The 576,716-nt window shown below is 40.1% G+C and overlaps 4 protein-coding genes, 2 long non-coding RNA genes and 1 other non-coding gene across 12 annotated transcripts in view; 3 read left to right on the plus strand and 4 right to left on the minus strand.

The window, feature by feature from the left end:
• ANKRD11 (ankyrin repeat domain containing 11) overlaps positions 1–85,989 on the plus strand; it is a 347,116-nt gene extending 261,127 nt beyond the window's left edge. For 4 of the 5 annotated variants that reach the window (XM_074200999.1, XM_074201025.1, XM_074201017.1 and 1 more), the window contains 9 exons: positions 52,621–52,791; positions 53,330–53,533; positions 55,064–55,206; positions 55,768–55,915; positions 56,584–63,263; positions 78,836–78,934; positions 79,016–79,159; positions 80,157–80,249; positions 81,236–85,989. In XM_074200999.1, coding sequence (XP_074057100.1) covers positions 52,621–52,791; positions 53,330–53,533; positions 55,064–55,206; positions 55,768–55,915; positions 56,584–63,263; positions 78,836–78,934; positions 79,016–79,159; positions 80,157–80,249; positions 81,236–81,421 — 7,868 coding nt within the window. In that variant the 3' untranslated portion in view covers positions 81,422–85,989. Of the gene's footprint in view, positions 1–51,975; positions 52,073–52,620; positions 52,792–53,329; positions 53,534–55,063; positions 55,207–55,767; positions 55,916–56,583; positions 63,264–78,835; positions 78,935–79,015; positions 79,160–80,156; positions 80,250–81,235 lie in introns of all 5 variants that reach the window. The other variant, XM_074201032.1, reaches the window with a different exon arrangement.
• On the minus strand, positions 1,896–19,112 carry LOC141498089 (uncharacterized). Its single transcript, XR_012471553.1, has 4 exons — positions 19,001–19,112; positions 3,241–3,324; positions 2,743–3,127; positions 1,896–2,356 (listed from the first exon to the last, which is right to left on the minus strand). It is a non-coding gene; the product is annotated as an uncharacterized LOC141498089 (long non-coding RNA).
• A 32,981-nt stretch (positions 85,990–118,970) lies between the features above and the next one.
• On the plus strand, positions 118,971–132,948 carry SLC22A31 (solute carrier family 22 member 31). The gene is made up of 10 exons (XM_074213563.1): positions 118,971–119,259; positions 119,434–119,522; positions 120,996–121,099; positions 121,368–121,522; positions 123,215–123,383; positions 125,584–125,720; positions 129,162–129,270; positions 130,498–130,712; positions 131,854–131,965; positions 132,536–132,948. Exons 1-10 carry the CDS (start codon positions 118,971–118,973, stop codon positions 132,939–132,941), a joined length of 1,785 nt encoding a protein of 594 aa, XP_074069664.1. The 3' UTR covers positions 132,942–132,948.
• Positions 132,949–133,545: 597 nt separating this feature from the next.
• CDH15 (cadherin 15) lies at positions 133,546–164,392 on the minus strand. The gene is made up of 14 exons (XM_074223046.1): positions 164,352–164,392; positions 145,195–145,347; positions 144,111–144,266; positions 143,563–143,707; positions 142,439–142,599; positions 140,950–141,078; positions 139,684–139,869; positions 138,837–139,090; positions 138,432–138,574; positions 137,600–137,836; positions 136,694–136,933; positions 136,312–136,448; positions 135,336–135,503; positions 133,546–134,504 (listed from the first exon to the last, which is right to left on the minus strand). Exons 2-14 carry the CDS (start codon positions 145,330–145,332, stop codon positions 134,304–134,306), a joined length of 2,295 nt encoding a protein of 764 aa, XP_074079147.1. The 5' UTR covers positions 145,333–145,347; positions 164,352–164,392; the 3' UTR covers positions 133,546–134,303.
• Positions 164,393–216,708: 52,316 nt separating this feature from the next.
• LOC141498106 (uncharacterized) lies at positions 216,709–235,078 on the plus strand. Its single transcript, XR_012471560.1, has 3 exons — positions 216,709–216,731; positions 225,368–225,625; positions 234,761–235,078. It is a non-coding gene; the product is annotated as an uncharacterized LOC141498106 (long non-coding RNA).
• Positions 223,702–457,314, minus strand: ACSF3 (acyl-CoA synthetase family member 3). Of its 2 annotated transcripts, none has more exons than XM_074201051.1 (10): positions 457,279–457,314; positions 417,155–417,889; positions 415,365–415,520; positions 392,637–392,791; positions 381,390–381,535; positions 362,921–363,033; positions 330,211–330,337; positions 248,329–248,463; positions 243,993–244,104; positions 223,702–225,077 (listed from the first exon to the last, which is right to left on the minus strand). In XM_074201051.1, exons 2-10 carry the CDS (start codon positions 417,860–417,862, stop codon positions 224,960–224,962), a joined length of 1,770 nt encoding a protein of 589 aa, XP_074057152.1. In that variant the 5' UTR covers positions 417,863–417,889; positions 457,279–457,314; the 3' UTR covers positions 223,702–224,959. The 2 variants fall into 2 exon arrangements, with proteins under 2 accessions (XP_074057152.1, XP_074057146.1); XM_074201045.1 differs by lacking the exon at positions 457,279–457,314 and adding an exon at positions 430,970–431,035.
• LOC141510364 (U6 spliceosomal RNA) lies at positions 296,759–296,865 on the minus strand. The gene has a single exon (XR_012474860.1). It is a non-coding gene; the product is annotated as a U6 spliceosomal RNA (small nuclear RNA).
• Positions 457,315–576,716: the final 119,402 nt, after the last annotated feature.

Here is a 576,716-nt window from a genome sequence, read left to right on the forward strand (position 1 = left end):
TTAACATATGTGGGACTACCCACCTCCCCAAAATGAAATCTCTCACCTCTGTTCATTTGAGGTTCACTTTATAATTTTATTACAATTATTTTTGATTTTGGAATGTGTCATTCTTTCTGTTTACATTGTTAACTGGGTACTGCTCCTAGATTTATTTATTTATTTATTTTGATGTGAGGGTTTAGAAGGGCTTAGGTATGCTGAAGAATATGAAAAACTGCAAATAACTCTAGGCCCCACACAGATCTTTATTTTTAATAATTCTAATTATATTTAACATCCTCAAAAGTCAACCAACACGGGGATTCTATACGAGAGAGATTAGTGTCTTGTATGCTATGCTGTCTTCCAGATATAGTTGCTTCATGAATTTCCTTCTACAAAAGCTGCAAAATTATCCTGTGAGAAAGTCATGTGACTGAATCTGGATGATGGAGAGAACATGCAGAGCCTATAGTTCTTTAGAGTACTCAAACTCTTTTTCTTTTTTCTTTTTTCGGTTATTTTTTTTTTAACAAGACAGTGGGGTTAAGTGGCTTGCCCAAGATCACACAGCTAGATAATTATTAAGTGTCTGAGACCGAATTTGAACCCAGGTACTCCTGACTCCAGGGCACCACCTAGCCACCCCTCTGAGAACTTACTCTTAACAAAATTTTACTGTTCATAACAAATTTGTGTTTTATATACTTAGGGTAGTAATTGATAAAATAAATTATATGCTGTATTTATTAATTTACAAGTTAGTAAATTTTTTTAGTTTTTTTAACATACTATGCAGAGTATAGTTGTCAGAAATTTTCCACAGTACATCAAAAACTCCCATTTACTTATTGATGACTAACCGACAAATAAGCAAAACCAGAAATGTAAAATCTATGATTGTTGAGGGGTGACTGGTTGTTTTCTTGTCTCTGCTGACTTCACCCAGCAACAGTTCATTTAGATGCTTCCAGGTTTCTCTGTATTCATTTCTTTCACCAGAGTGTTATTCCATTGCATTCATATACTAAATTTGTTTAGGCATTCCCCAGTTGAAAAGTATCTATTTTATTTCCATTTCTTAGCTATCACAAAAGGTTGCTGCAATAACTGAAACCTTCTATTTCTATTTATCTTTTCTCTGTATGCATGAACAAGTTTACCCTAATTGAGTATTATTATTATTATTTTTATGTTTGTTAAGTTATGATTGTATATCTCTACTTCTCAACAGATAGTACTAGTTTTTATTACTTGTTTGAGTGATTTCACCCTCTCTCCCAAAATTACTATAGGAATAAATATCATCATTATTGTCCATCAGTGCTCTAATGTTGGTTATTTCTTTTCTGTGGTGTGGTTCTGTCATTTAATTGTGCCAGTGGATGGATAGACAAGTGCATGGGGAGCTTCCAGCTCTGGCATGTTACTGTAAGTGCTCTAAAGAACTATAGACTCACAGTGGGGAGGAGTTGCCAGTGGCACTTTCACTGATTTCATTTGCTTTTAGAAGTTTGCAGTATGTTTTACTACAGAGTGTTAAACCAGCATTTTCCAAAGGAATAAAAAATGTTCCAACATATTTCTCTAACTAAAAATGGTATTATTGAATAAAATAAAAGCAAAAAGTTTTTAAATATTAACAAATTATTTTCAATGGTTTGCTTCTTTATTTCTTATCCATTTAATTTGTTTTATAATAGCCATACTTCATTATCCAGTAGAATGTGTATATGATTTTAAAGTAATTATATATGGGAGGAATATGCTTAATCATTTCGTAGATAGGAATATACAATCAAAAAAATTTAGCAGCATCTCACCAACTATGCCAGCCCTTCCATCACCTTATAGATAGATAAAATATTGTCAATATTTTTATTGTTATAAAATAAATTTATTGTTTATGCCCTTTGAAAGGATCAGGGTGCCTGGAACTAGTAGCACAGGGAAATGTTCATGTTTGTCAAGATCATGAAAATAAAAAGGAAATTCCATTGTAGAGAATTAGGCCTTTTGCAGAAACCATGCCGGATTGCTGATTTTGGATATGCTTTGGGGTTTTGTCTTGTTCTCTTTCTCCCTCTTTCTCCACCAATTTCCAGGCATTTGCTTTTCCCTAGACAATGCTTTCTATGACTCTTGTAGCTCTATAATAACTGTGGATGCATTTGATGGTTGCTAAGATTTCAAGGTCCTTTTTTTTTTTTAATAGTGGAGACTTTTACTAGAACATTTCTCTTGAGCCACCTTTTCTATTCTTCTTGATGTTCTGAGATGTCTCCCTAGAGAATGTTCTTTTATAGGTGTATCTTCATGTAGTAGCATCACGGAACATGACCTGAGTTCATCTTTACCTGTGGGTCCTGGATGACTGACAGAGACCACAAAAACTGTTCTAAAGACTGTATAATCTGCATTCCCAGTCCTTCAGCATTTTCCAGTAAATGCCCCTCAGGTTTCACTTAGGGTTCCCTTGAATTCTCATGGATTTAAGTACCCTCTCTATGCTAATGAATCTCAAACCTTTCCTGTCCCAATCTCTCTGCTGACCTTCAGCCTTACATCTGCCCTCTAGACAACATAAACTTCATGTGTTTAGAGCAGAATTCATTCTCATTCCCTACCCATCTTCCTTCTTACTATAGAGGATAATCCCATCCTCCCAGTCCTCCAGGCTCACAACCTAAAAGTCATCCTGAACTTTATTCTTTCTCTTCCTCCCCGTTGCCCCCACCCCCATCTCTTGAATAGGTTTACCTCTTGTCCTCCAACTCCATCATCTTTATAGTGTTGTCCCATAGGCTGCTGATGGGTAGCCCACCTCAGATTTCTCCCCACTCTAATCAGTTCTCCATTCAACCTCCAAATGCTTTTCCTAAAGTGAAGGTCCCATCATGTCATCCTGCCAACTCAGTAAAATTCTGGCATATCATATACAAAAAGATCTGTTTTTTAAACCATTCATAAGCTAATCTCCTCCTATCTTTCCAACCTTTCACACTTGTTGCCCATCATCTCCTCTTCCAGCTGGTCACAGAGGCCTCTGTGTCTCTTTTCCCCAGCAGGTCTAGAGCCAGTCTCAGGCCTTCCTCCTGCTGTCCTGCTCCATCTCTCACTCTGATCCTGTCAGTGTTGCCCAGCCCTGATAGGGGAGAGAATGGGAACAAGTTATGTGCAGGCTACTTGTTGCCACTTTTAGGGTCAGGTAGAAGAATTCCTTACATGGATGGGAGCATTTGAGATGTCTTCCCATACCTCACTAGTAGTTTTCCATGTGCCCTTTGGAGTTCACTGTGCACTAGAAGTTGTCCTTCCAGGGCTGAACCTTGGTAATAGAGTCTGGAAAATAAAAACACTCATTTCTGGCAACTTCTCTATTGATATAAGTAACTCAGAGGCTATCGCAAGAATTAGGAAGCTTTGGACATCTTTACAGAGATTTTGTGTTCATCAGGACTATCAGTCACATCAATAGAATACATATACATACATATATATATATATATACATATATATATATATATGTATGTATATGTATATTAGGTTTTTGCAAGGTAAATGGGGGTTAAGTGGCTTGCCCAAGGCCACACAGCTAGGTAATTATTAAGTGTCTGAGACCGGATTTGAACCCAGGTACTCCTAACTCCAAGGCCGGTGCTTTATCCACTACACCACCTAGGTGCCCCTAGAAAATATTTCTCAAGTCAAATTTACTTCATTTGTATACCTTGATTTCTTGAAATCTCTTAGTTTTTCTTTCCGTTCTTCCCTTCAAGTTTGCAATGCAAAAAAAAAAATCACAGTGGTGAGCAAGAAGGGATATTGCAGAAAGGAGCAATTAAATATAAATTTAAAGGCAAAAGAATTACATTACATAATGTGAATGGGAAAGAGTATAATCTAATTACACAAGTATCAGGTGTAGCTATGTAAATGATCACGTAAATATTTTTTTTATTTTTTTCTGCCTTTAATTTTGGTAACTGATTTAAAATTTCAACCTCCCTGTACATCTGCCTTTAATGTTTTTTAAGATTGCAGTTTTGGTGGTAGAAAATGCAGAACATTTGGGAGCTTTGGGATTTATTTTTTTCCCTAAAACTTGACCTATATTTGGAAAATCTTATTTTTCATCCACCTGAGTGACTCTCTATTTCAGGCTGTCAGGATGATCTGGCCTTGTAGTCAGAGCACCTGACTTTGTTCTTTACTTACTCTCTGGGTTAATTTTGTCAAGTTGTTTTTCTTCTCCGAGTCTCAATTTCTTCATCTACAAAATAATGATGAATGAACATTTTCTAAATCCTATATCTACTTGTTTTGCTTTGTTAATTGTTTTCTACCTCATTATTTACCTACATTCTCTTGAAATCAGGTTAACTGTTATGCTGGGAGCTAGCTAACAATTTCCACCTGCAAGCTTTTGCAGCAGATAAGCTTGAGTGTCTCTTCTGAACTTTTGACTCTGCCAGACAAAAGAGAAAAGAGACTCAAATTTTTGTACCTAATCCCTTTCATAAGTGATTTTAGTCTATATATGCTCGCAAGTCATATCTGCCTCATGTTCTGTCCCATTTACCCCTCTATAGTGAGTATCAAAAGAAAATACATTAAAGATAAAGATACCTATTCCTAGGGACTCTCTATATACTAATCTCATCTCTTGGGTGAAGAGGCAAGAGCTTCCCATGATCTTTAGGAAAATATTTCCTAAACTTTAGTGCTCCTTTGACTTTAAAAGAAAATAGTTGCTGGCCTTATCATAGGAACTCCACAAATTATACAATTCATATCTAATTTGCACTCAAATAATGCAATTCTGATTTAATTGCTTTTTCATTGTGAATGCTACAGTTCTCTCAGTCCTTTTGCTTTCTTGGTGCTTGTAAGACTTTTCTTAATGGTTTTCCTGTTCCTGCTCTTTCCTAATGAAGAGAAGACTGAATTACAGTTAGTGTCTGTCAGCTGCTTCCCTAGAAAGACTGAAACTTTAGATATTGAGCAGTGTTCCATTTGTCCAAAGTCATGTTGCTTTGGTTTAGATCTTGTTTTAGTTGTGTTCTCTGTGACTGCTGACAGCAGAATGTCTGTTTTGTGACAGAATATTTTTGACTTTGTGACTATCATTTCTCGTTTGCTTATGGATAGAAGGTCTAGTACTACCTTTTGTGTAGTTTTACACATTGATAAATGTACATTTTGTAATTGATAATGTAATTGGTAGTTTCATAATAAATTGTAATTGATACTATTTTAGTATGAAGTTTCTCAAGCTGTAGGCTCCCCTTACAGCCTTTGACCAGGCTTATGAAAACCTTTTTATTTTTTACTCTAAACCCTATAAATCTAAATTATGCTAAATACTCTAAACTCTATAAATCTAAATTATGCTAAATTAATATCTCTTCTAAGGCATTTCTTTGGGTATTTTTACAGTTATATTGTAGACATTTATCTGTTCTTTAACCTCCTTCCCATGCAGTTTATTGCTTCATGATAATTCCACATTTTGAGTTGTTATCTAAATATAAGGCAAATGCCTTTTTAGTGTCTGCCCTGGACTACTATCCCTCAGTCCACCATCAAACTTTATTTCTTCATTGGAGAATCCCAAATTCATTGTCATCTTCACACTATCTTTTTCCTATCAAAAACAAAAATAAAAACATATTTAAAACTTACTCTCTTTTCATTTTGACAATCTTGTCTTTTCACTTTAACAATCTTGTAGCTTGGAAACCCAGGATGTTTTTTCTTTCCCTATTTTTAATTCTCACATCCCCCCCTTTTCCCCTTCCCTTTTATGCTCTTTGCTCCTTTCTGTTGCCCACAGTCAAGGTTCGTACAGCTATTTTCCTAATTAGTCTCTGTGATTCTAGCCCTGTTCTCCTAAATGGTTATTATATCTAATACCAAAGTGACTTTTCTAGTTTGCCTCTTTAAATGTATAGGTATCCTTAATCCACAAGCATTTAATAATTAGCCACTGTGCACACTGGAATTGTACTAGATACTGGGCATACAGGTACAAAGAATGAAGCCATTTGTTCTCAAAAGGAGTCCACCGAGGTACATATAAAAACTACCTCTTTGGGGGTGGCTAGGTGGCACAGTGGATAAAGCACGGGCCCTGGAATCAAGAGTACCTGGGTTCAAATCCAGTCTCAGACACTGTGTGGCCTTGGGCAAGCCACTTAACCCCATTTGCCTTGCAAAAAAAAACAACCTAAAAAACTGCCTCTTTAAAGTAGTCTGACAAGGAGAATAACAGAGAGCAGAGAGTACTGAGCAATAGGAACTTGGAAGGGCTTAGGAAAGACAGTGCTGGGGCAGGGAGAGATAAGGAGCCATTGTATTCAAACATGGGTTATGACCAATGTAGATACATCAAGTGATGGCAGACAGAGGGTCTGAGAAACACAGGCAAAGCCAATTTGTTAGGATTGCGGAGTGAGCAGAGGGACATAGTGTCCACTGAGACTAGAGATCAGCCAACATTTACCAAGTTCATCTGTGGTGGGCACTGCTCCACTTGTTGGAGATAGGAAGAAATCACAAGGAGGCTCCCTTCTCCCATATTCTAGTGGGACATGGAGAGAAAGCATCCATAGAAGAGTCTACAGTTGTAGATGTAAGGAAATTCTCTCTGAGGAAAAGAAAATTCAGAAGTTTTATTCAGAAGAATTAAGGAACTTCGAGAATTGATCAATTAGAGTAGGAGTATGAAGTGATCAGACATGTGCTTTAGGAAGATCATTTCTGACTGTGAGAGAGACTGAAGACAGGGAAACCACCCAGTAACCTCTGACAGTAGTCCAGGTATGAGGTGACTTGGATCATCATGGTGACAATGTTGGCAGAGAGAAGGGAACATCCATGGAAGATTTTATAAAGGTCAGAATGATAAGATTTAATTAAGTATTGGCAGAGGAGGATGGCACTGAAGTTGTGAGCCTGGGTCTCTGGAAAACATGGGATAACCTCAGTAGTAATTGGGCAGTTAAAAGGGAAAGATTTAAGAGAATAACAGTGGTTCAGTTTTGAACATATCAAGTTTTAAGGACTTGTCTATGAAACAGTTTAAGATGTCACTAGGTGGTTGGTGAGGAGAGAAGTTAGAAGTAGACCAACAGTTCAGAGAACCATCTGCATTAAGAATTGAATGCATATTTGCTCATTTCATCAGTGCAACTGTCAGGGACAATTTTAGAGTATCTGCGATGAAGAATAGCATCTGTACCCAATGAAAGAATTGTGAAGTTTAAACAAAGACCAGAAACTATTACCTTTAATTTTTTTAAAGGTGTCTTATTATGTAATTTTGCTATCTTATATTTTATTTTTTTTATTAAGGATATGATTTCACATTCAATTTTGATCAATGTATAGCATCGTAACAATGTAAAGACTAATAGACTGCCTTCTGTGGGGGGAGGGAAGAGAGATTGGGAGGAAAATTGTAAAACTCAAAAAAACACTAAAAAATGCATTTAATAAAAAAAAATTGAATCCATGTACCTGATATTATCAGGTGAAATAGAATAGAGAGGAAAAAAAGAGGGGCCAGGCCAAAATCCTTGCAGTAACTGTATGAAGATCCAGGAAAGTTGATAGAGGAAAAAAACAGCCAAACATATAGAAGGAGATAGAAGTTTAGAGCAAAGAGAGAAAAGCTGGATGATACACAGTGCCAGTTATAGAGAAATCAAGCAGATTGATGATTGGAAAAAGGCAGCTTGAGTTGGCAGCTATAAGATCAGTGGTAGATAACTTTAGAAACAGTGGTTTCAGTGAAATGATGAGGTGAGTTCAAAACCACAAATGAAAGTTAAAGGGAGATATGGCTATGTTTTCAGCAGTAGAGAAGAAACCTAAAGAGAGATTAAAGAAAAGTGACACAGTGGGAATGATGGAGAGAACAATGCACCAGAGATGAGATTGAATTGGGTATGTAAATGGCTTTGCCTAGGCAATGTGTATAGATGAAGGAAGGGATATTGGCAGAATGTATTGAGTGACATGAGGTAAGGAAAAGCATAAGAGGGAATTCTTAGCAAAATGGCCTTGATAATTTTAATGAAATATAAGGCAAGGTTCTCAGGTAAGGGTGAAAAGATTTTAAAAAGCAACTATGCTGAGTATGATAGTGAGTTAATTCACAATTTGTAAAATGGGTTGCCTTGCCTTACTCTATATAAAATGGGATCATATAACTTTAATTTATGGTGAATTCAGTAATCATGATTTTGTGACTTTGACCAGCTTCATCTAGCATGATGAGAACAGGCCAGGGGCAGAGTATTTGCAAGGATAAACTATAGCATGGTAAGATTGATGATAACATAAAGAGAGAAAAGAAAAATATAGAGTTGAACTGCTCCATTAACAGATTAAGATGGGAAAGAAAGAGAGTGTAACTGCTTCTTTGGTGAGGACCTGGAAAAGAATTGGGAGCATGGGTGATCATGATGAGGATGAAGAATAGATTTCTGGTTAGCAGGCAAGAAGAGAGGTAGAATGATCAAATAAAGGAATTTCAGAATTCATAAACATGGAACTACACTTGCAAGTGTTGATGGTAATAGCAGGCGTATGACCTTCATGTGAAGCAGAGGTGGAATTGGGGAGTAGATGATGGGAAATGAGTAAGTTAAAAGAATTAGGTTAGGTTTGAGGTTAGGATGTTCAGTGTGTATTTTGAAGTATTTTGAATATGAGGGCAAGAAAATGATAAAAAGGTAAATGATCAACAAAGCACTGAAGTCATTAAAAATAGTAGTGAGTCTATTAGATAACTATTGAATATAGCCACCAGCATCTTAAATAGCTTTTAAATATAGATTAGATGAATCTCAAAGAAACAATTACTGAATTATAATCAAAATGGTAGAGCTTTGAAGTGGCAATAGGGATCAAGGAATATTCTAATCTTTGCTACCATAACCAGTGAATGAATTAGCTCACCAGTGTTCAAAAGGTTATGATCAATAGGGATCCTGCCCTCAGAGTATGCATAAAGGCAGAAGGATCAAGAAAGAAAAGTTTTTTAGTTATAGAGTATGTATTCCAATAGGCACAACAAAAGTAGTAGGTAGCTCTTGTGTGGGATGACAGGTTTTAAGTATTATCAAATGGAAGTTTAGGAGTGATTTAAGGTAGATTACTGATCGATACATTTATATGTGTTACCATTGTCTATCAGGGTTCTGCCTAGGAGTATCAAGCAGCTGTGGGTATCTAGAAAATAGGTCCTGGGACCAGACAACTGCTGTAGAGATGAAGTAGAATGGACCAGCAAAGCCAGGGAACAAGCCTAGGGCAAGACCTCTAGTGTGGGTGTATGTAAATGTTTACAAAATTAAATGCCAAGTGGTTAAAAGCAAGGTAGCAAGATAAAGCTTTTATTAAAGACCTAGTCACTGGGCTACATCCCTGGGATACAAATATAAGAAACCAAGATAGCCCCAATTCTGAAAATGCCCTTCTAATAGAGGATGAAAGACAAAAGAAAACTAGGGGTGTGGCAAGGCTGCAGCTCCGGGACAGATTTGGTGTGGAAGGTAGTGCTTGAGTGACCTTGGTAGGTGAGGGATGGCAATGACAGAGGCCCTGTGTGAGCTCATATGTGGACCTACCCCCTCCCCATGAGTCTTCCATTCCATAGCCAACCCACTTGGATCTATAGGTTGTGATCGATTTAGCTTTTAAAAACGAGAATATTTGTAAAATATTTTGCTTTGTGACTAGCACATGATAGATGCTTATTTAATTCTTTTTTCCTTTCATTTCTTTCTTTCCCCCTTCACTTTAAAGGTCTCATGTACTCTTCCTATGGTGAGAGTATATATATTTTTTTTATTCCACAAGTACTTGAATTTTTTTAGAGCCCCAAGCAATTCACAAGCCTAACCTCAAATGCCACATAATTGATGTTTCAGTGTTCAGTTGCAAAGATTTGGAGCTGAGAAAAATGAAACCAGCTCTCAATAATTATTCAATATTGATTAGGTTTGTTAATTGACTTAGGGGTGTCTAAAGTAATATTTTCTAATCTTTTTGGGGGAGGTACAGAGCAGTCAGTGGCATAAACCCTTCGTTTGCCTCAAACCAGCTTTTGACTTTTCAAATGGGTTTGAGTTGCTTTAAAAATCACAACCATTATATTTTTTATAACCATTATATTTTGATGCTTTTCACACAGTGCTTGAAACTATAACATTTCTCCTTAATGTATTGATGATCACTATCTTTTGACTTGAGGTTTTATTTTCTACCTACTTTATTTGAAGAAAAATTCTTCTGTAATTTCTTTCTAAATTAATCAGTGGATTATGATCCAGTTTGTAGCTTCAGTACATTGTGTGGATTACTCATTAACAAAATTTGTTGAGTCTAAAACCTGAAAATTATGTAAGGCTTCATTTAAATACTCTGACTGGATAGTGTTTAAATAGTCTTGAAGACTTGTTTCCACATGGGTTTAAAGATGACTAAAATAAATAAGAGTATTCAATCATAACCACATTAAAAGTGATAATGAGGTAAAACTGCTTGAGATTCTGGGAATCAGTTTTGTTTTTGTTACTCGATGACCTGCCTACTTTTTTGACATTCATTTTTTAAAAATTAGATTTCCAAATTCTCTCTCATCTTTCCCCCAACTATTGAGAAGGCAAACAGTGTGATATCAATTATACTTGCAAAGTCATCCAAAACATTTCCATATTAGCTGTGATAGAAGGGAAAAAAGTTAAAAGCAAGAAATATAAAAAGGTCAAAAAGAAGTATGTTTCATTCTGTCCCCAGACTTCCTCAGTTGTCTCTTTGTAAATGGATGGTATCTTTCATCATGAATCCTTTGGAATTGTCTTGCTTTATTGTGTTGGTCAATGCTAAGTCTTTCATAGTTGTAATTATCCTTACCAATATTGCTGTTACTGTGTACAATAACACAGCATTGTGAACTTGGTTCTACTCACTTTGCATCAATTCATCATTCATTTTGCATCATTCACATGTCTTAGGTTTTTCTGAAACTTTCCTGTTTTTAATTTCTTATAGCATATTACATCATCATATACAACTTGTTCCCCAATTGATATGCATCCCTTCCATTTCCAGTTCGTTACCATCACAAAAAGAGCTGTTGTAAATATTTTTGTACTTGTTTTTATAAATTTTGCTGTTATCTATATATTTGAGAAATGAGAGTTTATCAGAGAAATTTGTAGTAAATTTTATTCCCATTTCCTTCCTTTCTTTCTAATGGACTACATTCATCTTGTATTTATTCATCTTTGTTTAGTTTTACCTTTAATGTCCAAATTATGCTATCAATTTGATCATATCTTAATAGACATGAGATGTTAGTCTTTGCTCAGTTTCTGCCAAATTGGTCTCTTAAGTTTTCCCAGATATTTTGTCGAATAGTGAGTCTTGTCCCAGAATCTTGGATCTTTGAGTTTTTTAAGCACTTGATTGCTTTGGTTATTTACTACTTTGTATTATGAAATAAATACCTAATGTTTTCTACTGATCCATAGCTCTATATCTTAACCAGTAACAGATTGTTTTGATGATTACTACTTGGTATTATAGTTTGAGTTATGGTACTGCTAGACCACCTTTCCTTCACAATTTTTTTTTAGTTTTTTTTTTTTTTTTTGCAAGGCAATGGGGTTAAATGGTTTGCCCAAGGCCACACAGCTAGGTAATTATTAAGTGTCTGAGTCTGGATTTGAACTCAGGTCCTCCTGACTCCAGGGCTTGGTGCTCTATCCATTGTGCCACCTAGTCACCCCTCCTTCACAATTTTTAATAATGATTTCCTTGATATTCTTGACCTTTTGTTTTTTCAGATGAATTTTGTTATTTTTTAATAGCTCTAAAAAAGAATTCTTTGGTCTTTGAATTATGGCACTGAATAAGTAAATTGACTTAGGTGCATGTGTTATTTTTGTTATGGTAACTCTGTCTACCTATGAGCAATTAATATTTACATCTGTCTTTATTCTTATGAAAAATTTTGTAATTGTATTTGTCCCTGGATTTATCTTGGCAGGTCCCAAATATTTTAAATGACTGCAGTTACTTTCATTGAAATTTTTCTTTCTTCTCTCCTGCTGAATTTTATTTATTGGCAATATGCAGAATTGCTAATGGTTTATATGAACGTTCTTATTGCTACATTTGTTAATTGTTCTAACTAGTTTTCTAGCTAGTCCTCTAGGGTTCTATAAGTATCCCATTATATAATCTGCAGAGTGATATTTTTGTTTCCTCATTGCCTGTTTTTATTTATTCAATTTCTTTTTCCTGTCTATAGCTATAGCTGGCATTTCTAATATTTTACTTAATAATAAAGATGATAATGGGCCTACTTGTTTTATTCCTAATCTAATTGGGAAGGCTTCTGGTTTATCCTCATTACAGATGATGCTTACTCTTAACATTTTAAGAAAGGCTCCATTTTTTCCCCCTTATACTTTCTAGTTTTTATTTGTTTAATAGAAGTGGTTATTGTATTATTTTTGTTTTTCAATGAAAACTTTTTCTTTCAATTTATTTTGTAATAAATTCTTTTTTAAAGAACTGCTAAGCAGTTATTTATAGATCATATGTTCAGAAAAGTATGATGAGGAAATCTTACATTTCAATGACAGGTGTTACACAGCAGCTAGAATCCTGGGCCTGGAATCTGGAAGAACTGAGTTCAAACCTTGTCTCAGACACTCTTTCATTCTGTTCATCTTCGTCTATCTATTTTTTCAGTACAGAAACAGCACCTCCTTTCCAAAGGTGATTGTAAAGACCAAATGGGAGAACAGTGGTCAATCTCTTAGCCAATGAACATGTTAGGTTGTGTGGTCATGGGGTTTGGGTGGTGGCAGCAGTAGCAGCAGTTCATCCATCTATAAAGTATATTGGGGAAGGCCCTCCTTAGGGTGCAAGCTTTGTGCTCTAGGAAATTTTCTTTAAAAACGGGCAAATAGTGTTTTCTTCAAGTAAAAGCTGGTCTTACCTTCTCATCTCAACCCTTCACAGTCACTTCTGCCTAAGCCTCCTGGTACCTACTGAGTAAATGGAAATCCTTCTATCTGACATTTAAGTCCTCTTCTTGGCAAATGCTCCTCTCCCCTTCTAGCCTTCTCTTTGTGTCCTGCAAATACTCTACAGAGCTCTCTTTGCCTCTCTTATTCACATGCCATGTGTTTCTGCTTTGTACAGACTGTGCCATATGCCTAGAATTCTTTACCCTCATTTCTTTCCCCAATGAATTCCTACTCATCCTTGAGAGCTAAACTTAAATGTCATTTGCTAATATGAAATGTTCCCTAATTCCCCTAGTCTGTAATGACCTTTTTCTCCTTTTAAGGGTATTTTTTATCTTTTATGCACATAAAATCTATTTTTTTTATTATCACCACTTGTCTCCATTATCTCAATGATGACTATAAAATTGTTGAAGTAATGACTGTTTCAAATTCTAACTTTTGTCTCTTCCAATCCCCTAGCAGTCCTGTACATACAGATGGCACTTAATAAATAGTTTTGTTGTTGAATTGAATTCCATTTTTATTTTATTTCGAAGATTCATATTGGAAGCTAAACTGAATAAATGTTTTCCTACTTGCTTTACTTACTCATCCTCATACCAACTTCTGTTTTCTTGAGAAAGTAATGAATTTGACATCCTATTGACTAAGTAATGAATACATTTGTTCTTTTGATTTCAGTATATTTGAATGTCTTTCACTCAGATCTGAAGTTTGCTTTTCTTATATTCACAATAAAAACATACTTTTCTTTATTTCTTTTTAATGTCCCCTTTATTTCATTGCCTTAGGTCAGACAAACCTCAGTAGAAAGGGTTTGTAATTAAGGCTTATCATGGCCTTTCAGTCAAAGTGTTGCAATTGAAATGAAGGTAAACTCCAAGAACCTTTAATTTATTGGTAAAGCTAGCAGATACTAATAAAAAGGAGTCTTTAGTTCCTCAGCAAGACTTTTTTTTTTGCAAGGCAAATGGGGTTAAGTGTCTTGCCCAAGGCCACACAGCTAGGTAATTATTTAGTGTCTGAGACTGGATTTGAACCCAGGTTACTCCCGACTCCAGGGCTTGTGCTTTATCCACTGTCACCTAGCCGCCCCTTCAGCAAGACTTTTGACTTTTCACCACCCCTTCCCCCCACCCCCCAAAAAGCAGAGTGATCATTTTTGCAGACAAAAGGAAGACCATCCGAAACAGAAGGCAGCATCATGAAGAGGGACCACAATGTGATTGGTTTACAAAATCTGAAGCATCAAAGGAATGGGGGAAATATGATTGCAGAAATTGGAAATATGGGCCTGTAGTAAACCCTTCTTCCAGCTAGGAAATTCTGATTAATTTATTCCACCTGTAAAAATAACCAAGTATATACATTTCTTCTAATTATATAAGGGCAGCTAGTGATATAGTGATAATGGACTTTCTTTTTAAATTAAAATGATTTATAGGGAATCTGAACTTTTTAACTTAACAGAAGAAAATTGAACTTCTGAACTTCAGAGACAAAGAAACTTGATTGAGGCAACTATAGGAAATGTTGGCAATTATTCAGAATAGACTCAATAGCATTATTTAAATGTATGATATTATTCAGTCATCCCATCACTTTGGCCTTTCCCACTTCTCTCTTGACTCCTTACTGATAGGTTTCCTGAGTCTCTGGTCTTGTGAATGTGCGTGTCTTCAAAAAACAAGTATCATCCCTAAGTTCTGCTTTTCAGCAGTTAAACTCTTAAGTTCCTGTGACTAGGAGAATTTCAATTTCCTCTGTTCTGCACTATCTGTGCTCTACAGAGTCATTGAATGCTAGTTGGTAACTCCTGAATAAAATTTAACAGTCTACAGTGCTGGCTGGGCTTCTTTAATTCACTCCTATTGAGCTTGGTCTTTGTTGCCTATACAGGGACTATACTGAGAGAACCTAGTACTTAGAAGTGTGTTAAATAGGGAACACTTTCCCAGCCAGTGCTGAGAAATTAAGGATATTTATTCTATTTTGAGTAATGGCATTTTTCCTCAGGGTCCCATCATATATGCTTGTAGCATCATGTTGTGACTGTTAAAACACTTGAGTGCATACAAGGAGGTGATAAGTTTGCAGAAAATGCTATTTAATGTAGGAGTGTGTCTCTGATTATAAAATTTGGGATTAGTGTTTTCTCAAGCATGACTTTATTTGAATAATCTAATAAAATGTTACTCTTTTCTATATCTTACTGTTTTACTTTTCACACCTTTTATATAGCCTTGTCAGTCAAACAAACATTTACTTAGGACATAGGGTTTGATAGGCATTGCCAATTTGGGGGATATATAGAAAAAGAAACAATCTTGCACACAAAGAGTTTGCCCTTCATCAAGGAAAGAGGGTAACAGTTGAACTGAAGCTCATAAAAGAGATTAGAGCTAGATAAGAAGACCTAGGAATCACCTTACACAGACATGTTCAGGCCCTTGAGAGCTGATAGGATCATCCAGAGAAATAGTGGTGGGGGGGGGAGCAGCGGTCTAGGAGACCTAGAACAGGACCTTACAGTCTACCTCCGAAGTTTGATATGGATCTTACCACAGAGGATACTAAAAAGCAACAGTCAGACATGTTTGGGGAGAACCTAGAAAGAACTGTGACTCAGAAATCGAGATAGAAAGGTCAGGAAGAGGTGGTCAGTATCATATCATACAAAGAGGAAAGAAGGAGGAAGATTGATAAAAGGCCAGGAAGTTTGGCAAATGACAAATCTGAGGTCAGAAGTCAGGTTGCAAAGGGTTGGGAAGAGAGTGAGAAGAAGGAGATAATGAGGTAGAATATTTTTCCAGTAAGATTGTTCTGAGAAGGAGAGAAGAGATAAAGGACAATACAGTTTATGGGCATACAAAGGGTTTTTTAAGGATAAGCAAGATATGTATGGGTTTGAGGGCAGCAGAGAAGAAACCATTCTTTAGGGAGAGATTGAAAATTAGAGAAAGAGTGAGTGATTGTGGGGGAGTAATCTGAAGACTCTTTGAGGAAATGCTATCAAGGGTACATACACATAGCAATTCCTCATCAAAGGTTGTAGAAAAGGAGATGTGGTGGGGAATGATGTCAGGGATTGGAAATGTGAAAGGGTGACAAAGGAGTGCCACAAGCAAAGCACCTCAGTTTTTTTCCATTTCAAACCTTTCTTGTTTGAAAACTTACCTTTTTTTAAAAAAAATTAATTTAAGGCAGTGGGGTTAAGAGTGACCTGCCCAAGGACCCACAGCTAGGGAAATATGTCTGAGGTCAGATTTGAACCCAGGTCCTCCTGACTCCAGGGTCAGTGCTCTATCCACTGAGCCACCTAGCTTCCCTCAAAACTACCTTTTAATATGCTTTCAGGGTACATTTAAGTGTTTATGTCCAGAGACCTGGTGTACGTATTCTTGGAGTTTAAACTCTAGTGGGAGAGATGAAATGTATATAGCATTTAATTGAAAGGATGGATATGAATTTCACGTTTATCTAGACAGATCCAGTTGAGATTTTGCAAAAGGGCTTTGGAATCACCCTCCATTAGATGGAAGTGGAAACTTAGGTGGGTGAGTGTACAAAGGAAGATATCTTAAGTAGCAAAAATGTCCTGAGAAATCTATAGAGGTGGGGAAAGGAACAAAACTGGTTCCTGTCCTAGAATTCATCTTACCTCTGCTACCTTGTAGAGTTCTTTGTTTCCTTTTAAAGATGTTCAGGTTAATATTCCTTTAGCAAATCAAGCCTTTCCTGATTCCTACTCCTTTCCTTCCCCCTCCCCTGCCATGATGTTATCTAAAACTTTACCTTCTGTGTATTTTATATGTCTGTAGTCTGCTCTGATAGAACATAATTGTTTGAGGATAAGAGGCAGTCCCATAGTTTAGTCCCTTAATGTATGATTGTCAGTTAAGTAGGACAGAATACTGGGAGGATATTATCTGATAAAGTTAGTTGAAGGCAGTTTGGAGGGAATTTTAAATATTGGGTTAAGCTGTTTTGAAGACTGTGGGGACCATTGGAGAAGATAATATGATAGAGAACTGTGTAGGATGAACCAGAGGAGAAACAGACTTAGACCTGGCAGCCATTAAGAGAGTAGTGCACCCTTCTAGATCAGAAATTATAGAGGGTGTGTGTTTGAATTTATGAGGGAGCATGGAGAATGAAAAGAAGATGATAGAAGTGCAAAGTATGGCCTTCCCAAAAAGGGAGATTGTTGATCTTGATGCAGAGTCTATGCCAAGGATGGAAATTCCTCTTTTTTGTATGATGAGAAAGTGGTATGATGGAAATGCCAGGTCAGTTGAGGAGGTTTCCAGAGATAAATGTTTGTACTACACATTACTGCAACTTCTGTTCTGTTATTCAGATACTAAGGTCTTCTCCAGGATAAATACTTGTCTTTCCTAAAATTCTACTTATGTGCTTTCCAATCCAAATACTACAATGCATCTAATTGATAATACACATTTATATGCATATGCAACCAATATATATAAAACATGGAATGAAAATATATCTATTTTTAAAGGAATCAACTGCTAGCAAAAAATTGCTCTTGGGGCGGCTAGGGGGCGCAGTGGATAGAGCACCGGCCCTGGAGTCAGGAGTACCTGGGTTCAAATCCTGTCTCAGACATTTAATAATGACCTAGCTGTGTGGCCTTGGGCAAGCCACTTAACCCCATTTGCCTTGCAAAAACCTAAAAAAAAAAATTGCTCTCATGCTTCTCAATGCCAAACTAATATAGTGAGCAGTTCTACAGGGCCATAAATGAAAGACATTCACAAGATGAATGAAAAGTGTGTGCTAGCTAACAAGAATTAATGAAATCTTTTCATTGACTGAAGGAGAATTCAATGTTGTATTAGAACTAGAAGAGGGGAAAATGGGTTTAGTGGAAAGAGCATCATGCTGGGTGATAATATTTAAGATAATCTAATCTGCCACTGCTTTACAACTCTGGGCAAAGCCTTTAAGTTAAAATCTCTGTAATTTATTTTCACCATCTAAAAAAACAGGACAATAAGAATGTGTCTACCCACATCTAGAGATGTTATAGACAAATGAGATCACTATATGTAAAAAATGCTTTGTAGAAATATGCCAGAACTATCATTGGTCATACAATTTGCCAATCCCTTTAGGTGGTGTGTGTGTGTGTGTGTGTGTGTGTGTGTGTGTGTGTGTGTGTGTGTGTTTGCAAGGCTAAGTGGCTTGCCCAGTACCACACAGCTAGGTCATTATTAAGTGTCTGAGGACGGATTTGAACCCAGGTACTCCTGACTCCAGGGCCGGTGCTCTATCCACTGCGCACCTAGCCACCAGCCAATCCCTTTAAAAGACAAAAGTGAAGTATAATTAAAGCAGATTTAAAAGATTCTGAATTTTTTGCTTTGAAAGCACTAAAACTTAGAGGGAGAGAGAAGTGTCAGTGCTGTAAATTGGTTGGGACAATGAGGTCATTGAAAAATTTCTTGGAAGGTGTACCATTTTCTCCCTGAGGGTTTTGCTTTCTCTTATAAATGCTTTCTTCCTCCCTTCAGCACTTCTTTTCTTTCTGATCTTTCCTTAACAATTATCATCCAAGAAAAGTTTGGATGAAAGTAGGGTCTTCTGAGGGACCCCATCAAATGAAGAACTTAGCAGCTAGGTTTACTTCCTAAAAAAGGAACCAGGGGCGGCTAGGTGGCGTAGTGGGGCGGCTAGGTGGCACAGTGGATAGAGCACGGGCCCTGGAGTCAGGAGTACCTGGGTTCAAATCCGGTCTCAGACATTTAATAATTACCTAGCTGTGTGGCCTTGGGCAAGCCACTTAACCCCATTTGCCTCGCAAAAAAAAAAAAAAGGAACCAGTGTCCAAACAATCCAGAACCAGAAAAAATAATTGTTAAAAGAATTGAGGAAGTTTGAGTGAGAGCAGGAAACAAGAACCGAGCCAAAAGGTGAACCAAAGGAGGATCACTTACTTAAAAGTGTGTTTTAGGGAAGCAGTTGTCTGGTGTGGTCATCTATGGCCATTTTCAGAATTTAGTTGTCTGTTGGATGTTCTTAGGGTGCTCAGAAACTTCCTCCTCGACAGTCTAGTTACCCTTAGCAACAAGAGAATCTGGATAGTATTAGACCTATGTTGCCAGGAAAAAAATATTGATTCTCTGGAATCTAGAATTTGAACATAAAGTTTATTTTTTCCTTCCTACTTTGGATTTTAGAGATAAAATTTCAATGCAGTGTATATTCTTTTTCTTCTTATTTGTCTGGGTGAACTTCCCCTTTCTCTTATTATTATAGAATGACCTGAGAAACTATATTATAATTTGGCAAATTAGTAATTTGAATAAATTCTAGTTTATTTCTCTTTGGGGTAAAGGAATCAATATTTACTAAAATTTCTGAAGACTGTGCCATATTTCCCGAGTTGCTCTTTCCTTCTTTCATTTCTCTCTTCTTGGACTTCTTTCTCATCTTCTCTCCCTCAGATTCATAGATGGTATGTCCTCAACCACATATTCACATGTAATCTGCTTTAGAAACCTAATTTGCCTTTTCTTCATAATGAAATGCTCCTCAGACAGGAGATAGAACCCTAGGTTGGATTATTTTGAAATCTGCTATGAATATGTATTTCATTTTTCTCATAGCCTTCATGGGAAGATAGGCACTGTCTGAGACTGCTAGCTCAGTCTGAAAAACTATAAAAAGAGTTGAGATGTTACCTCAAGAGCTTTACTGAAAGGAAAATTTGGAGTTTCCATCTCAAACTTCAACTTACCCCTTTTATTTTATATTTTTTATTTTTTGCAAGGCAATGGGGTTAAGCTAAGGCTTGCCCAAGGCCACACAGCTGGGTAATTATTAAGTGACTGAGGCAGGATTTGAAATCAGGTACTCCTGACTCCAGGGCTGGTGCTCTATCTACTGCGCTACCTAGCCACCCCTACTTACCCCTTTTAGATGCAATTCCATTACTGTGGGAGGGGATCATCATTAATTTTCTTAAATTTTTTGTGTAATATTTTCCAAATTTTCTTCTCCCCTGCCTTTTTTTAATTTTATTTTTTAATTCTCATTTTGTACAAATGCTTTTTTTTCATTAATAAAATATTCTTGTTTAAGAGTGAACAAAATACCCCTCCCCCCATGAATATAGACTTGCTTGGGCGATAAAGTAAAAGGGAGAGAAAAAAATTAAAATTAAAAAAAGAATAATAGTAATAATTGTAGGTATGGCCAGGTGGCACAATGGACAAAGCACCAGCCCTGGAGCCACGAGCATCCAAGCCCACATCCAGCCCCGTAGACCCAACAATCACCCAGCCATGTGACATGCAAGCCACCCAATCCCCACTGTCCTGCAAAAACCTAAAAGAAGAAAAAAAAAGACCCAAAAATAAAATAAAATAGTAATAATAGTAGGGGTGGCTGGGTGGCAGACAGAGCATTGGCCCTTGAGTCAGGAGCAGCCGGGTCTAAATCCAGCCCCAGACACCCAAAGATCACCCTGCTATGTGTCCCCAGGCAGGCCACCCAGCCCCATTTGCCCTGCACCCTCCCCCAAATAATAATAATAAAAAATGTGCTTCAGTCTTTGTTCCAACACCAACAACTCTGTCATGGGTGGATCACATTCTTTATGATAAGTCCATCACAAAAGTTACTTCCATATTTTTCCACCATTGCCATTGCTGATCACAACTCCCTCCTTTCTTATTTCTCCACTGCCATGTACTGTATTTTCTCTCTCCTTTCACTCTGACTCTGCTGTAGGGTCACTGAGTGGCGCAGCAGACAGATCCCTGGTCCTGGGGCCAAGAAGCCCTGAGCCCCCATACCACCCCTTAGGCCCAGAATCCACCTGGCCCTGTGGTCCTGGGCAGGCCTTCCAATCCCAGCCCCTTGCAAGAAGTAAAAAAGAAAATGTGTTATATCTGACCACTGTCCCCCCGTGGTCCATCCTCTCCTCCTTTATTCACATCCCCACCCCTTCCCCCTGCTTCCCCCTCCTTCTTACTCCAGATGCCTATACCCCATTGAGTATATATGCTGTTTCCTCTCCTAGCCACCTCTGATGAGAGCAAAGGTTCCCTCATTCCCCTTGCCTCCCCCTTCCATATCATTGCAATAGCTCATTGTAATAATAAAAAAATCTTGTTATATGAAATATCTTGGCCTATTCCCTCTCTCCTTTTTCTTTCTCCCATTACATTTCCCTTTTTTTCCATTAACTCCATTTTCACACCATATTTTATCTTCAAATTCAGCATTCTCCTGTGCTTCATCTATAAAAGCTCCTTCTACCTGCTCTATTAACTGAGGAGGTTCATATGAGTATTATCAGTGTCATTTTTCTATGCAGGAATACATGCAGTTCATCCTCATTAAGTCCCTCATATTTCCCCCCTCTCCTCCAATCTCCATGCTTCACCTGAGTCCTGTATCTGAAGATCAGACCTTCTGTTCAGCTCTGGCCATTCCAAAAGGAACATTTGAAATTCCCCTGGTTCATTGAAAGCCCATCTTTTTCCCTGGAAGAGGACATTCAGCCTTGCTGGGTAGTTCATTCTTGGCTGCATTCTAAGCTCTTTTGCCTTCCGGTATATTATATTGCAAGCCCTACGAGCTTCCAATGAAGTTGCTGCTAAGTCCTGTGTGATCCTGACTGCAGCTCCACAGTATTTGAACTGTGTCCTTCTGGCTGCTTGTAATATTTTCTCTTTGACTTGGGAGTTCTGGAACTTGGCTATAATATTCCTAGGGGTTGGTTTTTTGGGATTTCTTTCTCGGAGGGATCGGTGGATTCTCTCCATTTCTATTTTGCCTTCTGCTTCTAGATTATCAGGGCAATTTTCCTGTAGTAATTCTTTGAAATTGATGTCAAGGCTCTTTTCCTTATCATGACTTTCAGGTATTCCAATAATTTTTAAATTATCTTCCCTAAGTCTGTTTTCCATATCATATGTTTTTGCAATGAGATATTTCACATTTTCTTGTAATTTTTCATTTTTTTTTTGGTTTTGAAGTATTGATTCCTGATTTCTGGTAAATTCATCAATCTCCCTGAATTCTATTCTTTGTCTGAAGGATTTGTTCTCCTCAGAGAGTTTTCTTATCTCTTTTTCCATCTGGCCAATTTTGCTTTTTAAAGCATTCTTCTCCTCAATAACTTTTTGAACTGTTTTATCCATTTGACCTAAGCTGGTTTTTAGCATGCTATTTTCTTCAGCATTTTTTTGTATTTCCTTGACTAAGCTGCTGGCTTCATTTTCATGTTTTTCCTGCATCTCTCTCCTTTCTTTTCACAGTTTTTCTTCCAATTCCCTCATTTGATTTTCAAAGTCTTTTTTGAGCTCTGTCATAGCCTGAACCCAATTTCTGTTTTTTTTTTTTTTTTTTGGAGTTTTTAGATGTAGGAGCTTGTGCTTCCTCATCTTCAGACTGAGTGTTTTGATCTTTATTGGGCTCATGAGTAAAATATTTCTCAGTGGTTTTCCTCTTATTTTTCTGCTTTCTCATTTTCCCAGCCTGGGCCTGGTTTGGGGTGCTTCCTGAGCTTTTGGGACACTCCCACAAGGGTCTCAGTTTGTGAGGCTCTGTCCTTTCTCCTGGTCTGTGAATGACCATATGTGCCCCCCTCTGCCATGGGGCTGAAGTGGGGGGGCCCTGCTGTTCTATGGGGGGGCCTACACTTCGATCAGGATCTGAATGTGGTCAGAGCCCCAGAGTCCTGTTCCAGGGGCAGAGGACAGAGCTCGGCAGTCTCTCTTCACTCCCCTCCCTTGGCTCAATGGGCTCATGCCCTGGGGGCTCCTGCTTACCAGCTCCCCATGCTTCTGGTTCCTGGATCTTGGATCTGGGCTGCAAAAGACCAGGCTGCTCTCTGTGTGCCCTGAGGGCTTGGCTCTATGTGCTCGCTCTGGCAGAGGTCCCCCTGATGTTCCCCCACTTTGTACCCAGTGCTCCCCGGGGTGCAGCTCAGGAGACTCCCCCACTGCTGTGAGCCGGGGCTCCCAGCGCCCTGGGGCGTTCTTTCCCTCTGGTGGGCCGCCCCTCCGACCCCGGGAGCAGAGCCTTTCTGCTCTTTTCCAGGTTACCTTGAGTAGGAGAACTGCCTTACCGGGTCCCTCTGTGGGTTCTGTCTCTTGAAAATTTAGTTAGAGTCCTTAGCTTATGAGTTTTATCAGAGAGCACCTAAGACTGGATCCCTTCTTGTGGCCATCTTGGCTCCGCCCCGCTCCCCTGCCTTTTAAGAAGGTAAGCAATTACATTGATTTTTACACATGAAACATTTCCATATTAGCTATGTCAATGTTAATTTCTTACTGGTATTGTTGTAAATAAACATTTGTACAGTATTGTTTATACAAATGAGCATTTTTCTTAAAAGTTGTGTCATCTTCCCCTCTTCTATGTGTGGGTGTGCATGAGTCTGTTTTTCTCATACACACACACACACGGTGTGCTCACTCATGTCTTAGAATGCATGAAACCTGTTTATAGGTCTGATTTCTTTTTGTCTACTTGTACTTTCTTCAACAAGTGCACTCCAAGAATTTTAAAAAATAAGTATGGTGTTGTATATCTCCACTAACATTGCATCCTTTCTTCCTTCCTTCCTTCCTTCCTTCCTTCCTTCCTTCCTTCCTTCCTTCCTTCCTTCCTTCCTTCCTATTCTTTCTTTCATTTTAAGGTTTTTTTTTTTTTTTTTGCAAGGCAAATGGGGTTAAGTGGCTTCCTAAGACCACACAGCTAGGTAATTATTAAGTGTCTGAGACCGGATTTGAACCCAGGTACTCCTGACTCCAGGGCCGGTGCTTTATCCACTGGGCCACTTTAGCCACTCCTTCCTTATTTATTAATACATATGCTGACCCAACCAAGGCAGATAAAACTAGATCAGCTGCTTAGCTGTATTTGTCTCCCCCAGAGCATCTGTGACGTATTTCCAGGCAAACAGGTAAGTAGGTTTATTGGAAATAGTCACCGGAGAAGATGAAACTTTGACCTGAGTGGACTTATTAGCCAAACCTCCCATTCCTTTTTGTGCTTAAAGTAAGGGTGGCTTTGATATTCAAATTTATGGGTTAAACCACCATATTTCTGTTGTCTTCAGCAAGTATCTATCTTGCATTCAAATTGTCCAAGTGACTTTACTTGGCCTTATGACTCTTTCTGATGGACCATGGGAAATATGAAGGCAGAGTCATCAAACCACATGCAGTGGCATATTTTTTTAATTGACATGCTGTTGTAAACTATTGTTTTGTGTGGACTATGGCTTTTTTGGATGGTTCCCTGTCCTTTCCATGAAAAGTTGTAAATTCTGCATTGATATAATGGGAAATACCATCTTGTTTATGATTGTGTCTAAGTCTCCCCTGCACTGTATCTTTATGTTTTGGATTGGGGGGGAGGTATTTTAATTTCAGTCTATATTTAGCTATAGGAAAATGCAGTGCCTTCTAAATTTTAATTTTCTTTTAGATCTTTTATCTATTTTAAGATAAAATATTTCTATATTTTAGTTAAAAATCTTTTTATATATTGTACAGGTGCTACTGACTTAATTTAGAGGATTTAGGGTTAGAATTTAAGGCTACTCATATTTTTCTTTGAAACTTATTTAGGAATTTTCCAGAATTTCTTGGCCTATGGAGAGAAAGAAAGATCAGTCATATCTTCATTTAAAATTCAGTGGAACTCAAGTAGAAAGTAGGATGTAGTTGTCAGTTAAATTTCATAGAAAGGGGCAGCTAGGTGGCGCAGTGGATAGAGCACCGGCCTTGGAGTCAGGAGTACCTGGGTTCAAATCCGGCCTCAGACACTTAATAATTACCTAACTTTGTGGCCTTGGGCAAGCCACTTAACTCCATTGCTTTGAAAAATCTTAAAAAAAATTTTCATAGAAAGAGTACTGAGGGTGCTGTTATTTTAAGAACATATATGTTGTGTACTTGGAATCTCTCTGACCTTTTCTCATAGGACTTCAGTCCTCTTATGGTGGGAGGGGGAAAGATTGAGCACCAAAGCCTTTAGCCTCTTATTCCCCCATCTGAGGAAGTAAGTCTCTGGGAAATCTTGTCTGGATCTACTTCATACTCTTACAAGTCTTGAAAGGGATCATTCGGGGAGAAGAAAGACTTTTGAAAGTTCCCACTACTTTATAGGCATAATGAATGTGATTTTGTGATGACTTTGGAGGGTGTATCAGGATCTTTATCTCCCTCTTCCCACTTAGGGTATCTGTTTTAGGCATTATTAGGAATTTCTTTTTTTTCCCTCTGCATATGGCATTATCCTTAGATTGAAGAGTGGAGTGTATTGCATTGTCCATAATCTAGTCTCTTTTAGAGAGTACACATAGGACAGCCAGTTTTGACTTATGTAAATTTGAATAAAGTGAAGGAAATTTACATTTTAACTAATGGCACCTCACCTTTATAACTGATAGAACATGATAAAAAATATATTTCAGCTTAGCTAAAGGTGAAACACATGGTTAGAGAAAAAATTTTCAAATTTCATAGTTTGTACAAATTGCTGATGAAATGAAATCCCTTATAAAAATGGAGCATTTGAAATACCATGATTACTTAACTCAGAGCAGGTGTACCTAAGGATCATGGGACCTAGAGTTCCCTAGGGACTTTAAGTTCATTTATTGTAATTTTTTATTTTGGAAAAATTATAGCTATAATTTTAATTTCTAGCTTGGAGGAATAATCTCCAAGGTGGAAAAAGAGAAGTTTCTTGATAGAAAAAAAGCAGTTTTGGGGAGATCTTTGAAAAGAATGTCAATTTGAAGAAGTACCTTTTAGAACAATACAATAATAATGTAAATTACAGTATGGGGCAGCTCGGTGGTCAGTAGATAGAAGGTCTGATCTGGACTCAGGAAGACTCACCTTCCTAAGTTCAAATATGGCTTCAGACACACGCACGCACGCACTAGTTTGTGGGGTCTTGATCAGCCATTTCACCCTGTTTATCTCAATTTCCTTATCTGTAAAATGAGCTGGGGAAGAAAATAGCAAACCAGCAGTAGTTTTGCCCAGAAAACCGCAAATGCCAGTACAGAGAGTCAAATACAACTGAAATGACTGAACAATAGCATTTTTCTATAGACTAGAATTTTTTGTAAGATGAAAATTTCTAGCATTTGAATGTATTCATGTTTTACATCAGAACCTGATTGGTGACTGGGAAAAGATTTCTCCATGACACAATTTTGTGGTCAGTTACTTTTATAACTAATTCTGAAATTTTCAACATTGCTAACTTCCAAAGGTCATATTATGATAAAGAAAGATTTTTCTCTATGACAAAAAAGATTTCCAGTCCCATCCACTGACCCACTTATTCCAATAGTTTTCATGTCCCGGAAATTCAGATAAAGCTTGGGAATTCAGGCATCTTTTTCATTGTGAAAAGGATCTGACCTTTACTGAAGGTATAGTAACTCACCCTGGCATATTTTTCTTTATGAAAGACATTGAGAATTTTTCAGTAAAACTATGTAATTACTTTTTTTTACCAGAATATTCCCCATTTAAATTTTTTTTTAATTTTTCTTCAAGGCTGTGGGGTTGTGACTTGCTCAAAGTCACACAGCTAAGTAATTATTAAGTATTTGAGGGTCTGGATTTGAACTCCTGACTCAAGGCTCAGTGCTCTCTCCTCGTTTTAAAGCAGATAGACTTGGCGTACATTTTATTTATGAATAATGTGTATTTTGGAAAAGTAAACTTTTATTAAAAGTAGACTGTGAAAATCCTTTCAGATATAGTAGATTCTTTAAGATCTATAATAATACGTTCCTTAGTCAAGGCTTTGCTGTATTTCTAGGGCAGCTAGAAATCTCTCAGTATATAGAACATCAGGTCTGAAGTCACTTAACCTGCTATGCCTCAGGTTCTTTATCTGTGAGATGAATTAAAGAAGGTAATGGCAAGCTACTTCTAGTGTCTTTGCCAGAAAAACCCCTAATGAGATCACAAAGAAGAGTTGGATGTAATTGAAAATTGACTGAATGCTGTATTTCTATATCAGTAAGACATCTTCTCCATTCTGTTCTCAAAAACTATATTGCAGATAGGGAAATACAAAACTACTCATGCTATAAATGCTTTGGAACTTTGGAATAGTTTTCTGGAAAGGTTTTACAGAGGTTTGTATTATTAATTTCCTCCTTCCCTCTTTCCTCTCCCAGCAAAACTCAAGTTTCTTGAAGACTAGGATTACCTCCTTTTTGTCTTGTATCTCAGTCTGATCCATAAGGTCCTTGCATTTGTAGACACATCTTAATTGTTTGTCAGAATGAAAGAGGGTAGGCCTTCTTGAAGAGACTTCCATAGAGAAGAATGAATGTGTCTTTTTAGACAGGGTAACAAGTAGGGCACCTTATTTTTTATGACAAATAATGAGACTTCAATTTTCAAGAAATTCAAAGTTTATATTAAGGCACTTTTGGATAGATTATATATATAGGTTCTCATGTAGAACAGGGGTTAGGTTCCAGAGTCAACTATCCTAACTTTAGGAATGATGTTAGCTGGGAAAAAATAGAATCTTCTTTTTGCTAGTCTTTGACTTAATCTTTTTCTCTCTTCCCCCCCCCCCCCCCCCCAGCATTTTTATCACTCCCTCTTACATTCACTCACTTAACATGACATGTGTTCTCTCAATTCTCAGGACATCATTCTATTGTAGTCTCCAGGATTTTGCTGTTTTTAAATACCTGTTCTTTAGGGTTGAAAATCCTTTGTAGGGTTCTTAAAGTTGTCCCATTTCCATATGAGCCTTATTGAGGTTCTAGGTATGTTTGTCTCTAGACCCTTACAGAGCAGCTTCAGACATATTGTTCCTTGATTTGCCTGTAGATATAGCTTGAAACAGAAACTTAAGAAGCCATTGGGTCCAATATTTTCATTTTGTAGAGAAGCAAACTTAGTTCTGTTTAAGTTAAGTGACTTTCTCAAGGCCATTCAGGTTGTAAGTGCCAAAGGTGGAAGCTGAACCCACTACTTCTGAGTCTCAAACCATTTCCCCTCTACTATGTTGACTTTCTGTACAGGGGTGGTTGGGGAGGTGGGGTGATATACCATGTAAATATAGCCTAGGTTATATATCCAAGAATCATAACTTCAAGTTCTTGTCTAAAAGATCATTGGAAAAGGAGCAAGGAAGAATCTCTGAAGTGTCTCTTGGGAGAGAAACCACCTAGATGGGGCTTTTCAGAAGTCTTAGTTCACTTCTGAGGGTTAATAAGGTGAAGGTTATCAAGTTCATATCATAGAAAGTGGGGCAGAACTAGGAATCATGGATGGTAGATTCATAGGCATCTTTAATCTCTGTAAGGAAAAAGCTTCTGGCAAAAAATAGCTGTAAAAATGGAATGAACCTCCTGTGGGTATGGTATATTCTCCTTTACCAAGTGTCTTGATAAAAAGGCTGAATCATGTGTCAGTTGTGATTGGAGAGCAGCTAGCCACTCTGGGTTCAAATCTTGTCTGAACTGCAGGTTTGGATCTCAGTGGTTTGGTGATCAGAAGAAAGGGGTGGGGGTAGTAATCATCAATTTTCATATCACCTACTGAGGCTACATCTGGAGGATTGTCTTCAGTTCTGGCACCACATGCTGATATAGCAGTTGGAAAGCAGGAGTCTTAGGCTTCGTTTTTGGAGAACTGGAATTTGCAATTAGGGAGATAGATGGTAGTCAGTCTCTGTTTCCCCTCTTCCCTCCATCTCCCTCACCCTCCTCCCACACTCCCAAACTCCTCTCTAATTTATCAGAGTAAGACTATCTCTAGAGTATTAGTTTTGGTTCTGGCAAGTTCTGCATCTTGGGAAACTTATTGAACATCTGGGGGATATCTATAGGAGAGTCAAATCAGAATTGTGCAGTACCTCAGAATTGAGTCATGTGAAGGAATGGGGGACATTTACCTGGAAAAAGATGGAGAACATGATAGCAGCCATTAAGTTGTGAAGAACCATCATGTGAAATAAAATCTAGGGGCAACTAGGTGGCACAGTGGATAGAGCACTGGATGGGCAAATCACTCTTAACCCTATTGCCTTAAAGAAATTAAAAAAAAAAGAAATAGAATCTAGACTTACTCTCCTAGGAGCAGAACAGTGGTAACAAGCAACAGAGGCAGATTCAGTTATACACTAAAACTTCCTGGTAATGTTTTCCAAAAATGGAATGACTGTCCTTAGGAGTTTTTATTTAGATAAAAGTGATCTAGATCCAGTACAATTCAAACATGGTGACTTAGAAAGTCACAAATTAGAATATCTATGTTGTATTGTCTTCCAAGTTGATCTAGTTTGTGCAAGTGACTTCTGAGGTCCCTTCTAATTCTGAGATTCTATTAATAAACTGGAGAAAACCCAGAGGATGGCACAAGATTCATAGTATGATAAAGGACTTCAAGATCATGCTAATTGAGGACCAACTCAAGGAAATGCATTTTTGAGCCTGCCAATCCTTTTAAGCTTTCCCTTAGAATGCTTCATTTCTTTCTGGATGGGACTCAGGTCCCTTTCCTTTCCCATTCTACTGCTTACAGTATATTATTCTCTTTATTTCTGTGCCCTTTTCCTCAGGTAGATTCTAAACTTGACATCTAGGCTAGGGATTGCTTCTGTTTGTCCTAAACAGAGCCTCATACAAAATAAAGGTTTGATCAATATTTGTTGATCAATCTGCTAGCATTTATCAATCTGCTAGCATTTATCAATCTGCTAGCATTTATCAGGCAATTGCTATGTTTCAATTACTTGGGAATACAATTGAAGGCTGAAAAAAATTGAGTTGATTGATTATCCTCTGAGAAAGACATTAGATTTGTCCATCTTGTTTCCAGAGGGCAGAACCAGGAAACACTTAATAGAAGTTAAAAAAAGATTTAGACTTCAAGTTGGGGAAAAATCCTTAGGGATTCACTAGAAACTAAAATTATTTTATTGTTGTTCTTGTACTGAAACTGAAGCTATTGTCAGTATCTCATTCTCCTCTTTTTCAGTAAAGTTCAGATAGGAATAGTACTGTGATGCTTTTAAAATAATTTCTTTTTTCTTTTTCTTTCCTTTTTTTTTTTTTTTTTTTTGCAAGGCAATGGGGTTAAGCGACTTGCCCAAGGCCACACAGCTAGGTAATTATCAAGTGTCTGAGATGGTATTTGAACTCAGGTACTCCTGACTCCAGGGCTGGTGCTCTATCCACTGGGCCACATAGCTGCCCCAACTTTTAATTTATATATCTAATATCTCTGTTATTATGAGGACTATTTACACCTGTGAATAGAATGTTTGATAATATTAGCAATAAGCTCATCTTCTCTAAGTTCATTAAATGCATCTTCTGAAGAGCTCTGGTAGCCAACTTTATTTCCATGATAATTTATATAGAAGGAACTACATTTTGAAAGCCTCATTCAATATAGCTTATAACTTCTGATTGTTTAGCAGGGACAATATCTATTTAAAATGTCCTAGAATTTTTATTCTTCAGCATTGTCTGGATGATTGTTATACATCAGTTTTATCTCTGATAATCCAATTTATTAAATATTTATTCAGCATCTGCTATGTTCCAGGCACTGTACTGAGTGCTAAGAATACTTTTAATGAAAAGCCAGTCCCTTCCTCAAGGAACTTACAGTCTAATGGAAGGATTATAATACACAGAAGGAGGCAAGAAGGGCGAGCGCATGCGACCAGCTAAGTCCCCTGGAGTCTTGGTAGAGGAGCAACGGCAAAAAAGAAGTGAGCTAAGAGCTCTGTTTTTACCCTTTGTAAAAGAAGACATTGAGAAGAGTTTGGTACTCCTCCTTTCAGCCCTCCATTTGGAGGGGAGAGGAGACTGAGGGAAGTGACATCAATCAAGGTTTGGTGGGAAGGTCAGAAGTGATAAACTTAATTTAGGACTATCTTATTCCATGGAGTTAACTAGTATGGAGGGAGAATGCTTTGGTTCCAGTACAATTTACTTGTATTCTAGAAGCAATTTTAAAGTTTGTTTGTAATATGGGAATTTGTCAAGTGATACAGTCCATGGAAGAGAGAAAGCTTTGGATTTGCCACCTGTGTTAAACTGCATAGTCTGCTTTTGTGTTCTTCATTGATCAATAACTCTAGGCTACATAACCAAAATTTTTGTTATTAATGTAGGGCAATGACCTGGTTTGGAATCTCTTATCATAAACTCCTTGTTTCTATAAATGCCACTTGTTCACCATGATTGGTCAGTATATTGTTAGTGAGTTCATTGACTTTTTAAAATGATGTTTACTGTTTGTTAAATATATTTAATATTTTATTTTTCCTCAATTTAAAAACAATTTTTACCATTTAACAAAATTTAACATTAAAAACAATATAACATTAACAAAAATTTGAGTGTTCCAAATTCTTTCCTTCTTTCCCTCCCCTCCTTTGTAATTGAGAAGGCAAGCAATTTTATATAGGTTGTATATGTACAGTCATGCAAAGCATTTCCATGTTAGTCATGTTGTAAAAGAAAAACATACCCCCCTCCCCCACCAAAACAAAATAAGAAAAACAAAGTTAAATTTTACATTCAGACACCATCAGTTTTTTCAGGTAGGTAGTTAGCGTATTTCAGCAGAAGTCCTTTAGAATTGTCTTGGATCATTGTATTGATCAAAGTAATGAAGTCTTTTACAGTTGATGTCCCTTACAACATTTCTGTTACTGTGTACAATGTTCTGCTCATTTTCCTTTGCATTAGTTAACATAAGTCTTCCCAGGTTTTTTTTTTTTTGAGAGCATCTTGTTAGTCATTTCATATAATGCAATGATATTCTGTCACAATCATATACCACATCTTGTTTAGCCATTCCACAGTCCTTAATTTCTAGTTCTTTGACCCTACTAAAAGAGCTGCTATAAATAATTTTGTTTATGAGAGGTTCTTTTCCTTTTTTGTTTCTCTTTTTGGGATATAAATCTAGTAGATGATATTGCTGATCAAAGGTTATGCATGCATGTTTTTCTAGTCCTTTGGGCATAGTTGCAGATTGCTCTCTAGAACGGTTGAATCACTTTTATAACTTCACAATAGTGCATTAGTGTATGGCTATCAGCAGCTTTGATTTCTTTGCCTGAAAACTGTCCATATCCTTTGACTTTTATCAATTGGAGAATGGCTCTTATTCTTATAAATTTGACTCTAATATATATATATATATATATATATATATATATATATATATATATATATATATATATATATATTTGAAAAATGAGCCCTTGATCAGAGAAACTTGCTGTAAATTTTTTTTCACAGTCTTGATTACTAATGGTGCATTTCCCTCCATTCTATTTCTCTACCCATTTATCTTATCCATACTCAAAAGTATTTTTCTTGTCACTAAGCCTCCCTAATCTCCCTTCTAACAACCTTCTACCAGCTTCAACCTTGTTTTATCCTTTCCCCCTCCTACTTTAATAGATTTCTATACCTGAGTGTGTATGTTTCTTTGAGTCAAATTCATTAAGAGTAAGAGTCAAGGGGGTGGCCCTGGAGTCAGGAGTACCTGAGTTCAAATCCGGCCTTAGACACTTAATAATTGCTTAGCTGTGTGGCCTTGGGCAAGCCACTCAACCCCATTGCCTTGAAAAAAAAAAAGAGTAAGAGTCAAGCATTCATATACATATTCTACTTCCTCCATCTTCTCTTCCTCTTTGTAAAAGCTCTTTCATACCTCTTTTATTTGAGATAATTTCCCCTATTCTACCTCTCCCAGTGTATTCCTTTTCCTTAATACTTAATTTTATTTTTAATATCATCCCAATATATTCAATTTATACCCATGCCTTATGTCTATGTATGTACCTTCCTACTGCCCAAATAATGATAAAGTTCTTAGGAGTTATCAAGTATCATCTCACCCTATAGAAATGTAAACTGTAGGGGCGGCTAGGTGGCGTAGTGGATAAAGCACTGGCCTTGGAGTCAGGAGTACCTGGGTTCAAATCCAGTCTCAGACACTTAATAATTACCTAGCTGAGTGGCCTTGGGCAAGCCACTTAACCCCATTTGCCTTGCAAAAACCTAAAAAATTAAAAAAAAAGAAATGTAAACTGTGTTTAACCTTATTGAATCCCTTATAATTTCTTTCTTGTTTACTTTTTAAATTCTTTTTAGTTTTGTATTAGAAAGTCAGATTTTCTTTTCATCAGGAGCGCTTAAAAGACCTAAATTAAATTAAATATCCATTTTTTCCACTTAAGAAATGTATTCAGTTTTTCTGGGCAGGTGATTCTTGGTTGTAATCCTAACTGTTTTGCTCTCTGGAATATAATAATTAAAGCTCTCTGATCCTTTAATGTAACAGTTGCTAAAATTTTGTGTTGTCTTGACTATGGTTCCATGATATTTGAATGGTTGTTTTCAAGTTGTTTGAAGTATTTCCTTTTTGACCTAGGACCTCTGAAATTTGGCCATAATATTCCTTGGGAGTTTTCATTTTGGTATTTCAGTAGGGGATGGGGAGATTCTTTCAATTTCTATTTTACCCTCTGGTTCTAGAATATCAGAACACTTTTTTTCTTGATTATTTCTTGATGTAGGATATCTAGGCTTTTTTTTAAAATCATAACTTTCAGGTAGTTCAAAAATTCTTAAATTATTCCTCCTCCATTTTCCAGGTTAGTTGGGTTTTTTTTTCCAGTGAGATATTTTACATTTCCTTCTATTTTTTCCATTTTTTTGAATTTTGTTATTGTTCTTTGATGTCTCATGAAGTCATTAGCTTGCATTTGCTGAAATATAATTTTTAAGGAATTGTTTTCTTGATGGCCTTTTGTATCTCCTTTTTCCTTTGGCCAGTTACACTTTTAAGGCATTCTTCTTTTCATTGAATTTTTATACAAGATTTTTCATGTAGCCAATTCTGCTTTTTAAGAGGTTCTTCTCTTCACTGGATTTTTTTTTTTACTTCTTTTTAACATTTAATCTATTGGTTTTTTTAAGGTGTTTTCTTCATTATCTTTTTGTGCCTGCATTACCAGACTGTTTACTTGTTTTTCACACTTTTCCTGTAGCACTCTCATTTCTTTTCCCAATTATCCCTCTTCCTTTCTTACTTGATTTTTAAAACCCTTTTTGATTTCTTCTAGGGATTCTTTTTGGACCTGAAACCAATTCACATTTGTCTTTAAGGCTTTAGATTATAGCAGTTATGACCTTGTTGACTTCTTCTAAGTTTGTGTTTTGATCTTTCCTATCACTATAGTAATTATCTTTGGTCAGATTCTCTGCTTTTCTTTGTTCTCTCTCTCTCTCTCTCTCTCTCTCTCTCTCTCTCTCTCTCTCTCTCTCAATCTATTTCATGGCTTTTATCTTTAGATTAAAATTTGACTTGGCTTCTGGGGGGGGGGGCATTGTCCCAATTTTTTTTTTCCCTTTTTTGAACTGCTTATTTCAGAGCTAGTTCAGAGTATCTGTAAATTTTCAGTTCTTCCAGGATACCAAAATCCAAGAAGAGGTGTGGTCAGTATTCTTTTGCCCTATGCTCTGGTCTGTAAACCAGACCACAAATACTCTCTTCCTCTCTTCCTCCCTGGAAATGTGACCAGGGTTACCCTGTGGCTTCAACGACTAGTGTGCTAGTTCACCTCCTCACCCTGGAACTGCAACCCACATTTGTGTATGAGCAGTGCAATTGTCTTCTACCTAGTGCCAACAAAGGTTCCCCTATAATCTCCTGATTGACTCTTTGACCCCTTTAATGTCTGTCAGCTGTTGCTGATTGTCAGACTGAGCTAGCTTGCAATCCACTGTCACCCAGGTGACCTTTTGTGTTGTCTTGGGTTAGAAAATTATTTCCCTGCATCCTTTTTTGGGTTCTTCCATTCCTAAATTTGTTTTGAGGTTTTATTGAAGTTATTAGGAGGGAAATTTGGGAGAGCTCAGGTAAGTCTTTGCTTTTTCTCTTCCCATCTTGTTTGATACGTTATTTGTTTGAATAATATAGTATTCAAGGTCCCTTCAAATTCTTGGGTTATAATATTACCTTTTAATCCTACGCCCAGTTCGACCATATAGGGTGTGGGATGTTGGTTATTGCCTAGTTTCTGCCATACCATCTTCCAGGTTTCCCAGCAGTTTTAAATTCTTAAGTTTGTATGTAGTGATTCTGATAGGACACTAGTTCAGTCCCTATTAAACCTTGCCTGGAAAATACAAATGTGTATGTTGCAAGCTATATTTGAAATTGGGTCTATATAAAATCCAGGAGGCCTTTCAGATAGCTTGTCTTTCACTGGAGTTGGCATGATGACAGGGCAACTCTAAAAGTAGAGAATAATGAAGTTCTAATTTTTTTAAAAAAATTTTATCTTCTTGAGAGAGAACAGATTAATCAAAACTTGTCAAATTTTTTGTTGTGTTGATAAGTTTTTATATATATTTACAAGCTTTGTGCATAGTATGAAAACTGGAATGAGTATATGAAACAAAAAACTAACAAACACTGGCACTTAAAGATAAATTGAGTCAAATGCCTTTAGCAAAGCAAATAGCATTAGTAAACAAGAAAATGAAAGATACATCTTTGTTCTGTTCTACTGTAGTCAACTATTTTGTTGTAGTGTTTATTTGAAAAGAAACCAACTTGGGTAAAAATTTAAAAATATGGCAGTCAAGTCCAATTTGTTTGTGATATAATTAATAGGACCAAGAAAGAAAGAGTTATTTATCCATTATGCAACAGGAAATATCAGGATAACAAAAAGCACAAGGGTGACCACAAAATTTTCCAAAAAATAGGCATAAAAAATGAAGGAAATACTTCATCACAGCAAGGGTATAGCATAGAGTCTTTCAGAAATTATTTGCCATTTCACTCCTCATCAGAAATCCATAGAATGTTATATCTCTCCATAGAACTGAGACCATTTAAAAATACACACACACACACACACACACACACACACACACACACACACACACACCCCTGTGGTGGCTAGGTGGCACAGTGGATAAAGCACGGGCCCTGGACTCAGGAGTACCTGGGTTCAAATGTGGTCTCAGACACTTAATAATTACCTAGCCGTGTGGCCTTGGGCAAGCCACTTAACCCCATTTGCCTTGCAAAAACCTGAATACATACACACACACACACACACACACACACGCACACACACAGACACACAAAATTCCTCTGAATCACATTAACTGAAAATAATGCATAATACATTAAGTGAAAAAAATTTGGAAAAAGCCATTTTGAGATTGTAATGTAATAACCTTCCTGGATTGTGGACTAAATGTGCAAAAATGGTTTGATCTCAAATAGACATTAATACTTTGCCTGTACTTTCTTTTATGAATTAATCAGTAGATTAACATTTTAAATGTTTAATGACATGTCCATTAATTTAGTCAATAAACATTTTAGAGATCCTGCTTTGTAGCAGACACCTTACTAAGCAATCAAAATACAGAGGATAAAAAAGATAGTGCCTTCTCTCAGGGAGCTCGCAGTCTATCATGTACACGATTATGTACAAGCAGACTACAGACAGAAATTGGAGATCGTCTTCAAAGTACATTTTATACATACATACTATGTGTGGCTTTCTCTGTATTAGCAATGTGAGTTTATAGATGTCTTGTGGGTCTATGGAGGCTGCATACTACTCATTATTCATGAAAAGTGATGTAAACTATATCTCAGAAAATGGATGATCAGAAAATCCAGGTGGCCAGAGTATGAGATGAAAGATGAATTAGTGGATTGCCACACTGAGTAGCCACACTGTTACTCATGAAATATTCAAAGATCTGGAAGGAAACCTCTCTCTTGGTGGGCTGAATAAACTCTCATTGTACAGAATTAGCCATGGATGGATGACAGGTGACAGTTTTGCTGTTGAAAGGCAGTCCCTCCACCAGTTGGAAATAGTTTCATTGTATCAAGATTTAAAAAATGCATCTTCATCCCATGTTTGCACAAAGTGGGGGCACTATGGAGATGGAACACCACCATATACTTTCAGGCTTAACTAATATGTAAATCAGTTTGAATTCTCCCCTACCCCACCCCCCTTTTTCTTTAGTAAAAGCACAACTGTCTAATGTGGAAGCAGGGTTGGAAAGGCAAATATCTATAAAAAGGGAAAGATTATCCCCCCCCAAAGGAATTACATTCTAATGTCCTGTGAGATTTAAGCATCTAAATGGGTAAACAGAATGATAATTTCTGTACTCTTAATGGTCTCTTCATGGTTAAGGTTAAAGCTCTTATGATTGAATAATTTTAGCTCTGCAAAAATTTCTTGGAGAAAAAATACATTTCACTGATTTTTCATGCTTTTTGGTATGGAAAATAAAGTTGGAATGCATACTCAGGTACGGTAGTGATGCCCATAAAGCACTTGGGGGGAAGGAATGATTTTTTTGGCCACTGAGAAACAGAGAAATGCTTTTTTCCACTTAAGGTTATATAAGACATAGGCAGTACTTTTCTGCCAGCTTGAATGAATCTATATTGGAATGCTTAAGTCTAAACTGTGGTAGAGCCAAAAACGTTTTCTCTGAGCATAGCTAAGACAGTAGCTCAACACTGCTCTCTGATGGATATATTCTGTTTTGTTTTCTCTTCACTCTTGCACAAGGCCTTCTTTACAACTGTCATTCAGCTGGACTATTTTAAGCCACAAACATCTTGGAAATGAATCCTAGGGTGAATGTTAAGGCATTCTCTTGGGGTCTGAGTGGAAAAGATGCCCTCTTTGGGTCCCTGGGGATTGTCAATGGCTTATCTGCTGCCTCAGCAGCCAGCTGCCACTGGGAGCAGGTGGAGATTGTGGATGGACCCTGAGAGAGAAGGAGGTGAGAAAATTGCGTAGGATAAAAAAAAGAATGAGAATGTTAGCCCCCACAGAGAAATGAGAGTCCTTTGATTAAGCTCAAATATTAGTGGTACTAGAATTAGAAAACATATATGAAGTATGAATCTATTTGTTGTCTCAAGAGGCTTTTTTTCCCTTTTACAGATATGAGAAATATTTTTCAAGCTTTAAATGAGGGGTGTACCAGAGGAAGCACTATTACATTTGTAACTAGCCAAGCTCTCCCAATTGAGCAGCCAACTTTTTATACTTTTTTATTCCCTCTTTTAGGAAAGTTCTGAAAGAGAACCAAACTTTCCTTGATTTCTCTGAGACAATCTATCTTAGAGTTGCTAAACTGACATATTAGGTCTAGTTATCTCTATTAAGAGTAAAGCAAAATTCATTTATGAATTTTATATATTGGGTTTTTTCCACTGTTGTGTCCTTGTGAGAATGTTTGTTTTGATTTGTTCCCCCCCTCCCCATTAAGCAGGTTTTAGGTTTGTTTGTTTGTTTTGTTTTGTTTTTTGTAAGGCAAATGGGGTTAAGTGGCTTGCCCAAGGCCACACAGCTAGGTAATTATTAAGTGTCTGAGACTGGATTTGAACCCAGGTACTCCTGACTCCAGGGCCAGTGCTTTATCCACTGCGCCACCTAGCTGCCCCTAGCAGTGATAATTTTTAAGGGAAAAGTGGCTTTCCTGAATATAGTGGCAGCAAATGTCTTTATTTTTAAATAGCATTTAGCAATAATTATTGATGCACATATTATTTTATTTGATAGTTACTAGACAAAGCATCTTTTAAAATGATCATCTACAGGGACAGTCCAAGATAACAATATTAGTGATACAGTTTTAACTAAAATGTTTGTGTGCATTGAAGCTAGTGATCTCAACATTTCTGTGACTTGTGATTGACATTTAGGTTTTTCATATTGACTTAATTTCATATCTAAAGTAGGGTTCAGATTTGAGACGGTAAGTGAATGCCTCAGTTTCTTTTTATTAGGGAAGTCAAGTAGGGTTATACAAGAGTGTTAAAAAACAACAGAGAAAAAGTCAGCCAAAGTACCCAGAACAATTCTCATGTTCTCTCATGAAGCAGGAATGACACTGACTTTATTCCTCTTCAGAGCTTGTCTAGGCAAATTATAAGCAAGAAGAGAGAAGGAATGACATTCATGAAGGAATCTTGGAGTTTAAGATTGTGCAAAGTCTTAGATGAACTTTCAAAATATTTAGTAAATTTTTCAGTGGATTTTTCCCTATTTCCCTTCTACTTCCAGAAATCAAAAGACAGCAACAGTCAGAATGAAAATATTAAAGTTGGGATGTTGTGTGTGTTGATTGGTGATCTTCCCCCATTGTAAATACCAACCTTTCATGCTTTAGTAGAGGGTTTCATGAGTTCCTCTAGCTGTAAAATTATTTTTCCCTTGGCTGACCCTTTGGCAGTGAGTCTTTCTGTACTTAACTAGGCTGGACCTTGGGCAACAGTCTTTCACTAAGCCCAAACTTAAAATTTTTCCAAATTTCCAATATTTTCCAATATTTCCAATATTCCAGGGGAATTGCCAGGACTTATATTTTGGCTTTTCCTCTATGAATCCAGTGTTACCTTTATTCCACAGGGTCATTATGGTAGGAATATCCCTCAATCATAGGAAAGGAATAGGAGCTTCTCTATTCTCATCTCTTTTCCTGACTCTAAAGGAAATATATCTCTCAGAAAGTCATGAAGCAGAGCTTACTTTAAACTGCACTGTTTGGTATTGTTCCATCCCCCAAATCACCCATTTGCTTGAGGAATAAGAGTCATGGGACAGCTAGGTTGCTCAATGGATAGAACACCGGCTCTGGAGTCAGGAGTACCTGAGTTCAAATTCGGCCTCAGACACTCAATAATTACCTAGCTGTGTGGCCTTGGGCAAGCCACTTAACCCCATTTGCCTTGCAAAAACCTGTTTAAAAAAAAGGAATAAGAGTCATACGTAGGAATATTTCACCCATACAGTGAAATGATAAGGAAAAGATTAGCTCCAGAGGTCCATGTTTTGAATCATTGACTTCCCTTTCACTTGTTACAATAATAGAAATGTAGATTTGGGAATTTTCCTCATTAAACATTTTGGCAGGAATGAATGAGGCTATCAAGGAGACAAGTTGAGAAAAAGTTAAAATGAGAATGCAGTGCCACCATTGCCAGTGTGTTGGAGAATTGAAGAAAGGGCTTGGTAGTTGTTCTTCGTAATTGTGATGTTTGTTCTTCTTTCTCAAAGAAGACCCTGACATCAGGGAGGTGATGGCATGACAAGCATTGGATTCGAGTGAGGGAGGCTGTGCTAAATCACCAGCCTCACTCCCTTTCTCCTCCAGAGCCATCTGGATTCAGTGGCCAGATATGAATCAGGATGACTGGAGATGGCTCTGGATGCAAGAGACAGTCAGGGTTAAATGATTTGCCCAAGGTCACATAGCTAGTTCCTTTCAAGTATCTGAGGTCAAATTTGAACTCCTGCCCTCCTGATTCCAAGGCTGGTGCTCTCTCCACTGTACTACTTAGCTGACCCTTCTTAATTGTAGAACAGTGTGACATCATGAATAATGGTATGACTTGCACATTATGTTGATCATAGAGAGAGGAGTGTTATTTAAAGATATTCTTCTCACTGCTGCTTCCAGAACCATCTTCACCCTGTGGACTAATCTAATAGAAAACAGAACTTCTCAGGACGGTCTGGATACAGTAGGAGACTGTGGCCTTTTGAATGGACTCTTTCCCATTTTATTGAAGCACCATTAACATTACCATAACCCCTAGAAGAGCAAGTCTTGGTGGTCAGCAGTGTCATGGTAGATCAGAGAAGATAAGAACTGGAAAAGTTTCAATAGAATGGTAGTGGAATAAATAAGCATGAGGAATTTAAGGAGTGAGTGGAAGGAAGAAAAAGAAAAAAGAATAGTGACTTAAGCAGGGTCAAGAAAAACCGTTTTTAACACTGTACAACTTTGTTCATGTCCTATAGAGAAGTAGCTGCCAAGGGATCAAAAGAAAGTAAAGTTGGTTTCAGCTGTATTAAAGATTAAGTAGACTTTTTTTGCAGGCCAGCTGAAAAGCCATCTCCATTTACGCCTCCATCATCATCATCATCTACATTATCATCTACATTAATCTGTAACCATTCTGTAAAGCCCCCATTTTACAGATTAGCAAATTCAGTTGGAGAAGCCATTAAGTGACTTTCTATAAAGATTACCACTGTCAAGGGCAGGATTTGAACCTGGATCTTTCTTGCTCATTATGCATCTTTACTATAGAAAAACATGTTTCCTAACCTAATAGCTTAGGAAAAAAACATAAAAAAATTTAGACAGAACAGAGAGTAAGAAATGTAGTGACACAGACAAGAGAAAATATCTAGATCTGAGAAACCTCTAGGAATTTGAGACAAGCATAGGCCAACATGGAGAAAGATTACGGGCAATCCCAAGACAGAGATGCTAAGAGAAGTGAAGATGCATAAGAAGCCAGGGTAAAAAGCATTTCTAATGCTAAGCTCAGAACACATTATCTAAAGGGAGACTTAACTGTTTTTAATCATTTTTATGCCAAGGACTCCTGGCAATCTGGGGAATGTTTTTAAATATATAAAATATGTGGAATTTCCAAGGAAATCAATCATATTTACATTTATCAAACTTTTTTTTTTTAGTTTTAGTTTTTGCAAGGCAGTGGGGTTAAGTGGCTTGTCCAAGGCCACACAGTTAGGTAATAAGTATCTGAGGCCGGATTTGAACTCAGGTACTCCTGACTCCAAGGCCAGTGCTCTATCTGTTGTGCCACCTAGCCACCCCTATCAAACTATTTTAAAAGCAAGTTCATTATCCCCAGATTAAGAATTATGATCTAATCCAGTTCCTTCATCAGAAAATTGATTCACAGAGAAGTCAATGGTTTTTCTACAGGCACATGACATGTTGATCTTTGAGTGAAGAGAGTAAAGATCAGTTTTCCTGACTTCCCAGCCTACTGCTTTTTATTAAATTTATCTCTGTAGGTATTAGTTGATCCTGAATTTACTGTCTACCAAGGGAAAAAAATAATGCTTTCTCAATTGAGTTAGGTGAAAATGACTATAGCCATGTATGTGAAAACAGCAGGCACAAAATTGAATGTTATTTATTTTGTAATAACCAGCTTTGCTTCCCAGAGAAGAGATGAGAAAAATTTAGATTTCTCCCCTTTGTGGATGTGGGGAACTTTGAGATTAGAATCTCAAGTTAGCTGTTAAAATATTGGTGTTATTTTTTATGTTTTTTAGTTTTTCTGACCTGCTTCTCTCCTCATCTCATTCTTTTCCTTCATGTAAGGGATGATTTGGAATTGGAGCTCAGAGTTTACAAAGCTGATGAAAACAATTTAAAAGATGCAAGAAAAATACTTTTAGCTATGTGGTTAGACAATATTAGATACCATGCATCTTACCTTTAGGGAATTTATAATTGATTTGGAGCAACCCACATACATGAAAAATATCAAATGAGGCAAAATAGGCTATAAATAAATGCTGAACATTGTGGTTCATACTCTTATAGGAATCTATCCTTGACACCTAGAATATTGAGAGAGTAGATATGTGAATAATCTACCCTTGAGAGAAAAGATTAGGTAAGAAAACAACTTAGAGGGATGATTTTCATTTTAGGAAAAGTTTAATTGTATTTATTACCCATTTTGCAGGATAGATGAAAACAAGTAATATTCTTAAATTTATATTGCTTTATTGCTGACCTGGAGAAAAGTAACTTAAAAAATTTGAAACAATAATAATTGCATCAACAGATTGGAATAGGATTAAACTGTGATACTATAATGTTATTGATGCACAAAAACTTTCCTTTTTTAAGACTTTGGGAAAATAGTTTGCTCTTATTTGATTATTAAAATGACTTATGTATAAGTACAGAATCAATCAGCTATGCATATAGCATTTGATCAAGTCAAACATTTATTAAATGCTTGCTAGGTTCAATGCATTTTATAGTTAGGGCTAGAGAAAATAAGAAAAGAAAGAAATAACCCCATCTTTCCAGGAAACAAAGTGCAACAATTATGGATTAAATAAACTAGAGTTTGAATAAACTGGAAATGATCATAGAAGGCAATGGTATTAAGAGGGTCTAGGTAAAAAACCTTCTTGTGGAAGATTAGGATTTTATCTGGAACCTAAAGGAAGTCAAGAGTCAGATAATGAGGGAGAGAGTCATCCTATGTGTTGGGGCAAAACTTTCAAAAAACTGGGAATCAGGAGATGGAGTGTCAGAGTCTTGTGCAAGGAGGCCAGGTTTCACTGTGTAGAAGAGTCAGAATTCTGGAAAGGTAGGAGGAGGGCTGTATAGACCAAACAGATTTGTTATATTTGATTCTGGAGTTGATAGAAAAGTGGAATGACCTGGTCAGTTTGTAAGATGATGTTGAGAGCTGAGTGGAAGATGGACTGCAGTGGGGAGAGACTTGAGACAGGCAGATACCCACCCCCACCTGTTATTGCAGTAGAGCAGGTATGGACCAATCAGGGCACAGGCAGACCTTGGGGGGGTGGGGGGGTTGTGTCAGAGTCAAGAAGGGGCCATGAACAAGGTCTTGGCAGCTGGTCAGACTAAAGAGTTGTGAGATTGAGGCTCTTGAGTTGTGAACCACTGGGAGAGGCTCAGAGACGCTGAGACTGCTAGAATAGGACAGGAGGGGCTTCTAGGCATAGACACAAAACAAGGGAGATGATTAGTGCCAAGAAGAGTCGTGGGACCAGCCTTCTCTTCATTTTTGCTGCCTCTGCTGGACAGGACCTGTGCTATAAATATATCGGTATATGCTTCAGATAAAAAAAATCTGCTCTTACTCTTTGAGTTTTAGGCCATTAGAGGATCATATTTTTTATAGTGAAAAAAGCATGAAAAATTGAATTCTTGAGACTCCTCTGCTGCTCACAGTTTTTGTGTTCTTTGACAAATCATTTAAACTCCCTGGATCTCATTTTCCTCAACCCCTCCACAACTTGGCCAAAAAAATGTATTACCTTGCAGCTATCTTGATGATGAATCTGATCAAAATGAGTTAGGTAGATGCTCTAGCAATAGGCATGTGATTTGCTACCATATCTCTACTGAAATTCTTTCTTAGTAAATTGCATGTTGAATTAAAGATTGTGAATTCTTAAGATCAAAGGCTTTCCCCAACCCCACATTCCCTCTTTCCTTGAATCCCCAGTGCATAGCACCATGTCTGGAACATAGTAGGAGTTTAATAGATACATCTTTCCTCAACTTGCCAGAGCCTCTATTTTACCACTATGATCTTTTAGAAACCAGAATAACACAGCCATGCCATGGTGAAATAATATATTTTTTTTCTGGCAGTATATTTCAATAGATGAATTTGTTATATAATGATTTATGTTCATGATAGAATTTTATTGCTGTTGTATTCAGAGAATTTGGTAATGCGTGTGTGTGTGTGTGTGTGTGTGTACACACACACACACACACACACACACACATACACACGACTACTAAATTTTACCTGGGAGGAAGGAGCATGCTATATAGTAAATGGGAATAATAGGCAAGTTTAATATTGATTATTGTAAGACACCCTAGTGGTCATGGAATTGAGGACTTAGGAACAACTGAAAGCTTTTCTCTAGTTGTGAATGAAAGAGTAAGAGTTTTGGGGAAAAGTTCTGGGGTAGCTTCACTTATGACAAAATATTGTGGTCTTTTTTATTTATCCTGAGTTTTATCATCTTTTGTTACACTAGGGCTTAATTAGCATCTTGTGAAATAAATTTTAACATGTCCATATGCTTAAGATATATAAAATCTAACTTAAAAATTTTGGAAATAATCTAGCAATTGAGTCATTCAGTCATTGAATGTGAGAGGCACAGGAGGAAGTAGAGAGTTTACTTTTTCACATTCTATTCCTGGAGGGCCAGGGATATGAGAAGACTGAGTAAAAGATATGGCAGTTTCTCATAAAGAAACAGAAGGGATGGAGACATATATTAACTACAAGGGTGGTACCTTCAAATGAGTCTTAGAGATCTAGCCTCTGGAAAGAGTATTTATTAGGGTATAGAAGGAAGAAAGGTTGTAGTAGCCTCACCTCAGATTCCCAGTCTGAATGAAACAAAAGAATAAATATGTTGGCTTCTATAGCAGTACTACAGCATCTTTCACTTTGGTTACTTCTGTGCATAAGCAAAATAAAATAAACAAAAGTGAGGACTTAGTTTCTTAAAACAATCACAAAATTTTTTTAAAAAAAACTTCAGTTAAGATTGTTTGAAATTAGGTTTAGTGGGGCAGCTAGGTGGTGCAGTGGATAGAGCACTGACTCTGGAGTCAGGAGGTCCTGAGTTCAAATATAGAAGCAGACACTTAAGAATTGCCTAGCTGTGTGACTTTGGGCAAGTCATTTAATCTCATTGCCTTAAATAAATTTTTTTTTTTAAAAAAGAAATTAGGTTTAAGCCAAAGGAAGGAGCAAAAAGATGAGGTTAATTACAATATGGTTTTAGGGCTACTTTGCTCTTGATCTGGAATAGATTTAGTGGTCAGATTTGACCTCATCATCACCTTCACCTTGAAGGTTGTGAAGAGGTTGATGGAAAAGAAATATGAGATTAGGGGACATTGCTTCCTGTAGAAAAGCCCAGGATCATCCTGCACCTTAGTATTCTTGATAGATTTCCTTGTAGGTACCAACTGCAAATACCTTTAAAAAGTTGAAGTCAGATTACATTGCCTGTCATCTATTTCAATTGTGACAGTAAAATGAATCCTTCAGGATTTGGGGATGATTAGTTGAGAAGAATGGGTTTGTTTTAGAAATTCCTAGTGTGTATGCGCATGTGCCATCTTCTCCCCCCCCCCCCCCCCCATCAAATTAACTCAGTTATTATCTGTAGGGACGGTTTTGAGCTGGCTTTAAGTTCTTACCTTGGATAGAATAGTCCTCAGACGTTCCAAAATCTGAGAGACCTTCTTATTTCCCCCTAGATTTGTGCCAAAGAAATGACAGTTTCAGTTTCTTTTCATTGCTATAGCACTAGTGATTTATGATCCTGTAGCCTGGAAAGGTCTGTATTTTCTATTGGAGTTTTTAATTCATCTAAGGCCAGAGCCCCCTGAAGACAGATCACATAAAGAATTAAGGCTCCATAGTAAACATCTGCAGCCATGGTGGCACTAAACTGTTACTTAGATCTCAAGAGAAGAACTTCTGCTCCAGGTTAAACAAATTCTTCACATAATGAACCAATAGGCATAAAATTAAAGAAAGTGTCAGTTGCTGTGCTCAATGATCCTGTTTTATAGCACTGAGAATCTGTTGCACAGCCAGGATTTCATCTTTTTTCCAAAAACACTCTTAAATTCTCACTTCTGATTCCCACAATCACCCTTTGTGGTAGTGACACCCTGAAAATACAAGCAAATGGACAATAAGGATATAGGAAGCTGACTTCTTTGAGGCCTTGCAGCAGATTAGAAGAGTTTTATCTTGATTCCTTGTTTTGTCACTTCATTTCCCTGTATCATATGATGAGTTTACAGATATTCTGCATTTCCCCATAATAAATTCTGGAGATTAAAATAAAAACTATCTCTGAAAAGTAGAAAAAAAATTTCAATACCAGTGCAACTAAGCTCTTGTTTTGCAATTGGGGGTGAGGGTGATAGGGTATAGTGGATAGAACAAATGCATATTAAATTTCATCAAAGTCCTGAATTCAGATCCATCTTCACATACCTGTTGTGTAAGTGACTTTCCCTGAGCAAATCTCTTAATCTCTTTGTTTGCCTCTCAGCTTCCTTTTTTGTAAAATGGAGAAGAGGACTTGCCTTATAGGGTTGTTGTGTCACCTTATCAGCTAATATTACTGTGGCCCAATAAACAGTCCCTGACCTCAAGGAGCTTATGTTTTAATGGGAGAAGGCATCATGTAAAAGGAAGATGTAAAGAGGGAAGGAAAGAAATAACCATTTATCAAGTGTTTACTGTTTGTCCAGTACTGTGTTAATCCTATTTCATTTGATGCTATTTCATTTGCAATATCTCATTTGATCTTTGAATGGAGACTATGGGTAGAGCTTTCCAATCTATGGAAAGACTGAGAGTACTTTTGATTATGTACCTTCCATGATATCATACTTCTGTTATATTATTTTTAAATGGAATCAACATTTTAGTGATTTTAGCTAGACATTTCAGGTTCCAAGTTAGTCAGTAATCATAATCATGACATATATTCTCAGTGGGTTAAAGTGCTTTTCCATCCAAAGGTTATAATTGCTACAGAAGTTCAAAATATATAGAAATATCCTGGAAATGTACTTCTGCCCATGACACTGAGCTTTGACCCCTGAATTCTCCTCTGCCATCTGTTTATCAAGAGAAAGCTTCTCTATGTGTTTATCCCATCCTCTTGGCTTTCTCTCTGGGTATGGAAGCCAACTTGTCTCTAATGAAGAGTATTTGGGGGCCAGGGGCAAGGATTAAGAAGATTGGAAAGATAGGGGGTAACTAGTTTAAAAAGGACTTTGAAAAGAAAATTTGCAAACTTTGAAGCTCTTTAGAGCCCCTTCAACTATTATTATTTCAGGAAACACCATATATATTCCTTGGTATGGTATCTTCCTAATTTAACTTTTACTGTCAAAGGCACCACCTTCCCCTTAAGTCATCCAGGCTTGCAGTACATTGCTATATTTGACCATTGATTTTCTCTCAATCCCTCCCTTGCCCATCCAATCAACCCAAACCGAGTTCTGCCATTTCTTCCTTTGTAGCATCTCTCTTTATGTCCCTTTCTCTATCAGCATTACTCTGATTTACTTTTGTCACCCACTACCCCCTAACTATTGTAGGAGTCTTTAGGTCATCTTCCTGTCTCTCAGATCTCTTCCACCCTGCAGTTCACCCTCCACTCAGCTGTCAGGTCTGACTGTGTCATACTTTTATCCTTCTATTCAGTTAATTCCATTTGCTCCCTATTCCTTCCAAAATCAAATACAAAATCCTCTAAAGCCCATGTAGTTATGTGGTCTTGTGCTCTCATTCTATTTATTTACTCCCACCAGTCTCTTTTTTTTTGGGGGGGGGGTTGGTTGTTTGTTTTTGCAAGGCCATGGGGTTAAGTGGCTTGCCCAAGGCCACACAGCTAGGTGATTATTAAGTGTCTGAGGCGGGATTTGAACTCAGGTACAGGGCCAGTGCTCTGTCCACTGTGCCACCTAGCTGCCCCCTACTCTACCAGTCTCAATGGCTTTCTACTATGCCTGGTATTTTCATTTTTAAGATTTTATTTTGAGCTTTACAATTTTTCTCCTAATCTTACTCCCTCCCCTCACCCCTAACAGAAGGCAATTTGCCAGTCTTTATATTGTTTCCATGGTATATATACATTGATTGTGAATTGAATGTGATGAGAGAGAAATCATATCCTTAAGAAACATAAAAGTATGAGATAGCAAGATCAGACAATGAGATATCAGTTCGTTTGTTTTTTTCTAAATTAAAGTTAATAGTCCTTGGTCTTTGTTCAAACTCCACAGTTTCTTCTCTGGATACAGATGGCACTCTCCATTGCAGAGAACCCTAGATTGTCCCTGATTGTTGCATTGATGGAATGAGCAAGTCCATCAAGGTTGATCATCGCCCCCATGTTGCTGTTAGGGTGTACATTGTTTTTCTGATTCTGCTCATCTCACTCAGCATCAGTTCATGCAAATCCCTCCGGGCTTCCCTGAATTCCCATCCCTCCTGGTTTCTAATAGAACATGAACATACCTATACCACAGTTTGCTCAGCCATTTCCCAATTGAAGGATATTTACTTGATTTCTAATTCTTTGTCACCACAAAGAGGGCTGCTATGAATATTTTTGTACAAGTGATGTTTTTACCCTTTTTCATCATCTCTTCAGGGTATAGACCCAGTAGTGGTATTGCTGGATCAAAGGGTATGCACATTTTTGTTGCCTTTTGGGCAGAGTTCCAGACTGCTCTCCAGAAAGGTTGGAGGAGTTCACAGCTCCACCAACAATGTATTAGTGTCCCAGATTTCCCACATCCCTTCCAACATTGATCTTTGTTCTCTCTAGTCATATTGGCCAGTCTGAGAGGTATGAGGTGGTACCTCAGATATGCTTTAATTTGCGTTTCTCAAATCACTAATGATTTAGAGCAATTTTTCATATGACTATGGATTGCTTTGATCTCCTCATCTGTAAATTGCCTTTGCATATCATCTGACCATTTATCAATTGGGGTTTGGCTTTTTTCTTTAAAAAAAAACTTGACTCAGTTCTCTGTATATTTTAGAAATGAGTCCTTTGTCAGAATCATTAGTTGTAAAGATTATTTCCCAGTTTACTACATTTCTTTTGATCTTGTTTACTGTGGTTTTGTCTGTTATACCTGGTATTTCCTTCCTTCACATAGCTGTCTTTAGGTTTCCCTGGTTTTCTCCATGTTACACCTCTTTCAGGAAGCTTTTCCTAGTCCCTCTTAATGCTGATGCCTTCTGGTTTTATCTCCAATTTATCTCCTTTGTTCATAGTTATGTGCATTGTCATCTCCTCTGTTAAACTGAAACTCTTGAGGGCCAGGTGTCTTTTTTGTACTTGGTTTCCACAGCATGTTAGCACAGCCCCCTTACACAATGCTTAGCAACTGACTTTTTAAAGTGACTGTAGCATTCCTGCCCCTCAGCCAGTTCTTGACCATAGACAAGAGAGTGGGATCCTATGGTTCAAATCTCGTGGGGAACGTTCTTACTAATTTAGGTTAGTAACTTCGAAAAATTGTCAGCTCCTGTTGTGGTTAGTTTCATCCTGGACTGTTTGCCTGGGCTTGACCATGCTCCCATCCACAATTAGAACTCATGCTCTATTTTGGATCTTTTTTAGGAAGTGATTCAGGGTCAGATTTTTATGTGACATCTGGAAATGTTCTGCCAGATCCTCCTTAAACAAAGTTCAGGTGGTATTTTACAGACGGTTTATATGTATGAAGGTGTGGCAGGGTACAGTGTTGCATTGCTTCGTGTAGGGGGATATCTACAGCAGATTTCTATCCTTCCTTACAGCTTTCCAGAATGGGAATTAGGGAGATAGGGTAAGCATATTTAAGAAATATATACTCTAGTTTGCCAGAATGAAAATGGGTGTCTTAAATTTTTATAGTTCCAAAGAGATAAAATTAAGAATTAAATTTTTTGGAAAAGATTCCCTTAATATCTGAAGCCATCTTGAAATTTGAACTGCTTGGAAATATTTTTTTGCCTTTGGAGGAGAGGAAGAAAGGAGGCATCTGGCAGTGTTGACATTTATTCTGACTCCAGACTGGCAAATTAGATTAAAATGACATTGGGAAATAGTTAACATTATCTGTGTTCTGTTATACTTATTTTGCTAATAATATGTGATTTTCTGTACAATTTAGTAGTATCCATTTCTAATTGAGTTTGAGTCTTAGACAGTTTAGATAAAATATGGAATTAATTTTCCATACCACTTTTTTGTGTCATTGTTACATTCTAAATATTTGTAAGTGAATTACTAGATAGGACCAATTACTGAATGTCGGCTACTCTTAAATATGGATCTCCTTTAGCCTTTGGACCTAAAAAGATAGTTATGATACTCTACTGTAGAGGATATTCTTTTAAGAGTCTTTTTATTATTTATAAGTACACAGATTCCTTATCTAGTCATAGTGAATTCTTTCTAAGCTTTAGAAGGAAGAAAGGTACAAAAGAAAGGTACTACTCTTGCTAGCTTGAACTTTTTGAGTCTATTTTTATCTCCAGAATAATAAAAATTAAACTCTACAATATTAGAGAATGAGAAGTTTTCTCTGATGACCTTCTTTGCTGGAATTTGTTTCCTTTTTTTATCTAATATAGTTGTTTGTAAGAACTTTCCATCTTCTCCTCCACCCTGGCTTTCTTTGCCCTATGTATTTAGGGAGACTTGGCAGATATTTATAAAGCTACTTAACTTTACATATGTGTGTTTAGGTACCCAAGTAACAAACACAATCTTTTTGATAAACATCCCTAGCAAAGTAACATTTAGTTTAACAAACAACATCTCTTAAACTTTTCAAATCAGCCTTTTTGAGATGACTTCTTTGAGAACTAAAATATCACATAGTCATGTAACCAGGAAATATATATATAAATCATGTAGGAAAAGGAAAATTTTATAAATGGGGATGTTTTAAAGGTGTCTCCTCTCTCCAACTTTTTTGTAGCCATTACACAGGTTTGGCTATTTTGGATGAGTAGTTCACATTTAAGTAATAATATAATTCTCTTCAAACTTTTTAATAGCAGCATAAGTCTATATATAACCCTTCTCCTGGCTCATTTTCAAAATAATGAAGAGTTGGTCTCTGGTATTAATTTCAAAACTACCTGTAGAAGGAACCATATATTATGGAGACTAAGACCCTGTTGACTTTTAAGTTGTATTTCAAAAATTAAAGAACTCTTTGACAGAGAGATAGCTTTAGGAGAAGCCTCTTGATTTGTGGTAACTTTCCCTATAAGGAGTCTAAAAAAGGCCTGCCTGCCCCAAGATTGCTTTTGAAAAACCATGATACCAGGTCATCCATGTCCGTGCTCACCTTAGTGGGCCCCACGTACCTCCTGCCCAGCTGGTCCAGGGCTGGTTGGGTCAGACCAAGCTGGAATGAGTCTGGCTTTGCTGTAGCCTTGATCAGGAAGCCAAAGATTAGCGACTTCCCAATTGTCAGCAGGAAGAAAACCTCCATAAAGAAGGTGAAGGTATTCCATCCTCCTCTCCCTCCTTCCTACCCTCCTTCCCCAACTCCTTTTTCAAAAAGGAAGAAAAGCACAATGTGTTTTTGCTACCAATTGACAGGATATTTTGTAACGGTTCAGACACTAAGTCGAGGATTTGCTTTATTATGAAGAGAATGAGATGGAAACATTTCAGAGCTGTTACATTGTATCTTGTTAGTGCTTTGTGTTGATGCTTTTAGATGCCTCCAGTTCAGTCCATGTTGTGGTACTACAAGGCTGGTACACTCCTCGAAGCATCATGGCATGAAATGGAGGTTCCTAGAAGCAAGAAGAAAGGTACAGTACTGATCAGTTGGCCTTGACTTATTTATTTTGAACTATTTTCCCCTTTTACCTCTGCATTATTTTGGGGGGGAGGGGGGAAGAAACGCTATGAGCTACCTCTACTTAATGGCTACTTAATGACCCAGACCAGATAATAATGATTTTAAAACAAGGTTCCCCCTATATGTTATTATTTTTCTGGCCCCACTCAAAAGAGCAACTGAGGTTGTACCTTGTGTATTTTACTGCCAAGGCACAGTGGGGTAAAGGTTTGCTAGCCGAAATCTTAGCTTTGAATTTGTTGGCTGATTTGTAAGGCATTTAAATTGCTCTACATTTCAGAAATAATGCCAGGAGAGTCATTCTTGGGTAGCATCAGTGCTTCTGACTTTTTTTTTTACACTCAATGACCTTTCTTTTTGTTCTTTAAGCTGTCAGATTGAATGAAAGTGCTGCTATTAGTTCTTCCCTTAAAAATTAATTCAGTGTTTCGGTTGTGAAAGTTTCCACCAGATGAATTCTTCCCCTCCCTTTTCTTTTTCCTTTCACATACCTCACAGAAAAGCAGGGTCCTGAGCGGAAGAGGATTAAAAAGGAGCCCGCCACCAGGAAACCTGGTTTACTGTTTGGAATGGGGCTATCTGGAATTAGAGCAGGTTATCCACTCTCAGAGCGCCAGCAGGTCGCCCTTCTCATGCAGATGACAGCAGAAGAGTCTGCAAATAGCCCAGGTGAGCTTGGAAGTGATCATTTGGTGGGCAAGGTTAGACCACTGCATTCTGCGCTGCTTAGGGAGGATGGCCCACAGACCTCTCTGTCTTGGAGCTGCTGTGATGGCCAGAACGGAGCCCTCCTGATCCCCGACTTTGGTCAGTAAATCAGCCTCTTGAGCAAATGTGTCTGGAAACACCTCAGAGGCTCCTGCTGCATTTAAGAGAGTAAATAGATCTCTCCTGCCTGTGGTGTCCCTGATGGAATTTTTTCTTCTCTCCATTAAAAACAAAAAGAAAAAGCCTGTTTGACCTTGGATCTCCACGTACCTTGTTTCCATAGAAGTGCTGTTTAGTTATCTCACACTTAAAACTTTAAGCCTCCTGCAGTAAAGAGCGCACTTTAAGCTTAACCTGCAGAGTCATGCTAGGCTTCATAGTGCCTTAGGGGAGAGGTTGGGGTGTCTGACAGCCATTTGAGTTAGAAATGCTGCAACAGCTCCCTCTGTGGGTTTCCTTTCTGGTAAAACTCTTCCCTTATGATCTCCTTGTTGAGCAGTAGACACAACACCAAAGCATCCCTCTCAGTCTACAGTTTGTCAGAAGGGAACTCCTAACTCTGCCTCCAAAACCAAAGATAAAGTAAATAAGAGAAATGAGCGTGGAGAGACTCGACTGCATCGCGCTGCCATCCGAGGAGATGCCCGGCGCATCAAGGAGCTCATCAACGAGGGAGCCGATGTCAACGTAAAAGACTTTGCAGGTAACCCTTCGGGTGGTGGTGTATTATTCTCTGCAACCATCGGCAGGCTTACCATCTCTAGGAGGAATAGGAGTGACCTTAGCTTTGGAGGCAGCCGCTGGTATGGTGAGCCCAGGCCCCTGGGGTTCCTTCTTGGTAAGTTATTGAACGTTAACTCAGGGCTTTGGTTCCTCCTTTAGTCACTTCAGTTCAGCAGGTTATCTATTGATCACCTCCTACCTTGTAGGCAGTGTGTTTGGTGCTGGGAACACTGGCACTCAGAAGTCTATCTTTTTGTTTTGTTTTGCTTTTTTAGGTTTTTGTAAGGCAATGGGGTTAAGTGGCTTGCCCAAGGCCACACAGCTAGGTAATTATTAAGTGTCTGAGGCTGGATTTGAACTCAAGTACTCCTGACTCCAGGGCTGGTGCTCTATTCACTGCGCCACCTAGCTGCCCCTCAGAAGTGTACCTTAATGTAGTTTATGTTCTGGGGTTAGCTAAGGTGTCTGTCTTAAAGGTCTCTTCCAGCTCCAAAAACCATTCTCAAATGAAAGTGGATTATGTCTACTAACCTGGCAAAGTTGGCCTCAGCATGCTCAACTGAGTTCTGACTCTTGAGGTTTTTATACTTCTGTTTCATTTTTCATGTACATGCCTGGAATGTTTGCTATAACAATATTTGCACTTTTAGGAGAAAAACTTTGAATGCAAGACTCTTGTCTTCAAGTGTACATGTTGAAGAATTTTCATTCTTTTTTTGTCAGTATTAAAATATTCTTATGTAGCAAGAGGAGAAGCAGAGGAAGTAAAAATTGAAAGTAATCTGAAATGAGGTTGTTGGATAATCATACTTTCTTCCAAAGGTCCCTTCCATCACTGACATTTTATGACTTGAATAAACTCGATATATAATTTTTATTTGGAGAAGTGATGTTTTCTTTTCAGGGCTTAGAAAAGGATGTTTCATTTATAAGTGGTATCTTTTCTTGTATGAATAGAATTGTTACTGTCACATATGTTAACATCTATATGTAATTTGACTTTTCTGATAGTTCTTACCAAGAGTGTTTCATGGGAAATGTAAAAACAGTGAATTTATTTCTAAATAAAATTGCATTCCCTTTTTATTATTTCCAAAATATGCCTAAGAATGAAATTTGAAGGTGTTCATCTGTTTATATTATTTGAAGACATGAGTCTGTATTAGGGTAAGTTTGTATATCTGGCCTTCTGAATTTCAGTTATCTGACTCTTTTCCTCTTTAGAGTTATAAGGAATTTCCCCTGTCCCACAGACAAAGGTTATTGAGCCTAACCAGTGTTTGAAGAATTGATCCCTTCAGTTCAGATTTCTGCCTAGATTTTCCTGAGAATCTCCCAAGTAGTTCATGCTTCTAGTCCCGTCTCAGAGATCATCTTGTGTTCTCTTAGAGTTCTTTCATTTGCATGGAGTAGGATGAAGTCTCTGGGACATGGAAATCTAAGGAATATTCCCCCATATGCTTTTCAGCTGTCATTCCCCCAGTATTAAGTGTCATGTGTCCATTTCCAGGCTGGACGGCATTGCATGAGGCTTGTAATCGAGGTTACTATGATGTTGCAAAGCAGTTGCTTGCAGCAGGTGCTGAAGTCAACACAAAGGGGCTGGATGATGACACCCCACTGCATGATGCAGCCAATAACGGACACTACAAGGTGAGTAGCCTTGTTTCCTAGATAGTTCCTTGGCTTAGAGACTTGGCCATGGTTCTTTTTGCCTTTTCTTTTTGACAGTTGTCCTTTAGACTACCTCTGTAAATGAGAACATGAATTGTTAAATAGTCACTGTGGGCTGCTTCTTTGCTTACAAAACAAGGATATTTGTCTTTCTTGTATTCTTGTTACCATTCCCAAGTTACTGTCTCCTCACTCTCTTGTGTCTGGGTGCTTTCTTTTCTTTTCTTTTTTATTTTTTTTTTTGTTTGTTTGTTTGTTTTAGGTTTTTGGAAGGCAAATGGGGTTAAGTGGCTTGCCCAAGGCCACACAGCTAGGTAATTAGTAAGTGTCTGAGACTGGATTTGAACTCAGGTACTCCTGACTCCAGGGCCAGTGCTTTATCCACTACACCACCTAGCCACCCCTGGGTGCTTTCTTAAGGAGAAAAATATAACCAGTTTTTAAGCATATCTCCTGTTTACAGCTCTATACCACTATGACAAAGTGAACTGTACTTCCCAGAAAAGCATTCTCTAATAAAATGTTTGTATGTTATGTTAGGTGGTGAAGTTATTGTTGCGATATGGAGGAAATCCTCATCAGAGTAACCGGAAAGGAGAGACTCCTTTGAAAGTAGCCAATTCTCCAACTATGGTAAATCTCCTACTAGGGAAGGGCACCTATACTTCCAGTGAAGAGAGCTCAACAGGTGAGAAGGTGGTTGTGGGTATTTATGTGGGTATTTATGAATGTGGATATATAAACTATATTATATATACACAAAGATTATGACTACTTCCCCTTAAGTCAATTGGATAATCCTCATTAAAGAATTGGAGTTTGTAGAATTTTGAGATTATTAAATCTTGGTAACTCATTCCTACTATACCTTCAGGGCTCACCCACAGTGGGCTATATAACTGGCTCCAAGGAGCTATTTCTTAGTTTCCTGCTACTACTGCTGTGGTTGAGAATTTAGTGGAAGTAGTTCTGAGCACTACTGAGTCATTGTCATTATTTTCCCTGAGATGTGCATAGGTTACCTGGCAGGAGGGAAGAAGGAAGACCTCTTCTTTTTCTTTATCCTTATATTGTCTTTTGTTCTCAGAGTGGATAAAAAATGACATCACTTTGTTATAGTTATTCTTTCCGACTGTGGCTGGTCAGATCAATGCAAGCTTAGATTGTTCTGCCACAGGTCGGTCACAAAGAGATCATGTGAGAATCTGGGGTGGGTTCTCTAAATTTATGCATCTGGTTATATTGATTAGGAGTATTTCAAAAAAGCAGGCATTCCCTTAATTTTGTTGGGGAATGAAAGTTCTAGCTTTTGATCCTCCATGCCAATGCTTTCTTTTCCCTCATTCTGTCTAACAGAGAGTTCAGAAGAAGAAGATGCCCCATCATTTGCACCTTCTAGTTCAGTTGATGGCAATAACACGGACTCTGAATTTGAAAAAGGCCTGAAGCATAAGGCCAAGAATCAGGAGCCACCAAAAACAGTTACCCCTGTGAAAGATGAATATGAATTTGATGAGGATGACGAACAAGATAGAGTTCCTCCAGTTGATGATAAGCATTTATTGAAAAAGGATTACAGAAAAGAAACTAAATCAAATAGTTTTATATCTATTCCCAAAATGGAAGTTAAAACCTATACTAAAAATAACACAATTGCACCAAAGAAAGCTGCCCATCGCATCCTTTCAGACACCTCAGATGAAGAGGATGCAAGTGTAACTGTGGGTACTGGAGAGAAACTAAGACTTTCAGCTCATTCTGTATTGCCCAGTAACAAGACACGAGAGTCATCTAACATCAAGCAACAGAAAGAGAAAAATAAAGTTAAAAAGAAGCGGAAGAAAGAGACAAAAGGCAAGGAAGTTCGATTTGGCAAAAAAAATGACAAGTTTTGCTCTTCAGAGTCAGAGAGTGAGAATTTGGAGAGTGATGAGGATGATAGAGACTCTGTTGAAAGTTCTAATTGTATCAAGGACTCCACTATCGTGCTAAAGGAACCCTCACTTTTCAGCTCACTTTCTGCCTCATCCACTTCTTCTCATGGAAGTTTAGCATCCCAGAAACATAATTCAAATCTTGCAGAGCAGCACTCCAAGCATTGGAGAACAGATAATTGGAAAACCATTTCTTCTCCAGCTTGGTCAGATGTCAGTTCCTTATCAGACTCTACAAGGACAAGACTGACAAGTGAGTCTGATTATTCTTCTGAAGACTCCAGTTTGGCATCATTAAAACCAGTTAGAAAGAAACAGGAACACAAGAAGAAAAATACTCCACATAATTCCGTATCTGAAAAGAAGAACTCTTTCCATTCTAATGTGGATGGAGCAATTCCAAAACTAGATAAAGAGGGGAAGGTTGTTAAAAAGCATAAAACAAAACATAAACACAAAAACAAAGAGAAAGGACAGTGTTCAAATAATCAAGATATTAAAATGAAAAACTTTCCTTACGATTATGAGGACTCTAAGCAAAAGTCAGATAAGGCCTTAATTGTTGATAGTGAAAATCCAATTGAAAATAAATTAAAAGTACTAAAGCATGATAGAGAACATTTCAAGAAAGAAGAGAAATTAATCAAAACTAAGTCTGAGGATAAGGAATGGTTGTTTAAAGATGAGATAATAAAAGTCTCCAAAGAAGAGAAATCACTAAAACGAATCAAAGAGGGGAACAAAGAACTCAATAAAGCTTTCAGAGAGGAGAAAGATCGATCAAGTAAAACTGAAAAGGAAAAATCAGTTAAGGAGAAGTCTCCAAAAGAGGAGAAACTTAGAATTCACAAGGAGGACAAAAAGAAAAAATCAAAGGACAAGCAATCAAAATCAGAGAAGAAAAATGACATGAAGGAGGAGAAAATTTCCAAATCTGAGAAAGAGAAGACCTTTAAAGAAGATAAAGAAAAATTTAAAAAAGAAAAAGTTTATAGGGAAGAATCTGGTTTTGAGGAATTTTGTAATAAAAGTCAGTTTTTAGAGAGTGAAGATACCAAATTCAGCCTTTCTGATGATCAGCAAGAGAGGTGGTTTTCTGATTTATCTGATTCATCGTTTGATTTCAAAGGAGAAGATAGTTGGGATTCTCCAGTGACAGACTATAGAGAGATAAAAAATGACTCCGTAGCAAAACTAATTTTGGAAACAGTGAAGGAGGAAACAAAGGAAAAGAAGAGGGATAACAAAAGTAAAGAAAAAAGAGAATATAATGAAAAACGTAATGAAAAGGACTCTTTCTTTAAAAAGAAAGACAGAGATTATTTGGACAAAACCTCTGAAAAAAAGAAAGATCCAACTGAGAAACACAGAAGTATTTCCAGTTACTTATCAGAAAAGGAGAAAAGGAGGAAAGATTCTGCAGATGGTATCAGAGATCGGAAAGAAAAAGATGTGGGTGATAACTGTAAAGACAGAAAAGACTCATTTGATAGCTCCAAAGACAGAAAAGATGCCAAGGTTAAACAGGAGGAAACCTACAGAGACGACCTTAAAGAATATGGTTGTGAAAATCTAATTTTTAAGGACAAATTAGATTCAGAATTTGGAAAAAATCTAGAGACTTGGGGGGAAAGACATCATTCAGGGAAAGAAAAAGATAAAAAAGATACTACTGATAAGGACAAAAAAGAGAAACTGAAATCAGATAAATATAAAGAAAAATCTAAAGAAATAGACAAAGAAAAAAATGAAAAATCCATTCTTGAAAAAACTCAAAAAGACAAAGAATTGGATAAGTGTTTTAAAGAGAAAAAAGAAACAAAAGAAAAATATAAGGATTTGCACAACAAAGACAAAGAAAGGAAGTCTTCCCTTGATCAAATTAAAGAAAAGAAAGACAAAAGTTTCTCAGGAACTATCTCAGAGGACTTTGCTGAAAAAAGAGATGAAAAAAAGACTAAAGATAAAAGCTGGTACATTGCAGATATTTTCACAGATGAAAGTGAAGATGAGAAAGAGGAGTATAATTCAGGTGGATTCAAAATTGGGGACACAATTGGCAATGATGTGTCAAGAGTGGAGAGTGTACAAGAAAAAGATGAGGATAAAGAAACTTACACCTCAGAAAAACACCGAAAATATTCTTCAGATAAGCAGCACTCTGGAGAAAAGCAGAAAGATAAAGAATCCAAGGAGAAGAAAAAGGAAAAGGGATTAACAGAAGGAGGGAAAGATAAAAAAGAAAAAAACTTTGAAAAACATAAAGAGAAGAAAGAGAAAGATTCTGTTGAAAAATATAAGGATAGAAAAGATAGAACTTCCATTGACTCTATCCAAGAAAAGAAAAGTAAACAAAAAATTCCTGAAAAGGTTGAAAGGAAACACTCCACTGATGACAAGGTCAAAAACAAACATAAAGAAAAGCCAGATAAAGAACATTCCAAAGAGAGGAAATCTTCCAAGGGGGCAGATATGGAGAAAAGCTTATTGGAGAAGTTGGAAGAAGAAGCCCTTAATGAATATAGAGATGATTCTAATGATAAGATCAGTGAACTCTCATCTGACAGCTTCACAGACCGAGGGCAAGATCCAGGCATGAGCAGTCTCCTTGAATCATCATTCACAGAACCTGCTGAGGACAAATTTAAGGATTCTATTCCCTTTCCTTCCTTACAAGACAAACTGAAAGAAAAGGAGCGACACAGGCATTCTTCATCTTCATCAAAGAAAAGTCACGAAAGGGAAAAGGCCAAGAAAGAGAAGTCTGAGAAAAAAGAAAAAGGTGATGATTTTAAGGACAGTAGAAAAGAATCAGCCCAGTATGAAAAAGACTTCTCCTTGGATAGTGATTCTTTTGGCATGTCATATAACATGAAAACAGAGGTAGAAGATGAATTAGAGAAAACTATTGAGTTTTTCTCAACTGAAAAGAAAGACAAAAATGATACTGAAAGGGAACTTTCTAAGAAATCAGAAAAGGAAAAAGTTTATGCTTCAAATTCCATCAGTACAACTAAGGAAAAGAAGAAAAGAGATAAACACCGAGAAAAATGGAAAGATGAAAAGGAAAAACATAGAGAAAAACACACAGATGGATTTTTTAAGCATCATAAGGATGAACAGAAGTCTGTGATTAAAGAGAAGGACAATCCTCAAGTGAATGCTTTCAAAGATAAATCAAAGGATGAAAGTATCAAGCTTAATGAAAGCAGATTAAAAGAGAAAGAAAAGTCTGACTCATTGAAGATTAGTAATGGAAATGACAAAATTCCACCATCCAAAGATGCAGGAAAGAAGGAAACTAGACCCAGAGAAAAACTTTTAGGAGATGGTGACCTGATGATGACGAGTTTTGAGCGGATGCTGTGCCAGAAAGACCTGGAGATTGAAGAGCGTCATAAGCGGCACAAAGAACGGATGAAACAGATGGAGAAGATGAGGCACAGGTCTGGGGACCCAAAACTGAAAGAGAAAGCGAGATCCTCTGAGGAGGCAAGGAAGAGGAGTCTAGATTTGCCTTCCAAAAAGCCACTTGGACTGGACTCTCAGCTTAAAGAGAAAAAGATGAAGGAGCTGGGCCCAGTGACCCCTGTGGTGTCCACAGAAAGCAAGCCCCACCCTGCTGTGGGCACTGACTCAAAAGATTGGCTGACTGGTCCTCACATGAAAGAAATCTTGCCTGCTTCCCCACGCCCAGACCAGAGCCGTCCCACAGGGGTGCCAGCTCCAGCTTCTGTGGTTTCTTGTCCTAGTTATGAGGAAGTAATGCAGACTCCTAGAACCCCATCATGCAGCAATGAAGATTACACTGACTTGATGTTTGACTGTGCTGATTCTCAGCATACCATGTCCATGAATGCATGCTCACCATCCTTTTTTGACAGATACACAAATACTTCTGGAGGGCTTCCTGAAAATCCAAGTCAAACTCCCACAAGGACTCTCCCCACAAATCTTTATCGTTCAATCTCTGTTGATATCAGGAGGACCCCTGAAGAGGAATTCACTGTTGGGGATAAGTTTTTCAGACAGCAAAGTGTACCTGCTACATCAAATTATGATTCTCCAGGGCAACATTTAATGGAAGAAAAGGTTCCTTTGCCATCTGTTCCTGCAGAAAAGTTCCCATGTTTGTCTCCTGGTTACTATTCTCCAGATTATGGGATTCCTTCACCTAAAGTTGAAACATTACATTGCACATCAGGGGCTATTGGAAATGTTGCTCCATCTCCTGAAAGTGTGTTCTCTGGTTTGCAAGCAAAATCCTCTCCTTCTCATAGAGATGAGCTTTTAGCCCCAACTATAGAAAGTGCTCTTCCCCCTGATTTGGGCATCCCCTTGGATGCTACAGAAGATCAACAAGCAACTGCTGCTATTATTCCACCAGAGCCAAGCTATCTGCAACCAATAGAAGAGGGTCCCTTTAATGCTGTTATTTCAGAAGAGGATAATACAGACTGGGCAAACCCTCCTAGAAACTCAGAGCAACCCATTACTCAGAGTTTAATTGGAACTGCCTCTGAAACTCCTGTAAATTGGTCAGTAGGATCCGAACTTCTGATTAAATCCCCACAGAGATTTCCAGAGTCTCCCAAACCTTTCTGTTCTTCAGATCCCATACATCCAACTCCTGTACCATTTATACCTTCTGATTCTCCTTACCCAGTTTCTCCTATATCATATCCATTGTCTGTGTCTGAACCAGGTCTGAATGATGTAAAGGAAGTTGCTGAGGAAGCAATTTCAGGAGAAATAGCAGCATCAGAGGAACAAACTTCTTACATACCCCCTTCTAGATTAGATTCATTCTTTACTAACTGTAAGCCTCTTCCAGAAGAAACACCCGAGATTGTTCAAGAATCCACATGCATACCAACCGTAACCCAGGTCGAAGCTCTTGGCTCCTTGGAAAATAACTTTTTAGAAAATAATATTTCTGTCATAAATCAAGAAGAACCAGTAGCATGGCCTGATCCTTTCACAAATGCAGAAGATGACTTAGATCTGGGCCCCTTTTCTTTACCAGAACTTCCACTTCAAACTAAAGATGTCCCAGATGCTGAAATGACTGAAGCAGAACCTATTGGAGAAAGCACTGTTGTTGCCTCAGAAGGTACAAATCCTGGAGACCCCGGAGTCTTCAATGGGAACCTTTCTTTATTAGCTGCAGAAGAGCAAGATGAGCTGCCCCCTAACCAGGCAGCAGCCCTCCTGCCTGTGACAGCAGGGCCAGAACCTGAGGAACCAAAGCCAGAAGTCATTGCTGTGGAAGCTGCTGCAGAAGCTGGGAGTGTGCCTGAGGAGAAGACTTCTGAACAAATAGACTCTCACCCTTTTCAGCCAGTGGCCTCCACTGAACTTCCTCCTCAGACAGGTGACCAAGAACGGGAAACAAATCCAGAAGAGTCCTTTGTAGCCAACTGTCCATTGGAGAGTTGTGCTGAGAATCCTTTGACCCAAACCAGCATTGACTGTGCCTCTGCTCAAGAAGATATTGTTGTTGGCACTGTCAGTCAGACTGGTTCTTCCCAGGTGGATCCACCTCCAGGCCATGCCCAGCAGGAAGCTATAGAGTCTGCCCCCAAACCAATCCCTGAAGTTCCCAAACCTCCCAAAGTTGAAGAAATTCCTCAACGAATCACTAGGAACCGTGCTCAAATGCTTGCCAATCAAAACAAACAGAACACCTCTCCCTCAGAAAAAGAGTTTCCACCAGTTTCTGCTCCTTCCACTAGAGCAAAGGGGCGAGTTACAGATGAAGAAGATGCTCAAGCCCAACACCCCCGGAAACGTCGTTTCCAACGCTCCAGCCAGCAGCTGCAGCAGCAGATTAACACATCGACCCAGCAGACTCGGGAGATGATCCAGCAGACACTGGCAGCCATTGTGGATGCTATAAAGCTGGATGACATCGAGCCCTATCATAGCGACAGGTCGAACCCCTATTTTGAATACCTTCAGATCAGGAAAAAGATTGAGGAAAAGAGGAAAATTCTCTGCTACATCACTCCCCAAGCACCCCAGTGTTACGCTGAATATGTCACCTACACAGGCTCTTACCTGCTGGACGGCAAACCCCTCAGCAAGCTCCACATTCCCGTGGTGAGTGGCTCCTGGTGCCAGGGAGTGGGAGTGGCAGCGGTCACCATATTAATAGAAATTGTTTGGTCTTTTGATAGCACTCTGAGGTTTACAAAATACTTCACCTCTGTCATCTCATTTGAGTCTTTAACCCTGGGAGGTGGGTGCTGTTGTTACCCCCATTTTACTGGTGAAAAGCTAGGGGTAAGAAAAGAGGTTAAATAAGAGACTGGGAATCCCACAATTAGTGTCTGAGGCACTTCAGATTCCTCTCTTCCTGATACCAAGTCCTATATTCTATCCTCTTAACCCTTAGCTGTGTCAGTAGTCCAGGGGTGTTGAATCTTTAGGGAATTTGGAGATAAGAAAGCCCTGCAAATGTGGATATAGATGCTGTAGCCACCTGACCTGTATGAAGTTAAAGTTGACTTCCCTGTCATTCTGGATCATTTTAGAGTGAGGTGATATTTCCTCCTGCATGTATTTTTAAAAAATACAAATGTTCCCCCATTGCTTGGTCTCCTTTTCTTGTCTCTCCCTTCTTCTTATGCAAATATGAAAATGAAAACTAAGACCCCACTGATTTTTTGATTGGATGCACCTTTTCTATCTTTGGCATATTGTATACCTTCTTCTTAGGAGAGAATTGTTTGATAGACAGTGTTAGGGAATTTTTTAAAACCACAAAATATTCCAGATTCAGTCAAGGCTCTTATCACCATAAAAATATCATAACCCCTTGTCTCCTATTAAGCCTTCTCTTTTACCATTCTGCTTGTCCCCATAGTGTTTCAAGGTTCAAAGGGGAAAATGTATGTTAAACCCAAAAAACAGATTCCTATTGGCCATATATTGTTTTAAAAAACTAGAAATGAGCATTGTGTTGCATTTTTATTTATTTATTTATTTATTTACTTTTGTTTAACATTCCCAGTTACATTTTCATCTGTTCTGGTCTTTCTCAGGGAGTTTGACACTTGACTTATTCTAAGCTCTTTTTACTACAATGAGAGATCTGGAGCACAAAGATACTAAGTTAACTTGATTAAACTATCTCTGTAGAGAATAAATAAATAATTTACAAAGAGAAGGTACTGGAATTAAGAGGGATTGGCAAAGATTTCTGGTAGAAGGTGGGATTTTAGTTGGGACTTGAAGCAATCTAGAGAAGGTAGGAGCTGGAGATGGGAGGGGAGAGAGAACATTCCAGATATGAAAATGCTTAAGAGATGTAGGATCTTGTTTTAGAATAAACATTGGAAAAGGAATGAGGAGGGATAGGTTATAAAGGACTGTGAACATCAAACAGCATTTGTATATGGATCTGGAGGCAATAGGGAGCTACTGGAATTTATTGAATAAAGGTATGACATGAATAGACTTACACTGAAGGAAAATCACTTTGATAGCAGAGTAAAGAATTTCCTGGAGTGGGGAGAGACCTGAAGCAGGTAGAACCACTGGCAGCTATTGAGGTGATGAGGGCATGCACTAGATAGGGGAGCTGGTGTCAGAGAAAAGAAGGGAGAAGATTTGAGGTGGATAATGGAGCATGAGAAATAATGAGTGAACAGTTAATGTTTGTTCCTCTTACTATAGCATCCAGATTACACTCCTGGCAGACAATAGGAAAGTAAAGGGGTAGTATTAGAGGAAATGGCAAAAGAGTTTAGTTTTTACTGTCGTGTTTAAGATATCTGAAAGGCATTTGGAGATGCAAGACTGGAGATCAGCAAAGAGTGTAAGACTGGATAGGTAGATTTGAAACTCATACACATAGAGTAATTAAATCTATGAGGGTTAATGATATCACCAGGTAAATTAGAGAGTAAGAAATCTGTTAGTACTAATGGTATCACCAGGTAAGGGCTAATGATATCACCAGGTAAAGTACAGAGTAAGAAATTCTAGAAATGAATCCTGAGAAGAGTGATCAGATCGGTCAGAGAGCCAAGAGAGAGGGATGTTCTGAAAACCCAAAAGAGAAGAGAGTATGGGGGGGGGGGGTTGATAAGTTCAGAGACTGTAGATTCTAGTGATGTACAGTAGACATTGCCCAACTGCACTGAGGACCCAGTCAAGGTTTTGTAACTCAATTTACAGTGGATTCAGATAGGATAATTATAAGGCTTTCTTCACCTTCATTCAGCAGTATCTGCATAAAGGTGAAGTCAGCAATGGTGGAAACAAAATCCAAGACTGAGGCTTGGTAGGATGCAGTCAGCCAGAGACTCGAGAAGAGGGTCAAGATGGGGAAAAGAGAATCTACTGCAAGACTGACTTGAGAGAGAACCAAGGACTTGAGATGGTTGGAGGTTATGTCGTGGCTGTGGATGAAGAATAGAGTTTGGTGTGGGAAGTGAGAAAGAGAAGTGGAAAACTAATAGATTATGATCAGAAAAGGAGATTCCAAAGTTCTTGAACATGGAGAGTGATACTTGTCAGTGCCTATTAGTGGTGCAAGATTGAAAGATATGAGCATCTTTGTATGTGGCTTGGAAGAAATAGATCATGAGAACTGAGTGATTAGCTTGAGGAATTGAATAATTAGTGTTTTTGAGGAAGAGAGCATACTTCTTGAAGTCTCCTCATAAGAAGGCAGATATTGAGGAGGAGAAAAAAATTTGGGTGATCCATGTGCTAAACTCATTATGGAAGAAAGGAGAGGTATGAAGACAACAAATACCCAGATTTTGGATGGGTGAACTTTAGAAGGAAAAGTTACTGAGAGATTGAAGTAGGGGGAACCTATTTCATCATGAAGCTTAGGGTTGTCCTAAGTACTTGAAAGTCTGGCATTTCTCAGAGAAAGTAGGGGAGAATTTGACTCCAGAGATGTGGGACATCACATAGAGATTTCTTTTTTTCTAAAGTACTTTCCAAGTCTTCAAGGATTAAGCAGAGGTCATTGCAGAGCCCAGCACTTGCTTGGTGACCCAGGACCAGGAAATTAAATCACGAGCATAAGCATTTTTAAAACTGTTTTCTGACTTTTTAAAAGAGATCAATACTTTTACTAAATAAATAGAATCACGTTTTAGAAAGTCTGCCTACCTTTGAAAATCTTGATTGCAGCATAATTATATATTTTATGGGGATCAGAAGGTAAAATGGTCATGTCAGGTTTCCAAAATCTTAGATAGTTAAGTTTTTGAAGTGTCTAATGCTCTGTCAACCATAGTAAAGCTTTTTTGAAAAAAAGTGGAGAAAAAAATTAATGAACCTATCAGCAGCAGTAGAGCTCCTCAGAGATTTTTCATTAGCAGTCAGGCCCTAGTCTATTCATTTTATCTTGATCTATGATCTTCTATCTAGTGCTTCTAAGCCACCCTGTTGTTATGAAGAAGGAATCCATCAAAAGTCAGTTTATTGTCCTCTTCCTTCCCAAGCAACTTGAGAAGCAGGTTAAGGATCCTCAGGGAATTCTCTCCTCTGGAAAGGAGGGAGGAGAGGGAGCATCATCCTTTTGTCTAGGTGCACAATTCTTCTAAGTGGTAAAGGTCACTGCATCATCATCAGATCTTGGAGTCCTAGAGTTGGGAGGATTTCCAGAATCATCAGTCACCCCCAGAACTCAAGCATGAAACCTTTTGACAAACATCTTTGCTCAAAGATCGCCCCATCCTAGTTCTGGAGAGTGCTCCTTATTTGATGGTTTTGTATTTTTTTGAACTATAATTTACTTCCATGAATGAAACTTTATGTCCTTTGGTCATAGTTTTGTTTGTGATCTAGGACTTTTCCTCTAGACAGGGGTCTGTCCATCAAGTTTTAGGTGATTTACTTTACACAACAGATGGGTGTTCGTTACCTTGCTATATCCATAGAATTCTGGGCTAGGCCCCATAAAGTGGAGTAAAGATGGAATCCTTTCCTTAATGAATGTTCTTTCTCTTGATTCCACATTTCAAGTTCACCTCGCCTGCTTTTGTTCCCCATCCCAGGTATTGGTCACTATTTTTTGTATATGAACCATCTTACCTAAAAACAGCTGCAGATGGGTCATGGCAGTATACTTTCTCACTAAAGCTGTACCAGCTTTCTTAATTGTTCCTTTACTGTCAAGTTGGTGGTTTTTTTTTTTAATTTTTTTCCTCTGAACTATTTTCTAGCCATATCACCCTCAGTCTATGCTTTATGTAGTTGACTTTTAAAAATAGACACACATGACTTGAAATTTGATAGGAATAAATTTAATCTTAACATCACCCTTAGTGATCTTAGAATTTTTTTTGGTCCCAATTCTAGCATCTTAATATACTATACTTCCCAGTTTTTTTGTCACCTATAAATTTAATATATCTCCTACTTCATCCATTTCACTGATTAAAAAACATTCTGTATAATGGTACAAAGGCCAAAAAACTCTGCTAATCTCCACTAGAGATCTTCCCCTCAGGCTGTCATGGATCTATTAAAATGCTCCACTCTTTGGAACCAACTCTTTATCCACTTCCAAATCTACCAGATTTTGCATTGTCCCAGAGATCCGTCTGATACTTTGTCAAATTTCTTGCTGAAATTATTCATTTGAGAATTTAAATCCAGGTCTACAGCATTTCCTGGATGACTTGCCTCAATCTAGTTAGTAACCTTATTCAAAAAGATTAATCTGGGCTTCCTCCTAGTGAACATGTCCTCCCTTCTGCACATTTTCACAATCAGTGAACATAAATTGGCCTACACTTTGAATGGGCTATTTTTTTCTCTTTGAAAATCAGCACATTTGTGAGTCTCCTTGTCCCCCATAGATTACCTGCAACATCCACTCTTCTTTCAGTACCCCAAGGAGTATTTGCCAAGGCCTAGGAATTCATGAAGCATCAATGTTCCCTTTTACTCAGTGCAGGGAAGCAAGCACTTAAATGCTTCTCTTTTGAACATTGGTTCTGAAAAAAAAAATCATTCTCCCTGGCAGAGAAAACAAAATTGGCATCGAGGTGAAGTAGGTTTGCTTGCTTTCTCTTCTCCATTATCAGTGTCCTACTCATCTAATGTAGCATCCCAGTCCCTTACATGTCCTCACTTTAGGATAAAAAGACTCTTTTGTGTCCTCAGCAAACCAATTCATTCTGGGCTTTAACCTTTGAAACGTGATCCTTATGTTGAGCTTTTATTTTTGTCCTCTGTCTCACTGCTCTCAATTTCATCTTTTCAGAATCACAAGATTTTACATATTTCCTTTTAAAAATCCAAGCTGCAATACCACCTGTTGTTTTGTTTTTGTTTTTAATGCTTCCCTCTTATCTTCCTTAATGGCATCACTTGAAATTGTGTCATCAGACTAAATTTTAAATACCTCCATTTCCTCAAGGCACCTTCCCTTTTAGAATTGCCATGAAATATTGTACCTGTTTTAACTTTGTGTTCTTAAGGATATCAGTTTAAGGCCTGATTATCCTAACAGCAAAGTATGTTTATGTAGCTTATCAAAATACCAGTTCTAACAAACCCTGTAACTTGCTAGAGTGACCTAAGCAATGAGCTTAAAACCCTTTAAAAAGTAGTTTAGAATTGATTCAGTTTTTCTTGGAATGTTTGAGTTCTGCTTCGGTGTGAATGAAGTAGGAGATCACTTGTCCATGTTTCTTTAGATAAATGTAAAGATAATTGTGAGGGATATTGTCACCTAGGAGTCTTAACTGGATCCATAAAATCTTAAAGAAATCAGTTTCTTTCACATTTTGTTTTATTTTATTTTGGATATTCAAACAATATAATTTGTCCTTTTTCAGCCCTAACATAGAATGCCAATATTGCATATTCAGCAAGCATTTATTAAACTCTATGTGACAGAAACTGCTGCAGGCTGAGATATAAATCCATTTTTCAGTGGTCTTTACACTCAGGGAGTGGTAATATGAAGATAATTTGGAAAGTGGATAATGTGTGGAGTGGAGAAAGTGCAGTTATGAAGGGGGAAGGCCAAGCAGATTGGGGTCCAGGAAAGGGAGCCAGAAAGACCAAGGAGTGGACCTGAGGGGACTGAAGAGGCCTTCAGAGGCCCTGTGAGGGCTGGGTCAGTGGTCCAAGAAGCAACAGGAGCCAAGCAGGGGTACTGGAGAGGGGCAGGAAAGGAAAGAAGGACCTGTAAAACAGTCAGGTGCTGGGCTACAGATGGGATACAAGAACCTTGAAGGCCAGAGCAGGCTTCTCCAGAGAGAGGCTGGACTTGAACTCAGGTCTTGTAGACTCCTCTCCACCAGCTACAGTGAAGGTTCTGAGCTCAGACCCAGCCCTGAATCTGGGCTCTGTCAATGCTCACTTCCTTCCTGGATGGGGTTGGGCGGGAGGAGAGGTGTAGAGGAAGCAGGCCAGTACAAAAAGACATAACCCAGAAATGGAAGAGAAAAGTCCCAGATGACATGATTTCAGTGACTTTGGGACTGCTCTTGATAGTGACAGGACAGGACCTTGGACATGTTGACTTGGAGAGAGGCCTCTTCAGACTCAGGTCAAGGTGCAGAGCCCAGGACCACATGCAGCAGTGTGGGGATCACTGATCCCTCAGAACTGATGTACCAGAGGAAATAATGTCAAGTTGAGGAGACCCAGGACAGGTTCTTGGATACTGACAGTGCTTAATATATGGGGGAAAATCTGCAAAGAAAACTAGAAAAACTGCTGCTCAGGAGCAGCAGAGCCAATGAGTGGGCTCCTAATACTGTGAGCACTGAGCAAATTGCTTTCCATTTGTCAATTAATAGATTATTGGTAATTTTGGAGATGGAAGTTTCAGTCAAATGAGGTTGTCAGTGAATGCCCCAATGATAAAAGCTTTAGACGACAGAGGAGAAGTGGAGACATGCACTGCATGTGGATGGCTTGCCAAGAAGATTAGCTGTGAAGAGGCAGAGAGAGAGGATTAGGGCATTTGATGCTTAAGGTCCCCTTCAGGCCTTCTTTCTGTATCCTTTTCAGGATTAAGCATGTGCCAGGAAGTCTGCTAGTGCTTGGGATGTAGGTACTAGTCTTAATTCTCATTCATCACAGAATCAAAATTCTTGTGGCTCTTTCCTACTGACGATGGTTATGGGGATCCTCAAAAGCCTTTCTCTTATACGTCCTCTTCCCTCTGTACAGTTCACTTGGTGAACTCATCAGGCCCATTGTTCCAACTAATACTTCTATTTAGATAATCCTCATATCTAACTGGCTGTAACTTAACATCCTGTCTTCCATAGACTTTGGGGGGGGAATTGGGGTTAAATGACTTGTCCAGGGTCACACAATAGGAAGTATCTATGACTAGATTTGAGCTCAGGTCCTCCAGACTGGAGAGCCAGTACTATATCCACTGTACTCCCAGCTGCCCTTCCCCGCGAATAGACATCTTAAACTCAATATATCCAGAATTGAATTCATTATCCTGTCCACCCCCCCACACACACACATACACCCTGACCCTGATTTCTAACTCTCTAGAGTACCACCACATTTCCCAAATCCTGAGGTCTTACCCTCAGCTGCACTCTCCCCTGTACTCAGTTGCCATATTATGTCGTTGTGCTTTCCTCCCATCTCATAGATACCACCACCCTGCCTGGAATCTCCAGACCATTCTTCACTCACCTATAAAATGACTCTTCTTAAAACACAAGCTTGATTTATTCTTTATCATATTTGTTCAATATACTGTGTAAAATCTTATTTTTTTAAAGGCCTTCCTTATCTGGCCCTTTCTTCCTTTTCCCTTCTTAGACTTTAACTCCTTCCACAGACTCTGCAATCTATTCATTTCTTTTCTGATCGTCACACAAGACAACATTCAGTTTCACTGACTATCCCCTATCCCCATGTTTGGACCTTTTTCTTCCTGGCTTCCCTCAAGACTCAGGGAAAGGGAAAGTTTCACAATCTACAGGATGGCATAATTTCCCAATCCTCTTTAATCACAAATACTCTAGAATTATCTTCATTTTACCTTATGTATAGTTATTCCTTCCACTTTGCAACTTTGCATCATGGTTTTAAGATTATCATGGATCAGCATAAGAAATTAAACAGGAATTTTTGGGAGTTTTGCAGAAGCTGCACACAACACAGAAAAGGTTTAGAAACTGAGGAATACATAAAATATGTGTAATATTGTATAATATAAATCCAGATTTTACAGTAAGGTACAGTTAGCACTCCATTAAAAAAAGAAAATTAGACTTCTTTGGTATAAAGGGGGGAGGGCCAAGCAATTTTATGTGCCCCCTCCACCCCCACAATGTGGAAAGGAGAACCATTGTTGGCATGGGGGGGGGGAGGGGGCATAACCATTAAAACTATGAGCTCTTTCAGAGCAGTTTTTGTTTTCATTTCTTCATATCCCTAATACTTATTCCAAGGCTGAGCACTCTCGGAACTTAATATATACTTGTTGCTTCGGTGATAACTCTAAGGGACATTAGGCTGCAGGGCAGAGGAAGATGTAGTAAGGTTTTAGGGAGCAAGCAGTGGTCCAGGAGATAGAGGTTGACTTTGAAGAGTCTTAAGAATGGAAGACTGGGTGGTCTGCTAAAGCAGATGGCAGCAGATGGAATAAAGGATACAAGTGAAAGGATTGACTTTGACCAGGAAAACCATCTTTTTTATGTGAGGCAGGAGTAAAGGAGGAAGTAGTGAGGGGAGGAAGTAGAAGGGGGAAATATCATCCAACATCCTCCTTTTTCTTTTTTCTTTTTTTTTAGTTTTTTTTTCTTTGCAAGGCAAATGGGGTTAAGTGGCTTGCCCAAGGCCACACAGCTAGGTAATTATTAAGTGTCTGAGACCTGTTTTGAACCCAGGTACTCCTGACTCCAGGGCCGGTGCTTTAACCACTGCACCACCCCCGGCCTCCTTTTTCAAAAAATTTTTATTTATTTTTTGCTGAGGTCTTCACTTGTTGAGAGAATAGGGGACCTGAGAGATGAGGTTTGGCACGGCTGCTACAAGGTTGGACTAGTGGGCTCATTTAGGGAGAAATACATTGAATCAGCTGAGATGACAACTGTGTTGTGCCCCCAGTCTGCATTTGTGTAGGGGCAGTGTTCAGAGTAATCCAGGGTTGAAGTTTGACAAGGAACCACTAGGTCAGGGAATCTGAAAGCAGAGGGATCTGAGAGGGAAGGAAGGAGAATGGAGCAATGCAAGGGAGATATAAGAAGAGGAGGAGCAGAATGGAGGTTTTCATGATGAGGACAAAGAACAGGCTCATGGTTCATCAGGAAAGATGGAATAAAAGTGATGATTATGCAGTAAAGGAATTTCAGAGTTCATGAAGTGGAGCACTTTGGGATGATAATGCCATGAGTTGATATGACACTATAACTGAAATGGATGGAGGAATGGAGCATAGGATCTATAGTTTGAGGAAGTAAAGAAGCATCAATGTGTAAATTCAGTTTTTTGGAGAGCCTCAACTATGGCTCAGTATTTAGATCTTCCTAGTTTTTTGGGTTTTTTTTTTTTGTGCAAGACAATCAGATTAAATGACTTGACTAGGATCACAGAGGTAGAAAGTGTCAAATGTCTCATGCAGGATTTGAATTCAGTCCTCCTGACTCTGGGACTGGTGCTCTATCTACTGCCCTTATCTGGTTCTTCCCCCCCCCCCCCCCCCCAATTTTAGAATAGAATTGAAAAACAAGGTGTCCTGTTCCTATTTGGAATTAGGCCATTGTTGAGCTACCATTGTTTGGGCTTTTGTAGTCCAGAGGTCACTCTGTTTAACAGAAGGAATAAAAAGTAAAATAAAGAGTTGAGAATTTCTCAACCTTCTCATACGATCCAGCCCCGGCAGCTATCTAACTTCTTTCTCTTTGATTCTCCTCTTTTATCCAATATTTTAAAATACTTTCATTTCATTAAATATTTCCCAATTATGTTTAAAAAATTTAACTTTAAATTTAAAAAAATTTTGAGTTACAAATTCCCCCCCCTTGAGAAGGCAAGGTACTGTATCAGCTTATACAATATATTTCTCATATTAGTTATGTTGTAAAAGAAAATACAAGAAAAAGAAAGGAACTAAAACAGTATGGTTTAGTCTGGACTAATAAGAGTTTATCAGTTCTCATTCTCTGCAGGTGGATATCATTTTTCATCATAGGTCCTTTGGAACTACCTTGGATTATTGTGTTGATCAGAATAGCTAAATTATTCGTAGTTGATCATTCTTACAATATTGCTGTTGCTATGTACATTGTTTTTCTGGTTCTGGTCTCTTCACTTTGGATCAGTTTATGTCTTCCCAGGTTTTTCTGAAACCCTCTACTTGTGATTTCTTATATACTACAATATTGCTCATCACAATTATATACTGCAACTTATTCAACTGTTTCCCAATTGATGGGCACCCTCTTGATTTCCAATTCTTTGCCACCATGGGAAGAACTTCTATAAATATTTTTGTGTGTGTTTCCTTTTCCCTTTTCTTTGATCTCTTTGGGATACAGATCTAGGGGTCAAATGGCATGCACATTTTTAGAGTCCTGTTGGGCATAGTTCCAAATTATTCTCCAGAATGGTTGGACGAATTCACAACTTCACTAACAGTTCCTTAGTGTATCTATTTTTCTACATCCCCACAATCATATACTTTTCCTTTTCTGTCATGTTAGCCACTCCAATGAGTGGGCTAAAACTCAGAGTTGTTTTACTGCCTGTTCATATTCTTTTGACCAGGGGCGGCTAGGTGGCCCAGTAGATAGAGCACCCCTGGAGTCAGGAGTACCTGAGTTGAAATCTGGCCTCAGAAACTTAATAATTACCTAGCCATGTGGCCTTGGGCAAGTCACTTAAACCCATTGCTTTGCAAAAAAAACCTAAAAAAAAATCCATATTCTTTTGACCATTTATCAATCAGTTTAATAAATTTGACTCCCGTTTCATATAGTTGTGAGAAAGGACTCATCAAAAACTAGCTTGCAGCAGTCATTTACTCTTGTGTACTATGTCTCTCTAGCCAGGATATTTTTAAGTACTCTCTCTTTTTTCTTATCTATCTTTCCTCTCTAGCCTCAGCTCATCCTTAGTTTTAATACTCCTGACACAGTTCTTACAGGACCATGTTATACTCCTGTTTGTGTTGTCCACTGCCCAGTCTTCTTTCTTACAGAAATCTAAGTTGGTTCGTGGCAGCTAGGTGGCGCAGCAGATAAAGCACCGACCCTGGAGTCAGGAGTACCTGGGTTCAAATCTGGTCTCAGACACTTAATAATTACCTAGCTGTGTGGCCTTGGTATATTGTATTCCAAGCCCTAGGAGCTTCCAATGTAGTTGCTGCTAAGTCCTGTGTGATCCTGACTGCAGCTCCACGATATTTGAACTGTGTCCTTCTGGCTGCTTGTAATATTTTCTCTTTGACTTGGGAGTTCTGGAACTTGGCTGTAATATTCCTGGGGGTTGGTTTTTTGGGATCTCTTTCTTGGGGGGAATCGGTGGATTCTCTCCATTTCTATTTTGCCCTCTGCTTCTAGAATATCAGGGCAATTTTCCTGTAGTAATTCTTTGAAAATGATGTCAAGGCTCTTTTCCTGATCATGACTTTCAGGTATTCCAATAATTTTCAAATTATCTTTCTTAAGTCTGTTTTCCATATCAGTTGTTTTTTCAATGAGATATTTCACATTTTCTTCTAATTTTTCAATTTTTTGGTTTTGAAGTATTGATTCCTGATTTCTGGTAAATTCATCAATCTCCCTGAATTCTATTCTTTGTCTGAAGGATTTGTTCTCCTCAGAGAGTTTTCTTATCTCTTTTTCCATCTGGCCAATTTTGCTTTTTAAAGCATTCTTCTCCTCAATAACTTTTTGAACTTCTTTTATCCATTTGACCTAAGCTGTTTTTTAGCATGCTATTTTCTTCAGCATTTTTTGGGATTTCCTTGACTAAGCTGCTGACTTCATTTTCATGTTTTTCCTGCATCTCTCTCTCCTTTCTTTTCCCAGTTTTTCTTCCAACTCCCTCATTTGATTTTCAAAGTCTTTTTTGAGCTCTATCATAGCCTGAGCCCAATTTCTGTTTTTCTTGGAGTCTTTAGATGCAGGAGCTTGTGCTTCCTCATCTTCAGACTGAGTATTTTGATCCTTCTTGGGCTCATTTGCAAAATAATTCTCAATGGTCTTCCTCTTGTTTCTCTGCTTGTTCATTTTCCCAGCCTAAGCCTGTTTTTGGGGTGCTTCCTGAGCTTTTGGGACACTCCTACAAGTGTCTCAGTGTGTGGGGCTCTGTCTGCCCTCCTGGTCTGTGAATAAACATAAGTGCTCCCCTCTGCCACCGGGCCGAGGTGGGGGAGCCCCTGCTGTTCTGTGGGGGGGGCCTAGACTGCTATCAGGATCTGAATGTGGTCAGAGCCCCAGAGTCCTGTTCCAGGGGCAGAGGACTGAGCTCTGCAGTCTCTCTCTTCACTCCCCTCCCTCAGCTCAATGGGCTCATGCCCTAGGGGCTCCTGCTTACCAGCTCCACCTGCTTCTGTTTCTGGGTCTGGGCTGCTGAAAGACCAAGCTGCTGGCTGTGTGCCCTGAGGGCTGGGCTCCACGTGCTGGCTCTGGCAGAGGTCCCCCGCTGTTCCCCCACTTTGTGCTGCTGCACCACCCCCCCCCCCCTTCCCGTGAGCCTTGGCCTCCGGGAGGCTGAAGTTCTTTGGCTCTGGCGGGCTGCCCCCCCCGACCCCGGGGAGCAGAGCCTTTCTGCTCTTTTCCAGGTTAGCTTGAGTAGGAGAACTGCCTCACTGGGTCCCTTCATGGGTTCTGTCTCTTAGTTAGAGTCCTTAGCTTATGAGTTTTATCAGAGCTCCTAAGACTTGATCCCTTCATGTCATCATCTTGGCTCCGCCCCTGCTGTGTGACCTTGGGCAAGCCACTTAACCTCATTTGCCTTGCAAAAACCTTAAAAAAAAAAGAAATCTAAGATGGTTCATCTGTTTCCTTTTTTATACATGTCGGTCTCTTTAGACAACTTTCTTTTCCCATTAGAATTGCTTCTTTTTGTATATCCAGAATTTCAGTTTTTCAAGCATTTCCCCTCTCTCCTGGGATAACTCTCATTATAGGGTTTTAGTCCAAGACAGCCTATCAATTCTTCCTCTGAACTCTTTCAAATCCATTCTTCTGAAATCTAGGTTGAACATCAGCCTGTATCTGGCCTGAAGTGATTGATTCCTCCTGAGGTTGACATCATTTTCACAGTGGATACCAGTTCTTCTTTGGTGGTAAAAATAAAATCCAGAATATGATTTCCCTTTGAAGTTCCTTAGCACTTTGAAGGCCGACATTTTCATTAAGGCAAATCAAAAAAATGTTATCTGATCCATTTTAAGTTGAAGAAAATTCCAGGAAATATATTCAGATAATTGAAATCACTGTTGTGTCCTGTCAATGTTAAGCTTACTCCCTTTTTCCTGTTTCTCCAGGTCTTCATATAAGCTAATGAGAGTTGACACATAGACATCAAAGGTAGATGAGCATCCCTGAAAACAGCTTGCTGAGTTCTCTTCTTGGCTTCTTATCCACCTTTGATGTCCATCTGTTACCCAACTCTCACTTGTAGCTCTAAAAAGCTTTAGAATAGGCAGAGGCCACACCAAACCAGTTGAGGCTAAACAACAGGTCTCAAACCCATTGGTGATTTCAGAGAATATTTACTCTGTGCGTATGAAGACATACCCTAGCAGAATGGGCAAATGACAGCAACTTGTTCCTATGATAGGCTTTGTGGAGCTGCGTAGATTTGGTCAGTCATTGAGGACACCATGGTCATCCATTGCATCCCAAGCCATCACAGCCATCCAGACTTTTGGCCTGCCATTGGAGTTTAAAGACTCTGGAAGAGAGTGAGACTGATGATTTTGTGTATCTCTGCCTCATTCAAATCTAGTCCATCACCCTGTGATATCTTGTCCTCTTTGGAAATGAAGGACAATCACAAACATTAGCAAATGCTCTGATGATAGTATTATTTCTATTTTTCTTTTTTGTTGGTTTACATTGAAGTGCTCCCTGCTCCTCTTCTGAGTCTGTATAGTTTTCTTAAAAGACAATGTCACTTACTATCCTATCATCAATTCTGTTTCCATTAACCATAGAATACTTTTCCAAAGCCACATTCTTGTCATTCTACCAAGTCTTATTAATACTTAAGCCATCAGATTTGCCTTCTCTTGTTACCTAAGCTTTATGTATTTGAGGAAAGGCATAGTGTTAGAGCTTCAGTGCTAGAGGAATCACGAATACTTTAGCCCAAGTCCATCATTTTATTAATGACACATATTATGATACAAACCATATTAAATGGTTTGGCAAAGTTAATCAGTAATAAGTAGGGTTTGACACTGGTTTTTTGTTTCTGGAGTTCATGCCTGGTTGAGGCTTTTACAGTTTTTTAAATTGGTTCCTGATCTAGATTTTCTTCACCCATTATCTTCCAAGTGTTTCTACTGCTATACTAATTCCTATATTCCCTTTTCATTTTAAATCACCTGAATTGAATACATGATTTAAATCACCAGGGGAATGCATAATGTTGTCTAGCCCTTGTTAGGTATGTGCATCTTCAGAGTCTACATCACCTTCCTCTTTTAGAATATCTGCTTTTGGCTCCAGGTTTTCAGTCACCCTTTTTTTTTCCCTTTTCTCTATTATTCTATCTTTAAATCCTTTCTTTTTTTCCCCACATCATTTTCACATTCATCATTTTTTTTTTAAAAAAGAAAAATTGATTCTCCTTGGTGATTGAAAGATGTCCATTTACCCTCTCATGGGGGGAAACCAACATGCATTTTTATGGGTAGCAGGCCACTTAACCATGGCAAAAATGCAAAAATTGTACATGGTGCAAGTAGCTGTAAAATTCACTCTGTCTTCCATGGTTAGAGAGTTCTCTAGAAAACTTCTTATATTCTAATTGAGAGATAGGTTCCTGGGTGGAGAAAATGATCTCCTTGGAGGAAAGAATTGGAAAGGCCTGGAACTAAGGCTTAGGTGGAGGTAATCCCAGTTGGAGTCAAGATTCTCTGGAGATGAAGAGCCAAATCAGGACTGAGGGCCAAGGATACTGCTCTGAGGTCAGGGGCAAAGGGGATGGAGGGAGCTAGCCCAACCTGATGGGTCCTTGGCTCAAAGAGAAGCTGCATGGTATTGGGAAATGGTTTTCATCAGAGCAGCTTTGGGCAATGGAAGGAAAGAAGCATTTATTAATTGTCTACTATATGCTAGACATTATGAGGTGTATTACCGATATCTCATTTGATCTCCTGACCCTGGAAGATACCTTCTGCATTTTACAGTTGAGGAAACTGAGGCAGACAAGTGAACGGATTTGGCCAGTCACACAACTTTACAGTAAATGTCTGAGATGGAATTTGAACTGAAATTTTCCTGGGTCTGGCTCCAGCCTTCTCTCCACTTAATCTTATGCCCATCCAGCTGTCTGTGCAAAGTCCAGGACACTGGGGCCATGGGTGTGATGGGACTTTGGGAATAAGTAAGAACCTTGACTATGGAAGAGGCTAGTCTAGTTTGGGAGAAGAGGTCAAGCAGTGTCCCCTTAGCACCATTTATCATCAGTGGAAGCCAAAGCCTCTGTCAGCAGAGTCCTCTGACCCCCACGTGCTTCTCTTTATGCAGATTGCCCCACCTCCATCTCTGGCAGAGCCGCTGAAGGAGTTATTTAAGCAGCAGGAGACCGTCAGGGGCAAGCTCCGCCTCCAGCACAGCATAGAGCGGGTAAGAAGGCCCCTGGCCTGCACCCTGCATCCTTCACTTAAGGGATGGCCCCATTCTCAATACCTTCTCTCTTGTTGCCAGGAAAAGCTGATTGTTTCATGTGAACAGGAGATTCTGCGGGTTCATTGTCGAGCAGCGCGGACTATTGCTAACCAGGCCGTACCCTTCAGTGCCTGCACCATGCTTCTGGACTCGGAGGTCTACAACATGCCCCTGGAGAGTCAGGTCAGTGGGCAACTGGTACCCGTCTCCTTGAGATGGCAGGGGCTGGAGGAGAGCCCGACCTGTCCTTGGATTCAGGGCATGGTCACCTCCTCCTAGCACAGTGCAACCCCCATCCCTTGGCGTCCTGCTTATAGAAACCCACCTTATAGAAACATTCTCTCCCCCCTTCTACCTCAGGTCACAATAAGGAGGTATCCGTGTCTGTGTTTTTTGGTTTGTTTATTTCTTTTTTTTGCAAGGTAATGGAGAAAATTGACTTGCCCAGAGTCACACAGTAAGCAAGTATGATGTGTCTAAGGCCGTATATGAACTCAGTTCCTCCTGACTCCAGGGCCGGTGCTCTGTTCACTGCAACACTCAGCTGCTCCTCACATCTGTTTTAAGACGTGTAGCTCTGCCACAACCTGTTCCTAAAATAGAACCTGCACCAGGCAAGAACAAGTGCCTATGATGTGCTTTCCTGCCTTAACCAGGTTCTTGGAGTGCTCAGGAGAAGTGAGTCATTGGTTAGGGACTTGGCACCATGAGCTGCTGGTGGCCTGAGGGGAGGCCCAAAAGCCTGGCCCTGCTGGCACGGTAGCACATAGAGCAAGACCAGTGGGCCCACTCCGACTCTGGCCCTAGGAGTCACACCTGATGACCGTTGTCATCACCCTCTTCCTGCTCTGCTCTGAACATGGTTCTGTTCCTTTCTGCCCTCATTGCCACCCCTACTCTGTGCTCAGCAACACCTTCTCACCAGGAGAGATGGGCAGACTACCGTCTACGGCTAAAAATCTTTGACCTCTGTGGGAAGACTTGAAAAGGTCTGAGATAAAAGTGGAACTTTGTTTGACTTGATGCATTATCATACTCTTCATTTGATATGAGAAAGTGTGGAATCTCTAGGGCCAGTTTTCTTTATCTGTTTTTACTTTTTTTTCCCAGGAGATGTGATAGGACATGTCTGTATGTCTGTCTCCCCTTTTTCACCTTCTTTCCTTGGTTGACTCCACAGGGGGATGAAAATAAGTCGGTGAGAGATCGTTTCAATGCTCGGCAGTTCATTTCCTGGTTACAGGATGTAGATGACAAATATGACCGGATGAAGGTTAGAACCCTTTACTTCTTTGCAATTTTTTGGGCCCAGAGAACCTACCTGTGGAAATCTGTCCCTTTTGAACATTTTTAAAGGAGACATCCTTCTCTGAAAACTCGACTGGGCTTTCCCTTTCCTTGGGAAAGCAGTGACATCTATGCAGTTTGACCCTGGGGAAGTGCACAACACAAGGTCATCTTGAGTCTGTCACATGGGAGGGCTCTGGAGAGGGCGTCCTCCTGGTTTGGATGCGAGGTGGTCCTGGTGCTCATTGAATCCTTAACCAGTACTGCCTGGTCTTTTTCTCTCTCTCTCTCTCCTATGAGGGTCAGAAACATTTTCTTGTTTTGAGGGGTAGAAGGAATGGCAATTTTTTCTTTGTTTTGAAATCAGAAAAGTAAAGCTTTGGTCAAGTACAGGTTGGGTCGCTTTAACTCTCATGGTCAGTGCTTTTCTGTGGGCCAAACCATATATATATATATATATATATATATATATATATATTTAGATTTTTCAAGGCAATGGGGTTGAGTGACTTGCCTAAGGCCACACGGCTAGGTAATAATTAAGTGTCTGAGGCCAGATTTGAACTCAGGTACTCCTGACTCCAGGGCCGGTGCTCTATCCACTGCGCCACCTAGCCACCCCTGCCAAACCATATTTCATCCAACAGATTGGTGTGGTCAGTAGTTTAGCAGCTCTGCTGTAAAATTCAGCGCAAGGGTCCCTGTGTCAAATGGGAAGCCCTTAAGCTGAAGAAAGGAGCCCCCGGGCCTGGGTCTTTCCAAATCTATAATTGGTGATCATAGGAGCAGCTTGTGGAAGGGAAGAAGCTCGGGGCACTCAGTGTCCTGGTAGCCAGACCAGTTCTGTCCAAAAGTCTCCTAGACTGCTGCCAGCTGCCATCTCCCCTGTTGGGCAGTCAGGTATCATGCTAGGGGTGGGGGTCCCTTGGTGCTTTGTGCCCCTCCTCACCCTTGGTTTTGCCTCCTGCACAGACATGTCTGTTGATGCGACAGCAACACGAAGCAGCGGCTCTCAATGCCGTGCAAAGAATGGAGTGGCAGCTGAAGGTTCAGGAGCTGGACCCCGCAGGGCACAAATCCCTCTGTGTGAATGAGGTGCCGTCCTTCTATGTGCCAATGGTCGATGTCAACGATGACTTTGTGCTCTTGCCAGCATGACAAGACCAGATCCCAAGACAGTCTCACAGGAAGCTGGCCATGGCAGGAGCCCTCCCGGACAAATGGCTGTGCTCATGTTCATCCCGACTGCTTGTTGACGATTCCTGGGTGGACAGGAAGAGGCCTCTCTCGGGGGTGGGGGAGAGGGAGCGAGAGAACAGTTGCACTTTGTTCACAATGTATCCGTCACTTCTGGACCGATGGCAGGCACCCCGCCGCAGAAGTGGGAAATGCATCTCTTGTATAAACCAGGGGCTTCAGCGGAGGGTGAAACGCTTGCACACTATGCGAGTCTGATGGCCGCCACGCCACCGAGGACCCGCGTGGACTCCGGGCTGGCCTGCCCCCATTGGGCAGCTGGAGCTGCTGTGCAGGGGCCAGGAGTCAGGGTGGTTCCCTTCTTTGTGGAAATGGCAGTTTTCTGATCCGTGTTTTCCATTCAGCTGCAGATTCACGTCAGAGAAGTTGCAGAAGAGAATTCATTTTTTTAAGTTTCTCTTTCCATTCGGATCTAATAGAAAAATCAAGTAACCGGCGCCCAACCCACCTTGCATGGATGGACAAAGGCATGATGGGTGGAGCCAACAGACTACCGAATCTAAGGATGCTTCCCAGCTAGAATCACTGGGCTGGGGACGCTTGTGCTGAGCGAAGACTCTGCCAATCGTGTTTTTAATGGAGTCAAATCCATGTGGTTTATATATTTTTTCCTTTAATCTTGGGCATTTTGTTTCTCTTTCTGAGAACATAACTTGAAAACACTACAGAGCCAATACTCATATAAAAATGTATCCCATAAATGCTGTACAGTTTTTATATACATTAACAATGTACTTTTGCTGCCTTCTAGATAATTTATTTTGCAACACATTACTGCACAGTTGTAAATAACTTATGTACTGTAACATCACTTTCAGTTATGTGTAAAGAAATAAATAAATTAATTAAAATTATCTTTGTATATGTATAGTTCACATTAGGCAGCACTTTCCCTTTCAAGGAACAGAAGGGCCAAAATGGCGTGCAACATTCAGTATTCTGAAGCTTGTCTTCTAACCAAAAGGAAGACAAGGTAACTCCACTCGGAATTTGCATTCTTCACTTTTCTCAAAATGTTAATTCTTTTTTTTCCCCCTCCTTTCTTCCCTGTCCTTTAAGTTAGGACAAGTAGAAAAACTACCTACCTATGTGGTCCAGCTGTTGATCTGTTTCCCTGGGTTGTGCTGGGGTCCTTCTCCTCTCTGTATGAAGTGGGGGGTGGGAGGGAAGCAATGAAAGAGCTGGTCCGGCCTGGAGAGGTTCAAAAGAAGTCTGTCATCACTCTTGCTTCCAGATGAGCCTTCCTACCCTAGGTGAAGGAGGATTCATTCAATCTCTCCTGTGTAAAGGGGGAGCCTTTAGGAAACAGGCCTGTTTTTCTGATTGGAAGGGTGTTGTTCTGTTAGAAAGCATGGAAGGTCATTTATCACAGGAGGAAATCTTAGTTTGTGTAAGAGATGACCCCAAGTCCATAACAGGGGAGAAATGTGGAGCCCTCTGGCAGCTGAGGACAATCCATTCACCATATCGTGCCACTTTGGGGGCATCTCCCATCTTTTAGTACCTCCCACATTCCACAAAGACAAACAAGGCCTTATTTGGAAAAAGCTCCTCTATTTTAACTAACTGGGCTTAATTCACGACTAGTGTGCAGGAAGAAGTGGCATTGACATTTTTATCTTTTTTGTCACATTTCTACTCTGGGGCCAGGGGAGTGTTGAGGGAAGCCTGGAAAATGGGAAGGAAAGCCCCTCAGGAAGCTTGTCCTCCACACCGACAGGAGCAGTGGCATCTGGGAGATGTCAGTCAGGTGTTGAGTGTCACCTCCCCTGAGGGAGACATAGGGAAGGAAGATTTCTGTCCAGAAGTTGATTTGGGGCAAAGGGGAAGGGTAGGGAAATCCATGAGAACAGTGTCTTCTTGCCTTTGTGTCTCTCTGAAGGGATATGTAGCATGTTACCAACTACAGCTTACTTTAAATGAGGACCACTGGGGACAAGCTAAGTGGTGGCCTTCAGATGAGAAGCCAGGGAAGGATTTTGCAGAAAAGGGTCAAAATGAAAAAAAGCTTCTTCTGGAGCTCCTGCTTTGTTTGGAGGTCAGAGCATGTGCCTTGAGCTTCTTTCTTAGAAAGTCTTACTACAGAGAAAATTCAAAGGACCTCCAAGAAAGAGTGGTGGAAGGGAACCTGATCCAGTCACCAGCTAGGCCCAGCCAGTAGGCAGGGATGGGTAGGGCAGAGTTTGGCTCGTTAGGATGCTTTGGTTCTAATGGAGGTACCCATCCTTGTGGGGTGGGGGGGATGAAGCCAAACTCAAAGCAAAGATAAATAGTGGAAACATTAAGTTTTTTTTTATTTTAATGAATCTTAACCACAATGTGCCCTCCCTATTGATTATTCATAAGTCAGGTTCAGTTTAGGAAACTCCCAAGATGAACTATCAGATCAACTCTCTCCTTCCATCCCCTGACCCCCCTCCTCTAATCAAAACAAGCTAGTTGCATGACAGTTGAGACATTGGGCCATCCCGAGTGTGCCCAGAAATGTGTGCAAAGACATTTGGTGCTGTACAAATGGTGACTTGAAATTATTGTTATGCTATATGCTCTTGACTTGTTGAAAAGAAGTCCAACTTTATCAGCATTTTAAAGTGTTTTAAATTGTTTTATTTGTCTGGTGTCTTTTATTCCTGTGCTGATGACCCTGAATGCTAAAGAGGAGGAGGAAGTCTGGCTTTGTCCTTTCTCTTCCTTGTTGCCTCTCCCTTCCACCCACATCCCGGATTTCAAACATCAGGGTCTTCTGGGGTTCTAGGAATTACACATTTGGGAAAGCAGAGAGGGAAGAGATGGAGGAAGGTCTTGTATGCAGTGAACAGGAGGCAGATCGAGACCATCACTTCCCAAAGGATAAGTCAAAACTGACTTATTCTTTTGGAAGAGTTAGCATCAACTGCCAGCCACTGTAGTATCCCTACAGTGTGGAATTTGGGGTAGATTATTTGATGGGAGAGGATTTTAAAAAAAATCTTCAGGATAATTTTTATATTATTATTATTATTATATTATTAGAGACTGGGGGTGGTTCGGGGAGGGAAGTTGAGAAGAATCTGGCAAGTAAAAAGGCCTCTCAGTTACTCTGTTCATTTACCAGTGCTACCACATGAACTTCATCAACCAACTGCCCACTTTCTCTGTTCCCCTCACCCCCACCCCTCCAAGCCATATTTAGAGATCACCCAATTTGTGGCTTTGGACCAGACTGCTTTGAGATCTCCAGGCTCTAGGGGGGTGGGGGTCAGGGGAGGACCAGGGGATTGCTTTTAAAGAAAACAGCCAGCCTCCGGAGGAACAAACCTCTGCTTTTAGGTATGCTAGGAATCTCCAACTTTCCCTTATCTCCCTGTTTGGGGGGGGTGCTGCTCATGCCCCCTTTCCACTATGCCCCCAGCCTGGTTCAAGTGGACAGTGCACAGTGAGGATGCGATTCTATTTGCTCTGTAGCGTCACTTTGCTCCTAGTGGAATGTAACAATGCCCCCCCCCCCCCACTCCAGTATTTTTGAGCTTCATGGATGTATTACAAGTTGTCCTTCCCATCCTGACTCTTCAGACTCTTATTCCTACCATCACTTCCCTCCCCCCTCCTCCTCCTCCCTTTTGTTCTTTTATTCTAAATTTACCAATTGGAGGCTGGTTTTCCTCACTGTTAAAGGGCCAGCATAGTTTAATTTCCAGGGGTGGAGGAAGAAGTGGGGATATATATATATATATATCTCCCCATATATATGTATGTGGAGGAAATTTTATATATATGCATATGTCTTCCCATATATGTATGTGTATGGAGGAAATATATATATACACACACACACACACATATTCAGGAGGAAACTAGGTTATGTTTTTCTCCCCCTTCTCCCTCCCTCCCCCTTTTGTAAGGGACATACCAAATTACGGTCAGATAACTTTCAAACCCTGACTTTTTTTTTTTGTTTTTTTGTTTTTTCCATTTTGGTTACGTAAACCATAATCTGTATAAGCATGGAGAGTCCTTTTAATCAACAATTCCAAGCAACAATAGCAGACGTAACGTATTACCTTTGACCCCTGTGCTTTGTGGACCCCCCCCCCCCCACCCTGGACAGTGTACATTTTCCTCCTTGTCATGCTTCTGAGACAGTGTAGATAGATGTAAATAGTCACAGGTCAACTCACACCCTTCTCTTTGTACTAGGTCCAGTCGTGTAGAATGTGGGGTTCAAACAGCGGCGAGAGTGCATTGTCTGTAATGTAACAATGTAATTTTTTTTTACAATGTAGTTGTGTACATATTGTTTGGCAGTGCTGGTGCTGCCTGGCCCGCAGCTCTGCCGCTCCAGTGCTGTCCTTAGCTGTACAACTTCCTGCAGAAAGAGACAAAGTGAATACAAATGTTATTTTCTACAGTTGCATGTACAGAGATGAGCGCCAGAGACATGCTGTTGTCCCTCAGAGATAATGTTCGTAAATAAATTTTGAAAAAAACCACCACTACTACCTTGTCTGTACTTTTTAAGTCTCCCAGGATTACTGGCGGGGAAGAGATCTTGGGGGGGCATAGGGTGGCATGAGTTTATCAATTGTCAGACCAGAGAAAGCTAATGTAGATGGCCACCTTGGAGGTATGTCTTCAGTCCACCTGATTCTTATCTGGCTATTGGACCAGATGGCTTTGGAGGAGAAAGTGAGGCTGGTGATTTAGCGAGCCCCCTCCCCCACTCAAATTCATTCCATTTGCTTGTTATGGCATGACTTCTCCAATGTCATGGTCTTCCAGAGTGAAGGACAATATTTCTAACTCCGCAGGGAGCTCCAACATCAGCCTAAGGTCCAATCCAGCTTCTGCCACATACTACCTGTCTGTGTGACTTTGGACAGGTATTGCAATGGTTATAGCATTGGCCTTGTTCAAATTGTACCTTAGACACTAACTGTGTGACCTTGGGCATGTCACTTAATCCTGATTGCCTCATAACCAGGGCCATCTTCAGTCCTGATTCATATCTGGCCCCCAAATGTCTCTGGAGGAGAAAGTGAGGCTGGTGACTTAGTACAGCCCCCCCCCTTCATTCAAATCCAGTTCATGTACTTGTCATGGCATCACTTCCCTGAAGTCATGATCTTCTTCGAAAATGATGGCCAAACAACATCCTCATAAAATGAGCATTCTTCAAGCCTCTCTGAAGGAAGGAATTGGCTCCTGTTTAGTAAAGCAAAAAGAATAGAAAAGTTTCAAGGGACTAGGCAGATAGGCATTACTTAATGACCCTGCTTCTTGACCCCCTTATTTATTTTTCTTTTTTTTAAATATTCTTTTATGTTTTATTTTTTCTTCATTTTTTTCCCCATGATATAAATATTTTGTTTTCCAATTACATACAATGGTAGTTTCTACCAATCATTCAAGGTTTTGAGTTTTACAGTTTTTCCCCTCCCCCCAACAGAAAGCAATTTGGTATAGTCTTTATATTTGCATCATAATATGCATAGTTCAAAACTGAATGCATTGAGAGAAGAAACAGATCCAAAAGGAAGAAAGAAAACATTGGAAATAGCAAAATTATGTAATACTTAAGACAACTTCAAAAATTGAAGATAAGCTTGAGTCTTCATTTAAAACTCCACAGTTCTCTGGACTTGGATGGTATTCTCCTTCACAGATCCCCTAAAATTGTCCTTGTTTATTGCACTGATGGACTGAGGTAGTCCATCAAGGTTGATCATCAGCCCATGTTGTATTAGTGTGTATTATCTGGTTCTGCTCACTTCATGCAGCATCAATTCATGCAAGTCTTTCCAAGCTTTTCTGAAATCCCACTTTTGGTTTCTAATAGAATTTGTTCATCAAATTCATATGCCAAAATTTGTTCAACCATTCCCCATTGATGGACATCTCAAATTTCCAATTCTTTGCCACCATAACCAGAGCTACTAATGAATATTTTTGTAACTGGGATTTTTTACCCATTTTCATGATCCAGGGTATAGACCTAGTAGTAGTATTGCTGGATCAAAGGGTATGGACAGTTTTATTGCCCTTTCAACATACTTCCAAATTGCTCTCCAGAAAGGCTGGATCAGCTTATAGCTCCACCAGCAATGCATTAGTGGCCCAGATTTCCCAAATCCCCTCCAACATCTGATCCCTTATTTATTCCACACTCAACACATTCTAACCTCCTCACTCCTTAGATCCAATAGTTGTCAATTCTGGGTATAACTTCCTTTGTTATGATTAACTGCCTTTCCTAGAAACTGTGAACCCTAAAATTGTAAGATCCTCAAAAACATAGGGTTAAAATGACAGAAAAATATAGAGTAGACAAGAAGTTGTATTCTCTGGGATTTACCAATATAACCAATAGATAATGGAGAGTATCTCCGAGATGGTCACCCAGAAATGGGAAAGAAATTAGACTTTATACCATTTGAAAATAGGGGGGGAAATAGGCTTCCTCAGTGGCCTAAGTATAGAAGTCACACAATATCACTACCCAAATCAACTCTACAAAGATTATTGTCTTTGTAAAAATTCTTCTCTTGTCTCTTCCTAGGAGATGGTTTCCTTACATCCTAAGCTTTGTTCTCCTAAATTTGTGATTAACACAAGGGGAGATACCTTTGGAATCTTAATTTTTAAATAGGGAGCGAGGTGATCCATTTGAAGCCTAGTATTCTTTAAAGGGAATTTGTCTTCTGTCACAGCATAGTGAGAAATAATTATTTTTTCATACAGCATAGTACTCATAAACCAGCTTGAAACCTTTCTCTACCAGTCTGTATTTGCTTTCTCTCCTCCCATTAGAAGTGAGGGTATTGTTTTCACTTTTGAATTTATTGCCAATATCTCCTCCCTCTCCTACTAAGAGCCTTCCCTTGTATCAGAGATTAAAAACAAAAAAAAAAAGGTACAAAACCAAGTTTGCCATCATATAAAATCATTCCCATACCTCTCTCCTCCCCCTTCAATAAAAAGAGCAGTTTCTTTTCTCTGGGGCCAAGTTTGACCAATAAAGTATTTAGTTTTTACTTTCTTGTTTTCATTTACATAGTAGTAGTCTGTCTGTTATTTTCCTGATTCTGCTTAACTAGCCTTTTTTATTTCATTTAAGCCTTCCCATGTCTCCTTGAAATCTTCATTATAGGTTAGCAATAAGTCCTTTATATTTGTGCATCATAATTTGTTTAACCTAGCCCAGCACATTGTGCTTAGCACATTGTCCGATTCCCTTCCTGTTCTTTATGACCCCATGGACCATTGTAACATCAGTAACTGTCCACGGGGTTTTCTTGACAAAGATATTGGAGGAGTTTGCCATTTCCTTCTCCAGTGGATTAAGGCAGAGGTTAACATAGCTAGAGAGTTTCTGAGATTGTATCTGAACTTGGGTCTTCCTGGCTCCAGGTCCAGTGCTTTCTCCTCTGAGTCACCTAGCTATCATCATACAGTAGGTGTTTAATAAATGCTTTGACTACTAGTACTAATAGCCAAGGTAAGGGATGCCCAGAGATTCCTCCTAAAGAGTTTTTGAGCAATGGTATAGAGAGCTGTGTGGGAATAAACAAGTTTCTTGCTTAGTTGGCAAAACTTCATTGTTATCTTCATACTTTCTAGAATTGAATCTTCATACTTCTTTTTTGTTTTTTCAAGGCAATGGGGTTAAGTAACTTGCCCAAGGTCACACAGCTAGGTCACATTTGAACTCAGCTCCTCCTGACTCCAGGGCTGGTGCTCTATCCATTGCACCACCTAACAGCTCCATACTTCTTTAAAAAATCCATCTCTTAATGTAAAGTAAAAAGGTGGAAATGAGGTTTCAATCAAAAGTCAAAAGAAAGGGCTAAAGAAAGCAGATGTCGCTAGCAATAGGAAGCTCAAAGGATGGAGTTGGGACCATAATTATTAATAGATGCAGGAAACTAGCTTTCATTTTAATTTTCTTTTAATTTTTATTTTTTTCCACCAAAAACAAACTTTGCAATGAGAACAAAAATACTTAATGGGAAATTAAAACTATAGTGAGGAGTCAGGAGAGCATCTAGGTGTTCTGAATGAGTTTCAAGTTTCCAAACTAGATCAAGAATATAGAGACTGCTCCTGAGACACTGTTGGTGATTTTGGGGAGGGAATTGTGGACAATAAAGACCTTTGGTTTGGTTTTTTTATATTTTCTTTGTATCTACAGTGATACGAGAACTGACTAACTGAAATGTTCTTAGCAAGAAAAGTTGTAGTGAGTGATGACTTCCTAATGAAGGGTATCTAGGTAACCAAATATCAACCAGCCACAAGTAAAGTGATACGCTGGATTTCTGGGACATGTATCCAGGATGGCAACAGTCTCTGTTAGATCCAACAACCAATATTTCCTCCTCATGATTTATACGGGAGTAAACTCTAATTCTGGAAGTCACCTAGAAAATATTACTGGGATTTATAAAGCCATGATCAAAAAGCTAACCTTAGGGAAATAGGTGATCCTTTCCTTGCTACTGTTGCCAGAAGGTAGAGGTTTCAGAAAGAGAAAGACAACTTTGTGAACAGCTAATGAAAAGATCAACAGGTATGCAGTAAACTATGCTAAGTTAGGGGCAGCTAGGTGGTGCAGTGGATAAAGCACCGGCCCTGGAGTCAGGAGTCCCTGGGTTCAAATCCGGTCTCAGACACTTAATAATTACCTAGCTGTGTGGCCTTGGGAAAGCCACTTAACCCCATTTGCCTTTTAAAAACCTAAAAAAAAAAATAAACTATGCTAAGTTGTACAGATGTGAATCCATCCCTGACCTCAAGTATGTTCTAACGGTAGAGAAAATGTGTCTGTATATTTGTGTATGTGTATATGTGTGTTCATACATTTATATATACATACCTGTAGAGGAACATACCCATGTGCCTACATGTATTTACATGCATATAGACAGGTGTGTAGGAGTATAAATTCACAAGACCTTGAAGAGGAGGAGAAGAGGGCCCTAGCTGCTGGAAGACCAGGAAAAACCCTTCATGGAACATGATTCTTCATTCAAGTTCTAAAGAAATTCTCCAACATTCATTCAAGAAGGTAGAGGGAGATTTGACTTGGGTCTTTTAGACCAGGTTGGATTTAGGGCAGGGTTGCCACATTCCAAGCAAGGATCTAAAGGAACAGCCCAAGAGGCAAAGGGTGAGTATTCTAGATGCAGGGTAGGAGAGAGGTGGCAGATCTAGCATGTGTGAGAATCCAGAATGGATGGACCTTCGAGTAGGTGGAAGGGAGCAATATTGAAAAAGAGTGGAAAGGCAGGAGGCGACCAGATTTAAATGTCAGAATAGTTTATAGTGGATCCTATTGCTTAGAAGCCATAGGAATTGAATGGAGTGCGGAGGTCAGGGGACATGAGCACACCTGTTCCTTGGGAAAATCACTTTGGTGGCTTGCAGAGGGCTCTTAGCCAGAGATGGAGTACATCTAATAGGGGTAGGTAAAAATAGAATCACTTGAAGATCTGATCAGGAGGGCATTGATCTGAAGATAGAAAAGGGGGGGGGGAACTAAAGCCAGACACAGCATATGAGAGCTTCAGCACATGTGGATTATGGGTTATAAATAATTTGAATGAGTTATCTTTTCTGTTTATTTTATACTATTACAGTAATCTTGCTGTTATAGTAATGATAATCCCTCCCCCCCAAAAAAAGATGAGAAACCTCAAGAATAGTGAGAGAGAGAAAAAAAAGTGTGCTTCAGTCTCTCCTCCGATTCCAATGGCTCTGTCTCTGGGATGAGTTGCCTTCCCCATCATAGCCATTAGAGAAGTTGCTTCAATATTTTCCCCACAGTTGCTATTACTAGCTGTATTTCTCTCCACTCTATTCCTCCTCACTCTCATATATTCCATTCTCTCTCTCCTTTTATCCTGTCCCTGTCCAGAAGTGTGTTGTATCCAAGTACCCTCTCCCACAATCTTCTCTCTCCTCTATCTACTCCCACTTCCCTCCCCCCATTCCCCCTTATCTCATACCTTTCCTCTCATTTTTTTCTCTAAGGCAAGTTAGATTTCTATACCCTATTAAGTGTGTATGTTATTTCCCCTCTGAGCCATTTCTGATGAGAATGAAGTCTCACTCATTCCCCCCCTCACCTCCCCCTATTCCACTCCATTGTAAAAGCTTTTTCTTGACTTTTATATGAAATATCTTAGCCCCTTCTGCCTTTCCTTTCTCTTCTTCCCCTTTCTCTTCCTCCCAGTACTTTCCTTTATCACCCATTGACTCCATGTTTTTATTAGATTATACCATTATATTCCACTCCTTCCTGTGCCCTGTCTATATATGCTCCTTCTCACTGATCTTATAAATGAGAAAGTTCATGTAAGTTATCAGTATTTTCTTCCCATGCAGGAATACAAACAGTTCAACATCTTTAAGTTCTTCATAATTATTCCTTCATGTCCACCCCCTCTATGGTTCACCAGAGTCCTGTACTTGGAGATCAACTCTAAGCTCAGAGCGCTGTTCAGCTTTGGTTGTTTCAATAGGAAAGTTTGAAAGTCCCCCATTTCATTGAAAGTCTATCTTTTCCCCTGAAAGAGGATGTTCAGTTTTGCTGGGTAGTTGATTCTTGGTTGTAAACCAAGATCTTTTGCCTTCAGGAACATCATATTCCAAGTCCTGCGAGCCCTTAATGTAAGTGCTGCCAGATCCTGTGTAATCCTGACAATAGAGACATGGTAGTTGAATTGCTTCTTTAGTTGAATTGCTTGTTTCTGGCAGCTTTTAGTATTTTTTCTTTGACTTGGGAGTTTTGGAGTTTGGCTATAATATTCCTGGAAGTTTTTCTTTTGGGATCTCTTTCAGTAGTTGACTGGTGAATTCCCTCAATTTCTATTTTACCCTCTACTTCTAGGATCTCAGGGCAATTTTGCTGTATTATTTCTTCAGAAATGAAGTCTGGGCTCTTTTCCTGGTCATGACTTTCAGGGATCCCAATAATTTTTAAATTATCTCTTCTGGATCTGTTTTCAAGGTCAGTTGTTTTTCCAATGAAATATTTCCCATTTTCTTCTAATTTTTATTATTTTGGGTACAGTTTTATTTTTTCCTGAGTCCTCGCAAATTCATCAGCTTCCTTTAGTTCCATTCTGCATTTGAAGGAGTTATTTTCTTCAAAGAGCTTTTTTATTTCCTTTTGCAGTTGGCCAATTCTACTTTTTAAGGCATTCTTCTCATTTGCCTTTTGTTTTGCTTTTTCCATTAGGCCTAAACTGATTTTAACATATTATTTTCCTCAGTATTTTTTATATTTCCTTCATCAAGCTGTTGATTTGGTTTTCATGATTTATCACTCCTCCCAATTTTTCCGCTACCTCCCTTAATTGCTTTTCAAAATCTTTTTTGAGCTAATGCATAGCCTGAGTGCATTTTCTATTTCTCTTAGGTGTTTTAGATACAGAAGCTTCGATTTTGTCATCATCTGAGTATTTATTTTGATCCTCTACGAGACCAAAATAATTTTCTATGGTCAATTCTTCTTTTTCTGTTTGCTCATTTCCTCAGCCTATGACTGATTTACTGCACTCCAAGGCTTTGGAGGGTTTTGGGGACAACCCACAGTAGTCTCAATTCCTCCACAGTCTTACGAGAGGCTCTGACTGCTCTCTTGCCTGTGTTCAGGCCCTCCCCTCTGCCTTGGAGTTGTGAGGATGCTCTCTGATCAGCAATGGTGGTGTTGTGGGAGCCCAGACTGCAACCTGGATCTGAATGTATTCATACATCTTAATCCTTCTCCAGGGAGAGCAGAAAGACCTCTACTGACCCTTACTGACCCCTTTACCATCTATGGACTGAGAGCTCTGGACTTGCTGGGTGGCTCTGCCTACTTCGCTGCAGGTTCTCATTGCGGGGTTGCTCATCTGAGACTGGAGCTCCACTCCACTTTCACTCTGGTGCAGCAGAGTTCTCTCACCACCCCTTTAGGCTGTTCCCAATGATTAAACTGCCCCCCTCTGCCACAGACCCAGGATCCAGGTCCAGCTGCTCTGTGCTGCAGCTGTGGTTGCACTGCAACTTTTTCCAACTCCTGGTCCTGGTGGGAACAAATCTTTCTTGGAGAACATCTAACTTGTCTTGGACTGGGAAATTGTTTCACTCAGTCTTTCTGTGGGTTCTTCCCCTCTAGATTTTGACTAGAGTCATAATCTGATGGCTTTTGGAGTTTTTTGGGGAACAAGTTTCTGGGATTTCCTGCCTTCATGCCTCCAGCTTGGTTCCACCCTGATGCCATCTTTGGCTCCATCATGAGTTTTTGTTTTTTAAAAATTGTTTTTCCATCTTTTTTTTTTAGGGTTTAGCAAATCCCAACTAAAATGAAAATTTCTGATGTTACAGAACAGAAAGAAGGTCCATGAAATTGTGGATCTCTCTATATATAGTTTGCTTTTCTTTTAAAATATATAATAAATGCAACATGTAGCTTTCTTTTTTAATGTTATTCTTATTTTATTTTTTCAATTCCATGCACAGATAATTTTCAACATTCATATTTTTGTGAGCTTTTGAATTTCACATTTTTCTACTTCCTTCTTTTCCTTCCCACTCTCTATAACAGCAAGTAATCTGATATAGGCTATACATCTTCAATCATCAACCTATAACTTTCAAAGCTGTCCTACTCATCTTTGATTCCTTTTGTTCTCTTCTCATTTGGAGGATTGGAGTGGGAAAAGGAAAATGCATCCTAACTACTATCTCCCCCCCTTTTTCCTACTTACTTCCAAAATGAAAAAAAAATAAAGTTATAACAAATAGTATACAAACAAAAGAAATTCTTGAATTGACCATGATGAAAGATAAATTTTTCATTCTAAATCTTGAGTCCATCACCTCTCTATCAGGAGGGGCCAACTTGGTGGCTCAGTGGATGGAGCACCAGAACTGGAGCCAGGAGGACTTGAGTTCAAATCTAGCCTCAGATACTAGACACTTACTGTGTGACCTTGGGCAAGTCACTTAACCATGACTGCCTTATATCCAGGGCCCTCTCCAGTCATCCTGACTCATATCTGGTCACTGGACCCAAATGACTCTGAAGGAGAAAGTGAGACTGGTGCCTTAGCACAGCTCCCCTCACTCAAATCCAATTCACTTGCTTTTCAAGGCATCATCTTCCTGATGTCTTGGTTTTCTTTGAACAACACCATGATTCATCATTGATCCTTTGGAATCATGATTGGTCACTGGACTGATCAGAGTTTTTAAGTCTTTCAAAGTTTCTTGTCTTTACAGTGTTGTCTTTTACACTGTATAAATCATTCTCCTGATTTAGCTCACTTTGCATCAGTTTATATAAGTCTTTCCAGGTTTTTCTAATTGCTAGTATACATGAAAACATCTATAATGTTCCACATCTAGGGACTGTCTCCACCCCTTTTCCTCCCTCTCCTCAGCTGAAGAACAGAAGGTGGTGTCTTCTTTTTCTGCTTTAGGGTCATGCTTGTTTCTTAGTAATTCTCCAACATTCTTGCAAGGAAGGAGAGGGAAATTTGACCTGCGCCTTTTAGATCAGGTTGGATTTAGTGAGGGGATGTCACATTCCAAGCAAGGATCTAAAGGAAAAAGCCAAACTATGGTAAGGGAAAATTATTATGACCATACTCTGCATCTTGGGTACAAATCTCCCAGAAACAATTTTTAAGTTAATTTTTCATTATTTCAAATTAAGGAATTGATCTACTTGAGAGGTGTCTAAACTGACAGTCTTCTCACCCTTTGGAACATAAGAAATTTAGAATAAACATGTATAGGAATCTTGAACAGGAAAAAATTTACAATATAATACAGTTTAGTGTTAACATTTTAATCGATGAAATAGAAATATAGTCCCTTAATCTTTTGGATAGGCTCCCTGGAGAATCATTCTCCTAAAATGATTCAGTTCCTTTTTTATTACTACTCTTAAAGTCAGTCACTCAAGAAGTGTTTATTCTGAGCCTAAAATATACTAGGCATTGTGTTAAGCACAAATCAAAGACAGTCCCTGCCCTCAATGGGATCACAATCTAAAGGAATAATCAAACAGCAATGGAACTCAAAAACTTGCCAAAGGATGAATGTTGAAATCTATCTTTGCATGTAATTGTTTCACTCAGTCTTTCTGTGGGTTCTGCCCCTCTAGATTTTTACTAGACTCGTAATCTGATGGCTTTTGGAGTTTTTTGGGGAACAAATTTCTGGGAATTCCTGCCTTCATGCCTCCAGCTTGGCTCTGCCCTGCTGCCATCTTAACTCCATCATGAGTTAAATCGTTAAAAAAAGATTAAAAAACCAAAAGAAATCTATCATTTATATAATACTTTCAAGTTTAAAAATTGCTTTACAAGTATTCTCTCATCATATCCTCACAACCACTTTGGGGAAGGTTATTTTTACCTCCAGCTTACAAATGAAGAAAAATGAGGCTGATGGATGTTGTCTAAGGCACAATTCAAACACAAGCTTTCCTGATTCCAAGCCCACTATTCTGCCTATTGGGTTTCCTAGCTGGAAATTCTAAACTTGATTGCCATCATTCATCCACCTATCAGGGCCTTAGCTCTTGTTCCTTTCAAGCATTGTATACTTTTCTAAGAAAGAGAGGTTAGGTTCTAGGAGAAAGAATTCTTATGGAGAACACTGTTTTCCAAGAAGGTTGATTTAATACTGATCAAATTTTCTTCCTTTAAGTAAATTTAGAGAGAACCTTGGACTGGAGAAATTTTCATTTTTTTTATGTTTTCAGTTGAAGTAAATTGAAAATGATATTGGTAAATACAGATTATGAAGTCAAATACCAATCCTTTGTTTTTGCAAAGCAATGAGGTTAAGTGGCTTGCCCAAGGTCACACAACTAGGTAATTAAATGTCTGAGACTGGATTTGAACTCAGGTACTTCTGACTCCAGGACCATTGCTCTATTCAGTGTGCTACCAAGCTGCCCTGTACCAATCCTTTTTAACAACTTTCAGATCTTGGGCAACATACTTCCAATCTCTAAGACTTTATTTTCTCATCTGTAAAATGACTGGGTAGGACTAGATGTCCTCAAAGTTTCTCTCAATGCCTATAATTCTATGGAAGAAGGCTGACCTTGGTAATAGATGAGATTTGAGAGCTATTCATCCCCTTTACAACCACTTCTACCCCTAGTGGAAGAAAAACAAAATCTCCTCTCATGTTGTCTCACCAGTGAGCATCTTTCATTTGGGTCAGAGAATTACAGAGATTAAAAGGATTCCAGAGATTTTGTCCAACATCCTTGAGGGTTTTCAAGAGTCTTTAAGAGCTCTCTAATAAGATAGGAATATTCTTAAAAGGGGGAGAATATCCTTTAAATTGATTTTTAAAATATCACTTTCATTTATGAATTAACCCTCCTCCACCCCAGCAAATCATCCCTTGTAACAAAAAATTTTTAAAAGACAAAAGGGGAAAACTCTGGAGAAAGAATCAAAAAAAGAGAGATATGGATTTCAAGAAGGCAGATATTCTCCATCTTTAGATGGGGGTATGTGAGAGACAGAAACACAAAGAGGTGCAAGAGACAGAGACCTACACATATGGGGAGGCATCAGCACCATTAACTTGTTTTCTTCTCAGTGTCTGCATCCAGAATGATTATGAGAGCCAATGATTATAGAGCTGTTATCTCTGGAAGGGTTGCCACTGGGGTGTGGACCTAATCCAGTGTGGATGAGACAGTCTCTCAGAGACACTCTTCCTTTCCCTTCTCTCTGAGTCAAGGCAGATGGTATTAATTTTCCCTTTCCTAATATCTAAGCAGGAAGCCCCCTCTTTCATCCTGCATTGAGAAAATCATAGAATACCTTATTTCCACTCTCTGTGCTGATCAGTTCCTCTGTCCACTAAGAGAGTTGGTCTCTTTTCCCTTTCTGCTCCATCGTCTTTCCTGATACATAAAGCTAATTTAGCACACTAGCCTGGTTTATGTGATTATTTGGGGAGTACTGGAGGTGGGGTATGGAATAGGTCTGGAATAAATGCGGAATCTGAGACTAGAAGATGGGGATGCAGTAGTGCAATGGGACCTGGGCAATCCCCATGAATATCAGTATATTAGCCTTTAGTCAGCTGAGATAAATTATTATTAATAACCAAAGATTTGGGGAGATCCAGAGTTCCCCATTTTTCCTAAAATCCTCATTTCAAAGCTCAGTCTCAAAAGGTAGAATTAACTTTCTCCTTAATCTTGGTCAGACCTTGCCCAGCTTGCGAGGAATTGAATCTAAAACGTGGAAGTCCATTGCTGTCTATGAGAGAAGATGAGTTCTTTGATTAGATTGCTGGGCAACTTAGAAGCGAATGAATTCCTCGTTAGAACAGGTCCAATGGGCAGCTAATCCCTACATTATATACATTATTTCAAATTATAGTAAAAGAAGGAATGCTGCTCTTCCTAATGCATTTTTCAGACAAATAAAATCTCGTTTCAAAGACAACACTAAAGAAAATTATAGATTTATCTAGCTAAGAATGACTGACACTTAGATCATATATATGCATATACATACATATATACAAATACATATATAATAACATAAACACATATATCATGCACATGCCCATGTACAAACACACACACATAAATACCCATCTAATATATACATGGACAAATACACATGCACATTTCCCCATATGCACAATATGCAATAGACACATGTGCACACATAATATAAATGTACATTTACAACTATATATCCACATATACCCAATATATTCATTACTTCCTTACAAGAACTGGATGAATACAGAGAATATGTGATTTCATCAGGATAGAGAATGCCCTCCATACACATAGTAAATAATTCCTAGCAAATTGCCTGAGACACATAGATTTGGAGTCATTGTCCCAGCATCACAGAATCAAGATGAGAAGTCAGATGGTCCTGACCCCAAGCCCATCACTCTAAGCTACCCCTCATCACATCAGACAAGTTACACATTTGTTAGTTATCAGTGTAGAGATAATTGAGCCCTGGGCTGCTGATTAGATCAAGGGTGATAAGATAAAGAGAATGCCAAGGATCCAAAATGGAACCTAGTGGGATATTCACTCTTAGGAAGCCTGAGGGAGATGCTGAATAAGCAAGGGAGATGGAAAAGATATATGTGAACTTGTCTGCTAGCAAACTAGCAAGGGCAGATATTCTCCATCTGCCAAAACTAAGGTGAAAATTAATACAGATATGTATATGCAAAGTTTGATATTTGAGGTTAAAAAAAGTCAGTTTCCCAAGGACAAAGCATGGGCTGGATAGCAATCTCTGTGAAAAAGGTTTGGTGTTGGGGTTGACTGCAAAATGAGTCAGCTGTATAAGTGGGCAACGAAAAAAATAAATGTGAGAGTAGGAAAATGATTATCCACCATCTCGTGCTTGGGTCAGACCTCATCTGAAATACTGTGTTCACTTGTAGGGGAAAATTTAGAATGAGCATTGAAAAGTTAGTCGGTGTCCAGAAGAAAGCAATCAGATTAGAGAAGGGCCTCAAGACTGTGCCATAAAAAGATCTTTTGAAGGCTGGGAATATTTGCCAAACACATAATTTGAGTGAGACATGACCTCAATCCATGAATGGCTATCACATAGAAAGATTAGATTTATTATTCTGCTTGTCTCTAAAGGGCAGAACATGAAGAAATATTTTAAGTGAATGAATAAAAGGCATTGATCTAAAACCTTACTGTGTGCCAAAGACTATGCTAAGTCCTGGAGGTACAAAAACAAAAGTAGTTAGTACTTGACCTCAAGACAATACATCACACTGTAATGGACATAAGAGAGTGGGAGCCAGAAGGAAGCACTTTGGTCTAAAAGATACAGAAATGGTGAGTGGGACCATAGGGAAAATGACAGAATTGATTGGATTGTGTTTCATAGCTTTAGAACCACTGTGTGTGTGTGTGTGTGTGTGTGTGTGTGTGTGTGTGTGTGTGTGTGTTTGAGAAATAGTGGTCTAAAAGAGTCAGCTACCAAGCAGGAGAGTATGATTTACAGAGCAGAGTTGGGTTCTAAGTAATTCGTTCCCCAGCCTTTCCCCATCCTTCTCCAAGGGAGACTTTGATTCCTACCAGAAGGGACTAGAGACCAGGCACTCTGCTTTCCTCAAGGAGAAGTGATACAAGGTTAGAATTACATCTATATACCCTCCTAAAAAGTGTTAATCTAGGGGAAATAATTTTTAGCTTTAAGTTGAATTTGTGATTATTACCTTTTTTTTGTTTTAGTTTTTTTGCAAGGCAATGGGGTTAAGTGGCTTGCCCAAGGCCACACAGGTAATTATTAAGTGTCTGAGACTGGATTTGAACCCAGGTACTCCTGACTCTAGGGCTGGTGCTTTATCCACTGCGCCACCTAGCCGCCCCAATTATTAACTCTTAATGGAGAAAGTGTATCCCAGTTATATATCAAAGACTTGACCCCTTTCCCACCAAATACCAAATCTATAATGAAAATATATAGCAAATAGAAAACCAATGCATTTATCTGAGCTGATTCAAAAGGAAATCAGAGGGGCGGCTAGGTGGCGCAGTGGATAAAGCACCAGCCCTGGAGTCAGGAGTACCTGGGTTCAAATCCAGTCTCAGACACTTAATAATTACCTAGCTGCGTGGCCTTGGGCAAGCCACTTAACCCCATTGCCTTGCAAAAAACCTAACCCCCCCCAAAACCCTCAAAAGAAATCAGAGAAACTATACAAATGAGAATTTAACAATACAACAGAGAGTAAATGAGCTCTCCCATTGGGAGCAAGAAATCTTAGCTCAACCAAACAAGAAGGTCCTAGATTTCACCCAGCAGAAATTCCCTGTAGTCTCAAGTGTAGTAAGCTGGGGATAAGATGATCAAGATGCCTGGTCCCAACATGGTGACTTCTTCCCCAGAGTCTCTATCCTTTGAAAGTCCCAAAGGAAGTCTGAAACTGCCTATATTATCTCTTGTAGCTAGCTGGGAGCCTGAAAAGCAGGATATCTCATTTCTCCCAAACTCCCAATAACCATGGTCCTCAAAAAGACAAGGAGCATTGAGTAATCAATTTTCACTATTGAGGAAAGTCATGTAAATGAGAAAAATGTCAAAGCAATAAGAACTACATAAAAGTGGAGTAGGTTGCCAAGAGAAATTGTAGATTCTCCTCACAAGAAGTCATCAAACAAAAGTTGAATGATCACTTTTGGGGTGTGCTTTAGAAGAACATTTACAATGTTCTTTTTTTACAATGGCTCTTTTGTGGTAGCACAGAACTGGAAACTAGGGTGGGAGGAATCCATCAATTGGGGAATGACTGAACAAATCATTGCAAACGAATGTAATGAAATGTCACTATGACATAAGAAATGACAAAAGGGAAGTTTCTGGAGGAAACCTGGGGACACTTGGATGAACTGTTGTACTGAAGTAGATGGAACTAGAAGAACAGTTTATACAATAACAACAGCAGTGCAAAGACAATAACTGTGAAATACTTAAGAACTCTGATAAAAGCAATAATGACTCACGATTGACAAATTGTGTTAATACAGAAGGAAACATTTTTAGACATGGCTCATGATGGATTTTGTTTTGCTTGACCATGATATTTATTATAAAGGTTTAATTTTTTTTAATTTTCATTTGGAGAAATTGGGAAGGATGGAAGTGCTCAGTGTTGGAAAGAAAGGAGGGAAAGCAGGTCAAGGAAAGGAAAGGATAAGAAAAAATAAAGAAAGAAAAAGAAAGAAAGAAAGGGAAGGAAGAGTTAAAGGAATGAAGGAAGGAACAAAGGAAGAAAAAGGAAGGGCAAAGATAGTGAAAGGCAGGGACTTGGCTGAGTTCTCTCAAATACCCTTCCAAACAACATTAAAATAACCCTTCAAAATGAATTCTGGTTTGGCAAACCAACAAAAGGATGGGGTGAACTTAGAAGTTTGGCACAAAAAAGTTTGTTTCATTGGGATGAGAGTGGAGTGCAGTAGAGGCCACATCCAGCAAGCCAGCAACAGAACTTGGGGGGTCACTAACTTGGTAGCAGCAGTTAGGGGTCAGATAACTGGTCAGGAGGAGCTTACATGGAACCCTTTGCTGCACTGAGAGCAGGACTCCATTGCATAGACTATAGAGGGATCCAGGTGGCAGCTGCAGGGCAAGGAGGAACATGAGCAGGACTGTGACCCTGGTTGTAGTTCTAGGGTTAAAAAAAAAAGAGCCCTTGAGATCACTCACAAACCAGATCACAGGTCAGGAGAGCACTGACCACACCTTTCCTTAGAAAGTGCCAGCTTAGAAGAATGGAAAACTTATAGACCTCCAGAACTAGCTTTGAAAACAGGAGCACAAAAAAACCCTGACAACAGTGCCCCTTCCACCACAAGAGCAGAGCCCAACATCACCAGAGTTGAAAGTCAGTAAAGAAGTAAGAAAATGAACAAAAAACAACAAAAAGAACCTGATCATAGAAAGTTATTATAGTGAAAAAAGGAAGATCAAAATATAAACTCAGAAGAGGAAAACAAAGTCAAAGTACTTACATGAAAAACCTCAAAGAAAAATCTGATTTGGCCTTAGACCCTGGAAAAGCCCAAAAAGAATTTAAAAAATCAAATAAGAGAATAGAGGGAAAAGGGCAAAAGAAATGAGATTGATGCAAAAAATCATGAAAAAAGAGTCAATAACTTCGTAAAGAAGGCACAAAAATACTAAAGAAGATAACATCTTAAAAAAATAGGACAAATCATAAAAGAGGAACAAAAATCCACTGAAGAGAAGAACTTAAAAAGTAGAATTGGTGAGATGGAAAAGGAGCTACAAGACCTCAATGAAGAAAATAATTTCTTAAAAGTTAGAACTGAGTGAATGGAAGCTAATGTCTCTGTGAGACATCAAGAAATAATAAAACAAACACAAAGGAATGAAAAAAAGAAGAAACTGAAATATTTCATTAGAAAAACAACTGACCTTGAAAATAAATTGAGATAACTTAATAATTATTGAACTACCTAAAAGTCATGTTAACAAAAGAGCAAAGAAATTTCAAGAAATTATCAAAGAAAACTGCCCTTATATCCTAGAACCAGAGAGTAAAATAGACATTGAAAGATTCCACTGATAAACTTCTGAAAGAGATCTCAAAATGAAAATATTATAACCAAATTCCAGATCTCCCAGGTCAAAGAGAAAATACTTCAAACAATCAGAGAGCGATCTTTTTTTTAGGTTTTTTACTAGGCAATGGGGTTAGGTGGCTTGCCTAAGGCCACACAGCTAGGTAATTATTAAGTGTCTGATTCCGGATTTGAACTCAGGTCCTCCTGACTCCAGGGCTGGTGTTCCATCCACTATGCCACCAAGCTTCCCAAGAGCAACCTTTCACCTATCATGGAACCATGGTCAAGAAAACACAAGATTTAGCAGTTTCTATGTTAAAGGATCAAAGGGTCTGGAATATCATATTCCAGAGGGCAAAGAAGCTAGGATTACAACCAAAAATCATCTGCCCAGCAAAACTGAGTGTAATACTTCAGTGGGAAAAAATGGATATATGATGAAATTCAGGTCTTTCAAGCATTCCTGATGCAAAGACCAGAGCTGAATAGAAAATTTGACTTTCATATACAAGATTCAAGAGAAACATAAAAAAATTAACAGAAAAGAGAAATCAATAAGAGATTCAATAAAGTTATTATTCCTAAGTAGCAAGATGAGACCTATAATTCCTGAGAATGTTACCTTTATTAGAGCAGTTAGAAGGAATAAAAAAAAATTGTCCTTCATTTTCGAAGAAGACTGACATCAGGGAAGTGATGGCATGATAAGCACATGAACTGGATTGGAGTGAGGAGGGCTGTGCTAACTCACCAGCCTCACTTTTTCCTCAGGAGTCATCTGGGTCCAATGGTCAGATATGAATCAGGATGACTAGAGATGGCCCTGGATGCCAGGCAAGGTCACAGAGAGGCTGTGTCTGAGGCTGGAATCAAACCCCCATCTTCCTGAATCCAAGGTCAGTGCTCTATCTGCTGTGCCAGATAGAGGGCATAAGTGTAAGTCAATTATGTTGGGATGATCTCAAAAAAATAAAAGTGTGAAAAAGAGGGATACATTGGAAGAAGAGGGAAGGGAGAGGTAGAGTTGGATAAATTATTTCATGTAAAAGAGGTGCAAAAGAACTTTAACAATGCAGGGGAAGATGAATGGTGATGGTGACAGGCAACATTTGAACTTTATTCTCATTGGAACTGGTTCAAAGAAGAAATAAGATGCATCCTCAGTTGGATAAAAAAATCTGTCTTATCCTACAAGGAAGTAGGAGGAAAAGGGGATAGAGGAAAAGGAGGGGAGATTGGGGAAAGCAGTGATTAAAAGCAAAATATTTTTTGAGGAAGGGCAAGGTAAAAAGGAGAGAGAAAAGAATAGCCAGAGCAAAAAAATCCAGATAGAGGAAAATATACAGTTAGTCATCATAAGTCTAAATCCAAATGGGATGAACTCACCCATAAATAGAAATGGATAGCAGAGTGAATTAAAAGTCAGGATCTGACAATATGTTGTTTACAAGGAAAACACTTGAAGCAAAGACACCTATATAGAGTATAAGGTAAAAGATAAAACAGAATCTATAATGCTTCAATTGAAGTAAAAAAAATTCAGGGGTAACATTCTTGATCTCAGATAAAGCAAAAATAGATCTAATTAAAAGAGATAAGTGGGGAAATTATATTTTGCTAAATGATATCATAGACAATGAAGTAATGTTGATATTAAACATATGCACCAAATGGCATAGTACCCAAATTCTGAGAGGAAAAGTTAAAAAAAAGTTACAGGGAGAAATAGACAGTAAAACTACATTAGTGGGAGTCCTTCACTTTCCCCTTTCAGAATTAGATAAATCTAACCCCAAAGTAAACATAATAGAAACTCAATTGATGAATAGAATTTTAGAAAAGTTAGATATGATAGACCTCCAGAGAAAACTGAATGGAATAGAAAGGAATATACTTTTTACTCAGTGATACATGGCCCCTACACAAAAATTGACCACTTACAAAAACCTCACTACCAAGTACAGAAAAGCAGAAATGCATCCTTTTCAAGTCATGCAAAAAATCCAAAACAAAAACCCAAATCTTCCATAAAGGGCTATGGAAATATATGTTAAAAATTTGGTCATTTGGGGCAGTTAGGTGGATAGAGCCCTGGCCCTGGAATCAGGAGGATCTGAGTTCAAATCCAATCTCAGACACATAATAATGACCTAGCTGTGTGAGCTTCGGCAAGTCACTTAATTCCACTGTCTTGTTAAAAAAAATTAATCAAAAATTAAATAATCTAATCCTGATGAATGAGTGGATCAAATAAAAATTATAGAAACAATAATATCATTTTTAAAAAAGTCAACAATGAGACAGCATACCAGAATTTATAGGAAGCAGTCAAAGAGTACTTAGAGAAAAATTTATATCTCTAAATTTGGACATCAATAAAATAAAGAACAGATCAATAAATTGAACATGTAACTAAAAGCAAACTAGAAAAAGAACAAATTAAAAATCTCCAATTAAACACCAAATTGAAAATCCTGAAAATCAAAAAAGCAATGACTAAAATTGAAAGTAAGAAAAACCTTTAAACTAATAAATAAAACTAGGAGCTGGTTTAATGAAAAATCCCAATAAAACAGACAAACCATTTGTTAATTTGACTTTAAAAAAAGAAAGGAGAAAAATCAAAATACTAATATCAAAAATGAAAAGGTTGAATTTGCCACCAATGAAGAAGAAATTAAAGCAATCATTAGGAGGTATTTTGCCCAATTATATTGCAATAAATCTAATAATTTAAGTGAAATGCATGAATATTTACAAAAATATAAATGATGAGTCAAGATCATCATTGTGAATGGCAATTATTATTATTGTCATTATTATTCGGCTGGGGGGGGAAGGAAGTATCAGATCTGTGATTTCATTGGTGTGAAGAATTCTTTCTACCATGCTGGTTAGCACCAACTTAGAGTTGATTCTGTTCAACATTAAATGGGAGGGGAGAGAAAATATAGAGCACCAACTACATGCTAGATACCATGCTAAGCCTATATAAATAAACAGTGCAATATTTAATACCAAAACAAAAGTAAAGTAAAGAAAGAAAGACAAAGGAAAGGAAGGAAGAAAAAGCAAAAAAGAGAAAAAGAGGAGAAGAAAAATGTCATTAAAACAGATTTTTAAATGCACAGAATAAGAAGGAAACCTTCATTTCTGTCTGTGAACCAGCAAAGCTTCACACTTGACTGACAGTGGTGGAGTACATACAGTAGCAGTCTACTCTTGCTCAGACTGAAACTTAAGTTCCAAATTGTAGAACTCAGACTAGGTGGGTGGCAGAAGGAGTCAGGGAGCAGATTAGCCATGGATCAGACCACTTTGGGAACACTAAAAACTTGCAGGTCTTCAGCCTTAGCTGGAGACCTCCAAGAAAGCTCCAAGAAAAGCAGAAAAAGGATGAGTTTAGACTTTTCCTTCAGAAGTACACTGAACCTAGCCCTAACATTAAGTCTGAAATAAAAACAGTAGGCTGAAAGAATAAACAAAAAATCTTAGCATAATGAACTATTATAGTGACAGGAATATGCAAGTCACAAACCCCACAAAATGTCAACAAGCAAAGCCTCAAAGAATAACATGACATGGGTACAAATTCAATTGCAATTCCTGGAAGAGATGAAGCAAGCAGGTTTTAAGAGTTAAAAATGCTTTTGTCAATGAAATGAGAATGCTCAAGAAATTCAAGATATAGAAGAACTGGAAAATGAATCAATGGTTTGGTGAAATAGACACAAAACCTTGCCAGAAGAGGACAAATAGAAACCATCGATTTCACAAGACAATAAGAAATATTAAAATAAAATCAAAAGTCTAAAAAAAGTAGAATGAAATGTAAATTGTTGCATTGCAAAAACAACTGACCTGGGAAACAGATGAGGGGGAAAAGTTTAAGAATCATTGGAATACCTGAATCCCATGACCAAGAAATGTTAAAACTTCCCAGATATTTTAGAATCAGAGAGTAATGTGGACAAAAAAGAATCCATCCAATTCAATCTTTTGAAAGAATCCCCTAAGAGAAATTTCTAGGAACTTTAAAGCTAAAATTCAGGACCTTCAGGTCAAAGAAAAAATGCAGCAAGCAGCCAGAAAGAAATAATTCAAATACTGAGGAGTCACAATCAGGGTCATACTATATTTTGTCACTACCATCATAAAATAGAGAAATTAGAATATTATCTTTAGAAAGCAAAGAAAACTGCAGCCAAGAAAAATTTACCCAGGAAAACTGAATTTAATCCTAAAGAGGAAAAAAAGGATTTTTAATAAAATAATGAACTTTCAAATATTCCTAAAGAAAAGACCAATGCTATGTAGAAACAAAAAAGGTAAACACGAATAAATTATAACAAAGAATTAAAAAAGGATAAATTGTTTATATTCTCATATGGGGAAATGATACATGTGACACTCTACTATCATCATCAAGGATCATACAAGGAATCTAAATAGACAAAAAATCTGGGATTGGTTCTGTCATTTTGATAATCTTAAGAGAAGAATGGAAAGGAAGGGAAAGAAGAATGCACTAGAGGACGGAAGGAAAAGGAAGATTAGGAAAAATTATCTCACAAAACCAAGAAATGCAAATAAGACAGCTATACAAATAAGGAGGAGGGGGTAAGGAAGCACTTGAACCTCACTGATATGAACTATGACATATGAATATGACATATGACATATGAATGAACTAGACAAAAGAACTTTGTAGATACACAAAGAGAATTGAGTACAAAAATGCATCACATTCCATGGGGAAATAGAAGGGAAAGGAGAGAAGGGAGAAGGGAGGATTAGAGGGAAGGTAGGTGTGGGTTTGTTTTTTTTTTTAGTTTCTGCAAGGCAACCAGGGGTTAAGTGGCTTGCCCAGGGCCACACAGCTAGGTAATTATTAAGTGTCTGAAGCTGGATTTTAACTCAGGTACTCCTGACTCCAGGGCTGGTGCTCTATCTACTGTGCCACCTAGCTGCACGGAAGGTAGTTTAAGAGAGAAATTAGTTCTATACAAAAATTCTAATGATGTACAAAAATATTTCTAGCTCTTTTTTTGAGGTGTCAAAGACTGGGAATCTGAGGGAGTAAATAAATTGGGAAATAGCTGTACAAGTTATGGTATATAAATGTAATAGGATATTATTATGCTATAAGAAAAAAAGGAGATGATTTCAGAAAAACCTGACTTGATCTGATATAGAGCGAAGTGAACAGAATCAGAAGAACAATGACAACAATATAGTAAAAACAAATCATTTTGAAATAATTAGGACCTCTGGTATAATCAACAACCACAAATCTAGAGAATTAATGATGAAACATGATGTTTGGTTAGTTGGTTCTTGTCCTTCATTATCCAAGAAGACCAAAATGACATAGACTATGTTTGAGACGAATTCCATTGTGTCCAATTGTAGCTGATCAGACCAATACGAGCTCAGAATTCTCTGTCACAGGTTGGGCACAGATAGCCCATGTGAAGACCCTGGGTGGGTACTCTAAACTTAAGGATGTCATGTTTCCTTTGAGCTGCTTCAATTCTGCCTTCCTCATACACTGCAGCCCCCTCTTGGATGAGGGCATGCCATGCTGGGAGGTCCTGTGCCAGGGTCTCCTAAGCTGTACAGTCAATTTTAAAGTTCTTCAATGAGACCTTCAGGGTGTCTTGGTATCACTTTTGACCCCAGTGCTTGCCCAGTTTTTTTTTTTGCAAACGTACATCAGAAACTCTAACAACGTGTCCAGCTCATCATAGTTGTGTTCTCTGTATTAATGTAGGAATGCTAGGCAATTCAGCTCAAGAAAGGAATTCATTGTCTGGTATCTTCTCCTGCCAGGTGTTCTTCAGAATCTTCCTGAGATGATTTAAATGGAAGTGATTCAGTTTCCTGACATAGTGCTGTTAGACTGTCTGGGTTCACAGGCATATAGCAATGAGGTCAGTACAACGGTGCTGTAGACCTTCAATTTGGTAGTCAGTCTAATACATCTCTCCCACACTTTCTTTCAGAGTCTCCCAAATACTGAGCTAGTTCTGACAATGTATCTTCATTGTCAATGCATACCTCCCTGGAAAGAACATTGTCAAGGAAAGTGAACTTGTCCACAGTACTCAAAACTGTGGTAATCAGTGGTTCCATATATGGATAGTGTGGTACTAGCTAATGGAGCACCTGTGCTTTCTGTTAATTGTTAGACCAAAATTAGCACAAGCAGCAGATCCACACTTTGTTGCATCTCAGTTTCAGAGGCTGCATTGGGGCACCATCATCTGCAAACGGAAGATCTATGAACCCAACACTCCCTCCACTTTGGTATTGGCCTGTAGCCTTTTCAAGTTGAAGATTTACCATCAGTGTGGTAGCTGACCTTGAGGCCATGTTCATCCTCAGTGAAGGCATTCGATAATAAGGCTGAAAACATCATACTAGAAAGTATGGGAGCAAGGACACAGCCTTGTTTCACTCCACTGGTGACTGAGAAATCTTGAGAGCATCATCCACTATCCAGAACCCAGGCAAGGGTTCTGTCATGCTGTCATGGAACTGACATACAATACTGATGAAATTCTCTGGGAAACCAAATTTTGACAGGATTTTCCATAAACCCTCATGACTGATAGTTTCAAAGGTCTTGGTCAGATCTACAAATGTTGTATATAAACCTCTGTTCTGTTCCTGGCATTTTTTTCCTGGAGTTGTCGGGTAGTAAACACCATATCGACTGTTCCTCTACCCTTTCTGAAGCCACACTGACTCTCAGGGATTTGACTAACTTCCTGGTTAGTTAGCATATTAGCCTATTAGATCAGCCTATTGAGAAGGACTCTGGTAAGAATCTTACCAGCAATGACAAAAAGAGAAATACCTTGTGATTGTCACAGGACAATCTATTCCCTTTGCCTTTATAAAGATGAGACAAGAGTACTGCATCTCTCTAAGTTCACTGGTACTTTACTTTTGATGGAATTAAATGCTTCCTTCTTAGTTACCAATGGAGTGAAACAAGGATGTGTCCTTGCTCCCATACTTTTTAGATTGACTACCAAACTGAAGGTTTACAAAACTGTTGTGCTTCTATATGCCTGTGAAATCTGAACAGTCTACCAGCACCATGTCAGAAAATTGAATTGCTTCTATTTAAATTGTCTTAGGAAGATTCTGAAGATCATCACCTGGCAGGAGAAGACAGCAGACACTGAGGTCCTTTCTCGAGCTAAACTGCCCAGAATTCCAGCATTAATATAAAGAGTGCAAGAACAATGGACTGGAAGCATTGTTAGAATGCTAGATATATGCTTGCCAGAAAAACTATTTTATGGAGAACTCACACAGAGCAAGTACTCACAAGGGGGTCAGAAGAAGCAGTAATAGGACACCCTGTTGAAGAAGAACTTTAAAATTGATTGTACAGCATGGGAGACACTGGCACAAGACCACCCTGTTAATTATTAGCATGGTGTGCCCTCATCAGTGAGGGGGCTGTACTCTATGTGGAAGGCAGAACGGAAGCAGCTCAAAGGAAACATGAGATCTGTAAGTTTAGAGTACCCACCCCAGGTGTTAACATGAACTATTTGTGTCCAACCTGTGGTAGAGCATTCTGAACTCATTGATCTGATGAGCCAAAGCAAGACATACTGTAATTTGTCTCAAACATAGTGGTGTCATTTTTGTCTTCTTTGATAATGAAGGACAAGAACCGTAGAGATGGACAATGGAGGCATCTTTGAATTCTTGGAGGATAACCTCTATATGCCATATAACCTGGAAAATTTCAATCAGTTTTTGGATGAGCAATGAACCTCCCTCCTTATAGATCTCAGCTGGAATAGAATCAGCACCAGGTGCTTTGCCACTTGAAAAGAGCCTTTCAAAAAGACATTCAAAACCTCTTCTTCAGTTGGAACTTCAACTAGAGATAGATTGACTTCAATGTGAGGTAAATGGTCAATAGCTTCTGCATTGATTGATGATGGTTTATCTAGAACATGATGGAACTGTTCAACCTATCTCTGTAGGATCATGCCCCTATTATTAGTCAATGTGGATCCATCAGCACTGAGTAGTTGAGATGCACCATATGTCTTTGACCCATAGATAGCCTTCAGGGTATCATAAAAGCATTTTGGTTTGTTACTGTCTACATAAAATTGAATTTCATTTGTCTTCCCATGGAACCAAGAGTACTGCATCTCTCTAAGCTTCACTTGTACTTTGCTTTTGGAATTAAATGTTTCCTTCTTAGAAATGGATGGGAGTGGCTAGGTGGCGCAGTGAATAAAACACCAGCCCTGGAGTCAGGAGTACCTGGGTTCAATTCCGGTCTCAGACACTTAATAATTACCTAGCTGTGTGGCCTTGGGCAAGCCATTTAACCTTGTTTGCCTTGCAAAAAAAAAAAAACAACTAAAAAAACCCAGAAATGAATGAACTATCCTGCTGGCAAATCCTGTGGAGTCCTCGTTTTTCATTTAGCAGCTTCTATATTTTCCCTCATTTTCATCAAACCAGACTTTGTGTTTGAGAGATGAGCAAATGCAGTATTATACACCAGATCTCTGAAAGCTGCCCACTCCTTCTCTGCCTCACTGTGGCCAACTGTGTGCCTTCAAGTTAGCAACAAACTGTTCCAGCTCAGAGAGGCTCTAATTTCTTGACATTAATTCTTCTGGCATTCATTTTACCTTGGGGCTGCTGTTTTGGTTGAATGTGTTTATTTAGCTTAGAGAGGATGAGTCTATCAGGCACTCTTCACCACACATTGCCTTTGCCATTCTCACATCCTGTCTGTGTCTTCTCACAATCACATAATTCAATAGATACCAGTGTTTGCTACGAGGGTGTATCCAGTGCATCTAGGTAAATGGAAGACAGTGTTTGTGATGAGAAAGTCATGAGGTGTACAAGTCCTTAGTAGTTGGTGATCATGGCTGTTGCTGTTTCCAACTGCATTCCTCCCAAGGATTCCCTGCCATTTCTGGTAATATGAGTCTATTCTAGCATAAAGTCACCCAGAATTATAAGCTTGTCCTCTTTTGGTACATTGATGATAAGGGTCTCCAGGTCTTCATAAAATTTTTCTTTAATGGGGTGGCTAGGTGGCACAGTGGATAGAGCACCAGCCTTGGAGTCAGAAGTACCTGGGTTCAAATCTGGTCTCAGACACTTAATAATTACCTTGTGTGGCCTTGGGCAAGCCACTTAACCTCATTTGTCTTGCAAAAACATAAAAAAAATTTGTTTAATTTCATCATGGTGGGAGTACTGATGATGGTGGCATGGTGTTTTCCTGGAAGTGGCAATCTCAGTGTCATGAACTGCCATTTGCTCCTTTTGATAGGTGTTTAAGAATGCTGACTAGATTAGTTTTGATTGCAAAACCCACCCCAGTTTCACTGTGTTCCCTTTCATTGTGGCCACTCCATGAAAACATGTATCAGCTCCAACTTCAGTAAGCTGACCTTCGCCTTGTTTCACTCAGGGCTGTTATTTAGATACCATACCTGCTGGGTTCTCTTGCAAACACGAGTTATTCATTTTTCAGGTCTATTGGATCTCGTGTTGTCTATGAGTGTGTGTATGTTCCATGCAACAATAGTGAGTGGAATCTTCTTTTTTTGTAGATTTTTTTTTTGTGTCTCAACCACATTGTAGGATCCCCACCTGCCATGGTAATCAGGCCAGGGTTGGGCAAGCTGACAATTTTTAGAGCACCTTTTCTAGCCCCTTCCTCCTATCAGGAGGTGAGTAGTGCAATCCCTAAAAGGGCTGCTCAGTCACCCAGAGTGCTGCCAAATCCTACTGCTGCCTTCAGTGAGGAAATGATCCTATGACCTGGGCTGCCTGCATGCAGGGTTGTGACTTCAGCTCCCAGTGTATCCACACCTGCTGCTTCATCACTTGCCTGTTGCCACAGGACTTTGAGGAATGGTTATGAGTGACGTCTTTTCTTGCTGGGTAAATTGGATTAATGAGGTAGAGCTGCACGAAATCAACTGCCTCACTTTTTTCCTGGATCATCATGACCCAGTGGCAAGACAGAGTCAAGACAACTGGTGATGGCTCTAGATGCAGTAGGTGACCTTGGCATCTTCCATGTCTAACCAAGCTCTAAGCACTCCACAGCACCTGCTTCAACTGTCTTCATAGCCATCGGAATGAAGTGTTCTCATTCACCCATTCCACCAGTGGAAGACTTCACATGCTTGGAGTAGACCTCTCCCCCCCAACTACTCACCGATGAATTTGAGACTCCCTTGGTTACCTTCAATCTGGTTCAGCCCACCTGCCAAAAAAGTTTACTGGGGTGTGCTTCTGTGCCTATTACAGCTTCTTGGAGCCACAGGTGAGAGTTAAGTGGCTCAGGTTATATGTTCTGATAGAGACACTCAAGATGCAGAATGAGACATAAAAATTTTTGGCATGGCCAAAGTGCAGAAGTTTGTTTATTTTGATTATACAGGTTTATAATGGGGAGTTTTATTTTTCTTTCATTCTCAGTTGGAAGTTGAAGTTGAAATGGAAGGGAGAGAAAGATTTTTGCTAATTAAAAAAAACTTTAAATGCAGGAGGGACAGGAACAAATAATTTACTAAAACAGGAGGCACATATAATGATATAACAACAACACACATTTTCCCATGTGCTGTGGTGGAAATACAAATCAGAATATCAGAGCTGAGTAGAAATTTAGTTACCATTTTGTTTAGACTACCTCTAAGAACCCCTCCTACCATAATAATTAGTAAAAGATCCTACCCTCAAGGGGATGCCGATCTAATGGAGATGCTAACTAGCAAAAAACGAAGAAAAACCCCCAAGCAAATAGTACGCTAACAAATTATTTACAGGATAAAATTGAAATAATCAACAGAGGCAACTAGAATTATAGGGAATGTTGAAAGGCCTCCTGTAGAAAGTGAGATTTTAACTGGGACTTGAAGGAATACATAGGAGGTGGAGATAAGGAAGGAGAGCATTCCATACATGGAGGACAGCCCACAAAAAGAAATGGAGTCTGTAGATAGAAGGTTTTGTGCAAGAAATGGTCAGGAGGCAGGTGTCATTAGGTAGCAGAATTCATAAAGGGCAGACATAAGAGGATGGGAAAACTGGTAGCTTTACTGGTTTACTAGGGATGGGGAGGGCGGGTTATAGAATCTATCTTTGAACACACAAGTTGTTATATTTGATTCTGGAGGGAGAAATTAGAGTTTATTGAATGAAGGAAGGGTGACATAGCCAGACATGTGCTTTGGGGAGATCACTTTTGAATTATATAAATATTTTATTTGTTTTCCAATTTCATACAATGATAGTTTCTACCAATCATTCTTTTTGCAAGGTTTTGAGTTTTACAGTATTTTTCTCCCTATCCCTTCCTCCCCCCCCCACCCAACAGGAGACAATCTGATATAGGTTTTACATTTGCATCCATGATATGCACAGATCAAAATTGAATGTACTGTGAGAGAAGAAACAGATTCAAAAGGAAGAAAGCATTAGAGATAGCAAAATTATATAATATATGACAACTTTTAAAAACTGAAGGTAACTTTGGTCTTTGTTTCAACTCCACAGATCCTTCTCTGGTTACAGATGGTATTCTCCATCACAGATCCCCTAAAATGGTTAGGGAGATCACTTTTGACAGCTGAGTGAAAGATAGACTGAAGTAGGGAGAGACTTGTGGCAGGAAGATCAACCATTCAATAGTGCTCAGGTGTGAGGGGATGAATCTGTACCATGTAGTAGTAGTGTCAGAGTAAAAAAGGGGGCATGTGTGAAAGATGTTGTGAAAGTAAAATGGACCCAGGCCTTGCCAATACATTGGATATGGAGTATGGAGGGGGGAGTGAGAGAGCATGAGGAGTTGAGGTTAATGAAGGTTAATGAACTTAGGCTATGAATATGAGGGGACTGGGAGGATGTTGGTATGTTGGACAGTAATGGGAAAAGTTTGTTGGGGTGGGGGTGAATAATGAATTTAGTTTTGGACTCAATGAGTTTAAGATATCTATGAGATACCTAGTTCCTAATGTCCAATAAGTGGTCAGAAATAAAAGACTGGAAGTCAGAGAGAAGTTAGGATTTCTTTCAATATATAGATTTAAGAATCATTAAAAAGCTATGACAATTAAATCCTTGGGAAATAATGAAAACACCAAATGAAAAAGTACAAAAGGAAAAAAAAAGAGTTCAAGATAGAGCCCTATATGACATACATGGTCATCAGGGGTGACCTGGATGAAGAGCTAGGAGACTAAGAAGGAGCAGTCAAATAGGTAGGAGAACCAGGAGAGAGGTTTCATGAAAATATATACTAGGGAGTCTATCAAAGAGAAATAGGGGATTTGTGTCAAAGGCAGAAGAATGAAGATTGAAAAAAGTCATGAAATTTGACAACAAAGAGACCCTTAGTAACTGAAGGGAGCAGTTTTATTTATTTTTTTGGAGGCAGAGTTAAGTGATTTGCTTAGGGTCACACAACTAGTAAGTGTCTGTGGTCAAATTTGAACTCGGGTTCTCCTAATTAATACTCTATCCACTGCATCACCTGATTAGATTAATTGCACACCCATTTGTGTCTAATGGTAGCCATCTTAAGGCAAGGCAGAGGGGAATGAAAGGAAAAAGAGATTTACTTGATAAATTTGTTGTATATTTGAAAGGAATAGCAAGTTGTACGTAGTAGATTTGCAGTTTCATGTACAATCATCTTTTTATTGTTATTATGAAAATTGTGAAAATGCTTTTGAAGTCAGCAGGACCTGAGTTAAGTTTGACTTCAGACTCCAATTAGATTTGTGATCATGGACATGTAAAACAGGGATAAAAATCATATTTTCCTCCCAGAGATATTGTGAGGATGTATGAGATAATTGTAAAGTGCTCTGCAAATTATTTTGATATAAATATTTTATTTTCTTTTCCAATTATATACAATAGTAGTTTTTCCAAGGTTTTGAATTGTACAATTTTTGCCCCCTCCCACCCTTCTCTCCCCCTCCCCCCAACAGAAGGCAATCTGATATGCAAACCTTAAAGTGGATAAATATATGCTGGCTATTATTATGAAAAATATGGTAATACTTGGAGTAACTACATCAGATGGTAAAATTCAATTCAATAATTGTGTCTTCTGTGCTATGTGCTGCGGATGTGAAAAGAGGCAGAACACAGTCTCTGCCCTCAAAGAGTTTACAGTCTAATGGGGAGAAGCCATATGTGTAGGAAATTAACAGAGGGCAGATACTAGAACGAGAGGGGTTGGGGAAGCCTTCCTCTAGAAGGTGGGATTCTATTGGTACTTAAAAGCCAACAGGGAGGTCAGGAGTCAGAAGAGAGGAAGAAGAACATTTCAGGAATGGGGGACAGCTAGAAAGAATACCCATGGAGTCATCTTGTTTCTGGAATAGCCAGCAGGCCAATGTCAGTGGCAATTATTTGGGATTAAAGTGTAAGAAGACTGGAAAGATAAGGAGGGGGTTAGGTTATGAAAGGACTTGGGATGCCAAATAGCATACTGAATTTGTATCTGGAGACAACAGTCACCAGTTTATTGAGTAGGGTGTGGGGATGATAATGATCAGATCTGCATTGTAAGAAAATCACTTTGGTGGCTGAAAGGAGGATGGATTGGAAGGGGGCAGGCAGACCCACAAAAAGCTATTGCAATAGTCCAGGTGTAAGGTGAGGAGGGTCTGCACAACAGCGGTAAAGTGTTCCATCAGTTTTTTGTTCCATTGCTTTCATTCCTGTCAACTCTTTGCAACCCCATAGGGGTTTTTATGGCGAAGATACTGGAGTGACTGGATCATTTCACAATTCCACCAACAATAAATTGATGTTCCAATTTTTCTGCATCCTCTCCCACATGTACCCAGGGCACGTGAATCCACTTCCCCAATTAAAGCTGTAATGACTCACAAATACTCTTTTTGCCTTCTCTTTGCTGACTATCCTTGCAGTTGGGTGATGGAATAGAACCTGGGAGGGAGGCGCCTTCATGTCCTAATTGACCACTAGGTGGCAGCAGCACACCACAGATCACAATAGGCATCCCCAGAATTACAGAACTACCATCAGATGGGATAAGACTCATGGATCACCACGAAACGAGCCTCCAACTGCTGAGAAACAAACACAGCTTGTCTTGGCTGCCGACTTAGAGTTTCAGAAATAATCCCTGTTGTGTAAGTGAAATTTTCTTACATTATTGATAGCATCATATCATTAACAGGTTTAGGGTGGGAGAAGGCCCTTAGTGGTCACCAGGTTGAACCACTTCCCTTTAAACAAATCAACAAATGTTTATTATTACATATTTATCATGTGCTACACATAGAGTTATGCTATGTAACTAGTAAGACTTGGAGGTGCGTTTGGAACCAAGGTTTTTCCTGCCTCTAAATTCTTTCTTTTTTTTTTAGGTTTTTGCAAGGCAAATGGGGTTTAAGTGGCTTGCCCGAGGCCACACAGCTAGGTCATTGTTAAGTGTGTGAGACCGGATTTGAACCCAGGTCCTCCTGACTCCAGGGCCCGTGCTTTATCCACTGCGCCACCTAGCCGCCCCCCTGCCTCTAAATTCAACGACTCACTTGATTGATGGCTACACTCTGCCCCAAGAGGCTAGGTGGACTTGTCTACAATAAGACAACAGAAATCTGGCAGAGTCGGGACTAGAGTTCAGGTTGTTCTCCCAAGGGACCTGCTCAAGGTCCCACAAAGATCGTGGCAGAACCAGGACTCGAGGGTCCTGATCCCCAACTCTCTTCCTAAACCATGGCTGGATCCAGATCCTCAGCCCCCCCCCCCAGAGTTTGAGGTAACCTCCCTGTCTCCCAGAAAGGGTGTCTTGAGGAAGGAGGGAGGGTGGGTAGAGGACGTGTCTCGGCCTCTTTCTGCAGACTTGGGCCCCATAAGACTCCTTTTGTCTTGCCCCCCTCACTTCATGGAAGACGAAACTGCAGGTGATAGCTTAACTAACTTCCCCAAGTTCACAAACGGGCAATAAGGGGGAGATTGCATCTTTGAAGTCCCGCTCTGATGTCCAATCTGGTGCTCTTTTGGCTGCTTGTGAGATGCCTTTTGTGCTTGAAGAGGACCAGGCTAGGCCGTCCAGTGTCCGCCTGTGGCTGATCAGACGGACATGAGCTCAGAATGCTAGCACAAGTGGAGCACAGACAGGCCATGTCAACGCCTGGGCCATTACTCTGAATCTCACGTTTCCTCGGAGTTGCTTCCATTTACCTTGCCCATAGAGCACAGTGCCCTCTGTGATGAGGGTACGCAGGGCTGGCCAGTCCCCAAGTGCCTAAGAAAGTCCTTGAGCGTGTCCTTGTAGCGCCTTTTCTGGCCCTTGTGAACGCTTGCCATATGTAAATTCTCCATAAGACAGTCTTTGGCAAGACTGTATTTCGCAGCCCATGCTAGCGCCGAGCTCCAGAGAAACGAGGGCCCTTGGGGGTGGCCTGCCAGGTGACTCGCAGGCTTTTCTGGCATTCCTAATTCTCCTGAGGCCTTACCGGCTTGCCTCCAGTCCACACCACCTGCCCCTAAGTGGGGTTTGGCTCTGGGTGCCCTGGAGGCAGCCAGGTGGCCCAGCCAGGGAGCCAGTGGGCCCCGGGGTCCAGAAGGTCTGTGCCCAAGTCCGCCCAGGTCCTGAGCATGTGGAGCAGCCCCAAGGTTTGCTTCCGTTTTCTCAGATGAAAAATGGGGGCAGTGAGCGCCGCCCGCTAGGGTCCCCGGGGTCCCCCGAGAATATCCTGGAGAGAGAGAGCTGGCTCCTTCCTGGGCCGGGCCGCTTCTGTGCCCTGGCGCCCGAGCTTCTCCCTCAACAGAGGGAGGGGCACGAGTCCAGAGGTCAAAGAATGTGGGTGGGGACCCTAGGTTAGTGCGAGCCCCCCGCCTGGTTAGGGCACCCCCAGGCCGGCTCCTCCTCACCCTCCCTTGGGGACGTTTCCGGGGCGCACAGCCCGCGTTCACCTCAGGAGGCTCCCGGCCGGCTGCTGGGCAGCTCGCGCTCCTCGGGGGCCGCACCTCCCCCTTTCCGACTTCCAGTTCAAGCCCCCCGGACTCACGCTCAGCTCCCGGGGCGAGTCCCGGGCTCCCGCCCGCAGGAGCCCCGGGGGCCGCCCTGGGGGCTGCTTTGGGGGCCTCCAGCCTTGGGGCTTAGATGGGCGCTTTTGGATGGGCACGCCGCCACCCGCTGAGCCAGAACTGGGGCTAGGCCTTGGAGTAGGGGGTCGGCTCGGTGCCCGCCCCGGCCCGCCCCGGCCCGGCCCGCCCCGCCCCGGCCCCGCCCCGCCCGCGCCCCTGGGCCCCGCAGCCACTCGGCCGCCGCCGCCCGGGGCCATGGACGTGCGGGCTCGGGGGCCGCGGGCCGCCCGCTCCCTGGCCGGGGCGCCCTGGCCCGTGGCCGCCGCCTCCTGGCTGCCGCACGCGGCGCTGGCGCTGGCGCTGGGCTCCGAGCTGCTGCTGTTCGCGCCGCCGCCCGCGCACCACTGCCGGCCGGACCCCGCGCTGCTGCCCCCGCGGCTGCGGGCCCTCCGCGGCCCCGCGCTGCTCCGCGCCAGCCTCCCGCGCCTGCCGCCGCCCGCCCGCGGCTGGAGCCCCTGCCTGCTGCTCCGCTACCCGGGCGCCGCGCCCCGCGGCTCCGGGTCCGACAGCTCCGGGCCGGACTGCACCGCGCCCGACGGCCCCGGGCCCGACCGCTCCGGGCCGGACTGCACCGCGCCCGACGGCTCCGGGCCCGACTGCTCCGGGCCGGACTGCACCGCGCCCCACCGCCCCGCGCCCCGCGGCCCCGCGCCCGACCGCCCCGCGCCCAACCGCACCGGGCCCTGCACCCGCGGCTGGCACTTCGCGCCGCCCGCCGCCGGCCTGCTGCACACGCCCGTCACGCAGGTGCGCCCCCCGCCCGCTCCCCCTCGGGCCGGGACTAGCCAGGCTGCGCCGCCCGCCGAGCTCTCCTTCTGGGGCCCTAGAGCCCTCAGGGAGGGGCGCGGGGGGACCAGACGAGCCTTTATTTTCCAGCTGGAATCCGGTTTCTTTCTACTGTTTTCCAAGAGCCGGACGGGCCTCCCCAAGCCTCTGTGGCCCAGAACAGAGCAGGAACCCCTACTTTTCAGATGTGCCAGGGATGGGGAGCAGCCGGCGGATGCTGGAAGAGGGAGCTTCCTCCTCTTCCTCAGTCGCTGATCCTAACCTCAGCACGCACTTCTCTTCTGGGGTTCAGAAAATTCTAGCTACCCCCCCCCCCACGTAGGAGGAACCTCACACCCTCACACCTCCTTTGGACCTTTGGTCTCTAACTTAAGAGAAATTATGGGGGCCTCCTGACCCCGAAGGCGGTGTTGGGCTGTGCACATCCTATCATCAGACACACAAGAGGACTGGGGTCTGGGTACAGGTCCCCAGACTTGGGGAACAATGAGGTGCTACGAGGAACTTTATTTTTTATTTTATTTTATTTTTCCCCAATTACATGCAAAATCTTCAGATGCTTTGGAGTGCCACATTCTTCCAGCACCTTCTCCCCATGACAACAAACGATCTAATAGGGGCCGTGTAAATTGGCTGAACATATTGTGTTCAACGTATTCCCATATTAGTCATGTTGTGAAAGAAGAATTAGAACTAAGGGGGGGAAATCATGAGAAAGAAAGAAAAAATGTAAAATAGGTTTTAAAAAAGAAATATAGTTTGCTTTGCTCTACATTGAAACTTCAAAGTTTTTTCCCCGATCAGCATGGCAGGATCATTGAACTGCTGAGAGGAGCTGCATTCAGCACAGTTGGTCATCTCGATGCTGCTGTTAATGTGTACAATGTTCTCTTGGTTCTGCACATTTCACTCAGCCTCCGTTCATGCAAATAGCTTTTCTGAACTTAGGCTCCTCATGACTTCTCTAATAGCTATAAGAAACTTTAGAAGAAGGTTTAGTCCGTTGCTTTATTTTATAGGCGAGGAGCTTGCAGTCCAGAGAGATGAAATGAGTTAAATATCCATGGTCATACAATTATAATCAGCACAATCAGGATTCACGTTCAGGTCTTTTAACTCCCTGGTTATAGCCTTCTCTTGACTTTAGTGTTCTAGATGGGGCATTTGGGTGGGTTGGGGAACTATTTCTGCATGAGTTAGGAGATCTGAATTCTAATCTCAGCCCTGCCATCTGACTGAAAGCATGTAACTTCAGCTCTGTAAAAAGATGAAGATGAAGGTTTTTTAAAGTGCTAGTCAATTCCGAGGCCTTGTGATTATTCTCCCACTGGGGAAAATGTGGATGAGATAATATCTACTCTAGTATTGTCTCTGGGGTATAGGGGTGGATGGGAAATAAACCATTACAGGTGGGTCTTCTCTGTTTTCCTCCAGTGGAATCTCGTATGTGGGGACCAATGGAAGGTGCCCGTGGAGCAGATGAGTTACCTTCTGGGCTGGTTGTTAGGCTTTGTGACCCTCGGCTCAGCCTGTGACCGGTAAGGGTCCTTGTCCTTCCTCCCCTCCTCTCTTCAGGTCACACAGTCCCTCAGCCTGGAAGGAGATGGTTCCCTTTTAGGAAATCACATCCTCTGTATGGTGATTCTCACTCTGTGAGCACCCGATGCTACTATAGGCCAGGCATGAAGAGTTCTACCAGGGAACTTATGCCTTCTACCAGTTTAGCAGGCACCCACATGGTTGACCTAAATGTTGGACCTTCCTCTCTTTCTCTGGTCTTCTCTCACCAACCTTTTGTGCTTGTAGGTTTGGCCGGCGGGCCATCCTCGTGGTCTCTCTGGTTCTGGCCACAGTGCTGGGCATTGGGGTGACCCTGGCGATCAACTATCCCATGCTGTTGTCCCTGAGGCTGCTCTATGGGGCTGCTCTGGCTGGTGCCTTCCTCTCCCTCTATGTGGCCCGTGAGTATCACTCCATGATCTGTAAGACAGAATAGTATGGTGCCAAGGCCTTTGGGTCTGCACTCAGGACACCAATCTTCAAGTCTCATCCTTGAGCCTAACCACCTCTGAGACCTGAGACAAACAGCTCAGTTTGGATTCTAGTTCCCTCACCTAGAAAATAAAACCTCTCCTTCTTACCCTACTCAGTAAAGTCATAGATGAAAAGCTAGAAGGGACCTTGGATAATCAAAACCAATCCTCACCTTTTATAGATGAGGAAACAGAGGCAGAGAGAGCTTATGTGACTCGCACTACTGTGTACACAGCCGGTGTGTCTGAGGCAGGATTTGAATCCAAATCTCCCAACTCCTATCCACTATACTGTATGTCCTTCACTAAGCATCTGCTGGGTTAGGCTCTGGGGAAACAGACCTATCAAAGAAACAGTCCCTGCCACCAAGGTTTATATGTTCAACTAGGGGAGAGGGAAGATGCATGCCTCACAGCTGTGTTGTAAGGAAAGCACTTTATAAACCTATGTGCTCTAGAAGGATATATGGGTTATCTAGAACCTTTGGGCATTTCTTCCCCCCCCAACCCTGAGTCTTTAATCCTTGGGCCAAGATCAAGGAATCAGGGAAACTTGTGCCCATATTCCCTCTATTTTGCTGTAAGGAAGTCTCTTTGTAAACCTTTGTGCTCCAGAAAGATATATGGGTTATCTAGAACTTTCAGGTATTTTCCCCCACCTCCAGCCCCAAGTACTTCATCCTTAGGCTAATACCAGGGAATTAGGGAAACCTGTGCCCATATCCCCTCTATTTTGCTGTAATCTTATGTGTTCTAGCAAGATATATGGGTTATCTGGAACCTTCAGGCATTTCCCCTAGCCCCAAAGATTTAATCCCTGAATTTAGACGGGGAAATCAGGGACAGCTATGTACTATGTACACAGCCAATGTGTCTGAGGAAGGATTTGAATCCAAATCTCCCAACTCCTATCCACTGTTCTGTATGTCCTTCACTAAGCATCTGCTGGGCTAGGCTCTGGGGAAACAGACCCACCACCAGTTCCCTCTACCTTTTCCTTTATGGAACTTTAGTGCCCCCCCCCCCCCAAAAAAAACAAACTTTGAGGACACATTAGGACTTTTTTTGTTAGGGGCCTGGAAGTTGAGGTAGATCCAGAGAAGGAAGGTGAGCAGTTGGGGAGGAGCAGGATTGGTACCAGGGCCATGCTGGAGGAGATGCCAGAGTGAGAAGGAGGGGAGGGAGTGTCACTGTCTAGGAAAGATGCCAGAAGGCAAGCAACTTCCTCTATAGCATGGAAGGGTGTGTGTGTGTGTGTTTGTGTGTGTGTAGGGGAGACTGGGCCTCTTGAGGCTTGCACAGAGGGTAGGAATGCCTCTCTTGTTTGCCCAGTGAACTTGAGTGTTTACCTGCAGAAGGAGTGAGTGTTCCCGGCTCTGATGTTGCAAGGCTCCTCTGGGAAGGGAGATGACAACATGTCTGTTGAACGTGCCCCTTCTGTCCTGAGAGAGTAAGAACATTGGGGGTTAAGTGGGGCCCGACTTGGGAAAGGTGCTCAGGAGAAAGTTCAGAAGGGAAAGAGTGCATTCCTCAAAGAGGCCAACCTCCCTGAATTCCCTCTCAAACCTGGATGCCATTCTTGGGGTTGTCTCCCATTCACCCACTCATCCATCCTGGCAGGGCTGGAGATCTTTGACCCTGATCACCGCCTCCCCTTCTCTATGGTGGCCAACCTCTTCTCCAGCACTGGGACAATCCTGCTACCAGGCCTGGCGGCTATATGCAAGGACTGGAGGTTCCTGCAGGGGCTGGTGACCCTCTCCCTGGGTTTGTTGCTCTTCTTCTCAGGGTGAGTTCCCTTCCAGGATACTGTACTTGCTCCACCCTGGACTGGGCTCTGGGAGCAGGGGCAGGGGTCCTCAGGCTTCTGGGATGGAACCAGGAGAGGGTGCTGACCTTGCCCAGACCTTAGTATCCTCATCTACAATCAAAAGAGCTCACATTTCTAAATTGTATTTAGTCTTACAAAGCACTTTCCTCCGAATAGGTCTGTGAGGTAGGGGGAATGAGTGGTGGTATGCCCATTTTACAGATGAGGAACCTGAGGATCAGAAGGACTAACCCTGAGATGCCTTCTTTCCAGTCTGGTGCAATGCTATTGTGTTCATCCTATCTGGAAGGTTTCATCCTCCCTCTCTGCCTTATTTTCAATCTCTCCCTACTTGTGAGGCCTTTCTTTGCTATCTTCAAACATTTCCAAATGTCATCATCCTTAAGAAGCCTTTACTAGACTCTACCATCCTTTCAAGGTATCGTCCTATATTCCTCTTTGCTTCAACCAAACTCCTAGGGAAAAAAAACTGAATATACTCACTCTCCTCACATTTCCTCTTTTCTCACCTCTTGGTCTTTTGTAATCTGATTCCTAATTTCATTATATGATTGACTATACTCAATCGAATGTTCTAGTGATCTCTTGGTTCCTAAATCTGATGGGTTTTTTGGGCCTTCATGCTTTCTTCCACTATCTGTTTCATTGGACACTGCTGAGCTCCCCCTCTTACTAGATACCCTTTCTTCTGTGGGTTTTAATGACATTATTTTTCCCTGATTTTCCTTCTGCTTGTCTGTACTCTCCCTTACAGGTTCATCATCCACATCAGATTCCCTTAATGTGGATGTTTCCCAAATCTGTACCAGATTTCTTCTTCTCTTCTTGTCTTTCTTTTTCTCTCATCTCTCATCAACTCTGAGTTTTAATGATCACCTTTATGCTGATGACTCCCAGATCTCCCCTGAGTTTTAGTGCTGCCTCATCAACCTCCAAAGGGGGAATCCTGAAGGCATCTCCAAGATAAAATGTTTGAAACACAACTCATTCTCTTCTCCCCAAGCCCAGTCCTCTTCCAAATTAACCCCCTTCTGGGGTAGTTAGGTGGTGCAGTGAATAGAGCACCAGCCCTGGAGTCAGGAGTTCAAAGCTGACCTCAAATATTTAATAATTACTTAGCTATGTGACCTTGGGCAAGTCACTTAACTCTCTTGCCTTGCCAAAAAAAAAAAAAGATAAACAAATTAACCCACTTCTGTCAAAGGTACCACTATCTTTCATTCTCTCAGATTTGTAACTTCAGCTGCTTGTTCTCCCTCATCTCCCATATCTGAGCAGTTGCTAAATCTTTATCTCCACACATCTCTCACATGTGATCACTTCTCTCCCTTCCACAGCTCTCCCCTTAACTTCTCCCCTAGATTAGTGTGGCAGATATGCTTCTCCCAAGCTTCCAAACTCCCATAGATTTCACTTCCTTGAATTTATTTTTTATTTTCATCTATTCTGCCCATGTCTGGTCCCATCCTTGTATTCTCCCTTGTCTGCAAGTACTCCTGTGAGTAGAGGTTATTTCATTCTAGTTATATTTCCAGAATCTGTCACAGTGCCTGGCTTAATAAGTGAATGCTTGTTGATTGAAGAAGTGATACACCATCCTGATTCACAACCCATGTCATGGAGTCATGGATTCAGACCCAGAAGGGACCTCATTTTCCAGAGGAGGAATCTGAGGTTCAGAAAAACTTAAGCAGGATTTGCCTTCCACATCGGGTGGGCCTTGATGAGTGGATAAAATCATAGAATTATGGATTTAGTACTAAACGGGACATCAGATTCAACCTCCTCATCTTAGGTTGAGTGACTTGGCCAAGGTCCCTAAGCTAATAACAGGTCTAAGACAGAATCCGAACCCAGCTCTTACTGACCTTGAATCCAGCATCTTCTAGTTCCAAAAGTCCAGGAGGCCAACTCTTAGTTGTTAAGGGACAAGATATGAGAGCATCCAAGGCTCTGACCTTGTTTCATAATGAAAGTTCCTGCAGAAAATCTGTTTTGGTCTGAGCCAGGATTGGGAGCTGGAGATCACCCACCATCCTGGGTCCTCATGGTTTTACCAAGTGTGACAGGATCCCAGAATGGGAGTCGGAGTGCTGAGGAGCACAGAGGTTGGAAGACACTTGAACAAAACCCTCTCCTCTGTGTTGTGTGCTTGCAGATTTCCTTCCCTGTTCCCAGAGTCCCCCCCATGGCTGGTGGCCACTCAGCAGCCAGGCAGAGCTAGAGAGATCCTGGAGAGCTTGGGAAGGGCCAGCCCTGAGGACTCCACCTCAGAGGACACCGCATTGGTTGCAGGTGAGACCTCTGCCCTTCATCTCTCGCCTTTGACTTGGCAGAACTCGGCACCAGGGACATGCTTCTTCCTCATGCCTAAGAATCCTAGCTTCTTTCCAAATTCAATTCAGTTTTTACCTCCTACCAAATGTCTCTTTGGATCTTCGTCTATCCCTCCAGAAGAATGATTTTTGTCCTTCTTTTGCACACACACACACACATACACACACACACATATATATATAAAACATACACATGCAGCACACATCCCACACGTGTGCACATTATACACGAACATATGCATAGAACTGCACCTTTCACATATACATACAAGCACATGTTCAACATCCACCCACATGCCTATACTACATATACACACACAGATATGTAGTATCATATTTGAATGTATTCCCTGTTTCCACGTTGTGAGAAGATAATAGTTATGGGTTATTTTAAATTTTTCTCTCTAACTCCCACACAATGTGGAACCTGGTACATTATAACAATAATTAATAATAACCAACATTTATCTATTGCTTTGCAAGCATTATCTTGTGAGTTTCACAATAATCTCCACACTGGAATTAATTTTTTTGGATGGATGGATAGATGGGTAGGTAGAGAGATGGATGGGAAGATCCATGGAGGATGAATGGGGGGATCAATGGGTGGGTGGATGAGTGGATGGATATATAGATGTATGAGGGGATGGATGGATGGGTAGATGAATGGGGGATGGATGGATGGATAAATGGATTGGTGGATGGGTGTATAGATATATGGTTGTATGAGGGGATGGAGGGATGGATGAATGGATGGATGGGTAGATGAATGTATGGAGGGATGGATATGTGAATGGATGATAGCGGGGATGTATATATGGATGGACGGGTGAATGGATGGTTTCCAGGGAGTAAAACATTTACATTTAGGCATTCAGTCAGGATTGCTGGGAAGAAAGGATCCAGGCCAAGCAAGTGCAGGGGTTACACGGGGGGATCCTTACCTATACAATGTCTCCTGAGTACCAGGCATTGACAGAAATGCCCAGTCCTTAAAGGATCAGGTTCAGAGCTGGACTAGGGAGTCCAGAAGACCTAGACGCTTCACTGCTTGCACCACCCTCAAACAATTTCTTATTGTCTTGTGGCCCCAGTGCCCTATTTTACAAATGGGGATGATGTTGCCCATAATATTTATTAGCAAACTCTCGCAAAACTGCGTATTACTATTGCTGCCATTTACAAAGCCCATTCATGCATATTATCCCTTTTGATTTGCATGGAAGCTGGGGGAGGTCTGCAGAGCAAGAATCATGAATCCCATTTGGTAGTTAAGAAAATGGTCAGAGGCACAAAGTGGCTAGTCTGAGGGGGCTCAGTAGAATAGCAAAGCTCGATCTAAAACCTGGCTGCTCCCACCACTAGTCAATTGATCTCAGGCCCGCACTACCTGGACTTAGTCTAGAAGGACCATATGAAGAAAGAGCTCATGGTATCTACATGGATAGATGGTTGAATGGATGGGTGGGTGGATAAGTGGAAGTATGAGTATGAATGGCTGAATGGACATATAGATGAATGGATGATGTATAGATGAATGGGAGCATCCATGGGTGGGTGAGATTAAAAAAAACCCACTAAAATGAAGGCCAACAGGACCAAAAAACCCAATCATGATCCTGGAGAAGATAATGAAAGTGTCTCTTTCCTTTCCTTTGAGAGATGGTGGACCTAGGGGACAGAATAGTGCATGCACCACTAGGGTCAAGTAGTTTTGCTTTGCTGATTGCCTTTGTTTCAAGGAAAACCTCTGTTGGTGGGGGGCAGTACAAAGGGGAGAATCTGTTATCTGCAAAGGACTTGGATGTAGAAACAAAAGCCTCAAGAAAACATGGATTTTTTTTTTATGTTTTTGCAAAGCAAATGGGGTTAAGTGGCTTGCCCAAGGCCACGCAGCTGGTAATTATTAAGTGTCTGAGACTGGATTTGAACCCAGGTCCTCCTGACTCCAGGGCCGGTGCTCTATCCACTGCACCACCTAGCCGCCCCCAAAACATGGATTTTTTTAAAGCTCTAAGTTAGCCACAACCTCAGGAGAGCCACATTTTGAGTTTCCCCTTTGCCACTTCCCAGTAGGATGATCCTGGCCCAGTCACTCTTTAGCTTCTCTGAGCTTTCTGCACAATGCGGACATTGATGCTTGCACTGCTGTCTCCCAGAACCAGTGTGAGGAAGCCAAGCCAGATCATTTATGTCGAGTGTTTTGAAGACTTTAGGGCAGAATAGAGATATTGTTGTTCAGTCACTTTTCAGTCATGTTTAACTCTCTGTGACTCCATTTGGGATTTTCTTGACAAAGATACTGGAGTAGTTTGCTATTTCCTTCTGCAGCTCATTTGATAAATGAGGAAACTGAGGCAAAGAGGGTGATGTGACTTGCCCAGGGTCACACAGCTATTAAGTGTCTGAGGCTGAATTTGAACTCAGGTCCAGAATGCTACCCACTGTGACACTGCCCCCAGAATGAAGATGTTAGCTATGAATAATGACTAGCATGTCTACAAAACTCTTTATTAATATCTCATTTGAGTTTTATAGCCTCCCTGGGAGTTTAGTTCTATTAGGACCCCTCATTTTCTGGTTTGGTAAACTGAGACAAACAAAATTCAATGTCTTATCTGGTAAGTGTCTGAGGCTGGATTTGAACACTCCATCCTGGTGTTCTAACCCCTGTGCAGCCTAGCTTGTTGCCTTTATTATTATTAAAGCTTCAAGCACTGTAGAAATTACAATCTGTTGATACTACCAGAGAGGGGACTTGAAGGATAATTGGATAAGTAAAGGCACAGGAAGAAGGTTTCAATGTGCAATTTCCTAATAAATATTAAGCATCTATTATGTTGGAGAAACCATGACCAAGCTTCTTGGTCTCTGGAAGCAGGAAGGTGCAGGGGATGTATGTACAGTAAAGAAGGCTGACAAAGGCAGTAAGTGTCTGTGGAAGGTTACTATTGATTTCGGGGCATTGAATGCCAGACCAAGGAATGAGGTCATCAATTGTGAGAAGCCATGTTAAAGACTGTGTGTGTATGAGTGTGTGTGTGTGTATGTATGTAATTTAGTGTGTATGTATGAGTGTGTGTATAGTGCGTGTGTGCATATGTGTGAATATGAGAGTGTGAGTGTATGTGTGTGAGCTAGGGACATACCCCATGCTCTCGCCCTGTATGTTTTGGGGGGGTGGGGAGACAATATGTACCGAATCCCTCCAGTGGACTATTCTTCAGTGTTCCATTGAGACAGGAGAGCATTTGTTCCTCGGTGGTCCACGATGACTGGCCCCTCCCTGGGGGATCTGGTGGGGAGGCTGGGGTTGTTCTCTCTCTCTCTCAGCCTTTTCATCGTCTTCTCCCAAGCAGGGTCAGGCTCAGTTAACTCTTTCCTTTCCTTCTCCCCAAAGAGTTGGATGGCCTGTCCGAGAGGAAGGCCTTGCCGCGGTACCACTCCATCTTTGAGGTCTTCAACACTCAACTCATCTGGAGAAACCTCCTCATTCTGGCCTTCACCACGTAAGAAACTACTATGTCAAAGCAGGGAGTTGAGGAGGCAGAAGGGCCTGGGGCCCATGGGGGTGCTGGGTGGTAGTGGCATGGGCAGGAGGATGTGGGGTGCCATGTGGTACCGAGCCAGGTGTGATTGGGGAGCAGTCAGAAGAGCCATCTTTGTGGGTCACCTCCTCTTTAGGCCTTGGCTATCTCTTCTCTAAAATGGGAATGATAATCCTCTGACTCTCTAAGAGTAGTGATGAGGATAGCACCTACTAAACTGTAAATCACTATTAATTGGGAGTTATCACTACTCTCTCTGGGAGCTTCTACCTTTTATGGCTTTGGGGGGACCCTCTGAGGAAAAGATGCAGAGAGAGCAATTGAAGTTCAACCTAAAGAAAAAACTTTCTGGCAATTCAGACCATCCTGAAGTGGAATGGGGCTGCCTGGGGAGATAGCGGCCCCCCACCCTGGGAAGTCTTCAAGAATGACTGTCTCTTGAGAATGTCACCTATTGAAATACAGGGAATATCAAATATCAAACTTGTGTGGGTCCCACGTATATCAACTCTAAGTGGTCCCTGAATTCAGACGAGGAAGAGGTCAGTGATGACTGGAACCATTGAGGAGGCTGGAGGCAGGAGCAGTTATGAAGGGCTGTGAGTGGGGAGTCAGATCATGATGGCGGAGGGCCAAGTCAACGTACCAGTCTGGTGGTGCTTGGATGCCCTTTCTAGGAATAATACTTTTATTTTTGATAGGCTTTTTTTAATCTTAAAGTTTAAAGCATTGCAGAAATTACAATAAGTCGATGCTACTGGAGATGGGACTTGAAGGATAATTGAATTTGTAAAGGCAGAGGAAGCGACTTGTCCAGGGCCATACAATATGTCAACAGGTTGGATTTGAATTCCGGTCTTCCCAACTCCAGGGTCTGTCCTCTGTCCACTTTGCCACCTAACTGCCCTCAGAATAAGGATTTATATACACAAAATAAAACACACAGGATCACAAAGGAAATTTTAAAAAATGAGTGAAAAAAAAATATGGTGTTTTCCCCAACCATCAGGGCCCCCTGTAATCTTCCCATGAGCTCTGCGTTAAGGACCCTTGGACCAAGGTGGTTCCTGTGGTGCCTTCCAGCTCTGAGACCCTCTTTCTCTCCCCTGAAGCTGCATCTGCTACATCCTCCTAGGCTTAGGTCACTCTTCCCCTGCCGGCCCTCAGCCTGCCTCCTTCCCTTCCCAGGTTGCTCGGGAACGGCATCCTCTACAACTTCACTCAGAACCTGGACCCCTACCTGCCCCGCTTCTACCTGCCCTGCCTCCTGTTGCCAGGGCTGGAGGCAGCTGCCAGTCTCTTGCTGATCCTGATGGCCCAGCGCTGCGGCCGCCGGGCCAGTCTGCTCCTGTGGACCATCCTCACCAGCTTGGCTGCCCTGCTCCTTCTCTCCCTTGGCCAGTGTAAGAGGAAAGCAGGGCCTTGGGAGCAGAAGCAGGGATGGGGGGGGAGGTAGGGGTGGCGATCAGGTAACACAGTCTCCAGGCTAGAAGAAATCCATCCCTAGCCCCAGTCCCTATTTTACAGATGGAAAATCTGACCCCCAGCGAGGGGAGTCTGTCTAAGGTTACCCAGCCAGCCAGGGCCCTCCCAGTCAGCATTCTTTCCACTGGCTCCCTTCCCTGATGGGTTTTCAGTCTCCTTGAGGAATTCAGAGGATGCAGACGAAATCGCAGAGCAGCTTGATGTCCTACAGGGAGTGCTGGCCTGGGGAGCAGCCTCCCGGGGTTCACATTCCAAGTCTGCCACTGTTATTCTCTGGGGTAACTGAACCAGGGGGCAGCGGATAGTGCTGAACCTGGAGTCAGGAAGACCTGAGTCTGAAGCCATCTACTGACACTAGCTTTGTGGCCCTGGGTATGTCATCAGCCTCTCTCTGCCTCAGTTTCCTCATCTGCAAAATGGGACTCATCATAGCACCTCTATCCCAGAGTTGTCATGAGAATCAAATCAGTAAAGTCCTCTGTAAGCCTCAAAGCACAACTTAAATACTAGTTGGTATTATTGCTATTAGATCAATGACTTTAATTTTTCTAGAATTTCTTCTCATAAAGTGATGAGGACAAGATTCCCTCTAAGGTCCCTCTCAGAGCAGCTAGGTGGTGTGGTGGACAGAACATGGTTCTGGAGTCAAGAAGACCCGAGTTCAAATGTGACCTCAGATATGTAATAATTGCCTTAGGCAAGTCACTTAACCCCATTGCCAAAAAAAAATAGTCTAAAGTCCCTCTCGGCTCCAAATCTGCGCTCCTTTGCCTCTAAACGAATGGACAAAGGGACTCGGATAAAGGAGGAGACATGCCAGTTGAAATAATTGGGGAGGGCTTCCCAGAGGATCTGGGACTTTGGCTGTTCCCAAGGGCACTGTTCAGGGACCAGATCATGACAAGAGAGAGCTAAGTCCAGGTGCCAGTCACCCCAGAGAAGGGGCAGGGGATGGGGAAGGGACCCCATCTTCTGGGGGTACAGCCAAGGCTGGCGCAGGCCAAGAGAAGGGGCTGGGGGTGGGGACAACAGCTCCAGGACCTCCCTCATTCCTACCAGACTTGCCGACCTGGACAGTACTGTTTCTCTCTGGCCTGGGGCTCCTGGCCTCCCAGGCTATGGCTGTGCTTAGCATCTTCTTTGCCAGTGAGATCCTGCCCACCACGATCAGGTAAGCCCTTCCCCAAGCCCGGGGAGGGCCATTCTTTCCTCTTCCTCCTTTCTGTTTAGCCACATCACCCCCCAAATATCTCCCCAGACTCCTGGCGCTGCCTAACACGGTAGCTTTGCTGGCTCCCTGAGGGTCTTGTTCTGAAGCCCCAGGGATGAGCAAAGATTAAGATTCTCAACTTGTGGCTGGGTTTACCCCAGGGGGTTTTAGAGGATGGGAGTGGATCTGGTCTCAATATCTTAATATTAATAATTAATCTTAATATCTGGGGCTGGCACTGCCAGGTAAGAGTAGGGGAGGGGGAGGAGAGATCATTGAGAGGGAAAAGAGATTCCCCCCTTTTTTGCCAAGGGGGGGCAGGGAGGAGGAGAAAGGGAGAAATGTAAGTTATTTTCCCAAAGATATTTTCAGATTCTTTTCCCCAGGCCTTCACATCTCTAGATGAAAAGCAGGAAAGACATATTTGGGTCTAGGGCCACCCTAGTCCCAGTCTTGGGTTCAGTGACTTTGAGGTTTCCCCACTCACTCCTCTGTATGTCTGACCTCTGCCCTGACCCACATTTCCTTCAGAGGAGCTGGCCTGGGCCTCACCATGGCAGCTGGGTTCCTGGGCCAAGTGGCCACTCCCATCATGAGCATCTCCAACAACCATGGCTTCTTCCTCCACCACATGGTCTTTGCCTCTTTTGCTGTCCTCTCCATGCTCTGCATCCTCTTACTACCTGAGAGCCGAGGCCGGAACCTCCCAGAGTCCCTGGAGGATGCTGAGGGCCCAGGGTCCTCCCCGCTCTCCCTGCGTCACCCCCAGGACCACCACCTCCCACTGCTCCTGTCCTCCCAAAAGCGGACCTCCTATGGATGTCGGCAATACTCCTGCCCAGTGGTCCCCTCCCAAAGGACAGGTGGCCAAAGACATCCACCCACCTGGGATCACCCTATGGAGTCCCATGCCACCCAGGACCCAACGCGTGCCTGAACGACGACAGGAGCCCACCCTTGGTAACTGCCTTTATCGATGCCAGTCCTAAGGGAGGGCATGGCAAACAGGATGGTGCTCTGTTCCTACGGCCTCTGTGATCATGGAGAGCGATGAGTCTGGGGTCCTGACTGGTCTCATCACCCATTCGGTGTGCCATCTCTAGGATGGGCCGGAGATTCCCAACTTACCTGGAACTCAAATTCTGGACACAATAAGCTTTCTCTATACAAGAGGCAGACCAATACTGCTCTGGCCATCCTCCCATCACCCTGGGAGTTGCCTCTGAAGTCCCCAGCCTCAAGTAATAGGTTGTCTTTGTGGGGCAGAATATCCAGACTTCTGAGATGTCGGATGGAGGCGACCCTGACTTCTTGCTCCCCTCCTTTCTTAAAAGCCCTGTGAGAACTGCTGTTTTGTCCATTCTTTCCATTGGGAAAGGACCCTCGTTCTTTTCTGGGTCCAGGACCCCATTCCTTCCTCCTCTTACTTTGGTGATATTTCAGGGGATGGTACATGAGCATGAACTTGGCTTTTGGTGCCTAGAAAGACCCCCATACTCTTGTTCCTGAAGATTCAGGACCTTATATAGAAATGTCTTTAAGATTGTTTTTATTTCAAACTGCATCATGCAGCTAATTTCTCTTATACAAAACATTGCAACAGAGCTGGGCAAACACTTGTGGGGGGTGGGGAGTGGGGGAATTTCACAGAAAGGTCTGAGCCATGCCGGGGGGTGAGGGAGGAGTTGGTGGAGGGAGGGTATGACCAGGCAGCCAGGAAGGAGGCCTGGCCTGGTTCAGTTAGCTGGCACTTCCCCAATCAAGGGACAGAGCTTAGTCACTAGATTTTCATCATTTTTCTTGACTTTGGGATAACTCTCCTGTTGCTCCTAGAAGTTTAACCCAATAGCACCATGGAGCTTTTCCTTCTTCAGGAACATATGGGGTACCACATAGCACCCCTGATCTTTTAAGAATAAGGCAGGTCCAACCCGATGCATGGATATGGAATAGATCAGGACTTTCTCTTAAGGGAAGTTGACTGGTCCCCTGGTCTCTCCCTGTTCCCCTGCAGAGTGAGGCAAAGGGCTCTCCCCCGATAGCTGGCCCTCTGGCTTGGTCCAAGGAGGCCATGGTGACCGACAGGTTGCTTTTCCTCCCTGTTCTGGGACTTCTCTAGGACACCCCAACTAGGTCTAAGCAGGGAGGATGAAGGAGAAGGCTCCCCCGGCTCTCAGGAACCCCCCCCCCGGGATGGATAGTGGAGAGGAACGTCTGAGCCCCATTTGTGGCTCTGCTCTTTCTCCTCTCCATTCTCGCCTTTCTGCCCCTCGCTCCACCCCCAAGACCTCCCTGGCCCTCAGTGCTGCCCGTACATGTCTGCCAGCCGAGTGAATCTGGGACCCCAGTCTCTGAGGTAATCATAGTCCTGGTCCTCATCTCCCAAGCTGGAGAGGATGGAGCTGAGTGTTCCTGCCAGAGAACCTTCTCCCTCATAGTCATAGATGAGTGCTGTGTCGTAGGGTGGGACACTGGGGTCGTTGTCAGCGGCTTCAAGACCCTGGTGGCACAGATGAGACAGGAAAATTAGGGTTAAGCCTCAGGGATCTGGTGGATGGATGCCCCAGAGCCAAGGACCAAGGGATTAAAAATCCATCCAAAAATTGGCTTAAGGAAAATAATTTGCAAGTCAAAGATAGACACAAGAGGAACCATGAAGGGTGTGATATTTCCCCTACTTTCTGGTCTCAGGATCCCTTTGTGCTCTTAAAAGTTATTGGGGTTTTGTTTATGTGGGTTGATCTAGTGATATTCATTGTATTAGAGATGAAAATAGCTTTGACCTTGCAGGCCCTCTGGGAGGGTCCTGGAGACCCCGGAAATCAATCCCTGGACAACACAAAGAACAACTAAGATAGTGTATCTGAAAACCAAAATGAAGTAATTTTTGCATTCTGTGTTGTTCAGTGTTATCATTGTTGCTGCGTGCCCTTTCTTCAAGATCACAAAAATCCAACAGCAGCATTGGGATAGAGAGGAGGTCTTGGGGAAACTGAGGCAGTGGCCACAGGATCTATGAGGATTATCCATCAGAGAAGGTATAAAATATGACACTGATGGTTCTGTGAAAAGGAGGAGGACACTAAGGGACAGTCTCTTGATTTGGGGAAAAGGTAGGTAATGGGAAACTCTGCCTAGGAGTTTTACAAGATTGTGTCCAGCCATTGCCTAAGAAGAAAGGGAATTTTTTCCACTCATCCCCTTTCTTTTGGGTGTGGCTGAGAATTGGAGTCAGAATGATAGGGAGATTAAGAGGAGGTGAGAGTCCCAGAGAGACCGGGAGGGTCCTCAAGGCCAGGTCCGGCTTAATAGTCACCAGGAGAACACTTACATCACTGATGAAGTCAGCAATATCCGAGGGGCTGGTGGGTAGGACCCGGGAGGGCTGTGGAGGTACCCAGTGATAGGGTGTGTCCTTGCGCAGAGGCTGTCTCCCCCGAAAAGAAGTCTGAGGCACCAGCTCTGCAGGGTGGCGAAGCTGGTTTATGTCATAGGCATCCTGGAGCATAGGACAAATGGCCACAATTTAAGCAACTTCCTCCCCTTTTCCTAGTCCCATCAGAGCTGCTCACTGAAAGCCAGAGATCAACCTACTGTGGTTTCCTTTTCTTACCAGTCTTCTGGGCAAGGGGGAGTCAGATCCTAGTAACCCACAAATGGGATCACCAAACCTTGAAAAATTAAGTGGTAGCTATATGGGACTCTTCGTTTTGGTTTCCCGTAATCCATTTCCTCAGGTAGGTAAAGTCTGTGTAAAGCTCCTTCCAGTTCTATATCCCAGTAATGGGTGTTTCCCATCAAAGGGTGGATATGGGTACCAATATGGCAGCAGGACCCATTCCTTCTGCAACCTTCCCGACATGCACCCTGCTTTGTAGTAACATCCAAAGTCTTAGTACACCTGGGTGCAGCCCTAGCTAGGGTAACAGAGGTCCATGTCTTGGGGGTCTCTAGCCCCATGGGCCAGATTTTCTAGATTTTTGACCTTGTTAGAGTGGTATTTCCCAGAGGAAATAATTTATACGGCTATTTCTTATTATTATTATCATCATTATTATTATCAGGGTATTTGGAATCTTGTTATCATACCTCTCCCCAGGTTGAGTTCTTGGGAGATAGCCTAACACCATCTAGTCTTCCATCTTTGTCCTTGAATCTCTGTCCCTTCCCAAACCTAAAGTGATGTCCCTTCCCTCGTTTTAATTGTCTCCAGGCCTCCCCCTCCCCCCGTGTTCACCCGGGCCTCATTCCTCCTTCCCTGACCCACTTCCTCTCCTTCCAGTGCGTCTCCTTCCACCTTTTCTCACCTGGTCCTCCTCTCCACCTCCCTGCTCATCATAGTTGAGGATATTGTCCCGAACATCATCCTGTAGCCCGTCCAGTAGCCCCTTCTCCCGGACTCGCTGGCGAAAGCGCTCAAAGATGGCCACCAGCAAGATGAGCACTATCCCCAGGGGAAGAAACTCCAATAGGTATGGGGGGGAGAACAAAGGGGGTCCTGAATGGGGAGTACAGGGGGTCTTTGAGTGTCCTAGGAATCTGCAAGGTGTGTGGGAGAAATAAACGGGGAGCCCTCACTGGGGCATCTGGGGGTGGGGTCTGGGTGACACAGGATTCCCTAGGAGGAGCTGGGGGCGAGGATTCAAGGGAGACCTTAAATGAGGAGCATGGTAGGGGAAGAGAACTTACAGAGTAGAAGGATGACGCTAACCAGGACGATGACTAGTGCCAACAGGCTGATGCCCGCCCCGCCAGCCAGAAGGGCAGCTGCCCCAGGAGTGCAGACCCCGGCCTCCCCACAGCGACACACGGTCACATTGAGTAGCTGCTCCAGCTGCTGGGGGGGCTGCCCTGAGTCTTGGAGCAAGAGGGCCAGACTGTACAGACCCTCCTGAGCCTCTGTCTGCAAGCGTAGCCAGGCGTGAGTCACTGTGAGGAGAGGAGGCTATTGGAGGAGGGGAGAGAGAGAGAAAGAACCCCCCTGCACCCTAACCCTGCACCTGCCTCTTCTCCACTCTTCATCTCTTCTTTCTTTTCTGTTGCCCAGTCCCTACCCCCCACCCCTCTTAGAGCTTTCTGGTTTGTCCCAATTCCCTATCTCACCCTCCTTTAGAGTTGGGTTCCAATCCTAGCTCCCCAAGATTATTTACCTTGAGGGAATAGTTTTCCTTTTTTCAGACTCTCAAGAATGGTTTGATCATCATCACCATCAATACAAGCTCTTATAGAGCCCCTACCAGAGGTTGTCCATTATAACAGCTGATACATGGCGTTTGGGGTTTTGCAAAGTGATGCCTACCCACTGCTTCATTTGCTCCTCAGCAACTCTGAGTCAGGTGCCATTTTTAGTTCCATTTTGCAGGTGAGATCACTGAGACTCAGGGAGGTCAAGTGATCTAACTAGGACACACAGCAAATAAATGTCTGAGGCGGGATTAAAACTAAGTCTTACTGACCCCAAAGCCTTAGATATAGCCACTTTAATTTCTCCTTTTTTTTTTTTTTTTTTTTTTTTACCACTTAATCCCTATGATTTATAGTATCCTGACTCCTGAACTCTTTGGTTTAACTTTAGGAAGAAGGTTGGGTTCTCACCATTGAGCTGACTGATGCTCCAATTTCTTGCCAGTTCTGGGGAGTTGGGGCTCAGTTGGAAGTGGAAGGGGGCCCCATGTGGGGGCAAGTCTTCATCAGTAGCAGTGAGGATGAGGCCAGACCCCTGACCAGGGTCACTGCACAGAGTACCGGTTGGTGAGGCCAGAACTGGTGCATGGTCATTGACCTCCAGAATCTCTATGGAGAGGGTGCCTGTGGCTGTGCGAGCTGGGGAGGCTGGTGGTATAGGAAGGGAGAGACTACATGTCATTTTTGGACCTACTGACCTGATCTAGACCTCTGTCTATAGTCCCAGGACACTATTGTGAGCTACAGAGAACTTGGTGCTTGGGAAGGGGTTGGGGCAAATCTGCTTTTCCTATGGGCAATGGTTATCAAACACCTACTACTCATCCTGGCTGGTGGAGAGGGCATTTTTGTTTAGGAAGGGTTCAGAATAGATGGCCTCAAGAGATGCTGTGGTCTCACAGTGTACCATGTCATGGAGAATCTCAACTAGATGATCCTATAGAGTTCCTTCTAGCCCTGTCATTCCATGACACTCCCAATGGGCATCAATGAATTCAGATTAGAGCATCAAGTCTTGGCAGCTGAAAGGTCCCATCTTCCTTGGGACCTGGGACCCTTAGACCTGAGACTTTCTATATCTCCACCCCACATCTAGACGTCCACTTAGGAATATGCATATTACATTTGAAATTCATGGTTATGACCATCAAGAGTGATCTCTGTCCATTGCCCCTCAAGTCTATAGTTTTCCACAGGGTAGGGGAACATCATGGCTTCACCTCCCCACCCACCATCCCCTCACCATCATCACTGGCCAGGATGATGGCCCTGTACCAGCCATCTTTGAGGAAGGGTGAGGCTGGGTTGATGGCACGTTTTGTCTGGATCCGACCAGTGGAACGTTCTACTTGAAGCCAGTCCTCAGGGTCATAGTCTTTGAAGTAACTGAGGTAAGAGAGGGAGGGATCAGATGTTGGTGTACCTGGGCTCACACGTAGCCCACTCAATCACATACATCAACAAAAACTTAGATTCCTTTCCATGCAGATACATCCACACACCTGCTTTGTGGGATGGTACCATAGATCCTACCATTCAGGACACGGGACAGAAGCCCTTTGCCTCTTTTCCAGACCACAGAAGAACTTTACAATCTTGGAACCCCGAGGAGGTTTGGGGGAGTGACTGAAACCTCCCTTGCTCTCACCTGATAATCTGATGTTGTTGAGTGTCTGGGTCTCGGGCAAAGAAGGTGGTGACGATAGTCCCTGGAGTGGCCCCCTCAGCCACGCTAGCCCGAAGAGGATTGGTGTGGAAGACGGGAGGCTCATTCACATCCTGCACCTCTACAGTCACTGTGGCTAAGCCTCGAGCAGCCTTTGGGGCAGTCCCTAGCAGGGGGGCCTCATTCTGCACTGCCACTCGAAGCCGGTACTGCTCCCTGTTCTCATGGTCCAAGGGCTATGGAAACCAAAGGGGTTGGACTGGTGACATCAAAAGCCTCCATCTCCTTCCCCCTTCCCTCCCTTTCCCCAAATTCTGGGAACATTTGTGAGCCTTGGGGTCTAGTTTTATTTAGGGCCATGACAGATTTTTTTCCCCCTCATAAAACACTAATAGCCCCAAATTAGAAAAAAAATCAGCAAAAACCTTACTTTCTGGCTAATAGAACAGAAGGTACAGATTCTGTGATGGAGACAGAGAGGTTTTCCCCTCTCCCACTTCCTCAGGCCATCTTCCCCTAGTATAAACTCCTTGAGAGTAGACTTCCCATACCCAGTGTCATAGTGGAGGGTTTTATTTTATTATTTTATTAAGATAAATACACATTGATTAATTAGAAGGCATGATAGTTTGCTGGGATGAAAGATAGGTTTCCTAGGGAAAGTGGTGATGAGACAGTTCCTAGCAAGGAGCCTGGAGTTCAGGTTCTAAAAGTGGTTCTGTAATGAGGCAAAGCCCATTGCCCATCCACCCCCAGGGAGATTAGTGAAAATTGGAAGATCTTCCCATCTCCCCGGACATAACACAGTCTACGTCCTGGCCGTGCTCACCTTCACCACAGACAGGATACCATCATTGGTCTTGGGGTCTGTACGAATGGCGAACTGCCCACTGGGATCTCCCTCCAGGATGGTGAACTTGGCCACCCAGTTGGGAGAGCCAGGAAGGTCCTTGTCTTGAACTTCCAGCCTTCCCACATCTATGCCACTTACAGCCTCATCGGCTCTCATGGAGACCTAGGAGAGATGCCACAATGCCCAGTGACTACCCAGGAAGTATAGGACTTTGGTGTGGAAAGGTAGTCTGATGGATGTGATCCTTCCAGGGACTGAATTTTGTCTTATAGCTTGATGACTCTGGGAAAGTCATCCTTTCCAGGCTTTAATTTCTTCATCTTAAAAAAATGAAGATTGTAAAAACAGCACTTGAACCCTGATGGAGTTGTTATAAGGGAAGTGCTTTGTGAACTCTGTGTGAATATGAGTGACTCTTGTCACTCCTGGTTCCATAGGAGGCCGGTCATCTTTAGATGTCATTCATCTCTGTAGCTGGCTCTAATGAACCTCTCTCCAGAACTACAGTCCTGTGTCACCTGCTGCCTATTAGACATTTCAAAACGGAGGTCCCTGAGGCATCTCAAACACAACCTTTCCAATTAAAGTCCATGACTTTAATACTCAAATCCATTCCCATACCATCCAGGGAGCTGCCATTTTGCAGGTCACCCCAGATCATAACTCATACCTTCCTCTTACTACACTCTTACTAACCTAGCTAATCATTTGCTAAAGCTTCTATCCCTATCACTTCTCACCAATGAGACCCTTCCTTTCCATTCACACAGCTCCCATCCTCGTTTAGGCCCTTCTTACTTCCCAAAGGAACTATCCCAATGGCTTCCTATTTGTTCCTCCTGCCTCTAGCCTCTCCCCTTTCCAATCTAGTCCTGGTTTTAGCACCAAAGAGATTCTGCATATAGACATTATTCATATCGTCTTAGAAATACTTGCAGACACCCTATTAGACTGAAAATTCCTTGAGGGCAGGGGCTGTATTTGCCTTTGTCTCTCCAACTCTGAGCATATAGTTTACTTAATCAATGCTTATTGATTGACTGACCCACCTGGCCACTCTCAACCATGAAACATGTCCCACCCATGACCAACAGCTAAATGGTTTAAAGACTTATGGAAGAGAAGTCTTTGGTGCTAAGACCAGGACTGGCTATAAGAGTGGAGCAGAACCTGAAATTCCCATGGTGGAGCAGCTGGGGTAAGTGTGGAGTTTGGGGAGGGAGTGAAGAAAAGGGGCAATACCTCCTCCCTGATGAATTCTGGGGCATTGTCATTGACATCGTCCACGTAGATGATAGCAGTGGCAGTGTTGGTGAGTCCATCCCCAGACATATCAGCCACCTGCAGTGTTAGGTTATAAATTCCAACCACCTGGGGCAGAGGGAAAGACATAGAGATGAAGGTACAACTTAGCTGAAGAAAGTCATCAGTCATCTGGGGAGTAGTTCTCTCATCTACCTGACTGGTAGGGCCAGGGTAATGGCTGGCTTGCAGAATGAGGAAGGGGATAAAGAATTCTGGAGAGAGTTCTCAGAACTTCAGGATCAGGGGCTGAAAACCTGGTGTACCCTAGACTGGGGACCTTCATGGAGGACTAATTCCAAGGGCTGAGATTCTGGATGGAGCAGGTAGAAGGAAACTTCAGAGTTCAAAGTTGATCATCATTTGCTACTCCAAACTCCCTCCCCTTCCTACCTGGTACATATGTACTTGGTGGTAGCATCTCAGAAGGAGGGCTGATTCCTGACTGGATCGCTGCTAGGGAGGAGAAGTAACAAACCTCCACAGTTTAGCCTGCTCCCCAATGTTTTTGTAAGGCAAAGAGGTTAAGTGACTTACCCAAGGCCACACAGCTAGGTAATTATTAAGTGTCTGAGGTCGGATTTGAACTCAGGTCCTCCTGACTCCAGGGCTGGTGCTCTATCCACTGCACCACCTAGCTGACCCCAAACCTTTTTTTATTTTTTAAACAATAGCAAATGAAAAAGTCCCCTCTTCTCCCCTCTGCCCCAAACTAGAAGAGGCCACAGCTCCCATCTCCTCTACCAGTGTACGCCTTCTCAAACTGGCAGTGGGATAGAGTAATGGACTTTGTTTCAGGAACACCTGAGTTAAGTCAACCTCACTTATTAGCTGTATAATCCTGGGCAAGTCACTTAATCTCTCTTCCCCTCTATTTCCTTATCTGTAAAATGGGAATAATAATGATACCTAGCCCAGAGTTGTCATAAGAATTAGATGACATATGTAAAACTATTTATAAAACTCACGACTCAGTTTAAGTGCCATTATTACTATTATTATCATTATTTGGAAGAGCTCCCAGGATCATTTCAACAATCCTTGGAATAGCGAAGTTGTTCAGTCATGCCCAACACTTTGTGACTCTATTTGGAGTTATCTTGGCAGAGAGACTTGAGTGGTTTAGTGGTTTCCTTCCCCAATTCATTTTACAGATGAGGAAACTGAGGCAAACAGGGTGAAGTGATTTGCCCAGGGTCACACCAAATTTGAATGGATAAAGGCCTGGTGCTCTATCCACTGACCCACCTGGCTACCAAAGGGTTAGGCTACTGCCATTTTTCTTCTTACAGAGCAGGGATACCTCTCTCCTTATCTCTTCTGTGTAGGATTACAGTGATACACAGGCAAATGCTCAGGTGCCTGGTAGTGAGAATAGCATCCCTGTGCCCACTCCTAGCTGATCCATCATGGTCCAAGGGACCCTCACCTCTCTATCCAGACCCACTTGCACCGTTCGGATCTCCCCTGTAAGTTCATTGATGCTGAAATGCTCCGTCTCGCCCTGGTCCAGAATCGAATATCTCAAGGCTGCATTGTCTGTCTCTGGGTCATCAGCATCGGTGGCTTCAGCCTTTGTGACATAGGTACCTGGGAAGGACAGACAGACAGACCAAGTTCCAGTGGCCTTGCTCTATAGGTGGAACAATGACCTCAAATATTCGCAGTTGAAAGCTCATTTACTCAGCATCCCCAGTAACTGAGGCACAAATAGATTTACTGGAGCAGACCAAAAAAGTCTGGGTAGCTAATTTGGAGGAGCCCAAAATGAAGAGGGAAGGTTGTTGGGGATGTCCCAATGTCAACCAGGGGATATCCAGGATGCAACAGCCAAGGTTGATGATTTGAACAAATAGGGATTAGTTCAATGTTTTCCAACCGTCAAAAGCCTATTAGAACCAATGTCACAGATAGGCGAGGAAGGGAAATTCCATTTCAATAAAGAAATCATCCAATATCCAACATAAACAGTAGCTAGTGATGAGATTAGTTCTAGTGTGGGAATCAAACAACAGATCTTGTTATATTTGCATAAGTCATCACTGCCCAGTGCATTGTGATAAGCTTGGAGGTAGAAAGATCATCATCTTTATTGCTAAGAGTTTAGCCCCTTTGCTATAATCACACTGCAGGTAGTTTATTTTCCAAAGCTTGAATAAAGTTGTAGTTTTTTAAAATGCATTCTGCTTTTGTGTCTTTGCTTTTTTAAAATTTTTATTTATTTAAGGCAATGGAGTTAAGTGGCTTGCCCAAGGCCACACAGCTAGATAATTATTAAGTGTCTGAGGTCAAATTTGAACTCAGGTCCTCCTGACTCCAGGGTCGGTGCTCTTTTGTGTCTTTGTAAACATTTATAAGTTTTGGAAACTTCAAATAAAATATGGTTATTTATCTAGGAGGTCTCTGGTCTAATTTTAATGACCCCCATTTACTTAAAGTCCTTCAAAGAAACTTCTAAGATTTGGGGGAACCAGGGGGATCACAGTCTACCCAGGATCTTTTTCTAGTATCACAAGGAACATTCTTAGGTAGAGGAGGAATGATCAGCCTCACCTGGGATAGCTCCCTCTAGTACGTGCCCGGTGAATACTTCCTGTTGGAAAACTGGCCTGTTGTCATTCTGATCCACCACCACAATCTCCAGGTCAGTCGGCTCCTCCAGGGTGGACCCTCCCAGATCCAGGGCAAAGGCTTTTAGCTAAGGGAGAAGAGAGCTAGGGCTGGCATCATGGGTACTCCCTCTGAGTAGCCACATGGATAGTGCAATGAGTTTGGGACATAAATTCAGAGACCTGGCTTCTGAGGTTAGCTGCTCTGTCCCTTACTGGGTGGTTTTGGGAAGGTCACTTGAACCACACAGTCATGGGAGTCTCATCTGTATAAAGGAGGAAAATATACTTCTCTCTATATATGGATGGGCTCTAGGTAGGGCTGACTTTGGGCTGTCACTCTGGCCAAGTGTCTCAGGTGTGACTTTTCTGTTGAGTCCACCAACAGGTTGAGTGCTGGGAAGGACCCTGACAGGGATGGGAGCTTGTAGTGGATTGAGCAATGGGGGTTGGGTTAGGCTAGAACAAGCTCCTCTTGCCAGTAGCCCCTACCCTAAAGTGGTCAGTCTTCTCTCGGTCCAATGTAGCATTGAGGAACACCTTCCCGGTGTATTTATCGATGGAGAAGATTCCAAAAGGCTCTTCATCTACCCCGGGACCCTTGATGCTGTAGATGACGCCACCCAGCTGTTGTTTATCTGACTTGATCTGCTCCAGGAGAGAAGACGGACAGGTAAGAGAAGCATTATAATATAGCGGAATGTCTGGAGTCAGGGCAAATTCAAATCTTCCTTTTACTCCCTACAAGACCTTGGACAAGTCACTTAAACCTTGCTGAACCTCATTCTCTTCATCTGTAAAGTATTAGCATTGGATGACATTTTAAGGTCCCTTCTAACTCCAAATCTGAGCTCAGGGATGTGGGGACTAACCTGTGGGGGTTCCATCTTTCCTCGTGGTTTCCTCTTGGTAAAGAAGTATTTGTATGAATTTGTATATATTCTCTGATCTCTGCCCGAGGATCCTAGTGAGTAGGGACTATTATCACCTGGTGAATATGTGACTCATCTTCACCTGGTGAAATCCTTTCCATACTTCAGGGTTGCCTCTTCCATTAAGCCTTCCCTGTCTAAAGTATTCTGCCCCTCCTAAACCTTGAACATTTTGGATTCTCCTGTGCCCCTATCACATTCTCCTTTGTAATATACCTATTTATTAGTGAGTCTCTTCTCTCCTTTTCCCATTAGACCTTAAGGTCCTTGAGAGGAAGGTATATATTATTTATTTCATCTTTGTCTCCCTAGGACCTAGCGTGCTGTCTTACATGAAGTAGGTTCTTAAATGTTTCCTGATGAGAAATAGGGTGACTGGCCCCCCTTATCAGCCCTCTCCTCCTCCTCCCCCACTTTGCCCCCCATTTGTTTAGGGATTCTGGGTAGAAGTTTCTAGCTTCTATTGGGAAAGTCACAGATGGAGGCCTTGGGAGGAGGCAGGGATGCAGGTGGGAATTGCCCTTGAGATTTGGCGGGCATTCGAACTTCTGTGTAGGGCTGTTTCATTTTCCTCTCCTGTACACATGGAGGGTCCTGACATCCCTTCTGTCCCCTGCCCCAAACCCCTGAGTGCCCCTACCAACCTGCACTAGAGTGTAGGGAATCCGCTTGTGGTTCTCAGACACACTGATGGGTGGGATGACCCAGGCTCTCCGAACTCGATTCAGCCCCGTTGGACGTCGCCAGAGATAAAGGGGGTTAGAAGGCATAGTCATCCCCATGGAGAGGCCGAGACCCTGGAGTCAGGAAATGGAAAGCATGGGTGCCACGATCCGATACCCACTCCCCAGCATAGCCACTGGTTTCACCCTTACCCCGTGTTTTCCCTTAAAGGGAAATTAGCTAGGGATAGTCTCCTAGGCTTAGAGAAGACCCCAGAGTTGAAAACTGGGTAGTGAGTGAAGCCTTAGCCAGTGGCACAGGAGTGAGCTTGATGGGAGATTAAGATCTAAATGGGATGACAAGTTCTGAGTCAGGTGGAAGCATCTCCAAAAAAGTGTGATGGACCATGGCTAGGGCATAATGGAAAGAACACTGGATTTCGCTTTCGAAAACCTTAGTCCAAGCGAAGTGACTGCCAGCTACTAGGGAGGCAAGATGCAGGGTTGGGTCAGAAACAGAAATTGGAGGGAAGGCAAGGAATTTGATACAGATTATACACACACAGTTATACAAAACATTTCCATACTAGTCATGTTGCAAAAGAAAACAGACCAACTTTCTCTCATCTCCCAATAGTAAAGTTTTTAAAAAGTATGCTTCAATCTGCTTTCAAAATCTGTCGATTCTTTTTCTAGATATGGCAGCATTTTTCATCGCTTTGGAACTATTCTGTATCATTGTCTTAAGTGAGAAGAGCTAAGTCTTTCACAATGGATCATCATACAATGTTTCTGTTACCCTGTGCACTACTCTCCTGGCTCTGCTTAATTAATTCACTTTTCTTCAGTTCATGTAAATCTTTCCAGGTTTTTCTGAAATCCTCCTGCTTATCATTTCTTATAGAATAGTAGTAACCCATCACAGTTATGTCCCACAACTTGTTCAGTCATCCTCCAATGGATGAGCATCCCCTCAACTTCCAATTCTTTGCCATCACAAAAGAAGCTTCTAAAACATTTTTGTACATTTGGGTCCTTTTTTTCTGTTTTGTGATCTCTTTGGGATACAGATCTAGCAGTGATAATGGCTGGACCAAAGGGTATGCAAATTTTTATTCCTTTTGGGCATAATTCCAAATTACTCTCCAGAATGGTTGTATCAGTTCACAATTTCACCAACGGTGCATTTGTGCATGACTAACTTTGAAAAAACTTCTAAATGGATGTTTTCACTTCTCTTTTCATTCTCTTCTTCTAAATTCTGTGCAATCTGGATTTTGACCTTATTTAACCAAAACAGTATTCTTTTAATTGCCAAATCCAATGGCTTTTTCTCTGTGTCCTTGACTTCTCTGCAGCTTTTAACATTATCAGTGTTAAAAGATTTTGAGGGGCAGCTAGGTGGCACAGTGGATAGAGCACCAGCCCTGGAGTCAGGAGTACCTGAGTTCAAATCTGACCTCAGACACTTGGTAATTACCTAGCTGTGTGGCCTTGGGCAAGCCACTTAACTCCACTGCCTTGCAAAAAAAAAAAGGCTAAAAGATTTTGAACATTGTTTATCAAAATTAAAAGATAAATTTTCCTCTTTTCAATTTTTGTGAGCTATTCCCTCCTAGTTCTCCTGTGTGTCTGCTTCTTCTCAGGCTTTCTTGCCAGATCTTTGTCCAGTTCACTGCCACTAACTATAGCTGTCCCCTGATCCCATGGGTTTGTCCTTGGTCCTCCCCTCCCCTCCCCTCCTCCCCTCCCCTCCCCTCCTCCCCTCTCCTCTCCTCCTCTCCTCTCTCCTCTCCTCTCCTCTCTGCTTGGTGATGTCAATAGCTCCCAGAGATCCAATAACCATCATCATCATGTTGATGATTCCCTATTTATCCATCCCTAACTTCTGTCCTGACCTCCAGGCTCACATTTCCAATTACCTATTACACATCTCACACTGGCAATCTCGTGGATATCTTATACTCAAAACTGAGCTTGTTACGGTGGGGCAATGGAGCACGAACCCAAAGTCTGGGACTAAGTTTAGCATCTTATTACTGCTCCCTTAAGGGGTGTCTAGGAAAGAAAAAATTAAAATGATAATAGCAACAATAATACTAACTCACTCCTATCACCCCTTCCTAATTCCTCTGTTACGACTGAGGGCGTGACCATCTCCCCAGGCACCTAATTCACGACCAGAGGGTCATTCTGGGCTCCTTTCTCTTTCTCACCCCGCCATATCCAATCTAACCCCAGGTCCTGTTGATGTTATCTCTGAAGTATCTCCCAGGAGCACCCCCCTCTCTCCCGATACCACCTCCTCCTGTGCAAGTCCTCACCAGCTCACGCTTAGACTACTGCCAGAACTTTCTGGATGATCCTTTCTGCCTCAAGTCTCTCCCCACTCTATTTCAGCTGAAAGCCAGCTGTCGAATGGATCTTCCTAAAGCACAGACCTGAGAAGATCAGCCCCAACCCCCATTCACTCAAGTGGCTCCTCATCATCTGGAATCTAAACATCTCTAGTTGACTTTTCAGATCTTTTACAGCCCGGCTCCCTCCTACTTTTCCAATGCATTCTAGACCTTGCTCTTCTTGTGCTTGGTGATGCAATGACTCCAGTCTCCTTGCTGCTCCTCAAACACGACCCATCTCCTGAGATTGTCTTTCCACTGGCTCCCATGCCTAGAATTCACTCCCTCTTCATCTCTGCTTCCTGACTTCCTTGAAGACTCAGCTCCAATCTCACGTTTTTCTTTTTTTGGTTTTGCAAGGAAATGGGGTTAAGGGACTTGCCCAGGATCATACAGCTAGGTCATTATTAAGTGTTTGAGGCCAGTTTTGAACTCAGGTCCTCCTGACTCCAGAGCTGGTGCTTTATCCACTGCGCCACCTAGCTGCCCCCAGTCTCACTTTTTTCAAGAGACCTTTTCCAGTCTCTTTCACCATTTGTGTCTTTCTACATATCACCACCATCAACACTGTATAATATATGCAGAGTTGTTTGCATATTGTGACTCCAATGAGATGTCCAATAGGTAACTGGAAATGTGAGCCGGAGGTGAGGAGAGAAGTTTGGGATGGATAAATAGAGAATCATCAACATGATGGTGCTGATCCTTGAATCTTTGGGAGCTACTGACATCACCAAGCAAGCTAGGATAGATAGTATGGATTGAGTACCTACTGTGTGCTGGCTGCTGTGAACTGCTCAGGTCATGCTTGGTTGATAGTAAACTTTGTAAATCATAAAATGCTATAAACTATTGTAATAGAAACACTTACTTTATATAATTTATATAAGCTATTATATAGTTTAAATGTTAAAACAAATTTAAAAAGTTTTCATTTAAGTTTTAATCCATTTAAAATTTTTAAATATTTAAAACATATATTTTAAAAATATATAATTTTATATATGTTTATAATTATTATCTCATTAATTGTCACAAGAACTCCCAATACTAATGATACCATAATAATTGGTATTATTTTTATGAATAATGATACCAATGAGAGCTAGTATTTATATAATTTGTGCTAAACACTTCTAAAATAGCTCATTTGATCCTCCTGAGAAACTTGAGAAGCAGATGATATTATTCTCAATTTACAGATAAGGAAAGTGAGGTGAACAAAGTCAGACAACTAGTGTTTGAGGCTCCATTTGAATCCAGGTCTCCCTAACTGGAGTCCCAGCGCTCTATCCAAAGCTACCAAATGTGAGTTATTATTATGGTAGGTACTATTATTTTAATTTTTTTCCTTCCTAGACACCCTTTAAAGGAACAGTAATAAGATGATAAACTCCTTCCTATGCTTTGAGTTCATGCTCCATTGGCTCCTGGGAAGCCCCACCATGAATGAGGCTCTCCCTGAAATGCTACGTCTATAACATCCATTTCTTGCTGCACTCAAATGTTCACTATACAGAAACTACAACCCCCCCCCCCCCAGGGGGTTGGGGTTGTACTTGGGGCTCTACCTGTGTGAGGAGCCTCAAATTCCCCTAAGGAACAAACTTGGGACAGTGGAAAGAGGGTTGACCTTGGAACCACAGAAGTCAAGTGTGAACCATCCACCATTTCTTAGGTGGGTGACTTTGGGTAAGACCTCGTCTGTACAATGATGAGGTTAGACTAAATGGCCTTGAAGTCTCTTCCAGATTTAGATGTTAGGTCCTCTGATTCTAGGTAGCTATATGAGCAGGAGTGTGGGAGAGAGGGTGGGGAGAAGAGCAGACCTCTACAGACTTGCTCATGTTCCCTATTTCCCAGCAGACAGCCCCTTCTCTTCCCTCCTCCCTTCCCATGGGAGTGAGGGAGCAACTTCTTTTGTTTCAAAATAGCCCTGCCAACTTGGCTCTCCCTTCCCTCAGCTTAGGAGTGAGATTGTCTTTGGGGGGAGAGGGGGATTGTCACCTGATGAGCCAGCACAGCTGCAGAGAAAAACAGCTGGACACAAGAACATGGGGATTAACTCTTGGGGCGCCTTCCCCTGTGAAGCCAATATTCCAGGAACTAGGAGTGGAAAAGGGGTGGGGTAGGATGGTGGATAGTGGGCTGGTAGGAAAATTGGGTGGGAGGGATGTGTGATGGGATGGTTTTGTGGCTGACCATGGCTATGGACACAATGGTGAGATGGAGGGCTCCTTAGTTTAAGCCAGGGGTGGCTGAAGGAATGGGGTGGGGGTAGGGATGGGAATAGAGGACCTCCTTTTCTCCTGGACTCCTATGGTTAGCCTTCTGGGGATATTTTTACTGTTCTCTTCAGCATTAGTTGGTACCCCACCCCCAGACACTTTGTGAAAGAGGACTTCCATGCATGGGGGGTCAGTTTGGTTGGAGACGGAGAAGGCTGAGTCTTGCCAATCTCCCAGACTGTCCGTGATTCTCTTGGAATCTCCAACAGATTCTTGGCTCCCAGAATGAATTGCTTTCCCCCAGTGAACATATGTCCATTTTGGTTGAGAAAGACCCATCCCGGAGTTCAAGCATAGTAGGAACTCCCAAGAGAATGACCACTGTTTAAAGGCCACCTAATCCCCTCCATCTTCACCCATTCATCAAATAAACAAGATTGTGGAAATCTGGTAGATTTTGGACCCTGAAGACAGTAAAAGTGTTGATTGTACCATAGATTTAAAGCTAGATGAGACTTTAGTGGCATCTCCAAGGTCTTATTTTTATAGACAAGGAAATTGAGTCTCAGAGAGCTTACAAGTGACTTGGCCAAGTGAGACAGTCAATGAATATTAACTGTGCCAGGGACTGTGCTGGAGACACAGATATGGAAAGGAGACACTTCCTGCCCCAAAGAGTTTACAATGCAATGGGGTGGAGCTGTGTGGAAGACAATGTACAAAAGGAAGCTGAAAAGTGGTGTTGGGTCCCAGAAGTTCTAAGAAGAACTGAGTTTCCAGCTCTGTTCTTGTGGCTCCAAACCTAATGCTCTTTCCACTGTTCTGTCCTGCCTCCTTTTAGGTGAATATGCTCATTTTCTAGTTAAGGAAACTGAGGACCAGGAAGCTGCAGTGAATTTCCCAGAGACGCTGAACAGCTGTCTGACGATTCAAATCCACATCCCATGGTTCCAAAGCCAGGGATCCTGAAATTCTCCCTGCCCAGGGGAAGGGGAAGGACAGCTGTAAGCTCTAGTCTTCATTTTGTATGACCTGTTGGGATCACCATAGGTTCATCTCTGCTTATGTTCTAGCTTCTTCCAGAAAGGCTCACAGGGTCCTGAGAAGGGAGTCCTTGGCTCTCCCTATGCCAGCCTCTGATGTTCTCTTGTGACTCCTGAGGTCTCTATCTGGTTCCCTTCTAAGGCTAAGGCTGATCTTAGTCACAGCGGGGGCATTAATTCTGGGGCACCAGAAAAACCCCTTTGGAAATAAGAAATTAGTCCCCATCTAGTGTTTGGAACTCTGGGTTCTACCTTTAGGGGGCATTGCTCTGAGGTCCACTGCTAAAGCTCAGTCTCCAGGGGAGAGGTCACCCACCTAACACTGGGTACCTCAGTGTGAGTGATTTTGACAGAGGGAAGAGGCTGGAGTGGGGTGGGGGAGGACATGGAGCTCTTAAAAGGCAAAAGGATGGAGAAAGAGAAGGGATGAGGAAGCCAGAAAAGAGTCCCCTGGTTTGCAAGCCGTCATGGTCCTGGAAACATTACCACCTGATTGTTCCTGTGAAGGGGACTTCCCTCGGCCATTCTATTTTGGGAGGCTGGGATATTCTAGGCTCCACTCCATGCTGGGAGGGCCCTGAGAAGGCTGGACCTGTCCCTGTGGACTTTGGAACACCAGTGCTGGGTGGGGCCAGGTGTAGTGGGTCTCGCTCCCTTAGGAGGAAATGGGCTTTGGGGGTCTCAGCTCTCAGGCAGAGTCAACAGAAGGCGGGGGAGGGCCCCAGCTTTGCTCTCATCTCTACCCTCTTTGGGTGGGAAGGAGGCTTATTCTCCAGGCCCAGAGCAGATGGCAGAATGGCATGCTCAGCCAAGCTGGCCTGGGAGGAGACCAGGCACAGTCTGGACTGGGGAAAGGGCATAACAGTGAACATGGGGGCTCCAGGCAGAGATGCCAATCTCGCTTGGCTTCAGGGGACTCAACTGAGCCCATCTATCTTCCTCCCAAGGCTGAGGGGCTCATGTTAGTGACTTAACGTGACCCTCTTCCATAGGGATTCCTATTAAAATGATGTGAGGAGAAGACAGTACTTCATCCAAATGAATGGTACTCTAATGGTGGAATTTCAGGCACTGTGAAAGGCCAACTCTGGACCATCATTTCTTCTATGTGGGAGAGTAATATGAACTCAGAGAGACCCAGCCTCCCCTCCCCCTCTGCACAGCTGGCAGTCATTTCTCACTGACCAGGCCCTCAGTTCCAACCTCCCCACCCCAAGGGGGAGGACAGAGTTAAAGAAGTTTGGGGGAGGAGGAGGAGAACTGGAATGGCGCCCCCACCCCTGACCACCCTCCTAACATAGAGGGGATGGTGGAAGGACTGGGAAAGTTGGATTAGGTTTGCAAAGGATCGGATAGTTCACATCACCAGCATTACAAGCATACTTAAGTCATCCATTTTCCAACAGGTGACTGAGCATCCCTTCCCCTTCCCCCTTCCTCGTATCCCTTTCTTTAAAAAAATCTCCCCATCCCAAGTTTGAATACCAGTATTCAGGGCAGGCCGGCCCCCAATCTCTCTTTGACCCCAGGAAAAGACCACACCAGGCTTGGCCTTAGCCGGGGGTCCTGAATGAGCCCATGGAGAGGATGGCAGTCCCGCACCTCCACAACCGTCCAGTCCTGAGTGGACAGCTCAGAGCAAAACCCAAAGACTCTCACTGCCCCAGGCACCATTCCAAGCCAAAAACTTAGAGGCCATGTTGTTGCTGATCTGTATCCACCGAGAGAATTCCTAATTCTGAGGAAACTACAGTTCTAAATCATAACTTTTTCTTTCTTTCCTTCCTCCCTCCCTCCCCCTCCCTCCCTTTTCCCTCCCCTTCCTTCCTTCCTTCCTTCCTTCCTTCCTTCCTTCCTTCCTTCCTTCCTTCCTTCCTTCCTTCCTTCTTTGCTTCTTAAACCATAAATTTTCCTTCTTTGTTTCTTTCTCAAAAACCAAAATTATAAGCTCATAGCTGAAAGGGACTTTTATTTTACATATGAGGAAACTGAGGCCAAGGGAGAGAGTAAGAGATTTGCCCAAGGAGAAAAGTCAAATGATGAGGGGTCTGCCTGGCATGAGACCCACAGTGGTCTATGCATTTTCTAAAACAACTGCGCCTGTTTCTGGAGCAGAGCACCCAATGTCATGGAAACCAAGCCAGGTTTTCTTTCCTTCAGACCCTGGTGCTGGGGCTTTTTTCTCACTGGCATCAGGAAGCCGCTGGCAGGCCAGTAATAGCTTCCCTTCCAGGAGCACCGACCAAGCGACTGGCACAGTGCCCCCCATTTCCCACCTCCAAGCCAGGCAGTTGCTGCTTCCACAGCCCACGTGAGGGGGGTGACTCCCGCTTGCTGGCTGTTTGGTTCTCCTCCCAGATCCCCAGACTGCCTTCCCCTCACCTCAACTCCTCTGCCTCCTGTCCTCTTCATCCAAGGCCTCTTAGGGCCTGGGGGGTAGGGGTGGTGGTGACAGAAAGCACCGATCAGCTGCTGAGAGGGTGGGGACAGTGAAGAGGGCCAAGTTGATCCCGACTCATTGCAGAGACCCCTGTGGGCCTGGAAGCCCTTCAGAGTCCATTGTATCCTTTCACAAATTATTCTCTATTTGTTCTCTTAATTTCTCAGGCTGCCAGCAGACATTATTCTGGAGCAGAACATGCTACTGAGAAGTTGAAAAGCAACAGAACACAGGCAGGTTGACAGTCTCCCAGGGCTGAAAAACAAGGGGTGGGGTCATCTCCCTCAGCCTCCTGGGGTGGATGAATCAATGGGGTGGGAGTGAGAAGCCTGGAGGTCAGAGTCTGCCTCTTCTGTGCAGAAGCTTAAGTCACTTAATTCGTGTTTGCCTTAGTTTTCTCATGTGTAAAATGGAGAACCTACCTAATAGAATCTACCTTCCAGGCTTGTTGGAAGTGTCAAATGGGATATTTTTAATATTTAATAGTGTCTGGCAAGCAGTTGGTTCTTAATAAACATTTCCTACCTTCCTCCCCCCCCTTCCTACCTTTTTTCTCTCCCTCTCTCTTTCCTGCCTTACTATTTCTTCCTATTCTGTTCTGACAGAGAAGAATAGTTCTTTCTGGCCCTTACCTTCTGCTTCCCTCCAGCTGTGTTGACCCATTAATAAAGAGTGCTTGCCATATGTTGGCCCTGCCAGTGCACAGAGAGAAGGGGAAGCAGATGTGGGTCCAAGCAGTGGGCACTGCTTGGATGGTTTGCAAAGGGTGGCCAGGCCATAGACCAGGCTGCTTCACTTTTTGGGTAACAAGGATCCTTTGGTCAGCATGAAGAATCCTTTGGATCCTTCCTCGAATCCTATTTTCAAATAAACAAAGTTACAGAGAAAACTAAAGTGAAGAGAAAGTAAAGATGTAATTTTCTCCCCAGTCTAAGGTCAAACTCCCTGAAAGCTCTCTATAGACATGTTGGGGAAAGTATGAACCCAGGTTTAAAATCTCTGTCTCAGATGGAGCTTGGCCATGAGGATGAGGATGATAATAAAGATCATTTCTTTGTATTTTAAAGGTCATAAAGCATTGCGATGGTCCCATGAGGAAGGTAATGCTAGTACGATTATGCCCGTTTTCCAGATGAGAAAGTTGAGACTCAAGAGACATCACATGAGCTTGGGGATGTAAAGCTAGAAGACCTCAGAGCCAATATTTAAATAGAGGTGGCCTCACTTCATCTCCAGTAAACATTTGATTACGCCATGCTGCTTCTTGTAACGAAAGAGATCTGGGCTGTCAGTCAAGAAAGATGAATTCTAGTCTAGCTTTGTCTTTAGATTGGTGAAAGGTTATGGTCAAGATGCTTAACCTTTCTGACCTCAGTCTCTTCATCTGTGAAGTGGGATTGATTCTACAATCATTCTCGGTGCGTTACAGGGGAGTAAGAATAACATGAGCATCCTGATAAAGGGAATCTTCATCTCCTCGCCACAGGGTCATCCTTAATAGCATCCTGCTATCGAACAAATGAATATACTCCCAATCACAAGGGGGAAGGGGAAGCCACAGCGTGGTGGGTTCAAGGTAACTTCCTTCTGGAAAAGTCATGCCAAATAGCTATCATTTATATAGTGTATTAAGGCTCACAAAATGCTTTATAAATGTTATCTCAGTAAATCCTTACAACAACCCTGGGAGGTAGGCGTTATTATTATATTTTTGCAGATGAAGAAACTGAGGCTGGGATTGGTTAAGTGATTTTTTCAGAAACACAGTTAGTATTTTTATCTAAGGTAGGCTGTGAACTCAGATGTTCCTGACTCTAAATACAACATTGAGGATGCCTCCATCATTGAATTGCGAGTTCTCAAGATTAGATTATGGGTTTTTGCCTTTCTTTCGTCTCTAGTGCTTAGCATAGTGTCTGATAACTCATGTGCTTAATATGCATTTCTTTTCTGGTTTTTCTTTTTCTAATGACAATCAGGATTAAATGACTTGCCCAAGTACTTGGCCAGTAAGTGTATGAGATCAGATCTGAAATCAGGTCCAGGCCAGGGCTCTTTCCACTATACTACCTAGCTGCCCCCTTAGTACTTATTTGTTGACTTGGCTCCAAGTAAAAGAATGTATCCTGTTGATGGTGGTCCATGATGCCATCTCTGTTTATATATTTTAGCCTACATATGGAAACCTGACTGCTTACAGATCACTAAGTCAGCCTTGTTTAAGGTAAATAACCATCCAGGACTGTTAAAGAGGACCTAAAACAAAGCAAATCAAATGTTCTTGTCCTTGGCCAAAGAATAAATAGATTAAAAAAATGGACAGAACTTTTGAGTCTTCTAGAAGGTATTTGTTACTCATTGAGGGTCTAAGAATCTGCCTCTGCTGGTTTAGAGCAGAAACATTCTCATTAGCAAAGGAGATCTACTGTCCATACTCAGGCCACTCTCTTTGTCTGTGTCTCCTCCTTTGACCATCATAGACCGAACAGTTGCCAACCTGGCCTCCCAGCCATTCCCACCCGGTCTGCCTCTCTCCCTTCCATTCCCCTCCCTGGCAGCTGCAGGAGGCTGGGATTCCAGGAAGTCCACTAAGCTGGCAAGGAGCCAGGCTCCCCTATTCTGCCCAGCCTGGGAACTGTAGAGCCCCCGCCTGTCCAAAAACTTTAGTTCAAGAGGTCAAAGAGAAGCCACAGTCCTTTGGCCCCGGGCCTTTGCTCCCAGATCAGAGGCTGCGGTGGGTAGGGAAGGGATGGGCTCCTTCTGAAATGCCCAGTGTTCAATGGGCATTTGTTACACTCATTCTTGATCCTCCCACCACCCCTTTCCAAGAAGACGTGGTCAGTCCTAGAAAAAGAAAAAAGCCTGGGAATAAGATCGTGAAACTAGGGACAGTCGACTCCCCAGACAAGGCCACATCGACATGTGTGTGTGTGAATATACCACACAAAGGCATCCCATGGTTTAGCAGACAGACATTCAGGAAGACACATAAGGACCCACAGGCACCCAGGCACCCCTGCCTTTCCTCCCCACCAGACTCCTCACGCTCTGAGGGGCCTTATTAGAAGGCATTTCAAAGGCATCCTTAGTGTTTCCCATGGACAGAGTCAAGGATTAGAAATTAGAAGATATAAATTGTGGAACCTATCTTTGCCTTAGTTTCTTCATATGTAAAATGGGCAATACTACTTAGACCTTCATAGGGTTGTTATTTCAATCACTCAAGAATCTGTGATTTTTCTGGGTGTGATCAATCCTTCCTCATGTAGCCTCTGATTTGAGGAATACCACCAGCCCAAGGTCCTGCCTAGGCAGACAGCCAAGACATACCTGTGCAATGAAGAGCCCTTGAGAGGGGCTCCTTTCTCTCTCCATAACCTTCAGGACTCTCCAAGATGACTAAGAGCCCTGAATGTGGTAAATGATTTTTTTTTTTTTTTGGTTTTTGCAAGGCAATGGGGTTAAGTAACTCGACCAAGGTCATACAGCTAGGCAATAATTAAGTGTCTGAGGTCACATTTGAATTCAGTTCCTCCTGACTCCAGGGCCTCCACCCCATCCACTGTGCCACCTAGCTGCCCCTGAATGTGGTAAATGATTAAGGATAATTTGGCACATACCTTAAATATGTCGTCTCATTTGATATGTCAAACCACCCTGGGTGGTCGTCCAGTTGTTTCACTCACTTCTGTCTTTTCATGAGCCCATTTTTTTTTTAGGTTTTTGCAAGGCAAATGGGGTTAAGTGGCTTGGCCAAGGCCACACAGCTAGGGAATTATTAAGTGTCTGAGACCAGATTTTTGACCCCAGGTACTCCTGACTCCAGGGCCGGTGCTTTATCTACTGCACCACCTAGCCGCCCCTCATTTTGGTTTTTTTTTTTTAACAGAGATCTTGGAGTGGTTTGTCCTTTCCTTCTCCAGTTCATTTTATAGATGAGGAAACTGAGGCAAAGCTGTTCACATAGCTTGTGAATATCTGAGGTGAGATTCAAATTCAAGCCTCCTGCCTCAGAGAATAGCTCTCTCCCTACTTGGCCTCACTGCTTCTACAATATGAGTGTAGTTGGCTTTCTAAAGTCTTAGAAGCACTGCTCTGAGGCCAAGGAATAGCTATTTCAGTCTCTGTTATATTCCTCTCCCCCTCTGTCTTTCTTCCCCCTCCCCACCTCCCATCTCAGTCACTCAGCAAATGTACCTGAGCTCTGATCCTATTCTAAATACTGGAATACAAAAATTAGAAACCATTTTGATTGTTACCTTCATTGAGTTTTATAATATCATTAGAAATAAGAGATTGAGGATGGAAAATGATACTATTTAATGAGGAAATCCCAACCCAGGAAAGGTAACTTGACTTGACCAACCAATAAAAAACAGGGGCAAGATTTGAAGCCTGGTTTTCTGATCCTAGGTCCTGGACATGTGTGACGCTAATGTGAAACAGTCCTTCACAGCATCTAGTTGAGTTAGGAGACCATGTGGGGCAAAGGAAAGAGCCAGGAAATCTCAATTCTGGTCCCCTAGTCAGGACTTTTTCTTTGACCCCATTTCTTTGACCCTCAATTTCCTCATCTGTAGAATGCAGAGAGAGATTTTCAAGATTTCTTCCAGACATAACCATTTCTGGTTAGAAGTATTATGTTTCAAGGGGAAGCTGAGAGGAATGTCAGAGAGGCTGATTCACGTGAATTGGAGTGGTTAGGGAAAGCATCATAAAGAACATGGGATTTCATCAGGCATAAGGGTGGGGAGGAGTGGGAAGAGGAGAAGAAGCCTCTGGGGCAAAACATTCTAGGTCACTCAACCAATGTTCCAGAAAAGTTCTTCAGTGGAGAGAGGGTCTGTCCCACATACGGGCTTCAGGAGGGGTTTTGCCACCTGGGCCTCTGTCCCTTGTTGGTCCTTAAGACCCCAGCCTATCCTTTCCTGTATGGAGTGGCAGGCAGAAAGAATGTCTGCAATGGATTCAGCTGTCAGGTCTAACCTTGTGAGGAAGGGGCCCCAAAGCTGATGAGTTTGGGAGGATGGCCCACTCCTTCCAGCCTCCCATTCCTCAGATGGTGGCTAGATCCCAGAGAGGAGGGAGAGATGTTTTCTCTTTCTCTTCAGGGCTGCATTAGTCTTTTGCATCTCCCCAGACCACCTCAACACTCACCTCCCCACCTCCCCTGTGGCTGGGGATTTTGTGTCATTCTTCCTAGACAAAGTCTATGGGATATGGCATCAGAAGACTTGTATTCAAATCCTCCTTCTGACACTGCCAATGTGACTTTGGGTAAATCATATAACTTTCTCTAGACTTATCTTTCCTCATCTGGAAAATGGGTTCTGAGATTCTTTACAATTCAAATTCTTTGACCCCACCATCAATGGATATTTATTAAGTGCCTACTGTGTACCTGGGATACAGGTGCTGGGGAGGCAAGAAACAAGAGCCTCTGCCTTTGAGAAGCTCCCCTTATATAGGGGAGGGGTGGGGATTAACAATATATAGACCATAAATAAACATAAGGTGACAAAATAATGACTATATATAAATAAAAACTACATATATCATAATTTGGGGGCCCCCTTGTTATGAAGGGGTTGAGCTCCTGAGCTGAGCTTGGGTTTTTTTTTTTGCAAGGCAAACGAGTTAAGTGGCTTGCCCAAGGCCACACAGCTAGGTAATTATTAAGTGTCTGAGACCGGATTTGAACCCAGGTATTCCTGACTCCAAGGCCGGTGCTCTATTTACTGCACCCCCTGAGCTGAGCTTGGAAGGAAGCCAGAGGACAAACACAAGGTGATTGGAGATGAAATTTTCCCCAATCATGGTGGGGATTGATTTGAACGGAGTAATGTCTTGTGCGGTGAAGGACACACAAATGGTAAATCTAAGAATGGGAGCTGGTCATTTAACATATTTGGAGCTCATGTTTCCTTGTCAAAATGACCTTTTGAGTGCTCTTTCAGCCAGAAATCTCTGATCCCACGGATCACCTTGGGATATCTCTTGCACCATGACTTTCACTATTAGCTATTCATTTACCTTCCCAACTAGACTACAGCAGCTAGCAATATCTAATATCTATTATCTAATAGATACAAATATATCATTATAGATTATGTTATAATCATAAAATTAGATTTTAATTATACCATCAATTATTATATTAATATTTGCTATTTTAGTATTGATTATTATCTTAAGAATATTATTGAATATGTTATTATTGGATTAATTACTTTACATTATGAAATATATTAATCATTAATTTAGACAAATGATTGATTGGATGAATGACAGATGTACTTGATTTGAGCCTACCAACATTTAGGCAGCCAAGATAGGGATTATAATATCTCTTTCAAAGAGGGAGGAAGTGAGGCCCAGAGCAGTTAAATAATGTAAGCAAGTGAGGTGATACAGCAAGTCATTGGTGGAAAGAGGCTAGAACCCAGGTCCCTGGGGCCCTAGCAGAATGAGGAGCAGGCCCCACATGGGGCTAGAGAGGAAAGGTCAGGGGCCCAGGGCAGCTGGTTGTGTTCACAGATGGGAGGGGGCTGGGGAGGAGGACAAAGAGCTGAAAGCTGAGCTGGGTTGGAGGGGGGGAGGCTCCCTAGGTCGTGACACTGGCATCCTTCTGCCTTTTAGGAAGAGATGCACTCCTCCTCCTCCTCCCTCTGGAGCTAATTTGAGCTTCAGTGGCTCCTGGGAAGCACGCTCCTCTTGGCTGAGGTCCGGAGCCATCAGCCCCAGGGCTGGAGGTGTTCACATGGCCCTGCTCCCCTGTTGTCTTCCTGGGGTGCTTCGGCGCTCTTCCTGAGGATGGGCATGGATGGATTCCCTGCCTTGTACCTAGGACAAGGGCAGAAGTCACCCTACCACCCCTAGGCGGTTTTTGACCAGGGAAGGGGAGCCGAAATCCAAAAGAGGGGAAACAAAGGAAAAGAAGGGAAATTGGGAATTTTGTTATTTTTCACTTGTGTTTTTCTGAAAAGAGATTCCTTATGGGGTTCTAGAAGCAGTCCAGAGGGGGATCCTCTCTAGACTGTCCAACCTTTGTCCCAGTTGGCAGGGTCTTCTGACTTAAAGGACATGTAGATGGGGCAAGAGGGCCAGCCCCCCTTATAAGATGCACACCCCTCAGTGTTTAGGGATGTGAGGTTAACCCTGGGAGAGCTGAGGCAGCAGGATGTGGTCAGCTTAGAGGTGGCGGCTCTCATGACCGCAAAAAGGTTATGGTGGGTGGAGGCTGGACATCAGCCAGACCTGGGTCTCCTAGGAATGGACTTCTAGTGGTTGTGAACCCTCCAGAGACCCAGCTGTAAAAAGGACTGGCTGGAGCCTGGGGGGTGGTGGCTGGAACCAAGGGAATAGGGGCTGGCAAGACACCAAGATGTCCTTGGGCTGCCCTGCTTCTCCTAACACGCAGCTCTATAGCTCCATTGTGTGATCATACAGAGAGAAGTAGCAGAATTAGAACTCAGACCCAGTCCCTTGGCCCATTCAGGATCCAGCAACGTCACCAGACCCAGATTTACACATCACTAGGCTACAGAAATCCCCAAGACCCCAGGTTACTGAGGACCAACTTTTGGAGGGTAGTGATTCAATTCATTCATCAGACATTTATCAGATTCTTCTTATGAGTGTTTGAGGCAGTGTGACATCCTGAATGGAGTACAGTTCAAAACCTACCTCTTACCTGTTGACTGCATGCTTCTAAATAAGTCGCTTTAATTTCTCAATCGATCTAAGATCACGATTTTCAGAGAGGGTGGCAATCTGCATGGGTGGACTGAGCGTCTACATTTTAGAATTTCCCACATTGATGAAGTCACAGGTTCGGTTCCTAAACCTAGCCTTACTCAGGGATGTGAATGTGATAACACATTAACTTGAACTTTTGAGGGTGGAGGTAGCAGGGTCCCTGCCTCATGGCTTGGGCTTGTGGAGACCTTGCCTCTGCCTTGCCTGGGGTGTTCCCTACACTGTCTTGTGTCCAGGAGGAAGGATGAAGAGGGTGAGGAACCCTCTGGCTTGGCAGTGTAGTATTGGGAGGGCATGGCTGGGCTCCTCCATATCCTACCTCAATCTTGAGGGCCTTGGCCTTTTCCCTGAGGTTTTAAGAGGCTTGGGCCCATATCAGGGCATCTGTGATCCTATAGAGAACCTCAGCATTTTAGGTGAAATCAATACTCCTGAAAAATGATTCGTCTACATGGTGGACCATCCCTGGGCATAACTGAACTATGGTCTTCCGGTCAAGCCGGAGACATGTTGGGAACGAGTTCCCAGCTTTCCATGATGTTGCTCATAGACTGAAAGTCCATGGAGAAAGTCAACTGTGAGTGATGGATTCTCACAGACTGGCACTGTGGTCAAGTCTAGGGCAGTGATGCAGTGGGGGGTTGGGCAGCTGGAGCATCCACAGACAATGTGTACCCTTTGTTCCCCGGCCCAGGGAGGAAGCAAAGTGGCAGGGGTAATGGTGGGCAGGCTCTGTGGCTGGGGACCATTCCGGGATGGAGGAGATGGGGGCACACTGTAGCTGGGCAGCAACAGGGCTAGCAAGAGGGACTGCCAAGGAGCCAAGAGGCCAATCTCCCTGAGCTTTCAGCCTGGACTGGCCCCAGCTGCTGTGATGCTCTAAGGCAGATGCATCGCAAAGAGCCAGCTGTCCCCCTTCACTCCAGAGCCAGCTGCTTTGGGCTGGGTGGGGGCAAGAAAGACATTCTTTCATCATTTTGTGTTTGTGTGTGTGTGTGTGTGTGTGTGTGTGTGTGTGTGTGTGTGTGTTTGTGTGTGTGTGTGTGTGACACACACACACAGAGGATATTAGCACAAGAAATATTAAGGACCTCTTCTGGCAGAGTCTACAAAGGTAGCAGAATGCATTAAATATTTGTGTGACCTTGGACTTCTCTGGACTCAGTTTATCCAGCTGTAAAATGAAGCTGTCAAACTAGATGGTCCTGAAGGCATCCCAGTTTTGACCCCCTATGTTCTAGTCTCTTCTAGTTCTAACATTCCACTCTTTGGTCTAAAGTTCCATGTTATAAGGTCTCCAAAGGAACCTTCCAGGTCTCCGATTTCTAATGTGTATTATGGGGAGAATATACCCTGCATGTGAGAAGATGTTTTCTAGAACATGACTTCTTAGAAGAAGATGAGAGACTGGGTGGGTCACAATGGAAGGGGGTACTTCAATGCTATCTGAGAATGGCAGGAGCTGGCATCCTGGGACACTGGGTATCAGGAAGTGGAGCTCCTACCATGTGTCATTCTGGGTCCCTGGGGGTCGGGGAGAGAAGATCTGGTAAACAGAGGAAGCAAGCTCCTACTATGTGTCAGGAGCTGACGTTCCCTGGGTGTCAGGAACTAGAACTCAAGTAGACAGAAAGCAGACTCCTACTGTGTAGCAGATACTCAACTGTGTTTTACAAATGTTATCTTGTTTGAGGTGCACTTGAACCCTGGAAGGTGTGTCCTAGGTGGCACTGCCATGGATAGAGCAGTGGACTGAGAATCTGGAAGACTTATTTTGGGGAGTTCAAATCTGGTCTCAAACACTTACTAGCTGTATTACCCTGGGCAAATCCCCTAATCCTGTTTGCCTCAGTTTCCTCACCTGTCAAAGGAGCTGGAGAAGGAAATGGCAAATGACCCTTTGTCTTTGCTAAGGAAACCCCAGATGGAGTCAGGGAGAGTCAAACATGACCCCAATTCACAGTTGAGAAAACCAAAGCAGAGGATAGGAGGCTTGTTCTGGATTTCACCACGAGGATATGCTCGGGCTGGTGTTCCTAACCCCAAACCCAGCACTATCCACTGAGCTACCCAAGCTACCTACCTCTGGGCAACTTGGCTTTACAGTTCCTTTGAAATCCCAACAACGTGTAGAACTGGGCAAATCTAGCTTGATTAGGCTGGATAAGACTGGGTCTTGCCCCCTGGGAGTGTGGGTATAGTTGGGAGACCCTAGAAAAGTTCTAACCTGGGGTCCACTGACTCCTCGATTTCAGAGGGAGAGTGAAATGGTTTAGGGAAGAAAGGACACCTTTATTTTCACTAAGCTTTACTTTCTTTTGCTTTCATCTGCCTTTTCTGAGAAGGGGTCCACAGTCTTCCCCTGGACTGTGAAAGGGGCCCGGGACACACACAGAAAGGTTGAGAATCCCCGAAATTACAAGGTCCCTCTTGTAATTTCAGAGGATCAGAGATTTAGGGATTAAAGGGGTCTTGGAGATAAAATCTTTGTGTAATATGTATATCTCCTGAGAGAGAGGGGGAGAGCGGGGGAGAAGTGGGGGGGGGGGAAGAGAAGGGAGGGGAGCAGAGGGAGAGAGAGGGAACTGGAAGGAAGCCAATTAATCCAAACCCACCCCTTTCCAGATGAGGAAACTGAGTCCAGAGAGGTAAGCTAACTTTTCTGTGATGACAGAGGTCTCAGCATTGGGACCGCCTGACTCTAAATCTGGCCCTCTTTTCACTCTCTCTTTGTCGGGGTGTGTTGGAGGTCTGTCTCCCCACATGCTTGCATCAAAGCTGGTTCCCCCCTTCCCCCAGATCATTCTCTTCTATCTCCCCAGACCTGAGCGGGAAGGTTTAGGCTTGCATGCATGTTCCCACAATATACATGTCAGAAACACGCACACACAGGGGCCTCCTGGTAGTCTAGCCTGAAGTTAGGAGCCTCAGAACATGGAATATTACTCATGAGAGGCAGGCGAACGCGGCCCCTCTGTCTCCAGAGTTCCCACAGAGATCGGGGCAGCCCCACTCTGCCCCCACTTCCCCACGATGCCCCCGTTCCTCTTCTCTCCCCATGGATCTCTGCCAACTTTGGCGGGGGGAGTCCTCCTGCCTCCCCCCGCCATCAGGGACTGGCTCGCAATTTCCTAAAAGAGGAGAAGGGGAGGCGGCCCCCCGGCAGCCTTGCCCAGCCCCCCGGCCCCCCGGCTCCTCGTCCTGCCCAGTCTCTCCCTGCCACCCCCCCCCCCCAGCCCGGGGAAGTTGCAGCCGGGCGAGCATCTCTTACCTGCGCCAGGAGGCAGAGGCAGAAGAGGAGGGCAGGGGCCATGCCCCCGGGGGCCGGCGGCGGGCCGCGGAGGGCCAGGGTGGGAGCTGGCCAGCTCGGGCCCCGGCGCCCCGCTCGCTCTGGGGGAGCCGCTGAGCTCCGAGCTAAAATAAGCCGGTGGCCTGGCTGAGTGACAGCACATGTGCTGTGAGGGCGGCCGGGGGGCTGGGCAGGGGGGCCGGGGCAGACGCCGGGAGCGGGGAGCGCAGCTGTCCCCGTTGCACAGCTCCGGCCCGGGCTGCCCAGGGTCAGCTGGCACCCCCTTCCCATGGGGGAGGGGACATTAACCCCTTCCCGGCGCAGGCCAGGGGCTGGGCTTGGGGCTTGGGGGGCTGCCTCCTGCCAATGGGGGCACATTTGGAGGAAACTCAACATTCAGGGAAATAGAGGCAGAAGGGAGAATGGGGAGAGAAAGAAGGATTGGGGGAACTAAAGGGGAGCCTTGGAAGTGTTGGAAGGGGAGGGGCCAGCGAAGTTCTGGGGCCCCTTGAGGATTACCCAAGAAATCCCATTTAACCAATGAGAGGAACAGCAAAAACAGGGACCGGTGGCCCTAGGAACCAGGGGATCCCTCCTCACCACCTGTCCTGGGGTGGATTCAAGCTCAGGGTGGGGTTGGGATGAGAAAGTCTGAGACCTCTTCCATCTCTGAAATGCTTTGATTAGGCTTATTCAAAGAGGGGAGTAAAGGTGCTTTCTCAAAGTGGGAGGGGGGAGAGTCAGGGGAAGGGAATTTTTAAAAAAAATTTTAATGTTTTATTTTTTCCCCAATTATATCTAAAAGCAATTTTCAACATCCATTCTGCAAAATTTTGAGTTCCAGATTCTTTCCCTCTCCCCCAAGCCCTCCCACTGCGAAGGCTAGCAATTGGACACAGGTTATCCTTGTGCAGCCATGCAGTGTATAATTGGCTGATAGTGATGATTCTGTGTTTTTAAGGGATTTGATACGTTTAAGTGTGGTGCCAGGCACTGGACTAAGGGTTGGAGATTCAAATTCAAGGGAATAAGATAGCCCTTATCTTCAAAGACCTTACATTTTAAAAGAGGAAGACAATACATGTTGACAAGGGAGCTAACTCTATGAGAACGAACCAAAGTTAAAAATTGCTTTTACACATAGCCAGGAAAAAGTAAAATACTGAATACATTTTAAAAAATTAATGTCAAAAAACTATCTTTACACATAATTGGAAACAATTTTTAAAAAAACAAAGAGGAAGCAACAGGTGGAAGCTGTAGAGAAGCAATTTGAGGTTTGGTGTGGAGAAAAACTTGCTAATAATTCAAGCTATGATGGGCTGCTCCATGAGACGGGACATTCCCTGTGACTGGAAGTCTGCAAGCAGAGCCTGGAGAAATAGGAAGGAAGGTTGGGCTTGACCTGGCCGACCTCAGAGATATCTCCCAACATGGAGGTCTGTGAGTTCTTAGCTATAAAAGGAGAAAGTTGGAGAAAGAAAATTCCAACTCAAATGCTGTGTGATTTGAAGACTGGTTTGGGACTGGAAAAATGAAGGATTCTCTCTGAATAGCTTGGTAGTCTCCACCTGGGCCAGAAGTCTAGGGTCTGGATTCAAATCCCATACCTATCCCTGTTCCCATAACCATAGCCTATCTGAAATTAGGGTATTTCTGGGATAAGACTCCTCTCTTGGGTAATTCTCAAAGGGTCACAGAATTTCCAATGGAAGCTCACCATTCTACCATCCTTTATCTTTAGTTCAGTCTTTCCTCTCCATTTCCTTTGGAATCACTGCCTTTATTCCTTTTGCCTCTATTTCCCTGGGTTTCCTAAGACAACTCATCCCCTTTTTTCCTGTGTTTCTCTCATTGGTTAAAGAGGATTCTTTTTGTTAGCAGCTAATCTTTTTTTGTTTTTAGGATAGATTGGCAGGTCAGGAAGACTTGAGTTCAAATGTGACCTCAGAAACATATTAACTGTGAGCCTGGGCAAGTCACTTAACTTTATTTGCCTCAGTCTCTTCATCTGTAAAATGAATTTTGCTAGTGTCTTTGCCAAGAAAACCCCAATGAGATCACAAAGAGTTGGACACAACTGAACAACACTACAGACTAGAATAGATGGTAGTATCTACAGTAGGTTAAGTTGAAGCTGCTCAGTATTCTCACTCAGACAGTTAATGGTTCCATGTCAATGTGGTGGGAGGTCAGCAGTGAAATATCCTAGGAATGTGCAGTTGGCCCCAGGCGTTCTACATTTGAGTAGAGGCATAGATGGCATGTTTATCTGATTTTATATGACCCAGGGTTGGGAGGGAGAGCCGACACTCTGAGGAATGGGAGTTAATATTCAGAAATATCTTAATGGGATAGAATATTGGGCTGAATCTATAAGAAGGAACTTAATAAGGATAAATGTAAAGCATCACAAAGGTACAAAAAATCAACTTCACAATAAATTAGAATAGACATGATGGAACAGCAATTTTTCTGAAAAAGATCCAATGTTTTTGTGGACCACAAGCTCATTCTGAGTCATCAATGAGAGGCAGTAGTCAAGAGAACAGAAAAAAATCTTAATTTAAATAAGAAAATTTACCTAAGTTCTCCAAAGGTGGGAGAGGCTGCTTTGGAAAGTAGTGGGACCTCTTCTTCTCTTCCCCCTTCTCTTTCCCCTTCTTTCTGCCACCCTCCACCCCTAGATCTTTAAATTGAGTTTAGATGACCACTTTTTGGATATATTATTCAAAGGACTCCTGTTCAAATCTCCATATCTTTGCTCTGGTTGCATCCTATACTGGGAATGTTGTACCTTATCTTCTCTTCATCTCAGCTTTCCTGTTTTCAAGTCCCAGCTAAAATCCTACTTTTTATAGAAAACCTTTCTCAATTCCTCTTAATTCTAGTGCCTTCCCTCTGATGAGGATCTCCAATTTAAACTGCTTTCTGTTTGCAGGTTATCTCTCCCTTTAGACAGTGAGATTGGAAAGAAAAGATTTTTTTTTGTATCTCCACACACCCAGCAAAGTACATTGCATATAGTAGTTGCAATAAATGCAATTTAAATAAACAGAAGTCAGATGGTGCAGTGGATAAAGTGATAAGTCTGGAGTCAGGAAGATCTGAGTTTATATCAAACTTCAGACACTTACTAGCTGTGCGATCCTGGGGCAAATCACTTCACCTTGTTTGCCTCGGTTTCCTCAACTGCTAAATGAACTAGAGAAAGAAATGACAAACCCAAAGGAGATCATGAAGAGTTGGAAACAACTGAAAAATGACTAAACAAAAATAAATGCTGAAGTTGATGACTCAACTTCAATCACAGATTAGATTTGAGGAACGTAGGGGTCTAGTCCTGTGTTTCTCTAAAATTTGCTTTTGCAAATTCTGTTCATCACTCCCAATTCTACTCTTGGGGTCAACCAGAGCAAATCTATGACTTCTTCCTTGGCATAGTCCTTCAAATGACTGAAGACAACTAACATATCTCTTTTCCCATCTTTCTCTCCCAAATGGGGCTAGAGGTTATCAGAATGTGTGCAATTATCAGAATTCTACCATCCTGGTTATCCTCCTCTGCATGCTTGTCAGCTCACCTGCCTTCTTCTTAAACTTTGGTTATAGGTTACTAGAACTGAATACCATATTAGCCTTGGTCTGACTAGAGTAGATTATGGTAGTGCCAGCCTCCTGCCTAGTCCTGGATCATGGGCATTTCTTAGTGAAACCTAGAGTGACCCTCACAGTTTGGGCTGCTGCATCAGACTAGTGACTCTGATTTAACTAGGGGTTAACTAACCTCCCTCTGAACCCTTTAACTAGCCAGGTTTCTTCCATCTTGTATTCATGAAATTGATTTTTTGATCCCTAGTGTAAGACTTTACATTTATACCTATTAAGTTCATTATTTTTCTACACAACATTCCTCCAGTTTCTTAAAGACTGTTATTTTGTCTTAGAAAAATGAGGGATCATTCAGTTAACCAGGATTTATTAAGCACCTATAGGTGAGAGTTCTAGGTGCCAGAGATATAAAAAAAAGGTAAAAGATAGGGCAGTGAGCTGCTAAAGGGGCATCAAGCTTGTTATACCCATTTTTTCCTCTCTGTCTTCCTCCCACTTGGGATATCTATTCCTTTCCACTTCTCTAAATCCTACCTATATACTTCATATTTAATCTCTAACCCCACTTCTCCCACAGAATCTTAGCCAACCCCTATTTGCCTCTAATCATCTCTAGCCTTCCAATCAATCAATAAATATTTATTGGGAGAGTATGATTGTTCAGGGAAGACTAGCACCTCTGGTGTGACGGTTGCCAAACTCTTTTCAAGGCTGCTCATCTACCTTTTGTGTCCACCTGATTCACTCAATGCTCACCTGTGGTTCCAAGAAGCTGTATCATGGGCAGCAGCCATGCTCCAGTAAACTAACTCAACAGATACACTTACCCTGGTTAAGGGTAATCAATAGGTCTCAAACCTGTCAGTGAATTAGTTAAGGAGATGTCTAACCCAAGCTTGTGAAGACTTTCCCTGGATAAACAAATGGATGAGAAAAATTTGTTTCAGTGGCCATGAAGGCAGCTGAAGCAGGCTATGTGCTTAGAGCTTGGTTAGACATAGAAGGTGGCAAGGTCATCCACTACATCCCAGGCCATCATCAATTACCTTGACTTTTGTCCTGCCACTGGACTTCAATGACTCTGGAAGAGGGAATGAGGTTGATAACTTTGTGCAACATTGCCTCACTTAAATTTAATTTATGTGGAAATCAAAAACATGACCCATAACCATTTAAAATTATTTATTATTCCAACTACATGCAAAGATAGTTTTCAATATTCATTTTTTGTAAGACTTGGAGTTCCACATTTTTCTCCTTTTCTCTATTCCCTCCTACCTTCCCTTGACAGAAAGTAATCTGATATAGGTTATATATATGTATATATATATATATATTTCCATATTAATCATGTTGTGAAAGAAGAATCAGAACAAAAGGGAACAAAAAATCATGAGAGGGCAAAAAAACCCTTAAATCATAAAACAAATTTAAAAATTAAAAATAGTAAGCTTTGGTCTGCATTCAGATTTCATCATTTCTGGATATGGATTGCATTTTCTATCAAAAATTCTTTATAATTGACTTTGATTATAGTACTACTGAGAATAACTAGGTCCATCATAGTTGATCATCACATAATGTTACTGTTATTTGTGCACTCAAGATCAGTTTACATAAGTCTTTCCAGGCTTTTCTTAAGTCTGCCCATTAATGATTTCTTTTTTTTTTTCTTTAGGTTTTTGCAAGGCAGATGGGGTTAAGTGGCTTGCCCAAGGCCACACAGCTAGGTAATGATTAAGTGTCTGAGGCAGGATTTAACCTGGGTACTCCTGACTCCAAGGCGGGTGCTTTATCCACTGCGCCACCTAGCTGCCCTCCCATTAATGATTTCTTACAGAACAATAGTACTCCATCACATTCAAATACCACCATTTATTCAACTGTCCTCCAAATGATGGGCATCCTCTTAATTTCCAATTCTTTGCCTACAAAGAGAACTGTTAGAGCTATAACCATTTAAATATTTTTATCTACCTGAAAGACCTGTAGTGATGGACAAGTGATAAAATAACAGGTGTGACTACACTGGGAATTGTAGTCACAACCCTACGCACAAGAGGCCCAGTATTTAGGATTGTCTTCTCATTGAACAGAAGCAGCAGTGGGATTCAGCAGCCCCCTGATGTGAGGAATGGGTTAGAAAAGGTGCTCTAAAAGTTATCTGCTTCACTCAACCTGATCCTGGCCTGCTTACTGTGGCAGGCAGGAATTCTACCCTCTGGTCAAAACATGCAAAAAAATTTACAAAAACTTTTGCTAAGATAACTTCCCTCACCATTGGCAGATGATTATGGACAACACACAATCCAATAGACCTGAAAGATGAACAGTTCTTGCTGTGAGAAGCAGCCATATAGCAGCCCTGAAGGACAAGACTGGGCAATGAAGGCAGCTTACCAAAACTGGAGCTGGATACATATGTTTCTGGAGTGGTGGGAGTGATGGGGAGTCCTGTGAAGATGGCACATATTTCTCAATCATAATTATTCAAGTCAACAAGCTTGTATGTCTGCCAGAAAAGAAGTGAATGGCAGGGTCATGACAAGGCATTTGTTCCTTGCTATGACATTATCATCAGTGCACATCCTGCTGCCATGACAAATCCTGACGAGGGGTTAAATGTCAGCAAATGTTGGCATTTACTAGACAAAATTGTTGTAAGGAGAAAAGACAGGCTGGATGTAAGAGTGGCAAGGGTGATGTGTGGTGCAGAATGCTGGACTGATCACAGACGCATCCTTTTCTAGTCAACCATTCACATTTAGCAAAAGCACTGGTCTAAATGCAAGACAACTATCAGAAGCATTCATGTCAACCAATTAGAGAGGTTCTTCAGGGGCGTGAGAACAATTTATTGTAACTTGGAGGGAAAGCCAAGCTAACATACAGTTGGAAACAGCAGAACAGAAAAAGAGTGGACAGCTTTCAGAGCTTTGATGTACAACACTTCATTTACTTTTCTGGGTCAGAACACTCACAAACATTAAGATTGGTTTGACAAAAATGATGGGGAAATTTAGAAGCTGCTAAATCGAAAATGAGAATACAGGATTTGCCAGCAGGATAGTTCCTCCATCTCTAAGAAGGCAACATTTTATTCCATCAAAAGTAAAATCCAAGTGTCAGTTTTCTCATCTGTAAAGTGGGGATGGTACCTGCTTCCTCAAAGTTGTCGTAAGGATCAAGTGAGAGAATAATTATAAAGTACTTAGCATAGTGCCTGGCTCATAGTAAACGGTATACAAATGCTGGCTGTTTGATATCATTATTAATGGCACATGATTTTAAAATATTTTCTTCTCACAGGTTTTGATGGTCAAACAAAACTGAAGGGCCCTCATCTTTCAGGAGTCACTTAAGATAATAAATTATACATCTCTATATTTAATTTAAAAAAAAGTAAAATACAAGTGAAGCTAAGAGAGATGCAGGATTCTTGGTTCAGTAAGAAGGCAGACAAAATTCAGTTTTATGCTGATGGTAACAAACCAAAGCACTTTTATGATGCCTTAAAGGCTATTTATGGGTCAAAGACCGATGGTACATCTCAAGAACTCAGTGCAGATAGAGTCACATTGATTAGTGACATGAACATGATCATGGAGAGATTAACTGAATACTTTTATAACATTCTCAACAGACCATCATCTTCCAGTGCTGAAGCCACTGACTGTTTATCTCAGGCTGAAGTTAATCCCTCTCTAACTGAACTTTGGACTGAAGAAGAGGTTTTGAATGCCAATAGGCTTCTCTCACATGGCAAAGAGGTTGGTGCTAATTTTATTCCAGCATAGATTTGGGAGGGGGGGCACTTCTCATACAGCAAGATTCTTTCCAGAGTCCTCCTTAATAGAGTGATCCTTCATCTGGAGGATGGTCATCTATCCAACAACCAGAATGGTTTAAGAAAGTCCCAAAGAATGGTCTTTACACTGTTGGCTTGTTGGACAACTCCAGGAGTAGAACAGAGGTCTGTACAATGTTTATCAATCTGATCAAGGCCTTTGATGCTGTTGGTCAAAAAGGCTTGTGGAAAATTATGGCAAAATTTGGTTGTTCAGAGAAATTCTTCAGGTCAAGCTTGCCTGGGTTCTGAGATGTTCCCTTACATTCCTAGTCACCAATGGAGTGAGGCAGGGCTGTGTTCTTGCTCCCAGGCTTTTTAGTGTGGTATTTTCAGCGATGTTGTTAGATTCCTTCAATGAGGATGAAAATGGTATCAAGGTCAGTTATCAAAATGATGACAAACTATTTAATTTGAAAAGGCTACCAGCCAAGACTAAGTGGAGGAAGAGTTGGTGTGTGACTTTTTGTTTTAGATAATTGTTAGCTCAGTGCAGCCTCTGAGTCTGAGATGCCACAAGGTATGGATTGATGCTCTACTACTAGTGCTAATTTTGACCAAACAAAATCAAGAAAATAGAGGTTCTTCACCACATATTTAGGCAATTAAGTGACACAGATAGAGCGCCCAACGTGGAGTCAAGAAGACTTATCTTCCTGAGTTCAAATCTGGCCTCAGACCGCTTAGTGCTGTGACCCCTAGACAAGTCAACCTCAGACACTTGACTCTTACTAGCTGTATGACCTTGGGCAAGTCATCTAACTCTGATTGTCTCACATCCAGGGCCATCTCCAGTCATCCTGATCTATACCTGGTCATTGGACCTAGATGGCACTAGAGGAGAAAGTGAAGCTGGTGACTAATCACAGGCTCTCCCCCCCCCCCCATTCACATGCTTGTCATGACATTACCTTCCTGATGTCATGGTCCTTTTTGAGAACGAAGGACAAACATAATCATCACACACATACATACATAACTGTATGTATTCCTGCAAAACTATATATTATTTGTTTATATACATGTTGCTTCCCTCCAATAGAATCTAAGCCTCTCGAGGGCAGGAGCTATTTTGTTTTTGTCTCTTTGTACCCCAGCCCATAGTAGGTATTTAACTGTCAAACTCTATGTTAGTCTGGTTTCCTCAGCACTACAAGCTCACCAGAGGCTGTCATAGACTTCTCTTGTAACTATAGGACTTCAAACAGAACTGGAGCCATTAGAGATATTCAGAAAATACAAAGAACCATGTGAAAACAACTGTCAGGGGGCTTAGAGATCATGAAATTATAAAATTTATAAAATAACTTATATTCCTTATCAGCAATTAGATGGCCATGATAGACTGAGCCTTGGACTTTGAGTCAGGAAGATATGAGTTTAAATTCTGGCTTAGATATTTATTAGTTGTGTGACTCTGAGCAAGTCATAAATGGTTGATTGCCTCAGTTTCCATATCTATAAAATGGGAATAAAAATGGCATATACCTTCCATGGTTGTTTTAAGGATAAAATGAGATAAATGTAAAGTGCTATACAAACCTTCAAGCCCTGTCAGCTATTATTTTCACCATCATCATCATCATATTTTTAAATATAAAAAGTATTTTCTTCATAACATCTGTGAGCTATGTAGTGAATTATTGTGTTCATTTTATAGATTTGGAAACTGAGGCTCAGAGTTTCAGTGATTTGCCCAGGCTCACACAGCTTCTAAGTATCAGAGTTGGTATTTGAACAGAGACCTCTCCTGATCTCCAGGTCCAGGATTCTTTCCACTATACCACACTGCCTACCTAATTGAGTTAACTATCTTCTTCAGACAAATTGTCTTCTACCTTTACCCCTTGCCTTGACTCCCAGATTTCATATGCTGAGGGGTCCAAGACTCACTCTTGTCTGACATTGGATAGTTCCAAGTCCCCTGGGTCATCACTGTGACCAATTGGGTCCAGCACTTACTACTATTGAAACTATGGATTGGTCTTTGCATTTTTTTGATATTTATGCAGGAAAAATCACAAAACATCATAACTTTTCACTTAGTGATTGATTCCTCTATTGACTTAGCAACCCAGAGAGGCTGACTACACCATAAAAGATCTATTTGAATGAAAAATCATAGCAGCACTATTTGTGATATCAAAAAATTGGAAACAGTGCATTCATCGATTGTAGAATGATCGAACTAATTGTGGTGTGTGACTGTAACAGAATATTGCCACCCTTTAAGGAAAATGGATATGAAGAATTCCAAGGATTATGGAAAGATTTCTATAAAGTGATACAAACTGAACAAAGCAGAGCCAAAGTACACAGGTTTTGTCTTTTTTTTTTTGTCATTTTCCTTTCCTGTCATATTAGCCAGTCAGAGAGGTGTGTGATGGTACCTCAGAGTTGTTTTAATTTGCATCAGTAGTGATTTAGAGCATTTTTCATGTGACTATAGTTTTGATTTCTTTGTCTAAAACAGCTTGATCATATCCTTTAACCACATATTTTGCTTTTATTTCCATTTCCAAATTGCTTTTTCTCCCCCACCCATTCCTTGGAACAAAAAAATAAAGAGAGAGAGAGAGAGAGAGAGAGAGAGAGAGAGAGAGAGAGAAATAATTCAGCAAAATCAGCCAACATCAATTGTGTTTGAGAGTATGTGCAATACTTCATACTCATAGTATCCCCCATGTCTGTTCAGAAGAGAGAAATGTACATTTTCTCAATTTTTACTCCAGGGCTAAACTTGATCGTTATACTGAACAGTGTTCAGTTGAGATTATTTTGCTGTTTTTGCTGTTTCGTTTTACATTGTTGTATACAATTTTCCTATTTCTGTGTATTTTATGCTGCATATTTCATATATCTTTCTATGTTGGTATGGGGCTGGTCAATGCTCTTATTAGTCTGAACAGAGTGCATCAGCATGTTGAACTGATACAATTTCCCAAGGAGAAGAAATTGAGGAACCCACTTGTAATGATGGGCAATGGAAATGTCTTGGGAAATCTCTGTAGCATATGTAGACATTAGTACCTGGTTCTTTTAATCCACAACCAGGGGTAGCCTCTTTGATTGGTTGCAGTTGCAGAGCTAGAACTAGGGATAGAGCTGAGGGAGTGCTACCTTCAAAAGGCAGTAGTTGACCTCAACTTGGTCTTCTCTTTCTTTTTTTTAATTTTTTTTTAAATTTAAGGCTTGGTTCTTTGTCTGCAATGAATTTTGTTCTTTCATATTAGGTAAAGGGATGTTTTCTTTCTTTCTTTTTTTGGCTAGGCAATGGGGTTAAGTGACTTGCCCAAGGTCACACAGCTAGGTAAATTATTAAGTGTTTGAGGTCAGATTGGAACTCACATCCTCCAGTGTCCAGGGCTGGAGCTCTATCCACTGTACCACCTAGCCACCCCTAGGTAAAGGGATTGGAACTTGAAACTTTCTTAGTTTCGAAAGGTAAAGAGAGTGAGGTTTCTGAAAGTCTGGTCATCTGAGAGTTATGTCCATGGGTTTTGCTACAAACTCAGCAGGACTGAGGAATACGCTTTGGGACCTGGCTCTGTAGCAGATGGGAAAAGCATTCATCTGGCAGTGAAGCCAAATTTACATGCGAGTTTGATGGAACCAATACTATATAAAAATGATTTAAAATCTGAGTCCACACTCTCCAGAAACCAAGGGAGCATAAGGGAAAAATTTGGAAGAGAAATGGATTTTAGAGGCAATTTAAAGAGTTCTATTTTGGCCATGTTGAGTTTGTGATGTTCCTGAGACATCGATGTTTCTATTTCTTAGTGCTGGCTGCTGCCCATGTCTACCATGCATTTCCTCCTTTCATCTGCCTCTTAGAATCCATAAAGCTCAGGCCAGGTGATACCTCCTATACATATGAAGCCTTTCATAATCTCCCAGGTTGCTACAATCTCCCCACCAAAATTAATTTCTGTTTACTTAATATATATTTATATATGCGCTTCTCTTCCCTGTTAGAATGTGAGCTCCTTTTGAATCAGGCTAGTTACATTTTTTTTTTTACATTTTTATTCCTAGGACATAGCACAGTATCTGCCATATAATAAATGTTTGATACATGCTTGTTAATTGAAGGAGGTAGAAGATGGTTGTCACCTGTATGGAACAGCTTCAGAAGGCAGGAAGGTGATGCTGTGTTAAAAACCTAGAATAATAGGTTGTGATAGATGAGTTATCTGTAGAGATGATGATTGAAACTGTGGGAGTTGAAGTGGTCACCAAGTGAGAGAATTTAGTAAGAAAGGAGGGCTCCAGGCAGAGTCTTCAATATTCTGACACACAGGAAAAAAGATATGGATATTGGTCCAGGAAAGGAGATTAAGAAGGAGCCATAAGTCAGGGATATAAATAGGGGAGTATAATATCAGGAAAACTTAGAAAGGAAGGAGTATCCAAGAATGAGATACTGGTCAAAAGTGTCAAATGCCATAAAGAGGACCTAAAAGATGAAGAATGGTGAAAGGATATAATATTTGACAAGAAATCATTGGTAACTTTGGAGAGGGCAGTTTTAATTGAGTGGAGAAGTTAGAGTGTGAGTGAATGAGAAGAGAGAAAGTGGAGAAACTTTTCTAGAAGTTTGACTGAAGGAGAGAGGAAATAGGACAAAAACTTGAAGGGATAATAGTGCATAGTGAGAACTTTTTTAATAATGAGAAAGACATGGGCATGATTATAGGCAGTGGGGAGGGACTAGTAGATGGGGAGAGATTTGAGGATTTGGGGAGGAGAAAGCAGGGATCTGATTATATCATCTCCCTGTCCAATAAACTCCACCCCTAGGATTAAATATAATGTATTGAAGCTTATTAAAAGCCCTCAATGATGTAGGAGACTTGAGGAAAAAAGGAATCATTTGGAAAAAACATTGAGGCAAGTAAAAGGTAGGAGTGAAAGGATTTCCTTTCAGCAGTGAGTTCCCAGTTGACATTAGATAGCATACATTTATGGTAGATTGGCATGGTTGTTTATTGGGTATATAGATAATGGAGATCTCTGTAGTTCTTTTTTTTTAGGTTTTTGCAAGGCAAATGGGGTTAAGTGCCTTGCCCAAGGCCACACAGCTAGGTTCCATAGTTCTAACAGCTATCTGTCAGTTGTCAATTGAAGCCTGGGCTTGTAAAGAGAGGAAGAGATATCTGACCTCTTGAATATTATGCCTAGCTCTTATATTCTTTTTGTAAAAAGGTTTTTTGATTCTCTTGATTTTAGATCATTTACATTTCCTTATTTAGTCCTCTTCTTCCCTCCTTATAATAAATATTTTAAAAAAAAGTTAAAAAGGGGGCTGCTAGGTGGTTCAGCGAATAGAGCACTGGCCCTGGAGTCAGGAGGACCTGAGTTTTTAATAATTGCCTAGCTGTGTGATCTTGGGCAAGCCAGTTAACCCCATTGTCTTAAATAAATAAAATTTTAAAAAGTGAGAGCAATTTAATTAATAATTTTTTGTTTTCCATTCTAATGTTTCTCAGCAATCTAAAATCAATGTGGTGTTCTTGTCTATTTGAGAGTCAGGTGTGGTGTTGTAGGATCATGAGATTTAATTCAATTTAATAATATTTATTACTTGCTACTAGGCACTGTGCTAGACCATGGGGAAACAAAAACAGATTCTGTGCCCTTAAGGAACTTCTGCTTATTAGGAGAAATAATGGCTAAGTATATGCATAAGTAAATACAGAATAAATGCAAAGCACTTTTTTTCTTGGTGGAGAGAGGAATGTCTCTTCTAAGAGGTGGCACTTGAGTTCAGTTTTAAAAGGAACTAAGGATTCTGATAAAGGTGAGAAGGAAGGTATTACAGGCATAGGGAACAGCCTTACCCATTAAAAAGCCAAGTAATATGATATCCATTATACATGTGAAATCACACGCCGTAATAGTCATGTTGCAAAAGAGCAAGAAAAAATAAAGTGAAAAAAGTATGGTTTGATCAATTCCCTCTTTGGAGATGGAGAGCCTTTTTCATCATGAGCCCTTTGAAATAGTCTTGCTTCATTGTCTTGGTAGAGTAGCCGTGTCCTCCACAGTTGCTCATCGTTACAATATTGCTGTTAATGTGTATGATGTTCTCCTGGTTCTGCTATCTTCATTTTTTATCAGTTCATAAAGGTCTTCCCAAGTTTTTCCTGAAACCATCTTGTCTGTCATTTCTTTCTTTTTTTTTTAAGGTTTTTGCAAGGCAAATGGGGTTCAGTGGCTTGCCCAAGGCCACACAGCTAGGTCATTATTAAGTGTCTGAGACCAGATTTGAACCCAGGGACTCCTGACTCCAGGGCTGGTGCTCGATTCACTGCACCACCTAGTCGCCCCAGTCTGTCATTTCTTATAGCACAATAGTATTCCATCACAACCATATACCACAACTTGTTAAGCCATTCCCATGCCTTGATAGGCATCTCCTCAATTTCCAGAAGAAGAATTGCTATAAATATTTTTGTACATATAAGGTGTTTTTTTACATTTTTCTTTCCCCTTTGGGATATATATTTAAGTAATAGTATTGGCAAATATTTTAATAGATATCAATTCCAATCCCTTTATTTTGTTAATGAATAAACTGAGGCCCAGAGAAGTTAAGTAAGTTGCCCCAAAACACACAATAAGTAGAAGAACTAGGAAGAAAGGCAAATGACGGGCAGGGTTGCTGTTGCCACCTGCATTCAATTCACCTGATTGGTGCCAGGAGGGTGATCCAACTGTCTAAAAACCTTTCCCTAGACTAGGATGCCTCCTCTGAGCAAGCCAGACAGTCCTCAGGAGGCAGGGCTTCTTTCACCACTCCAATTTCCACTAGAACGAGAGAGGATTTGGAGCCCCCAGGATGGAGACTAGAGAAGAAGCTGAGATTCCTAGGGGCCCTGCTCCATAGCCTTTGTAAACTCATAGGGTGTGAGCGCTCTCTGCTGGGGAGAAGACAGACTCTCAGTCAAGATTGTAATAGAATGGAAAGGGGCCAAGAGTTGGAATCAAATGACCTGAATTGAAATCCTTCCTCTTCCCCTTGAAGTCCATGTGACCTCGGGTCAGTCATTTAAACTTTCTAGGCGTCAGCTTCCTCTTCAGTAAAATGAGGGTGTCAAATTAGTTGGTCTCTGAAACCTCTGCCAGTTCTCAATCTAGGACTCTACGTTCAAGTGATTCTATGAAAACATCAGTGTCAGCACTGGGCAACCTGGAGCAAACAAGATGCAAGAAAGGAACCCAAATTCTCCTGGGGCCATGTTTCCAACCACCTCCTACTGTTGAGTCATAGAATGGCAATCCAATCCAATATTTATAGGGTACATAATAATAATAATAATGATGATGATGATGATGGCATCATCACCTACTTAATAAAGGCATTGGGGATTAAAGATATTCCCTCAAAGAAAGATCTTAGTGATTGGGGGAACCCCCCCTTTCAGTATATCTTATATGTAAAAAGTTATCTGTAAGTTGTTTCTCCCTTTAGAATGGAAACTCCTGGAGGGCAGGGACTATTTTTTCTTTTATTTGTATCCCCAAGTGCTTTCATAAATGCTTGTAGAATAATTCATCTTTCTATACCTCAGTTTCCACATCTGTAGAATAGAGATAATACTTGTATGATTTACCTTGCAGGCTTATTGGAAGGATAAAATGAAATGGTATACTTTGTAAACCACAGAAACATCCATTCTTTTTTTTTTTTTTTTTTTAGATTTTTCAAGGCAATGGGGTTAAGTGGCTTGCCCAAGGCCACACGGCTAGGTCATTATTAAGTGTCTGAGGTCGGATTTGAACCCAGGTACTCCTGACTCCAGGGCTGGTGCTCTATCTACTGCGCCACCTAGCCACCCAGAAACATCCATTCTTAATACCACTGATTCCCCCAATGCCTCCTGAGGACCTAGGGCATTTCAGAGACTGGATTGGGGTGGGGAAGGGTATGAACTCTGGCATATTGAAGAAGGTCTCCGGTGTGACTCCAATTGGACAGGCTTCATGTCCAGACCCTGATGTGATCTCATCTCTTGGACGAGATCAAGTCTTCCGGAGTTTGCATTGGCTCCTCACCAGCTTGGCCAGAGGGCCAGTGATCCTCTGACAAAATCAGAATTCTGCAAAGGATTATTTTGCAGAAGACAGAAAAGACCCCCAAAGATGGGTTTACTTATGCAAAGCTCCCCGATCTCTAGGTACTGAGCTAGTGTTAGACCCTAAGTCTATTGACTTCCCTTTGAGTGTTCTTTCTAGTCAGTCAATAATCATTGATTAAGCCCCTAATATGAGTCAGGACTTTGCTAATCACTGCAGATACAAGGAAGTCGTGGTAATACTCATGTAGGGCCACACAATTGGCCAGTAATACACACCATTTTCTGGTCAATGATGAACATGCTGGAAGTGTAGAACGGGTGGACGACCCTGATAGACTTGCTATATTCAAAAGAAAAAAAAACCCATGCTGATCTGAGGCAAGACTATGGGGACCAGCTTAGCTCCCATCCCACCCATTCCTCACCCCTTGTTTCCTGTCTCCCTCCCAGGGAAGGGGCTGAGTTTGGGAGCAGAGCTCTCTTTGGATATGGGAGAATGTACAGCGGCCCTGGGCTCCCTCTCTCTCCAGATTGCTGAGATGCTGTGCAGGTGCTGAGACCATCTGTCCCCTCAGTGGAGCTTGGAAGGAGGCCAGCCTGCCTAAAGGAGGCCTCAGGCTGTGATGCCATCAGCACTAGATTCCCGGAGGCCTTGAGGAGGGAGAAGGCAGGACCCAGAGAAGAGATGCTTCATGTTCCAGCCCCTTGGGCCCTCTCTACCCTTCCTATGCAGTCACCAGTCCCTGGAATTAGGTCTCCTTGAATCTATCTCCCTGAAATCTCTCCAGGGCAGGGAGGCATCTGCTCTTTGACCTGGCTGGAAGAGGGAAGGGGGACATGAGCAAGAAGGGAGAAGGCCGTGGCCTAAGCCCCGAGATCTTAGGAGTCATGCCAAGTGTCTCAGCATCTTGGGCATCTTACCCCACCAGCCTGTTTAAACCCAGGTGTCCCCGAGGCCGGGGTGGCCAATTTCCTTCATCTTTTCACTGGCACCTGCCCCATTTCCATCACTATAGGCAGTATAATATAATAAGGAAAATATGAGCTCACATCCCAGTCCTGCTATTTGCTATCCATGGAACCTTGGATAAGTGACCTTTATCCCTCTGGGCCTCAGTTTACACTGGTGAAGTGAGGGCACTGGAGTTGATGGACTTTAAAGTTCCTTTTCTCTATAAACATGAAGAAGGAGAATGGGAAGAAAAAATGGCAAAACGCTGTAGTATCTTTGCCAAAAAACCCCCAATGGGGTCACGGAGAGTCGGACACAACTGAAATGATCCAACACCAATAAATGAGCCTAGAGACAGCCAGGTGACTCAGTGGGGTAGAGTATTGGACCTGTCGTGATGAGGTTCTGAGTTCAAATACTGCCTCAGACACTTATTAATTGTGTGACCCAGAACTTTTGTATGCCTCAGTTGCCTCATCTGTGAAATGGGGCTAGTAATGACATTACCAGGGTTGTTGTTGCTGTTGAGATTCATAGGGGAAAATATGTGGAAAATACTATATTAGTGCTACCGCTACTATGATTTTTCCCCCCTTTTCTGACCCAGAAATGAATGATGACCCCAAAAGAAAGAAGAGAAGCCAAGGTTTGGAAAGTTGATTTTACTTTTCAGAGGGTCAGAGGATTCTGAGAGCAGGGGAAGGGGCCAGAGGATGTTTGGTGAGGCTTGGCTGGCTAGAGTTGAGGTTGCTGCTAAGACGGGACTTGGGGTGATTCCCTCAGCCCCCTTACAAGCAAGATGGTGTAGGAAGATATAGGAGCAAGCCACCTCTGTTACTGCTTGGCCGGCCGCCCATTCTTTCCCATCCCACAGAGATGTCTACAAGACTGTTGTTTCAGTTGTGTCTGACTTTTTGTGACCTCCGTATAGGGGTTTTTCTTGGCAAAGGTACTGGCGTAGTTTGCCATTTCTTTCTCCAGTTTTTTACAGATGAAGCAACCAAGGCAAACAGGGTCACATGCCCAGGGTTACACAACCAGTAATTGTTTGAGATTACACTTGAACTCGGGTCCTCCTGACTGCAGGCCCAGTGCTCTGTCCATTGTACCATCTACCTGTCCCAGCCAGCAACTTCTGAAACAATGAACCCGTATAAAACAAATTCCCTAGCCCATTCTCCTTCTCCCTCCTGTCCCACAAGCTTTCATAAGGTGCCTCAGCCTGGAATTAGGAAGACCTGACTTCAAATCAAGTCTCATTTACTTTCTAGCAGGGCAGGTCACTTAACCTCTGTTTGCCTCAGTTTCTTTATCTGAAAACTAGAAACAATAAAATTGGAATCTCATAGGGTTGTTGTTGTGAAGATCAGATGTTTTAGATAATCATGTAAAGCACTGCGTAAATCTTATAGCAGTATACAAATTTAATATTTCCCACCAATTACATGTAAAAACAATTTTAACATTTTTTTTTCAAATTTTGAGTTCCAAATTCTCTCCTTCCCTCCCTCCTCTCTCCCCCTCATTGAGAAGGTAAGCAATTTATTATAGGTTATACATGTGCAGTCAGGCAAAACCTATTTCCACTTACAGCATTACAGAAATGCTAGTCATTATAGGCGCCTCACATAGACACAAACAGCTCTCAGACTTGGAGATCTCTCTGCTTTCCTGCTGTTTTCAGCCATCTAAGCACACCGGGGTCCACAGGTCCTTGAATGTCATACCAGGTCGTGTCTGGTTCAATCAGAGGAGTTGGGGGAGGTGAGTGGGAATATCTTCAGTAAAAGGTGAGGGTGAGGATGGAGAGAACCTCGTTCTTGGAGGCGCTACCTGATGAGATGGTCATGTGGGGGTGCTGTTCCCCCTTGTGTGTGAGTGCTTCAGTGAATCTGGCCCAGCACTGTCCTATGGTAATGCTCACATTCACATTCTACACAAAGGGTTTCATATGGTTTATCTCACCTGAGCCCCAAATCATCTTCTGAGCTAATGTCTCTATTTTATAGATGAAGCAGGCTAAACATACTATATGGCACCCCTGTTTTACAGATGGGAAATCTGAGGCTAGCCAGACTACCTTTTAAAAAAAAAATTTATTTAAGGCAATAGGGTTAAGTGACTTGCCCAAGGTCACACAGCTAGGCAATAATTAAGTGTCTGAGACTGGATTTGAACTCAGGTACTTCTGACTCCAGGACCGGTGCTCTATCCACTGTGCCACTTAGCTGCTCCACCCTTTATTAACAGATGGGGAAACAGGTGGTTGAATAGCACCCCCATTTTATAGTTGGGGAAATTGAGGTTCTCAGAGGTTAGAAATCTTGTCTTCAGTTGCACAGTGAGTAAGCATCAGAGGCAGAATTTGAACCCCAGTCTTTCCTTCCCTAAATCCAACACTTAGCTGTCATATCACTCTTCTTAAGACTCTCTTAGGAGCCCTTTCCAGGCTCAGTGCTGAGAATGGGGTGGACTCTGGTAGCTGTGAGGCACAACAGAAGGCAGGGTGCTTAAAGGGGCCAAAAGTGGTGGTTAGGCTTAGGCTTAGGGTTAGGGTTAAGGTCCAATGTTTGTTCTGGTGGTGTGAGCCTGTGGGTTAGACCCGTCCCTTGCTCCCATCCCTATGTAACCCCTGAAGTTGATGGGGTTCTGCTCCTGTTTCCAGGAGTTTTGAGCGGTTCCCAGCCCCCTTAGCACCCACAAACTCAAATCTAAAATAATTCTTTCAGTGAGGTTGAGGAGGCAGTGGAAAAATGGAGTTAGAAGAGCTGGATTCAAATCTTTTTTTAAAATTTAAGGCAATGAAGTTAAATGACTTGCCCAAGGTCACACATCTAGGCAATTATTAAGTGTCTGAGGTGGGATTTGAACTCAGGTCCTCCTGACTCCAGGGCCCATGCTCTATCCACTGAACCTAGCTGCCCCTGGATCCAAATCTTGATCTTGCCACTGATATTTGTGACTTGTATGGCAGTGCTCTACTTAACTCTGCCGTAAGGGGAGCCTTGGGTCATGAGGCAGAGGCTCTGTTAAGAGTCCCAAGCACCCAGAAAACCAAATCCCCAAACTGACTTAAGGGACTTCCTCAAGCTAGGATTTGAACCCAGTTTTCTTACAAGTATAGCCCTCCTTCACGACAGCACAAAATCAGTTCGTTTCCCCTCTCTTTTGTTTTGTTATTGTGGGGCAAAGGGGTTAAGTGACTTGCCTAAGGTCACGCAGCTAATAAGTACTAAGTGTCTGAGGCAGGATTTGAGCTCAGGTCCTCCTGACTCCAGAACCTATGCCCTTTGCACTGTACCAGCTAGCTGCCCTTCCTTCTGAGTTATATGCCCCTTTGAGGCTAGATCATAACAGTAGCTGGAATTTCACTAACCCTTTCAAGCCTTCCTCCCAACACTTCTCGGAGGCATGCATGCCCATTTTACAGATGAAGAAACTAGACAAGTGAAACGACTTGTTCAGAGTCGCTGGGTCGGTCGGTGTCCCAACCCGGACCTATCCTGAGTCCGGATCCAATGTACTTGTCCACCCTCGCATGCGGCCTGTTAGGTGGACGTGGCTTCCACTGGGAAGTGAGGAAGGAGCCCCTCCCCACGCTAGACAGCCTCGCTGGGGGTGGTGGGAGCCAGAGGGCTCCTGGATGTTATGTTGGGGCGCCAGGCTACAGAGGTGAAAACTGCATTCCCTAAGGTCACCCCCAGCTAGCTCCTGTTGTTTAGGGGGCTCGGAGAGCAGAGGCCTGCTAGCCCAGCCCCCTCCTCAACCTCATCTTAAAGCAATGACACCCCAGTGCTCCAGGTGCTGTAGAAAAGGCCACACATTCCGGGTTCTCTGCCCTGGCGAGTCCCCCATTTCCCAGCCACTTGGGCACTAAAATAAAGCTTTTTCCTATGTAGCCAGCCAAATCTGTTGGTGATGGATGCCCCTGAATGGCCCTCTTGGGCTCCCCTTACAGCTGCTATGGCCATAAATAGCCCACTGAAGCCGCTGACCCTAACGCCATGTGTGACTGGTTATCCAGGTCAGGAGAATGTGGTGGGGCCGGTCATTCAGGAGTCGGTCCTCTCCTGTGCCAGCAGGTGGCAGTGGGACTCCAAGGAAAGTTCTAGGGCCCGGCTAGGCGAGGGGAAGGAGGGAGGTGAGGATGCACACACCAATTCCCTGGTGGAATTGCCCCTAACTGAGCTTATCCACAGTCCTGCTTATAGCAGCAAAGCGTGTGTCCCCATGACCCATCCCCAGCATCCACTGAAAAACGCTTCATCTTTTTGGCTCGCTGAGAATTCAAACACACCCTTTTCTTAGGTCCTGCCTCAATATCCCCCCTGCGCAGGATTCAGGATTGCCAACAGAGAGACATCCGAGAACCCCAGATCTGACCCCTCGTGCCCAGTTCCCAGGGGGCGATGGATAGGGCATCCTCCTAACTTGGCTGCAGGGAGTCTGCCCAGACAAGTCAGAGTCTAGATGACTTGCTAAATTGAGCTCCTGGCCTCATTTCTTTTTCCTTATGTCCTTTCTTCTCTCCTCAGACTCTGGTCTCCAGTTCTGCTACCTGGACTGTTTTATATTCCCAGAACCTAGCCTATAGTGTTTGGAACATAGTAGGGGCTTAATAAATGCTGTTGATGGATCCTTCTCTGATACCTCACTGAGACCAAGAAGCAACTCTAGTTTCTCCAAAGCTATTCTGTGAATTGGTTACCAAAAAAGATTTTCTTACCAACCTTAAAAAGTCACTGAGTATGGATCCGATGAGGAATAGATATCCAACCTAGCTAAGTTCTTTGAGATTTAAAGCAAGGTTGGCTAAAGCGTTATCTCATTTTTTTTTTCTCAGCTGCAGCAATGCTCAATTTCTAACCATCCAGTAGCCGAAAGGTTACTGCAATGTCATTGGAGGGAGTCGCCACCCTAAAGAAGTGTCCCATCTTTGGGACAGAGTGGTTTTTTTTGCCATCATCCCCAAATGAGACTCTCTCTACAAGGGCTGCCATCTCTGAGTTTCCCATTGGCTTAGCCTTAACTCCCCAGCCTCCTTATGTCTTTCTCCTGAGGATTAGGGAGCCCTGACCACATTTGCTCAGTTCAACTCAACAAACATTTGTGGAGCTGAGTAAGACACTGCTTTTAAGTCCTTGCAAATAACTTAGCAGTTCAGCAAATACCATTCCTCAGCCTTCAAATACACTGCCTTTGGACCATTTACTTACTATCTAATAGGGAATATAAAACCTCTGTATGACTAGAATCAAAGGAAGAAGGGGGCCCAGATGGAGAGAGTGGTAATCAGAGGCAGGAGAGATCATCTGGGCTCATAGGGATAGAAGAAGCCTCAGAGATCACATACTTGAAGGGTCTTATTTTATAGAAATGATGTAATACTAATAAAAACTAACATTTATATAGTGCCAAAGATTTTACACAAGTATCTCATTTGATCCTTGTAACAATCCAGGAAGGTGGGTGGAGCCCAGGATAAGACTTGGTATACAGCAGTCACTTAATAAATGTTTTTGAGTGGAGTTGTATTGAATAGTGAAATTTTTCATTTAGAATTAGAAGACCTGGCTTTGAAGCTCAATTCTAACATTACGACGGGGGACCAAATGACCTAAACTCTCTGACTGTTGGAGAAGTAATCTGTATCTTTATCTGTAAAGTGGGGATGACGATACTGGCATCCACCTACTTCCCAGGGCTTTTATGGGGCTCCCAAATGGGGGCTCAACTGATGATGAAACTGAGCCAGAAAAGAAGAAACCGATGGGTGCATGGGGGTCATCGAGGAAATGAGAGGAAGCTTACAAAATGAGTGGGATTTTGATAGACTGTGTGTGTGACATCTGAGCATCAGGACCCCTCAGAAAGAAACTTTTGTCTCTCCCTTTCCCCTAGAAAGGAACGAGTAGGGGGGGAAAGTTGTGTGCATTTTACCAGGCTGCTTCCCCCCTTTTTCTCCCCATTGACAAAGGATAGAGACTGGAGAGAAGATGGTGCTAATACAGCCAACTGGGAGGAGACTGATACCCACATAGCCTGGCAGAGGGACAGGGTGCAGAGGCCTCAGAGAACTGGAGCAGAGCCCACAGGGTGGGTTCTGCTCGAGTAATTCAGAGGTTGGGGAATGCTCGGTTGGTTGGCCAATGCCCAGCCCCAGGAGTAGAGCCTCTGGGCAACCTCAGGGTAACATCTCTTCTCTTCCAGGATTAGCCATATCTCTGCCTACTCTCCCTCTTCTTCCTTCTCCCCCCACCCCATCCATGCCCTTGACAAGCATCAAGCGGGTGGCAGATCATCTTGGCAGGAGATGGAATTGTTTCCGCTTCCCTGCCTGCCTCCCTCCCTTGCTGCCCGCCTATAGTCAGCTTAAGCTTCTTCCCCATGGGCCACTTCCTGGGCAAGCCCCTGGCCGTGCCAGCCCAGCCCTGACCCTAATGTGCTATGGCAGCAGGGGACAGCCAGACAGATGTTTCCTGCCACTGGCATGGAAGAACCCAGGCAGAGTTGGGGCTTCTCGGGGGGGAAATCAAATCAAATCATCTCTGGCCGAGTGACAGTGGCATCCACAGTGCTAAGGCTCTGTTGGAGAGACTGGCTCCTGACAACACTGTGCCCCTTCTGGACCCCCAATCTTGACTTATCACCACAGTCTGCCATGGGTGGGGTGTGTATACTAATGAGGGCCCTCTGGGGGTTTAATTGGAATCAAAGAATATTAGAAATGGAAGGCTTACAGCATCATCTGGTCCAGTGACCTCAATGGACCATTGCAAAAAGCAGTATGATATATATTAAGAAGAACCTGGTTTTCGAGTCCAGAGATCTGGGTTTGAATTCTTGCTCTGACACTTACCAGCCACGTGAGGTAAGTTATGGGTTCGGAGAATTTAGAGTTGAAAACTCTCCTCCTCATCTGTAAAATAGGGAAGATCAGAACTTTGGGTTGGGATCAAGAGGACCTACACTTGAATAGCATCTCTGCCGTGTGGTCTTATGGAAGATAACTCAGCTCTCTTCCATGGAAGACAACTCAGCTCTCTTCCCTGGTTTCTTCATCTGTAAAATAAGGAGGTTGGACTAGATGAAATGATCATAAATCAGCACGGATTTATTAAGCACTTACTATGCTCATAACCTGCCCTTTTCCTAACTTCCCAGACTTCTAATACTTTATGGATCCTTTCCATTCCCTCTACCATTCAGCAGTCCTACCACTGGACTCTCCATTTCTAAACATCCTGCCTTGACTTGGCTGTCCACCATGACTGGAATGTTCTCTTTCCCTCCCCTCCTCTACCTCCCTGGCTTTCTTCAAAACTGAGCTCAAATTTCACTTCTAGCAAGATTTTTTCCTTAGTCTTCCCGCTGCTAAAGCTTTCCATTTGAAATTACTATATATATATATGTATATATATATATACATATATATATATATATATATATATATCTTGGATGTAGGCTGTTGTCTCTTTGCTATCCCCTCCATTAGACAGTAAACTTCCTGAAGGCAGGGACTATGGTCTTTGTATCTTCAGCACTTGGCATAGTGCCCGCAAGTTTGTTGACTGACTAACTGACCACTATGTCTATATGGCAGCAACCCTAGCAAAGCAGATAGAGCACTGGACCTGGAGTCAGGAAGAGCTAAGGCACTAGGGATTGTGTGATCTGCTAATTGAGACCTTTTGGGGTTTAAAGAGAATAAAAAAAATTAGAAAAGGAAGGAGCCATAGAGATCATCTCGGGCAAATCACTTTAACCTCTGCATGCCTCAGTGTCCTCATCTGTAAAATGGGACTATTTCCCAGGGTGTTCAACCATCCTTTAATGTGAGATATTAATCCTGGCCATTCTATAGTGGCTCTCAAAGGAACTGGGTTAGCTGTTACGGATACAAAGACCAAAGAGACGTCTTCCTGCAAGGAGTTTATATTCATTTCAGAGAGCCCACTTGGACATCAATGAATATATACAAAGTAGTTTTTTAAAAGGTTTGGATTGTTAGCACCTGGGGAAGGGGTTTAGGGATCAAAAGGTTCATGTAGAAGATGATATGCCAGGGTTTTTTCTCACCAAATTCGATAATTCTCTCTGTATTACCCACCCCATACTACTCACCTTATTTTGAGAAAAGTATTTTGCAAAAATCTTAAAACCTTCTAGAAACCTAAGTTTCTATGATTATTAAATAGGCATAGACCCTGATTGAAGGGGCATTCTCTGTAGGACTGAGAGAACAGATAAAGGTGCAGGGAACATGGAAAAGCTCATTGAGTTGGCCTGAGGGATGCAAGAAGCCAAGCTCTTTAGGGTGAGGCTTGTGTTATGGAAACTGGTCAAAACTGCCCTGTTCTCCATCCAATGCCCCCAGTTCTGGGACCCTGATGGTAAAGCGATAACTGCTAGCTGCAATGGATAGAGCCAGTTGTCATTCTTATCAGAAGAATACTTCAAAGCAATTGCACTGAGGATACTAGATCAGGAGCCTAATGCTTGCATGCATGAATGAAAAAGCATTTATTAAATGCTCACTGTATGCACTGGAAATGTGGGGCTACTCAAGCAAAGCCAGTATCTGCCCTTTAAGAGCTTACATTCAGATTGGGAAATGGTGACCAATGAAGGGTAATAGGGATAGAGAATGGAACTGTAAGAGTAGAAAGACACCCTCTTTCCTGGATGAATGCACATTTTTGCAGAGCTAGGAAGTGTATTTTGTGTATGTGTGGTTGTATAGTCTATGTAAGAGTGTCTATGTGTTCATGTGTGTATGCCTATGTTCAAACATGTATATGTGTGTCCCTTGCGTGTATGTGGGAGTCCATGTGTATGTGGGTGTGTTGGGGACAACAAAGTGAAGGTTCATACATACCAGAGGTGTCTGGTGAGAAAAAGGTCTGGGGTGAAATGAAGCATGGCTGGAGCCCACCGCCTTGTCTGTCACACACCTCCAGAGATCACCCTTGGGGTTCTGCCTGAGGACTCACATGCTGTCTTTCTTCATATACATGACCTCTCCCCCATAGAATTCAAGACTGAAGCACCTACTGCTATTGTTGTCTTTGCTTCTTAAGGAGCTCATATTGGGGAGGCACAATCATGACTATAGCCAAGTTAAAAAAATAACAAAATAATTTTAAGTGGGAGAGAGGTTACCAACTGGTGTGTGTGTGTGTGTGTGTGTGTGTGCGTAAGAAGACAGGTCTCATGTAGGAGAGGATTGTCAAACTGTTGCTTGAAAGTGGCTTGGGATTCCAAGGTGACAAGGGGAGTGAATTTAGACACGAGCAAATACAAAAGGTATGCAAGTTGGAGATGACACCATTGATGGAAAAGGACTAGTAGGCCGGTTTGATTGGAATATAAATTGAGTGAAAGGGAATGATATGAATAAAGCAGGAAAGATAGGGGGCGGCTAGGTGGCACAGTGGATAGAGCACCAGCCCTGGAGTCAGGAGGACCTGAGTTCAAATCCAGCCTCAGACACTTAATAATGACCTAGCTGTGTGGCCTTGGACAAGTCACTTAACCCCATTTGCCTTGCAAAAACCTAAAAAAAAAAACCAGGAAAGATAGGAAGCAAATATAGGAGTCCTTTTTTTAAAAGGCCTTCAATGACAAGCTGATGAGTTTTTAAAAATTTTTTCCTATAGGCAATAGGGAGCTACTGCAGATATTTAAAGTAGTTTCAAGTGAGGACTCATACAAGGAAATAATGGGAGGTCAAACTGGAAAACAGTTCAGGATTGGCCAATATTGGCTTGAATGCCAATGAATTTTTTTCCTGTGGGCAGTGGGGACCTAAGGTTTTAGAATAGGGGAATTACATGAGTGAAGTGGTGATTTAAGACACACTTTGATGTCAGAGTATAAGAGTAATTGAAATGGGGTGGCTAGGTGGCACAGTGGATAGAGTACCGGCCTTGGAGTCAGGAGTACCTGGGTTCAAATCCGACCTCAGACACTTAATAATTACCTAGCTGTGTGGCCTTGGGCAAGCCACTTAATCCCTTGCCTTGAAAAAAATCTTTAAAAAAAAAGAGTAATTGAAATGGCAGTGCTTGGAGGCAGGGAGAAGATAGAAAACTCTGCATGTGAAGAAAAGAACCTGAATCCTGAATCAGGATAGTGGTAGCAGAGATGTCTAGGAGAGATGTGGAGGTAAGCCTTGGAAAATATCCATGCTTAGAGAAGGAGGACAGAGAGTGAAGAAAACACAGTGGTTAATGAAGAAAGAAGAATCTTAGGAGCATTATTACATGTACTTCTACCAACATAATCCCCCCACACTAGGTTCCTTTTAAACAAGTCTCATGTGATATGCCTTCCACCCTCCCTTCACTACTGAATTACCAGTTATCCAAAGATTTTTTTTCCATTCATTTCCATATTAAAGATCTTCTAAAAATTAATAATGAAACATATCTTTTTGGGAAACATTTCAAGCTGATAATGGAATATTATTTTGCCCTTAGAAATGGTGAAAGGAAGGGGTGCAGAGAAGCCTAGGAAAAATTATGTGAAGTGATTCGGAGTGAAGTGAGCAGAACCAGGAGAATGATATATGTAATGAGAATAACACTGTAAAGAAAACTTCGATCAATGCAGTAACTAAGCACTACTCCTCAATGACAAAGGGGCATGCTAACCATCTCTTGCCAGAGGGGTGATTGACTCAAGTGGCAGAATGAAACATGCATTTTCAGAGATGGCCAGTGTGAAATTTGGTTTTCTATGGATATTTGTTACAAAGGGTAGGTTTTTATTTATTTATTTTTCTATTGGAGGATTTCTATGATAGGAAGGAAAGGGGTTCTAAAGATATGGTTACAAAAACCCAACCAATTTGGGAATTTGTTTTGCTTGATAATTGCATATTAATTACAGGATTTTCTTTTCCAATGAGAAGAGAAGAGGGATAAAACAAATGCTTCCTAGTTGAAAAGATTTTTTAAAAATATTTTAAACTGAGTGTCCATAGATGGACATCCTAGGTAGTTGGGGCCCAATATTTGAAAATAATTGTGATTTCCTTAATAAGAGTACTGACAAATACTGACAAATAAAGGAGCTAGGCACATCTTAAAGTAGAAATAAGGAGGAAACAATTCTAGGCATAGGGGAAAGCTTGGGCAAAGTCAAAGAGGTGAACAATGAAATACTGACATACTAATTCATTTGTTTTTTTTTAAAGAAAGATTTTATTTATTTTGAGTTTCCTCTCCCCACCCCCCACAGAAGGCATTCTGTTAGTATTTACACTGGTTCCATGTTATACATTGATCTCAGTTGACAGAGAAATCATATCCTTAAGGAAGAAAAATAAAGTATGATAGTAAAATTACATTAGAATATAATGCTTTTTTTTCTTACAGTAATAGTCTTTGATCTTTGTTCAAAGTCCATAATTCTTTCTCTGGATACAGATGGTATTCTCCATTGAAGACAGCCCAAAATTGTCTCTGGTTGTTGCACTGAAGGGATGAGCAAGTCCATCAGGGTTGATCATTGCCCCTGTGTTGCTGTTAGGGTGTACAGTGTTTTTCTGGTTCTCATGCTAATTCATTTGTAGAGGGCATATTTGGAAAACCAAATAGGTCAGTTTGGCCTGAATCAGTCCCTGGACCCAGGAGGTGATTCAGTACATCCCATATTAAATGCATTTTTCATTCCAGTTCCTCTATATTGAGTAACCTAGCCCCACAAGGTGGGAAGCCTTTCTACCATGAGGGGACCTGGTAGAGTTTGAACTTCATTGACGTGGTCATCAAGAATCCAGGTTCCTTGCCTCACTGAAGTATCATTCTCTGTGTCAGTTCAGTTGAGAGGTAAGAATTAAGGGGGGTCCTTTGAAGCCTTTAAGGCTATTTGATGGCTTGTTAGTAGTCTTTCATCTTTCAGATATTGTCTTTGCCTATCATGTACCATCCTGACTGTTTCCATGTGTTCCTCCATTAGAATGTAAGCTCTATGAGGACAGGGACGATGATAACAATGGTGACAACAATGATGCTTTTTGTCTCTGACTTCATGCTCCTGTAGTCTAGTGTCATTTTCCTGGCATGTTGTTTGTCACTTTTTCTCAAAGAAGATCATGATATCAGGGTGATTAGGAAGTAATTATTGAAGCAATGAATTAGTCAATTCATCAATCAATTAATAAGAATGAAGGCACTCTGTGAAGTCATTGAATTCAACTTTATCTCTTGAATTAGTGGCAAAGGAGAGCACTGGAAGGATGGAGAAATATTTCTAGGGTCCTTGGAGCTGGGCAGAAGACAAGACTCTTCCCCTGTTGAAGTCACAGATTTAGGGCTAAAAGTACTTTTTTAATAGGGCTTTGCAAGTCAATGGGGCTAAGTAGCTTGCCCAAGTGTCTGAGACTGAATTTGAACTCAGGTCCTCCTGACTCCAGGGCTTTATCCACTTTATCCACTGTGCCACCTAGCTTCCCCTAAAAGTACTTTAAAAGCCATCCAGTCCAATACCTTCATTTTATAGATAAAAAACTGAGACGGAGGGAAGGGAAATGTCTTGCCCAAGAAGACCTAGGTAATACCTGGCAGAAGTCGGATGGGGCCCGGGTCTTCTGACTCCAAATCCAGTGCTCCTTTTCCCTTGTCCCCCAGTAGTTGGAGAGAAGATATAAGTGGTTGTTGTTCAACTCACCATGACCCTATTTGGAGTTTTCTTGGCAAAGATACAGGAGTGATTTGCCATTGATTTCTCCTTTTCATTTTACAAATGAAGAAACTGAAGCAAATGGGATTAAATGATCTGTTCAGGGTCACTCAAGTATCTGAGGCCATATTTGAACTGAGGCTTTTCTGACTCAAGACAATGGGGTCACCTGAAATAGGTAGTATAGAGCGAAGGGGTGTGTAACCCGTAGATACTGCCGAGAAAGAGAAGCTTAACCATCTCTTCTGGAAGATTTGGGTTTCATTCCAATTTGGGGGTGAACTGTGGGGATCCCCTAATATTAGATTTCAGATGTCATAAGGCACCATTGCCAAAATGGCTCCTGAACTTGGGGTCAGGAAGACCTGTATTCAGATCCCACATCTGAAAATCACTGTCTGCATGTGCTTGGGGATATTAGCCAACCTGGCTGGACTATAAAAAGTGGACAATGAACTCTAAGATCTCTTCCTCATTTCCCAGACCAGTTGGGGGTTCCTCCAGGTGGGTGGGACTTTTGGGAAATGGAGGTCCCTTCCTTATCCCTTTCTAAATCAGGCAAACACTTCCTTCATAGAGAAGTGCCTGTATTTCCCTTCCTCTCACCCGGCTCAATTATAGTCTCATTCAGACAGGCAAGTTTGAGTTCCTGGCAAGAAGGCAGGTGGGCACAGGAAAGGAAGATGGCCAGGACAGCAGCAATAAAGCCACCAGAGCCTGGCATTTTATTTGCCCATAAAACCTAATGTCAGCCATAAAGCAGGTGAGGAGGGTCCCAGTACCCCTTTGGGATTCAGGATGCTTTGCAACACCCTCAGGAGAAGCCACCTCTGTACCTTATGAGCCACCTCTACTTTCTGAGCTCATGAGTCAATCTCTGAGCTCTCCAGGGCTCATATTCTGCCCCTTCCAACTACCCATGTGTGGGGAAGCTTGCCTCCCTATTCAGGGCCCAATCTCATGCTGCTTCGATTTCTCCTAAGGTGCTGCCCCCACTGCAGATAGGGATGGAGTTGTACCCAGATATATTCATCAAGATTTGCTTGATCCCAGCCAAGTCTTGTTCTGGTCCTCAGTGTTTTGCCCCCCAAAAGATGAGGGGATTAGACTAGATAATTTTGTTTTCTAGAGCTTGCTGCCATCTATACCCCCCCCAAACTATGCTACTATGATTCCTTGGCATCACAGTCACTGTTGGGGTTTCTTAATCTTGGGTCTTAATTTTTAAAAATGTATTTTTGATAACTGAATTTTCCTGTGTAATATTTTATGTATTTAAAACATGATTCTGAGGAGTCCCTAGACTGCCAGAGGAGTGAAAGAAGGCCTGGTCCAGACCAAGAGGAGCCACCGTGTCCCCTGGGGTGTCTTGGACCAGTCACCTAATCTATTTCCTCCTCTGGGAAGGTGCCTGCTGGGATGGGGGAAGGCAGGAGAGAGAAGCGGAGCTCAGCTTTGAGAGAGACGAGAGAGAAGAAAAGGAGCCCAGGTGACGGATTCCCTTTCCTGGCAGGGTGATTGGGCTATAGAGACTCGAGGGCCCCCCAACAGGCCACTTGAATCTCACCCTCATTTGGCTCCCTATTCTTCCAGCATCGCCTGCCTCTGAAAAGACTCCAACTGCAGCTGCGAGCCCTGGTAGGGGGGAGGAGGAGAGAGGGAGGAGGAGGAGGAAGGGAGGGAGACAGGGAGGATGGCTGGAGGAGAAAACAAGTGGTTCAGGAAGGAGGGAAGGGTGGGATGGGGGGAAAATCAACAACCCACAGGTTTGGAGGTGGGAGATGAAGGATGGCCAGAGAGGGTCCAGATCAAGGTTCATGGTGGACTCGGGACCCCCTGTCCCTGTCACTGGACAGGCTTGATGGAGAGAGGCTCTAACAGACATCCCTGGATTTTACAGACATGGTTAGACTTGGGATCTTGCAGAAGGGCAGCCCTCCCACCACTGGGCAACCTGCCCCTGGCCCCACCACTTTTACACCATTGAGTGCTGTCAGTGCTTCAAGGACCCTTGCCCCTCAGATCAGGGCTCAGAGTCACAGAATCTGTTATCTGTCTTGACCTTCCTTTCCCCTCCCATTTTACAGAAGGCACTGTAAGATTTACTGAGGCACAGGTTAAGCCACTCGCCCAGAGGCATGTAGCTAATGTGTCTGACTTGGGATATGAATTTGCACCTTCCTGCCTCCAAACCCAGGGCTATATATATCCTCTGCACCATCTGCTCTCCATCTTCTCGAGGGGGTTCTTAACTTGGGGTCTCTGATCTTGAGTTTTAAAAATATTTTGTTCACTGTCCTTTTTACTTGCAAACCTGTGTATTTTATTTTATGAATTCAAAAAACATTATTCTGAGAAGAGGTTCACAGGTTTAGCCATAATGACTGTCAGATGGGTCCAGGGCACAATAACAGGTAATCTCCGTATTTATCTTGCTCTATTGATTTATGTAGATGTTGTCTTCCTCAATAGAATATTAGTTCCCTGCAGGCAGGGACTAATTTTTGGCTTTCTCTTTGTATCTCCGGCAGATACAGAGTATGGCACATAACAGACCTTGAAAAATGCTTTGTTAACCTACTGAAACACTGAGCGAGATATTGGCCGTTCCTAAAAGTGCTCAGGTTTATGGAGGTAGGTAGAGGTGTATTGGTAAATATTTAACAATTGGCTCTTTGGGAAGAAAATATACACATTTTTTATTGAAATTTTATTTTATTTTTTCCAAATACAAGAAATAGTAGCTTTCAATATTCATCCATTTGCAAATTTTTGAGTTCCATATTTTTCTCTCTCTTCCTTCCCTCTTCTCCATGGTAGTGAACTGTCTGGTAAAAATTGCACATGTACATTTGTCTTGAACATATTAACATATTCGTCATGTTGTGAAAGAGGAATTGGAATGAAGGGAAAAGAAAAAATCAGGAGAAAAAGGAAAAACTTAAAAAAAGTTTTAAAAAAGTGCACATAGTATGCATTCAGATGCTGTGGGGTTTTTTTTCTGGATGTGGATGGCATTATTCATAGCAGGTTTCTCAGGGTTGTCCTTGATCTCTGAACTGCTGAGAGGAGTTGCAATAGAATACACTGAATTTTAATCTACTTCATTTCAGTGTTTTCCATAATTTTTTAAGTCTAGGCCATCAGTAAAACAATAAATCAAATTCTGATTTGTAATATTTATCAATTTCTGCTCATGTTGAAAATTTAGCCAGATTAATTGTTTTAAATCACTTCTTTGATCTTATCCAGAAAGAAGAGGGTCAGATTGAGTTAGCTGAATTCTAGGGTATGGTCAACCTAAAAGTCCTATGACCTTTAATAGCAATAATAGTAATTAATATTTCTATCATACCGACTCTCTACACGGCACTTTAGAAATATCTCCTTTGATTCTCACAACAAACCTGAGAGGTAGGTGCTATTTTATGCCTATTGATCAGCGAGGAGGCTGAGGGTAAGAGGCTTGCCTAGGTCACACAACTAGTAAGTTTCTGAGGCTGGATTTGAATTCGGATTCTCTGACTCCAGTCCCAGAACTCTATTTACTGTGTCAATACATTCCAGGATCTCTTATCTCTGCCAAGAAAACCCCAAATGGAGTCACAAAAAGTTAGATAGGATTAAAAATGAGTAGAGAGGCGTGTCTCCAAGGAAGAAGTGAGAAGGGGCAGACTTGAGAGATCCCTGATTCCCAAGTCTGCCCCTTCTCCATTATCCTGAGCACTGGCCTTGGAGTCTGGAGGATGGGAGTGTAAATGCAACCTCAGCTTATATACCAGATGACTGAGTCGGGGTCCTGTAAAAACTCAACAACTTAGACAAAATGGAGTAAGGGAAAATGGTAGAATCAATTGCAAGAATGGAGGGTGGGGGCATTGATAGTCAAATGAAACATTCTCAAGAGTTTGTAGTGGATTATCAGCTCTGCATGGTGGCCCAAGTTGGGATGTGAAAATTAAAAAAAAAAAACACCCCAAACTAGTGAGATTTTAAGCTGTGTATGGAGGGGTCTCAAACTGAGGACCAGGAAGGTGATAATTCTATGAGGCACCATCTTGATGGGATTGAATGAGGAGAGCTGTCTTCAGTTTAGGGAACCATGTGTTATTGGAAGGACTTTGAGAAACTGGGAAACATCCGGAGTAGGGTGACCAGGATAGTGAGTGGATCAGAGACCATGGAGAGGTAAAGGCAGAGACCTTCCGTGTCCTGGTAGTGCCTCTTTTGTGTAAATAACATACTGTAGAGTTTTTTCTTTCTGCTCCAGTTTGCCACTCTCTACTCTTTTATGGACAAGTTCTTCCCATTCACATTCCTGATTACGATTGTTAGGTTTGTTTTTCTTTCCATCATATCCTATGATCATGATTCCTTTATTTGCACCCACTCCATTCTGGTTTTTTTTTTTTTTTTAGGTTTTTGCAAGGCAAACGGGGTTAAGTGGCTTGCCCAAGGCCACACAGCTAGGTCATTATTAAGTGTCTAAGATCACATTTGAACCCAGGTCCTCCTGACTCCAGGGCCGGTGCTCTATCCACTGCACCACCTAGCCGCCCCCCACTCCATTCTTTACAAGGAAAAATAAGGTGAGAAAAGAGAGGCGATGAAATCACCTCTAGTGACCAATAGTTGGAATTAACCATTCTCTTTCCCTCTCCTCATTCAACCCAGACTCAGATTATTCCATACAACTTGTCCCTTCCCTCCTTTGATTCCCCTCTTCATAGGCATGCTTCAGGTGAATGATGTCCAACTTTCTTGTAGTTGCTCCTTTCTCAACTTTCTTTAAATTTCCTTTCTTCTTCTTGACTTTCTTCTTGACTTTATTGTATTTCTTTCTGCATTAATTTCCTTTACTCCCTGATGTTCAGCTCCCTAACCTTCCCTTGCTTAACTGAATTGAGAATTATGGCGTGTCCCTTCTTCTCAGACCTGCCTTATGGCTTGTGTTATATTCTCTTGCTCTGTCCAGTTATAAGAAACAGAAAGGTTTTTACCCAAGGTACCTCCTTTGACCTCCTCTTCCTCTTTTCTTCTTTCTTCTTTGTTTCTTCTTCTTTTTCCTTCTTTTTCTATTCTAAATGTATTTATTGTAGAATAATTTTCTTCTAATTTCCTCCTGGGTTGATATCATCATTACATTATGAATTATATTGTTTGCTTATGTCTTCAATCTTTCCATTAGGGATAGCTGGCAAAAGTTTCCCTCCATACTGCTTCTTTAAAAGTTTTCTTGGCTCTGCAATTGTTTGAATTATTTTCACTCCCATCCTTCACTGGATGATTATGAGAACACAGAGGCATTGGGTTTTCAGTTCTTAGCTTAGGATCTAGTCTGAAGCACCGAGGGCCAAACTGTAGCCTTGGATGAGATGACTGAGCATCAGATTTGATGTCATTGGGTCCTGCCCTCCTCTGCTGTCCTAGCTAGGTTGCTTGCTGAGATTGTGGTTGTCTCAAAGCTCTGCCCCCTCGTCAGTCCTGGCTAAGTACTCTGAGCCTGGTCCAGGTTCTGCTGCATCTGGCACCTTTGGATGCTGCAGTTTATCTTGTCCTAGGCCATGCCCTCCTTCCTCCCTTGGACCTGGAGGGATAGAGCAGACAATGGATCCATTGAGGTCTCCCGGGTGGGAACCATGAGGCAGGATCCCATTATCTCCTTCATGCCCCCCCCCCCCCAGTTTTGGGTGTGACTGTGGAGGAGAGGATGGAGCAATTGTTCTAATTATAAGTTGATATCTTGGCACTATGTGGTTGTATTTTTTGGAAGGGTGTGAGGGAATTACCTCATCAGATTTTCTTTTAGCTCATTTATTCTGTCTGTTGATCCTTTGCTTCTCTGCTATTGTGTCTGAGGTCACCACAGAAGGAACTGGGCTTGGTTGGAAACTTTCATTGTTGCCATCTTTCCTGGATGTGGCCCAACGCTGTCCTCAGACACACTTCCCCTGACTCCCCCAAGCCCTTCTGGGTCTAGAAGGAAAAACACGGCCAGACCAGGCAGAGGAAGAAATGCCATTCCAGGAGACATCCCACCCAAAAGACAAGGCTCCACTAGTTATAGGAACTGTTTGTGGCTTCTTTCCTCAGCAAGGCTAATGGGTTTCAATCAATATAAAGTAAACTGGTGACAAATTTAGGAGCAAAGCTTCCCAAACAGTATAAATCAAATTAATGACCATTCCGATTAAATCAATTGCTATAATAGAATCAATTTAGTCTGATAGTACCCCTTCTTACTGTGTTTAATCTCACCCTTCAGTCTCAAGTCAGGAGGAAAGGAAAGCTCTACCCCTGGTCAATTCACCCCCCTAAGATGCACTTATTTCTTGGATGATTTCTCTAAGTCTATAAAATGAAACACAAGACAGACTAGCTGTTCATAGGAAGAAGACTGGGAGAGTGTAGGTGCTTCCTTGAAGGGTTTCCCCAGATCAGTGGAGATGCTTCCAGTCTTCTTTTCTCTCAAGGACACAAGTTCTTTCTTTGACCTGATAAGGTATAAAAGGAAACCAGGCTATTAGGTGTAGGACTTTGGCAAGGAGGAGTGTCTTCTCTTTTTTATATTTTAGTATTTTGAACTTAACCTTTTTTTAAAAAAAAAAAAAGCATTTCCAGTACATATGGATGAATGTTGGAAAACTTTTATAAAATGTATTTGGAAAAATAAAACATCAATTAAAAATCAATGAAATAAAATTAATGTCAGACCAAAAAAAAAACCCATTTCCAAACATGCAGAAAAGAGGAATTTTGGAGGGAATCTTAAATTTCCATTTCACACTTGCTTTAAAAAAAGTATGTAATAAATTTACTTGTTATTTTCAAAACTCTCATTTGTCTGTTTTTTTGTTTTTTTTAGTGTTTGCAAGGCAATGAGGTTAAAGTGGCTTGCCCAAGGCCACACAGCTAGGTAATGATTTAAGTGTCTGAGGCTGGATTTGAACTCAGGTACTCCTGACTCCAGGGTTGGTGCTCTATCCACTGCACCATCTAGCTGCCCCACTTGTCTGTTTTCTTCTAAGCATTTAAAAAAATGCTATAATGATCTCAGACATCCCACCCCATCCCCAGAAGAAAGGAAAAATACCATTATAAGAAATAAGTATAATCAAGCAAAATGAACCCACACCTTGTGACCATGTCCAAAAAAAAAAAGTGTCCATCCCTCCTTTTTTTTTAGGAGTAAGGAAAATGCTTCAATATGGGTCCTCAGAACATGCTTGGTTATTGTACGGGCCTGAGTTTTTAAGACTTCCAAGTTAATTCTTTTTCTTAAAAAGCTTTATTGATGTCCTTTTTATGCCTTAATATTTTCCCACTGTTACTATCCTTGAATCCTTCCTTGTAACAAAGAAAAACTGTTAGGCCAAAACCAACATCTGACAGGGTTGATAGCATATGCAACATTCTTCATCCGTATTCTTCCACTTTTCTGCCTAGAGGATGGAAGCATAAAGCATCATCTTTTTGAGGGGAACAAAGATTAATCTTTCATTTCATATGTGCCCTTTAGTGGGATTTTCATCTACATTAGTGTAGCCATTGTGTATATATTTCTTTGCTTCCTTTTCTTTGCTTCAGTTCATACAAATCTTCCCATGCTTCCCTAAATTCAACTTTTTATGGGTTGATAGTAATTTATCTTATTTGATTTGGCCTTGTATTTTAGGTCTTGGGATCTTCTGCATTCTAATTCTCTTCTCCAACTTTTTCTGTCATCCTAACTTTGTGTTGCCTGCAAATTTAGTATCTGTGGGAGGGAGCAAGATGGCGCAGTGAGCAGTGCTCTGGATGTGATATCTGAGTTCAAATCTAGGGTTGTGATCCTGGGCAAATCACTTAAGCTCTCTCAAACTTAAGTTTCTTCATCTGTAAAATGGGGATAGAAGCACTCTACCTCATAGGATAGTTGTGAGTATCTAAGGAGATAATATCTGTTAAATACTTGTAGCTTTCTTCTCAATTTTCTTTACAAATTCTGAGATGGAATAATTATTTTCCCTCAAGTTTCTCATTTACATTCTGGCAACCAGGTCCCCTCTTCTATTTTTTAAAAATAATTTTTCTCAATTATGTATGTATTTTTTTCTTCTACCTCCCCCTACTCAGTGAAGAGAGAGAGAGAGACAGAAGAAGAAAAAAAGAAGGAAGGAAGGAAGAAGGGATGATGGAAGGAAGGGAGATAGAGAGGAAGGAAAGAAAGAAAGAAGAAAGACCAAACTTTGGTATCATAAGAATAATCAAGAAAAATAAATTTCAATGTTGACCACATTCAAAAATATATTTCTTATTTTGTGTCTAAATCTACCATCTTTTTGTCATGAGATGAGCAATATTTTCTTCAACAGTCTTCTAGGATAATGATCAATTATTTAGCTGATAAGAAATCACAAGTCTTTCAGAATTGTTCATATTTACAATACTGAAGTTATAAATAAATCATAAATCATTCTCCCGTTTCTGCTCACTTCATTTGATATCAGACCCTATATGTCTTCCTAGGGTTCTCTGAAATGATCTCTTTTTTTATTTCTTATAGCACACTAGTATTTCAATAGGTTTATATACCATAATATGTCCAGTCATTCCCCAATTGTCGGCATTTCTTCAGTTTCAGATTCTTCATCACCAAAGAGTTGCTATAAACATTCTTGTATATATAAGATCTTTTCCTCTCTTTTTGATCTCTTTGGGGGTATAGGCCTAATTATAATATCAATGGCTCAAAGGGCACATATTTATTCTGTTCTGCTTCAGAGGAAAGAGTTAGGCTTAATTTGTAAGATTTGCTAGAGAAAGAATATAATACTGGACTCTACTGAGTGGCCTGGTCTGGTTGGGTTGGTTTTTTCTACCAGTCTTTCCAGACTGTAGACTTCAAACCTTCTTCTGTCTCAGATCCTAAGAACACAGTCTACATTGAAGTAATAATATCATTCCCATTCAGTCACACACATCCTGTAGATCCTGACTGTGTTCTCACTCATCCCCACCTCAACAAACATGGAAACCAAGGATGACCTGATGACTAGACCAGGCCAAAGACTGTTATTTGTCCTTCCTTCTTGAAGAGAACCAACAAAATCAGGAAAGTGATGTCTTGACTTGCAAGTGAATCGAACTTAGACGAGGCTGGGCTGCGTAAAATCACTGGCCTCATTGTTTCCTACAGAGTTGTCTGCATCCAATGGCCAGAAATAGATCCGGGAACACTGGAGGTGGCTCTGGATGCAGTGGGCGCCTTGATGTTTTTAAGCTAAAGTCTTTCGCAAGTCTCAGCTTGTCTAAAGCAACATTCATCCAGAGAGTAAAGACACAAAGCTGATGAATCCCTCTTCCTCCTTGCCCTTAGCTTTGGGGAAAGAACGGTGGAAATGGTTTCTTCTCAAAGTCTTTCTCTGCTTCATCTTTACTGTCATTGTGTCAGTGGCCCCTAGATAATGACTGGCACTCCCTGGGTGGCTTCCAACTCAAGCTATATGCCATCGACTGTCACTTCTATGCACAAATGGGTTGGGAGAGAGGGGGGAGGAGGGAGGGTGTTTTTGAAGCAAAGCAGCTAATTGGGTGGCTCCAGGGTGGTGGGTTTTTTTTTAACCAAGAAATGGCTTTTCCCTATTAAGGTAGGTACTAAAGGGAATGTCACTGATGCATTAAAGATGTGGCTTGTTGTTGTTGCTGTTGTTTTAATGGTTTTTATTGCGTGGTGGTCGGGAAAGGGCTGGCAGGCTGTAATGAAGTAGATTGATGACTTAATAGCCTGTAGCCATTACAGAGTAATTGAATGGTTGTGTATATATGATCAGACTGTCAATGGTGAACGTGAATCGCAAGTTAATCAAAGGGAGAGGCACCCACTGGGGTGGCAGAGACAGGCAAATTTGCTCACGTCTGGGAGAGGAATTGATGGGGTGGGGCGATGGGTTGGGGAACATGAAAACATACACTGGTACACACACCCAGCCCACGCAAGAACACATAAATACACACCCCTACAGTGCACATATGTCAATATTTATCTACTCACAAATGCACAGAGCTAAGATGGCATAACTGTGTGATCTGGACAAGTCAGTTAATATCCCTGAACCCCAATTTCCTCCTTTGCAAAATGAAGAGGTTGGGCTGGAGGATTCTAAGGTCCCTTCCATTTTTGATCCTATCGTCCTACAGTAGATGGAGGATTGACTGATGTTGGAAAGAGCTCACCTCTAAAATGTACTGACTGTGTGACCTTGGCCAAGTCTTTTCACCTCATAGTGCCCCAAGGAACTATCCAAGACTAGAAAATTGCAGAGAAGGTTCTAATCTTCATCATAAGAGGGTTTCCTTACCTGAGAATTTCTTTTACCAATGAAATCTCAGGTCTAGTAACTATCCTTTACCTACTCATGCATATTCATATGGAGGAGTCATATACACCTATATGAATATGTATTGTAATGGGTGCTTTAGAGTCCTCTAACATTATACTTCTAAATCATGCTAAGGTTCCCAGGGTGGGGTACATCATGTATTATAAATGTATTATTATTCACTGATTCAGCAAATTTTGAGTATCTTCTTCCTTTTTTCCATACACCAAGGATTTGAGAGTAATAAAAATTCAAAGACAAAAGGGAAGCTCAAAGGGCTTATATTCCATGCATTATTTCATGGGGGAAGGAGGAGAAAAGAGACACCAATTGGTAACATTTCATCAGAGGGAAATGGAGATGTGTGGAGTTTTGGAGACCCTAAGGTTTAGGGGTGGTATAAGCCCCAGATAAAGAAACAGAGTTCTCTTGGCATGAAAAGGTGACAATCAAGCAAATATACAATGAATTACTGCTTAGACCTTAAGGAATGGGTAAGGAGATGGAAAGGCGAAAGGAGAGTGGTCCAAGTGTCTACTACATGTATTGGGGGATGGGGTGGTGGTGGAAGGCAACAACCATTTATTATGTGTTAGACACAGTGCTAAGCACTTTATAAGTATTATCTCATTTGATCCTTACAACAACAACCCTGGGAAGTAGATGATATAGCTATTCCTATTTTACATCTGAGGAAATGAGGCAGACAGAGGTTAAATGACTTGCCCAGGGTCACACAGCTAGTATGTGTCTGAGTCAGCATTTGAACTCAGGTCTTCCTGCTCCAAACCCAGGGCTCTATCTACTGCACTACTGTAGAGTGGTGCCTGACTATAGATTATTTATAGAATATAGATAATAGAAAAATGTCGAATCTGAAGTAGACATGATCTTTTAAAATGATCTCTTTACAAATACTCCTTAAACTAATTTTCTTGGTCCTTTCTGGAAATATGATCTCTGGGGCTCCTAGTCCCTTCTTCCAGAGCTCTCTGGCCCTGAGTTCTATTCCATCAGTTCAGAATGCCAAGACCATTTTCCAACCTCAACCCCTTTTCCCCCAATTCTTTTCCCACCTCCTTCCCATCTCTGTTCTGGGCCATTTCTTGACCAAAGAGCTTCAACTCTTAAACAGGTGGGTGAGAGCTTGGGACTCAGCAGCTCGGCTCTCACATTCACCTTTGGAGAGAAAACTGGTTTGAGAGTCCCCAATAGTAAACCTCCCACCTGAGATTTAGACTTTCAACACCCCCTTTCCCATATTCCCCCCCGCCCCCCAGCATGCTACGGGAGCCCATGCTACTCATTTCTGTGTGTGACAACCAGGTGTTTTACAGTATTTGCTACCTGTGATCATCCATCAAAACAATCAATAGAGCTCCTACCGAGTTTTATTAATGATCTTGTCAGTGGCCTGGCGCTGGATGCCTGGGGTTGTCTGGAATGATAGATCATTAAGAGGTTTTGCTGTTATTTATTCTCCAGTGACCTTGTCTCCCCCCATTGTTGCTTGCTTAAGAGTTATGAATGTGAGACATGATAATTTGATATTGATCTATTTGGTAAGTTAAAAAATTTACTGCATCGTTGATGTTTTAACAAAGGATACGCTTTATTCCTCCTGCAACCAGGATAAAGGGTGGTTCTATATATCCCTATCCTCTGTCTGAATTAGAAGAGTGGAAATAGACCCCAAAGAGTCTAAAAGGGCAGTGAAACTTGCCTTTGGGGAATCAAAGAGGGCTTAGGAAAGACTTCGGCTAGATTCCAACCTTGGGTAGCTCCAGAGACACACTCAGAAGATGATGATAATGACCTTGATGAAGGGACATGATGGCAGAGCATTTCCCCAGATCTAAAGGCAATAACTCTCATGATCCTGATGATGGTATTAGTGGCAAAGACTGTAGCATCAAGAGTTAATGGTTTGCTATTGATTTCTAGAGATCTTTCTTCTTGGTGCTCAATGAAAGAAGGAAGAATAGGTGGGACTGGGGAGAGACAGGAGTCAATGGAAAGGCACAACCTGGCTTCCAGAGAAATGGTAGGTAGTTAATGAGATTGGAGACAAATTCTAAGGGCAATTACTTACCAATCCAACCCAGAACCTTCAATTTAGTCTATTAATAAACATTTATTAAGCACTTACTAATAGAGAGAAAAAGAGAAGCAGAAACAATTGCTGCCTTCCAAGAGCTCACAGACTAACACGGAGACAACATATAAGCAACTATGTCCAAACATGATGGATACAGAATAAACTGGTGACAATTTCAGAGGTAAGACACTGGCATGGAGGGCTGAGAAGTTGTGGGGGAGGCTAGGTGGCACAATGGATACAGCAGCGGCCCTGGAGTCAGGAGGACCTGAGTTCAAATCCAGCCTCAGACACTTGATAATTACCTAGCTGTGTGGCCTTGGGCAAGCCACTTGCCATTTGCCTTGAAAAAAAAAGAAACTAAGCACTATGTATGTAAGTACAATTTGATTATCATGAAAATATGATTCTTCTCTTCTCTGGAATCAGAGAAATAGATTTGAACAGGAATGACAACCAAGGTAGCAGAGCTAGAAAATGAAAACGGGAGGAGCAGTAGTGGGGCTTCTTCCTGTCCATTGGAGGAGCAAATCTTCTAACAAGGGCAAGCATTATCTAGGTCAGCATAAAGATAGACCACCATCTTTAAGGAGCTAGGAAAACCCAGTATCCCTTGGAGATGGGAAGATGGTGAGGAAGGGATGGGAAGGGAAAGTGAGGTTACACATAAAACACTTCTTTCCTTCCTTCCCTTCCCACTTTTCTCTGGCTCTAGGTTAAAACCTGCCCCTTTCTCTTAGTCTTTCATTTTTTCTTCTTCTGTGCTTTATTTTTCTCCCAATATGACATATCTTGTGGGCTGGTTTAAACACCTCTCCTATATGTCACGGGTGTTGTGCTGTGCATAAGAGAGCATGAAAAGAAAAGTGTTAATTAATTAATTACATTGCATTTGACACCCTTGGAGTTAGGTCCCAAATGCTATATTCAAATGAGGGCAATGTAAATGAGCAGGAAACATTTGTACCCCCAAACAACTCTAGATCAGAGAGCTGGCCCTGAGACCACCCTGATCTAAGATGGGGAACACTGTCTGGGTCCATCCAACCAGTTCAAGCCAATCCATCTTTAAACATCCATGAGAATGGGAGAGGAACAATGCTAATTCATGAGAATAGCATTCTTCTTTGGACTTGGAGAGACTTATATTAACTGTTTTTCCAAAAAGCCATAGATTTTTGAGTTGGAAGGGATCTCAATGGGCATCTAGTGTCATTTCTATATGAAAACATAGCAGACAAGTGATCAGCTGGCCTTCCCGAAGAAATCTCCAATGAGGGGAAATCCACTACTATTTGACCCCATTCTTGGACAAGACTAATTGTTAGGAGACTTTTTCTGATGTTTGTTCTCAATCTTAGTAACTTCCTCTCACTGATCTTGGTTCTACCCTTTGGGGATAAACAGAATGTTGAATCTTTTTCCCATAAGACAGTCCTTCAAAGACTTGAAGATCACTTTCCCGTGTCCACTGATTCTTTTGTTCTCCAGGTTAAACATTCCCTTTCCCTTCAGAAAAACCTAATATAACATCCTTGTTGACCTCTTGCCTATACTCTCCATCATTCTTACAAACTATGGCATCCCAAATAGAACACAAACCACTTTAAAGGCATCCAGAGATTTATCTTGATCCTTATCTCTCAACATTAGCTGATTAAAAGCAATATGCTCTTGAACTTTCCAGGTCTGATACCTTATTGTGGAATAGATGGGAGACTGGTCCTTGAAGCTGATGTCAAAGAAGACAAGTCATATTTTTGGAGGGGGCTGGTGTGAGGAGTAGATTCAAGTTTTCCTTAAGTTCCTATTAAAATAAATCTGCTTTCCTTGAATGTCCTAAAATATTGGGGAATGGGTTTTTAAAGTGAGAAGAAATTCAGAAGAAGACCAATTGGTAAAGGGAAGTTAGAATGGATAATAATGTTTGCCTTTCACTTTTTTTTTTTGGTTTTTGCAAGGCAAATGGGGCTAAGTGGCTTGCCCAAGGCTACACAGCTAGGTAATTATTAAGTGTCTGAGACCGGATTTGAACCCAGGTACTCCTGACTCCAGGGCTGGTGCTTTATCCACTGCCACCTAGCTGCGCCCATGCCCTTCACTTTCAAAGAAGATCACAGCCTCAAGGAGTTGATGTCATAACCAGAGCATGAATTGGATTTGAGTGAGGAGCTGCTGTACTAAGTCACCAGCTTCACTTTCTCCTCCAGAGCCATCTGAGTCCAGTGGCCAGATAGGAATCAGGAGATGACCCGGTATGTGGAGCAATCAGAGTTAAGTAACTTGCCCAAGGTCTCACAGCTAGTAAGTGTCAGAGACTGGACTCGAACTCTCATCCTCCTGATTCCAAGGCCAGTGTTCTAGACACTGTGCCATCTAGCTGCCCAGGACGGATGAAAAATAATTAAAAAAAAGATATTGTATTAGCTTCAGAACTGGTTTATTCCCATGTTTGATCATGATTTATGGATTAAAGGATTAAAGATTTTGACCTAGAAGGGACCTGTTTTCATAGATAAGAACGCTGAGACACAGAGAGGTCGAATGATTTGTTCTAGGTGTAGTGACTAGGGAATTGGACAAGTCACTAAACTTCTTAGGTTTAGGTTCCTCATCTTATTAAAAAAAAACGGATAATAACACCTACCTCAGAGGACTATTATGAAGACCAAATGAGAGAATGTGAAGTGGCTGATATCCTTTATGCTCAAAAAGGACCAAAATGGCATCACTATGTGGGAGTCAAGGTACAGTGTATCCAACTATGACTGATTAGACCACTACAAACTCTGAATACTCTACCAAAGGTTGGGCATAAATAATCTGTATAAACATTTGGGTTGGATTCTCTAAATTTGTGCATCTCATGTTTCTTTTGAGAAACTGCAATTCTGCTTTGTTCATAGAACACAGAACCTTTGATGTGGGCACATCATGCTGGGAGGTCCTGTGCCAATTTCTCCTGTATCACACAATTGATTCTAAAGTTCTTCAGATTTCTCTTGGACCTTGATGGTGTCCTTGTCTCATCTCTTCTGACCTCCACAAGTACTTGCCTTGTATGATTTCTCCATAAATAGTCTTTTAGGCAAGTGTATGTTTTGCATTCAAACAACACGGTCAATTCATTTAAGCTGAGCTCTTTGCAGTCGAGTTTGAATGCTTGGCAACGCAGCTCAAGAAAAGACCTCATCGTTTGGTACCTTATCTTGCCAGATGATCATCAGAATCGTCCCAAGACAATTCAAATGAAAATGATTCAGTTTCCTGCCATGGAACTGATATACTGTCCAAATTTTACAAGTGTACTATAGTGAATTAGTTCAACAACTCTGTAGACCTTCAGTTTGGTGGGCAGCTTAATACCTCTTCTTGCTCATCTCTTCCTGTGGAGTCTCCCAAACACTGAGCTAGCTGTAGCAATGCATGTGTTAATCTTATCATCTGTGTGTATATCCTTGGAAAGTATACTGCCAATTGAACCTATCCACAGCATTCCAAATTTCTCAGTTTGTTGTGACCAATGGTTCCATGTAGGGATGCTGTGGTACTGGTTGGTGGCGAGCCTCTATTTTCTTGGTGTTGATTGTTGGGCCAAAATTAGCATGTGACAGCTCTATCTCAGCCTCAGAGACTACATGGAGTGCACTATCATTTACAAACAAAAGGTTGTGCACCAGTTCTTTCACTTTAGCCTTGGCTTGTAGCCTTTTTAAATTAAACAATTTACCATCAGTGTGGTAACTCACCTTAATGCCATTTCCATTCTTGTGGGAGGTATCTGGATCCATTGCTGAAAGTTAAATGCTAAAAAGCAAAGGAAGAAGAACATGCCCTTGCTTTATTCCAGTGACAACTGGGAAAGGGCAAGAGCACCATCTGGAACCCAGGCAATCAAGTAATCATGAAACTGTTGGTCAATATTGATGAATTTTCTGAGCAATGAAATTTTACCATGATTTTCCACAAGCCCTCATTGTTAACAGTATCTATGACTTTAGTCAGTTTGATAAATGTTGTGGACAGACCTCTATTCTGCTCCTAATATTTCTCCTGTAGCCGTTGAGCAGCAAACACCATATTGACCATTCCTTGACCCTTCTGGAGCCACATTGGCTCTTGGGTAGCTGATCCTCTTCCAGGTGAAGGCTCTATTAAGGAGGACTCTGGCGAGAACCTTGCTGGCAATGACTAAAAGAGAGACCCACCCCTACTGTGATTAGCCCAGGACTATCTATCTCCCTCTTATTTATAGAGGTAGATAATCGAAGCATCCTTGAACTCCTGGGGAATAACCTCTCCTTACCATATAACTTAGAAAATTCCAGTCAACTTTTGTATGAGCAGTGGACCCCCTGCCTAAGTTTCAGCTGAAAAAGAAACAGTCCTAGGCACTTTACTGCATAAGAACCTAATTACATTTGAAACCTCTTCTTCAGTTGGAAATTTGGCTAGAGAGGTGTTGATTTTAACTTGAGGTATATGGTTAGTGTCTTCAATACTGGTGAGCACTGAAATGTTGAGAACACCGTGGAAATGTTCGCTGATTTCTCCAGAATCATGTTCTTATCACTATTCAATAAGGTTCCATCAGCACTAAATAGCTGAGATATATCTTAGGTGTTTGATCCATAAATAGCCTTCAGGGCATCATAAAAGCTCTTTCGACTGTTACTCTCAGCATAAAACTGAATTTCATCTGCCTTCTTACTGAGCTAAGAATCCTGCATCTCTCTAAGTTTTGCTTACACTTTACCCTTTTTTTTAAAAAAAATAATTTATTTTGAATTTTACAATTTCCCCCCAATCTTGCTTCCCTCCCCCACCCCTCACAAAAGGCAGTCTGTTAGTCTTTACATTGTTTCCATGGTATACATTGATCTAAGTTGAATGTGATGAGAGAGAAATCATATCTTTAAGGAAGAAAAATAAAGTATAAGAGATAGAAAAATTATATAATAAGATAAGTTTTTTTTTTTAAATTAAAGGTAATAGTCTTTGGTCTTTGTTCAAACACCTCAATTCTTTTTTCTGGATATAGATGGATATTCTCCACTGCAGAGAGCCCGAAATTGTACCTGATTGTTGCACTGATGGAATGAGCAAGTCCATCAAGGTTGATCATTGCCCCCATGTTGCTGTTAGGTACACTTTACTTTTTTTTTTTTTTTTAGGTTTTTGCAAGGCAATGGGGTTAAGTGACTTGCCCAAGGCCACACAGCTAGGTAATTACTAAATGCCTGAGGCTGGATTTGAACTCAGGTACTCCTGACTCCAGGGCCGCTGCTGTATCCACTGTGCCACCTAGCTGCCCCAGTACACTTTACTCTTGATGGAGCTAAATGTTGCCCTCTTGGAGACACAAATATTCTGCTGATAAACTCTGTGGAGTTCCTCCAAAGTTTTTTGTTTAGTAGCTCCTGAATGGCCTCATCATTTTCATCCCGTCATTCCTGATATTTATGAGTATTTTGACTCTGATGAATACAAGTTATACCGGACATTAAATCTCTGAAAGGTGCCCACTTCTTTTGTGTTCCATTGTTGGTAACCATGTCTTGACTCAACTTTCCCTTCAAATCAGTTATCAATTGTTCCTGCATCAAGAAGTGCTCTTTAAGTGTCTGAGATCATATTTGTACTCAGGTCCTCCTGACTCCAGGGCCGGTGCTCTATCTGCTGTGCCACCCAGCTGCCCCTAGAGAAGTACTCTTGTTGATGCTAATACTTTTGGGAGTTGTCTTATTTTGGGGCTACTTTGAATGTGAATGTTTGACTGGTCTAATGCTCTTGGATCATATATTGCCTTTGTCAGTCTCACATCCTTTCTGTCGCTTTTCCTTACAATAATGTAGTCTATTAAATGCCAGTGGGTGCTGTGAAGGTACATCCATGAAGTTTTACTATATTGGGAAACAGAAGACACAAGTCATCAATAGTAGTGACTATTGCTATTTCCAACTCTATTCCTCCCAAGGATTCCCTGCCATGTCTGGTGCTCTTGTGCCTGCTCCAACATTAAAATCACCCAGAATCATAAGCCTGTCCTTTTTTGGCACATTGATGATGAGGGTCTCCAGATCTTCATAAAATTGTTTTTTGACCCTATCAGGGTTCATCATGGCAGAAACATTGCCACCAATGATGGTGACATAGCATTTTCCTGCAAGAGGCGATCTCATTGTCAGGAGTCTGTTATTCTCTCCTTTTGGTAGCTTTGTTGACTAAACTAATTTTTATTGCAAAATCTGTGCCAGCTTCATATGTTCCCCTTTCACTCCCTTTGGCCAGCCAGAAAACAGGTATTCAGAAGTTGATCTTCATTTGCCAGTCTTGTTTCACTCAGGGTTGCTATGCGGATGTGATACCTGCTGCGTTCTTTTACGATAAGAACTGTTCACCTTTCCTGTCTACTATTTTTGTCTTGTCCATAAGTGTGTGTACATTCCACATCTTTGCAAAATATTTATTTTGTACATTTTTTGTGTTTTAACCATAGGGTAGGATCTCTGCCTACCATGGTAAGCAGGCCAGGATAGGGTTAGGTTAGCAGACCATTCTTAGGCCACTTTTTCTAGCCCATTCTAGCCACATATCAGTAGGCGAGCAGTATGGTTCTTAAAAAGCTCAAATACCCAGGGGGCTGCTTCAGTCCAGTGAGAAGATAATCCTATGGTCTGGTTCATTTGTGTGTGGGACCTTGACTATATCTCTGCATCTGCTGCTTTGCCATTTGCCTGCCAACACAGGACTTTGAGGTAGGTAAAAATGGTAAAATAGGATGGAAGATGTCTTTTGACTTAGTCATAAATTACATTTAAGCAAGGTAGAGTTGCATGAAATCTTTGACCACTCTCTTCCAGAGTCATGGAAGTCTGGTGGCAAAACAAAAGACAGGATGATTTGTGATGACTTGGGACACAGCAGAGGACTGTGTCTTTGATATCTGACCATGTTCTAAGAACTCAACAGCGCTTGCTTCGGTCTTCATGGACACTGGAAGAAATTGTTCTCATTCATTCATTCTTCTAGAAGTAGACACTACCCTTACTCACTGATGGGTCTGGGGTCTATTGGTTAACCTCCACCTGACTTAGTCCATCCAATGAAATGGCTTACTGATCTATGGCCAATGCACAAGGTATAACTTCTTGGAGGCACAGGTGAGAGTTGGGCGGCAGGTGGACTCCAGGGCTGGATGAACAGCCCTGAAAAGGGTTCAGCAGCCTCACATCAGAGGTGCTAGTCTTCCCTGAACACTATACACTCCAATAACATACAAAAGACTCTTTGTAAACCCTAGAGAGCTATAAAAATGCTATGGTTATGATTATCCAAGGTTATATAGCTTGTTCCAAAAGTCTTAGTGCAGCATTAAACCTTACTTGAAACTAGCTTTACTAGAGCTGTTTTAAAATATATTGAAAATAGCACTGACTTTTGGGACTCTGTAGGCTAATGTCAGAGACAGAATTTGAACCCACATCTTCTGGACTCCAAGTCCAGCACAGTATCAAAGGTGGGGCCATTGAAGTTTAATGAATGGTGTGTGTGTGTGTGTGTGTGTGTGTGACATGAGCAGACCTGAATTTTAGGAAAATCACATTAGTAATTGAATGAAGAATGAATTGGAGTTGGGGGAGATGAGGCAGAGACCAATCTACTACTCTAACTACCTCATTTTGTAGCTAAGGAAATGGAGCTAGGTCAGAGAAATTAAGTTTATTCAAGTCCCCCACATTCTAACTCAGTCTCTTTGACTCCAGATCCAGCATCTTTATTAGAGGACAACCTGGCCTTGCAGCTCTTGGGAATGTTAGCAGCAGCTATTCTCCACCTGCCATGTTAAGGTTTAGAACTCATTTCTTTCATCTCCTTAGGACTGCTTTCCATTTTCCCATCTTCTTCTTGTCTCTCTCTCCCATCCCTGTTGGTCCCTCCTTTCTTCCTACTTCCTTGAGTAATTTCTGTATTCACTCTAGCTGACTCCCTTCCTTCCTTGGGAGTAGCTGGGGTGCTCCATCATTCTCACTGCCAGGTGCCCACTCACTCCTTTACCCCCCCTTCCTGTCTCTAAGCTGGCACCTGGAACTGCCATTGCATTCTACCCCTGCCATCCATCCTTCTGATTCTCTCATGGTTTGTGGGCAAGATGGATAGTCCAAGCTACTGATCAGCTCCTGTGGGGCTAGGAAAACCAAGCCCTGAAGATGTTTCTGTCGTGGTCCCATGTTCCCTCTCCCCACATCCTTGGCAGCCCTCTTCCCTCTGAGACACTGGATTATTCTCTTCCCCCACCCAGAGAGGCTCTCAGTGATCCATCTTTTTCTGTACCTGGGTCTCTAGGTTTCCAAACAGTTTCCAACACACCATTGAAGTCAAATGGGGACAAATGCACATTTGGAAGGAAAGGCTCCATCAATTCAAGGCAATCCATTCCCCAGGAAGTACATGACCTTCAAACATCAGCAGCACTGGGGGATGGAGGGCAATAGCTATTATATTCCATAATTGTATTATTATTGTATGAGCCAGTGGCTTTTGTTGAGAAGGGAACATTTATCTTGAGACAATCAATGGATCATTTGCTATTTCTGATCAGTTTTTTTTAAAATTTAGAATGAAATATTCGGGGAACAGACCTGGGGGTGAGCAGGGAAATGAGAGTTCAGGACACAATTGGAATTATAAAGAAAATATCATTTGCTGTCTAATTCTCTGTGCTCTCAGAACCTGCCCCCAAATCACTGAGGCTCTAGAGGACAGAGATCTGTTTGCCAAGAAGAGAATGAAAAGAGCCTGGATTTAAATACTGACTCTGCCATTTACAAGTAGTGCGACCAGTTCATCACCAGATTGATTCAAAGGACGGGGCTAAAGGAAGGGTAGAGAACTGATATCAAAGAATTCTTGGACCCTCGAACTCTATGTCTATGTATGGTGAAGATGCAGTAGGGGGAAGGGAGGACAGGGAGAAAATAAGCAATTATGACGACTCCACTCTCTCCTGCTTTATGATCTCTGACCCTCCCAGCAACCTTGGGAAGGCTTATCTCATTTTAGTTGAAGAAATTGAGACTAACAGGGTCATCCGGCTCTAAGACTGAATTCGATCCAGGGCCACCTAGCTAGTTGTCCCAACTGTAGGGAGGAGAGAAGGAGGAAGCCTGGTGGCAAAGGGGAAATAGCCTTGGAGACAGAGGCCTGGGTTCAAATCCAGTCTGATTATCTCAGTCAGTTGCAGATCGGCCTTGATAGGGAGTTTCTCCATCTGGACTTGGCTCTCTAGGTGGATGAAGTCGCATTCCCCAAATAATGTGTCCACCATTGTATGTATATACAGAAATATATGTAAATGTATTGGGGGGAATGAACCCTCAGAAACCTTGCTCAGCCCTTATTCCCCTTCCCAAGCCAGAAAGTGCCCCATCTCTTCTATGGGGGAGAATTAGTGGGGTTTTTTAGGTTTTTGCAAGGCAATGGCGTTAAGTGACTTGCCCAAGGCCACACTGCTAGGTCATTATGAAGCATCTGAAGTCGGATTTGAACTCAGGTCCTCCTGACTGCAGGACTGGTGCTCTATCCACCGTGCCACCTAGCAGTCCCCAAATTGGTGTTCTTGATCCGGATTAGACCCAAGGAGAAGCCACGCTGGGAGGAGACCTGCAGAGGAGGCCTTCCTGGGCCGGACTCCCGGGCCGGACCCCAGGCTCTGTCCCCGGGTGCTGACAGCTCCACAGTGTCCGAGCCGCACAAAGGCCAGGGCTCATCTGGGGCCAACAGAAAGGACTGTCACCCCCTGCCGCCCCAGGCACCCAGGGGAGCCGGGGCTTGGGCCAGCAGCCAGCCTCCCCACCTCGGGTCAGCTCCCTGTCCTCGGACCCGAGGGAGCCCTGGCTGGAGATCCCTGGGCTTGCTTCTTCCGTCCTTTCACACCTCCCTCTGCCTCAGTGAGGACAACGGCTCCGGGGAATGAAGCCGGGAGTCTGGGTCCGGCTCCAGAGAGGCCTGGACGCCCCCCAGCTGTGGGATGGGAGGGGCTAGGCACCCCCTTCCTCTGGGCCTCGACCTCCCTTGAGGCCTTCTCCCTCTCCTTGAGAAGAGGAAGCGTTTTCTCATCCTCAGGAGGAGCCTGGCTCCAATCCAGTCTCCTAGCTTATCTGTATGGTCCTGGGGAAGGCCTTTCACTCCCCTGAAACTCATCTGTAAAATGGGCTTGATAACAAGGAGCCCCAGGCTGGTTGTGAGGACCAAGTGAGCTGTTTGTAAAGCCTCTAGCAAACCGCCGGGCATTAAACAGATATTAGCTGGAAGCAGCAGCAGCCGGGTGGTCTCACTGCCTCGACCTGAGATTCTAATGGTTTGGAAATAAGCTTTAATCTTTGCCATAGCAGCAGTCGTCACAGCAGTGGTAGTAGGAGTGGCTCAGGGGCTTGGCTTCAGATTTCATTTCATTTTTTCATAAATACATTTTAGTTTTTAAAGTAGTAGTGGTAGTAGTAGTGGTAGTAGCAGTAGTAGCATCTCAGTGTCTTGGCTTGAGATTCTAATATCTCATTTTTCCGGAAGTTTTAGCCTTTGTAGCAGTAGCGATGGTATCTGTGCTTTGCCTTAAGATTCTACTATGTCATAAAGAGTTTTAGCCCTTCAGTGGTAGGAGTAATAGTAGTAGTAGAAGTTGCTTAATAGATGTTGCTTGACTGACTGACTGACACACTAAGGTAGGTAGATTTCCCTAGAAATCTTTTCCCTGCACCCACATACTCTGTCCCTTAAGCAAAGCTTGAAAGGTCATAGGATCTGGGTTCAAATCCTGTTGCTGTTTACCAGCTTTGGGCTATTGAGTAAGCCTTAACTTTCCTGGGTCTTGGACTCTTCATTTGTAAAAGGAGGGGAAGGGTTGGGCTAGACAGCCTCTCAGGTCCTGACCATATCTAGGCCATCTCAGTGGATAGAGCCCTGAGTTCAAATTGTATCTCAGACACTTAATAACTGTGTGACCCTGATCCGACTTCTGTCTGCCTAGGTTTTTCCGTATGTGAAATGAGGGTGATACTAGCACGTCCTTCTCAGAACTGTGTAAAGATAAAATGAGACGTGTACAATATGTTTGCAAACCTTAAAGCGTTATATACGCTAACTATTGTTATTATCCAAATAGCTAAGTGTTAGTGCAAAAAGCACCCAGGCCTGGAGTTAGGAAGACCTGAATTCAAATCCAGCTTTAGACACTTAACAACTATGTGACCCTGGGCAAGTCACATCACCCTGTTTATCTCAATTTTCTTACTTGTAAATGAGTGGAAGAAAATTCCAGCCCATTTTCAGTGTCAGTGTCTACCAGATAAAATCAAAAAAGTGACTGAATGCTATTCTCATGTTTCTTCCTACCTCTAATATTCTCTGATGTATAATCTAATATGGTTAGGAAAGGCTACTTGGAGGAGGGCTTTGAATAGAGGACAGAACTGAGATAGGAAGAAGGGAATGGGGGTGGAGGCATTTTAGAAAGAGGAAGCCAAACCAAAGGGATTCCAAGGATATAAGGAATGAGAAAGGACCTTGGGGATCACCTCGCTCAGTTGGACATTGAATCATTTAAAAGCTGAACTTGCCCATGGGCCTTAAAGTTAACAAGAAGCAGAAGCTAGAATTGAATCCAGATCATAAGCCCATAGCTAGAGTTGAATTTTAAAGTCATTGAGCTCAACTCCTTTATTAGATATGTGTATTCCATCAATAATTATATGTATGTGTGCATCTATCATCTATCTATCTATCTATCTATCTATCTATCTATCTATCTATCTATCTATTATCTATCTAAAGGCCTAGAAGATGACTTTGCCCAAGGTTGCAGGTAGAACCAAGATTTAAACCAAGATCTTGTAACACTAAGTTCTGTGCTCCTTTGGCCATGCTACCTCAGTTCTCACTTCTAACCCAGTATGTCTGGAGGATTTTTTGTCAAGCAATGGGAAATAAGAATGGATTGAGAATCAGAGGACCTGGAGACCTAGGCACGGAGGTTAGATTAAGTATAGAGTTAGGCATAGAGACTTGGTAGGGCAGCTAGGTGGCACACTGGATAGAGCACTGGCCTTAGAGTCAGGAGGATGGGAGTTCAAATCCAGCCTTAGATGCTTAACTCTTACTGTGAGACCTTGGGCAAGTCACTTAACCCTGATGGCCTTACATCCAGGGCCATCTCCAATTGTCCTGATTCATATCTGGTCACTGGACCCAGATGGCTTTGGAGGAAAAAGTGAGGCTGGTCCCCCCCCCCCCCCCCAATTCAATTCATGTGCTTGTCATGGCATCACCTCCCCGATGCTGTGTTCTTGAAAATGAAGGACAAATGTTATTATTAGACTTGGTAGAGTTAGGAAGGCATAGTGCATGTTTTTTATTTTTTTATTTAAATGAGAACAATGATGTTTATGAAAGGACAGCATTTTAGTTGGTAGCTGCAGGAAACATACAGACTGGGGAGAATAGAAAATGGACTCAAGGAAAGCAAATAAGAGGCTCTTGCAGTAATTTGGGTATAAGATGATGAAGACCTGAGTGAGGGAGGTGAATGTGAAAATGGACATGAGAATTATCAAAGGAAATATCCATGGGTTTTTCTACTGCTTGGAAGTAGATGACATCAAGGTTCTGCCTGGAGTTAGAAATATGCAGATGATACCAAGGTTCTGCCCATAGGTGACTGAGGGAAGTCAGGAGGAGAAACTGGTTTAATGGTCCATTAGAGTTGCTTTCAGATTGGGAATTAGGAGACACCTAGTTCATGGTGAATTTGGGGCTAATCCCAATCCCGCAGTGTCTCAGCCCCCTTGGTAGTTTTTTTTCCCAGCACAAATAAACCAACTTTAATAGATTATTTTGTATTTATACTGAGCTGTTCTCCAAGGGGCTCAAATGTTTTACAGACATTCTATCTAATTTAATCCCCACAACAACCCTGTGAGGTAGGTAAATAGGGGTAGTATCGCTCCCATTTTACAGATAGGGAGAACGAAGTAGAGAGGTTAAATGACTTGCCAAAGATCATACAAATGATTTACTAAAGAGCAGGATAATTCAGAATCTGTTTCCCAGCTCCCAACCCAATAGTCTATTCAAATTGCTTCACGAAGTCTTTCATAAAAAGTGTAATTAAACAAAGAATCAAGAGTAGTATATTATGAAAGTGAGGTCTTTGTACTGCTGTCATCAAAGATATAAAAAACAAATTGATGGCTAGAGGCAATGAGACCCATATGCATACAGCTCCCATGTCCCTTTCTCCCAAGTTCACATCTACTGTCTCTAGTCATCTTCCAAGATTTAAAAGAGAGGCCACGTGATTCAAGAGAAAGACTTTATATAGGATACTCACCCTTTAAAGATACTTCATAGAAATTTTTGCTCCAATGTACAAAATATGGGTCAGTCCCCTTAGTTGTAAGAGGATGGAGGGAAATGTGATTTTGGAGGGTCCTGCCCCTTGTAGAGTTCTAGCTATTCAGTTTTAAACATGTTGAACTTGAAGAAATGGAAACTTCCAAATGGAAAATTGGAGACTTTGAGGAAAAACGAGAACTGGAGACTTGTAAGGAGCTCAAAGTGAAGAATAGGCTGAGAGATCCCCATCTAGGAATCAGCATCCAGGGGCCAGTGGAGAAGACTTAGAGAATACAAACAGAGATGTACAAAAGGTCAAGGACTGAAATTTGGGGGCGTCTTCATAGCTGAGAGCAGGAGGAAGTAGAATCACTGGAGGAAAATAAGAGATAGAATGAGTAATTAGGAAGCATTTACCAACTATCTACTTGATAATGACCGAACGCTATGCCAGGTGTCCACAGGGAGCTTACAGTGAGGTAGGGAGGAGGCGAGTAAAGGATTGGTTGGGTTTTGTGTTTTGTTTTTTTGTGTGTGCCTTTTAAAAATAGTAGAAACCTTTGTATGTTTGAAGTAGAGATGAAAAGAGGATAGAGATAAATTGAAGAAACTGGAGTGGTAAAATGTGGAGGAAGGAACATGGCCAAAGAAGTTAGCTTTAGAGACTGAAATGTGGGGGAGGGAGAGAGGAAAAGGAGAGGAGGGAGGATGGAAGAGTGAGACAGAGAGAGACAGAAGGACAGGAAAGCAGAGAGAGAGAGAAAGGAGAGGAGGGAGGGAGAGAATCAGAGAGAGGAGGAAGGAAGAGGGAGTGAGAAAGGAGAGAGAGAGAAAAGGAAAAAAGTAAGGAGAGAAAGGAGAGGAAAAGTGAGAGAGGAGGGAGAGAAAGAAAGAAAGGGGAGGAAGGGAATGAAGATATTGATAACATTAAAAAATGAAGGTGGGATGAAGGGTTTGAGCAGACAGAATCCAAGCACTGTGGGAAGTCCATTTCTGGAATTGATAAGGGATGAATAAAAGGGCTGCCAAGCAATAGCAAAGATGCAATGAAATTTGGACAGCCTCAATATGCACAGACCAGGTTTGCAGGGATCTCTGGGTCTTCTTCCAGCAGCTTCCGTGGCCTGAGACCAAATGCAGAGAAAGCAGATGGTGGAGGTAATTTGTGATTTGCGATCAGCTTGTCAGGTTGGTAGGTCAAGGTGGTGTGGGAGTTAAAGGCTTCCCATACTCTTCACCTTCTCTTGCCTCTTACCTTTGATATATATAAAGGCCCATTTGACTGTAAACTCTTTGAGGTCAGGAGACTGAATTTCTTTTCTGTATTTGTATTCACAGTGATTGGAACATAGTACTTGCCTAAAAAATGTTTATTGACTATTTTTTTTTGTTTTTTGCAAGGCAATGGTGTTAAATGACTTGCTCAAGGTCACCAGCTATTTATTGACTATTAAATAAAGGCCTGTTATCTTTGTGCAAGTTCTTGGGAAACTTGCCACATTGAAGGAGCTTGCAAACCAAGGTTCCCTGATCTGTATATCTTAGGAGTGTCCCCCACCCTCTTTGCTGTACATCAAAATTCCAGTCTTTTTTTGGAAAGTTATAGTTTACTTGTTCTGGGCAGGTAATAACAATCACAAGCTAGGTGATCAAAAGACCCGAGCTCATATCCTTTCCCACAGAGGAGCTGGTAAATGGTTTGTGCTTGTTTAGAAGGTTGAATTTCTTAAAAAAATAAACAAACAAAATGCCCCTCTTTTGATTTCTCTAATGTCATCTCCATCTTGCACCTTGTTTTCACCGGCAATTTAGAATTTTGTTCATCATTGTAAGTAACAGAATCTTGACTGGTCATAAGACCAAGAATGCCCTTTAAGGAACAGAGCTACTTCTTCGCCACCTTCTTGGATGGGAAGAGGTCAAGAGCATGTCCCACTCATCAGTTTTACTCCCTCTCACCATTTCCCTTTTGGTGGATCAGAACCCAGTGGAGATGCTCCAGGAATGTTTCTCTTCCCAGTCCTCCAAAAGCTGAGATCAAAATGACTGAGTGAGGTGAATGAGAAGAGAGTGGCAAGTGAGTTTTTAATCAAGTGTCAGCAATTGCCTTCCCCCGATACCTGGTTTCTGGTTTTAATTTGAGAGCAGTCTTAGCCTCTCAGTGGGGTCTGGCCGGCTGAGGCTGAAGCATGTGAAGTAAGCAATGTTTGTGCAGGGTTGAAGGGGGTATGGATACAGCTGTCAGCCCTTTGCTGATGCCATGAGAAGAGAAGGTCAGGGTGACTGATATGAAGCTGGGGGCGAGGAGTGGGGGGGGGGGGAGAAATCACATCAGTCTTTCAGAACAATGGAAATTGCTGGAAACCTGGAGGTTGATCAGTCACACAAACTAGCCTTCACTCCCGAGCAAACAACAGCATGTCTCCCCTCTTCATACCTTTTGCACAGGATTTCCTCCAAGCCTGGAATACATCCCCTTTTCTCCTCTGAGTCCACAGCTTCCCTCAAAACTCAGCTCAAATGCTATCGACTTCTTACAGCCTGATTGTCTTGATTGCTAGTGTTTTCCCCCCATCCAATACTTTACATTTATTCCATACATATTTTCTATTAATCTATCAATATTGATCTCTCTCTCTCTCAATTATCCTCTTCTATCTCATTCTGTGACCAATGAATGTAAGCTCCTTTAGGACAGAGACTTTATTTGTATTTCTATCCCCAGCATCCAGAACACGGTAGGTGTTTCCATACATGAATGAATGCTTCAGAAAGTGGAATGCTTCTTCTAGGCTAATACCAGAAAGCAAAGCCAGGGAGATTGTTTTCTTTCTCTGAATCTTAATTTGGTTTCAAGAAGGTACCAGACAAGAGACATGTAAGGATCAAAATTCTAACAGAAGACGCAGACTTTGAGAGTCGTCCCTTCTGAAACTGGCCAATGATAAAGTCTAACCTTCTGCAATATAACAATAACCCAAGAGAGGATGGACATGCAGGGTTGTTAGCTGGGATGGTGAGAGCCATACTTTCACATAGTTGGTTGGGGATACTGCTGATTTCATTCCTCTTTGGTCATAAATTCTAATAACTTTTAGTGGGAGGCAACTGGGTGGCAGAGTGGGCAGAATGTTGGATGTAGGGTCAGGAAGACCTTGAGCCTGCATCCTGCCTCAGGTACTGACTAGTGGCATAACCTCACAAGTCCCTTAAATTAAACCTCAGTTTTCTTATCTGTAAAATGGGAATATCCATTCTAGATTTAATCTGTTTTTCCCCCTACAATCTTTGGTGTTTTTCCATAGGACTCTTGTGAGGATTAAATGAGATAACACATAGAAAGTGCTTTGCAAACTAAAAGCTGTATTGGTATTGTATAATGGTGGACATTTCCATAGCGCTTTAAATATGCTATTTTATTTGATCTTCACAACAGCCTTGTGAGGTAGGTACTGTTATCATCCCCATTTTACAGATGAGTAAACTGATTAAGTTTTCTTAATAGAGATTAAGTGATTTTTGTCCAGGGTCATGCAGTTACTAGGAATCTAAGGCAGGATTTGAATTCAGGGCCCCATGATTTTGGATAGTTCTTCCCCCATATCATAATTCTTTTCACCATATATCATCTTCAAAAGCAAGGACCTGGTCAGGCTTGCTTCTTGGTCAAGTTCATGATCAAGCTTGGACATTTTCTGATTCAGATTTGGGCAATTCCATTTCTCCTTGGTTCTCAAACAGCCTATGGGCCTGGTCTTTGCTGGAAAGGGTAAGGGAGTCCACTCCCAGCCTCTTCCCTGACTCTGCTGTTGAAGTTGCTGCCGGTGGGTTTGGGTGAGAAACTAGGGGATGTCAAAGGTTGAGGAGACAAGGGGGACTGGGGGGCTTTTGACAGGGTCACCTGAAATCCTATTAGGGGAGGGAAAGTGGGAGAACAAACTGCAGAGCCCCCACCTCCCCCACCTCTACCATAGGGATGAGTTGGGGTTATTAGCAGCAGTTTGTATTTATTTGTGCTTCTCTAATTACTGCTTCTTCACATCTGTAGGAAAACAGAAGGAGGCGTGTGGTGGGGCATGCAAACAGACACATATCAATTTACAGCGGGTTATTAGAAATTCTCCCAAAGAGATTAAATCCTTCTAAATGATAGTCCGCTTGACTGCTCCATAACGAAATTTAAAAACCTCACCTCTCAGCCCACTCCCCCCCCTCCAGCTATGCTCCTCCCTCTCCCAAAAAGGGGGGCAAAAAGTCAGTGGAAAATTGTATAAAGGAATGAAAGAAATTAGCAGGCATCACTGAGGATGGCTAAGAAGAGAAGTTTAATTTAAACAGCAATTTCATCTGGGGATGAGTTGCATATGGCCTGAGGCTGAGAGATATAAACAGTATGGAGGATAAGCATCCCAGAGAGAGGAGGCTGGAAGCTGAAAGAGAATGAGAGATCTGCACCCCCCTCCCCAGTTCCTACATAGGCAGTAAGGAAGTTAGCTCCCCAGGAAATGAAGGTGTCAAAGCAGCTTTTTACTCTGTAGTTTAATGATGTAACCCACATTCTTGCTTCTATTGGAGGATGTCAGAGGACTGACTACCATTAAATGGCCTCTGGGGTGGGCCACTCACCTCAAGAATTACATCAGTGGATGTTGAGGTAATGACCACTTAGCCTATATTCTGATTTAGGAGAAATACTCCTAGGCTTAAACTGTAAATATCTTACAACTGTGACTATTCCAATGTAAACAGCTAAGAGTCTGAGCAGACTCTTCATGGCCTCTCCTTAATGAAGTGCTAGGGCCAGGTTTGGTGGGTGGGTCAGTGGAGTTCAAAAGGAAAGCACGGCAAATATAGACTTGCTCTGCCTTTCCTAGGTAGAGGGAGGAAATAGCCTAAAGCAGATCAGCCCTCAGGATTTCTTTGTAATTCAATTCTTCCAATGGATACTGTTTGATGGGCTGGGAAGACCCTCATTCACATGTTTACCCCAATTCAATTCCTGGGATATTGGCCACCACCACCACCATCACCAAGTCAAAAGCCTTAGATGACCAGAGCCAGGGAAGGGGTGCAGAGCTCTTGGAGAGGAAAAGCATCTTATCAGTCCCGTGGCCAACTTTCCCCTGTCTATCTGGAACCTTTATGATAGAGTTCTGCTTTTGACACATTGGAGTTTTATTAAAACAGAAATTTTGGCAAAATATCCTTAGATACTGATTGAGAGGAGAATATGAAAAATAGCTCTCCATTCTGAGAAAGGAAGGAGAAGGCATTTTGATTACTCTGCATTTAAAAATCAATCTGAGACTAGAAAAACCACCAAAGATTGTAGAAAAAAACAACAAAATCCCCAGATTAAACCTAGAACAATCCATCACTTAATTCTGGTTAAACTGGTGATTCAAAGAGGATATATATCTTCGTTTATTCTTGCCTCTTTCCAAGATCCAATCATGGAAAGGTATTCTATTATGAGAGGTACATTGTGGAGAAATGTCACTCAAGTTCTGATGAAGAGGGCCCAGGTCACCCTCGCTTCAGCTCCAGACCTTGGGTATGGCTAAACAGGGTAAAACTGCTTGAGTAGATCTTTTTTGTTGATTTTCCCCATCTGGTTCCGTGGGATTTCCTCGACCAACAAGAGTTCAGAAGGGATGGTGTAGGGCGCCATGTATCCTCTGGAAAAGACAAAAATATTTGATAATGATGTCAGCGGGATCAACTCCTTTTGCTGTTTTTTCTTTTGATTATAGTTTATATCTTAACAAAATATGTTCTCTATAAGTATTTGGATTCCTTTCTCTAAAGAAATGGGACTTATTTATGATGCATGGAGGTGGTAAAGTTTGGAAGGACTGGTTGGCCACTCTATTTTTGCTTCAATTAAAAAAAACCCCACCATCTTTCCAGATTATTTATCTTTTATTTGTTCCTTTTTAACTGGTCTTACTGCTCTCTTTTTTTCCAGCATTTTTGCTTTTCCTTCAGGCTAGACTTTTCCAGAACAGCCATTCCCCAGGACTGTCTAGATCCACTGGATCCAGTATGGAGGTTTCTATGTTTTGAGATGGCACCAGCAGCCCTCATTCTGGGTTGGATGAACCCACAAGCCTGAAGGAGGCACCCACCAGAGGAAGGCTCCATCTTACCTAGGAGATCTAGAACCCTACCAGCAGACCTCACAAGATCTCCTGGTGACCCCAGGGGAACAGATGCCTCGAACAGGGTGAGCAAGGCACATGCTGTCGCAACCTTCCCCCACTCCCCTTTCCCTCCTCTCTTCTGCCCTCCCCTAATAGGAAAGGATCAACTCTTTTCAAGAGTTTAGAACATAAATACTATCTGACTATGGATCTAGAAGAGACAGGAGTAGAAGAAAGGAAGCATATGAATGTTGGCACCCTTGGATTGTCCTTGTGCAGACAACATAGGTTGGGTTTTTAGACCCGTTTTCTCATTATCATCAACAATAAGCATTTATTAAGCTCCTACTATATGCCAGTCACTGTGGTGGACTTTGCTGACATAAAAAAAAGAGAAAATCAATCCTTGCTTTCAAGGAGCTGACATTCTAATGGGATAGACAATATGCCAACTGCCATGCATGGTGATGTGTAGGGTTCTCGTCCTCTTTAGTCTTCTGTTGTTCCCTGACAATGGCTATCTCCCAAGGTTCTGTCCTGGGTCCTCTTCTCTCTCTTCAGGGATCTCATTTATTCCTAATTATCATCTCTAAGGGGCAGCTAGGTGGTGCAGTGGATAGAGTACCGACCCTGGAGTCAGGAGGATCTGAGTTCAAATTCAGCCAGTCACTTAACTCCATTGCCTTGCAGAAACCAAAATAAAAAAAAATGATCATCTCTATATAGACCACTCCTAGCTCTAAATATTCAGCCCGGGGGTCATTCCTGAGCTCCAGTCTCAACATCACTAAATGTCTATTAAGTCATCCAGACTCCATGGGTACCTCAAACTCATTGTCTTCAAAGGTGAACTCATAATCTTCCCCTTCAAACCCACCCCTCTTTTGAATTTAATCCTATTGAAGGTGACTTCATCCATTTATCTACCCATTCAGGTTTGCAACCCCAAAGTCAATCTTGATTCTTTGTTCTATGTTATTCCCCTAACAATCAGTTCCAAAAATCTTACTGATTCTATTTCCTCACCACCTCTTACATCCATCCACTTCTCTCCCAAACATAACCGCCATCTACTCTCATCTGGAGTATTACGCTAGCCTCCTAATTGAGCTCTCTCCTTCAAGTCACTCGCCTCTCCATTCTATTCTCCATGGAGCTTCCCAATTGATACTCAAAAAAAAAATTACTGGCTTGATTATGTCATTCTCCTGTTCACTAATGACTCCCTATATCTCTAGAATCAAGCACCAACTCTTCCTCTTCTGCCTGGTGTTCAAAACTCTCATCCAATCTGGATACAGTCTGCTTTTCTGGATGAATCACTTCCCATCATACACTTCATGTTCTAGTCAAGCTGCCCAATTTCCCATTTTTTCATAAAACATCCCATGCCTTGGCATAGGCTATCTTCCAAACCTGAAAGGCACTTCTTCCTCACCTTTGTCTCTTGGGATGCCTGGATTCCTTTGGGGCTCAGCTAAAGTGTTACCTCCAATACTGGATGAGGTCTATTTTGATCCCCTACTCTCCCTAGATCCCTGAATCTCCTTACCTATGTATACTTTGATTTACCCTTAGTAGGGTGTAGCTTCCTTGAAGACAAGCACTATTTTTGTCTTTGTATTCCCAGACCCTAGTACAGGGTCTGATTTAGCAGGTAATTAATAAAGACTTATTATTTGAATGAATGAATGAATGATCATCACATACTTTACAGATAAAGAAGCTGATACCCAGAGGACAAATGATTTGCTCATAGTCACAAAGCTAGTAATATCAGGAGTTGAACCCAGGTCAGATCCTCTGACTCAATAATACATATTTCACTGAATCAGATATCATGCATATAAAATCCAAAGTCCTCATTTGCATTGGTTCTCATGCTTCATTATAATGATCTTGTCTTTCTTTCCATCAAAAAAGAATCAAGTTTCACATTACTTTGGCTGGACCCCTGTGTATTTAGACAGAGTTTAACCAACTTCACCAACATGAAAAATATACTTATTCAACATGTTGTCTTAGAATGGATGATAAATCCAGATTTAACCAACAAATATTTAATAAACAACTATGATGTACTAAGTATGAACAGGCATACAACCCCCTGGGAGTTAACTATTAGTCAAAGACAGTGAATGACACAAATTCTCCAGTGCATTTTTTGAAGGGTTTTGAAGTCACTACACAGTAACTTTCCTAAGATTGGCCAGGATCAAACCTGAGTGATCTGGACATCTGAACTAGCAGAGTGCTAATGGCTAGTTCTACCTCCCCTCAGGGGATATGAGCAAATTTTAGAATTACCTTTAATATCAGTTGAATATCAAATTTTGGTGCTTCCAAAGGCTCGCCTATTCTATATAGTATGGAGATTTGTTCCCTTGTAAAGACATGCCAGCAAGCAAAGGATGGGTTCCCTCTCCTCTCACTATCAGTCTCTCTTTGCCTCTGTCCTTCCCCCTCCTCTCACTAATAATTATACTTCAGTTACCATCAACTGATGACATCCCATTTTGGGTTGATTTTCCAGTAATTGTGATGGATTTGATTGTTCCATTTCTGGCCAATGGCCCACATTTCACAGAATCAGACTCTTAACCCTGGAAGGGCACTTAGAGGTCATCTAATCCAGTCTCCCATCCGGTGTAGGCATCTTTTCTACAGCATGTCTGACAGATGGTCACCTGACCTCAGTTTGAACATTTCTAGGAAGGAGGAATTTAATTAGCTCAAACGGCAGTCCATCATTCCACCGATGGACTCAGAGTCTTGGAGCTGTAAACAGCCTAAGAGCTCACCCAGCGCAACACCTTCACCTTAAAATTTGCTTTTTTCTTTTCTTTTCTGCCTCCTTGTTTGATTCCATCCGTAAGTTCTTTCCTTTGGAGACACCCAGAACAAGACCATTTTCTCTCATCTAGGTTTAAAGATAGTCATCCTGATTCTCCTCTGGAAGAGCATTGATTGAGGTTTAGGCAACCATAGGAAAGAAGTAAAAAGCACAAAATTACCTGCCCTCTATAGGCTCAAACCCTGGTCTCATGATTACTGTGCTCCAAATCAAAGCAATCAATAATCACAAGGCTTCTATAAACACTGTATTCATCTATAGTGAGCTAATGCATCATGGTAAACAAATGCTCATTATTTACCAGCCTGGATTTATTTTATTGTAGTTGCCTTATCCCAAAGGGGAACAGGAATAGGTAAAGAAAAAGAAATTATCATTCTTTATGATTTGTCCAATGGGAATTGTTACTTATTATGGGCAAGTGGCCATTTGCAAGGCTATATTAAAATAAACACGGCATGGCACAAGTTTTGGGAAGTTGTAGAGGATTAACTCTTTGGTATTTCCAGTTGTGTCGGTTGCATAGCCAGCTATTGGATGTGGCTGAGAAATCCCAAATCGCGGCCTTAACAGATGGTGCTGTTTATGAATAAACATGAGCCTAATAGCCTTATAGGTCTGTGTACATCTGCCCACAACTCGCAAGCATCAGCGGACACGACGAAGTACATTGGTGATATGCTTTAATGGCGCCATTATCACGCAATAACATGGTGCTGTTAATGCATCCTGCTGCAAGCTGACAGGGTTACAGCCATGGCTTCCTGCAGCAACAATGGCTTACCCATCAACACCAGGGGATCTTGGGATGGAAGTCGCAATTTATGGCCCCTCCACCATGCGCTGGCTTGTGATTGGATGCAGCTGTGAAGCCCCAATTGTGGGTGACATTGTTCCTGGAAACCCCTTGGGTGGGTAACCTTACATGGGTAGGGAACATCTGTGTGTCATCAGCAGCTGTTGGTGGGATCAAGAATGGTTTCCGCTACGGACATGGAAATGTACCTATGGGAATGTGATTTTTGTACGTGTTTGCATGCATGTATACATGCAACATAAACCTACATGCTTGGTCATTGTATAAATGCTGACCAATGTAGCCCTAGCTAAGGTCTAAAGTGGATAAAGGATGGCCTAGGAGTTATTTTGTTTAAATGATGAGCAGAAGAACTTATGGTGAGATTTTCTTCCTGTAAAGTCCCACTCTAACTAGTAAATTTCTCATCGGGACAATTATTATTATGGCTAGCAGAATATCATGATTAGAGGGTTTCTATGCTCAACTCAGTTCTCACATATAATTCCCACACTTGACTTTTTGGTAGTTTGCCCTCCATTATAATGAATGGAAAGGAGCACTGCAGAAATAAGAGTTGGAAGGTGGCATCATTGAATCCAACCCTCCCTGTCGCCGGCATCCCTTTTAAAATATTGACAATAAATGGTCATCCAGCCTCTATCTGAACACCTCCAATGACAGAGGATTCACTAGTCCCCAGGGAGAAACATTCTGTTTCGACATCATAATTATACAGATATTTTTATAATATTTAGACAAAATCTGTAGCTCTGTAACTCCTATCTATTAGTTTGAGTTCTATTCTCTGGGATAAGAAAAAAAAAACAAGTCCATATTTGTCCCTCTTTACATACATTTGAAGACATAACCATATCTCCCCTCATTCTCCAATCCCAAGTTTTCTCCAGAGCAAACATCTCAGGTCCTTTAATCTTCCTTGGTTTTTAAGATTTCTTCCTTGAATGAGTGTATTCAGAAAATCTACATCGATTGTGTAAACACACAAACCCTTCTTCCTCATTTCATAGAATCCCTCTCTTCAGACTGCAGCTCAAGCATTACCTTCTGTAGGAAGCATTTCTGGATTTCTCCCAGCTACTTGTGCCCTTCCCCCCAATGAACTTGTATTTAATTTTTTGTTATATATTTTCTTTATATTTCTTATACACTTATATATGTCCCTATTGTCTCAATCTCCTTGTGAATAGGGTTTATTTCATTCATTGTATTTGCATCACCAGCACCTAGGATAGCATCTGATAGGTGCTTAACAATTATCCATTGATTGACTGAATGACTGAATGAATTCAAGATTGCCAATATGGTCCCAACTGCACCAAAACAGAAGTCATTCAGTACTGACTGTTCTGGTCTGAATGACCTATTCATGCTTTAAACTGGCTTCTGGGGAAGTTTCACAACACCATGGTTTGGGGAAGGGAGAAGCAGGGAAGAGGGGGAGTAAGGAAGGTGTTTTCCTATTATAAATGAGTAAAGGTTTATTTCAAGCTGCTCCACGGAATATTTATTCCACCTTTAAAAGTGTCTTTTGCACTATTACCCTATGACTGTCTTCTGGAATCCACAACAATCCACAGACCCAGACCTCCTCAATCTCTGCAAAGGACACTTCTCTTGAACTCTGAAACTAGACTCCAGTGGAGGAGGACTAAGGCACTTCACTCTGATCACTTCAAACAATTGTCCTAACATTAGGTGTTTTCAGCTACGACCTCCTCTGCCTCATCTGATCACACTTAACAAGTGTGGTCCCTTCTCCATCCCTTCTACACAATGATCAGATTCTAATTACCCCTGGAATTCAAAGGAATCAATAACACAAGGCTTTGGCACTCAGGCATAGTTACCACAAACCCCATTAGAATGAACAGGCAATTAAAAATGTATTAGTAGCAAATAAATAATTTGCCACATTCAGCTCTTTTTGTTTTCTGATTAATGATTGAAAATATCAGTGCCACATTGTAGCAAGCACGATGATACAGAACATTTCACTAAAACATCGTGGCGATGTCTGCATTCCTTTTCCACTGTCTCATGACCCTCTTATCAGCTATTTAGGTTTTGGCCCTAGACCCAGGGGGACCCATATCTTCCCTTCTCTTGCATAGGGTGTTGACAGTTCATCTATTGCCTTGTATCCATTTAGCAAGCACCCATTATTCATATGTTGGGCCACCCAGTCTAATGATAGCCTTGTACCTTCTTCAGTATTCAGTATGAACCTCATAACCTGATCATTATAACCATTCTAGATGTCTCAGATACATCTTAACTACACAGATTTCTGAGAAGGCTTCTGCAATAACATGAATCAATATAATATTGTTGTTCAGCTGTTTCAGTCATGTCCAACTTTTCCTGACCCCATTGGGGGAGGTGTTCTTGACAAACTACTGGAGTGGTTTGCCGTTGCCTTCTCTAGAATCAAACCCAGGTCCTGAGTAAATCAAAGTATCGTTATCAGCGGATATAAACTAGGACCCCGTGGGATTTCACAGCAAAAAGCTAAAGGCCGTGCTGGTGAGAGGCTTCCAGGATATAGCACTCGGAAGGCTAGATAAATAAGAAACTGAGTCTGAATCTAGAGGCATATGCTTTCAGACAAACAGGATGGTTATAATTCAGAGTAATGGGAAAGCTTGCCCAGGTAGATAATTTAGAAAGGAAGATGAGTAACTAAAGGCAAATGAGAGAACACACAGAATTACAGAATTATCACTTTAGAGTTGGCAGGGACCCTTTATAGGTCATTTGGTCGCTAACTCCCCCTTTTGAGAGGCAATATGGTACAGAGGCAGAGGCAATGGATGTGGAGTCATCTGAGGTAGTTGGACTACATTTCAACCAGTGACCACCAAGGTTCCTTCCAGTTTGAAATCCATGATCTTTTAGTTCTGATAAGAATTCCATCTGGTATCTGCATGATATGGAGTCTGCACATCTAACTATCCCAGTCTCCCTGGAACATAATTGAACTGGTCAGCTTGCTGAGATGAATTTATAGACAGAAGCTAGATCCAAGAAGGCAGATGAGCTCCCAGAGGGAACAACTGGAAAGAGAAATATTTAGGCAAGTCAGGGCAGAAACTTTCTATTTTGGCCAAAAGTCAGGGAGGGGAAAAGGGAATTATGCTAAAGGAGGAGGGAGGTGGCAGAAGACCAGGATACCCATACTGGAAAGTAAAAGAGACAGAGCGCAAAGATCTATGAGAAACTGGATATTGATGATCATCATGGTGGCAAGTAAAGTTGGGGGCTGGAAATTTTCTGGTAAAGAAGGAACAACTGTAATAGGGAAACCCCAAGAATAAGAACATTGAATTAGGGACATTGGAAGAGGAACTTTGGATGGGAGGGAATGTGAGAAATGTTTATTAGAAAATTTGAGGAGACGAAAAATCCTCTGGGAAGCTTTCACACCCAATATCTTTTCAATACAGCCTTGGCTGGGTTCCTTTCAGCTTAATTCTAGTACAGCACAATATGTGTCCTATGTTTGTGTCATTCTTAAAGAAAAACATCACTCATCAGGCTATTAGAGAAGCTATTAAAATGAGTAAGAACCTCATAATGTTACCAAGGATGTGGGTTTCAATATTACTAATGCTTAGAAATCCTTTAGGAAGCAGACCAGTCACTTCAGTGAAAAGTGGTAATTTCTTCTGCTTTTTTTAGACATAGGTGACCTTTGAATATTGGGTTCCTGATAAATTATGGATTATCTCCTTGAATCCTTTTAAAGCAAGTCCTTTTCCAAAAGTTGTTCTCATGACTAGGTTTTGAAACAAGAAGAATAAAAATGGACTAATAGGGAGACGATCCCTTGGAGATTCTCCTTATAAACCACCTACTAGCTGTGTTATATTGGTTAAGTTATCTAGCTCTCCCCTTTCTCAGACTCAATTACCTCATCTGTAAAATGGAATGGAGAAGGAAATAGCACATCACTTCAATATCTTAGCCAAGAAAACCTTCAATGGGTCACGAAGAGTCAGATATAACTTAAAAAAATGACTCAGGGGTGGCTAGGTGGCACAGTGGATAGAATACTAGCCCTGGAGTCAGGAGTACCTGAGTTCAAATCCGACCTCAGACACTTAATAATCATCTAGCTGTGTGACCTTGGTCAAGCCACTTAACCCTATTGCCTTGCAAAAACTAAAAAAAAAAAAAAGATTCAATAACAACAAAAAAGGGACGTGGTAATTCCTGTACTGGGCAGCCAGCTGGCATAGTGGATAGAGCACCAGGTTTAGAATCAGGGAAGACTTGTATTCAAATCTGATCTCAGACACTTAGTAATTGAGCAACCCTGGGAAAGCCATTTAACCCTGTCTGTCTCAGTTTCCTCATCTATCAAATGAGCTGGAAAAGGAAATGGCAAACCGCTTTAGTATTTTTGCCAAGGTAAAGTGACGATGAAAATAGCATCTACGTCTCAGGGCTGTTGTAAGGATTAAATCAGATATTCTAGTGCCTGTTAACTTTAAAAAAGTTATCTAAATAGATTTTATTATTTCTTTCTTTCCTGGATTTTCTCTACTATTTCTTCAAGGATACTCTCCCTTCATGGCTACTTCCTATGGTATCTAGGCTTTAAGGAGGCTGTCTTTCCCTTTCTCTTTTCCCTTCCAATTTAATTTTGATTAGATTTGCTAAGCTCTAGGCAAATCCATCTTATCAGGCTTTGTTAGGTGTACTCCAGTCCTGGTCTGTAACCTGTCCTTGCTACCTTTTAAGCCACTGTCTAGAAATACAAATTCAAATTTACTGGGAAAGAGGCATAAGATAAAACACAATCAAACTCTTGGACTAGAAACTAAGAAGATTGTATAGCTACTTTACAAATAAAAATTTTTCCTCTGAAAATCCTTGTCTATGATGCAGTCATTTATTTCCAAGTCACTTCTATTATGTCTCACATCCTTTGAAAAGGAAAATGGGGATAAAGAAACAGTCTGATTAAGATATCCTGCCCAATAAAGAACAAATCCAAAATATTAAAGTACATATTATCAGCATATCAGGTGCTAAGAAAAGGTCAAATGGTATAAAGTATATTTTTTCAGATTTTAAAATCTTTCATGCTTTTTTTTGGTGCTTAATTCAATTTAACCCAATAGGCATTTATTAAAGCCTGTCGGATGTAAAGCAGAGATGCATGCAGCCCAGAATACTCCTGTGAGTGCCCTTGAAACCAGGTTAAAATGTAATTGGAAAAAAAACTGGCAAAGTAAAAAAAAAATCCACACAATTATATAATGTTACATAATCAACATGTGTAATGTTAACATGTGGTTTTCTAAGTTGAAATATGGCCTGTCAGAATGCTCATGTATGGGTTAGTGGATCCTATTTCTATTAGGATTTGACACCACTGTTGTAGAGCTCTTTATTAAACCTTGGGAGAGATACAAAGAGTCGGAAAGATTTGGGTCCCTACGCTCATGAAGTTTACTTTCTAATAGATAATAATGACTCACTTTTGTATTTGTTGAAAAGCTTTGCATAACATTATTTCATTTGATCATTTTCTCCCAGGGATGCTATGTGAGTGAGAATCAAAGAACAATTGGTCTTAGAAGAATCAAAATTACAGTTGACCTTTGAGGACAATGGAAACCCTCAGATGAATATAAGCAAGCTGGAGTATTGTCTTTAATAACAATCTGACTTCCTTTGGTTTGGAGAATTGGGGCCATGGATCAATATCCTCAAAGCAGCAAACAAAATCTCAAGAAAACTGGGATTGTCTAATCCTAAATGATGGTCAAAAATGTAAAAAGGAAAGTTTAAAGGAAGTCCATTCTCCACCTAATAAATGAGAATATTTGCAACACACACACACACAAAATCTAATCCAAAAGGGATAGATGCTTCCCTACAAGTGTGTTTGTGTGGGAGTCTGCTTGCATATGGGAAGGAAGAACATAACCCTTTAATTAGCAGAATATATAGATTTTAATAGATACTAATCATCTCCTAAAATTAGATAATGGAGCCAAAACAACAGATAAACAGACAGTTACATTATTAAGAAGTCAAAACCCTAGAGAACACTGCAGTTTTTCTTCTCTACCACAGTATACATAATCTCTTTTTCTCTCTGGTTAATCTGGACATCCATGGGGTGATGTACCAATCAATGAATTAACCAACATGCTTTTATTAACTGTCCACTATATATCAGTACTTCATGACATAACATACTATATATGAAGATACAAATACAGAAGTACAATAGCTCTTGCACTCAAGAAATTCACAATATAGTGACTTAGAGTGATTTTGTGGAGGGAACTCTAGACTCTAGAGATCTGGGTTCAAGTACAAGCTTGGTCAGCTGAAGGATCTTGGGTAGTAACTTCATACCTCTTAAACCTTATTTTCCTCTGCAAAATAAGAATAACGTATTTATAATACTGGTCTCAAGAATTACTGTGTATCAGATATAATGGTGTACATAAAATGCCATATAAATGTCAGCTAAATGGAGGCTTTTTCACGTGCACTTTCAATGGCAGAAGAAAAAAATCATTGCAGAAGACTGGTAGCTTAAATTTGAAAAGTCTGCTTTGCCCTTTGCAAGGGGAGCTTTCCTCTCCTTCTCTGACTTTGAGCTGCCTCTGTGTCACCAACCTGGGGCCATGCCCGGTGCTGACAGGCAGCTCCCTGGCAAGGATTCTGGGGCCACGTGCCAAGTCCACAGAGCATCTCCACCATCGTTCCCCAACCTGCCTCCCAACCCAACCATCAACACATCCTGCCATATGGACGGCTCTAACGCAGGATGGCGCCTGTCACCGTGAAGTTAGATCGAAGGCGAAGGCTGCAAAATGAATCACTCTGAAGAGGGACATGTGTCTCCTGCCAGTGAGCATGAAAAGTGGGGAAAACAAATGGAAGTGACATTTAAAATAAAGGAGGGAGACAGGGTGAGAGGGAAAAGGGGAGATTGAAGAGAAGAGGCAGCTGCTTTGGTGCCTGAGAGACACATTAAGATAGGAGAGTAGAGAGAGAGGTGGAGATGCGTCGAGGAGGTGTTGCCACCTTCCCTAAGCGCTCATCGCATAGGTTTGGGGGCTTATAGTCTCCTCTTTTCCAACTCAGAGACCTCAGTTTGAAGGGCGCCAAGGAAGATCTAATAAATAAGCTTCCAGAGAGATATATGATGGCGATACATAGGCTGTGGAATTGCCATGAATTGTCTTCCTCTGGACTGGAGAATTGGGGAAGTGGCTAAATGTCCTCAAAGCACCATACAAGAACTCTCAAAGGAAACTGTTTAATCCTAAAGGGAAGCCAATCTTGTAAAGGGAATGTTTAGAGGGACAACATTCACTACCTAATAAAGGAGAATATTTATCACACACTGTCTAATCAAAAAGGAGATCTGAATCATCCGGTTAGTACCTTTCAAAGACAATGAACAGAAAATTAAGACTGTATCTCATTGGATGATGGAAGCTTATTTAGGTCAACTCAGTGAATGGTGACTACCTGTTTGGAGTCTCCTTGTCAGGAGGCTAGCTTACCTTGTCCCTGGGGGTAGGGCACTCGTTATCTCCCATTTCAACTTTTTCATTCATTCATTCGTTCATTTATTGTATGTTTTACTTTATTAGAATGTAAGCTCTTAAAGGGCAAGAATCATCTCACTTTGCTGTTTTTCTGTCCTCAACACTTGGTAAACTCTTAATAAATGTTTTGTTTAAAGGGAAACACCACCTCCTGACAGCTTTAGTGTATTTCTTATATTGCAGACTATATTTTTGAGGACTGAACTCACTGAGGGCTAGGTGCATGTCTCCTAATCTATGAAAGAGTGGGTGACCCAGTTCAACTAATATTTGGGGACAGCCAACTAAATGGGGTAGGAATTGAATGACATGAGGATGAAATCAAATAAGATATGGCCCCTGAGCTCAAAGAGTTTATAGATTAGCAAACATGATAAAAGAAGGAAACAACTAGCTATAATAAACAGTAGACATGATAAGTGCCATATAAGAGATGGGTGGTTATGGGACACAGTGGGTAGAGTGCCTGGCCTAGAAATGGGAAGACCTGATTTTAAATCCAGCTTCTGTGTGATCCTTGGCAAGTCATTTCACCCAGAGAAGCAGATGGAGGCTGAAATAAGGGGAACTTAAATGTGCTAAAGCATTTGAGCCTTATATAGTCAGTGGGGAGCCAAAGAAATTTTTTGAATGGAGAGAAGTGTGTATGGGTGTTGATTCTGTTGAGTTGTTTCAGTTGCGTCTCACTCTTCTTGGTTTCATTTGGGATTTTCTTGGCAGAAATACTGGAGTAGCCTCACTATTACCCTCTACAGCTCACTTTACAGATGAGGAAACTGAGGCAAATAGGGTGGATTTATTTGGCCAGAGACACAGCCATTAAGTGTCTGAAACTGGATTTGAACTCAGATCTTCCCAACTCTAGGCCCAGCGCTCTATCTACCATACCATCTTGTTGCCTGCATGTATGTGACACAATCAGAAGGGAGACTAATTTGACAAAAATGTGTAGGATGGATCAAAAGGATGAGAACCCAGTGGTGGCGGACAAGAGCCTCTTCTAATAGTCTAGACAAGAGATTAATGGGAATCTGAGCGGTGCAGTGACACTTTGGAGTTAGAAATGACAGGAGTTTGGGGGTACAGGAGGGGACTGTGGGGACTGGCAGACCAGGAGAGGCCAAGGGTGACTCAAGTTTGGGGCTTAGGTGACATGCTGGTTAATAAGAATGCTGACTTCCCAACTGCCATTTCCTTTCTTGAGAGATTTTCAGGCTGCAGTTTGGACGGCATCGAGGAAAAAATGTGCTCTGTGTGTGTGTGTGTGTGTGTGTGTGTGTGTGTGTGTGTGTGTGTGTATTAGGAGGCTGGAAGCAAATCAATGAGGGGTATGCAGCCCCACAAGTAAACCAAGCTGAATTCAGATCACATACTGGCTTCAAGCAGATCTGGTCCAATAATTCAATTAGAGTAACCTGAATAATGGCATCGATCAACTCACCACCATCCATTAAGCTCCTCTTGCATACTGTTCTAGGATCTTGTAGCACACACACACAAACCAAAAGAGCCCTCACCAAAAAAACCCCTCAATGGAAAAGTTCGTGCAATAGGGCTGCGTGGACAGGGAAATGTGACTGCAAACGTCTTGAAAAAATCAAAACGAATATATAAGGAAAAAATGACTGGAGGGGTTCCAATTGTCATTGATTAATAACTCAGCACAGAGGCAATAAGCAAAGTGCATCAACCATGATTTCAGCTCTTTTCCCTTTAAAATATAAACCCTTCTATCCTATCAGCCTTCCTCAGCAAGAGCTGTGGAGGATCCTTGGGAGGAGATTACTCTTGGTTTTCAATGACATGGCGCTGTCCAGGACTCCTTCAGGATGGCCTAGGATGAGCTGAGCACTTTTCAAACAGGTAGAAAGGAAGGGGTCATGATGACATGTGAAGGGTAGACTGGACCCTGGAGAAGCAGCCATCCTGAGAGCCCCTTCCCCTCCACCTGTCCACTTTCCTTACTAAATCTTCATAGAAACTACAGCCTCATAAAGACCCACTGAGGTCTCTTGATGGAGTGTTGGCAGCTGTCTGTCCATGGTGAGGAGGGTTTGGGGAGTGTCACAGAGCTCAGGTTGACTCCAGCGTAAGGGGTTCTGGGATCTTCCTGGACAAGGCTGCTCAGAAATGGCCTGGCATGAGGCAGTAGGCCACCCTAGACTTAGGTTTAAGGCCAGGTACAAGTCTATGGCTCTGTATCCAAACTTTTTTTTTCTACCACTGCTAGGAGATTAGTTTCAAAACACTAGCCCACTATCATGTACAATTAAGATTTTAATAAATTATTGTTGACAATTGATGATGACATACCCCATCCACATCCCCTTAGGGCAATCCTTTCTAGGGATGGATAAATAAATACAAGTTCACCTGGTACAATGGGAAGAAAGAGGTTTGAGGTGGATCTGCCCCCAACAGCCATCATGGCTTACTCCTCCAGGTCAAATGCATGCTCTCTGTGGGTTCTGAAGCAAAATAAGCCATACCTGGGAACTGATACAGACAATATGATCACCCTCACTCACCACAATGACCACAATGATGGGGAGCGGAGGGTATCACAGCTGCAGCACTGCTCCTGCCCTCAGTCAGTCCCTCCCCTGGACTCACCACATGCTTTTTCTTTCCACACCACCATGTGTAACCCAGTGTACTTTAAATTTTTTTTTAATTTAAGGCAGTGGGGTTAAGTGACTTGCCCAAGCTCACACAGCTAGGTAATTATTAAGTGTCTGAGGTCCCCCTGACCTCAGGGACAGTGCTCCATCCAATGCTACCCAGCTGCCCCCAGTGCACTTTCAAGATACAAATGGACCTTCCTCCCCATCTGGCTTTCTCCTAAACCCCCAACAGTGTGGCTGCAATCATGTGCCACTCATTTTAGCTAATCATAATCACCCCTGCACAGTCCGAGTATCCTAGCGGAATCCCCCCTACACCATCTGAACCCCTTCCACTTCTGCATCCCACAGAGCCTTGTTCTTGCTTTTCTAGCAGATGATAACCCTGGGTGGATTCCACTGAGTGTTATGATCTGGTTATATCTTTCTAAAGGACAAGCTCAGCTGTGAAGCATTAACAACTCCTTGTCTTAGAATGAAAAGGGAAGGGGAAAAAATCTCTTAGCCCAGGTCCTGGATTGGACCTCAAGAGTAAGCAGGTAGGAATAACCCCTGGGAGGAATTCCAAAAGGGAGACTGAAGAATCTTCCTCCAGGACGGGTCTTTCAGCTGAGGGCAGATGACCCTTTTGGAAGGTTTTGCTACAGACCCTCTTGGTATCAAGGGGGAAGGACTAGATGACCTCAGGGTTCTTAGCAGCCCTAGAAGCAAAGCAAGGTGTCACTCAGTCTAAGCCTAGAAATCTAAGCCAGAGAAAGTCTGGAAGGAACAGAAGCCCACAAACTCAGCAGGACCAGGTTTATCTAGACCTGCTGATGGGAGGGACAGATTCTCAGCCATCTCTAGACCTTCTTTTGGGCATCAAGGAGTTAACCTGTTATTTGCCTGTAATGTTCGACAGACAGTAGAACTCTGCACCTGGGGAGCTGGACTCTGTGAAACTGTCTCCTGGAAGGCTCTCAGCCTAGGGTGCTTGAGAAGCAGCCTCCCCCCCATTCCCCTCCAAACCAAAGTAATTGTTTAATCAAAGCAGCAACCGGCCAACCAGAATCTTCCTTGCCTTTGTTAAATTGTAGTCTTCCAACTGTGATTTTGCAAATCCAGGGGAATCTTTAATTGCCCAGCTGTGCCGCCCCTGATGAAACAAGGATTCCTACTGTTTGTGAAATCATGTTGGACGCGCCAAAAATATCTTTAGTGCTAAAGAGAAGGAGGCGACTTGGGGTGGGGAGTGATGGGGGAAGGGGAACCAGGAGAGAGGCTTCTTGGGTACATTGGGAATGGTCTTATGTTCATATCTGACAGAGGTAAAGCTAAAATGTCATCTGCTTGCCCACCTCCAAATTACTTGAAAATTTCCTTCAAGAGTCTCTGCTTATAGACTCCAGCTATGAAGCAAGTGTATGAAACCCCACTGGGTGCAGAGGTTGGGGCCTGGAACCCCTGAGATGTCCAGCTCAGAGGATACAAGAGGAAATAAAGATCACAAGGCTCCTTCTGAGGAATTGGGAGAGTGAAGAAGGGAGGGAGAACCACAGCAAGATTGGGCAAAAAGAGGGAAGAAAGGAGGGAGAGATGAGGAGAAGGAGGGAGGAAGAGCAGGGTCTGGTGGCCAGACTGTTTTTAAGGAGAATAGAAAGGAAGGTCACCCTGAGAAAACTTGGGCTGCAACTGTCTTAAGGACCCAAGGGAGTCTACTAAATATGTAGACTGATGATGAGAGGCACCTCCCCATCTCTTGGTACAGAGGTGGTGGACCAGAGGTACAGAATGAGGCATACAGTTTACAAGAGTGAATTTGATTTTCTTGACTCTGGTTGGGAGAATTATGGGGGAAGACAATGATAGGGATGCCAAAAAAATAAAAAAATAAAAAAGTGTGTCTATGAGCAGAGTGTCAATGAGTGCCAAAGAGCAGAAAAAAGGGGTACCAAGATAATCACAATCATGTAAATTTAATATACATTAGTAGAAATTCATGGTGTCACATACAACCTCTTTTTTCTATTCTTTGGAAATAGATATGTTATCATTTGTTGATATTAACCTTCAGGGTAAAGAAAGAGAAAAATGTTGGGAACAAGTGTGTAAAACCATTTTATATTTTAGGGGACACTTGGAGTCTTGCCTGGAGTGATGAGGGGAGGACAGTGAATGCTCACAAGACCAGTGTGGCACAGGACAGGGCAGTCACCTCATCGGAGGGAAGAGGGCAGGCAGCTTCAAGGGTGAGGCGCCCAGGAGTCAAATTTGCTTTCAAACAAAGACAAGTGAGGTCTTGGCACTTCTGTTTTTGAGGGTGAAATAGAGCATTAACTCCCCTCCTCCCCAAGAGTGTTTGCATTTTAGAGTAGGCCTTTGGAACAGAGCTAATTAACAATCTTGCTCTTGATCTGGGGGCAAGAGAGGAATAAAGAAATAAGGAATCTGTCTGCTTCTTCACAAATATTCCTTCTCTATGTCTCTCATCCTGAATAATTTATTTCCACAGCTGGATTGCTTTGCATCTCAGCTCCATCCACATGGATTTCTTTGATAGAGTCAAACTCACTTTTCCCCCCTCTGGATTTCTTCCCTGGATTGAGAGAGACCTTCATTCCTCGTTAGCCCCTGAAGGTTCTGCTCCCAGCACATTATGGAGTGGGTTGCCCCTATGGTACTATTTGTTGGTCCACACTACTGCACTCCACACTCCAAGTCCAGGATTCCTGAGGTCATATTTTCAAGTTTGGTTTAAAAGACTTCTCAGCCCTCAATGGTGGAAATGAGGGGAAGATTTCTATCTCTGCAAGTGACTTCTATTAGACTTCAAGGAAGAACTGCTTTAGTGGAAGGGGGTGGTAGGCAATGCTTGAACTTCACTCTCTTTGATAACATATACACGCCCAATTGGATATAAAAATCTATCTTACTCAATAGGGAAAGAAGAGGGGAAGGGGATTGGAGAAAAGGGGGATGATTAAAGGGAAGGGGATTAAGGGAAGCAGTGGTCAGGAGCAAAACAGACTTTTGAGGAGGCACAGGATCAGAAGAAGTTATAAGCGGAAAAAAAGGATACAGAGAAATACACAGTCAGTAATCACAATTGAATACAAATAGAAAGCAGTTAGCAGAATGGGTTAGAAACCAGAATCCAACAATATGTTGTTTATAGAGACACACTTGAAACTGAAAGACATATACAGAGATAAAATAAAAGACTGGAGCAGAATCTATTATGCTGAAGCCAAAAAGGCAGGGGGTAGCAAATGATCTCAGAGAAGGCAAAAGCAAAACCAGACTTAATTAAAAAAGGAATAATGAGGTATTATAGTCAAGAAAGTAATATGGAAAAAATTAAGGGTAAATTTCTGTTATAAAGGTCTTATTTCTCAAACATATAGGGAAATGGGCTAAACTTATAAAAATAAGAGCCATTCCCCAATTGATAAAGATCAAAAGATATGAATAGGTAGTTTTTGGATAAAGAAATCCAAGCTATTTATAGTTATATTAAAAATGTTCTAAATTACTTTTGATGAAAGAAAAGTAAATTAAAACAACTGTGAGGTATTATCTCACCAACTATCAGAAATGACAAATGCTTGGAGGAGAAGAGGGGGGAAATAGATACACTAATAAACTGTTTGTAAAGTAGTGAGCTTATCCACTTATTCTGTAACACAATTTGGAACTATGCCTAAAGAGTTATAAAACTGTGCATAGCTTTTGACCCAAACTACTAGCTCTGTATCCCAAAGACAGCAAAGAAAAAGGAAAAGGACCCATATGAACAAAATATTTTTAGCAGTTCTTTTTTGTGGTGATAATGAATAGGAAGCTGAAGGGATACTCAACCACTGAGGAATGGCTGAACAAATTATGATATGTGATTGTGCCCAAGTACTACTGAGCACTAGGAAATGACCAGAGGGGTGGTTTCAGGAAAATCATGGCAAGACCTCTATGAATTGATATAAATCCAAGTGAGAAGAACAGGGAGATCACTGTGCACAGTGACAGCAATATTGCAATGATGATCAACTGTGAAAGACTTGGTTACTCTGATCAATAAACTGATCCAAGACAATTCCAGTGGAGTCATGACGGAAAAAAATTCTCCCAGCTGAAGAGAAAGAACTAAAGGAACTCTGACTGCAAACTGAAAAAATAATTTTCTTGCTTTCTCAATTTCCTTGCTTTTTTGTGATATGGTTAATATTACAATATGTTTTGCATGATTTCCACATGTATAAATGATATCATTTTTCTTGCCTTCTTAGTGAGTGGGGAAGAGGTGGAAAGGAGGGAGAGAATTTTGAAATCAAAATTTAAAAAGAAGAGAATGTTAAAAATAAATAATTTATAATAATAAATAATAAAATTTTAGAAAAGCATAGTATCTATTTACTTGAGCCGGAGGAAATGGTGGGGGGGGATGGGAAGAGAAGGTAAAGGAGGGATGGCATACCCATTGAACAATCCCCAAGTTACACTGTTTGACCCTAGTGCTCTCCTCATGATCTAAAATCGATTTATGATGATGCTAGGAATAATTTGACATTTATAGCCCTCAAATAATTTCTATACCTTGACCATTCTTTCAAGTCCCTGTAAGAAAGCGAATGACCGTCACGAAGTTTGACAATAGCAGCAATCCGCTGGCCCCATGTTACATCTGGAACTCCAATGACCGCCACATCTGTGGACAAAAGAAGTGAGCTGAAGACAATCTGAGAAACTGAGGACCTAAGGAACAAAGTCTCTGGAAAGTTCAGATAATAAATCAAACAATGAAGAACATGGCAGAAGGAACACCAAATTATTGTCCATACTATTAAAAGAATTAACTATATATGGTCTGTGTTGGAGGCCCAAGTTGAAATAATAATAATAATAATAATGATAATAATGATGATGATGATAGCTAACAGCTAGTATGTATATAGTGTCCTAAAGTCTGCAGAGCTCTTTATAAATCTCATTTGATCCTCACAACAATCATAGTAGAAAGGAGAGGTACTATGATTACTATCATTTGGAGATGAGGCAACAAATAGAAGACAAGTGACTTGCTCAAGGTCACATAGTTAAGAAGTGTCTGGAACTGGATTTGAATTCAAATTTTCCTGATTTCATTTTCAGGGATCTATTGACTGCATCATCTAGCCATACTTTGCAAAGGAATCTCTCTCTAGTCCACAGCCTTCAGTGAACATCATAGAAGCAAGGTATTATAGTTTAAATGGAAAGGACCCAAGAGATTGTCTCATCCATCCCCTTCATTTCACAGTGAGTTGTCCAAGATGTCGAGACTGCCATGGCAGTGCTCTTCTCACTATACTATGCTGGGTCTCTTGGACCTCTCAAGGCCTGCAGGCTTGGCTGGTCATCATAACTGTGTTTGGACACAGTTGTGTCCAACACTGACAAGAGTTGGGGGACCCCTAAGATCCTGGAACCCACATTCCTGATAGCATATGTACGCTGGAGTCATGGTGCCATTGGTTGGCCCCCACAGATAAAGATAGTGAGACCAGGTAATCCAGCAGCCCTGATAGATGTGGACACAGGGCTTCAGTGTCATCCTGTCTTGCCATTTTTTTCTTTCTAATATGTTGTCTCCATTCCTTTTTTTAACACCTAGCATTTCTCTCATGTCACTTCTCATACCCAGAGAGTTACCCCATGGGGTAAGGGATATTAATTAAATGAAAAAAAAAAGAAAGAGACTCAACAAAATTGAAAAGCAATGTTCCACAGCCTCGATTGTGTTGCGGTTTTCATTTACATTGCTGCTGTCATGGCAGACCCCATTGTCTTGGCTCTTCTGACTTCATTATGTATCAGTTCTGTCAGTTTTCAGTGCTTCTCTACACTGATAGTGGGAAATCTTCCTTCTGTTGTAGGTCAGTCCTTTTTCAGTCATTTCTGATACTCTATGACCCCATTTGGGGTTTTCTTGGTAAAATACTGGAGTAGTTTGCTATTTCCTTTTCCAGCTTATTTTACAGAGGAGAAGTATCTGAGATCAGATTTGGACTTAGGAAGAGGGACATTAATGACTTCAGGCCCAGCACTTTAGCCACTGTGCCATCAAGTTACCCATCCTTTCCAAGGGAACAATGATTAAGTTATTAAATTCATAATTTTTTTAGCCATTCTCCTACTGATGGGCATCTTCCTGTTTTTTTGCCACCACAGAAAGTGCTAAGGTAAATATTGTATTGCCTGTGGGGACATTCTCTTATCAATGACCTCCTTTGGGATTTTATTAATAGTAAGAGAATCTCTGAGTCAAAAATAGTCATTGTATCATGGATATTGATGTTCCTTTATTTGCATAATTTGAAATTGCTTTGTAAAATGATTGGATTAAATCACAGCTCCATCAACAAGGTCTAGCATACCTCTCTTCCCACAGCCCTTCCAACATTGACTATTTCCATCATTTGTCATATTTACCAAATTGTTGTGTGAAGTGAAATTTCAGAGTTGTTTTGATTTGCATTTCTTTTATTATTGCAATTTAGAGTTTTCTTTCATATGACTGATTATGAGTTTGCAATTCTGTTTGATCATTTCCTTTGGTGAAGCCATTTGTTCCAGCCTGTAGAACATTATATTCTTAACAGTTTCCCTAAGATCTAGTAATGAATGAATATAATCTTAATAAGGAGGCAGAGAGGGGTAGTTAGGTGGTATAGTGGTCATGGAATCAGGAAGACCTGATTTCCTACCTGGCTTCAGATACTTACTAGATGTGGTATCTTTAGCAAGTCACTTAACCCATTGCCTCGCCAAAAAAAAAAAAACAAAACAACAAAAAACAAAAAACATGAGGCAGAGAGAAGTATCATCAAAGTAAAAAAAAATAGTCTTGATGCCTGTTTTTTTTTTTAACCAAAATGGCATCCTGAATTTTTACTTCAGTTCTTCTGCCACTATAACAAATAAAATATGATTTCTGAGTATTTGACTGTGGCTAAACCTGCAATGATCTTGTTTTATTTCCTGGTTTTTCTAGGAGATTTTATGAACTTTCAGGACATCTAGGATATTATCTAGGGATCAGATTATGACATGGTCACTGATAGCACAGCCCAAACTGGCTAGATGCTTAAAGTTTTGGTAATAAGAGGTATTGATCAAAGGAGTATCTAGGGCTCTTTTTCTAATAGTAATTTGTATAACCTTCACTAAATCCCTTTTCCATTGTGATTCTGTCAAGGTCGGTATATTCTCTGGCACTTCATAGATAATCTTTGAGAGTTTGTATGCCCAAAGAATTCTTTGTCCTGAGGTCAGTCTAATGATCAGATTCTCTGTAGACCAGTCCTCAGAAAGCAGACACAGAACCCATCACTCTACTTGTCAGGACATGTGGTCACTGTATCAGGTGTTTTTGCTTTAAAAAAATGTTTTTTTTTTTGGGGGGGGAGTAGCTATAATGGAGCATTCAACAGGAGAACACTGTATATGGCAACTGCAACATGGTGCCATGATCAACTGTGAAAGACTTAGCTCTTCTCAGCAATATAATGATCCAAGACAATTCCAAAAGACTCCTTTGGAAAATGCTATCCACTTCCAAAGAAAGAACTGTGGACTCTGCATGCAGCACAAAGCATATTATTTTCACTTTTTTGGTTTTCTTTCTTGTGGTTTTTCTCTTTTGTTCTGATTCTTCTTTCACAACATGACTAATGTGGAAATATGATTAATGTGATTGTATATGTATCAGATTGTTTATGGTCTTAGGGAGTGGGAAAAGGAGAAAAATTAGGAACACAAAATTTTTTAAAAGTGAATGTTAAAAATGATCTTTACACATAACTGGGAAAAATACTATTATGTGGAAAAAATAAAAGAGGATTACATATGAAGGAAAAAGACCACCCCAAAAATGATTATGGTGTTAAGACAAATGACATAAATAAAATAATTTTTGACCAAATTTAGCCCTGTAAAAATGATGAGAAAATATACTTTCCTCCTTTTTCTGCAGAAGTCGGGTACTCTGGGTGTGGAAGATTGAATACATATTATCATTAGTATGTTTGCCAAGATTGGGGTTAAGTGACTTGTCCAGGGTCTGAGGCCAGGATTGAACTCGGGTCTTCCTGATTCTAGGGCCAATGCTCTATCCACTATGCACCTAGCTGTCCCCTAACTACCCTCTGACTTCTCTTTCATTTTTATTCTTTCTTATAAGGGATGCCTCTGAAGAGGAGACAGAAAAGACAGGAAGTAGTTCCAGGAGATAAGATACTGGATTTGGAGTTAGGAAGCCCTAAATTTAAAGCCTCCTTCAAACATTGACTAATGTGGTGCTCTTGGGCAAGTCACTTAGCCTCTGTCTGCCTCAGTTTTTTCAACCATAAAATGTGGATAACAATAGTAATCAGGGTTATTTTGAGCATCAAATGATATGATATATATGAAACACCCCCCCCCAAATCTTAAAGTGTTTTCTATAACTATTATTATTACATTTGAAAATGGAGATGATATAAAATCTCAAAAAAATTATTAGAAGTTAAAGATCATATATTAATCTTTTTAAACTCTAAAAATGAGCCTGGTATAGTGGTGCTCACCTGTGACTCCTACCAACATAGCAGGTATTTAATAAATGTTAATTAATTAGTTGGTTGCTACTAGGAGAGGCTGAGGCCTGTGGATCACTTGAGTGAGGGTCTAAAGCCAATGAAATATCTAAACTAAGACCAGGACCAACATGATAAGCCCCTGGGAGTGGAGGACCACCAGGCTGCCTAAGAGGAGGGCAAACCAGTTCAGGTCAGAAAAAATGGAGCAGGGTAAAAATTCTGCACTCATCAGCCCTGACAGTGGGCCTCTAGCCAGGTGAGAGAGGGAGACTCTTTACTAATTGAAGAAAGCCCCTGGTAGAGCAGACACTTACCCATGATACTTGGGTGACTCAGTAAGTGGCGCTCCACTTCCAGAGCACTGATTTTATAGCCTCCACTCTTAATAATGTCCACAGATGTCCGGCCCCTGATCCAGTACCTGTTATCCTTAAACATAGCAGTATCTCCTACAAAAAAGAGGCAATCCATTCATGTTTATTCCTTTAACAACACTGTTTGTTAACCTTGTTAAGCTTCAGTTTACTGGATAATTATATTAATCAGCAAATTCCATCCCCAAGCAATACGGATAGCTGAGGTTTTATTGTTTATAAGTAGTAGGATTAAATATGACTTTTATTTAATTCCTAATAAGTCATCACATGAAACAGATGTCTTAGCTGGCTGTCCCATCAGTGCTGAAGATGGGGCAAGTGGTGATGTGTCCTGGATGCCTACAGAGATGACGTAAGAGAGAGGAAACCCCAGACTCTTAATGTTGAGTCAATTAGGCTCCACTAAATTCCTCCTTCATGCTTCACTGTGGCTTGGAGTAGAGAACAGACTGTCAGAAGCTACCCCAGAAAAGCACACTTGCTTCTTCTTTTTTTTTTTTGCAAGGCAAATAGGGTTAAGTGGCTTGCCCAAGGCCACCCAGCTAGGTAATTATTAAGTGTCTCTGACCGGATTTGAACCCAGGTACTCCTGACTTCAGGGCTGGTGCTTTATCCACTACACCACCTAGCTGCCCCATGCACACTTGTTTCTGATGGGTCTTATCAATCCTACTAGTGTCTTTCCTCTTTTGATTACCTCCAATTTATCTTGTCTTTATCGTGTTTATACAAGTGTGGATGTAGTCTCTTCCACTGACCCTGGTATCAAGGCGCCATTTTAGTTCTCTTCAAGCATGAGGGACAACAACCAATTATGGTTTTGCTCTTCTCAGTAGCCCTAGTACATAGTAATCATTTAATAAATGTTTACTGATTTGTCGATCACAAAACCAGAAAATTCCATGTACTATGTATGGGTCAGGGATGGATTGGGTGTTTATCATTTGACAACCCTCCTTGTCAAGTCAAAGAGTCACAGATGGTCTTCATAAGTTGTTGTGGCCCCCAAATTAATCAATTGGTGGCTGAGCAAATTGTGAAGACCATCTAGTAAGCTCCATATCACTGAGTTTTTCAATCACCCGAGACACAACCAAGTGATTTCCAGACTAATTGTCTTACCCCTCACCTCTGAGTGATCCCATCTGTTTCTTTTCTTTTGTATCCCCAAAGTGCTTGGTACACAGTTGGTGATCAATAGATGCCTGATGATTGACTCTCTCCCAAAAGGTCTTTCCACGTAAACACTGAGCAGAATCTGAAATCTATCTATTTTTTCCAGTACTCTTCAACAACAACAACAAAAGAGACTTAGTCACAGGAGAATTTGGAAATGAGCAGCCCAAGCAGAAAAGGCCGTCTCTGGGAGTATTAGTTTCTGCTCTCAGAACCCAGCCCGTCTTGCATGGCATCCCTGACAAAATCACCAAATAGCTCTGGGGTTTGGTGTTTCCAGCTGTGCCAGTGAGGCTTGCTGCCATGCTTGTGAATGGCATTGAGATTCTCAAATTAAGGAGTTTGTAAATGCAACATAAAACCAGGAGATGTGAATCTGATGACTTTGGCATGGGGCTGGGGTGGTAATTTTTCCAGGCGAGGGAACAGGAGGAGCTGTAATTATGAAAGGGCATGGATGTCACTGGGGATGACAGGAGAGGAAAGTCAATGGGATTAGAATTCCTTCTGCAGAATTCAGAAGAAGAGTGGGAGAATGAAAGAAAATGAAGAGGGTGGCAGGTGTGCTTTGGTAATTAGCCACTCTTACTGGTCCTGGGAAGATGGAGGATCAGGGTCATCTCGGCACAACCTGGCTAAATGCTTAACAAACTGTTGCACTTTGATAGCTGCTTAACATGATTAGTCCCATTCTGCTAATACAGCCTCTGCCAACCTTTGGGCGAAGGGTGGAGTGGGGAGGGAAGGGGTCTCCCGGCCTCTGATTTCAATTTCAGCCTCTTGATAGGAGCACCAGGGGGCTCTTAGCTTTAACCTATGTGTCAATCTTTCTTCTCTCTTTAATGATGCAAGGTTCCATTGTGTCCAAGCACTGAGCTTGATTCCCCACTGGGGTTTCACTGACAGCCCTTATTGCAAGTGGTCTGAAAGCTCACACACAAGGAGCCAGAGCCAGCCATGATATCTGGGCAACTCAGCAATCTCAGAAGTGCAGACGGAGAGCAGGATAAACAGAACCCAGGGATTTACAATGCATTTTCTTTTAGTCCTCAGCACGGATAGATAAAGTTAGACCTGGTAAAGGAAACTGAAGAATTAGTTGGTGCTGGAAGGACCTTTTCCCCTTGATGGTTCCATAGAAGGAAAACAGATTGCAGTGCTAGCAATTCCATATAAACCCAGGCTATCCTATAGGACACCGACTTTTCCTGGATAAATAAAAAGAAGGTGGTATTTCATTAAAAATGTCCTAGAGGCAGTGTTTATAAACATAGCAAAGATCATAGAATAGTGTTGGGAGAAATGCATTTGAAGACCTGGTTTTTAGGTTCAGTCCTGACTTTTCTGAGTCCCTTGGTCATTTGACCACATCACCTAAGCTTTTCTAGCCTTGGTTTCCTCAATGGTAAATGGGTGTCATTTAAAAAAGTACATTTTATTGAGATTGGTTTCAGTGACCCTTCCTTACCTCCCTCCCACAGAAAGATTGTCCCTTATAAGAAATATATTTTAAAGAAAGAAAAGGATAAAAATAATCAGCAAAACAGATTAAAAACATACTAGGAAAAAGTCTGAAAATATATGCAACATGCCACATTCATGGACTTTTGACCTCTGAAAAAAAGTGAGTTGGGTTATTTTCTTATATCCCTTCTATGGGGGCTAGGCTTGTTTGTAATTTTGAAAAATTTCCCCTCAGCCCTATTGGCTTTCTAGAATCCCAAACAATGTCTCTACTGCTGTTTCATCCAGGTGGAATATTCAACTGACTCTTTGACCTTATGAATGTCCCTCAGTCAGGTCCTCCCTCACCTTCTTATATTGGTCAGGGCCTCCAGAGGCTGAGGAAGGATTCTGGCTGGCCAGCCTTCATTCCCCTCCACAACCTTCAAACCCACCACTTCCTTACCTTCATCTGCCTCTAGCTTTCTCCTTTTCAGTGTGTGCTGTCTTTCCCCAACAGAAAGATAGCTGTTTGAGGGCAAAGATTATCTTTCTTTTTGTCTGTATTTATATCCCAAGCACTCAACATAGTGTCTTGAATAGAGTAATTGCTTAATAATTTGCTTATTAAGTAAAAAGCTTCCTTTTTTCTTAGAAAAATTCATGTTTAATTATTTTGTGATTGTTCTTTCCATATCATTGAGACTATATTTTTGTTTTGCTGACTTCCCTCTGCATCAGTTCAAGTAAGTCTTTCCATGCTTCTCTGAATTCATCATTCCTTATGATATAGTAATATAAAATAGGAGTATTAATATAGGCTACAAACTGCATTGGTGGAGAAATTCCCTCACCATGTTTTCCCTATATTGATGAAATGATAGTCCTTGATATATTTGGATATTGTTCCAGTCAGGTAAATCAGGAAATTAAGAAAATTTTTTGATAATCTTTAATTACATCCTAATGAAAAATATTCCAGAAAAAGAAAATATAATAAAATATGGACTTTGTTGTTTAGCTATTTTAGCCATGTCTGACTTTGTGACCCCATTTGGGTTTTTTTTTTTTGGCAAAAATATTAGAGTGGTTTGCCATTTCCTTCTCCAGCTCATTTTACAGATGGGAAACTGAGGCAGAGAGAATGAAGTAACTTGGTCAGGGTCACAGAGCAAGTGTCCAAGATCAGGTTTGAACTCAAATCTTGATATCAATCAGTCTGGTACTTGATCTACTGTACCACCTAGCTGCCCCCAAGATGTGAGCTAGGAGATAATATTATATGTATTTCAGAAATAGTTGAATAACCCAATAAATAGGCACTAATGTGTTGATTTCAACTTGAAATGAACTCTACCCTAGGAGGAGCCCAGAAATCAATTGATGGTTATTTAAACTGGTAACATCTTTATCAATGACTTAGATAAAGGTAGATGGCAGGTTTAGTTAGCAAAGTTGGGTGATGAACTAAGGACTGGATGATGGATTCAGGATCTAAGGAGATCCTAGAAGGTTATCATGCTGGGCCCAATTCATTAATTCATTCCACAAGCATTTATGAAGTATTTCTTCAATCCCTCCACTATTAAAGTGCTTTTTTCCTCAAAAATATAGGTCCCAGGTCTAATCATGTCACTCCCCATTTAGTAAACTCTAGTGGCTTTCTATTGTCTCCAAAAATCAAATACAAAATGTTATCTATGTCATTCAAAGCCTTTTTGTAATCCAGTCCCCTCTAAGTTTTCTACTCTTTTTAAATCTTATTCCCCAACACATACGGAATCAGGGATACTGGTGGGGGACATGATACTGTTCCAGGAACCAGACGCTACATCTCTTATACCCAGGTGTTTTCTCTGAAGGTCCTGGGTTACTAGAATGCTCTTCCTCCTTATCTCTACCTATTACCTTTAAGTCCCAACTAAAAATCCTCTTCTTTTACTTTTTCCTATTTTCCTGAATAGAGTTTGTCTGTACAAAACTATTGCTTGTTGTTCCCCCATTAGATTTTGAATTCCTTGAAAATAGGGACCATGCTTTCCTCTTTTGTATTCCTAGTATTTTGCAGTATGGCTGGCACCTAAAATGTCCTTGATATATGTTTATTGAATGACAATTATGGTGTTAAGGATACAAAGGCAAAAACAGTTCCTGCCTTGAGGAGTTTACATTGTATTGTTTGTATAAGATATGCACAGTTAATCCATAGAAAAATATACAAAGTAATATCCAGGGCAACCTAATTTCTAAGGTGTGGGTAATAGCAATTGTGTAGTTAAGGAATCTAATAAGATAGCATTTAATAGTGATAAATGTTGTCATATACTTGGGTTCAAAAAACCAACTTCCCAAATACGAAATTTGTAGAGTATGGTTTATCACAAAGCAATGGCAGGATTACAACAGACTTCAAAATCTATGAGTCAGTACTGTGATAAAGCTCATCTTTCCTCGAGAGGCATCGTATTCAGAAATAAGAGGGGTGACAATATCATTCTATTCTAAATTGTCCACCTCTGGAATATTGATTTCATTTCTAAGTGTCACATTTTAGGAAGGGGACTGATAAATGAGAGTGTCTAAGGGTGGGCAGTCAGGATCACAAAGAACTTAAGACAAATTGTCTATAGATCCCTAAAAGGCCATCGTATGGAAAAGGGAAAAGACTTTGTTTTTTTGGGGTTTTTTAGGTTTTTGCAAGGCAAATGGGGTTAAGTGGCTTGCCCAAGGCCACACAGCTAGGTCATTATTAAGTGTCTGAGACCGGATTTGAACCCAGGTACTCCTGACTCCAGGGCCGGTGTTTTATCCACTGTGCCACCTAGCTGCCCCTGAAAAGACTTTTTTTTTGATTGGTCCATGGAGGTAGGATTAGAGAAGCAATGGGCAGAAACTTCAAAAAAACAAATTCTGGTTTAACGGTAAGGATTGAAGAAATAGAGCGAAGGTTGGTTACAAAATGGAGTTTATTTGCTGTGAGAATCAAGAAAACTAATTCAGTTTCATCTCATGAACACTGACTCCATCCTGTGCTACCAAATATATTATCCTCCATTTTATTATTTTTCTAGAATTCATTCATGGCAAAATGGTATAAATCATCTACTGTTTTGTAAAATGCAGGTGGATGCAATTCATCAGCATCTCCCTATCTGGGGAAAGGAAAGATCCCAAAACTTATCTGTCCCCTTCCAACTCTCCCCTCTTCCACTTGGAAAATCCATCATTTTTCCAGATTACCTAATTTTGTATCCTGGTTCATATTCTGTTAATTGTTTTCTTTTAATGCATAAAAAAGTATTTGGGGTATAATACCAAGTTAAGAAGGCCTGGTCCCTATTTGCTATGTAATTGACATGCCTTGCTTAATAAGTTGATATGCCCAGAAACTTGCATTTTTGTTCCATCACAGAAAATAGAGACACCTCAAAGGCATCCTCTTACTTCAGGAATTTGAACAAAAAATGGATAGCCATTCATCTGAAATGTTACGGGGGGGGACTCTTAGTCTCAGGCAGAGGTTGAATATATAATCTCTGAGGTCCCTTCCAACTATTGAGATTCTACTGCCCTTTTGCACCCAGGCCAGATTCTTAGCCATTTAATTAAAAGTCACTTGAATTCTCTATCATTGCTTTTGAATATTTCTCATGCATTTACTGTAAAGCTTCCCCTCCTTCTAATGAGAGATATGTTAGAATCAGGGAGCAGATTGAGACATGTATTTTGTGGACATAGTCAAGTCAAATCAATGCAACAATCACACCTAATATGGGCCAGGTCCTGTGAATGAAAGAAAAGCAACAATTTGCTTTGTTTGACTATTCATATTTCTTATAAGGTTTTTTTTTTTTAATCTGATGAGGAAGAAGTGGGAGCGAAAGGAAATAAATTTTTGTTCACTGGAAACATTAAACTTAAAAAAAAGAGGGGGTTGGACCAATGATGTTTATGGTCCCTTCAATCTCTAAATTCTAGGATCACGGGATAACAATCAACAGAGAATGAGGTGATACAACTGCCTCCTCCTTTTCTTTAGAACTTCCCTCTCTTCAGCTTTAGGATCTACAAAAAGAGAACCTTTTCTACCCCGAACAGATCTTATTCTTATAATAATTAGCCAGGTGCCTTTTAACACTTTAAACTTCCCCTAATGTATCAAGTCTCTGATGTTGGCCACTGGTGGGATACACATTCCAACTTGGAAAAATCCATCATTCTTCCACATTACCTAATTTTGTATCCTGGTTCATATCCTGATATTTTCTTTTAATGCATAAAAAAATTTTCCCTCTGTATTCCCCTCTGTGGGTACACATTTCTTCCTATTTCATGTGTGTGTGTTATTTGTAATGCACGTCTGTTTATCTATTATTGCCTGTCTTAGTTCATATACTCCCCAAGGGCAAAGGCTTCATCTGTTCGATTTTCTTTTCTAAGGATCCAGCAGGGTATCAAATGCACACAAAGAACATTTGTAGTCATGAGACTTGGCTTCACATTGTGACCCTTCCATTCAATATCTCTGTGACCATGGGTAAGCCATCGTGCCTCAGTTTCCTCTTCTGTAAAGTAAAGAGGTTGGATCCCTAGGGGCCCTTCTAGGATTAAGATCCTGTGATATCAGCACTTAATCAATATTTAATGATAACGATGGGCCATCTCTCTTTTCTTCATCCCATATGGTGCCTTCACTTTGGACCCTTCTGGCTCTGCATGTGGCCACAGGCACCCATCCCTCTGCTTTAGGCAGATGCCCCTGGGAATGGCTGGTAAGGAAATGTAAGTACACTCTTTCCACCACAGATGACAGACAGAAATTACCCTTTGCACTCTACCAGCTGTTACCAGACTAACAACTAGCATGTCCAGAACAATAACACACCAAGCAGCTGCCATGCCAATGAGGTTTGCCAACTCCAATGAGACTTGTTAAAAAATGTGGCTTTTTAAAAAAAAATCTTGCTATTCCTTTTAAAATAATGGCAATGCATCAGACACAGAAACCAGATCCGGCACCAGCTACACATCCAGAGCCTGCTAGGGCATGTTTATTTCTCACTACAGTCTCAGAACATCAACGTTATACCATATAATTTGATCAACTACCATACTAGTAGAATACTAAAAATGTTTCTAACAGATACAGTCAAGTTGGTGACCCCAAATAATCTGCCCTCTGCCTTCTAGAGAGTCTCCTACCATTTTAGATGATGCCTTCTGTTCTCCACATTGATGTCGATGGGCCACCATGTCCAGCTCTACCTAGGAGACAATCCACATGCTCCTATAGTTGAGGATTGTCACAACCCCCTAAAGACTTACAAAACAACATCTTAAATAGCAAAAGGGATGCCTGACAGGCATTAATAGCCTGTTAATCATTTCCAAAGGTTGATAACGGCATGTGCAAACATACGCTTCCATTTCTTCAGTTTGGTTTTCTTACTCAAACAGTGACACTCAACCACCTGGTATTCTATAACACTCTCTTCCAAACTATTCACAGTGCATTCATACATTTTACTGCAGCTTGTCAGTCCTTGCAAGGCAGGTGAAGGCAGTTATTGTTATTTCCTTATCACAGAAAGGGGAAATCGGGGCTCCGAGAGAGAGAGAGAGAGAGAGAGAGAGAGAGAGAGAGAATCTTAAAATAGAAAATGTCAAAGATGACAGGGGCTTTAGCGAGGTCATCTAGTCCAATTCCTTTACTACACTAAGAAGGAAACAGATCTTGAAAAGGGTGCAGACTTTCCTAAGGTCATGCCAAGGTTTTAAGTGGTAGAGAGGGATCTGAACTCAAGTCTCCTGATTGAATCTTGCCTATCAAAATAGTAGAAACTACATCAAATTGTACTTGATTGGAATTATAAAGTGAATTAGGATCAGAGAGATTATACAATTTTTGGCCCCCTAGCCCCCACTGCATATCCCATTGAAAAATATGTCCTTCAAAGACCAGCTCAAAGCCTTCCCTTATTCATACAGCCTTCTCAGCCTATCCTTGCTTGGATGTAGCTCTCCTTCCTAGCATTCATGCCATATTAGCATTAGTTGAAGGATGGCAATGATTCATTGGAGGAAGAGAAAAGTTAGGGAGAAGGTGATAGGATCTTCAAATATCTGAAACTTTGTCATGTGGAAAAAGGGATTAGTCTCATTCTGTTTGGGTCAGGAACATTGAGTCAAAATACTAAGATTCAAATTTAGAACTGATGCCAGGAAAAGCTTCCTATCATCCAGACCTATCCAAAAGTGTATGGACTGTTTGGAGGTAGTGTGTTTGTTCTTCAAGTAGAGATTTGAACAGAGGCTGGATGACCACTTTTTGGGTATGTTATGGAGTGAATTCATGGACAAAATAGTCAATGAAACAATTTTCAACTCTGAGATTCTGTGATGTTCTGATTCTCCACTGTACTTAGAATCACTATCATACAGTTTAGCAATAAACTGTTGAATATGTGTTCATTTTCCCTCTCTAACTAAACTCCATTTACACAGGCTGACTTCATTCTGTTCATTCAATGCTGCCTAAGACCTAAACTTTTCTCTTTTACCTGCTCATTTGGGAGTTTCTATGGATGGTAAATATATTCAGATGGACAAAAGTGACAAGACACTCACAGACAGGCAATCTAATTGAATGAGCACTTATTAGTCATATAATATAAGAGCTCAGGACAGAAACAAAATTAAATCAGTTCTTCCTTTAAGGACTGAAGTCTACTTTGGGGATACAAAATTATATAGAAAAGTATCCAAGGCAAGGAGAGATGAGATTAAAGAAGAGGCCCCAACCAGGTCCCCTATGACTAATAATAATGTTTGTCCTTCATTTCTGAAGAAGACCACAACATTAGGGAGGTGACGCCATGACAAGCACATGAATTGGATTTGAGTGAGGGGTGGTGTGCTGTGCTAAGTCACAAGAATCATTTTCTTTTCCAGAGCCATCTGGGTCCAGGGGCCAGATATGAATCAGGATGACTGGAGATGGCCCTTGATAGGAGGCACTCAGGGTTGTGACTTGCCCAAGGTCACAGAGCTAGTAAGTGGGCTGCATCCTGAACTCCAGTCCCCCTGACTCCAACTCCAAGGTCAGTGTTCTATCCACTGCACCACCTAGGTGCCCCTCCTCTATGACTATCTGAGAAGGGAATGAAGAATTTTACCGACCTTAGATGGGTGGCATCTGGAAGACTAGAAACAATGGTGGAGAGATAAATGAAGATAATAAAGAGAAAACCACCATGAGTATCCATGTCACAGGAATCATGAAGATCAAATGAGATTCTATCAATATTTCATAAACCAAAAAGTACCATATAAATGTTGCTGTTGATGATGATGATGATAATAATAATAACAATCTGAGGAAAAGATATATGTCAGGCATGAGGGACAGCTTGGGTAAAGGTAGTTTGTGTTTGGCTTGAGCGGAGATGATGTGGACAGTGATATGAAATAAAGCTGAAAAGGTTGGCTGGAGACAGACTGTAGAGGCTTGTAATGCTAGGCTAATGAATTTATATTTTATTCAAGATGCAGTAAGGAGCCACTGAAAATTTCTGAATAGGAAGGTGACAGAGATAGACCTGAAGGATGATTATTTTGGTGCCTGTATAAAGGATGGCTTTGGGAAGGCAAAGACTGCAATGGTCTGGGTGAGTAGTTTTTTTGAGGTGAACTAGAATAATTGAGTGTGAATAGAGCAAAGAAGAGAGATATGCTGATTCTATCGAACATATATGCATATATATGTAATAAAATATATTCCAAGTGATTAATTGAAGGGAAGATTCAAAAACAAATCCCAAATTGAGAATCTGGTGCCTGGGAATATAGTGAGGCTGTTAACAGAAACAGATAAGTCTGGACTGGGAAAGATGAATGGTTCAAGTTTTGGTCCTGTAGAGTTTGAGATGCCAACTGGACTTCACTGCTGATATGTAGCATTGGAGCTCAGGAAAGGGACCAAGGTTTTAACTCTATTTTTTTTTGTTTATATTTTTGTTTATTTTTATTTTTTTTAAGTTTTTGCAAGGCAAATGGGGTTAAGTGGCTTGCCCCAGGCCACACAGCTAGGTAATTATTAAGTGTCTGAGACCGGATTTGAACCCAGGTACTCCTGACTCCAAGGCCGGTGCTTTATCCACTATGCCACCTAGCCACCCCAACTCTTATTTTTTTGGAGTCATTTCCATAGTAGTGGTAAATTGGATCTATAGGATTAGTTGAGATCAACATGGAAGATAACATATATATGCATGCATGCACATATATAAATACACACACACATACAGAGAGAGAGAGAGAGAGAGAGAGAGAGAGAGAGAGAGAGAGGAGGCTCAGGTCAGAACTTTGGATGATGATTCAGGATGATAACTACTTTAGGGGACAGAAGAGGGATCATGAACCAGTAAAGAAGACTGATGGGCTGAAGAACTATGAGAAAAAAAAGAATCATGGAAGCTAAAAGACAAGAGAGTATATGGGAGGAGGAGGTCAGCACTATGGGAAATAGCAAAAAAAGTCAAGGATGGCCTTATGTTATAATGATTCACTTTAAGACATAGTTAATTGCAACATGACTTTCTCCTGAATTTCCCACAGTACTTGTCCTTGAGATAGACATATCCGAAATGCCTTTTTTTTTGAGGCAATCAGGATAGCACAGCTACCACATGGTCAAGCATCTGGGGTCCAATTTGAATTCAGGTCCTCCTGACTCCAGGGCCAGTGCTCTATCCACCGTGCCACTTAACTGTTCCTTAGAAATATGTCTTAATAAATGTTTGTTGGTTGAAAGAGAAAAGTCCACTATTTTATCATGATTCAGTCATCTCACAAATTCATGCCACTGGTCATAAGGAGGACTGGCAGAGACCAAGGACAGATTAACCTAAGTTTTTATTGCCAGTGGGTCAGTAATACTGACATCATATCTAAAGAACACGATTATATTAGGTGAGGTCTCCTAAAGAGAAGCAAAGATAAGATGGAAGCTCCTCACATCTTCTTAGTGCCTAAGCAGATATGTTAGTTCAAACTAATTGTTAACAGACACTGGATCTGCAATAAATTGATGTTCTGATAGCCAAGAAGTAAGCATGGTTCTCTGGCACCTGATGATATAGCATTTAACATGTTTATTTGTGCCTTTCAAAGGCACGAATAGAGCCTAGCTCTGAAGTAAAATGTTGACCTCAATTTCTGGTACAAGGCATCTTATTTCAAGAAAATATAACACAACATTTAAATGGGTCTAAGGCAGTGGTTCTTCCTTCTCCCTTCTTCTTTAGTAAATAACAGCTACCCTACAGTTCCTTTCTCTAGGTGGGAAACCTCTCCAATGTTGCTTTCCCTAAGACTACAAGCAGCTGCCATTGTATTTCTGGCTTCATGTGAGGTGAAGACAAACTAGGGGCTAACTGGATGCATGAGGATCCAGCTCATTGAGGCAACATTGGAAACTAATTAGAAAGAACATCCTAGTGGGCTGGATGCTTCTCAGAATCAGGGACAAAGAAAGAAAGAGATTCTGGAGTATGAAACTGAAAATTTGCCATTCTGCCTCATCCACTTGAAAAATCCCAAATTTAGTTCTTGTTTCTAACCAAGCACAGGAGGTTCCTGTGCTGAGAAGTCAGCTTACCAAGGCATTGAATGACATTGTTTTCTGATGGTGGTTCTCCTGCTCAGAATAGCATCTTTTTCTGTCTGTTTAGGGATGCTCAGGAGGTAGAAACTTGAATGACTCCACTGGAGAAAAAGCTGAGCCTTCCTAATGCACACAGCAATGGATAAGGTAGGTGGGTGGATAGAGAGAAATCTATGATGAGAATGTCAGAGGACCAAGAGAGAGGGAGGCAGAAAATCAAAAAGAGTCATTACTTGCAATGTGACAGCTCATTTCAGTAAAGGGAACAAACTATTCATTTTAAAGTAGCAGCCAAATAAGTGCATTAAATTATTCCCTTAAAAGAGGAACCTTAAAATGGTCAGGTGTATTGACTAGGTGAGGGACTTATTGCATCAAAATCTGGTTAGCATCAGCTACCACACTAAATAAATAGGTGCAAAAATAATATCTCCAGGAGTTTGAGTTGGAGGGAAATGTTTTCAACAGATAATTCCCATTCCCTCTGATTGCTGGCTACTTTTGACTTACCAACCACTTTCTATCTCTTCACACTTCTTCCCTCCAGCCTAATTTTCACCTCTGGTTTTCTAATCTTATATTCCAACTAGTCTAGTCCCTCAGCTCTGTCCTTATGAGATCTTCAATTAGAAGAAACTTTTTTGACTTGCTAAACTGAGTATGGGGTAAAATCCTTGTGTGTGGTCAGTCACGCCTTCCAGGATAATTAAAAGAGCAAAACCTGTAAAATAAAATGTGCATCCATCCTGGAAATCCCCAAACCTCCTCCTTGTTCCCTTAACAAAACCAAATCAAAAAATTCCCAGAACTACAAAAAAAGGAATAAGGAGAAGAGACTTTTTGTTATTGTTGGAAGAAAGGGATGGTTATAAGTATGCTAAGATCCTTTGGTATAGAAGCATGATGTAGCAGTGACAGGATGTCAATAATCTGGAGCTCTCTCTGCCAAAATCTGAGAAATTAAGAATTTTTTCACTTGTTTTAATGATAATCCTTCAAAGGGTGGAGGGAAAAATCTACTCTGGAGATGTTTCTCACCTAAAAAGAGGAAATGGTTGTGGTGCTAGGGTGGACAATAACTTTTGAGTCTTTGAATTTGTGATAGAGAAGAAGAGGAAAGCTGGTTATTTCTGATATTACCCAGATTTTAGGAAAGTAGATTTCAAAAGATTCAAAGGAAGGACAGATGGTATTTCATGGGCTAAAAGTCTACAGACGAAGCCAGTCCAGAATGGATGGAAAACTCCCAAGATTAAAACTCTGGAGCCACAAAGAGAAATGGTAATGAAGACGATAAAAAGAGGGCATTGTCCAAAAAGATTATTATGAATGTACAGGGAACTCATTAATAATCAACTGATATTTTAAAAAGACACATAAAGAAGTTGGAAGCAAGAATAAGCACAAGCCTACCTTGCCTTACCGAACTTTGAAAATGCTGGGGTTTTTTTTTTTTTTTTTACTAAATTGAAATTTATAAAATTTGTGGCAACCCTGTGTTTTTGAAAGGCAATGGGGTTATATGGCTTGCTCAAGGCCACACAGGTAGGTAATTATTAAGTTTCTGAGGCCAGATTTGAACTCAGGTACTCCTGACTCCAGGGCTGGTACTCTATCGACTGCATCACCTAGCTGCCCCATATGAGCATCATTATTCCAAAATTGTGTGCTCACATCTTATTTCTGTCACATTTTGGTAATTCTCATGATACTTTAAGCTTTTTCATTGCTATTTTGTTTATTTGGATGATCTGTGATCTTACTATTGTAATTATTTTGGAGTGCCATGAACCCACTCCCTTATAAGATGGTAAGCTTAATAAATATTGTGTGTATTCTGACTGCTCCACTGACTGGTTCTCCCATCTCTCTCCCTCTCCTCAGACCTCCCTATTCCCTGAGATTCAACAATATTGAAATTAAGTCAATTAATAACACTACAAAGGCCTCTAAGTGTTCAAATGAAAGAATGAATCAATCAGTACAGCTTAAGTTCATTGTTGTCTTATTTTAAGAAATTGCCACAGCCACCCCAACCTTCGAACCCCCACTCTGATAACACAGTAGCCATCAACAGCAAGGCAAGACTCTCCATTAGCAAAATTATGACCCACTGAAGAGTCAGATGATAATTAGAATTTTTTAACAACAAAGTTTTTTTGTTTGTTTTTTGCTTTTTAGGTTTTTGCAAGGCAAATGGGGTTAAGTGGCTTGCCCAAGGCCACACAGCTAGGTAATTATTAAGTGTCTGAGACCGGATTTGAACCCAGGTACTCCTGACTCCAAGGCTGGTGCTTTATCCACTATGCCACCTAGCTGCCCCCAACAAAGTGTTTTTTAATTAAGGTATACATATATATATATATATATATGTATTATATATACATATATATGATATATATATATATATAAGACAATACTACTGCACACTTGATGGACTTCAGTATAATGTAAACATAACATTTTTATGAACTTTGAAACAAAAAAAATTGTTTGACTGCTTTATTGCATTGATCTGGAACTGAACTTGTAATATCTCTGAGAATAGATAAAAAAATCTGGTCCAGTGCTCTGAAAAGTTTCAGAAGTGCTGCACCTCAAAATGATTTGGAGCTGCTTGGGAAAATTAAGAGCAAAACCACCCTTTTTCTAAAAAAAAGTTTTGGAGAAAAGAGGAGAATCAAAAGAAATATAGAAGTAGCCATTGGAGTGGAAAGAATGATGACAGTGGATAATGGAGAGAAGAAAAAACTGATATGAATATGGGGTCAGTGTCAGTCATTTCTGAAAGAATTTTAGGAGAGGAGTACTGCAGATTGGATATTCCGTTCCTCCCTCCTTCTCTTCTTCTTTCTTTCCTTCCTTCCTCTCCCCTTATAATAATAGGAAAAAAGTATCACAGTTGAAGGGGGATCACATGGTGAGTATAATGAATGTTTTCCAAACTCTTCCCTTCCTCACAGTTCTACAGAATGAATGTTGTTTAATACCTTGTAGTGAACCATGGGGTCTCACTAAGGGAGAGAGGGACTAAGCATTTCTATAATAGGCCCTAGCAATTTGTGCTCAGCACTTTAGAAATATGTTCTTATTTTATCCTGGTTGGGAGATGCTATGATTATCTCTGTTTTGTAGTTGAGGAAATTGATATGAAGAGAGGTTAATGACTTGCCTAGAGGTCATATAGCTAGTAGGTGCCAGAAGTGACAAATGATCCCAGATCTTCATGGATCTAAGACCTAATTACTCCACACTGCCTTTCCTGCCCTCTGCTTTGTAGATGTTGAGTCAATATTTATTTAATTGAATTTATTTTGATTGATAACAAAGGAGACTTTTCTGTACTAAAGGTCCACATTCCTGAAACTTCTCTCAGGGATGGGTACTAACAGAAATGTGCTAAGGTAGAATTTACATCTAAGGCAGCAGGGCTGCTGTATTGACCTCACTAAGACAAAACTTGACTGAAGTCGTCCACCTGGGCTGTATCCAAAGCCTCTGGTGGGCAGGACATTCTTGGAATGCTGCTAACTGACAGAGGTGGGAGTCACTTCTTGAGGAATAGATGAATATGGATTTCATCCATGTCTCCCTAAAACCTTGAGAAGCTGGGTAAGGGGACTGCTTAGGTTGTAAGGAAGAAGTTGATGAACAGTGGGCATGGTGCAGTCTGTGCTCTTTCCTACCGGAACTGGCCACACAAGTAATGGAAGCAAACAGAGGGGAGAGTATTTGCCTGCACCATCAGGATGTACATACTAACACAGAAATCAGAGGGGGTTTTTTCCTAACCAGGAGGCTACAATTATCACATAGGGATGCCATGAATGCAGACTGGGTTCAATAAATGTTGCAAACTCACTGGTGGAAGGCTACTCTTGTGTTCTCATCTCCCTTCTCATGCAACAATGGTGCTACTACTTTTGAGGCAATGGAAAGTAGAATGTAAGCTTCCTAAGGGCAGGAACTGCCTTGCTTTCTTATCAGTGTCCCCTGTGCCTAAAATAATACCTCTGGATAATAAATACTTATTGGTTGATAGATGATAGTGCAGTTGGACTTGAAGAGTTGATCTCAGCTGAATAGGCAAAACCTGTGTTAATCATTTCTTCTTAATAAAATTGTATAAATGGTGAGAACAGAGATGGCACCCCCTTGTAGTGCCCAGAGATTTGATTTAATGGAAAAAATTCCTGGCTTTCACACTTAAAAGCTAGATGACCTTAAATAAGTCCCTTTACCTAACCCTCAGTTTTCTCATCTTAAAAATGGAGATGACAATATGAGAACTATCTCCTTCCTAAGGCTTCTGTGAGAAGAGAGTATCATAAGTCTTAAAGAGCTGTAGAAATGGGAGTTGCCAGTCCTCAAAAGAAAGCAGGTGCTTCACAAGTCGTTTTTCTGGTTGATGTCACCCCTTTCCTCCCCTGACCTGTTTAGTCCCCTTCTCTTAATCCTCTTTACTTTTTTGCCTTTTTTTAATGTTTTTTTTTTTTTTTTTGCAAGGCAATGGGGTTAAGTGGCTTGCCCACGGCCACACAGCTAGGTAATTATTAAGTGTCTGAGGTTGGATTTGAACTCAGGTACTCCTGACCCCAGGGCTGGTGCTCTATCCACTGCGCCACCTAGCTGCCCTACTTTTTGCTTTCTTAAAAACAAATCTGAGCACAATGATTTTTATCCTAAATAAAAACTGGTCTTTTGTAAACTTTACATCTGTTTTGCTGAATTTCATCTTATTGATTTCTTTCCAATATTCCTGTCTATAAGACCAGGAGATGAAACTTAGGTAGAACCTTCTATTTTTACATTTAAAAAATTAATTGTCCAAAATTCAGGGTGGAGGAGAATGGGTGGGACAGTAATTCATGAAAAGTAATACCCTTCCCCTCCTTACTTTCCTTTAAGAGAGCCAATGGTTCAATGAATTTTGCTAAAAAATCAGGAAACAACACTCCCACAATTATATACAAATAAGCTACAGAGGAGGGAAATTGGAGATAATCTCAAGGAAATAATGTCTAGGCTTAAGAAGGATTGGGAAAGCTTTGTAAAAGGGACTTTAGCTTAGATTTGAACAGTCAGGAGATGAAATAAGGAAGAAGAGAATATCCAGTCCTGAGGAAGAGCTAGTGAAAATGCTAAGAGCCACGAGATGGAGGGTCTTATATCAGGAGTAGCAAGGGTCTCTAAGTTTGTGGGGGTGGGTAAAATGTAAAAAGATTAGAAAGATAGGAGAAGAATATATCATAAAAAGGCCAAACAGAAGATTTATATTTGAACCTGGAGGTGATCAGAAGTCACTGAAGGAGTGGAAAGCGGGGGGTATGGCCAGTCCTGTGCTTTAGGAAGATCAATTTAATAGCTCAGTGAAAGATGGACTGAAGTACAGAGAGATGAGGCAAAAGACAAACCATAGGGACTACTTAGTAATACAGGTCTGAGTATTGGTGCCTGCACCAGGGTGGTGGTAGTGACAGAGGAAAGAAGGGGGGGGTGGTACATGAAAGATGCTTTGAAGTTAAAATCAATAGGACCTTGGCAACTGATTAGATCTATGGAGGGTGAGAGAGAGTGAGAAGTCAAGGATGACATTTAGGTTGACAGGATGGATAAAAAGGAGGAGAGTGCCTTAGATAGTAGCAGGCCAATTCAAAGGAAGGGAGGGTTTGGGGGAAAGAAAATGAGTTCAATTTTGGGCAAGCTGACTTTAAGATGTCTATGGGACAACAAATTCAAGATGGAAAGTTGTAATTTTGCTTACAGAAGGTTTGATTTGGGGTACAACATTTAAGAAAAATACTGGCAAGCCAGGATAAACGGCTGAAACTGATATTATATGAGAAGTAGTTAAAGAAACCTGCTTACCCTGGAAAAGAGAGCACTTAGGGTACACGGGAGCTATTCCCAGCTCAGATTCATTTGAAAAACTTTTATTAAGCACCCACAGGATGTAACAGTCTTTTTGAATGGTTGAAGGAAGTCATGGGGAACAGGGATCAAACTTGTTCTGTAACTCTGGAGGTCAGAACTGGGATTGATATATAGAAATTACCCCATGGTAGATTTTTAACTCAATATAAGGATGAGCTGGTTATGGTACAAAAATAGAACAGGTTGCTACATGATATTCCCCATCAATGATCAAGTAGAGGCTGGTGGATGGATTCTTGCAATGGCTAAGGGCCTAGAGAGAGTCAATTTAATTCACCAATTCATTAATGAGCATCTACTGAAAGGGATGGCCAATATTCCTTTCAATTCTTTAAGATTCTATGAAAAGGAAACAAATTAGGGAGAAAAAAGAAAAAGCAAAGGAGGAAAACCGTTTTTCCCTCCTATTCCTTGTCATTCCCCCCCCCTTCTCTGCCCTTCCCTATTTTAAGCTGTAACATAGGGCTGCTTGGGGAGGGTGGAGGAGACTTGTATGGGCTGGCAGATTTTTGGGTACTTATTCATATGACTAAACCACTGTGATATTCAACTACAGTAAGTGAAGGATTGCTTCAATCTTAAGTAAATTGCTATCATCTGGTTTTTAAGCCCCATATATAAATCGTTAACATCATTTTAAATGGGTGAATTTCTAAGCCTGCCTTTTTTTCCCTCTCTCCTCGTTAGTTCTGAAAAGAAGATAAGCTAAAAAAGATGAATGTATCTCGGATATGGAATACAATTCAAAGTCTTTGAAAAGTATGTATATTTCTTTACTTCCCAAGTGTCTGAACCTAATGGCTTATGTATTTTTTTCCTGCCAACATATTGAAAAATGACACCACCAGTTTTGTCTTAAATAGCACACATAGAAAATAAATGATTATGCTGTCATGAAAATACAAGCCCTTTACTTTGCCTTATCTTCCTGTAGCACCTATCATCACAGTGTGATAGCCCAATTTGAGGAGGAAAGTAGATTATTAAAATATGTCTTCTGGGCGTTCTAATGCCTTTGATTTTGTGTGGCCTTTTAAAATCATATGATAAAACAATTGGGAAAGGGTCTAGTCAGTCCTCTTTGCTTCTAGAAAGAAGGAATAAATTTAAACAGAAACAGGAGAAAAAAATTTCCTATAAAAATAGTAAGAATTCTAAAGAATATAACCTTCTTTAGTCCACCAGGGGAGGTGTTTTGTTTCATATTTTAAATGAAAAGTCCATGCAGGATTCTGCCAAAGTAAAGAGGATAATGGGTTAGTGGAACTCAATCTCATCTCATTCTCCATCCCATCAAAGACAACAGCACTAATGCTTATACTTAATGCAAGGACTTTACAAGCAAAGAGAACTACAAAAAGAGGCCTGTGTTCAGTTTGCAGCTAGGGCACAGTTTTCCCAATGCCAGGATCTGGGGTCTGGTCTCAGAGAATGTGTTCATGAAGATGACAAATGCAGTTACCCTTATGGGCACCTGAAGAGGCCACAGGCAAACCTGAGTTCAAATCTCTCCTCAGACAGCTGTGAATTATAGGTACTAGCTTTGTCCTAATTGGAAAGAATAATAGGTGGAAGGGGCAGATTTGCGACTGATGTAAAAAAAAATACCATCCTTACTGATTGGTGCCCCAAAGTGTAATGCCACCCCCTCAGGATGAGCTCCTTCTCTCTGGACCTTTTCAATTTGAAAAAGTATGGTAGGGGGTAGCTAGGTGGCAAAGTGGCTAGAGCACTGGCCTTGGAATCAGGAATACCTGAGTTCAAATCCGGCCTCAGACACTTAATAATTACCTAGCTGTGTGGCCTTGGGCAAGCCACTTAACCCCACTGCCTTATAAAAAAAAACAACAAACCAAAAACCTAAAAAAAAGAAAGAAAAGTATGGTAAAGGATATTGCTTTTCAGGATAGGGTTAGATCACAAGGCTTCTGAAGCTTAGCTTTCATTCCAATTCCTCTGACATTCTGCTTCTATTTACAGGATGCTATGGACCACTTTCAGATGATGGAAAGTTAATGGTTGATATAAGAGATCACATATGACACCAGAATCTGAGACTGAAGGTGTAGATGTAAGTAAAGGCTAATCAACTTCAGAGCCAAAGGGGAAATTGGAACCGAAGTCAAGTGGAAGGGACAGGTGGGACAGCCAGAGGTGTCACCTAGCAAAATTAGAATCAGGTACTGAGAAAACAGTGGGAAACCTGAAGTCAGAGAACTTGAGTTTGACTCTCTATCATGCTATGACGTTGGGCAAGTCACAACTTCCCTGGACCAGAAGACCTCTAGGGTCCTTTCCAGGTCTAAATTTGATTCCAGTGGACCTGGGGAACTGAGTTGAATTGCTAGCTAAAAGATCCTGATGGGCTTCCTTTAAAAGTGAACTGGCTACACACATACCTTCACTTTTTTTTTTTTTAGATTTTTCAAGGCAATGGGGTTAAGTAACTTGCCCAAGGCCACACAGCTAGGTAATTATTAAGTGTCTGAGGTCGGATTTGAACCCAGGTACTCCTGACTCCAAGGCCGGTGCTCTATTCACTGCACCACCTAGCCGCCCCATACCTTCACTTCTTAAAAAAGGTCTAGTCTGCCATGACTAGGAAATTAAGGACAATAGGCTTGACACTGCCAAGACTCTCAATCAACCACTTACTCCCTGAAGTTAAACTTAAACAAGTCCTCTGATGCCAAGTGATTTAGATCTAAGTATTTGTTTTTTGGACACAGTCATGCCAGGCATCCTCCTCAACCAAAATATTACTAAACCTTTTCCAAGTTCTTCCTCTTACCCTCAGTTAAATATTAATGCTGGATTTGGCATATAGAGAGAGGCCCCACCAAGCTAAATGTTTTATTGTATGAGGTGAAGATAGGGAAGGAAAGGGAAAGGAGGAATAAATGGAGGGGGGAATGGAGGAAGAGAAAAAAAGAAGGGAGGGAAAGAAAGAAAAGGAGGAAGAAATAAGTGTGGGGAAAGGGAGAGAAAGAGATACTCTGAGAGTATGGGGGGACATAAACCTTCCCTTCCCCCATGCACAGAGAGAGCAGCATCAATAGTTCACCCATCTGCTCACATATATCACACACTTCATTCTAGTTTATTAGCTGGAATAAATCATAAATATTTCATTATACATCAACGACGCCCGACTCTGGGAAGGCACAATCCATCACCTCGACACTCCTTGCGACCTGCCGCTACGCAATAAGCTTTCCAGTCTATTAAACAAGATTGATACAGTGTGCTTGGATGGACTGGGAGAATTTATTTATGGTGCAGTGGGAGAGGGGAGGGCATGAACGGACGATAGACATCGAGTATCCAATGCCGGCACTCAAATCGTGCTCCTAAGGGATGAAGCCCTTTTCAGAGGCAAGGGAAAGATGCTTCTGAGTTGAGCTTAATCCTGTATAAAAATGACCATGATTTGGGAACTCCAAACAGTAAAATGTTAATACCCTCTGCTGTTTTCCGCTAGAGGTCTCCCATCCAAAGAATGTATGTCGCCCCAGCAACAATTTGCATCTGATAATGATCCAAATGCAGAATGGCAATTCCTTGAACATGTAAACATGGCGGGCATGATTTAGAAGAGGCTGAAAGTTGGAGAAGTAGGGTGGCTGCAGGAAGAAAAATGGCTTTATTTTGCATGCAATTCCTTATTGAAATTATATATTGAATTCAAAAATAGAGTTTAAAAAAAGGTCTCCTAGACTCATGGAATCTCAGAGTTGTTACCTAGAACAATCTGTACCTAAATAGGAGCTCTTTCTAAAATATTCCCAACAATTAGGCATTCAAATATTAGCCTATCTCTGAGTAGCTCTCATTGTTAGGAAATATTTTTCTTATATTGAACTGAAATAGATTTCACTTCATTTTCTACCCACTACTCCAAGTTAGGTCCTTTTCTCTTATTTGAGTATCCTTCCAAGTAGGATATCACATCTTTCTTTAGTCCTCTCAGCCTCCCTCCCCTCCACTGCCCCCCAATTAAACTGGTTTACAGTTATAGAATGCCGCATATTGAGTCAAATGCAGCCCTTTTGTAGGCTGTTGGTTTTTTGTAACTTTGGTATTATTACAAGGTAAGATTTCAGTGGAGAAATGGAAGAGGAGAGTTTATTTCTGGACAGCCTTTACTACTAAAGATTTCTTCCTCTAAATTGCTATGTTCATGAATCCAAGATTTTTATCACTGTGGGACATTATACTAATAATGCAGCTCACATCTCATCTTAGGTGTCTTATCTTATGTAATTTCATTTTTTATGTCTCCTCATTAATCCTCTGTAGAGTAGCTACCACTGTTCTCTTAGGTTAACATTTCGTAGAATTTGGAGAAGGATCCAGATCAGTCATTAGACTATCTCATTCTTGTCTTTGTTTCTTCTGCAACTAGGAAATTTTCTGGCACATTGTATATCAGAATTGATCTAAATGATACACAAACATGAGTTAAGTCAAGAAGCATCTATTAACACCTGTTGTGTGTGGCACTGTGCTAAGAGCTGGGGATACAAAGAAAGACAAAAGGCAGTCCCTGTTTTCAAGGAGCTTAGGCTAATATGGGAGAAAATAAGTAAACTATGTAGAAGAAAAAAAGACCTTTCCTTCTGAGGCTTCCCATCCCTTCCTTCCTGACATGTCCTCTTCAATCAGGTAAAGCTGGCTTCCCGACTATTGCATGAATGAGACTCCCCATCTCTTGGCTGCATCTCTGACTGTCCCTCATCCCTGGAATGGTTGTCCTCAACTCTGTCTACTGACTTCTCTGATTTCCTTTTAAGACCAATCTCATTTTTACAGGAAGTTGTATTGAACTCCCCTTAATTCTAGTGTCTTCCCTCTGTTAATTACTTGATAAATACCCCACAGATAGCTTGTTTACAGAGCCTTTTTGGCATGTCTCCCCACTAGAATGTATCCCCAACAATCAGCACAGTGTCTACAACATAGTAGGTATTTAATAAATATTTATCGATTAATCATGTACAGATAAATCATAGACAGGATAAATTGAAGATAATCCTGGAATCAAAGAGCTAGTATTGAAAGAAATGAGGAAAGATTCCTTTTAGAAGGTAGGATTTCATATGGGGTCAACCTCAATTTGAGTAGATAGCGTATTCCTGAAGCCAGAAAAAACCAATGTGATCTTTGGCAGTATTAAGAGAAGCATAATGACCAAGACTAAGGATGTGATAGTTCACTGATACAGAGGAGGACTGGGTTGAGTTCTGAGTGACCTATTTTAAGTACAACACTAATAAGATGGGAATGTCCAGTGGAGGGCAGTGAGGATGGCATGGGCATCCAAAACAATATGAGAAATGGGTGAAGAAACTAGGGATGGTTGGGCTGGAGAAGAGATGACTTGGGGGGAACATAATAATTATCTTTTAAGTATCTAGAGCTTATTAGCATATGAAAGATTAGACTGATTTCCTTTTTTTTCTCATTTCTACATGTTTCTATATGTAGAAACATGTAGAAATGAGAAAAAAAAGCAAATTGAGGATTGAAAAAAAAATTCCTAACATTTAGAACTATCCCCAAGAAGGATTGGGCTGTGATAAGTGGCAATGGATTCCTCATCACTGGAGGTCTTTAAGCAAAGGTTACATGACTACTTATCAGTTGTACTGTTGAGGGGATGGATTATTATTCGGGTAATATAAGATGGTGGCCTGGGAGGTCCCTTCCAATTCTCAGATTCTTTGAGTCTGTATACTGCTTGATTTGTCTCTTCAAGAAGAACCCAAGGCCTATCCTTCCAATCAAGCTTTGTCTTATGGGTTTACTTAAAACAAGAATGTCAGGATTTGGTTCCTCCCAGTATATGTGAACTCTTTAGTTGCTGAGCAAATAGCTTACATTGAGAGTGTCAAAGTTTATTGACACTATTGGCTCAGAACAAGGAAGTCAAGTTAATAATTATTATATGCCTATGAGATGCTGGGGATAAGAAGAAAGGCAAAAGACAGTTCCTGCCCTCAGGGAGCTTATAGTCAAGCACAGGAGACAGACATATAAACAACTAGGTATATATAGACATATAGAGGATAAATCAGAGCATTTATGAAAATAAAGCTCACTCTCCTCCACAATTCCTTAAAAACAACTAGTTTTAGCACCCTCTGTCCCCCTTTTTTGCCATTCAATCATCACCATCATGGAAGCCAAAGGAGGTCACATGGGCCTGGTGCCTATTCTTTGTTTCATGTTACAATCATCAAAGAATTCTTTTCCTTAAGGCCAGTTTGCTGGCGATAAGCCTCTTTATACTTCACTAGGCCAAATCTCAGAAAGCAGGTCTGGTCTGCTGGCAGGAGTATATCTGAAGGCATCAGGGAAGAATAAGAAAGTTTTTTGGTGAAGAATAAGAAAGTTTTTTGGTGAGGAAAAATAGAGGGAGCTTTTTTTTATAAGAAACGCTCGAATTTATCCTGTATATATCTTATATGAACATTATTTGCAAGTTATCTCCTGCACTAGACTGTAAATCCTCAAGGGCAGGGACTGTCTTTCTCCTTCTTCATAAGCACAATGTCTAGTCCATAGGAAATACTTTATAAATATAATTGACTTTAATTCCTCTTTTTTTGAGTCAAAATTTGACTCAAATTTGACCCAGTTCTGCCTCTGGAGCTTCAGGACCAGGTTAGCTCTGTCCTCTCCATGACAGTCCTTTTAAGTTCTTTGAAGGTGGCAATCGTGTTCTCTCCCACCCCCCCATAACTCTCTAGGCTTTCCTAGGCTAAACATTACCAGGTCCTTCTCTGGAATACTTTGAATCTATAATAATAATAATGATATTAATGATGATGATGATACAATAACAGCAATAACCATGGTAACAGCAAGGTTTTATATAGTACTTTAAGGTTTTCAGAGTATGTCCTTTGATTCTCACAAGGCTGTAAGGTAGGTGCTATTTCTGTTATTTTTGTTATGAGTTGTAATTGATGTAGTTGTGATAGTAGCAGTAGCAGCAGTGTTGAGGCAGGGTCTCCCTATCTAGGCTTGGCTAAAAGCTACTCACACTCCTGATCCCACTTCTGACTAGGGAGACTCATTTTCCCCTAAGTAGCCTGGTTTTGGTCCCTCCTCATTCCAGCAAGCTCACTTCCTTGGTGTTGGAGTTAGGTCATACTGCAGCTCAGCTCCTTAGTTCAAGTGATCCACTAGCCTCAGTCTCTCTGGTACTAGGGATCACAGGTGATATCTTCCAGTGGTTAGATGCTCTGATTATCCCCATTTTACAGATGAGGAAACTGAGGCAAAAAGTAGTTAAGTGATTTGCCCGGGAGAGTCTAGTGAGTGTCTGAGGCAGGATTTGAACTCATTCCTTCTGAACACCAAGCCTAACAGTCTATTCACTGCCACCTAACTGCCTCTTAGACCATTCCTTATCCTGGTCACTGATCTCCATTTTATCTCAATGGTTCGTAATTATTGTTTGGTTTGAACCTGAGACTTCAGATATGGGGAACTTCTGGTGTGTTTCAGATAGGCATCTCTTCCATAGCTGAGAGTCTTAAAGAATTAGCTGGGACACCAAAAGGTTGAATGATTTGCTTATGATCACCCAGATTTTACAGGACAGGGAGTATAGAGCTGGGTATTTCTGGGGTTAAGGAGAATCAGTGCTCAATCCTCTATGACATTCTGTTATTTATATGAGGCTTTTAAGTTTACATATTCCTCATCACATCTTTGGGAGTGGGCAGTAAAATTCCTTTTTTCCCATCCCTTTCTCCTTTTCTCTCTCTCTCTCTTTTCATTTCTTCCCTCCCTCCCCTTCCATCTCTTTTCTTCCTCTTCTCTTTCTTCCTTTTATGATCTGAATGGTCATTTTTGTCTTCGTATTTCAAATGCCTAGCAGAGGTCCTGGTACACACCAAACATTTCACAAATGCTTATTGATTGACAAAGTCTGGCTTTATTCTATGAATCTTTATCTCCCCAAATCCTGCTCTTACAGAGCAGGTGGAATAAATCCATTTGAGCAGGTTGGTGATTTTCTCTACCAGGCTGATCCAAAGTTTTATATATCACAGTTGATCTGAATTAAAAACTTGGGAAGCACTAATTTAAAATAGTGGAAAACAATATTACTTTATATTTATACAAATCCTTTTTTGTCTTAGGAAACCAAAGTGATTTATGCTAAAACCAAATATCTTTTTCTTATTTTCCTTTTATAGCCAAGTGATTATTCTTCTCGAAGATGCACATGTGAAAAAAAGACAAAACTGGATATAGGGCAATTAGGTGGCATATTGTGACAGACCTGGTGTCAGGGAGACCTGAGTCTGAATACTGTATCTCAGACATTTGCTGTGACCCTGGCAAGTCACTTAATCTCTGCCTCAAGTTCCCCCATTTGTAAAATGGAGAAAATATTATCTACCTTACAGAGTTATGGTGAGGATCAAATGAGAAAACACATGTAAAGTGTACTGTAATTCTTAAAACACCATATAAATGCTAGTCATAGTTATTACTATTAGACTGAAATTTCCTGAATCTCTTACTAACCCAAGGTAAAGAATAACCAGTGGTTTTTTTTTTTTTAATCTAGGAGTCTATTTTCTTAGCAAATACTTGCTTCTTTGTCACATGTAGGACAGTGATGGTGAAGCCTTTGATGGAAAGCAGTATCTGGTTTTTTGTTTTGTTTTGTTTTAGGTTTTTGCAAGGCAAATGGAGTTAAGAGGCTTGCCCAAGGCCACACAGCTAGGTAATTATTAAGTGCCTGAGGTCAAATTTGAACTCAGGTCCTCCTGACTCCAGGGCCAGTGCTCTATCCACTGCGCCACCTAGCCTCCCCAGCAGTATCTGTTTTTGACAGTCTGCTAATCCATTTGAATAGCCAGGTGGTGCAATCAATAATATGGTGGGCTTGGAATCAGGAATATTTGAGTTCCAATTTTGTCTCAGCTATTCACTAGCTATATTTTTGACCCTAGGTAAGCAGGGTCACCTTTCTTAGCCTCTGTTTCCTCATCTGTAATATGTTTAATAGCTAATCAATAATGAGTTCATGAAATAAAATACTTTGTAAATCTTAAGGCATTATATCAACATTAGTTATTAGTATCTATATCACTAAATTTAGAGTCAGTGAGGGTACTGGAGACTGTGTTACTGTGCCTTCTCATTTTATAGCTGAGTCTGAGTGGTCACATACTTGCCCAATACTACACAGTTGAAGAACGGGAATCTCAGCCTATCCCCAGGTTTCAAATTCATTGCTCATTGTACTAAAGCTGGTTGTCTCATCCCTTACAAGAGAAAAAAAGCAAAGAGAGGCAGAACAAAGGGTTCCTGAAAATCCTAAAAAGTCCTAGATCCCTTTCTGATTATTTCAGCAGGTTAAAAATGCACAAATTGAAGGCTCCAAAAGGACTGCACCAGAGCAAGGCTGCATAAAGTATTCTTCAGGGAAGACTTACATACAACTTTTATTGTAAACCTGACATTTTCTGAAGGATTCTTTTCAAAAGGAACAAGAAGTTGTGAAAAAGGACACCCTTTTGTGTTTCACAAAGATCTCTCAAAGAATGCCCAACTGGATTAATAAGGACCCCCTTACTTTCTTCTGAATTATAATTCTAGAATTTTGAAGCTGTCTGAAGGTTTTGGAGATCCACTCCAATCACTTCATCTGTCATTTCTATAATATTTTGGTAGCTCTAGAAAAAGTTTGGTGGGATAAGGAATGGTGAGAGAAGATTGAAACTGAAGGCTGAACTACCAGCAATTCCTAAATTCAATATGCTTTCCCTCACATAATACATTTGCATGGAGTGTTCTTCACATCTGTACTATCTTTCTCCCCATCATCACCTCTCAAAATTCTTCTCTTTTATCGAGAGCTCAGAAAACCTTTCTTGTTACCCTCATTGTTCTCTTGTATCCTCAAATTTTTCTCAAGAAAATGGTCTGCAGATCAGATCTTAGTCTCAAAATTCTACACTGTTTTATTATTTCTGTGCATGTGTCTTTCCCCCCTCCCCCTAGGAGACTGTAAGCTCCTTGAGGGATCATTGTATTCCTGGGACAGCTAGGTGGCACAGTGGATAGAGCACTGGCCTTGGAATCAGGAGGACAGGAGTTCAAATCCAGCCTCAGACATTTACTAGCTGTGTGACCTTGAGCAAGTCACTTAACCCTGACTGCCTCACATTCAGGGCCATCTCTAGTCATCCTGATTCATATCTGGCCATGAATCTTAGATGGCTCTAGAGGACAAAGTGAGGCGGTTGACTCAGTACAGCACCCCCTCACTGAAAATCCAATTCATGTGCTTGTCATGGCATCACCTCCCTGATGTCATGGTCTTCCTTGAGAATAAAGGACAAAAATATCTTTGTATACTGAGCAGGATGTCTTGTGCTTAGTAGGTCTTTGCTTGTCTTTTGTTTTTTGAAGAAAAAGAATGATATCATAGGGTGATGTCTTGACTTGTTCATGAATTGGATTTAAGTGAGGAAGAGTTGCACAAATTCATCAGACAACCACCACCTTTATGGAGTCGTTGTATCCCTAGCAAGATCTCTTGCACTTAGTAGGCCTTTAATGTTTGTTGACTTGGAGTACTAGCCTATGCTCTTTGGGTGATTTGCAAATTTCTATTATCCATGTTACTGCCATGTCCAGATCTTTCAACAATATAGATAAATAGAAGTGAACTAGGGAGAACAAGATGGACCCATCCTGTAAACCTAATAGATTCACCAAAGTAGATTTGAAGAATAAATTTTTCATACTCCAAGGAAAGGCAATGGCCGAAAATAATGAATAAGCTTTTATATTAGGAACAAATCTGTTCAAAGAATACATTTACATTTCTGTCTATCAAGGTTATGCATGCGAGTGGTTTCCACTCCAATCATTAACAGAGCATCAAAGTCTGAAAGGGAAATGCATCTTAAAAAAAAAAAAAGAAGCTGTCTTGGAATTTCTGGTTTCTTAAAGAAACCATGCTTGTTAATCATATGCACAGAGTCTGGAGGTATTATCTAATTTTAAAAGTCATGGATTTTTCTTCTTTTTTGCTAGGATCTATTTTGGAAAAAAAGATTAAGCCTCTTCAACAGATTAAACCTTTATACTAAGTCAATATGCAAGAAGAATGGGACTATAGAATTTAGAGCTGGAAGGACTTTATATAACATTTAGTCTTTTTTTACTCAGAAGAATACTGACCTGGAGAGGTAAAAGTGACTTGCCCAAGATTACATAGATATTATGCAGTAGCACCATGATTTAAAACTGGACTCAAACCCAGTGCTTTTTCTATTATACCGGAGTCATACTCTTAACTCCCAAAATGTAGAGCCCTCATATTGTGTTGAAATAGCTGTCTTTATCCATGGTTTCTTTTATATCACCATAACTATTTTGTCTCAGATTCTCCTGAGGACTAAGAGAATCAAGTCACTGAATTTTAGTAGGACTATTCTACTAGGCAGGAGTAAAGAACCTAGTTTTCCATTCAAAAACTGGCAATTCCAGATGGTCCCTCATTTTCCTTTTTTCATGATTTGAAACAAATGTTAAATACTCGTTGATTTAAATTTTTATAATTCCAAATGAAACTGGTCACTTTGAGGAATGGAAACCAATGGCAATTCTTTACCTTCATCTTCAGTTTTGTCTTTTCCATTGTCATATTTCTATTTTTCTCCTTTCTGAATATATCTCTCCTTTTTAATTCTATGTTGCTCAAGGCTCTTTTTCAAACTAAGTAATGGTTTCCCACTTTAGAAGGGAGAAGGAGCAATTTTCCTGGAATTTGAGAAATTCTCCACAGTTCCTTTACCCAGCAGTCCTACAGACCATCATTTGGCAATAACAATAGTTGTTGCCTTTAAAAGGCCAATAAACAAGTAGGTGATCCCCAGAAATTTCCCATAGTCCTGGCAAGAATGAATAGTAGGTTTTTAATGCTCTGGGGTTCATTCTGATTTACCAGTAATCAGAAACCAGCTGTTCCTAGGTAAACTAAAGGCTGATAGAGATGACTTAAAAAAAGAGGAGGGATCCTTTATCTAGCGGGGCTACAAATTAGTACTTAGATGGAATCTGGAAGTGATATAATGGACTGCAGGAAAAGAAATAAATCTATTAGAACTGAATAGCTGTTTGTTTACATATCTTGCCATGAACATTACCACAAGCAGGAACAGCAGGTGTATGTGCAAGCACCATTTATTTACATAATAATATTGCTGAGTAGATTTGTAGCTCCAGGGCACACTCGCCTCTCCCGGTGTGTGCCTAACTCCCATTAACAGTAATGGTCGTTGTTGTGTGTGCATGGAAGAACAAGTCCTTCTACCCTATTATGCTGGCCTACGGTTAATTTCAACTCAAAAGGAAGAAGGCAGAATGGATGTGTGCAGTACTTCAGCACTCCCACCACAAAAGCCCCCTCAGTCAAACAGAAGGGTATTAAGATGACACTTGGTTGACTGCCTGTCTTTCGTTCTTCATCCTTTGTGGAGACTGTCAGATAATGTTCTCTGAAGGAGGAACAGCATCTCTGGGTGAGAAGGAGTTAAGAAACAGAGCCAAGCTTTCAAAACTTCTCCCAAAGACCCCTGGAGCATACAGCATTAAAATTTAAAAAAAAAAAGGAAAAAAATTTAAAGCTCAAAATGGAATTCTTGTCATGCTCTGAACCAGGGAGTTTGTTTGTATTCTATACACAGCAGCACCGAGCCTTCTGTCGAAGCCACGCTGTGAGAAAGGGCAAAACCCTGCCGAGATGAAAGAATGTGAGGACCTGGTATAGCCTCCCCTGGCATTTACACCTGAAAAAAAAATCACTCAAGGGCATCTTACAGAGAGCTGTGCTAATGAGCAGCTTCTCACCGGAATGGCAATGTAGCTGAGCTGATGAAAGCTGAGATGCAGCAGAATAGAAAATACTTTGGGAGTTTCTTTAAGCATCTGGGGGGGGGGCAAAAAGCCTCAGATAAGACAATGCTGATTGCAAATGGCTCCTGTCACCCCTTTTCCCTCAGACACTATGTTGTGAGCCAGCTGATTTTTAGTCTAGTTCATTAATGGACACTGATGCTTCTTTTAGGCATTCCATTTTATGTATCATGATGTATGATGAATTGTTTTAGATTCTAGGTTAAAATATCCTCTTTGGGTCTCCTTGATCTCTGTGTTCATACTTGATACATCAATGCAAAAAATACCAGTGCAGCCTATGGTGGGGGGGAGCAGTGTCATCCCAAGCCAATGTCTGCAAAGCCTAAGTCGATTTATGGTTTAGTTTTCTCTGTCCCAATCCTGATGCCATTGCCAGTGATGAAATCCATTCAATGTTCCTCAGAGTATAGAGCTATGCTGAACACTTAAAATTGTGCTTCAGGGTATCCATATGACCTTTTCAAATGCTTGTGGGTCACTGGAGACCAGGTGTCAAACATCCATTCTCTCTTAGAGCTGAGAGGGGAAAAGGCTAGTAGATGGGCTGTTTCAAGATTCAGGTTGTTGGAGGACTCACTTCAGGATTATAGGATCATCATTTCAGAGCTGGGAAGAGAACTCCAGTCTGGTTTACCCCAAAATAATCTAGTCCAAACACTCTCATTTTACAGTTCAGAAAGCAGAGGCCCAGAGACATGAAGTGATTTGCTGAGGTCACAAAAAAGTTTCTAGCAGAATAGGGTTATTACTCAGGTGTCTTGACTTCCAGGTCAGTGTTTTTCAACTCATTGTTCATCCTATTTTAACTCTTATGTTTACAATGACACATAGGGAAATGCTTTGGAACCACTCAAGAAATCTGATATGAAGTCTTTAATAGACATAAAAATTGGAAACATAATTCTCCATAGCTATTCCTGGTGGTTGGGAACTTGACAACACATTAATTCTGTCTTCCACCTTCAGTATATGTGTAGCAATGTCCTGAACATTTAAGCTTATTATTCAATGCCACAGAGAAACTCTGGTTTGGCAGAAAGCTAAGCAGCCTGAATTTCTTTAGCTTTGGCAATCTATTGCAAATCATGGTAGTGCTTCCTAAGTTGATTTTCATGTGTGGATGAAGTCTACTTATCATCAATCAACTACTGAGAATTTCACAGGCTTCAGTGCTGCAAAGGCATCTAGTTTAAACTTTTTATTTTACAGTTAAGAAACTGAGACCCATAGTGGGGAGATGGCTTGCTCAAGCTCACAAGCAGTTATGAGGAGCAGAGATGAAATCTGGACTCTGGTCTTCTGATTCCAAATTCTGATTCCATTGGTCTTTCTATTCTATTATGTTGCTTGTCCAAAGTGGCAGTGACATTTTTATTGTTGTCATCCAGTCATTTTTCAGTCATATCTAATTCTCCATGAGTCCATTTGGGATTTTCTTGGCAAAGATAATAGAGTGATTTGCCATTTTCTTCTACAACTCTTTTTACAGATAAGGGAAGTGAGGCAAACAGGAGTGACTTGCCCAGGTAACACAGCTATTAGCCAAAAAACTATGTTTTTTTAAAAAGCAAACTGGCATGGTAAAGGTCAAAAGCGCCAGGTTGCTGAAATCAAAGATTCAGATGAGTGAAAAGTTAAATAAAGAAAAGCAAAATCCAAGACAGAATGTTCTTTCTAGACTGTCACTATCTCAGTTTCTCCAATGGTAACATAGTCATGGTGGTTCAAAGTACCACAGCAGTATAACAGAGGGATTTTCTTCAAGGATCCTTGATCTTGTTGGCTTATGCATTCCCTTCATGAACAAGGAACACAAATTACCTTAAAGAGAGACAGTCCAAGACTTGCTAGGGCTGAATATTTTATCATTCTATGGACAGTCTGGTAATGAGACTCTCTAAGATATCTAAGCTAGGTCATCACTGGGCCCTTTCTTGAAATCTTTCAAATGTAGTGAGATCTTTCAGAATTGCCATTCTGTTGCCATAGTCTTAGAAATAGATAGTAGATACTTAATATATATTTAATGACTGACTGATATAGATGACCATAGTGATAGATATTAAAATATCCAGATAATTAAGAAAGAAATAACTGTTAAAAGTCACCTTCTGCTAGGGTAATAACTATTCTAAATATGTCTATATGATTTTGTTTGATTCAATTTCACATTTGATTGCAGATAAGTGATCTTTTTTTGCCATTGGAAAGCCACCAACCATTCAGAGCCTGCATATTTTCAGTCCCTTTTTTTCACTTGTGGGTTAAAGTTCCAAAAATTCATTCCTCCATATTTCTAAGGAAACTTCAAAACATGGTGACCAAAGAAAATAGGGGGGAAACCTAACTTTTTTTTCCTTTTACTTCCTACCTTTACTAATTCCTTACAGACAGGGTAGCTCCTCAAGGCCTCTGGCCTTGGTTTCATCAGTTCTCGTCCCCATGGTTTTGACTAAAATGACCAAAAATCCTTTTGAAATCAAGGAATCACCTGGCATAGTTGTAAATAGATCTGACAATCAGAAATTTTCTTTGCCTTCTCAGTGTAGCAGTGCCTCTGTAATGTCTGGGGCTATAAGGAGTTTTCTGCATCATTGACTTAACAGCCAGGTAGTTTATTTAGACATTTCCAGACTGTGTGATTTACATGTAGGGTAGCATAAAAGAAATGCACTGAAGTCCTATAGTATTTCCTCACCTGCTAAAAATGACAAGTCCATTATTAAGTTGAATAGAAAGGTGACATGTACACATGGTTTCTGATCATCAGTCAGGGGTGAATTGGGGCTGGTAAAAAATAGATATTATTTGTTAATGGGTAGTTCCCTTTCCTATTCTACTTGAAGGACCACTCTTGAAGGAAACCTATTATTATTAATCAGTGGATTTTTGATCAGGCTCCTGGGTAGAGTTGAAACCATCTTGGACCTCCATAACCAGAGAATGTACAATGTGGCAGAGACATCAGACTTTACAAAGTGCCCCCTAGTGGTCTTCCAATGGCTTTCTCAGACCAGAGAAAGAACAAAAGGTCTAATTGTCAGGAAGTGCCATTTCCCAAAGTTGGTTTTCCTTTCATTTCATGGAAAAGGGAAGAACACTTACTGGACCAATAATACAGATTCTTTTCCCTCAGTTACCAAGACTCCTTGGTTTCTAATTATTATGTCCCCTTTGTGCCTTAGTATTATCAACTTTTTTTCTTTTTTGCCTTCAATAACTGATAAGACTCTCCTGCCACTTATTAGGAAATCAGTCCCATGAGCCATGGAGGAGTCAATAATAAAGAAAAGCATTTCTCTCCTCTGTATGTCTACTTTTGCTAACATCTTGTCTACCCAATCAGTTCGCCAAGGCTGAGCAGTCCCTACCAACTGCTTTAGATAGTACAAAGTCCTTACAAACGTGTCTTGTCCCAGAGGGGTCTTGTAATGCAGCAAACTGGCAGCTAGTATTATTGTACCCCTTTGCCATAGAAACATCATGAAGGAGGTGTGGTGGAACTAGGTATTCAGTTTTCATTTTTATAATTTAGGGGGAAAACATATATTACTTCCAAGTAATATTTTCTGCCATTAGAGAGCAATAGCCTTGCTAGAGCTAGCAGATATTTTGTTCATTATATTATACCTTCCTAAAAGGTTTGAGTTTAAGCATCTGTTCCCATTAGTCTCAGTCTCTCTCTCTCTCTCTCTCTCTCTCTCTCTCTCTCTCTCTCTCTCAATTTATAATATACCCTGAGATGAAATTTGGTATATGCTCAGAGGCAACTTGATTTTTTTTACTCCAAAGAGAAGGTAATGCAGCTCCTGGTATCTATCACCTGGAATCTAGGATTCATACAGTGTCAGTGTTAGATGGGACCACAGAAGCCACTCAAGTGTCAACACTTCATTTTATAGAAGGGCAAACTGAAGCTCAGAGAAGAGAATGGACTTGCTTAAGATAGCATAGTAAACTATTAGGCAGACTCAGGACTAGAACATATCTCCCAGTTCCTGGTCTCACACTCTTTTATGAAGCACTTAAGAAGTTGTATCCCTTTTCCAGGAATTTTTTAAAATTCATTTCTGAAGACTTCTATGCTATGACCCAGTTATTAGGTTCTCTGTAGAATCCATAAAGGCTTCCTAGATTTTAGCCAATGAGGTTATAGGGTGCTTCCTCCTGAAAGTCTTTGATTACACTATCTGTAAAAAGCAGTCTTCATGTGATGGAGAGTCAGGTGGTGCTATGGTGCAGGGGAATTGCTATGCATCCCAAGGAGTCCTTCAGTGTGAGCTTCTATGAGAGAATGCTTAATAGCTCTCCTGGGGCCATTAGTAGCCTCCTTTCCAGTAATTCACATATTAGGAACCCCCAAGTTACTGAGTGGAATTACATCATGGATTTGGTTCAGTGGTGTCTTGATTCAGTGATATGGCTGCATTAAAAGCTGCCCTCATAATTGTAAGGGCTCCCTTTGGCCCCCTGTAGGAAGTAGCCTTTGACCTTGCTGCTACAGGGGACAGAGTGATTCTGGGAACCCCAGTGCTATATTTCTATTTACCTTTCTAGGGAGAAAAAGAACAAAGGAATTTATGTTGATAATACTGATTCTTGCCTCTGCCTAAATGTTAAATGTTCTTTTTTTTTTTTCTCCTCCCAAAGAAAACTGGTCCTTGAGCTAGGAGAGAAGCTTTAAAAACTGCTATTTTCTAATAACAAGACTCATCTCTTTGGGGGACAAATAGGTTATTCCCCTAAACAAATATAAGATTTCTATTGGTTCAGCACTGCAAAGAACTCTAGAAATCCCCCTAGTCCATATTCTTCATTTTATAAGGTGAGATCCTGCAGAATAGTAGCAGTTCCTTGAAGGTAGAGTTAGTATCTCCAGCACCTAGGACAGCGCTGAGTGCCTAGTAGCTGCCAATGCTTGGGTATTGCAGTGACTCTCCCTCCTTTCAAACTAGCTCTTCCTCTACCTCTTCCTGGCTTCCAATACCCAGCCCAAGTATCCCCTTCTGCAGGCGACCTTTCTTGTACCCCCACCTCCACCCACTGTAGGTAATTATTAAGTATTTGAGGCCGGATTTGAACTCAGGTTCTCCCCTTTGACTCAAGGGACACTACTAATCCCTTCCCTAGAATTTATCTTGCCTATATCTTACATATACCTACCTGTTTGGATGTTTTAAGGACAGAAATATCTGTCTATTTTTGTACTTCCTACTGAACACAGTAAGTATCTAATAAATCCTTGCTGACTGATCAAACCTTGCAAGAGTGGTATCTAACAAAGTCAGGATTCAAACCCCAGTATTCTGCTGCCAAATCCAGTGGTTGTTGTCCTCTTCCTCCTCCTCATAATAAATTTGAAGTTGATGATGATGATGGCTAGCATTTATTAGGCACCATTTATATGCTAGGGAACTTTGCTGAGCATATAACAACTATTAATATTTGACCTTCAAAACAATCCTATGAGGTAGGTGTTTATTATTATCCCCATTTTATAAATGAGAAAACTGGAGGCAGACAGAGGATAAGTAAATTGCCCAGGGTTACACAGCTCGTAAGTGTCCAAAACTGGATGCTACACCATAGATGCCTAATTTCATGGGACTTTCACCAATACACCATCAACTTATGTGTGTGTGTGTAGGGGGGAGGTAAATCACCACCTTATAAAGGAACTTGAGGCATAGGACTTTAAAGTCCCATGATTAATTGAGGCATAGTCAGGTTTAGAAGTCAGCCTTGTCTTCTGTCTCTAAGATTTTGACCATACTATCTATTATAGCAAAACACATCAAGGAAGAAGAAGAGAGTGATGAGAATGTGGTGGACTGAGTGCTAGACATGGAAGTGAGAAAGAGCTGAATTTGAAAACTACCTTAGATATTTATTAGCTGTGTGACCCTGGGCAAGTCAACTAATTTCTCTCAATCTCATTTTTTTTCATCTGTAAAATAGATAATAATGCCTACTTCATAGACTTGTTAGGTGGATCAAGACATTACTTATATAAAATATTTTACAAATCTTAAAGAGTATCATCTCTCTTTTCTATATTTTTTTGTCTTTCTCAGGGGGAATAACATTTCTTTGTAGAGGTAAAGGAATCAAATCTATTTTCATCTCAAACTCCCTATTTTTGTAACAGACTGGCACCTGCATCAAATCATGGTGTCTCAATGTCAGTCCTAGCATCAGGTCACTTTGAAAAGAGCTCTCTCCAAGAGAAAGTATGGCTCAAGTCCTTATAGTATAACAGCATATCCTATGCTTCTTTATGATTGGTTTTAAGAATGCCTGAACTCGGGTGGTTAGGTGGCGTAGTGGACAAAGCACCAGCCCTGTAGTCAGGAGTACCTGGGTTCAAATCCGGTCTCAGACACTTAATAATTACCTAGCTGTGTAGCCTTGGGCAAGCCACTTAACCCCATTTGCCTTGCAAAAAAAAACCTAAAAAAAAAAAGAATGCCTGAACTGAAGATGTCTCAGATAGGAAAATCTTGGAAGGCTAGTATTGTATATCTCTGTATAATTTACACCTAGTGACCTTTGCTTGGTCTAGTTAATTTATTGGTTAGAGTGTGGTGTTGATGAGGCCACAGTGACAGGCCCAGGTCCTAGTGAGGATTCACTGCTAAACTGGAGAAGTGCTATGCATATTATAATGATCAGAGAACTGGAATCTGGAATGAGAAGACTCATTGTAGGATCTTGAGCCAAATAATTTTACCTCCCAACTGTCTTAGACTCTTCATCTATAAGGTGAGTGCAATATTGCTACTTACTTCACAGGGTTTTGGGGAGAAAACTGCTTGATTGACTTTTTTTAAAGATTATTTATTTATTTATTTTTGATTGACTTTTAAGGGATGGTCAAGCATGAGTTAGTATTATAGTTCCTTGACCAAAGCAGCCATCTTACAAATGTTCAAGCTGATGATCATGAGGACTAGGAATACCAAACAAGAAAATGTGTGGGGATTGATGTAAGTTTACTCCCATGGGGAAAAATAATGAAGTGCATATGTCTTACCAATGGTAAATATATAGTAATGGAGAATAAGCCAGCACAAATTCAGCAAATGGTAAATGGATATAAATTCTTCATGAACCACAGGACCTTTGGCAAGTTGCTTTAATCAATTTATTAATCACCTACTAAAAACTTTAAGGCACTAGGTTAATGTCAGTTATTATTGTCATCCTGGTAATTTCTGATGGAATTTGGATTTCCTTTGCTCCTATACATGTGCTATTGAATGAAGATGGAGAGAACCATGCAGACCAGTTTCATTACAAATTTATATTACTCAACCACTACTGGAAAAAGGCTCTCATCACCTCAATAGTCTGATGCCATAGTTTGATGGAGGGGAGCTTTTGTCTCTTTGCCTTAAGTCTCCCCCCACTCCATTCTCTCTATTCTCCACTCCTCTATTCAGCAACCAAAGTCATTTTCTTAAAATGGTTTAGTCATGTTACCTCCCTTACTCAATAAACTCCAGTGATTCCCTATTGCTTTCAGGATCAAATACAAAATGCTTTGTTTGGAAAGTCCTTCATAATGTAGCTCCCTCCATCTTTCCAGTCTCCTTATACCTTACTACTCCCCAACTGCACTCTAGTGATATTGGTCTCTTGGTTGTTCCACAATCAAGACCCTCCATCTCTCAGTTCTAGACATTTTCTCTGGCTGTCATCTATGCCTGGAATGTTCTCCCTGTTTTACTCTGATTATTAACATCCTTGACTTCCCTTAAGTCTAAAGGTCACTAACCTAAATAAAACTAAAGCTCCACTTTTTACAGGAAACATTTTCCAACCTTTCTTTTTATTTTTTTTTTATTTATTTAAGGCAATGAGGTTAAGTCACTTGCCCAAGGTCACACAGCTAGGTAATTATTAAGTATTTGAGGCTGGATTTGAACTCAGGTTCTCCTGACTCCAGGGTTGGTGCTATATCCACTGCACCACCTATCTGCCCCTCCAATCTTTCTTAATTCTAGTGCCTTTTAAAATTATTTCCCATTTATTCTATAGCATGCTTTATGTTTATTTCTGCTTGTTGACTCCCCCCCCCATAATAAATTGTAAGCTCTATGGGGGCAGGGACTGTCCTCCTTTTTTTAACCCCAGCACCTGGCATGTTGATTGATGTATTGATTGACAGTCCTGGGTCAATCATTGTTATTATTACTGTTGAGATGTTGGGATATGTTTGTATAATGGATAGTCTCAGGAGGTGATGAGTTCCCTCATTCTAGACACCTTCCACAAAAATTTACTGGTCTGATTGACTACTTTGGGTGACTTCTGAAGTCGTTTTCATTTTAAACATTCTGTGATTCTGTTTGATTGGAAACCAACAAAGAGATGAGCCTGATTCTAAAGAGTATAATACAAATTTTGGATGGTTCAAAGAGGTTTTTAAAAGAGAAAGGGCAGGAAAATGACTTCAATGAGATAAATGGAAAAACTACAATAAAGCAATTAAAAGTGAATACTGTGAAATTATATTGACTAAACTTGGCTCCAAAGTAGAGAGATGAGTCGGAACTTTGCTTCCCCTCCTCCCATTTTTTGTTGCAGAGGTGAGGGGCTATGCATGTCTAATGCTGTATATAATGACATATTTTTTTCCCCAATATATTGGTAGTTTTGCAGAACTGTTCATTTCTTTTCTCCTCTCCCCTCCTTTTCTCTCTTGTTCTACTAAGAAGGATCTTGCAGTTGCCATGAATTCAATGATCCCTTCTAGACAAATGATCTCCACATCTAAATATTCAGACCTGATCATGATTCTGAAGTCCAGACCAATATTACTATCTGATGGAAATCTATGCTCATCTTCTATTAGCATCAAAAACTCAACATGTCTAAAACAGACCTTATCTTTTTGCCCCAAAACCACAGTAGTCCTCTCAACTTCATAATTTCTATGAAGGTCATCAACAACTTTCTAGTCACTGTTGTTTCACAATCTTAGATTCATCCTTGACTCTTCATTTTCACTCATCCTCTATATCCAGTCTGCTGCCAAGACTTGTCGGGTTTACCTTCATGAAATTCCCATGATTTGATTCCTTTTCTCTCCTGATACAGCAACCATCTCAGTTCAGATCTCCTTCACCACCTGCCTGTTCACTGCAACAGCTACTGATTGGTTTTTGTGTTTCCAGCCTTATCTCTCTCCAATTCAATCTCTTCCTAAAGCACTGGTCTGACTATGTCACCCTTCACCTTCACCATGCTTAAGTTGACTCAGCTTTGTATTTAAAACTGCACAATTTTCAGACTACCTTTCTAGACTAATTTCACATTACTTCCTTTCTTAGAATCTGTGTTTAAGGAAAATTGACCTGCTTGCTGTTTCCAGAGTTGAATGTTCCAACTAGGACATTTGTTCAGGATTTTCTCCTTTCCTGGAGTTGACTCCCCTTTCAAATCCACCTCTTCTAATCCTTAACATGTTTCAAGGCCCAACCCAGGTGTCTTCTGCTATGAGAAACTTTTCCTGATCCCTCTGATTGTTGAATTCTCTGCCCCTCCTCAAATTATCTTGTATTGATTTACTTGTGTACTTAGGAGATACTCCTAGTAGAATGTAAGCTTCATGTGAGCAAGGACTACTTTACTTTTTTTTTTTTAATCTCTAGTGTTGATCATGGGGGTGTATTGGATAGAAAGTTGAGTTTTAAGTCAGAAGACTCCTCTTTCTGAGTTCCAATCCAGCCTCAGATACTGATTGGCTATGTGACCCTGGGCAACTCACTTAACTCTGTTAGCCTCAGTTCTTTATCTGTAAAATGAGTTGGAGGGGGTGTAGCCAAGATGGTGGAGTAAAGTCAGGGACTCCCATGACCAATCAAATTCTAGAGTGGCAGAACTCACAAAAAAAGATTGAGTGAAACAACTTTCCAGCCCAAGACAACTTAGAAGATCCATGGGAAAGATCTGTTATACCAGGGTTGAAAAGGGCCTGCAACACAGTCCAGGTCATGCTGGAGCAAGTCAGCCCCATCATTCAGGAACAGACTGCTGAATTCCTGGAACCCTGAGTCCAGCAGCAATGGAAGTTTCCAGACCTCTCAACCCAGGATTGCCAAGGACAATTGGGAAGCTTGGCAGGAAAACTCTGCCACACAAAGGTGAGAGGGAGCCCAGTCTTGTGCAGACCTCAGAGCAGACCTGGCCCCCAGGGACCAGGAGAAGGTCTTGGGACTCACTTGGCAACTCCTTCTGGAGAGTTCAGCCCAGGGACAATAAGGGGGTTGAGGGAGATTTCACTGGTCTCTTTGCTATCTCTGAGGCAGGACTCTGTTGCTTTGCCCATACTTAGGTCCAGGTCACAGTCTGGGATTCCAGTCTCGGGAAAAGGAGCAGAAGTACAAGAGAGCTCACTGCCTGCAGGACAGCAGGAACCCTTTCTAGGGTAGAAAGGAGTGCTTGTGATCATCTACAGACCAGGGTACAGGCCAGGAAAGCTGCCATAGCCTCTCATAAGACCTTGGAATAATTGAAAACTTGCAGGTCCCTGAGTGGGAAGGGAGGGTGGGGAATCCCCTGAAAACAGCCTGAAAAATCCTCAAAAGCTTGGGAATGTCCTTCACTCAGGAAGCAGAGCCCCACCTTAACAAAGAGTTAATATCAAATCATATGAACAAATGAACAATAGAAGAAAAAATCTGACCATAGATAATTACTGTGGTCCTATGGAGGATCAAAATAAACATTCAGAAAATAAAAAAGTCAAAGTTTCTGCATCCAAATGGCTTCTAAGAAAAGTATGAATTGGTTTCAGGTTACAGAAGAGCTTAAAAAGATTTTGAAAATTAAGGAAAGTAGAGGGAAAAATTGAGAAGAAAAATGAGAGTGATGGAGGAAAATCATGAAAACCGAATCTGAAACTTGGTGAAGGAGATGCAGAAAAATGCTGAAGAAAATAACATCTCAAAAACCAGACTGGGACAAATGGAAAAAGTGGTCCAAAAGGCCAAAGAGGAGAACAATCAGCCAAATGGAAAAGGAGATACAAAAGCTCTCTGAGGAAAATAATTCCTTAAAAATGTAGAATGGAGCAAGGGAAGCTAATGACTTTGTGAGAAATCAAGAACAACAAAACAAAATAAAAAGAATTAAAAAACTAGAAGAAAATTTGAAATATCTCATTGGAAAAATAACTAACCAGGAAAATAGATCCAGGAGAGTTAATCTGAAAATTATTGGACTAACTTAAAGTCATGACCAAAAAAAGAACCTAGACTTCATTTTTCAAGTAATAATCCAAGAAAACTGTCTTGATATCCTAGAAGGAAAGGGTAAAATAGAAATGGAAAGAATTCACCAATCACATCCTGAATAAGATTATAATAAAATTTCAGAACTCCCAAGTCAAGGAGAAAATATTGCAAGCAGCCAGAAACAATTCAAATATTGTGGAGTTACAGTTAGGATAAAACAAGATTTAATAGCTTCTACATTAAGGGTTCATGGGGCTTGGGATATGATATTCTAGAAGGCAAAAGATTTCAGATTACAACTAAGAATCATCTATCCAGTCAAACAAAACATAATTTTCAGGGGAAAAGATGGACATGGAATGAAAAAGGGGACTTTCAAACTTTCCTGATGAAATGATCTGGGCTAAACTGAGAGTTTGATCTTCAAGTACAGACTCAGGTGAAGCATATAGAGAGGGTGGATGGGAAAGGAAAATCATGAGGGACTTAATGATGTTGAACTGCTTGTATTCCTGCATGGAAAATGATGCTGATAACTCATATGAGCCATTTCAAGCTAACAAAGTAGTTAGAAGGAGCATATATAGACCAAGTACAGGAGGGAGTTGAATTTGAAGGTACAATATATTAAAAAGATGGAGTTAATGGGGGACAAAGGAATGTACAAGGAGAAAGGGAAAGGAGAGGTAGAATGGGGTATATTGGGGTATGTTATTTCACAAAAAAGAAGCAAGAGTGCCCAACCGCTTTTGGGGTGGCTAGGTGGCGCAGTGGGGGGCGGCTAGGTGGCGCAATGGATAAAGCACTGGCCTTGGAGTCAGGAGTACCTGGGTTCAAATCTGGTCTCAGATACTTAATAATTACCTAGCTGTGTGGCCTTGGGCAAGCCACTTAACCCTGTTTGCCTAACAAAAACCTAAAAAAAAAGAAAAGAAGCAAGAAAAAGCTTTTGCAGTGGAGTAGAAGAGGGGGGAAAGTGAGGGGGAGTGAGTAACTCTTACTCTCATCAGAATTGGCTCAGAGAGGGAATAAGATACACACTCAATTGGGCATAGAAATCTATTTTGCCCTCAAGGAAAATAGGAGAGGAAAGGGATGAGAGAAAGGGGAGGGGAAGGGGAGTGATAGAAGGGAGGGAAGATCATGGGAGAGGGTAGTGAGGTGCAACACATTTTTGAGGAGGGACAGGGTGAAAGGAGAAAGAATAAAATAAATGGGGGTGGGAGGAATAAGATGGAAAGAAATACAGCTAGCAATAGTGACTATGAGGAAAAAATATTGAAACAAGTTTCTCTGATAAAGATCTCATTTCTCAAACATAGCAAATTTATAAAAATTTATGCAAAATGATGAACAGGATGCTCTCAGTAAAAAAAACTTACATGAGCAGATACAATGAAAAATGTATTTTATACAAAATAATAGCAGTATTGGGGCAGCTAGGTGGCGTAGTGAATAAGGCACTGGCCTTGGAGTCAGGAGTACCTGGGTTCAAATCCGGGCTCAGACACTTAATAATTACCTAGCTGTGTGGCCTTGGGCAAGCCACTTAATCTCATTTGCCTTGCAAAAACCTAAAAAAAAATAATAGCAGTATTGCAGGATGATCAGTTGTGAAAGTCTGAAGGACTTATGATAAAGAACCATACCCATCTCAAAGACAGAGCTGATGGTATTTGAATACAAAATGACGCATCTTTTTTTATTTTTCCTTTCATTTAATCTTTCCTGAAGTTTCTCTTTTTTTGAGGGGGAGAGGGGTTAAGTTTATTTTTACAACATGACTGCAGTAGTAATGTTTCTCATGGCTACATATTTTAAACTTATATCAAGTAACTTGCTTTCTCAATGGGGGGATTGAAGGGGGGAAGAAGGGAGAGAGTTTGGAAATCAAGGGTTTGCAAGTAAATGTTGAAACTTGTTTTCTCATGTAGCTGTGAGAAAATTTTTAAATAAAATAAAATAAATAAATACAAACAAAACAAAACAAAACAAAACAAAATAAAAATGAACTGGAGAAAGAAATGGGGAAACTCCATATTTTTGCCAAGAAAATCCCAAATAGGGTGGCAAAGAGTGAGTCACAACTGAACAAGTGTCCATCACAGTGTTTTGCACATGATTATTGTTCATCTTTCATTTGAAGAGGACCACTGATATCATGGGGTGAGGTCTTGACTTGTATGTGAATTGGCTTAAGTGAGGCAGAACTGTATACTCTGTCCTCCAGAATCATTGAATTCCAGTGGCAGGACAAACCTCAAGATGATCACTGATGGCCCAGGATTCAGTGGATGACTTGGGTGTCTTTAATGTCTGAACAAGCTCTAAGCACATTGCAGCACCTGCTTCAGTTACCTTCAAGGCAGCTAGAATAAACAGTTCTGGTTCACCCATTCCACAGGAGGGTAATCTTCATGTATTTGGGGTAGACACTCCCATTTATTAATGGATTTGAGGTCTCTCAGTTATCCTCAATCTGGTGTAGCCCTTTCTACTCAAACTGTCTATTGGGATGTTGTCATTAAACATGCTACAGCTTCATGGAGCCAGAGGAGGCTAGGGTGGCAGGTAGATACTGAATGTGGATCAATGGCCCCAAAATGGGCTTGGCAAGCCCTAGAGGTACCCTGCAAGTACTTAATTAATACTCGTTGAATGTTTCCCCTTCTAAAGCAATGACAATTTCTCTGAGGAAGGTTTTTCTAGGAGTCACCATGGAAGTCAAAGCTGGAGATACAAAGAGTCACCATAAGAGAGAGCCCCTTAATTGTAAGGGAACCCCTTATTTATTCTGGTAACAGAGATTGACTTTTATACTCAAGTAAATATAGTCCTCCCTTGTCTAGAAGGAAATCTACAGGGATTGGTCCTTCTAAAGAGCTTTGGGCTACCATTTTCTTTCACATTATCTACATAAAATTGTAAGGGAAGCAAATCTCCACTTTGGTTCTCAAAAATTAGAAGAGTTTTTCTTTTCATTATCAACATTCATATCCATCTAGTATTATTTTGCCTTCATTAAGAAACACAAGCTTCCACTTTTCTAGTGGAAGAGAAACAAGACTAAGAGAATTTTCTTATGTAACATCTGAAAAATGTTTATTATAGTTTTATGCTCTACTATTAGTTTAATTATATTTGTCAAATTCTGTTGTGTCAAACATCAATGCAATGAAATTCTCTATAACAAAAAAATTTTCAATATCCCAGGCAGTCAAGCTTGTTTCAAGCAACATTTAGTTCAGCGAAATTCATAGGATCATAGATTTATAGCTGGAAGTAATGTCATAGATTATTTAACTTATTTCCCTCATTTTACACTCAAGAAAACTGAGGCACAGAGAGCAGTGACTTGTCTGAGAATGCTCTAGACTACAGGATAGAATCCTGGCTGGGAGATGCCAGATTTTAAGTCATCCTATTTTTTTTTCTTATAGTCCTAGCATTTGTAATGAAGATAAACTGTAAGCCTTTCCAATAAGATCAGAGGAGAAGCAAGCATGTCCATTATCACCATTACTATTTACTTTTATATTAGATATGCAAGCTCTAGCAATAAGACAAGAAAAAGAAATCGACAGAAACGTATAGATGAAGAAAAAATTTTTTTGAAGATGATATGACAGTTTACAAGGAGACCCTAAGAGTCTACTAAAATATAACCTGAAACAACTATCTTTAACAAAGTTGCAGGATATAAAATAAACTTACACAAATTATCGGTATTTTGGTATGTTACCAACAGAATCCAACAGGGAGAAAGAGAAATTCCACTTAAAAAATGCAGACAGAATATAATATTTGGGAGGTTATCTGCCAAGACACCCTTAGGAACTATATGAATATAATTACTAAATGCTCTTTGCACAAATATACATCTAAATTATTAGTGAAATATTAATTGTTCAAGCACAGGCCAAGTCAGAATAATAAAAATGATATATTCCCTAAATTAATTTACCTATTCAATGTAATGTTAATCAAACTTTAAAATAACCACTTTATTAATAAAAATATTAGAATATAAATAACTATTAAAATATATAATAGACTAGAAAAAAATAATAACAGAATTCATCTGGAAGAACAAAAAGATCAAGGTTATCAAAAGACTCATTAAAAAAAATGGGAAGGAAGGGGACCTAGAACTACCAGATTTCACACTGTACCACAAACATATGATTGTCAAAATAATTTGGTCATGGATAAGAAATAGAGGGAAAGATAAGTGGAAAAGACTACGTATGTAAAATACAGACGCAAATGAAGTAACTTAGTGTTCCACAAAATCAAAGCTCCTAGCTAGTAGAGCAAGAACTCATTAGTTAACCCCCCCCCCAAAAAAAAAACCCAAAACACATTTCTGGGAAAACTGAAGAGTAGTCTGTCAGAAAATAGGCACAGTCTAATTTTTTTTGTTTGTTTGTTTTTAGAGTTTTTTTTGGCAAGGCAAATGGGGTTAAGTGGCTTGCCCAAGACCACACAGCTAGGTAATTATTAAGTGTCTGAGGCTGGATTTGAACTCAGGTACTCCTGACTCCAGGGCCAGTGCTCTATCCACTATGCCACCTAGCCACCTCAGTCTAATGTTTTATACCATATTCCAAGATAAACTCAAAATAGGTACTTGATTCAGACCTAAAGGGTGATATAAGCATATTGGTAGAGCATAAAAGAAGTTATATGGCAGATTTATGGATATGGGAAGAATTCATGACAAAACAAGAGATAAGAGCGGTTCACAGGAGGTAAAATAGTTAATTTTGATTACATAAAATTAAAAAAGGTTTTACACAAACAAAACCAATGTAGCTAAAATTAGAAGAAAACCAGAAAACTGGGAAAACATTCTTTTGCAGCAGGTTTCTCTAAAAAAGGAACTAAGACAAATAAAAGGAACTAAGACAAATTTATCTAAGTAATAATCATTTCCTAATTGAGAAATGGCTAAAGAATATGAATAGGTCGGGCAGCTAGGTGGCATAGTGGATAGAGCACTGGCCCTGGAGTCAGGAGGACCTGAGTTCAAATGTGTCCTCAGAGACTTAATAACTGGCTGTGTAGCCTTGGGCAAGCCACTTAACCCCACTGCCCTAAATAAAAAAAAATAATTTTAGAAAAGAATATGAATAGGTAAACTTCCAGAGAAATACTCAAAATTACTAATAATTAGAGAGATTCAAATTAAAGCTGCTCTAAGGTTGGCTAACTCTCACATTACAATGACAAAAAAGAAAAGTGACAAATGCTGGGAGGGGTATTAGAAAAATAAGTACACTAATGCACTACTGATGGAACTAAAACACTACTAGTTGTGAACTAGCCCAACTATTCTGGAAAACAATTTGGAATAATTCCCCAAAAGCTGTTAAACTTGTGCAAACCTTTAATTTACTGATATACAATTAGGTCTGAGAGACCAAAGAAAGAGGGAATAGGACCCTTATGTACAAAAATGTTTATAATAGCTGTTTTTATGGTGGCAAAGAATTGGAAACTGAGGGGATCCTTATCCCCTAGGAATGACTTAACAAGCTATGGTTTATGATTGTGATGGAATACTATTGTGCTACAAGAGATGATGGACAGTTTGGTTTTTAAAAATAAACCATCAGACCCGGAAATGCAAAATGAAGTGAGCAGAATCAGGAGAAAAATCTACACAACAGCAGAAGTATTATAATGATTATCAATAGTGAAAGACTTAGTAACTCTGGTCAACACAATGACCAATCACAGTTTAGATTAGATTTAGATGCATGATGAGGCATACTAACCATATATATATATATATATATACATATATATATGTATATATATATATGGAGAGAGAGAGAGAGAGAGAGAGAGAGAGAGAGAGAGAGAGAGAGAGAGAGAACACTGATGAGCTCAGAGTACAACTGAGGCATATTTTCATCTCTTCCTTGTATTTTTTTTTGGATGTGGCTAATGTATGGAATGCTTCATGAATTTGCGTGTCATCCTTGCGCAGGGGCCATGCTAATCTTCTCTGTATCGTTCCAATTTTAGTATATGTGCTGCTGAAGCGAGCATGATATGGTTAATGTATAAATGTGTTTTGAATAACCAAATGTATTTGTAGTAGTTTTTGATTTTTTTCCTGCCTTTTCAATGGTTAGTAAAGGGGGAAGGGGAATAGAGAATTTGGAGCTGAAACTAAAACAAAAGTGAATTAAGAAAACAAAAACAAAATATGCCCTGGGAGAGTTTCCTGCTTCTTAAAATAATTATCAGCAGAACAGCAACAAATGCTGAAACCCATAAACCTGATTTTGTACATTCCAATAGAATACAACAACAAACAATCTTTTGGCATTCCTTATGGCAGAATCTGACCAATGTCAGTATTTCCTTTAGGTCTTTTCTAATTTTATGCCGGATCTTTTGCGCGATCAATCTTTTTTTGCATTTGTTTTATTTTGTTCCATTTTTTTTTTCTACACATACTAAATCAGCATTTGCCAGAAGGAAAAATCAAACTTTGGAATCTGTTAAATCCTGCATAGAAGCATAAAGTTCCCAATTTCACATCACTGATATACCCCTTAGAATGAACTTCTCTCTTCTGAGTTTTCAATCCAGTTGAGGGTATTTCCCCTGGAGAAAGAGAAAAGAATTTACCTCTTAAAATTCCTATTCAAAAAATTCTGTACTTGAAATTTGAATGGACTAGCACCTCTGAGTGTTATATTAAGGAGAAATACCCAGGAAGACCACGACTGATGCTTAGAGAGTAAGAATGAATGCCCATTTTAGGAACCAGAAAGTTGGAATATCTTCCAACTTTTAATAAATTGTCATGATTGGTCAACACCCATTGCCCAATGTCTTTTTCAGTATGTGGTAACTGACTGGGACAAATCAGTGGAGAATGCATTGCTCTTTATTTTCCCCCACCTGCCCCATTAAACCTACCAAATCATTCACATGCAAAACACATGCACACACTCTTCTCCATTGCCTCCATTATTTTATGTGGCAAAAAAACTTTCACAGAAGAGGGTAAAATAATGTAGGTTATTACAACATATTCAGGACACATCTCTGACATAGCAAATTGAGGAAGGGACATAACTTGTAGAGTAGTGATCAAAAGCCAGATAAGGAGAGCTTTATTGGACACAATTTTAGTCTTGGAGTAATTAAGGTCAGGGGCATGTTTGTTGAGACAACAGCTGAGACAATCATGGAATAAGATAAGGGGGGAAGGGTTTCTGGTTGTGCTTATGTAGGGGTGAGGGACAAATGAATGGACGGGATCCACTGGTAACTAATTGTACCGAGACGGAATGCTACAGGTCAACCAACCCTAAGTCTGAGTTAGCCAAAGTGGTATTACATAATTAGAATTCAGCTTTATTGCACATTAAGGGCTAAAGAGCTCAGTCTGATTATAGAGGTAATTTTGGCATCTAATTAAGGGAGCATTCTGCTTTCAACTCTGTTTCAGTGAACTTGAAACAACCATGCCAATGTGACAGTCTATCTTGTTGCAGCTCCCTACTTATAATAACGAATATCTAGGCAATAAGGGCAGGAAAAAATGACTGCTCTTTTGGAAGCTGCTTACTTGTCCAAAGGAGACTGGCATGCTTTATGATCATTGGAAATGCTTTCAGCTAAGAACCATAAATGGCACTTCCTCGGCCACTTGAAGGTCATTTTTTATAATGAGACAGTTTTTTAAAAAATGCCAATTGGCAAACATATGTTAACCTATCTTTAAATTTAGATTGCAGTCTCTCTATTACTAAACATACAAGAAGATTATTACTTTAAGATTATTACTTTAAAACTGCTGTCGTGACAGATTCCAAAATTCAAGTAGTAGAGGAACTGAGCTAGATTAAATCTGATTAAAAACAGGGACAGAATACAGGTGTTGGAAAGGTCTATATGTAAGGAGTTAATGCTGGAACCTCCCATTTGCAAATTTTTGGTGTGCTAACTTTGTCCATTGGAATGCAGGCTATTTGAGTACAGGTATTATCTCACTTGTTTGTAACTGAATTTCCAGCACTTAGTTAACAGTGCTGGCACATTATAAGCACTTGAGAAATTATCTATTTGTTTGTCTGTCCATCCATCCATCCATCATCCGTGTATCCATCCATCCATCCATGTGTCCATCTGTCCATCCATCCATCATCTGTGTATCCATCCATCCATCCATGTGTCCATCTGTCCATCCATCCATCATCCGTGTATCCATCCATCCATGTGTCCATCTGTCCATCCATCCATCCATCATCTGTCCACATATCCATCCATCCATGTGTCCATCTGTCCATCCATCCATCCATCCATCCATCCATCCATCCATCCATCCATCTAATAAAGTCTGAGTCTCCAGCATTTTGTTTTCAGTTCCACCTCTTCCCTAAAAGAGACTTTAATTCACTTCAATATTTATTAGGGACTGGCTATATGTCAAATTCTGTTAATTTGGGTACAAGAAATTATATAGTCTTTGCTTTTGAACTTCAAACTAGGTGATGGAAGGACAGGAATAAGATACAAATAACTGTCCTACAATTTACTTCTATTTGCCCTTGTAATCTGCCCGCGCTCGGACTCATTAGGGTAGAGATTGTTTCATTCTTTGTCCTTATATTCCCCAATTCCCAGGAAAGAGTCTGACAATAATTAACATTTAATAGATCCATAGATGAAGATATAGTGCATTTATTAAAGGCTCAGAATGTGCTAGGCACTCTAAGCAAAGGAAACAAATATGAACAAGCAAGACAGCCTCTATTTGTTATTGGTTGAAGTCCATTAGAGTGGTTAAACAAAGAGGGAGAGGAGGATCTCATCTAGCTGGTAGGGGATGGTGGTGGTGGTAGGCTTAGGCTTTATGGCAGAGGCAGCATTGGAAGTGGACCTTGAAAGAATAGGAATTTAACTGGCAGAGATATCCAAGGGGTTTGCTTTAGGTATGGGGGGGTCCTGAAGCACCAATGCAGTTTCAGGAGAAGGCAAGACAAAATCAAGGAGAAAGTTCTTTGCACAAAAGTATAAGAAGGTGTATATATCATGAAATCAGCTGGAACCATAAAATAAAGGGCCCAGTGTAAAGAAAGAAGTCTTGACTGAAGGCCAAGAAGAACTTGGTTCTCCTACATTATCTTGGGTAAGCCATTACCCTCACTGGGCTTCAGTGTCCTTAGATGTAAAATCAGATGGGTGGTGTGGTTTCTAAAGTCACTCACTGCCAGATAAGAAGTTTTTCTGATTCTAGGTTAGGCAGTTTATAGCTTGCCTTCTGAGCAATAGGGAGATATTCAAGGCTTTGGAGGAGAGGAGTGTTGCAATCAGACTTCTGAATTAGGAAGATGATACAAAGTGGGAAATAGTTGGTATTAGAAACATCATTATTCTCTTAGATATATTTTCACACAATGTATTTTTTTTGCTAGAAGCTTTGTTACTCTCAAGACTATTTTAGGAAGTGGTTGTCAGAATAAAATTAAGAAGGGAGAAAGAGTTCACAGAGTTCCAGACTACACTAGGCCTAGCTTTGACCATTGCTAATAGATTCTAACATTAAAAAAAAAAATTTGGCTTAGGAAAAAAAAATTCCCCTTCTCAAACTCCAGGAGATCCAATCTTTGCAAGTATGGGTTTGCCAAACCGGTAAGTCACTCACAACATCTGCAAGAGATTATAATTAAGCAATAATTTTTTTAAGAAAGAATTTGTATTAACCAAATTTATGACTATGAGAAACAAATGTAGCAAACAAACACAGAAAAATTGCATATTAGGATGCTAATTAGATGCATTTCTATTTATAAGCTGCCTTGATCAGGCTAAAGCTTTTTCCGTTTCAGGTGTCAGTGTTACGCCCACAAATGTAAACAATTCCCTTGACTGGAAAACACCTGCTTGCCTCTGGAGATGGGGAGTGTGCTAAGGAAAGACTATTCCCAGTCACTTGGAAGGAAGGAGATTGTATCTCTTCAAACAAGATTACTGACTTTTTTTTTGTCATCAGATAAGGCTGAACTTTACTGTGACTTGGTCATGTTTAGAGGAATGAATGGAAATGGCCAGACCCTCCAGGGGACACAACCTGAGACAGGTCCCTGAGGACTAGATAAAAAGAACCCAACCTACCTACCTCAATTGAGACACCTGGCTAATGTAACTGAACTGGCCTTCTGAGGCTGCCTAAGTCTACTCTTCCTGATGGGAAGAGTAACTTGGATCATTATTGCCCATATTGGCTGTTGTATGTTGTGAGTTGCCAAAGAGTTGCTAATTGAGTTTGTAAAGGAAACTTTCATACTGGGAACTCTCTTGCGTAAGTGAAATCACAGGACTGGCTCATTCCACCCAATGGCTTTTTCTACATGTGTCTTCCCTGGGTCGATCTTGTTGAGGAGTCATAGAGGGATTCCAATTAGATAGCACTTGGGGGGCGGTTTTGTTCTATCTTGATGACTTTAAGAAGGGGGTAAAAATGCACTCAGTGAAGAGGAAAAGGAAATTTAGGGACAATTATATCACATGATCAGGGTACACAGGTAAACCTAAGGAGGAGGAATAGCTGATGCTTAGACCACCCTCTCAACTGAACTGGTCAAAACAAGAAAGGACACACACCTGCACACACATGTACCACACACAGCTGGGTACTGAAATCCATTTCATTCAATGAGGAAATAGGAAGAAAAGGAGAAAAAAGAGAGGATTAGAACAGTAATACAAACCCAGTGGGAACTACTTTGTTTTAAATTCTTTGATAACATAGTACTTATAAATGAAATATTTTAGAGAGCTAGATGGTACAGTGGAAATCACTGGGTCTGAAGTTGGGAAGTACTGAATTCAAATCCAATTTACTAATTGTGCCCAACTGATCTTGCCCTAATTTCCTTGTTTGGGGATGGGTTCTCTTAGAAAGTATCAAATAAGGTAATAGTGCCTGCCACTACAATAATGGGTACTATTATAAATGCTAACCACTATGAAAGAAATATTTTGCCATTTATTTGACCATGTCTTTGACTTCCTTGGGTTAATGTTTAATTATATAATGCTCATCTTTTCATTTGGGGCAGGTGGGCTTGGCTAAGAATGGGTAATAATAGCTCACATTTATATGACAATTTTTTCATTTCTAAGTTTTTCTTTTTCATTATTATGAATTTCACAAACATCAACACATAGGAACATTTTCTTATGCAAAGAAGAATAGAAAAAAGTAATCAATTGTCATAATAAACTTTTAGCTGACTCCCTGTTTCCCTAAGCAAACTATCATGTCATTTGCAAAAAGCAATAATTTTTCCTCTTTGCTTTTGCTGATTCCTACAATTTCTTTTTCTTTTTCTAGTTCTATAACAATGGACATTTAAATAAACCATATGAAATAATAGTAGTGACAATGAACATCCTTGCTTCATCCTTGATCTTACTGGGAAAGTCTATGGCATTTCATCATCACTTACTTCTAACTCTTGGTTTTAAATAGATGCTATTTACCATTTTGAGAAATAGTCCATTTGTGACTTATTTACATTTTTTTTAAAACATCACCACACATCTATACTTAGAACCATCAGTTACAGCAAAAAGAGAAATTCTGAATACTGTATATAAGTTCACTTAATTTCTTAGTATACTTTCTGGGGATGTCCACATAGATGATGAGGTTGATGGAAAGCTCCAAAGGAAGGTATGGGAGAAGAGGTATTAGGCTAGCAAACTATTTACAGGGCAGGTATTCTGACTTTACTGTCCTTATGATTGGGAAATCTGGACAGTTTACCAGTCCCTTGCCAGGAAACTGAATCACATCTATTTGCATTGTCATGGGAAGATTCTGATGATCACCTGACAAGATAAGCTACCAGACAAGTCCTTTCTTGAGCTGAAATGTCAAGCATTCAAATTCTACTGCAGAAAGCACAACTTTTATATGAATGCCAAATATACATTTGCCTAAATGACAACTTTTTGGAGCACAAACACAATGCAAGTACTTACATGAAGGTTAGAAGAAGAAACACAAGAACATTCCCAAGATTTCTCTGAAGAACTCTGAAATTGATTTTGAGACATGGGAAACACTGGCACAGGGCTTCCTAACCTGATGTGTCTGCATCAAAGAAGCCACTGTGTCCTGAATGAAGCAGAATTACAGGAGCTCAACATGTGATGTGTAAATATAGAAATTCCCATGCCAAATGTTCATATGAACTATCTGTACTCCATCTAGGGTAGAGCATTCTGAGATTATATTGATCTGATTAGCCATAGTACCTTGACCCCAAAATAGTGATGTCATTTTTGGTTCTCTTTGAGCAGGAAGGACAATAAACAATTATCTCAACCTGGTTTAGGTAGCAGAAATTTATTTTTCTCATAGAAAGTAGCTTGAGAGATGTTTTTTATTTCCCCATTTTATCAAATAATTTATGTAATATTATAATTGACTAGCTTTTAAATGTTTGATAAAATTCATTTATAAATCCATCTAGTCTTGGGTTTTCTTTTTCTCTTAGGAATACTTTCATAATTGTTTAATTTTTTTCTGGGGTTGAATAATTTTAAATCTCATTCTGTTAATCTAGGAGTTTTGTATTTTTATAAAAGATTATGCATTTTAAACAAGTTATCAGGTCTAGTGGCATAATTGGGGAAGTTTTAAATAATTTCTCTTATTTTCTATTTATTTGTTGTGAATACACCTTTTTCAATTTTTATATTGGTTAATTTTTTCCTCTCTTAAATTATCAGATTAGCTAATTATTTATCTATTAGGTTTTCCCTTTTCTTTTTGGTCAATCTCACACTTTAAAAATTGTTTCATTTTTGATTTTCAGAATTCCATTTTTTTTCTTTAATTGGGTCTTTGATTGGGTACTTTTCTAATATTTCTTAGTTGCATGCCCAATTCACTGATTTGTAATTTCTCTTTTTTGGATGATGAAAATTTTTAGATATATATGAAATTTTTCCTAAGGACTTTTTAGAATTACATCTCAAAAGCTTTAATTTTTATCTTATCATTTTCTTTTACTTTTCTTTTGTTTTGATAAGACAACTGGGTTAAGTGACTTGCCCAGGTTCACACAGATAGTAAGTATTGAGTATCTGAACTCTGATCCTCCTGACTCAAGGGTCAACACTACCCACTGCACCAATTAGAAGCCTCTGTTGTTTTCTTTAATAAAATTATTGTTTTTAAGATTTATTCTTTTTTAAAAGTTATTTATTTATTTTGAATTTCAATTTTCCCCTTAATCTCACTTCCCGCCCCCCACCCCTCACAGAAGGTAGTCTGTTAGTCTTTATATTGTTTCCATGATATACATTGATCTAAGTTGAATGTGATGAGAAAGAAATCATATCCTTAAGGAAGAAAAAATAAAGTATAAGAAACTGCAAAATTATATAAGATAACAGTTTTTAAAAAATTAAAAGTAATTAGTCTTTGTTCAAACTCTACAATTCTTTGTCTGGATACAGACAGTATTCTCCATTGCAGGTAGCCCCAAATTGTACCTGATTGTTGTACTGATGGAATGAGCAAGTCTATCAAGGTTGATCATCACCTCCATGTTGCTGCTAGGGTATACAATGTTTTTCTGGTTCTGCTCATCTTGCTCAGCATCAGTTCATGCAAATCCTTCCAAGCTTCCCTGAATTCTCATCCCTCCTGGTTTCTAATAGAACAATAGTGTTCTATCACATACATATACCTCAGTTTAATAAGCCATTCCCCAATTGATGGACATCCCCTAGATTTCCAATCTTTGCCACCGCAAACAGAGCTGCTATGAATATTTTTCATAATCTCTTCAGGGTATAGACCCAGTAATGGTATTGCTGGATCAAAGGGTATGCACATTTTTGTTGCCCTTTGGGCGTAATTCCAAATTGCTCTCCAGAAAGGTTGGATGAGTTCACAGCTCCACCAACAATGTATTAGTATCTCAGATTGATCATAAGTGTCCAACATTGATCATTGTCCCTTCTGATCATATTGGTCAGTCTGAAAGGTGTGAGGTGGTACCTCAAAGATGCTTTAATTTGTATTTCTCTAATAATTAGTTATTTAGAGCAACTTTTCATATGACTGTGGATCGCTTTGATTTCCTCATTTGTAAATTGCCTTTACATATCCTTTGACCATTTGTCAATTAGGGAATGCTTTTTTTTTTTTAAATTTGACTCAAGGCCGGCTAGATGGCGCAGTGGATAGGGCAACGGCCCTGGAGTCAGGAGTACCTGAGTTCAAATCCGGCCTCACACACTTAATAATCACCTAGCTGTGTGGCCTTGGGCAAGCCACTTAACCCCATTGCCTTGCAAAAACCTTAAAAAAAAGGAAAAGAAAAATTTGACTCAGTTCTCTGTATATTTTAGAAATGAGTCCTTTGTCAGAAATACTAGTTGTAAAAATTATTTCCCAATTTACTACATTTCTTTTGATCTTGGTTACAGTGGTTTTGTCTGTGCAAAAGCTTTTTAATTTAATGTAACTGAAATTATCTAGTTTGTTTTTAATGATGTTCTCCATCTCTTCCTTGGTCATAAACTGCTTCCCTTTCCATAGATCTGACAGGTAAACTATTCCTTGATCTTCTAGTTTGCTTATAAAATTGTTTTTTATGTCTAAATCCTGTACCCATTTTGATCTTATCTTGGTATAGGGTGTGAGGCGTTGGTCTAATTCAAGTTTCTGCCATACTAACTTTTTATCGAAGAGTTTTTATCGAAGAGAGTTTTTATCCCAATAGCTGGACTCTTTGGGTTTATCAAGCAGCAGATTAATCATTTCCTGCTATTATACCTAGCCTATCCCACTGATCCACCACTCTATTTCTTAGCCAATACCAGACAGTTTTGATGACTGATGCTTTATAATACAATTTTAGATCTGATAGGACTAAGCCACCTTTTTTTTGTACTTTTTCATTAAATCCACAGAAATTCTTGACTTTTTATTTCTCCATATAATTTACTTAAAATTTTTTCTAACTCATTAAAGTAATTTTTTGGAATTGATTGGTAGGGCACTAAATAAGTAGTTTAATTTTTGTATAATTGTCATTATTATTATTATTATTATTATTATTATTATTATTATTATTATTATATTAGCTTGGCCTAGCCATGAAGTTGATATTTGCCCAGTTATTTAAATCTGATTTAATTTATGTGAGAAGTGTTTTGTAATTGTTTTCAAAAAGTTTCTGAATCTGCCTTGGCAGGTAGACTCCTAAGTATTTTATATTGTCTGAATTACTTTGAATGGGATTTCTCTTTCTAGCTCTTTCTGCTGCATTTTGCTAGTCATATATAGAAATGTTGAGGATTTATGAGGGCTTATTTTATATCCTGCGACTTTGCTAAAGTTGCTAATTATTTCTAGTAGTAGTTTTTTAGATGATTTTTTTTAGGATTCTCTATACACCCTATACCATCATGTCATCTGCAAAGAGTGAGTTTTGTCTCTTCCTTTCCAATTCTAATTCTTTCAATTTCTTTTTCTTCTCTCACTGCTGAAGCTAACATTTCTAATATGATATTGAACAGTAGTGGTGATAATGGGCATCCTTGTTTCACCCCTGATCTTATTGGGAATGCCTCTTGCCTCTCCTCATTGCATATAATACTTGTTGATGGTTTCAGCTAGATACTGCTTATTATTCTAAGGAACAATCCATTTATTCCTATGCTCTCTAGTGTTTTTAGTAGGAACGGGTGCTATATTTTGTCAAAAGCTTTCTCAGCATCTACTGATATAATCATACGATTTCTGATAGGTTTGTTATTGATTTAATTAATTATACTAACAGTTTTCCTAATATTGAACCAACCCTGCATTCCTGGGATAAATCCTACTTGGTCATAATGTATTATCCTAGTGATAACTTCTTGAAATTGTTTTGCTAAGATTTTATTTAAGATTTTTGCATCTATATTCATCAGGGAGATAGGTCTATAATTTTCTTCCTCTCTTTTAACTTCTCTTGATTTAGGTATCAGCACCATATTGGTGTCATAGAAAGAGTCAGGCAGAGTTCTGTTTTCACCTATTTTTCCAAAGAGTTTATATAGAATTGGAACCAATTGTTCCTTAAACGTTTGATAGAATTCACTCGCGAATCTATCCAGCCCTGGAGATTTTTTTCTTAGGGAGTTCAATAATGCTTGTTGAATTTCTTTTTCTGAGAAAAGGGTTATTTAGGTATTTAATTTTCTCTTCATTTAGCCTGAGCAACTTATATTTTTGTAAATATTCACCCATTTCACTTAGATTATCAAGTTTATTGGCATAGAGTTAGGCAAAATAATCTGGAATTATTATTTTAATTTCCTCCCCATTGGTGGTAAGTTCACCTTTTTCATTTATGATAGTAGCAATTTGGTTTTCTTTCTTTTTTTAATCAAATTAACCAGAGGTTTATCAAGTTTATTGGTTTTTTTCCATAAAACTATTGGTTTTATTTATTAGTTCAATAGTTTTCTTGCTTTCGATTTTATTAATTTCTTCTTTAATTTTTAGAATTTCTAATTTGGTATTTAATTGGAGGTTTTTAATTTGTTCTTTCTCTAATTTTTTTTATTTGTATGTTTACTTCATTGATTTTATCTTTCTCTAACTTATTCATGTAAGCACTTAAAGATATAATATATCCCCTGACAGCTGCCTTGGCTGTGTCCCATAAGTTTTGGTATGTTGTTTCATTACTGTCATTATCTAGGATGAAATAATTAATTCTTTCTATAATTTGTTTTTGATCCACTCATTCTTTAAAATGAGGTTATTTAGTTTCCAATTAGTTTTAGGTCTACATCTCTCTGGCCCAATATTTTATATGATTTTTATTGCATTATGATTTGAGAAAGATGTATTCACTATTTCTGCCTTTCTGCAATTGATTATTAGGTTTTTTTTATGCCTAAATAAATGGTCAATTTTTGTATAAGTGCCATGTACTGCAGAAAAAAAAAGTATATTCCTTTCTATCCCCATTCAGTTTTCTCCATAGGTCTATCATGTCTAGGTTTTCTAACAATCTATTTACCTCCTTAACTTACTTCTTGTTTATTTTATGGTTAGATTTATCTAGATCTGAGAGCAGGAGGTTGAGCTCTCCCACCAGTAGAGTTTTGCTGTCTAAGTCTTCCAGTAACTCCTTCAACTCCTCCTCTAAGAATTTGGCGAATACATATTTAGTACTGAAATTACTTTATTGTCTATGGCACCTTTTAGGAGGTTATAGTTTCTTTTCTTATCTCTTTTAATGCTATCTATTTTTGCAGCTGCTTTGTCTGAGATAAGGATTGCTATCCCTGCTTTTTTCATCTCAGCTGAAGCAAAATATATTTTGCTCCAACCTTGTACCTTTACTCTCTGCTTCAAATGAGTTTCTTGTAAGCAGTATATTGTAGGATTCTAGTTTTTAATCCATCCTGCTATTCGTTTGTGTTTTAAGGGAGAATTCACCCCCATTCACATTCAAAGTTATAATTACTAACTTTTCATTGCCCTCCATGCTATCCTTCCCTCTGTTTGTGTTTTTCCCCTTTTTTCACTTTATCCATATTCCCCAGTATTGTTTCTGAATACACCACCTTCAGTGTTTTTGCCCTCCTATATCCAACCCCCCCATCCACTTTCTTTCCCCTTTCTCTTTGCCCCTTCTTCCTTCCCTTCCTTCTGTTAGTTCCCCTTTTCCTTCCCCCATCCCCTTTCCCCCCTTTTAATACTTGAAAGGTAAGATAAGTTTCTTAACTTAATTGAGTATACATATGCTAACTTTAAACCAAATCTGATGAGAGTAAGATTCAGGTGGTTCTCACTTCCTCCCTTCTTCCCTTCTATTGCAATAGCTCCTTTGTACCTCTTAATGTAATGATATTTACCCCATTGAATCTCCTCCATTCTCCCATCTCTTTACTGTTCCCCTTTCTATGAAGGTATTATTTTTAAATCATTCTATTTGAGTCACAGAAAAGTCATCAGTGTCCATCACTTCTGGCTAAATAGAGTCTCTCTAATAGAGTTACAGTTCTTGAGAGTTGTCTTTCTCCCAGGTAGGGATATAACCAGTTTCATTTTATTGGATAGCATTTTTTTAATCTTTTCATGTGTCTCTTGAGTCTCCTATTTGAAGTCCAAATTTTCTGTTAAGTTCTGGTCTTTTCATCAGGAAAATTTGGAAATCTCCTGTTTCATTAAATGTCCATTTTTCCCCTGGAAGAGAAGGCTCAGTTTTGTTGAATAGAGAATTCTTGACTGCATTCCAAGCTCCCTTGCTCTTTGAAATATTGTATTCCAGGCCCTTCAATCCCTTAATGTTAATGCAACCAGGTCCTGTGTAATCCTTACTGTGGCTCCTTAGTAATTATTAAGTATCTGAACTCCAGTCCTCGTGACTCAAGGGTTAATGCTCCACCTACTAGCCAACTAGCTGCCTGTTGTTTTCTTTAATAAAATTATTGTTGCTAACATTTATTCTTTAGAATTATTTTCTTTAGTCATTATTTATATTTGAACCCTTTCTTTAAGTGTCTAATAGTGATGTTTTATTGCAGTGAAATCTATAAATCTATAAAGGATAAGCTTAATAGTTCTTCTTTTCTGTAATGGTTTATAAGGTTTTCTGCCCCTGACACACAGCCAATTTTTTTAAAGATGTTGTACTGCTAAGAAATATGCATATTCTTTTTTCCCACTTGTTAATCACCATAAATAGATTATTAACTTTAAATTCTTTTTATCTATCTTTTTTTTTGATTTGTCTAGATCTGGAAGTCCCCAACTACCACAGTTTCGTTGTTTATTTTTCCTTGTAGTTTGATTAAAATTTCCTTTGAGTACCAAGATGCCATGCCACTAGTTATATTATATATAACTAATCTATGATCTATGGTACCTGTAAGCATAATGAAGTTTCCTTGTTTTTCTTTTTACTATTTTTAGTTAACTATTTACAGTAGAACCTTGGTTTATGAGTAAGTTAATTTATGTAAGCTTTGCAGGACAAAGAAAAATTTTTTTGCAAAATTTGTCTTGCAGGACAAATAATAATTTGCAGTATACAACACCATCATGTTTAGACTTGAACAGCTCGAAGGGATGACATTCAACCAGGGCAATATTTTTTTTCTTTCATATGTTAAACAAAAGAACCTCACACAACACACATTGTCCATTTTTACTTCAATGCTACCTCCATGGACAGCCCCATCTTACTATTCACAATCATTCCCTTTGCTCAAGCCCTCATTACTTGTTACTTGAACTATTGCATATCCTCCTAATTGGTCCACTTGTTTCAAGTACCTCCCCTCTCCAATTCTCTCAGCAGCAAATATAAACAGAAAAAAATCAGTGATGCAAAACATGAAAGTACTTCTAAAAAAGTGAAAAATAAGTGAAGGCAGTAGTGTTAGTCTTACTTTAGTTAAAGTAGCATAAGAGAGAACACTCCCCACATTGAAATCCCTGATGTTCTCATGGAAGGAGATTTTCCTTCCAAGCAATAACCTTCTTTCTCCTTCCTCTCAACTCCCTCACACCAGCCATGACTCTTCTCAAAGGTAAAGTGTAGGTTAATTTGTTTTATTTTCAGTTTATATTGTGTACTAATCATTTAGTATTTCAGGGGTGTTAGGGACAAAAAATACTTAAAATTATAAAAATTAGGTACATTAGGGACAAAAAAACTTAAAATTATAAAAATTCTTTTTATATGAGTATTTTTGAGAATGTGGTACTGGTCATCCAACTTTACTTTATTTCCTATGGGAAAATTTGCATTGCAATTCAAACAAATTGCAAGATGAATAGAATCTTGGAATGAATTAAATCCATAAACCAAAGTTCTACTGTATTTAGTTAACTATTATTTAGTTAACTATTATTTAGTTAGCTATTTTTAGTTTTAGTTTAGTTTAGTTGCCTTGCTTGAAATCATGACTCTTAATGCTTTTTTTTGAATTCTCCTGAAGCATAATAAATCCTGTTCTAGCCCCTCATTTAAACTGTGTGAATCTTTATGTTTCAAATATGCCACATAAATAACATATTGTTGGATTCTACTTTAAAATTCAATCTGTTTAACTACTCACTTCACTATTATGACTGTAATTATATATTTCACCCCATCACCATTTCATGTACTTTCCTTCTCTTTCCCCCTTCCTTGCACTTTACAAAGAATTAGAAGATAAAAAAAAGAATCTGTTTAATACTAGTCAACATTTCAGTTTTACAAATTACCTTATTCATACAACCTTTTCAAGAGAACAATGTATTATTTGAATTCTTTGAAGATGGTGAGACTATACGTCTCTGACTCCCTGTGGGTCACAGAGTTAATATTATTGCCAAACTTGTGTCCTAGCTCTAAGACCATGCCTGTCTCCTTTCTTCTTTTTTTTCATTTTTGTAAGGCAGTGGGGTTAAGTGACTTGCCCAAGGCCACATACCTAGGCAATTATTAAGTGTCTGAGGCTAGATTTGAACTCATGGAACTCTTCTCTCTGAAAGAAAATATACTATTTCCCAATCTCTTTCTTTGGCCTTTTTCACCTTTCCCCATCAACCTCTTTCTAGTCTTCTTTTCCTCTCCTATTGAAAATCAAGTATTAACAGGGGAATCCTTCAGAGGCTGCCTCTCAAGCAGGTGGGAAGGCCTCTGCCTCACTCCCAGTTGTGGGAGCTAGAGGTAGTGAAGTAAAGAAGGAAAAAAGTGAAGTTAAGCGGATGCCTAAGCCTTGACACTTGAGACTAATTTTTGAAACCATTTTTCAAGCCTTGATGCACATGGTTGGAGCAGAGTTGAATTGTAGATTTTTGCATCATGGCTAACCTCCTCCCAGGGTAAGGTAGACATGTCCTGGAAAGAGGGTGCAGAATGCAGTTGTTTAAGAGCATTAGGAATAACATTTCACTGTGGTGAGCTCAGCTATTATTTAGCATTTTTATCTGCAGTGCACTCTGGCATCATTTCTATTATTTATTCCTTCCAACAATACTGTAAAGAAGATTTGTATAGGGAGGGCAGGGAGGTCATGGCTTACTTTCTAAGAGTCGCAAAGAGGTTGTTTCTACATTACCAGAATGTTCTTGCAAAACTACCTCTGGGCTTTGGTCAGTAACAACTGATCTGTATGTAATTCCATTGTGGGTAAGGAAGCGATGAATGGCCAGGCGAAAGAGAAGCTATAACCCTTCAGCACCATCTTATATTACATCAGTCAGAGAATTCAACATTCAGGCTCAGCAGCATAGAAGGCTACTGCAGTGGATCTGGTGGGCACTTCACATGGTCATTTTTTAACCTAAAAGTAGTTTAACATCATGCTTTAAGGTCAGTAAAATACTTTGCGTGCTATCTCACTTGATCCTCCAAACAACCTTGTGAGGATGGTGCTGTTTTACAGATGAGGAAACTGAGGCTGATGCAGGTTAAGTAAATTACTCAGTCACACCAGGTCCTAGGAATCTGAGGCCAGATCTGAGCTCCAGTCTACCTGGCTGCAAGTCCAGTGCTCTGTCCACTGTCACATATAAGCTTAAAAATTTAAAAATCTGTTTGTGCTTGTTGACTCCATTTTCTCATAGTCACTCACTTCTTCATCCCATGAAGTCTGGCTTTTGACCTATCACTTGACCGAAACCACTCGCTCTCAGATTACCTAGGATTTCTTCATTGCCCAGGGAGATGGCTTTTCTCACACCCCATTTTTGACGCCCCTAAAGTTTTTAATGCTACTACTAATCTCTTCTTGAATACAGTCCCTCCTGGATTTTTCATGACATTGCTCTCTCCCAGGTCTTCTCCTATCTGATGGACTGTGCTGTCTCAGATCTTCATTTTGGTCCCAAACTGTAACTTTGGCACAGTGGACAGTATTGGGCCTGGAATCAGAAAGAATTCAGTTCAAATATGGTCCACCCCAATAGCAGCAGGATACCTAACTGCTGTCTGCTTCAGTTTCCTCAACTGTATAATGAATGAAATAGTAGGATTTACTCTACAGGTTTGTTCTGAGGATCAAATGAGATCCTATTTGTAAAGCTCAGGGTATTGCCTAAGACACAGTAGGCACTTAAATTAAGCCTTTTCTTCCTTCCTTCTCTATCTTAGTTCTTCCTTTCTTCCTTCTTCCCTTCCTTTTCATGGCTTGAGCTCATTATACCACTCTGCATTTCTTAAATGCTCTTTTTAATCTAAATACTCCTGAAATTTCCAAAGACCATAAGACCTCAAATCCTGAAAATCAAATTAATTTCAATTATATATATATATATATATATATATATATATATATATATATATATATATATATATATATATATGTAAAATATATGTATGTATTTTTGCATATGGAACAGCTTGGTGGTGTAATAGATAGTGTACTGACCTTGGATTCGGGACAGGAGATCGAATCCAGTCTCAGATGCTTGCCAACTTACTAGCTGTGTGACCTTGGGCAAGTCATGTAACCCTGACTGCCTTGCATCCAGGACCACCTCCAGTCATCCTGATTCATATCTGGCCACTAGACCAGATGGCTCCAGAGGAGAAAGTGAGGCTGGTGATGTAGGCTATCCCTCACTCAAATTCAATTTATGTGCTTGTCATGGCATCACTTCTTTGCTGTCATGGTCTTCTTCGAGAATGAAGAACAAACATCATCATCATCATCATCATCATCATCATATTTACCTATGTATACATACAAACATACATATACACATATAAAATACAGCTATAGGAGTTTGGAGATTGAGTAGAGAGATCAATTTTTGTACTTCCCAATAGTCTCTTAACAATCCCAAACATTCTATAGCTTCTTAGCATTCTCTCCTGTAATTTTTTTTCTCCATTAGAAAGAGGCTTTGAGTTTGCCAGCTGTTTGGGAATTCTGTTTAGGGAGTAAAGGAGAAAGATGATTTGTGTATGAGGAAGGAGGCTAGATAAAAGATAATCTTGAAGGGACCCTTCCAATTCAAATATTCTGTGATTCTCTATTCATCTGGGCTCTAACCCCTCAATCAAGTGAATTAGGGTCTTCAGAATAAGTTTTCATCCCAGTTCATGAGAGCTGTAGTATAATCTCAGAAAGATCTGCAAAGGACTCAAGAATGCAAAGAAGAAAGGTTTAAAAATATGAAATTGTTCCAGGGTTTCTTGTACAACCCAAGTAGGAAGCTTCAAAGACATGAGTCATCGTTTTGAAATGCACATCAAACAAGTTAAATAACTCTTACTTTCTTAACAACATATTAATCAAAGGGCATTGATTCCTGAATCAGATTCTACTACCAATGAGCCTCCTATCTTCTCAGCTCGGATGCATGCATTAAGTGAGTTTTATTCTGACAGATACAATATAGCAATCAATAAAATCTTATTATATGGGGCTGCGATACAGGGATTTAGAGCAGGATTTATGCACTGCTTTCAAATCCAGTGCTATTTCATGTCTCTGCCTTAACCTGTAATTGAAAATAAATCTCCCCAAATACACCAGATTCTAATTTTCTGGATGTATGGGCAAATTTTAACGGCAGCCTGTGTTCCCTCAGGGAAACTGTGCCTGTGTGATCTTATCGTCTATTCCCAGGGCAATCTCTTGAGGGACTAGATTCCTTAAGGACAAGGCTGCCATGCCCTATCCTGAGTTGTAGGATAAAAGCAAATTTGGGAAAATAGCTGAGGTTTCTTTTTCTATACATATTTTTAGAACAGAAGTACCAAGCTAGGGGTCCAACAAGGAAAACTTCCAGCCCCAATCAGATTAAAATATAACTGAGGAATGTTTAACAATACAAGTAAAAGCATACTACAACACAGATAATGTTAATTTGTGGTTTTCTAAGTAAATGTGAATTTTGTGAAGATCACATGATCCTCACAAAAACACTCTACAGACTTTAAAGGTGAAATATATGGGAGTTTTTGTCAATAGAACTTGTCACAGGCAAACCAGGATTATGGTCTCTGCCCTTTTCTGTTTCTAGGCACTCCCCATTCAGGTGATAGTACCCACCCATCCATTCCTCCCTTTATAGGTAGACATATCCAGTCTCATCTCTTTCTTCTTCCCTTCTACCTACAGGAACAAATATAGCTCAGGTAAAAAATCTAATTAAATTCTAAAATGAACAAAACAAAAGAAAGATAGTATTATTACTCTCCTTATTTCAATCAAATAATTACCTTTTGGAAGCTGGGATAGGCAGAGGAACAATGAAGGCAATATGAAAAAGTATGAGAGAAGGGAACATCCTAACAAGACAGACTAGCAGTGATTGCCAGATGAATTTGACTTTAAATTCCAATTTGTCCAGTACTTCCAAGAGGAGAAGGGGCAGAGAGCACAGAGGCCTGGGGATCTCATGGAACTTGGGACATAATACGAATCTTAAAAAGTTGGCTGACTCAACAATTCTTATCCTGGATATAGAGGGACAGGGAGAGAATATATAGAATATAGAACTATGTAAAGCATGCTTCCCATCCTCAAGGAAATAAATATAGTGACCAGTGAACACAACAGAAAGCAAAGGATCAAGTCCACAAATTAGTCTAGACAAAAGAGTTGGGGAAGCTCAGAAGAGAAACATCTGGGTTTGCAGTAAGGGATTGGAATGGTTGAGGGAAATAAAGTAAAATAAAATAAAGTAAAATGGGAAACCATAATTCTACAACACCTACTGTGATTGGGTGGGGGGCAGCTAGGTGGGGCAGTGGATAGAGCACTGGCCCTGGAGTCAAGAGTACCTGAGTTCAAATCCAGACTCAGACACTTAATAATTACCTAACTGTGTGGCCTTGGGCAAGTCACTTAACCCCTTGCCTTGCCAAAAAAAAAAAAAAGAAGTGATTGAAGAAAATAACAATTCTGGTTTTGGCCAAGGGAGTTTGGCCATCACAGGGGAGGTTTCTGATACCAATTCTCCTCTTGTGCTGGGAGCTCAGATCATTTACCAATGGGTTGGCAAGAAAAATGTAAGCAATGAAGTTCTCTGAAGAGGAACTGTCAAATCTTATGCATCTGGTGCCCTTCCTTCAGTTATATGACCCTTGATCTTTCCCCTTCCTCTCAGTTAGAGGTTCTTAGCCCAAGGGTTTATTAATATCAATAGCTAACAAAAGCCATTATGTATATAGTAATTTAAGATTTACTATGAATTTATTTATTACCTCATTAGATTTTTCACAACAATTCTGAGATGCATACATTAGAATTATCCTATGCATTTTACTTTATGCATTTATTAATTCTGAGAAGAGTTCATAGACTTTACCACAGTGACTGCCAGAGGAGCCCATGACCCACCAAAAAGCTTAAGAATCCTTGCTTTTGGTGTATTGATCATCGCTTATTTTCTTTGTCCCATTTCATATTCCAGATAATCAAATTCCAGAAAAATTTGTCCCAATTCATATTCCAGAATATGAATATGAATATGAATACTAAGTCCTTTGCAAAGAAGGGTCATGTGAGGGCTCCAGGCCGTGGAGAGGGTGTGGAGCACAATGCACTTGTTAATTAAGCACTCTGATACTACAGATCACTGTCTCTTGTTTGATACTCTCCTATCTTGTGTTTTGGGACACCCCTCTTTCCTACTTCCCTGACCATTATTCTCCATCCCCTTTGCTGAATTCTCCTCCTCTACATCATACCCTTTAACCATAAGTGTCCTTCTTCTCTTCTCTCTCCTTACTATTTCAATTGGGGGTCTCATTAGTTCCCAAGAATCATGGTCATCTCTGTATTGATGATTCTCACATTTATCCATCATGCCCCAGTCTCTGGGTTGGTCTCTAATCTTGCATCCCCAACTGCCTTTTAGATTTGTGGAATATGATGTCTAGTAGACATTTTAAACTAAACAAATCCAAAACAAAAGTCATTATCTTTCCCCCTAAACCCCATCCTGTCCCCTACTTTCCCTGTTGCTATAGGACAACACCATCCTCTCAATTCCTCAGACTCAAAACCTAGAATCATTTTCAATTATTCATTTCCCCTCACTGCCCCTCCCCATCCATATCCAATCTGTTGCCAAGTCTTACTGATTTCACCTTAACAATTTCTCTCATATGTGCTCCGCTCCTCTCCTCTCCTCTCTTCTGACACCCTATCACCCCTCACGACTATGCAGGCTCTCATCAGCTCTGGATTACTGTAATAGCTTGCTGGTGAATCTGCTTGTCTCAAGTCTCTCCTCACTCCAAATCAATCCTCCATTCAGTAACCCGTGATTTTTTTTTTTTTTAGGTTTTGCAGGGCAAATGGGGTTAAATGGCTTGCCAAAGGCCACACAGCTAGGTACTTATGAAGTGTCTGAGGCCGGATTTGAACTCAGGTACTCCTGACTCCAAGGCCAGGGCTCTATCCACTGCGCCACCTAGCTGCCCCAACCAGTGATTTTCTTAAGACACAGGTCCATAGGGGCAGCTAGGTGGCATAGTGGATAAAGCACCGGCCCTGGAGTCAGGAGTACCTGGATTCAAATCTGGTCTCAGACACTGAATAATTACCTAGCTGTGTGGCCTTGGGCAAGCCACTTAACCCTGTTTGCCTTGCAAAAAAAAAAAAAAAAGAAAAAGAAAAAAAAGACACAGGTCCAATTATACCACCCTAACCTCCATTAAATAAACTCCAGTGATTTTCTGTTGCTTCAGTATTAAAGTTAAATTATTTTTGTATTTGAAGAGAATTCAAAGCCTTTCATAATCTAATCCCCTCCTGTCTTTACAATCTTCTTACACCTTATTCCCCATTATGGATTCTTCCATCTAGTGACAATGGCCTCCTGGCTGTTCACAAACAAGATTTTCCATCTCTCCACTCCAGATAATCTCTCTGGCTGTTCCTATGCCTGGAATGTCCTTTCTGTTATCTCTACCTATTGACTTAAATACCAATTAAAAATTTATCTTTTATGGGAAGTCTTTTCTATCCCTTTTAAGTCATGTCTTCCCTTTGTTACTTTCTATTTAATATGGTATGCTTTGAATATTTTTCCATGTTGATTTGTAAGTTCCTTGAGGGGAGGGACTATTTTTTACCTCTATATGTATCCCTAGTGCTTGGCATATAACAGTCTCTTAATAAGTGTTCATTTTTATTATTGTTATTAAAACTGAAATCTTTCAATGAAGCAAAATTTGTTATCTGTTACAGTAAACTGGGTAGCAGAAAGAATTTCCATAGTCAGGCTCTTCCCTACTTTGGAAGGTCTAGTAGAAAGTTGTGCCCTACTAATACATTGTTGGTGGAGCTGTGAACTCATCCAACCATTCTGGAGAGCAATTTGGAACTATGCCCAAAGGGCAACAAAAAGATGCATACCCTTTGATCTAGCCATACCACAACTGGGTCTATACCCTGGAGAGATTATGAAAAAGGGTAAAAACATCACTTGTACAAAAATATTCATAGCAGCCCTGTTTGTGGTGGCAAAGAATTGGAAATTAAGTGAATGTCCTTCAATTGGGGAATGGCTTAACAAACTGTGGCACATGTATGTCATAGAACATTATTGTTCTATTAGAAACCAGGAGGGATGGGAATTCAGGGAAGCCTGGAGGGATTTGCATGAACTGATACTGAGTGAGATGAGCAGAACCAGAAAAACACTGTACACCCTAACAGCAACATGGGGGCGATGATCAACCTTGTTTATTCCATCAGTGCAACAATCAGGGACAATTTGGGGCTGTCTGCAATGGAGTTTGAACAAAGACCAAAGACTATTACCTTCAATTTAGGAAAAAAAACACCCATTATCTTATTATGTAATTTTGCTATCTCTTACACTTTATTTTTCTTCCTTAAGGACATGATTTCTCTCTCATCACATTCAACTTATATCAATGTATACCATGGAAACAATGTAAAGACTAACAGATTGCCTTCTGTGGGGGGGGGGTGTGGGGAGGGAAGTGAGATTAGGGGGAAAATTGTAAAACTCAAAATAAATAAAATCTTGGGGGTGGCTAGGTGGCACAGTGGATAAAGCACCGGCCCTGGAGTCAGGAGTACCTGGGTTCAAATCCGGTCTCAGACACTTAATAATTACCTAGCTGTGTGGCCTTCGGCAAGCCACTTAACCCCATTTGCCTTGCAAAAACCTAAAATAAATAAATAAACAAACAAACAAATAAAATCTTTCTTAAAAAAAGTTATATCCTTTGCAAATTATATTTACTCTTTAAAAATTACTTTCAATAATATCTTTTGTCTTTACATAATTTCCCATTTTTGTACCTTCAGAGTGAATACCACCCTATTACAAAGAAAAACAATTTAGCAAAAATATCCAAAAAATATGACCCAATCTGGCAAAGAAATTGTTCTGCCCTAATAGTTCTTCACTTCTTTATCATGAAAGACCAAGTCTATATCAATAACTACTCTCCTAAGAACTATACTGATTTTTTCGGTAATTCAGAGCTCAACTTCCTTTGGTGAGCTTTTCTTTAGCATTATTGAGGTCATTGTATAGACTATGGAAATGTTTCTCTTCCCCACCCCCATCCCCCAACTTCATCAGTTCATATAAATTTTCTCAGATTTCTCTAAATTTTTCTTCTAGCTAATTTCCTATTGAACAATATAATATTCCACTAAATTTATATATTACAGCCCCCCGCCAATAACTCAATCAGTTGGGTACAGATTTTTGTTTCCAGTTCTTCATTATACTACAATGTACTGCTATAAAGAGCTTAAAAAATGTTTATTCATTGACTGACTGAGTCACATATTGTGATCTTTGTTCTGTCTTTTACTTTTTGCAGGTTCTCATGTTCTCAGGTGGGATCAACAGGTCAAAGGTTATGAATAAGCTTTTTTGGGAGTATACTTTTAAACTGAAATCCAGAATGATTTAGCCACTTCCTACTTGTACCAATGGTTCATAGGTGCACCTGTCTTTCTATAAGTCATCCAACATCTTTGGAGAATTCTTTAGGATCATGAGAATATGATTGAATAATAGTTACAGCTCCTATGTCTAGAGAGCTGTACAAATCAATTTTTTTGTAATAACCTTGCAAAGTAGCCAGTACAAGTATGATTATATCCAATTTAGATAATAAAATTGGAGCTCAAAGGGAGAAATGAGTAGCCCAATGACACACGCCTGGTGAATTAAACCCAGTTCTCTCTCCACCCTCTACCACACTGCTATCCTAGCCTGCTAGTCTAAGACTAGGCAGTAGCAATACCAATGACAGATACCCTACCTTCCATCTGACACTTGGGCCACACAGGTGCCTTTGGATTTGCATGATCAATCTGACTAGACCTGTCACATTCATTAATAATGTATGAAGGTGCTTCACCAAATGCAAAAGAACACAGATCCTTCTACCCATCTACTCCATTCCCAAAGGCTAAAAGGCAAAGATAAATTAAGTCCCATTGTCATTAATCAGTGACTAGCATAGAACTCATCTGAAGCATTAAAGGCAACAACTTCTATTTCTTTAGGAGTCCTTTCCTCATGACTATCATTAGAGGTAGGTAATAAAAGAATAATCATCCCATTCTGAAGACAATGAAACTGAGACTGAAGATGATTACATGGCTTGCCTAAGGTCACACAGCTAGTAAGCGTCCACGTTGGGATTTATATTGTGGTAACTCCAAGTCAAACACATTTTCCACTATTCCATATTGCAACTAAACTGTGCCCTGGTAAAGATCTCTAGAAGCCCTCACTGTTCCTTCTTACTCTTTCTTTGGATTTCTCTCTATATGGGTGGTTCAATGGATAGAGCAATGACTTACTCTAGAGTTAGAAAGATTGGAGTTCAAATCCAGCCTCACATATTTAGTAGTTGTATGACCCTGGCAAGTCACTCTCTGTTTTCCTCAGTTGCCTTATTCATAAAATGCAAGTGATAAGACTAGCACTGACTTCCTAGGGTTATTGTGAGGCTAACATAACAGTTGTAGATCATTTAGCAAATCTTAAAGAACTATACAAATGCTAGCTGTTATTAGGCATTCTCGGCTGTCATGTTTCCAAGGGAGGTTTATCATTGAGGACAACTGAAAGGAAAAAAGTGAAAAGATCAAGAAATGGAAAATTCAGAGGAACAAAAAAGAACAAATTGAACATCTGAAAACTGTCTGAGATTAGACTACATGGTCTAAAGGTATATTTGGATTTTTGGCCCCTCTCCACCTTGCCCATCATGCTCCATACACCTCCATGTGGACCTCAGGAAAATCCCAGCAGATGCTACTTGCCTATAGAAAATGTGAAGGCAGTTTATGAATCTGAACTTAATGGGGGCAGGAAAATGCAGCCTCAAAGTGGCTATCTAGTTGGATATATGTATAATAACAGAAAAGAGAAGTGATGAAAAACTGACCCATAAGCATTTATTAAATGTTTTCTACATGCCAGACTTTTATCTGATGAATGTTCCTTGCCTCTGTGCTCTAAGAATAACAATGGACAGAGGTCTGATGTTGCCAAGAAGGGAGCCTGAGACTGATGGTGGTTGCAGGGGCACCGTCAGAAAGAAGCTGCAGTCACCTCTAATTCCAAATTCTTACAAGTTGAGCCCAGATGTAGAGATTCTAAGTGAGTTTCAAAAGAGACATGAAAGTCTTTGGGACTAAAGGGGTTTGAAATGAAGGATGTTATTGCTAAGTAGTCCTGAGTCTTCAGAGACCATAGAATGAAGAATCTGTTTCAGATGCATTAATTTCCCATGCTCTTCCCTCTGATGAGGGGAGGCTCCCAGGGAAGTGAGTGGTAAGATTCATCTGGGTTTGTGTCTTGGAAACCTCAAAGGAAAGTCCTTAGGAAAATCCTCACTTAACTGCATGATGTTAGCAGAGATGAGCCACAACCACAGAAAGCAAGAGAAAATTGAAACAAAAGGAAGAACCGATTCCCTCTGCCAGAGCAAATGGAATTTTATCCACCACCACTCTCCACACAGATCCTGAGATAAAGAAAAATCTTCATGCAACCAGTAGGGGACCAGACCCTGCAGTTAGTCCAGATCTGCTGGCTCAACTTCCTCACTGTATATTTGGGGCTATCAGGTTTGAGTGACAGCGTGACCCTAGGCAAGTTTTCCTTAATATTTCAGGTCTTTGAGGAACTCTCCAAGGTTCTAAGTGACTGAAAAGATGCGGACCTGTGCAGGTAAAAGGTCTTTAAACCAGTGAAATCAGAGGTTCTGTCCTTATCACTCTCCCTGAATGATTTTCTAGTGCCTTAATAGGCACAGACCAAGAGAAAAATCCAAACTCTCTTCACTTCACTGAACAATTGGCAACTGTCTCTGGAAGAAATTTAAAATGCAATTCAAAACTACTGGCTAAAAAGGAGAAATGGGATTGATTACCTATGGATTTCTAACATATAAGCTTCCTATTACATAGGTGATCTCAATTCTACATCTCTGCTGAATTCATAAATTATAATACTCTTTGCAATAAAAGGGCAAAATCCCTTAATTAATCTGAATAGCATGACTAACTTCAATGAACCAGATATTAAGAGAAATATGAGTGAAGGGGCAGCTAGGTAGCGTAGTGGATAGAGCACTGGCCTTGGAGTCAGGAGTACCTGAGTTCAAATCTGGCCTCAGACACTTAATAATTACCTAGCCATGTAGCTTTGGGCAAGTCACTTAACCCCATTGCCTTGAAAAAATCTAACAAAAAAAACACCCCCCCCCCCAAAAAGAAATATGAGTGAGAGGCACAAACCATCCATGAGGAGGGCCTCCTCAGATTTCCATCTTAAAACTGTAGACCAAATTTAGGCCCCCACTTTCCTATGAACTTAATTTTCACAGTACCAACTGAGCTGCAGAATTTAAAGAGTCAGGAAGACTAACCATAAAGTAAAATGCAATTAGAGGTTATTAAACTTATTAAAATAAGTTGGAACAATGGGGAGACATCTTTCCTCTTTCTTATTTTTTTTTGTGACTGGTCTCTTAAAATGATGAGGATGGCACATTAAATGTGGGGAGTTCCCCTGGAAGGTACAGGATTTTTCTCTCCTTTCTATTGCTTCTATTGGCTGCTGCCCATTTCTTAGTCTTGCCCTTATTCACTCGGTCATTAACATCTTGACTTCTGGAGAATGGCCACTCTCCAAACCTCAATGAAGGTCTAATTTAAGATGGAACAAGGGCAACACTCCTAAAGATTTTTATTCAATAATTATTTGTCAATCCTAAACCTCCTGACCTCTGAACGGTTGTAGGTGATCCTGGGTATACTAAAACACAGTTAAGGAGAGAGAATGACCAGATCCAATGCTGTTTTAAATGTATTCCTCTCTAATTCTTCCTCTAGCTGAGTGCTGGCTTCCACATGTTCCTGAAGGATTCTCAACAAATGCTGCCAATGGCCCACCATGATCACATTGGTTGGGCTGGATGTCAGCATGTAGCCACAGACTGACACAGATGAAGGTCTTGCTGTGATCGTGTTCAAATTGCCTCTCATCAGCAGTAGGGACACATTAAAACAGTTTGGCACCTGCAGAATCGGAAATAAAGCCACTTCTCTGATTCAAGAGCTGGCAGTGGGTGTTGTGTATAAGGGGAAAAGGGGGAGGGTGGGGTAAGCTTAAAAAAGCTTAAAAAAAAACCAAAACAAAACAGGGTGTTATAAAAATCACCACTCTTGTTCCAGGTCACAATTTGAACTTCTTCCTCAATATTTTCATCAGTTAATAACAGATCTTTTATCAGAAAGCTCTTGTTCTCAATGGCCTCAGTAGGAAGGACTCAGGACTGCAACAAGGGAGTTAAAGGTGGGGTGGAAAAGAATGGGATGCCTAGGATTTAACTCTTCTAAAAATGACCACAGGCTTGGGGAACCCTTCGTTGACTGAGAAGTGATGGTGCCATGGAGCAAATCTAGTGGAACTTGGATAGACTTCTCCTTAGAGCTGGCCACTAGGCAATGAATATCTGACCCTGGCTATTCATGAAGATTATCCATTAAACAGTGAAAGCTCAACAAATTGGGGGGATCCCATGCTGATGAAATCATACCTCTGCTGCAGTGGATGCCTTGCTAAGTCTCCCACAGGACGTACATCCAAGGATGGCAAGGGCTGCCCGACATATAGGATTGTTTCACATGGGGCCCCATGATGCAGCATCTGTCATGGAGTCAGTAACCACTGGGAAGCTACAACCAAAGAGACTAAGGGCCCCAAATGGATCATGAGATTGCTTTCCCCTCTTATTCACAGAATCTACCCAGGGGTTCAGAGAAGGCAGGATGGAAAAGTGTTAAAAAGTCCTGCATGAAAAGTTCAGTGAACATGAAGTCACAAATTCCCAAAGCCTGCATTTTGCTTTCACCATTGCCTAGAATTTTTGTTGATGAGTTGGTCAGCTGTTACTTTACCCTCTAGACTTGCTGGCTACTATGGTGTTGCATCAGGCACCACCTTCCTCCCTCAAGTATGTTGAATTAAATTAAAGGTTCTTTACCTCAGATCCAAGAACTTATTTTTTTCCCCTAAATTTTGATAAATGAACTTTAATAGCATTGGTTTTTTTGGTTGTCCCCTATATTTTATGCATTTAAAAGTGTGATTCTGAGGTTTCACCAGAGTGCCAAAAGTCTGTGATTTAAAAAAAAAGGTTGATTCCCTGATCTTAGGCCATGATCTTTTTTATTTCCTTGCCTTCCCTTTGTCCCTAATGTCTATTTCTTCCCTTCCCTACCTCCCGGCCTCATGCTTTTCCTTCAGTAACTCCTGGTGACCTTCATTGAGAGATTTACCGGGATAACTCCCCTCTTAGCATATACTATCTTGGTGAGGGTGGGGGTGAAGAGTAGACTTTTCTAGCTGACTTACTGAACCCTGCCCTTTCCACAGAGTCTAGTAACTCTTGTCCCAGCAAATTATTTCCTCCATCCATCTTTTGGATGTCTGATAATCACAACCTCACAGTAGGGCATCGGACTCTACTTCCATATAATACCATTCCTAGAAGTATTCATCTGCCCCCCCCCCCAATTGTGAGCAACCAGGGAGCCATGTTTTGAAGGTACTGTAGATAAGGTGAGACAGCCCCTGAGAATAAATGGAAGTCTTGGCTTTGTTGTACTCTCTCAGTTCTCATTTGATGTCTGGAACAGAACCCAGAGTCAGAAGAAATAATCTGGTTGTTAGTATTGAGGACTGAACGGCAATAGGACAGGTTTCATTGCTAAGGAAGGGAATGGTCTTACATTGGAATCTGGGGATAAGGAAAGGGTTAATGAAAGCAAAGGAAAACTATTCCTCTTGAAATTTCTAATAATATATGACAGATGGAAGGAGCCAGGTATAAAGGTGAGGAAACTAACCGGTGGTTCTCTGACCCCTTTATGAAATGACTCTTTCTACAATGCTCTGGCTCCCTCCAGTATTCTGAATTGCAAGTTTGATTTAGACAGAGAAAGGGTTAAGTTTAATTTATACTGATTCCTATTTAATATCATTCTCTCCCCGTCGGAGCCAGCAGCTGTGAGCTGATTGTACTCTCTCATTATGCAGTCTGTATCGCTAATGGCCTGTGACAAAGGCATGCCATCTTCCAGGCCTTACCCCCGAGAGCCAATTAAACACACATACTCCCTTCCTGTTTGCAGCGCATTACAATGAAATTAAACTGAATTTCAAAATCATTTTCTCCTAAAGACATCTCTTTACAATAATTAATGCATGCTATTCCTTTTCAACTGAAATATTCATCAGGAGTGTTGACTAAAAAAAAATTTTTTTTTAAAGCTGACTGCCCCACATTTCCCATTGCTTGCTGCCATCATCAACTCACTGAACCTCGCTGTTGGCAAAATTCAGTGTTTCAGTTCCAGTGTTTTTAAAGGAAGGGGAAAAAATATTTGCAGGTTTTTTGGGTTTTTGTTTTTTTTTTCAAATCTGAAGTTAAAAATAAAGGAAGATGGTCACAAAGGGAGTCTCACCGGAAAGTCAAGTTTCCAATTCTGGGCTATTTGTGATGCTGCAGCAGTGAAATACGAAGATGAAAATGGAAAGTGGTTTCAATGCTATGGTTCTTATATCCGAAATTAAAATCATAATAAAGGAGGAGTTCTGTATCCACTAGATTAGCTTGCTTTAATGAGGTAGAATGAACAAAAGAAAAAACAGGACAAATGAGTGAATGCGTGTCAATAAGCTAACAGTACACCACCATGGACAGAGGCATCAGGGAATAAATTAATGCAAAGGTATTTATTTTCCTGAAGCTTTCAAGTACCAAAGAACTTCTGGTACCAGGGTGAATCTATTAGGAATGAAGCTATCTGTGTTTTTATTTGCCATATGTGATATCCTCTTTTTTAGACATTTCAGAGTACTGTGTTTTTGCATAGACATATATACACATAAATGTGTGTGTGAGATATTTATATGAGATGTAATAGAACTATCTCACACACACATTTATGTGAAATCTATTTTGGGCTCTGTAGGTGAAAGGTCTTGAACCCACTTTCCCTGAGGATTAGTTATAAACATCCAAGTTCCAAAAACCCATGAAACTCTATAAAGAATCCTCTCATAGCTCACTAAAGACTATTCCCCTCTGCTTCAAGTCAATAAGGAATGAGAGCCCAGACCCTCTTAAAGGGAGAGCAGGCTCATTTCTCCCTCCTCACCTTCATCCTGTGTGATTCACCAAGAAAGCTAACCTAACTCAGTTTGACCATGGCTGCTGAGCAGGAGAGGAGAAAAATAGAAGGGAGAGGGAAGGGGAATCTGGGTGGGGGGGATGACACTGGATAAGGTTTTGATCAGAGGATGAGAGAAGACAGATGAGGCTGAGGTGAGACAGGATATGTTCCAACCCCCAGCCTGCCTCCCTTTTCAGGGGTACTCCATCAAAGGCAGGCAGAGTGGGATGCATTATTCCTGTTTTGTGGGGGGGGGGAAGCTCTGAGATTCATGATTGCCTTGGGAATGAGAGGGATTCCCTGTTATCCCAGAGGAGTTTTCTGGGCTCTTCTCCTGAGGATCTGATCCCAGTTGGCCTTGCGTGCATGTAGTGGCCCTTATGAAGAGATCTGATCATTCAAGGGCAAGGGTTTTGGTCCCAGCAGCAGTGTCATCTAGATCCCTGAGAGGCTTGAGTCTCAGGAATGATCTCTTCCAAGGAGGCCACAGGAACTGTAGTCTTTACTATTAAAAAACAAAGCCTCTCCCCCTCTCATCTACACATGCACCTTTACCACTAGGATGTCCCAGTTGCTCTCCAGCTTTGCAATGGGGCCAACCTGCCAGTCTGATGGCAGAATAGGAGGTGGAGAGAAGGTCATGACTGGGATCAGGAAGGGGAGGAGACTGCAGTCTCCTTTTTAAACAGTGAGATGGATGTTTGCACAACAACCAGGAAGGTGTTTACAAGAACCCATCTTGAATCTACAGTTTCTAAATATGATCTCTTGTCTGGTATCCAGAGAATATGAAGCATTTAAGAGGAAGAAAGTGAGTCCCAGGAACATCTCTTTCTCATCCCCTTGTTCTAGATTAGGATGGAAATTCTATAAACTGGAATGGATTAGGGGTTCAGCTTCAAGACTTAATCTGTCTTCCCATAAAGATATTTCTTTATGTTTGGTTGTATAACAGGATAAAATCAGCTTTGGGGTAAAGACCCATTAGAGCTGTTTTTGTGCCATGGGCCTCTGGCAGCCTCATGAAGTCTCTTCCCAGAACTACACTTTAAAACGTAGAAAATAAAATACATAGAATAGAGGAAATCAATTATATTGAAATAGTTATCAAAATTTTGTTTAAAAATTCATAGACATCAGGTTAATTCTTACCAACCTCCCCCTGCCTCAGGTAGGACTGGAGTTGGGTTTTTTCCCTATATGCTGGCCCTTTGTCCTATTGGTGGCCATTTCTTTGCATGAATTTATTGGGTCAATGGGATCAACAGTTGTTGGCAAAAGGACACTGACTTGGAATTTTAAGACTTGATGTCAGGAAAAATGCCCTAATAATTAAAGCTTTAGAGGATATAAATGGATTAGGACATAGTGGACTCTCTCTGACTGGAAGACTGCTCTAGATAACCACTTACCAGGTGTGTCATAAGTGGGATTTTCTTTGGGGTACAGGCTAGACTAAAATGGCCATGGAGCAAGGGCCCTTCCAGTCTGGAAATTCTGTGACCCAATTTGTCAAATGAATGGTGTGTGCATTTCTCTGACCATGGTACAGGTGAGTTACAAATAGGCAAAATACTGAATCTCTCTTCTAATTTCTGCATCCCTATCCTGCTCTCATCAACAAATGGAGGGTATGGGGTTCAGAAGGAGGGATGAGAGGGTAGGAAAGAGGAGGTGTCTCCAGAATATTCTACTCTGGGAGCCAGCCTGGAAGCAGAAGTTTCTCAAATATTCCAAGTTGAAAGGTTGCACTGACATAGCAGGAATGAGATCTGAATGTAAATTCCAGAGGTGTCATGACATCTTCAAATGAACAAAACAAACAGTCTCTAAGAGCCTATGGAAATTAATTCTGGGTTCTCTTTGACTCTTGCTGACAAGTATTGCAAAATACACCTTCATTCTTCATTACTTTAAATAATGTATCAGGTTTGCCTCTGCCAGGCTATCTAGAAAAAGTCCTAATATATGGAAAAAATTTAAGCAGAATAATGACAATAATGATAGCTAGCATTTATCTAGTGCTTCAAGGCTTGCCAGGTTTGTTCCATGTGTTATCTCAGATGATATTCACGACAACTGAGGGAGGTACGTATTATTATTATCATCCCCATTTTATAGACGAACAAAGGTTAAAATTGCCTCAGATCGCAGGCTAAGAGATTAAGCCAGATTTTGAACTCAGGTCTTATTCACTTCAGGGGACCTAGGTGATACTAGGGCACAATGCTGGGTCTGATGTCAGGAATACTCATCTTTATGAGTTCAAATCTTACCACAGACACTTAATAGCTGGGTGATCCTGTGCAAGTCACCTAATCCTCTTTATCTCAGTTTTCTCAATTGTAAAATGAGAGAGAAGGAAATGTCAAATTACTTTAGTATCTCTGTTAAGAAAACCTCAAATGGAGACATAGAGTGCAGGTCACGACTGAAAAATGATTGAACAATAACCCATTGACTCCAAGTCCAGCATTCTATCCTCTGTGATGAAAATTGTTTTAGACCCAGTTAGTGGCAGGAGAATAGGACTGAAGGAATGGGGTTCTTTATATGCAAGGCTTTTGATATTGTGAAGAGATAGAGCTAAGACTCATTCCATTAGGGTCATGAGGCTAGAGTAGGAGAGAAAGAGAAGACCAAGAAATAATTCATTTAAGGACCAAGTTGATCTCATCGCTTCAATGAGCAGTAAGACCTTACAGTTCAAAATGACCCATAAATGGAAACAACCAAAATTTCATGCAGATTGGTCACTGTAAAAAAACAAAATTTAATAAACAGTTTCACCGGATGTTAAGGAAAGACCGATTTACAAAACATGTGAGATGGGGAAGGGACAGGGTCATCATTTGCATTTCAAGAAGATTCTTTGTAGTATATACAAAATGATTTAATTTCCAGACACCTTTTCAGAAAACATGTCTATCATGGAAAGTGAATTATGTTTCCAGGTACTTGGAGAACCAGAGCTCCTGACAATCAGAAAGGATCCACAGACAGGACCCACATGAGTCAATCATAGACACTTAAAGTTTACCTTACTCCATGGAATGAGAGCATCTTACCTGATCTGGTCATAATATTTTCCCACTAAATGTGTTTTGTTCTATGGGGATGCTCTGAGAGGGAAGCCAAGGCTGATCCCCAAGAAAGATTGCAAAAAATGCAAGGCAGTATTTAATGTCTTCCTTTTTCTTCATCATTATCAGAATATATTAATACATGTATATCTACACCCACTTGTACACATTGTATGTGTACATATAGCTATGTCTGCATATACATAAAAGGTTTTAAGCTCTAAACTACACTAATATTTTCTGGCTTCCCTGTGTGTATTTGCATACATCTTTGTATTAATATGCATATATCAACATATAGGTACATGTCTTAACAGTTTAAAATGGAACTAAGATTCTTGGAACTTAACTAATATTATTTAATATCTGTGCATGTGTGTAGGTATGTGTAAAAATCTTTCCTCCCAACTTTATAAGGTAGGTAGGTATTAAAAGAGCTATTATACCCATTTTACAAATAAGGAAATGAAGACATAGAGAAGCACCAGGAAATTTCATCCTTGGGCTTTCTGACTCCCAGGTCACTGTGCTTCCTGCTCTCCCTAAACAACCTCTCAGCGAATTCTCTTTTCAGAATAAATACATGAATAGTCTAACTGGGTCATACCTGTTTTAAACCAGCCATCGGCAGTGAAAGCATTCTTGGTTTCTTCAGGTTTGTTCCAGTATTCTTGAAATACCGAGGGGCCTTTCACCAAAAGTTCCCCTTCTTTTTCCTCTGATCCTGGAGTCACCTAAAGAAAATTGCAGAGAAAGAAGGTGAATTCTATTTATGAAGCAAGGCAAGAAAAGAGAACCAAGTAGTCAGGAAGCATTTCTCCTGGTGAAGCACAGGTCACAAGGAGGTGTGGTCAATTCTGATCCTAAAGCATTTCTTCACTCAGTGACACTCTCTCCAGGACTATGTGGGGTATGGATGGCAGATGCACCCTGCTGTCAGGTGGCTTATAATCAATCAAACATCCAGAGCCTACTGTCTGTCTTTATAAAGTATCCTGTGTATCTGGAAGAGGGTCTTGGGCAGCTTCTCTCTATTCTCTCAGTTTGCTAGATTTTGAGTATAAATGAAGAAAACAAAAGTCCCTTTGAGCCCTTTCTGTTCATGAGTTTTTTCCCAAATAAAGATGAACATTTATAATCACTGGCTCACTTTGATAAACTAGGGGTCCAACTACTGCCATTTCTTGATCCTGGATAGTTAATCTCAGAGGATGTATTTTTTCCTCATGCCACAAGAATTGCGAGACTTTAGGGTAAAAATCAATGCTTTGAACACATAGCACGGCTTGCCCCTAGATTGCAGACTGGGTAGCAACTTTTAACCCAAGTTTGCAAAGGGGAGATAAATTTCAAGGGTCTGCCCTAGCTAAGTAGGAAGTTGGCTCATGGAGAGAGTAGAGTAGGGAGTAGAGGACTAGGGAATAGAGGAGGTAAAGATTTTCATAATAGATAAGACCTGGATCAATGGAAGAGTGGAGGCATGTCCTGAGACATGCTGAGAGCAATGAATTCTGAAAAGTATAATTACTTATACTTTTATTAAGCAACTACTTAAATGCAAGATACTACATTAGCTGGAATGGATACAAAAATAAAGACAAGATAGGCTTTGTGCTAATCGTTGGAAAAATATACAAATAATCGTGGTACTTGGGATAGAATTTTGGGTATGGAGTCAAGAGTGGAATTCAAATCCCACCTTAGATACAGACCATTTGGTTTTTTTTGGGTTTTTTTTTGCAAGGCAATGGGGTTAAGTGGCTTACCCAAGGCCACACAGCTAGGTCATTATTAAGTGTCTGAGACCAGATTTGAACTCAGGTATTCCTAACTCCAGAGCTGGTGCTCTATCCACTGCGTCACCTAGTCGCCCTGATACGTACCCTTTGCAAATCACTTAACCTCTACCTTAGTTCTGTCAATTGTAAAACAAGGATAATAATTGCATCTAACTTCCAGGGTTGCTGTGAGGATCAGATGAGTTGATATTTGTAAAGCACAGCGACTACCTTTAGAAATGTTAGGTTATCATCCCTAACATCATCATCATCATAACCACCACCTAGGGAAAAAGGTAAAAGAAATATGGGGAGAGGGGAAGTCCAGTCACCTGAAGAGACCAGGTAAGGATTACAGAGAAAGTAGTATTTAAGTGACTTCAATAGGTGAATAGGGCATGGGCAATAGGGGAAGAAGGAGGGTTCATTCTAGCTATGTAGAATGCCATAAACCAAGGATTGGGCAGAACATAAAGTGAAGACACAAGTATCTGGAGCATTAAAGGATGCCCCATATTAAAGGATGGCTTATAAAGATCAACACTGAGGGACTGGGGTTGACTGATATTTAGAGCTGATGGTTTTCCTAGTTGTGGGAAGCTGCTTCTCATCTCTATAATCATGGCCTGATAGACTAGATAAAAATCTCTTTAACCCCCCTTAGCAAGTGATTTAGTTGTTTCTCCAATTAAAAAATTACTCATGATCAAAACAATTAACATTATGACTGAAGTGATACTGAAGATAGCACAATTCTTTCTATTTTGAATCTTCAGATAGGTAGCTCTGAACTCCCAAGTATTGCTCTAATTGGCTGGCTCTTTCCCAAGAAAGCTCCTTATCAAGGCCTTATCCTAGCTTATATTTTGCAGCAGTTCATACAATTTGGACAAATGAATCTTCCCGGCACCTTTGGTAAATTTCCCAGGCTTTTAAAACTGTATTTGCTGAAACTTAGGATATACATTTTAAGATTATGTGGGAAAGAAACCAGGGGGTAGGGGAAGTCTGAAATTACCAAAAATCTTAGGAAGAAGAAAAGTCAAAGACCTTGAAGAAAAGTAGATAAATCAATAGATAAACATTAACAATAGAAGGACTATGGCTTCCAGATCTATCCAACAAGTTCAGGCATCTATGAATAAATAATACAAAATAAGGAAAAATGATACAGGACTTGATGAAACAGAACACCATAAAGCAATAGAATCATAACAAGCTGTTTCTGTGTGGTTCAAAAGAGAAATGAGAAATATATAAGAACAGAATTTATAGCCCAAATAGAAAAATAATGGGCAGAATAGGAAAACTAGAAAGCCTCACTAAAGAAACAAAAAAGAAAGCAACAGTTAGGGAATGCAAATATATAGAAGTGAAGGACAATCTAAAAGAAAAGAAACAAAAAAACAATAACATTAATAGATAATATGCTCACTATGCAAGGAAAACATACTGCTCTTGAAGACTGGAATCATAGAGACAAACTAAACACCAAAAGTCTCTTAGAGAATATGATAGAAGGAAAAAACTTTAACACCATAATGCAAGAAATAATTGATGAATATTGCCCAGAAATTCTTAACCTAGAAAATGAAATATCAATGAAAAGAATTCACAAATCACCCCCAGAAAAAAACTCAAGGCTGCAAACTCTTAGATACACAGTGGTTAATTAACAAATCAATTCAGAAACAATAAATGCTGCAAAAGATTAGGAGAAGGACTTTCAGGTACAAATCTGCACAAAACAAAAAAAATTAAGGGGAGGGGTAAACTTAAGATACTATAAGGTTATTGTTAAACAAGACAAGAAATTGAACTTATACTTGCCTATAAGAATACACTATGGATCCTACAGGTACAAAAGTTTTATTATAGCTCTTTTTTTGAGGTGGCAAAGAAACTAAAGAGTTAACCATCAAAGAGGAAATGGTTCATTCCAAATTATGGCATACGAATGTAATGGGATACTACTGTGATGTAAGAAATGACAAAAAGGATGGCCTTTAGAGAGACCTGAGCAGAACAGGAGAACTCATATTAATATTGTAAAAATTAACAATTTTGAAAGGCTTAAAAATCTGATCAATCCAAAGATCAGTTATGATTCCAGAGGACTGGTGATGAAGTATGATACCCCATCTACCAATGGAAAGGTTTCTGCTTGATTTTCCTTATTTGTTAAAAGGGCTTTCATTTTTATTTTCTTTATTCAGTAGTGGAGGAGGGAAAGAAAAAATGCTTAATATTTAGGGGAAGATATAGAACTGTAGAATATGGGAACATAAGGAAGTCACTTGTAACTTAGTTCATAAAATCCAGTGGACATACAGAATTCTCTAGAAGAAACATCCAAGATTATCATCTCCTTTGTAGTATATGGAGGCCAAAACAAAAACATCACATATTACTCTCAATACAGAATCCTCAACTGAAGTTTGTGCTGCTGGACTATTTATAAATATAAAGTTATATTAGCTATTTTTAATTCTGCTGGTCTGCTTCTCAAAGAGAATCACCTTTCTCTAGTCAGCCCTATCTATTACCAAAAATATTTTTAAAATAACAAAAATAACATCCTAATAGGATTTTACAGCATTTATTGTTTCTGAATTGATTTTTTTAATTAACCACTGCATATCTAAGAGTTTGCAGCTTTTGGCGGGGGGGGGGGGCAATTTTAACCTCCTTCTTCCCTTCCTCTTGACTCTCTCAGTAATTTCTTTTTCTCCCCCCCCCTTTCTTCTCTTCCTCCTCCTTGCTCTTCTCCCCCCCCACCAAAGTTAGAAGCAATATTTCCAAAATGCCAATTTCTTGCTGTTATAGGCAGAAAAGCAATCAGTATTACTGAGTCCAGGCTAACAATGAACTGAGGAGTGCTGCTAGGGATTTCATTGTTTGGTAAGGTTACATTGGAACAAATCTGGTAAGAAATATTGCTTGTTTTTCGTGTCTTCTTTAAATGCACCCTGAACTTAGTAGGTAAAATGGATTGTGCCAATTCTCCTCGACTGGCCATAGAGGTCCCTGGATCCAGTATTCTCTTCCCCAGGAAGTGGTTTGTTCAGCCTTAAGGAGTTTGCGAAGAAATTGCACTGGCCTTTTCTGTGATTGGGTTTCCATGTTTAATGGTGACTGTGGTTGACTTAATTGGAATCACTTTGTTGGTTGGGAAAAGGCCCAGTCTTTGAAATGGCAGCTGTGGAGGACACCAGCTATCAGGTATGGCACTTGGTACTACCAGCTACCAAGGGTCTATCTGATGGGAAAAGTGGAATTGCCCCTCTTTATGCAGGGAAGCCAGTTGAAGAAAAAAGTCCCAGAGGACATATCTGATATCTCTTTTCCAAATCCTATAGATATTATTGAAAATATCAAGAAATATACATTAAAATAAGTTGATCAAACTAGAACAATACCTGAAGAAAAAATAACTGCTTCTCATTACCTTCTGGGCCACACTTTCTAAGGACTAAGTGGCTCAAGGGGCCACTGTGGGCAAGTCTACCTCATTCATGGACCATAAGGCGACTCGAGCTGCAGTGGCTATTAACTAAGACCAACTAGGCCACTACAAGCCAACCTCCAAGCTGGTATTAATGCTTTAGGCTTTGGGGAATGAGCCACAGTCCACTGGAAAAAATGGGCAGGTAGTTACCCCATAGGTAGAGCAGGGGCAGCATCTATGATGAGCTACAGGAGGCAAAGGGAACAACAGCCTCAGATCAGGTTGGATCTGCAAGAAGGTCCCCCAGGGAGCAAATGAAGAAGGTCTCAATTTGGCATCGTTGGGTGGTAGTTCAACCAGTTCAAAACACAAGGCTCTGTGAATCAGTCATACAACAAAGAAACAAACTTGATATGGCAAATATTTATCAAGCGATCTGGCTGGAGACCAGAGCTCCAAAGCTGAAAGTCAGAAGCAGTCCAAGCCCTCAAGGAACTTACATTTTACTGGGCTAACTGGTCTTGGTCCACAGATCTTAGCCCCCAATGATGCGCAAGAATGAAAAAAAGAAGGAAGGCTACATTTGAATTTCATTTCTATATGTGACAAAAGTTAAATCTGAACAGCTGGCAAAAATGTCATGACTACAAACATTTTTTGCTATTCTTAACACTGGCTGATCCTGTCTAATAGCTTTCTTCCCACCTATGCTTTTGTTTCATGGGGTTTCTCCACTGCTCTTTAGCTACACCAAAGAAATTAATTAGTAGCTAAATACTAACTATACACCATTTATAAGTCCCTTCTAGCAATGGGTTGTCTGCTCTTTGCCTATGGAAGGGTTCACGTGTTTGTGTATCTTCACATACATAAATGCATATACTGGGATACTAAATATAGGACATAAGTATATGCACATATGTATTCATAAACACATGAATAATCTGTGTACCCACCTAGACATATATATGTCTAGGTGGGTACACACACACACACACACACACACACACAGATATATGAATGTGTGTGTGTGTGTGTGTGTGTGTGTGTGTGTGTGTGTGTGTGTGTATGTGTGTGTGTGTATGTGAAATGAAGGCATTTTATCCTCAGCCTTGGAGTATTTTCTGTCTATCCCCGATGCCTGAAACTCTTCCCACCTCATCTCCACCGCTTCTCAGTCAAAGACCTGTCTTTTGAAATATGTCTTTCTCAATCCTCCTCAATCTTAGTGTCTTACTTCCCTCTAGGGGAATGTAGTTTGTTTGTACACAGTCATTTGCATGTTGTCTCCCCATTAGACTGGGAGCTTCCTGAGACCAGGGATTGCTTTGTTTTTGTTTGTTTCATTTTTTGTTTGTTTTTTAAGGTTTTTTTGCAAGGCAATGGGGTTAGGTGACTTGCCCAAGGCCACACAGCTAGACAATTATAAGTGCCTACGGCTGGATTTGAACTGGATCCTCCTGACTCCTGGGCCAGTGCTCTATCCACTATGCCACCTAACTGCCCTTTTGGTTGTTGTTTTGCCTTATTTTGTATTTCCTTTGCTTAACACAGTGCCTAGCCCTTAGAAAACACCTAAGAAAATGCTATCTATCTGACTAGCTGACTGTGCTGAGTATGTAAATGAAACTGATGCAAAGATACATATAAAATCCCTTTAACACGCTCTACAACAAGAATAACTTCTACATATGCAGAGAGGCCATAAGAGCTAAATACCCATTCTCTCTCTCCCCTCATATATACAGGTGCATATATTTGTTCAGATTATCCATGTATGTGTATATCCTCACACTCGACACCTAGACACACACACACACACGTGTGCATACATGGCAAGTAACTGTGATCTTAGACAGGTTTCCTTGTCAACATATGTATGATTCCCTGTTTGAATTGGTCCAATTAATAGAAATGTGTAGAGGAACTAAGGATGGTCTCATCCTTGAACCCCATCATGGTCACTGTGGCCAAGAAGACAAATGAAATGGAAGTTTATCTTTCTGCAGCTTTGATTACTTTTCAGCAGAACCCCTTAATGTTCTTCACTGGGTCCTTGAAAACCTTACTAACATCTTGGTGTCTCCTCCAGAGGTAAAGCTTGGTGCTTTCGAAAGAAGATCTGTTGGACAGAATGGACAGAAATATGACCCATCATTTCTGCCTGCAACTACAAAAGATTGATATGGAATTCCTGACATGCCTCAAAAGGAGGACAAGGGTGTCAATCTTTGGCAAATAATGCACCCAGAGCCTTTACCTGCCTGCTGCTACATTTCAGAGGAATCATAAGCTGAATGAACTCCAAATTTCTCGTCATATCTACTCAGATTTTGGCAGAGGCTCAATCCACATCTTATCTAGAGTGGAACTCCTTGGCAGCAGGCACCTCCCTGTTGTGTAATTTAATGATGTTATGGCTGGCTTGCAAACAGTAAAACAGAGAGGCCGTGACGTTATCTTAATAGGATTTTGCTTGCAGAACTCAGAATGTCACTGGCACCATTCCCTAGTGTCCAAAGAGGATGCAACCAGTTTGGTGCCAGCATCCCCTATTCCTTGAAGTGGCATAAATTAAAATGTCGGTTTAAGGCTTCGCAAACTGACAAATCATTCACACCTGATTCACACTGTCTGCACACTAATACTCCTGGCCTTCATGGTGATCTAAGTTCAAAGCTAAATAATGTGCTATATTTCAGTAAAAGCACAAAGCATGTTGGTCATAAAGGAGACTGGCCAAAAGACCGAAGATGGATTAGAATATATCTTTGCTACCAATGAAAAAATAAATCATAACACATGCCCTTCTGACAGAGGAGCAGTCAAGTCAATTTGCTGCCATTTTTAAAAGGAAAATAGTGGCCCTATTTTGCAAAACTTTGAAGGCTTCCCCTACCCTGCTCTTTGTGGAAACCATCAATCTAAGCTGTAAGTGGATAGTGAATGAGTTAGACCATTTCACTAAAAAAAAAAAAAATCCTATTTATTAAGTATTATGATCCAAGCCTCAGTTTTTCCCATTTATACAACAAGAAGGCTAGACTAGATAATCTTTACTATCTTTTTTACTTCATAGTCCCATCGGTTATAAATATACATTTTAACTCTTTTAATCCCATAATTTTATCATTCAGCTATGCAGAGTACAGAAAGGGAAGTGTTTGATAGCTGCCACCCAGTAGATGGATTCACCTGGTAGCTGTTGAATAGCAGTGTACAGGATAAGAGTCCATTTTCCATTTGTGAAAATAAGCAAAAATGAATTCCATAGATAAAGTCAAATTGTAGTGATTTAAAAATGCAAGATCTAAAAGTCTCATTATACTTCTTAAATAGAGGTGACAAAAATGGGTCATACTTATGGGAGAATCCTCATTTGACAAGAAGAACCTTGCTTGCTACTGTTGTTGTTCTTCAGTAATTTCAGTTGTGATTCCATTTGGAATTTTCTTGGCTTACTGGAATGGTTTGCCATTTTCTTCTCCAATTCACTTGACAGAGGAAGAAACTGAGACAAACAGGATGATCTCATATAAAAATGGCATCCAAAGTGTTCCTGAGAAGAAAGGAAGCAATTGAGGGAGTACAGAGAACTCCTGTGCTCTGGGATCTGGATAGGACATCTGGTTACATATAGGTAGGGAGGGAGCCCAGAGTTCATAGGCACTCCCAAGGAATGCTCAGAGATAGTTGTTCCTTCAGGGTTTTTCCGGGTCTTTAGGGTTAGCTTCAGATTTTAAAAATACATTTTAAGGTGGTTGTAGAACAAAGTAGGCCCCTGAGATGTGATAAGTTTTGGGGTAGCCCAAAAGATCTTTGAAGCTTAAGTCTTTGGATTAATTATTCAATAACCTGAATATGGCCGTTAATTACAGAAGGTTTGGAAATGAGGTTGTTTCTGGGGGCCCTCAAAGATGTCGGAAGTTTTTAGAGGCCAGAGAAAAACAGCTGACTGGCACAGAACTCCTTTATTATTTGCAAGGGGTAGGGCTCACTGTTATTAATAGGAATACAAATTGAATATAAGAAAAATCTATTCCTATAGGAGACTGAAGTATGATACTCTGGAGGCAACATAAAGTTTAGGGAGTGTATTAGTTTTCTAGGTTAAAAAGGGAAGTTACATAAAAAAGGGAGACCCTTGTGAGGATAAAATATAAGTAACTATATATATATATATATTTGATTTTGAAGTCTCTACCAGTAAACATGGAGTTTTTATTTTACAATAATGACACTAGTAAATAAAGAGAATATATTAACAAAGGTTGCTGCTATACCAGGATTGTATGGCAACATGGGAGTGAAAGGAGCTTTGGTCTTGGAATTTGGGAAAGATCTGGGTCTGAATCACATTTTGATGCTTAGAAGCTGTGACCATGAGACCATCAATCAGTAAATACTTTTTAAGATGAAACTATATACATATATATATATATATATGTATATACATACATATATATATAATACATACACACATATCAAGCTAGACACAAGATAGACTGGGAATAATTAACAAAGGGAAGGTGCTAGGTTGGGAAAAGCTTCCTGTAAAAAGTGGATATTAGTTGGGACTTAAAGGAAGCCAGGAAGACCAACAGTCAGAGCAAAGGAGAAAGAACATTCCAAGAATGGAGGACAGTCAGAAAAAATGCTGGGAACAGAGAGTTCAATTCAGCCAGGAGGTCATTGATATTGATGGAAGAGTAAGGTGTAAGAAGCTTGGAAAGCGAGAAAGGGGTTAGGTTATAAAGGGCTCTGAAAGCCAAACAAATCATTTTGTATTTGATCCTGGAGGTGAAAGGGAGCCATTGCAGTTTACTGAGTAAGAGAATGGCTTGAGGCAGGTAGATTCCCCCAGCAGGCTACTGCAATAGTCCAGGTGTAAGGTAATGAGGACCTGAACAGCTATCAATTTCTAAAATGGGTATAATATCTGTGGCACTAAACTCATGGGGTTTTTGTAACGATCAAAGAAAATCAATGAATAATAATAGTAAGAAAAGCATTTTAGTCATAGGGTGTCCCAAAAATCTTGTTGCAGTTTTAAGCTTTAATAGCTTAAAATATTTAAAATAGTTTTAAACCTATTAAAGTTTAAAACAGAACTTTTGCAGCACATTGTATATGATTTCACCTGAAGCTCACAACAGTGGAAGGTTATCCCCTCTTTTACAGATGAGGAAACTGAGATGGACAGAAGCCAGGTGACTCAAACTCAGATCTTTCTAACCTCACTTCTAACATTAGCTGCCTCTTTGAAATTATTTATGTAAAATGCTTTATAAAACTTAAGGCATTAAAAAAAAACTTTAGGCAATTTATAAATGTGAGTGATTAGTATGAGAAAAAAAAGCCTAGGTTATAAGTGACTGATTCAGAATTTGCAAGGTTACTAGTTCAAAGTACAATGCAAAAGAACAATTCTGACAAAAACAAATGCAAGCACAATATAGTTTCCTAATTATAGGACAGAAGCCATAAAGATGGCACTAAATGTGCCTTCCAATCTCACCAATAATTTAGGGGAAAGATGGAGAAAAGAAGAAAAAGATCATTGAATGAAAACTTTTGTAATCATTTCATCATACTGAGCTAATAAAAACTATTTTGAACCAAGTAATCAATTTAATGATTTCTATCAATTTTAATTCACTCTAATCAATTGTAATTTGAACTAATTTATTTTAGACTAAAAAAAGACAGGACTTTTCAAATAGGCTGTAAAAATTTCTAACTAGTTTATCTATAGTTCAAATCTCTCCAGTGCAGCATGTGCCACGTGGCAGGGCTATATGTTACTGTCCACATCACAGCCTCTATTCACTGTGTTACACTGAAGACTAATTAGCCATATGTTACTATAAGAAAGGAGTTAATTCAAAAACCCAGAGGAGAAATAAAAAATTCTTCTTTCTGCAGCAGTAACTGGCTAGTGGGTGTCCAAATGTTGTGGCCAATTTGGCAAAGAGAGGTCATATCAACTTTTCTTCCTGAAGTCTACTTCCTTCAGTTACTGATGGATGCCATCCCTTCTCCCTGCCACCTTGTCTCTTTAACTGTAATATCTTTTCTCTGCTACAAACTTTGCTTAGTTAATTTGGAATCTAATCCCATTTTCTCTGGTGTTCACTATCCCACCAAAATAATGATGACACCTGTCAGCATAAAGCCTCAGCCTTAAAAACCCAACACAAAATAAATTAGCAAAGCCATGAAATGATTTAGGTGTAATCTTAGCAACCATTTTAAAAACTGAGTATTTCTCACTTGTGAAACCTAGAGATGCCCCTATGAGTGAGGTTAATGGGATGAGATTATAAATTAACTAGACAAATTTTTTAAAAGTGAGAAGATTTAAGTTACAGTTAACAAGGAAAGAAAGAAGATAATTCAATGGGGGGGGAGTAGGTGGAGAGAACATTACTGTAGAAGTACAAGATGAAATGAAATTAATTTTTTACAAGAATTGCAAAAAATATTGGCGAGGGTGTCATTGTAGATTGTAAACTAATTAAATATCAGTCATGTTTATTTAAAAAAATCTGAATTCAAATTCAGCATCAAGATGCCTACTAGACCAGACCCTGGTCAAGTCACTTAATCGTACTGACCTCAGTTTTCTCATCTATAAAATATGAGCTGGAGATGGAAATGGCAAAACACTCCAGTATCTCTGCCAAGAAAACCCCAAATGGGGCACAAAGACTTGGACATGACTCAAACAAGTGAACAACAAGACCCTGGATTGCATTACTAAAGAAAACTACAGAGCTTTCCTGTAGAAAGATTTAGACAAAATCCCTGCAATGGATTGGATGTTCCCTTGAGGACCTTTCCAGCACCATGATCCCAAAATTCTGATTTTTTTTCTCAAATATACTCACCTTACTCCCTAAATCTCTTAGATCAGTGATTCTCAAAATGTGCTCTGAGGGCCCTTGAGGGTCTCCAGAGCCTCTATGGGGATCTGTAATGCCATACCTATTTTCATAACAATAATAAAATATTTTAATTTCTAAAGCAGTAAACAGGAATAGATATAACCTACATAAACAAATGCTCTTTGAGTTCTCAATAATTTTTAAGAGTGTAAAGGGGTATAAAGCAAATAAAAAACAAAAGTCTTTATATTTTTGTCTTATATTAGCAAGACAAAGGTTCTTGCAATGTCTGTGAATTGAATTTTTGTTAATGAAGATCATATTTTAAATAAATTATGAAATTTAAAAAACTACATAAAGGAATCATAGACTACATTTGAGAACAAATATCCTCAATCAATGATACATATGAACAGTTGACCAAAAATGAGAGATTCTGAATGGTAAACATGCATTCGACCCTTATGCCTAATGAACTTCTCAAAATTTTCATTGAACCTATCACTATTTTCTCCAGGATTTCAATTTTTCCTCATCAAGAAACTTAGGTGACTTTTAAGGAACACAAGACATACATATCTATCTATTTATCCATATATCTATGTATCTATAACTATCTATCTATAGATCTCTCTCTCTCTCTCTCTCTCTCTCTCTCTCTCTCTCTCTCTCTCTCTCTCTCTCTCTGTGTGTGTGTATCATGGTCTAGAGGATCCAACAGGGACAAAGGAAAGGGTCTGTTTGATGTTGGAGCAAAACAGGAATTTGGAAGTAGGCTCCTACTTTGATTTGCTCAATCATGGCTGGAAAGTTTTTTCTTAATCACTCTGAAACTCAAATTCATCCATAAAACAATAATAAACACTCTGTCCATCAAGTTGTAAGGAGAGATGAGATGGCCTGCCTCAGGAGCTTGGAATCTCTTAGAGGGCAGTTCTCCAGAACCACAACACACAATAATCAGCAAAGAAAACTAGCATCTTTATGACCTCTTCCTGATATGCACTGATCAGTAACTGAATATACAGACAGCTGTCTAATCAATCCACAGACAAGTCCTCTTCTGAGGAATTGATTTTCATCGCCGACAGGCACAGTTACTTCCTGGACTTCTGGACTGAAAACAAAGATGTACAAATACTGCCTGGACAATTCAAATCTCGAAAAGCCCCATCCAATTAATTCTTAATTGGTTTAGGGACAGGTAGAACTTGACCTAATTCTTCCATCACCATAAAAACTCCTGTTTATATAAATGTTCATTTTGCCAGGGGCAAGTACTTGAGGGGAAGGCTAGCATGAAGTAATTCAGGTAGATCAGTATTTCCCTCTTCCTGAAAGGGAGGCAAGTTTTGTTTTGTTTTAAATTGGGGGGGGGGGGGGAGAAGAGGAAAAGAAGTCTCCAAATCCAGCCCCATCCAGGTCACAGGTTTTTCAGAGAATCCTGGTTTAGAATATTCACTTTTAATACAGGACTCTGAATGATAAGATCTATTTACTGGAAAGCTTCAATTAAATATATATCTATATATCTATATATATATCTAGATAGATAGATAAGTAGATATATATGTATATCTGAGAAAACTTCAATTATAAGGGAAAAACCTGGAAAGATAATAAGAAAGGTATACACCAGGAGAGGTCGATGACCTGAAAAGAACAGTTTTGAAAAGGAAAACAAACACATGCACAATATACTAGAGCTTAAAAAAAGTACAGTCACATTCTTGGGTTACAAACAAAAAGATAACCGTTACAAAGCAGTGGTCCATGACAATGATAGTCTAGATGAGAATGTGGATACTTGGCCACCCCAGTTATAAAGGGATTCCACTGGGTACTTTAAGACATTACCTTTCTTGAGACAGACTTCAACATCATAAATTAGGACTAAGCTACCATCTCACTGGCAACTTTGTACTCCAGAGTTCAAGTTTTTCTTGTTAGTGAGCTTGGGGAGACAATAAATACGGTGAGCTATCAGATTCTTTTCCTGCTTTCTAGACCCTGCTCATTAAAGATGTGTAAAAGGTCACTTCAGAAGGCACATCTCAATTCCTGTGGCAGCCAGCCAGAACTGGGTAAGGATACAAAGAAATTCAAGCCATAGTTCTCTTTACCTGCTACCTATTTAGAAATCTAGGATTTCTTAACAAAAGGTTGTTTGGGTTGGGGGGTACATTTAACCAACCTACAAATATTAAACATCGATTACTGGTATTATGCTAGGTGCTAGGGATAGGAAAAAAAAATGAACCATTTTTCATATTTGGGGCCTTCAGAATGCTTATATATTCCTACAATCCACTGCTAGGTACTGGTCCTTAATCCAGTGTTTCAATCACTAAATTTCCTTTTAAATTTAGTAAGCATGGATCTAACCACTCTGGAGAACAATATGGAACCATGCCCAAAGAGCAATCAAACTGATCTTACCCTTTAACCCAGCAATTCCAATTCTAGGCCTATATCCAGAAGAAATCATTAAAAAATGGAAAAGTCCCATATGTTCCAAAATATTCATAGCAGCTCTTTTTATAGTGGCAAAGAACTGGAAATTGAGGGATGCCCATCAATTGGGGAATGGTTAAACAAGTTATGAAGATTATGGAATACTATTGTTCTATAAGAAACCATAAATGGTCAGACTCTAGATGATGAGTGAAGGGAGTAGAACCAAGAGAACTTTGAACACATTAATAACAACACTGTGAGATGATCAACTCTGAGGGATATATCTCCTCTAAGCAGTTCAGAGAACTAAGACAACTCTATTAGACCAGCTATGGACTATGCCATCCCCAACTAGAAAAAGACAAACAAAACAAATCAAAATTCTTCAGAATCTGATCAATACCACATTCGCTGTTTTTCACTTTTGCAAGCCAATGGGGTTAAAGTAACTTGCCCAAAGTCACATAGCTACACAATTATTAAGAGTTTGAAGCCAAATTTGAACTTAAGATTCTCTTGACTCCAGGGCCGGTGCTCTATCCACTGTGCCACCTAGCTGCCTCCACATTCACTTTTAAAAAGATATCTCTTATGTAATTCTTTTCCTTATTCCTAATTCCTCATACCAAAAATGACTAATCTGTAAACATGCTTAACACAATTGTGAAAGTACAATATTCAACTAACTTTTGCTGGGGGGAGGGTGGAAGGAAATTTTGTAGCTTAAAAACACACACATGCATATGGATAAATGTTGGAAAAACTTCTATAACATGTATTTGGGAAAATATATATAATATCAATTAATAAATAAATTAATCCTTGGTTTTTATCATCAATAAATAAATAAATTTAGTGAGCAAATGTAGCAAGGTGGCATAATGATTCACTGAACAGAAGATCTGAAGTCAGTTAGTCCCGAGTTCAAATTTAGATTTCAATTCTAGCTATGTGACCCTGAGCAAGTTCCTTAACTGCTATAAAATGAGAATAATAATAGCATCTAATTCCCAGATAACATTTGTAAGGAGCTCAGAAGACTGCCTGGTACCTGGTAGGTGAAATGATGATAATGATGTTGATGATGAAGAACCAGGATAACAAGTTTTACTATAACAGCAATATTATAAAAACGAACAATTTTGGAAGTCTTAAGGATACTGATTGATATGATGATAAGCTATGATTCCCCAGGACCAATGAAGAATGCTGCCTACCTCCTCACAAAGAGGTGATGAGACTGAATATACAGAATAAGCCATACATTTTTGGAAGTAATCAATGCAGATATTTGTTTTGTTTGTTTTGCATTTTTTCTTGACCATACATATTTGGTTTTTTGTTTTTAGGTTTTTTTTTATTAACTCTGAGATTCTTCCTATCTCTGTGCTTTTGTGAGACTTGATTATTATTATTTTAGGGGTTGTGTTCAAGGGCTGGAAATACTATCTTTTAAGACTGATGTGAGGATCAACTGAGATGTTTATAGAATGCTTTGTGTATAGTAGGTACTTAATCCATCTTCATTCTTTCCTCCTTCTCTTCCTCCTACTTTCTTTCTTTCCTTCCTTCCTCATTCTTTCCCTTCTTATCTTCCTTTCATCTCTCTCCTTCCTTGATTTCTTGATTGATTTCTTGCTTTCTTCTTTCTTTCTTGATTTTCTTTCTTTCTAATTTCTTTCTTTTCTAGATATCTTGATTTCTTAATTTCTTTCTTGATTTCTTGATTCCTTCCTTTCTTTTTCTGAAGATCTTGATTTCTTGATATCTTGATTTCTTTACTGATGTCCTTCCTTACTCCCTTCCTTCCCCTTCTTTCTTTCTTTCTTTCTTTCTTTCTTTCTTTCTTTCTTTCTTTCTTTCTTTCTTTCTCAATTTCTTTTTTGATTTCTTCTTTCTTTCTGGATTTCTTGATTTCTTTCTATTTTTTCCAAATATCTTGATTTCTTGATTGATTTCTTGTTTTCTTCTTTTTTTCCTTGATTTCTTTCTTGATATCTTAATTTCTTTCTTTTCTGGATATCTTGATTTCTTAATTTCTTGATTCCTTCCTTGATATCATGATCTTTCATGATTTCTTAATTTCTTTCTTGATTTCTTGATTTCCTTCCTTCCTTGAAAAGAAATGGCAAACCTCACACCTATCAGATTGGCTAAGATGACAAAAAAGGAAAATGATCAATGTTGGAGAAGATGTGGGAAAATTAGGAGATTAATGCATTGTTGGTAGAGTTGTGAACTGATCTAGTCATTCTGAAGAGCAATCTGGAAATATGCCCAAAGAGCAATAAAACTATGCATACCCTTTGATCCAGCAATACCACTACTAGGTTTATATCCCAAAGAAAGCAAAAAAAAAAAATTCAAAATGTTCAAAAATACTTATAGAAACCCTTTTTATAGTGGCAAAAAAAATTGGAAACTGAGGGGATGCCCATCATTTGGGGAATGGCTAGACAAGTTATGGAATACCATTGTTCTATAAGAAATCAACAGTGGTCAGATTTTAGAGAAGCATGGAAAGACTTGCATGAACTGAAGCTGAGTGAAGGGAGCCGAACCATGAGAACATTGTACACATTAACAACAGCATTGTGAGATGATCAACTATGATGGATGCAGCTACTCTCAAAAGTTATGAGATCTAGGTCAACTCTGAGAGATCGGCTATGGACAACACCATCCATGGCCAGAGAAAAATACTAGAGAGTCTGAATGCAGAACAAAGCATACTATGTTTACTTTTTAAAAGCTTCTTTCATGTTTTTCCTTTCTCTTTCATGGTTTTTTGCTTTCCCCTTAGTTCTAATTCCTCTTTCACAACAGGACTAATATATAAATATGTCAAACAGAATTATATACATTATATACATATAATATTATATACATATAACTTTTGCCAGACTGTTTCCTATTATGGAGCAGGGGAGAGAAGGAAGGATAGTGGAAAAATGTGGAACTCATAAATCTGTAAATGAATGAATGTTGAGAAATTAACATAGCATATGTATTTGAAAAATCAAATAAAATTTCAATTAAAAGAACAGAAAAGAAATGATAAGATCAACATATGCCATGTGGTAACTCTAAGACTTTCTCCACTGTGCCTGTGATACTGCTGACCTTTCCAGATGAAATCTGGGCAATAGATTAGGGAGAAATATCTTTTAGAAGTTTCTTGGTCATTGTCCATATCACCACTGGATGTTTCTATTAGCATTAAGTGATGGTAACCCCTTCCTTATTTTTGTTTTTTAAATTTTTACTGATTTTGCTAAAAACAACATTGAATCATTGAATAATATATAGAGCCAGCTAAAGTTGCTTAGAGATAAGGAACATTTACAAAAATTAACTGCAAAGAATAAAATATGACATTTTTTTAGTTCTCCCTGGAGAAGTCCTCTTCAAGGCCCATTAACCATTCATTTTTGATCACTTTCCCTTTTCTATGTTGAAAGAGTGCCCTACTCTATTCTTCTACCTCTGTTTTTTCCCCTTTGCAATTTCAAAAGTCTTTCTACATTTCTTTGTATTCCTCATACATAGTAGCATGTTAGTACTCCATTAGGTTAATGTTCCATAGTTAACTAATTCCCTACTGTTAGAGATTTAGGTTATTTCCAGTTTGGGGAGTTATTTTCATTTTTTGTGCTTATATATAAGATTATAATGAAAATCTTCAAACAAAAAAATCTTTAAAAACAACAATGAAAGACTTTTAGGATAATGGAATTACTGGGTCAAGGGATATAGACACTTTAATATCCTTTACTGCATATAAACAGTGCCACAGGCTCCTCAAATGGTCTTATGATTTAGTAAGTTTTCCTTAGTGATAGATTTTAAATCTGCTCACTTGCTAATGTCACAGGAAACATAAATTGCCTATGAAGGGTCTCATCTCTTCCTTTTTTAGAGATATTGTAGTTTAGTTGTGATTTAAAAGTTTGAGTTATTTCTTTCACTACCATTTACTTGAAAGTACCTTAGATACAGGAAAGAAAGTCATTAACAAAGCTACTAAGGGGTGGCTTAGGTGGTGCAGTGAATAGAGCATGGGCCCTGGAGTCAGGAATACCTGAGTTCAAATCTGATCTCAGATACTTAATAATTACCTAGCTGTGTGGCCTTGGGAAAGCCACTTAACCCCATTGCCTTGCAAAAAACCTAAAAAAAAAAAAGCTACTAAAAATCTCGTGAAAATGTACTTGCAATAGGAATGAGAAATATCATTAGTTTTGTGGGATCAGGTTCCCCCCTTTTTTATTCTTTCTTATAATACCCTTGTAAAGCAAAGGGAAGAATGAAATTATAGGGAAATGTAGGACAGTTAAAAAAACTCTATCAATGAAAATGTATTTTTTAAAAACTATGAGAGTCATGGCTTGGGTGAATCTTACAATTCTCAGAATTTTTAGAGAGTGTCCTCCTATGGGACCCTTAGTATAATGAATAGTAGGAGAGGGAAGGCATTATTACTTCTATTTTATACATTAAAAAAGGAGGCTTAGAGAATAAGAGATACACCAAGTCAACCGCAAGATGAAGACTGTAACCCCCTAAATACAAACACTTGAGATGACCTATAATTCTAAACCAAAAGAAGAGACCTGGATTGTAGCCATAGAGATGGAATGACTTCAGCCATAGGCTTTTTTGATTCCTCATTCAGTGTAAGAGCTGTCTCCTGACCATGACTTTTATTTATTTATTTTTCTTATAGGGGGTAAATCTACCACACCCCCAAAGTCAAGGTACACACAGCCAAGTTTATGGTTTGCAATGAGTATGACAGTGGGTGCCTTCTGTTCTTCCCTATCGCAGAGAACAGCGTTGTCCGGCCCCTGCTGGGCTCTCTTCCCAGCATCTTACGCCCCCCTCCCCCTACCACCTCCCTCTGCATGGACCCGAAGGTGCAGCAGTTGGTCACACTCAACCAAGGAACAGATGGTGGCGATAGAGGGAGGTGGGGGGATGGGGGAGAGAAGGAAATGAAGGGAAGGAGAGGATGGGAGATATGGGTGGCTGTAGAAAGGAGAAGCAATAACAGAGCAGTTTGCTGTCCAGAATGACAGCTTGCATATGGATAAACAACAAGATAATTAATTTTTTTTAAAAGGGAAGAAATAAAGAGAGAAGCAGAGACCCATCCTGGCAGGGTCCTCCTGCTTCCAGCCCCTGCGATCGACGCATCCTGTGTGGATCTCTTTGCATCCTCAGCACGAGAAAATTATTTCATATAAAAGCCCTGGTTATAGTGTAGCATTATATACAGCTGTGAAACCATTTATCTATTGATAGACCCCTATTGTCAATGACTGGTGTTTGGCTCTCGTGTAAGTGAGCGATTTGGAAAAAAAAATAAAAAATAAATAAATAAAGAGACAATACCCAATATGCTTCCAAGGTTTACAGGCTTCTGCCAGCTGGGAAGCTACAGCATATGAAATATGCATCATACCGAACAAAGCAAACAAATATTCGATGCAGGGGAAAGTTAACCCCCTCCTGCATGGAAGCCAGAGAGAAGATGCAAAGAGCAGGGAGAGCCTGGGTGGGGGTCACTGGCAGTCCTGGCTGGGTGGGGAAGGAAAGGTGGGCAGGATGACTTTGGGTCCAAACTTCATTCTAGTTAAGGAGGACCTCAGGAGCAGGTCTTCTCCAGGATTTCGTGATATTTAGAGAAGGATCTAAGACTTGTAAACCAGTAAAGAAAATGAGGATGGCGTCCCCTTCTTAGGAAGGGAAGGAAACTCTTGGAAGAAGTTGGCTGGGGAAGTTGTCACACTGTATTCCCTGAAAGAGTCAGAGGACAAGGAGCTGACCAGAAGAGCCAAAATTTGGTGAATAGGTCTCAGAAGGAATTGGAAATGGTTTCAGCTGAATGAGGGTCCAAATAAACAAATCAACAAGCAGTCATATAGAATTTTTTTTTTCCCCTAAGGATCAAGAGTTCTGTTCATTTTATTTCAGAAACAATCAAGCCCAGCTGGGTCACTTTTAAGAGAAGATGGACTCAATTTGCAGCTCATGTACACACCCCATTAACTCCATCCCCTAATTCCAGGAACAAACTTCCATTAGCCCAGAGCGCCTGTAGATTATCAAAGACTGCCTGGCAAAAGATGAGTAAGGGGACAAACTGAAATGTATCTCAAAAACTCAAGAGTCTGGGAGCATTTTGCTGGTTGGGATTTCAGGAACCAGTCCTTTCCAACATGAGCAATGGGTGAATAATAAATTGGGGAAATGAATATAGAATGCTTAAACCAAAGGGGATTTGTTTAAAGCTTTTGAGCCTCAGGAAAAAAAAAATTACCTTACAGATAGTTTTTAGTTTGAGATCCATGAACTCGTTAACAAAAAAATTATTTTTGATAACTACAATTCAACATAATTGGTTTCCTTATAATCCCATACATTTGAAATATGATTCTGAGAAGGGGTCCAGAGGCTTCACTAGACTGCCAGCAGGGTCCAGGACACAAAAAATTTGAAAAGCCCCAGCCCCAAAGTGAGGAGAATGGATTATTCCCTTCTCTGCTCTCTTCCTGCAACAGCACCAAGCTTTCTGATTTCAGAATCTCTTCCAACTACTTCAATTCAGCTTCTGTAGGCTAAGTACACAGGTTCATCTTCACTAGGAAGTCATTAAGACAAAGAAAAGCCCGGGAGATTGGTTCTGTCAGTGTCTCTAAGAACAAGGGCTTCTTGGCTCTTTACAAAGATGCCTGGCATTCCTTTTTTCCCCATCCTTTAAAAACAAATTAATGCTTTTTCCTAAAAACTTATTATTGAACTGGATATAATCAACCAAACTTACTTAGTAGCTATTTAAATTCAAATTAATTAATTCCAATGCATATAGTATTGCAACACTTTTGTAGTTACTCCCTCTTAAGTCTTCATTAGGATTCTTTGTTTGTCAATTCATTCCCATTCATTTTTATTGTTGTATAGTTAAAGTTCATGTGTATTCTCTTCTTTTTTTTTAAGATTTGCATTATTTCATAAATGTCTTTCTAGCCTTCCTTTTCCCTCTTTATACTTTTTGGCCTTAATTATATTATAATATTTCATTACATTAAAGTACTATGTTTTATTTAATCATTCTTTTATTGATGAATGTTTTGAGTTTTTCTCAAATTTTTTTTTTGCAATTACATATAATGCTGCCATCTTTGTACAAAGAATTCTTTTTTGAATTGTTTTTAAATAACACTTTTTAAAATAATAATGCTTTGGGGGCATATTTCCAACAATGGAATCACTGGATCAAAGATTATAGTTATTTTTAAAAATAACTTTTACTTTATTCTGTCAGATTGTTCTCTAAAAAGCTTTCCCAAATTTGCATTCTGTCAGCAATGACTGAGTTTGCCTCCATCTCTACAATCCTAACATTGAGTTTTATTATTTTTCTGGGTTTTGATCCTCTAATGGAGGAATCATAATACTTATGTCTATATATGTATTGTTTCCAGAGAGTAATTTTGACCTCCTGGGTGTGTCTGAAGAGTGAGCTGGAAATGACTGTTCTATCATTCTCACCTCTGGCCCATGTACACAAGCCTGCACCATGGCAATGGGCCTCAACCCCTTACTCAAACACACATATATCCTTTCCCAAACACCATCTGTGTCAGATTATGTATTATAGACCTACATGGAAAAATTATTTTAAGCTCTTCTTGTATCTTGGACTCCACCAGAGAGAAAAAAGAAAAAAAAAACCCTTATGATTGAATGAGAAAATGGAAAGTGTTCATGAGTCTGGTGATATATTGCTAAGATAATGTTGATATCTTATTTTTTAGGATGTGACAGTAAGGAATAAATTTTAAAATCGCTGCAAAACACAAGTAGGTTAGAAAAATGATCTTGCTTCATTTTTAAGTGTCATGTATATAAAGCACCCTGTAAACCTAAAAGTCCTATGTAAATGTAAGATGTTATTATTGTTCTGTGAGTAAGAAAAGCAGACATTTTAGGAAATGAGATTTTAACACTATGGTGTACTAACTCTTGGCGAATATTGACATGTTTTCTTGAGAAACCAGGTATTTGAAACACTGCCACATCAAAATTTCCTGTTATAAACAAAGCTCTGGAGAGCATTGGGAGATTTCAATACACAAGATATAGTGAGAATGAAATTGAGAATATTTTATTATGATCTGAGGTCTCATTCCTAATTAGAACAGAGTAGAAGAAGGGACGTCAACCAGAAAGTTCAGTGTCATATCCATGGCAAGGTTCAATGGTATAGAGGATGTAATGGCAGAGAAGCATGGCAAGTCTTTAGAGTACAGTTTCACTGAGGTGCCCAAAGACCTAGGAGGATGGACTGAGAATTGGAAGGTCAGAGGTCATCTAACAGAATACAGATCACATGGCTGGTGAAGTACCAGAGGTGGAATTTGACGCCCCTGATCCCCTGGTTCCAAAGTCAATGTTCCTCATACTTGTGCCACATTGTATCATTCATTTGTTTCTGTAAGGTGTTACTTGATTCCGTTGACTTAAGCCAAAACTTAACACATTTGATTGAGCAGTTGGATAATTGATGTTTCTAAGGTGTGTGCTAGTTTCTAGGCCACTGGGGAATACTATCTACCTATATAGTATTTAAGATTAAAATTCCTGGCTAATAGATTATGCTTAGACATCTGTTGGTTTGGATCTACTGGAAAATCCTACACGTCCAACTGTTTCAGTCCTGATCCTATCCCAATAAGACACGATCAGAGTAGAGGGGCCATAGAGGAGAGGATCCACAGATGAAGGGTCTGAAAGCCACTGAAATAGTCTGGTGTTTATTCTACAGACAAAAGAGAGTCATTCAAGATTTTAAAGAAAGGGCGTGATAGATGTCCTCACCATTCTTCCTTAGAACAAGCATCTCATCTCCCTTCTGATCTTTTAACCTATTGCTCTTTTGACCCATTTCCCCTTTCGTTCCATCTTTATAGTTATTGGAGAAGAATTATTTTAATTGCTCTGGAACTCCAACAAAAGAGCCAGAATGAGGAACCTAGAGATCCTAGGCAAGATCTAAAAATTGCCTACCCTTTAGGGTTGAAATTGTGTCCCTTTTGCATAATTATCCACCTGAGACTTTGAACGTTCACCAGTGATTTAACCTCTAACAAAATCTAAATTTAGGGGGTAAATACAGAATAATTTTTATTTTTAAAAGTGACATTAAAATAAAAAAATATCAAAAAATACCCCTCATTTCACCCTCATTGTGTTACAACCCAGATGGCTAACTTCCATGCCATCTCTGGTCATGGTACTGTTAAAAGTCCACCAGAATCCCCCTTCTTTTCTGTGTTCTCTTCTGGAAGGTCTGATTGAGTTCTATTTTCTTGATTCCAGTTTGGTTGCAAGCAAAATGTCCAGTGTGTTTTGATCCTGCAAAACTATCTCATAACCTTTCTGTTTCCTCTCTTTATGGGGTTTTTCCTATAGCCTTCCCTTTCCATCTTCATGGTTATCTTCTACCTTTTGCTCCCATGGTTTGGCAATAGGTGGGGGCTGGTCTTTTCACTAAAGGCAAGACTCTGCCTGCACATCTACCATATTCCTTGTACTCTTTCCCTTAATTTTCAGAGTTATTTTGAATAAAGAGGTCTCAGGAGTAGGTTGGGACCGGTCCTGAAAATGGCAGCTCCTCATGGTGGCTACAAGTGTTCAGTTGCAAGCACAGAATTAGAGTGAAGGTTTCAGACACTAGTCAGTTCATTTACATATTACTGTCCAATTGGCTCAAAAAAGTCTTTGGCAGTTCATTTGCTTACTGCTGTATAATGCATTTTTGCATCTGCATATTCCAGTCCAGGGGGTTGTTGATCAGCAAGATGAGAATAATGATGAGGCCTCTCACGTGTTCAGAGTGATTCTAAGCTTTAGCTAGGCAACACAATAAAACTCCCTTTATCAGTACTTGAGGAACTGGGAGGGAGGAGGAGGAGGAGGAGAGAAGTTTAACTTTGGTCATCAAATCCTTTCTTTGGTATTTTAAAATATTCAAGAGAACAAATTATTTTCAAGTATCATTTGGTACTCCTACTTGGACAGCTCATCTTAACACGGAGGTCATGCTAGGGTGTTAGGTCTGTAATGGTAGAAGAGATTCTACATCAGGTTCTACCAAGGTGGAAAGGCATCAAGAATGGACCTGGTGATGGGTGTGCCTCTATTTGGCTTTTTAAAACCAGAGTAAGCTGATCCATTCTTATCTTTCCAGTCATCTTATACCTTACACCTCTAAAATATTCCATGATTTCACTGACATGGGCCTCATGAATATTATTTATATAAGACACTCTTATCTCCAGACTTGCCTGGAATGCCCTCCCTTCTCATCTCTACCTCCTAGTTTCCCTAGCTTTCAAGATTCAGCTAAAATTCCACCTTCTGAAGAAGCCATTTCTCCTTAATTGCTTCCTCAATCATAGAGCCTTCCCTCTGAGATTATCTCCAATGAGTCCTGCTTGAATGTTATTTTTCTGTAGTATATGTGCTCTTGCTTATTAGACTGTAAGCTCCTGGAGGGCAAGGGCAGGGTTTATTTTTTGCCTTTCTTTGTATCTTAACTTTTAGCACAGGAGTCTAACACAAATAGGGTACCCAAGGAATGCTAGCTGATTTACCTGCCATCCAAGGACTGGTCTAACTAATTTCAGAAGTGCATTGTATGATTGGCTGCAGGAGAATGCATATTTCATCCAAAACAAGTTGGACAGAGTTTGGGAGAGTATAGACCCTGCAATAATCTCAGATCCTAAAGTATTCAGCCATTCTTCATGTTTTAAGAATCTCTTGTTTATATATTAACAGTTGCCCTTATGTTAATTAAAAAATTAACAGGAGTCCAGAAAAATCTAAGTTCACATCCGGTATCTGCGTGATTCGAGGAAAAATCTTTAACTTTTGTCTGCTTTTGTTTCATCATCTGTAAAATGGGGATAATAATGACATCTGTTCTGTAAGATATTGGAAAAAAAAATCACTGAACTTTTGTCTGCCATTGTTTCATTATCATCTGTTAAATGGAAATAATAACACCTGTTCCTCATCTCTACCTCCCAGGGTTATGATGAGGATAAAATAAAATAATATATTTAAAACTCTTTGCCAATCTTAAAGCATTATATACATGCTATCATTATTACTATTACAAATAAAACCAATCTACTTATTAAAGGAAGTCCCATAATATCTATCTATTTGTTAAAGGAGGTCTCCTTAGAACCACCCCTAGACAACACATTGTTGGCCTGGTCTCAGTTACTAGACATCTCTAAAAGTAATAAAACTAATTCTACTCTCCCCAAATATTCTAGAATTCAGTTTTTTTTAAAAATCATTTCAGGTCTAGTTCCTTCCCCAGCTTGTCTAGTCTTGTGAGGTTTTACTGTATACTTAATAATAATATGATGGTGATGGCAAGAGAGTGAGGAGACTTTCTGGGGAACATGGGAAATATGAAAAAGCCTGGAGCATGAATACATAACACACTCACAAGCTGTTATTTTATCTCTGAAAAATAATACCCGTTTCTGAAGCATGTGAAAATGCCCAAATGGATGGTGAGATTGAATTTATTTGCTGTTATCAGGTCTATTTTTCCCTTCTCAAAAGGCCAGGGTGATCTTGGCACAAATATTTTAGCAGTTCCTTTCTTCAAGTATGGCGAGGGGTTTGGCAAACATTGACAGATACTAATCAGTCAAAGTGTTGCTGTTTTTTCATAGAGGACAAAGCTCTGAGATGGACTAGAAAGAAAATGAAAAAATCTTGTTTTGAAGGTGGTGTTCTCAATTCCAGATGACACTAATGCACCATGACCATCAGCCTGTGCTCTTCCCTACAAAGCTGTGCAAAAATGTCTTCCATCGAACCCTGGTATTACTTATGATTGGATTAGAAAACTTCTAGGCTACTGATATCTTTTTTACCTTCTGAAAAATCATATGTGGACTCATGTATCCCAAAGACCTTTGCTACGGGTTTTTTTCTTGTCATGAAAATAGACTTAATTTCTTCTATTTTGATCCAAAATGTCTCCTTTAACACTAGGGGTGTCCATATCCCTTTGACCCTTGGCAAAAGCACTGATAGTTCAGTCAACACATTTCAGATCTAAGTCTTCTGTTGCCAAATGACTTTGGGAAATGTCACCCTGGTCCATTTGATCCCAGAATCAAATGCACCAGGTTAGGTATTTTGATCTTCAAGTGAAACCAATATGATAAAAACACATATTAGCTCCCATGACTTCAAATACAACCTGTGTATTCTAAATCATGGGGCAACAAAGTCCTTGACCAATATAGGTTTTATATAAAAGTTGAGGCAGAAAGACTCAGAGATAGGCTTCAAATTAAAGAGGGAGTGCTTTCTGATTCTTTCAAGTCCATGGACTTGTGACTCACACATTTGGTTCAGGAGCCAGACTATATTTTATGAGTTGTATTCTATAACTGTGCTGCTATCCTGGAGAAAAAAAAAAAAACAGGCGTCCTTTAATTTATTTCATATTAATTAAGTGCAATCCTTGGCTTTTGGCTAAGATGCCAGGGTGGCTATCACCAAAGTTGTCTTTGGGGCCCATCCTATAACTCTCCTGGCCCATCATGTGGGCTTCCTAGAAGCAGCTGTCACTGGTTCAATAACCATAATGTTTTAATATTTAAATACCCAAGAACTCTGTTTTTAAGGCACGTGGCTCTTCCAGGAACATGACAAAAAATTTCCATTTCTTTATTTCCTCCTATTTTTACAAATAAGGAGGGATAGAAGAGCCCACGAGTACCAATCAATATACCCAACACCATCTTTACCAGCCAAATGGATTCTTCTTTTCATCTGAGCTATTTCATCATGTGGAAATAAGTGTAGGCTTATTTCCCTTTGATTGTGAAGACGATAAGGGGATTGGGGTTGCCAGGTTTTTCCTATTTTAAGCATGTTTCATGGAAGAACTCTCTGTAGACATAAATGATTAAAGAAACATAGGCAAACAGGAAGAAGACCACGGAAAAATAATCAGGTGGAGGCTTTAGCTTGCCACTGCAGGTGTGAAGTAGTTAAATTTATTTTTAATTTAAAACTAGAAAACATACTCCCTTCCCCCACTCTCAAACACCACCCCGCCTCTCCTGCTTTCTGGCAATGTTACAGTCATTTCCAGGAGAACAGGTGCACAATAAGAGCCCCGAAGCTCATCAGGTGACTAGCACCTGGCGGACGGGACAAATACAGAATATGAAGTTATATTGTTTGTGCTATTAACATCTTATTTATTTAATGAACTAGACACTTAAATAAATCACTCACCATTTCTATCTCTGTTAGGGATATTCCTGACTAAATCCTATCATCAAAACTCAGAACTTTGGGAGTGCTCTGCCTTTTGTTAAGATTGGATCAAAGGCAAATCTGATCAGAGGACCTTACTGGCTAAGCCTTCCTTCTGGCCATGTTGAGGAAATCAAGCTCTATTGCTCAGAGGGTACAAGGCAAAGTGACCCAAAGCTAAGTGTGCTGGGCTTCACACAACATGGAATCCCTAGGATCCCAGCCAGAAGGGACCTCCAGAGATCCTCCAGTCCAACCTCCCCCCCAACTTACAGAAAAGGAAACCGAGGCCAGCGGCAGTGTAGACTGGACCAAGGCCACATAATCTGTAAACATCAAGGTCTGACTTGGGTCCTTGCATTTAGAGCCAGCATTCCTTCCTTTGGCAGCTGGGTGACACCATAATGAATGGAGTGGTGGGCCAGACCCCAGAAGCCTCAGATACTTCCTAGCTATGTGACCCTGTCAAGTCACTTATACCCTGTTGGCCTCAGTTTCCTCATCTGTAAAAAGAAATGGAGAAGGAAATGGCAAATTGCTCCAGTACCTCTGCAAAACCCCCCCAAATAGGGTCACCAAGAGTCAGACATGACTGAACAACAAAGTCCTTTCCACTGCACTACATCACCCTTTAGGGGTTTGAATCATAGCTTGGCTACTTCTTCTTTGAATAACAAACTACTTCATGTGTATGGATCTCATTTCCTTCATTTGTTCAATGAATGTATCATCAGCTTGGCCAGTATTCTGGCATATTCACTACTAGTCAGTCACATCAGATTATTTATCAGGCAAAGGCTATAGGCAAGAGTGTGTGCTCTATCGGTTCCTGAGGTTCTTGGACCCTGAGATAGGCAGTAGCAAGGACGTGGATGCAGTTTTCACCAGCTGGGAGATGTTCAGGACCGATGGCCCTGGGGTGAGGTGACCCAGGCAGTAAAAGGATCAGTGAATACCAGTGTGCGATTTTATTAGCTGGTTAGCTCAGATACAGCAGTTTGGAAAACCAAGGACTGGGCCAACAGTGATCAAGAACAGTGGTGTGGCTGGGGCGGCTAGGTGGTGTAGTGGATAAAGCATCGGCCCTGGAGTCAGGAGTACCTGGGTTCAAATCCGGTCTCAGACACTTAATAATTACCTAGCTGTGTGGCCTTGGGAACAGTGGTGTGATGTATCACAATGGGAACTCCAATGCTGCATCCATTCACAGGGACTACAAACTTGAACCAAGCACATAATTCAGATCTGTCCTAAATAATTCTCAGACATGGACCTTCATAGACACGCTAACATCATCACAAGGAAGTTGGATTAGATAATCTATAAGGCTCCTTCCAGTTCTAAATTTACGGTTCAATTCTACTGCATGTCTAAAACATGTGCGGTCTTTTGACTTTTATATACAGTTCAGCTCTTAGCAAAAGTGACTTTTTGCTCTTTACCATGGGTAGATATCAAGAAGACTTAGATCAGTTTTATTGCTTATTTCCTCCACTGGAGTCCTACTGTGAGACCTCCTTATGCGAAAGGGGGTGACTATGGGTTCCCAAAGACTGTGCCAAAGCTTCCCAAACTGGAAAGGCCTGGCAAAGGACTGAATGGTTCTCCTTTGAGGAGTAGCTCAACTATGTTTAGAGACTGAGCTGGTGAAGCTTTTGCCACATGAGCTCATGAAGATTGTCTACTGTGGTGCATTAGAACCGTGAGGGCCTTCTAGTGACACTGTATCTATTCTGGATGGACATGGCTATTTGCTTTTCATCTCTCCCACTGGACTGTAAGCTCCATGAGGATAAGGACTGGGTTTTCACTTGTCTCTGTGTTTTAGGACTTCGGACAGTGTCTAGCACATGGTAAATATATTATAATAATTAAAAAGTCTCATTGAAAAAAGATGGTATACCAGAGGAGAGAAAGTCCAGAATGACAAAAAAAATCACAGATTATTAAAAGACTGATGTATAAGTATCCTCATAGATAACCAAAGTCAGGCCAGTTCCAGGCTTACACCCAGGCTTACAATAAATTAATGGTTAGTTTGAAATAAGGGCAAACAATTTTCACAATGACAAAATAGTGAGCACAAACTCAGATAAAAAAAACTGCAAGATCAGGACTTATTAGCGGAAGCAATAAGAAAAACACAAAATTCTTATCAGAGAGGAAAAAATGACATTCATCTAATATGTTAATCACCAAGGAGCAGATGTCCCTTATACAATGATAACTGATAAAGTTTTTCAAAACAAAGCTGTACCACAGCAAGATTTCTTGTGCTTTTATATTTTCTCCTGCAAATAATATCTTTTCCCAAAGTATTGAAATGTAAATAATGTTCTCAAGCAGCCTTGCAAGTAATGCCAAAATTTAACTAGTCCTCAGAAGTGTATAGCAGCCCCTCAACCTCCTAAAAGGTGCAAGAGGAGGAGATTTAAACAAAATAACTTCAATATTACCAGCTTGGAATAAATAATCACTTGCTCTGGTACAAGCAGAATTACATTTCATTCCCTACTGCCCCCATGGCTCATTGAAGAAAACTACTGACCCTTTTGTTCTAAGCAACAATCGTTTCCTCCTAAACAACATAATAATACCTACTCTGGTAGTTGTAGTTCCTACTTCTGAAAGAGGATCAAAGACATCAGGAGAGTGATAGTTTGACTTGCAAGTGAATTGGATTTAAGTGAGGAAGAGGTATATACTCTCTCATCTAGAGGTAGGGACCCCATGAGTAAATGTGGATCATGGGCTGCACCAATGAGAAAGGATACCAGGTATACTCATATTATAGAATGTAAGCTCTTCAAGGGCAAGAACCATTTCATTTTTGTCTTTATTTTCCCAGTGCATAACTCAGGGCTTAGTACATAATATATATTTAAATGCTTGCTGATTGACTACTAGTGGAATTGCACATTGGCAGAATCTTTCATGGAGAACAATCTAGCAGTATGTCACAAGAATTACAATGAAAATCAGACCTTTTGACCAATAATCAAGTTATTCAAAATATGCAAAGATACCCTAAGTGCTGGCAAAAGGAAAAAAAAATATTTATTATATATGGATGCATCTATACACTTGTACACATATATACATATCAATCAGCATTATTAGCAGTTGCAAAGAATTAGTAACAACTTAAATGTCCAACAGTTGGCAAATGGCTGAATAAACTATGGTAAATTAATGTAATGGAATGCTACAATGCCATTAAAATGAAAAATAGAAGGATGATAAAAAAGAATGATAAAACGAAGCAGAGGTAACAGACCAGAAAAACAGTACACATACCAGGACTATAATAAAATAAAAATTTATACTCAAATACTCAATGAACCAACAGGGAAACATGAAGGAGATACAGAGGCTTTATAGTCACACTATATAGAAATTCTTTTTTGTTAAAGTATAAATACTGAACATGCATGGCATTTTTGCTTGTTGATATTTAAAATTATGTTCATGATAAATAACTCTTTTAAAAATAAAAATAATACCAGACCATCAATATTGAGTTCTCCAGACCAGTAGCCTTCAAATTTTTGAGTTTGTGTCTATATTATACATATGTATGCATGTATGCATGTTTATGAGTATGAATTTATGTGTATATATTTAGTGAATTAATCTATATATACCAATATTAAACCTCTACTTCTCATCACAAAGACTTATTTTAAAAGATTACATACTTGTCTGAACAAGAGTCCAAGATAGCAACACTAAAGATAGGTCAATGCATCACTTTTCTTTTTCCTTCATACCCAAGTAACATCTGGACCACTGGCCATTGCCAGTGCTGTGGCACCCTCTCAACCACTTGGTCTTACTTAGCACCTGCTCTGCAGCTTTACCTTAAGGACTACTGGACCTTGTCATCTGTTTTTGTCTTTTTTTAAAGAAAACTTTTATTTATTTTGAGTTTTACACTTGTCGTCTGTTTTACTGCTGGGTCTTTTATATACTAGTGAAATTCAAGGCTAGCTAGCTAGCTAGATTGATAGATCTTTCTCTCTCTCTCTATAGTACCCCTCTTATGACCTAAAGTCTTATATCTCCAACTGCCTGTTCCAGTTTCATTCATTTCAGAATGTATATCCTGTAGACATTTTAAAGTCAATATGTTTAAAACTGAACTAATTCTCCTCCATCTCCTCCACAACCCTCTCTCTTCCTAATTTAGCTATTCTTGGTGAAGGCATTACCATTCTCTCAGTCACCTCAATTTGCAACCCAAGTGTCAGCCTCAGCTCCTTATTCTTTCTCATCCCTTATTTCCAATATATTGCCAAATCGTCTTGATTCTTCCTTTCAAACATCTCTTCTAAGAGTCTCCTCTCCTCTGAAGTGCCAGCCCTAGAGTTAGCCAGTTATGCCAAGGTCATCCATTGCATCCTAGGCCACCACCAATTGTCCTTACTTTTTTCCTGTCATTGGACTTCAATGACTCAGGAAGAGAGAGTGAGGGGGAGGACTTTGTACAACTCTGCTTTACTTAAAAAGTCAAGACTTCACCCCATGATGTCATTGGTCCTCTTTGAAAACAAAGGATGAACATAGTCATTCAGTCCAAGAACATTTATTAAGTGCCTACTTTATGCTAAATTCTAAGCTCTGGGGGATGCAAAACAAGGCAAAAAGACAGTTCCTGCCCTGAAATAGCTCACAATTTACTGGGGAAGACAACAAGCAAACACATGCCTACAAAGCAAGCCATCAACAGAATAAATCAGAAATAATTAAAAGAGAGAAGACACTAGCATTAGAGGAGTGGAGAAGATATAGAAGATGGGATTTGGGGGAAAATTGAAGGAAGTCAGTATTATTAAACTACAATTATAATAATGATTATTATTATTAGCATATTTTATGTAGTACTATGAAAAGTTAGGAGCTTTACAAATATTTTCTCATTTAATCCTCACAGTAGTCCTGAGAGGTAGGTACTCTTATGATCTGTTGAGGAAACTAAGGCAAACACAGATTAAGTGACTTGTCCCAAGTCACACAACTAGTAAGAATCTGTGCTGAATTTGAATTCAGATCTTACTGACTCTGGGTCCAGCACTTTATCACTGCATCAATCACTTACTTGAAATAAATATATACTTCTATTTGCATAGTTCTCTGCCCACCATTCTATTTGATTATTTGTTGGAGAGAGAGGAATGAGTCCTGAATCTGTGATTTCACTGATATAGGAATCCCCAAATGAGGCAATTGTCTCTTGCATAGTTCTCTGATTCTGACATGAATGGTAATCTTAGCCTTCTGATTTGATGGAAAGTTCCTTAATCTCAAGAACTAGGTTTAACAATGATTCTAGGATAAGTATTTTAACAACAGGTTGCCCAATGTGCACTAGAGTACCTTAGTTCCAAACTGATCCCCTTCAGCATGAATGTGGTAAGGTTGACTCTTGTTCCTAGGGTTCTCAGAGACAATGCGTACCTCTACTCCAGGTAATGGAGCACCCACAGAACCTGTTAAAAAAGGAAAAGAAATTAGAAGTATGCAGAATAAACAGAATGCAGTTTTTACATGGGAAAAAAGAGGAAAAGAAAAAGGGAAGAGAAATTTCTGTTACATAAAAGAACCAATCTAGAGGACAATCTTGGTCACCAAAACCTTCGTCACTGTGCTTGTAAGGGGAAATCTACTTACCCATCTATGGGGAACTTTACATAACTGGGATTCTAAGTGGCTTTAACATCCTACCCACATATATTAGCAAAATCATGCTATTTTAGCAAGATCCAAAATATTTCTTGGACAGTGTGCCAGTTTGAAAGTCTTTTTCTTTTCACCATCTACTCATATCAGAAACACAATTATACAGTCCTGATTCCAGGCATCCAAGAAAATAGAGAAATGATTGCTACATAGTTTGTCACTTCTGGGTCACCCTGAATTGACAGGAGAGGCAAGGTTGAACAGTGTTAGAACTGCAAAGGATTACCTTGGTTTTCTATTACATCAATACATTGTGTATAAAATACAATAGGAGCAAACCAGAGTGCAAAACACTCATTAATCTATAAGTTTCATTTTTCAAAACAAGAGAAATCTGACATGGTGTCAAGAACAATAGCCTATTAAACTGCAAGGTGGTCCACTGATCTGGTATTTCCCCAAGTCTGCCACATCCAAGACTCTAATGGCCCACTTTAATAGGCATCCTTCATGAAAAAGGAGTACCCCTGAAGAAAATAAGGGACCAGAGGTTGATTTTATTTAGAAAATTGGAGACTGGAAAGAGCCATCTGGAAACTTATTTTAAGCATTCAGACTAGATCCATGATTTCACTGGTACACAGAATTCTGATAAGGAAACTCCTTCTACAAATGCTGATCCACCTTCTTGGCAAATGACTGTGTTAGCAAGGTGCCTTGAGGATTGAGATGTTCAGTGACTTACCCAGGGTCACAGAGTCTTAGAGGTAGGACCTGAAATCAGGTTTCTTTGGCTTTGAGACCATTTTTGATCAGTTATGCTATGCTGCCTCACATAAGAATTCATAGTCTATGAAAATTCACTTCTGTATTTTAAGCATTTCATTTAAATAATTTCCAACTAATGGGGAAGGAAGAAAAGAAGGAAAGGAAAAAAGAAAGGAAGAGAAACAAGGAAAAAGGAGATAATTCTATAGCCTCCCTAGATAATCTTTTCTAGGGCTTAATAACACTCACTCTCGGTTAAGTTCTTTATATAGAATGCCAATTCCTCTTGCTAAAATTAGAGTCTATTTCTTTTTTGTTTTGTCCTCTTTGTGGCCAGTTTGTTCCTTAAAGAGGAGAAAGCTAATGAGATTTGGAGTGTGATTTCTTTAAACTCTAGTTTGTTGCACTCAGTTCTAGAACTAAAAACTGTTCCCATCAACACCCCTTCAGGGCCCCACCTGGCAGCAGTTATCTCCAAGGGAAAGTAGAAAGACCAACACGAATTCATCATCAACACTCTGAGAAGGTTGAAAAGATGCTGGTCAGTAGCAACATCTCAGCAGGTTTAAAAGAAAGCACAAGTTATCTTTTTCTTCTCTTGACTAAGTGATTCCAGTTGTTCTAAGCTTTTCTTTCCCATTCCATTTTTGGATTGATCAAAAAAATTAACAATCATTTATTAAATATCCATTATGTGTGAATACTGTTTGAGTTGCTGGGGAGAAATAGAAAATCTGGATAAAAATTGAGTTCTGTCCTTATCAGTTTAATAGGCTGTAGACATTTGTTATAATTGGGGTGACTAGTTGGTACAGAGGGTAGTGTACTGGGCCTGAAGTCAAGAAGACTCATTGTCCTGATTTCAAATGTGGTCTCAGACATTTACTAGCTGGGTCACCCTGTTTGCTTCAATTTCCTTGTCTGTAAAATGATCTAGAGAAGGAAATGGCAAACTACTCTAGCAATAAAACCCCAAATGGGCCAGACATGACTGAAACGACTAATCATCAACAATGACAAAAATGTTAGGGAATTGGAGGTACAAGAGGGAAGGTCATTTTCAACTAGGGAATTGGAGAAGACCATGAAAATCCTTGTGATTTCTGAATGCCACGTATGATGTACCTAAGTAAACATTCTTGAAATATACTTACTTTTATAATAACAGTGCTAAATGCTAACTCATAGTCAGTTTAAGGTATAATATAGTTTTCCTATGTTTTTCTACCATATATATAGTACAATAAAAATTTAGCAGAGCTGATCATTTTTTCCCCTTGGTCATTAGTATCTGGGGGACTACTGTCTAATTTTAATGTGTGTATCTGTCCACAGACAGACATAGCACTGAATGGGAATAGGACAGGAACAATGTTTTGAGAAAGGGGCAAGAACAGGATCAATAAAACCTTAAGATATGGTTTCTGAAAACTGTGACAACCTATTATCTCAGAATTTGTGTGCAAAAAGCAGGCTAAGCTAACTTGACTTTAAGTCCAATGTTCATTGATACTATTAACAAGTTTTACCTGGATGGTATCTGCTCATTTATTTTGTAGTCAGAAGTCCCTTTCTTTGTTGTCTGAAAGAGGTGGGATACCGAGGCTGCTTTACGAGTCTGATTATTGAGAAACCATCAAACATCAGAAATTGATTTATTATCTTCTGAGACAGGTTTGATATGAAAACCAAAAAAGAGTACCTGTCAAAGAAAAAAAATTCTAGAAACCCAAGTTATCAAACAAAATATGATTATTCCTCTAGGAGGGCTGCAGATCAGTTTATTCAAAATTTTATCATTTCTTTAACCATCTACCTCTTGGGAAATAAAATTCATTCCTCTTTCTGCTTTCTTCTGAGTATATTCTTCAACACCAATGTAGCACCTACTCTTTTCCTGAGCCATGGGAGAAATTGCTCAGTAGGCATAAGGCCAAGAAGGGCAATACCTATGTCAAAATGGAGGTACTTCCTCCAGTAGGTAATTCAGCAGCACTGATCAACGGACATCTTTCTTTCTTTTTTTTAAATTTTTTTAAATTTATTTTTATTAAAGATATTATTTGAGTTTTACAATTTTCCCCCCAATCTTACTTCCCTCCCCCCACTGAAAGCAATCTGTCAGTCTTCACTTTGTTTCCATGTTGTACATTGATCCAAACTGAGTGTGATGAGAGAGAAATCACATCCTTAAGGAAGAGACAAGAAGTCTAAGAGGTAACAAGATCAGACAATAAGATATCTGTTTTTTTCCCCTAAATTAAAGGGAATAGTCCTTGAACTTTGTTCGAACTCCATGGCTCTTTATCTGGATACAAGATGGTGCTCTCCTTTGCAGACAGCCCAAAATTGTTCCCGATTGTTGCACTGATGGAATGAGCGAATCCATCAAGGTTGATCATCACCCCCATGTTACTGTTAGGGTGTACAGTGTTTTTCTGGTTCTACTCATCTCACTCAGCATCAGTTCATGCAAATCCCTCCAGGCTTCCCTGAAATCCCATCCTTCCTGGTTTCTAATAGAACAATAGTGTTCCATGACATACATATACCACAGTTTGCTAAGCCATTTCCCAATTGAAGGATATTTACTTGATTTCCAATTCTTTGTCACCACAAATAGGGCTGCTATGAATATTTTTGTACAAGTGATGTTTTTGCCCCTTTTCATCATCTCTTCAGGGTTATAGACCCAGTAGTGGTATTGCTGGGTCAAAGGGTATGCACATTTTTGTTGCCCCCTGGGCGTAGTTCTAAATAGCTTTCCAACAAAGTTGGATGAGTTCACAGCTCCACCAACAATGTAATAGTGTCCCAGATGTCCCACAACCCTTCCAACAATGATCATTATCCTTTCTGATCATATTGGTCAGTCTGAGAGGTGTGGGGTAGTACCTCAGAGAAGCTTTAATTTGCATTTCTCTAATAATGATTTAGAGCAATTTTTCATATGGCTATGGGTTGCTTTGATCTCCTCATCTGTAAATTGAATGGACATCTTTCTAACAAGCATGAATTAACTCTTATGTATTGATAGCCCAAGGAACTATGGAAAGAAGGGCAAGGGAGGGAGCAGAGGGGAACTTTGGCAGTCATCAGAAGCAACCACAGGCACCCAATAAAAATGAGTCAGCAGTGAAAGTGGTTTTCTACTAAGGGTGCCTCTATCTTTATTATTATTTCTTTATTTTTCCAGCTACATGTAATGGAAATTTTCAACAATCATTTTTTTTATATTTTTCTCTCCTTCCCCCTGACACAGAAAGCAATGTAATATAGACTATGCTAAACACAGATCCATATTAATCATGTTGGGAAAGAATCACATCCAAATGGAAGGAAAAAAGAGAAAAAACATAATTCATAAGACAACTTTTTTTTTAAAAAATTGAAGATAGTAAACTTTGGTCTGCATTTAAACTCCACAGTTCCTTCTGCCTCTACCTCTTTATTTTATGTTTTTTTTTTTTGGTAAGGTGGTGGGGTTAAGTGGCTTGCCCAAGGCCACACAGCTAGGTAATTATTAAGTGTCTGACACTGGATTTGAACCTGGGTACTCCTGAGTCCAGGGCCGGTGCTCTATCCATTATGCCCCCTCTACCTCTTTAAGTTACTGCTTCATCTAGGACTAATAGGGTGACAGATTGGGTCCAATCCTACAAAATGGAACAAATATTCTCTATTTTTTCAAGAAGATCCTTTAGGTTTTCCTGGCTTTACAACAGCAGATAAAGAGCTAACCCTTGTCCTCGGCTTTGCTCTAGATGTGGTCTTCTCTTTCTGAAAGGGTCCAGCCATATATAAAAGACACTCGAATGCTCTGATGGTTGACCCGACCCAGTCATTATCAGGAATCAAAATGACAAAAAGTGTTCCCAGCCCTCTGCTAGTGTCTGGCTCCCCTGTTTCAGCCTTCCCCTTGATCCAGGCTTCACAGAGAAAGGAAAGGAGTAGAAAAGCAAAGCCTTCTCCCCAGTGGATGGTCCAGTCGGATGGCCCACACTCATTCATTGCTGGTGCTCCCAGTTCCTGTTGTTGAAGAGACTCCTGCCATTCCTGACGTTACTCAGTTGGTCTTTTACCACTACTTCCTCCAAAGCCAAGGGCCCCTCATCCGTCTCCCCCCTCTCACTGACTTTCTTTTCTTTCTCTCTTTCTTTTTGTGACTCTTCAGCACCCTCCAGCAGACCCACCCATCCAATTCCTGCCTCGCCTCTGAGCATGCTGATCCCTGGCTTTGTGCAGAAAGGGTGTTTCTCCCCCCCCCCCCCCCTTCCAAAAGCCAAAGTTACAAACCCGCTGAAAGCCCGAGATCTAGAATGGAAGTGCTGACAGAATCTTAATTATAGCATGGCAAACGCAACAATATAATTAAAATCTCCAGGCAAGGATAATGACTCGAGTTTCACGGGCCCTGGGATATTTTAAAATAAAGTTCACACTGCTAACTAGCGGCTCAGACCTGCGGCAGATGGGGAGCCTGGAGGAGGCCCGGTGCCGTTCCTGGCCCACTCCGGCCCGGGGCCACCTTGAGCCCGGCCCACTCCGGCCCGGGCCACCTTGAGCCCGGCCCACTCCGGCCCGGGCCACCTTGACCCCGGCCCACTCCGGCCCCGGGGCCACCTTGACCCCGGCCCACTCCGCCCGGGGCCACCTTGAGCCCGGCCCAGCCCGGCCCACCCCGGCCCGGGCCACCTTGAGCCCGGCCCACTCCGGCCCCGGGCCACCTTGACCCCGGCCCACTCCGGCCCCAGGGCTCCGGAGCCCTCGGCGCCCTGGGCCGCTCGGGCGCCCGTCGAGGACACGGGAGCCGATCGCGCCTCCGCACTAGTCGTCAGCCCTTCGCGGCTCCATTTAATTGGCCCCGCGGTCCCGGCCCCGGGCGGCTGGGCCTGGACGCGGCTCTCCGCGCCGGGCTCCCGGGAGGGCTGCAGCCGGCCTGCGACAAGGTCCGGGCGCTCCCTGTCAACAGGACGCGCCGGCCGCCCCAGGAGCTATTAGCCGCCTCTGATCTAAGCCTCCAATTAAAGCGGTGATTAGGCCCGGGGAGGCATTCGGACCATGAATTATTCATCTCCCTTCCCAGTAATAGCACCGGGGGGATTAGAGGGAGAATTGGTGCAAACAGAGGCATTTTAAACAGGGCTTTAACCGTATACAGCCAAACAAGGCTTGCGCATCTTTTTTTTCCCCCTTTTCCAACCTCACCCCCTTGTCCCTTGATTTTCTATTTTTTTTTTTTTTTAGGATTTCAGATCATCGCATCCTGGAAAAGGCCCGGTGCCTGGCTAGAAAGCACCCTGCTGGGATGGAACACTGCAGGCCCCGTTCCCAGAGAGGGAACACAGAGACCCCGTGTTCGAATCCTAGCTGAGACGGTGGTCCCCTGGGTGATGTTAGGCAAGTCACCGTCCCTTGGTGGGGCTCGGCTTTTCTATTAAATGAAAATGGATAGAGGGTCTTTAAGAGCCTTGGCAGTTCTGAATGTATGGAAGGAGGTCCCCACATCTGCAGGGGTGACTGACCAGAGGCGAGTCAGTCAGCCCCAGGAAGCTGACCAGGGGACCTTTGTTTTGGTAGTGGTTTTCCAGCAGACAGGGAAGAGTCTAGTTCAAGGAGATTTGTTTGTCATTTACGGGGTGACATCTAATTCTGTTAGAACGGGGGTGACAGGATAATGCAGCAATTCTCTAAGTGAGATTCTGAATCCCTCAAGCCTCCAAGGAATCTCATGATGTAAGGGATCAAAAGTAAATAGAGAAAAGATAGGAGAGAGCGCTAGGGAGAAGAGCCAAGGGAACCCATTGGGAAAACCCCATTTATACCTTCCTTCTCCTCCTCCACAACAAGGACAATGCCAATGACAACAATGAGATAAGAGATCTCTTCAGATCGGTACTTCAGAAAACTATCACCTCTTTTTGTTGATGCTCATAATGAATGTAAAATAGTATCTTAGATGGGGCCTTATGTTTTCCCTTAAACCAAAGAACTAAGGTAAAAATGAAATTTGTCACAAGGCCAATTTTGTCATTTTGGTGATTTAAGGTAAAAGGACAAACAATTACAATTTAATTCACAATTCTAGGAGCCATTTCTTCCCCTCATTTTCCACTCACTGTCTTTGTGTCTCCAGTAAATGCTTAAAGCCAGTAATTTAGGATTTCAAGAATTTCTGCACTATAATTTCTTTCCAGATTAAACTTTCCATTTCCAGAAGTGTATAATCACTTGCCTTGCCTCAATTAGTGGAGAGTTACAACGATCATTTTGCAATAAAGGTGATCATGGGGACAGTGGATGATCACTTGGTCCGATGAGCTCAGCCTCCAGAGCTGTCTAACATTCATCCCCCAGTGGTGGCTTCTTCCTTTAAGTGTCTGAGTAATTCTGACTTGAATATGCCTGAGGTTGCAGCTCCCACATTTGCCGTGGGGAATCTGTTCTCTACTTTAATTACCCTTTGTGTAAAGAACTTTCTCTCTGGCTCCCTCAGAGCCTGCTCCTTTCAGATTCTCAGCCTCTTATCCTTTCTAATAATTATGGCCCAGGAGGCCCATCGCCACCCTCCTTGTCTTTTTTTCAAATTCTGGATATCCTGCAGGTGCAGAGGACTGTATAAACTATCTTCAATGTGATCTTTCCAACAGTATCTTCTAATATAATGGATTTGGGTAGCAGTTTCACTCCAATAAGCCCAGGATGGAGAGAGAAAGGAAAGAGTGCGTATGCTACTTAAGGGGATTCTCTGAGCCAAGTGAGACAAGACATTGATGGTCCTGCTCTTTCAAACTCCATCCAAGCTTATCTAAAGAATTCTGATCACTGGGAGTTGAATTCTTTCACAGAAGGGAAACAATACAATGAAATGGACAGAGAGCACTGGACTGGGAACTGAGAGACCCAAGGTTCTGCCCAAAGATGAAAGCTCTCCCACCAACTGAGTTAGGCAACTCACTTTTCTTGTCTACCTTTCCTTGCCCGTATAAAAATGAAGCTGACCAAAAATTAGGGGTTCTTAATTTGGAATCTATAAGATTGATTTCTAAATATGTTGCTAAGTTGATTGGTTCCCTTTATAGTTCCATGTATTTTATTTTACGTGTCAAAAATATTTGCCAGGCTGGCCCCAGGGACAGGACACAAAATAGGCTAAGAACCTCTACACTAAATGATCTTTAAGGCCTGTTTTCACTCTTTTTTTGATCTGTAAATCGTAACTTGCCACATGTGAACTAGACAAAGGCATGGAGTCACGGCAGTAGAATCGATACTCAAGCTTAGACCCAAGGAGAGCTAAAATTCACAAATAACCCAAATAAAACTTCCTTGCCTGCCAAAACTTACTGAAAAGTTTGTAATATAGTGAGACGAACTGACTCAAAGTTCCTTCCCCTTTGTTGAAAGCAACAGAATAATGTATAGTAAAATAGATTAAGCAAGAGAAAAAATAATCAGAGGCCTCTGCAATAAACGGTAACCTGGATCATCAGTCATATAATAGTAAAAAGCTAAATGTATTCTGAAGTAAGATGATACTAAAATCCAATTTTAACCAGTGACACAAAGTATTTCCTATGATTTAGTTTTGGTGGGTTAGTCTAAGTGAACCTGACTATAATTATGGCCAAGGCTCATATTTCCCTATTCAACTGATGTTATATGCAGAAACAAGTTCAGGGCTTAAACACCCTGTTACCACACCATTTCCTGTTGCAAAATGGTTAACTGCAACAACTTGGCTCTTCTTTACTTCTAGTTTTTAACCTGTCAACATTTAACTACTGACATTGTGTATCTATGGATTAGACTTTGAAAGGCAGTAAAAAAAAAATATCACATGGTCTCACCTTTGCCTAATTCTTTTGAGTTCATGTCAGCGAAGCTAACCAAGTTCATCAAGCATGACATCGTATTCAGCAAATCCATGCAAACTAAATAATGGGCACTTGTCCAAGAAGGGAGTGAGAGAAATCTGAACGATTCAGTTTGGCCTAATAAGGGCAGGGTTCCACGACAGACACTTAGATTTGTGACAATATAAGAAACAGGTGGAGGAAATTTCAGAACTTACCTGTGCAAGATTTTACCTTTTGGAAAGCAGTTGACTAGGAAAAGAAAAAATCTTTATATCAATTCTTGTATAAAGGTTTGGTCTCTATACTATATGGCCAAATGAAGTCAAATATTTCCAGCGGGTAAGTGATCAAGGGTTGTGAACAAGTAATTCTCAAAAGAAGAACTGCAAACTGTTAATAATCATATGAAAAAATCATAAAAATCACTAATAAGAGAAACATAAATCAAAACAACCCTGAAGTTTCACTTCATACCCAACAAATTGGCAAAGATCACAAAAGATGAGAATTTTCTGCCTTAGAGGAGTTGAGGAAAGACAGGAACAAGTACTGTAGGTGAAGCTGTGAATGAGTTTACAACCATTCTGGAAACTGAGAATTATACAAATAAAATGATTACAATTTCTAAATATCCTTTGACCCAGAAATTCCATCACCCAAAGGAGGTTATTGATAAAGTGAAAGTTCCATATGAACCAAAATCCTTATGGCAACACATTTTTTGTGGCAGCAAAGAATTGGAAGCAAAGTAGATGATCACAAGCTGGGGAATGATTAAATAAATTGTGGTATATGAATGAAATATTACTGTGCTGTTAAGATGACAATAAATGATGAATATGGAGAAGCATAAAAGAATTAAATTAACTGGTTTAAAGTGAAGTAAGCAGAGCCAGTAAAACAACATATAGTTGGCTACAACAATGTGAAAAGAAAAGAAGAAATATCTCAAAAGAATAAAAAGTTAATGTCACAAAATTATAAACTTTGCCACCAAAAAGAGATATGAGAAGACATTTGCCACCACACCCAATGAAGGGGAGTATATTATGAGGGGAGGGCAGTGTTGCCTGTGGTTATGGAACACAGCTGATACATCAGATTTATTTTTTTGATGAATCAATTGGCTTTCCTCAATTTTTCCTTTTTTCTTTTTCACTTAAAATCTCTGTTATAATTTTAGCTTTCTGGGAGGGGGGAAGGAGGTAACTTAGATGATTAAAAATAAAAGTAACAGCTAGTTATTTATATACTATTTTAAGATTTTCAAAGCCCTTTACATGTTTTTCACATGTGTTCACAATAACCTGTGAGAGAAGTGCTACTGTGCTCCTTCTCTCTTCTAACTCTCCCTGATCTCGTTGAAGAAATTTAGTAGAATTCCTTTTCCTACTATTTCAAACAACCTTATACAATATTAGAATTTATTGTTCATTTTTTTGTATATTTGAAAGAATTCACTTTAAAATCACTAAATCCTTGGATTTCATTCTTATAAAGTCATTTATGGATCATAAAATTTCTTTTTTCAGAGACAGAGATGTTTAAATCTTCTATTCCTTGGTCTGTTTATGTGAGTTCCTTCATTTTTGTAAATATCTACCTATTTATGTTATCCTTCATTTATATTGTTGGCTTTATTTGTATATAATTGAGCAAAATAGTTTCTAATAAATTATTTTGTATCTTCTTTGTTTTTTGTGAATTTGCTTTTTTAAATTTTGACACTGTAATCTGATTTTTTCTTTCTTTTCTAAAAAAATCAAATTAGTTAACACTTTATTAAGTGTTTGGTTAATTTCAGTTTTGTTAGTTTCTTTGATTTTCAAAATTTTTATTTTGGAGTTAAAATTTTTTTTAATTTATCAGTTTTCTCATTTTTAAAAAAAAAATTGTATTCCCAATTGATTATTCTTTTTCTCTTTTGTTAATGAAAGTGTTCAGAGATAAATATTTCTCCTAACGACTACCTTGCCTGCATCCCAAAAATGTTGATATGTTGTCTTTGTCATTATTTTATTTTATTTTTTCTTTCTTTCTTTCTTTTTCTTTTTCTTTTTTTGCAAGGCAGTGGGGTTAAGTGGCTTGCCCAAGGCCACACAGCTAGGTAATTATTAAGTGTCTGAGGCCGGATTTGAACTCAGGTACTCCTGACTCCAGGGCCAGTGTTCTATCCACTGCACCACCTAGTGGCCCCCTTGGTCATTGTTTTAAAAAAAATTATCCATTGTTTCTATGTTTTTATTCTTTGATTTGCCCATTTTTAAGGATTAAGTTATTTAGTCTCTAATTTTAATCATTTTTTCAGTAACACTTTATTGAATATATTTTTCCTTATGTCATGATCCCTAAAAGATATAAGGAACAATTCTGTTTTTTTTTTCTGTAAATGTCTGTGATGTGTTTACATTCTAATCAATGGTCAATTTTTGTAAAGGTGTCATGAACAATTGAGAAATGGGTAAATTCCTTCCCCCCCCATTTAATAATCAAAGAGGTCCATCTAACTTTTCTAAAGTGCTATTCAGGTACTTAACTTTTGTTGCTACTGTTAGATTTGTCTAGCTCTAAAGGGGGTACATTGATTTTCTCCATTGTTCTGCCAGTTTCTCCTATAGCTCAGATTTTTCTTTGACCTCTGGTTCCAAGAAAGCTGAGCAGTTTTCCTTCATGAACTCACTTTCCACTTTTCATCTGAAGCTCTGCTTAGTTTGAATTCCACAATGCATTATGCCCCTGAAGCTTTCTTGCTTTCCAAATGCCTTTTGTATATAATCAACATTTAGAACAGTGTCTGCCTCAAAGTAAGCATCTGATTAGTTTATTGAATTGAATGACTTCTTGAAATATGACATCCAGGTTCTTTGACTACCTAGGTCATGGCTTTTCAATCTAACGATTTACTGCATCTTATTAATAGATAGTTTTGTCATTTCATTTAGATGGGTTAGGCGAATAGAGAACTGGGCCTGGAGTCAGGAAAACCAGATTTCAAATCCAGCCTCAGACACTGGTTATGTGATGCTGGACAGGACCCTTAACATGCTTGCCTTAATCCAACAGTGAGAAGGGTGTTTTTGCACAACTCTCCCCTCACTATAATCCACATAAATGTACAAGTTATAACATCATTCGTATGATTCATGATCTTCTTTGATTATGAACGATAACAATCAATACAATAAAGAACAATATTATTAATAAACCAAGAATAAATTATTATTATTTGTTGTTGTTCAGTCATTTGATTGTGTATGACTCTTCAGGACTCCATATGGAGTTTTTTTAGGCAAAGATATGGGATTGGTTTTCTATTTCCTGCTCTAGAAGATTAAGGTAAACAGATTTTAAGTGATTTGCCCAGGGTCACACAACTAGTGAGTTTCTGAGGTTGGATTTGAATTCAGGTCTTCTTGACATTAGGTCCAGCAGTTATCCACTAAGCCATCTAGCTGGTTCCTTAAAAATTTATAATAATTATTAATACCTTAATAAATTATCTCTCCCTGGTTTATTTTCCAAGTCAGTTCTTTTTGATATGTGATACCTTACATTTTCTTCTAATTTCCCCATGGTCTTTTTAAATTTTGATTTACTCTCTTTGATTGTCTATTGATAGCTTTGATTTCTTCTTCCAAAAATTACTGTTCATGTCTTTTAACCATTTATTAACTGTAGAATGACTCTTCTTTTAAAAAAAAAATTTGACTCAGTTCTTTAAATACTTGAGAAATGAGTCTTTTATCAGGGAAACTTGCTCTAAAATTTTTACCCACTTTCCTGTTTTTCCTTCTAATTTTGACTACAGTAGTTTTTTTTGTGTGTGCAAAAAAATGTTTTAATTTCATGGCAGCTTCTTAATCTTATTTGCGACTTAATCCAGACTTTCTTAATCCCATGTCAGAAGTCCTTTGCTGCAGGTGGTAACTAACTTGTGATTGGTAGTTGGCATCTTCCTTAGAATATTCCATTACTTAACACAGTCTATTATTTGAGGGGGGAACAAAAGGAGCTTGTTCATTGAGACTGGAAAGAGGAACTTAAACTCTGGCTAACTTTTATCCAATTGCCAGAAAGCAGGGGACTTAGCTTCTGGTCAATCCCCCCCCCCCCCCCCCCGCCTTTTCTGTCAGAAAGGAAACAGTTTTTTTTTAAAAAAGTAATCCTATGATTATTTTACTATGTCTTATTCTAAATAAATTATCTGCTATTAAATGATAAAGTCTTGTCAATCTATTCACTAAATCTAAAGTTAACATAGACTTAAGAGGCTATTTCTGTTAGCATAGCTTAGTTTAGTGCTAACTCTTCCTAAAGAAAGGAGTTTAATCCTAAAATCAAACTAAAAATAAATCAAAGTAATCAAAACTTTTTGATTTCCTTTTCAATAATTGGTCAAACTCTTCAATCTGACAGATACATTTTCCTATGTTCCCCTACTTTACCTACATCACCTTCTGTATCTAAAATCATTTATCCATGTTTGTCCATCCCTAGTTCCTGCCAAACTGCTTTGTAATTTTCTGAGAAATTTAATGTTTTTACCCCCCCCCCAATTTTGGAATGTTGTGTTTATTAAACACTAGATTCCTATTTCAAGACCACAAGGGTAGGGGTTGACCTTGGCAAGAAGGCCCACCTATGAATCAGATAGACTTAAGGAGCAAAGGATGGAAAAGGATGAGTAGTTTGAAATGTCTAGAACAAGGGCAATGAGATATTTTCTTGATACCTCCTTACTTATCTTGTGTATCTATCTGTTCCCTAATGGCTAAGGTGTTCTGTCCTCTTAGCCCAAATAACATTCAAGAACTTATATAGTATAAGGAGCTTTTAAGATCTTTGTAAGTTTCCCTGAGCAGTAGTATAACAAAGAGGACACTGGAAATGGATTCAAGAGACCTTAGCTCTAGGCTGACCTCAAAAATAAATGAACTAAGTTTCCTCATCTGTAAAATGAAGAAAAAAATTCTTGTACCTACATACTCCACAAGGTTGTTCTAGGGAAATGGTTGATCAATCTGAAATTAATATTCAAACACAAACACTTAATTCTTATTAGATAAAAGATACTATATAAGAGCAAATTATCACTAATATCTCTAATAGATAGAAGAACAATAAGTTTTGAAACTGCTTATCATAGAGATTCAAAGAGTAATGGAACAACATGGTTTACCCCATAACAGCACTGCAGTATAGAACATCTATGCCTATAAGCTTATGAGAAAGTTGTTAACAATATATTCAAACAACTTAAATTTTAGACATTTACCATCTATATACTTCAGGCCTGAGGATTTTTATGATGGTACTAAACTTATGTGAGGTTTCAGCTTTAACAGATTTATCTCAAAGTGAAAACCATTTACAAACCAATGACATAACTTCAAACCCTTTCATACAGGCTTGAACTTTATTTATGCCTCTGAAGCACATTCAAATTGGTACTGTTTATTGAGTTTGACTAAGAACAATGTTAATAGAAACTCTTATAAATCTGAAAAATCAGGAAAGATCCCATCTGACTGAGTGAAATTCAAAATAGTGTTATTTTAAAAGAAAGACAATTTTATAAATGAGTTATATATTTAAAAGAAAGACAATTTTATAAATGAGTTATATATAATATAAATGGATGGATTAAGTTAAATGCTGAGATCTGATACACCACTTTAATGAATAGGTGATATTTGTGATTTACACAGTGCTTATAGTCAATTGGCACTGATAAAATGGTTTTAAGATAATAATATATTTGGAAATGAAGGTAATGTAAAAATAAAATGTATTAATAAATTTATTTTTAAAAAATAAATATAATAAAACAAATATAATTTTTATATGTACTTATTTTATTATATGTACTTTTATTATATATACACATAATATATATTATGTATGTACTTAAAATATTTAATATAAATATAAAATATATAAAGCTTGCAGATGGGATAAATACTTCTCTTAATTTAGTTTTAAAAAATATTCTTTGGATACATAGTGAAAAATTAGTCAGCAAATATTGGCATGAATAAAAATGTAAAATTTTAGCCCAGTCCACATCCAAAATTATCATGAATTCATACTGGCAAAGTTCAAATTCACTAATATGAAATCAACCATCCTCTAGACTATATTTGTTCAGTGTTTCTATTCCCATCATTCCAGTCAAAGGACAAACGAAGTAGAGTTCTGACACTCTAAATAAACAATTTGTCTTACTGGTAACAGCAAGTTTTTCCCACTCACTGGTCTATCTTTATGAATGAGCACCTCTGTAAGTGAGCTGGCATGGTTGTGAGGAATTAGGACCTGCTGGTAAAGGAAAACTCATTTTTTTGATAAAAACAACCACCTACTCTAGAAATAGAGCAAATGAAACATGAACAGCCTCATAAAAAGTAGCTAAAATATCAAGAGCAATAGCAAGAAACTAATTAAACTGAACCTTTTGCATCTGATCATTAGTATTCCTATGTATAAACACCAATGAATGTATAAAGCTCCCTGGCTCCATAAGTTCCAATATAAATTCAATGGTTATATAAATTGCCATGGTTGTACAACTACCAATAGATAAATGAACCTCAGGAGGATTTACTATCTGGATCCTACATTCTGGAACTTGACTACATATTGCTACCTAATTAGCATCATCTCATTATAATATAATAATAATAATAATAATAATAACAAACAATTACATAGCAATTTAAGATTTGAAAAATGTTTTCCTTATTATCTCATTAGTACATAACTGGAGAAGAAGACACTGAGGTTCTGAGATGGAAAATGGTCTGTTCATTCAGAACCCAGGTCAGAAGTCTGCCAGTTTAGTCCTTTTTCTACTATCTTAAGTGGCTTCCCAAAGAATTCTTAACAATTTTTAAGGGTTCAATCTAAATGCTACCAGAAAATTTTCCCCCTTTCCCCTAGGCAATGACTTTTCCCCTCAAACCTCTCACAAAGTACCTTGTTTTGTAATTCTCTAAAACAATCATATACACAGGTGCAGAGTTGCAATCATTTCTGTTGGGGTTCATCCTTCTATGAGACTATATAAGCTCTCTGATGGCTGGGAATGTGTCTAATAGGCTAAATTTTGTAACACACTAACACAGAGTTCTACAGACTTTTGATAAATATGTATTGTATTATATCTTCCTCAATGTTGTTTCATGGTACGTCTTCCAAGATAATCACAATTATAGGTACACAGTAGGTGCTGGATAAATAAATGTTGAATTAAGCTGAATTATTATGTCAAAGTAATATCTGTATACTTTTTTTAACTTTTCTATTTTTCTTTGTTTTTATGAGTGTGGTTTCTTTTGCAACAGTGAAAATGTTTCATATGACTTTACATGTAAAATCAATATCATATTGTTTGCCTTCTCAAAAAGTGGGAGAGGGGAGAAAGGGAAGGAACTTGGAACACAAAATATTGAAAAAAGAATGCTGAAAAAAAATTTGCATGTAATTGGGAAATATTTAGTGAAAGTTACTGAAATAATATTTAATGAAATATATGTGTATTTATACACACATGTGTGTATGGGTGTATTTATGAATAAAAAGTAGTGGTTTTTTAATTACTATCATAGGTGTCACTATCTGAAACTGAGGGGAACAACTAACTATGTGGAGCCATGAGAGATAGAGTGCTGTGCCTGAAGTAAGGTAGATACATCTTTTGAGTTCAAATCTGGTTTCAGATACTTAATAGTTGTATGACCCTGGGCAAGTCACTTAACATTGTTTGCTCAGGGGGTGGCTAGGTGGTGCAGTGGATAGAGCACCGGCCCTGGAGTCAGGAGGACCTGGGTTCAAATCTGACCTCAGACACTTAATAGTTACCTAGCCGTGTGGCCTTGGGCAAGCCACTTAATCCTTTTGCCTTGAAAAACCTAAAAACAAAAAAAAAACATCGTTTGCTTATCTGTAAAGCACACTGGAGAAGGAAACAGCAAATCACTTAAGCATTTTTGCCAGGAAAAACCCAAATGGGATCTCAAAAAGTCAAACATGACTGAAATGACTTAGTAACAACAATCTGAAACTGAACCCAAATAATATGAAGGCAATAATACAGCAGTGATATATGCTGGCAAAAGTCAGATTTTATGGTGAGAGCCCAAATTGCTGCCTCCACCCCGTTAAGTGAGCTTCCTCATTTGGTGGTGATGAAAAATTTTTTTAACCTGGAACTATTATTTGAAAAGACCTTTAGAGAAATGAGATACAAAGAATATATTTATTGAACTGAACTGCTGAAATGACTCTGAGTGTGTGTGTGTGTGTGTGTGTGTGTGTGTATGTGTGTGTGTGTACACACACATACATTTGCACTATTCAACTGGAATCAAAGGAGGTACAAGAAGTCCAAGGCTATCTTGACATTCCCTTTATTGAGCTCAATGCCTCTGTGCTTTCCCACATTTCATCAAGATTCATTCCCTTGTCACCATCCTCCACAAGAAGACCTATCAACTACAAATTGTATAAAATATCTGCCTAAATATGTACAAACTGGCAACCATATTTCCATTTCTAAATGATGAGAGCAGCCAGATAATGGCTGTAATGTAAAATTTTTTAATATATGGTTCCCTTTTTCAGATGACCTCTTTCTTCTCAAGAAATTACAGTACAATCCCACATCCTGATGACCTGGGTTTCTGAGAGTCAGTTCTCTGAGCTCTTACTAATTACAGAACCAATGGTCCTCTTTTCATGTTAGCAAAGTCCAAGCAGACCTGGAACAGTTGCAGACTATGTGTTAGAAGAGATGAGTTCAATTTTCTTAAGAAAACAAATGTGCTACATTTCTTTACAATTAAGTGTAAGGACCAACTCTTGAAGAAATGGTTCAAACTAATCTTGATCTGTTGTTCCCAGAGTCTGTGGAACTGAGAAAGTAACAGACCTCAGTAAAGAAATGTCTGTCTATCTATCTATCTATCTTTGCAAAGTTTTGATGCTGTTACTTTTACATATCATTCACCCTTAAATTATGACATCAGTGAACGGTCCCTTGGAACAGAGGAAAAACCTTTAAGCAGAAGCAACTGACTTAAAAGAGCATGTAATATTTCCCATAAGTATCTTTTTATTTGTTTTTTTTAAAGTTTTTTTTACAAGGCAGTGGGGTTAAGTGACTTGCTCAAGGTCACACTAGGCAATTGTTTTGTGTCTGAGACCAAATTTGAACTCAGGTCCTCCTGACTCCAGGTGCTCTATCCACTGTGACAAGTATCTTTTAAAAAAAGTACTGGTAGGAAAATTTCAAAAGGTAAAAGTTCTTTTCAATTGTTTTGCCCAATCTTTAACTTAGACAACAGAAAATAGAAGAGTAAGTCTGCCATCTTGCCATGGATACTTCACTTACAGCCCAAGTCTAATAGTCAGAACATCTTACTAGTCTTGTTTTCATGAATGTCAACCAACTTGAGCAGGGGAAAGTTCACATCACATTAAGGTGATCAAAAATCAAATGGAAAGAGACTTCTTTAATCACTGCTTTAAAGTGATCATACCTGGGAAACGAGTACCTTTCAGGGGGTTAGACAGTGCCATTCCAATCTCTGTCATTCCATATCTCTCTAGCAAAACATGTCCGGTGATATTCTTCCATTTCTGTAGGATGGGCACTGGTAGGGCAGCAGATCCAGACACCATTAACCTAAGCAATGAGAACCAAAGAGGAAAGGAAAAGTACTTAAATTCTAATAAATCTTGCTACTCTTCATCAAAAGAATGTGTTCAAGCTTTTAAAAAGTCAACAATTCTTTCCAAGTGCAACAAAAACACTTGAGGGTTTCATTAATTTGAACCTTGCTATTTTAAAATTGATGGTCACGTTTGCATATTGGCCTGGAGCTTACCTTGGAATGCTTTTTTTGTTTTGTTTTGTTTTTTAAAAAAAAGGTTTATTCTGCAGATTTTAAGAGTGGAAACAAGAAGGAAAGGGGTCTGTTTAGCCAGCTCATAAGAGCAAATTATTTTCAGGAGCACCCATTTGCATGTACTAATTACAAACGATTCCTCAAGCGTGCTAATTACAATTGATGCTTTAAATATACTAACTACAAATCATTCCTGATTCTCAATCTTAATTCTTTAAAGCAGGTCCAACAGAACTTCACTTAAAGAATGCTTATTTAGTGATTTTTCCAAGCAATTGAAGGAACTTGCAAGTAGTAAATACTGCATTTCCTTAAATAAAATCTATAATTCTGATTGGCTTTTGCCAACTAGTATAAATTAGCAAGCATTTAGAGTGTATTCCAGTATCACCTTTATTGTTTCCCTTTCCATTGATTTCTATCTCTGGTTTTCAGATTTCAGAAGAACCTGCTACCTATTTCCCATTTATATCTCTGGCCCAGGACATCTAAAATCTCAATCGATAGCAATGCATTGCCAGTGTATCACACAACAAACCAAATTCTAGTAAGTGATAGGGAGAAGGGAATGTCAGAAACAAGGATTCTGTTTTCACTGAAAAATCCCTACAAAATAAAAGATATGGGAAAATGGGAACAAAGTCAAATGATTTCTTCTGACCAGTTCCAAATTTAACCAATAAAATAAGGATCAAATTAATCTATCTACTATCCTGGACTTCCCAAGGTCTTCAATTCAATTTTATGAAAGAGAAGACCACAGTTGTGAAGACAAATTTGCTTAAAATTTAGGTAAGTATGTCTAAAGCACCCTTTGCTTTCAGGGGCTTAGATTTTCAAAAATCTTATTACTATGTCTAAAAAGATCCCATTCTCATTATCTTCTGACCCTTCCAAGGAAAAATTTGCTCCCTATCAGACACATAAAATTAAACAATTTCAATAGAGAAGGGAGTATAAGGTAATCCATAAGTAGTAAACACAACATAAGGATCATGTAAATGACCTTGATATTTAAGTGATATCATAAGGAGAGAGACTGAGCAAATAATTCTAACTTCACATTCATAATAATAAATTGAATAGTGTTTTAAGTTTTACAAATCATTTTCTAAACATTATCTCATTGGAGTCTTACAATAACTAGGTGAGGTAAGTACTACAGTTCTTGCTCTCATTTTAAAAGATGAGAACCAACTGAGGCTCAAAGATGTTGCCCAATGAGCTGTCCGTGGTCAGACAGATAATCAGGATTAGAGGTAAGAGTCAGACCCAGACCTTTCCTAACTCCTTACTCAAGATACCCATTCAGCTGGTGCCTTAGTGTATAAAAGATTGAACCTAGAGTCAGGAAGTTCTGAGTTCAAATTTGACCACAGATACGAAGTAGCTGTGTGATCCTGGGCAAGTCACTTAAAATGTTTGCCTCAATTTCCTCAATTATGGCACCTATCTCCCAGGGTTGTTCTGAGGATCAAATGAGATATAATTTGTAAAAAATGCTAGGCACCTAGTAGGTATCTATTCCCTTCCCCTTTCCACACTACACCACATTGCCTTTCATCATTTATACAGTTCTTTAAGGTTACCATGGGAGACAGGATATTAGGACAGAAGGAAGACAAAACCTTTGAACAGTAGAAAAGGAAAAAGGAAAACACAGAAGCCAAGGTTGATGCATACAGAAACAGACTGAAATTAGGTCAGGCAAATAAATTAAGAATATGAATAAAATGGATAAAAGATTTAGTTCTAAAGATGAACCAAGACAATTAAAAAAAAAAGATGGGTAAACCAAATAATCACCCTTCTTCATTAATTCAATCAACCTCCTCATAATTTCCACAAAATTATATCAAAACTTATTTTTTAATGAAGTCATCTTTGTAACTGGCAATAAAATACCACAAAACTCACTGGCAGAATTCCAAAACAAAGGCAAGGAATATGAGCCAAGAGGGTGGGGGACAATGACCTTGCCTTCTTTGTTTAACTTTTGTCCTTGCTTATATTCATTTGCCTATTAAACTGGAGAGAATCTAGAGGGCAAAAAGGACTTCATAGACCTAGCCTCGACACCTCCTTTGAGTTCTCTTTAGCAAGATCCTTTGATACAAATTTTTTGAGCATTAAATAGGATTTATGAAAAATTGCTAACCCTAATTTAGATAATTCATCTGGGAAATTGGACTTTAAAATAGCACCAGACACAGACAGTCAAGAGAAAAGATTTAATCTTAGCTTGAGGATACACTGGCTGTTATTTGACTAGTCATCCTTAGCTAGCTGTGGTGATTAGTAGTCTTCTAAATGGACTAAAGATCTGTCAACCTGGCTTTGCCAGAAAAAGGTTTTCTAGTTACTATACCTGAGCAGATGGGAGATGAGATGGTCAGTATCTGAGGTCAGAAGATGGTCAGTACTCTAAAGGGGTAAAGCTCAGAGGATGGCAGCAAAAAAAAGCTTGGCTAAAAGTTTGGCCACTGAAGTAAAACAGAAGAAATGACACACACATAGAGAATAGATGTGATCATAAAGTTGCAGAAAACAACATAATGATATAATCATGGGAGAGCAGAAGCCCTACAATAATGAAATGATGAGTTGTTTAGGCTATGCATGAATTTCTTAATGAATGTGACCTGGTCACAGGTGTTCCCTATATATTCCCTCTCCATATGCATTACCTAGTCACTATGTTCTCTAAGTATGTCTCCTCCAACTAGCAGACACTAATCCCCTAATTATAGGTGACCCTCAGAGTTCTATCCTGGTCCCTCCTCTTTGAAACTGCTTCATTTGATGATTTCATCAGCTACCATGGATTTAAATTATCATCTCTACCTGATAATTCTCAAATCCTCCTACCTTTCCCTAACCCCTTTACTGATCTCCAATTTCACATTTCCAACTTCCTTTCAGACATCTTGAACCCAATAACATGTAGCTTATATTAAACCAACACATCAAAAATAGAACTTACCATCTTTTCCCCTAAACCCTCCCATTCTTCTCCCTTCTCTATTATTGTACCATCCCTCCAATCCTCAGACTCACAATTGAGGGTCATCTTGGACTCCTCACTATCTCCCACTCTCCTAATCTCCCCCCGCCCATGTCCAAGCTATTGCCAAGGCCTATCAAATTCACCTTTGGGGGTAGCTCTCAAATGGTCCACCTTCTCTCCTCTGATACTGCCCGCTTACTGCAGGCTCTCATCATCTCAAGTCTGGACTACAGAAATACCTGCTGATAAGTCAGCCTGCCCCAGGCTGACTCTCTCCTCTCTCCAATCCATCCTATATTCAACCACAAAAGTGATCTTCTCAAACCACAGTTCGGATCATGTCATAAACTCTAATCCCCTCCAGGATCAAATACGAAATCCTCTATTTGGCATTCAAAGCCCTTCATAGCCTAATTTCCTCCTACCTTTCCAGTCTTCTTATACCTCACTCTGCTATAGTGATACTGATCTCACTGCTTTTCTATGAACCAGACCCTCCATGTCTCAATCTAGGACATTTTCTCATGTCTACAATGCCCTCCTTCTTCATCTCTGCCTGCTGACCTCCCTGGCTTCCTAAAACCTCATCTTCTACAGGAAGCCTTTCCCCTCTGTTAATTATTTGTGTGTGTGTATGCACACACACACACACACACACACACACACACACACAGTCATGCTTGTCTCCTCCATTAAAATGTGAGCTCTTTGAAGGCAGGGACTGTCTTTTGCCTTTTTTTATATCCTCCAGAGCTCAGTAATCCAATAGATACTTAATGAGTATTTACTGACTGACTTACTGTAGTAACCCATGAGAAAAGATATTTCATTTTTGCATATGGGACTCTTTGTAAATTCATTTTCTGTCGGGTTTGATTAAATGTCTTTTGTTTTAAATTAATGTCTCTTGGCCAGCTGGTAAAAGTAAACACTCTGGTTGTGGGCTGGTGAAATATAGTTTTTGAACAGCATTACCTTGAACCAGTAGGTAGTTTTCTGAGGTACTTAGATATGACTGTGAGTGCTACCTATGTCATATTGAAAGTAGGTGAGGACTTCCGGCCAAGATGGCGGAGAGAAGACAGGCACAGTTCTAAAGTCTCCTGATCTCTTCCCCATCTATCACATGAAACAAATCTCTTAAAAGAAAGCCGAACCAGGAAACCCAGAAAGAAAAGCCAGGAGAGGAGGATCTACCTCAGGATTTGTCTCCCGCAGCAGCCTTGGCTGAGTGGCAGGCCCAGGTGGGTGAGCAGAAGAACCAGCCCAGCTGAGGAATGACCTCAGGCCAGGGTACAGCCCACCATTGATTGAAGGCAAAAGAATTCAATAGTTCCAATTCCTGCCTTCAGGCAAAGGGAGAAGGCCTCCAACCAAGGTCACAGACACCCCAGAGAGGGCAACTAGCTCCTCCCATTGGCCAGGCAGAGAAACTGCACTCAGTAAAGCCTTCAGCAATCTAAGCCCAGGTGAACCAGCCCCACCCAACTCAAGGTCTTAGCGTAATGAAGAAGGGTGAATCCATAGAAAAATTCCTGGAAGGGAAAGACCCCAGCTCAGAGAGACCTGGAACCTCTGAGGAGAATACAATCTGGTCTCCAGCACAGAAAGACTTCCTTGAAGAAATAAGGAAGGAGCTTAAAAATTTGGGAGAGACAATTAATACTTTAGAAAGTACAATTGGACAAACACAAAAGGAGAATAAATCTCTCAGATCATCAATTGGACAATTACAAAATGAGAATAATTCTCTCAGATCCTCAAATGAGCAAATGCAAAAAGAAATTAATTCTCTCAAAACCTCAATTGGTCAAATGGAAAGCTCTTTCAAAAGTAGAATTGACCAATTGGAAAAGGAGTTGCAAAAGGTTAATGAAGAAAACTCCTCACCCCAAAAAATAATGGAGTCTACAGAAACTGACTCCATGAGACAGCAAGAGTCAGTTAAACAAAATCAAAAAACAGAAAGAATAGAAGCAAATGTAAAATACCTCATAAACAAAACCACTGACCTCGAGAATAGATCGAGGAGGGGCAACCTGAAAATTATAGGACTTCTTGAAAACAATGAAGAGAAAAAAAGCCTGGACTTAATATTACAGGATCTAGTGATGGAAAACTGCCCTGATATCATGGAATCGGAGGGCAAAGTCGTTATTGAAAGAGTACATCGATCCCCACCAGAAAAAGATCCTAAAATGAAAACACCAAGGAATGTTGTGGCCAAACTGCAGAACTATCAGATAAAAGAGAAAATCCTGCAAGCAGCCAGAAAGAAACAATTTAAATATCAAGGAGCCACAGTAAGGATCACACAGGACCTGGCTGCATCAACTTTAAGGGATTGAAGGGCCTGGAATGATATTTCGAAGAGCACAGGAGCTTGGAATGCAGCCAAGAATCTACTTTCCTGCAAAGCTGAGCCTTCTCTTCCAGGGAAAAAGATGGACATTTAACGAAATGGAAGAATTCCAAAAATTTCTGATGAAAAGACCAGAGCTAAACAGAAAATTTGGACATCAAACAGGAGGTTCAAGAGACACATGAAAAGGTAAAAAAAAAAAGGGAGGGGGTTGGTAAAAGGAAAAAAAAATGCAATCCAGTAAGTTGAAACTGACTATATCCCAGCATGGGGGGGGGGGGGGAGACTCTCATAAATCCTGAGAAATGTAACTCTAACAGAGAGAATATACCTAGCCAGAAATGATGGACATCCATGACCTATCCATGAGACTGCTATCTAATGGGATGTAACTGGCTTTAACCCCAATTGGGAGGAAGACTTTAATAACCCTCAGGAATTTTGACTCTATTCAATAGAATATACTGAACTAGAAGGGACAGACACTCGGAATTTTCTATGACCTAGACAGAATGATCTAAAAAAATACACTACCTCCCTAAAAAGGGGGACAGGAAAGAGACGAGAGGAGGGAGGTGAATGAATGAGACAAATCTCATTACACCGAGAGGTACAAAAAACCTATGGTAATAGAGGGGAAGAAGGGAGCAGAGGAGAAACACCTGAATCTTCTTCTCATCAGACTTGGCTAAAAGTCAACCTAAACATACTCAGTTAACTTATAAAACATCTAACCTTTCAAGTATTAAAAGGGGAAAAGGGGAGGGGGGACGGAGAAAGGGAAGGGGAGTGGGGGAAATAAGGGGAAATAACAAAAGGAAGGGAAGGGAAAAGGGAAAAAGGGAAAGGGGAAAGAAAGAGGAGGGTGTGATATAGGAGGGCAAACACACTGAAGAGGGTGGTATTCAAAAACAAAATACTAGGGAATATGGATAAAAGGGGGGGAAAGGGGGAAAATACAAACAGAGGGAAGATAGTATGGAGGGCAATAAAGAATTAGTAATCATAACCTTGAATGTGAATGGGATGAACTCTCCCTTAAAACATAAGCAAATAGCAGAGTGGATTAAAAACCAGAATCCTACAATATGCTGCCTACAAGAAACTCATTTGAAGCAGAGAGATACATATAGAGTAAAGGTAAAAGGTTGGAGTAAAATATATTTTGCCTCAGCTGAAGTAAAAAAAGCAGGGGTAGCAATCCTTATCTCGGATAAAGCAGCAGCAAAAATAGATAGTGTTAAAAGAGATAAGGAAGGAAACTTTATCCTCCTAAAAGGTACCATAGACAATAAAGTCATTTCAATATTGAATATATGTGCACCCAGTGGGACAGCACCCAAATTCTTAGAGGAGAAGCTGAAAGAATTACAGGAAGACATAGACAGCAAAACTCTACTAGTGGGAGACCTCAACCTCCCGCTATCAGATCTAGATAAATCAAATCATAAAACAATCAAGAAAGAAATTAGGGAGGTAAATAGATTGTTAGAAAAATTAGATATGGTAGACTTATGGAGGAAACTGAATGGGGATAGAAAGAAATATACCTTTTTCTTGGCAGTACATGGAACTTATACAAAAATTGACCATGTACTGGGACATAAAAACCTAATATCAACTGCAGAAAGGCAGAAATAGAGAATACATCTTTCTCAGATCACAATGCAATAAAAGTCATAAGCAATACTGGGCCAAGGAGATATAGACCCAGAACAAATTGGAAACTGAATAACCTCATTTTAAAAAATGAGTGGACCAAAAGACAAATTATAGAAAGAATTAACCATTTTACCCAAGATAATGATAATGATGAAACAACATACCAAAACCTATGGGATTCATTCAAAGCAACTCTCAGGGGATATATTATAGCTCTAAATGCTTATATGAATAAATTGGAGAAAGAGGAAATCAATGAGCTAAACATGCAACTAAAAAAATTAGGGAAAGAACAAATCAAAAATCCCTAATCAAATACCAAATTAGAAATTCTAAAAATTAAAGGAGAAATTAATAAAATCGAAAGCAAAAAAACTATTGAATTAATAAATGAAACCAAAAGTTGGTATTATGAAAAAACCAATAAAATTGATAAACCTCTGGTCAATTTGATTAAAAAAAAGAAAGAAGAAAACCAAATTGCTAGTATTATAAATGAAAAAGGTGAACTCACCACCAATGAGTTAATTCGAAATTTTTTGCCCAACTCTATGCCAATAAATTTGATAATCTAAGTGAAATGGATGAATATTTACAAAAATCTAAGTTGCCCAGGTTAAATTAAGAAGAGATTAAATACCTAAACAACCCTATCTCAGAAAAAGAAATTCAACAAGCCATTACTGAACTCCCTAAAAAAAAAATCTCCAGGGCCAGATGGATTCACAAGTGAATTCTACCAAACATTTAAGGAACAATTGGTTCCAACCCTATATAAACTCTTTGGAAAAATAGGGAAAGATGGAACTCTACCTAACTCTTTCTATGAGACCAACATGGTACTGTTACCTAAACCAGGAAGAGTAAAAACAGAGAAAGAAAATTATAGACCTATTTCCCTGATGAATATAGATGCAAAAATCCTAAATAAAATCTTAGCAAAATGACTACAAGTCATCACTAGGATAATACATTATGATCAAGTAGGATTTATTCCAGGAATGCAGGGATGGTTCAATATTAAGAAAACTGTTAGTATACTCAATTATATCAACAGAAAACCTATCAGAAATCATATGATTATATCAATAGATGCTGAAAAAGCTTTTGATAAAATACAGCATCCATTCCTATTAAAAACACTAGAGAGTGTAGGAATAAATGGACTGTTCCTTAAAATAATTAGCAGTATCTATCTGAAACCATCAACAAGCATTATATTCAATGAGGAGAGGCTAGAGGCATTCCCAATAAGATCAGGGGTCAAACAAGGGTGCCCATTATCACCACTACTATTCAATATTGTATTAGAAATGTTAGCATCAGCAATTAGAGAAGAAAAAGAAACTGAAGGAATTAGAATTGGGAAGGAAGAGACAAAACTCTCACTCTTCACAGATGACATGATGGTCTACCAAGAGAATCCCAAGAAATCATCTAAAAAACTACTGGAAACAATTAGCAATTTTAGCAGTTGCAGGTTATAAAATAAACCCTCATACATCCTCAACTTTTCTATATATGTCTAGCAAGAAATAGCAGGAAGAGCTAGAAAGAGAAATCCCATTCAAAGTAACCTCAGACAGTGTAAAATATTTGGGAGTCTATTTGCCAAGACAGACTCAGAATCTTTTTGAAAACAATTATGAAACACTTCTCACACAAATTAAATCAGATTTAAATAACTGGGCAAATATCAACTGCTCATGGATAGGGAGAGCTAATATAATAAAAATGACAATTCTACCAAAACTAAACTACCTGTCTAGTGCCCTACCAATCAAAATTCGAAAAAATTACTTTAATGAGTTAGAAAAAAATTGTAAGTAAATTCATATGGAGAAATAAAAAGTCAAGAATTGCCAGGAGCTTAATGAAAAAAAGTGCAAAAGAAGGTGGCTTAGCCCTACCTGATCTAAAATTATATTATAAAGCATCAGTCATCAAAACTGTTTGATATTGGCTAAGAAATAGAGTGGTGGACCAGTGGAATAGACTAGGTGTAAAAGCAGATGATTACAGTAATCCGCTGTTTGAGAAACCCAAAGAGTCCGGCCATTGGGATAAAAACTCCCTCTTTGATAAAAACTGCTGGGATAATTGGAAGTTAGTATGGAAGAAACTTAGATTAGAACAACACCTCACACACTTTACCAAGATAAGATCCAAATGGTTACAGGATTTAGACATAAAAAACAATACTATAAGCAAATTAGAAGATCAAGGACTAGTTTACCTGTCAGATCTATGGAAAGCGGAGCAGGTTATGACTAAGGAAGAGATGGTGAACATCATCAAAAACAAACTAGATGATTTCGATTACATTAAATTAAAAAGCTTTTGCAAAGATAAAACCACTGTAACCAAGAGCAAAAGAAATGTAGTAAATTGGGAAACAATCTTTACAGCTAATGATTCTGACAAAGGACTCATTTCTAAAATATATAGAGAACTGAGTCATATTTTTAAAATAAAAAGCCATTCCCCAATTGACAAATGGTCAAAGGATATGCAAAGGCAATTTACAGATGAGGAGATCAAAGTAATCCATAGCCATATGAAAAAATGCTCTAAATCATTAATTATTAGACAAATGTAAATTAAAGCTTCTCTGAGGTACCACCTCACACCTCTCAGATTGGCCAGTATGACCAGGAAGGATAATGATCATTGTTGGAAGGGTTGTGGGACATCTGGGACACTGTTGGTGGAGCTGTGAACTCGTCCAACTCTTCTGGAGAGCTATTTGGAACTATGCCTAAAGGGCAACAAAAATGTGCATACCCTTTGACCCAGCAATACCACTACTGGGTCTATACCCTGAAGAGATGAGGGAAAAGGGTAAAAACATTACTTATACAAAAATATTTATAGCAGCCCTGTTTGTGGTGGCAAAGAATTGGAAATCCAGTAAATGTCCTTCAATTGGGGAATGGCTTAGCAAACTGTGGTATATGTATGTCATGGAACACTATTGTTCTATTAGAAACCAGGAGGGATGGGATTTCAGGGAAACCTGGAGGGATTTGCATGAACTGATGCTGAGTGAGATGAGCAGAACCAGAAAAACACTGTACACCCTAACAGCAACATGGGAGTGATGTTCAACCTTGAAGGACTTGCTCATTCTATCAGTGCAACAACTGGGAATAATTTTGGGCTGTCTGCAAAGGAGAATACCATCTGTATCCAGATAAGGAGCTGTGGAGTTTGAACAAAGTACAAGGACTATTCCCTTATATTTGGAAAAAAAACCCCAGAAATCTTATTGTCTGATCTTGTTACCTCTGAGAATTCTGTTCTCTTTAAGGATATGATATCTCTCTCATCACACCCAAATTGGATCAAGGTAAAACATGGAAACAAAGTAAAGACTGAAGGAGTGCTATCTGTGGGGTGGGGGTGGGGGAGGGAAGGAAGATGGGGGGAAAATTGTAAAACTCAAATAATATCTTTAATAAAAAAAAGAAAAAAGCAGGTGGGAAGCAAAGACTTCTAACATGGAATAGAACTAATATTCTTTTTCTTTTTAATTTTATAATTTTCCCCCCAATCTCATTTCCCTCCCCCCACCCCCCACAGAAGGCAGTCCAACAGTCTTTACATTGTAAAACTAATCTTAGAAAGAAACTACAGACTCAAAGAATCAGAGTGTTCAGAGATGGAAGAATCAAAGAAATTATTTAAGAAATCATTTTAAAGGAGACTGGAAAAACTGGGCAACTTCTCAGAGATCTTCCAGTTACTTATTGGCAGAACTTGAAGTCAAACACAAGCTTTCTAATCCAGGAGATGATTCCATTCATATCTTGCTAAAGCCTTAGGACTTTCTGGATCCTTCAGTTACCTGATTTTCTCTTTGCAGATTGCACGTATAAAATCCTGGACGTGAGGCTGGGTAAAATGTTTATCATAATACTCCACCAATTTGGAATAAATTGTAGGCACTGCCATGAAAACATTGATCTGTGGCTTTTCGGAGCTTATAAACTTTTCCCAAACCTAGAAAAGAAGGAAGAAAATTATCTGAATAAAAAAGAAAATTAAAATGATCATATTAGAACTGAGGAATTACACAGACATCATTGATCTCCATCTCTTAAGCCTTTCCTTAAGCATGAAAATCCTAAGGATATTTCTTCCAAAACATGGTAGCTCATTTGAAAATAGTCAAATAATCACCTCATCAGTCACTAAAATGGGCCAGTCTATACTAAACCAATAATTAGCATTTAACATTGATGACTACAGAGAGCCAAAGTTTAGTCCTTGTTGTTTATAAGGAAAATAGCAATAGGGCATATTAAATTTAAATCAATCTGTTTTTTTAAGAGGGTTAAGAAACTTCATTTAGATTAATACTATTACTGTCTCCCTACAGTGACTGAGCAGACAAGAAATATGGGTTGGGCAGAAGTCAGCCAGAATGAAATTCGTTGGAATGCCAATATATTATAAGGCAACTGAAATTTATATATCAGAATGAAGAACAATAATTCACAGAAAGGAATATGATATGTATATTGTGCAATAGATATGCACATGCACATAGACACAAACATATGCATACACACATACACTGACATATATTCATGTATATTTTCAAATTTGAATTTAATATAACAAAATATTATAGATATGACTCAATATAGACTGGTGCTTCCTTGAAAAATCTAAAGTAGAATTTCCAAATGTCACATCCTAGACTCCTGAGTTACATAAAGAAATTAGGGGAATGTCAACATTTGATGTTCTGTTAGTATTTGCTTCTGAGCATTACAGGTAATTCTCTGCTACCAAAGGGGCTGACTTCTCAGATAACACTAGTCCTACTTCTCATTCTTCATTAAAAATACATCCAGAATTTACATATAATGAAGAATTTCCAGGTCACCAAATGATTATTTCAGAGTCATCAAACCTTTCTCAGCATGGGTATTCTCATGGTCCAGTGATTCTAGGGCCACTGCATCACATGAAGAAATTGTGGACAAAACTGTCAGTGTTGAGAAAACCAATATCAGAACCAGAAAGTTTAGAAACTACTGAAGGCTTCCTTGATGGCAAATTCAATAAACCTTTTTTGTTTCCTAAACTTTCTTTTATCAGTTTTGTTTGGCACCTACAATTTTGCCCACAAGATTCTGGGGATGTTACTTAACCACTTAATCTGGCTAGTTTACCATTACTTTGCCCCCTAATGAGCATATCAATGACCTCTTTTTTAAATTCTTTCTCTAAATCAAAACTATTCCTAGCCCCCTAAAAAAATCACTTCCTACCTTTTTTTTTTTTTAGGGAAGAGGTTGATTTTTTATTTTTATATTTTATCATCAATTCCTGCCTCACTTCACAGTGAACATATCCACTCCCAGCTAGAATGGAACCTGAGATTATGGTGGGAAAACACCAAAATGTTAATTTCATGAAGGTAAACAAGTGAATCTCCTTCTGGCTGTCACTTTGTTGACCAGGTGTTCTGCTACTTTCCCCTCCATCCTGCACCCTGGCTTAGCTTCATTCTACTTCAGCGAAGCCCCCCACCTTCTCCCTTTCTCCCTCACTTCTTTGTCTTTCGTTCCACTGCCTGAGAACAATCAGCTCTCTTCTGAAATGTTGTCACCCTTAATACAGAAAGACACATTTAACAAAGGCACTTTCCCTGTGGGAGAGGGAGCTCTGAAATTTGGCTCCTTTCCTCCCTCTACTCATCAAGGGATTGTTTCCTGACATCAAGGTTTGGTAAAGAGGATGCATAAAAGGCAAGGACTTAAACTGTACCATGGAGCATGCACTGAATTATGATAGGGATTATTTTTCTTATAGATGCCTCCTATGCAGGGAGGAAAAGGAAAGAAAGGCATCAGCCATGGGAGAAATCAGAAACCAGATGCATGAAAGCAATTGGTGTCTTCCATTCTGGATGATTTTTGGTCCAGACCAGGGGACTGCCTCTGACCTGACAGGCTCTAGGGAAGCATGCCCCCCAGCAAGTAAACACAAAAAGGCAAAGATGTAACTGAGAGTAAAGAGCAAAGAGTGACTGGAATTTCATATTTGACCTCTCCTTTGGAAAGGTTTAATGAAGCAGATAGGTGAGGCTTTCCTAGTTCAGAAATAGAAAAAAAAATGTAGACACATCCTTTGTCTTTGTTTGCTTCCCATCAATCAATTCATCTTCAATAACTTCAAGGATCCCAGAGATGAGTTTATCCGTTCGTTACATGGTGAGCTCTTTGAAGGCAGGGCCATTTTCACCTTTCATGGTATCCCCAATGTTCAGCACAAAGTCTGAGACACAGTAGGTACTTGAGAAGAGTTCCTTCTTGTTGTTACACTCAGACATGATACCAGAGGGAATAGGGACCCTTGCATGGGTCCCCAAATTTCTCTTCAAATAAGCTAAGTTTTCTAAATTAGACCCCAAACTTGAAAAATATTGAAGCTCCTCCAAATTCTAATTTGTGCCATTTATGAAAGTTAATTTGGCATCAAATAATCAAAGCAATGATAATAATAATAGTGGTACCAAGAAGAAGAAGAATTTCAACAATTAGAAAGCACCTTCCCTAAAACAATCCTGAGCCATAAGGAACACAAGAAGTGTTATTTTCTGAATTTTACAGGTGAGGACCGGGAAGCTCTGAAAGATTCTGCAATCATTCCATGAGTAACCATCAGAGTTATATTTGAAACCCAGGTAGCAGAGAACTAAATTCAATGTTCTTTCTACTATTCCCTGCTGCCACAACTACCCCTTGATGACACATCCAAAGGAAAAGGATGCCTTGAAATCAGAGCTTGGCAAATATTTTTTAAACAATCACAATAAATATTTATTAAACGCTACTCAGGGTCAGGTTCTATGCTATGTGAAGGGGATACAAAAAGAGGCAAAAGATGACCCCTGCCTTCAAGGAGCTTACAATTGAAAAATGTAAAACATTCTCAGCTCTCAGCAGACCTTGGGACCAAATCATATCTTTTCCTTGCAACTGGGATTCATTGAAAAGTAGGTTTATAAACTGCTTTAAAGAAACTGAACCATAGGTTCTTAAACAATAGGTTCCTATCTAAAAAAATATAATCACCTAACAGAGATCAAAATTTGTTAACAATTTGGCATGAACTTTCTAATTACTACTAAGGAAGACACAGCCAGGATGCTTCCTGTCTCCCTCTCAAAAAATTCACCATGCAACTTCAATTGCCTGAAAATAGTCCCTCCAAAAGGTCAATGAGCAGATAAATTTTTGCAGTAAAAACAAGCACCTCCTTTGCAAATGAACCCTCTCCTCAGAGATTCCCAGTGAATTCAAGACTTGGAAGAGATGTCTTTTTGTCTCTTTGTCTCCTTAGGGACAACCTTGCTTAATTTGGGGGGCTCCTATTCTGGCTCTATGGAAATGCATTTTTTTGGCCCCACTACACTCCATGTCCACCCAGGGATCATGATCTGCAAAGGAAGGGAGAATTCTGAATGCTAAAATCACCAATCCTGAATGTTTTTAATCACAAAAATTGTTTTATTTCACCAGTATTAAAGAAATGGAATTTTAATTAATAACCATATTTCAAAATGTCTAGGGAAATACTCATTTTTAATTAAGAATATATCAGGACTCAAAAATCCAAAGATGTTAAAAAAATACTATGGTACCAACATTTATGACTGTATCATATAAAAATCTATTCCCTTCTATTTGTATCCTCACAATATACTAGTGAAAAAGAAAGAGCCTTGAGTTCAGGTTCCAGCTTGTAGCAAGCTTAAGAAAGAATGAATCAGTTAATCAACAATATCAGACATTATACTAAGTGCTGGGGAATCCAAAAAAAAAGGGAAAAGGTAGTTCCTGTTCTCAAGCCTTTACAGTCTAATAAGACAAATGAACAAACAAGCTACACACAGGATAAATTATAAATAATCAACAGAGGGAGAGGGAGATCAAGAAAGATATCTTATAAGAAGGTGGCATTTTAGCAGAGACTCAAAGGAAGACAGACAAGAGACAGATCAGAAGGATGGGGCCAACCCGGAGAAAATGTCCTTAGGTGGGAGAAGTAAGGAGAATAGTATCATTGGATAACAGAGTATATGGGCATGGGAGGGGTAGATGTGGATTGAGGTATAAAGTGAAGAGATGGGGGAAGTTAGTGCGTAAGATTAGAAAGGTGAGTGAGGAGAGCTTGGACTTGGATTTAATATTTGATTCTCAAGTTACTGGATTCCTTAATAGGATACAGGACAGGGTGTATATGTGATATGGGCAGACCTGTCCTTTAGCAGATCAGTTTGACAACTGAATGGAGAATGGGGAGAGATTTGTGGATGGGTGGGTTATGCTAAGTATCACTGGAGGGAATACCAAACTGCTAACATATGCACTGTGGGAACTGGAATACAATATAACATTCATGAAACTTGTAAACTTATTTTTCTGCCCAAACCTTGCAGATACAATAAAATTCTGACCCAAAGATGAGCCTTGTTTCATAAGTGTCTTATTTCTGACACTAGTTTGATATAAGGGGTCCCACAGTATCTTGTCTTTATTTTGCATTTCACAAGAAAGCTCATTAACTTTGCTTTACATTCTCTCCCACGTCTACACCTAAGACTGCTCTAAGGCAGACAAAAGGCAGATATCAAAGTTTTATAATTTTCCCAGTATCATCCCACACTTCAGTAGAAGAAGTGTGGAATAATTCAGGGCATCTGTCTCTAAGTCAGTGCTCAATTCACTAGATTTGTTCCCTCTCAATGAGATGCCTCAAATCCAAAGAAATCAAGGAATAGAATGACCTAAGGCAATTAATTGATCCCAGACTTTGGATAACCTAATAAGTCACCAGACTTTGCTTTTCAGAGTATGACATCACTATGGTTTTCTTCTGGTTTACAGCAGCCAATTTATCTCTTCTGGTCTATTCTCCTGCTTGTCACTGTCAACTCATCAATCACAAGCACAGAATATCGACAACCCATCATTCTGTTTTTATTATTTTGTTCTCTTCGACTGGATAACATGCTGAAACCCAGGGGCTCTAAAAACAGCTAAATGCAACAACACATTTCTGGTTATACAATAATACCATGATAGGATTTTTATTTTTAGATTTGGGTTTTGGATTTAAGGTACATCAATCATATGCAAGAGACCTGTATGACCAGTGAACACTGGAAGAACTAAGGTCTGCTGTGCCCTTGAACTCAACTGTAGATTTCAAGGGCTAATCCTGTTGAGTTATGGTTGTCAGCTCAATGTTACAGAAAAAAAGGCAAACCACTCCCATTGGTCCTCATATAAATGGCAGCAGCCCCTTCTAAATCTAAATGCAGTTATTAACTAAAATTCCATTTCTCTGGGGAGAAGTGAATGTTCCCAGTTACTCTACATTTAACTTGCACAGTTATAGAGTTGAAGGAGGAAAGGTAGTCATAAAACAAACAAAAAAGTCCATCACCACAGTTTAAAGTCTAGTCTCTAGTTATAGATATCTAAATTTAGAAAATCTTAGTTGAATACGTGCAAAAGGCTTCTTAAGCAACTATGAGAGCCAGTAGGCTCGGAAACCAGTTTCTGCATTTGTCTTAATGGCTTCCCAAGAATTCTCTATGGTACTTTTAGCCTCGTTTAAGAACTTTTAGCCTCATTTGAGAAATAGGATTTCTAGTAACCATGCTGCAAAAATGCATGTTGGTTCATGACTGATTCAGAACAATCACTAATGAATCAGCAATGTAACTACTTTCAGTGTCTTTGTGTATTGCTTGGAAATCATAATACTGATTCAGATCACTTAGGTCTGCTTAGCTTGTTGCATTTAATAGGCTATCATTATCACAAGATGAAAAAAGTATAGGCATAAATAAGCTACAATGGTAAAAAAAAAGGGGGGGGGTTATTTAGCCAAGAAGAAAAAAAAGTTGAAAGAAATTTAGTTAACATACTAAAAAATGATGAAGACAGTAAAAATTAATCAGTCCTCACTTTCATTCTGTTTTATAATATGAGAACAAGGGAATTTACAATGAAATTAATGGACAGAAAAATTTAGGCTTGCATATACAATTCACTGCTGCAGGAGGTCATTGAGGAAATTATGGGGGGAGATTTTTATTTCTCTAAAAGGAACTATTAGCAGGACCTAAAGCTAAGACTGGAAAAAGATTAGTCTGATCAATCAGTACATATCTAGGTGTACTAGTAGTAGTCAAACTACTGTCCTTTCCAAGTAGAGAAAGATGCTCCCTAAGAGTCCAAAGTCTTCTTTAGGCATGGAAAAACATCAAACATTGGTTAGTGCTTCTTAGACCCAGGAACTGACAAAGTCTTTGGTTTTGCTGAAAAACAACACTCTGGCTTTCCCAAGACTAGCATTATGTATTTCTTGTTGTAAGCTCCTAAACTCATAATGCATTTGTAGATTTTATTTGACTTGATTTGCAAGTTTATCTGAGTGCTCACAGCAGCACTAGAATTAGTATCATAGAATCCTAACCTAAATGCTGATTCTGAGATTGCCTTTGTCACATATCTGTCAAAAGTAGCTTTTGGTAAAAATTGGGACATTAATGCACTGTTGGTAGAGTTGTGAACTGATCCAACTATTCTGGAGAGCAATTTGGAACTCTGCCCAAAGAGCAATAAAGCTAAGCATACCCTTTGACCCAGTAATACCACTATTAGGTCTGCATCTAAAGTAATTTTTTTTAAAAGGGGGGAAAGGACCTATTTGAACAAAAATATTTAAAGTAATTCTTTCTGTGGTGATAAAGAATTGGAAATTGATTAAATGCCCATCAATTGGGGAATGGCTTAACAAGCTGTGGTATATGAATGAAAGGAAACTATTGTGCAACAAGCAATGATGAACAGGCTGATTTGAGAAAAACCTGAAAGGACATGAAATGATACAAAGTGAAGTGAGTAGAACCAGGAGAACTGCACATGGTAACAGCCACATTGCACAATGATCAATTGTGAATAAATTAGCTCTTCTCAGCAATACAATGAACCAAGACAATTCCAAAGGACTCAAGATGAAAAATGCCATCCATATCCAGAGAAAGAATTGATGGAGTCTGAATGCTGATTGAGACATACACTTTATTTTTATGGTGGTTTTTTTTCTGTTTTTAACAACATGATTAAGATGGAAATATGTTTTGCATGACTGCAAGTATATAACCTATATCAAACTGCTTATTAGTTTGGGGGAAGGAAGAAAGAATTTGGAACTCAAAATCCACCATGCAATACTGTTGCTCAATACTTAGTTCTGGGTCACAGATCCAAGACAGACTGAGAAGTGAACTTTTACAGAGGGGTGGCATTCCTAATCAGAGAAGTCCTGAGCTATAGGAAGGAGTTGAGAAGCAGCAGCAGCCATTTGGCTCAGACCTCTAGGAACAGAATGAGATCTCAGTTCTACCTAGCATCTAGCCCAAACTGCAGAGGAATAACCAAGGAAGGAATCCCAGACAAGAGATGGGCATCACAAATGAGTCAATGTCACCTTTGAGGTAGGTCTGACTCTCCTGGAGCATCTTGACTTTGCCCTGACTACTTTTCAACATGAACCTGCCACTCAAGTCAACATCACCACTTAAAATGATGTGTTCCAAGAGCAACTTCAATGTGCATTTATTAAGAACTAAAACTAAAACAAAGAACTTTCTACATGAAAATTCTCTTAAAATGAGAAGATTGGTGAAAGGGCAACAAGACCAAAATTGAGTTGATAGGTTAAGGAGAGAGAACATCCACAAAAGTCCTTCTAATTCGAATTTTTTTAAAAAAATTAAAATTCCAAATTCCACTTGCTTGGTTTCTACCAGGAGTACAGAGAGCACTTTCCTTTCAAATGGACTGCAGTGTCTGGTACCAGAAAAAAATTCAGAAGAAGTCAAGAAAAATTCATCTGCAGGCAGCCTAACCAATCTCAAGATCAAGACCACTGAAGGATCAGGGTAAGCAGAAAATGTGTCTGAAGTGAAAAATCACAGTGAAAATGAAAAATAGTAACATTTCCCATTGAGTTTACATCTAAAGGCAAGGGAAAATAAAAGCAAATTGGAAGGAAGCAATGATCCCATCAGAATTGGCTCCAACCTGCAGAGAGGCAATCTGAAGGCATCTTTCCATGCAACCAGGAGATCAAATCAGCCAAATTATATTGGCAAAACAATTTCATTGCACAAAAATAAACGCTCCTGGTTTGTTCGGGTGAAAATTGGCTTCAACATCGTTGGAAGTCATTAAGGAAGATGTTGATCTTTGTCAAATAACCCACAGTAAGAGTCCTACAACAGTCAAGACATGCTACCATGCAGCAACAGAGATGAGGTAGACTTTCTTTTCATTGAGAATTCACTAAAGAGCAGGTAATTGAATGTTCTGGGCACCAAGTTAGATTACAAGATCTTCTGAATACTCTAAATAACTGCCTGGAAGATACTCTAGTCAAGTTTGGCAGCTATTATTCGGTAAGCTTACGTTATTTTTATTACTAAATTAATAAAGGAGAAGTGGTAGTTTCACTAATAAGCAGCAAGATGGATAAAGGTGTAGTAGGCACTGGAAGATACAAGATCAAATCTGACCTCAGATTCGTATTAGTTATGTGACCCTGGAAAATTACTTAACCTCCATCTGTCTCAGTTTCCTTATCTGTAAAATAGGTATAATAATAATACAGATCCCAAGGTAGTTGTAAGGATAAAATGAGTTAATATGTGTAAAGTGCTTTGCAAACTTTAAAACTATCTATTGTTGTTTATTAATGCACTCTTTCCTTATTACTATCAACTTATTTAGAGGAATGATCATGTCACACCTCTCCTGGAAATTTTTTAGTAGTTCCCTGAATCTTCTGAACAAAATATGAACTTTTCTGCCTAGCATTGAAAGCTTTTTCACAAACTGTCATTTTATTTCTTATGATTTCAAACCTGAAACTTTTTACTCACTGTATCTCTGATTTTCTTCATTTATTCATCAGTACTCTATGATGGTCTCTCTGAACTCCAACTATCCCTGGGTATACCAAAAGAAACAAAAGACAGTCCCTACCCTCAGAGAACTTACAGGCTCATTGGGGAGACAACAAACAGACAAATATGTACATGATAAGGAGGAAATAAGAAACAGAGGGCAGGCTCTGGATTTAAGAGGGCTGGGGAAGGCTTCCTGTAGAAGGTGAATTGTAGTGGTAACTTGAAGGAAGCCAGGGAGGTCAGGAGTGGAAGAACCAAAGAAAATGTCCAGACCCGCCAGTCTGATGCTAAATTTATCTCCTGTCTCTTTATCTCATATTATTTCCCTCCTTGCATTTTATACCACGGCTAAATTATTCTCTGTCCCCCAAACATGAACTGTTTTTCTTGCTCCTATGTCATTACTCATGCAGTTCCTCATCCTTAGAATGTCTTTCCACTATATTTGTCCTTGCAGAATTCCCTTCCTGTACTGCCCAACTTAAATGGGCATTTGATAATTTATTGATTATCATGGCCCTTCTCCACGAACATCTACAACAATCATTTCATCCTCCAACCTCACATACTGCTTTCTTTTAGACTTTGATGCATTCAGCAAGTATTCCCACACTTGAAATGGATTCATATGTTATGCTTTCCCCTTCCATAAACATCAAAAAGGCAGGGCCTGTGTCTTTTCTTTTTCTTTCTTTATTTTTTTTTTCTACAAGGAAATTGGGATAAAGTAACTTGCCTAGGGTCACACAGCTAGTTAAGTACTTGTGAAGTATCTGAGGCTGGATTTGAACTCAGGTCCTCCTGACTCGAGGGTCAAGGCTCCATCTGTTGCATCTCCTAGCTGCCCTACTTCAGTCTTTTCTAAACTTGATATATCCCTTATCCCCTAGTACAGTATTCTGAATTCTCAGAAACATTCTGAATTCTCAGAAACATTACTGAATGTATGTTGAAATGAACTATACTGAAAACTAGCAGGCCATTGAGGAAAGGGCACTTGATTTTGAAGTCAAAGTAGCATAGTTTGAGCCCTAGGCAAGACAAGCCTCCCCAACTTTGGGGCCTCAGTTTCTTCCTCTGAAAACTGAGAATTGAACCAGATTGTTTCTAGGGTCCTTTTCAGCTCTAAATCTTATTATTTGATAGCAATAAAAATAATTTACAAATTAAATAAATTCTGGATAAGATATATATATATATATATATATAATATTGATAGAAATAGATATGGAAGGTTCTCTTTTTTTTCTTTGTCACTCCCTTTCTTTTCTAGATTTCAAAAGCTTTGCTGTTTTCAAAGGTCTTTGTTGGGGGTCATGTAGGATCTTGAGATTATTTTCAACCCAGTTGCAAAATGGAAGCAATTTTTTCAGAAAAATAATAAGATCTAGAGGAATTCCAGATATGCAGGAATTCTAGCAGACTGCCCGACACTGACAAACATGCAGGAGAGAACAGTACAGTTTCTACACTGCCCTATTAAATTTATTTTTCTATTCACTTGGGAACCAAGTCTCTATGCGCTGCTCAAAGAACTCTGCTCGCCCTTAAACGGTGGAAATCCCAGTGGTTAGCTCAAACACAAGCTGTTCTCAGCAATATGTGCGACAGAAACCCTCCTTTCTTCAAAAAGGAAATCAGGTCATCACTGGCTTCATTCTCATGTCTGTTAGAACCTGAAACCGTCTGCACTCCCCATGACTTGGGTTTTCATCATTTATTCATCAGCATTACTTGATGGTCCCTCTGCATTCCAGGCTGAAGCCTTTAAACCCCCTTACTATGCTACAAGCATGCTGAAAGAAGCAATGCTTTCCCTGGGACCTGGAAATATAAATGCACATGACAGGCTCTGGCTTTCCTTTTTTATTTTATACCCACACATCAAAAGACATTACTTTGGAAAAAATGCTAAGGGCTAAAGACAGATTTACAGAGAAGCACAACTTTATCACTTGTTTGAGTCAAGGTTTGTGAGAAATTATCAAACCTAATCCACCCATTTATTACCTACTTTTTTTCCAAATTTCCTTTTTTTGAGTTTTAACTGAATTATCTCATCACTAAGTCACAGATAGCTCAATATTGCCCAGAATTAGTACCTAATGTTCTTATAGCTAATAAATCCAGGGGTTGAGATTTTTTTATTTCTGGAAGAATAACAAATGCTTCTGAGGGGAAGGAACTGATTTTTCCTTCAGCAATGTTCTGGCAGATGTAGAACCAATACAAGTTTTGTGCTTCCTTCTGACACTCAAAATATAAATTGGGTATTTCATCTTATCATTTCCTTTCATTCCACAACAGGGCTCTTCACACCAACAGTATCCCAACCAGAACAAAAAAACAAAAATAAAACAAAAACAAAAAAAAACAAACCTTAAACAAGGACCAGAATTAAAGTGAATACACCAACCCATGGTCCACCTGAAAGAGTGGTTTAGTGGAAAATGGCAAAATGTTTCAAAGGACATCACCTTGTTCGGTTACTTGGGTGATGTTACCACTCTGTGACTTTAGGAAAAATCACTTCACTACTTAGAGCCTCAGTTTCCCCATCTGGAAAATGAGGTCAGACTAGATAAGCTCCAAGTTTGCTTTCATCCTTAAACTCTATATTTCTATATTAGAAAATATCATACAAATTTCAATATGGAAACAAAGCATATTTATTGACCACCATTCAAGACATGGGCACTTTGATGACAGCTGAGGGTATAATAAGACAAGTCCTTGGTTTTCAAAGAAATAGAAACAATTGGAGAAAATGAGAGTAAAATTTCCCAAATTTCACTTTAATATGGGTAATATAAAAATTATAACAAGAGTCAATTAGGCAATGTGGAATAAGGTGCAGAGGGCAGAAAGTCAGGTAAAGATGACCTGGGGACCAACCCTAGCTTTCACACTCACTGGGAATGTGACCAGGGATGGTTAAATCCCTTCACCTCTGACCTTTGATTTCATTATCTGTTAAATGAGGATAAGACTTCTCCAAGTCCCTCCCTAACAGGGCTCTTCAGAGGCTCAAGTGCCAGACTGAATAGAAAGGACTTTACAAGCTCTCAAATGCTATGGAAATGCCAGGCAGTGCTATTACCAGATGAACCCTTAAAGTTAACGAGAATCCCTTTGTACTCTGGTCTACATTGAAATCAGATTGCACCATAAATTAATGACAAGGAAGGTAATATCACACTTTCTCTCTCTCTCTCTCTCTCTCTCTCTCTCTCTCTCTCTCTCACACACACACACACACACACACACACACACAAAGAGAGAGAGAGTGAAACTCCAATTTTCAGCTGCTGCATCACTAACAAAACTGAAAAATTGACAGGATGTATGTCCTCTCTTCTCTTCCTCCTTGATCCTTCCCTTTCTCTCCCTTATTCCCTTCTTCTTTCTCTCTGTTTCTCTCCCCTCTTTCTCCCTTTAACTTCTTTTTTTTCTCCTTCTTTCTCTCTCTTTCCCCCTCTTCTCTCCAAAAGAGGAGTGAACAAAGGGTGAACAAAGAAAATCTGTCAGGACAAGGTCTCTACTCCAGGGAAGACACATACTTCACTTCACAATACAGACATGTTCTGGAAAATTGTGTGCAAATCAAATTATATTTTTAAAGTATGAAGACAGCTGGCTGTTTAAAGGAATCCTACAGGGAATCGTTTTGCAAAGTGAAGAGTAAATAAGCACCACACAACTTATCCTTTGTATAAATCCAGATGGCAAGTCTCGGCCTGCTTCTTTGATACTTGGTTGGATCCATGATCTCATTAACATGGGGACTTTTCTTCCACCAGTGCATATTGCCAACCTTCAGGGTCTTCTCATTCTGAAGGAGTCTTGCCTGTGCCTTTCTTATCCTAATTCTGCAGAGGCTCTGCTTCACTAGGGGGGGAGGTTTGTTATTTTGTTGATACACTCACAAGACTTAAGCAAGGTCCAAGTGCATAAAGGATTCCTGATAGTGAAATTCCCTATAAAGTCCTATTTATGGAAGATATCATGGTGATTGCATCAAGTCTTGGAATACTACAGAGCTTCCACAACTAGATTCATGATTATTCAGAAGAAATCAATGTAACACTCTATATTGGCATAATGAATGATTAAGCATTTATTAAGCACTTACTGTATGTGAATGCATAAGCATTTATTAAGCACCTACTATAGGTAAATTAATGGACCCTCAGCATTTATTAAATATTTAACTATACATGAATGAATAAATGAAAAAGCATTTAGTAAACATTTACTATATCTGTCAAGCACAATCCTTAAAAAGTGTTCCCATTCTAATCGAAAGAAGACAACAAACTTAAGGAAGTGGTAGTCATGGAGGGATGAGAAAGGCTATTGAGCAGATGGCCTATGGATTAGAAAGTAAAAAAACCCCAACATGAATGAAATCTAAATATCTATTCTTCCGACCATGGTGGGCAGCTGGAGGGCCAATCTATTGCATTTGAATGTACATCTACTGAATATATATAGTTGTGACAATAAAGGGAGGTGAATAAAAAGTTAAGCACAGAATTGCATAGGAGGAAGAAAGTTTTCCGGATGGCTCTTGGGAAAACAGGCAATGCTTTTAATGATTCCCATGCTGCTCCTGGGGGCAAAGCCCAACTTTTCAACATAAATGTCTCTGCACCATGCTGAACAGCTGAGAGGTGTGAGGCTCCCCAATCTCTGAGGAATCCCAGTGCTGGCAATGCAGAAAGTCAGTGAAGCACAGGGGATATAAGGAGGTTATGGTGGATTACCAATGATCAAGAAATCACAGAAGAAAACTATCAAGGGGATGTATGATTTGTGAATGAGAATAGGTTGGTCATGGCAAGAGATAACAGACAGGCTGAGGGCTACCCATAAAATTTAACATGATCGAGAAGAGGGCTTTCAAGGATATTTGGTAGCTACTCTCTGGAAGGTCTATAAAACATGGATGAGAATAACATGAGATGGTTAACTGCCATATATAATTAGGTCTCAAGATTTCTGGTCAAGATAGAGGCTTGAACAGAGAGGCAGGCTTTCCAACTCTCATACATTCATACATTCAGGACAGGATGAATAATAGATCAAGAAATTCACTTAGAAACTATAGTAAGTGACTTTTCTCACCCCAGAATTGTACAGAAACCAGTCAGAAACCCATGAGCAATACGAAAGGAAGCCACCAACAAAGACAGCCCCAGCCTCAGCACAGATATATAAAAAACTAGAACCAAACAAGAGATACATTCAGCCTGCAGGGGTCTGTGTGTGGGGGCAGCAAGAGGCAAGGAAATGCCATTGACCAAACCTCAGAAAGGGCAGAAAGCCCCATAATGATCGATGAAATAGTCAAGAAAGCTCAATGGTAAGGAATGGATGTAAGGGAGTAGCCGTGACCAATGCAGGACAATAGCACTTAGATAGGAATGGCCCAGGATAGTTAAGGTCCATAGCACATCCCTGAGATGCCAGGCCCTGATGATCTAAGAACATGGTTTTCAGGGAATTCAAAGATCCTTAAGTTTCTCTTTTCGACCCATATTCTAGGTCAGTTGTTTTTTTATATTAGATGTCTCACATTTTCTTCTATTTTCTTTCAATCTTCTGATTTTTGTTCTAATATTTCTTGCTGTCTCTTGGATGCTTGTTTGTTCAATTTTAGTTTTTAGAGAATTCATTTTTTGGATATGGTTCATCACTTCTATTCTAAATTACTGTTGCTGCTTTTTTTTCTTCTTCCTCTGTTTCTTTCATCTTTTTCCTTTCAAGGCTTTAATTTCCTTTAAAAAAAATCTCTTGCTTCATTTTTTCCATAATATTCATGTAGTACATGGAAATAATTTTTCCCCCTTTGAATCTGTACCTTCAGTTTTCTGCTTTTTTTGTGGGGCTTTCTATAGCTATCATACCTTACATAATAGTTAATACTTTCTTTGATTTACTCATTTATCAAGCTAAGCTATATTCCTCAATTGGGACTTCGTGAACAGATCGGAATCTGCCCTTTGCTGTGCTTTTGGGCAAAGTAATCAACTGTTTGGTCTGGCCTGTTTATAGTAGGTTTCAAAACTATTCCCACCACAAGGTTATTATGAGAACAAAAAAAGATGATAATATTATAGGGTGCTTTATAAATGCTTGTTATGAATAATAATTATTAATATTTTGTCTGAATTTGGAGAATCTTACCAAGTTACTTATTAAATTATCCTATTTCAACCTTTGTAACTAATGTTGGCATATTATTGTCAACAATGGCATAGATATTGCCAACTATCTTTGTGGTAGTATATTTACTACTTGAATCCTACAAGATAAGGCCATCCAGTATCCCAAAGAAACAACCCTTATTACCTGAGAGTGCATGATTTAACGAGTTCTGCCAACTCTTTTGGTTACTTTTTTGAGAAGAACCCTGAAGGGGGGAAAAGTTGAAAACTGAAACTTCTTGATGTCGTTCAATTTCACCTCTAGTGAGTAACTCGATTTGGATTTTCTTTTAGTTTCTCTATTGGTATAGTGCAACTATTTATTGGTCACTGGGCAAAAATCGTATATTTAAAGAACCAAGTTGTAAGTAATCTAAAAATGGTATAAAAACTTTCCTCCCCTTGGTAGAAAGGTAGAAGACCAAAGGTACAAAATGTTGTATATGTGGATAAGATTTATTAGCTATGTACATTGGTTTGTCTTTAGTGTTTTTCTTATTACATGAGAGGATTCTTTAGGAATGAGGTTTATTGAAAAGAGATTGCAACAGTAAAAAAAAAATGAACTCATTGATTTGGGAATAACTAAACAAATTGTGGTGCCATGAATGTAATGGAATATTGCTTTGCTGTAAGAAACAATGAACATGAAGAATACACAGAGGCATGGACTTAGATGTGCTGATACAAAGTCAAGTAAGTTTGACCAGGAAAACAATATGACTACAACAAAGACATCAATATATATTTTTTCTGTTATTAATTTAACCTGTGTGATTCTTAGTCCTCTCTGCTGTTTTTCTTCCAGTATTCCACTCTCTTGTGTAGCTGGCTTTCTTGTGATGAGCCTCCCCATTTTCAGCTAAGCTGATCCTCTAGACAAGCATAAAGTCATGGTTAGACTAACAGACTTAGAACCAGAAGAGATCTCTAAAATAATCTAGTGTAATTTGCTAATTTTACTGATGAAGAAACAGGCTTGGAGAAGGGATATGATTTGTCCAATTTTCCACATAGAAAGCAAGTTGTAAAGCCAGGACTCACACCTGACTAAGTCCTCTGATTCTAAAGTCTCATTATCCCAAACTCATGCCTTTCACCAGGCCCTCAGAGTCTTCCTAACTTGGTAGAAACTACCCTCACTTATGATCTATGAGTACAGTCTTCATGAATCCTGGGTCACTTCCATAGTCAGGTAGATGGGGATCTGCTCAAAGAGACAAAAAAGATGATTTCAGAGGTGCTATACTTTTTATGAGAAAGCACTTTTGAAACAAGAATGTGATAAATAACTCCTCCTGTCCTATTATATGTATTCTAAAGATAGCATTGTTTGTCTTAGGACAAAATCCTTTCCTTGCTAGGATCTGAATCCTAAGGACACTAATTTTATTATGATGACAGACTAAAGACAGAGACAGATACGTGCCAGTTAGCAGGAAATGTGATCCCACTAAAGTACTAGGTGATGAGATGAGATCAAGAAAAGCTTCTGAGCAAAAAGAACTGGGGCAAACTCAATTTCCCAAGGGATAGGAAGTGAACTGTTGGTTGAACTACACTTAAGTCCAAGGGTGTTGTTAGTACAAAAAACCCAGAGGAAATAAAATGGGTCAGCACAGCAGAGGTCGAAGAATAGAATGGACAATAGCATGGACTGGGAGCCCAGCCAGAAAGGACTCTGCTGTGAGGCTTCCTGCCAAATAAATTAACTGGCCTGGGAAGTAAACCAATTAGAATTGATAAACTAGGGCTGTATCTCAAGCACTACCAAGCTGAATACTTGTAATTTACCTTCCTGCACCTAGTTTGTAATTCCTAATTCTTCCCATTGCAGTGAAGAAGCTTTTGCACACTGAATCTTTGACTAAAGATATAGAATTTCAATTCTTGTACCTAAGTGAGGCTCCAAGAGAGGACAAAGGCACTGCTGGGCCATAGTCCAGATTCAGAAGACGAAAAAACTCTTAATCTCTTGAGTGATAGAAAAGGAACTAATCAAGAGGAGCTTCTGTGTTAGGATGGTTCTATCATAGCCAGTCAGCTGTGGACTCCACCTTTCTGAGAGGAAAAGCTCTCTGACAATAAGACTCTAAGGGCTTAGAAACCATTTGTCGTTGTTCAGTTATTTTTCAGTCATGTCCAAGCTTCATAACCCCATTTGGGGTTTTCTTGGCAAATTATCATTTCCTTCTCCAGTTCATTTTTCAGATGAAGAAACTGAGGCAAACTGGTTAAGTGACTTGCTAGGGTCACAGAGTTACTAAGTTTCTGAGACTGAATTTCAGTTCAGGGAAGATGAGTCTTCCTGATGCCAGGTCCAGCATTCACAGTTGTCCATGAGACTTTAGAAATTAGCAGGTTTGAATCACTTTGCCCTCCCACGTGGCCACCATGGCATTAGTACCCTCTCACAAAGAGCCTCCTTCCATCCTGAATTGCCTGGCTTTCCCTAAATGTTCCTAAAGTTCACAACTATGCACTTTAACTTCCATAGATTTGTGAAATCAATGCTTCCAATCAATGCAAATCCCAGCTCATCCATTCTTCAGCCTGAATATATTTTGTCCGTCTTTTTACAACATTCCCAAGCACAGACAAGATAACAAGACTACAAGTCCTTACACTATGCATGTGATACGTCCATGTCAACAGAGATCACACAGTTCATTCTCCAGAAATGTTTAGGTTAAGAATCTGCATTACACAGAGATCATCAGTTTTGATGTATTTTCCTTCTATTTCATCTCACACATCAAACGTTAATTGTTCAAATCCCCATCTGCCAGAACTATTAAAGAAAAAGACACTCTAGGGACAAGGGCAAAGGAGAGAGAGATAGTGATGGCCATCAGTGACTTATCCTGGATTACTAAAGTCCAATAGCTCACAGTATAGAAAATGCTGGTCTTTACAATATGTCTTTGAAGAAGAAAATTAGTATTGTTACTTTCATTTTAATCTTTAATATTGTTGATATTTTAGCATTTGATTCTACTAGCACTCATCTAGAAACACAAAGTCTTTTGTCATTCCAAAGGACACTATCCTGTGAAGTTCATTCTTTCCACCTTGCCGGGACCTCACAGACACAAAGCAAACATCAGGTCTGGACCTGTGCCATCCATATTTGTCTTATAATAACAAACGATTAATTTGAAATAATAAAAAGCCACAAATTAAGACTCAACTCACATGACTCTCATGTCTGAAATGGGCTAGTCTCTTACCCTGTTTCAGTCCATGTGTCAAGTGATTTACCTCCTGGACAAGTTTCTTTTTCTTTTCTTATCAAACTCTAATCGACTGGTTTCTTAAGGGGCAGTGGGAGAAAAAAACCAAAGCAGCAAAACTCCCACTCCTTCTGAGAAAACCTCAATTGAAATTGTGCTTCTTTTTTGAAAGTTGATTTCAGTAGCAAAGGGCATTCCGTAAACAGCTGGTGAAAATAGGCTCGAACTGAAAGGCGGCTTGCATTAAATTACACAAGAAAGTCTGATTTACCCTTGTGGGCTTCTTTGTAGTGCCAATCAAACCACTCTAGTCCCAGGGGAGGCCCACAAAACAGGGGGAGGAGGGGAGGGGGAAAGGGCAATTTACATCCTTCAGAGACCCACCAGCCCAGCAGAGCTCTGGGGACCACGCTGCCCGTGGCGTCTGCATCACAAACAGCTCCTCGGCAAACCCTCACCTGCACAAGGTCAGCTCTCAGGGTCAATCTAAAATGTCCTCAATGGCTGTCCTCTCGTGCCCTTAGCTGTCAATCCCCGCTGAGTGCTGGGAGCAGCCTCAGGTGCCCCTCTTCCCTCCCTCCTCCAAAACCCATTCTTCAACGTCAGCTCATTGATCCAAGGATGTCGGGGGAGCAGCACTGAGGAGCCTGTGTGTGGAAGGGGCCATCAATCACCAAATGCCACTGGACGTAAAGAAGTGTGCACACAGTTTTGGTCCGTCTCATCTTTGAGGCGAACACTTCCTCTTCCCTCCATTAATTACTCCAACACGTCATTTAGGCTGAAGGGGCTCATCACGGGGATGGAATATGGCCAGAAAAGACACAAGGGCGGAGCTCACAGAAGACATCAAAAGTATCAGGAATTGAGAACACTGGAATCTCAAATATTCAGAAATCTCTAATAGATTAGGCAATATTTATTCTGAACATGTACTTTGTAATATTTTAATATATCCTTTTTTTAAATCACAAATATTTCCACTGGCATTAAAACAGACAGACCAGTGACTGGCTTTGGTGAGATTTTTATAGGCACCTGTAAACAGCTTCCAGACATCCTCAAAAAAGCATATATGAGCCACAGCTGGGATGAACAGTTGGCTGGAGGCAAAGAGTGAATGAATGCTGGGCTCAGGAAACTACATTTCAAATATAGGCTCTAACACTTACGAACTAAGTGACCAAGGTCAAGGTCAACTCATTTCACTGAACCTCCATTTTCTTATTTGCAAAATGTGGATAATAATACCGGCACTATGTCCATCATAGGGATGCTGTGAGCAAATGCTTGATACAATATAAATGTGAGTTGTTATTATGATGAAGATTATCATACAAAAAGTTCCAGGAAAGGGCAATGGTATATACTATTCAATGGAGTAGTCTGATGAAACGAAGAAAAATGACAATATCCTCTAAAAGGAACCTTACTAGCACATGATTTATTTTTCCCCATTGTTCAGGGATGGGAATCAAAGCTTTTGACCTCAAAAAGAAGGTTTAAGACCTTTAATTTTTCTTTATATAAATAGCATGTGGGGTGGGGGGGAAGAAAAAGGTAACCAAGTCCTTGGCTTTTGTATGAATCTTCCAACATAGGCACTTTTAAGGAAATTCACCATGCTCTCACCTCTATTGATGTCTTCTTTTCTCATGCAAATGTCTTTCCATAATATATCCTCCAAAGAAGAACCATGCAACATGGCATAGACTTCCTCTGTGTCTTTTAGATGTCAGGGATACCAGTGAAACTTTGGAGCAATTGACTAACAATTATCCCTCACTTTTGCTCACATCCAGCCCAGATCCAAACATCTTAGATGATACCTTTGCACCAATTCTAGCACACAGGTTACATGTACAGACTAATGATGCCCAACATGACATCATTCATTACCCTCTGGATCACTGATACCAAACATGATGTCATTCACTGCCCTCTAGATTGCTGGTATCCAACATGTTATCATTCATTGTCCTCTGGATCACTGGCACCCACATAACATCATTCACTGCCCTCTAGATTGCTGACACCCAACATTATGTCATTCATTGCCCTCTAGATCATTGGTATCTGGGGGCAGCTAGGTGGTGCAGAGCACCAGCCCTGGAGTCAGGAGTACCTGAGTTCAAATCCAGCCTCTGACACTTAATAATTACCTAGCTGTGTGACCTTGGGCAAGCTACTTAACCTCATTGCCTTGCAAAAACCTAAAAATAAAATAAAATAAAATAGATCACTGGCATCTAACATGATATCATTTACTGTCCTTTGGATCACCTGTAATTTTTGTTCTTATGAGTTTTATGGTATTCCATAATTCATAGTTGCCTGGCACTGCTGGGAGAAGAGTCATATCGAAAAGATATAATGAAATTCACACATACCCCAAACAAAGGTCATGGGGCAAATCTGCCTCAGGAGAGATGATTCTTACAGGGAAGGAGGGCATGTAAAGTAAATCCAGCCTCTTCAAATAATCCATGTATTGTAAGAAATTCTAGTGATTTTTTTCCCCCTAATCCCATAGCAAAATAAATAGGGCAGATGGAACCAGTGGGTAAAGATTGGCCTCTGACACTTCCTAGCTGTGTGACTCTGGGAAAGCCATCTTACCCTGTCTGCCTCAGTTTTCTTGTCTTGAAAGAGAGATGGAGAAGGAAATGACAGATCACTCCAGGACCTTTGCCAAGAAAACCCCAAATGGGGTCACAAAGAGTCAGACACGATAGAACTGCAATAAAAACCAAAATAAATATCCATTTTTTATATTTTTAAAGAGAACCCTTACTTTGGACAGAGAATTACACCTTATCTTTACAGGCTGTCAAGTCCAATCAAGTCAACAAGCATTTAAAGGCCTGCCACGGGCCAGGTATTGAGGTAAGTCAAAGTAGGAAACAGAGATGTCCTTCAGGGGTAGACATTTTTCAAAGACACAGGTAGCCTCTCTGGCTTCCTTGGTTAATTTAGCCAATAGTCAATAGAATTTCAGTTATAATAATTGCTAAACATGATGACGAGATAATTTTTGTATTTTGTGATTTATTTTGAAAAGCGCTATTAATGAATGATCATAAAATCAAGATTTTTCTTCAAAAATGTTAAACATTTCTTTCCATGAATGAAACTTTTTTGAGGTGGTATAACGTTATAATGCAAATCAATCAGAAAATATGAACCTCTATAACATCAATGTGCTTTAGGGCCCTTTGTTCTAGTAGGTTCAGTCTACTTTCTCTAAACCGCATTTTCAATTACTCTAGTTACTTAGACGATTCTCCTGCCTCACTTAGGAAAGCATAAACTCTAAGACCCAGGTACATCTTATTCTATACTCAAACCAAATTCATACAGTGTCATTGGAGAACTGTCAGTTTTCTGTGATGAAGGACAGGGATATTGTGAGTAAGTAACGGGCTCATAGCATCATAGATTTAGAACTGGAAGAGATTAACTGCTCATCTAGTCCAGCCTCCCTCACTAACAGGTGAATACTGAGTTTAAGGATCTGATTCAAAGTCACATTAAAAATATGTAACAAAGCCAAGACTGGAATCTAGATTCTGGGATTCTAAAATTCTCTCCATCCATGGAAAAATACTAAATCTTCATGTAAACTGATAATCTCAACAATCTGTCCTTCAATTAGGTATCCCAGATCTTAGAAACACAGATGGGTAGACTAAGATCTAACCAGGACCTCAGAGGCCAATATGAAGAAATCTCAGAGAGATTACATTATTTGTCCAGGTCAAATAGCTAGTAAGTGTCTGAGGCAGGATTTGAACTCAAGTCTTCCTGACTCCAAGTCTAGTGCTCTACCATTTCACTCTAATGCCTAATGTTGATAAAAATGCTAACTAGAATCTCATTTCCTCTCTTTGATCTTACACGTGTACTGAAGGAAACACTAAAAAGTTGCAATATTCCCAAGAAGTAGAAAAGAAAGAGAAAAGGACCTCTCTTCCCCTCCCCTCAATAATTCACATATCAGAGCTGGCAGCACAGCTGGGAATTCTATAAGCCACAGAACATCATCTGACTCTTGTGGATGGTGAAATCCAACAATACAGGCAGACACTGAAGACTTGTTCCAGGCCAGTCTCCCAGCTCATCAGACTTACCACTTTGGCACTGAATTCAGGCAGCATCACACATGTAGCTCCCACCCAGAGTGGGCAAAGTAACTTGTTGACCACACCGTGGACATGGTGCAGTGGAAGGACATGAAGAATCACATCACTTTTTGTCCATGCCCATTTGTCAACAAGCCCGGATATCTGGAAGGAAGCACAAACAAGGTCTTGGAATGTACCCAATGATAGGCAGGCAAGAGCGCAGCTACTTCTAAATAAAGGAAACTCCTGAATAACGGAGTTACAAGGTCCCTATCTAAAGTTGTGTGATTTTTAAATGATACTAATCATTGCTAGCTTTTCAATTTGAAAGATACATATTGTATAATAAACAAATTTCCAGAGAAATAATCATTCAAAATTATTAAAGAGAGAAGAATATTTAATTGTAAAAAGTTCTTTAGAAATAAAAAATATATACATAAACAAGAATTGTTAGAATTTGAAATAAATCCAGATGTGAGTTAAACCAACCTTTTATGTTACAGAGGAAAATGGTATACAGGTCACCAGGTTAATAAGGATCAGAAGCAATATTTGAACTCAGGTCTTCCTGACTTCAAACTCAGCACTCCATACTACCTTAGAAAAGTCAGTATTTAAAATAAGTTTCTGCCATTTAATGCATTTATTGCTTAATCATTTTATCTTATTTATCTTCCAAAAGTTATATTATTGGTTAACAAAAGATGATAAATTACTGTAGCTTTTAATCAATTAGGAAGCATTTTGTGCCTAACGTGAATGTGTCAAGCACTGGATTAGAATGTGAAGAAATAAAAACACATGAGATAATTCCTCTCTCAAGGAGACAACATGTAGAGATCTAGACAAAACGGATACAAATAAATTTGGGGTTGGAGAGACACAAGCAATTGGGAGGATAAGGAAAGGCTTCATTCAAGTGATTTCTGAGCTGGGCCCTAACGGAAGAGAGTACAACATCACGGCGTCACCTCCCTGATGTCATGGTCTTTGAGGGCAAAGGAGAAATAACAGCATCAAAGGGAGAAAAAGATTACTTCATATTGAGGGTGGCATGCAAAATGGCCAGTCCAAAAGTCAAGATCTGGGGGGGGGGGGTGCACCATCCATGAAGAACAGATAACAGACCAGTTTGGTTGGACCATAGAATGCAGATGTGCAGGTAATAGAGCAATGAGGCTAATGATTAGATAGATTGGGACCAGAGAGTATTTATATTTTGTCCTAGAGAAAATAGAGAATCAATGGAATTTATAGAATAGGGGAGTGACAACGTTGGATCTGTGCTTAAAAAAAATCATTGTGTGGAAGATTAGTTAGAAAGGGAAGAGATTAGACATCTAAATGACTTCAGTCAGTCAAGGGGCCTGGTAGAAGAAGGTGCAATGAATGGATAGAATGCCAGACCTGTAGTCAGGAAGATTTGAGTTCAAATCTGATCTCAGACACTAATTATGTGACTCTGGACCTGTCATTTCACTCTGTTTGCCTCCGTTTCTTCATCTGTAAAAAGAGCTGGAGAAGGAAATGGCAAACCACTCTACTACCTTTGCCAAGAAAATCCCAATTAGAGTTACAAAGATTGAAAAATGACTCAACAACAATTCAGCTATCTTTATAGCTATCCTACAGACATGGAAATGAATGAACCTCCAGATCTGCCCTCAGGCTATTAGCTCCTAAGGCCATTTAAGTCAGGGAACTCTGAGATAAAAATTGGTTAATCACAAACCTCCTAAACATTTCCTATCAGGAGCTAATATTATGGCAACAACACAAATAAGTTAACTTACCACTGCTTTTAGATTCTGGTGTGTACTTAGGACCCCTTTGGGTCTTCCCGTTGTCCCACTTGTGTAGATGATCATGGCACCTCTATCTCTCCATTCTAGTTGAGGGGCATGTCCTTGGGTTGGTTCATCAGCTTCTCCATCATAGACTGTGGATGTAAGGGGTAAAAATGATACCCCCATCTTGTTAACAATGGGCATTAAAAGATCTACATACTCATTGCCAGCAATGACCAAAGAGCTCTGAGAGTCCTGAATGACATACTCCAACTCAGAGGCTGGATGCTTCTTATACAGAGGAACAGCAATGCCTCCACTCATCCAAGATGCCCACTGAGCAATGACATAAGACACATCATTGGAGCAAATGAAGGAGATCCTTTCTCCCTTAATGTCTCCATTGGGACAGTTGTGAATCTTGCATATTTCCTGGGACAAGCGAAGACTTCTATAGTAAAGATCTTTGTATGTGTATTGTCCACGGTGGTCAATGACAGCGATTTTGTCCCCATAAGCCAAAGCTCTAGTGAACACTGGAGCGATCTTTTCTGAATAGGTTGACCTGGCTGTGTGCAGATGGGCTGATGTGTGCAGATGTGTGCGATAACCATGTTTTTTGATTATTAAGGAACCCTGCTTATAATAAGCCAGAGCATGAACCAGACGCTGGAATGACAAGTTCATATGGAGAGACTTCAAGCTGATCAACATTTTACTTGGCTTTATCTAGGTACAAAGCTGCAAAAAAAAAAAAAAAAAAAAATGAACAGGTTACTACCTATGTTACCATTTATAAAGATATAAACATATAAAATAGACAAAGTTGAGTCAGAATCCTTAATTTTTAAAGCCTTACAAATGAATGTAATGAAATTAAGCTTAGCTTTCAAAGCCTAAGGTAACACATAAATAAATTGTTTTTGAGTATTTAAATATTCATTAATCAATTCTTAGCATCTCTTCCCCTTTTCTACCAGATGGAAGTGTCTAGCCTAGAGCTGAAGAAGAGATTGGAGGGATCCTATTTGGGAAACTACCACATTTTTAATGATCCCAATTTACTCCCTATCACAAAAGCCCGGGTTTGTTTCAATATTCTTCTGGTATTGCTATCATGCCTATATATCATGACTTACCAAAAGCTTAGAAGAATTAAAATCTCAGGAGAACCCTCAAAACAGCAGATTCATGGTAGGTGTGGGAAGGCTGTCAATGACCAGCACACAAGTATGGATGCTTGGGTGTAAAATTATGCATATAAAGCCAGACTTTTTTGATAAGCTTATTTATTATTCAGTCATTTTCAATCATTTCTGACTCTTGGTAACTCCATTTGGGGTTTTCTTGGCAAAAGATACTGGAGTTGTTTGCCATTTCTTCTTCTCCAGTTCATTTTACAGATAAGGAAACTGAGGCAAATAGGATTACATGACTTACCCAGTGACACACAGCTAGTAAGTATCTGAAGCCAGATTTGAATTCAGGAAGAAGTATCCTTCCTGATTTCAGGCAAAGTACTCTACCTACTTTTTCACCTAATTGCCCTAATAAACTGATTAGCTTTGCTGGTTTTCTTTTTTCCCCTTTTCTATTCCTTTGTTAGAAGAAATGGTTTTCAGGAAGGGGCAAGGATTCATTTAAAACAGAGATAATATAAAAAGAAAAGATTAATAAAAATTTTTAAACCATATGTATATAAATATAAATATATACATATATAATAATGCTGCTAAATAACAAAATGAGATATTAATAAAATGAAATATATTAAAGGCAAGTTTTGAATGATTAAAAGAAAGGCAAAAATAAAACCATGTTGAATAATATGAATAATTTTGCTAAGACTCTTCTCATCAAGAGACTCAAATGAGCAGATGAAGAAATATGAAAAAAATGTATCTTTTTTCATTGTCAGTATTGCAGGAATCATCATGCTTCCTACTATTACATGAAACACAGTAAATGGCAATTCTAAAAATGTGAATTTTTATGCTAGACAGGTGGCATTTACTTTTTAAAAGTTCAAATGCCATGCCAAATGATAGACTGACACCTTCCTGCCAATACTTAACAAACCTCTTGCCCTTTACAACTTGACTGCTACCTACCTTTCCCATTCCATGACACATCATTCCTGTTCTCAATCTCTATGGTCCAGCTAAACAGGACTTATTCCTCATCCCTGAGACAGTCCATTTCCAGCCCCATGTCTATGCCCTAGTTGTCACCCTCTGCCTGGAATGTCTTCCCACTTTATCTCTTTGGTTTCCTTCATGGCTAAGCAGGGGCACCAGCTTCTCCATTAAATCTTTTCTTATTTCCTCAACTGTTCATGCCTTACCAAAATAGGTGTGTGTGTGTGTGTGTGTGTGTGTGTGTGTGTGTGTGTGTAGATGGGTACATGTTCTTTCCCCTGAGAGAATAAAAACTCCTTGAAGGCAGAAAGAATTTCATTATCACCTTTTGCCTAGCACTTTTTAAAGGTTTCTTGATTGACCAATAGGTTACCCTAATAGAGTCATGATTTCATCAGTTTGGTATTTTCTTAACTAGTATAGATTACAATAGTATATGGTCTTTCTTTACCTATGTAATCCATGTCTAGGTCTTTTTGTAAATCACCTCATAAAAATCATCCCCTAGTGGTCCCCCCACAAACATACATACTCTGGTCTTCCTCAGGTTCTTTAATACTATAACACTGATGTTGTCCATTTATTATTGCACCTAAGAGCAAGCTAATTAATCTAGCGAGTGTCTAGCACAAGTGAGGGCTGGCTAGGAGGACAGAAGAGCTGGCTGCCTTTCAAGTGGACTCCTTTGATGAGCCTGAGAGGATGCTGACCTGGGAATGCTGCCCCCAAAAGCCTCCTGCAGCTCCTTCCAATTTTCCCTATTAGACAAATTTAGCCTCATGACTTGAGTTTAATTTGTGCATTACCACTGGACACAGGATCCTGCCACAGGGCAATTCTTCCCACTGAGAATGCTAAGCTAGAAGGCAATTAAGAGGCTATGTATAAGTCTCTTTTCAAAGTACTTAAGGAAGAAGGTGGGAGTAGAAGACTTTTCCTAATTACTTATGCATCAGTAACAGTTTACAAATGGAGTTTAACTTCAAAGTTCAAAAAATCAAGCTGGTCTCTGGTTATCTAAAAAATAGTGTAGGAACTCATTTTCTTGTAAATGTAAAAATGAAGCAAAAGTGAATAGCTAAACTTAGCCAGAACCTATTTGGGTACCCCAAAGTCCTTTCAGGAATCCCTTCCTCCTTCCCAGACTATTTTCCAACAGAAATAATAAAAGGTACATTCACTTTACCAAGACCTGCTGGAGAAGGCTTAGGCACCTGAGACTCATTCTGGGCTAAATGAGTACTAAACTGAGGCTGAAGTCAATAGACAAGTATTTATGAAGGCCAGGCAATTGGCAACAGGTAAGGATGCAAGGGAAGGCAAAAAAAAGAGTCCCCACCCAGGACCGCCAAGAGCTCTCAGTCTAAAGGGGAGTCAGTGTGCAAACAGCTATGGACAACAAAATATATGAAGGAAAAAAAAAATGAAGATAATCATCATGGGGGAGACACTAGCATTAAGGGAGATCAGGAAAAATTCTGGTGGAAGGTGAGATTTTTAGCTAAGGTTTGAAGGAAAGAAAGGGGGGAGAAAAGGAAGGAGAGAATCCCAGATATGGAAGACAGACACTGACAATGCCCAGGGTCTGGAGGTGTAGGGAGTGTCCTGCTCAGGTCAGCATCACTGGATCAAAAGGTAGGTTGGAGCAATGATGAAGGGCTTTGAACATCAGAACATCAGTATAATATTGGATCCTGGAGGTGACAGGGAGTTAATGGAGTTTTTACTGAAAGAACCTTCAAGGTCAGCTAAAATTAACTAGCTTTTCCCAACAGAATTGTTCTAGGCAAAGGTGGTAGTAGACAAGACCCAACAAGCAGGTAAACTGATGTGAAAGAATAAGGGAGGTGGTTAGGTCCAATAAAAAGTTGGGGGCCAGGGGATAGGTCAGAATGAAAGCCATGTTGCACTGGGAAACTTAAAGGCAAGAATCAAACCAGGGTGAACAGCAACAGAAAGATGTATAGTAAAAAGACCAGGTCACTGTTAGAGAAGCAGAGAGAAGAGCAAAGGAAGAAGCAGGAAATGGCCAATATCTAAGGGTTACAGTCCAGATTTCTCTAAGAGGAGTCATTTATGCTAACAAAGATTCTCTTTTAACAAAGTTCACTTGTGAACTCATCCAACCTTTCTGGAGAGCAATTTGGAATTATGCCCAAAGGGCAATAAATATGTGCATACCCTTTGTTCCAGCAATGCCACTGCTGGGTCTATACCCTGAAGAGATCATGAAAAAGAGTAAAAACATCACTTGTGCAAAAATATTCATAGCAGGCCTGTTTGTGGTGGCAAAGAATTGGAAATTGAGAGAATATCCATCACTTAGGGAATGGCTGAACAAATTGTGGTATATGTATGTTATGGAATACTATTGTTCTATTAGAAACCAGGAGGGGTGGGAATTCAGAGAAGCCTGGAAGGATCTGCACGAACTGATGCTAAGTGAGATGAGCAGAACTAGAAGAACATTGTGCACTATAACAGCCACATGGGGTTGATGATCAATCTTAATAGACTTGCTCATTCTATCAATCAGGGACAATTTTGGGGTATCTGCAATGGAGGAATACCATCTATATCCAGAGAAAGAACTGGAATTTGAACAAAGCCCAAAGACTATTACCTTTAATTTTAAAAAAATTACCTTATTATGTAATTTTGCTATCTCCTTACTATCTCTTTTTTTTTTCCCCTTAAGGATGATATCTCTCTCAACACATTCAACTTAGATCAATGTATAGCATGGAAACAATGTAAAGTCTAACAAACTGCCTTCTGTGGGAGCTGGGGAGAGGGAAGCAAGATTGGGGGGAATTGTAAAATGAAAAAAAAATGAATTAATTAAAAAATCAAAACAGCAAAGAGAGCTCTGGGGCAGCTAGGTGGTACAGTGGGTACCTGGAATCAGGAGGACCTGAGTTCAAATCCAGCCCTCACACACTAACTAGGGACCTTGGACATGTCACTTAACCCCACTGCCTTGCAAAAAAAACAAAGAAAGCTCTTCCACATCAACTTTAAAGAAGGACAAGACCTCCACTTGGGCAAATTTCCCTACTCTCCCTATCAAAAGTCAGAGGAAGTGCTATATTCTCAGGATAAATGTAAATGGAAGGAGAGTTAGATGATACAGTGGTGATAAGAGTGCCAGGTCTGGAATCAGGAAGACTCATCTTGCTTGCTTGCCTCCGTATCCTCATCTATAAAAAGAGCCGGGGAAGGAAATGGCAAAGCATTCTAGGGTATCGTTGCCAAGAAAACCTCAAATGCAGTCATGATGACTCAGGTATGATCGAACAACAAAAAAATAAGTGGAAACTGAATAGCTGAGCTTGGAGTTAATTCTTAATACAATTCAACTAGATCAAAAACTTGACAAAGAGAGAACAGGCATCCCTAAGGAGATGAAAAACGTTGGTGTGATAGAGGGAATATTTGACTCAGACCTCTCAAGTTCCAAATTAAATTTCCAAAAATCTAAATGACTACTTTACACTTTTGCCAGCCCTTCAAAAAAGCCACAAAGATGAGAAGGAGGTAGAGAGGGAAAGACAGATAAGAACACCTTTAGGTCAAGTCTTCCAATCATTTCACCCTTGGGCTTCACACATTAGAAGCACCCTTCCTCTCCCTTTGATTGACTGGTTCTGACTCTCTTATGTTAAGGAGAAGGCCCAGGTTAGCCAGGTATTTCTGGCTACTCTGTTGACTCTCTGGAGAGTCTACTTTCCTTACTCATTCCTCTCCCTGTTGAACTATCTTTGACAAGCTCTCTTCCCCCATTGGAATGTTAAGCTCCTTGAAGGGAGAGACTTTTTCTTTTGGCTCCTATTTGTCTTCTGGGCACTTGGAATACTGCCAAATAAGCATATAATAAATGTTTGTTGACTGGAAAGTTGAACACTCAAGTTTGTACACAGAATTCCTGTTTTAAAATAGAAAAGCTGTTTCCTAGTTCAGAAAGATCTAGGAGAAAATCACAAATACAAAGAGAAATGCAAAGCAAATTATTTCATAAATAGTAAATTAGCAAAAATGGCAAAAAACAGAAATAGTCAATACTGGAAGAGCTGCAGGAAAATACCTTGTTGGTAGACTTGCGAAGTGATCTAATTCTTTTGGAAAATAATTTTAAATTATAATTTTAAAAAATAACTAAATTACTAGACTGGAAAAGGCAGGGATTCACCTGAATTCACCCAAAGTCCCTTTAAACAACTTTAAATAACACTTCAAAATGAATTCTGGAGCAGCAGAACCCACAAAGGGACAGAGTGAAAAAATTTTAACCCAAACAACTTAGAAGTTCAGTAATGGGGGTAGCTAGGTGGTGTAGTGGATAAAGCACTGGCCCTGGAGTCAGGAGTATCTGGGTTCAAATCCGGTCTCAGACACTTAATAATTACCTAGCTGTGTGGCCTTGGGCAAGCCACTTAACCCCGTTTGCCTTGCAAAAACCTAAAAAAAAAATTTTTTTAAAATTCAGTAAGAAAGGCCTATCACAAAAGGGTAAGAATAGAGGCAGGCTGCACCCCTGCAAACCACTGAATCATTAGAGGCAGTGGCTGCTTCTAGACCTCTCAGGAAACAGATGTAAGGGTGTTAAACAACTGGTCAGAAGGAGATTACAAGGTTCCTTTGCATGCAATGGGTATGGGACTCTGTTGCATTGTCTATTATCAAACCTAGGTTGCAGTCTTGGGTCACAGAAACCTTGGTCACAGTTCCAAGGCAGAAAAGATTGCTTATAATATTTTCTTCTTCCTTTTCTGGAATTTGGCTATAATATTCCTGGTCACTCAAGGGCCAAAGCGGAGGCCAGAGAAGTAGTAAACACACCTCCTTATATCATTCTTGGAAGGCTCGAAAGCTTTACAGATCCTCAAAACTAGCTGCACAAAAACACTTGAAGATTGGGACTGTGTCCCTCTACCCCAGGAGCAGAGCCCAACTTTAAAACATAAAGTGAAAAGTCAAGAAATGTACTGGAAAAATAAGCAAACAACAACAACAATAAAAAGAACCTTCCCATAACACAATTTCTATGGTGACAGGGAAGATCAAAACATAAACTCAGAAGAAGACAACCAAGTCAAAACTGCTCTATTTCAAAATCCACAGAGACTGATCTGTGAATCAGTTTCAGAACCAAAAAAAGAAGTCTTGAAAGAGCTCAAAAAGCATTTTAAAACCCAAATAAGGTAGATAAAGAAAAATTGGAAAAAGAAATGACAGAGATGCAAGAAAAATCATGAAAAAAAGACACTATAATTTGATTTTTTTAAAAAAACACAAAAAATCTGAAGAAAATAACATCTTAAAAACCAACCAGTGATAAAAGGGGAACAAAAACCCAATGAAAAGAAGAATGACCTAAAAAAAAAAAAAAAAAGAATTGGGCAAATGGAAAAAGACATACAAAAATTCACTGAAGAGAATAATTCTTTTTTTTTTGCAAGGCAAACGGGGTTAAGTGGCTTGCCCAAAGGCCACACAGCTAGGTAATTATCAAATGTCTGAGACCAGATTTGAATCCAGATACTCCTGACTCCAGGGCCGGTGCTTTATCCACTGTACCACCTAGCCGCTCCCTAGAAGAATTCCTTAAAAAAAAAAAAGCAGAATCAGCTACCTGGAAAAAGATGTACCAAAATTCACTGAATAAAAGAACTCCTTAAAAAGCAGAATTGGACAAAGGGAAAAAGGAGGCACAAAGCTCACTTAAGATAAAAATGCCTTAAAAATTAAATTTGAGCAAGTAGAAGCTAATGACTCCATAAGATATTAAAAAGCATTAAAACAAAATCAAAAGAATGAAAAATATAATAAAATATGAAATATCTCATTAGAAAAACAATGATCTAGAAAACAGATCAAGTAAATATAATTTAAGAATTACTGAGCTACCTGAAAGCCATAATCAGAGAAGTAGCCAGCATATCATTTTTAAGAAATTATCAGGGCAACTAGGTTGCACAATGGTTAGAGCATGGACCCTGGAGTCAGGAGGATCTGAGTTCAAATCCATACTCAGATACTTAATACTTACTTAGCTGTTTTACCTTGGGCAAATTACTTAACTCATCAAAAAAAAAAAAGAAATTATCAGGGAAAAATTGCCTTGATATTCTAGCATCAGAGGGAAAATAGAAATTGAGAGACTATACCACATAACTCCTGAAAAAGATACCAAAATGAAAACTCCCAGGAATATTATAGCCAAATTCCAGAAAGTGAAGGAGAAAATACCACAAGCAATTAGAAAGAAACAATTCAAGTATTGTGGAGTCACATTCAGGAGAACACACAAGATTTAGCAGATTCTACATTAAAAGATTGGAAGACTTGGGATATGATACTATAGAGGAGAAAGGTGTTAAGGACTACAATTAAGAATCACCTATCCAACAAACTGAATATAATCCTTCAGAAGGTAAAAAATAAGTATTCAATAAAATAGAGGACTTTCAAGCATTCCCAATTTAAAGATCAAAGCTGAATAGAAAATTTTTACTTTCAAATACAAGACTCAAGAGAAGGAGAAAAAGATGAACAGGAAAGAGAAATCATAGGAAAATGATGAGAAGCATGAAAGAGCTTTTACAGTGGAGGGGAAGATGGAGAAAGTAGTGGGGGAACACATTTCATTCTAAATGGCTCATCAGTTTGGAGTAGAAATTCATCTTACCCTACAGAAAAGTAGTAGAGGAAGAGGATAAAAGAAGAAGGGGGGGAGGGATTTGTGCTAATAGAAAGGAGGATAAATTGGAGGAGATGGTAATCAAAATAAATATCTTTGAAGATAAACAAGGTAAAAGGAAAGAAAAGAAGATGAACAAGGGGAAAATAGGATAAAGGGACACACAATAATAAGTGTAAAAACAATTTTTATAACAAGTTTCTCTGACAATGTCTCATATATCATATATATATATATATATATATATATATATATATATATATATAGAGAGAGAGAGAGAGAGAGAGAGAGAGAGACAGAGAGACAGAGACAGAGAGACAGAGAACTGAGTCAAAGTTGTAAAAAAGAGCCATTCTCCAGTTGACAAATGGTCAAAGAATATGAATAGGCAGTTTTTAGAAAAAGAAATCAAAACTGTCTAAAGTCATATAAAAATGTTTTAAATCACCAATTAGAGAAATGCAATTTAAAATAACTGAGGTACCATACCACAACCATCAGATGGGCTAATATAGAAAAGGAAGGGATGTGAAAAAATTGAGTCACTAGGACATCGTTGGTAGTTATGAACTGATTCAACCATTCTGTAGAGCAGTTTGGAACTATTCTCAAAGGGCAATCAGACCATGAACATCCTTTGACTCAGAAATACCATTACTAGGTCTGTATTCCAAAGAGATAAAAAAACAAAAGAGGAAAAGGACTTACATTGTACAGAAATATTTATAACAGCTATTTTTTGATGTCAAAGAATTGGAAATTAAAGGGATGCTCATCAATTTAGTTTGGGAATGACTAAACAAGTTGTGGTATGATTGTAATGGAATATTGTACTATAAGAAATGATGCTCAGAAAATCCTGGAAAGACTTACAAGCACTGATGCACAGTGAATTGAACAGAAGCAGAAGAATATTGTACACATTGATAATAATACTGAACAATGGCCAACTGTGAATGACTTAACTATTTTTGAAAATATCAATGATTCAATATTAATTCCTGAAGAAAATGTGATGAAAATTGCTATCCAGCTCCAGAGAAAGAACTGACAGAGACTGAATGCAAATCAAAGCATACTTTTTTGCTTTATTTTGAGTTTTACAATTTTTCCCCCTAATCTTACTTCCCTCCCCCCACTCCCCACAGAAGGAAATTTGCCAGTCTTTACATTGTTTCCATGGTATACACTGATCCAAATTGAATGTGATGAGAGAGAAATCATATCCTTAAGAAAGAAACATAAAGTATAAGAGATAACAAGATCAGATAATAAGATATCAGGTTTTTTTTCCTAAATTAAAGTAATAGCCCTTGGTCTTTGTTCAAACTCCACAGTTCTTTCTCTGGAAACAGATGGCATTCTCCTTCGCAGACAGCCCTAAATTGTCCCTGATTATTGCACTGATGGAATGAGCAAGTCCATAAAGGTTGATTATCCCCCCATGTTGCTGTGTACAATGTTTTTCTGGTTCTGCTCATCTCACTCAGCATCAGTTCAAAGCATACTTTTTTTTACTTTATTTTTCTTGAGTTTTTATTTTGTTCTGAGGTTTCTTTCATAACATGACTAATATGGAAATATGTTTTGCATGACTGCATGTGCCTAACCTATATCAAACTGTTTGCCTTCTCAATGAGAGAAGAGAAGAGGGAAGGAAGGAGAGAATTTGAAATTCAAATTTTTTTAAAATTGTTTTTACATGTAATTGGGAAAAAAATATTAACTTTTTAAAAAAGTAACTAAAATGTCTATACCTTTCATCCAACTGCATGGCATGTATCCCACAGAGATCAAGACAAAAAAACCCTCATATATACTAAAATATCAGTAGAACTAAAGAATTTTACATGATAGTAAAGAATTAGAAACAAAAGTAGAACTCAATCAATTGATGAATGGATATAAACAAATTTGTAATTACATGAATATAATGGATATTGCTGTGCTCATAAAAAATGGAGACTACAAAGATTTAAGAGAAGAATGAGAAAATTTATGAAATGAGACAGTCCCAGGAAACAACATAAACAATGACCACAACAATATAAAAATAAAGAACAAAAATATGAAACTGACACTGAGAATTAAAATGATCAGCTTGGCACAAGATTTCAGAAAATGCACCTTCCTCCCTTTCCCTGAAGTAAGAGAGGCCTATGGATGTAAAATACTGCATAAGTTGTCAGATATGGTTGATATGTTGGTTAGTATCACTAATAGCTTCCCCCACCTTTTTTATATTTTTCAACTATTTGGAAGGGGGAAGAGGCAGGGATCATTTGGAAATCAATGTGAAATCAAAACAAAAGCATCAATAAAACTAAGATGGAAGGTTTTTTTTTTTTAATAAATATATGGCTGGGGATGCTTGAGACCTCAGCATAATTTCAAAGGACAATGATAATGCATGATAACTTATTCTGCTCCCTACAACCCAAGAACAAGCCAAGCAATTTACTTTCACCCTTAACTCACCTCTGTCTCTTTGTCTTCTCACTATATCCATCTTTCGCTTTTTCTACATACAGCTCTCTCATGCTCTAGCCATGTCTCTGATGTCTCCTTGTTGTGCCTTTTTTCTCTGTTTCTTTCCAGAACTCTTGTCTTTCTTTCCTTATCCATTTTCTTATAGCACAGAACTGAAGTACATATATTATTGTTTGTCATGTAGATGATGAACAGTTTGATGTTTGTAATTTTGAAAGCCAGTAAGCAGAACCTATTTTATTAATTTCTCAATTGAAAGCTCTTGTCCACTTCACAAAGTAAAATGTACTTTTCTATAGCCTTCTCCTGAATTTTTTCTTTGGGCCTTAATAGGAAAAAAGATTCCCATCTCTGACCTAATCAGAGATACCTGCTACTTGAAGTGTATTAAGAGAGGTTGGGAGAAGATAAACAGTTTAGATGCTCTATTCTTCCCTTTCTCAAAAGGCAATGCAGATGGCTCTGAGGCAGAATTTTGGCAAAAAACAGAAGTACACTTCTACAAAACCTATTTCTAGCTTTAACAATACTACTTTGAACATTAAATAGGATTCCAACTTCTTTCAGCTAAAGTCACATTATCTCACTGGGTTCTAACCAGGTACATAGTTACTGAAAAAACCAACATTTAAATAAGTGAGATTCTGACACACAGAATCAAATTGTGTCTGAGATTTAACAGAGTAATGGTCTACATTGGAAAGAAAAAAGTACTATAATTTTTTTAAAGTCACATTAACATATCTGTTTTGACCCATTAAAAAAAAGTTCCAAAATGCATTGCTACTTTCCACAAACCCCTTGAATTTTTTTTTTACAGTAAAGTAAATCTCCATATCATAAGAAAACATCTGGGGTAGGCTACAGAAAAGAAGAAGCAAAGAAAAGCAATAAACACATGGACTATTTTTGTGAAAAGAAAATAATAGTGAAAACCAAACCATGATGGCTTAACATGCTTTCCATTCTCACGCCTAACAAATTCTTACAAATCCTTTGGTATTTGCTTTACAGGCAAGAAAGAAATATGAAAACAAAGCGAGCCTGCAAATAGAAAAGGGACTACTACAGTTTTTCTAGGTTATGGTTTCAAGGACAGATTTTTGCTGATGAAAGAGAAAGAGAGATGTTAACAGGGGTGTTAATTGGAAGAAACTACACTTACCAGAGTCAAGCTAAAAGCCCAGTGTTCCTGACTCACTATTCAAACAGAAGGTCTGTACAGAGAAATGAAATCCTATCAGATTATTCCATTTTTCCCTGTAAGGCAGGTGTTGGCTTCAATGTCACAACTCAGAGACTCCAAAAATATTATCCTCTTTTCACCAGATTAACTAGAACAAGGAGTTTCAACATGACCTGCTCCAATGCATTTAAAAGACTTTGGAGAATTGGTTTGGTATACATCCATGGCAGCCATCAGTACCATCACATAAGAAACAAGGCATGTTGCCCATTATTTAATCCTATTGTCACAGAAGCTAAGATGAGCTAACTGGCTAGGAATGAACTAGAACTCTAAATAAAGTGAAGACTTTGAGCTAGATAATCTCCAAAGTCCTTTACAATTTTAAATCTATGATCTGATCAGTCTCCAACTCAGAGAGATCTATGTTCTAATCCTAGGTCTGGCACTAATTGGCTATGTGACCAGCATGTTTCTGGTAAATCAAATGAGAGGGGTAGACCAGCTGACCATCTTCCACTTTTAATCCTTTATTTTTCTGGAACTATACTAGGCTCTTAGCATTAACTTCTTTTGTGAGTTCTAACGGACATTGAGAGTAAAGATCTCCCAGATAAATTCCTCCATTCAATTTAAGATGACATCAATAACTTTTCAAAGTAGCTATGATGGGGAAATTAAGTGATAGTAAAGCACTCTTAAAAGTGATACTATGACCAGGCATTACATAAAATAGCATTCTGACCTCAAGAGCAAATTAAAGTGAAACCCCCAGAAGGGTATGAAATGCAGATTCAAATCTAGATTTACTGAAACAAATGACAAAAATTCCATAGACCCTGCTCTGTCTCGAGAGTATACTGCAAAAAAAAACTTGAAAAATATCATAGCTGGCACCCTGAAGGTTTTATGGTAGTAACTAAGTTTGGAGTTTGCACAGAGTAAGATGAAGCAAATATGAAGCAAGGGAAAAGAACATAAAACTTAAAAGGAGGCAAACATCATTAAAAAAGCAAAACAAACAACATCATGCTGGTGCCAGTGTACCAAGTACCACAGCTCTAAATATATTCCTAGATAACTCTGCTCTGCAGAGAAATAATCTGGTACCACAGGAAAAGGGAGAGATTCACTGACAGTAAAATTTGAATGTCAGATATTAATTTAGGCACAGCAAGGCAAAATGAATACATTTTAAGAGTTCCAGGTTCAGCACCTTGCTAGCTGCTTAAGCAAGGACAGAGCAATTTGCCTCCACAAGACTATTTCCATATTTGTAAAATGGGAATAATACTTTCACTACCTACCTCACAGGGTGGTGAGAAAGAAGGCAGCTTGTAAATCTTTAATGGCTAGATAAGTGTGTGCCGTTGCTATTAAGTATTAGTGGGAAAGGAATTCAACTTGGACTCTTTGGCCCCAGACAGGAGAAGAAGAGAAAGTGAGAGGTTGCAATTGAAAAGAACAAATTTAGGTTTGGTGTCAGGAAAAACTCCCGGCTAATTAAAGCTGCCAAAGAAAAGAACATCAATAAAACACAAAATCGCACACAGAGAAAGAAATTTTTAAAAAGCTTTCTTCTATTTAAAGGGTGACAAAAACATAAAGAGCAATTTTGTTACCATCCTATTAAATTTAACAAAGTTAAAAAAAATAAGAGAAGATCATAGTTTCATATAGATTATTCTTCTTTGTTCTTTGTATATTGGAATTCTATGTTTATTTTATGGTGGTTAAGTTCATAATTAAAAAGAAGTCAAAAGAGAATAAACAGCTAAAGTATGAAAACTGGCAGTGGCGGTCTCCCACTGGAGGTCTGAGCAAAGGTGGAATAGCCATTTGTCAGTAATGTTGAAGACGGGATTCTTGTCCTATTAAACTAAATATCTGGAGTTCCTTATAATTTGATATTGTTATCATGATCATATTAATTTCAATTAGTATTAAGAGGAGAGAAATGAGAAAACTCCATCTGCCAAAAATGGTTAACACCTTCTCTACAACTTAGAAATGTGGAAAAGCTAAATGTCTTGGCCAGGGTCACATAGCCAGTGTGCTGGGGGCAGGACTTGAACTCTGGGCTTCCTGGCTCTGCGGTTGGTTATCTATTAAACCACAGAACCTTTCACAATGTCGATGATGACAAAGATAAAAACAACAAGAATTCTTTATTAAGACTGATCAGCAGAATGCTGTAGATATAGCACATAGCACAAAGACATCTGACCTAGTTTTTTTTTTAAAGATATCCTTATAGATGATAGTATAGTTAGGAAGTTTTAGAAGAAATTGTATGTCCTGATCAAAAGAGTAATAATTAATGGATTGATGTTAACCTGGAAGGGGATGGGATCTCTAGGGGATTGTTCTAGGAGTAAGAAAAGCAGGTAGAAATTGTAGAGAAGTAGATTTTGAGTTAAACTTGGGGCAGGTCAGTGGTATAATGGATACAGTTCTAGGTCTAGAGACAGGAAAACTCAACTTCCTGAGTTTGGGCCTCAGCCACTAGCTGTGTGACCCTGGGCAAGGTATTTGATCTTGTTTACCTCAGTTTCTTCATCTGTAAAATGAAGTGGAGAAGAAAATGACAAACTACTGCAATATTTCTGCCAAGAAAATCCCATACAGGTTTATGAAGCATTGACCACAACTGAAAAAAAATGACTGAATAACAACAATATAAGAAAAACTTCTTAAAAAGAAATCCAAAAGTGGTTTGAGGATGAGTTGGCTCAGGGAGCTTCCTCTAGAAAACTTCCAAAAAACTGGAAGAAACTAGCAAAGTTGGTGAAGTGGGAGGAAGAAATATAGCCAAGCTTTCCTCCAAAACTTTCCCAACAGATATACAAAGAGAACCAGACCAAGTCATAATCAAGAAAACTAAAGAAAAACTAAAGGGAGTCATTTTTCCAGTCAAAGTCAGAATAGGGAGACAAGCAGAGATCTGAAGGCCTGGGGAACCAGGACTATCTGGGAAGATGCTATGCCTCAGGATTAAAGGCAGGGCTGCAGCATGTACCAGTGCAAGAAACAATCAGGGATCCAGGAGGGATAGACAGGTACTGTGGGTGGAATAGGAACAGCAGCCACATACCGCTCTGTCTCACTGAATGCAGAATTTGATCACAGACCCATTTGTGGACTGAGGAGGGGGTCTGCACTGAGAGGATAGGAGCTCAGGGGCAGCTGATGGCTGTATAGTTGGGAAAGGAGCAGTTAGTTACAGGCCTGAGGCTGTGAACCAAGAAAGGGATAGAAATATCTGGGTCATGCTTATTCTAGAATAAAGTCTTGAGTTTGGCCTTCAGCCCAACCTGAAGTTTACAGCTGAGAAACCAGGGCAGGGAGCTGAGAACAAGAGGGATCTTGAAGTTTTATCCCTGAAGCTGCCAAGTCTTCCAGCTTTCCAGCCAGATGACTGCTGGGCCAGCAGAGAAACCAGGTGCAAATCTAACCACTGTACCTTGGGGAGACAGATGGTCCATTTATTGAGCACCTACTATCTGCCAGACCCTATGCGTGGACACAAAAAGAGGCAAAGGAAAGTCCCTGCCCTCAAGAAGCTCACAGTCTCCAGACTCAACTGGGTTTAGGCTTGCAAAGTTCAGAAAAAAACAAGGGTCAGATTCACCCTAGGTTAGACCACATGGGAACGAGTTGGAAAATCTCTGGTGTGAACTGCCCCTAAGATTCTAAAAAACAATACTAGCAGCATAGAGATTGGACTTAACACCATTATTGTGCACAATGACCTCCTGGTTCTACTCACTTCAGTGAGCATCAGTTCATGCAAGTCTTTCCAGGCTTTTCTGAAGTCTGCCTACTCATGATTTTACAGAACAATAGTTCTCCATCACATTCATATACCACAATTTGTTCAGCCATTTCCCAATGAATATCCAATTCTTTGCCACTACAAAAAGAGCTGCTATAATTATTTTTACACATGTGGGTCTTTCCCCCTTTTTTATTTCTTTGGGATTCAGATCTAGTAGCGGTATTGTTAGATCAAAGGGTATGCATAGTTTTATAGACCATTGGGCATAACCTCCACATTGTTTTCCAGAATGGTTGGATCAGTTCACAACTGCACCAACAGAAAGCACCTAAATTCTTAAAGAAAAATCAAAAGGCATTATAAGGAGAAATACAAACTAAAACTCCAATAATGAAGTATCTCAAAATACTCTGTTTCAGAACTAGACAAATCTAACAAAAAGAAAGTTGTTTTTTTTAAAATTAGAAATGACAGCTCTTAGGTCATCATTGAACGGAAATGAAAAAAAAGAACCTCTCTATCTATCTATCTATCTATCTATCTATCTATCTATCTGCATGTATTTCCAACTAAGGAAGGAATTTTTATAAAAACTTCACAAACAAATGCATAAAAGTAGAAATATTTAAAATCTTTTACTTGCAATTCAATAAAATTATATTTAATAAAAGGCCACTGAATAAAGAATCAAAAATTAATTGAACAATTTGTTTAATTCTAAAGAACTGGTGGGCCAAAGAAAAAGCTGCAGGAAACAATAGCTAATCCAATAAAATATAATAACAACTGAATAACAACACAAAACTTGGAATATATAGCCACAGTAGACTTTAGGGAAAAGTATATATGACTAAACATTTTAATCAACAAAAGAAAGGGGGGAAACACCAGAAAAATGAGTTGGGCAAGTAACTAATAAAACTACAAAACCAAAAAAATTTTAAGCCCCATAAACAACAAAAAGGAAATCTTAAAATCAAAGCTGAGATTTTATAAAATTGTAAACAAATATACCACTGATTTAATAAATAATATAACAGTTGGTGTTTTGGGTAATAGTAAATAAATTAGTGCTAATTTTTTAAAAAGAGAAAGCCAAATTATCAATTCAATAAACATTTCACAACAAATGAGGACATTAGAAACTAATTTCTCAAATATATGTCACTTAAACAAGCCCTAGCACATTTACTAGCAAATCCTAACAACCTTAAAAAAATTAATCCCAAAATTACCTAAATGGCTTGAAAAAACAAAAAGAATCCTACCCCAAACCTTCTATGATACAAATATGTAAGCCAAGAATCCTACCCAAATCTTTCTGTGATACAAATATGATCTTGATATGTAAACCAAGAGATGTCAAAAGAATTAAAGAAAATTATAGATCAATATCCCTAAAGAACACTGATGCAAAAACTGTAACCAAATACAAACCAAAAAACTAATCATTTTTTTTGCAAGGTTTTGAATTTCATATTCTTTTCCCTTCCCTACCTTCTCTCCCCCTGATAGAAAGCAATCTTATATAGGCAATACAAATATAATAATGCTAAACATAAATCCAGCTACATAACACAGAGTATAAACCACTAACAGGTTCAGTTTACCCAGAAATACAGGGTTGGTTCAATTTTAGGACCATATTAATAGCAATAAAAATCATATTAAAAGAGCAATAAATGTAGAAAAAGTCTTTTAAAATCTATTCCTTTAAAATCCATCTCTATTAAAAGCACTACAAAAATAAAAGAATAAATGAATTTTGCTCTCCTGGGTCTGCTCCCTTCACTCAGCATCAGTTTGTATAATTCATTCCATGCTTCTCTAAAGTTCAACCATTCATGATTTCTTAATAGAGCAATAGTATTACATAACATTCATTTACTACAACTTGTTCAGTCATTCCCCAATTTATGGCCAGCCCCTCAATATCCAATTCTTTGCCACTACAAAAAGAACTGCTACAAATATTTTTGAATATGTGGGACTTTTCCCATTTTTTTATAATTTCTTTTGGATATTGGCTTAGTATTGGTATTTCTGGGTCAAAGGATATGATCAATGTTAATGGTCTTTGGGCATAGTTCCATACTGTTCTCCAGAATGGTTATATTAGTTCACAGCTCTATCAAGAGTGCATTCATGTCCCAATCTTCCCACATCCTCTCCAACACTGATCATTTTCCCTTTTTGTCATCTTTGTTTGTTTGTGTTAGTATTTTGCAAGGCAAATAAGGTTAAGCGCCTTGCCCAAGGCCACACAGCAAGGTAATTATTAAGTGTCTGAGGCCAGATTTGAACTCAGCAACAACTGACTCCAGGGTCGGTGCTCTATCCACTGCTCCACCTAGCCGCCCCCCTTTTTGTCATCTTAACCAAACTGATAGGTGTGAGAGATGGTACTTCACAGTTGTTTTAATTTGCATTTCTCTAGAACATTGTACACATTAACAACAACATTGTGAGTTTGACCCACTATGATGAATGTAGCTCCTCTTAGCACATTGAGAGATCTAGGACAACCCTGGGAAACTTGTAATGGGCAACACCATACACATCCAAAGAAAAACAAAATCAAACAACAAAAAAAGAAAAACTCATAAAATCTGAATGGATACTATGTTCACATTTTAAGAAAAGTCTCTTATGTTTTTCCTTCCCATCCCATGGTTTCTTTCTTTTCCCTTAGTCCTAATTCCTCATTCACAAAATGGCTAAAATGCAAACCCATGTTAAACGTGGGAAGGGAGGGTGGTAGAAAAATGTGCAGCATAAATATGCAGGTGGATGAATGTTGAAAAACCTTCATAACATGTAATTGAAAAAATAAAATATCAATCCAAATAAATAAATTAATCAACTGGAAAATAAAAAAGAAAGAACCTTTCCTTAATATGAAAAGAGGTACCTAAACCAAGAGCTAACTTTAAATATTTGATGATACTGAGTTGCATCTAATATTTGTGAGCCCATTTGAGGTTTGTGGCAAAGATACTGGAGAGGCTTGCTGCCTTTTCTTTCTCCATTTTACAGAAGAAGAAACTGAAACAAACCAGATTAATAGATGTGCCCAGATCTAGCAAGGGTCTGAGGCCACATCTGAACTCAGGACAATGAGTCTTACTGATACTAGACGCAGCACTCTATTCACTGTGCTATGGGGAAAAAATCAGAGACTTTTCCAACAAGATCAGAGGTAGAACAATGATGCTCCGGGCAGCTAGGTGGCGCAGTGCATAGGGCACTGGCCCTGGAGTGAGGAGTACCTGGGTTCAAATCCGACCTCAGACACTTAATAATTACCTAGCTGTGTGGCCTTGGGCAACTCACTTAACCCCATTGCCTTGAAAAATCTAAAAAAACGAACAACAATGATGCTCATTTTGTCTAGCACTGTAATATAGCATTAGAAATTCTAGCTATGGAAATATGATAAGAAAAAGAAATTGAAGGAAAAAGTACAGGCAAAAAGAAGGTAAATCTGTCATTTTTCAGATGATACAATAATATATTTAAAGAACCTTAGGAGGTCAACAAAAAATTTGATTTCAGGAAGTTTTTTTGATAATGGTCTTAACTTTAAGATAGAAATTAAATCAAATCTGTCATCAGTTAGTCATTGACTAAGTGATAAATGGTCAAAGGATGTGAATGGGCAGTTCTTAAGAAAAGAAATCCAAGTTTTATATATACATATATATATATAGATGCATATTTATATATATGTATGTATGTATATTCATATATATAAATATATATGTCATATGAAAATGCCCCAAATCTCTAATAATTTAGAGAAATGCAAATTAAACTAATTCTTAGGGTTCCATTTGTCACTGATTGGTAAATCTGACTAAAAAAATGAAAAGGACAAATGTTAGTGAGGACAAACACATTAATACATTTTTGGTGGAGCTGTGAACTAGTACAGCCATTCTAGAAAGCAACTTGGACTTATGCCCCAGAAACAAGCCTTGGACTCAATAATACCACTCTGAGGTTTAAATACAAAAGAGATAATTAAAAAAAGATCCTACATGTACAAATTGGAAAATGATTCAACAAATTACAGTATATCTATATAATAGAAGTCTATTGTATCATAAGAAATAATGAAGGAGCTGATTTCATCAAAACCTGGAAAGATTTGTGTAAACCAGTGCAGAATGAAATTAGCAGAATCAAGGGAACAATTTTTACAAAAAACAACATTGGAAAAAAAACAACCAACTTGACTTAAAACTTAAGAACTCTGTTCAATGCAATGAGCAAACATGAATCCAAAGAACTGAAATTAGAACATGTTACCCATCTCCTGACAAGCGGAAATAAAATAAGGTTAAAAGATAAAACATTTATTTTTTGGATGTGGCCAGTGTGAAATTTATTTTGTTCGATGCCTGTATTGTTTCGTTTTTTTTAGTTTGATACTTTATCTATTTATTTTCCCAACATCATGCAACAATAATTTCCAACAATTGATTTTTTGCAAGGTTTTAATTTTTCACATTTTTTTCTCCCTCCCTCCCTTCGCTCCCTCTTCTCCTGGTAGAAAGTAATCAAATATAGGCTATTTATGTATAATTATGCTAAACATAAATCCATATGAATCATGTAAAAAAAGAATCAAATCGAAATGGGAAAAAACCAGAAAAACATAATAAATAAGTCAACCTTTAAAAATTGAAGATGGGGGCAGCTAGGTGGCACAGTGGATAAAGCACCAGTCCTGGAGTCAGGAGGACCTGAGTTCAAATGTGAACTCAGACACTTAATAATTATCTAGCTATGTGATCTTGGGCAAGTCACTCAACCCCACTGCCTTAAAAATAGGTGTGAATAGCAAAATTCAGTCTTTAATGTCATAATTTATTTATGTCAGAGTTTAATTTTAAATGTCATAGTTCCTTCTCTGGATAGAGATGGTATTTTCCATCACAAGTGTTTTAAACTGCCTTTGATTATTGTGCTGCTGAAATGAGTATGCCCATCATAGTTGATAATCACCCTGTGTTGCTGTTAGCATGTACAATATTCTTCTGGTCCTGTTCACTTCACATAGTGAATAGAAACAGGAAAACAATTTTTATAACAAGTCTGTAAAGACAAACTACTTTCAAAGATTTAAGAACTCTGATCAACTCAAAATCAGCTACACTTTCAAGGAACTGGAATGAAGCATATTACCTCCTGACAAGAGAAGATAAACTCAGGGTAAGGAATAAGACGTTTTTTCCTAACAAGGCCTATGTGATGATTTATTTTTCTTGATTTTTGCATATTTGTTAGGAAAACTTTGTTGTTGTTTTTTTCAAGTTAGGAGGAGGTGAGGCAGTAGAGAGAAAAATAGATTTTTTGTTATAAAAAGGAGAGGAGGGGTGGCTAGGTGGCGCAGTGGATAAGGGGCGGCTAGGTGGCACAGTGGATAAAGCACTGGCCCTGGAGTCAGGAGTACCTGGGTTCAAATGTGGTCTCAGACACTTAATAATTACCTAGCTGTGTGGCCTTGGGCAAGTCACTTAACCCCGTTTGCCTTGCAAAAACCAAAAAAATAAAAAATAAAAGGAGAGGGGGAAGAAGAGTAAGAAAGGGGAGATAAAAAGTGAGGAAGGAAAGGAAGAAGAAGAAAAAGGTGGTAGGGGAAAGGATATCTCAGAAGGAATGTCTGTTTAGGTATGTGTGTATATATATATATATATATATATATATGTATATATATATATATATATATATATATATATATATATATGTTGGATAAAATGAACTCTAAAGATTCAATTCTAGGTTTCTGTGATTCCATAATTCAGGGGTTTTCCTTATGGTCAGCATTTTTATCAAATGCCCCCCCAAAAGGTACACATGACAAGTTTTCAAATGGTAGGCATAGTTAACATGTTAGATAATGGAACCAGTATCTAAAAAAATCTGGACAGAATAGAATATATATATATATATATATATATATATATATATGTAATAAGATGAAATTTAATAGGAGTGAATATAAATCCTACAGTTACTTTCAAAAAATCAATTATACAAGTTTACAAGTAGGGTTGGTCAATGGTTCACAAATCTGCAAAATTAATGTGAGTCAACCTTCGAACATGGAATTCAATGAAACAGTATCATTTATTAAGTGTCTCGTCTGGATACGTCACTGTGACACATTAGGCAAAAAAATCGAACTCAATTTTAGGCTGCATCAATAGAAGGAAAGTTTCTAAAATGAAAGCAATAAGAATCCTGCTATACCTGGAATAATTTGTCGGATTCTGAGCTCCTTATTTTAGGAAGACATTGACAAAACAGAACATATGCAGAAAAGAGACCCTAGGAAGACGAGATGATGGAGAATTCTTGGAGAATCAAGAAGTACATTTCTCATTCCTCATTTCAAACTTTCGTCTACTAGCAGTACAAAGGAAATGTTTTCATACATACACACTCATACATTTTGAAAAAATGTGTATATATAGTCACACCCATATAAAAGAATTTTCAATTATATAGTGAATTTTATATATACATTTAATATAAGGAAAAATTTCCTAACAATTAGAGATTCCCCTAAGTAGAATGGTTGCCTCAGAATAATAGTGATTCCCATAAAGTTATACTTTTAAGTTTTAAAAAACTGTTTTCTTATGACAATCTTATATGGCAGATAGTTTAAGTATTATCACTCTTTTACAGAAGAAAATTAAGGTCAGAGAGAAGTGACTAAGTCATGGTCACACAGCTAAGTCATACATTCAGGGAATGAGTTGTCTATAACAAGAGATTTTCTTTTTTTTTTTCTTCTTTTGGCTTTTGCAAGGCAATGGGGTTAAGTGACTTGCCCAAGGTCACACAACTAGGTAATTATTAAGTAACTCAGGTCCTCCTGACTCCAGGGCCAGTGCTCTATCTACTGCTAACTTGAGATTTTCAAATGAAGACTGAATGAGTTGTTTTCAGGGACATTAAAGATGATTTCTACCGAAATGAATGTTCTCTAAGGTCCCTTCTAATTCAAAGACTGCAATTTCACAACACTATAAATCAGTTATTATTTCCCTAACAACTTCTAAATCTTGTCCATTAGAAATAAAAAAATTATCCATTTGAAAATTCAACAAAGAAATCAATTATTGAATATACAGTTCAAGTGATATCCAAATGATATTTAACTAGGCTAATAGAAAAATGTTCTGCAAACAGTCATTTGAAATGGCAAGTTTAAAAAACAACCACAACACAAAAGACCTGCGTTATATCAAGGGGGTCTCATGAAACATTTCCTTTATAGTTAAACCATCAAATATGTCCCACCTTCCACCTTTATCTTCCCAATTTCAAGTGACTGAACAACATAGACTCCAGCCTCAAATACTGCTAACCCAGCTTCTCTAGTCCCGTGGGACCAACTAAGTAGAAAGCAGATCTCTCTGCTGGCTAAGTGCCCTTCATGACTTTTTTCCCTTTGATTTTTCTCCGTGCATTCCAGTTTCAACCACCATAAATAATTCTTCTCTGGTCTTAATTAGTATTTAATATCCCAGCACCAACAATGCACTAAATATTTGGAGACAGTTATTAAATTCTTCTCAATTATGCAATTTAAGTCTTCAATGGCAAATGGAGGAAAAAAAAAGCCCTGACTGTTTTTTACAGACATCCTCACACATTAACCAGTTTCAAACCTCATACTGTTTGGTAGAGCTGCACCATTGCAATTTGGAATTGTGATTGTGTGTGTGTGGTGACTAAAATTTCCATCTCCTCTAACACAGAGATCCTACTGCTAGGGATCTGTCCTAAGCAAATCAAAGATAAAGGGAAATGTTAAGTATATAGCAAGAAATTAATAATAGTACCCTCTTTGTGATAATAAATACCTGGAAACAAAGTAGATAAACACTATTTGGGAAATAGTGGGGAAAAAATTGTGGAACATGAATACTTTGTTCCATAAAAAAAATGAATATGAAGAATTCAAAGAAACATGGGAAGATACAAAATGAGACAACTTGAGGCAACAGAACCAAGAACACAACATACCCAATAACTATAACAATGTAAATGGAGGGGACAAAAAAAAAGAACCCAAATATTAAGACTTGTAAAGACCAAGAATAGCCAAGTGGACAAGCTTTTATTACATATTTCCTCTGTTCCAAGCACTCTGGTAAACTCTAGGTAGTGAAATCTCAATCAGCAAGACATACCTCAAATGCTTATTAGCTGGGTTAACACAGGAAAAATACTTAGCCTCTCTGTGACTTAGGTTGCTCACCTATATAATTAGGCGATTAAATGTGATGGCTTTTAAAGTCCCTTCCCTTCCAGCAAAAGGTTTACACTATGTAATATCTGGTTTTGCCAAACTGATTTTTTTGCCCCTTCTGTTTTTGTTCTCTAACATAAAGGGCAGTTCATCAGTTGGGGGATGAAAAACAATATACAAAAAGAAAGATAATATAAAAACAAAAGCTATAATTTTTTTTTTTTTGCAAGGCAATGGGGTTAAGTGGCCTGCCTGCCCAAGGCCACACAGTCAGTTAATTATTAAGTGTCTGAGGCTGGATTTGAACTCAGGTACTCCTGACTCCAGGATTGGTGCTCTATCCACCCAGTTGCTCCCTATAAATTTGTGTCAGACTCAATGCCAACATAAGAAAGATTAGATAAAATAATAATAGTATTTGTATAACATTTTAGGCATATAAAGTACTTATATATGTAATCTCATTTGAGTCTCACAATAACCCTAATGAGGTTATAGATGAATAAAGATAGAGGTTAATGAATCGCCAAGGTCACAGTTAGTCAGTGTCTAAGATTGCATTCCTGAGGCCAGGCCCAGGACTCTAACCTCTGAACCCCCAAGCAGCCCCCTCCTATGTAAGTTTCTCCCTTATCACCTTGACCTCTGACAATCTCTGGCTTCCTTCAAGACTCCAACTACCTCCACTTGCCAGGAAAGCCTTAACTTCTGACAGATTCTACCACGTTAGAAAGGCTTCAGATATAGTTCAAGCAATAACATGAAGCTATTAATTGTCCAATGACCAACTAAACTAAAAACAGAGAGGCTCAGCACCAGAAGATTAACTATTAGGTAATGAATTATCTGACCATGGCAAGCCATGAAACAAAAATCACAGCATTGCATTCTGGGCAGTCCTCATCCACTTCCACAGAAATGGGGACAGAATTGCAGAAAAAGGGACTGAGGCTGAGATTGAATCATCCATCTTTAGGTTGTCCATGAACATTAAATTAACAGTTGATTAAAAAATAAAAAATATAAATTAATAGTTGACATTTTAAAATGTAAGGTCTTAGTTCAATGGCCAACAAATTAATGTCTCATTAGAAAAACAAAAAACATCAATTTTGGTATTCTTAGGAAAATTAAAAGCAGAAAACAACAAAAGGATATTACAACTAAATGGAAGAATGGTTTAAAGGTTCTCTTTGGAAGGTCAAAAAAAAGAAAGAAAAAGGAGCAGGTAGAGTTAGGTGGCTCTTGAAAAATCATAAGAAATATGGCTTCTTGGTCACCTCCTTTGAAGCACTCATATTGATGTTTAGTCATTTCAGTAATGTCCAACTCTTTGTGACACCCATTTGGGATTTTTTTTTTAGGTTTTTGCAAGGCAATGGGGTTAAGTGGCTTGCCCAAGGCCACACAGCTAGGTTAATTATTAAGTGTCTGAGGCCACATTTGAACCCAGGTACTCCTGACCTCAGGGCCGGTGCTCTATCCACTGTGTCACCTAGCCGCCCCACCATTTGGAATTTTCTTGGCAGATATTGGAGTGGTTTGCCATTTCCTTCTCCTGCTCACTTGGCAGGTGAGGAAACTGAAGCAAACAGGAAGACTTCCCCAAAGTCACCCAGCTTGAAAGGTCCCAAGGCTGGATTTGAATTCAGGTCTTCTTTACTCCAGGTCTTGTACTTTGCCAACTCTACTACCTATCTGAGAAAGAAAAGGTCACCAGGGGCGAGTAGGTGGCTCAGTGGATAGAGCACCGGCCTTGGAGTCAGGAGTACCTGGGTTCAAATCTGACCTCAGACACTTAATAATTACCTAGCTGTGTGGCCTTGGGCAAGCCACTTAACCCCATTGCCTTGCAAAAAATCTTAAAAAAAAAAAGGTCACCAGGAAGCAAATGCAGATTATTTGATGAACAGGATGAAGAGGTAGAGAGGTTTTTCTAAAGGGGTTCAGAAGATCCTCCAAATCAATGAAAAAATGTATTTAAACACAGAGCAACTTCAAAGCAAACACTGGCAATGAAGAGTCAAGAAGTATTTATTAAGCTCCTACTATGCCCCAAGCACTGGGCTAAGAATTAGGATGCCGAAAAAATATTGGAAAATCTGGTTTAAAATAACCAACCAGAAAACAGGCAGGAAATATACTTTTTTCAGTAAAAAGGTAGGGAATTATGTCTACAAAACTTTGCTTACTATCAGATATGGTTACATTGTTAGTCATTTTTGCTTAACTGCTTTTCTTTATTACAAGGTAGGGAATCTTTGGGAAAGTAAGTGGAATGTTTGCTTAGTCTAGTGATTTCACTGCTTAGTAGGAAATATATATATATATATATATATATATATATATATATATATATAGTATCATTAAAATAACAAGAGGAAAATATGTTTCAGATTTAAGAAATGACAGAGGTCAGAGATGGATATATTTCTGTGGTACAGTAGAAAGAATGCTGACCTTCAGAGAATCTGGGTCCAAATGACCTCTAATCTTTATTATTTATATCAGGGGGTAGGGAATCTTTTTTCTGCCAAGGGTCATTTAGATACTTATAATATCATTTAAGCACTATATTTGGTCAAATATTTAATTAATTCACTCCTAAAAACTCTTAGATTTATTGAATTTCCAGTCCTGCCTAAGGTGCCTTTGCAGCTCCAGACCAACATGGTTCACAGGATGGAGGTTTCCTGACCCTGATTTATAAGATCTTGGACATAGTTTCCCCATCTGTAAAAGGACTGAATTTCCTGGCCAATGGGATCCCCTCCAGGTAGAAATCTATGACTCTGTGATCCTATGCAAAATCAGTCAATGTATTTTTATTAAATGTCCCAACTATCCAATCAATAAATCAATTTATTAAGTGTTTACTATCAAACTTATCGATAACGGCTATGTAATGATATGAACGAAAAGGAAGGACACCATATCATGAGGGATACATTCTAAGAGAGGAGAGAAAATCTACAGCCATCATCCAGGAATCTATATAAGTATCTTTAGAATAAATACAAAATGAATACAAGGTCGTATGGTGTTTCAGTGGAAGTAGGAGAAGATTCATTGTAGAAATTTGTAGTTTTATTGTAGAAAGAAGAATGCAAACTGAATTTCTAAAGGAATCAGAGATGCCAAGAATCCCAGAGATGAGAAGAGGAATTACTCCAGGTAAAGGGTTAGCTGATGCAAAAGCACAGGGATAAAGGATGGAATACTGTATACTTTCCTAAAAAGAGTTGGAAGGCAACTGGGCATCAAATATAACAAATATAACAAAATTAACTATATCTTTAAAAGGTGTAAAACTAGAAGAGATTGGCTACTTTTCTGTGTGTCGTCAGACTATCATGAAATAATAGAGCAAGGGCAAAAGAAGCATCAAGGATAAATATGAGAAAACATATTGTATTCAAATGCAACTTTTACCTGACCAATTCAAACATAATGTTGGAAAAAGGGAAACAAAAAAAGGGCAAAGACCTTGTTTATCATCACTCCCTGCCTACATTTAGCTAATTAAAGCAACTGCCATAAGAAATCAAGAGTCCCAAAACTGCCTCAGCCACCAAATCTGTTAATTGCTTCCAGAATGGCATGATATCCAAGAGCAAACAGGTTGGAATGCAAATTTATTTACAAAACACTAAAGAGAAAGGATGGTGGGAAATTAGGAGTAGTATCACCTCAACAAATAGTGTAAAGCAGGGAAAAGGAAAACAAGTGAATTTTATAGGTGTGATACCCAAATGAGCTATATCTTCCCCAAAGCATTCACAGATAAAACCCAAAAGTGTTAAAGATGGATCTCTCCCAAATGAGAAGAGGTCCTACTTGAGTTTGGCTTTTTGGAAATAAATATATACTAACTTTCCAGAGTTTGTCCTAATCAAGGACAAAAGTTACCATAGGTTTTAGTCTTAAGAGCAAAACAGAATTAGGTAAACAAATATATTTAATACTATTTCTCCAAGTGAGAATCACATTGGCATGGAAGGGCCAGTCCCCTGAAGGATGGGTAGTGTACATGGGGTGGGGTGATCTGAAATGTCACCTCTGGCTTGTCCAATTAAGAATAGTACAACCCCTAACATTGGATGGGAAGGGGCAAGATGAGAAAGAGGAGAAAGGATACCAGGAAAGGGGGGGAAGGAGTCTTAGAAAATCTGATAAGGTATATGTGTACCTAGAGGGGCTTCTAATGAGATTAGAAAGAGAGCCGTTTTCCCTCAAGAGAAACATCTTTCTCAAATGCTGTATCAATTACCAGGAGGTACTTTGGTGGGGCCTCCCCTACTCCTGGGTTCCCTAAGCTAATCAATAGAAGAATTTATGAAACAGGAATTTCCAGTCACTCATTTTAGAAATATAAATGAAAACTTACTCACTTTTGATAAAAATAAATCAATAAATCAGTGGAAAATGGAACAAATTTAATAATCTATCTTCATAATCATTAATGAAAGTGAAACCACCAACTTTTACCCTTAGCATGTATGTCTGACAAAAGGAGTTTGAAATCAAACTTACAATGACAATCAAAAAGCCTGGGCAGATTAGAACACGATCTCTTAGAAGGAATACATGCTAGATGCAACACAGTCTTAGAGATAATGAGAGATCATTTTATAAGCCATCACACCAAAAGATTGGGGAAAGAATCATAGTTTATCTCCCCTGCAAAAGGTGAATTGAAAATTCATAACTCCCAGTCCATTTGCCTAATTTCTCATCTGTAAGGAAGAATGATCTACACACAGAGAGAATTCCTTGATGGAAAATATGAGAAAATAGGGCAGTTTTCAGAGAATACAAGATCCTACTGTGCGTATTTTTTTGTTACAAGAAAATTCAATTAAATATTAGCTTTGGCAATAAGAGAAGAAAAGGAAATGCAATGAGGAAACAAAATTCAAAAAAATTCAATTTGACTATACAGTAAAATATAATCTTAAATATTTTGGTGATATTTTGTATACAAAGGAATCTTTTGTTTATGTTTTAAAATTATATAAGATTCCTTGAAAAATAAAAGAAATAATAACTATTCAGTGACCATCAGTTTATTAATATCAAGTAAAGCATACAGCAGGAGTTATGCTCACTAAAGATGTGTGCCACTGTAATGGAGGATATCCCAGACAGTGAATAAGCATTTATTACCAGCTTCTGTGCTTAATGTGGAAAATACAAAGAAAGGCAAAAACCTGACTCAGCTCTCTAGGAGTTGAATCTAATGGGAAAGATAATATGTAAACAGCCATGGACAAGCTAGACATATACTACATAAACTGGAGACAATCTCGTAGGGGAGACATGAGCACTGGGGGTGATTAGGAAAGTTTTCTTGCAGAAGGTGAGATGTTAGCTGAGGTTTGAAGGAAATCTAGAGAAGCAAAGAAATGGAGAAGAAAAATGGAGAGCCTTCCAATCATGGGGAAATATATTATCATGGAGGAAGCACAGCAAGGAGAGTAGAATGTCTAGATTAAAGGGTACATGGGAAACTGTGATGAAAAGGTACAAAGGGACCAGGCTTGTCAAAGATTATGCAGTAAAATAGAGAATTTTATATTTGATCCTGGAGGAACAGTGAGTCACTGAAGTTTACTGTATAGAGTGGATGATATGGTCAGATATGCACTCTAGGAAAGTCAACCTGACATGTCTGTTTATGGAGAAGATGATGGCAGAAAACCATACGGTTACTGTATGACTTCAGGTATGAGGTGATATGGCCTTCACTAGGGTGGTGGCAATGTCAGAGGAGAGAAGGGGATGAGAGACAACATGAAGGTAGGAATGACAGACTAGATATGGAAAGTGAGAGAGATTAGACTATTTTAGCCTGAGGGACTAGAAGGATGGATGTGCATTGGCATAGCAGGAAAGTTAGGAAGAAGGAAGGGAGGACTTGGAGGGAAGCACAATGAGTTCAGCTTTCACATTAAATTCTAAATGGAAGAAGGGTTCTTTATAGAAGGTGAATTATTCCTGATGCCCTTTGTTATGAACTTGAGATTTCTAACTATCTCAAGTTCCAGAAATTACATGAATTATTCATTGAAATCCATGATTTAAAAAACTAATGATTCACACAGAGATGTTTAAAAAGTTTAAGAGACATAACTTTTGGGTAACCATTTTACTAATAATGCTAGAATTTTATTAATAAAAGTCAGTGACATTCCCGAATGCCAATAACCTCTCATAAGGTAAGTTCACGGCTTATATGCCCTGGGAAGAGTAGGTGTTCCAGGGGCAACTAGGTGGCGCAGTGGATAAAGCACCGGCCCTGGAGTCAGGAGTACCTGGGTTCAAATCTGGTCTCAGATACTTAATAATTACCTAGCTGTGTGGCCTTGGACAAGCCACTTAACCCTGTTTGCCTTGCAAAAACCTAAAAAAAAAAAAAAAAAAAAAGAGTAGGTGTTCCTGAGGGATGACAATCAATTCCAATTAGTTAACAACAGAGAGAATGAATTTTACAAGAAGGGGTGGGGGTAAATGAAACTTTGATTGTTTTTTATTTCTAAATTGTCCATTTTGGGGCTACTTAATTAAAGAATACATCCCCACCCACCCTATTATAGAGCACAATGGGCTTTCCCAGTTTAGATTAAATTTCTTCTAAGGTTGGTAAGGGTATGATCACAATTGAGAAGAAAGTTAATTCAAACTTCAGATTTGAGCTTTGAAATGAGGACTTTAGAAAAAGGGGCAATGCTGGATTTGCCCAAATCATTGGTTATTAATTATCATTCCCTCAAAGGAAAAACAAAAGTAGATCTATTATCTGCCTGATGTTCAACCTTATTTGGATTGCCTAGGGGACTAGACAGTTTTTTTGGTGGGGCAGCCAGGGAGCCCAGGCCCTAGAAGAACACCCAAAAAGAGCAACCCTCCCCAAAAGGCAAAATCTTCAATGAGGGGCTTGAGTCATTCCCAGGTCACCACCCGTCCCATGGACTCTAGGAGAAAATTTAAGGAGAAGGAGGGAGGGGCTCAACTCTTTTTACCTTCTACTATCCTGCTGAACCCTGGCCACCTGGCCTGGCCAATTCAATCAGCAATCCTTGTGTCTTCTCTTTAAACTCTATTTTTTTTTTTGCAAGGCAGTGGGGAGTGGCTTGCCCAAGGCCACACAAGTGTCTGAGACCGGATTTGAACTCAAGTACTCCTGACTCCTGGACTGATGCTCTATCCACTGGGCAACCTAGCCGCTCCCTCTTTAAATTCTTTTTAACTTTTCTATCCCTTCTTTATATAACTTCCTTTAATAAATCTCTATTTTCTTTCCAAAACCTGCATTCCTGAGCCTGAGTTGCAATTCTTTGCTGGGCAGAACCAAACCCAAGAAACAAATCAGTGGCTACATTTGCATAGTGATACAAATAACTTCATAAAATCCTTGTTCAATGCCTCATTATGGTGATGACCTGGCTTCTCAAAAGCTACACCAATGAAACACAATATTTGGCAGGTTCTAATATGTTGGCCCAGGCATAGGTTACATCAGTTTTTCAAGAACCTAGCCTGGTTAACTACACAGAGGCTAACAGCCTGTAGTTAAGACAATTGGATGATCAATTTTTTTTTCTGAGTCAACCCATGAAAGACTACCACAAAAAATAAAATTATGTTCTAGCAGATAGTAATCAACTTGTTACTAATATAGGAGTTATTACAGATCAGCTTTGCAAAGTTACTAAAAGATGAAAATTTTTTTATCTTTTTTTATCTGACTACCTTAGGTCTTCTCTGGGGGACGCTTCCATTATGCTGCAGGCAGTTCAGTAATTTGGAAAATGTCACCCTACAAAATCCTAAGAGTCTTGGTACTCTGTCTTATCACCATTTTCTGCCTCTTTGATTGGAGCATGGAGCCAATTAAGGAGAGAGTTCAGCTCAAACATCTCATTTCTCATCTGACTGTGGGCCTTTTTATTCTTGTTTGTTCTTCATTTTTGAAGAAGACCATGACATAAGGGAAGTGATGCCCTGACAAGCACATGAATTGGATTTGAATGTGGGGGTGCTGTGCTAAGTCTCCAGAGCTATCTGGGTCAAGTGGTCAGATATGATTGAAAATGACCCTGTAGGAAAGGCAATTAGTCAACTGACTTCTCCTCCATGCCTCCTAGGTCAGGTACCTTCTCCCAACCTTTTCACCTTACTTTTTTGGTGACTTTGAACAACAATCCCACCACTCAAATCTAATTTATGTGTATGTTATAGCATCACCTCCCTGATGTCATGGTCTTTGAGAATGAAAAGACAAACAACTGTTGAAAGGTAGGCTAACTCAGTCACACATTGTTCCCAGATTTGCTTGTCAACAGTGCTAGGGGTAGAAGTAAGTGTCACTCAGTCTGCAGCTGATATTCATCTCATATAACTCATCTCCCTACCTGTTTGTACCTAGAAATTGTCATCTCCTTGCAACCTTGGGGAGGAAATGAGATGCAATGACCCTTTGGGGGGCAGCTAAGATGGCACAGTGGGTAGAGTGCCAACACTGAAGTCAGGAGGACCTGAGTTCAAATTCAGCCTCTAGCAGTGTTACTACAGCAAGTCAATTTAACCCTAACTGCCTCACATCCATGGCCATCTCCAGATGCCCTGGTAAATACCTGGCCACTGAACCCAGTTGGCTCCCAAGGAGAAACTGAGGTTGGTGACTTAGCACAGCACCCCTCACTCAAATCCAGTTCATGTGCTTGTCATGGTTTCACCTCCCTGATGTCATGGTCTTCTTCAAGAACGAAGGATAAACATCATCATCATCACTTTTGTATATCATTCTCCCCATTAGACTGTAAGCTCTGTGAAGTCAGGGACTGCCCTTCTTTTCTCCAATTTGGTTCTCCAGCACTTAGTACTGAACCTGGTACACAGTAGACACTTAATAAATATTTACTTGACTAAAATCAATACCAAAAAAAGATAAAATGATTTGATATGGAGTACAATTGAGGCAATATTAATCTGATCTATTTAAATAATAAATTGATGGATGTGGAATGAAAAAATATTGTGTACATGGAATCCTATTTCCTAAGGAAATTTAGCTCAGTTGTCACAATAAGACTACCAGAAGTACCTAGTAAATGCCTTGGCCAGCAAATACCTGAACTTGCTATGCAGAGAGATATGGCAGCCAAGAGAAACATCAGTTTCTATTATAAACTCATTTGTAAGAACTTGCGGAAGATGGTGGAAGATTATGAGCAATATAATCTTATAAAACAGCAAGCAGCGAAAAAAAATTTAAAGAAAACTTGGCAAGATATCCAACTAAGTCGTATCAATCTGAGGGCATTTAAAGATGAAGCTGGAAAGAAGCCAAGGAATACCAGATTTGGACTCTAGGATCATAGTCCCAGATGTGTTACATGAAGATGCAGAAATGAAAGAAAACAAAGGCAGAAAGAGCAGGTGGACTAAACTAAGTATACACTGAGGAAATCTATGGAGAAGGCTACATAATTTTGAGGATTTTGAGAGTTCAATTCCCAAGATTATCTATCAAATCAAATTTCATGGGGAAAAACAGTCCTTATTTCTATCCAAAAAGGCAAGTGAGAAAATAACAGTGAATACCAGCTCATACAACTACTTTCCCATCTCTGTAAAATCTTTATGAGAATAATTTATACAAATGTAGAAGGAATCCTTGATGAAAGTATATTATAAGTGAACAGGTAAACTTTCACAAATAGTATTCTATAGCTAATCACATCTTTACAATAACTAATTGATAGAAATGCTCCTATATTAATGATATTGTACTATTTACAGCAAATTCCACAACAGAACTTTCTAACTATTGTACATAATTGCTAAAACAACATTTGAATTAACTATTCATACAATAAAAAACAAGTGGATAATGACTGCCTAATTTTAGACCATGATAAGGTATTGGATCAACAACTAATAAAGTTGATCCATCAGAATACATATCTCAGATAGCCACTGCAAATGGATAAATAAAGTGGACTCAAAAGTAAAAAGAAAAGTACAGGTTTTACATGCTTTTAAAGACTAATTCTCCTTGAAATAAAGGTTCATCTTTCAAATCAATATTCTTCTGGTGATGTTCCATGGCTAAGGAACATGGAATACTATGCTCTTCAAAGAATTAAAATTGGGAGTCATCTAAGGAGCAATGGACTAAGGCACAGTGGGCTGCAACATATTACTAAAAATTACACGCAAGAATAAAAAAGTTATCACCACAGAGATATATACACCATAAAAGGTGAACTCTTCACATAGAGAGTGAGGGATAGTCAACGGACAGTTTGTGTTCCCAGAGCATGTTGATGGACTCCCTGGGGAGGATTTACAGGAGAACAAGGGGCAGAGATGGACGTGAAGAGAAGGCAAGGATGTGTTGTAATCTGCACGGTTGGTGGGAGTACCAGCATCAGCGAGATCACAGACACATCAAAGAATTAACTTCAAACTGTAGTCTTTGAACTCCTACGTGTGGAGTTCGTTTTTCTCACTTCAAGGATGTAAGTCCCGTTGCTGGAACAGTTGTTCTAACAAATGTGAACATTTGGTCAATAAAGGGATTGTGTGAAAGAGTAGGTGTTTAGTAACATCATCTTCACATGTGAAGGAAAGCAAATTCTATTTTTACTTTATTATCTTTCTTTATTTGGATGGATCAACTATTCAAACCAGTCTGAGTTCCCTCAGAGAAGAAACCTCATTCCATAGAATTAGGAGTTCTCAAACAGTTTCAAAGAATCTCAGGAAAATAAATAATAACAGCATCCATTTATACAGGTGAGAAAGATGCATTATACTCTATCTCATCTGATCACAGGAACAACACTGTGAGTAAGGTCCTGACTGCTATTATCCCAATTTTAAAGGAAAGAAACTGAGGCTAAGATAGGTCCTACAAACAACATATTTGTGAGGATGAAGTAGAAGAAATATTGGGCAGAGAAATATGTTTTATAATTAATCTGTTCCCTGTGTTCTGATCACGTATCTTCTCCTACTCTCATCCTATTGATCAAATTGATGATGTTTGTCCTTCATTCTCAAAGAAGACCAAAACATCAGGGGAGGTGATGATATGATATGTATATGAATTGGATTTGAATGAGGGGGTTGTACTAAGTCACGAGCCTTACTTTCTCCTCCCGACTCATCTGGATCCAGTGGCTAGATATGAGTCAAGATGACAAGAGATGGCCCTGTATGCAAAGCAATCAGGGTTAAGTGACTTGCCCAAGGTCACATAGCTAGTAAGTGTCAACTGTCTGAGGCCAGATTTGAATTCCCATCCTCCTGACTCCAAGGACAGTGCTCTATCCACTGTGCCACCCAGCTGCCCTTCGAAAATGGTCTAAAGAGAGTTCAAGTTTTTGAGATGAGGTCAATAAACTTTTAGTAAAAAGTACCTGATCCCAGGGGTAGCTAGGTGGTGCAGTGGATAGAGCACTGACCCTGGAGTCAGAAGGACCTGAGTTCAAATTTGACCTCAGATATTTAGTAATTGCCTAGCTGTATGACTTTGGGCAAGTCAATTAACCCCATTGCTTTAAATAAATAAAAAAATTTTCAAAAGAAAAAAAAGTACCTGGTTCCTCCCCTAAACCTTATCAACAAAACAATGGATCCCTGCCCTAATCAGAAAAGATTAAGTCCTTGAACAACTGCCCTTTATCAACATTACCTTGCTCTTCTCTCTGAGTTACCTGCCCTCCCACATACCTATAAGTTTCCCTACATCTTCCTCTGTACTCCTTAAAAGTTCACCCTCTATTCAGTTGAGTTGCTTGCCTTCCAGGGAAGCCAGCCTGCTACTGGGGAGCATAATCCCCCAGCCTTTGATGCTTCTATACCTTCTATACCTTTCCATACAGACTTACATCATTGACATTGCTGATGTTTCCCCTTAAAGGATCTGTGGCATCCAAGTGCCTATTTATTCTTTCTTTACCTTAGTTTATGCTATACTACATGTACACACACACACACACACACACACACACAAAAACAACAGAAACATCGAACCCTTTAGCTAGCTACATTTTTCCTCAGCATCAAAGAGACATGCAGGCATAGTTCTTCCTGACACAAAGTAATGACATGTTTCTTCTCAGTAAATACCTAAACCAACAAAGTCAGGTGACTAACATCTTCCTAAGTGTTTCTAGGTATAGAAATCCCTACTTAAGTAAAAAACTTATGAAAGTTGAATTCTACCCTGTTTTAGCTTAAACCCTTTTTAAATTCCCTCAGAGAAAATTGATTCAATGAACAGTTATTAAACAGTTATTAACTAGGTACAACCTATATGTGCTAGATACTGGAATCACAAAGACAACAACAAAACAGTCCCTGGCCTCTGGGAGCTTATGTTCTACTCAAGGAATAAAAATTTTACTCAGGAGGGCTCAATAGCAGTGAATAAATTAGAGACGCATGAATACGTCAATGAAAATAGATAAATACATATTATTTGCTAATAATACCACCCTCCAAACACAAAAAGGATGGTTTCTAAATGAATGTTAAGACACTTGATTTGCCTGATACCACATCCAACCTTCAACCAAATAGTTCTTAAAATTAACCTCAAGAAGGTTTCCCTTCAGTTACATCTTGTTTACAAAGTAATGGTGCAAGAATGAGATTCAACACTTAATGGCCACTACATTTAAATCAAGAAAATGAAGAAGAAAAACACATCTGAAGCCCAGTCATTGCTAAACACCTCATCTTGAAGGAAGTAAAAATACTACTGCTTCTATTGATCAGACAACTTAAGAAGCTTTATGTTTAGTTTAATTCAGGCCCACTAATTTAATAAATCCATTCACTACCGCATACTTTCTTCATATTTGACCATAGTGAAATGATTTTTTTGATCCTCAGTTTCCTGACTTGTAAGATGAAAGAGCTGAACTAGGTAGGTTGCCTCTGTGCTCCCTGTTAGTTCAACATCCATGTTCTTTCAATCTCCTCCAATCTGCTTTTGAGGGAAATTGTGTGATATATAGCCCTCATTATAGAACATATTTATAAAGTTGCTGAAAAATAAATTAAATTTTGAGTGATGGAGAAGTTCCAGAGAAGCAACCTGAAATTATGGGTTGAGTGCACAGGATTTAAGCCTATAAAGGACTTCAGACACCATTTAATACAATTCCTTCATTTCACAGATGAAGAGACTTAGGATCAGGAAGCTGAGGTGTTATCCAAAATTGTGCTGGAAGGGATTTCCAGAGATGGGAGGATGCAGAGCCAGATTCTCTGATTTCAAAACTAATGTTCTTTCCATTACCCTAGGATTTTATGGGTTAGTTAACCTAAGAAGGGGGGGGGGGGGCGCTAGTTAATGCACACCAATCGTGCAGCGGTGCAGTATAAATAACAGTGTATTTGTAGACAGAAGACCAGGGCTTAGATATTGGCATTGCTCCTAGTAGCAATAATAATAAAAATCATAGTTAATGTTTATATAGCACCTACTCTGCGCTAAGCACTTGACAAATATCCTATTTGATTTTCACAACTCTGTGAGGTAGATACTGTTATCATCCCCAATCTACAATTGAGGAAACTGAGGCAGACTGAGATCAAGTGATTTACCTAGAGTCACACGACTAGTTAAGTGTCTGAGGCACTGAGACCTGGAACTTCAGGTTGAGAGCTCTACTCATTTCAATACCTAGTCTGTAGCTGGTTAAAACATTAAACAGAAGTGAGTCTGTTTCTCTACCTAATAAATGAAATCTAAACTTAAGGTAGTATTTGGCTTCTCTTTGCTTGGAGAGCACTTGCAAGGACATTCAGAATTATTAGCTTGGATTCAGTCTGTTCTATCTCCATGTGAAGGATTAATGAAGAAAGATGAACCTAAATTATTAAAAGGAATATTTAACTTAGACATCAGGAAAAACTTTCTAATGATTAAAGATGAGGGAACCAGGTGATAGAATTTTGTGGGATGTTATGGAGCTCTTTAAGAATAAGACAGTTCAAAATATGAGGTCAACATGGAGCAACAGAAAGAATACTAGACAAAAGAATCAGGGCCTCCGTTTTTTTTTTCTATAAAATGAAGAGATTGGGCTCAATGACATCACAAGCTCCATTTATTCTTCTTCTTGTATGTAAGGCGTCCATGCCAGACACAGAAGTTATAAAGACAAAAACTAAAAAGTTCTTGTCTCAAAGACCTTCGATTCTACTGGGAAGTTTAACAGGAGTGAAAGTGTTGGGAGGAGGGTAAGGGTGTTTATATACTAACATGTAAACACACAAGTCTGTACACAGTTGTTTAAAAGTGAGAACTAAGAGCTAGCAGGTGTCAGAAAAGGTTTCCTGCTTGTAAGAGGTGGAACCATGATGTGAATCATGAAGGAAATGAGGGACCCTAAGAAGCTAAAGGAAGGAAGGAGTAAATTCCAAGCAAATGGGAAAGAACATAGGCCAGTTTAGATAGGATATAGTTTAGGGGCAGTTAGGTGATGCAGTGGATAAAGTACTGACCCTGGAGTCAGGAGGACCTGAGTTCGAATCTAGCCTCAGACACTTAATAATTACCTTGCTGTGTGGCCTTGGGCAAGCCACTTAGCCCCATTGCCTTGCAAAAAATGAAAAAAAAATAAAAAAAAAATTGCTCCTGGAAGTGATAAAGCTGCAGCTAATGAAAAGAAAGGAAAAGCTCAAGATACCAAAGACCTGGGCTGATGGTGCTTTCAACCCATTCAGTAATCAGCTGACCATTAGAGAAGAGGCATTTTCACGTCTGTTTTGATGGTGCTCCCTAAGGACAATGGGCCCCCTACTTCTGACTTGTGGCTGAAACCTTCCACGCGTCGTCTCCCCATTAAACTATGAGAACTGTCTTACTGTGCTATTTGTATTTCCAGTTCGCGCTTGATTCAGTCATTCTTGTCATTTTCCCCTTGTCCAAGTTCAGAACTGCCCTAAGTTAAGAACCCCAGCTCTAGGTAGGATGGCTCTTGGAAAGCAAAACGAGGGGGATGGAAGGACGAGAGCCACTTCCATGAAAGTGTGTGGGGGGGGGGCAGGGAGAGAGGTGGGCTCAAGGAGAGGCAATTTCTGCTTTCTCTTTGCACAAGGTGAGCCCGGGCCGCGGGGCAGCCCGCTGCAGAAGTGTGCAGGAAGCTCTAGAGAGAGGTGAGGGCTGGATGCGCTCCCGGGTGCCCGCGGAGCGCCGGTGACTCGCGCCCCGAACTCCGAGGGAGAGAAAAGGCAACAATGTATCCAGGCGGGAAGGGGGCTCCCAGGATCCTCCGCTCCGGGCGGCTCATTTGACTACGGAAGCCCAGAGAGGTCAAGAGGTGCGTGCTCAAGGTCAGGCGGCCGGCCCCCACGGGGTGGGGTTCGACCCAAGGGCACAGGCTCCAGGGCCCGGGACGCGCAGAGACGCCCCCCCCCCCCCCGCCACCCCCGGGGCCGCCCGGCGGAACAGGAAGCGCGGCCCGGCGCGAGCCCACGCGGCTCCGGGCCCCTTCCTGTCCGCGGCCGCCCCAGCCCGCGGCTGCGCAGACCCGCCTCACCTGCCGCCGCCGCCGCCGCCGCCGAGGAGAAGCGCGCGCAGCCCGGCCGCCCGGGGGCGGGGCGCGGGGGCGTGACGTCACGCGCGGCGTGGCCGGGGAGGGCCGCGGGGCCGCCCTGAGGCGAGGGCGAGGGCGAGGGCGAGGGCGAGGGCGCCCGAGGGCGCCCGGGTCCGGCCCCCGAGGCCCCGGCGCAGGCGGCCCCCGGCCCGGCCCCCGGCCCGGCCCCCGGCCCGGCCCCCGAGGCCCCGAGGCCCCTCCGCGCAGGCGGCCCCCGGCCCGGACCCCCGGGGCCCCGCCGCGCAGGCGGCCCCCGGCCCGGCCCCCGAGGCCCCGAGGCCCCTCCGCGCAGGCGGCCCCCGGCCCGGACCCCCGGGGCCCCGAGGCCCCTCCGCGCAGGCGGCCCCCGGCCCGGACCCCCGGGGCCCCGAGGCCCCTCCGCGCAGGCGGCCCCCGGCCCGGACCCCGAGGCCCCCAGACGCCAGGGCCAACCGCGGCCCCATTTACAGAGCAGGAGGCGGCACGTGCCCAAGGGCCTGCCCTGCCTCCCGCTGCCGGAGCTCGGGCTTGAACCCGGGTCTGCCCCCGTGGCGCTCTTCTTTCCTAAGTCTCCAGTGAAACCCGGCCCGGATCCTCGAGCTTAGGAGAGGAATGGATGGGGGGTGGGGGATGGATGAGGGATAGAAGTGGATGGAGGGATAGATGGGGGATAGATGGGGATGGATGGATGGATGGATAAGGGATGGATGGGGGATGGATAGATGCATGGATGGGGGATGGATGACGGATAGATGGGGATGGATAAGGGATGGATTGGGGATAGATGGATGGATGAATGGATGGGGGATGGATGGTTGGGAGATGGGATGGATGGATGCATGGATGGAGGGATGGATGGGGGATAGATGGGGATGGATGGATAAGGGATGGATGGGGGATGGATGGTTGGGAGATGGGATGGATGGATGCATGGATGGAGGGATGGATGGGGGATAGATGGGGATGGATGGATAAGGGATGGATGGGGGATGGATGGTTGGGAGATGGGATGGATGGATGCATGGATGGAGGGATGGATGGGGGATGGATGGTTGGGAGATGGGATGGATGGGGGATAGATGGGGATGGATGGATAAGGGATGGATGGGGGATGGATGGATAAATGGATGGATGAATGGATAAGGGATGGATGGGGGATAGATGGGGATGGATGGGGGATGGATGGATGAAGAAAAGATAATGGATAGATTTCTCTAGAGAGAAATCCTATATACTATAGGTGTATATACGTGTACATACATTTATATGTACATATACATGTAGCTCAAACCCTTGCCTGATTAACTTTTTTTGTTGTTCATTCCTATTCCTGAGGTCACAAAGTGGACCCTTGGATAACACCAGAATCATGTCCATGTATTTTAATATGTATGTGTATTTGTGTGTATATACCCATATTTGTATTTATGTATGTAACTGTGTAAAGTGTATATAGGCATTTATAAGTTTGTGTTTTTATACATGTGTATCAGTCATTTGACAAACATTAAGCACCTACATGTATGAGACATGGTGATAAATGATGGGGGAATATAAAGAGTCAAAAGACAGACCCTCTTCTCAAGGAACTTGCAATCTAATGGAGGTGATAAGCAAACAAATTTACAAACAAGCTATTTAGGATAAATAGAAAGTAAATAAGGGAAGACATTAGAATTATATATATATTGTATTTGTAATAGAGAATTACATTACATATAGTGTGTTTGTAATTTATAGGTATTTAAAGATAAAGGATTTGTTTGCTTGCTTTCTTTCAAGGGGGAATAAAAAAGAATTCTTTCACTGTAGGTAAAACTTGTTATTATTGTATATGTTAAGTACTGATGTATTTTAAAGCTTGAATTTAAATTCTTGATCTGAATACATACATCAGTACATCTATTTGCATGTATTACTCCTGGGTTATTCTCCTAACTTGCATTTAAGAGTTGGATCCCTGGAGATCATCAGTGGCAAGGTGTCCTGCGGGCCTGCACTCCTAAATTGTATAGCTAAGGAGGTCATCCCATTTAATTTCATTTGAACCAGTTAGTCAGTGGACAGTTAGTTCAGAATTGTGGTATTTACTGATATGGCATGGTACAAAGAGTAGCTATAAAACATGCTCCCTATAAACCTGGGATATACTGTCTAACAAATACATACAACTTCCATGGGAAGAAATTAGAATTCAATGGTGGTGAGGCATAAATGTGGCTAAGGCAACTCATACCTCCAGTTCTGCAGGACATCAAAGAATTTTGACCTTGTTCCGGACAGAGTATTGAAACTGGAAGGGTTATTTGACTGTTTGGCAGTATTCTCCACCACTTCCAACTTCAGTTCAATGGAAATCATCAACCAAGATACTGCTGTGCTCTTTCAGAAAAATAAGGAATTCTTATAGGCCCAGCAAATGCTTCACCAATTTCTGCTCCCAAAGGATCCCTCTACAATGAAACCTGTCATATCCTAGGAAAGATGTGTGAGAGAGCAGAATCCATCTTATAAGCCCATTAGATTTAACCTTTCTTTTTGGTAGCTTCTTTTGTTGTAGGGTTAGGTGTCCTTATTGAAGGATCTCACCCTAGCTTTATATTTTCCAAATCCTCATTGTGGAAAAACGACATGACCTAGTGGATAGAGAGTTGTCTTTGAAGACCTGGGTCAAAGTGAGTCCTTTGAAATAGATATCTATCTAATCCTGGGAAAATGATCTAGTCCCACTAGAATACTACCCCTAAATGAAAAGTAACCAGCTTTTGTAATTAAAAAAAAAAAACAATCCATCCTGGGAACTATTGGTCAGTTGGCAACACGAGCTGCTACCGATATTGTAGCTCGAAGCCCCTGCAGAGCTTAAGAGTTCAGGGAGAGCTTAGCTAGGTGTCAGTGACCCAAGAGAAACCTTTACAAAACTTGAACTTAGTTCCTATGCTTCTGATCTACTTGGAAATCAAAGTTTCTACTTGGTATTAGGAAGGTCTTTTTGTTTGACAAACCTTTCTTTCCAGGTTTATGACACACATTACTCCAGGCACATCAGAATTCAGCTAATTCCTCATAAATGGTACGCCATCTTCCATGTCTATGCCTGTGCATTGCATATTCCTTTCTCCTCAAATTCCTCCTCTTAGAATCCCAAACTACCTTTAAAGTTTAACTGAAAAACTACATTCTACACGACGTTTTTCTTTTAAAATTGTTTTTTAATTTTTATTAAAGATATTATTTGAGTTTTACATTTCCCCCCAATCTTGCTTCCCTCCCCCCCCCCCACAGAAAGCATTCTGCCAGTCTTTACTTTGTTTCCATGTTGTACCTTGTTCCGAATTGGGTGTGATGAGAGGGAAATCATATCCTCAAAGAGAAGAGAAGTCTAAGAGGTAACAAGATCAGACAATAAGCTATCTGGTTTTTTTTCTAAATTAAAGGGAATAGTCCTTGCACTTTGTTCAAACTCCACAGCTCCTTATCTGGATACAGATGGTATTCTCCTTTGCAGACAGCCCGAAATTGTTCCCGATTGTTGCACTGATGGAATGAGCAAGTCCTTCAAGGTTAAACATCACTCCCATGTTGCTGTTAGGGTGTACAGTGCTTTTCTGGTTCTGCTCATCTCACTCAGCATCAGTTCATGCAAATCCCTCCATGGTTTCCCTGAAATCCCGTCCCTCCTGGTTTCTAATAGAACAATAGTGTTCCATGACATACATATACCACAGTCTGCTAAGCCATTCCCCAATTGAAGGACATTTACTGGATTTCCAATTCTTTGCCACCACAAACAGGGCTGCTATAAATATTTTTGTACAAGTAATATTTTTACCCTTTTCCCTCATCTTTTCAGGGTATAGGCCCAAAAGTGGTATTGCTGGGTCAAAGGGTATGCACATTTTTGTTGCCCTTTGGGCATAGTTCCAAATAGCTCTCCAGAAAGGTTGGATGAGTTCACAGCTCCACCAACAGTGTAATAGTGTCCCAGATTTCCCACATCCCTTCCAACAATGATCATTATCCTTCCTGGTCATACTGGCCAATCTGAGAGGTGTGAGGTGGTACCTCAGAGAAGCTTTAATTTACATTTCTCTAATAATGATTTAGAACATAAAATTGTTTTTTTAATGAAAAATAACCTACTTCTGTTCCCCTTTCATCTCCCCAATTGAAAAAGTAACATAAAACCCCTTATAAAGAAAAGAGCAGAGTCAAGCAAAAGATGTTTCCTCATTGACCATGTCTAAAAAGTATGTCTCAATCTACACGGACTCCATCCCTACTTATTCAGGAGGTGAGCATACTTCATTCCTGGTCGTCGTTGACCACAAAGCTTTTTCTGATCCTCTTCCCTACAACTGCTAGCTCCTTCCCTCTCTAAATAACCCTGTACCTATTTTACATTGTTTCTGAATATACCTATATTTGTACATGTCTCTTCTAGCTGGAACATAAATTCTTTGAAGGCAAGGATTGTTTCATGTTTCTCTTTGTACCCACAGTAATTAACACAAAGTAAATACTTATTAAAGGTTTGTTGATTGATTTGTTTTGGTCAGAACTTTGATCTATGAAAGGAGCTTCTGGGTGAGGTATTCCATCTAACAATGGAGACTGGCAATTGTTCTGCAATTTATAATCTTAGGGAGTTATCTAAAGTTCTGAGAAGTTAGTTAACTATATGGCCCAGGTCACACAACTAGTACATATCTGAGATCATACTTGAATTCAGCTCTGAGAATGACCTTTAATACACCATATGGTATAATCATACAGGTCTCCTCAAAGTTCAGTAATAATTTTGATGTGATCTCCTTCAACCACCCCAACAATCCCGAGAACCTAGAGAAGGGCAGCAAAACAGGTTGTAGCAGCCAGTACTTCTATCTCTTCTGTCTTCAAGACATTGTTATTTTTTGCTTTCAGCTCCAAATTTCTACTTCAAGTTTATGAGGTTAGTCCCAGGTCACAAAATTGGAATTTAAAGGTGATGGATGTTTGGTGATGCTTGGTAAGGTCATGTAGAACATGGGACAGTTTTCTGGAGGTTTGGTCCTGGAGTGATTGATTTACTGCTCAGTACTTACCCCTTGTTGCTTCTACCCACTCCTGTAAACCATGGAGCCTTCCCTTCAGTATGGTAAACAAAAGGGCCCATTTCAGCAAAACCCTTTTATTCCTGGCAAGGACGCCAATAACTGTCAGCCACTTTTTTAAAAAGTACCCCAAATCACTAATAATTAGAGAACTGCAAATTAAAACAACTCTAAGGCATCACCTCACACACATCAAATTGGAAAAGATAATAAAAGATGCAAAAATCTGTTGTTAATGGGACTGTGGGAAGGCAGACATGCTCATTCACTGACAATAAGGCAATTCCAAATTTAGTCTAACCATTTTGTTTATTATTTTTTCCCAGTTACATGTAAAAATAACTTTTAACATTTGTTTTTTTTAAATGAGTTCCAAATTCTCTTCTTCCCCTATCATTGAGAAGGCAAGTAATATAAGGTTATACATCTGCAGTCATGCAAAACATTTTCATATTTGTTATGTTGTAAAATAAAACACCAAACAAAAAACAAACAAGAAAAATAAATAAAAGTTTTAAAAGTATGATTCAGTCTGCATTCAGACTCCATCAGTTCTTTCTCTGAAGGTAGACAACATTTTTCAACATAAGTCCTCAGAATTGTCTTAGTCTAACCATTCTGGAAAATAATTTGGAATGATGTAATAAAAGTTACTGAATTGTGCATACCTTTTAATCCAGAAATTTGACTACTGGGCATATGCTCCAAGGAGTTAATTTCAGGGAAAAAATAGTTTCGTTCATACTAAAATACATCAACTCTGTAATAGCAAAAAAGCTGGAAACAAACTGTTCAACCAATGAAGAATATCTGAACAAATTGTGACTATAAATAGAATGGAATTTTTTTCATTTAAAAAATGGTAGATGTAAAGTATTTAAAGAAACATGGAAGACTTTTATGAACTAATTCAGAGTGAAGAAGAACCAGAAAAGGTAATTCTATTTCATGACAACGACAATGTGAATGAAGAAGCACAAAAGAACAATAAAACTCAAGTCAAATACATTGGACAATGTTGAAGATTATCAGTAGCACTATTAGCAGTAAACTACAAAAATGAAAAAAGAAGCACTGTCTGAAGCATTCACTATTGAGTTGGTCATGCTTAACTTTTTTTAAAGGAAAATACTTTGAAAGATGTTGGAAAATTACTGATTTGTCCAAATGAAATATAAATAATAAAAACAACAATAAAAGAAATATGTGAATAAATAAATTCAGATTGCACTCTTCTCAACAGACTAGGCAGGCTTATACATCGAAATAGTAAAATATTTAATTGACTCTGAAGAACAAAGCAAAATAATAGGAAAACACAGTTAAATCCATTCCCATATAAATACAACCTTATTACCCATTCCCACCAATTTCTCTAAGACTCATAATCTCTAAAATGGGACAGGGTCCCCTCACTATTTTTCTGTTTCTCTGTCTCTGTTTCTATCTCACTGAGTTAAAAAAGGCAGGTAGAATCACCTGGTGCAGGAGAATGCTCCCCTCTCAATTCTAAAATCTCTTTGTTCCATGGAATTTCAAGAATATTGAAGGACTCTAGTTCTGAAATTTCATTATGGTAGTCTTAGATGGCCACTAGCTTCTCCTTTATTCCCCAAAGTTTCGTCATCTATTCATGATTCAAACCCTTTAGTATCACGTAGGCTTTTTGGTGTTGTTTTTTCTTTTTTTTTAAATTTATTTAAGGCAATGGGGTTAAGTGACTTGCCCAAGGTCACACAGCTAGGCAATTATTAAGTGTCTGAGGCCGGATTTGAACTCAGGTATTCCTGACTCCAGGGCTGGTGCTCTATCCACTGTGCCACCTAGCTGGCCCAGTATCACGTAGTTTTAAGGGAAATAGACTCCTAGGACGTTCTCCCAATGAGTGGTGACTCTTTGGGTCCAGACATTCTGGGAAATGAAATCAGTCCCCTACATCAGCCATGCTTAATACAATTGCATGACGTGAAAAGCAAGTTAAAAGAAGTTTGTCATTCAGGATCTTTTATGGACCCCATATCTGTTATTTTAAGACACTAGTCACACCTGTCATAGCTTCAGTCAGCCTGGCTTCCCTAAAACTTTCCCCATCAGAAATGAGCTCAAAACTTTGGAGCAAATAGAAAAGGCACTCTTTCCTCCCTTGGATTTAGTACAGTGAAGAAGTCGGGGAACGGGGAAAATCATGAAGGACTATGACCCAGAGAGTCCTTGATTGCTAGAGATTATAAAAGCTTCAATAATCTGTCTCTAGGAATACCCCAAACAGTTCTTGCACCTCTAGTTTTAAATCATGATAGGTGCTGTGTTGGGGATTTAAAGAAAAACAGTTCCTATTCTCAAGAAACTCATGGTCTAACAGGAATGGTGATAGGTGGGAAAACAGCAAGGAAACAACTATGAAAAGAAATAAGATATAGACAGGATAAACTGGAGATAACCTCAGTGGGCAGTCATTAGCATTAAGAAGGATCAAGAAAGGCTTGTTGGTTGCATTTTAGCTGAAACTTGGAGGAAGGTAGGATGCAGAGATGATGAGGGAGAGAATTCCAAGCAAGGGGTAACAGACAATGGAAAAACACCTAGTCATTAGTTGGAGAAGAAGCCAGTGTCACTGGATTGTAGAGTATGCAGACAGGAGTAAGGTGTAAGAAGACTGGAAAGGTAGGAAGAGTTATGAAAGGCTTTCAAAGTCAAACAGGATTTTAAATTAGATCCTGGAGGTAATTGGAAGCCTCTGGATAAAGTTAAGTCCCAGAATGAGGTAATGATTTACTAGGGTTTTACTGCACAAGGTGGAGAAGGATACTGGCAAATAATGACTGTGGAATGATCCCCTTAGAATATTATAATAGTGCATATTTCCATATCCTTAGAGAGTTACAAAATAAACAGTCTTTATAACAAATCTCTCCTTTGTACTTAGGACATAGGAAGTACTTAATAAAAACAAGTTAGGTTTAGGGTGGCTAGGTGGATAGCCCTGGAGTCAGGAGGACCTAAGTTAAAATGTGACCTCAGACACTTATTTACCTAGCTGTGTGGCCTTGGGCAAGTCACTTAACCCCATTACCTTGTAAAAAAAAATCAAACAAAACTTAAAAAAACCCCAAACAACTAAAGTTTAAAGAGATATTAACAGGCTTCCTGATTTTCTATAGGGTTCACACTATCAAAGCACTACTCTGTCAAAGTGAACTCCCCTTTCATCTCCCTTACCCTGGGGAGTTCACTCAACTGTTGGAGGAAGTTGGGTGGAATATAATGTGGAGAAGAGGGTCATCAAAGATGTGCCCTTGGGGTGGTCAAAAATGATAGCTCTATTACTTCTGAAACAATATCACTGATGTCCATGTGTTCCAACCAGACCTGCTCCCCAGAAGATCTTTTAGTGATAGAGAATTAATCAGAGCAAAAATGAAGAGTTGATACCTACAGTACCAATCTTAGTAATTGGAGGGGGTCTGAAGAAAGTGTTAAAAAAAAAGGTCTCATCAAAGTGAATTGTTAGCTCCCACCGCTCACCAAAAAAGCAAATTCATCCAACACTGTAGACTAATAAGGTGGAGAAAGCCTTGGCCTTAACCTCAAAAGATGTGCTTGACTTGACTTGACTTAGGAGAGTCACCACCTCTTTTTTTTTCCCCAGCCCACATAAGCTTTATTTAAAAACATCTATTTTCATATAACAAATGGCTAGCAAATAATATTTATTTGTTAGCTAATTGTTAACTAGTGAGATTAAAATAACAAATAAATTGATCTCAATTCATTTTAATCTTTTTAAAAATTTTAAGTAATTCAATAATTAATTAAACATTTATTTTCTCTTCTCCCCACTCCCACCATTATAGCAATGAACAAGACCTCATATGTAACAACTCTGGGAATTGTGGGAACGTAGGGTGTAATATGTCCTCTCAATGACTTTTAAAGACAATACACCAAACTGTAAATAAGTAAACTTTTATTATGCGCCTGCTATGTGTTAGACACTATCCCACACACTGAGTATACAAAGAAAAACAAAAGACAGTTCTTGTTCCCAGAGAGTTTATAGTCCTGTAACATGGGAAATATTATTATGTTCTATAACTAATTTGTTCCCTTTGTGCTAAGTCAAATAGTTAATCTATTTAATCTTTTCTCTTTCTAAGTTGGCCTTACATTAAGACTGATACCTCATTCCATTGTTCAAAATTATCTCACAAGAACTACTCAAAGCCTTCCAATACTTTTTTCCCCATTGTTCTGTGATCTTACAGAAATTCAAAATTATTTTACAAGAAGGGGGTTTGGCACTCCCATAGGGGTATCTTGCTGACAGCCTTACAGGCTGTCCCCATTCATCTTGGGAGATGCTAAAGTACTGGAACTTCCTCCTTAGTCCCTCCTTAACATCATCCTAACTTCTTTCTTACACCTTTCTCAGCACATATACCTCCTGTGCTCCCTTAAACCTACCCCTTTCCCCTGCTAGCTGCTCATCTCCTCAGGGGATCAGTCCAGTTGCAGTCATCTTGCAAGTATTCCTAAGTCTATATGCTACTCTCCCTCTTTATGCTATTTATCCCTGATGGCAGTTGCTGCTTATCCCCAGTGGTTGTTGCTTATCAGCCAATTGTACCAACCTTCTCTATTTACTTAGCTAAATCTCCATTACTGTTTAATGCCTTTACTTTGTTACCTTATCTGAAGAAACCTTTTTAGTCCCTAAATACTTCTGGGTCAAGAATCATCTTCCTGAATTCAATCACATACTGTCTTGAACCTGAGACTAGACCACCCCAAATTTTTCCATCATCAGTCTAACAAAGGAGACAATATGCAAGACATACATTCACATACACACACACACACACACACACACACACACACACACACATACACAAGTTACATATACCACTGCCTCTCTTGGGGTCTCAAGTCTCTTCACCTTTAAGAGAGGGAAACAGAAGTTTTTAACTTGTAGTACAGAATTTTTTTTAAAAAAAAATTTTGGTAATTGTATTTCAATAATAATTATTTCCTTTATAATATTATGGATTTTATCTTATGCATTTAAAAACATGGTTCTGAATCCAAACAAACAACCTCAAAATAACAGGAAAAACAAAACCACCTGGACAAATTGTATTATAGTGCAGAACTTAATACTGTGGCTATAAGGAGGGAGAGAGAGAAAGAGAGAGAGAGATGAAAGAAAGAAAAGGAAGAAAAAGAAGAGAGAGAGAGAGAAGGAAAGAAAGAAGGAAGGAAGAAGGGGGGAGGGAGGAAGAGAGGGAGGGAAGTGAAGAAGGAAAGATAAGTCTACCAAAGTGGTCTTTGGCATATCTCCAAGATTCCTTTCAGCTCTAACTTTCTAGGCTCAGTTCATCTTCCACACAGCTGCCAAAGTGTCTTTTTTTTGAGGGGTGGGGTGGGGGTAGAGAGAAGTGACTTTTTTTTTTTTAAAGAGCTGATCGGATCATGTCACTCCATCAACTCCAGTGGCTACTGAGAGCCTCCAGGATCAAATCGAAAATTCTTGGTTTGGCATTTAAAGTCCTTCATAGTCTGACCCCTTCTCCTGCCTTTCCAATCTTCTTACACTCTCTTTTCCTCGGTATATATCATGTGATTTAGCTCCCCTGTACTGCTTGCTACTCCTCACACACAACATTCCATTTCTCAACTCAACTGGTTGTCCCCTGGGATGTTCTCCCTCTTCATCTCTACCTCCTGGTTTCTCTGGTTTCTTTCAAGTTTCAGTTCAAATCTTACTTTCTTCAGAAGACATTTCCCAGTCCTCCCTCCTTTCTTCCTTTCCTCTTCTTCTACTCCTCCCCTCCATCTTCTCTGAGACTGAATTTGTAAATGACTTAAATGTACATGGTTATTCTCTTCTATTATTTCCTGCATCATTGTGTTGGGGTTGTTTGTCCTCTCATGTTTTTCTGGGAGACCTTAGATTGCGATCCTTATATTATTTCTATGCCTCAAGATCAGTACATTTTGCTTGCATAGTGAGCATATTTTCTTTTAATGTTGTTGGTTTTTGCTTCTCTTCTTCTAGATTGTCCTTCATTTCTGTATATTTGCATTCCTAATCTATTTTTTCTTTTGTTTCTTCGGTGAGGTTTGCAATTCCAGATTCCAGATGTTCTATTCTCATTATTTTTGCTGTGCTGATCATAAATTCTACTTTCATAATTCTCATTTTTCTTTTGAACCACTCAAGAACCATGTACTTAAATCTCTAAGGTAATTCCATAGAGTCTTCTATCTCAGTGCTGGATCAATTTCCTTTGTTTTGCCGCATTTACTCATAGATGCCTAAACACATTTACTAGATCTGGAGACTATATTTCTTTCTATTGTTGATTTATCTGTTCTTTTCCCTGAAATCTTTGATAATTTTTCTTTTCCCCTTTATTTTTCCCCTACTCTTCAGTTTTTCACTGAGACATCCTTCCCTTTGACCCAGACCTTGGGGACTGAAACTCAAAGCATCAACCTTCTCTCACTGGCAGCCCAAAAATTCTTTGCAGCATGTTTAGGTATGTAGAATTGGTGCCAGATGGATACTAAGTATGTTCCTTCCAGCTTAGTGGAGTATTTCCCCCCTTCTACATCACTCAGGCTTCTCCCCACATCAGGTCCTGCTTCTTCTGTTCCTATCCCAGCACTAGTTATTCAGAGAGCTACCTCATTTGGGCCACAAAGTTGATTTTTGTAGTTTGACTCTCTGAGGCTCTGTGAGGATTGAGGAGGAAGGATAAGATTGAGCTTAATTTCTTACCTAAATATGTGTCCTTTCCTTTCCCTCCATTCCTGGCTATCCTGAAAAGATCTTTGGAAGAACAAAACCTTGTTGAAGTTTCCACAGCCTTGGATCTCTGGCACTGGAAAGATGAAGAGGAGATCAAGGTATGGGGTTGGGTTTTTTGGTGACCCTCAGGTGGGTTGGCTTGTGCCGCCTCCATAATGGTAGAGAGGTATGCTGAGGGAACTCAGTATAGATATCATCTTACCTTTGAGAAAGAGAAATATTAGAAAAGTATTGTCTAGCCTTTCCTATAATATTAAGGACTATTATCTGGGCTTGTCTGACATTTTCTATGGGCCTCTGACTCCCCATTGTTTAGTTTAACCCTCATTTAAAATGTAAATTCACTAAGATAAAAGAAAGCAACTTCAGCCCCTTCTCCTTATCCTTCCTCCAATGTCTGGCTCTTAGACTTCCAAAGTATATTCCTGACTCCAGTCACATTCAGGTGGGTCACCCCTTGACCCCTTCTTCCTGATGCTTCCCCACACAGGAGGTGGGATAGGCTCTCTATAAGAGTTCTTCACACTCCCATCTCCAGGCTGGATCCATGTTGATCTAAGCACAGTTGTCTTGTGCCTGTTTTCTCTCCATTTCCTCTTTTTCCCTTTCTTAACTGTCTTTGCTGTTCTCACCAGACCAGCTTGTAGCTGTCTCTTCTTTGCTTAAACTTACTATCTTCTTAAAAACTCTTTCTTTTCTTGATTGGGGAACTTAACCTATGAACTTTTTATTGTAGCCTGCGACCTTTTTTGCAGTAAATTGTGAACCTTTGTAGTAATCTGTGAACATTTGCATCAACAGTGAAATAAAATCTATGCCTTTCTTTATTCTCCTGAGTCAGTCTGGTGATTTCCTCACTTAAAAGAACCACAGTTGTCTCTCCTGATCTCCCCACCCCAGATGCTCCAGCAGTAGGTTGGTTGATTTTTAAACTTTCTTTTGTATTCTAGATGCTTTTATACATGGAAATAGTTGAAGTTTCTTTATCTGTGAAAATTTCTGTTTTGGAGAGGTCTGAGAGATTAAGAATCAGAGAAAATATTTGTTTTGTTTATCACATGTCCTGGAAGCTGCCCCATTCACCCACATATATACATAATCTTCACGTGCTCTCTTCCCCCATTAGAATGAGAGTTCCCTGAAGATAAGGACAATGTTTTTGACTTTTCTTCATATTCTCTGAACTTAGCAAAGTATTGGCCTGATAATTAGTAAATATTTCTTAATAACTGCTGGTTGACAGACTGTGCTTCTGTACCTCCTACTTTGAGAACTAAAAATGAAAGGAGGATTGTGTTTTTCTCACTATTCAGAGTCCCAGAAAACATTTAACTGCTCCTGAGTCACACATTCTGGAAGAAGCACACCCCCCCCCAAAAAAAATAAATGACCCTAAAAAGCCTATATTTCCACCAAGAAGTGACTAGGACCCTGAGGAATCTCAGCTCTACCGACCTCCAGCTCCAACTCTCAGTTTCAGCTAGTGTCCTTTCAAAACCTCTATCTCTCCAGCAGGCAGTTGACAAGGACAGGCTGGGGAGCTGGCAGTGAATTGGGTTGGAATTATCTCATTCTTTCCTTCTCATTTCGTTTCACACCTCTAGCTTAATGAGCCCAAACTGCCAGGGGCATCTGGGTCACACCTTTTCACTAGATTAAAGCAAAACCCAGATCTGGCTGCCAGCAGTTTGCTCACAAAGGGAACTCCAGCAAACTGTGAACGCTTTACCTTTCAACTGCAATCTATTTGAATTGCTAACAGCCTCCACAGGCTCCCCTTCCCCCACTGGTTTCCCCAAAGGTGCTCACAGATTTGTTGCTGCTCTTACCAACTTTGGAGGGTAGCCCCAGACCCCAATCCAGCTCACAGCAACTCAATTTATCAATCAGGGAAAAGGAAATGGGAACAAACTGTCACTTGGTTCATCCTCTCCTCCTCTTCCTCCTCCCCCTCTCCTCCTCCTCCTCCTCCTCCTCCTCCTCCTCCACCTTCTTCTACCATATCACCCATTGCACCTGCCCTCCTCACCTCTGCCCCTTCTATCCCCTGCCAGATGTTGGCAGAACCAGCTGTCGGATGAGGGGGCTCAAGTCAGTCTCAACTAGCCTCTGTCAATACAGTAATAATGGCAGTAATAATAGTAGCTGCTATCACCTAAAAAAATCTATGAAATTAGCAGTCCCCATGGCCAAAGTGACCACTTCTATCCAGTAAGAAGCCTCTTAATAAAACCCCTCTGGATATCAGAGTCCTCCAAAGAATTGACTTCCTGACCCAATATTTGGTCAATTGCTGTCTATTTTGACCCAAACTCTGAGCCTGGGGATATGGAGAGCAAAGACATACCTGCCTTCTGGAAGCTTATAGTCTCACTGGGGAGAGAGGAGAATCAGGGCTGGACTGGCAGGCAATGGTCTGTCACTTAATCTCTCTAACCCTCAACTTTCTTATTTAAAAATAAGGATCTTGATACCAGTTATTACTATGATGGATCCTGTGAGATAATAGATGGGTATGAACCTTAGCACTTGATATAAATGTCAGTTGTTCTAAATATACTAAAAATAAAACAATGAGAGAACAATTAAGAGAAATGCTGTCTGGTACTTACACTCACGATGTGGATACCTGGAGGGGTGAAAACAGCTCTTGACGTGAATTTGAATCCTGACCCAGATTCTTACTTTCTCTGAAACAGTGGACAAGGTCCTTCTCTCTCTCTGGACCCCAGTTTTCCCAAGTCTAGAGCATCTCTGATCTCCTCTAGTTCACACTGCTACTGGACCCTGAATAATTCTCATTCTAACTTTTCAGTTAATTCCCCAGAGCTAACTACAATAGATCAAGGTGGGGGGAGCTCAACTTGGGTACAAATAGGGAAGACTCTCCAACTCTCCAACATTTGTTAGACCTGAAATAGCACACTACTCCAGTATCTTTGCCATGCAAATCCCAAATGGGGCCATCAAGAGTCAGATAGTCACAGTCAGATATGACTGAATAAAAAATAAAAAGAATGGAAAAGAGGGAACCTTGGCAACAGCTCTTCCCTCTCTCCGATCTGCTATTTTCAGTCAGTGAAGTCCTGCCCATCTTAACTCTGCATTATCTTTTATATTCTCTCTATCTTTTCTGTTGCCATTTCCTCCCTTCCACAAGGTCTTACACAGTTCTCTTTAGAACTCGTGGTCCTACCCTGTGGTGTGATCTCCCTTCATTTTGGGGCTGCTGGACAGCCAGGCCTGGATTGTTTGAACAATTCAATGTAATGTAGTGGAGGTTAGGGGATGGGGAAGATGGCAACCTCTTTGTTCTCTTGCTATCCTGTGTCATGGCTTTAATTCTCCTTGTACTCTATTCATGTGAATGACCTCTCTAGGTCAGCTCCTCAAAATTCTTGACCTGAAATTTAGCCTTGAGTCAACTTCCCAATCTGTCACTGACCCAAGAATCTACTTTTCTGGTTAGAAGTTTCTGATCTCAGACCAAGTTGCCTAGGATATCCCTCCTTCTTTAACAGAGTCAAGAGTTTGGGTCTGACACTGTGAAAGAATTTCCCTCTAATTTGCCTCTTAGGCAAACACAAGGTGTTCCCTTATCTTTCTTCAGGATGCCCCTCCTTAACCCAACATTTGCAGTACTTAGGAAGAGAGACACAGTGACTGATCTGTCAGCTCTCTATAGACCAAAACCTACTGTGGTTTCTAGGATGAGAGTCCTAGCTAACTAAATATCTAGTGGCAGACTGCTCTCAAAGAAGCTAAGAATCCGCCAAAGGACCAAAGAATTGACTAAATTCTTGGGGTAGCTTTAGTCCTTGAGACTTCATGAAAAATTGTCTTTGTCCTTTCACCGGGTGCAATGGATGTGACCATCCTTTTTGGAAGAATTTTTTTTGAAAAATTCCTGATTAAAGAATGACCACTAAGGCTAGCAAGTTGATTTGGGAACTGCCCTGACCAACCTTCCTTATGCTAAGCTAGAACATGAAACGGAAGTGGAGGAGTAGAGACAGAAAGGTCATCTTGTTTCACGAAGCTGAGGGCTAGAGAACTAAGGCTATTTGTCTCTACAAGGTACAGTAGTAAAGGACCTAGTAGGGGAAATTGGGTTAAATTTTCCTGAATTTTTTTTGATGATTGGAAAATTTCCTAACAATCGGAACTGTCCAAAAGTGGCATAGGCTGCCTCAGGAGAAAGTGGGTTCTCCCTCCCTGGAGATCTTCAGGCAGAGAGTGAATGTCCTCTTGTTGGTTGTTGAGGGATTTCCAATGTGTTGGACTCTGAGATCTCTTCTGAGATTCTGTGATTCTGTGACTACAAACACAATGTCCCTTCTCTTGAACCAAGGCCCCATAAGGGCAGCATCAGCAGATTAGGCCTCAACACCTATGACCCTGTTTTCAAGGCAAAGTTGTTATTCTAGGGGCCTAGTGCTGCAATATAACCAAGGAGAAGCAGGCGGCACGATTCCCCAGGGCTGGCAGTGCAGCAGATATGGGGGAAAAGGTGGTACAAGCAAACTTCCCTTCCCAGAAGGTGTAAACAAACAAATAGCAAACCCCTTGGAGGAGAGAGAGGAAACAGGAATGGTGGGGGAGCTGGGTGCTAATTGCGCGAGGTGTCCCAGTTGGGCAGCCCCCCACCCCCACCTCATGGCGACAGCAGCGGGTTCCCCCAGCCTCCTGTTTGGGAACACCTTCCTCTGCTGAGCAGGGAGAGGCAAGCCTAATAGGGCGAAATTGTTTGAGTACCAGAACATGTCTCCCAGCAGATGAGCTCCGACTTGGCACGGGCCTCTGCTTTCGAGACTCCGGCTCTGCTTCCACACACATGGCACGTCGTCGGGGCGCATCTGCCAGCTTTGCAAAGCAGCTGCCAGAGGGTGGGCTTCCTGCCCCTCCTCCTCCCCCAGCGCCAGTTGGGATGCCAAGCACTGCTACTTTGTCAACTACCTGTGGCTACGGACGCCTTTCCTCGCAGCTGGAAATTTGATTTGTTTCCAAATATTACAGACGATGGAAAAGCCTGCCTATCCCCTCCTTCTTTCTCCTCCTTCTCCTCCTCTTTTTCCCCTTCCTCCTCCTCCTCCTCCTTCTGTTCCTTCTCCTCCTCCATTCTTCTGTCTCCGCCATCCCTACCCCCTCCGCCTTGCCCACAGAGCCCATGCGCTCTGCATCCCTTAGCACCGCCATCTGCGCCTCCTGAGAATTGACGCCTTCCCATTTCTCATGCCAAATTGTCGCCCGCTTGGCTTCACTGGCTTGGCTTCAGTAGACAGCAACAGCTCCTAGCCAGTGCTGTGGGCGGGGATGCCGGGTGGCCTGAGTCCTGTCTGTTACATGGCTCAGGGCTGCTCTACGCCTCAGTCTCTCCCTCTGTTTGAATGAGCCAGATGGTGCTTGTTGGCAGAAGCAACCTCTAAAGCCCTCTGAGATACTCCGAGCCTGGGCATGAAGCCTTGGCACACATGGGTTATAGCTGACAGCCCTCCTAGAGGGAGAGTTCTCCAAGGTGCAGTGACAGGGATCGCTGTGACACCTTTGCCATCTCTCTGCGCCAACGAAAGCATAGAATCAAGGGATCCATAGAAAGACATTTCTTTCTCTTACCCGGAATTAGAAAAAGAAAAAAGAATCTTTTCAGATAACCCGAGAGATAGAGAGGACCCTGAGGACCAATGTTTGCAACCCTCTCATTTTATACATAAGAAAACTGAAGCTGGCCAATAAAGGTTAGGCAGTTTGCCCAAGGTCGTTAGTTAATGTCTTGGGTCTCCTTTTTCTCAGTCTTGTTTTACCTGACTTTTTATGACTCCATTTGGGGTTTTCTTGGCAGATACTGTAGTGGTTTGCTATTTCCTTCTCCAGCTCATTTAACAGATGAGGAAACTGAGGCAAACAGGGTTAAATGACTTGTCCAGAGTTTCTGAAGGCAAATTTGAACTCAATTCTTCCTGACTCCAGGCCTGGCATGCTCTCTTCTTCACCAACTAGCTTCCCCTTTCTTTCTCAGTCTAGGGTTCTATTATACCAAGGCCTCTCCATTTCTAGTATTGGGTATCTATAAAGACAAAATAGTTCTCAACCTCAAAAAGTTTGTATTCTAGGGGAGAGATACAAAATGTGTGCAAATAAGTAGGTACAAATCTAACTAGAGGGATCACAAAGAAGCTTTGGAGGAGGTAGTACTTGAGCTGAGCCTGAGAGGGAGTGAAGGCTTCTAAGAGATGGAGGCAGGGGTATGGTGGAGCCAGGACTGGAGCCAGTGCACCTTAATTTTGGGGCCCAAAATTTGAAAAAAAATGTATTACCTAAAGTTATTGAACTCAGGTTTTATTCATCAAGAAATTCAAGGACCTGTTCATAGCTTTCAGGCATCTTTTGGGCAAGTCTGGTGAATGGATGCAAGTTTAGTCCATTCCATTTCATTAACCTGAAGCACCCCTTGTGTCCTCCTTTGAAATCAGTCACTTCTTCATTAGCAATTCTTGCCTCCTGCTGACCCGTCTTTGTGGACAAAGGAATTCTACTTGCCCTTTGCTCTTCAATTCCTCCTCAAAATCAGGCTATTTGGCTGCTTCACCTTTCATGGCCCTCTTCTGCTGGGGCATTTTCGGTGAGGTTTCTTCTTCCCCTAGCCAGTCTTGGATTGTTTTCTCAGTTGGAGGAAGACCAAACTGATGTTCAGCAGCATGATTTCCATTCACTTTTGCAAGCTGGATCACTTTGAACTTGAATTCAACACTGGATGAAAATCTTTTCTGAGCCATTTCTGGGAAGAATGTGGCAAAATATAATGTAATATACTGGTAACAAATGCAAACAATGAGTGCAAAGACAAAAGGCATGGAAAAAGTGGGAAACACAAGTAAAAAGATTGACAACTACTATATAAGATGCTCCCAGTTTTTAGGCCCCAAATTTTTCAAAAAAAGGGTGCATCTTATACATGGGGAAATATAATGTATAGGCTAAGCAGAGCCAATTTTTATCATGAGCATTATACTTTAGAAATCAGCACATATTAAAACATCAGAATTTGATTTATTGCTTTGTTAACTGCATAGACTTTGGAAAGTGAATATGAAAATGTTAACAATGAAGATTAAATTTTAAAGTGATATATATATATATATATATATATATATATATATATATATATATACGCCCTACCCCCAAGAGAACATTCACCAGGTCAACCATGGAGTGAGGAAGTAGAATCTGCCTGGGTAGAGGAGAGTTTTTACAAGGAGACAGAATATCATGGACAGGGACATCAAGGAGTTCATTTGGCCAGAACGTGGTATTTTTGGCAGTCATAGGGAATAACTTGTGACTTTTGGATGATTACTTCTCTGACAAGAAGGCATTAAACTTCTCATGGATAAAGCAATACATTTAATTTAGTGATTCAAAAGTTTAGTGTGTGTGTATGTTTGTGATATAGATAGTGAGAGAGAGAGAGAGAGCAGGTGGGAGAGAGAAAGACAGACAGATAGAGAGAGAGAGACAGACAGAGACAGAGAGGGAACTTGGCATAATATATCACAACCCTTCTGGCCCTGAGATTCCTCTTCTGTCAAATTGGGAATAATAATCTCATTGGTCTAAAGGTAGGAGTTGACTAGATCTTTCTAGATTCTATCTTTCTCCACAACCCAAGATCCTACACACTCTGCCATTGCTGGAACATAGACCTCTTAATGGATCACAACAAAGTTGCCTGAAGTTTTTATTTCAAACCTCTAGGCCCATGGTAGCAAGACTTCTAGAAACATCTTCACCACTCACTGCTTTACCCATTGCTCAAACACATGCTGTTTAATCCAACCCTTATGCACACAGGCTTGCACACACAGGCACAAATCCAGCCTACCTCACCCTCCACCCCCCACACGTGTACAGCACAAAAGGCAAAATTAGCTTGGAGGCACCAGAGGGGAACAATAGCGTGGATTGGCAATAATGCATTTGTCAGCTGGGAGACATAACATTTCAATCAAAAGTCACTGGTGTCAGTGGGAGATGCCAAACCTTGGAATTCCTCTTCCGCACTGCTTGTTGCTGCATATTAATGAGCCTGGGCTCAATCACTTTCAGAGTCCTAATATAGGCACTGATGAGAGACTTGTCATTGGGAGGAAGAATGTATTTAGAAACTTTCCTCTCTGTCTCTGCTGTTGGCTACAGTGGATTCAATGTCATTGTTATGGAAGACTATGGTTTATTGTACTCTGTATTGACCAATAGGGTTGTGGGTATTTATGCATCTGATGTCTTAAGTGGTCCCCAGGCATCTCTACTGATTGATCAGATTACTTGGCTTAAGAGTTGGATCCTACAACTGGAATGAAATGTCATTTAGGCCATTTCCCTGCTATCCAACAGGAAGCAGTTGTCAATGACTGCTAAGATTTGGAATTCAAATTTCAGATCTGCTACTTGTAGCTTCTGTGAATGTGGACAAATCAGTGCCCTTCTCTGACCTTCTGTTTCTTCCTTTGTAAGATGAAAGTGTTGACCTAGATGACCTCTAAGGTCCCATCCAGCTCAAAATAGATAACCTAGATTTGAAACCCACTTTTGAGAGGCTAGGGATCTCATAACTAACTCTTCATCAGACCTGAATTTCCTCCTTTGTAAAAAGGTGGGTATTGCATAATCAATAAAATCCCTAGAGTTTTGAATCCTATAATGTAGAAAAGGAGATGATATAGCCTCTCTGATCATTCTTAGTCAGTTTTTGTTGTTTAGTTAGAGCTGACTCTTCATGACCCCATTTGTGATTTTCTCAGCAGTGACAATGGGATGGTCTGCTGTTTCCTTCTTCAGCTTATTTTATAGATGAGGAAACTGATAGACATTTAAAAAAAATTATTTACTTAAGGCAATGGGGTTAAGAGTGACCTGCCCAAAGTCACATAGCTAGACAATTATTGTCTGTGATCACATTTGAACTCAGGTCTCCCTGATTCCAGGGCTGGTGCTCTATCCCCTGTGCCACCTAACTGCCCCCCAATAGACATTTAATAAATATTGACTAAGAGGACAGCTAGGTGGCACAATGGGTAAAAAACTGGGCTTGGAATTATTTAAAATCATCTTCATAATTTCAGATCTGGCCTCAGACACTTTCTAGCTATATGACCCTGGGCAAGTCTCTTCATCCTGTTATCCTCAGTTTCCTCATCTATAAAATTAGCTTGAGGAGGAAATAGCAAACCACTCTAGTATCTCTACAGGGTCACAAAGAGTCAGACATGACTGAAAAAAACTAAACAACAAGGGGCGGCCAGGTGGCACAGTGGATAAAGTGGATAAAACACTGGCCTTGGGTTCAAATCCAGTCTCAGACACTTAATAATTACCTAGCTGTGTGGCCTTGAGCAAGCCACTTAACCCCATTTACCTTGCCAAAAAAAAAGATAAAAAACCCCAAAAAACTAAACAACAATAAAAATTACCAGTATCACAATATAGTGCCTGGACAGCGAGCATTACTGGGGCAGAGAGAGGTAGGAGATGCTGTACACAAAGCATATAAACAACTGCAATGGCACTAATGTTTGAGGTTGATATTTGTCCTTTGTTCTCAAAGAAGACAATCACATCAGGTAGGTGATGCCATGACAAGCACATACATTGGATTTAAGTGAGGGGGATGCTGGGCTAAGTCACCAGCCTCACTTTCTCCTCCGAAGTCATCTGAGTCCAGTGGCCAGATATGGATCAGGATGACTGGAGATGGCCTTGGATGCAGTGGGAGACCTTGACTTGTTAAAAGTAAATGGTAGGAGGTATAGCAGTTAAGAGACAGTGTTTGGGGCCATGAACCATGTTGGTTTGGTTGGCCCTGCAACCCAAAGAAAGTCTAGAAAGCTCACCAACTTGCACCAGTCAAACCAGCTTACCAGCTCTTTTCTCCTACATAATATTCTATCTCCAATCTCTTCCCCTCTATAGTGACTGTCCTTGTGCCCAGAATATGCCTTCTTTTTACTCTGGATACCAGGAAATAAGTAGTTCAAAGTCACAGATAGTAAAGAGATGAATGGGGAGTGAAACTCAGGTCTCATGATCTGGTATTTCATTCTCTTTCCAGTGTATGATGCTTCCCTTGCCTCAAATTACTTGTTGTCTCCAGGTCTGTAAAACTGGCTCATCTATAAATCTAGCTGTCTTGGAGATCTCTTCCAGCTCAAGGTTTCTGACTCAAGGAAACCAATAATAGCTAACTATTCTATAGTATGGCAAGGGCTTGTAGATCCCCCTACATGTATTATCTTGTTCTATCTTCACCATACTATGAGGGAGGGGTTATCATTATCTCCCTCTTGCAGGTGAGGAAACTTATGTGGAAAGCCTGTGAAATGCAATGAATGACTTACCCAGGGCCACAGAAGGAGGAGGATTGGAACACAGGTCTTCCTGACTGCAAAAATTCTAGCCACTGTACTACCTAGCAGCTCTTGCTGGATACTAATGAATTTTTGGTAAATTGATATCAAGGGATCAGAAGCAGAGGCCAGAAGGGTAGACTAAAGTACAATTTTAAAGGAATATTTCTACCTTTTCTTGGGATGCTAAGACAGAAGAGAATAAGTCATTAGAGCCAGGCTAATCAATCCCAAGGGCCAAAGGTGAAAGATGGCCCCAGTAAGGACTCTATGGGAAGGGAATCAACATCAAAAAGAAATACTCTTTTCCCTCAATAAGCTTACATTGGATGGGAGAGAAAACATCATGTAGATATATAAATAAATACAAGATATATGCAAAGTCATTTTTCGAGAGAGGGCACAGATATAACATGAATAAGAGTTCCAAAGGGTACAGGGGATTGCATGGGAAAGAGTGAGATAGGGAAAACAGAGGGAGGGGGCTGACATACATGATATGAAGGAACAGGGAGTGCTTGGTGGTCTGGGATGGGAGCTTTGGCTTAAGCAGAACAACATTGTCCTTAGAGGTGAAGGCTGGACACCTGAGACCTTTAACAAAAATGTTAAACTGCTAACCTCTTCTCAGAAAATTAGCACATGGAAGGAAATTTAAAAATGAAAAAATTGAGTTTCAGGGAAATGAAAACACTGAAAGCCACAGATCTTATGGGGCAGATCTGAGTTTAGGACCTGGTTTTCCATCAGGTAGGTCTTGTAGCAAGTCACTTTAACCGCTCAAGGCCTTAGCTCCCATTGGTAAATGACCTGAATTAGACTGGATAATTTATCAGTTGGAGCCAGCTCCATCTGGATCTTGAGAGCTGACTGTTAAGTTTTCAGTGTAAGCATTTACACTTCAAAAGTCAATCAATGCTACAAGTCAGAGCTAGATTTATTGTTTTGTTGATTGTTTCGACTTGAGAAAGAGATGGAGAAAATGCCAGCAATGCATATTATATTTAAAAGAGTGTTATGTAGTATTTGAGTGGGGAAGTGCTAGCTGTTAAACATTTACAAGTACATCTCTGAGCAGCTATTGGGTAACTTCCATTTCCAGGTTTTAACTTCATAAACCAAGGTCCTCTGGCTCCAAACCCAGTGTGTGACACAATCCATTCTTGGATATCAGCACAAGACAGCTGGTAGTGATTGTCCCCTATTCCTTTTGGTTTTACCCAAAGCTTTCTCATCCAAAGCAAGGGAATCATGCAAGAGTTAACCAGGCCTGAAGGAATGTGCTCTGCCCAAGATGAAATCCTTTTCCCATGTAGGTATATTGGCTATTTATTTAGATCACTAGTGGCCTTCAATCAACCTTCCCTGCTGCTCCGTCTTTCCATATCTGGGCATCTGAAGCAGGGGGATTGGAACAGGTGTGTGTACACCCAATGAGAGATAGGGTGGGGGGCTGGGGTTCAGAATCGCAGAAGGGGTGGTTTGGGGAGGGAGGGAAGAGTAATGAAACTCACCAGGTGGCTGTAGTTCTATGTCCACTGGGGACCCTGTCACCCTCCCCCGTCCACCCACCCTACCAAACCCGCTCCATCTGCTGAGAAGCTGACTTTCCCGGTCCCTGCTGTTGCATCTCTGGCTCCCTGCAATTCCATTTTGCCAGGAACACTTCTCTGTTTCTTGTGTTTTTAATTTAAATGTTCCCTAGAGCACATTTGCCTTGTGTAGTAAGGGGGCATCTGGATTTAATCAAAACGACAGCTGAACAATCCTGCCCCCCCTACCCTCTCCTCCTCTCCCCCCTGTGGCTCTGCTCCCTTCACTGAGCAAAATCGGCACAGTGCCATTCTTTCTGCACAGACTGCCTTGTCCTTGTCTCAGCCTCCTCCCGCCTGCTCTGCCACAGCTCTCTACCACCCCTTTCTCTTATTGTCTCAGTTTCCCAATCTGTCAAATGAAGGGATTGTATGATCTCTTCCAGATCGAATATGCTATATAGAGCTAGGATTTCATTTTCACTTCTTCTTCTTGGGGTGGGGGGAGTCCTCCATTCTCTAGGAACCAAAGTCAAATTCTGGCCAGGAGCATCTCTTGCCCTTGTCCCCATAGCCCGGAGCTGAAAGTATATCACCTGTCCTAGTCAGAGAAATCAGAAAACTGAATGGAGTAGAGACAAAAGGAAGAAGAAGAAGAAGAAGAAGAGGAAGACAGCCAGAAATGTCAGCCTTGACACTGTCCAATGCTAACTGAGTGCTGGCAGGATTTGGGATATTGCGTCTAAAATAAGAGTTTAGAGAGTCTGTAATGGATTTGGGCACATACTTGGGGAGTATCCAATCTAGAGGTGAGATGAAGTGGAAAAACCCAACGATTACCTAGGATGAAGGCAGCAATTAAATAGACTGCAGACAAAGAATTCACAGGCCACTTGGAGAGATTACCATGAATTAGTAGTTCAGTTCTGTTCAACAAACAAGTAAATATTTTTACAGGCAAAGTCTATGGTGCTGGCAATACAAATATGAAAGCCAATGCACTCTCTGCCCATAAGGAGTTTACAATTTAAAAGGAGACAAGGCAGCAAAGTTTTATGAAGACTCACTTTTGGGAATATAAAGCCAAGGAAGAAGAAAGACCCTGCCCTCAAGGAGCTTATGTCCTAGAGGGGAAAAATAATAATAAACAAAAGGGAGTTGAAAGGAAGGAGGGACTTAGAGAGAAGGTACCTAATCAGGAAGGCAGCTAGATGACACAGTGGATAGAGTGCCAGGCCTGGGGTCAGGAAGATCTGAGCTCATATTTGACACAAGACACACACACACTAGCTTTGTGACCTTAGGTAAATCACTTAGGACTGTTTGCCTCAGTTTTCCCCACCTGTAAAATTAACTGGAGAAGGAAATATCTAGCATCTTTACCAAGAAAACTCCAAATCGTGTCACAAAGAGTTGGACACAACTGAACAATAGTAAATCTGCTCAAGGAGCATGGTGGCATAGTACAAAGAGTTAGAAACCCAGCTGGGAGGAGAATGAAATACAACCAACCATTCCTATCACCAAAATGGAGGTCCCTGGAAAGAATTCATCAAGGGGGAAACTGGGGGGGATCAGCATTGTGAAAGGATGGTCCAGAGTGACAAGATCTAGATGTTCCTGGATGAGAAGAGAGGATGCATATATTAATAAGTATTAGTCAAGGGATAAGAGAGTAGGGGTAAAGGAAGGGTCTAAACCAGGGATTCTTAAATTTTTTGTGTCCTGGAAACCCTTGGGTGGTCACTTGAAGCTGTTGGAACCCCTTCTCTGAATCATTTTTAAATTCATAAGACAAAATATACAGGATTACCAATATTGAAACACAAACATAAAAAAAATATGTTTTTAAAGTTTACAAACCCTAGATTAGGAACCCCTTATCCAAAGAAAGTGCTACAGAATGTCGTTCATCCTTTGGACTTGAAGAAATATATGGAGGAAGAGTTTCTGTTTATCTGGGGGCAGTTAAGAAAGACTTCAGGGTGGAGGAGGTACTTGAGCTGAGCCTTGAAGACAGAGAAGAATTTCTGCAGGTTGTGATGAAGAAGTAACATAGGACAGGAATGAGGAACACTTGGAGAGGATGTGTAGAAGCAGATGAAGTCAGGATGGACTTCCTAAACAGCAAGTAATGCAGAGTATGTGAAAGGAAGGAATGTAGAATAAAGCTAGAGAAGTAGGTTGGAAATCTCAGAGAGCAGTTTCACTCTACTGAAAGTTTCCAAGAAGCAGGACTTTAACTAGGAATTTTTGCAATCGAGGCAAGAAGAAGGAAAGTCACCTACCTCCAGTTGATGGAAGAAACCAGAGACTCTAGGTGGGTTGGAGGTGGGGCAGGGAAGAGTTCATGGTTGCAAATCATCTGGCAGTTTTTGATTCAATTCTAGTTAATGTCTATTGTGCTTGCCAGGCACTCTGATAAGTTCTGAGGAGACAAAGGACAAATCACCACGGTCAACAACAATCCATCAGCCCATGCCTCAAGGAGTTTCTATGTCACTGGGGGGGGATAACATACTGTTAAATAAATATTAACATGATAACTTGAGAAGATGACCTTGATTGATCAGGAAAGGCTACCTAGAAGGCTGTGAGTGAGTGAAGCCTTGAAGGAAGCTTAGAGAGTCTGAGGCAAAGGTAAGGAGTCTGGGCATGGAGATGAAACATTGAATTCAGGAAGGAATAAAAAGAACAGTTTGGTTAAGACATAGTCTGTGATGGTGAGACATGTAGAAGAATCCAAGAAAGGTAGACTGTAGCCTGGTTATGCAGAGCTGTACTTGGCAAGTTGAGGAGTTTGCATAGCAATAGGGAGCTATTAAAGATCCTTGAGCTTGGGAAGGATGTGGCCAGACATGCTTTTGGAACATCATTTTAGCAGCTGGTGAAATATGGATTGGAAAGGGGAGAGACTAGAAATGGAATTCAGTTAGGAGGCTGTAGTAGGCAAGAGCCAATGAAGATCTGGAATAGGGTGATAACCAGGAACTAGAGAGAAGGGCTCAGATGTAAGAGATATTATAGAGGTAAGAGCTTCTGATTGAAGATGGAGGGTGGAAGAAGACAGAAGAGCCGAGATTGTAATTTAGATAGCCAGATAGTGGTGTCCTTAAATAGGAAAAGATGGAGGTAAAGTAGCTTTAGGAGAGAAGATAGGTTCTGTTTTGGTCAGGGCGAGGTGCTAGGGCACATTCACATGGAGACATTCAATAAGTGGTTGGTCATTCAAGACTTGAATTCAGGAAGAAAGAAAATCATCATTGAATCATCAAGAAAAGTGGTTGAAGGAAAAGAGAAGGCATATCAGTTCAGAACGCTGGAGCTGACAACCTGAAATAAGAAGGGCCATCAAAGTAGTAGCAACAGGGGTCTTTAATTGAGGCATGAGAATTGCAATTTGGGACACCATTCAACACTGAAGTACTGGAGTACCCAGATAGGGCAGGAGGGGCAAGATTTAAATACACTTCCACAGGAAGGGACTCTCATGGAAAGCAGAACCTCTTGAAGCTGTTACATAAGTTGTTTTGCAAAATAGTCAAAAGTCCATAGAAAAAGCTGGGGAGGCTCAGGCAATGGTGGCATCTGGTCAGAAGACTGAACTGGAAGTTTCCAGAGCAATTCCAAGTTTAGCTCCACCTGGTTTGAAACTGCTCCAACCATGGGATTAGGGTCAGCTAACCCCTCTGAGAGCAGAGCTCAATATTTCAGGAGATAGAAGATGCTGACTAACCTGCAAAGAAGACTGAGAAGAATTGGTCACTGAGAGAAAACAATCTCAAAAGCCTGGGGTGGTGAAAGTATCCTGGAGAAGGGGCTATTTACAGTGTCACAAACTACCCAGAGGTCAAGAAGTATGAGGACTGAAAGAAAGGCCATTGAATTTAGCAATTGAGATTGTTGATAACTTTGGAGAGAGCAGTTTCAATTGATTGACCAGATTGGAAGCCAGATTGTAAGGAATGAGAAGTGAGTAGGAGAGGAAATGGAAGCAAAATTGGCTTTCTCTAGGGTCTAGAGGTTTGGCTCTGAAAGGGAGGGGAAAAATGATAGAATCATGGCTCTATAGAGTTGGAAGGAAGCCCCAGAGGTTATCTTATACAACTCCCTCATTTTATAGATAAGGAAACAAAGGTTTATTGGAAATTTGTGATTTTCTAGGGGACATAATATTAGTAAGTCTCTTTTGGTTGTGGCACTTCCATAGGAAATCAATGTCCACTCTTCCTCTCCTCACACCCCAAACCTTGTCCCCAGTCACAGGTTCTTAGGCTGAGACAAGCAGAAATTTGTCTGCTCTCTCTCTCTCTCTCTCTCTAAAGATAACTTCTCAAATTTCAACCTGAGCCAGCATTAATCACATCAGACAGGGATTTGATGACAGCTATTGAATTTTCTTTGTTTATAATCAGACATAGGACACTTATGAAAATGCAAAGATATGTAGAACCCTGTCAGAAGGTAAATGCCATAAATGTATACTTGTTGCTTTGACTTCAGCCCAGGGTCAATCCTTCCTCTCTTCTGTTGTTTCTTCTTCCTCTAAAGCAAGAAATAGTGTAAAGATAGTAGCAAGTGTGTGAAGAGTTATTGTGCTGCTGCATCTCACAAAGGACCTGGAAGAGGGGACATGGGAGTTGGCATCAAGAAATCAGATAGGACTTGACCCTGCCATTGGCACTTCCATCTACTTGACACAAAATGGATTCTCAGACTTCTGGTTCCTCTTTTCCCCAAACCCCCAAAGCTTTGCAAAGCTGAATTCAAAGACATCAACAAAATAGTGAACTTGAGGGCAAATTTTACCCTCTGTTTCTGAGTCTGGCATATCTATAGCAACACTCTCTAGGTGGGGAACTAGGGAAACCAGGATTGCATATAGATTTATAGAATCTCAAAAGAATCTTGCAGGATATTTGGTTTAGCCTGTACTGGAGAAACTTCCTTTACAACATCCCTGATCATGATCATTCAGTCTCTGCTTTCAGATGTCCAGTGATGGGGAGCTCACTATTTGCTAAGGAACCCATTTGATTATAATTATTTGTATTGAGATGGTGGTTAGTTTGGGATTTCTCAGTGCAAAAAATGATTCCATCTGCCTGAAGTCCACTGGTCATAAGCCTATTTCTCTGCCAAATTACAGAAAGCCTTTTTTTTTCCTGTGTAGATGCTGTGCTACCTCCCCATTGTCTCTATGAATAAACCACTGGCTGTCTCTCAGCCCCTCATGAGAACTCAGAAAATCATATGTGGCCTGACAGACTGTAATATGCCATCTACTTAATGGTCTGCTGTGCTGTATAATTGCAAATAGGGTTGACTGTATCCTTAAATCCTCTTTGGTGTAAGGAAGCTGGACTACCTGTGAGTCTGTGAGTGATGCATTTAACTCCTCCCAAGCTCTGTGTGACACTGGAGAAATTACCTTCTGTCCTCTCAGAGTCCCCATCTGAAGATTTCAACTAGATTAGGTAATTGCTTATGTCTGAATTTGACTTTCTCCCAACTCTGATCTTCTATATTATATGGTCTTTCTCAGCACTGACATGCTGCATTCTAAGGTCCTTTCCAGATCTGCCAATCTATGTTCTAAGCTTCCTTCCAGATCTAGGTAAGAAAAAGCTTTAACATCTCTCACCCATTAAAGTATGGGCTTTTCTGGACCATGTTGTCCAACAAAAACTTGTCAAAGGTCACATATAGAATTTGATATTTATTTATGACTATAATGTAATCCATATTACTAATGAGTATAATAATGTAAAAATGCCGCATAAATGGACTTTGAGGGCTCCATGCAGGCTGTAGGTCATGGGTTGGATGTACTTATATTAGAGAGCACCAAGAGAGCAAGAGGCAGGCTCTTCACCAAGCTCACAGCTGGAGATAAGATGCCTTGTTATTTAAAAGCTGGTGACCATATCTCTGCTCATTGATTCTGACCTAGAAGGGATCTTTTTCCTTTACCTGAATCTTGGTCTCTTCTCTCACCATTTTTCACATTCATATCTTGATCTATCCATCAACCAATCCACAATCTAGCCTATGAGCTCAAAGAGCCAGATGCTGTTTTGGTTTTGATCTTTACCAAAATGTTTTTATTTGTTTTTTCTATTTGGTTGTATGGTTCTACTGTTTCCCCTCCCATTCAGCTGTTTTCATGTAAAATACTAAACTAAGTTCAAAACATTTTTAAAATGGTCTGAATTTAAGAATAAACAAACCCTACAAATATGATACCAAGCATCATAGAATGTCTAGAATAAAAAAAGCTTCCATATTATCCAAGATCAAAATAATGACATCTTCATCATATTGAATGCATATCAAGATTGATGTTTCCCCTTTTCAGTGTACACCCACCTACCCACCCACCCATCCTTTTATCCAGCTATTCATTCATCTGACCATTGGTTTTTCCATCCATCTATCTATCCATCCATCCATCCATCCATCCATCAAACCCCCCAGGGATCCTTCCATCTATCCACCCATCTGACCATCTATCTTTCCACCCATCCATCCATCCATCCATCCATCCATCCATCCATCCATCCATCCATCCATCCATGTTCATTCATTCATTGTGCAGTATTTATTGAGCATCCACTGTTTACTCAGTAGCTTTCTGATGTCTAAAGCAAACTGGATTTTTACTGAGGTTAATGCTGCAAAATACTCCAAACAATTGATAAGAATTTATTAAGTACCTACTAAGTTTCACAAAAGTGAAATAATAAACAGTTATCATCCTTTTCAGGCTGCTCTTCACTGTATCAGATACCTTCCCTAGTTTTTTCTTGACAAGTCAATTCTTATTGTTAACATTGCAAAGTGTTACTCAGTGGGGCAGCTAGGTGGTGCAGTGGATAAAGCACTGGCCTTGGAGTCAGGAGTACCTGGGTTCAAATCCAGTCTCAGACACTTAATAATCACCTAGCTGTGTGGCCTTGGGCAAGCCACTTAACCCCATTTGCCTTGCAAAAACCTAAAAAAAATGTTACTCAGCATCTAGTAGACTAAGCTCCCTGAGAGAAGGGACCAGTTCATTTTTGTCTTAATCTGGCATCTCTGGATCTGGCATAATGCTGGCAAATGAGTGCCCCCCCCAAATATTCATTGAGTGGGCTGGAATAGAATTCAGGTTTTGATTGCTTAATGAAGTAGAGTATGGACAGAATACTGAATTTAGCATCAGGAAGATCTGGTTTCAATTCTGTCATTTTCCAGTTTGGGGGTTGCTGGGATTTTTTTGGCCTTAGGCAAGATCAGTCTCTCAGAGCCCCAATTTCTTTACAGGGTTGTTGTAAGGTTCAAGTGAAATAATTCACCTTACAGATGTTAGATTATTTTATCCATGTCCGTGATTAATGTAATAGCATGCTTCCCTCTAATAGTAACCCTAACATGAAGATTTGAAGTCAGAAGACAGGTTCAAATCCTGGGGTGTGCCTGTGTTGGAAAGAACCCTCCAATGCATGTCAGGGAATCCAGGTTCCATTCCTGGCTCTCCATTTAACTAGCTGTATGACCTTGGGCAAGTTATTTTACTCTCTGGTTCTTGTTTCTTGATCAATGAATAGGTCATTAGATGACATTCTGTGACATTCACCTAAAATGATTCTATTTATTCTAAGTGGGTTCCAGCCACTCTATTCTTTGGTGCCCCCTGCTGTTCTACCTAGAGAACAGCAGCAGAGAGAACCCCACTGGACAGATGGTCAGTTAATCCCAGATATCTTTAGCATGAAGGAGAAATGGCTATGGGACTGACCTTGTAGCCAAGAGGTCACTTTAACCACATCCTTCTGACTCAAGGATATAGGCAGTCATGAAGAGACTGGACTGGGGGAAAAGAGAGTAAGGGGAAAAAAAGGGCAAGGCTGTTGAGAAGTTGGAAAAATTGAGAGTAAAGAGTGAAGTGAACGTGACTAGAGGTCCTCCTGAAGTGGTGGTTGAGTCCAGGAACTCAGCTCCAGGTCAGAAGCATCTGGTGGGGCGGGACATTGCTTCTGGAAAGAAGGTAGATCAATGGGAGTGATCGATCAGTAGATAGATAGATGCTACTTTAACCACATCCTTCTGACTCAAGGATATAGGCAGTCATGAGAAGATTGGACTGGAAGAAAAGAGAGTAAGAAAAAAAATTCTTTCTTAAATTGTCTCCAGATACAGTTCCTGGATACCCTGGAAGTGAGTTTCCCAAAGATAACAGCAACATGCATCATCACTTGTCTATCTCTTTTATCTAGGAAGAGGAGCACCAGTATCTCACTCTAAAAAGCATTTCTACAGAGCCTCAGTTAATATAGGTGGTTCTAAGTGAGACCAGTCATCCTAGAAAACACATATATGTTTGTGTATGTGTGTATCTATTTATCTAACAGTGTTAAGGGACTTAAGTGTCAAATAATTAGTGAGTGTCTAAAGCCATATTTGGATTCAGTACTTCTGCCTCCAGGACCAGAGCTCTATGCACTGTGAAACCTAGTTTTTCTTTCTTTCTTTCTTTCTTTCTTTCTTTCTTTCTTTCTTTCTTTCTTTCTTTCTTTCTTTCTTTCTTTCTTTCTTTCTTTCTTTCTTTCTTCCTTCCTTCCTTCCTTCCTTTCTCTCTCTCTCTCTCTCTCTCTCTCTCTCTCTCTCTCTCTCTCTCTCTCTCTCTCTCTCCCTCCCTCTCTCTCTCTCTCTCTCTCTCTTTCTTTCTTTCTTTCTTTCTTTCCACTATATATTTATGCACTATATCTTCTATCTATATATACATATATAGAACCCTATATTCTTGCATTAACAAATATGAATCAATACATGTATATGGTCATATAAAGTATAGATATCCATGCATGTGGAGGGTTTTATATCTATATCTATATCTATCTATCTATCTATCTATCTATCTAATATATATATATATATATATATGTGTGTGTGTGTGTGTGTGTGTGTGTGTGTGTGTCTATGGAGCTAGAGATGCTTCCAATGCCAAGTTACACATATACTTCCCAGTTAGTCTGGAGAAAGTTCCATGACATAAGGGGCCATATAGTGCACATCCTTCTTTGCTTTTTTCCTGACCATCCATTGTGCCACCTAGCCACCCCCTCCTTCTTTGCATTTCTCCCACAACAGCTAACATGTAATGTTGGAGTGGAGACTCCATCAATGCTCATGGATATGAGTTGAAAGTTTGCTTGAACACATGTTGGCTCCCCATGGCGTTTGCCAGTTTCTGTCATTAAGTGCCTGGAGAAGGTGCAGCAACACCCAATGAGGTTGAAAGCCTGCTGCCCCAAGGAAACACTGAGGCTTCCTCTTGCAATTGGTTGCATTGCTTGGATCCTGGAACAGATACCTAAGAAGCAGGAAAAGCGGGCCATCAGGGATGAGGTGATTTCTTTTGTCCCTCCCTTATGGCACCATACCTTGCAAACAAGAGCCCCAGCTGCTGCTGCTGCTGCTGCTGCTGCTTGTGTGTGTGTGTGTGTGTGTGTGTGTGTGTGTATGTGTGTGTGTGTGTGTGTGTGTGTGTGTATGTGTGCTTAGTGGCCCCAGGGCTGCCCGCCACATGTCTGCCCGGCCCCAAGGGCTGCCAGAGATTACAATGCTGTCAGCAGAGTGAATTGTCTTCAAATACAGAGGACAAGGATGTGTGTACACAAAAAGTCCCTTAGAGATAACATAGGCAGCAGCTGCTGACTCTGGGCTTCTGGGACCCCTGAAGAAGCTGTAGGTATGAGTTGATCAGTCTGCCTTGGTACCTTCTGATGGTTCCGTACAATTCAACTCACTTAAATTCAAAGAACATTTATTAGACACTTTCAGTATACTCCTGACATCATGCCATAAACTGAGAATTCAAAGACAAAGCAAAGTAATTCCTGCCTATTAGCAGCTTACATTCTAAGATCAGGGAGAGAGGTTCTTAACCATTTTTGCTTGGCGGAAGCAATGGGAGTCTGAGGAACACGTGGACCTCTTTTCAGCATTACAATATGTTACCTATAATAGGCACGTAGCCTTATTGACTGACTGTCTAATTGCAGGGAATGCTGAATTTCAATTAGAGGTTAGCAAAAATTAAGATGCAACTGTTTTCCTCTTCAAGTTCATACACTCCCTGGAGATTTATCCATTGACCCCTGCAGGGTGGGTTCTCTGCACTCTAGGTGAATGACATAGATAATAGAGGGAAAAAATAATAAGAAAAATACATTAAGTCTATGTGTTATGATGATAAAAATTAATAATAATAATACCCTTGATAAAATAACTGTCCCAATTTCTGCAGTAAGCATTTTGCAAATTTTATTTTATTTGAACCTCACAATAACCCTGGGAAATAGGTGATAATATTATCTCCATTTTACAGTTGAGGAAACTGAGGCAAATAGAAATTAAGTGATTTGCCTGAGATTGCACAATCAGGAAGGGTTTAAGGTCAGATTGGATTTCTAAGTCTAATAAGAAGGGCAGTTTGTTAACAGGACAAAGGTTCCAGAGGGCACAATGGTAGCATATGGAAAGTGGGGGGTAGGGACATTTGAGGGATAGATTGATGGGCATGGGAATGAGGGAACAGTGAATGCTGTCCTATAAGGGATCTTTGGTCTAGGTAGCCTACAACTTAAGATCACAGGAATTCTGAGTTGGAATCACAGGACTGGAGATGGTCACACCATCCACTAGAGCAAAAGTGATGTGAACAATCCCTGAGAAAAGAGAGAAAGTGGGGAGAGATCTTCAGCACATGGCAGTAGGAAGGATCCATGTCCAGCCCTGAACCTTCTTGGTAGTCAAGACAGGAGTAGGTGTCATCTTGGGGTCAGATTTGTCACAGTGGTACTTAGTACTCAGCCAGGTCAGTTCTGTTCCATCACTCATTCCAAAATGGAGAAGATGAACTTTTCCGGAAGTTTTCAGGAGGGGCTTTATTTCTGAAATGGTGGGTGGACTAGAAGCTGGTTCTGTCTGACATTGGATTGGTTTCAAATTGGTAGAGTCCAGGGCCAAACTGCTTAAATATGCATGAAACATGTTAAAGATAGTCTTTCTCAGCCAGATCAGCCCAATACCTGATTCTTGACCTCAGGCAGGCCCACTCCATCCTCTGGAAGTTCCTTGAAACTCACAATTATATAGGGATTCAAGATTGAAGCCATTCCAACTGGGTCATAGCCTATGGTCATTCTTATCCTATCCACTCTTCTTCCTGGTAATCTAGGTTTTCTTAAGCCTTTTTTTTTGTGTCCTGAACTCCTTTGGAGTCTGGTAAAGCCTATGGATCCCATTTCAGAGAGATTTAAATAATTACAGGAATTGCTAAATTTTAATTAGAAATTAGTGAAAATAAAATAACTTTTCCCCTCCAGATTTTTCCTGAAATCTATCCAGGTAGAAATTCTGCCTTGACTGTGCTGTCAATACTCCAACTTCTTTTGGTTTTCTGAGGGGAAATAATTTATAATTACATGTTCAGAGTCATTTATAGACTAGATGAAGGTAATAGATGATTTAGATTTGAAGGCTGGTCTGGACAGTCTACCTACTCCAATGAAAGGACATATATTGTCCTTCTTGGAGTTTCTCCTACCTCATCCCCAGGTATATCACTAGGGAAGATCCATCTCTTTCTTAAAATTTTTTTAATTGAATATTAAGCATTCATCAACAAACAGAATTATTTCCTATTTAAAAAAGAAAAGAGGCTTATATTAGAAACTGTGAACTCCTGTTATTTATAGTTTTTAAAAATAGAAATATTAAATTTGACAGGTGACAAAGGTGTTCTATTTCCTTGTTTCCTTTTCTGAACTTTTTTCTTCTGTATAGTTTTAATCAATCTTTTATTGATTTTTTTTCTTTATCACAACCACAAACCTACCACTCCCAATCCTCTTCCTTAAGGAGAAGTCCTCCCTTATAACAAATATGAATAGTCCAGGAAAAGAAACCAGTAATTGGCTCTCTCTGAAAAGGCATATCTGATTTGGCATGGTGATGCCATTATCTCTTGGTCAAAAGATAGGGAATATGTTTTGGAGACAGTCTTTTAAGGCTACTATCATTGCCTGCTTTGATCAGAGTTCTAAAGTCTTTCAAAGCACACTATCTCTTCATATTATTTTTGTGCAAAAACATTAACTCATTCCTTCACTCCTCTCTGGCCTCCTGCTCCTGACTCTGTACTCTCTCTACTCTGCCACTGTGGTCATATTACCCTGAAAGTTCACTCTGATCCTACCTCTGATCCAAATCTTCTGGAAATACTAAGAAAAGTGTCCAGGTCAGTCACATCTTCTTTGTGTTCTGGACTCCATCTTGACTAAGTGAATTTTTGATATACATGCTCCCTTTCTACATGGTATACCCTCTCTTGTACCCCCTTTCGGTTCCCCTTGTGTGTTGTTTCCCCCAAATAGAATGGAAGCTCCTAGAGGATAGGCACTCTCCCTTTTTTGCTTTTATTTGTATTTCTAGAAATTAATACAATATCTGGCACTGTTAAGTTATTGCTTAATAAATACTTATTGTTTTCTATTTTTTCTGTCTGGTCCTTCTAAATTCGTTATGTTTTAGTTGGTTCAAGTAAAATTCCCATATTTCTCTGAGTCTGCTATACTCATCATTTCTTTTGTTATAGTCATATTCAATTTCATTAATATTCCTCATTCTTTCAGATTTCCAGTTCTTTGCTATTACAAAAAAATCTTGCCATAAATATTCTTGTACGTATGGGTCTTTTCTCTCTATCTTCAAACTTATTGGCAAATATGACCAAGAATGCCATCACTGGGTTAAAACAAAAAGGTGTAAATAGTTTAGTGATTGTGCTTCTCTAAGTTGTGTCAAAATCTGAAGACCTATGAATCTAATGAGTATATAAATCAGGAAAGTCAAAATAGATGCTCAACAAATATTTTTTGGCAAAAATGGTAAGGGTAAAGTTATTTTACTTCCCAGTTGTGAGGAGAGAATAGAATCTCAGGATTGTCTAAAGGGGTTAGACCTTCCAGTCTGGGTATCAAGGGGTGCTCTCTTTGTCATCAGCCTCAAACATTGGGCTTCAGGAACATTTCCTGAAGAACCCATGATCATGCATGGAGGCCTTATCCAAATTCTTAAGTATAATTTAGCCTTTCATCCTATACATTTTTCAAGAAGGAGATGAGATCATAGGATCTAGAATTAAGAGGGACTTGAGAGATCATCTAGCCAAACCTCCTTATTTTACTGAGGAGATCATTGTTGCCCTGAGAGGGGAAGCAACTTGTCCTTGTATTAGAATCAGAATTTGAATACAGATCTAGGCAACTGGGTAGGGTAGGAGATAGAGAAGTGATGGATGGGCATCAAAGAAACCCGAGTTCAAATTTTGTTTTAAATTTATTAGCTATGCTACTCTGGACACATCATTTAATCTCTGCCTACCTCAGTTTCATTATCCATAATAATAGTACCTACCTCCTAGAGCTGTTGTAAGCATAAAATAAGGTTGTATTTACAAAACATATTGTAAACCTTAAAGCAATAATAAAATTTCATAATAATTATGGCTATAATTATCGTTGCTGTTGTTATTATAACCATCTCCTAACTCTAAATTCCATGTTCTTTTTACTACATCATATGTTGTTGGATCTCTCTGGTTCTGTCCAGATTCCAATTCAACTAAGCATGATGGAATTCAGTCCCAGAATGGGAGTCAGGAAACATGAGGTCTGATGCCAGCTAGACTGACTATACCTTCTTTGGAAAATGCCTTCCCTTCTTTAGGACTTAATTTCCTTAGGTTTAAAATGACTGAATTGGCTTTAGGTTCCCTAAAGACCATCTCTTTAATCTTATGATTCTATGACCTCTTCTAATTCTAACTTTCTCTGGTTCTAGTTGATTTATCATTCTACTGCCCTAAACCAGAGGTAGTGAGAAAAATGTGGAAGAGTGACTTTAGAGGTCTGGTGTTTGATCTGACTCTCCCATCTGGTACACAAAATGGTCAATACTCCAGGATAAACAAGAGCCACAATACCTCCAATAGAGTCAGAGTCTGTCTTTGACTTCTTGGCTACTGAATGGGAGAGTTGCATTGTCGCAGTTCATGTTGTTCATCTTTCATTTTCAGAGAGGAACAATGACATCACAATGTTGGGGTAAAATAATGGATGATGGGTTATGTCTTTATTTTTCTATGAATCAGATTTCAGGCAAAGTTGCACAAAGTCCTCTCTCTTCCAGAGTCATAGAAGTCCAATATTAAGACAAAAGTCAGGATGACTGGTGATGGCCCAAAATATACTGGTTAACCTTGGCATCTTGACATCTGATCAAGATAGACTTTGGCCACCTTAATGACTATTGAAGAAATTGTTCTCATCTACCCATTTTACCACAGAAAGTGCTTGAGGTAAATATCCCCCAATTCACAGATAGTCTGGACCTCAGTTTTGCATAGCTTATCTGCCAAGTCAATTTTACCAGGATGTAGCTGCTGGGAATATCTTCTGTTGCTTTACAATGTTTCTGGCACAAAGTAGGTGCTTAATAAAGACTTGTTTGTGCCATGGACCTCTCTGGCAATCTGGTGAAGACTATGACTTTCTTAGAATCATATAATTTAATGCAAATAAAATTCAGAGGATGATAAAAGAAACCAATGATATTAAAATATCAAAATATTTTGAAACTAAGTTTATGGATTGTAGGTTAAGAACTCCTGACTAGATCAATAATCCCACAAGGACTATGGTGCTTACCTTGTAATGTTGTTGTGAAGCTCAAAATCAAATCTTGGTAAATCTTAAAGGTTCTCTCTCTCTCTCTCTCTCTCTCTGTCACCTTTTATTGTTATTCTTAGTTTCCAAGTCAACACCCAGCTGTAGGGTTTCCCAAATAGTTAGGACCCCATAAATGTTTTCTGATTATTTGGGTAAAGAAAAGCACTTCCTCCTTGCAATTTTTATCTTAGTAAAACAGAGGATGAGGATGAAGTTAAGTAGGGTATTAGAGGTTGGGGGAGTGAGTTAGGGAATGTGGTCTCATTCCTACTCTGTCCACTATGGAGAGTAAACAGGTTAGTCCAGGTGGCTAGTGGAGAGTCCTGGGTCCATTGTGTCCCCAAATTGTGTCACTGGGTTTTAAGTAGGGATTTGGGTGCACTTGGGTCCACTTTGACAGCCTCTTGCTCTGGTCATAACCTGGATTCGGCTTCCTCCACTCCAATGTTCAGTCTCTGAAATTTCAGTTCTCTGTAAGCTGAGGCTAACTGAGTCTGGCGGACTAATAGTGGAACATTCCACCACCTACGCACTGCATGCATCAGCACCAATGAATGGGGTTGGGGCCCATGGGGCCCGACTGGGAAAGTTGATCCCCTCAGGGGTGAGGGCCCTGGCTCATTGGTGATGAGATGCTCAGCTGTGAAAGCATGTGGCCCAAGAATGTAGCAGTCCCTGGCATAGGGACGGCTCCCAAGGCTAAGGATACCTTCTGCCATTGGTGGTCCCAACCCACAGCTGGAGCCACAGATGTCTGGCAGAACTGCAGTGGGGAGAATGCCTAACCAACTGCTTAGAATCTGCAAGGGGAAATTATGGTTACTTCATGGAGTTCCTAGCTAATACAACTTTCCTGCCAAAGTGGGTAACTTCTAATCTGGGCCAGCAAATTCTCAAGATACCCAGGCTTCAGGCAGAGAGAGAGAGAGAGTAAATTGCTTATCCACAGCATCATAGGATTTAGAAATGGAAGGGAAATCTGGAATTGTTTAGTCCATACATCTCATTTTATAGATAAGGAAACTGAGGACAGAAACAGGAAGGGACTTGTAACTGGCTTGGCTTCTCCTGTGGGTATGATCAAAGTAGAACATTCTTACTGGGTGCAGATTTCTATTTCTGGGAGGGAAATTCAGAAGATGGAGAAGGATCTCATTCTGTCCTGGCTCATTTTCATAACCAGGAAACAACCTGGCATAGGGAGAAGGGCACAGAATTTGAGTAGTAGATCCAGGACTCAAAGTCCCAAATTAGGAAGGCAGAATGATAACAGTAGAAAGACCATTGATTTTGGATTCAGTGACTTTGACTGCAACTTGACCTCTTATTCTTACTTCCTGCATGACTTTGATCAAATCACTCGACCTCCCTAGGCTTCATCTTCATCATCTATAAAACGAAGAGGTTGAGCTAGATGGTCTATTATGATTCTTCCAGGTCTAAATCAGTGATCTTATGTCTTTGAAACTTACTACAAGATTGCTATAAGAAATGAAAACAAGGAACAGTTTCACGGAAGTCTGGTCAAATGTGTGTGAACTGACATAGAATGAGATGAACAGAATCAGGAAAACAATTTATGTGGTGACAACAATAAAGATAAATGACTTTTGCCTTTGAAAAGCTTAAGAACTCTGATCAATGAAATGATCAAATATGATTCCAGTGGACTAAAAATGAGGATGCCTACTACCCACCTCCTAAGAAAGTGTTGATAGATTCAGGGTATAGAATGAATTTGGACATGGCTTAAGTGGGAATTCATTTTACTTGACAATGTTTATTTATTACAAGGGTTTTATTTTTCTCCCCCCCCCCATTTGGGATGGGAGTAATATAGGAGGCAAGAAAAATTAAATGTTCAATAATTGGAAAATATTTTAAAAAAATAAACAGAACCCTGAACATTAAAAAATGTTACACACAGGATCTTAGACAAGTCAACCATTTTCTCTGGGTCTCAGTTTCTCTATTTATAAAAACAAAAGGGTTAGGACAGATGATTTCTAAATTCAATTACTATCTCTAAACTCCATGACTTAGGAATCCTTTGAAGAGTACAATCTCATATTTTGAAGATCTTTAGGTTCTATCTAGATGTTACAAGGCAGAGATTCAACTGTTCTGGTCCCTTTGCAGAGGAAACTATTGCAGAACTGAAGAGATCTTGGTTGAATACTTAAAATCACGTTGTTGTTGAAAAGGAAGCTTGAAGTTGTGTATGCAAACTTACAGACATGTTTCGTTATTTCTACAATCTGGTATGAAACAATTCTGTGAGCTGTGTGCACACTGGTTTAGCTCTCCCCCACCCCACTAAACCCAAGCTGAGAAAATTAAGCAAGGGGCAAATCCTGAGGGCCATAAACACCTTGGGCCATTTGTGGATACCCAGACCCCAACAGGAAGAACTTTCTGTCTCATTTCTTCTATTTGCATATGTCCAATAACTATTTCTGGGGTTCTGTTAGTAGAGTAGGCAGGGGGGGAAAAAAGGAGTAATATTAGATTTGAAGTGGGGAGACCAGGGTTTGAAATCTGACTCAGTCGTTCACTAGTTGCATCCTTACACTAGCCATATCCCTTTTCATGGCTTCAATTTCTTTATCTGTTAAATGACAAAATTGAACTAGATGTTCTCTCTGGACCACTTTAGTTCCAAGTCTGATGATTTCAATAAAAGTTTCTGCAGACAACCCAAAGTTTAGGTCTCTCATCTCATGTTGGTGAACAGAACACAGGATTATCCTCTGAGTCAATTCAGGTCATATTATGGTTTTATCGCTTGGACACCCCAAACTATCACAGGCAACTGATAAGTGTTGTTTACTTTATTTTTGCTGATGAGATGGGGCAGGAATCCCTGGCCCTGCTGAGGAGGAGGGCCATATGTCAGATGGCACAGATGACACAGACCTGGGAATCATACGAACAATGACTATCACTCTAACAATTATACATCCTTTCCTCTTTAGAAGGCCAAATATCAACTTGTTAATAGTTACCTGGAAACTAGCACATGACCAGAAAATGAGTGAGATTACTTGACCTGGGACTTAGGAAATGGAGTTCTAAGCCTCAGATCAGGTTCTTGAATAGGTCATTTCCCCCTCATTGTGCCTCATTTTTCTTATCTGTATAGTGAGAAGATTGGATTTGATCTAAACTCCCTTCTAATTCTAAATCTCATGGTTCTAACTTGACGGTACCCACTTAATAATCCTCTAGGCAGGTCAGTGTAATGGCTAGTAGATGGCTATGGGTCCTGGAGTGGGCAGGAGAAAGTTGATAAGTTCTTTGTGTCTGTAGCAGTCATCCTTCCTCTTATCCCTGCACACTTGCCATCTGTCATTCCCCTCCCCCACACTGGCCAGTGTCGGAGAAAGCAGGAGGGACAAGGATAAACCAATATTTACTGGGTGGGGGGGAGGGAGCCAGGGCTCCATCACACAGAATGCTTTCCAAGGGGTCACATTCACTAGAACTGGAAAAGACCTCAGAGATCATCTTATATATATAGGGAAACTGAGGCACAGGAAAAGAAATGACTTAGCTATTATAACAGCCAAAATAATAATAGCCATAATAACTACTTAGTAGAATAGGTGAGACTAAAAGCCCGGGACAGCTGATATTCATTCCAATGTTCCTTTATGACCTTGGGGAAAGTCAGTTAGCTTTCCTGGGCCCCAGTTTCCTCATCCGTAAAATGAGGGCATTGGTCTAGATGACCTCTAAGATATCTCCAATCTTAGATCCATGATCCTATGACTCACATATATCAATTTTGAAACAGCCTACCAATAGAGACTCCCAAATCCTGCTTAGAATAGTTTAGAGTATACAATGCTTGGAGGTAGAAATTTGAACATGGTGCCCTTTCAGAGACATTCTTGACCATGGGAGTCTGTCACATCTAATTCCTAAATATCTATCTCTATTTCCCCCCCCCCTCCCCGCTTTTGCCATATTCCTCCCCCTATAGGTTTTGGTTTTGTTTTTGCTAAGAGAAAAATCAGACTCCTGGTAGCAGCCCTTCAGAAGGGCCGGTCTCGCAGGATGTGTTGCCTTAATCAAATAGCCAATCTTGATCTTTCAGGTGGTTCTACCATATGATCACTCTTCCACTGGTTCTATCCCACTCTTGCTGCTACTTAGGGACTCTCTTTTAACAAATGTAAATGTGGATGATTCTTTGAGAAGCCTCTCTGAGAAATGTTGCTGCTGTCACCTTATTTGTAGGAAGCAAGTTTCTAGGTCCATCAAGTTGTTATAAAGTCCTATGCCAAAGGCAAGAAGAGATATAAAGGAGATGGACCCCACCTAGTCCCCAGCTTACTTAGGCAGGACATGTGTTTATGACTTATGACGCCTACCTAAATCTTCAGGCTGTCCTTTCTATAACTTAGTTTTTTGTCTTTAGAATTTTAACTCATCAACCAGTAATGGGTACTCAATCCAGGGAAGAGTTGTGTGCAATTAGAAGCTGCATTCTCTTCTCTCTCTCACCTAAACTTAATTTTTTTTTTTATCAATGAAAATACACCTTCTCTCCCTCCCAACTCTCTCACTACACGTAAGATTTTTTTAACACACTAAGAAATATAAAAAATCCTATTACCAACATGTATAGTTAAGCAAAACAAGTTTCCACATTGATAATATTTAAAAAAAAATGTCCCAATAAATCCATCACTTTTCCATCAGGTGGACAGATTAATTCATCATGAGTCTTCTGAAATCCTGGGTGTATTGATCAGAGTGTGTAACATTATTTGTGTTCCCAATATTGTTATTTATAAATTATTTTCTAGGTTTTGTTCATTTTGCATCAATTCATATAAGTCTTCCCAAGTTTCTCAGAAACTATCACCTTCATTTCTTAAAATACAATAGTATTCTATCACATTTATAAGCCCCAACAACATAAAACAATCCTTTTTTCAACTCTCTCTTCAAGATCCATCCTTTTTGGAGTTTGTTTTACTTAGTATTTATTCATTCCTTAGTCTGCCTTCCCTCTCATTCCTTCTCTCCTTTCCAATTTCCCTTTTATTTTTCTATTGAATAAAATATGTTTGTATCCATCTCTGTGTTTATTTATATACTTTCCTTCTTTGACCAGTTCAGATAACAGAAAGATTCAAATGTCCTACACTCCCATCTTTTTTCCTCTTTCTTTTTATCGACTTCTATAATTGTGGTTTGAATTGTGGTTTGAAAGTAGAAGTCGATAAAAAGAAAGAGGAAAAAAGATGGGAGTGTAGGACATTTGAATCTTTCTGTTATCTGAACTGGTCAAAGAAGGAAAGTATATAAATAAACACAGAGATGGATACAAGTGTCTTCCTCTCCATTTCTATTCTTCTTTTAAGTTAACTGAAACATACTAGAACCATGCATACACTCTCTGTAAAATTAGATTTCATCTTTGTCTCAGATGATAATAGAAATCTGAGGGGACATATGCGTAATCTCATTAAGTTAGAATATAAATGGTTTATCTTTATTTAGTCCCTCACAATTACCTGCATATGTTTACTTTTTTATGTTTTTCATGACTCTTATATTTGTCTTTCAAAGGTTTTACTCAGTTATGAACTTTTCAACAGGAATACTTGGAAATCCTCTATTTAATTAGATCCATTTGTCTTTGTAGTATTATACTCAGTTTTGCTGGATAAGTGATATATGGCTATAAACCAACAGACTTTGCCTTTCAAAATACCTTATTCCATGTTACCTACTTCTTTATAGTTATTTCTCATAAATCTTGTTGATCTTGAGTGTGACTACTTAGTATTTGAACATTTTCTTTTTGTCTACTTGTAGTATTTTTTCTTTTACATGGAGTCTCTAGATTTGGACTATAATGTTCCTAGGAGTTTGTTCTTTCTTTCTTTCTTTCTTTCTTTCTTTCTTTCTTTCTTTCTTTCTTTCTCTTTCTTTCTTTCTTTCTTTCTGTCTGTCTGTCTGTCTTTCTGTCTTTCTTTCTTTCTTTCATCTTCCTTCCTTCCTGTTCTTCTTCTTCTTCCTCTTCCTTCTTCTTCTTCTTCTCCTTTTTTCTTCTTCTTCTTCTTCTTCTTCTTCTTCTTCTTCTTCTCCTTCTCCTTCTCCTTCTCCTTCTCCTTCTTTTCTTCTTCCTTTTCTTTTTCTTCTTCTTTTCTTCTTCTTTTTTCTTCTTTTCTTCTTCTTCTTCTTCTTCTTCTTCTCCTTCTCCTTTTCTTCTTCTTCTTCTTTCTTCTTCTTTCTTCTTCTTTTCTTCTTCTTCTTTCTTCTCTCTCTCTTTTTCTTTCTTTTCTTTTTCCATTTTGCCATCTAGTTCTAAGATATATATATATATATATATATATAGACAGTTTTCTGTTATGATTTCTTGAAATATGATGTCTAGACTATTTTGATTTTGATTATAGCTTTCAGGTAGTACAATGATTCTTAAACTTTTTTCTCCTTGATCTGCTTTGTAGATCAGTCAGTTTTGCTATGTGATACCTTTTTTCTTTTTCCCCTCTTGTTCTTGGTGTTCTTCCTCTTCCTTTGACTTTGTTTTAATATTTCTGGTTGACTCATGGAATCTTTATCTTCTATTTGGTCCATTCCAATTTTGAAGAAATTTGTTGCTTAAGTAAGATTTTGTATCTCTTGCACCAAATTGTTAATTGCCTTTTTTTAATTCCTTCTTTCATAACTATAATTTCTCTTTCAATTTGCCTCCTAGTGCTCTCATTTCAAGTGTAAATACATTTAAAGTCTTTGAAAAACTCAACTTCATATCTTCTTTTTTTTTAAGAAACCAATGTTTATTTTCCATTAGCATTTTTCCAACACTATTAGAGCATCTGGGTAAAACTTAGGACCACTCTGTGGTAGTTCCTACCCATTCAGTGGCCTGAGCAGTAGGAGCTGCAGACCAGTCCTCAGTAGCCAGCTGAGCACGCCAATCTTCAGTAGGGAACTGCTGAATGGGCACAGATGGCACCTGGACACCCTCAGACCAATCAGCCACCTCTGGCTGAGCAGCAGTGAATTCTGGGGCAGGTGTAGGACATTTACCCTGAAATTTCTCCTTTGTCACTGCCTTCTCAGCTGTGGCCTGCTCTTCCTTTTCAATCTCCTTTGGATCTCTGTAGATGTAAAGATCAGGCATGACCTCCCATGGGTGCTCACGGGAGATGGTACCATGCATCCGTAGGACTTCTCAGGTCAGCATCCACCACATCAGACCCGCTGAGTGAGCTCCCTTGTTGTTACATGGAATGGCAATGTCCACATATCAAAGTGGGGAGTCTGTGTTACACAGTACAATGGTTGGGAGGTTAACATATGATGCTTCAGTCAAAGGCTGATGATCTGCATGAGGATCAATGACCACCAAGAGGCGAGGCTCCCTGAAAGCTGCCTGGATCTGGTTAGTGAAGGTGCCCGGGGTGAAGCATCCAGCAGCTCTCTGGCCAGTGTCCCTGGATGAGATGACACTAACATTAGCTGGATTTTCAATGGTAACAATGGCACGAGCTGCCAGCAGAAGCTTTTCCCAAGTTCTCTTCAAATTAATGATATAGATGCCGTCACTCTTCCTTTTGTAGATATACTGTTCCATTTAGAAGTCCCAATTGGTGTCACCCAAATGGGTGCCTGCAGCAAGGAATTTGAGGACATCCTCCTCCTTCATCTGCAAGACATCCAGGGCTCCAGACATTGTGAAAGTTTCCCTTGAAAGTTACGATGGAAACCGCGACAATGTCGTATGGACCCGTCTTCTGGGCAGCACGGAAAGGAACTTCATATCTTCTAGAAATTATAGTCATCCTTGTACCCAAGTTGCCTTTTTCTTTCTTTTTTTCAAATTAAAAACTATTTTCAGTTCAAAATACTCTCTTTTGCCCATCATTCCCATTGAAAAACAATAAATATAATTTACATTACACATATGAAATAATGCAAAACATATGTCCATTTTAGCTGTGTTGTAAAACCAAACAAGAAACTAATAAAAATGAAAAAATATGCTTCAATTTGCACTTAATCAATTTTCTCTCTGGAGGTACATAGCAGTTTTCATCATGAGTACTTGGAAATGTCAAGGATCATTTTGTTGATCTGTATAATCAAGTCTTTTACAGTTAATTTTTGTGGCAATATGCTGTGTACAATATTTTCCTTGTTTTGTTCATTTTGTTGATGTTGAGTCATTTCAGTTGTGTCCAACTTTCTATGACCCTATTTGGGGTTTTCTTGGCAAGAATACTTGAATGGTTTGCCATTTCCTTTTCCAGCTCATTTGACAAATGACAAACTGAGGCAAATAAGGTTGTGACTTGTTCAGGGTTACATAGCTAGTAAGTGTCTGAGACTGAATTTAAATTCAGATGCTGCTGACTCTAGGGACCAACATTCTATCCCCTATACCACCTAACTGTCCACTTTCCTGTTCACTTTACTTGGCACCAACTCATATGAGTTTTCCTAGGATTTTTTTCTGAAACCATCCCCTTTACCATTTTTTTACAGCATGATATTTCATTACATTCATATACCACTCCCCAACTGGTGTGCATTCTTTCAATGTTTAATTTTTGGCATCACAGAAAAGCTGCTATAAATATTTTTTGATACATAAGGATCCTTCTCCTTTTCCTTTGATAAATTTGGAATATAGACTTAATTGTGGTATGGCTGGGTTAAATGGTATGCATGGTTTTATTACTTTCTAGGCAATAAAATTTCTAAATTTTTCTCCAGAATTGTTGAATCATTCTTGCATGTGTCTTGGCAACCCCAACAATAGCACATTAGTATAGCTGGTTTTCCACCTCTGCTTCATCATTTGGCTGTCTCCTTTTCTATCATGCTAAACAAACTGATAGGTATGAGGAGGTACCCAAGAGTTATTGTAATTTGAAATTCTTTATTAGTGATATAGATAACTTTATATAACTTTTGATAGTTTTGATATTTCTCCTTCTGAAAACTGCCTTTTCATTCCCTTTGACCATTTTAAATTGGGAAATGGTTTTTATTTTATAAATTTTGTTTTTCCTTGTTTGTGTGAGAAGTGAAATTTTATCAATGAAATTTGTTGTAAAAACTTTACCCCCAGTTTTCTACTTTCCTTCTACTTTTGCTTGCATTGATTTTCTATGTGTAAAACCTTTTGAATAGAATGTTATTAAAATTATCTATTTTTACCTCTTATAATTCTCTTTATCTTTTATTTGGTCATAAATTCTTGTTCACAAGCTAAACTGATAATTTTTCCCTTGCTTCTCTAGTTTGCTTATTTCATCCTTCATTTTTAAATCACACAACCATTTTTTCATTTATTTGATATACAGTGTGATACAGCTGGTCTATGTCTTATTTCTACAAGACTGTTTACCAGTTTTCCCAGAGGTTTTTGTTGAATAGTGAGTTCTTACCCAATAATTTGAATTTGTGGGTATTGTAGAGTAGGTATTGTATACAGTCCATTACATTCTACAGGATGCTGTAGTCATTTTCTTCTGTGTAATAAGGACCTAACCAACTGTATCTATTAATCACTTTATTTCTTATCTAATATCAGATAATTTTGATGATTATGGCTTTGTGGTAAGTTTGAGAGCCGGTATTGGCAAGCCACCTTACTTCACTTTTCTTCCTATCAGTTCTTGACTTTTTGTTCTATCAGATGAACTTATTGTTTCTGACTGTAAAATAGTTCTTTGATAGTTTGATTGTGTATGATACTGGGTAAGTAAATTAATTTAGGGAGCATGATTATTTTTATTCTATTGACTTAATATATCCATTAGCAATTAATATTTCTCCAGTTATTTATATCTGTATTTGTATGAAAGACATTTTGTAATTGTTTTTATAATATTTTCTGTGGGTGTTGAGGCAGATAAATTTTCAAGTATTTAACATCTTTCAGTTATTTTTTTTAATCTCTTTCAGTAGGAAATCAGTGGATTCCCTTAATTTCTATTTTGCCCTCTGCTTCTAGATTATCAGGACAATTTTCCTGTAGAAATTCTTTAAAAATGAAGTCAAGGCTCTTTTCCTGATCATGACTTTCAGGTAGCCCAATAATTTTTAAATTGTTTCTCCTGGTTCTGTTTTCTAGAGCCATTGTTCTTTTCAATGAGATATTTCATGATTTCTTCTAGTTTTTCATTCTTTTGATATTGTTTTATTGTGTCTTGATTCCTTGCAAATTCATCAGCTTCCTTTAGCTCTATTCTACATTTGAAGGATTTGTTTTCTTATCTCCTTTTCCATCTGGCCACTTCTGCTATTTAAGGTATTTTTCTCCTCATTAACTTTTTGAACTGTTTTTTTCCATTTGACCTAAACTAGCTTTTAGTATGTTATTTTCTTCAGTATTTTTTTTTTTTGGTTTTCCTCGACTAAGCTGTTAATTTAGTTTTCATGTTTTCCCTGCATCTCCCTCATTTCTCTTCCCAATATTTCCTCTACCTCCCTTACATGATTTTCAAAATCTGTTTTTGAGCTCTGAAATAGCCTGCAACCAACTTCTATATTTTTTGGAGGATTAAGATGCAGAAGCTTGGACCTTCTCATCTTCTGAGTATGTGTATTGGTCCTCCATGGAATCAAAAAGTTGTCTATGGTCAGGTTCCTTTTTTTTCTGTTAACTCATTTCCTTAGCCTGTGCCCTGGTTTGGGGGTATTTCCTGAGTTTTTGGGTATTATTGGGACACCCCCACAGGGATCTCATTCCTTTAAGGTCTTATTAGAGGCTCTGCCGGCTCTCCTGGTCTATGGGTGACCACAAGTGTACCTCTCTGCCCTGGAGCTATGAGGCGGGTCCCTGCTCTATGAGGGGCCCCAGACTGCGAACAGGGTCTGAATATGGACAAAGCGCAAGAGTCCTGTCCCAGGGCCAGAGGAGAGACCTCAACAGTCTCTCCTCACCCCATTACCTTTCATGGGTTGAATGCTCTGGAAGCAGCTGTCTGGTGGCTCCATGCTTGGTGGCTCCCTGCTGGGTGGCTCTGTGGGCCTGCTTCCGTTTCCTGGGATCTGGGATACACTGAGGGCCCTAGCTGTGCTGAGGAGGGCCATGCTGTCCTGGGCTTCAGGCTTGCTCTGGCAGAGGTTTCCCCACTGATCTTTCAAGTTGTGCTTGGTGTTCCCTGGGTTGTAGGTCAGGAAACTTCTTCTGCTGCTGGTAGCCAGTACTCCCTGGGACCAGGTACTGAGGTGCCCAGGCACCCAGCAGGCTGTTCCCAGAAGAATGGAGCTTGGCTCAATATTACTGGCTATGCTGCTACCTCCACCCCATGGAACAGAGCTTTCCCAAGATCTTCCAGGTTACATTGGGATGGAGAATTGCCTCACTGGATCTTTCTGTGGGTTCTATCTCTCAAAAATTTAGAGTCATAATTTTAAGGTTTTTGGGATATTTTGGAGAGAGCTTCTAGGAAAGGCTGTCATTGTGCTTCCATCTTGGCTCCACCCCTACTTTTCAGTTATTTAATGTTTTCATTTCTTCCTGCTGAATTTTGTTGGCAATATTTGGAAATGTTGAAGACGTATATGGGTTTACTTAATATCCTGTAACTTTGCTAAAATTGTTATTGTTTTAATTAGTTTTTAATTGATTCATGTGGGTTCTGTAAGTATAGTATTACATTATCTGCAAAGGAAATAGCTTTGTTTCCTCATTTATTCCTGGTCCTTAAATTTCTTTTTCTTGTCTTATTGCTGGAGTTGTCATTTTTAAATTGAATAATAGTGGTGATAATGGACACCTTTGCTTTATCCTTGATCTGATTTATATTCATTATAGGCAATGTTAGCTCAATTTTAAATAGATACTATTATTATTTTAAGAAAAGCTCCATTTATTCCTATGCTTTATACTATTTTAAAAGAGTGAGGGTTGAATTTTGTCAAAAGTTTTCCCTGCATTTATTGGTATAATGATATGATATTTGTTATTGATATGGTGAATTCTGCTTCAAATTTTCCTAACCTACATTTCTTGTATAAATCCCACCTGATCATAGCGTACAATCTTTGTTCTATATCACAGTAGTCTCCTTGCTAGTATTTTATTTTAAAATTTTTGCATTGATATTCATAAGAGAAATTTATAGTTTTTCCCCCTCTGTTTTTGCTCTCCCTGGATTAGGAATCCAAGTCATATTTGTTTCATAAAAGGAATTTTGGAGGACTCCTTTTCCTGTGTTTTCAAATACTTTATATAGTATCAGAATTAATTATTCTGTAAATGTTTAGTAGAAGTGACTTGTAAATCCATCTGGCCCTGGGATTTTTTTCTTAGGGAACTCATTGATGGTTTTGGTTCTTTTTTTTTAAGACAGGGATCATGGAGGTCACTTGGTCCAATCTATACCAATATAAGAATCCCCTCTCCAAAATCTCCAGCAAGTTGCTATTCAGGCTTCACCCAAACACCTCCAGAAATGGGATACCCACTCCCTTTCAAAGCAATCCATCCCATTTTTGGATGGCTCCAGTTATTAGGAATTTTTCCATGGATCATGATGAAATCAGACTCTTTACTTTCTAGTTATTGCCTTTGGGTTCTGCCCTCAGGCTCAGCTGAATAAACTCAATCCTTCTTCATTTTACCAGACTTTCAAAAACTTGAAGGCACTGCATGCCCACTCTAAAGCTTCTCTTCTCCATGTTGAAAATCCTCAGTTACTCATCTAATCTTTATATGCAATGCTCTTTTTTTAAAAGAAAGATTTTACAGGAGCTTAATGAAAAAAGTGCAAAAGAAGGTGGTTTAGCCCTACCTGATTGAAAATTATATTATAAAGCATCGGTCATTAAAACTGCTTGGTATTGGCTAAGAAATAGAGTGGTGGACCAGTGGAATAGACTAGGTGTAAAAGCAGGAGATGATTATAGTAAGCTGCTGTCTGATAAACCCAAAGAGTCCAGCTATTGGGATAAAAACTCCCTCTTTGATAAAAACTGCTGGGATAATTGGAAGTTAGTATGGAAGAAACTTAGATTAGACCAACACCTCACACCCTTTACCAAGATAAGATCCAGGACTTAGACATAAAAAACAATGCTATAAGCAAATTAGAAGATCAAGGACTAGTTTACCTGTCAGATCTATGGAAAGGGGAGCAGTTTATGACGAAGGAAGAATTGGAGAACATCACCAAAAACCAATTAGATGATTTCTATTACATTAAATTAAAAAGCTTTTGCACAAATAAAACCACTGTAACCAAGATCAAAAGAAATGTAGTAAATTGGGAAACAATCTTTACAACTAATGATTCTGACAAAGGACTCATTTCTAAAATATACAGAGAACTGAGTCATATTTTTAAAATAAAAAGCCATTCCCCAATTGACAAATGGTCAAAGGATGTGTAAAGGAAATTTACAGATGAGGAGATCAAAGCAATCCATAGCCATATGAAAAATTGCTCTAAACCATTAATTATTAGAGATATGCAAATTAAAGCTTCTCTGAGGTACCACCTCACACCTCTCAGATTGGCCAATATGACTAGAAAGGATAATGATTATTGTTGGAAGGGTTGTGGGAAATCTGGGACACTATTACACTGTTGGTGGAGCTGTGAATTCATCCAACCTTTCTGGAGAGCTATTTGGAACTATGCCCAAAGGGCAACAAAAATGTGCATACCCTTTGACCCAGCAATGCCACTACTGGGTCTATATCCTGAAGAGATGATGAAAAAGGGTAAAAACATCACTTGTACAAAAATATTTATAGCAGCCCTGTTTGTGGTGGCAAAGGATTGGAAATCAAGTAAATGTCCTTCAATTGGGGAATGGCTTAGCAAACTGTGGTATATGTATGTCATGGAACACTATTGTTCTATTAGAAACCAGGAGGGATGGGAATTCAGGGAAACTTGGAGGGATTTGCATGAACTGATGCTGAGTGAGATGAGCAGAACCAGAAAAACACTGTACACCGTAACAGCAACGTGGGAGTGATGATCAACCTTGAAGGACTTGCTCATTCCATCAGTGCAACAATCGGGAACAATTTTGGGCTGTCTGCAAAGGAGAGTGCCATCTGTATCCAGATAAGGAGATGTAGAGTTTGAACAAAGTTCAAGGACTATTCCCTTTAATTTAGAAAAAAAAAAGATATCTTATTGTCTGATCTTGTTACCTCTTAGACTTCTTGTCTCTTCTTTAAGGATATGATTTCTCTCTCATCACATTCAATTTGGATCAAGGTACAACATGGAAACAAAGTAAAGACTGACAGATTGCTTTCTATGGGAGGGGTGGAGGAGGGAAGTAAGATTGGCGGGGGAATTGTAAAACTCAAATAACATTTTTAATAAAAATAAATTAAAAAAAGAAAGATTTTATTTTGAGTTTTACAGTTTTCCCCCCATTCTTGCTTTCCTCCCCCCAATAGAAGGCATTCTGTTAGTGTTTATATTGGTTCCATGTTATACACTGATCTCAGTTGAATGTGATGACAGAGAAATCATATCCTTAAGGAAGACAAATAAAGTTTGAGATAGTAAAATTACATAATAATATAACACTTCCCACCCCCCAATTTGACAGCAATAGTCTTTGGTCTTTGTTCAAAGTCCATAATTCTTTTTCTGGATACAGATGGTATTCTCTATTGCAGATAGCCCAAAATTGTCCCTGGTTGTTACACTGCAGGGATAAGCAAGTCAGTTGGGGTTGATCATCACTCCCATGTTGCTGTTGGAGTGTACAGTGTTCTTCTGGTTCTGCTCATCTCACTCAGCATCCATTCATACAAGTCTTTCCAGGCTTCCCTGACTTCCCATCCCTCCTGGTTTCTAATAGAACAATAGTGTTCCATGACATACATATACCACAGTTTGTTAAGCCATTCCCCAATTGAAGGACATTCACTTAATTTCCTATTTTTTGCTACCACAAACAGAGCTGCTATGAATATTTTTGTACAAGTGATGTTTTGACCCTTTTTCATAATTTCTTCAGGGTATAGACCCAGTAGTGGTATTGCTGGGTCAAAGGGTATGCACATTACTTTTGGGCATAATCCCAAATGGTTCTCCAGAAAGGTTGGATGAGTTCACAGCTCCACCAACAATGTAATAGTGTCCCAGATTTCCTATATCCCTTCCAACATTGATCATTTCTGGTCATGTTGGCCAGTCTGAGAGGTGTGAGGTGGTATCTCAGAGATTATATCCAATACTCTTAAAGTCATGAATATAAAATCAAAGGCAATTGGTCTGGGGTTTCCAATTTTGAACCCCTGAAGGAAATTCCTTGAGGGCAATTTTGCAGTACAGTAGATAAAGCACCAGAACTAGAAGATCTGAATTCAAATCTGATATCAGACACTTATTAGCTGTGTATCCTGTTTCCCTCAGTTTCCTCATCTGTAACATTAGCTGGAAAAGAAAAATGACAAACCACTCTTGCTTTTTTGTCAAGAAAATCCCAAATGGGGTAGAGTGCAACAAGAAAAATAAAACCAAAAGAGAATCCCTTTGTAATCCCAATGTAAATTGGACCAAATACAATCTATCCAAAGGAGAGAGTTTAGGAAGGACTTTGCACTAGGACCCAATAATGATTTTTCTAGCTTGATCATTTTGTTTGTGTCATACCTAGATATTAAGAGATTATTAAGAGATTAAGGGCAGCTTGGTGGCCTAGTGGATAGAGTACTGGACTTGGAGACAGAAGGATGACTTCCAAGACTAGGTTCAGATGTTTACTAGCCATGTGACCATGGCTAAGCCTTTTAACCAAGTTGGCCTCAGTTTTCTCTTCTATAAAATGGAAATAATATTTGTACCTTCCTCTCTGGGTTGTTGTGAGGATCAAATGAGATATTTGTAAAGTGTTTTATGAACCCTAAAATGCACGGAAAATGCTAGTTATTACTTTCCAGTAAAACTGTCCTGGCACATGGTCTAAACCAAGCAGAGGGTAATTGAAGGCTTCAAACCTGTAGGCAATTCAGGGGCCTGCTTCAAACATGTGAAGATTTCCCTTGGCAGAATGAACAGATAACAATTGGTCCCCAAAACCAGGAAGATTTCTGAAGCAGGAGGTGTAGGGTACTTAGGATATGGTTAGGTTTTAAAGATGCCATGGAGGGGCGGTTAGGTGGCATAGCAAGGGGTGGCTAGGTGGCGCAGTGGATAAAGCACCGACCCTGGAGTCAGGAGTACCTGGGTTCAAATCCAGTCTCAGACACTTAATAATCACCTAGCTGTGTGGCCTTGGGCAAGCCACTTAACCCCACTTGCCTTGCCAAAAAAAATAAATAAAGATGCCATGGTTATCCATTGGACCCTGAGCCTTTGTCAGTAGTCTTGACTTTTGTACTGCCATTGGACTTTGATGATTTAGGAAGAGAGAGTGGGATTAATGACTTCATGCAACTCTACCTCGCTTTTTTCCAATTCATGTACAAATCGAGACATTAGACAGATGTTATCAGGCCTCTTCTAAAACGAAGAGAAAACAACAACAATAAATGGGAAAGTCAGAATTTGAAGCCAAGTCTATCATCATGTTGCCTGTTTGGCAGCTATTAAAACAAAAGAGGTGAAAAAAGAAATGAGTGGAAGGAAAGGAAGGGGATCTAAAGTGGGATCAGAACAAAGTGGAAGGTTAGAAACACAGAACAATATAATATCAGTCCCAGAAAAGACCTTAGGGAGAAATGGTACCCTATAAAGTAGGTCTCACTTTGGAAGTGCTAAGTCAGTTACCCCTCCAGGCCCAAATTTCCTCATTTGTAAATGAAAAATTTGATAATTAGATGATTTTTTTTTTAGTTTTTGCAAGGCAATGGGGTTAAGTGGCTTGCCCAAGGCCACACAGCTAGGTGATTATTAAGTGTCTGAGGCTGGATTTGAACTCAGGTACTCCTGACTCTAGAGCCTGTGCTCTATCCACTGTGCCACCCAACTGCCCCAATTAGAATGATTTCTAAGATCCATTCCAGGTTTTAATTTCATGATCCTTTCTGACCTTAGGATATATAATAATTGATGCTGGAAAAGATCTCAGAATACAGTCTTAGAGCTGGAAGAGAATTTGACACTAGAATGTGAGAGCTGGGCATAATCTTACAGCACAAATGACCTTGGAATGTAGAACACAGAACTTGAGACACAGCATATTAGAACTTGACAGTACTTAGTCTGACCCCTTCATTTTATAGGGAAGGAAAATGAGGTTGCCAGAGGAATCAAGAAGAAGCATATAAATAGATCAGAGTCAGAGAGAAAGTGGAAATGTCTAAATTTGGCCACCATCAGAATGAAAACCAAGAAGTAAACCCATGTCTTTCTTGGCTCGGTTTGAAGAAATTAACTCCAAATATAGGCCAAGCAGTTTTTACATTATTCCCACTCTCTAGGTGACTGATTGGTTCTTCTGTCCTGAAGGTTTCCCCCATCACCAGGATAAGCTAGGACCCTTAAGGAAGCCATGTGACACAGAGCGAGAAATGCTCCCCATGCCATGACCTCCTCTGTTCCAAAGATCTATCTATTGGGGAGCTTCCAGGTCAACAGGGCTGCAATGCCTAGGGAATACCCTCTATTTTTCAAAGTTCTTTCATAAAGATTATGTTGAGTCATATTAACCCTGTGAAACAGGTAGGACATCCCCATAAAGACAGGAAAACTAGGTCCAGAGTGGCTAAGAGTCCAAGGTCACACAGGAAATGAGTGACAGAACAAAGATTAATATCTGAGTTTCTTGATTTCCAGTATGGACACTTTCCATCATATTACACTGCTTCCTTCCAGGTCAAAAGACCCCATCTGAAAATGTGACTCAGAAACCCAGAATGTGTTTGCCTCAAGTTGTTGGCTAGGGTGCCCCATTTCCCAACCCAACCCTGGCCTCAAATCCCTTTCTTGACAGGTGGCAAACATCAGTTCTATTCAGAGGGCTCCAACCTCAACACAGTTCTCTGCCAAGTCCCAGCCCTGATGCAATGTAGGGAGATTGGGAGGGAAGGGATTCTTACTGTCCCTCTTTCCCTGAAAGCTCTGGGGATCTTGGTGAGACAGAAGGATGGTAGGCCTCATGTAGGAGCCATATGTTAGGCAGGGTGCATGGCCTGGGGTGGGGGTTTGATGAGGGGGAGGTCAGTGTCACTAGCTTGTTAAAGGTTCAGATCACATTTCCGGGGCCCAGGGCTTGTAGGCTGATGAGACAGCTGGCTGTATGCACAGCAGATGTGAGATTGGGAAACTCCCCCCACCCCCTCTAGTTCCCCATCCTTCCCTCCCCACCCAAGTCTTCCTTCCTCTTTCCTGGTTCCTCTGGGGCTTGACCAGACCACACCTGTTGGATGTGCATATTCTGCACACCTCATCCCTTACCATCATAAAGGGACTCTTACCCTAGACCAAGTAACCATGCAGATTCTTAGGAAACTCCAGAAAAAAATGAAGTTAAGAGTTAAGAGCAGTGTAAACCTTCCCTTTACCCCAGGCACTGTGGGCTCTCTTCAACCTCCCTAGGTCAGTTAGACCTCAAATACCTAGGTCTAAGTGACATTCCTTTTAGAGCCACTGGGAGGAGGCTCTAGAAATCCTCCTAAGCTTCAGTGGATCAGGGACCTAACCAATAATTCCAACATCCAGGGAAAATACAAAATATATTGGGGATAAACAGTTGGGAGAACATGGAGAAGGTGAGGTAGAAGTGAGGGGTAGGACAGAAACCTCAAGGAGAAACCTCAGACCTCAGTTCTATAGAAGGTGAGACCCTAGTACCTAACTTTGTCTTCCAGAATCATCTGGGTCCAGTGACCAGATATGGATCAGGATGACTAGAGATGGCCTTGGATGTGAGACAATCAGGGTTATGTGACTTGTCCAAGGTCACACAGCTAATACCATATTTCCCCATGTATAAGACACACCTTAATTTTGGGACCCCAGATTTGAAAAAAAATATATTACATAAAGTTATTGAACTCAAGTTTTATTCATCAAAAAATTCATACGACTCCTCATCACTGTCAAAACTCCTATCCATTAGCTTGTTCTCATCTGTGTTAGATGATGAATTCCTGTCTTAGGAGAAACTTTTGCCTGCTCTCCTGTCTTTGCTCTGGTCTGTGGTTGACCACAAGCTCTCCCTGGGCAAGTTCGGTGTGTGGACGCATGCTTAGTCCATTCTGTTTAATGAACCCGAAGCACTGATTGTGTCCTCCTTGGAAATCAGTCACTTCTTTTTCATCAGCAATTCCTCTTGCCTCCCGCTGAACCATCTTTGTGGACACAGGAATTACACTTGTCCTTTGCTCTTCAATCCATCTCTTCAATTCCCCTTCTAACTCAGGCCATTTTGCTGACTTGCCTCTCATAACCTTCTTCTGCCTGGGTGTTTTCAGTCGATTTTCTTCTTCCTGGAGCCAGTCTCGGATTATTTTTTTCAGTTGGAGGAGGGCCAAACTTAGGTTCTGCAGCATGATTTCCATTTACTTTTGCAAACTGGATTACTTTGAACTTGAATTCAGCACTGGATGAAAATCTTTTCTGAGCTATTTCTGGGCAGAACGTGGCAAACTGTAACAGTAACAAATGAGAAACAGTGAACACAAAGACAAGAAGCCTGAAAAATCAGGAAATACAAATACAAAAATCTACAACCACTGTATAAGATGCTCCCAGTTTTTAGACCCCAAATTTTTTGAAAAAGGATGTATCTTATACATAGGAAAAGAAGTGTCAAATGTCTGAAGTCAAATTTGAGCTCAGGTCCTCCTGACTTCAGGATTGGTGTTCTATCCTCTGTATCATCTAGCTGCCCTCAGGCAACAACAATTGACTCATGGGGACACTTCCTGGGACGCTGGTCCCTGGAAGTGAGACAGTGGCTTCCGGGGAGGCCACCCCAGGGGGAGGGAATATAAGAAGTGGGGAGGAGTTTAATTAAGGTGTGGCCACCAAGGGGAGAAGATGCCATCTGGATGCTTCCTATTTTGGTCAATTATTCTTCTCAATTATATCCTACACTCAGTTTGTACCTAATGAAATATTCAAATGATGTTAGCACCCTCTAAATTTGAGTTCCTTAGTATAAGGCCTTGGTTCCTCCATTCTAGTTATGAGCTCTGGAGAAAGGAAAGGTTGGGAACTTTTTCCCCAAATTATGCTATAACTCTTTGGAGCAACCATTAATAGAATCATAGACTGTTGGAGTTCATTGAGTCAATCTTAATCAGGGATTCTTGACTTTGGGTTTATAGACCCCAGGGGGTTTGTAGATAGATTTCAGGAAGTTTGTGAACTTGAAGTGGAAAGAATTACATCTTTATTTTCACTAACTCTTAATTTGATTACAAATTTAGAAATCAATTTACCAGTAAACATTTATTGTCTAGTATATGTTAGGCATTGTACTAAGGTCTGGAGATGCAAAAAGAAGCAAAAAAAGGTCAGTGCCTTAAGAAGTTTACAGTCTCATGGCAGAGACAACACACAAACAGATATATATGAAGCAGACTATATTCAGGATGAATAAGAAATAATAGAGGGCAGACACTGCAATTAAGAGGGGTTGTGGAAGCGTTCCTGTAGAAGGTAAGATTTAAGTTGGGATTCAAAGAGAATCCCAGAGAAATCAGAGATCTGGGAGGAGGCAGAGCATTCCAGGCATAGAAAAGAGTCAGAGGGAACACTGGGAGCTAAGAGATAGAAACCAACCAACCAACCAAACAAGCAAACAAAAAAACCCTTGAGTCTGAGGAGGGGTCCAAAGGCTTCACTAGACTGTTGAAGGGGTCCATAATACAAAAAAGTTTAACAACCCTCTCATCTTATGGAGAAAGAAACTGAAGTCTAGAAACTTCTGACATATCCAAGGTAGAATGGACATTTTCAGATTTTTAATTCTGTTCCCTTTCTACTATACTAGATGGCTTTCTGAATAATCAACATAGGACCAAATGCCTTGACTTCAGTACCTTTTTGTCTGTGTCCTGGGCATCCCTCCTCCTTACACCTGCCCATACTTAGCAGTCTACAATAGGCTCTCTCCTTTATGTGGGACATTGTCTCCCTTTTAGTAGGACTACCAATTTGGCTAAGTTATCCTGGGACCCGGAGGAGAGCAATGGAACAACATTCATTTCCAGATGGTACCTAGAAGCTCAAGAAGAAGAGAATTGATGATGTGTTTAGAAACAAAGGTATCCGGCTCTTTCCATCTTTTTGGTTCCATGTCCATATATTTCTGTGACAAGGGTAAGGCTACATAGGAAGGGGTTACATTTAGTCAACATTCTAGAAAGAGGAAACTCCCTTTGTCAATTTAGAGGGAAAATTGTCACCCTCTCAGTGCCTCCTGGGTGACTCTCTAAGCTAAGGCACACTGAAATTACATTGTTTTTATTTTGTGTCTTGTATTTGTTTATCAGTGTCCATGTTAACCTCTACCAGTCCTCCCAGTAGAATTCTACAGATAAGGAAAAAGCTGATATCCAGAAAGAAATGACTTGTTCGAGTCGCATACCAGAGCTGTCAAATTCAGGTCATCTGACTCCAAATTCAGTATTTTTCCTGCTGCATCATATTGCTTCCTAAAAGAATGCAAAGAAAAGTGTATAAGAAAAGTAGAGAAGTTAGAATGAGGTCACAAAACTGGTAATTCAAGAAAATGCCATGGTTATAGGATATCTATATTTTAGCGAAGCATTTTTTAAAGATCTGTGCCATTCTTGGGGAGAAAATGAGGAAATGAGGACTAGAGGCTAATAGAATTTGAATCTGGTTGAATAGTTAGATTAAAAGAATAATTAGTGAGATAAAGTCAGCTTGGAAGGAGAGCTCCAGGAGAGTGCCCCAAGCATCTATGCTTTAAAAAAAATACTTTTAACAATTTAAAGGCATTGATGATATGCATATCAGATTTGCTGATGATACAATGTTGAGAGGAAGAGTTAACAGACTAGATGGCAGAATCAGAATACAATAAGAATGGAATATTGGGCCATATCATCTCAAATTCATTCATTCATTCATGTCTCACTTAAATCCAGTACACCTACTAGTCAAGACATCAAGACTGTTGTTGGCCCTCTTGGAAAACAAAGGACAAACATCAACAAAGGGGAGGAAGGAAGGGAAGAAGCTTTATATAGCAGCAGGATGTTCCAAATACTGTGCTAAGTAAGGTAGAATTGAAGTTCAGGAGAGGGAGTAAAGCTGAATATCTAGATCTGGGAATCATTTGTATAGTGATAATTGAACCAAGGGTACTGTTGAAATCACCGAGAGAGAGAGTAGAGAATAAGGAAAAAAGGGTCCCGAATCAGAATCTTTGGGAACACAATGGTTGAAGGAATGACATCAGTGATGATCCATCAAAATGACTGAGTAGACTCGTCTATAAAGTAGACGAGTGAGTGAAAGACCAGGAGAAAGAAGCAGCATGAAAACCCAGGAAGGAAAGTACCAATGACTAGGGCCTGTCAGGTATTAGATGCTATAAATGGTTTAAGAAGGTGGAAGACCTATAGGTCTGCATATAGAATGTGGACTAATTATGTTGTACCCATATATTCCTATGCTGAATTCTGAGAAGAGGTCACTGATTTGAGGAGATCATTGGTAACCTTGGAAAGAGCAGCTCAGTTGCGTGAAGAATTGTAACACATATTGGAATACAGGCAAATAAGAGAGATGTAGAAAAGGAAGCAGAGGTAAGTTTTTCCTAGATATTTGACTCTGAATGGGGGAAAAAAGATATAAGATGAAAACTTCCCTGGATGACAGGGTCCAATAAGGATTTATAAAGGATGAGGAAGAGACAGTCATACTTGTCTAAGCAAGGAAAGGGTTAATAGATAGGGAGCTATGGAAGAGCAGAGATGAGGGGGTGATTAAGAGGACAAGCTGATCAAGGAGTGAGATCAAAGGTACAAGCAGAAGGGTGGTTTTATTGAAGAGATAAAATTTAAAGGAGGCAAGTGTAAAGGATTACAGTGTAGCTCAAAAAAATCCACTTTATAAGAACAAGATTGTTGAGTTATAGATAAATTAGTTCACCTGGAAAATGGTGGGTGTGGGGGGTAATTATTGGACTGCAAGTTCAATATGTCAACAATATGATATGGCAGCTAAGAAAACCACTGAGATCTGAGGCAACATTAAGAAGGAAGGGTGGGGAATATATATTTATATAGCATCCACTCAGTACAGGTAAGCACAGGACTTATCTTAATGTCTAGCTCTAGGAGGGCGATAGTCCTGCTTTACTTTTGTCACAGTCAGACAACATCTGGACAATATGTTGTTGTCCATTCGGGCACCCCCATTTTAGGAGGGACAGTGCTGGAGAGCATGACTGGCAAAAGCAGAATAGTGAAGAGCTTTCAAGAGATCATACCTTAGAAGGACCAATGAAAAGAAATGGGCATATTTAATTTGATGAAGAGATTATAGGGGATTGTATTTATGAACATGTGGGTGTGAGAAGGATAGACTCAGAAGGAATATCTGGGAACAATGGTTGGGTGTGGCAAAGAGGAAATTTAGATTTCTTAGAAAGAATAATAATTAGAGGATCCTAACAATTAAAGCTATCCAGAAATGAAATGGAGTTCTCAGGAAGAAGTGATTGGAAGGTAGAGCCACGATTTCTAAAACCACTATTTAAGGATGTCAGGATAGACATCAACTCATTTCCCAGCTAGTTGCAATATTTGGGGACTTCTTTGATATCTTCTCCATGACCTTCATTGGGGACTTCCACAAGACCTTCCCCATTTTCACTTGTCTTCCCCCATTGGATTGTAAGTTCCTCAGGGGCAGTAAGTTCCTTGAGGGCAGACACTACCTTTCTTTTTTCTTATTTGGATCCATGACAAAGCGCATTGTAGGCACTTAAAATATGTTTATTTATTATTGACTATTGACTAAGGACTTTCCCTCACCATGGGTCTTCAAATAAAGGTTGGTTGTCTGAACTGATAGTTAATTTATGAAATTATAAAATGGGGGCAGACACAGCTGGTTCTTTGGGTACTCTCTGGGAAAAAACCATGATTGGCAGTGGGAAATGGGGAGGCAATCATACTTTAATAACTACAGAGAGTACAGAGACAAATGATGAAATGAGGGCATTTTTCTTCATGAGCTCTAGATCCTTTCTGTTCTAAATCTACAATTCTATGAATCTATTTGCTAAAAGGGAATAATATTACTCTTCCCACTCAAAGAATCAGAGGCAGATAGCATGGTTTGGGGATGGGGGAATGGGATGATGAAGGAAGGCAGTGTGAGGAAGAAGATGAGAAAGGGAAAGGCAGAGTATCAATCACTTCACAGTGGATTAAATTTGGCATAGAGAAGAGGGCTAAGGGACTATAGAGTTTGATGTTTCATTTTCATAGAGGCTTTTAAATTTTAATTTTAGCCAATGGGGTTAAGAGACTTGTCTAAGGTCACACAGCTAGGCAATTATTAAGTGTCTGAGGCCGGATTTGAACTCAGGTCCTCCTGACTTCAGGATCAGTGCTCTATCCACTGTGCCACTCAGCTGCCTCCCAAGGCTTTTTTAGGGACATAGATCAATTCTTATTTGTGTTACTCTGGGATTAGTTCATTAACATATCCAAATCATCTAAGAGTTATCAATAAAACTTCAAGATTAGCATATCCGTATCATCCCAAACTTATGTTAGCCTGGTCTGGAACTATGCTGATCTGGAATTTGACTGGGATTTACATGTCATAGAACCAAAGATCTTACCAGTGCCTAGATGGCTTCTCCTGATTGAGCATATATGAACTATCAGGATGGGAATTATGGTTAATATAAGCTATAACTTGGGGCAGCTAGGTGGCACCATAGGGCATACAGCACTGGGTCTTAGAGGAAAGAAGACATCTTCTTGAGATCAAATCTGGTCTTAGACACTTAATAGGTATGTTACCCTGGGCAAGTCAATTAACTTAGTTTGCCTCAGTTTCCTCATCTGGAGGATGAGGAGAAGGAAATGACAAACCAAGCCAGCGTCTCTTTCAAGAAACCCCCAAATGAGGTCACAAAGAGTCAAATACAACTGACTCAACTGAAAAATAATAATGTAATTTGTAAATTATGCTCCTTTGATCTTTAGGATGGTTTGTACATGATTTCCAGCTTCACCTTTGCAATTGTATTTCCTGCCATTGCCCTATTATATGGCTACTTATAAAACTTGCTATACTGACTGGGAGATGTCAGAGTGTGAGAGTGGGGAAACATGCAATTTTAATAAAAGGTGAGTCTACTGAATTCTCTTCTATCTCTGAGATGCTTTGATGCTGTAACTCAACATTTGGGGCTCTTCCCAGTGTACCATATGGAACAGCTTGGTGGCATGGGACAATTGGGTAGATCAGTGGATAGAATGGCAGACCTAGAATTAAGAGGATCATTTTTCTGAGTTCAGATCCAGACTCAGACCCTTACTAGCTGTGTGACCCTGGGCAAGTCACTTAACCATATTTGCCTCAGTTTTCTCATCTGTAAAATGAGTTGGAAAAGGAAATTGCAGACCAGTCCAGTATCTTGGCTACAAAAAATCCTAAATGGGAGCATGAAGAGTCAGATACAACTGAAAGCCACTGGACAACAGCAATCAGAATACCACCTCAGTACATTTCTGAGTTGCAGAGCACAATTACATAGGCTTTCTTTTGCTGACTCAGCATGGGCAGCAGGACACTGAACTAGGAGGATTCTAGCTCTTGTTCTCCTATTTACTGGGTGTGCTACTGTGTTGTTTGATCTTACTTTAATGGCCTTGCCTCATGAAAGTCAGCTCGGTCTTACTGAATAGGGCGAAATCTAACTCTGCTCCTTAAAACCTCCAAAATCTTGGGGAAAGACATTTCCTCTCTCCTAAGCGTCATGTTCCCCATGTGGAAAATGAGGGCATTGGTCTTCAAGACCTCTAGCATCCTTTCTGTTCTAAATTTATAATCCCGTGAACCTGTTGGCTAAAAGGAAATAATGCTGTTCTTCCCATCCAAAGACAGAAGATTGGACCAGATGAAACCTTGAGGCTACTTTTCTAGATCTACTATTTCATGAGTCTGAAATAAACTCATCAGAAAATCACGTGCCCCATTAGCTTAATAAGTATACAAAGAATGACTTTTGAGATAGAGATGGCAAATATCATTTCAATCTTTAAAAAACCCAGTTATTTCTCCATTTTTAAGATATCTAATCTGAGGATACAAAATCTCCAGATCCCAATCACTAGAAATAAACTGGTTTTACTTTTATGTCTTTCTCTATTGACTTTTGAGTCATTGCCAAACTCTAGATAGTTTTTTTTTCAGAGTCTATTTTAGTGATATTTCCAGTAAGTGCTACAGTTACATCACTGCAGTCTTTTCTATGACTTGAATGGAATAGTAGAAAGAGTGGGGAACTTTGTTAGCGGAGTCCTGGGTTTGACTGTTGGCTCCAAAAGTCAATACACTTGGGTTATTTCACCTCTCTGGGCTACAGATAAATTAGAAAATAAAAAGTTGTTGTAATTGGTTGTCCTTCATTCTCAAAGAGGATCGTGCTATCAGGAAGGTGAGGGTCATGGCTTGCAAGTGAATTGGATTTGAGTGAGGGAGGGCTGTGCAAAGTCACCAGCCTCATTTTCTGCTTTGAAGCCATGTGGGTCCAATGGCCAGATGTGGATCAGGATGACTGGAGATATATCCAGATGCATATGTGGGATCAAGTACTGAGATCATTTGTAAAATAGAGGGGTAGTAATAATGTTTGTATTTCCTGTATCACAAACTTGTTTTAAAGAAAGTGCTTCAAAGAATTACAGAATTTCAGATTGGAATCAGTCTCAGAGTCAATCAATAAATATTTATTAAATTAAATTAAGTTAAATATTTATTAAATATCTATGTTAAGCATTGTACCTGCACATGAACATTCTCTATAGCTTCCCCAATAAATAACCGTTGAGTCTTCATTTTTAATAAATATTGCATTTATTTATTTTTCCATCTACATGCAAAGATAATTTTCAACAATCCTTTTTGGCAAGATTTTGAGTTTCACATTTTTCTCCCTTCCCCTGATATAATGAAATCTAATATAGGTTATATGTATATACTTATACAATACAGATATAACTATGTTGAACATATCATATTAATCAAGAAATTTTTCCCTTCTCCATTTGCCCCCTCTTTCCTCCTCTCTCTTGCCCCACTGAGGGAGAGCCCATTGCTTCCCAAAGCAGTTCACTCTACTTTTAGACATTTGTACACCAAGCTAAAACCTGTCTCTGTTCAACTTGTGCCCATTTCTCCTAGCTCTACCCTTTGAGACCAAGCAGAACAATTCTAATAATTCTTCCAAATGATCGTCCTTCAGACACTAAAGACAATTATCATGTTCCCTCTAAGCCTTCTCTTTTCCAGGCTTTGTAATCTTTAATGCACTATATAATTGTAATGGGGCACTTTGGACTGTCACTCCCTTCTGACCTGATTGCTCATAAAAGCTTATTTCTGTCCCACCTCATTGCCCATAATGGTTGAAGCAAGGAAACTTTCATTCATTGGTTCAAACTCCAGGGCATTGGGTTCCTATGAGACTTGTTCCTGAATTCAATGATTGCATCAGGATGCAGGGACTTGGATGAAGAAGAAGAGAGTTATGGGGATGGTGGCAACCTTTGCCGGGGGCAAATACATTAGTATAGCATTTGTTCTGGCCACAGAGGCCAAGCTGAAAATAATGGTGCCCCCTGATGATATGGACTGTGGTTGGGTGAGCAAGAGGAGATGCTGATGTTGCATCTTACATTTGAGGTCTGGAAATTGTGGATAAAGGTAAAGCAGGAAATTGATTTCAAACAGCAGGCAGCCAAGAATCAGAGCCAAGGCAAATTCCTTTACCTGAACTTAAACTTTACCTGAAATTTGAATCTGACCATTGAAAACAATTCTCCAGAAGTTGGTTACTTCCTTATCATATGGGAGTCCAGAAAAGATTTCATCCATATTGTGGCTTGGGAGAAGGAGAAGGGAGACAGTGAAAAAAGACTGATCTGTGGAGGATGACTTTGTTGCCCATTTATTTTCCCATGTGTTGCCTTGCTATAGTCTTAATTAAATACTTTGTTATTTTATTTATGACTCCTGCAAAGTCTGTGACTAGAGACTATGCAGCATAATGGAAGCTTATTTTGATATGCTTGGTATTATCCTGAATCCTCTTTACTGGACCCAGGTTATCAAGGGGTTTTATAGATGTGTAGGATCATGATTAATTTTGTGGGGATTCATCTAAGATATCAAAATATATATGGATTTTCATGAATAGTTATGAACCATCTATGAATGTTTGTGAATATTATCTAGGTATCTATGTACTGGTTGTAAAGGGTGTTGGATTAAAGTTAAGAGAGCTGTATTAGTACTACTAATACCCACTGATGAATATTTTTTCTCCTCAAGGTCACGTCTGCAATTTGACAGCCGTTCTCCAGTGCAAGCTTTATTGCCAGGTGAGGCCAAGTTGATTCAAGCAAACATTGTGCCCTTGTGTGTTAAAGCATCCCTGTGTAGAAGTGGCATTACCTACTTCTGTGCCATAGTGAATAGTCACCATGTTTACTCAAATATTTGACAACAGGTGCTCAATGGTAGCGAGATTGTCATTGTAGACTGTTCATTTTGAAGGTACCAGCTGAATGCAAAGATGAAGCTATTGTTGATGTTATGCCATGTTTTGTGTGTGTGTGTGTGTGTGTGTGTGTGTGTGTGTGTGTATGAGATATGTGGGGAAGAGCTTGTAAGTACTATTGAAATTGTACTGGAAATCAGATGGGATAGTCATATAACTACTTTGTGATTTCCTTAAACTGTAAGGCATTCCAAGATTCCCAAAGAGATCAATGGTGAGGAAAGTTGAAATTCAATCACAAAACTCTTCATTGCAGTATAGGAGTTGATGAACACCCTCATGGTAAGAAAAGGATAAAACAAAGATTATATAAAAGGTTTCCTTAAAGAAAAACATTTCCCCAAGCAATCATTAACTTAGTGCCAGCTAACAAAATATAGCAAAAAGGATTTGATATTGAAGGCTAAGGGAAACATTAGGACAGGTGCCATATGATATCTGGTTGGGCACAGTAGAAAAAGTACCACAATTTAGAATTAGAGAATATGAGTCCAAATCCCATCTTTGTGTGTATGACCTCGAGCAAGTCATTTCTGCACTTCTGACCTCAACATTCAACTGAAACTACTTTCTCTAAAATTACCAATGATTTCTTAATTGCCAACTCTAATGGCCTTTCTTCAGACTTCTTCCATCTTGGTCATTCTTCAGTCTTTGACACTCTGGAACATCAGGTTTCTTTGTTACTTTATCCTCTGTACATTTTAGCATCTTTATTTTTTTCTTGATTTCCCCTATCTGACTGTTCCTTCTCAGTTTCTGTTGCTAGATCTTTATCCAGGTCATACATGTACTAAGAGGAGTAACTAAGTGTTGCTGTGGAAAGAGCACTGACCTTGGAGTCAAGAGGACAGGAGTTTGAATTCAGTCTCAGACACTTGACACTTTCTAGCTGTGTGACCTTGGAAAAGTCACCTAATCCTGACCACCTCACATCCAAGGCCATCTCCAATCATCCTGATTTATATCTGGTCACTGGATCCAGATGACTCTGGAGAAGAAAGTAAGGCTGGTTACTTAACACAGGCCCCCCTCACTCAAATCTGATTCATGTGCTTGTCATGACAATCACCTTCCTGATGTTGTGGTCTTCTTTGATAATGAAGGACAAACATCACCAGTTGTACTCAATGCAAAGCTCTTTCCTGGATTCTCTTATCTATTCTGTTTCACTTGGGTGATCTCACTGGTTAGGCTGGATTCATTGATCATACAAATAACTCTAAGATCTATTTGGATAGTCATAACCTCTTTCCTGGTGTCCAGTCTTGTATCTCCAGATATCTGTTGGAAACTTTGTATTGTTAAGTCATTTCAGTCATGTCTGGTTTCTTGTGATCCCATTTGGGATTTTCTTGGTAAAGATACTGGAATGATTTGCCATTTCTTTTTCCAGTTCATTTTAGAGATGAGGAACTGAGGCAAACAGGGATAAGTGACTTCCTCTGGTTCACCCAATTAGTAAGTGTTTGAAATCAGATTTGAATTTAGGAAGATGGATCCTCTTAATTTCCAGTCCTGTGCTCTATCCATCATGCTTCTAGATGTCTTGTAGACATATTAAGCTCAACACATCTAAAATCTTTCCCTGAAAATCCTCTTCCTTTTCTAATTTCCCTATTTCTATGGAAGCTACTGATATTCTTTTAGTCACTTAGATTTTCTTCACACCCCATATCCAATCTTTTGCCAAGTCTTCTCAATTCTTCCTTCAAAACATCTCTTGTATATGCCATCTTCTCTCCTTTGACACTAACCACTCTGATGTAGGCTCTCATCTCTTTATGTATGTACTGTTACAATAGTTAAGGAATATGGGGTGTTCAGGGACGATTAGTACCTCTGATGTGAGGTCTGCCAAGCCCTCATCTGGGATTATCATCCACCTTTATTGTCTTTTCCTTTTCTTCCTATCCCCAAGGCTTAGCATAATGTCTGGCACATCACTGTTGTTATTGTCAGTTGGCTGATATAACCTCTTTCTGCACCTCATTTTGCTCATTAGTAAAAGGAAAATATTGGAGCAGATGACTTCTTGTCCTAAACCAGTGTAATCCTGTAATAGGCCTTGCATATAAGGCAAGAGTAGAATGGAACTTCTGTAGGAAACAAAGATAGTTGAGTCTTTGGTTACCCAAAAGCACCAGTTTTTAACCTTGTGTATATTTTTTGGAGATACAGCAACATCAATGAGGGCCAAAGGGGGTACCACAGAGCTTCAGCAGTTAAAGGGCATGTGTCTACTTCTTTAGCCTTAAGAGTTTCTGTCTCCTTTCTCCCCCCTCATCCCTACCATCCTACCTCAGAACTTTGTCCTTTTTAGGTATGGTTTAGAGTTTCAGCATTGATTGGGATTGACTCTAGGCCATTCAAAGTGTTGGCATCATATTTCAGGTGGCAAAATAGAATACAATGCCTAATATCTCAAAAACCTGTGCCTCTTGTTCAGATACTTACAGGAAATTAGAGAGACATTCTGGGAGAACATGAAAGAAGTAATGATCTCTCCATATCAAGGATGGATTCTAGAAAAGTTCACTTTTGGATATCAAATTAGATAATATTTATAAAATGTTTGGCATAGTGGTTGACATAACATAGGCGCTATATAAATGCTTATTCTCTTCTCCCTCAAAACAAATCCCATTTGAGAAGGATGCGAGCCAGTGTATTCATTGTATGAGGTAAGTGGGAAAAGGATCACCTTGCTTTTGTGGAAAACAGCCTTGAAAAATTTGTCTTTCAGAAATGAAGAATATCAAGAATGTCCTGGAAGAATATTTTGTCAGTAGTCTAAGCTTTAAGCTTCTCTGTTTCATGGACAGCAATGATATGGAAGAGGAGTGAGAAGAATCCACTGTGTTTGGCCATTTGGACACCAAATAAAACAATTAAGGCCGATTCATTATACCATGTCATGGCTTCAAATTATGTCTCTTTCACTTATCTGAGTGACCTTGGGCAAGTCACCTTGTCCATTCAGTTACCAAAGTAATCTTCATAAAGCACAGCTCTGAACACATTACTCCATTACTCAGTACTCTACTGCCTCCTTAGTACCTTCAAAATTGAACATGAAATCCTCTAGTTAGCTCTGAAAGTCCTATTCAACTTAACCCAGGCTTCTTAGACTTTTCTCCTCTCCCCACATTGGACTTCTAGCTGTTCTTTCACTGGACACACCCTATCTCAACATTACACCTTTCACTGGTTCTGTACTGTAGGAAAGGGATCAGTTTATAGGATGATGGATACAAAGTTAGGAAGTCCTGGGTTCAGAAAGTCATAGAATCAAGAAGGTCTGGGTTCAAACCCTACCTCAGCTATTTACCCCATAACCCCATGCCCAAAATGTCCCCCTTCTTTCACCTCTATCTTTTGGCTTCTTTGAAGACTCAGATGAAACCCCACATTCTTGAAAGAGGTCTTTGCTTTCTAACCTCACCACTGCTAGTGCCTTCTCTCTGAGATTAAATCTAATTTACCCAAAATAAATAAATGTAAATGGGGCATAGGGCAAGAATTGGTTTTTGCTTTTATTTGTTTCATCCGAAGTTAGCACAGTGCTTGAAGGCACAGGGTAAGATCTTAGTAAAATGCATGTTGATTGATTGGGTCAATCACAAACCAAAACAAGTCAGAAGAAAGAAAGAATGAAAAAACAAAGTGAATAGGGGAGGACAGAAGGAAGGAAAGGAAGGAAGGGAAGGAGGGAAGTTGGAAGGAGTGGAGAAAGCAAGGGAGGAAAGAAGACAGGAAAGAAGGGAGGAAGGAGAGAAAGACGGAAGAAAAAGAAAAGAAGGAAGGGAGGGAGGGAAGAATGGAAGGAGTAGAGGAAAAAAGGGAGGAAGAAGGCAAGAAGGAAAGGAGGAAAGTGTAAGGAAAGAAAGAAGGAAGGAGAAAAGGAAGAAAGAAAAGAATGGAGAGAGGGAAGAAGGAAAGGAGGAGGGGAGAAAGGAAAGTAGGAAAGAAGACAAGCAGAGAGGAAGAAAAGAAGCAAATCAGGGAAGGAAGAAGAAAGGGAGAGAGGGAGGAAAATGAAAGAAGGGAGGATGGGGAAAAGGGAAGGAGGGAGGAAGGGAGAGAGGAAGGAAAAAAGAAAAGAAGAGAAAGAAATCAAGTTTAGCTTAGTAGACTTATTTAGAGTTACACTATACAAAATGGTTGAAAGACTGGGTGATTTGTCTACAAAGTAAATCTATAAAATGATTAACTACAAAGATGATACCACACAATCATAACATATTGGGGACCACAGATTCATCCATCTAATGCTAGAAGGGACCATCCAGTTCAACCCTTCCCCCACTTCATATATGAGGAAACTGAGGCACAGGGAAGTTGAATGACTTGCCCAGAGTTGTTCACATGGTAAATAGCTGAGGTAGAGTTTGAACCCAGACCTTCTTGATTCTATGACTTTCTGAACCCAGGACTTCCTGACTTCTTATCCATCATCCTATAAACTGATCACTTTCCTACAGTACATAATACTATAGGAAACTGTACCCAGAATGATTCTGTTTTATATTATTTTCCTTTATAAGATATTCTGTTATTTTGTCTTAATTAAATACTTTGCTATGTAATTTGTGTATCATATATGATCTGTAAATAGAACATATACGCTGGAAAGGTTGTTCAATCAATAATGGCATGATTAGGATTATCCAAAATGTACCAAACATATTAATGAATGTTCCAGAGATGAGTGGACCCTTGGTTACATAATAATAACAATCATCATCATCAGGGAGCATAGTGTAATAGTAAGAATACTAGACCTACACTCAGGAAACCTGAGTTCATATCCTGTCTTCTGCACTTTCTAGTTGTCCCTTAGACACTTGCTACTAAATAAGTCAATCGATAGCACTAAGCCTCAGTTTCCATACTTGTAAAGTGGGAATGATAAAAATAATACAAGATATATTATGGGAATCAAAAATTATAATGCATGTAAAGTGCTTTTGCAAATCTTAAACCATTATATAAATGTCAGTTATGCTTTCTGTAGCTGACATTTACAGAGCGGTTTATTGTTTACAAAGCATTTTATATATCCATTATCTCATTTGATCCTCATCATAGCACTATAAAGTAGATAGTACAGGTATTATCATTCCTATCTTAAATGAAGGAAACTGAGAAGTTAAGTAATTGGATCAGGGTTGGAGGCAGAATTGGATATGAACTTAGATTTTCCTGGCTTCTAATTCACTCCTCTTTCCGTAATATCAAACCTCCAGGAGTCACCATTATTATTAGATAGGTCACCAACTGGTCTAACGGCCAGCAGCGTCTGGCGGTCTGGATTCTTTCCCAATCCATCTCGGAGCAGTTATTTTCTAAATTTATCTTGGATCTATACCTGTTTTCCTTTGTTCAGTTCTCTAACAACCTTTATTGGGTGGCTAATTGCCCGTGATCATCTTTCATTGGCACAACCCACAACATTGTTCTGTCCTTGCTCTTCTTCTGCCTCTACTGAACAGTCTGTGCTAGATGTCCACTAGGTCTCCGGACACATTCACCCTCTCAAGTAAACAGGGCTTATTAGCATTCTAGGTCAATTATCTGGAAAAAATTATCTGGGGAAAAAAAACTGAGAGCTGTGGAGTTTAAGTCCTAGCTAGGGATCTTTTCTTCTTTTTTTTCATTATATAAATATTTTGTTTGTTTTCCAGTTATATACCATAGTAGTTGCTACCTATCATTTTTTGGTAAGGTTTTGAATTTTACACATTTCCCCCCACCCTCCCTTCCCTTCCCATTTCCCCCTCCCTCCCACAGAAGGCAGTCTGATAATCTTTACATTGTTTCCATGCTATACATTGATTATGATTGAATGTGTTGAGAGAAAAATCAAATCCTTGAAGAAAAAATAAAATATTAGCGATAGCAAAATTATGTATGTAATATATAAGACAACTTTTTTTAAATTGAAGATAATAGACTTTTTACTGTTTAAGCTCCACAGTTCTTTGTCTGGCTACAGATGGTATTCTCTGTCACAGATACCCTAAAATTTTCCCTGATTATTACTTTGATGGAATGAGTAAGTCCATTAAGGTTGATCATCATCTCCATGTTGCTGTTGCAGTGTACAATGTTCTTCTGGTTTAGCTAAAGATCTCATAATAGTTGTGGGGGTTACTCTCTTTGCTGTTAAACTGTACATCATGTATGTATATGTGACTTTATGTATAAATAATATCTGCATACTTTTATTATATATATTTACATAATTATATTTTATATCACATATATTATATAGAATATCTATGTAATGGTATATTAAATAGACATATGCCTGTATGTAAATATGTATGTATAAATATACATATATTTAAATTCATTTTTCCCCTCTCTAATTCTAAAGGAAGAGAATGGGAGAGGAATGGGGGGGCTTCAAAGTGGCAGATGGGAGAACTGAGTTCAAAATATAGTTTAGGGATGCTAGGTATAGAAAATGGGAAGACTGAGCCTTACCAGGTTGAGTTTGAAGGAAGAAATATTAGAAATCTTCATAGTGGGGTGGGTGGGTCGGGGAAGGAGGTGAGTTGGTTCTATAATTTGATAGAAAGTGAATTGGAATCAGGAGATCTGAATTCAGGTTCAGCCTCTCTGTTCTTTTCTATGTATCTCATAAAATGATTTCCTTTTTCTGGGTCTTAGTTTCCTGACTTTTTAAAAGGATGGATTGTCTTGAAGATGGACTTTAAGTTATCTTTCAACTCCAAGTTCCTATGACTCTTTGGGGAAGGAAAAGCAAGACTTGGATGGTCTCGGAGGGTTTGGGATAGAGATGAACCTACCAGAGCTTCTGGTCAAAGTTTTCCAAAGGTGAGTCTAATATTTATTCCATGTAGGAAAATAGTGACTTGACTTTAATCTTTTGACATCTGTCAATCTATGTAGCCTGCTCTGATTTCCTTAAAGGACCAGACATGATCACTTATAATGTGACTCTAATACTCTAGGGGGCAAGGATTTCTTCATTGATATGGCCCTAGAGTCACATCTAGCAGGACATATATTTGGGGACCTCTGGCACTGGCCAGTCAAGTCTATAGGGAGATATTCCAACATTAATTTCAGAGAAAGGGGGGTACACAGATGTCTTGTTGCCCAGTTGATTAATGGTCTAGCTATCCAGTTGCCCAGTGGCCTAGCTACTCAGTTGCTTAAGTGCTCATTTCTCTGTCTTTTCCTTCATCAAATAGCATCATTTCTTGGAATGAACCTCCGTCGAGACAGTGTTGGTAGTGTTGTCAAAGAATCTGTAGTTAGAGAAATTGGGTTCAAATTCCAGGTTTACTGTTTACTACTCATGTGATGACTGGACAGACATCCAACTTTCTCATCTGTAAAATGAGGGCAGATTAGATGACCCTATTCTCTGTGGAGTGTCAGGCCCAACCTTTCCTATGATAGTAAAGAGGAAGAAACACCATCCTGCCTTCTCCTATTCTCTGTCCCTAGAGTATTGGGAGACTAATAACTCAATTTTGTATAGGAAGGGATTAAGTCTGGACCCTTGGCAGGAGACTGCCTAGCTCTGTCTTTTCCTTTCTCCTCCTTCCCTTCCCTAGGTTTACAGTCCTTCGCTGAGGGTCTCAAAACTCTGATTAAAAAAACAAAAATCTTTGGCTTTGAGGGACACTCAGTTCTTTTTCATTATGATCCAAGAAAGGGAAGAGTCAGTGGAGAGTCCAGTCCCACCTTTCCAACTACTTGACTTAAGAGTAGGAGAAATTATTTTTATCATTTAGTTGAAGAAAAGTCCAGAGACACAGTCCCTTAAAACTCAACCTAGAGAAACACCAAGTCATGCATTTGCCCATTACCTGACTTTACTAAGCCTTATCTCCCGTCTGCCCCCGCCCCAGCTTAAATGGGGACACCATTTAACACTTGGTCCAGAGCAGAAAACTGTTCCCTTCTCCCTACATTAAGCTGCTTGCTGATTAATTATAGATTGAACTAAAAGCTTTTATTACATTAGCCTTTACTCACAGTAACATCCGTATTTATTTTTTTTTAGAGTAATTACTCCTGTGTCATAAACAGCACTGTTTTATGTGGGGTTGGGGAGGAGGGGCCAGCAGTAGCTTAAGACATGGTGGAAGCGCCAACTGCCATTAGCAGTTTAGTGGTTGGCTTTCGGAGGCTGAGAGAGTCGAGGGGCCAATGTCTGGAATGAGGCTGTTCAGCTCGAGTGGGTCTGTGGTGAGCTCTCCTGGAGCCGGTCCGGAGAAGGCTAGGCCACATACTCTGAAAGTGGCAATTCGTTGATTGCTTCCTTGTCCATTAAAGGATGAGATGAAACTAGAGCAAGTGAGGGGTGGTCTTTGTGTGAGGGGATGCAGAGTATGTGGCCTCTGACTAGTCCAAGTCCCTGAGGTCTTCATTACTCTTTCCTGTGTCCCATTAGCCCATGTGATGGAAGGGGAGAGGACAAGGGATGGGCCAATATTGTTAGGCTCCTGGTATCTCAAACTCAAAGCTAGAAAGGATCTCAAAGGTCATTTAGGACAAGACTCTTGTTTTACAGAAGAAGGGACAGAGACCTTAAGTGGCTTGATTAACATCACACAGCTAGATGGACCAAACTGGAAAAGAGAAGAGGGTCCTTCATTATGCAAACTCTCTCCTCTCTCTCTGACTCTTTTTGTCTCCCTCTTTGTCTCTGCCTCTCTCTCTTTTTCTGTCCCTCTCTCTCTCTCCTACTCTGTTTCTGTCAATCCATAGCTTTCTTTCTTGTCTTCGTTCCTGTCTCTTTCTCTTTGTCTCTTTCTCTCTAACTTGTTCGTCTGCCCCTTTGTTTCTGCCTCAGTCTATCCTTTTCTCTGATTCTCTGTCTCTATCAATCTGTCTGATTTTCTGCTCTGTCTCTGTTTTTGTCTCTTTCTGTATCTCTTTCTCTGACACTGTCTGTCTCTATCTTTGTTGTCTTAGTCTCTGTGTCTGTCTGCCTCTCTTGCTTATCTCTCTTTTTCTGTTTCTTTCATCTCTTTCTCTGACTATCTCTCTCCTTCCAACCTTGTTGGTTACCTATTTCCAAAGCCAAAAGTGGGGAGGGTGTTTTAACCAAAATTTAAGGGATATTGGCAATGTTTGATGTGGTATAAGTAACTGAGATGAGCATCTAGGCAGCAAGAAGGACTAGAAAAGGATCTGGCTTGTGGAACATGGACATCCCCAAAATTCCATCTTTCAATTTAGGTTGGCACCTTTTTTAAAACTTACAATATAGTTACCTGGAGTATGTCTGAGGTCCTAACAGTCCAAAGTGTGGTCTGAACCAGATTAAGATGTAATTGGGAAATATTAAACATAATAAATAAAAATACAATAGAACCTAGATAATGTTAAAATATGGTTTTCGAAGTCAATGAACAGTCCTTAGGTTTATCTACCATTAGGACACCATTATCCTGGAGCATTGAATGACTAGTCTAGGGTAGTAGTATGTGTCATTCACATGGTCACTATGTGTCAAAGGTAGGACACGAATCTAAGTCTCCCTGGTTTCCAGACCTGCTCTCTATCCACTACTCCACCTGTTCTCAAGAAAAAAAGTCAAATTGGCAAACTCCCAGAAGGTACCACTTCCTTCCTCTAGTGATCATTTGCTCCTTTCCTGTTCCTGGCCCTGCTCCTTCCTGGAATGTCTTCCTATGAGGATCTTTTATCCCAAGATCCAAGGTCTCTTCCTGATCAATTTATTATCTTAATTTGTTATTATAATTATAATTTATTATTTTATTTTTTATTATATTTATATTTATTATAATTTATTATCTGAATTTATTATCTTAAAAAGGGAATTTATCCACGGGACTGCTTCTGCTGGTTGCTTAGTTCATGTTGCCTGGATACGTAAATCCAGTTCTAAGGGATCTAGTCAATTAGCCCTTTATCCGTTCCCCCATATCTACTTCCTCTCCATCTCTACAGCAGATGACATCCACTCTAAATGCTCTTTACTGACTTTGGGTGTCAGAAGACCCAGGTTCAAATTCTGACTCTACTGAGCAGCCAGGTAGTACAGTAGATAGGATGTTGATCCTAGAGTTAGGAAGACTTGATTTCAAATCCAGCCTTAGACACTTAATAGTTGTGTGACCCTGGGAAAGTCACCGAGTCCCTATGGGTCTCAGTTTCTTTAACTGTAAAACGAAGATCATAATAGCACCTACCTCAAAAGGTGGTTGTGAGAAGCAAATGAGATATTTGTAAAGCACTTAGCACAGTAAAGCATCTGCATCTATTAGGTCCTACAGAAATAATAGCTATTAATACTGTTGTAAACTTTCCCATGGTTTCCCCATTACTTAAAGGATTGCTGAGTCATAGAACTGGAAGCACTCAAAGGACATTGAATTCTACCCCCTTCATTTTGCTGATGATGAAACTGAGGTCCAGAGGGGTGAAGGGAAATCCTTACGAAGAACAAGCAGTCAAGTCAGGTCCTCTGATCTAGTGTTCTCTCCACTCTGCCTCAGAGGGTGAAGTCCACACTCTTTATAGGGACATTTAAGCCCCTCTATAAAAGGTCCTATTTTCTTTTACTTCTTTCAACTAATTTCTCATAATTCTCCCTTCTGTCCCCCTCTGTAGACATGGTCTGATTTGTCTTGCCAAAACGTACTGTTTCTGGTTCAGATTGTGGTATTCCCTCAGAATTCACTTTTAGTCCCATTTAGGTCCTCTTCCCAACTTTCCTAAGGTGGATAAGTCACTCCTTGCCTTTTCCATAATCAGGAATAATCTGGCCTCATATCTATCTCTGCTTTCCACTTTCCACTCTTCTCCCATATATCAAGCTAGAGAACTCTGATATGCAATCCTAGTTCAACCTTTCTCTTGGGCCCAGCTCATGCCCATGTTTCAGAGCCCTCTGGTCTTCCCCCTTACCCCCCAAATGGCCTTCTATCTCATCCACCCAGCCCAAGCAGATGATCCTCCTCTTTCAGATTCACTTCTTTTTCTCTCTCCCTCCTATTCTGTCTGCCACTTAATCTGACCTTCCTCTAATCCCTCCTATCAGCCCCTCAGAACAGATCAGGCCAGCATCTGGGGGCTGACTCCCCAGCAGCCTCTGCTGCTTGGGCAATGAGGGCTGATTGAATCAGGATGAATTGGAGCCTCTGCTTTGGCAGCCCAGGTCCAGAGTAAATTAAATGCGAGCTGGCGGGGCCAGCCATATGGCAGGAGGCAGGAGAAACCAGATTAATTGATTGGGTCCAGCCTGTAAGAGACCATTCTGCAGCCTTGGATTTCAGCTTTAGATTCCTGTCTGCCTCTTACCTGTTTCCCAGTCAAGGCAGTAGCTAACCCTTTCCTGACTGGCCTCTGGAAGACTCACAGGGTTGCTAATTGAGGCCCACATATATACATTAATAAGTCAATCAATCAATACTTATTAAGCACGTATCATACATCTGGAATTGTGTTAAGCACTGGAGGTACAAAGAAAGGCAAAAACCAATCCTTGGCTTCAAGGAGCTAGCAATCTAATGTGTTAAACTGTTTTTAGGGCAGCTATGTAATGCAGTGATTAGAGCCCTGGAGTCAAGGATGACTTGATTTCAAATATGACCTCAAACATTTGATGCTTATAGGAAACTCTGAGTAAGTCACTTAACTCCAATTGCCTAGGGGAAAAATTGTTTCATGAAGTCATTTTATTATATTTAGTAGTGGAAAGAGCACCAGAAGTTAAAATCAGAGGACCAGAGTTCAAATTCACGACTTCAGGACTTGACTGATCTTAGATAAGTCATCTCCCCTATTTCTGCTTGAGTTTCCTCCTTTGTAAAGTCAGATCATTTGAGCCGATGCCCTTCGAGGTTCCTTCCAAAGTTGGCATTTTGACAGGCATAGATAAAGAGCTGGTCTCCAAGGCAGAAATCCTGAATTCAAATCTTGTCTCTAATCTGGACTAGCTGCATGACTCTAGATGAGTCACTTAGTCTAAATTCTAGAATCCAGATTCCATTGTTAGTCTAAGATTCCAATTAGATTATAAGGTACAACTTACATTGGTACAAGGACTTTTCTTCTCCCCCCCCCCCCGGTTTTTGCAAGGCAATGGGGTTAAGTGACTTGCCCAAGGTCACACAGCTAGGTAATTAGTAAGTGTCTGAGGCCAGGTCAGGTTCTCCTGACTCCAGGGCCAGCACTCTATCCACTGTGCCACCTAGCTGCCTCTGGATTTTTCTTCCTAGAAGTTTCACATAGCAAATATAATCCTGGAACCAGTCACTATCACTGTCTTTATTCATCTATAATCCTATATTATATTATAATCCTATATAATCTATATGATATAATTATGAAGTATGGGGGGAGCTTTTGACCAAAGAATTGAAAAAAATCCCCAAATCATTACTTGTGTTCCCTCATTGTCATGAGTCCCTGATCCAAGCATTATAAATGACAGTTAATTTGAGTGAAGATTAAAGCATACTCTTTTTCACTTCATTTTTCTTGAATTCATGTGTGTGTCTGTGTTTTTGTAACAAGGGTATTATAGAAATATGTTTTTCTTGACTTCACATGTGGAATTGATTTCATATAGCTTGCTGTCCCAATGAGTGAGGGAAAGGAAAGGGAGAATTTGGAGCTCAAAATTTTAAAAGATGAATGTTCAAAAAATTGTAAACTGAAATTGGGAAATATTTAATGAATTAAATGAAAAGGAAGATAATAGCTCAAAATTATATAATGATTTATGGGAAATAAAGCCTTTTCCTCACAACAACTCTGGGAGGTAGGTAGTAGAAATATTATTAGTCCCATTTTATAGATGAGGAAACTGAAGTTCAGTTACTTTCAGTGAATTGCTGAAGCTTATGCAGTTCATAAATATTGGACTTGGGACTTTAACCCAGATCTTCTGAGTCCCAATAAAAAGTTATCTTCCTTTTCGAGGCGGTAATATTTCTTTCTTTTTTTTTTTTTTTTTTTTCTTAGATTTTTGCAAGGCAAATGGGGTTAAGTGGCTTGCCCAAGGCCACACAGCTAGGTAATTATTAAGTGTCTGAGACCGGATTTGAACCCAGGTACTCCTGACTCCACCAGGGCCGGTGCTTTATCCACTGCGCCACCTAGCCACCCTGGAGGTAATATTTCAAAACTCATTTTTAGAAAAATTGACTACATATTCTAGGCCTGCACTAAATATGGAATTTTATTTGTCTCTTGGTATCTTAGTTTCCTCATCTGAAAAATGATGGTGGGCGGCTAGGTGGCGCAGTGGATAAAGCACCGGCCCTGGTGGAGTCAGGAGTACCTGGGTTCAAATCCGGTCTCAGACACTTAATAATTACCTAGCTGTGTGGCCTTGGGCAAGCCACTTAACCCCATTTGCCTTGCAAAAACCAAAAAACAAAACTAGAGAAATGATGGTGCTGGCTTATATTTTCTTTACTTTTAACATCTATAATTCTTTGCTTGGAATCAGGTGCCTCCTCTGACACATTCTAGTTATGCAAACATGACCAAGTTACTGAACCTCTTGGGGGCCCTAGGCTATTCTCTAGATAATGAGTCATAGTCAAGTTGCCCATCTCGGCTACAGCATCTATAAAATCAAAGAATCACAGGTTTGATTCCCTCCACCACCGCCCCCAAAGTACAAAAAATATGCTGCAGATTCTGACAAAAGAGAGATTCTTATCTTCTGGAGAGATGCTTGCTTGACTTCCTGGAGAAGGGGGCCCCTAAGCTGGAGCCCCAAGGACAAGAAAGAGGCAGAGGAAACCACAGAGACAAACAACCACGATGAGGGTTAGTCAGCCCTGGTGGTGATGGTGGTGGTGGTGGTGGTAGTGGTGGTGAGATGGGGTGTGTGTGTGTGTGTGTGTGTGTGTGTGTGTAGCAAGCATTTAATTTACACTTTCTATGTGCAGGATACTGTGTTAAATTCCAGAAGAATCCAGTTCAAATGCTGTCTGTGACACTTACTCAGTGATACCAGGCAAGCATCTTCAAGTTTGCTGAAATTAGTTTGTTCCTCTATAAAATGTGCATCATAACATTTCCCTCCTAGCGTAGTTGTGAAGATCAAATGAGCTAATATTTATAAAGCATTTTGCAAATCTTAAAAGACTGGGAAAAGAAATCAAACTAACCAATGTCAACTGCATCTGACTGGGTGTATTGTGTTCCTCACCCATGGTCCCCACCTCTGCAAAGAAGAAGGGAGAACATTATAATTACATAGTATTGGTTTCAGGATTTGAGGGTGGGTAGGCAGGGGTAGTTTGGTTGCTATTTTTTTTCATATATATAGTTACATTATATTATACTGTATTCAATTCTATTGTATGGTGTTATATTGTGTCATTTTAAGTCATGTCACATGACATTATGTCATATATTAATTATATCATTGAATTGTCAAGTCATATTTTACAATATACTAAATCATCTTTTAATTATATTATAGTGTATGGTTCATCACATTATGCCATGATGTATTAATTATAATATAAGGTATATTGTATCATATTATATTAAGTCATGTCATATGACATGATGCCATGTATTAATTATATTATTATACATTTTGAATGAAGTCAGTCATATTATATATCATATTAATTATATTCCATAATATGTATTATAGTATAAAGTGCATTATATTGTTATGTCTATGATATATGACATGATGTCATATTACTTATATTATTATACCATATAGTATTAAGTCAGTCATATGATTTAATATTATTCATCTATAATTATAATATATGGAAATCATATATATTTAAATGGCATATTAATTATAGTATGAGACATATTGTATCATAGTATATTGAATCATGTCATGTGATATTATATTATGTCATATCTTAGTTATATTGCATGGCATTATATCATTATATTAAGTCATGTCATTTCATATTATATGACATATCATGCCATATATTATTCATATTATAGTTATTATATATTGTTTTCTTGGGTCTTCCTCTTTCATTCTGCATCTATTCATATATATTTTCTGATCCTTCTCTTAATTCTTCATAATGATTTCTTGCAGGATAGAAATAATTCATTATATTCAAGTACCACAATTTATTTACTCTCTGACCAGTGGGCATCTACTTAGTTTTCAGCTCTTTGTAAAACAAAAAGGGCAGTCAGCATCTTTTGAGATAACCAAACCAAAAGACCTAGACTTTATGAAAGGAACTAAAATGCCCCCCCCCCAAGATTTTAGAAGGTTTCCCTGAGAAAATGAGAGCTTTACTATACTTACACATGCACATGTATACACATTAGGTGTATAATAATGCATGTCACGATGCTTTAAGGTTTACAAAATAGCTAGTATTTGCATAACATTTAAGGTTTGTAAATCACTTAAAATTATTCTCTCATTTGATCCTCACAACAACCCTGGGATCTGGGTACTACTATGATCCATTTTTTACAGTTGAGAAACTTCAGACAGATAGAGAAATGACTTGCCCAAGGTCACATAACTAATAAGTGTCTGAGACTGGATTTGAACTCAGGTCTTCCTGACTGTTGTTTTATTATAATATGGTGAAAGTATGATCTGCTGAAAAAGGATTCAGGTGCTAGCACTGCCACTAACTATGTGGCTTGGGGGACAGTGACTTAACCTGTCTTGGTCTGTTTCCTCATCTATAAAATGAGAGTATTGGAATAAATGATCTCTGAAGCCTTGTTCAGCTCTAACAATCCATGGATCTGTCCATTATGTGGAGGACAAATTTTTCATCCCTTATCCTCATCTCTCTCCTTCCCTATAGTAGGGAGGCAGTATGGACAGTGGGGGAAGATCTCAATGTGTATCAGAGGGCCTGGGAGCAAACCCTAGTTCTGCCTCTATTCCCATGACCTTTTGGAGGTCACTCAGCTTTTTCTGTGCCTCAGTTTCCTCTTCTGTAAAATGAGAAGTTTGGGCTGGATGACCTTCAACTTCCCTTTACATTCTCAATTTAGGATGCAATAAAGTAGGTACCTAACAACCAATCAGCAGCCATTTTCAGTGATTCCTATACAAGGCCCTATATTAGACTCTAGAGCAGGGGTGGGAAATCTTTTTTTTCTGCCAAAGATATTTATACCATGATTTGTGGGTCATACAAAATTATCACTTAAAAGTTAGCCTGCCATATCTGGTAAAACATTTAATTAATTCATCCCTAAAATGTTCCTAGATTTAATGCATTTTGAGTCCCTGTCTGTTGTTGCTATAGCAGAGTCAAATCAAATGATTTCAAGAATCACTTGTTTTCTGCCCCTACTCTAGAGATTTACATATTATTATGAAAAATTTTGGCTTTTTGGATCTCCTGCAAAGGTCTTAGGGATCCTCCCAGAGTTTCCAGACCATTCTTTGAGAACCACTTATCTAGTTAGAGTGATTTGCTCAGAGTAAGTTAATAGCAATCTACACTAGAGAGGCAAGGATCAGAGGATCATAGATTTAGAGCAGAAAGGGACCTTCAAGCCCAAGGTACTCATTTTACAAATGAGTAAACTGACACTCAGAGAGGGGAGGTGACTTGCCTGAGGTCATGCATATAGTAAATAACAAAGCCAGGGTTCAAGGTCAGTTGCCTTCCAAATCCAGTCTCCTCTCCCCTATAATAGACATCTGAACAAGACACACCTCTGACCTTTGGGGACTTTAAGCCTTCCTCATAAACTAGGGTATTGTCAACTCAGTGGACACACCATCCATACACTTACACAGCCAAACACAACTGTTTGTTGTAAATATGGATGGATGGATGAATGGATGGGACAGGTAGGTTTCTTTAACTCCCACATTCCTCACTCTACTTCCTTTCTTTGATGCTCCTTCCCTCTAGGCTCCTGGGAGACCTCAAGCACCCAATCCAATCAAAAATGAACAAAGACTCCTACTTAAGGAAGAAAGTAGCCTTCGGTGGGAAATTACTCAGTCAGGGGGAAAGAACCCAAGGGTGGGAAACCGGTTCCTGAAACACTGTAAATGCTTATGGGGCTAGGACCTAAGGCTTGGGCCAGGCAAGGGGGTGATTGCCCATTCCTATCAGCAGAGAAATGGGATTCCTCCTTCACTCTCAATATTTCTTCTCCCTCCCCTCCCCCATCTCAGGAGGGGCAGAGAAGGGGGAGGGGGAGCAGGAAGGTACTTAACATTCTCAGCTAGTGGCTTCTGAAGGTATGTGTCAGTGGGCTGGCTCCAGGGAGCTGCCTCCAGCCGACCCTGTCTGCCACCCCAAGGTGATAGATGAGATGTACATTCCCCTATGGCAGCAGGGAGGTGACCCCAGCTGGGTGTCCCTTGACTCTGATGATCTATCAGGGATGACAGGTGAAGTCCTAAGTGGAGCCTGGGAATGAGGTGGGGAGAGAAGAGGTAGAGAGGAGACTCCAAGAAAGCTATAAGAAAAAGGAGAGATTTAGGAAAGTGTTTACTGGTCCTTGTTTGGCCTTGAAGACCCTTTTTCTGTTCTGAGTTTACTTGGTAGGGAAACCTAGGAAGGAATTACAACCTTAATTATAGTTTATTCTCCTGGCATTTTTTATGTGATGTCTCATTTTATTAATTACTTCTCTGTTCATGTGTATATATCTTAGAACACAGAATGTCTGAATTAGGAGGGACCTTAGAATGTAGAATGTCCCAGGTGGAAGAGACCTTAGCATATGGATTATTTCAGGGGAAGTGAACCGTGGGGCACAGAATATAATGTTAACTCAATACACAAATATTTAGTATGATTGTGCTAAGTGTTAGGAATACAAAGAAATGCAAAAAGAGTCCCTGTCCTCAAGGAGTTCACAATCTCATGGAAGAGCTAACCACTAAGAAAAACTGAAGATAATCACTGAGAAAATTATGAACTTTAAGGGGACTGGGAAAGGCTTCTTGCAGAAGGCAAGGTTTGGGGAGGGACATTAAGGCAGTCAGGGAAGCTTAGAATGGCAATGAAGTTCAAGGGAATTCCAAACATGGGGGACAGCTGGTGAAGTCTGTAGATGATGTGCTTTGTTTGAGGAATAGCAAAAAGACAGGTTTCATTATGCAATTAAAAAGTATGTAGACTTGAGTAAGGGATGAAAAACCTGGAAAAACAGGAGGGAGCCAGGTTATGATGGTTAAAAGTCAAAAAGAAGATTTTAGCTTTGATTCTGGAGGTAATAGGGAGCTACTGGAGTTGTGTGTGTGTGTATGTGTGTGTGTGTGTGTGTGTGTGTATGTGTGATGGGTTAGGTCTGCAGTTTAGGGATATAACTTTGACAGTTGAAAGCTGTAATGGAGTGGGGAAGAGACTTGAGATAGGGTAACTGCCAGTATGCTATCGTGATAGTATAGGCATGAGGTGATGAGGACTTAACTTGTACTAAGATGGTTTCCGTGTCAGAACAGAGAAGGTGGAGAGAGGTGTTTGTTAGAATGTTTTGAAGGTAGAATTGACAATAGATTAAATAAGAGACTGACACACTTAGATTGTGAGCCTGGGTGACTCAGAGAATGGTGGTACCCTCATCAGTCATACGGAAGTTAGGAAGAGGAAAGAGTTTAGACATGTTGAGTTTAAGATATCGGAGATGTCCAATAAGCAGTTGAAATTGTGAGACTGTATGTTGGGAGAGCGCTAGGGTTGGATAATTGAATCTATGATTCATCTGCATGGAGAGGATCATTGAATCCAAGGAAACTGATGAAATATCAAGCAAAACAGTAAGAGAAGGAGAGGAGAAGAGGGTTTAGGGTAGAGTGGGGTGGCTGGGGGAGGAAATACTATTTTAACAGATGTGATCTAGATAAAGATCAAGCAGAAGAGTGGGGGAAGTCAGACAAATGAGGAGAACGAGGAGAGAGCAGTGCCATGAAAAACTAGCAAGAAAAAGCATGAGGACGGAGAGGTCGAGAAGGACGAGATTAAGAGAAGGCTGTTAGCCATCTTGACACTTAAGAGATCATCGGTTTCTTTGGAAATACAGTTTCAGTTGAATGACATCAGAAGCCAAACGGTAGAGAGTTAGGAGGAGATTAAAGCAGAAAGGAACGGTTCTCTTGATGTGAATGGCTCTCTTGAGAAATTTAGTCACAAAGGGGAGGAGAGTTATGGGATCTTAGCTAATGGGGATGAACTGGTCCAATGAGGAGTTTTTGAGGACAAGAGAGACATCAGCTTCTTTGTAGCCAGCTTCCCAGTTGGAAAATAGCCTAGAGAGGAAGAAAATGAAGATTAGTGAGAGGGCAGAGACGACAGAAAGGTCAATGTGCTGAAGACGATGGGATAAGATAGGATCCCTTGTGCACAGAGAAGGGTCGGGTAGGCAAGAAGGACTATCTCCTGCTGTGATCAGGGATGAAAAAGGGAATAGTGGGGACAGGCATCTGAAAGATGGAAGATGAGGAGGAGGAGGAAAGAAGAACTCTTGTTAAATGGCCTTTATTTTTTCAGTAAATAGGAAGGTTTTCTGAGGGGATGAGAGGAAGGGGAGTTATAGGATGCTGGAGGGGGGGAGGAGGAGAACTGGAAAAGATGCTGTGATGATTGGGGAAAATAAATCAATCAAGGAGGGGTGAAAGTATTGCCATGATACAGGTGAGGTTATGTAACATTTATTTGTAGGAGATCTGGTAAACAGATTATATATTCTATATTTGTAGGACATCTGGTAAGCAAGGTTTTGTGGTTTTTCTCCAACTTCATTCAGCATTTTGGGATTAGAAGCAGCAGAGGTTGGAAGTAATCCAAGGTTGGGGCTTGTTAGGGCAAGATTGGCAATAGGATAAGGGGGCAAGGGACTCAAGAGAAAAGAAGAGTAAGCTGTTTTACCAAGGGGTCAAAATAGGGAAGGCAGGAGAGTATAATCCATGCAGGGGTGATTGTTTGTGAAAGCACTGAGGAATGAAGGGATGGGAAGTCACCAGGAGGATTAAGAAGAGGATTATGGGTTGTTAGGCAGAGAGAAAGGAATAATAACAGATTATGATTGGATAAAGAAATATCAGAGTTCATGAATATGGACGTGAAATACTTGTGAATTAAGGAGATCAAAATTATAACCATCTCCTCTGGGGAGGAGGAGGAGGAGGAGGACGTCATGGGGAATAAGTTAGGTGAGGAAGTTAAGGAGTTTCATGGTATAACAGTATATGTTGAAGTCTTTTATATGAGGAATGATATTGGAGAGGAGAGAAAGATTGAGCTTGGCACTGAATCTGTTGAAGAAAGGTGTTTTGAAGGCTATTAAATAACAACCAACAGAATCAGAGCTGGAAAGGACCTTAGAACATGAATTATCAGAGTTGGAGAGAACTTTAGAAAACACAATGCCAAAAATTGGGAAGAACCTGCGAACAGAAAATTGCAGAATTGGAAGACACCTTAGGACATAAAATATTAAGACTTGACCAGGTTGTCAAAACAGAGATTATTAGAACTGCAAGGGACCCTAGAACCAAGACCGTGAAAGCATAGGGCACCTTAGGAGAAAGAATGTTGAAGCTAGAAAGAATTTTAAAAATTCTGTCTTCCAACCTCTTTGTATAGAGATGGGAAAAATTGATCATATTTTCATCTGATTATAAACTCCATGAAAGACGTATATTTCTTTGTAACCTCTATTCAGTAGTGTTCAGGAACCAACTAGAACCTCATTAAATTTCTACCACAAGTATCTATACCTCAGAAATCAGCAAAAGCTATAAATCAAACCTTATGATTATGTTTGTCTTTTATTTTCAAAGAAGATCTTGACATCAGGGAGGTGGTGCCATGACAAGTGAATTGGATTTGAATGAGGAGGTCCTATGCTCAGTCACTTCCTCCAGAGTCATTTGGCTATAGTGGCCAGATAGGAATCAGGACAAATGGAGACAGCCCGGGATGTGAGGCAATCAGGGTTAAGTCACATCACTAAGTTTCAAGTGTCTAGACTGGATTTGCACTCAGGTCCCCCTGACTCCAGGGTCAGTGCTCTATGCATTACACCACCTAGCTGCCCCCTAAATCAAACTTATCATTTTGTTGATTGTCTAGACATAAGAAAGTGCTGGAGAAAATTTTAATAATGCAGATAAAACTTGAAAATTTATCCCAGAACATTTTCCCTCCTGAGGGCTGATTGTTAAACATTTCCCAGCCCACTCCTTCCTCTTTAGCAACTGGACTAGCACTAAGCATATTCTGAAGGAAGTACTTAGTGTTGGAACAAAAACCATTGTAATTAGCAGGGTAAAAGGCCAGGAGGGGGAAGCTCAGGACCTGGAGGATAAATTAACAAACAAGATCTAGATATTTGATAGTGGAATGTACATCAGTTTCCCTAGGGTCTCCCAAAACTGGAGGCACAAGTGTCTCACTGATGTTTTGCTTTTCCTTTGAAAACCCTTTAGTCAGAGGTTGTATCATTGTTGGCTGATCAATGAGGATATCACTTGTCATTTATTGGGTGTTGAGAATTAGTGCTTTGCACAGTGCCTGCAAACAGTAGGCATTTAATAGATGTTGATTGACCAAAGACTCTTGAGTCTTGACTGCCCCTTTAAAACAAGAATACTTTCACCCAGCAATCCCTGCTACTAGGGAGTCTGAGCTGGCAGCTCTCCTGATTAAACTGATCAGATGCATTGTCAACATTAACATGGTGGATGTCATGCCATCATGGTGAAGGTGGGGAAGACCAGCGTGGGGCAAGGGATCAGCCTCTATGTGAAGTCTGGTGAGAGAGGGAGACCCAGTTTTTAGGAAAAAAATACCTAAAAGAAACACTTCTTTGAGGTACTGGAGAGAGATTCTTTTGGATCAGCTGCAAGATGCTCTTGGCAAAAGGGTTATCTAGAGCCTGAAGTGACCTACTCTATTGCTTTCATTTTACAGGAACTCTTAATTCCCACTTTCAATATGGCCAAGATTTTCACTTGTGCTTGTGTGTGTGTGTGTGTGTGTGTGTGTGTGTTTCAGAGAAAGATTGTGAGTAGACTTCTTTTTCTGACCCATAGAAAACTTGAACTCCCCAAAATCTCTTTCCTTTATCACTCTGGCTAAGCTTCTTCTTCTATCTCTGTTTATTTTATCAGCTACAAGAGATTGTCTGTCCAACACCTCCTTCCATGAGAAGCACCCAAGGGGGCAGACTCTAGCCCTAAAACAAGAACAAATTCAATCTTTTGACTCAATTTAGGAGCTATGTTAGAGGTAGGGATAAAAAAACAAAAAAATAGACATGCTCACCAACCCTCATGACAATGTATGTGACATGAGATACACATGCATTATAACACAAAGCATATCCAAAAAAACCAAGTGATTTCAATAATTCCTTGAAGAACAGGAATGGCTTACCATAAAATGAAAGCCCAGGAGAGAAAATCCCTGAGCTCTGGCATTAAGTGAATCTGACCTCCTTGCTGTTGCTTCCACAAGAACTGCCATCTCCTGGTTCCAAAAATATTTCCTGGTCAGCCCCCATGCCTGGAATATTCTTCCTTCTTCTCTCCACAAACTGGCTTCCTTCATGTCTTTCTATAGGATGCCTTTCCCAGCTCCCCTTAATGTCAGTGCATTATTTTGCTGTTTCCTATTTATTCTGTCCATAGCTTATAGGTACATAGTCATTTACATATTATCTCTTCCTTTAGACTGTGAGCTTCTCCAGGGCAGGGAACTGTCTTTTGCCTTTCTTTATATCCGTCAGCAATTGGTGCAATGCCTAGGACATAAAAGATGTTTAATAAATTTAATATTTTTTATTTATTATAAATAAATTTAATAAATAATAATGATGATGCAATACTGTAAATTATTCCAATATAGAATTTTGGTGTCTATATAAACAATAGCTGTGTCTGCTTTATTAGAGAACAAAGCATGTTATCTCTCTCTCTCTCTCTCTCTCTCTCTCTCTCTCTCTCTCCTCCCTCCCAGGGTTACAATAAGGATCAAATGAGATCATATTTGTGAAATGCTTAGCACAGGATGTGGCATATCATGGCTGCTATGTAAATAATAATAATAGTAATTATTATGATTATCGTTACTACAGTAATATACTCAGTGTCAGAGCACAACAGACACTGAAGTTCAGCACTCAGTTGAAGAAAAGCCTAGAGGTCAATGGGAAGGAAGTGTTCGGAATCTACCCTTTGTTGATGGGCAGATTGAAGTCACTTCAATTCAGTCAACATTTATGAAGTCTTTATTGTGCATTCACAGAACTAGGTCTAGAACTAGGGATAATAGACATAGTTGTATCGCTAGAACTTGGAGGGCCAAGGGCAGGGAAAATTGCACTTTTGATTTGGTCTCCCCGGTTTCAACCATCTGCTTGGTACCTCCTTGTTGATTAATGGATAAGTTCATGTAGGGTGGAAGGGATATGACACACATATAGCTAACTCTAATACAAAATAAAAAAAAAACCTAGAGTAACACAAAGCAAAATACATGGTAAGGCCAGAATGTCCTATCCAAAAGACAGAACTTTCTCCCAGTGACCTGTCAGCCATCGCAGAACCATGGAATATTACAATTAGAAGATAGAAGTTCAACTAGTTCTGAAATTCTTAATCCCAGAGTGCCTGAAGTGGCTTACCCCCACTTCCCCCCTTCTGATAACTGTATTTGAATAGAATTGACTTTCTTTGTTCCTATGGATTTTATTTTGTGCATTTCAAAACATGATTCTGAAGAGAGTTCCATAAGGCTTCTCAAGAGGTCCAAGGCACTATAATGGTGAAAACATCCAGCTCTTGTCCAAACCCTTATTTTATGGACCAGATCATTGAGGGCTTCAAATTAAATGGCAAAAAGTCATGTGCTCTTGAGTGTTGCTGAAAGAGAATTACAATCCAAAAGTTATAGTAGAGAATTATGCAAGTTAAAGAAATAGTAGAGTGGAGAAGGAGGAAAGAGAAATGGACTGACCTAAAAAGATTGTACGGAGTCATAGAAAGAATACTGGATTTTGATCCAAGAGTTCAGGGTTCAAATTCTAGTTTTGTTCCTTATTGCTTATGTGTTCTTTGAATAATTCACATCACATTAACAGTTTTTTCTTTACATGTTAAATAAGGATATAGGGTTAGAGATTTCCTAAAGTATTTTGTAATTCTAAATTGAGAGATAATATAGTATATTGGAAAGCTTGTTGAAGACTTGCCATTTCTACTTGCATGATATTGGGCAGGTCATCTCATGTCTTTGAGGTATTTTCCTATGTAGAATGAAGGCATTGAATTAGATGGCTTCCTCATCCCCACACCCCAGGGTCTCTTTCAGCTCTTAATTAATGATGCTATGAGAGCAATGGAAGATCTTATGCTTGAGTTGCAAGAATCAGTGACACTAGACTGTTATGAAGTGGACATTTTTGATACCATGATCTGACTGTAAAGTACTGGAAGGGAGGTTGTGAAAACCAAGAGAGGACCAGAGCATGAGTGTCAATACCCTAGAAACTCTGATATCCAACTTTAGGAATATCTCAAAATGGAAACCAAGAGAACCAAGAAACTGTCTCAGAGAGGGTTTTCTTTCTTGGAGAAGGTTTTCCAAGAGAAAGGAGCTGGCTCTGAATGTTGGTGGGTGGATAAATGGGTGGGTGTAGAGAGTGAGTCTGAATGAGTCGGCCACATTTAGAAGGGCCCAAGACCCCACCCAACCCAATAGCCCATCAGATAGATAGTAGGGAAGCAGGCTCTTAAAATGGGAATGGGGTGGTGGTGGGAGAATTAGAATTGAGTTTTTAAGCATCAGGCTAGTAAAAAAGGTGTAACCAATCAGAAAGCTCAGAAATGTGACATGAATTTGAGTTTCCTTTTTTTTTTTCAATTGGTTTGCGTAAGAGGGAGAGAGAGATGGGGAGAGAGGAAGAAATGGAGTCATTGGTGCTGGAAAGAGTTACTACCACTCAAAGGAGCCCATCTCTCTCTCTCTGCTGCATGCCCCTCTTCTTGGCTCACTTGGCTAGGGTCTGTTCCTGACAGAAGGACTGCCTGTTTGTTGGGGGTGGGGGGGTGGGGAGTGTGTGTGTGTGTGTGTGTGTGTGTGTGTGTGTGTGTGTGTGTGTGTGTTTTAAATACCAAAAAAAAAAATCCACCAAAAAAAAAACGTGGCTACAATCAGCTGCTGAGAGGATCTCTCCGGTTTAGTTCCTGCCAATTTCCCTCGGAGCTGGCACTGCAGGGGACTCCAGAGGCGTAGAGGAGAAGGAAGAGGTGAGGGAGGGTGGTTTGAGAAGGGAGGAGAAATGGACACATGCCATCGATGGAGCGACAAGGCTCTTGCTGCCAGAGTGCCAGCAGGCAGCATGGGGCCAAAAAAAAAACCCAACAAAACAAAACCCACAACAAATAGCTGGCAACTCCTCCTGAAGCAGGCGGCGTCTGAGTTGGCAGAGGTGCCATGGAGGACAAGGCTGCAGCATGCAGGCAAACCCGGAGAGTGAACAAGCAAGCTGAGGAGAGATGTGGCGAGACACACGTAATGCAGGTAATGGGTGGCCAGGTGGCCACTATGACTTCCATATTGGGGACCCAACGCGTGGGGTTGGGAGGTCTGTGAGAGTAGTGCCAAAGCTTAATGGGATTGGAAAATTGACTGGGAGAGGTGAGGTCCATGAGCATTATCAACTATGCCTGTGCCTCTGCCCTTGTGTTGGGGGGATGCCCTCCTGACCTCCTGGGTGATTGTTTACTCTATCAGCTGGCATCAGCTCCAATGCATGGGAATCATCTCTATAGTGCTGGGGCCTCTTGGTTGGGGCTAGACTTGGCTGAGAGGTGTGAGGACTCCAGGTGGTGGGTGCTGACCCTATCTGTTCCCACTGGGATATGCCAAGGATCTGGGAGCTGGCACTGCCCAGGCAGAGGCAGAAGGCGAGAAGTAGTGGGAGGGGTGCGGGGGCTGAGCAGAGATAGGAGTCCGAGACCAACCGTATGAATTGGCTCTGCAGACCCTAGCATGGCGACCATCTTCAGCTCCATCTGCCGAGTGCCCCACCCATCTTAGAAGAATCAGTTCTTGGGCATAACCCCTACTAAACAGATGTCCTTCCTTGTTTTCCCTATTAGTTCATCATCTTTAGCCCTTTCCCTACTTCCTAGACATTGAAGTCTGTTCTCTCTCCTCTTTGGGGAGTTCCTGCAAAGCCTTCCTTGAATGTCAGTCTGTTTCTTCCCAGTGCCTCTGCTTGCCAAGGACAAGTTGCCAAGTCTAGGAAGTGTGTATGTGGGGAGAGGAGGGGTCTGAGAGGAACCTGGAAGTCTGGAAAGTCAGACCCTATGATGTGCTCCCTTTCCTTCCCTTCACTACCCCCTTCCCCCACCACATACCCTATGTCTTAGTCCTGGCTCTGCAATGGGGGTCTCTATATGCAAAATGATGGGATCACAGCCAAGTATTGTGGGCAATGGAACAAATCTCAAATATCGGTATGCCCAAGAGCCAGGCTGCTGCGGGCACAGGAGATTTGGACTTCCCTGCTTAGGAAGGGATTGAATCTCTGATTTGGCAGGCCGCCCCTTTTGCTCTGAAAATGATGTACCCTTCCTCCCCCCCGTCCAGTCAGAACAAACTGGGCATCCTTCTGGATCTGAGGCTGTTCTGTAGGAGGGGTGTGGTACAATAGGAAAGATAGGGGCTGGGACCACAGAATGGGGGACCAGGCTCTCATGTGCCGCAGTAGCGCGTGCCCCCCAAATAGCAAGCTTTGTGTGGCTAAAGGAGAGAAAACTGTCACTATGGATACCAGTCCAGACTTTGCCTTGGGGACCAGGCACCCACCTATCATTTTTCCACTAGCAAATGTATGGTTTTTCCTGGTGGACTGGGGTACACTTTCTTTCTCTTCTACTCCAAAGGGAATCCTCAACCCAACCATAGAAATATGTGGACTCAGCTGCTGCTAGCAGTGGCAGTATTTTGACAAAGGTCCTTAGGCGATAGTCAAGACAGATTATGAAGGACAAACCAAGAAGTTGCTATAATTAATGGAAAACACACTTTAGCCGGCTGACATTGGTGTGCCCTTCCTTGAGAGAGGATATGAGGATAGATGGAAAAATGAGGTTTTCCTGCTTACTCTTTGCCCTAATTAGTATCAGAGGATGGTCAACTCTTTTCTAGAGAAAATGGATTATATTTCAGATGGGGTGGGGTGCAGATTGGGGCCAGGAACTGATAGAAGCAATAGAAACTCTAATTCACCTGCTTCAGGTTGGGGACCTGGGTTCTGATGAGAATTTGAGGAGGAGCTTGACCAGGGAGGAGCTAGGATCTGCTCTTTCAGTCCAGCAGGCAGAATATGGAGCAGGGATGTGGTCATGCTCACAGCGGGAGAAAGGGAAAAGGGATCCCAGGCATCAGAGAATCATAGATTTAGAGATGAATGGGATTGAGGAGGCTATTGAGCGACAATAAGCCCTTCTTATACAGCATCCAAAGGTCCACTGAAGAGGCCTTAGGAGCAGAGTGAGAGAAAGGCGACTGGCATCCAAACAGAAGACTGGGAAGAGAAGGAAAAAGTGGAACCTTGCCAGAAGACTGGTATTGAAAAAATACTCAAGCAGATGATTCCGGTGTTCATTTGGCCTAGAGAAGACAGGGCCAGAAAAGAGGGCTTATGGGTCTATGGGCAATTTGGGTCTTTACTAGAGGCCTGAAGTATCACCAAAATGGTTGAAATAAGATTGACTTTGTTCAGAATGTACTCAAGAAACCTCAACTTCCCTAGAAGGTCACCTTGCCCCAGTGGGGAAAGCAGTTTTCAGAGAAGTCCTTCAGCAATTGATAAAGGCCAGAAGAGTCACAAATGACTCTCCTCTCCCTTCCCTCCCCTCTTCATGTCACTTGAATTGTGCTGGGGAGAGTACTGGTTTCATAGCACCTAGTACTCAGAATCACTTTTCTATGAGAATGGAATTCTCTCTATATAAAAAGCATCTTAGACCTCACCTATAAAATGAGAAGGTTGGATTAGAAGGTCCCTTCTGGCTGTAGATATATGATTTGTTACAAAGTGACCCAATTATAAGGCAGCCCTGCAGGCAGCAAGAATGTTATGTTTCAGAGGATTTCATCTATAGGAATAAAATATAGTTCTCTGGGGTCTATGAGAATAGCCGAAATGTATCTAGTGCCTTAAGATTGCAAAGCATTGTATGTGTATTATCTCACTTGATTCTTAACACCAGCTTGGGAAATGGTTACATACTCATTTTTGAGCCAGAGGCCAAGAGATAGGATCGAAATGATCTGAGGTCACAGAACTAATAAATATGGATCAGGACATTTGAACCCTGATCTCATTTGACCTGAAGGCTCCTCCTCTGATGCCACATGTCTCTTACTGCTCTCATTCAAGATGGTGGACACAAGAAGACTTCATGAGATGGAACAAGGATGGCCATGGGAATATGAGGCTGATGGATTCCAGAATGGAAGGAATATGGACATTGTGTGGGGAGAATTTCAAGAGTACTTCAAATCCCCTTTCTGTTTCCAGAAATACTGAACTACTTTAGATTTGTCCATGGGGACCCAGGATCCTTTGCTTGTAGCATGTGCTGGCCTCTGCCTAGCAGGAAAAAAAAAACTAATGATAAGCATCCTCCTCTGTGTCCATTGGGTGATTTGAACTCAGGTCCAGGTCTAGCCCTGCCTTCTGATCACTTGGCAATCTTCAACTATTTTCAGATATAGTTCTGTTTTTATATTTTTGTTAGGAAGACCCAAGCTGCAGGTATGACACTCTGAATGGCATAGCTGTGCTCATCTGTCAGGTCTTCAGTGGTCAAGTCTGGGTCTGTGTGGCTCTCTGGACCAGGATAGGCCATTGACTAACCCTAATTCCCAGAGAAAGTCAGTGGGAATAGGGGGAAGAGAGAGGGAGACCCTAGTGGGTTGGTTGGTACTCTCTTAATAAGGAGAGTGAAGGCTGAAATGTAGCGAAAACTGAAGCTCATACAAAATTCTCACTACTTCTGTCCTACAAGAGCTAAGGGCCTTGACAATGAACTTCCTAGCTACCACAGTCACCCATAGCTCAGCAGAAGTTCACTGTCTGGATAGACTTTGCTGGTCCAGGAAGAGTAAGGCTTTTTCTAGAGAACTCACTGCCGGCCTTGCCTTGGTCTAAAGATTGTCAATTTGCTTTCTGTGGATGTCTCTAGAGCAAATCCTAACTTCTTACTTTATGGAAAACTTTTATACACCTGGGCAGGCCCCAAGTCCTATCTCATCCATCTAGGCTGGGGACAGTATAGAAAGGAGAAATGAGAGTAGGGGACCTGCAGAAGGACAGGAGGGAAACAAGAAACAGCAGTTGGGAACTGAACCGCTATTGTCGCTATGCCCTTCTGCTGTCTTACTGCCTGGGTTAGGTTGCCAGTTCCAGAGGATTCAAGTTTGAGAGATGCCAGAGATCTTAGAGGTCATCTGGTCTTACCCCTCATTTGACAGGAAGACAGGGGCCTAGGGTTCCCCAAGTAATCACAGATAAGCAGGAGAGCTTGAAAGACTACTGGGTAACTGTATTATAGATTTGAAACAAAAAGCCAGTTGTACCTAAAGAATCTAGGGTTTCTTTTTCTTTTCTACAATGAATATGCAAATATCCTTTTGGGGGAGTGGTAATAATAATTAGTATTTACTTAGCTCTTTAAGGTTGACAAAGTATCTTACATTTGTTTTCTCATTTCATCCTCACAACCACCCTGATATATGAGTGCTGTGATGGTTTCCATTTTTACAGTCAAAGAAACTGAGGCAAACAAAAGTTAAGTGACTTTTCCGGGTCCATCCAGCTAGTAAGTATCTTAGGTTAGATTTGGACTAAGGATTTCTTGATTTAAATATTCTATCCACTCTGTAAGTCCAGGCAAAAATAAAGTTTTTAAACAGTTCCTTGCTCAAGGTCACACAACCATAGTTATAGGTCTAGAATCTGAATCTCATTCCTCTGAAATAAGAACCACGATCCTTACTATTGCACTATGTTGATGCCTTCCTCCCTTCTAGCTTCCTTCTGTCCTACCTTCATACTTTCCTTCCTTCATTCTTTTCTCTTCCTTCCTTCCTTCCTTCCTTCCTTCCTTCCTTCCTTCCTTCCTTCCTTCCTTCCTTCCTTCCTTCCTTCCTTCCTTCCTTCCTTCCTTCCTTCCTTCCCTCCCTATTTCACTCCCTTATATTCTTGATAGGAAGTCCCAAGCTACAGGTATGTTGCTCTGAATGTCATAGCTGTGCTCAACTGTCAGGTCTTCAGTGGGATAGGTTGATGGGAGGAAACCTAAATCCATGGTCAAGTCTGGGTCTGTGTGGCTCTCTAGACCAGGTTTAGGCCATTGACTAACCCCTAATTTCCAGAGAAAGTCAGAGGGAATAGGGGGAAGGGAGAGGTAGACCTTCCTGCCTTCCTGCCTTCCTGCCTTCTTCCTTCCCTCCTGTCTCTTCTTTCTTTCTTTCTTTCTTTCTTTCTTTCTTTCTTTCTTTCTTTCTTTCTTTCTTTCTTTCTTTCTTTCTTTCTCTCTCTCTCTCTCTTTCTTTCTCTCTTTCTTTATTCCTCTCTTCCTCTCTTCCTCCCTCCCTCCCTCCCTTCCTTCCTTCCTTCCTTCCTTCCTTCCATCCATTCTTTCCTCATAAGCAGGGACCTTCTTTTGCCTTTCTTTGTCCTTTGTGCCTAGCAGTGTCTGGTACCTAGTAGGTGCTCAATAAAATGCTAGTTGATAGACTGATTTGATTGATAAGTCCAGGTTCCAGCTTGTTTCCTTACTATCTAAATGATCATGGAAGTGGGTAAGGACAGGGGCTTAGATTTCCTTGGAGTTAGGATTTTCTTCCTATTCAGTGACTTGGCACCTGCCCTGCATTGTATGAATAAAAGAATCATCTAGTCATTAGACCCTAGAGCATTGTGAAATCATGTCCCTTCCTGGGGACATTATGGGAGACAGGACTCAAACCCGACCCCAAGGCCGGATCCCTGCCATTAATCCTCAAAAATGTTAAGTTCCTTGTTTGTGAAGGTTTTACTCCAAAGATCCCCTTTGATCCATCAAAGTGTGGCATTTTGTGTTTGGGGGTCAAAGTGGCATGTGATTGTTAGCTCCCTGAAGGTAGGTAGAAATAATGGGTTGTGTTTTTGTCATTGGATCTCCAGGCATACAGCAGGTCATTAATTGATGCTTGTAGAATTGAACTAAGAGCAATAGAGTTGTGTCCAAGGAGCAGGAGGCGCGAGGGCCCTATGTTGATGCTCCGCCTCTAGGTTTCAGAGCTCAAACCTACCCTCTAATTTCCCTTCCTTCTCTGTAGGCATCTCTTAACTCTGATCTCATTTTTCTTTCTTCTCCCTATCTTTCTATGTCTGTTTCTGTGTATCTGTCTCTCTTCTCTCTCCCTATTTGTCTCTGGCTCTCTAGCCTCTGACTCTTTTCTCTCTATCTCTGTTTCTCTATCTATTCTCTCTTGTCTGTCTCCTCTTTCTTTCTGTTTCTGTATGTTTGTCTCTGTCTCCACTCTCTCTTCTCTGTCTCTCTTTTCTCACTTCTCTATTTGTCTCTGTTTCTTTTCTGTCTTTTCTATTTTTCTGTTTCTCTCTTTTCTCTATCTCTGTTTCTGTCTCTTTTCTCTCTTCTCTGTTTGCCTCTGTTGCTATCTTTCTTCCCTATCTTTCTATCACTATCTACTTGTCTTCTTCCTCCTCCTCCTCCTCTTCCTCCTCCTCCTCCTCATCTTCTCTTCACTTCTCTTTCCACATTTCACAGTCCCTGCTTCCTGCACTGAGCCAGAAGTCCCTGGAGACTCCAGCCAGATGTTCCCCGCAGCACAGCACATTGCTTTCCTAATGAAATATTCATAGAGTCTTTCTGCCTTTTGACATGAAAGCCTTCTGCAGCTTTCTAAACCATGGAAACCAGGCCCGGGTGCCCAGTACTCTGACAAAGCCCCAGGAGCTGCCCACCTCCCAAGCCTTATCCTTGACCTGGGCCTGCTTGAGCCTACATTCCTCCCTTCCAGCTGGCAGGAGAGTCCAGGAGCCCACCACCCTCCATTCCTCCTACCTCCCCTCTTCCTTACTTGCTACTACCCTGACAGAAGTTCCAGTAAGAGAAAATTGAATTCTCTTCTCCTACTCTGCCTTCACTTCCTCTCCCCTCCTCTTCTCTCCCTCTCTTCTTCTCTTCTCCTCTCCCTACCTCTCCTCCTCCTCTTCCCACTTCTTTCAACTTCTCTTCTTTTTCTTCCCTTCCCTTCTCTCCCCTCTTCTCCTCTCTCTTCCCCTCTTCTCTTTTCCCTTTTCTTCTCCCTCCCTTTCTCTTCCCTTCCCTTCTCCTCTCTTCTTTTGCCTCTCCTCCCCTTCTTGCTCTTCTCCTCCTTTCCTCTCTTCCCTTATTTTCTTTTCCTTTTCTCTTTCCCCTCCCTTTCCTTCTCTCTTCCTCCCCTCCATTTCTCTCCACTTCTCTTCTTTTGCCTCCCCTTCCCTTTCTCTCCCCCCTCCACTCTTCTCTTTTTTCCTCACTTCCTCTCCTTGGCTCTCCTCTTCTCCCCTCCCTTCCCCTTCTTTCCCTTCTCTTTTCCTCTCCTCTTTTCCCTCGTTTCCTTTCCTTCTCTCTCTCTCAACACACACACACACACACACACACACACACACACACACACACACACACACACACAGAGTTGAATTTAAGTACCTGAGATTCTGTTTGTCTCAAACAATACAAAATTATTAGGCTAGGACATTCAAAGGAAAAGGTCAACAGGAAATGAATTCTGGAACAAAGACATGTATAGTGAAAATAACATTGGATCTGTGGACAGGGGATTTGGTTTTGAACCCTTCTGGGTCTCATCTTCTCTCTTTAGAAATAGCTGATGAAATGATCTCCAAGGTCCCCACCGACTCTAAACCTTATGATCAGAAAGTTGGTCCACAGGTCCACAGTTGGTCCTGAAAAAGAGATCCATGAAACATAGACCACACAGGCCATACATTCTTACTCCCCTCATTTTGCAGATTAGGAAACTAAGGCCCTTGGGAGCTAAGTGACTTGCTCAAGGACACACAAGTAGTAGAGTCTGGATTTTATTCAGGAACCCAATTAGGTTGCGCCATAGTACAAAGAATGATGAACTTGGAGTCAAGACTCATCTTCCTGAGTTGAAATCTGGTCTCAAACACTTCATAGCTATGTGACCCTGGAAAAGTCACTTCACCCTATTTGCCACAATTTCCTCATTTGTAAAGTGATCTGGAGAAGGAAATGACAAATCACTCCAGTATCTTTGCCAAGAAAACCCCCAAATGGAGTCATAAAGAATTGGACCTGATTGAAAACAACAAAACAGCAAGAACAAAACCTCTGACTCCAAAGCCTATGCTTTCTCCCAATCAGTTACTTGGCAAACATATATTTGAGCATCTACTAGGTGCCAGCCTTTTGATATATTGGTCATATCATAAGATTTCAAGATTCAGATGATACAATCCCTCCATTTTATAGATGAAAAATCTAAGACCTAGAGGGATGAAGAAACTAACTCAATTTCACACAGAGTTGTAGGTGACAAAAAATTAAGACTGCGGTCCTCTGATTCAAGGGCCAGGGCTTTCTCCAATAAATCCTGTAGTTCACCTGCCCATCTTTCCTTCTTGACTTGCTTGGGGAATCAATTTAGCTGGATTTTCTAGCATCTAGAAGAAAGAAAGATGGATGGGTGAAAATGATCAGAGCCAAGGAGAAGGATTGCCAGCCTTATTATGGAGCTACATAGTGCATTGTAGTCCTTATGCTATATAGATACAGTTTATGTATTATAGGATAGAGTCCACACCCTTATTAAGGTCCAAAGAGCCTGCACTGACCTTTGTCTCAGTTTGCTATGTCCATTAATTGAAGTTTGCTCAAAATTTGTTCAGGAGGATCTTGAATAAAGTTATTGACAAGATGTTTATCAAATTTCTTGATGACATGAAACTAGGAGGGATGGCCACCAAGCCTGATGATAGATTTAGTCTCAGAAAATTGGGCCAAAGCAAAATTTAATAGGGGTATGTGCAAAATCCTCTATAGAAAATCAACTTCATAGATACAAGATGGGGATGAGTGTTTATAGAACAGTTCAAGTGCAAAAGATCTGGGGGTTTGTACATTTAAAGATTTTCAATATGAATTAACAGTGAAAGATGACAACAAAAATAAGAAAGGTGGAAAAATAGGTGTTCTCCAAAAATGGCCAGATCCCATGTGCTGAGTTATGTTCATGTCTGGATATCATACTTTAGAAAGGACATTAAGAAATGAAGACCTACCCAAACAGGATGTCAAGAGGGTGGAACAATAACCATTTAGAACATGTTTAAACTAGAAAAGACAAGGCTTAGAGAAGACATAGCAGCTACCTCTGAGTATTTAAATATTGTTATTTAGTCAACGAGCATTTCTTAACTATATGCTAAGCAATGGAGATAAAAAGGACAAAAAAGTTTCTTTGACTTCTAGAAACTCACAGTCAAATGGAAGAAGACAACAGGCAAACAATTGTGGACAAACAAGATATATACAGGATGAAAGGGAAATAGTCTCAGAGGCATTGACATTAAACTGGTTGAGAAGGTTTCTGCAAAAGATGAGATTTTAGCAAGATTAGAAGGAAATGAGGGAAATCAAGATGGTAAGGAGGGAGTCTCAGGCAATGCCTAGAGATGGAGGAGCATGTTCGAGGATCAGAAAGGAGGCCAGTGCCTCCAGATTACAGAATATATACTTGTGGAGAGTAAAGTATCAGAAGATTGGAAAGAGGGACCAGGTTAGAAGGGATGTTGAGGATTGTCTTTCATTCTTGAAGACCATGACACTAGGGAGGTGCTGCTATGACAAGCAGATGAATTGAATTTGAGTGAGAGGTGCTGTGTGTGCTAAGTCATCAGCCTCACTTTCTCCTCCAGAATCATCTGGTTCCAGTGATTAGTTATGAACCCAGATGACTAGAGATGGCCCTGGATGCAGGGTAATCAGGGTAAAGTGATTGCCCAGGATCACACAGTTAATAAGTGTCAAGAGTTGGATGCTGGATTCGAATTTAGATCCCTCAGACTCCAAGGTCAGTGCTCTATCTACTGGGTTATTTAGCATGAGGGATGTTATAAGCCGAGTAAAGGATTTTTGTTTTTTAGTTTTTGCAAGGCAAATGTGGTTAAGTGGCTTGCCCAAGGCCGCACAGCTAGGTAATTATTAAGTGTCTGAGACCGGATTTGAACTCAGATTCTCCTGACTCCAGGGCCGATTCTGTATCCACTGCGCCACCTAGCCACCCCTAAGTAAAGGATTTTCTATTTGATCTTGGAGGTATAGGGGAATGACATGGCTGTTCTTTACAAAAGAGCAGAAGATGGCCTAGGATGGGAAAGACAAGTCAAGAAGACAATCAGATAGTCATTGAAGTAGTTCAGATGTGAAGTGATGAGGAATAAAGGGGGGGGCATATATGAAGGTATGAGAAATGCTGCAACAATCAAAATGATAGCACTTGCTAAAGATTGGACGTGTATGGGGGAGGGGAAAAGTAAGAGAACAAGGAGTCAAGGATCACATCTAGGTGGACATCCTATGTGACTGGGAGTTTGGTAGTATCCTCAACAGCAATAAGGAAATCAAGAAGAGGGAAGGACTTTGGGGGGGGAAAGGGTGAGTTGTTTGAAGTTGTTGAGCTTAAGATATCTATGAGATAACCAGTTCAAGATATCCAGTAGATAGTTGGAAATGCAACACTTGTTCTATAAGATCCCAGGGAGCAAAACAAAGAGAAATGGTTTCAGGGTGCTATAAAGATTCCTCCCAAAATGACTTGTTTGGGAGGTCATGAGTGAAGGTTTCCAAGTGTAGGTTGGAGGACCATTTTGGGGGATGGCCAAGAAAGGATTCTTGGTGATGTAAGAGATGGATGAGATGACCTCTGACAGTCTTCCTGATGCAGGAAAATGTAGAGAATTATAAATGTAACCTTAAATGCTGTTAAAATCTTGTTGATTGTGGAGGGCTGTTTGCTCCTGAGATATAAACTGACCTTGATTTTTGATTGTATCCTATCTCCCTTTGATGCTGTTGTCTGTATTTTGCCCCCCCCCCCATTTTTCTCTTCACTTTAATCTTGGCCTAGACACTGGTGCGACAGGAAATGACATGTTGAACTTGGGGAGTTGAGCACCTTGGGTGGGACAGGAAGGACCAGTATGAATCTTGCCATTGGAAGATACCTGCCCCAAGGTATAAGATCACTCCCCAAGTGCCACCCTTTGTCCAACCTACCAAAGAAAGGTATTTAATAGGAAGCACCACTCCTTTGAGCTCTCTTGCTTCTTCCAGGCTCCTATCCAGAAGAATGGGGCTTTCTCTTAATCTTTCTTAATTCATATGGAGCACTGTGGGCCTCACTATGTGGCTTGGTTAAGCCAAGCCTTCTCTCTCTCTCTCTCTCTGTCTCTGTCTCTCTCTTTCTCTCTCTCAGACTTCACCTGGCATGTCCTCAGGGTGTTTACTGCTTTTCTTTTTTTTTTTAAGGTTTTTTTTTTTTTTGCAAGGCAATGGGGTTAAGTGGCTTGCCCAAGGACACACAGCTAGGTAATTATTAAGTGTCTGAGGCTGGATTTGAACTCAGGTCCTCCTGATTCCAGGGCCAGTGCTCTATCCACTGTGCCACCTAGCCACCCAAAAGTAATTCTATCAGTGATTTTTTGAATTATTATATATTTTGTGAAACATTTCCCAATATTTTTGGTTTTGTTTTTGCTATTTTGCAAAGCAATGGGGTTAAGTCACTTGTACAAGGCCACACAGCTAAGTAATTACTAAGTGTCCAAGGCTGGATTTGAACTCAGGTCCACCTGACTCCAGGGCCAGTGCTCTATCCACTGCGCCACCTAGCTGCCTACTGCTTTTCTGACTAATTTTGGCAATGCACTTTGTAACAATATTTTTACATAATAAAATCCTGAGCAGTTTTAACATCCCAGAGAGCTGTGAATTCCTTTACCTTTTCAGTGGCCTTAAATCTTCTGTCTTCAATCTCTAAATCTATAATAAACAGCAACATTCCTACCTGTCAGATTCTATTATTCTGCTTCCATATGTAACCCCCGGATCCTTTGAGATCCAATTCAGGTTGCCTTGGGGCAGTGTATATCCACCTCTAAGGAAGTTGGTGCCAACTTGTTGGTCTGAAATCCTATCAGTATTATATCTCCAAGTGGAGGCAGGTGAGAATCGATCCACCTACTCAAGGAAGTCACCTGCTTACTTGTTTAGGATGAATGACAATCTAGATCCAATAGGAATTTAAGGATACCATCTTCTGGTCACCTTCACATTGCTTTGTGCAGTCTGGTTGTTTCTTGACTTATTTGCAAGGATGTTTTAAAGGATGGATTGTGGAGTAGCTAGGTGGCGCAGTGGTGAGAGCACTGTCCCTGAAGTCAGGAGGTTCTGAGTTCAGATTTAACCTCTGACACTTCATATTTACTAGCTGTGTGTCCTTGGGCAAGTCACTTGATTCTATTACCTACCCCCCCCCCCCCAAAGAATGGATTTTGCTGGCAGGGAAAGCAATTCATTAGGAATGGAATAGAGGAGGGGAAACTTCTCAAGCCTGTATCTAGTTTAATGTCTAGCACCTATTGCCTCATGACAAACAAGAGACAGCTCTTTATAATACAAAGATTTGGAGTCCTAGGGGTGTGTGATGGTGCAAATTTAGGGGTTCAGAGATACCTCAGAGGCCATATAGTCCAACCTTCTCATTTTTACAGATGAAGAAACTGAGGCCAGGGAGATAAAGTGATATACTGAATGTCACACAGTTATTAAGTATTAGAAACACTCCTGAAGCTTCAGTTAATCTAAAGCTCTTTCATTTGATATATGAGGAAACTGAGGTTCAGAGAAGGGAAATTGCTTGGCCAAAGTCATACAGCTAGCTAGTGTCTGTCATAATTGAGGCTTGAACTAAAGTCTAGCTCTCAGTTCAATGCTCTTTCCTCTCCAAGTCAAGGGTACCAGTTTAAAACCCATCTCCAGTGCTTATTACATGTGTAAGCTGGAGAAATTTATTCTTTTCTAGTCCACAATTTCCAATAAAGGAAGGTGGTAGAATAGGTGATTTCTACCATCTTTTTCATTTCCGAATCCTACAAACCCATTAATTTTCTTGAATGGGATTATATCATTTAATTTCTATTGAATTTGTACTGTTACCCCAGCCCTAAGGAGTTTGCTTCCTTTATTTCCTTTGAAAGGTCTTTGAGAGGAAGTCACAGGGTTTCCCCCAACTGGTTTTGCCCATGACTCTTATCAACTAGAGGCAGAGGGTGCTCAAGGAGAGATTTCCTTTTCCAGTCTACTTGAACTCAGTCTTGCAGATCAGATTAAGAAACTGAGAGCAAAACAAAGTTATCACTAGCCCCTTTGGTTTTGCCAACTGTGGAGTCCTCAACTTGCAGAATTCTGCCATGGGCAGGGGACCAACACCAATGGAAGCATATGTACTCTTTTTTTTTAAAAAACCTACATGGTAGGAATTCCATGGTCTTCCTCTTTGTGTCCAGAGAGTCTCTTGGTCCAAATGGATCTTTCATTCTCATTCCATAATTCCATCTTCTAAACTGCAACCAAAGAGTTACCTGAGGCTCTGTAGACCTATGGAGTGTCTTTGGGCAGACTTAACTTTTTCCCCTTCCCAACAACAGGCAACATCTTATTTTCATTTCTCACCTCCCCAAGAGGCAAAGAAAATGGCATCAGGAACCACAGCCTTCATCCCAAGAAAGGGCAAATTACTACTACTTCCCTCGAATGTTCCTAGAACCTGATGAAGAAACCTCCCCTTTAGGTCTGAAGCGGCTGAAGATAATGGCTATAGTTTTCTTATGAATGTGTAGACTAGGACTACTTGTTCCGTTCAGTTGGGCCACTTTAGATTTCAGGTTATTCTTTCATTAGTTCATTTCTTAGTTTTCCAATCAAACCATAATCTTTGAAAAGGTAAGTACTATTTCTTATGTTTCTGCATCTTATTGTCAAATAATGAGAGAATTGAACTAAGTGGTCTTTAGGATCACTTCCAGATTTGGGGCTATAAGTCTGTGGTCCCTGCGATACCCAGAACAGAAGTACACGTCTTGTTGGATAATATTGATGATGATATTTGTCCTTTGTTATTGAGGAAGACCATGACATCAGGAGGTGATACCATTTCAAGCACATGAACTGGATTTGAGTGAGGAGATGCTGTGCTAAGTCACCGGCCTTACTTTCTCCTCCAGAGCCATCTGGGTCCAGTGGCCAGATCTGATTCAGGAAGACTGGAGATGACCTTGAATATGAGACAATCAAAGTTAAGTGACTTGCCTGAGGTCACACGGCTAGTAGATGTCAAGTGTCTGAGAGTGGATTCCACCTCCTGTCTTCTTGACTTTAAGGACTATTCTCTATTCACTGTGCCATCTAATCGCCCTTGTTGGCTGACTGGCTGACTGCATGAATGGAGGGTGAATTGATAAGTGGAAAAAATGAAAGGAAGAAAAAAAAAGAAGAAAAGGAGAAAAGAAGAAAGGAAGGGGAGCAGGAAAGGAGGGGGGAAAAGATGTAGGGAAGGATAAAGGGAGGAGGAAGGGAAGAAAGGAAGGAAGGAAGGGAGGGAGAAAAAAGGAATAATGAAAAGAAGAAGAGGGAGGGAGGAGAAAGGGAAAGAAAAAAGGAAGGAGGGAAGGGGAAGGGAAAAGAGGGAAGGAAGGAGGGAAGAAAAGAGGGGAGGGAAGAAGGAAAGGAGGGAGTAAAGAATGAAGGAAGAAGAAATGAAAGAAAGGGAGGGAAAGAATGAAGGAGGGAGGAAGTGAGAAAGGAAGGTATGATGAAAGGGAAAGGAAAAAGAAAAGAAGGAAGAGACAGGCCTAGTGTATTTGTAATGAATGATGTCTTTTCCCTTACCATTCTACATCCCAGCCAGGGAATGGGGGATTTTTAACTGCTCATCATTTATTCCTCTTCTTCTCACTTAAGAGTAGGACAAAAAGTGTGAAATGGAAGAAGGACAAAGAGAAAGAGAAATGGAAAATCAGGCATCAGTTTGAATAGTTAAGAATGTTAAAAATGCTGACCCTTCAGGTCCAAGGTTCCTAGTTAAAATCAAGATGAAAGACCAACTGCACTTAATAACTCCTTCCCAAGAAACTGATGGTGTTTTTAAAGAAATATTTTGTTCACCTAACAAATTGAATTCTGATGAGCTATCTGTAACTACTTTCCTCTTTTACTCCCTCCTCACTTTTTCTCTAGCCTGAGAGTATTGTCTGAGAACCTTCATTAATAAAGAGGAAGCCAGGGAGGAGCCTTATAGTACAGTGGCCCTGGAGAAAGGAGCATTCCAAAAGATTAAACATCGGACAATCTTTGAGCCTGCAGAATACCTGAGAAATCATCAGTTTCAATTTTCCTTCCTTTCCATTGAACAGCATCAATACCATCCCAAGTTCATTAGGATTCATCCTCCAGTCTCTAAAATCCTCCAGAGAAGATGCTACAGCTTTCCTTAGTCATTCCTTCTAGATTCTATCAGGTTTTACTGTCAAGAGATGATTTTTAAAAATATAAATCAATGCTTCTTTTGGAAAAATTTAGGACTCTGTCAGAAAAGAGAAAAGAGAAATATTAGAAAATATAGGAAATGGTCCTAAACTTTAGCAAGAGAATTTAGTTGGGTAGAAGAAAAGTACATATGAGATAGTCGAGGATACTGAGCATATTGAATTGCCTCTGGAGGTAGGGGAAGAAACTATTCAATGGGGGGGGGAATTCAAATAAAGTAGAAGCTGAAAAAGTGGTAGGATTAAGAGAAAGCTGGGTGAACAAAGGAATGTGAAGGAAAGTTTGGGCGGATAATGAAGAAGAGAGCGTTGGACAATGGGGAATAGAAGGGAAACTGAACTACAGTGGAGGATGGAAAATCCTCCATTGACAATGGAGGAAGAAGGAGAAAGGGGGACTGAAAAGAGGAGAGATGGGCAATTCAAGTTGGAGGGGAGGTTGGGTTAAAAACTGGAGCATAAAGGGAAAATTGCATGGAGTAACAAAAGTGGTAGGGTGGACAATGGAGGTTGAGAGAAGCAAGCCTGATTGGAAAATGAATATAATATGGGAAAGTTTTTTCATTAAGCTGGGAATAGTCCTTAGTTTTAGATAGGGCCATGGTTCTGAACAAAAACCTAGAGGTTGCTATTGTTGAACCCCCTGGGCAAAACTCATCTCAGTTATTATGGGTTTCAGTAGTTTGAGTAAATTCTCTACCTTGCATAATTACTTATTTTCTTGAAATCCCCTTTCCTACTTCTTAAGTGAGGTCACCATATTCCCAACTCTTCAGATTCAGATTCCCTCAAGCTGGTTCTTTTTCTTATACTATTCTTTCCATCCCACCCCCATCTTGGAAAAGCTTCCTGGATAGCACAGAGCTCTCCTCAGAATCACAGGATATCCAGCATTGGAAGGAATTTCAGAAATCATCTCATCCAACCATAGCAGACCCAGAAACTCTTCACCATAATGCTGACTATTGCTCCTTCTAAAAGTCTTGGCATCTGCTCCACTTATCAATCCAATTCAATCCAACAAACATTAATCAGCTTGCTATGGGCGAGGAACCATGCCAGATTTTAAGGCAAGAACAAGAACAAGATTCCTGTCCTCAAGGAATTAACATTCTATACCGGAGAAGCAATATGTTTACAGATACCCCAAATCAAAGTATACAAAGGTATTTCAAAGCAATTTAAAAGAGTGACATGGGCAAAGTCAGAAAGGACTTGTGTATATGTCATCTGAGCTATAGTCAGAAGAAAGCTGGGAATTCTATAAGATGACAATGAAAATAGAGTATTCTGGACTTTGGGGACCATTTCTGCAAAGCACAGAGGTGGATCATGGAATGTCCTGCAGGGGAAAAGTTAGCAGATAAGAATGATTAGAACAGCTTACATGATAGGTAATATTATAAAATAAGACGAAGAAGGTAATAGTCAGAATAGGGAGGACTTTAAATACTAAGCAATAGGCATAGTTATGCATATATAAACTATTTTAGATAGCTTTCTGTCAGGAGGAGGAGGGAGAGAAGGGAGGGAGGGAGAAAAATATGAAACTCAAAACCTTGCAAAAAATTGATTGTTGAAAATCATATTTGCATGTAGTTGGAAAAATAAACATTTTTAAAATAATAAGCAATGGGAAACCATTTTCCATTTTTGAGGGGCAAATGAGGATGACATGTGCTTTTGGAATATCAGTTTGGCATCTGTGTGGGGGGAAGGATTGGAGAGAGATGAGGATGGAGTGGCAGATAGCATTTATAATAATCTAGGAGAGGCAATAAGGACTTCAGACTGGGGTGACCATCCAAACAATCCCAAGGAGATACTGAGTAAACAGAAATGAACCTGTTAGATAAACGTTTATGGAAAGAATTGGGCAGACAGAGTTAAGAGAAATCTGAAGTACCTGGACAGCTCCTTCCTTCTATGTCCTCAGTCAACCTGGGATAGATTGAGGACCCAATGAGGAGTAGAGGCCTGGCCTCCATTTCTCAGCCTCCCAGCCAGCTCCATGCGCCCCAGCCGCCTTTCTCCCCTCTCTCCCCGCATTGCTCGCAGAATAATAAGCTAGGCATGTAGTGGAGAAATAAAACATGTTCTGCAGAACAAATGGTGTTAATTTGCCGAGCAGCTCTGAAGCCGAGTATTAGCGAAATGCCTTGAGGGAGCAAGCAGCAGCTGTGCTAGAATTAATGGCAGCACACGGCGAATTAGCACCGCCATGCATCATAGTCAGAGAGACAAAAACACATCACGGCAGAGAGGGAGGCAGAGGCGGGGGCTGGGGGGGAAGAACCCATGGAACCCTGAAATTCAGGATGCTGTGGATCTCTAAATACTGCAGCAGGGAGAGAGAGAAAAAAGCAACCCACTCAGGAAGACAGGCTCAGGAAAGAATGGGAATAGCTTTTCATGATCCCCCACCCCAACCCCAGACTACCAGGGGGTCTCTCTTTGGGGCTACCTCTGGGTTCTGTCAGGTGCATCTGTCCCTTTGACCACTTGCATAGGATCACAAAATTTAAGAGTGGGGAAGGGAGCTAAAAGAAAATCTAGGTCCATCCTTTCATTTTCCAGATGAGGAAACTGGGGCATCAAGAATGGCAGAGCTGAGATTTGAACCTAGGTATTCTGATTGTAAATCCTAGGCACTTTCTACAATAACATGTTGTTTTTTGGAGAAGGTGAGGAATGGGTTCACTGCCAGGTCATCAGTTGTTCCTGGATATTGGACAAGAATGACCTAGGACTATAGCAGTCACTCTTTCTCGGACCCCTACACTTTGTTTTGGCCAGTTTGGCCCTCTATCTATGTGACTCCAGTAGGGCAGAACCTGTATGCATTTCCCCATAGGTTCTCTTTTTGAACCCTTGCCTGGACTTGCTTTTTTTTCCCCTTTGTTCTGTTAATTCCTCCTTCCTGTCATCATCCTCGGCTGCCCATTGCCCCTCTCAAAGCTAAAGCTCTCCACTCAGGGCCTAATTAATCTGCCTGTCTCCTTATTTCTTCTATTTATTACTGACTATCGAGCCGCTCAAAGTCTGTGGATCCATATTGATCAGTCACGACGTTGGTGGCTTCTAGATCTCCCGCTTCTCCCTGCGATCCATCTTCCTTCTGCCGCCTTCCATCCATTCAGCTGACAGCTCCATGCCCTAGGTGTTAGGAGAATGCTTCAAATTCCACATTACATCTTTATGGGCCATTCCAGTAAATTCCTCCCGTCTGATGAATATTTAACATAACCCATCGTCCATGTCACTGGCTGGCAGGCTTTGGGTTTGTTTGCTCCCACTTGACCTCTTGACTCCTCTCATTTTGGAAAGCTGGACCCTTCTCCTCTGCAACTAAAGGGAAAGGGTGGGATTTGACTGGGTGGGCTGCTAGAAGGGCAGGTGGTGGAAGGAAGGGAGTGATTTGTCTTCTTTTCTTGTTCTCAGCTGGTGTGAGAATGGGTGGGGAGGAGGAGAGTCAGGGATAAATGACCCAAGAGTCCTCATACCCTAATTCAAAATGGTTCCCAGAGGCTGCAGAGTGTTTCAAAATCTTATGAAATCTTGTGATGCATCTTGAGCTCAGTTGCCAGAGGCATAGAAACAGTGGTTATTTTGGCCTGCTGAATCAAACTAGAGGTCTTGATCCTGGCCTCTGGTCCTGTCCTGCTTTTTTGTGTGTCTCAGTTTCATTTTCTTTGAAATGGGTGCTAGATCAATTGTTTAAAACAGGGTTGAAATTACAGAATTGAAGAATTTAGAGCTGTAAGGTTTCTAAAAAGTGATCTATTCCAAGCCTTCTATTTTACATATGAGGAAATGGATTCCTATATCTGGGAAGTATCTGGATTATAAACTCCTGGAAGGCAGGTACTGTGGTGCTTACACTGACCCTCAGTGATGGATTATTGACTGAATTATTTGATGAAGGACTTATCTGCCTCATCATTTTACAGAAGAAGAAGTTGAGTTCTAGGGAGTCAAAAGTGGGATCTCTGGGTTGAAAGCTATTGTCACTTTTAAAGCATCATTACAAGTTACTTTGCAGCAGGATTGAACCACTTTGTAATTTCATTAACGATAGATAGATAGATAGATAGATAGATAGATAGAAAGGATAGGCAGACATATGGATAGATAGATAGATCAGACAAAATAGATAGGATAGACTGACAGAGACAGAAGACAGACATAGGACAGATAGGAAAAAAAGACAGATGATAGGATACACAGCCAGAGAGACAGGAAAAATAGAAAGATAATAGATTGAATAGACAGAGAAACAGAGGCACAGACAGAAAATAAATAGGATAGACCAATAGAGACAGAGAGACAGAAAGGGAGAACAGATAGACAGATAGGAAGGAAAAATAAAAGACAGATAAAAGGCCAGCCAGACAGATAGATAGTAGAGAGTCACACACACACACCCACACACAGACTATTAATGTTTACTATAAGCCAAGCATAAGAGTACAAATACAAGCAAGAAAGATAGTCCCAGCCCTCAAAGAGTTTACATTTTTAAAAAGATTTTATTTTGAGCTTTACAATTTTCCCCTAATCTTACTTCCCTCCCCCACCCCCACAGAAGGCAATTTTCCAGTCTTTACACTGCTTCCATAGTATACATTGATCCAAATTGAATGTGATAAGAAAGAAATCATATCCTTAAGGAAGAAAAATAAAGTATAAGAGATAGCAAGATCAGACAATAAGATATCAGCTTTTTTTTCTAAATTAAAGGCAATAGTCCTTGGTCTTTGTTCAAACTCCACAGTTCCTTCTCTGGATACAGATGGTATTCTCCATTGCAGAGAACCCTAGATTGTCCCTGATTGTTGCAATGATGGAATGAGAAAGTCCATCAAGGTTGATCATCGCTCCCATGTTGCTGTTAGGGTGTACAGTGTTTTTCTGGTTCTGCTCATCTCACTCAGCATCTGTTCATGCAAATCCCTCCAGGCTTCCCTGAATTCCCATCCCTCCTGGTTTCAATAGAATAATAGTGTTCCATGCCATACATATACTACAGTTTGTTAAGTCATTCCCCAGTTGAAGGACATTTACTTGATTTCCAATTCTTTGCTACCACAAACAGGGCTGCTACGAATATTTTTGTACAAGTGATGTTTTTACCCTTTTTCATCATCTCTTCAGGGTATAGACCCAATAGTGGTATTACTGGATCAAAGGGTATGCTCATTTTTGTTGCCCTTTGGGTCTAATTCCAAATTGCTCTCCAGAAAGGTTGGATGAGTTCACAGCTTCACCACCAATTTATTAGTGTACCAGATTTCCCACAACCCTTCCAACAACGATCATTGTCCTTTCTGGTCATATTGGCCAGTCTGAGAGGTGTGAGGTAGTACTTCAGACATGAACGATCTTACATTTTAATAGGGAATTTAATACATGAATGGGATCATGAAAATGGAAACATAGAACTTGGAAATAAGGAAGGAAGGATTTGGTGGGAAGTGACAGGATGTGGTTTGGAGGCCTGCTTCTAGCCAAGATAAGGCCACCCTATATTTCAGGGCTAGAGTCTAAGGTTGGAGAGGGAGGACAGGTAGGAGATGAGAATGATGACAAAATGGAGGCAGCAGATTTTGACGTGATAGGGCAGGACTATATTTGTCAGCCAACAACAAGCACTTATTAAGCGTACCTGAACCTGCATTAGTTTTCCTGCAACTCTTCCAACATTGATTATTTGCAATCAACACTTATTAAGTCCCTGCTGTATGCTAGTTCTGTGATAGGGACTTAGGATATCAGAAGAGGCAAAAGACAATACCTGCCTTCAAGGAACTCATGTAATCTTTACCAATATATAAAAACTACAATTATTCTGTTTTGGATGTCTCTGACCATCAGTGATTGGACAATCATTCTTATGATTTTTAATAGTTTGTAAATTTTTTGAGAACTACTTAACAATTTGTGCATTGATTATTAGCTCTCAGACCTATCCATTTGTGGTAATTATATTATCTGGGCTATCAGATTCTAATCAGATACATTTGATGCAGAGTTTCCCCTCCAGATGATGTTCCCTTTTGGTCTTAGCTGCACTGATTTTGTTCATGCCAAAACTTTTCAGTTTGGAACACATTATCTAAATGATCTATTTCATCTTTTGTGATTTTCATCTACTCTTTCCCTTATTTGATTAAGAATTCTTCTCCTAATCAGAGTTGTGAAAGCTACATCTATCCATTTTCCTCCAATTTTTAAATGAAGTGAACTCTTCAGCAGCTTCCTTGATTTTAGCCTAGCCTATTAGAGTCTCCTGCCTTGGTTCCTCAGGCTATATGTAGCTTATGTCCATTCCATCCTGCTTTAGTCTCACTGGACATGGGAAACAGCTGGTCACATTACTATGCAAGAGAATCTGGTGTGAAAAGGGCTATAAGTTCCTTGAAATACCCATGTTTTCTTTTTCTTGAGAAAGGAAGTGGATCTCATGATTGCCTTACAAGAACCACCAGGGAGATGTATGTACAGCTGGCTGCAGCAGTTCAGGCCTGCCCCACCCCCATTCCCTGGGAATTCCAGAAGGCTTTCTTCTGCCCTCAAGCCATCACTGCCATGGTCAGGGCCAGCCAGGGCTCAGTGCAGTTCATTCCTGGAGCCCAGAGCTCTGCATTCCCACACAGCTGCTTGGTTAAACCAGAGTTCAACACATTCGAGTCTAATAAAAGAGCAGAAAATGCTGCTAGTCTCCCTCCTCCAAACCAAAGACAGAAATTCAGTGATGGCCCCTAAATACCTACATGTCCATCATGAGTACCCACCCCTCACATTATTCTCTCTCCCTCCTACTTTCCCAGCATGTGCTTTAATAAGAAGAAGTTGGAATCTAGTCTCAAATTTGCCACTATTTGAATATCCTTGGTCAAGTCTCACCCAGAATGAAGAAGTCCATTCCTTCAGAGCTAAAAAGGACCTTGGAAACTTCCTTATCTAATTTTATTATTCTTATAGAAGGTACAACAAAACCCAGAGAAGAGACTTTACCAGTTACTGGCAGATTCAACACTGAAAGCCATTTCTCTTATTTTTTATTCCTGTTCCCTTTTAAGCATATAAAACCAGACCTTTCTAAGCTACCAATTCATCTGTAAAAGGAGGTGGTAGGACTTTGTGGATGATCTCTGAAGGTTCATTCTAGATCTGATATCCTGTATTTCACTCTGTTCTTGAGTCTATTCCATCTCTGACATTCTATGCTCTAAGGTCTCTCACAATTTTAATGCTGTGTATTCTAAGTTCTTTCTAAGTTTTGACACTCGTTGCTCTAAGGCTGGCATTCAATGCTCTAAGGATCTTTTTAGAATTGACATTCTGTGTTCTAACACCTCTTACTGGGCTGACATTCACTGCTCTAAAGATCTTTTCTAAAGCTGATATTTTGTGTTCTAGGATCTCTTCCTGTGCATGCATTCAATGTTATAAGGATCTTTCTAGAGCTAAAGTTTTGTGTTCTCAGGTCCCTTCCAGCACTAAGAGTCTATGCTCAAAGATCACTCTGTGTTTACTTCTGATATGCTATTCTATTATGTGCCCCTTTGGCTCATATTATTGTTCTGAAATATAATGGCATCAGAGACTGGTGAAGGATGCTTGTACAACCTAGGCAAGATTTAGAACCTGAGGACATTGAGCTTTTGCTAAGATTATCTGTGACTTGAGGAAACACATCCGTTCTTTGGAGAAGAACATCAGACCTTTGTTTTGTCCCATGTACTGCCCAAGTCTCAGCTTTGAAGGATGGAGTTAGGAGGGGAGGGGGATGATATCTTTGCTGTGCATATGGAATCCATAGCACAGAAACAGTTGCTTTGAACAGGATTTACACCAGAGCTGGTCTCACCCTTCTGGTCCTTTCCATGGTAGGGATGAGAAGACCCCTCTTATTGATCAGAGGTACTTGGTTGGGCAAGACTCCAAACAATGGAACCCCATGAAGATAGAATTCTGTTGCTCCAGCCTTTAACCCTGCCCCTATTTCTGGGCAAAATTAGTTAATCTATAAGCATTTAATTAAACATTACCATGAGTTAGGCACTGTTCTAGATACTGAAGAGAACAAAGACGAAAACATCGTTGTTGAGTTTAAGGAGCTCACAAGATAATAAGTCCTAACTTATTACCATACATACAATGTATACAATATTCCATATAATGCAAATGGAAGATGTTAGAAGTAGGGGAATGGAAGTGACTGGGAAAGACCTTTTGCCTCTCTTGATCAGGGATCTGGGATTGGCCCCTCAGTGAATCTTTAAAGAGTTGGTTTGGGTTGTATTGGGTGGCAGACATTGGAAGGGTGAGATTAGGAAAAGAGAGTAAAGAAATGGCAATGGCATTAAGCTCTCTGCTTGAAGGAGGACTTCCTACCTGCCACCTTGATCCTTTATCAGTGGTCTTGACTTTGCTGGGTGGCTCACATCTAGGAAGCTAGATTAGTTGGTCCCAGTGGGAAACATATTTAGAGCTGGAAGGAATCATGGAGGTCATATAGACTAATCTCATTTTACGAATGAAGAAAAGTCTGAGATAGAGGAAAGGATTCAATCAAGATTACACAAGAAGTTGAGAAAAGATTCAAACCCAGATTCTGGTTACAAATCCTGTGTTCTATACTGGTGGTAGTGGTGGGGTACTAGGAGAGTTTTCCTTCTCCTAACCTTTTCCCTCAAAGGTGTTCGCTTAACTCCTAGAACGGACTCATCAATAAACATTTCAGGAAACTTTTCTGTCCCCTTGCAATAGCAAAATTCAAATTTCAAGAAAGGCAAGAGCTGTCCCAGGAGATCTGTTTTTAGTAAAAGTGTAAGGGCAGCTAGATGAGACAGCGGATAGAACATTGGCCCTAAAGTCAGGAGGACCTGAGTTCAAATCCAGCCTCAGAAACTTACTAGCTGTGTGGCCTTGGCAAGTCATTTAACCCTAATTGCCTCATATCCAGGCCATCTCCAGTCATCCTGGGTCTAGTGACCAGATGGTTTCAGAGGAGAAAGTGAGACTGGTGACTAGCACAACACTCACTCACTCAAATGATGGTCTTCTTCAAGAAGGAAGGACAAACATTATCATTATCATTAAGCACCTTCTAACTGCTCAATTATATATCATGGGGAGAACAAAAGTTTATGACACAATCCCCTGCTCTCATGAAATTTGGAATTAAGTGGAGGTGATGAGCTATGTACATGGATAATTAATTATCAATATAGTAGATGTCAGAAGTCAAGTACATGCGATGTCAATGAGAGACCCAGATATTATTGATGCTGTTCATCCTTTGTTTCAAAGAGGACCAGTGCAGTGATATAGCTGGTGATATCTTTACTTGGATGGTCTTGTCATGAATTGGATTTAAATGAGGCAGAGTTGCACAAAGTTACCAACCTCATTCTCTCTTCCAGAGTCATTGAAGTTCAATGGCAAGATTCCAAATCAATTGGCCCAGGATGCAGTGGATGACTTTGGCAATTTTGATGTCTGACCAAATTCCAAATGTTCCAAGGCTGTTGTATGAATTTACAGGAGAGAGAGGTTTTCTATGGGCCTGAGATGTCAGGGAAGAGTATTGATGTTCTTTGTCATTCATTCTTCAAGTAAGTCCTGAGGGATGGGTAGGGATTAGATCAGCAAGAGGTGGTGGGAGAGGGCGCGTCTGGTAGAAGGGATGCTGTGATCAAAGGCACCAAGGCAGGAATGAGTTAGTCATTTGAAGGGGCCATGAAAGCCAATTGGAACAGAGGGTTTATTTAGGGAAACTGATAAGACTGGAGGTATAAATTCGGGACTGCATTGTAGATGGCTCTGAATGACAGACTAGGGAATTTTGGAATGGAGTAGTAGAAAGCATTGAATTGGAAGGTCCAAATAGCTGGCTTCATATCTCTGCTCTGCTACTCGCACAAGGGCACCTCAATTCAAATTCATTAAATTTTACTATGTACTAGGGATGATCCTAACTTTTGTTCTAACTATCATTCAGTTGGGTCTGAGTTTTCTTGACATTTTTTCATTTTGTTTTTGTGTGACAATGGGTCAAGTGACTTGCCAAAGTCCCATAGTTAGTAAAGATCAAGGATTCGAACTCGGGTCTTTTGGACTCCAAGGCCAGTGCTCTATCCACTTTGTCATGTAGTTGCACCTTTTGTGACTTCTTAACAAAGATACTGGCATGGTTTGCTATTCCCTTCTCCAGCTCATTTTACAGATGAGGAAACTGAGGCAAACAGGGTTAAGTGTCTTTGCCCAGAGTCTCACAGCTAGTGAGTGTCTGAAGCTTACAAGGATGATTCTTCTGAATCCAGCTCCAGCATTCTATTCACTCTGCTACCTAGTTGCCCCTACTTAGACAAAGATAAAAACCAAAGGAAAAATGTTCTTTCTTACAAAGATGTTTTATTCTGCTGAGTCAAGGGAGTAAGTTAGGTGGAGAGCTGAGAAGCTAGTAAATACCTTAAATAATGTGGGGAGTTTTTTGGACTGGTTCTGTGGATTTTTTTTGGTATAGGAAACTCCCTCAGAACAGCATCTAATAATATTTGTCCTTCATTTTTGAAGAAGACCACAACATCAGGGAGGTGACAAGCATGTGAATTGGATTGGAGTAAGAGAGCTGTGCTAAGTCATCAGCCTCACTTTCTCCTCCAGAGCCATTTGGGTCCAAGTGGTCAGATATGGATCAGGATGACTGGAAATGACCCTGGATATGAGGCAATCAGGGTTAAGTGACTTGCTCAAGTTCACACAGCTAGGAAGTGTCAACTGTCTGAGGTTAGAGTCGAACTCTTGTCCTCCTAACCCCAAGGATCTATCCACTATACCAGCAATCTAGGGGCACTAAAAGGTTGTGACTTATCCAGGGTCACACAGTTAAACTAAAGCTAGCTCTTTTCCCGCTCTACCATGCCTCCAGCAACAAAATATATAATCAAAATAAATACAAGGTAATATCTACTGAATAAAGAAAGGAGGAAGCCCAAATTTCTCCCTTTTTCTTGGTACTCAGTTTGCTCCTCTCTAAAAGGAGATATGCCTAGATAGATTAAAATTCTTTGACCCCTTGACTTGGTCCTTTCTGTCAAGGGAAATGGAATTGTTTGGAAAGAGAAGGCTAAGGTGCCCATATCAATTCCCTTTCTTCACTTCTCTGAATTTGCCTAATGCTTGGCTTCTAGGGTTGTTTTCTCTCTCCCAGTGACTGGTTCCTCTTCACCTGTGGCATCTAGGCAGCCATTGTGTGGCTTCCCATCACCACCACTCCCCCAAGAGCTAGTGAATGATGCTTACTTCCCATGAAAACCTTTGAGGCTTTACCCAGTAGCAACAGCAGCAGCAGTAGCAAGTGGGGTCTCCCACCTTCAAAGGGTGGTTGGGAATCTGGCCAAGGTCTCCTTATGGGGACAGCCTAATAGTGGGAGCCTGTTTCTCATTCT

Source organism: Macrotis lagotis, chromosome 1 (assembly GCF_037893015.1).
Source record: "Macrotis lagotis isolate mMagLag1 chromosome 1, bilby.v1.9.chrom.fasta, whole genome shotgun sequence".
In the NCBI taxonomy this organism is placed as follows: domain Eukaryota; kingdom Metazoa; phylum Chordata; class Mammalia; order Peramelemorphia; family Peramelidae; genus Macrotis; species Macrotis lagotis.

What these genes read in the sequence shown, in the direction of transcription:
- CDH15 (XM_074223046.1), bottom strand. Translation starts at nt 145,332, where the DNA reads ATGGGGATGACTATGCCTTCTAACCCCCTTTATCTCTGGCGACGTCCA. An exon ending in CATCCTGGCCAGTGATGATG is followed by an intron (nt 137,837 to 138,431) that starts GTGAGGGGATGG and finishes CTATACCACCAG; the next exon opens with CCTCCCCAGCTCGCACAGCC. An exon ending in GAGGTGGAGAGGAGGACCAG is followed by an intron (nt 135,504 to 136,311) that starts GTGAGAAAAGGT and finishes CCTATGCTCCAG; the next exon opens with GATGCCTATGACATAAACCA.
- SLC22A31 (XM_074213563.1), top strand. Translation starts at nt 118,971, where the DNA reads ATGGACGTGCGGGCTCGGGGGCCGCGGGCCGCCCGCTCCCTGGCCGGG. An exon ending in TTGTTGCTCTTCTTCTCAGG is followed by an intron (nt 123,384 to 125,583) that starts GTGAGTTCCCTT and finishes GTGTGCTTGCAG; the next exon opens with ATTTCCTTCCCTGTTCCCAG. An exon ending in ATCCTGCCCACCACGATCAG is followed by an intron (nt 131,966 to 132,535) that starts GTAAGCCCTTCC and finishes CATTTCCTTCAG; the next exon opens with AGGAGCTGGCCTGGGCCTCA.
- ACSF3 (XM_074201051.1), bottom strand. Translation starts at nt 417,862, where the DNA reads ATGTTGATCAGCTTGAAGTCTCTCCATATGAACTTGTCATTCCAGCGT. An exon ending in GGGATCAGTTTGGAACTAAG is followed by an intron (nt 330,338 to 362,920) that starts GTACTCTAGTGC and finishes AATTTTCTTTAG; the next exon opens with GTGACTCCAGGATCAGAGGA. An exon ending in GAGTCACCCAAGTATCATGG is followed by an intron (nt 244,105 to 248,328) that starts GTAAGTGTCTGC and finishes TTTTGTCCACAG; the next exon opens with ATGTGGCGGTCATTGGAGTT.